Below are 561,643 nucleotides of genomic sequence, written 5' to 3' on the forward strand. Positions count from 1 at the left end.
TGGTTGAAGTGGGAGGTCACTAACACTGGGTTGAGAAGGAGTGTGAGGCCATATCCAAGTTTAGAAGAATACTAATAATAGCTAACATTTTTTTAGCACTTCCTACATGACAAACACTGCTTAAACACTTTATATTGTTTAATTAGCTCATTAACAGATGAAAGAGACAAGTACTTGTATTGCCATTATATTTCCCTTTTGCAGATGAGAAAACTGTGCAATCATTATATCTTCCAAGGGCCAAACTGTCCAGGTTTATACAGCTGGTAAGTGGAGGAGTTGGGATTTGGTCCTAGATTCTACTCATAATCACTAGAATAGAGTTGAATGTCATGACTGATTAGAAAAGGGAGGAAGGACATATTTGCCATCCTTGCATTCTGGTCTTTTCCCCACCTTTCAATCACCGTCCATCCCCTTTAACAGCCAGTCAAATTAAACTACATTCTCTTCCTCAATGTTCCATCCTCTTGTGCTTTTGTATGGGCCGTTGCCAGCCCTGAAACACCCTTCTGCTAGTCCTTTCCTGGCTAACTCTTACTAGTTCTTTGGAATTCAGTTCAGGTATCACTTTTTGCAGAAAGCCTTCTCTGATATCAATAAGAATTGGTGTTCCTTCTTTGTTTTTTCTTATAGTGTATGAGCCTCACTTGTAACATAACACTTTTTATTTTGAATTGTGATGACTTAAACTTAACTTAAAATGAGCTAAAAGACAGGGTTCATGTAGTGTTTTTATTGAATGAATGAGACTTGATTGCTCTCCTTATCTCTGTTCCACAGTACTTATGTAGTCTTCTAAAATTTACCTGCACAGGAGTTGGACCACATGGAATTTCCAGCTTTGCTATCCTTTTCTTATATCAGTTCGGAACTTCCAAACATTTTATTCAGTAAGAATTTTGCTCATTTACATTTATGTTTTCTACTATATGCATACAATATGGTGTTTTCTTCCATGAACCATTCTCTCTCCTTTGTGGCTAAGCTTGCTAAGTGTGGTATCTCCATCTAAAAAATCAACTTGTTGGAAGGGGTACATGGGGGCTTTGACTTTATTAATAATGTTTTATTTCTTAATTTGGGGGAGGTATAGAAGGGCATATCATATGTTATAAGTATGAAATATTTTATAAAAAATATTACAAAAGAATATATATCTTTATAGATAATATAAAGAATATAAAGAACATAAACTTATCTTAAAACGTCCAGTGTGTTAGGCTAAATCTGTAGGCATTTACACTACTAAATGGAAAAAAAGGTACCAGTTATTAAAATACAGATACATAGACATAAAATGGTTATCCTGGCAAGATGGAAACTAGAATCTTGGGTAATCTGTGGGTCTTCATGAGTGAGAAAAATTAAGTTTAAAGAAGATATTTATTGCTAGAGAGATAAAAACATAATTAACAATCATAAAGCAGTCTGTGGGGGTTCTGATCATCATGGAGCAATGGGTGCATTTCTGGAGACTTGGCTGTTTATGTCTTATCTCTTTCTTTTCTTTTCAAATATTCCTAAATCTCTTACTAGGCAATTTCTAGGGGGGTGGGGGGGAAGGGAGGGAGGGGGGCTTGCATAAGCTAACTCCTGATTTATATCAGATACTAACCTATCCATTTCCTGAGATAGGACAGCCAGGTTATACTTGTGAGGCAAGCAGACTGAGAAACAGAAAATGAATGACAGTCTGGATGTCCTTTTTTCAAATTCTTATCCTCAAGCAAGAATTTCTTTGTTTCTCGATGCCTCTTTTTGTAATGATGACACTCACAAAGAGAAAATAAATTCTTTTTTCTAGTTAAAAATTTAAATTACTGATGCTGGTTAAATATCAGTGAAAAATGTGCTTATTTGACCCAGTAGATAAAGCTAGAAGTTTACAAGGTGGGAAAAAATTCCCCCCATTTGAATGCTGTGAAATACATTTTTAAAAGTGTGAGAGCAGAGGGAAGTTAGATTGCAGGCTTACACATCAGGCTTCCATATTTCTGATGTGGCAAATAAAGTCACTTTTTTTTTTTTTAGATAAGTTTTTGTGAAGTCTGTTTTTTTTTTTTTAACATCTTTATTAGAGTATAATTGCTTTACAATGGTGTGTTAGTTTCTGCTTTATAACAAAGTGAATCAGTTATACATATACATATGTCCCCATATCTCTTCCCTCTTGCATCTCCCTCTCTCCCACCCTCCCTATTCCACCCCTCTAGGTGGTCACAAAGCACCTAGTTGATCTCCCTGTGCTATGCGGCTGCTTCCCACTAGCTATCTATTTTACGTTTGGTAGTGTATATATGTCCATGCCACTCTCTCACCTTGTCCCAGCTTACCCTTCCCCCTCCCCATATCCTCAAGTCCATTCTCTAGTAGGTCTGCGTCTTTACTCCCGTCTTGCCCCTAGGTTCTTCATGACCGTTTTTTTTCTCTTTTCTTTTCTTTTTTTAGATTCCATATATATGTGTTAGCATATGGTATTTGTTTTTCTCTTTCTGACTTACTTCACTCTGTATGACAGACTCTAACTCCATCCGCCTCACTACAAATACCTCCATTTCGTTTCTTTTTATGGCTGAGTAATATTCCATCGTATATATGTGCCACATCTTCTTTATCCATTCATCCGATGATGGACACTTAGGTTGTTTCCATGTCCTGGCTATTGTAAATAGAGCTGCAATGAACATTGTGGTACATGACTCTTTTTGAATTATGGTTTTCTCAGGGTATATGTCCAGTAGTGGGACTGCTGGGTCGTATGGTAGTTCTATTTTTAGTTTTTTAAGGAACCTCCATACTGTTCTCCATAGTGGCTGTATCAATTTACATTCCCACCAACAGTGCAAGAGGGTTCCCTTTTCTCCACACCCTCTCCAGCATTTATTGTTTCTAGATTTTTTGATGATGGCCATTCTGACCGGTGTGAGATGATATCTCATTGTAGTTTTGATTTTCATTTCTCTAATGATTAGTGATGTTGAGCGTCCTTTCATGTGTTTGTTGGCAATCTGTATATCTTCTCTGGAGAAATGTCTATTTAGGTCTTCTGCCCATTTTTGGATTGGGTTGTTTGTTTTTTTGTTATTGAGCTGCATGAGCTGCTTGTAAATCTTGGAGATTAATTCTTTGTCAGTTGCTTCATTTGCAAATGTTTTCTCCCATTCTGAGGGTTGTCTTTTCGTCTTGTTTATAGTTTCCTTGGCTGTGCAAAAGCTTTTAAGTTTCATTAGGTCCCATTTGTTTATTTGTGTTTTTATTTCCATTTCTCTAGGAGCTGGGTCAAAAAGGATCTTGCTGTGATTTATGTCATAGAGTGTTCTGCCTATGTTTTCCTCTAAGAGTTTGATAGTGTCTGGCCTTACATTTAGGTCTTTGTTTCCAATCTTTATGTCATTAGTGATTTGTGTTGCTGAGTTGATTTCCCTTGTTAAACAATGAGTTCCTCAATCTAGCAGCTTATATAGGTATTCTCAAGCATGGCTGGATACAAATCACCTGTGGAACTTTTTAAACCTATAGTTGCCCAGGTTCCACTCTTCACTCCAATCGGAATCTCTAGGCACAGGACCCCCAAAACCTATTTCCCTAAAAGCGTTAACGTACACCCAAGCTTGAGGACCAGTGGTTTAAAGACAGCACAATAAACTTTCTCTGAGACTTTCAAACATATTTTTCTTGGTTAGACGTTTCATTACTCCAGCTGCATCCAGAACCATTGTTGTGCTAGATTCAGTGTATTCCCTGCAACTCTGAGCTTTGTGCTATGCTATCTCTGATAGAGACACTCATGAACAATGTCTGAGATTGCTAAGCAGGCTTCACTTGTAGGGCTGATAAGTCAGAGGCCCAAGACACACTGACAAGGGTGAAGTTTTCTCTAAGTGACAGTTTGATCACCTTGAGGAATAGTGAGAGAAAACTTCTGGAAGCAGTGTCACACCACCTGGTCTGAAGTAGGAGGAACGTTTTGGAGAATGCAGCACTTAGACCTTTGAATCACTTTGGTGCAGTCTTGAGTAATAAGAGCTTGACTGTGCTGAACAACAAATATTCTAGCAGCCAGTCTGAAAATACTTAGATTTAGGTCAAGTTTTAGAGATGACAGAGGCATTGGGCTTCCTGAATTCCAGACTCCGGAATTACTGACAGAAGGCTATCTCGACAATTTCAAAGATCCCTAAGATAGGATATGACAACCTCTCTGGCTTATTTTGGATAGTTCTGGCCTGAATTGTCCAAGATGCTGCAACAATTAGCTCCCTACATGTTATTCCTATATGTTTCTTCCTGAGTTTGCCTGTGTAGTTCTGTGACAGACTGCAAGTTTCCAGAAAGCAGAAACCACTCATGTTGCTTCTCTGGCCAAGAGTACAGCACAGTGACACACATGCCCAATACTTTAAGATGACCTAGTTCTCAATAAGGAGCGTCCACCAAATCGGCACAGGTTTGTGTCCCATGGGCCAAGGATGGGTGATGTTGAAATTAAACATACCTTCCCTCAGCCTGTGCCCAAACTACGAGCGTCACCAGAACACCCCTTGTTTAGTCAGTCCCTGGAATGCTTTCCATCACTTGAGGAAGTAAAAGGTCTTGAAACTTTTAGATAACATGGAGCGGGGGTTACAACCATCATTTTCTGACAAGTGTCCTCAAAATATTGCTACCCAAAGCGTGGTCCTCAGAACAGGAACATCACCATCACCGCCTAGAGCTTGTTAGAAAGGCAGAGTCTCAAGCCCCCATCTCAGACTTAGTGGATCAGAATCCGCCTTTTAACAAGATGCCCAGGTCATTCTTATTCATATTTAGAATTTGAGATATCGATTGATCTAGTAATTGATCAGTCTAGCGCCAATCAACCCCCAAACAGACACTCAGCCCTTTGTGCACACCGCGCACCCGCTCCACTCGGTAGCAACCGAACCCCCAGAGACATCGGAGAGGGTGCTGCCGAGGGCAATTTGGTGATTGGCTGGCACTACCACGTGACCGGGGCTGGTCCTCCCGTGCTACTGGATTGGCTCTCGCGGACGCTGACGGACAGGGCCGGGGCGGGCCAAAGCCGGGTCGGAGAGGCGCGCGCGGGGGCGCGAAGGCGAGAGAACGCAAGTACGCGTGCGCAAGCGGCGGGGTTTTTTTTTTTTTTTTTTTTTTTTCCCCGAGCCGTCGGAGGGAGTCGGAGCGCTTCTCCCGAGGTAAGAACCGCCGCGGGGCGGCCTCCCTGTCCTTCCGCTGCCGGGTGCGGGCGAGCGGGGCGGTGGGAGGTCTGGGGTTCGCCCGCCCGAGGAGCCTCGCTTGGGAGAGGATGCAGACCCGGGCTCAGCCATCACCCTCGGTGCCTCGGTTTCCCTTTTTCTGCCCTCTAATGCATCTCCCCATCCTCCTCACCGCGGTGACGGGTCCGCCTGAGGGGAGTTGCCCACCTGGCAGCCTCGCCTCAGCCTTTGTTTCCCGCCCGGGGGGATTCTGGTATCGACCCCCTCCCGAGGTAAAGGGTGAAAGGTGGTGGGGCGGGGGCCGGGGAGAAGATGGCTTTAATGCAGTGGGACCTGTCACATGTGAAAACGAAGAAAAAAATGTGGTGTCACTTTGGCCAAGCCGCGGGACTCGAAGTAATCCGGCGGCGGCGAGCAAAGCCGAATTCCTGGCGCAGCCGTGCGGGCTGGGGTGGGGGCAAGGACCGGTGGGCCAGCCCAGGTGCACCGGTGCAAGGCTTCTCCGGACCTGCCCGCCAGCTCTCAGTCCCAGAGCTGCACCGAAATTGAGCGCTTTCAGCCTGCCGAAGGAATACAGAGATCCGTAAGGAGACGGAAAATGATGATTTTAAAAGCAGCTGGGCACTGGCGGAGCAGGTCTAAATGAGAGGCTACCATAAGAAATTACAGCGAAACTGATGACTGGTAATTGTGAGGAGGGAGATGCCTGCAGTGAACTGCAGACCAGACCATCACACTGATATTCTCTTTCAAGAAAACCTTTTTCTGAGGGGCGGGGGGGGTGGGGTGGGGTGGGGAGGGGAGGGAAGGGCGTTTATCTCTGTAAACTGGTTATCTCTGTAAACTGAGGTTTTTCTGGGCTGTCGAAGCAAGTAATGACTTATTTCCAGCATGTTAATGGGCTGTAGGGAGAAGGGTCTAAATTACACCCATTTAGATCTCCTTAATTCTTTGAAAAGTGCGTGTTTAAAGAAGACCATTGGATGCCAAACCTGCTTGTGCATGGGGGTGGGGGGGAATGTCTCCTTTAAGTCATACTTTAAAAAGGGAGGCATCCCCTGCCTCTTTCCTTCTGCATTTTCCCAGACCTGCAATAGCAAGGGCACACTGTACATCTTATAACGAAGTATAGAAAGTCCCTTCAGTTTTCCACTGGTTAATTTGTTAGATGTACCTGGTAGTCTGCTTGGTAAGAAGTGGTTCAACTAACTGTTATTAGGAAGATTTTACTGTATACTGGAGTTTCACTGTAATTCATTTAGGGCTTATTCTGGTAGGAAATGGACAAGAATCTCTCCGGTTCCTGGTAGATACCCCTTCAAAGGCTTTTTATTACTCTTACCTTCCCCATACAAAGTTTTGTGTTTTTTTTTAGGAAACAATGTGATTTTTTTCAAGCATCTAAGACACACTCCATGCCTGTGAAATGCCTACACTTGCTAAGAAATCAATTTACTTGGCAAGTTCAAGCTAATTGAAGAGGGAACACTTAAATTTGTTAGGGGGAATCAGAATTAACATCAACTGTAACAAATCAACTTTTGGTGGTTCTCTGGGGTGAGCAAAAGTAAAAGAGAAGGTGCTGCAAAGCTTGTTGGGAATATAACAAATGACTCTCGTAAAGTAAAATATAGATTGTCACCTGACAGCTTGGAATAGTAAGAATAATTTTAAAATTTGTCAGTGATTTGTTTTTAGCTGGTATGCAGTGGGGAGAGGAAGGAATTCCGAGGCTGGGGTAGGTGGTGTAGTTTGAAAAGGTATATGCTTATGTTTAGAGAGAAAAATGTCACTTTTGTTATATAAATACACAAAGGGCATGCAGTGTTTATCTTTAGCCTGTGGAAGGGAGGCAGGGGTTTTGGAAAGGTTGAGAAACACTTATTAGGTTACACAAGGGAACACAGAAAGATTGGCAGGCTTAGTTCATCTTGAGGGAAGCAACGTACCTCGGTGACCTACAGGACAAGGTTTATTCTCTGAGTCAATAAAAGCCCACTAGTGTAGCTTTCAAAGCAACAACAAAATCATTTCTTTTCTGTTGTTTCTGTCCCCTGGGTCAGGGACGGGGGGATGGAGAGTGAATGAGAGAGATTAGAGTCTGACCTGCATGCCTAAGCAGTAGCGTCCTTTGAGCAGGATCTGTGTCACATTGTGTAAATCTAAGAGCCTTCACGTTGAGAGGGGTCTGAGCACCTTCCCTGGGACGCTTGCTGTAAGATAGAGCGGGATAACATTGCCACAGGTGGGGGCACGGGTGAGATCATCTGATACAGAAGCATGGGGGTAAAGGAGAGCTAGGAAGTGTTTAATTCAGCAAGGCTCAGCCTTGAGGAGCCTTGAGGAGGCATTTCTAGGCAGAGCCGCCTCACTATTGGCTAGACTGGCTGGGCTTTTTGTGGCTTACAGAAGACCTGCCCTTCACGATGGGGCCTCCTGTGGAGTTCTGTGTGTCAGATTGTAAGCATAAGTTATGATTGTAATGTGCTCTAGAAAAGACAGGCACACAAAGACACAAATCTAGGCTGCCATTCTTTCAGATCCTTGACATGTCACCCACTGGCTTCCAGAAAACAAGTTGTGCCCTCCCTACCAGTAGATGGCACTGCTGTCTCTGGGAATTCCTGGAAGAGATGAAATATAGAGGTGGCAAACCAGCAGTGTGTAGCCTCTAGTATAGATTTTGAAAGGCTGTATCGGTTCTCAAAGAAAATCTAAAAAAAAAAAAAAGTTCTGAAAGCCAGAAATGTTGCTCTAAGGTAGGGATGGTGATTGTGGGTGGGAATGGTGCCATTACTCTGCTGGTTGTGTGTGGGAGGTGGAGAGGGTAAACTGACAATTAAGCCTCATAGCACAGGTTTTGAAAGTACTTGGCATACATGTTGGCTAATTGAAAATGAGGTTGAAATCATGATTCAATCAAAATTCCCAACAACTTCATAGTTTCTACTTCTTTGCTTATAAAACTAGTCTCTACACGTGGACGGGACTATGGAAATACATGTCTAACTTTTAAACCTGATCAGTATCCAATAATTACATGCTCTGAAGATAGTGGTGAGGGTATTAGTTAAAATAATGCTCGTAGCTACTGTACTTCAGCGCTGTCCACAAAGGTAGGTCAAAGTTATTTTGAATCCTAAAACTTAAAAATTCCTAACAAGTATTTTAAGATTTTAAGATTGTATTAACAATTCAAATCTTGAACTCTGGTTTCATTGACCTTTTTAGCCAGGGTTCGTTCATCTATTCCCCTGTTTTGAAATACCTTTTTTGTTTTTGTTGTTGTTTTTCATTTTTTGTAATTGACTGTTCTTTGAGATGGATTTTGTAGCCATGATATTTGAGGGAGGTAGTACTGTTGCTAGTGAGGTTGCTGTGCATACGAGCTTTGACCCTACTGGAGGCATAGAACACTGCTGCTGGGAGTCATTACCCCAGTCACCTGCTTCCTCGTGCCATCCCCATTCTATGGCTCAGCTTATTTGAAGTTTATTTCTGTCTCTCTTCAAGTGAACTCATGAGCTAGGTTCTACTACCAGTGCCAAATTCTAAAATCCTGCTGATGCTAGATGGCAGTAGTCAGAACAGTCCACTAACACTGCCTCATCATGTGACCTCAAATACATTTCTTTGCCTTTCAGAACCTCAGTTTTCTCACCTGGTCACTGGAATTGGTGAGATGTGGTGCATGTCTCTTAAAATCCCTTCTAAGTCTAAAATTCTATGGCCAGGTGAGTCTTATAAGGTATTTCTGAAACCTCTGAAAAATTCTCATCTAGAAGGTATTTTCATGCAGTGAACCTAGGGCAAAAAGAAATCTCACTAATATTTCTTCTCAGAGAAATGATTGTGCATTGTCTTAGAATCCTAATAATTCAGAGTTGTAAGAAACCTAGGGATGGTTTAGCTCAACCTTCTCATTTTACAGGCAAGGAGTTTCACCTCAGAGCTGAGTGACTTGACCAAGCTAACAGAGCTAGTTAGAGAACTAGGACCCAAGCTTGGGCTTATGTCAGTCTTGCCTTCTCCAGTGCTGTGTTTCTTCACCTGCCATCAGTACACAGAAGATGCTGTGTCTACAGGGCTGGAGCCAAAAAAATTCTGAGTAATTCCTTAATGTAGGTTTTAAAGCCACAGCATGACTAGTGTTGTGTTTGGGCAGAAATTCAAGGTCAGGCTTCTTTTTGCACCTCATTCTTTTCTTCTCTGACTGTTCTTGAGCAGCATTGTTACTATACATCCTTGTATTTTTAAAACTTTTCTGCATAACCTTTCCTGTAAGAAAAAGCTTTCATCACCCTAGAAGAGTCATTCCCCAATCAGATGTTTTTAAATTGGGTCCATGGACTCTTGAGGGCTATGTGGATAGAAGAGTATTTCCATATAATTGGCTTCCTTTGTAATCTTATATATTTTCTCTATGCATTTAACAGATTATTCTAAGAAGGAGCTCCTTAGGCTTCAATAGATTGCCAAAAGGAGGGGAGGGTCCATGGCACAAAAGTAGGGTAAAAATTCTAGGGTCTAGAATAGGTTCTGGGAAATGGCCAGGATGTGAGAATTTTTGAGGTGCTAGAGACACTATGGTGGAAGAGAGTTGGGGGTGGAGTACAGAAGTAAACCTATAGAAGTTCTTAGAACATTTTACCTTTATTAGAATGCTTGAAATTACTCACTAAATGAAGATGCTGATAATAACATTTTACCCATCTTAATGATGGATATGCAAGTATGGATTTCCATTTATCATTCCTTGCTCAGTAAGTACGCCCTCCTAATTTCACCAAAACACTTTCAAATTTATATGGCTTTATTGGAGACATGCATACTAAGAGGCTTCCTTCTTCCCCAATCTGATTTGATTTCCAGGTAAGTCAATGCCTTTCTGACTTGGGACTTGGAGTTTGGACTCCTGTCTCTCACTGCTGAGGCCCTAAGTTTTACTTTCTGCTGTTAACTCCTAGGACTCACCATGATCTCAGAGATGGGAAATAATTTAGGTGTCGGGGATAAAAAATCTTGAGGTTCCTTTATTTGTCTCCAGGGTTGACTACAGAAACCACTGCTCCTCCTCAGCTAATTATTTCCTTTCCCTTTTTTATTTGCAATCTCAAATTCTCTTTTTCTAATTGTCCCCTAATAGGAGTGACTCAGTGTGTATATATGGAAACTAAAAATTCTTGCTTTTGCCAGAAGGTATACAGAAGTTAATTTGTGTTCAAGTCACATTTTGGACACATGAGATATAACTTTGATGGAAATCACTATGTTCTGAAGAACGTCTGCTTGAAAATCTCAATGTCTGTCCTGTAACCCCCTCACTTACATTTGGTACGATGGTGACCCATGCTGGTGAATGCTACCTTCTGGTACCTTTTTAGATTTGGGCCAGGGTAGCATTTATTCTCGCTTTAACAGAAGAATAAAACTACCTTTTCTTCTTCAGAAGGAAAAGAAGAATTGAATATATGTAATAAGAGAAGAAATAGTCAAATTTCTGGATTCTAATTCCAGCACACTAAGTTGTTCTGAGATTTCGGGGACATCGTTGACTTCTCTGAGTTTGTTTCCTTGTCTGGAAAATAAGAGGGGAGAGCAGTGACCACTTAAATCCTTTCCAGTTCCAAAATCCTGTGACTCTATGAAATTTTACCTGGTACCCAGGCTAAACATATCCTGAAAATGCTGGCTAGTTGGGAATTCATGTATAATCAAAGTCGGTGCCAAGATAATAATTCTTTATATCTGCAAATCACTTTGTGGTATACAAAAATATTCTCTAATTTTAAAAATCTCTTTTCTACTTAAAGTGTGGTCAGAGAACAGCATTGGTGTCATCTGGGAGTTTGCAATCTGCATTTTATCAAGATGCCCAGGTGCCATGCATGTACTTTAAAGTCTCAGAAGTGCTGTTTTGTCTTATTTTGAATCTCACGTTGACACACCGGTCAATGAAGGAAGCAGGGTATTTCACAGATGAGGAAACCAGATCTCAGAGTTGTTAAGTAACTAAGTCAAGTTCACAGTGTCTCACCCAGAACTCCATACTCTAAAACTAACATTGTCTTCTTTGTTGGGCTGGAGTCAGGCTTGTATGAGACTGATTACTAGCTACCCAGCAACCCATGGGCTTAGGTGTGGCTGTGTAACTGAGTGGAAGCAGAAAAGGGTTGTGGTCCACTTCTAGGAAGAAAACACAAAAAGAGAACACCCATGTGAGTTCCTCCATGTTGTTTTACACTCCTCATAGGCTGGACTGGAAAGGACCCCTGGGGGATCTTGGAAGCTGTGTCTAAGGATGGCAGGACTTTTGTCAGCCTGGGTGCCTGGATCACTGATCAAGGAGGGCCCCTCCACTGTTCACTTGTCCAGTATGTATACAAGGACCAGAAACAGACTTTTACTGAACTAGAGCTAGTATATGTGTTTGGGTCTATGTGTTAAGTAAGTACTTAGCCTACACTAGCAAATTCACTTGAGCAGTAGCTTGGGACTTGAAGTTACGGATCTTCTGGCCTAACGCATTCATTCATTTTTCGTCTTTGGTAGTTGGTGATTGATCGGTTGTGGTCCACCATGCAGAAGTGAGTGGTGAAAGGCAGCAGAGCTGATGGGTCGCAAGGATGTAAGTGCGTTTGAAGGCTCTCACACCCTCTACTCCAGGGTAAGTCAAAAGCATTGTTGCCATTGTTGCTCTGGTTTTACCCTTGTCTTAACAGCCTCTTGGAGTCAGTGCAATGGGGTGCCCTGTTTGTGAAAGGTTCCCAAAGCCTTTAGTGATTCAGCTCATAAACACCATTAAGATCAGCACTTACAAAGCTAAAACCATTGTCAGGGTTATGGGATGGAATCTCTGCATGGGAATATCTCAGCACAAGAAGTTTTAGTGATTTTTTGTGGGATTTGATTTACGTGGATGGTGAGGGTGTTGCTGGGCCTTCCTGAGATACACTGTAGAGGAGGGAACTAGGCCTGAGTGCCGCTTTCCTGTAGCCGTATCATATTGTTAGCTCTGCTGGCTCAAATTCCCCTCTCTCAGCATCCTCCCCCTCCGTGGATTACTTTGCTTAACTTTTCCTGCATTAATCACTTTTCTTTTTGGGATGGGAGGCAGAAACAGCTTACCAGAGAGTTGATGATTCCCAGTTTGGTGGATAATAGCAGTAGCAAAGCACATGGTTTTGCCCATTCCATTTTATTTTATCCAGTGTCACTGGAAGTCACATGTCCATTCCCTCCTCATCTGTTTGCAGTCCCTAGTGCAACGGATGTAGGCACTGGGAGCATTATAACCAAAGCTGGCTTTGGATTTTCATTTGTCCTGAAGGTTTTTGAGACCAAAAGGAGAAGAAGTTCACTGTTTGGTGTGCCCTTCTCAGAGACCAGTGGAAGTCTGGGAGGGAGGGGTGGAAAGGACATCCAGTCCTTTCTGAACTCTCTGGCTTCTAGAGCTTAAACTAAAATCAGACTCACTGAAGAGAAAATTATAGTTAATACAAATCTAAACAGAGCTAAGGATGGTTAGGAAAGAGGGGGACAGGAAGTTATATAAAAAAAATAAAAGTAATCAGCTGAAAAACTGGATGGAGGGTTGTTTTTAAGCATCTTATTTCAATACTGTGGAGCCCTTGCTGATAACGTCCCATTACCCAGGCTCAGACAGAGGGCACCCAGAAAGGCTGATGTCCTTCTGTGCCTCACATGGCTCAGTAATGAGTACAATTTACTGAACAAAATAGACAATTAGAGGCTGTAGACCTCTGGAGATTCCCATAAGCATACATCATTACTGCTCTGGAGTGATGTGCATGCTTAGAGATAAGCAAAGCAGAGAAAAGGCAGCTGCAAAGCACATCAGCAACTGAAGAGTCCAAGTGAGTAGCCAGACACAGACCCCAGCTCAGTGCCTGGGGGTCGCTAAGGAAAGGACCTGGTATTGGCTAAGCTTTCTCATTAGAGGAAAGGAGCCACACTTTGCCAGCTTTCCTCATTTTCCTCTGTGGCTCCCATATATTTTCCATTTTAAAAGTAACTAAAAAGTATAGCATGCCAGAAATAACACTGAACTGGCATGTTTCTTGTGTAAATATTGTACAAGGATCAAATTACAGAGGGAGCCATTCTTTATTGACTAGGGGCCAAAGAAAGTAGTGCTGGAGATGCCAGAGGATCAGGGGTTCTCATCCTCGGCACCACTGACATGCTGAGCCTGGCGATTCTTTGTTGTGGGCTGTCCTGTGCATTGTAGCATGTTCAGCAGCATCCTTGGCCTCTACCCACTAGAGGCCGGTAGTTCCCCCACTCCACCCCACCGCAATCGTGACAATCAAAAATGTCTCCAGACACTGCCAAATGTCCCCTGGGGGGGAAAACTGCCCCTGGTTGAGAACCACTGCTGGAGGTGTACAGTGACTTAATCTTGCTCTGAGTTTCTCTGGGACTGTATTTTAATCATTTAGCCTCATTTTGCTCCAGTTTCCCTACCTGTAAAATGGACACAGCATTTATAACTCAGCACCCTAGAGAAGGGATGTACATAGTGCTGTGTGATTACTTGGGAGCTCTATAAATGCTAAGAAATATCTGTCTCCCCAAATTTCCAGGACTCAAGGATCACTCTTAATCCTTGTGAAGGCAGTAGCTGAGGAGCAGGGGAGTTTGAAGGGTGAAGGGTTAGTGGTGTGGGAAATGATGAACAGTACTGGATTCTGATTTTACTTGAGAGCTTCATATTCAGCTCATTTCAACAATATATTCGTGAATAAAGGCTTTTTTTTGGAAAGTTAAAAAATGGGAGAGTGGAGGAGGGAGAAGGAGGCTGTTTAGAAGAGCAGTCAAGGAAATTGCTTTTGACCGGGGGTTGGGGGGGTTGTGGTAATCTCTTAATGCTAAAGTGACTCATGTATAATCAGATCAAAGGACATAAAGAAGTAACCCCCCCAAAGAAAAATATCCTCCCAAATGACTACTGATCCTAGAACAGATTTTGCAGGTAATACAACAAAGGCCAGAGAATGTTTGGAGAAATCTGTTTTTATTCTAGCACTTTTACATTTCTGTTTCTTCTCCCCTTTGGAATTATGGAAAAGGGTTTATCTTCAACTCATGCTCTTTGAATGATACATAAAATGTTTTAATATCACAGGTGTTCTGATAATCTTCTAGAACTCTGTGTTGGAATGGTGAAAAAGGCCATCACCCTGACTTAGGCCTGAAGCAATCACGTTATTTTACTAGAAAGCCTCAGTTTAACTCTAAGGAAGGGCAAGTGCAGGGATTAGATGTAAACTGTCCTGGCAGATTTGTGTTCAGCCTTGCTGTGTTTCTGGTCCCTGCAATTATTAGGTACACTCACAAAACTTACAACAAACGCTACCATATTGACACAGGCACAGTGCGGACAGAGAGCATTGCCATCATCAGAGGGAATTCTGTTGGATAGCACTGCTTCAGTCTGGAAGGACCCTATTTGTCAGAAATGCACACTTGTAGTGACAGCAAGTGCGCTTGTTATAACAAGACCTCACCTCATTTAAAACAGGATTGCATTTTGGACTTCTCCATTCTTGGGCACTTTTCAATCTGTGAGTGGCTCTTGCTGAACTTTTTACCTTGCTGCAGCATCTGTCTGTTACAGAAAGGGCCATGGGCCTGTCTCTTTGACATAACTGAGTGCACTGCCTCAAAAATATTTGTGCTTTAATCCAAGGCTGCTGAGCTGTCTCTTTCCATCTGGTCTCTCCATGCCCTGACCCTTGGTGGTGAAGCTAGTTTATGCAGGATGTCTCTTTTGATACTGCCTAGAGCATAACGAAGAGTCTGGGAGAAGTGGCGAGAGAGTTTTCACCTTCCCTTCTTCCAAGCCCCAGTGTGGCTCAAAAAAGTGTTTCATAAGAAGGTATTAATTCACAAGTTTAATCTCTCAAGTTTAATCTCTGAGGAGTTATCCCCTAAAGAATTAGTCTCTAGATTTTCCAACAGACATATTATAGTACAAATTTAGTAATTAAGCCCTTTAGCAACATGGAAGAATTTTCAGGTGATATTATCTATTAGTAGCACCAACATTAGTTGCTTAGAAACTACCATAATTAGAACAAAGGAAAAGATGTGGAAATAAAGACACACATTTTAAAAGATGTAATTTAAATCTGAGCCCAAGACTGTTTTGCGTGGTAGCAGGAGAGAACAAGGAGTTTGTGTGCTGTGAGTAGTGTTCCTGGAGGCGAGGGGAAGGAGGTAGTCAGGGCGAGGTGATCCCCGGACAGTCTTCACTCGACTGCTTCACTTCTGATGGTGCAGTGCTGGTCCTCTTACTGCCCTCCTGTCTTCACTTTGCCTTTCTGTCCTGCTTTGGTCTGCTGGGAATGTTGGAGGGGGCTCAGTGTTTCTCAAGGGAGGTGCTGTTAACATTTTGATACAATGATTCATCATCGTGTGGAACTTTGCTGTCCATTATAGGACATTTAGCATCCCTGGTTACTAAATACCTGTATTACTCTAACCAAGTCATTGAGTCAACAAGCATGGCCCCTCACATTTCCAAATACTGCCTGTGATTGAGAATCACTGGTTGCTAGAGAGTTGAGCGGGGTGTTTTGTTAGGAGGGAGGAGTAATTAGAGTTGCAGAAGGTGCAGTGCTCCGAGGGGCTGGCTAATTAATTTCTGATATGACCTGACCTTTTCCCAGTGCTGGAACTGCTTTGGGAGCCAATCTTATTTTTTAGGGACCAGAAGAATCAGGTTTTGCCAGTGGAAAACTTGGTCCCTGAACCTTGAAATCAACCAAGAAGTCACAGGGGGGATTCTGTCAGTGCCACAGAGGGTGGAGAGACTACTAAGGCTCCCATAGGATGCTGGGTTTTTATTCTTGACTTAACTGTGGCTGAACCTTCTAGATCTACTGAAAGTAAATGGTGGTCTACATGTGGCAGGGATCGACTGGGAGAAAAAATGCAGCAAGGGCAATTTAAAGACAGTCCAGGGGAAAGGGGCTTTGCCAGCCATTTCTTTTCTTTCTCTGTGATTACAAAAACTGGCAAAGTAGCCCTAAATTTGTGAGGTTATGTGTAGACTGTCAGATGGGAGATCTGAGATTGTTTTATAGTTAGTAAAGAGAAAAGGAACACTTTCAGACATCTTGCTTTGGGGCCCCTATAAATGTCTTTGATTACGAGAACAGAAACTCATTCAAGTTACCTTAAGAAATGGAAGGCTTAAGTAAGGATGCATGAGAAAATAAAACAAATGTCAGACATGTGGCAAGTTGGGAGGAATCCCAGAGGCCTTTCAGGATGAGAAAGAGCTGTAGTCTGGCCAGACCTCATGGAGACAGGACCTAACTCAGGACCAGGAAGATTGTCCCCTGATCTGTTGCAACTCCAGCATGTATCTGCACTAACAGTACTTGATCAGTCCACATTCTACTTCTTGACCATTAACATGGCTCAGCATTTCCGTTTTGGCTTCTCTGCTCAGGTCTTCCTGTCGCCACAACCTAACTGATGGTCTGTGTATGGACCAAGAAGGAAAGGAATATGATAATTCTGTAGTAACTACCATCCGTCTGGTCAAAGCTCTTCTACCAGGCAGTCTTAGGGGTACTCTCTTGTTCCACACAGCTGTGGCCTAGGTCTTCTTGCCTCAACAAGGACTGTGGTTTCTCTGGAAGGAAGCAATGGTGGGGTAGACTGATAGAACATGAGACCTCTCTGGTGTAAGGACCCTGAATTCTTAATTCTTGGAATCAATATAAACAGTGTTTGTGGGTCATGTGTATAATAAAGAATTGGAAGATTACTTTCAAAGCCTACACATTGAGTAGCAATTGTGAAAAAGCCTGTATCCTTTTTTTTTTTTTTTTTTTTTTTTGAGGCGGCTGGCTGCATCCCTGTGCAGAATGGTAGGGAAATTGCTGGGCTAGATGGTTGGGAAATGAGGAGTTGTATTTTCCATATGGGTATCTTATTTTTTGCATCTGTCAAATGTGATTCTCTCAACCACCCATGTATCCCACAGGAATAATGGCTAGGTGGCTGTCTAAATGTTGAAAGACGTTTTGACATCTTTGACAAGTGTTGTTCAGTAGCTGGGTTTGTAAGATTCCAGTTCTGACAAAGGAAAATAACTTGGCTTATTACTCCAAAGATAAATTCCATATAGATGTTGTCATTTTGGGAATTACTGCCTTACAAAGCAGACTTTAAAATGTTTTGTGTTGTAGTGTGTTTTGTTCATTTACCCCTAATCTTGGAGAGTTAGTTTCATTTGAACCAGTGATTGAATATGACTTTACAAGGGAGTGCATTCTCATATTGCAGAAGGCTCTGTCCCTATTTATGATTCTGTGACAGGATAAGAATGATGGTTCCAGCTCGATGGGCCTGCACAGCTGTGAAGGGTGTGCCCTGTGGTAGCACAAACAGTGAGCACTTTGGCTCACTGAATCTACTGAAGGCTCTTACTCTTCTCAAGTAGCTGCAGCACGGTGGTGCCACATACAGAGAGTCAGTATTTCCTTGGGTGCAGCTTCTTTTGAAAGAGGCAGAAGAGAAGTGCAGTGGGGCTTCTACAACTGCTGGTTGAGGAAAGAATGTACTCTGTTATTGAAGGATCAGCTTTCTCACCCAGCTGCTGCCTACTAAGGGGAAAGGAGCAGAGATGAATCTTTTGCTTCAGTTTCTCTTCTTACTCTGTGAAGATCCCTATCCCCTCTATTGAATTTTTTTAATGAGAAGGGAAAAATAGAGCATTGTATCGAATTAGTTTTAACGTATATATTCGTGTTTCTTCTGAGCAGGAAGATTTGTATACAGATAACCACATATTTCCAGATTAAAATCTTCAATTTTAATTTTAAACAAGTGCTAATCTTACTTTATCTTTAGTTTATACTGTAAGTCAAATTTGTGCATATCTAATTTATTTTTTACAAAAATAAAACAAAATTATGTTTTTTCTCATAGAATCAGGAATTAATTTGCAGCCCCTGCATGAAGATTCTGTAGCAACAGTAAAGGCATCTGCTCTCTCTAGGGTGTAAAGAGATTCTGAAAGATGGCTGAGGCCCCAGATCCTGAATCCTGGGATTTTGTCCTGCTGTAGTCCATTCCTTGTGAGGTTGTTGGGGGATAAATGTGCTCGAGAGGCAAGGACTGAGGACACAGATGCTTGAGGGGAGGGCTGAAACCTCCAGCTTTAGTGAACTGTCCTGTTCTTCCCATGAGCCACAGGAAGGGGTGATAGATCCTACTCAGGCCTTTTCCCTCCTGAGCACATCGTTGAATCTTGGCCGTCAACTTTCCAAGAAACAAAGCTGTGGCTAGAGTATTGGGTTGGCCAAAAGGTTCGTTTGGTTTTTTCTGCAAGATGGCTCTAGTAGAATTTAGTTGTCTTTAACGTCATTGAAACAATTTTGTTAGATTGTATTGTGACAGCTGTCATATCAGTGTGCATTTTAAAAAAAAAATCGAAATTGTTGAATTTTTGTGTAGCCATTTTAATATTGAAGATGGAAGAAAAAAAGCAACATTTTCGGCATATTATGCTTTGTTATTTCAAGAAAGGTAAAAACAAAACTGAAATGCAGAAAAGGATTTGTGCAGTGTATGGAGAAGGTGCTGTGACTGGTTGAACATGTCAAAAGTAGTTTGCAAAGTTTCGTGCTGGAGATTTCTCGCTGGACGATGCTCCACGGTCAGGTAGACCAGTTGAAGTTGATAGCAATCAAATTGAGACATTAATTGAGAACAATCAATGTTATACCACGCTGGAGATCGCCGACATACTCAAAATATCCAAGTCAAGCATTGATAATCATTATTTTGTTTGCTTTATTATGTTCATCGCTTTGATGTTTGGGTTCCACATAAGTTAAGTGAAAAAAACCTTCTTGACCGTATTTCCACGTGCAATTCTCTACTTAAACATAACAAAAATGTTCCATTTTTAAAACAAATTGTGATGGGCGATGAAAAAGTGGATACGGTACAATAATGTGGAACGGAAGAGATGGTGGGGCAAGCAAAATGAACCACCACCAACCACACCAAAGGCCTGTCTTCATCCAAAGAAGGTGATATTGTGTATATGGTGGGATTGGAAGGGAGTCCTCTATTATGAGCTTCTTCCGGAAAAACCAAGCAATTAATTCCAACAAGTACTGCTCCCAATTAGACCAACTGAAAGCAGCACTCGACGAAAAGCGTCCAGACTTAGTCAACAGAAAACACATAATCTTCCATCAGGATAACGCAAGACTGTGTGTTTCTTTAATGACCAGGCAAAAATTGTTATAGCTTGGCTGGGAAGTTCTGATTCATCCGCTGTATTCACCAGACATTGCACCTTTGGATGTCCGTTTACTTTGGTCTTTACAAAATTCTCTTAATGGAAAAAATTTCAATTCCCTGGAAGACTATAAAAGGCACCTGGAACAGTTCTTTGCTCAAAAAGATAAAAAGTTTTGGGAAGATGGAATTATGAAGTTGCCTGAAAAATGGCAGAAGGCAGTGGAACAAAAGGGTGAATATGTTGTTCAATAAAGTTCTTGGTGAAAATGAAAAATGTGTCTTTTATTTGTACTTAAAAACCAAAGGAACCTTTTGGCCAACCCAATAATATCTTCAAACATGACTTCTTATTAGCACGTCCCCCTTAAAAGAAGTTTCCTGCATGAGGAAGAAGGCAGACCAGGTGCATGCTTCCCTTAGCTGTCAAAAGCTGTCCCCTTTCTATTGGAAAGAACACTTATTAGATCACTTCTGAAATTCTTAATTATTGGCATTAGTAAAATATTTGCCAAACATTAAACAATAGGACATTATTAGTAACCCCCAATTAGTGTCTTTTACTTTGAGAGCCCCAAATCCTGTGTCAGTATGGTACTGGACTTTAACTTCTTGTTCCTTCTGGTGTTTCTCTAAATGCCTTTCCATCTTTTCCCTTCTCTCACTAACCCTGTTACCTGGTGTAGATCCTTTGGTCTCTTTGCTCCCTTTCTTACATCTTTTTTGATTTTCAAAGTTCTGTGATTCCCAGCAGCCTGCAAGACAGTGTGCTTCTTAACTAGACATAAAGGCAGTCCACAGTCTGACTCCAACTTACTTTCTGACTTTGTACTTTTTCTATGCACAAACTGCTCCTTACTCAGACTGGTCTTTGGTCCCATTGTCTACTCTCAGCATAGAATGCCCTTTCTTTTCAGTGACCATTTGGTTTGGTAGCATTGAAAGACCTTTATCCTGTTAGCCAGATCAGCATTTCCATCTGGTCTCTATCAGATTTTAGAAAGGTGACTTTGGGCAAAATATTTAATATCTCTCAGCCTCAATTTTCTTATTTGTAGGATGGGATTCATAATAACGCCCTTATAGGCTGCTTGTGAGCATGGTACCTGGGTTACTCCCTCGCCCGTGTCCTCTTTTCTTCCTGCCCAGCACAGAGCTCTGTGTGTAAGCTCATCATGTGTGCTTGCTGATGAAGTTACTGAACATCAGAATTGCCCAGCTGATCTGAATCACATTTCTTGATTAGCCATCCTCTGCCTGCCACTGCCACACCTCTAACCACATGTTTCTTAGATAAGACCCCAGCCCCCCAACTCTATCAGTAAGTACCTAAAGATATGCTCTCCTAGGGTATGGAGAAAGGGGACTCTTGTACACTGTTGGTGGGAATGTAAATTGGTGTAGCCACTATGTAAAACAGCATGGAGGTTCCTTAAACTAAAAATAGAGTTACCATATGATCCAGCAATCTTACTCCTGGGCATATATCCAGAAAAGATGAAAACTCTGATTCGAAAGATACATGCACCTCAATGTTCATAGCAGCACTATTTACAATAGCCAAGGCATGGCAGCAGTCTAAAAGTCCATCGACAGATGAATGGATAAAGAAGATGCAGTATATATGTACAATGGAATATTACTCAGCCATGAAAAAGAATGAAATAATGCCATTTGCAGCAACGTGGATGGACCTAGAGATTGTCATACTGAATGAAGTAAGTCAGAAAAGACAAATATCATATGATACCACTTATATGGGGAATCTAAAAAAATGATACAAATGAACCAATTTACAAAACAGAAATAGACTCAAATGAACCAATTTACAAAACAGAAATAGACTCACAGACATAGAAAACAAACTTATGGTTACCAAAGAGAAAACGGGGAGGAGGGAGGGATAAATTAGGAGATTGGGATTAACATACACACTACGATATATAAAATAGATAAACAACAAGGATTTACTGTGTAGTACAGGGAACTATGTTCAATATCTTGTAATAACCTATAATGGAGAAGAATCTAAAAATAATATATATGTATGTATAACTGAATCATTTTGCTGAACACCTGAAACACTGTAAATCAACTGTATGTCAATAAAAATAAATAAATAAAAATGAAAAAAAAAGATTGAAAGAACTTGGTTCTTTGAGAAAAAAAGAAGATACTGTCCTCCTTCCACCTGTGATGGTGAAAATTATCCTGGACCCTCATAATGTCCTGGTGTATCTGCCCACATCAGAAATTGAAGGCAGTTTCAGGGTCACTCCATACAACGCTGAGCACTGATTCATTGTCTTCGCAGTTGTTTCCTCTCATGTATAGTGAGATTTATCATGAAGATCAAATGCTATGATTACAGCTGTCATCATAAGGTATACCTCTTTAAAACAAACTTTTCCAGCACCCAACCAACAGGCTTTTTATTCCAAACATCATGTAATAAAATGCAACATGACATTAACAGGATTGCTTGTACAAACCCTTGGAATTCATTTAAGCAGACTGTGCCCCATATTGATTCTCAGTTATAGCACGTTTAACATGAATAAACCTGCCATTGTTCTCAAACAATGGTGTTGCTGTCCTGGCAGCTCTGCCCTTCTCACTGTAGAGCTGAAAGCATATCTGTGTTTCTTTTGTTCACTCTATTTAAATTATGGTTTTACACCTCTTGCTCAAATGATTTTAAGCCATATGTTAGGCTTATAAATTGTAGTTTTTAAAACCTAACTCCTTCTGGCCCTTCTCACTCTTTCTTCCTCTTTTTTCTCCATTTTCCTTATTGTATCATGCACAAAATAAGGCTTTAAAATTTTTTTCTACTCAAGGTGAGAATAACTTAAATATTGCTTTTCTGGTTTGATTTTTTTTTTTTTTTAGTTTTTAGCATGGGCTGCAATTTCATATGTATGTGTGGGTCTCATTGCATTAATTTTGTCTCTTTTTTTGCTTCTTTTTTAAAAAATTTGTATTGGAGTATAGTTGATTAACAATGTGTTAGTTTCAGGTATACAACAGAGTGATTCAGTTATACATATACATATCCATTCTTTTCAGATTCTTTTCCCATATAGGTTATTGCAGAATATTGAGTAGAGTTTCCTGTGCTATGCAGCAGGTCCTTGTTAGTTATCTATTTTATATATAGTAGTGTGTATATGTTAATCCCAATCTCCTAATTTATCACTTCCCCCCACGTTTCCCCTTTGGTAACCATAAATTTGATTTTGAGATCTGTGAGCCTGTTTCTGTTTTGTAAATAAGTTCATTGGTATCATTTTTTTAGATCCCGCATATAAGCGATATCATATGATATTTGCCTTTCTCTGTCTGACTGACTTCACTTAATATGGTAATCTCCAGGTCCATCCATGTTGCTGCAAATGGCATTTTTTCATTCTTTTTAATGGCTGAGTAATATTCCATTGTATATATGTACCACATCTGCTTTATCCATTCCTCTGTCGATGGACATTTAGGTTGCTTCCATGTCTTGGCTATTGTAAACAGCTCTGCAATGAACATTGGGGTGCCTGTATCCTTCTGAACCATGTTTTTCTCCAGATATATGCCCAGGGGTGGGATTGCTGGGTCATAAGTTAGCTCTAGTTTTAGTTTCTTAAGGAACTTCCATGCTGTTCTCCATAGTGGCTGTACCAATTTATATTCCCAGCCAGTGTAGGAGGGTTCCCTTTTCTCCACACTCTCTCCAGCATTTATTGTTTGTAGATATTTTGATGATGGCCATTCTGACCAGTGTGAGGTGATACCTCATTGCAGTTTTGATTTGCATTGCTCTAATAATTAGTAATGTTGAGCATCTTTTCATGTACTTTTTGGCCATCTGTCTGTCTTCTTTGGAGAAATGTCTATTTAGATCTTCTGCCCATTTTTCTGTTGGGTTGTTTGTTTTTTTGATATTAATCTACATGAGCCATATGAGAGAAAATATTTGCTTGAGTTTATTGATGAGAGGCATAAGTACAACTGTGTGGGTTTTTCTATGGAAAAAAAAATCCAGAAAGTTCCAAAAAGCAAAACTTGAATTTGCTGCACACTGACAACTATTTACATAGCATTTACATTGTATTTACAACAATTTACATAGCATTTACATTGTATTTACAACAATTTACATAGCATTTACATTATATTAGGTAATACAGAGGTATTCGGTAATCTAGAGATTACTTAAAGTATACGAGAGGATGTGCGTAGGTTATATGCAAACACTGTTATTTTATATAAGGGACTAGAGGGTCTGTGACTTTTGGTATCCCAGCAGATACCTAGGGACGACTGAATTGTTCTTTCCAGATCCTTTTTTTTGGAGAAGAGTTATGATAGAGTTTTTTGTTTGTTTGGGGTTTTTCTGGGCTAGTAATCAGAAAGATTATCTAGTGTAACTTCTTTGAATGGAGAGATTTTATAGGCAGGCAACAGGAGCTCCCAACCACTTCTCTCCATGAGCACTGATGGAGGGAGTGCCTGTGTGTGAGTGTGTTTTAGGGTGGAAAAAAGGGAGGGTGCTAACAATAAACTGGGACACTGGGTTGCACGAAGTTGTTTGTTAATCCTTTTGAAGGGGAGACACCAGAGCTCAGCCATGTGTCCTTCCTCACAGAGTTATTCATAGTTGGAGGAGGCAAGAAATGTACAGCCTCTGATCAAGTTGGATATTTTTTAAACTTGATTTTGCGTTTTTTATATTACGGGCACCAGGATGAGGACAGCAACGGGAAGGAGAGGTACAACAGCTGACATGTAGCCCCTTTGTGACTTGTGTTAGGTGGGATATCCTACTCCTTCTTCAATTTTAAATAACCCTCTCAATTTCCTGCCCTGTGGGCTGAGAACTTTTCTCCTGATGGAAGCTCTCCCCTGTTCCCTCAGAATTTAGGAAGAAGAGAAGATGGGGTCAGACTTACCTGAGAACGATTGATAGCCCCTCTGTGGGTTTGTTCCTGAGGAAGGAAAAAGAACTTGCATCTTACTTTACTTCATGTCACACCCTGCTTGGCCCTCAAATCGCTGCTCTCAGATGTGCTCTCTCCGCCACATCCTGTCTGTCTGGGTTTCCCTGCCTCTCTTTTGTTTTGCTGCTGGGCAGGCCACTAAATGTTGTGGCTAATCCCTTGTGCCTACAATCCTTCTTCCCAGGGTGAAAAAGATGGGAGAGGGATGCTCCTGAGGGGTGAGAGGCCCAACAAGAAGAGACCTAGAGGTGCCAAGGGCAAAGCCCTATTTCCCAGTTCAGCGCCAGGCCTCCCTGCCTACCTGCTTCTTTGGGCATCACAGTTTAAGGCCACATTTTGGAGCTAGGAGACTTTGTTACTTATTGGAATTTTTTCCCCTCAATTACATATTTGTCTCCACAGTTAGACACTGAGTCTCCACAGGCGTGGACCCTGCCATGAACTTCTCTTGCATTCTTTGCATGGCCTACACTATAGGAGGCACGTGGCAGGGCCTCAGAATATGGGGGTTTCATTGCATTAATAGTTTGTAGCCTTCACTTAATTACCATTTTTATCTGTTTCTTCAATGACCACCACTTGCTTGGTTCTCCCTGGAGAAGCATTTATTCTTCCAGGTGGGTCAAACTCTGCATGCCTCCAAAGCTGTCTGCAGTAGGATTGGTTTGGCCATATCTGACTTTATCTGTTGAGCTGAATCTTACCTTTTCCTCTCTTGTAACCCTGTGAAGAGCCTGCAATCTCAGGAACATGAGCCTCACTTTTTACTTAAGGAGCTTCCTTAACTACCAGGAGATGGAAGGGCCTGAGTTCTTTTTCATCAGGTCTCACTTAAATTGGCTGTGTGGTTAGAGAGTGTCCTTTCACCTCTGTGTAGTGTACTTTAATAATTGAGAGTCACCCCAGCTCCCTTAATCATATCACTTACTCTGTTACTTTTGCTTTCATTAAAGTCGTCCTATTCCTTTGTCATAGTTGTTTAATGCAGTTTTTTTTTCCCTAGCCAGACTCATTTCTTTGAAGGGCAGGGACAAGACCTAATCCTCATTTATCCTTGGCTACCCTTTTTCTCCCTATAGACCAAGCGTAAGACTCCATTCAAATTAGGTGATCCATAAGTGTTTTAACCTAATTAAACCCAAGCATTTATAGAGTTCAACAGCAAGAAATGCCTTTAATACATTAGCTTCTAAACACACCTTAGAGGTCATCAGGTCTACCTCTTTTTATGATCAATTTATTGATTCAGTTACTTCTTCATTCATCCCTCCCTCCTTCCTTCTATTTTGTACCAGGCACTGTGTAAGGAGCAAGGGATCTGAGGTGAATATAGACGTGGAGCTTACTATCAAATGGAGAAGATAGACAATGAACAAATAATTAAGTCTGAAAGCTGTAAGTACTGGGAGCTACAGAAGCCCACCACGGGGAGCTGTCTTAGGGTCCAAGGAGGCTTTTGTGAGAATGTAAGGTTTAAACTGGGGATTATCAACCCAGAGAAGGGAAGTGACTTGCCCAAGGCCAGTCAGTAGCTCCTGTGTAGCAGAGCTTGGCATGTAACCCAGATTTCTACCCTGCCCTGGGTTTATTCCCCTGAATTTCGTGAGAATGCTGTGAAAACTCTCATTGTTAAAGTACTTTGATCTTCTGAATTTCATTGTGTACACACCTCTTAGCTATTACATGACTAGCTTACATTTTGATGAGAAAACCTTATATATTTTTTCCTTCCTTGCCACCTGTGAAGCAATGTGCAATGCTTTAGTACCTTCCCTCCTTCTGGAGTAGTTATTGGCTCGCCTTCTATTAACTTTCTCTCAATCCTGTGATAGTTTATGTTCTTCATAAGTTTTAAGTCTTATTTAATTTCCCCTAACTCATTAGGAGATTTTAAATTTTGTGCTACAGGGTGGTAAAAATTAAGGACTCAGGAACTATAGAAATTGAGAGTGGCCAAAAGATAAGTGATGATAAATAAGAACTTTAATAAAAATTTAAAATTTTCAGAATAAACTTCAGGGGTTCTCTGAGATGAGCCTCAAGAGTAGAGACTGGAAAGGGATCTTTTTGCCAATTTTTCCTAACTCTTCAAACCTTGTTACATAAGAGGGCTTGGCTAGAGATGCCAACTGGCAAAAACTAAGAGAAATCCTCATGTATTTACGCACAAATTTTTCACGTAGTATGCATGGGAAGAAGAGCAAGGCAGTGGAGATGGAGTCCTTGGAAGGAAGATGTTAGAAAGGGGCCCTCTTAACCTATAGATAGAGTGGGTATTCTGCATTGGACCTGTGCAGATAGTCCTACGATAGAAACATTTTATCATTCTGTATTAGTTTGCAGAGAAATACAGAAAATATGATTTGTGCAAGATCACACATCTGGTTAATGAAGTCTTGAACTGTGTGGAATTGTCTGCAAAATGTTTACATTTAAGGGCATTTTTTTCTGGGTGGGTCTGTTTTCATAAGATTCTCAAACAGGGTTCTCATCACAGAAAGGTTAAGAATAATGGTACTAGCAGAAAATACTGATTTTAAAAAGTTTGGAGTGATAGAATCTTTCCATATGTGTCATGAAAATCAGAAATTGTTTAAAAATTGCTCTTTTATAGTATAATAAAAGCTTACACATGACAAAAATCACAAGATTTAAAGATGTGACTAACTGAAAAATATTTAGAGCATGTTTATTGTTAATATCTCTAACATGCAAGTAGAAACACATCGGCAGTGTGTTTCAACAACATGATGGTGTTGGCAAGAGTGAAGACCTCTGGAAGGCTATGGTTGGTTGGGTCTATGTTGTTATAACCTTTCTGGAGGGCAGTGTAGCCGCATACATAACTATGTAAGATGTGCATACACTTTGGTTGAGCAATTCAACTTCTAGAATTTGTATAGAGAAGGCAATTGTACAGCTACTGAAAGATGCACGCACAGAGATACCCATGGCAGGTTTGTGTTTGATAAGAAAAAACTAGAAATAACCTAAGTATCCATTAGTAGGAGACTTGTCTCTAAATAATGGTACACGTCTACGATGGAATACTTGGTAGCCATTAATAATGATAAAGTTCTTCTGAACAGAGAGCCCGGAAATGAACCTACACTTATATGGTCACTTAATGTATGACAAAGGAGGCAAGGGTATATAATGTGGAAAAGACAGCCTCTTCAAAAAACAATGTTGGGAAAACTGGACAGCTACATGCAGAAGAATCAAACTGGACTTTTTTCTCATACCATGTACAAAAATAAACTCAAAATGGGTTAAAGACTTAAATATGAGACCTGAAACCATAAAACTCCTAGAAGAAAACATAGGCAGTACACTCTATGACACTGGTCTTACCAATATTTTTTTGGATCTGTCTCCTCGGGCAAGGGAAACAAAAGCAACAATAAACAAATGGGACTATATCAAACTAAAAAGCTTTTCTCTGTGAAGGAAACTATTAACAAAATGAAAAGGCAGACTACTGAATGGGAGAAGATGTTTGCAAACGACATATCCTATAAGGGGGTTAATATCTAAAATATACAAAGAACTCATACAACTCAACATAAAAAACATAAACTCTATTAAAAAATCTGAATAGATATTTTTCCAAAAAAGACATACAGATGGCCAAGAGAAACATGAAAAGATGCTCAACATCACTAATCATCAGGAAAATGCAAATCAAAAACCACAAAACCTTACACCTGTCAGAATGGCTATCATCAAAAAGGCAACAGATAACAAATATTGGCCAGGATGTGGAGATAAGGGAACCCTTGTGCACTGTTGGTGGGAATATAAATTGGTGCAGCCACTATGGAAAACAGTATGGAGGTTCCTCAAAAAACTAAAAATAGATCTATCATCATATGATCCAGCAATCCCACTCCTGGGTATATATCTGAAGAAAATGAAAATAGTAATTCAAAAAGATACATGTACCCCGATGTTCATAGCAGCATTATTTACAATAGCCAAGACATGGAAACAACTGAAACATCCATTAATAGATGAATGGATAAAGAAGACACACACACACACACACACATCCATATACATACACAGACTGGAATATTAGCCATAAAAATGAAATCTTGTCATTTGTGATGAGATGGATGGACCTAGAGGGTATAATGCTAAGTGAAATATGTCAGGGAAAAACAAATACCATATGATTTCACTTATATGTAGAATCTAAGAAAAAAAACAAATGAACAAACATTACAGAAACAGAGTCATGGATACAGAGAATAAACGGTCTGGTTGCCAGATTTGCGGGGGGTTGGGGGACGGTGGGTGAAATAGGTGAGGGAGATTAAGAGATACAAACTTCCAATTATAAAATGAGTCACAGGGATGAAATGTACAGCATGGGGAATATAGTCAATAAAATTGTAATAACTTTGGGTAACTAGTCTTATTGTGGAGATCATTTTGTAATGTATAGAAATATCAAATCACTATGTTCTAACATAACTAACATAGTATAGTATGTAAATTATACTTCAATTAAAAAAAGGTACTTTATTTTTATGGAAAGATATCTCTGACAAATTAGTAAGTTAAAATAATTGTGATCACAGAAAATCTTAAATAATGTGAATCCATATATATAAAATTGTTTTTATATATGTATGTGGGCAGAAGGAATATTGAATAACATCTTAGCAGTGCTTTTTTCAAGTGATTTTTATTTTTTTTTTTTTATTTTTTTTTTTATTTTTTTTTTAAAGATTTATTGATTTATTGATTGATTGATTGCTATGTTGGGTCTTCGTTTCTGTGCTAGGGCTTTCTCTAGTTGCGGCAAGCGGGGGCCACTCTTCATCGCGGTGCGCGGGCCTCTCACTATCGTGGCCTCTCTTGGTGTGGAGCACAGGCTCCAGACGCGCAGGCTCAGTAGTTGTGGCTCACGGGCCTACTGCTCCGCGGCATGTGGGATCTTCCCAGACCAGGGCTCGAACCCGTGTCCCCTGCATTAGCAGGCAGATTCTCAACCACTGCACCACCAGGGAAGCCCGTGATTTTTATTTTTGTTTTGGTATTTTGCTGTGTAATTTAAATGCTTGTACAATGAGCATGCCTCATTAAAATTCCTAACAATACTTAAAACCTGCTTGGTCCTACTGATCAAGTGTTTGTATCACCATCTAAACGAGGTAGCATGTTAAGTGGGTGGAAAGGACTGGACATTGTTTTTATAGAACATCTATTAAGTTCAACTTGATATACACTGTGACATTAGGTGATAGGGATACAGGTAAGTGTCTTTGTTGCCTAGGAGCTTAAAGTCTAGAATAATTCCAAAGTGATATGTTGTCAAGTAGGTCTGCAGTTCTGTGGCATGGAGTATGTAAGTACCTGCCAAGCTTTTATGATGGCATGTGTATTCAAATTTGTCATTTTACCTTGAGTGTTTACCCACATGTGAATGGAAAATCTGTGAGTGCTTCACTTTGAAGGAGATATTTTGGCACAATTTTATGGACCTCCAGAATCATTTAACTGAGTGTTGCTAACAGTTTTGGCACTTATTTTTAAAAGGAGCTAGCAATTTCTTTCATTGGCAATTCATTAGGTATCCTAACCACCTGCAATTTAAATCTGGTAGCATGGACCCTGAGTCTTCTCCATGGCAATGCTGGAAAGTTGGGATGCATTTTCTAGAAGAAAAAGTCATTTATTAGCTTCGCAAATAAAATGAGTGCTTAGTCATTCCTTCACCCAGTTTTTCTTTATCTGACGTGGATGTTTCCCTCTAGCATCATCATATTGTTGTTGTTGTTTTTAATAGATCTTTTTTGGAGTATAATTGCTTCACAATACTGTGTTAGTTCTGTTGTACAACAAAGTGAATTAGCCATATGCATACATATATCCCCGTATCCCCTCCCTCTTGAGCCTCCCTCCCATCCTCCCTATCCCACCTCTCTAGGTCATCGCAAAGCACCGAGCTGATGTCCCTGTGCTATGCTGCTGCTTCCCACTAGCTATCTGTTTTACATTTGGTAGTGTATATATGTTGATGCTACTCTCACTTCACCCCAGCTTCCCCTCCCCACACCGTGTCCTCAAGTCCATTCTCTATGGCTGTGTCTTTATTCCTGCCCTCTCACTAGGTTCATCAGTACCATTTTTTTTTTTTTTTAGATTCCATATATATGTGTTAGCATACGGTATTTATTTTTCCCTTTCTGACTTACTTCGCTCTATATTGACAGACTCTAGGTCCATCCACCTCACTACAAATAACTCAATTTCGTTTCTTTTTTAAAAATAATTAATTAATTAATTAATTTATTTATTTACTTATTTATGGCTGTGTTGGGTCTTGCTTTCTGTGTGAGGGCTTTCTCCAGTTGTGGCAAGCGGGGGCCACTCTTCATCGCGGTGCATGGGCCTCTCACTATTGCGGCCTCTCCGCACAGGCTCCAGACGCGCAGGCTCAGTAATTGTGGCTCACGGGCCCAGCTGCTCTACGGCATGTGGGATCCTCCCAGACCAGGGCTCGAACCCGTGTCCCCTGCATTAGCAGGCAGACTCTCAACCACTGCGCCTCCAGGGAAGCCCTCGTTTCTTTTTATGGCTGAGTAATATTCCATTGTATATATGTGCCACATCTTCTTTATCCATTCATCTCTCAATGGACATTTAGGTTGCTTCCATGTCCTGGCTATTTTAAATAGTGCTGCAATGAACATTGTGCTACATGTCTCTTTTTGAATTATGTTTTTCTAAGGGTATATGCCCAGTAGTGGGATTGCTGGGTCATATGTTAGTTCTATTTTTAGTTTTTTAAGGCACCCCCATACTGTTCTTCATAGTAGCTGTATCAATTTACATTCCCACCGACAGTGCAGGAGGGTTCCCTTTTCACCACAACCTTTCCAGCATTTGTTGTTTGTAGATTTTTTGATACTGGCTATTCTGACCGGTGTGAGGTGATACCTCATTGTAGTTTTGATTTGCATTTCTCTAATAATTAGTGATGTTGAGCATCTTTTCATGTGCCTCTTGGCTATCTGTATGTCTTCTTTGGTGAAATGTCTAGGTCTTCTGCCCATTTTTTAATTAAATTGTTTGTTTTTTGATATTGAGCTCCATGAGCTGTTTGTATATTTTGGAGATTAATCCTTTGTCCATTGTTTCATTTGCAAATATTTTCTCCCATTCTGAGCATTGTCATTTCGTCATCTTTATGGTTTCCTTTGCTGTGCAAAAGCTTTTAAGTTTAATTAGGTCCCATTTGTTTATTTTTGTTTTTATTTCCATTACTCTAGGAGGTGGGTCAGAAAAGATCTTGCTGTGGTTTATGTCAGAGTGTTTTTCCTGTGATTTCCTCTAAGAGTTTTGTAGTGTCTGGTCTTACATTTAGGTCTTTAATCCATTTGGAGTTTATTTTTGTGTATGGCATTAGGTAGTGTTCTAATTTCATTCTTTTACATGTAGCTGTCTAGTTTTCCCAGCACCACTTATTGAAGAGGCTGTCTTTTCTCCATTATATGTTCTTCCCTCCTTTGTCATAAATTAGGTGACCATATGTATGTGGGTTTATCTCTGGGCTTCCTATCCTGTAGCATTGATCTATATTTCTGTTTTTGTGCCAGTACCATACTGTCTTGATTACTGTAGCTTTGTAGTACAGTTTGAAGTTGGGGAGCCTGATTCCTCCAGATTTGTTTTTCTTTCTCAAGATTGCTTTGGCTATTTGGCATCTTTTGTGTTTGCATACGAATTGTAAAATTTTTTGTTTTAATTCTGTGAAGAATGCTACTGGTAGTTTGATAAGGATTGCATTGAATCTGTAGATTGCTTTAGGTAGTATAGTCATTTTCACAACATTGGTCCTTCCAATCCAGGAACATGGTATATTTCTCCATCTGTTTATGTCATCTTTGATTTCTTTCATCAGTGTTTTATAGTTTTCTGAGTACAAGTCTTTCACCTCCTTAGGTAGGCTTATTCCTAGGTATTTTATTCTTTTTGTTGTGATGGTAAATAGGATTGTTTCCTTAATTTCTCTTTCTGATTTTTCGTTATTAGTGTATAGGAATCCCAGAGATTTCTGTGCATTAATTTTGTATCCTGCAACCTTACCAAATTCATTGATTAGTTCTACTAGTTTTCTTGTGGCATCTTTAGGATTTTCATGTCATCTGCAAGCAGTGACAGTTTTACTTCTTCTTTTCCAATTTGTATTCCTTTTATTTCTTTTTCTTCTCTGATTGACGTGTCTAGGACTTCCAAAACTATGTTAAATAAGAGTGATGAGAGTGGACATCCTTGTCTTGTTCCTGATCTTAGTGGAAATGCTTTCAGTTTTTCACCACTGAGTATGATGTTTGCTGTGGGTTTGTCATCTATGGCCTTTATTATGTTGAGGTAGCTTCCCTCTATGCCCATTTTCTGGAGAGTTTTTATCATAAATGGGTGTTGAATTTTGTCAAGCTTTTTCTGCATCTATTGTGATGATCTTATGGTTTTTATTGCTTAATTTGTTAATCTGGTGTATCACATTGATTGATTTGCGTATATTGAAGAATCCTTGCATCCCTGGGATAAATCCCACTTGATCATGGTGTACGATCCTTTTAATATGTTGTTGGATTCTGTTTGCTAGTATTTTGTTCAGGATTTTTGCATCTATGTTCGTCAGTGATATTGGTTTATAGTTTTCTTTTTTGTGATATCTTTGTCTGATTTTGGTATCAGGGTGATGGTGGCTTTGTAGAATGAATTTGGGAGTGTTCCTCCCAATGCAGTTTTTTGGAAGAGTTTGAGAAGGATCAGTGTTAGCTCTTCTCTCAATGTTTGATAGAAATCGCCTGTGAAGCCATCTGATCCTGGACTTTTGTTTGTTGGAAGATTTTTAATTACAGTTTCATTTTCATTACTTGTTATAAATGTGCTTATATTTTCTGATTCTTCCTGGTTCAGTCTTGGAAAATTGTACCTTTCCAAGAATTTGTCCATTTCTTCATGGTTGTCCATTTTATCGGCATATAGTTGTTTGTAGTGTCTCTTATAATCCTTTGTATTTCTGCGGTGTCAGGTATAATTTATCCCTTTTCATTTCTAATTTTATTGATTTGCGTCCGCTCCTGTTTTTTCTGTATGAGTCTGGCTAAGGGTTGATCAATTTTGTTTATCTTCTCAAAGAACCAGCTTTTAGTTTCATTGATCTTTGCTATTGTTTTCTTTGTTTCTACTTCATTTATTTCTGCTCTGATCTTTATGATTTCTTTCCTTCTACTGACTTTATGTTTTCTTTGTTCTTCTTTCTCTAGGTGCTTTAGGTGTTGTGTTAGATCGTTTATTTGAGATTTTTCTTGTTTCTTGAGGTGAGATTGAATTGGTATAAACTTCCCTCTTAGAACTGCTTTTGCTGCATCCCACAGGTTTTGGATCGTGTTTTTGTTGTCATTTGTTTCTATGTATTTTTTATTTTCTTTGATTTCTTCAGTGATCTCTTGGTTACTTAGTAGCACACTGTTTAGCCTCCATGTATCTGTGGTTTTTTCCTGTAATTTCCTGTAATTGATTTCCAATCTCATAGTGCTGTGGTCAGAAAAGCTGCTTGATACAATTTCAACTTACTTAAATTTTCTGAGGCTTGGTTTGTGACCCAAGATGTGATCTATCCTGGAGAATGTTCTGTGTGCACTTGAGAAGAGAGTGTATTCTGCCACTTTCAGGTGGAATGTTCTATAAATATGAATTAAATCTGTCTGTTCTAATGTGTCAGTTAAAGCTTGTGTTTCCTTATTTATTTTCTGTTTGGATGATCTGTCCGTTTGTGTAAGTGAGGTGTTAAAGTCCCCTACAATTATTGTGTTACTGTTGATTTCCCCTTACATGGTTGTTAGCATTTGCCTTATGTATTGAGGTGCTCCTACGTTGGGTGCATAAACATTTATAATTGTTATATCTTCTTCCTGGATTGGTCCCTTGATCATTACATAGTGTCCTTCCTTATCTCTTATAACAGTCTTTATTTTAAAGTCTATTTTATCTAATATGAGTGTCGCTGCTCCAGCTTTCTTTTGATTTCCATTTGCATGGAATATTCTTTTCCATCCCTTCACTTTCAGTCTGTATGTGTCCCTAGGTCTGAAGTGGGTCTCTTGTAGACAGCCTGTATATGGGTCTTGTTTTTGTATCCATTCAGGCAGTCTGTGTCTTTTGGTTGGGGTATTTAATCCATTTACATTAAGGTTATTATCAATATGTATGTTCCTATTACCATTTTCTTAATTGTTTTGGGTTTGTTTTTGCAGGTCTTTTTCTTCTGTTGTGTTTCCTGCCTAGAGAAGTTTCTTTAGCATTTGTTGTAAAGCTGGTTTGTTGGTGCTGAATTCTTTTAGCTTTTGCTTGTCTGAAAACCTTTTGATTTCTCCGTCGAATCTGAATGAGACCCTTGCTGGGTAGAGTAATCTTGGTTGTAGGTTTTTCTCTTTCATCACTTTAAGTATATCCTGCCACTCTCTTCTGGCCTGCAGAGTTTCTGCTGAAAAATCAGCTGGTAACCTTATGGGGATCCCTTTGTATGATATTTTTTGTTTTTTCCCTTGCTGCTTTTAATATTTTTTCTTTGAATTTAATTTTTGTTAGTTTGATTAATATGTGTCTTGGTGTGTTTCTCCTAGCGTTTATCCTATATGGGACTCTCTGTGCTTTCTGGGCTTGGGTGACTATTTCCTTTCCCACGTTAGGGATGTTTTCCACTATAATCTCTTCAAATATTTTCTCAGTCCCTTTCTTTTTCTCTTCTTCTTCTGGGACCCCTATAGTTCGAATGTTGGTGTGTTTAGTGTTGTCCCAGAGGTCTCTGAGATTGTCTTCAATTTTTCTCATTCTTATTTCTTGATTCTGCTCCTCGGCAGTTATTTCCACCATTTTGTCTTCCAGCTCACTTATTCGTTCTTCTGCCTCAGTTATTCTGTTAGTGATTCCTTCTAGTGTATTTTTCATTTTAGTTATTGTGTTGTTCATCTCTGTTTGTTTGTTCTTTAGTTCTTCTAGATCTTTGTTAAACATTTCTTGAATTTTCTCAATCTGTGCCTCCAATCTATTTCTGAGATTCTGGATCATCTTTACTGTCATTACTCTGAATTCTTTTTCAGGTAGGTTGTCTATCTCCTCTTCATTTATTTATTCTTGTAGGTTTTTACCTGGTTCCTTCATCTGTGATATATTTTTTTGCTGTCTCATTTTTTCCCCCCTTTTTTTAATGAGTGAGATTGTGTTCTTGTCTTACTGGTTGTTTGGCCTGAGGCTTCCAACACTGGAGTTTGTAGGCTGTTGGGTAGAGCTGGGTCTTGGTGCTGAGATGAGGACCTCCAGGAGACCTCACTCTGATGAATATTCCTTGGGGTCTGAGGTTCTCTGTTAGTCCAGTGGTTTGGACTCAGAGCTCCCACCGCAGAAGCTTTGGCACAACCCCTGGCTCATGAACCACGTTCCCACAAACTACATGGGGCAGCCAAAAAACAAAAACAAAAACAAAAAATGGAGAACAATAACAAAGTAAAAAATAAATAAAATTCGACTAGGAAACTAACAGCTATCTTAGAAAAAATATAAAAATAAAAATATAGATGAAACAACAACTGGAAGGTAAAATAGAACCACGATAGTAAAAAAGAGGAGGAGGAAAAAAAAAAAAGGTGGAAAAGGCCTTGGCTGTGGAGGGTGGGGCCTAAGCAGGGGTGAGGTTTGGGCGGTAGGCAGGGCCTATGCTTCGGACCAACAGGGCTGGAAAAGGCCCTGGGAGTTGTGGGGGTTGGGGCTTAGGCTCAACCGAATGGAAGGGGCCCAGGGTGCCTCCTGCCTGTGGTCTCAGAGGGCGGGGGACCCCACCTGGGAACGCAGCAGGTTTCCTGGGCTCAAGTTGGGGGCAGGGGCCAAACGCCCTCCACTCCTCCTCCTGCTTCTCTGGTCTTGGAAGGCCCCTCCCACTTGACCTTCTTGTTCTCTCCTATGCCCTCCTCCCTCCTATGCCCCCAAGACCAACCTGGCCCAGAGGGGACCTCTGAGGGCATAGGACCCAGCCCAAGAGCCGGGCACGCTCCCCTGGCTGATTGGGGAGGGGAAATGCTGGGCACACTCCCCCCAGATCTGTACCTCTGAGGGTACCTCCAGGTGTGGGAACCCCTCCCCCCTTTCAGCCACCCTTCAGGGGCGCTGGTCCTGTCCAGCCTCCACTTTTCCTCCCCCTTCAGTACCCTTACGTCCTACCGGTTCACTTGGGTTTTCATCCTGTCTCCTTGGGTGTCAGGATCCCCCACCAGCATCCTGCAGGTGCCCTAGTTGTGGGGAGATGTGAACTCTGCGTCTTCCCACACCACCATCTTGACTCCGCTGCCTCCATATTGTTTTCTGACATTGGAAAATCATAACCTCTTAAGTGAAGGCAAAATAATATCCATGAAACCTTTTTAGAGTTCTTGATAATTTTATTAATTCTCCATTAACATCTCATTATTTAGAACTGTTTTAATTTTCTGTGAGCTTAGAAAGTAAAAACATCTATCTGCAGCTAATGGACATTCTTTTGGGCCAAAGGCTAGGAGCCCATGATCTAAAGAATCTCTTTTAAAGGAAGTTAGTTAATGGCTTCTGCCATCCAATCTCCTCTTTTACTTTTATGAGAATTTGTGCTAAGGGGAATCTTTGGGAGCATATTCCAACTCAGGACATGTATACTGCCTTAGAAACTTGAAGCAAGTCTTAAATGAAACTTACTTTCACAGAATTAAATTTGTTTCATTCTGAAATCTGGTGATATTATTTAATGCCAGTTCATTTCTACAAAGATTTATCAAGCCCCTGTGGATTCAGGGAGAAGAAAGATGGGAGACAACACTTTTGAGGACTGTAGCCAGTCCCCTGGGGCATGCTGAGGGCTCACTGGTGATCTTGGGTTTAGAGTGAGAGCATTCAACAGAATTCTGTGTCTTTCCTCTCTCTGGGCCTGTGTGTGAAGGAGTGGAGAGAGGAAGTCAGTCACGGTGTGGCTTTGCCAAGTGAGCGGGTCCCTGTGAGAGTGGGAGGGATTTTCACTCAGGGAGGGAGTGGTTATGACAATTGAACATGGAATTTAAACTGGTGAAGGAGGTGAGGCCAGACAGGAGGAGGCTGAGGGAAAGTGAGAAGTGGGAGGATCAGCAGGTCTCACTGGGGTCACTGGAGTGGGGGTACCAGAGGTGGGAAACTGAGAGGATGGTGGTGGTTGGAGAGGAACATGGAGGAATTTCAGTTAAGAATTGGTGTGTATTCTTGGAGTTAGGGTGGAGGACAGGGACTGAGAAGTGGGGGATTGGAAGGACCATCTACGTGGACACCGAATTCACCGAGAATTGTGGCCACCATAGTGATGGAGAGTGACAGGGAGCCAGGAAACCAGATCTTCCTAGAATGCGGGGAAATGGGTGGTACGGTCTGATTTTTCGTGATTCAGAACTCAGAGTTTTTCGGAAGAGGAAAGAGGGACAGTGGTCCAGATGTGGTGAAGAGAAGCAATAAGAACTTCCACCCTACTTCTAAGCCCTGTGGTTTGAGAATGTGGGGAGAAAATAGACACCACTTGAGAAGGCTGGGAGTGGGAGAGCAGTGTCCTCAGGGAACAGCCAAGTAGGAAGATAGAGGGAGCATTCAGAGAGGAAGAGGATCTTCCTGACGGCTGCCTGTGAGTTCCAGAGAGCACAGGAAAAGGGGCTTCAGACACTGGGAGGGAGAGGGTGAGAAGTAAGGTCAAGAAAAAACTATGAAAGAGGCTGTTTGGGCATAAAAGTTGGAGAAATGAGAAGTGACCTGGGCTTCTCATTGTGTCTATTGTCAACAGGAATAAAAGGTATAATGAAATTAGTCCTGATATTCCCAAGGCTGAGTATAGGGAATGGGATGGTAGGCAGGCAGTGTGGATATTGGAGCACCCAGGGTTCTGGGTCTTCAAACAGACTCCTGCATGAGGGGTAGTCTAACCCCAGCTAGAGGAGGGGCTATCTTAATTCTGAGCACTCAGCTCATCCTTACCCCTGCCCAGGGAAGGGTAAAGAGCAGGAGAGGGTCATGGAAGGCTCTTCTGCTTTATTCAGCTTTGTGAATCACTTCACATATTTCACACATTGGCAGCATCACTTTGACTGTGACATATTCTGCTAATTACTTTGTGCCTGATAAAGAGCCCTCCTTCTTTTCTTTTTTCTTTCCTTCCCATTTACCCGTTTGTACTGCTTGTGTCTGGACAGATGAAGACCTTAATGTGTGCTAGTGTGAGGGCAGAGCATTGCAATATGCCCTATAGGGCTCTGCTTAGTTAGATACTATCTGCAAGAAAGCATTTGATTTAAAACCAGGGATCACTTCTGCCAACCTCAGGGACATCAGTTCTATCTTCTGGGCAATCCAAACAGGATTCCGTAGTACAAGCCAAAAGAAACTAAACAACTAAATGTATGAACTGACCTTTCAGTGACCTATTTTGGGTGAATTAATTTGTGTTTAACTCTTTGTGAGCACTGGATTTAAAATTCAAAATAAACTCCTTGATAAATCCTGACTGCCTCCCTGTGGACAGATGCTAGTTTCTTAATTCTCACAAGAAGAGATCCAAGAGAGATTTGTCAAAAGGACCTAATTTTAATTTTAACTCCTCTTTCTGGAATCCTGCTACCTTTACAAGGATATCACACAGAAATGACATTTCATGAAACATTTGAGTTGTTTTAACATTTCACTTCTAAAGGTCTACTTTGTGTGTAAGGGGAATTCTCAGAAATGAATCATAATTTTCAAAACAAAGGGAGGGAACAAATGTGAATATAAAGGTTGGTTAGAGAAGGAAACACATTTTTCTTGTGGAAAATTACAGCATGTGGTAGAGGTTTCAGAGGTGGACTGAAGCAGGGGAAGATGGCACTGATGAAACCATGATTTTAAAGGTACCCCTTCCTTCCTTACAAAGAAATCTATCCTACAGATCACTTACATAGTACATAAATAATAAACACAACCAAGTTTTACTGGCATTTTTTTCCAACTTTGCATTGACACTTCCTCATATCTGCAGTATAGTCATGGTCATAGTTTGGTCCCTGCAAGATTCTGAAAGTCCTGAGATAGCAAAGTTAAATCACATCCCTGCCAGGCTGTAAACTTTTAGAAAGCAGGACAAGACATTTTATGTCTTAAACGATGACTTTGGGGAAATGATCTCACCCTTTGGGATGTCCTAGATGCCAAAGTCACAATGACATGATACTTAAATGAATGTAAATATATTCAATGTATATTTGTTGAATAAATTAAATTGTGGCCAGTGTATTATTTAGTACTGTATATTCTTTTCTAATTCTGTGGCTGCTAGCAATTCAAATGCTTATGTGTAAGGAAATGTACAAATATACACACATACAGGTATACACACAGAGACATATACTGATACAGGACATACCTGGATATACAGAGAGACACCCTGACTCTTCGCTAACATAATTTTCAATTAGCCAGAATGCTGCATTTCCCAACTAGGTATGTATAAGTTTACTGTAAACGTAGTTGTATTTGTCTGTTTTTTAATCTTTTGCCTCATAGGGGAAACAACCATGTTTAGGAAACTATGTCTTCGGAAATAAAAATCAGCTCAGGAAGGGGAATGTGGCATCTCTTGGTAGCTTAAACCTAACCTCTCCACTGCTGACCTAGTTTTGACATTTTTAAGCTCTATTTTGTGCAGAAGAAACACAATTTTATTCATGCTCTATAAACAAGTTATTCTTACGGAAAAAGTGAAGGGGCCTCAACATAGGTTCATATTCCTTAGTTAAGAGCTTCTATGATGAGAGAGAAGATGAAGGTGGTGGGATAGGATGTGGAATTCACCTCCCCTGACAAACACATAAAAAATACATCCTCATGTGGAACAGTTCTTTTTTTTAAATATAAATTTATTTATTTATTTATTTATTTTTGGGTGTGTTGGGTCTTCGTTTCTGTGCGAGGGCTTTCTCTAGTTGCGGCGAGCGGGGGCCTCTCACTGTCGTGGCCTCTCTTGTTGTGGAGCACAGGCTCCAGACGCGCAGGCTCAGTAGTTGTGGCTCACGGGCCTAGTTGCTCTGCGGCATGTGGGATCTTCCCAGACCACGGCTCGAACCCATGTCCCCTGCATTGGCAGGCAGATTCTCAACCACTGCGCCACCATGGAAGCCCTTAGTTTTTTTTTTCTTAACGTTTTTATTGGAGTATAATTGCTTTACAATGGTGTGTTAGTTTCTGCTTTATAACGAAGTGAATCAGTTATCCATATGCATATATCCCCATATCTCTTCCCTCTTGCATCTCCCTCCCTCCCACCCTCCCTATCCCACCCTTCTAGCTGGTCACAAAGCACTGAGCTGACCTCCCTGTGCTATGTGACTGCTTCCCACTAGCTATCTTTTTTACATTTGGTAGTGTATATATGTCCACATATACACTACCACTCTCTCACTTTGTCCCAGCTTACCCTTCCCTCTCCCCGTGTCCTCAAGTCCATTTCCTAGTAGGTCTGCGTCTTTATTCCCGTCTTGCCCCAAGGTTCTTCATGACCATCATTTTTTTTAGATTCTATATATATGTGTTAGCATACGGTATTTGTTTTTCTCTTTCTGACTTACTTCACTCTCTATGACAGACTCTAGGTCCATCCACCTCACTACAAATAACTCAATTTCGTTCCTTTTTCTGGCTTAGTAATATTCCATTGTATATATGTGCCACATCTTCTTTATCCATTCATCTTTTGATGGACACTTAGGTTGCTTCCATGTCCTGGCTATTGTAAATAGGGCTGCAGTGAACATTGTGGTACATGACTCTTTTTGAGTTATGGTTTTCTCAGGGTATTTGCCCAGTAATGGGATTGCTGGGTCATGTGGTAGTTCTATTTTTAATTTTTTAAGGAACCTCCATACTGTTCTCCATAGTGGCTGTATCAATTTACATTCCCACCAACAGTGCAAGAGGGTTCCCTTTTCTCCACACCCTCTCCAGTATTTATTATTTGTAGATTTTTTGATACTGGCCATTCTGACCGGTGTGAGATGATATCTCATTGTAGTTTTGATTTACATTTCTCTAATGATTAATGATGTTGAGCATTCTTTCATGTGTTTGTTGGCAATCTGTATATCTTCTTTGGAGAAATGTCTATGTAGGTCTTCTGCCCATTTTTGGATTGGGTTGTTTGTTTTTTTGTTATTGAGCTGCATGAGCTGCTTGTAAATTTTAGAGATTAATCCTTTGTCAGTTGCTTCATCTGCAAATATTTTCTCCCATTCTGAGGGTTGTCTTTTTGTCTTGCTTATGGTTTCCTTTGCTGTGCAAAAGCTTTTAAGTTTCATTAGGTCCCATTTGTTTATTTTTGTTTTTATTTCCATTCCTCTAGGAGGCGGGTCAAAAAGGACCTTGCTGTGATTTATGTCATAGAGTGTTCTGCCTGTGTTTTCCTCTAAGAGTTTTATAGTGTCTGGTCTTACATTTAGGTCTTTAATCTATTTTGAGTTTATTTTTGTGTATGGTGTTAGGGAGTGTTCTAATTTCATTCTTTTACATGTAGCTGTCCAGTTTTCCCAGCACCACTTATTGAAGAGGCTGTCTTTTCTCCATTGTGTACTCTTGCCTCCTTTATCAAAGATAAGGTGACCATATGTGCATGGGTTTATCTCTGGGCTTTCTATCCTGTGGAACAGTTCTTACTGAAAACTAACTGGATCCTGGCAGAAAGATTCCTGTACAAGCAAGGTTGTGAGAAAGATCCACGTGGAATTGGGTAAGGCACGAAGAGAAGTGTGCCCCAGGGAGGAGACTCAGAGGAAAAGGAAGATTTTAAGGTCAGAGATCCTCCTTGGGGAGTAAATGGTTTGAACTACATATTGGGCACCCTAGTCCTGGGGTCCAACACAGAGAAGATAAGCTCCCTTGATTGTTTGGAGGACCAGTGTGACCAACAGGAGGGCTGTTGGAAGCCTGGCCTCCACTTCTGTGGAGCACACACCCACTTGCTTGCTCCCAAGGCAGGGCAGGGATGGAGGATTGAAACTGCATGGGTGGCTGCTGGTTTCCTGTGACCGTCTAGGTGCATGCCCCAGCCTGAGCTGAACAAACGCTCCAGCACCACTTATTATATGATGTCACAGCTTCACACCAGAGTGATGGCTACTATGGCCAAGGAAAGAGTTTGGCTGTTAGTCACTGAGGTGGCCCAGACCCAAAGCAACATCTGAGCAGGGCAGGGACAGCCATCACTGGCACTTGCACAGGCAGTGTATCCAAAGAGCCCCAAACTCTGTGGCTGGACCTCCACAACCTGCACCCCATCACATGCCAAGAACTGTCACATGCTGAGAGCCTGCTTGGGCACTTCTTGCTCCGTCACTACTCCCCTCTGGTGCAAGGATGCTGTTGCTGGGATGTGGGAGAGCTCACACTTAAAGGGAACTGAGCCAACTCAAACCTGACCCTCAGGGCTTCTACTCCAGTAACTTTGGACCCGACCCCCTCCACTAGGGCAGTGATGGCCACTGAGCAGAGGGGAAGCCCTGGCTCACACCTGGTTCAAGCCCTAGCCCCTCCTTCTCCAGCTTTACCTCCTACCTAGGTGACAGCTGCCAGCACACCCTGAGGAAAGACGTGACTTCTCTTCACATCAGATCCAGCTCTCCCATCAAAGCCATCAGGCACATGCTTTGTGCCCACAAAAAGGGGCATGTCCCACATAAGGACACCCCTTCAGGTTACCTCAATAGGTAACTGTTTCACCTAACTTCATAGAGACAGAGAAAGTTAAGCAAAATGAGAAAACAGAGGAATTGGTCTCAGTTGAAAGAGTAAGAGAAAACTCCTGAAAAAACAAATAATAAAACAGAAATAAACAATTTACCAGATAAAGAATTCAAAGCATTAGTAATAAGAATGCTAACTGAATTAGGGAAAAGAATAGATGAAGGTGGTGAGAATTTTAACTAGAAAGGAACTAGAAAGTATAAAGAAGAACCAGTCAGAACTGAAGAATACAATAACTGAAATGAAAAACACATAAGAGGATCAATAGCAGAACAGGCGATACAGAATAATGCATAAGTAATATGGAAGATAGAATGATGGAAATCACCCAATCAAAACAGCAAGAAGAAAAACAAATTTAAAAAAATGAGAACAGTTTAAGACTTCTCGGGGATAAATGAGGCATACCAACATTTGCATTATAGGAGTCCCAGAAGGAGGAGGAGACAGAGAAGGGGGTTGAAAATGTATTTGATGAAATTATGGCTGAAAACTTCCCAAACCTGAAGAAGGATACAGATGTACAGGTACAGGAAGCATAGAGGATCCCAAACAAGATGAACCCAAACAGACCCACACCAAAACATATCAAAATGACAAAAGTTAAAGAGAGAATTCCAAAGGAATCAAGAGAAAAAGTCATATACAAGGGAACCCCCTTAAGACTATCAGCTGATTTTTTTTTTGCAGAAACTTTGGAGGCCAGAAGGGACTGGCATGATATATTCAAAGGGAAAAACCTGCAACCTAGGATACTCTACCCAGCAAGATTATCATTTAAATTGAAGGAGAGATAAAGAACTTCTCAGATAAGCAAAAATGAAAAAAAGTTAATCAATAATAAACCTACCCTAAAAGATGTGTTAAAGGGTCTTCTCTAAGTGGAAAAGAAAAGGCTATAACAAGAAGTAAAGATCTATAGGAAAGGAAAAAATCCTACTAGTAAAGGCAAATATATAGTAAAGACTGAGGATCAACCACATGAATAATCTAGTGCAAAGGTTAAAAGACAAAAAAAATGTGAAAGCAACTATAACTGTAATAAACAGTGAAGAGATAAACATGAAAATGTGAAATATGAAATCAAAAACACAAAATGTTGGGGAAGGGAGTAAAAAATGTATATCTTTTAGAATGTGTTTGAACTTAAATGACTACCACTTTAAAACAAGTAAACATAGTTTTAGGTCAACATATATGAACTCCATGCTAACCACAAATCAAAAACCTACAATAGATACACAAAAACTAGAGAGAAGGGAAAATAAGCATACCATTGATGAAAACCATCAAACCACAAGGGAAGAAACTAAAAGAAGAAGAAAACACAGAAGAACTGGAAAACAAGTAATAAAATGGCAACAAGTACATAGCTATCAATAATTACTTTAAATGTCAATGAACTAATACTCCAAACAAAAGAAATAGGGTGGCTGATTGGTTAAAAAAACAAGACCTGTCTATATGCCACTTACAAGAGACTCACTCAGAGCTAAGACACACACAGACTGAAAGTGAGGGTTGGAAAAAGATATTTCATGCTAAAGGAAGTGACAGGAAAGTGGAGGTAGCCATACTCATATCAGACAAAAACATACTTTAAAACAAAGGCTATAACAAAAGACAAAGAAAGGCATTATATAATGATAAAGAAATAAATACAAGAAGAGGACATTACGCTCATTAATATATATGCACCCAATACAGGCACCCCTAAAATATATAAAGCAAATATTAACAAACATAAATGGAGCAATTGACAATAATACAATAACAGTAGGAGACTTTAACATCCCACTGACATCAATGGACAGATCATCCATACAGGAAATCAACAAGGCAACAGAGGTCATAATGACACATTAGACCAGTTGGAGTTAATAGATATCTACCAAACATCCCATCTAGAAAAAGCAGAATACACATTCTTCTTAAGTACACATGGAATGATCTGCAGGGTAGATCACATGCTAGGCCACAAAACAAGTCTCAGCAAATTTAAGACTATAGAAATTATATCAAGAATTTTTTTTCAATCGCAACAGTATGAAACTAGAAATAAATTAAAGAAAAATGGAAAAGCACAAACATGTGGATACGAAACAACATGATACTAAAAAGCCAATAGATTAATGAAGAAACCAAGAAGCAATCAGAAAATACCTCAAGACAAATTAAAATGGACACACAACACTTCAAAGTCTATGGGATGCAGCAAAAACAAGTCTAAGAGGAAACATTATAGCAATGAAGGTCTACCTCAAGAAACAAGAAGGATCTCAAATAAGCAACCTAATCTACCATCTAAAGAAAGTAGAAAAAGAAGAACAAACAAAGCCCAAAATCAGGAGAATGAAGGAAATAAAGATCAGAGAGGAATAAATAAAATAGAGAGCAAAAAACAATAGAAAAGAGCAATGAAATCAAGATCTGGTTTTTTGGAAAAACAAAAGTGATGAAACTTTAGCCAGGATCATCACGAAGAAAAAAGAGAGGACCCAAATAAAATAAGAAATGAAAGAAGGGAAATAACAACTGAACCGCAGAGACACAAGAAATCATAAGAGAATACTATGAACAATTATATGCCAGCAAATTGGACAACCTAGGAGAAAAGGACAAATTTCTAGAAACATACAACCTGCCAAAACTGAATCAGGAAGAAATAGACAATCTGAACAGACCTATTGCTAGTATTGAAATTGAATCAGTAATCAAAAACTTAGCAGGAAACAAAAGTCCAGGATTGGATGGCTTCACAGGGGGATTTTACCAAACATATAAAGAAGAGCTAATACCTGTCCTTCCCAAAACTATTGCAAAAAATTGAAGAAGACAGAACAATCCCAAATTCTTTCTACCTCACCATTACCTTGATACCAAAACCAGAAAAAAGATACTACAAAAAAATTACAGGCTAATATCTCTGCTGAAATATATGCAAAAATGCTCAATAAAATGTTAGCAAACTAAATCCAACAATATGTAAAAAAAGGATCATACACGATGATCAAGTGGCAGTTATTCCAGGGATACAAGGATGCTTCAGTATCCAAAAATTGATCAATATGATACACTGCTTTAACAAAAGGAAGGATAAAAATCACATGGTCATCTCAATAGATGCAGAAAAAGCATTTTACAAAATTCAACATGAATTCATGATAAAAATCCTCATCAAAGTGGGTATAGAGGGAACATCTCTCAACATAATAAATGCCATTTATGACAAACCCATAGCTAACATATTCAGTGGTGAAAAGCTGAAAGCCATTCCTTTAAAATCAGTAACAAGACAAAGATGCCCACTCTTGCAACTTCTCTTTAATGTAGTACTGGAAGTCCTTGCCACAGCAATCATACAAGAAAAAGAAAGAACGTTCATCCAAGTTGGAAGGGAGGACGTAAAACTGTCACTGTTTGCAGATTACGTGATACTGTATATAGAGAACCATAAAGTCTTCACATAAATATTATTAGAACTAATAAGTGAATTCAGCAAGGTAGCAGGATATAAGATTAATACATAGAAATCACTTGTTTCTTTACACTAGTAATGAAATATCAGAAAGAGAAATTTTTTCAAAAATCCACTTTAAAATTGCATCAAAAGAATAAAATACTTAAGAATAAATTTAACCAAGGAGGTGAAAGACCTATACTCTGAAAACTGTAAAACATTGAATAAGGAATTTGAAAATGATTCAAAGAAATGGAAAGAAATACCGTGTTCTTGGAAGAATTAAGAGTGTAAAACGTCAAGCCTATCAAAAACAATCTACAAATTCAATGCAATCCATATCAAAACACCCATGACATTTTTTGCAAAACTAGAACAAATAATTCTAAAATTTATATGGAACAAAAAAAGACCATGAATTGCCAAAGCAATCTCGAGAAAAAGAGAACAAAGCTGGAGGTATATAACTCTACCTGATCTCAGACTATACTACAAAGCTACAGTAATCAAAATATCATGATACTGGCACAAAAATAGACAAGAGACACACAGATCAATGGAACAGAATAGAGAGCAAAGAAATAAACCCACATGCTTATGGTCAATTACTTTATGACAAAGGAGGCAAGAATATACGATGGAGAAAAGGCAGTCTGTTCAATAAGTGGTGCTGGGAAAACTGGATAGCTACATGTAAAAGAATGAGATTAGAACATTTCCTCACACCGTATACAAAAATAAACTCAAAATGGATTAAAGACCTCAGTTTAAGACCTGAACCCGAGAAGCAAGAAGAACTACAGTCCTGCAGCCTGTGGAACAAGAACCACATTCACAGAAAGATAGACAAGATGAAAAGGCAGAGGGCTATATACCAGTTGAAGGAACAAGATAAAACTGCAGAAAAACAACTAAATGAAGTGGAGATAGGCAACCTTCCAGAAAAAGAATTCAGAATAATGATAGTGAAGATGATCCAGGACCTCGGAAAAAGAATGGAGGCAAAGATCAAGAAGATGCAAGAGATGTTTAACAAAGATCTAGAAGAATTAAAGAATAAACAAACAGAGATGAACAATACAATAACTGGAATGAAAAATACACTAGAAGGAATCAATAGGAGAATAACTGAGGCAGAAGAACGGATAAGTGACCTGGAAGACAGAATGGTGGAATTCACTGCTGCAGAACAGAATAAAGAGACAAGAATGAACAGAAATGAAGACAGCCTAAGAGACCTCTAGGACAGCATTAAATGCAACAACATTTGCATTATAGGGGTCCCAGAAGGAGAAGAGAGAGAGAAAGGACCCGAGAAAATATTTGAAGAGATGATAGTCGAAAACTTCCCTAACATGGGAAAGGAAACAGCCACCCAAGTCCAGGAAGCACAGAGAGTCCCATACAGGAGAAACTCAGGGAGAAACACGCCGAGACACATAGTAATCAAATTGGCAAAAATTAAAGACAAAGAAAAATTATTGAAAGCAGCAAGGGAAAAATGACAAATAACATACAGGGGAACTCCCATAAGGTTAACAGCTGATTTCTCAGCAGAAACTGTACAGGGCAGAAGGGAGTGACATTATATACTTAAAGTGATGAAACGGAAGAACCTACAACCAACATTACTCTACCCAGCAAGGATCTCATTCAGATTCGATGGAGAAATCAAAAGCTTTACAGACAAGCAAAAGCTAAGAGAATTCAGCACCACCAAACCAGCTCTACAACAAATGCTAAAGGACATTCTCTAAGTGGGAAACACGAGAAGGAAAGGACCTATAAAAACAAACCCAAAACAATTAAGAAAATGGTCATAGGAACATGCATATCTATAATTACCTTAAACGTGAATGGATTAAATGCTGCAACCAAAAGACACAGGCTTGCTGAATGGATACAAAATCAAGACCCATATATATGCTGTCTACAAAAGACCCACTTCAGACCTAGGGACACATACAGACTAAAAGTGAGGGAATGGAAAAAGATATTCCATGCAAATGGAAATCAAAAGAAAGGTGAAGTAGCAATACTCATATCAGATAAAATAGACCTTAAAGTAAAGAATGTTACAGGAGACAAGGAGGGACACTACATAGTGATCAAGGGATCAATCCAAGAAGATATAACAATTATAAATATATATGCACCCAACATAGGAGCACCTCAATACATAAGGCAACTGCTAACTGCTGTAAAAGAGGAAATTGACAGTAACACAATAATAGTGGGGGACTTTAACACCTCACACCAATGGACAGATCATCCGAACAGAAAATTAATAAGGAAACACAAGCTTTAAATGACACAATGGATCAGATAGATTTAATTGATATTTATAGGACATTCCATCCAAAAAAGCAGATTACACTTTCTTCTCAAGTGAGCACGGAACATTCTCCAGGATAGATCACATCTTGAGTCACAAATCAAGTCTCAGTAAATTTAAGAAAATTGAAATCATATCAAGCATCTTTTCTGACCCCAACGCTATGAGATTAGAAATCAATTACAGGGAAAAAAACGTATAAAACACAAACACATGGAGGCTAAACAATACATTACTAAATAACCAAGATATCACTGAGGAAATCAAAGAGGAAATCAAAAAATACGTAGAAACAAATGACAATGAAAACACGACAATCCAAAACCTGTGGGATGCAGCAAAAGCAGTTCTAAGAGGGAAGTTTATAGCTATACAATCCTACCTCAAGAAACAAGAAAAATCTCAAATAAACAATCTAACCTTACACCTAAAGGAACTAGAGAAAGAAGAACAAACAAAACCCAAAGTTAGCAGAAGGAAAGAAATCATAAAGATCAGAGCAGAAATAAATGAAATAGAAACAAAGAAAACAATAGCAAAGATCAATAAAACTAAAAGCTGGTTCTTTGAGAAGATAAACAAAATTGATAAACCATTAGCCAGACTCATCAAGAAAAAGAGGGAGAGGACTAAACTCAATAAAATTAGAAATGAAAAAGGAGAAGTTACAAGAGACACCACAGAAATACAAAGCATCCTAAGAGACTACTACAAGCAACTCTATGCCAATAAAATGGACAACCTGGAAGAAATGGACAAATTATTAGAAAGGTATAGCCTTCCAATACTGAACCAGGAAGAAATAGAAAATATGAACAGAGCAATCACAAGTAATGAAATTGTAACTGTGATTAAAAATCTTCCAACAAACAAAAGTCCAGGACCAGATGGCTTCACAGGTGAATTCTATCAAACATTTAGAAAAGAGCTAACACCCATCCTTCTCAAACTCTTCCAAAAAATTGCAGAGGAACGAACACTCCCAAACTCATTCTATGAGGCCACGATCACCCTGATACCAAAACCAGACAAAAATACTACAAAAAAAGAAAATTACAGACCAATATCACTGATGAATATAGATGCAAAAATCCTCAACAAAATACTAGCAAACAGAATCCAACAACACATTAAAAGGATCATACACCATGAGCAAGTGGGATTTATCCCAGAGATGCAGGTTTCTTCAATATACACAAATCAATCAATGTGATACACCATATTAATAAATTGAAAAAGAAAGACCATATGAACATCTCAAAAGATGCTGATAAACTGCTTTTGAGAAAATTAAACACCCATTTATGATAAAAACTCTCCGGAAAGTGGGCATAGAGCAAAACTACTTCAACATAATAAAGGCCATATAAGACAAACCCATAGCAAACATCATTCTCAATGGTGAAAAACTGAAAGGATTTCCTCTAAGATCAGGAACAAGACAAGATGTCCACTCTCACCACTATTATTCAACATAGTTTTGGAAGTCCTAGCCATGGCAATCAGAGAATAAAAAGAAATAAAAGGAATACAAATTGGAAAAGAAGAAGTAAAACTGTCATTGTTTGCAGATGACATGATACTATACATAGAGAATCCTAAAGATGCCCCCAGAAAACTACTAGAGGTAATCAATGAATTTGGTAAAGTAACAGGATACAAAATTAATGCACAGAAATCTCTTTCATTCCTATACACTAATGATGAAAAATCTGAAAGAGATATTAAGGAAACACTCCCATTTACCACTGAAACAAAAAGAATAAAATACCTAGGAATAAACCTACCTAGGGAGACAAAAGACTTGTATGCAGAAAACTATAAGGCACTGATTAAAAAAATTAAAGATGATACGAACAGATGGAGAGATATACCATGTTCTTGGATTGGAAGAATGAATATTGTGAAAATGACTATACTACCCAAAGCAATCTACAGATTCAATGCAATCCCTATCAAATTACCAATGGCATTTTTTACAGAACTACAACAAAAAGTCTTAAAATTTGTGTGGAGACACAAAAGACCCCGAATAGCCAAAGGAGTCTTGAGGGAAAAAAACGGAGTTCGAGGAATCAGGCTCCCTGACTTCAGACTATACTGCAAAGCTACAGTAATCAAGACAATATGCTACTGGCACAAAAGCAGAGATATAGATCAATGGAACAGCATAGAAAGCCCAGAGATAAACCCATGCACCTATGGTCAACTAATCTATGACAACGGAGGCAAGGATATACAATGGAGAAAAGACAGTCTCTTCAATAAGTGCTTCTGGGAAAACTGGACAGCTACATATAAAAGAATAAAATTAGAACACTCCCTAACACCATACACAAAAATAAACTCAAAATGGATTAGAGACCTAAATGTGAGACCAGACACTAGAAAACTCTTAGAGATAACATAGGAAGAACACTCTTTGACATAAATCACAGCAGAATCTTTTTTGATCTGCCTCCTAGAGTAATGGATATATAAACAATAATAAACAAATGGGACCTAATGAAACTTAAAAGCTTTTGCACAGCAAAGGAAACCATAAAGAGGATGAAAAGACAACCCTCAGAATGGGAGTAAATATTTGCAAATGAATCATCAGACAAAGGATTAATCTCCAAAATATATAAACAGCTCATGCAGCTCAATATTAAAAAAACAAACAAACCAATCCAAAAATGGGCAGAAGACCTAAATAGACATTTCTCCAAAGAAGATATACAGATTGCCAACAAACACATGAAAGGATCCTCAACATCACTAATTATTAGAGAAGTGCAAATCAAAGCTACAGTGAGGTATCACCTCACACCATGTAGAATGGGCATCATCAGAAAATCTACAAACAACAAATGCTGGAGAGGGTGTGGAGAAAAGGGAACCCTCTTGCACTGTTGGTGGGAATGTAAATTGATACAGCCAGTATGGAGAACAGTATGGAGTTTCCTTAAAAAACTAAAAATAGAATTACCATATGACCCAGCAATCCCGCTACTGGGCATATACCCAGGGAAAAACATCATTCAAAAAGACACGTGCACCCCAATGTTCATCGCAGCACTATTTACAAAAGCCAGGTCATGGAAGTAACCTAAGTGTCCATGGACAGATGAATGGATAAAGAATATGTGGTACATATATACAATGGATTATTACTCAGCCATAAAAAGGAATGAAACTGGGTCATTTGTAGAGACGTAGATGCATCTAGAGACTGTCATCCAGAGTGAAGTAAGTCAGAAAGAGAAAAACAAATATCGTATATTAATGCGTATATGTGGTACCTAGAAAATGGTACAGATGAACTGGTTTGCAGGGCAGAAATTGAGACACAGATGTAGAGGACAAACGTATGGACATCAACGGGGCAAAGTGGTGGGTGGTGGTGGTGGTCGTGTGAAGAATTGGGAGATTGGGATTGACATGTATACACTGATGTGTATAAAATGGATGACTAATAAGAATCTGCTGTATAAAAAAATAAATAAAATTTTTAAAAAAGTAAAAAGAAAGGAGGATGGAGAGAAGGAAGAGGGTCCCAGGGCCCCAGCTCCCTGACCCTGTAAGTAAAGAAAAAAATTAATAAAAAAAAATAAAATGGGCTTCCCTGGTGGCGCAGTGGTTGAGAATCTGCCTGCCAGTGCAGGGGACACGGGTTCGGGCCCTGGTCTGGGAGGATCCCACGTGCTGCGGAGCAACTAGGCCCGTGAGCCACAACTGCTGAGCCTGCGCGTCTGGAGCCTGTGCTCTGCAACGGGAGAGGCCGCGATAGTGAGAGGCCTGCGCACCGCGATGAAGAGTGGACCCCACTTGCCACAACTAGAGAAAGCCCTTGCATGGAAACGAAGACCCAACACAGCCAAAAATAAATAAATAAATAAATTAATTTAAAAAAAAATAAATAAATAAAGTATATGTTAGGGGGACCTCCCTGGTGGCACAGTGGGTAAGAATCCGCCTGCCAATGCAGGGGACACAGTTTCGATCCCTGGTCTGGGAAGATCTCACTTGCTGCGGAGCAGCTAAGCCCCTGTGCCACAATTACTGAAGCCTGCACGCCTAGAGCCCGTGCTCCGCAGCAAGAGAAGCCACTGCAAGGGGAAGCCTGCGCACCGCAACGAAGAGTAGCCCCCGCTCGCCACAACTGGAGAAAGCCTGCGCACAGCAATGAAGACCCAACACGGCCAAAAAAAAAAAAGACCTGAACCCATTAAACTCCTAGAAGAGAACATAGGCGAAACAGTCTTTTATATAGATTATAGCAATATTTTTTGGATCTGTCTACTGAGGCAAAACAAATAAAAGGAAAAATAAACAAATGGGACCTAATTAAACTTAAAAGCTTTTGCACAGCAAAGGAAACCATTGACAAAATGAAAAGACAATCTACTCAATGGGAGAAAATATTTGCAAACTATATGACCAATAAGGGGTTAATATGCAAAATATGTAATCAGCTCATACAACTTAATATCAAAAAAACAAAGAACCCAATTAAAAAATAGAAGATCTGAATAGACTTCTTTTTCCAAAGAAGACATACAGATGGCTATAAAACACATGAAAAGGTGCTCAATATATCTACGAATTAGAGAAATGCAAATCAAAACCACGAGTTACCACTTCACACCTGTCAGATGTCTATCATCAAAAAATCTACGAATAATAAATGTTGGCAAGGATGTGGAGAAAAGAGAACCCTTGTATGCTTTTGGTGGGAATGTAATTTTGTGCAGCCACTATGGAAAACAGTATAGAGGTTCCTCAAAAAACTAAAAATAGATCTACCATATGATCCAGCTATTCCACTCCTGGGTATATATCTGAAGAAAACAAAAACAGTAATTCGAAAAGATACACGCACCTCAGTGTTCATAGCAACATTATTTACAATAGCCAAATATGGAAGCAACCTAAGTTGTCCGTCAACAAATAGGTAAAGATGTGGTATCTATCTATCTATCTATCTACACACAATGAAATATTATTCAGTGATAAAAAATGGAATTCTGCCATTTGCAGCAACATGGATGGACCTAGATATTATTTAGCTTAGTGAAATAAGTCAGACAAAGACAAAAACTCTGTTATCACTTATATGTGAAATCTAAAAAATAAAGCAAACGAATGAATATAGCGAAACAGAAACCAATGCACGGATATAGAGAACAAAGTAGTGGTTACCAGTGGGGAGAAGGAAGTGGGGAGGGCAAAATAGGGGTATGGGATTAAGAGACACAAATCACTATGTATAAAATAGATAATCAACAAAGATATGTTATATATTACAGGGAAATATAGCCATTATTTTGTAATAACTTTAAATGGAGTATAATCTCTAAAAAATATTTAATCACTATGTTGCACACTTGAAACTAATATTATAAATCAACTATACTTCAATTAAAAAATAAAATAAAATGCATGAATAAATTTTATTTTTAAAGAAAGAGCTTCTGTGATGTATTTAATTGATTACTCCTCGATCTTATTTCTAACAAGTTGTTTTATACATAACTGGGTCTATTTTTTAAATAAGAGGGTTTTTTGTGTCCATATGGCATTCATGTGGTTATGTATTTGTATGTAGCATTCTAGGAATAAAAATAATTTTTAAAATGAAAGTTGCAATACCAGCATGTGCCTATTTCTGCATAGTTCAGCCACTTTCAAGGCTTAAAGTGGGTGGGATTACACATCTGAATTTTTCAATATAATTGTAGGGTTACTAATGCTTGGCAATTTTGGGTCTGTAAACAAGGAAATATACTCTTCTGGAGGTTCTTCTGTAATGGGTAAATATATTCTCTAAGTTAAGTGTAAGGATTCAAAACAACCATAATAGCTATGAAAAGCTACTCATCTTTGCTTCATTAGTGTGGTTTCTGTGAGTTTTTACTGTGATCATAATTCTTACATGTACTTATACTCCAATTACTTTACTATGTTTGGCAGCCCAAGCATGTCATTCCTTACTGGATTTTCATTGAGTTACTTACACTCATATTTTCTGTGAAGTAAGGACTTTCCTGAACTTGAAATTTAATTGGTATTATATTGGGATAACCACCAACTTTATTCCTATTTCCGTCTGCAACAAGCCCCTTTAGTGTTTTGTGTGACTGGTTGCAGGATAATCCCGTCAATCTGCTCTGTATTATGATATTTTTTCAATGTATGTCTCCTTTATTTCATACCACATCTTGCTCTATAAAGGATTTAGAATGCTTTACAAAGATGCATTAAAATATAACAAGTTAAAATTTAAGAGTGAATGTGAAATAAGAAAAAAAAGGTAAGGTAATAAAAAATAGAACCCTGAATGAAGCTAAGAAAATCTCAGTTTATAGGGATGGATATTCTTGCTTTTGAAGGGACAGACACATGGCCTTGGGCTTTATAGCAGCCATTTTGCAGGGATCTCTGTTCCATTACACAGTATCTTTAATATAAGAAAAAACCATTTACCTCTCTTCTTCTGTAGTTTGGTCCGTGTTTGTTAATTGTTTAAAAAGAGTCAGTTTATCATACATAGAAGAGTAGTTATAATGTATAAGGTAAGGTATGAAGAATGAGACATATACTTCCTGTGTACCTTGCGCACAGCTGAAAAATAGAACATTACCACTTCCTTTGAAGCCCCCAATGTGCTCTTTTCCAGCTGAATTCCCCTCTTTTCCCCTTACTAGATGTAATCAGTATCTTAAACTTCACAGTTATTCCTTAAGGTTTTTAAGTTTTTACATTATTTACATACAAAGTAAAAAAATGAAACAATCATGTGCATGTTTTTCTGTGACCTTGCTTCTTGTACTCAGCATTGTTTGAGATTCCTCCATGTTGAAGTTTGTACCATAGTTCCTTCATTTTTCCTTACGTGAGCATTCATTCTTTATTCCCTTATGAATAACGGTGCTATCAACGTTCCTGTTTGTGTCTCAAGGTTCATGTCTCCCTTATGTATGTCTTACATAGGTACTCACATGTGAGACTTTCTCTAGCCTCTATAATTATCAAATTGTTGTGTCATATGTGCATATTCAGCTTTGCTAGACAATGCAAAATTGTTTTCCAAAGTTGTTATACCATTTTACACTCCAACTAGTGTAAGAGGAACTCTTGGGCTCCATATCCTGATACTACTTGGTATTGTCTGACTTTTTAATATTTGCCCATCTGGTGGATTATTGATGTATTCTTTATAAAGGTATTGCTAGGCCGGAAGCTTGGCATCAGAGGTGAATTTCCTGCTCATTGGATCCAAGAGTCCTTTCTGATAACTTCTCTTTAGTTCCTGAAGTTTTCCTTTATGCTACACTTCAGAATCTCATCTACTTCAGCTCTCTGAATTACTAATGTTCGTATGCTACCACCTGCTTAGGTGAAGAATTTAGAACATTTTTCAAATGTCTTCAGTTATGATTTTCTCAGTTAACACAGAAATCAATAATTACTTGACACTGCAACTAGTCCGTGCCAAGATATGTGCCCTGCTCTTGGAAACTTTATATGTCCTGTTAGGGTGAGGGTCAGTCGGGCTGTAAACAGATTAAAAAGGAAGTGTCAGGTGCTGAGATGGAGTGTAATACGGGAAACGTACTTCAGGTAGTGTGGTCAGGGACGGCCTCTCATGCAGGTGAATTTAGCTGAGACATGATGAGTAGGAAGAGGTTAGCTGGGGTATGTGACTACAGTTGACCCTTGAACAACACAAGGGTTCATTCGCGTATACCTTATAGTCAGCCCTCTGTATCCACGGATCCTCTGCATCCGTGAACTCAACAAACCAAGAACGTGTAGTACTGTAGTATTTACTATTGAAAAATATCTGCATATAAGTGGGCCCATGCAGTTCAAACCTGTGTTGTTCAAGGGTCAACTGTACTGTGTGTGGGGTGCGTTAGAGGGAGGGGAAGGGACAATGTTTCAGACCAGGAGGGAAGAGCATGCACAAGGAGCTTGAGGCAGGGTAAAAGCCCACATGTTTATGAATTGTTAGAAGGCTGATATGGCTGGAAGGCAGATGCTGGTTTGGAGTATTGTGGTAAGAGGTGAGGTTGGAGATTAAGAGCCAGTCAGATCATGTAGAATCTTCTAGGAGGGTAAGGACTGTAAATTCATACTTAACTGCAGTGGAATGCTGGTGAAGGGTTTGAAATGGAGGAGGTAGGGGGAGGGTGACATGATCTGGTTGAAGTTTTAAGATGACTCTTGCTGATATCTGAAGAATGAACTGAAGGGTAGGAAGCATGTTCATAGAATCACAAAATTATAAACACTGTTATCTGTGAGGATGCAGGGTGGGGTGTTTACCCTCCAGGGTCATTCACAATTATTTGGGATGGGGAAGCAATAAGAAAATTGATTGTACTAACTGCCAAGTTTGTTGTACAAAGATAAGCCTTAGAGATTCAGAAAAGGGAGAGATCACTGTGGAGGGAGCAATCAGGAAAGGCTTCTTTATGGGTAGAAGTTAAACAGCAGAGAAGAGGGAAGGCATTCCAAGCAGGACAGAATGGTGTAGACCTCTGGATAGAACAGAGAGGGGCTGGGAGGTGAATTTAGAGAGAGGGAAAGCTGTTCCCACATTGTGACAGACCATCTCTTCCCTAAAGATAGCACCACTAGTGAAGTAGTGAACTGACACGCTTCATGGCTTCATGAGGATGTAGCTGAGATGGCTCTAGTTTAGAAGACTTCACTAGGAATACAGTTTCCTTAAGAATAGCACCGTTTCATTTTACAGGGTATATGCCCAGTAGTGGGATTGCTGGGTCATATGGTAGTTCTATTTTTAGTTTTTTAAGGAACCTCCATACTGTTCTCCATAGTGGCTGTATCAATTTACATTCCCACCAACAGTGCAAGAGGGTTCCCTTTTCTGCACACCCTCTCCAGCATCTATTGTTTGTAGATTTTTTGATGATGGCCATTCTGACTGGTGTGAGATGATATCTCATTGTAGTTTTGATTTGCATTTCTCTAATGATTAATGATGTTGAGCATTCTTTCATGTGTTTGTTGGCAATCTGTATATCTTCTTTGGAGAAAGGTCTATTTAGGTCTTCTACCCATTTTTGGATTGGGTTGTTTGTTTTTTTGATATTGAGCTACATGAGCTGCTTGTAAATGTTGGAGATTAATCCTTTGTCAGTTGCTTCATTTGCAAATATTTTCTCCCATTCTGAGGGTTGTCTTTTGGTCTTGTTTATGGTTTCCTTTGCTGTGTAAAAGCTTTTAAGTTTCATTAGGTCCCATTTGTTTATTTTTGTTTTTAATTTCCATTTCTCTAGGAGGTGGGTCAAAAAGGATCTTGCTGTGATTTATGTCATAGAGTGTTCTGCCTATGTTTTCCTCTAAGAGTTTGATAGTGTCTGGCCTTACATTTAGGTCTTTAATCCATTTTGAGTTTATTTTTGTGTATGGTGTTACGGAGTGTTCTAATTTCATACTTTTACATGTAGCTGTCCAGTTTTCCCAGCACCACTTATTGAAGAGGCTGTCTTTTCTCCACTGTGTATTCTTGCCTCCTTTATCAAAGATAAGGTGACCATATGTGCGTGGGTTTATCTCTGGACTTTCTATCCTGTTCCATTGATCTATATTTCTGTTTTTGTGCCAGTACCATACTGTCTTGATTACTGTAACTTTGTAGTATAGTCTGAAGTCAGGGAGCCTGATTCCTCCAGCTCCATTTTTCGTTCTCAAGATTGCTTTGGCTATTCGGGGTCTTTTACGTTTCCATACAAATTGTGAAATTTTTTGTTCTAGTTCTGTGAAAAATGCCATTGGTAGTTTGATAGGGATTGCATTGAATCTGTAGATTGCTTTGGGTAGTAGAGTCATTTTCACAATGTTGATTCTTCCAATCCAAGAACATGGTATATCTCTCCATCTATTTGTATCATCTTTAATTTCTTTCATCAGTGTCTTATAATTTTTTATTGCAGACTGACTTTGTTGGCCCTGGATTACTATCTTATGGAACTTCACTAAGTCACATGGTTGATTTTTGTTTGTCACTGGGTCTTTACATAGAAGAACCAACTCTTTTTTAAATAGCCTAAGAAGTAATTAGAAAAGTGCAGGTTTAGGTAATAAAGGCACTTATCTTACTCCCTCAAGACTTTCCTTCATTTCTGCAGTAGTGTGAGGAAATGGTTGAGGCAACATGCATTGGTGGGGTCAAGTCAAGTCTGTTGTTCCTAGGAATGTACTGTCCAATTCAGTACAAATCCTTTTATTTACCATCCAAGCCCTTCCCCTCTCTATCTCACCCTTTGTTTAATGCCCAAACTCCTCCCTAGGCCTGCCCTGAAGCTGGAAATAGCAAGACCACCTGGTATTCCATCCTGGATTCTGTCTTCCTTCATTTATGCCCATAGCTGGGAGTGGTGCCTGGTCTGTCCAATCTTTGTCTGGTCAGAGTACAGCTGTATAACAATGTGTACATTTCTCAGTCTGCTTAACTTATCTACTTTTCCTCAGTGTCTTGTATACCTGTATATAATCTCTTGAATTTAACGATTTACTATATATTATTTTTACTCACAAAACCTGATAGATTTCTCTCCTCCAGGATGATAGATTTCTCTTTGATTGATGCTTCTCAGCACCTTCCACCTTTAACATGTCCTTCTAAATTTATTTTCCTATAAAAGCCCACTGCTGCATTTTTGCCCATTCTTGTCTTTTGGCTCAGTACCCACCCCCAAGTTCTCTCTGGGGGCACTGAGTGGCACCACCAGTATAACAACTGTTATAGGCCCTTGCCTACCTTCTCACACCTCTTTTCAGGTGACTCAAGCCATTTTGATACCTGTCAGAGTCACAGATTCAGAGGGACCCTCTAAGTGCCCAGTGTGTGTGAAGTTGTGCCTGGCTTCTGGGAGGCCTTCAGTCTTGGGAGAAGAGGGCTCATACAAGTGAGGAGTGAGCCCATAGCAGAAGACTGGCTTCAGCAAGTTGGCAGTCACCTGTGTTGAGCAGCCCAGCAGGTGCACCTGCTACCACTGTCCCCTCTCCTTACAGCTTGCAGGCAGTGAGCTGCAGAAACTGAGGAAATTCAAAGTGGATTTTCCTCTGGAAAAGGCTTAGGACTCTGATGTAACTTATGAGGATCTGCTATGAATACAGCTGTAAAGGAAAAATACAATAAACGCTGAAGAATGTTTATTAAGAAGACAGCATTATTTAAATTTCATTATAACATTTCATTATAAGGACTCATTCTCTATAATGAAGCAGTGTCCATGTCCTGGCAGATGACCCACAGAAAAAGCTTTTGTTGCTCTGACTACAATAAACTTTTGCAATGAATACTTTCTCTGATTCTTGTTCACTTAACAGCCACTTGTCATTAGAAATGAATTGTGTTCTGAGCTGGAGATGGGTACATGGAAGACAGGCTACTGCAGCAACCCTGAATGTTCTGTTGCCGCCCGCCCCCCCACCTCCCGTTTTTGTAACTCAATGTTTACTGCCTTCAGGAAATTCACATTGAGGAGATGGGGACCCTGGACAGCCAACTAATGCAAGTCTGATGTCCTTGAAGGCAGGAGCCCAGTACCTTGTACAGTGCTTGATATGCAAAAAGTGCTCAGTAGGAATTCACTTTTTAGAAAAGTTTAAATACAGTACAGAGATCACCCACATACTCACTACCCAGATTCAGATACACTTATTGTTAATATTTTGTCCCATTTGCATGCTCATGTACACACACTTTCTCCCTGCCTCGCTCTGTGTGTAGGTAGGTTGTTTCCACTTTTTGGTTATTATGAACAATGATGCTGTGCACAATTCATGTGTAAGTCTTGGCATGCATATGCTTTTTCATTTCTCTTGGATAGATATTTAGGAATGGAATCATGATACATTTATGTTTCTTTGCAAGAAACTCCCAAACTTTCTAAAGTAGCTGTACTGTTTTACTTTCCTACTGGCAATGTATGAGGGTTCCAATTCCTCTACATTGTCACTAACACGTGTTATTGTCTGTCTTTTTAATGATAGTCATCCTAGTGGGTGAAGAAGTATCTCTTTGTTCTAATTTGCATTTCCCTAATGACTAATGATGTTGAACATCATTTTCATGTGTTCATTGACCATTTGTATATCTTCTTTAGTAATATGTCTATTCAAATATTTTGCCCATTTTCATTTGGGTTGTTTGTTATCTTCTTTTTGAGTTTTAAGTTATTTTTCTATTCTAGATATGAGTCCTCTGTTAGATATACGATTTGCAGATATTTTCTATCTGTGACTTTCATTTTCTTAATGCTTTCTTTTGATGTGCAAAAGTTTTACAGTTTGATAAAGTCCACTTTAACATTTTTTTCTTTTATGTTTCATGCTTTTGATGATTCTAAGAAATCTTTGAATAATCCAAGACCATGAAGATATTTTCTGTGTTTTCTTACATAGCTTATATTTATATCTATAATCCATCTTGAGTTAATTTTTGTGTAAAACGTGAGGCGGGGTCCAAATTAACGTTTCTGCATGTGGTTATCCAATTGTCCAAGCACCATTTGTTGAAAACACTGTTCTTTCCCCATGAAATTGCCTTGACACCTTTGACAAAAATCAGTTTATCATAACTATGAGAGCTTATTTCTGTACCCTCAATTGACATTTATCTTTTTGAAGAAAACAGTCTTCCCCCACAGCTTTTTTTTTTTTTTTTTTTAAATAAATCCAAAATGAGGAACACTGTGATGTTTCCTCATGATTAGATTCAGGATTCAGGTTATGCATTCCTGGCCAGGATACTATGTAAGTTATATTGACTCCTTCTGAGGTCATTACATTTAGAAGTACTTGATGTCTACCTGTCCTACATTGGTGGTGGTAATTTTGGTCACCTGGTCAAGATGTCCAGTTTCTCCACTGTATAGTTACTATTGCAAATATCTTGCTTCTCATAAAATATTTTCCCCTACATCTAGCATCCATTGATGATTCTTGCCTAAATCAGTCTTTCCTGGGATGGTTGCAAAATGATTTTTCCAGACCTACCCACCCCCACTTTGCACATTGAACAATCAGCACTAGACATTCTGCTGTTGGCAAGAGCCCTCCCTTCTCTACCATTTCTGTATTTCTCCATCTGTTTATGATTGGTGTGGACTGAAGGATTACTGTTTTTTCAAAGGTTTATAATTCATAACAGTCCTTAACTATTTTGGTGCTCAAATGATCAGATTTGGCTATGCGGACATTATTTGAATTGAAGGTTTATATAAGCTGCATAAAACTGGGTAGCCTCTTGGTCAGTCATAGTACAGTTTCATGTCCAGAAATAGTCTAACATCCAGTAGTCAGAAATAGTCTGATATTTCACAGATACCAGTGAAAATGGTTTAAACCTTTCCTGAAGTTTCTTAAACCAGAATCAAAGGGGAATTCCTACCATGATGCACAGCGCCACTTATCACATCCTCCATCCCTGTCTTCATCTGCCTCACATATCACGTCTCACCAACGGCTCCCCCATCTCTTCCCTCTCAAAACTCATGCTTGCTTGTCTTCTCTCTCTCTGTCCTTCTTACTTTGAGCTCCTCTCTCCTGCATGTCCTCTTTGGAAAAATGTCTCTTCAGGACTCTGCCCATTTTTTTATTTGGTGGTTTGTTTTCTGATATTGAGTGGTATGAGTTCTTTATATATCTTGGATATTAATCTCTTGTTAGATATATTGTTTGCAAATATCTTCTTCCATTCGGTAGGCTGCCTTTTCATTTTGTTGATCATTTCCTTCACTGTGCAAAAGCTTTTTCATTTGATATAGTCCTATTTGTTTATTGTCACTTCTGTTTTCTTGCCTGAGGAGACAGATCCAAAAAAATATTGCTAAGACTGATGTCAAAAAGTGTACTAAGGCCTCTTTTTTTTTAAATAAATTTTATTTATCTATTTATTTATTTATTTATTTTTAAAATTTATTTTTGGCTGCGTTAGGTCTTTGTTGCTGCGTGCGGGCTTTCTCTAGTTGCGGCGAGCGGGGGCTACTCTTCATTGCAATGCATGGGCTTCTCATTGAGGTGGCTTCTCTTGTTGTGGAGCAAGGTTTTCTAGGCGCACGGGCTTCAGTATTTGCAGCACGTGGGCTCAGTAGTTGTGGCTCGCGGGCTCTAGAGCGCAGGCTCAGTTGTGGCGCACAGGCTTAGTTGCTCCGCGGCATGTGGGATCTTCCCATGGCTCGAACCCATGTCCCCTGCATTGGCAGGTGGATTCTTAACCACTGCGCTACCAGGGAAGCCCCCTAAAGCCTCTTTTTTAAAATAACAGCTTTATTGAGATACAATTTACATACCATACAATTCAGTCTTTTAAAATACACAATTCAGTAGTTTTTAGTATATGCACAGAGTTGTACAGCCATCCCCACTATATACTTTCAGAACATTTTCATCATCCCCAGAAGAAACCTCATACTCATTAGCAGCTACACCCTAACCTCTTGCCACCAGCCCCTGCCAACCACTAAGTTGTTTTCTATTTCTATGGATTTTCCTATTCTGGACATTTCATATAAATGAATTCATTACATATATAACTTTTTGTGCTGGCTTCATTTATTCAGCATAATGTTTTAAAGTATGTTGTAGCATGTATCTCTACTTCATTACTTTTTATGTCCATGTAATATTCCATTGTTTGGATATACCATATTTTGATTATCCATTGATCAGTAAATGGGCATTTGGGTTGTTTTTACTTCTTTGGATATTATGAATAATATTGTTATGAATATTTGTGTACAAGTTCTTGTGTGGATATATGTTTTCATTTCTCTTGAGTATATGCCTAGAGTGGAATTGCTGGGTTACGTGGTAATTCTATGTTTAATCATTTGAGAAATTGCCAGCCTATTTTCCACAGTGGCTGCACAGTTTGACATTCCTACCAGCAGTGTATGAGGATTCCAATTTCTTCACATCCTTGCCAACACTTATTATCCGACTTTTTAATTCTAGCCACCCTTGTGCCTGTGGTTTTGATTTGCATTTCCTTAGTGACTAAGAATGTTGCTTTATGTTGTTGTTCTTATCACACATAGACACATAAATTCAGAACTTCAAGAGAACAGCAGAAGCAGCAATTAACTTTGATCTATCAGGAAGGCCTAGAAGGTGAGAGAGATGCTTTTGAATTTTGGTGTCATTGTATAGTACTAGTGCTCTGCCCATCCTCACTCCATACCACCTCATTACCCAACAAATACTCTTCCTGAGTGCCTATGCTGTGTTAAGTTTTATAGTTCATAAGTAAATCAAACTCAGGCCTGTCCTCTGGGAGCTCATATATCAACAGTCTAAATCCAATCACCCTTATAAAATGGCACATGAATGAGTCAGGGCAGAGTGTGTATGGTTCCTCCTGCCTTTCTGTCTCAAGTCTCCTGTTTCTTCTCATTTACTAATTCACCGTAGAGGTGACAAGCATCAGCTAATTAGCTGTTACCTCTCTAGATTGTGTGGAAACAGTGCTGCCATCAAAGTGTCTTTTGACTGTGTATGAGCATTTCTCTGGGATATATATACACAGGGAGTAGAACTGCTGGGTCATACTTAATTTTACTAAGTAGTATTTGATTGCTTTCCAGAATGGCTGTATCAGACAGTCCCCCCACCAGCATTTCTTGGAGGTGCTAGTGGCTTCTTGATTTCCCCAAGTTCCCACCAATGCTTGGCATTATCCAACTTTCTAATCTTTGCCAGGCTAGTGTGTGTAAATTGAAATCACATTGTTTTTTTTGCATTTCTTTGATCACCAGTGATCTGAACATCTCTTGCTATTTTGCTGTGATTTCTAGCAAGATAAAGCACCCTTACTGAATAGTAATCTTAATTCCCAAGGAGTCCACCTCATCACAGTCTTCATTTGTCATCCTTTCCTTCATCACTCTTCATATCTAGCACATCCCTGTGGTTTTAACTTCTCCCCGGTCCGTAATTCCTTCTCCCTTGTACCTTATCCTTTGTGAGGTTGTGGGTAAGATAGGACATTATTTAGTCCACTCTGTATTTTGTTGCTGTGGGAAACAAGGAGCTTTCTCCTGCTTTGTACCAGCAGTGAGTCACAGAGGAAGTAACAGATGGTTTGAAGGGTGAGAACAAAGGCACAAAGCCACATGGGAGTAACGTTTCTTTAAAAACCAGCATTCAAGGGGAAGCAAGTAAAGGAGGCTGAAAGAGTGAAGAAGCATGAGACAGGTTGCTAAGAAAGGGGGTGGTATCTGGAGACCCTGGGGTCCAAAGGAAGGAGGAGATGATCTAGAAAGGAAAATAGCTTTGGATGATGTAGGACATTAAAGAAAGAGAGAGACTTAATGAGACTTGGAGAGGGAGGAAAGCAGAAGTAGGATTTTAGGGTCTAGTTTTCTAATACATGTACTTTGAAATATAATATATGTAGTAAAATGCATGTATTTTTAAATACATGTACTTGACCTTGTGGTGTATGAAATGTACTCTATAAAATTAAGCCAAAAGTCATAGTGTCAGCCCCCAAAGGACTTAACAGTCAACTAGCTGAGCTTTTAATTTCTTTAGAAAATGTGAGTCAGGGAAGATACCAATAGACACTTCTACAACATGTACTAAAGTTGTGTAGACAATCTAATTCAGTGGTTTGCAACTTCTGTCCCACCCACTCAGCAGGGGGCTTTGGTACACTCTGGTCAGTAACAGTGACCAGAGTGTGGCTGATGAGTGCTCTAAGTGTGGCGGAGGAAGGGATGGAGGAGAAGGTCGAGATGAAGATCATGTCTCTAGAAGAATGGGCAAAGAGGTCAGTGATGATGTAATATGAGAAACCAGTCAGAGAAACAGCCCAGAGCAGCAGCTCTCCACTTCGGCATTTCAGAGGCCTCATTGCCATATCAATGCCTCAACTTAACTTTTTTGCCCTCCCCACAATACACAGATTTTAATGATACCTGATCTGCTTTATCTTTCGGTTAGGGTCCTCTGACAACAGGACTTTCTGAATTCTGCCTCTTGGTTTTTGAGATCAGCAGTGGCAATTGCTGAGAATCAGGGGCCAGGGGTAAAGGAAAAAACTATGGGGATAGGCTAGGGAAAATGCCGTGACTCAAAAAGGAGTTGAGGAGTAGGTTATAAGGCCCTCAGCATATTCTTTCTCTCTCAGACAAGTATTTAAAGCCAGTAGCTCTGGTCTTGGTTAGCATCCCTGAATTTCCCTTATTTTGCACCTTGTCCTGCTAGGGTTCTAATCTTTGAGTCTAGGAAACACATCTAGTTATTTAAGAGCTAAACTAAGAGGCCAGAGTGAAAGGTCAAGATGGAGAACAGATTAAAGATAGTAGTACTAATACTCCCTTATATGTATCTATCATTTCAGCTTAGTGTTCTTCTTATACTTTGAGGAGTCAAGTATATGACTGTCATCCTTACTATGCATATGAGGAGGCTGAGATACAGAAGGGGAGAGGGACTTCCTCCAGGTATCCTGGAAGCTGAGACTGGTCCTAGGATTTTGAGTAATTTATTGCTTATGTCTGTGACAAAATGCTGCAGATTGGGGTGGGAGTGCCTGGGAAAAAGAGTTGACCATAAACTGGAGAACTAAAGGGAAAGAAGGTTAAAGAAAAACTGCAAATGCAGTGTATAATAAAAATTAAGCTACTCTGCCCTTAAAGTTGACATCTTATAATCTTCTACTTTAAATAGTTACCTTGGATATTTTTAGAATCTAGAACCAGAATATTAGGGCTGGTTACCTTTTTGATATTCTAGTCCATCTTCATTTGGCTGAAGGCCAAAAGACAGCTTTCCAGGTTGAGATGTAGGAGGGCCTTGGAAGTGGGTGGAGCCAGAATTGCCTAATCCCTGCAAAATCCCTCTTTTTGCTAAACCACCTTTCCAAGGCTGACTGGAGTCGGGCTCAAGTCAGAGAGATCCAGATCTAGGGAGAGGCTGATGGCTGGAAGAGAAATCAAGTCCAGGGCCAAGAAATCAGAATCAGGTTGCCACACCAATGCAGGGAATGACAGCAGTCAGAGCTGGGAGGGCTGGGGGCACTGCCTTGGTTCTGTAAATCATATGGTCATGCTAGAGCCCAAGGGGCAGGTGGATTCATGGCACAGAGACCAGGACTTGGGGGCTGGGCTCCTGTGGTTCCTCATTCTTTGTCTGACTGAGCCAGAGACTTGGATAAGAGGCAAGAGAAGTAAGCTAGTGGGTGCCCAGCTGCTTGGGACTGATCTGGGGACGTGCAGGGTTGGCAACTATAAGTTGAAAGTTTTATAAGTTGAAAATTAATGAAAAAGGAATCTGAGGTGTTAGATTTTATTTTTGCAGAGAGAAAAAGTGCCTATTTAAGTGTGCTTTGTGTTTCTTCTACTCCTTTTTTCCTTTTCTATTGTCGTGATTGCAGTGGTGTTTAGTAAGGAGCCAGCTACCTGGGGGAGGGCCGCTGCCCAGAGGAAGTGCTGGGCAGCAGGGGGCGAGGCAGGGCACCCAGGCTACCAGTGTACCAAGAGCATAGGGCCAGAGGCCGTGGGCCCCCCACGCAGATTCCAGTGAGTTGTTCAGGCCCGTTCAGTTGTTCAGAGTTTGACGCTCTGTTCTATTGAGTTCCTCCTTGGGGAACTGAGAAATTCTGAGGAAAAACAAAGGCAAACTCAGTCTCCAAGAGCGATGTTTTGGTCACATTTCCTCTCCAGGGATAGCCTTCAAAGTTCTCACAGTGATAAGCCAGAAATAAAAACTTCAACTTTTCTTCTTGTTTTTCCCTCAAATACCCCTGCACTTCCAGTTTTCCTGTGACCAGGTAGATTTCTGCTTATTCAGGCCCTTCTCCTGGCTGCTGCTTAGTCACAGGAGAGGTGGCCCACTCAGCGAAGGTCTCCAGTCCTTGTCTTCTATGTAAGGGTGAACAGGAACCTGGCCAGGGTCCCCTGAGCTCTCTCCCAGACTGACTCAGTGTTGCCTCTGTGGCCAGGATGCAGCTGGTGTGTGTCTCCCTAGGGCATTCAGAGGAATCACTGGGTGCTGCCAGCTTTCTTTTGTGGGTGTTCTAATCTAAGACAAGGTAAATCAGCCTTGAGGAAAAAGAGCTTCCTGAACTGAAATGTGAAACAGAGTGGGTGGGGAGTGGGGCAGAGCAAGTCTCGTCTGCATACCTTGGCCGACAGGGTGGAGTCTGGGGAACTTACGTGCAGTACGTACATATCTCCGGCCTTTGTTTTCAGCTATCCACAGATGCACCGCTGAGTCACTCCTTGTGGACAGCAGGGCATGTACCCCCTCCTTCCTAATCCTTTGGGATCGCTCATTCAGTATCACCCAAGGGACAGCTCCAGCCTGCATCCAGTTCTTAAGTATAAAAAAGATGGGTTACCCCCAAACAGGCCAGTGCCTGAACCCCTTGCAGTGAGTGATGCTAAGCAGAGCTGCTCTGAATTGCTGAGCTGAGCATACAGGGTTAGATTAAGCAAGGGTGGGAGAAGCCCAAGAAAAAGTAAAGCCATAGTTACAAGACTGTGACCCTCTGAAGAACCACGGAATTACTAGTGATATTTTCCACTTTAAATTATTAATAGTGACTCAGTAATTTAAGTGAATAAAATCAACTGAAACGTAAATGCAACTTAGAAAGTAATTAGAAATTTGAGATACGTTCAACGGGAAGAGTTTTAAGATTGGAATTTATCTATTCAGTCACAGTAGTTGCACTGAATAAGACTAAATTATTCATTTTCCACATGTGAAATGTTCCCCCCTCCCCTTCACACAAACACAGACACCGTTCAGTTATACTTTATCACTCTTGGATTCTGTAGAAAAAACAGAGAAGAAACTGATGATTTATTTATTTAGTTAGTTACTAATATAGTTGATTTACAATATAATATTAGTTTCAGGTGTACAACATAGTGTTTCACAATTTTTAAAGATTTTACTCCATTTAAAGTTATTACAAAATAATGGCTATATTTCCCTGTGCTGTACAATATATCGTTGTTGCTTATTTATTTTATACATAGTAATTTGTGCCTCTTTATCCTCTACCCCTATCTTGCCCCTTCCCCTTTCCTCACCCCACCGGTAACCACTAGTTTGTTCTCTATATCTGTGAGTCTGTTTCTGTTTTGTTATATATATTCATTTGTTTTATATTTTAGATCCCATATATAAGTGATAACACAAGTATTTCTCTTTCTCTGACTTATTTCATTTAGTATAATAATTTCTAGGTCCATCCACATTGTTGCACATTGCAGAATTTCATTCTTTTTTATGGCTGTGTTTGTGTGTGTAAGTACATATATATATGTGTATACACACACACACGCACACACCACATCTTTATCCATTCATCTGTTAATGGGCACTTAGGTGGTTTCCATATCTTGGCTAATGTAAATAATGCTGCTATGAACAATGGGGTGCATATGTCTTTTTAAATTACTGTTTTTGTTTTCTTCGACTGTATACCTAGCAGTGGAATTGCTGGGTTATATGGTAGTTCTATTTTTAGTTTTTTGAGGAACCTCCATACTGTTCTCCATAGTGGCTGCACCAATTTACAGTCCCACCAGCAGTGTGCTAGGGTTCTCTTTTCTCCACATCCTTGCCAGCATTTGTTATTTGTAGACTTTTTAATGATAGCCATTCGTAGACTTGTTGATGATAGCCATTCTGACATGTGTGAGGTGATATCTCACTGTAATTTTGATTTGCAATTCTCTGATGATTAGCGATGCTGAGCATCTTTTCATGTGCCTGTTGGTCATCTGTATATCTTCTTCGGAAAAATGTCTATTCAGGTCTTCTGCCCATTTTTTGATTGGGTTGTTTGGTTTTTTGATATTGAGTTGTATGAGCTGTTTACATATTTTGGATATCAACCCCTTATCAGTCATATCGTTTGCAAGTATTTTCTCCCTTTTGGGAGGTTGTCTTTTCATTTTGTCAGTGGTTTCTTTTGCTGTACAAAAGCTTTTAAGGTTAATTAGGTCCCATTTGTTTATTTTTGCTTTTATTTCTTTTGCCTTAGGAGACATATCCAAAAATTTATTGCTATGATTTATATCAAAGAGTGCTTAGCCTGTGTTGTCTTCTAAGAGTTTTATGGTTTCAGGTCTTTCACTTAGGACTTTAATCCATTTTGAGTTTATTTTTGTATATGGTGTGAGGAAATGGTCTAATCTTATTCTTTTACATGTAGCTGTCCAGTTTTCCCAGCACCACTTATTGAAGAGATTGTCTTTTCTCCATTGTATATTCTTGCCTCCTTTGTCATAGAGTAATTGACTGCAAGTGCATGGGTTTATTTCTTTGCTCACTATGCTGTTCCATTGATCTTTGTGTCTGTTTTTGTGGCAGTACCATGCTGTTTTGATTACTGTAGCTTTGTAACATAGTCTGAGGTCAGGGAGCATGATACCTCCACCTTTGTTCTTTTTTTATCAAGATTGCTTTGGCAATTTGAAATCCTTTTTGGTTCCATATAAATTTTAGGATTATTTGTTCTAGTTTTATGGAATATGTGAGCTGTACAGGCTTTTCGTTACATCAGAAAAAGACCTGTAAGGAAGCCCATATTGGAGACTGTTAAACCATGTAGACCTGGTGGGCTGGTGTCCACTCTCTGCTGCCCACCCCCACTCATATTCACTCACTGTTGTTTTGATAGGGATTGCATTAAATTTGTAGATTGCTTGTGATAGTCTGGACGTTTTAACACTATTAAATTCTTCCAGTCCAGGAACACGGTATATATTTCCATTTTTTTCAACCATTTTTAAACTCCTTCATCAGTGTTTTATAGTTTTCAGAGTTTAGGTCTTTCACTTCCTTGGTTAAATTTATTACTAGAATAAAAATTCTTTTCGATGCACTTTTAAACTGGATTGTCTTTAAAATTTTCTCTTTCTGGTATTTCATTATTAGTGTAAAGAAAGCAACAGATTTTTGTATATTAATCTTGTATCCTGCTACCTTGCTGAATTTACTTATTAGTTCTAATAATTTTTGTGTGGAGACTTTAGGGTTCTCTATATACAGTATCATATCATCTGCAAACAGTGACAGTTTTACTTCTTCCCTTCCACCTTGGATGACTTTTATTTCTTTTTCTTTTATGATTGCTGTGGCAAGGACTTCCAATACTATGTTAAATAGAAGTTGAGACAGTGGGCATCCTTGTCTTGTTCCTGATTTTAGATGAAAAGCTTTCAGCTTTTCACCATTGAGTGTGGTGTTAGCTATGGGTTTGTCAAAAATGACCTTTATTGTTTTGAGATGTGTTTCCTCTTTACCAACTTTGATGAAAGTTTCCATCATGAATGCATGTTGAATTCTGTTAAATGCTTTTTCTGCATCTACTGAGATGATCATGTGACTTTTATCCTTCCTTTTGTTAATGTTGTGTATCACACTGTTTGATTTGTGAATGTTGAACCATCCCAGAATAAGTCCCATTTGATCATGTTGTATGATCCTTTTTATATATTGTTGAATTTGATTTGCTAAAATTTTACATTTATATTTATCAGGAAATATTAGCTTGTAATTCTCTTTTTTTTGTGGTGTCTTTGGTTTTGGTATCAGGGCAATGGTGGCCTTGTAGAATGAATTTGTGATTGTTCCATTCTCTTCAATTTTTTTGGAATAGTTTGAGAAGGATAAGTGTTAGCTCTTCTCTATATGTTTGGTAGAATTTCCCTGTGAAGCCGTCTGGTCCTGGACTTTCGTTTGCTGGGAGTTTTTTTAATGACAAATTCAGTTTCACTACTAGTGGTTGGTCTGTTCAGATTGTCTATTTCTTCCTGATTTAAAAACTGATCATTTTTAAAGACCCAAAAAGGTATTCATTTATCAAAAAATAGATATTAAAATCTTTTGTGTATAGCTCTCTGCTCAAAACTGTGAGGGGAATAGCATGCATGGTTCTTCCCTTTCAGAATCCTTCAGTTAAATAGGGAAGAGAAGACAAACTTGAAAAACAGTATGAAAATATTATAGCTATATAATGATCAAAGACAGTAAGCAGTACCAGTGGTATGTAATTAGATCCTAGAAGATCTTATTAGATCCATTAGATCTTATGGCACAGAAAGAGCTGTAACATAAGAAGGGAAAGAGATCCTTGTTAGCTTCATTTTACCAAATCATTTATTTTTCCCAAGATTTGTTTCCTGTGTGTAAAGAATAGGCCTGTAAACCTGGTCAGTTGAGACAAAATATGTACTGTAGACCACATTTATCTGGGACTTGTCCAAAGAGTGGTCTCTCCAAAAGCATAGTCATACAAATCCTCCCAATGATTCTTTGGGGATTGTTGGAGATGCACTTAAAGGAACAGCAGATCAGAAGGGCTAATAGTTCCTTTCAGATGAGAGGGCCCCAGCAAGGTATCCTTCTAAAGTAAATGGCAGGCTTGAAAGTAGAAAACAATACCTGTTCACAGTTGGCATCTTGCTCATCTGCTGGGATGGCAGTGTTGGATGTACCTTGTCTTCAAGGAAGGGCCTCACCAGAGGCATAGAGAGGCCTCTGAGTGCAGCTGAGGTGCTTCTCTACAAGACCAGAAGCTTTACCCTAGTGCACAGGGTGTAGACCTGAGTTTAGCACAGGTATTTTCTTGCTGCATGCCAAGGCATGAATAACCAGGAGAAGTGGACTCTCTTCACATACTCTGCCTGTTATCATTTTGTCCAAGGGAATTGGTTGATAAGATAGAGCTCTGTGTGCTCAAGTGAGCTGTACAGGCTTTTCTTTACATCAAAAAAAGACCTGTAAGGAAGCTCAAATTGGAGACTGTTAAACCATGTTATTCCCAAGACCTGATGGCCTAGTGTCCACTCTCTGCTGCTCACCCCCATTCATATTCACTCACTGTTGTATATTGAGTAAGCAGGAATAAGCATGTGAAGGCAAAAGGATGGTGAATTTCAGAAACTTTGGTTTGTGATTAATTTCCAGGAGCTCCTAAAGAACTGATTAATGGGAATTGTGATACTGAAACTAAGCAAGTCATTTGCATCTTCGCCCTACCTTCTCTAGGCAAATGCCTCCAAGGGCATTTATAGGTCACCTTTGGTACTTGACAGTGATTTCAGGGAAGGAAGGCTTTATCTAATGCTTGCTCCTTCCTCAAGGCCCAAAGCAAATACTTTCTGCCCTGAGATCCTTCCCTGAGCTCTTTAGTCAAAATCAGTGGTCTTGTATATCTTCCCATAGGTTTTTGTTCATATCTCTTATGACCACATACTTGGTTATTCACATGTGTGTCTGTTTCTTCCACTGAATTTTAAGATCCTTAAGGACAGATCCCATATATTTATTTTTTACACTCAGAAGCTAGAAATAGTAGGCACTCAGTGCTGTGTGCGGATTGAAAGAAGTTTATATAGAGGATAGCCAGTGCAGTTCAGTATTGTCATTGAGCAGTACTGTCAGCCCTGTGTATAATGTTTAGGTATTTTCTCAGGTTTTGTAAAAATACTAGGTTCTAATGCTTATGGGAATGTAAGTTTTATAACTAGGCAGACTTTAAATTGGGTTTCATCATATATGGAACAGAACTTAACATTTTCCTCTTCAGCTCCTTAAAGCTTCTCCTCTGGGCTCCTCTATCTGTGAGGGAGAGTGGTCTGATGAAAGGAGCATGAACTCTAAAGCTGACCAGATGGGTGACTTGGGTAAGCTGCTGTCCTCTCCTGCACCTATTTCCTCAGCTGTAAAATGGGGGAAATTACAGTTCCCTTGCACAGTTCTAAGACACATGGTTGGCACCTGTGGCTAGGCTTTGTCACTTATGCCTTCCTCCATGCCCTCATCATTTCTCATCTGGATATTTAACTGGAAGATGGTTGTGCTGTTCTTTCAAGCCATTCTGTACCCTATTGTTTGTGGAGCATAACTCTGTCACCACCTTCCTGTAGTACAGTACTTCTTTATCACCTCCAGAATAAAAGTCAAATTTCTTAGCATAGTACTAGAGGCTCTGACTCCCGTTTCATGCTTCAGCATTGTGTCCTTCTGCTTTCATGTTGATTGATTCCTCTAGGAAGCAAACACCAACATGGAATTACAAATGCAAGAAGGTGATAATGGGGAGAGGGAGCAGGAACAGGAAGGGAAAGCTTTCGATGCAATGTTGGTCTGACACCTGTGAAAAAGAAAGCAGGGAGGAAGGACAGCTGGGTAGGAAGAACTTCAGACTTTGGTGCAGCTCTGAGAAAGTCTTGTCTGACCCAAGAATAAGCTTTGGGTCAAAAATCACTTATAGGGGGTCCCTGCTAGTGAGGAATGGCAAGGCTTGCTCAGTCATTGGCTGGAACTGCCTGAGGAGAGCATAGCCTCAGCTTGAAAGTTGAGGCAGATCCTAAAGACACCCATAGCTGGGAGCTGTTGGTTCACTGTGCTCCTTGTGGCAGATTCTCCCTTGAAAATAAATCTGAGCAGCATACCTCGTGACTGCTGCAGTCTACTTTGTATACTCGCCTCTGCCATGCCACGTTCCTTCAACCATCATTCAACAGATAAGAGTGCCCACTTTGTGCTGGTAACCAACCTTGCTGAGCAAAGCCAGGCTTCTCTGGAGCCTATAATGGGGGAAATAAGTGCAAGTCAGATGTTCACAGTGGCAGGGGTATGACTACCAGCCACACTGAGTGCTCCGGAGGAAAGGAAGCAAGAAGCATGGGAGCAGGTGACAAAGGAACCTGAATTCCTTGAACTCGTCTCAGCCTCTTGCCTTCTGTCTTTGCACTTGTTGTCCTTCTGCCATAACATCCTTCCCCTGCTTCTTTGCTTGGCCAACATCCTTCAGTAATATCAATGAATACATGTATAAGGTGACCAAATGTCCCATTTGCTTGGATAATTCTAGTCGATTCCTTCTGTTCCAGTGTAGTATTAGCATCACCGACTCTCATGCTCAAAATACCTCAGTTTGGACAATGTATTATATGGTCATTTATTTGCCAAGAATTTGCACTGTTCTAGACATTATACAAAATATTCATTTAATGCTCAGTATGCCTTTAAAACAGTAACTTTAAAAAAAACAATTTTTCATTGTGAAACTGAGACACAGGTTAAATAAATCGATCAAAATCACAGAGCCAGTGATTCTGGGATTTGTACCCAGGAAGCCTGGCCCTGAGTCTGTGCTCTGAACCACCTGGCTATTTTGCCTCCCTCAAGGCTTTACTTGGGAAGCCCTCCTCTGTTGCTCTGTTGTACCCCTCAGCCTGGCTTAGCCGTTTGTGTATGAGCCTCTGTTGTAGCACATTGTGAGGGCCCTGGAGACTGCCTCTCACTTCTCACCCGCCTCACCCCCAGCCCTCACACACACTGAGTGCTCAGGAAGTCTGTTGAATGACTGGATGGAGACAGATGAGAGTCGTTGGTGTGTGCCACGTGGACTGTTAACTGGAACAGGCTCTTGGGTGAGTTATATTGCTCCTTTTTAGATGTTTTTCCCTTTATGAAACCTTCAGACATTATTTACCTTCCCCTCCTGGCTGAATGCTGCCCCCAGACCTACCCAGTTAAGACACTGGGGACTAAAAAGGGACCTCTTTGAAAGAAGTGTGTTCCATAGTTCTTTGTTTTCTTTGTTTTGTTTAATTCTCCTTGTGGTGTCACATTCATTGGGAAATTTATATTTCTTTTCATGTCCCTGAAGTAATACTTTATTTTTAGATAGTTCTAACCCAGAGGGCATTCCAAAGACAATGATATTTCTGGGTTTGTTATAAAGGAATATATAATTTTTTAAAAAACCCGGGCTTCCCTGGTGGCGCAGTGGTTGAGAGTCTGCCTGCCAATGCAGGGGACACGGGTTCGAGCCCTGGTCTGGGAAGATCCCACATGCCGCGGAGCGACTGGGCCCGTGAGCCACAATTGCTGAGCCTGCGCGTCTGGAGCCTGTGCTCCGCAGCCAGAGAGGCCGCGATAGTGAGAGGCCCGCGCACCGCGATGAAGAGTGGCCCCTACTTGCCGCAACTAGAGAAAGCCCTCGCACAGAAATGAAGACCCAACACAGCCATAAATAAATAAATAAAATAAATAAAAAACCCATATTTTTCATTTCGCTAAGAGACTTTCAAAGGGATGAGACATTAAATAATTGGGAGATGAAGGTGTTGACTCTATTGCTTTTCCTTCTCACCTTCCTCAGGAACTAGTCCTGAGGTAATGTAGAAAGGGGACATATAGTAATTCTAAAAACTTCACACTCCCTTTGTGTGCATAGCTAAGACCTTCCTAGATAAATAAAATTTCTTAAGATGTTGAAGGTAAAGCTCTGAAGGTCTTGACATGGTTACAGGAAGCAGAGAAAAGGCATCCAAGAGATTACTCTTTGTAACGAGGAAGACCTCTCCCCCATATCCTCTGCTGTAGCTCCTCTCCGAAGTACCCAGATAATAGTAGTTGATGCATATTCCCTGAGTTTTTCAGATGCTAAAAACCACCACCAAATGAAAAAAATTAACTACTTGATGATCATAAGCACATAGCCCCCAGACCTTCTGGTGCCTAAGGATCGATCACCATCAACCAATCAGAGAATTGTGCAGGAGCTGATCACATACCCTGGGGCTCCCCCTGTCACCCTCACCTTGCCTTTAAAAATACTTTGCTGAGGGGCTTCCCTGGTGGCGCAGTGGTTGAGAATCTGCCTGCTAATGCAGGGGACACGGGTTCGCGCCCTGGCCTGGGAAGATCCCACATGCCACGGAGCAACTAAGCCCGTGTGCCACAACTACTGAGCCTGCGCGTCTGGAGCCTGTGCTCCGCAACAAAAAGAGGCCACAATTGTGAGAGGCCCGCGCACCGCGATGAAGAGTAGCCCCCGCTTGCCGCAACTACAGGAAGCCCTAGCACAGAAACGAAGACCCAACATAGTAATCAATCAATCAATAAATAAATCTTTAAAAAAAAAAAAAAAATACTTTGCTGAAACCCATGGAGAGTTCAGGGTTTGGGGGGCACGAGCCACCTGTTCTCCTTTCTTGGGCCTATAATAAACCTTTGTCTGCTCCAAACTCCAACATTTCGGTTTGTTTGGCCTCACTGCGTTGGGCACAGGAATGCAGTTTGGTAACATCTTCAGCCAGGAAGTTTTCTGTCATCTGTGCAATGCATACCCCAGTATCATGGAGGAGAAGATTTATTTCCAACCGTTAGGTTTTAAAAAATTTCATAGATTAAAAAAATTATTAGGGATTTTCAACTGATAAAACCCAGAGAGAACCGTATCATGAACCACATGCACCCAACTTTAGCATTCATCTGCCTTCTGTCAATCTTATAACCAGACTTGCCTGCTTGTCGTGAATGCTGTGCTCTCTAGTCAGTCGGTTTTCTCCCAATGCTTAGTTTCCCTTTGGTTAGGCTCCTTTTACTCTCACTAAAAAGGTCAATCCGTTAGACCTATTCCAGCCACTCCTCTCTTCTCGTCTTACTCTAGAGAAAAAAATGATCTTATATCATGGTATGGAGCAGGATGCTGTGAAGTTGACTCATCCTGAAATGGTATAGACTTCCAGGAGCTATTGAAAGACACAATGTTATAGGAGAACAAGGGAGGCAGAAAAGGGCAAATCCTGCCGGGATGATGAAAGCATCAGAACTGGTCTTTGAAGGATTATTAGCTTTTGGAGAAGATTTTGGATGGATAGCAAAAGAAATAATACTTGCAATTTTTTTATTACCATAATGACAACAATAGCTACCAAGTTTGGCATGCTTACATGCCATGTATGTGTATCGGTACTCTTCCAAGCACTTTGCATATATTATCTCATTAATTCTCACAGCAACCAAATGAGGTGCAAGAACTGTTAACATTTCCATTTTACAGATGAGGAACCTGAGGCACAGGGGAGCTAACTCACCCCAGGATGTACATGGCACAGAGAGAGGGAAGTTCAGATATCCATGGGCTCACAGAGTGGGAATGAAGGTCATGGAGACTGACTCCTTTGTTAAGGAAGCCATGACTCGCGGTGTAGGGAGCTTCTCCAGGACACATAGCTACTGGGTGGAAGGGCTGAGACTCTTATCCAGGAACCAGACTTGGGCCGGGTGTGTTTCACTTGTACCACACGGCTGTCTCCCCTGCTAGGAGCTCCTCAAGAGGTCTCATGATACCAGTCTCTACCTTTCAGCTTTTGTTAGGATTGACTCTTCTCTTACTGTCTCTTCCTTCCAGGAATATTTCTTGCTTTATATAGTTTGTTTTATCTTAACTCTGCAAATTGTTAAACTTTGCAGACATTTAGAGAATACAACCTATTCAAGGCATAGTATCACAAAGTAAGTGTAGAGTTGGGGGAAGAGTCTCCTGCCTCCTTATATGAAACTCTAAGTATAAAAAGAGTTGTTTCTGTTCCTTTTTTCCATTTCCTCGACCTCATAGTCTAAAAGGTGTCTGAAGGATAATTTTTCTTTCTCTGCCATGAAAGGCATTGCCCACTGTGGTGCTTATTCACTTAATTTACCTTTTAGGATGGAAAAGGGCTATACAAAGCAAAAATCCAATGTGAAAGGAACACAGAAGCACAGCACTGATTCTCAAATCAGAGGCTGCAACAAGAGATGGGAATATAATTGAGTTATAAGGGTTTCCCTCTTCCTTTTTATTTTAATGCTTGTATCCTCATGGGTTTTTAATCTATTCAGTATATTACAATGATAGTCTTTTTTTCCTCTAAATTTGGCTACTGGAAGTCTTTAATCTGGTTTCTGTGTTGTTTTGACAAAACCCTATTAATCTTTGAGTTGTTACTTGCTTTCTGTGACAATAAGATGTTCCAATAAGATGTCATGTTGTATGTTCTTGGTAGATTTTTTCTTTTTTGTAATTATTTTAATTTTATCTTTTGTGGAAGAATAGAAGGAACAGTTTAGATTATATGGATTTTAGAACTCCTTGAAAAAGTTTGAAAACCATCAGTTAGATCAGTGTGCCATTTGTGATTTTTAAAAAAAAAAAAGTGTTTCAGTCTTCAAGAGCAATATTGTTACAGTGGAGCTTTATTTTGGAAATGGAATTTATAAGTTTTCTAAATCAAGTGTTTCTGTTTTTTTACTAATTTTATCTTTTCTCTTTTTCAACTCTTCCACTCATTTCTCACTTTGCTGAGCCACATTTTTAAACAAGAGAGACGAAGAGAAAGAATATACTGATAATTGCTTACTAAGGAAATTTCACATGAAAAGAAATAGAAAGACTCCTCAGATACTGATCCTGCCCAGAGAATGGTGAAAAGGATGACATACCCAAATATTAGCTGTCCACAGTGACCATCTCTGCTCCCTCCTCCTTGAGTCTGTTCCTCCGCTCTGAGCCCCGCTGGCCTGTCCAGGGTTGGCTAGAGGTAAAAGCAACTTATTCACTTCAGAGCCAGATATGAGTCACATTTTAGCTCTCTTCTTACTTAATTTCTGGAGCATTCAAGGCTCCCACCACCACCACCACCAAATCTGAAAAGTGAAGCAAAACCACCCATGTAAGTTGGACGTGAGGATTAAATGACAAATTCTACACAATATATGTGTAAGACCTGCAGCATAGCAAGGGTCCAGTAGTTGTTGAATTCCGTCTACCTTATATTTACACATTTGGGATTTTGTCTGCCTCATTTCTCTGAAGTTTTTTATTGTTGAATATAAGACAACTACAACAACTGCATAAAATAGTTACAGTTTGATGAACTATCATAAGATGAGCATTCTTTGAAACATCGTCCACGTGAAACAGGTCTCATCTTCCTTCATTGGACAAGGTACGCACTGGAGAATAGGACACGGTCTTGCTTCCACAGAATGGATGATTCTGTAGCACCTTGCACTGCCAGAGGTCAGACGTGGTAATGAGAGAGGACATTTCATGTAGCTAAATTAAGTTGGCCCAAATCCAGCAAAGACCCTGTTAGCAGAAGGGAGAGCTTTTTGTCCAGGACACTGTGGTTGGGCATTGCTGTGGGTTAGCTGCACGATTCTACACCCCACTTCTATGGCTGTGGAGAGAATGGCCTGCTTTGTAGTTTTAAAATTACAAAATGACTAGGAAAAATGCAGATGTGTAGAAATCCTTGTACTCATCCCAGGAATCTTAAGCTTCCACTTGTAAAAGGAAGTTCAGAATGTTGGGAATCCCTGAGGAAGAAGACTCAACTTTAGGATTTTGGCTCTTCTTGAACTTCACTCAGTGGTGGCCACCAGTGGTTGGCTGCAATCCTAATAAAGACATACTTGACTCACCTGGTCTCCCTCTTCTCTGGGCTTCTCCCTTGTTACGCTCTCTGGCTTTGACTCTGCTTTGTATCTCCTTGACCTGCTTTCCACTCTTCAGGACGCTGGGCTGGATAGAAAGTCTTGTTGAGTTCTGAACACTGCCTCTAGGAGTTCCCTCATACCTTGCCATCCCACACTGACTCATCTTTCTAATTCTGCCCAGTTTGAATCTGGTAACCCTGCAGTGTAAATCTTCTGGAAACGGTGTCCCAGGCTCCACATCTTATAACCACAAGAGGTGGCCACTTGCCAGCTTGCTCTGTTGCCCAACCCTCATCTGAGAGATCAGACACTGGCTTCTACTGGTGGCTAGGGGTTAACCAAGGGAATGTCTTTTTTTTCTTTCTGTTCATGTTTGCTTTTTTGTTTTTGTTTTATGCTGGCCCTTAAAAAATGTCATGAAGCTTTGGCATTATGACAATTAACTCTTGGCATTGCTTTTTGGAACCAGGTGAGGGAAACTTACTTCTGTCATTAAGACTGATTGTGCCAGGCTCACACTGTCCATTCCAGAGCACCCTTCTTACACTCTCTGGCATTGCTGATTAACTTGCTTTCGACCTTGTCTCTTTAACAAGACTACAGATATCTTGAGAGCAAGGACCATGTCCATCTTTCTTCCTTGACACCTGAGCACTTGGCGTTGTCATCCATCTACCATGTGTGGCTGCAGCTAGAGAAGAGCCTTTTGTTTTGCCTGGTCATCGTGTAGAAAGTCAGGTCATTGCCTATTATATCATTAAAGTCAAGGTCGAACTAGCTAGTGCCTTTGAGAAATGACACCTTCATTAGAAAGGGAGCCCACTCCCATTAGAGAACTTTCAGAGAGCTACAGAAAATATCATAATCTTGGTATTGTACCTGTTTGGTGAAGAGAAACAGATTGTTACTAGAGTGTTGAAATTGACTTTAGGGTTTTCTTTCTCAGTCAGGGCCCAAATATTTTAGGTAGGCATTTGGAGCAGTACAAGGATAGCCGTGGTCATTGCTCTCAAGGTGTCTGTAGTCTTGTTGGAGAGACAAGGCCCAGAGTAAGCTAACCAGCAATGCAAGGGCATCTGAGAAGGGTGCTCTGGGATAGACAGCATGTGCTGCAAGGTTGACAGTGTGCAGAAAAGGCCTCACAGAGGTGGTAAAACATGAAGGTCTTAAATTGGACCTTCACAAATGGGACGATTCCTAAGAGCAGAGAGGAGGGCTGTGGAGGGGGAGACCCAGTTGTGAGCAAACTAATGTGCAGAATGTATCTGAAGGAACTGAGTATGTAAATTAGGCTGGAGTAGAAAGAGGATAAGACAAAGAAGTAGTGGTAGGTAAATTAAGAAGGGTTCACCATAGATCATAGGGGGCAATAAATGCCAGCTTAAGGGGTTTGGAACACTTGAGAAAAAGTGTTCTAGTGAAGGTGATGTTCTCAGATTAGCTGTGGAAGAGCCTGCAGGGTAGTAGGGATGGGGCAATGCTAAGAATAGGGCAATTGTGGGGATAGATTGCTGCTGGGGCTGCTTTTTTCAGTAGCAAAGCTTAGGCCACTGTGTTCTCCTCCTAAACTAATTCCAAACCATTTTTATAGATCTGTGCTAGCAGTTCATCACACAAAGAGTTTTTTTGTGGTGTATGGTGCTAGGCAGTACATTAACACTGTATTTGAGTGTTTGGCTTGGAATAAATATTGACATTGATAACTCTTTTTAAGGACATATCTGATTGATAATAGACATTTCAATAGCTGCTTACTAGATTGAACCCAGAGTCATATAGCTGTGGCATTATGACAGTCCTTGACATTGCTGTTTGGGACCAATGAGGAAAGCTTATTGTGTCATTAATATTGGTTGTGCCATGGCCACAAATGCCAAGAGCAGCCATCCTAAGTGTGCAGCCCTGGTCATCGTGCACACTGATGCATGGGAGATCAGAATGATGTCAGTTGTCTGGTCAGTTTGCCAGCTTATGTTCTGTGCCTTTTCTATAATTTTAACATATCATTATATTTTGAATTTTTTAATTTAAAATAGATTTTCGTTCTTTTAAATAAAATGCACATGAATCCTATTTTGGGCCTGTAATTAATTCATTTTTTATAGCTTTGTTTCATCCACTTTAATCTGAATGTGCCGCATAACCTCTTATGGTGCCCTATGGTGAGATAAGTTTGGTGACACCAATATAAGTTGTCACTTCATATGGATAGTGACTGAGTAAACAGTGAACCTGACAAGGAAAGAGAAGAGAGAAGAGGTTCAGGAGCCGCAGAGTCTGGCTTAATGAATATCTACCTTCCTTAATCTCAGATTTGTACTAGACCCCATGGTTCAGAGGTGCAAGCTAGCTCTCATTTCCTGACTCTTGGGGGAAAAAAGCTAACGGTCTGGTTAGAAGTCTTGTTTATTCATAAGCTGACCTGTTGAAGGTAGTCTGAGTATCTTGGAGAGTTGGAGAACAGGTCTGTTGTCTGGCTGCATACCAGCATTTGGTAAACATTCCAAGTTCAATCGAATGTCAGTTTAGCATGTGTTCAATATGTAGATTAATTCCTGAACCAAAATGCACAAAAATGAAAGGCTCAACTAATGGAATTTAAAGGCAAGTTCATACTCTGCCAGCTTTTTAAGCTGAGCATAAGCAGCAGATTAAAATGAGACCAGTGAAGGTGAAGAACATGGTAGAGATGGAAGAAGGTGACCAGTGGGTCTTACTTTATGTTCTTATGTTACTGAAATCCTGGAGAGCTTGTGGCCTAATTAGAAAATGAAACATTCATTACCTGAGAGGGAGATACTGCTTTTAGAACAAATAGATCCCTAAAATCCTTCATATAAAGCATCAGGAGCCAGGCAAAATGTTGTCAGTGAGCATTTCTGAACTCTCTGGCATCTTAAGGCAGTGCTGTGATTCTCATTGCTTGACAAATATAACAATTCTTCAGGAGAGTCTTTTCTCCCAACTTAATTTTAAAAGGAAATTTCACTTAGCTGCTGCTTTGTTAGGGTCCAGTCTGTAAGGGTTTTGAGGTCCATGTATCATTGGCTCCTTCCCATGTCAGCTCTGGGCAGGATGACTTTGGGACAAAGCTGTCAATACACATCAGTAAGTCATTTCCCACCATTATAAAAATATTATATACTCATATATTGCCAAATAAAGCTTGATAACTCAATGCACTACCACTCTTGTACTGATTCTGTAAGAAATTCCAAAGTTTCATTTTAAGCGTGAGGTGAAGCAATCATCCATGCAGTCAGCATCCAGAGAAATCCATTGGTTAGCAATTTGGAGTTTTTCTTTCCAGTATAATTTACATGCATATAGATATGTACTTTTTATTTTATAAAATTGGGATCATACTGTATAAAAGAATACGTGTCCTACATTTTCACACATCATGTAACTTACCATGTCATTCATTAAATGTTCTTTGAGAACATGAGCTTTTAAGGACTGAATAGTTTTCTGTGGGTGTCCCAGAATTTACTTGCTAATGTTCTCCTTTTGTTAAATGATCATTATCTGCTGTTTTATACTTGTATAAAACAATGATGGTTATCCTTGCACATTCGACTAGTGTTTGTGAATTTTTTAGGATAAATTAATGTAAATAAAGTTATTGGCTAAATACATACATTTTCAATAAACATTACCACAATGCTTCCAAAAAAAGCTGACTCTAGTTTATATTTCATCTAGGACTATGAGAGATTGTTTGTTTCAATGTGCTCCACCAACACTGTTACTGTTAAAAATTATTTTGCAGATTCATAGATAAAACATGGTATCTTATTTTAATTTGTATTTCTTTGCCCAAGAAATTGAATTTTTCCATATATTTGTGTACTTGTATTTATTATTGTTTTGGCTTATTCTGTACTCTACAGAGTGATTCTCTTTGCAGATTGGCTTCCCATATCGGCATGAGTGATGGGGCAATTATACTTTATAACTAACCACAAACCCAGGCAAAGGACAGCCATTTTTATGGATTGGTTGATTAGATCAGCCAGTGTATCTACTATTGATTGATTGATTTGGCTGTGCCAGGTCTTAGTTGCGGCATGCGGGATCTTCACTGCAACATGCAGAATCTTTAGTTGCGGCATGTGGGATCTAGTTCCCTGACCAGGGATTGAACCCGGGCCCCGTGCGTCGGGAGCGTGGTGTCTTAACCACTGGACCACCAGGGAAGTCCTAATGTATCTACTTTTATAATAATCTACTTAATGCACATCTGTCATAACTTTCTGTTCCTTATTCTTTCCCAGATGTTTATTGATTATGGTACATAATATGGTGTAGTAAGATCATTAAAAAAACTATCTGATGAGTGGAATAGTTTTTCTTATTATGAATTTATGAATTCATTAGTATCATACTTTTAAAACTGTCTATGTTTTTAAATACTACTCTCAACTTATTCACCATCAACCTGGTCAAATTCTTTGGCTTGAAGAAGACTGTGAAATCATCAAGATCATTTTCTGCCTCTAGGCAAAGCCTAATCAAATTAGGCTGAAGAGGCAGTAGAGAGAAAGCACTATGTTAAGTCTGAAGGTTTGGTTTTGAACCCTGGCCCTTTGAGTGACCTTGGCCAAGCCAACTTCTCTGAGCCTTAGAGTCTCCATCTGTAAAATGGGAATAATAATCCCAGCTTTACTCACCATAAAAAGTATTCATTAAAAAAAAGATATATATATATATATATATATATATATATATATATAAAATATTGTGTAAACTTTTACAAAGTATGAAAATATACGGAATTGTATAACTTTTTCTTTTTATTTCAATAAGGAATTCAAATTCATGGGCCCAGCACGCTTCCTCTGTGCTACTCTGCTACCTGGAATTCAAATTCATGAATTGTGTAAACATCGACTATTTTGTACATGGCCTTCTGGTTTACAGGCCCCAAAGTTTTATACAAAGTTTGGCCCATACCTGAAAGAGCATACTCCCTAATTCTCTATATCTACTAATCTTCTCTTTCTAAAAACTCTGACAAAGAGATACTTCTCTGATTTGAGAGTCATCTAAGAACTATCATGGTAGCATAAGAACACAAACATATCATGCTTCTTTTGATCCTCTCTGAAAATACACATTATTTGGTACCTTCTCTTGCTAAGTTTCAACTGGTCTGTCCCTGTATAATAATAAAATACTGAGTCTATAAAGTATGGTGACTCCAGCAATACTTACAGCTTCAAAATTACAAGGCATACCTTGGGAGGAGGCTTGCGGCTTTTTCTTCTGATGCCAAGCTAATGATGGCAGGGAGGGGAGCCAGGAAGAAACAGTCCATCATTTGAGCCTTGAATTTATAAACAATTAAGTGATGGAAATAAATCAACTTCATTTCAGATCCAGACTGGTAAGGAGTCAGGTATGAAAAGTCAGCAGAATTCTTTTTCATTGATTAGTTGGCATACTAAGAGTGCTGTGAAACATCTCCATTGTTTCCTGAACTCCAGGGTCTAGAACCTGTAGCTGATAGTATTCTCAAGCCTCTTTTACCCAAGTGATACTTAAAAGTTTTCTATCAAATTTTAAATTTATAATTTGCTTTAGTTGTACAATTTTAAATATATCAAAATATTATAATAGTTCACTTTTTAGAATCTTAGAAGTTTTTAAAATAGCATTTGCTATTTTTTTAAAAAATAGTTTTAAAAATAGCATTTTAAAATAGCATTCTACAACTGCAACACAGTGGCAATTATTAGTTAGTTTTTAACCTTTTTAAAAGCATGGTTTTACAAAGTGTAATCATAGATTGTATTTACTACTATAACTTGGATTTTTTTCCCTTAACATTAAATCCTAAAAAATTTTCCTAATTCACAGTGTAGTCTTGATGTTAATTACCAAGATGATGTTAGTAGCGAATTCATTTTCCATCAAGTGATCATACCCTTAACCATTCTGTATTGTAGGATCTGTCCATAGCTTCGAATTCTGTAATACTTTTTGAAGATATATTTATATTATAATGCATTCATTCATAAAGCATCAAATTTTTAAAAGTGAAAAGGGAAATTTTGTAGAAAGAAGTGGCACAAAGCTTGGGAATATCTAAAAAAGTTCACTTAGACTTACCTGAAAAAGTTGTTCTGTCACATCAGTGGCTTGGGAGGAAGAAGATAATCTCACTTTTAATATTTTATGTTTGTAGGTAAGGATTTGAAAGGTTGAAGTGAAATCCCACTTGAGGTGGGGAGCTGGAACTGTCCCTGATTAAAGCCTGAACCCTGAGCACACTGTGTTCTTGGTAAGGGGAGTAGAATCCTCCTCCCACCTGGCCAGTGAGGAGAATAGCAAGAAAGCTTGCTCCCCAGGCCCTAGGTGGGCAAACAAAGTCCGGAGGCAGAAAATCTGCTTCTGGAACTGGTTCTATATCTTTATTATGTGTATAACCTTGGCCAAGTCATTGTTTCTCTTGGCTAGTTCCATCTTATGTGAAAATAGAGTCAGAACAGATAATGTCTAAGATACTTGCCAACAATCTCTAATTCTGTGATTTTTAAACGTTCATCTGCTCAACACTGCTCTGAATGGTCTGGAATTTGGGGAAATTTATGACTTACCGAGTAGAGGAAACTTAATTCTGATGGAGGCAGAAATTTCTAAGAACAGATAGATAGAAGGCCCAATGCAACTTGCTTTAAAATATTTTTTATGTTTTTCTTGGCATTTCATGTTTACTGTTAAGACAGCTTATCTTTCTGAATTGGAAATCTGGCTATCAAGCGAGATATTTTCAATTTAAACTCAAGTGGTGGATGGCTGGCTGCTTTTCTGCTGGTTCCATTTTATCCTGCTGAGAAGTCAATCCTTGGCCATCCATGAACCTTCTATTTGCATTTATAACAATAGTAGTTAATGACAGTGAGGGGAGTTGATGTGTGAAGCAGGCACCTTGATAGCTAAGGTCTTAGAAGCTTGAGTTGTTATAGTTCATAGACCACTATTGTATAGATGGAAATATTGTAGCCCAAGGTTCCAGTTAAGTCGTTGTTTCCAAAAGGAGCTTCTTTCATGATGTGAAAATATGCAGGTCTGTGTTTCTTAAACTTCTCATATCCCATGTCTCTTCTGATTAATCTCAGAGTTGATAATTCTCCCTTTTTCCTCTACTGTCATGTGTAGACATACACACATGAGAGATGCTGCGAGCTAGCTTGATAGCCCTCGGCACACATGGAAAAAATGCTACATTTATTCATTTCAGGGTAACTTGGTCATAGTCTCAAATCAACCACTTACTAGCTCTGTGGCCTTGGATAATTTATCAAACTCCTGTTTTCTCTTCTGTAAAATAAGGGCTCTTTGGCTAGAGAATCTCCAAGATCCACAAAATTATACTTTCAGAAGCAGAAGGCCTGAGACGTAAATAAGCACAAGCCTGGCCCCAGGCACATTGGTAAAGCAAGACATGCTGCCTGCCTCTGGAATTTTTTCCTTTTTGCACACCTCATCATTCACTTTCCCCCCTTCCATTCCCCCCAGCGTCTGGCAGCAGCAGAGTTCTGCTGCCTCATGCTGGCTGGCTCCCTTAAGCAGCAGGTTAGCATATTTAGGCCAGTTCTTCAGCCGTCTCTCCCACTTGGCATATTCATATGCTAGCCATCCTTCAACATTCAGGTTAAATGCCTTCTCCATGAAGCCGTATTTGATCACCTCATCTATATTAATCTCTCTTATCTACTAACTTCCATACTAATAGCATTTTTTAAATTCATGGTATTTATTCCTGTTTTGTAGATACAAATAATACTTCTTTTAATGGATTATAGTCTCTCTCTGAGGGCAGAATTTATGTCCCAATTCCTGGTATATCTGTTGAATGAATGAACAAGTGAATGAGGGAGGCAGTTAGTGAGTGAATGAGTGAATGAATTCATCACCTTATCCCCACTTGGTACTATGGTGTTCAGTTAGTAGATCTTCAAAAAAGTGTTGATAAATGAATAATTCCACTTTTCTCATCATTCCCTTAGGCCCTTTCTAGATAACTAGCTTCTTATTTTCTGATTAATGAAGAGGTTATTAATAGCTGATAGCCTGGTATGTTGCCTCTCAGAAAGGAATTTGTGTTCTAATAGCAGATTCAAAGGCCTGACTCATTAATGGTGTACATTTCAGATAATGGACTAGAAGAGGTTTGTGGGAAGTGTGGGTGCCTATAGTCAGAGACAGGAGGTGGTTCCATCTACTATGCATGCACCTGCCTCTCAGCCCCTGTAGAAACCTGGACTGATTTATGTGTATTAACTTTTAATTTATTATGCAAAACAAAAATTCTCCATAGAACACTTAATAATTGTGGCAAAGCTGAAAGCCAGCTGCTGTTTTGTTCCCTTGCAAATATTCTTTCCATTCAACTGCAGTTTTCTCACTTTTGCCATCTTGGCCTGTGAATCTGTAAGCTATGCTAAAGAAAGAGGACTGTCTGAGGTTATCCCAAAGAATGAAGATCTGGTCTTCATAACCTCTTCCACAGTATCTTCCTGGAGCACATGAGCAGTGCTCACTTACATTCACTCTTGAGGATACAGAGGGTGGCATTTTTCAATGTGACTGGGAGATGAGGGAGTCTCTTAGGATGTCTCTACTAATGAGCAGTACAGTCTTTCTTATTTCTTTGGATTATATCTGAACGGCCTCACCTCAACCGAGCACACAATTCTGATGGTTCTGCCTCACCAGGCAGTATGCACTGTGTCTTTCCTATAAGGTATATCAAAGGAGACAATAGATGGTAAAGAGCAGTGCAAATTCTGAAGGCCTGCTTGTTTTGTGACTGCTTGTTCTCTTATTTAATTCAGTCACTACGGTTTTCTGTGGATTATATTTCTCACATTTTAGAAGACCAAGTATATTTAAATAATTTGGCGTAAAGCCCAGCAAAGTACCCTGCGTGAACTGACACTGAATAAATAACCAGTGGGGAGAAAATAGAGGTTTGCAAACATGACAACCAAGAAACCAGGGCACAATTCAACTTACCTTGAGCAGTTGGCCCTCAGAGGAAATGTCTAGGTGTCTCCGTGGAGGAGATGGCCATTGTCTGTATTTGTAATGCAAGTATCTTCCCCATTCTTTTCTCCATCAGCCCCACTGCATGTTAGAAACATTGTGTATACATGAGGGGAAAAAACTAAAACTTGGTTAAATTGGCTATTCCAAACAATGTTATTGAAGTTACTTAGAGGCCATGACAGTGGGTAATCATGGGAGCAAGATACAACCTTTGATCTGTCTTCAGAATGCAGTGTCTTTACAAAAGCGATCACTCAAGGTTAATAGCCTGCATCTGTGGTGTTTGGTAGTTAAAGAATCAATTTAAATGTCTTATGCAAAGGAAAACCTTAACAGTGTTTTGTGGTGGTTAATGCATTTCAAGTATACTTGAGATTTAAGGAGCAGACAAAAAGGAAAAGAAGTGGATTTCTCATGGTTTAGACTGGTGGTGCAAACCATTTTTTAAAAAATCGAATTTCTTTAAAAAAAATTTTTTATTCAATTTATTTAAACTTATAAAAAAGTTCACCCATTTCTCCCACCACTTACCCCCCGCCTCTTGCAACCACCAATCTGTTCTCTGTATCTGTGAGCTTGTTTTTGTTTTTTAAATTCCACATATAAGAGAGATCATACGGTATTTGTCTTTCTCTGACTTATTTCACTTAGCATAATGCCCTTGAGGTCCATCCATGTTGTCGCAGATGGCAAGATTTTATTCTTCTTTGTGGCTGAATAATATTCTATTGTATATATACACACCACAGTTTCTTTTTTTTTTAACCACATAGTCTTTTTTTATTTATTTACTTTTAAATTTATTTAATTTATTTATTTTTGTCTGGGTTGGTCTTTGTTGCTGCACATGGGCTTTCTCTAGTTGCGGCGAGCAGGGGCTACTCTTTGTTGTGGTGTGCAGCCTTCTCATTGTGGTGGCTTCTCTTGTTGCAGAGCACGGGCTCTAGGTGCATGGGCTTCAGTAGTTGTGGCACGCGGGCTCGGTAGTTGTGGCTCACGGGCTTAGTTGCTTCGTGGCATGTGGTATCTTCCTGGACCAGGGCTTGAACCCGTGTCCCCTGCATTGGCAGGCATATTCTTAACCACTGTGCCACCAGGGAAGCCCTACACACCACAGTTTCTTAATCCATTCATCCATTGATAGGCACTTAGGTTGGTTCCATATCTTGGCTAATTCTGTGATGAACATAGGGGTAGACATATCTTATCAAATTAGTATTTTCATTTTCTTTGGATAAATACCCAGAAGTGGAATTACTAGATCATATGGTGGTTCTATTTTTAATTTTTTGTGGAAACTGCATACTGTTATCCATATTGGCTATACCAATTTACATTCCCACAAACAGTGCATGAGGGTTCCCTTTTTTACAAATCCTTGCCAATGCTTGTTATTTCTTGTCTTTTTGATGATAGCCATTCCAAGAGGTATAATGTGATATCTCATTGTGGTTTTGATTTGCATTTCTGTAATGATTAATGATGTTGAGCATCTTTTCATGTACGTGTTGGCCATCTGTATGACTTCTTTGGAAAAAGAAGTCTATTCAGCTCTTATGCCCATTTTTAGTTGGATTGTTTGTGTGCAAGCTTTGTTTCTTTTTTGTTTGTGTTTGCTATTGAGTTGTATGAGTTCTTTATGTATCTTGGATATTAGCCCCTTATCAGATACAGAATTTGCAAATATTTCCTCCCATTCTGTAGGTTCCCTTTACATTTCTTGGTGGTTTCCTTTGCTGTGCAGAAGCATTTTAGTTTGATGTACTCCCACTTGCTTATCTTTGCCTTTGTTCTTTTGCATTTGACGTAGATTCAAAAAATCATCACCAAGACCTATGTCAGTGAGCTTACCACTTGTGTTTTCTTCTAGGAATTTTATGGTGTCATGTCTTACATTCAAGTATGTAATCCCTTTAGGGTTAATTTTTGTATATGTTATGAGATAATTGTCCGGTTTCATTCTTTTGCATGTAGTTATCCAGTTTTTCCAGCCCCTTTTATTGAAGAGATTGTCCTTTCCCCATTGTATATTCTTTGGTCCTTTGTCATAAATTAATTTACCATGTATGTGTGGGTTAATTTCTGGGCTCTCTGTTTCGTTCCATTGATCTATGTGTCCTTTTATATGCAAATACCATACTGTTTTAGTTACTTTAGCTTTGTAATACAGTTTGAAATCAGGGAGTGTGATACTTCCAGCTTTGTTATTCTTAAGATTACTTTGGCTATTTGGGGTCTTTTATGTTTCCATACACATTTTAAGATTTTTTATCCGATTTCTGTGAAAAATGCCATTGGAATTTTGATAGGGGTTGGATTGAACCTGTATATTATTGCTTCTGGTAGTATGGACATTTTAACAATACTAATTCTTTCAATCCATGAGCATGGAATATCTTTCCATTTATTTGTGCCATCTTCAATTTCTTTCATCAATGTCTTGTGGTTTTCAGTATAGAGATCTTTCACCTCCTTGGTTAAATTTCTTCCTTGGTATTGTATTCTTTGATGCTATTGTAAATGGGATTATTTTCCTAATTTCTCTTTCTGATAGTCCATTATTACTATAAAGAAATGCAGCTGATTTTTGTGTATTGATTTTTTGTCCTGCACCTTTACTGAATTTGTTTATTAGTTCTAACCATTTTTTGATGGAATCTTTAGGGTTTTCTATGTATAGTATCATGGCATCTGCAAATAGAGACAAGTTTACTTCTTCCTTTCCAATTTGGATGCCTTTTATTTATTTATTTTTTGTCTTGCCTAATTGCTGTGGCTAAAACGTCCAATACTATGTTGAATAAAAGTGGCTGGAGTGACATCCTTGTCTTGTTCCTGATATTAGAGCAAAAGATTTCAGCTTTTCACTACTGAGTATGGTGTTAGTTGTGGGCTTGCCATATATAGCCTTTATTATGTTCGGGTATGTTCCTCCTATAGCCGCTTTGTTGAGAGTTGTTTTTTTTTTTTAATCATAAATGGATGTTGAATTTTGTCAGATGCTTTTTCTGCATCTATTGAGATGATCATATGATATTTATCCTTCATTTTGTTAATATGGTGAATCACACTGACAGACTTGCAGATGTTGAACCATCCTTGCATCACTGATAAATCCCCTTTGATAATGGTGTATGATCCTTTTAATATATTGTTGAATTCAGTTGGCTAATATTTTGTTGAGGATTTTTCACCTGTGTTTATCAGTGATTTGGGCCTGTAATTTTCTTTCTTGTATGCCATCCTTGTTTGGTTTTGGTATCAGGGTAATACAGACCTCGTAAAATGTATTTGGAGGCGTTCTCCCATATTTTGAGGGCGAGTTTGAGAAAGATTGGTACTAATGCTTTGAATGTTTGGTGGAATTCACTGGTGAAGCCATCTGGTCCTGGACTCATGTTTGTTGGGAGATTTTTGATTACCAATTCAGATGCCTTGCTAGTAATGGATCTGCTCAGATTTCCTACTCGTCATGATTCAGTCTTGGTAGATAATATGTTTCTAGGAGTTTATATATATTCTAGGTTGTCCAGTTTGTTGGCATGTAATTCTTCATAGTAATCTCTTATGATTCTTTGTGTTTCTGTGGTATTAGTTGTAACATCTTTCCTTTCATTTTTGATTTGTTTGAGGCCTCTCTTTTTCTCTTGGTGAGTCTAGCTAAAGGTTTGTCAATTTTGCTTATCTTTTTAGTGAACCAGCTCTTAGTTTAACTGCTTTTTTCTCTTGTTTTTTAAAGTCTCTATTTCATCTATTTCTGCTATTACCCTTGTTATTTCTTCTACTAACTTTTGGCTTCATTGGTTCTTCTTTTTCTAGATCCTTGGGGTGTAAAATTAGATTGTTTATTTGAAACTTGTTTCTTGAGGTAAGCATTTATTACTATGAACTTCCCTCTTAGAACTGCTTTTGCCACATCCCATAGATTTTGGATTGTTGTGTGTCCATTTTCATTTGTCTCCAGGTATCTTTTGATTTCTTCGATTTCTTTTTTAGATTTTTTTTTTGATGTGGACCATTTTTAAAGTCTTTATTGAACTTGTTACAATATTGCTTCTGCTGTATGTTTTGGTTTTTTGGCCCTGAGGCATGTGGGATCTTAGCTCCCCGACCAGGGATTGAACCTGCACCTCCTGCATTGGAAGGCGAAGTCTTAACCACTGGACTGCCAGGGAAGTTCCTCTTCTTTGATTGCTTCAGTGACCCCATTGCTTGTTTAGTAGCATATTGTTTAACCTCCAAATGTTTGTGGTTTTTGCAGTTTTTTTGTTGTAATTGATTTCTAGTCTCATACTGTTGTGGTCAGAAAAGATGTTTGATATGTTTTAAATCTTCTTAAATTTATTGAGACTTGTTTTGTGACCTAGCATGTGATCTATCCTGGAGAATATTCCATGTGCACTTGAAAAGAATGTGTATTCTGCTTTTGGATGGAATGTTCTATTTATATCTATTATGTCTGCTTGGTCTAATGTGTCATTTAAGGCCAGTATTTCCTTATTGGCTTTTTGTCTAGGTGATCTGTCCACTGATGTAAGTGAGGTGTTGAAGTTGCCTTCTATTATTGTGTTGCTGTCAATTTCTCCCTTTATGTTTGTTTATATTTGCTCTGTCTATTTAGGTTCTCCTATATTGGGTGCATATATTTTTACAGTTGTTATGTGTTCTTGGATTGAACCCTTTATAATTATGTTATGTCCTTCTTTGTCTCTTGTTACAGTCTTTTTTGTTTTTTAAAAAGTCTATTTTGTCTGATATAAGTTTTGCTACAGCTTTCTTTTTGTTCCCATTTGCATGGAATACCTTTTACCATCCCCTCAGTTTGTGTCTTTCGATCTGATTTGTTTCTCTTGTAGGCAGCATATAGATGTGTCTTGTGTTTTTATACATTCAGCCACTCTGTCTTTTGATTGGAGAATTCAGTGTGTTTACATTTAAAATAATTATTGTTAGGTACGTGGTTATTGCCATCTTGTTAATTCTTTTGCTGTTTTTGTAGTTCCTCTCTGTTCCTTTTGCCCCCTTTTTTTAATATTTTCATTTTGTTGATGTATAGTTGATTTACAATGTTGTGTTAGTTGCACGTGTACAGCAAAGTGATTCAGTTATACATATACGTATATTCATTCTTTTTTTGGTTCTTTTTTCGTACAGCTTACCGCAGAATATTGAGTAGAGTTCCCTGTGCTATACAGGAGGCCCTTGTTGGTTATCTATCATATATATAGTAGTGTGTGTTTGTTCATCCAAGCTCCTGATTTATCCATTGCCCTGACATTTCCCCTTTGGTGACCATAAGTTTGTTTTTGATATCTGTAAGTCTGTTTCTGTTTTGTAAATAAGTTCACTTCTATCTTTTTTTAAAATTAGATGCCACATATGAGTGATGTCATATGATATTTGTCTTTCTCTGTCTGACTTACTTCACTTAGTGTGATAATTTCTAGGTTCACCCATGTTGCTACAAATGGCATTATTTCATTCTTTTTTGTGGCCGAGTAATACTCCATTGTATATATGTACCACAACTTCTTTATCCATTCCTCTGTCAATGGACATTTAGGTTGTTTCTATGCCTCAGCTATTGTAAATAGTGCTTCAGTGAACATTAGGGTGCATATATCCTTTCAGATTATTGTTTTCTCCAAAGATATGGCCAGCAATGGGATTGCTGGATCATATGGTAGTTCTATTTTTTAGTTTTTTAAGGAACCTCCATACTGTTCTCCATAGTGGTTGTACCAATATACAGTCCCACCAACATTGTAGGAGGGTTCCCTTTTCTCCACACCCTCTCCAGTATTTATTGTTTGTAGACTTTTTGATGATGACTATTTTGACCGATGTGAGGTGATACCTCATTGTAGGTTTGATTTGCATTTCTTTGATAATTAGTGATGTCGAGCATTTTTTCATTTGCTTTTTGGCCATCTGTCTTCTTTGGAGAAATGTATATTCAGATATTCTGCCATTTTTTGATTGGGTTGTTTATTTTTCTGACATAGAGCTGCATGAGCTGTTTGTGTATTTTGGAGATTAATCTCATGTCCATCACTTCATTTGCAAATATCTTCTCTCATTCTGTGGGTTGTCTTTTCATCTTCTTGATGGTTTTCCTTTTTTGTGCAGAAGCTTTTAAGTTTCATTAGGTTCTATTTGTTTATTTTAGTTTTTATTTTCGTTATTCTAAGAGGTGGATTATAAAAGATTTTACTGTGATTTATGTTAAAGAATGTTCAGCCTATGTTTTCCTCTAAGAGTTTTATTGTGTCTGGCCTTATGTTTAGATCTTTGATCCATTTCGAGTTTATTTTTGTGTATGGTATTAGAGAGTGTTCTAATTTCATCTTTTGACATGTAGCTCTCCAGTTTTCCCAGCACCACTTTTTGAAGAGACTGTCTTTTTTCCACTGTATATTCTTGCCTCCCTTTCATAGATTAATTGATCATAGGTGCATGAGTTTATTTCTAAGCTTTCTGTCCTATTCCATTGATCTATATTTCTGTTTTTGTTCCAGTACCATACTGTTTTAATGACTAGCTTTGTAGTATAGTCTAAAGTCAGGGAGTCTGATTCCTCCAGCTCCGTTTTTCTTTCTCAAGATTGCTTTGGCTATTTGGGGTCTTTTGTGTTTCCATATAAATTTAAAAATTTTTTGTTCTAGTTCTGTGAAAAATGCCATTGGTAATTTGATGGGAATTGCATTGGATCTTTAGATTGCTTTGGGTAATATAGGCATTTAGACAATATGGATTCTTCCCGTCCAAAAACATGGTATATCCTTTCATCTGTTTGTGTCATCTCCAATTTCTTTCATCAGCATCTTATAGTTTTCAGAATAGAGGTCTTTTGTCTTCTTACGTAGGTTTATACCTAGGTACTTTATTCTTTTGGATGCGATGGTAAATGGGATTGTTTCCTTAATTTCTCTTTCTGATCTTTTGTTGTTAGTGTATGGGAATGCAAGAGATTTCTGTGTATTAATTTTGTATCCTGAAGCTTTACTGAATCCATTGATGAGCTCTAGTAGTTTTCTGGTAGCATCTTTAGGATTCTCTATGTACAGTATCATGTCACCTGCAAACAGTGACAGTTTTAAGTCTTTTTTTCTGATTTGGATTCCTTTTATTTCCCTTTCTTCTCTGATTGCTATGGCTGAAACTTCCAAAACTATGTTGAATAATAGTGGTGAGAGTGGGCAACCTTGTCTTGTTCCTGATCTTAGAGGAAATGCTTTCAGTTTTTCACCATTATGAATAATGTTTGCTGTGGGTTTGTCATATACAGCCTTTATTATATTGAGGTAGGTTCCCTCTATGCCCACTTTTTGGAGAGTTTTTATCATAAATGGATGTTGAATTTTGTCGACAGCTTTTTCTGCATCTATTGAGATGATAATATGGTTTTTATTCTTCAGTTAGTAGTTAATGTGGTGTATCACGCTGATTGATTTACGGATATTGAAGATTCCTTGCATCCCTGGGATAAATCCTACTTGATCATGGTGTATGATCCTTTTAATGTATTGTTAGATTCGATTTGCTAGTATTTTGTTGAGTATCTTTGTATCTATGTTCATAGTAATATTGGCCTGTAATTTTCTTTTTTTGTGGTGTCTTTGTCTGGTTTTGGTATCAGGGTGATGGTGGCATCATAGAATGAGTTTGGGAGTGTTCCTTGGTATGCAATTCTATGGAAAAGTTTAAAAAGGGTAGGTGTTAACTCTTTTCCAGATGTTCAATATAATTCACCTGTGAAGACATCTGGTCCTGTACTTTTGTTTGTTGGAAGTTTTTTAATCACTGTTTCAATTTTAGTACTTGTGTTTGGTCTGTTCATATTCTCTATTTATTCCTGATTCAGCCTTAGAAGGTTGTATCTTTCTAAGAATTTGTCCATTTCTTCTAGGCTGTCCATTTTATTGGCATAGAGTTGCTTGTGGTAGTCTCTTATGATCCTTTGTATTTCTGCAGTGTCAATTGTAACTTCTCCTTTTTCATTTCTTCTTTAATTGATTTGAGTCCTCTCTTTTTCTTGATGAGTCTGGCTAAAGGTTTATCAGTTTTGTTCATCTTATCAAAGAACCAGCTTTTAGTTTCATTGATCTTTGCTATTGTTTTCTTCGTCTCTGTTTCATTTATTTCTGCTCTGATCTTTATGATTTTTTTCCTTCTACTAACTTTGGGTTTTGTTTTTTCCTCTTTCTCTAGTTGGTTTAGGTGTAAGGTTAGGTTGTTTATTTGAGATTTTTCTTGTTTCCTGAGGTAAGAGTGTATTGGTATAAACTTCTCATTTAGACCTGCTTTTACTGAGTCCCGAAGGTTTTGGACCATCGTATTTTCATTGTCATTTGTCTCTAGGTACTTTTTTAATTTCCTCTTTAATTTCTTCAGTAATCTGTTGGTTGTTTAGTAACATATTGTTTAGCCTCCATGTGTTTGTGGTTTTTACAGTTTTTTCCCCCTGTAATTGATTTCTAATCCCATAACGTTGTGGTCAGAAAAGGTGCTTGGTATGATTTCAGTTTTCTTAAATTTACCAAGGCTTGATTTGTGGCTCAAGATGTGATCTATCCTGGAGAATGTTCCACGTGCACTTGAGAAGGAAGTGTATTCGGCTGCTTTCCGATGGAATGTTCTATAAATATCAATTAAGTCCATCTGGTCTAATGTGTCATTTAAGGCCTGTGTTTCCATATTGATTTTCTGTCTGGATGATCTGTCCGTTGATGAGAGTGGGGTATTAAAGTCTCCCACTATTATTGTGTTACTGTCAGTTCCTCCTTTTATGGCTGTTAGCCTTATATATTGAGGTGCTCCTATGTTGCGTGCATATATATTTACAATTGTTACATGTTCTTCTTGGATTGATCCCTTGATCATTATGTAGTGTCCTTCTTTGTCTCTTGTAACATTCTTTATTTTAGAGTCTGTTTTGTCTGATATGATTATTGCTACTCTGGCTATCTTTTGATTTCAGTTTGCATGGAATATCTTTTTCCATTCCTTCACTTTCAGTCTGTATGTGTCCCTAGATCTGAAGTGGGTCTCTCATAGAGAGCATATATACAGGTCTTGTTTTTGTATCCATTCAGCCAGTCCATGTCTTTTTTGGTTGGAGCATTTAATCCATTTACATTTAAGGTCATTATTGATATGTATGTTCCTATTGCCATTTTCTTAATTGTTTTTGAAGGTCTTTTTTCTTCCTCTTTTGTTCTCTTCTTCTGTGATTTGATGTCTATCTTTAGTGAAGCGTTTGGATTGCTTTTTCTTTTTTGTGTGTGTATCTATGGTAGATTTTTGGGTTGTGGTTCCCATGAGGCTTTGATATAGCAGTCTATATATAAACAAGATTGTTTTAAGTTGCTGGTCTTTTAATTTCAAATGCCTTTCCAATATCCTGCATTGGTACTCTCCTCTTCTCATGATTGCTGGTTTTGATATCAAACTTCTTTGTGTATGATTTCATACCTTTATCTTTTCCTTTACCGGTGAGCTTCCCCATTTGTAATTTTCTTGATTCTATTTGTGGCCTTTTCTTTCCTGCCTAGAGAAGTTCCTTCAGAATTTGTTGTAATGCTGGTTTGGTGGTGCTGAATTCTCTTAGCTTTTGCTTGTCTGTAAAACTTCTGATTTCTCCTTTGAATTTGAACAAAAGTCTTGCTGGGTAGAGTATTCTTGGTTGTAGCTTTTTCCCTTTCATCACTTTAAATATGTCATGCCTCTCCCTTTTGGCCTGCAGAGTTTTTCCTGAAAAATCAGCAGTTAACCTTATGGGGGTTCTCTTGTATGTTGTTTGTTGCTTTTACCTTGTTGTTGTTATTATTTTTTTTTTTTGGTCTTTAATTTTTATCAGTTTTATTAATATGTGTCTCAGCATGTTCCTCCTTGGGTTTATCTTGTATGGGACTCTCTGTGCTTCCTGGACTTGAATGAGTGTTTCCTTTCTCATATTAGGGAAGTTTTTGGTTATAATCTCTTCAAATATTTTCTCAGTCCCTTTCGCTGTCTCTTCTCCTTCTGGGACCCCTATAATGCGAATGTTGGTGTGTTAATGTTGTCCCAGAGGTCTCTGAGACTGTCTTCATTTCTTTTCATTCTTTTTTTCTGCTCTGTGGCAGTGATTTTCACCATTCTGTCTTCCAGCTCACTTATTCGTTTTTCTGCCTCAGTTATTTTGCTATTGATTCCTTCTAGTGTATTTTTCATATTTTTCATTCCAGTTATTGTATTGTTCATCTCTGTTCTTTAAACCTTCTCTTTGTTAAAAATATTGAACACTTCATGAATTTGCATGTCATCCTTGTGCAGGGACCATGCTAATCTTCTCTGTATTGTTGCAATTTTAGTATATGTGCTACTGAAGTGACCACATCTGTTCCTTTTGTCTTTTCTTGCTCTCTTCATTTGTTGTTTGACTTTCTTTAGTGATTACATTTATATTTATTTCTCTTTGTCTTTTTTGTATTTACTGTAGGCTTTTGCTTTGTGGTTACTGTGAGGCTTACATATAATAACTTACACTCTGTTTTAAGTTGATAACAGGTTAAGTGTGTTCCCACTTTAAAATCAACATTTTTACTTACTGTCCCCCTACATGTTTTATGTTTTTAATGTCATATTTTTACATCTGTTTATTTTGTGTATCCCATAACTAATTATTGTAAGCATAGTTACATTTACTACTTTTGTCTTTTAACCTTTACACTAGCTTTATAAGTAATTAATTATTACCTTTACTATATATTTACTTTTCCAGTGAGATTTATTCTTTCATATATGATCTTGTTACTAATTAACTCCCTTTTGAGTCTGTTTCTTCACCTATAAAATGGTATGATAATGTTTTCATCATAGGAGCTAAATTTATGTGTGAAAGGTATGTGAGGCTGCTTTGTAAATTATCAGCTACTTTATAAGTTTATTTTATTATAAAGTGGAAATATCCTTTCATGTCCAGTTTTTGTCACTTTGCCTTTCTGTTTATCTAGTAATCACATATGTGTATAGATGGCACTGAGAAGATTGCTTTAAAATTACTTATTATATTGTTTTATTAATATGTATTATATTTATTATTACCTATTTTATTGTTTTACTACTATCTGAATGTTTGACTTCTATGTAGAATTTATTTATAGTTTGACATCATTTAGTAATTATCCAGAGACATGGACATGGTTTACTGTTACTTTTTTATGACTAGATCTATTAGTAAAGGAAATAAGCCTCACCATATCCATTACTCTGTGCGGATGCTACAATTAACTCATCCATGACTTTATAAAGAGCTAGCCGTGGATTCCCAATGTAAGAATATTTGCTTTAGGTTTCTTACCTTAACCTTCTGGTTTTAATTTGATTCAGTCTGAGAAAGGCGAAGTAAATCAAGGACAGAGCAGGCCTGCTTTGTGAGTTTGGATTGAAAAAATGAGAAATTCAGCCTAGACACTTACCAGTGGGGATATGTGATGTAATCATTAAAATGGTGAAGGGTTAGGATTTGTTCAGTACCCCAAAGGAGTCCTCTTTAAAACTATACATATGCATTAGACTTAGATTCCCCTGTCTAGTCCATCAAATATGAAACCAGGAAGTAATTTTTTTCTAATACTTTTCTGATTATAGCAGTAATATGTGAGTTGGAAGAAATCTATAAAGTACACTTGAGCTCAGTAAAGAAAATAAAAACCCTATGACACCACTTCATAGAGATCACTGTTGTTATTTATAACCATAATCACTGCGAATAGCCTTAAAAGCTTTGTTTTGTGTATGTTCATACCTATATCTAGATATCATATGTAGTTGTGTATATAACTTTTGATTTGCAAAATTGAAATCATAGTGTTTTTATTACCTTAATTAAAAATATTTCCTCATTGTCACATGCATGTATGTGAAATATTCACTATTTAGATGAATCATAATTTATCTGTGCCCTACTTTTGGACATTCTAAGTTGGCTCCCAGTTTTTGCTCTTATATGTAATGGGGGAATGAAAACAGTCTTATATGTAAAAATTGGTGTGAAATTGGTAATTATTTTATGTGGACAGGACCTAAAAATGGAATATCTGGGTCAAAGTTACCTATAGTTTTAAGGATTTTTGAAACATATGCCAGATGTTGTCCGTAAGAGTCCAATGAGAGCTCCCATTGCCATACCACTTCACCGTTGTCTTACCAGCTCACCAGGTCCTGTTTACTTTATGCACTGACTGCAAGTTATGTTCCTCTCACTATCCCAGCCTTAGTTAAAGCCTCATCATTTCTTCACAGGTTTACTTCAACAGCCTCTAGTCTTGACTCTCCAAAGCATTCTCCACGTTTACATGATCTTTCTCAACCAAGAATCTTATCACATCAATGGCTTCTCTATAGTCTGTATGTGAACCTACATATTCCAGCATGTGTGCAGAGCTTGTGGTTGTATTGCCACAACCTCTCTAGCCTCATCTGTAGATACTTGCCCACTTACAGTCTTGCCTTCAGTCCTCTTAAATTATGGTGGAAGCCTTCTGATATGAGACATGATTTTTTAATAAAAAATATTGGTTAAAATAGGGAGACATAAAAATGATATATTAAAAATGTTTATTATAACTTAAAACATATGTTCACATTTGTTCATCAGTCTTTTGATGTAGGGCCAAAGCCTTTCCCTTGAATGTGGCTCCACTCATCAAAGTACCTCATCAGTTTTCTTGTGTAACCACACCCATAATATGTCACTTACGAGTTCTAGTTTGAGTTTCTTTCCAGTAGAATGAATAAAAGAGCAGAATCTTGTAGGTTGTTACGGTGTATCTTCCAGTCTTTTACAGCTATCTCACTCACTTGTAATTTGACAGTAATTTTTTGGCAGCTAGTCTTTTTGAGTCTTTCCAAAAGATTCAACCTAGTTTTCTTAGAGACAATAACTCTTTTGGTTCACACTCATATTTCATTGGCTTATATAATATTTAACTAAATTACACACTATTTAATTAAATTAATTAGATTCTAAGGCCAAGCACAACTGACTTATACATGTTGGGAACCAATATAAGTGACCCTTAGCGAGCATATCCCTCAACTGGGGGAGTCATCAAGTGCCCTGGTCTACTGGAGAGAAACCATCAGTATTTGGCTTGAGTGTCAGTATGCCTTTCAGAGAGAATGGAGAGTGTTAATTCAGGAGTGAGTTCAGTAGAAGTCAGTGAAAAAAGTTTTTCACTGACAGTTTTTCACTGTGTTTACAGCTCCTTAAGTAAGTCATAGCCTCTCCCTTCTTTATTTTTTGGCCTGTTATTTGCTCTCAGATCCTTACAAATTGAATTTTGGTATCATGGCTTCTTCCAGGAAACTTTTCTTCATAGACCCTCCCTTTCCAGATAGTTGTTCCCCCTATTTGCTCACTTAGTGCCACATGCTATAGGTTAAAGTATCCCTATACTCAACTGTGAGCCCAGTGAGACCAGGGCCATGTCATTTATCTCTGATTCCATGGTCTTGACTTTTAGAAAGTATTGGATAAGTGAATTTGATTTTGTTTTTTCAGGAAGGTGGGACAAGTTGAAAAATATAAATACATATCCTCATTATTAAGATATGTTTAATGTTTCTGAAATTTGAATAGGACTTATAATAAATGTGTTTGTTTATAACCTCAGTAGCTGTTATTGAATTGATGGTGTATCTTAAACATCAAAGCAATGAAACTGGGTTAAAAAAGCGAGATCACTTCAGGGACAACAATATTCTTTCATAAACACCCCTCCATGCCGCTGTCAGAATCTCTGTTGTGGGCCAATGTAGCATTTCTTTTTGACGTCTAAGTTCTAAGGGTGGCTCAGGGTGGGGATGCTGTGCAGCCCATGGGTAAGAACACAAAGACTGGAGTCAGAGTGCCTGGGTTCAGATCTTGGCCCTGCCTCATACTCTGTGCCCTCGGACAAGTCAGGGCCTCACTTTTCTCGTCTGTAAAATGGAGAAAGTCATAACTTTTAAATGATCCATAAAAGCCACTTAGAGCTGCTTGGCACATTCTGTGCCTTCAAGATAAGTTAATGGTTGCTATTGCTATTATTGTGATACCAAAGAATTCATAAAAGTGATCCTATTAATAGTATAATCACAGAAGGATTTATAAAAATGCTTTCATAAATAGTAGCATCCCTTCTAAACCCTCACTGCAAGGCATTCAAAGAGGAAATACTAGGTGGGTAGATATTTACATCTGGAATCTACCATTTACCAGCTGTAACATTCTGGACGATTAACATCTCTTAGTCTTGATTTCTCTACCTGTAAAATAGAGATAATGACAATGCAAGACTCAGCGGGTTATTATGGATATTAAATTATAGGATGAATGTAAAATATAATCAGTCACAGATTTGGTATGCAAAATATAACTTTGTTTATAACTGAATTTTCTCACCTCTTGAGCCTCCGTTTTCTCCATTGGCAGGAAATGAAATCTTGCCAATTTAATGGTAAATTTAGAGACTTCCAGACACTTCCCCTCAATCTCTAGTTTGAGTAAATACTTAGTTGATTTGGGATTCTTTCCTTTTGCCTTTTACTTTACTTCTCCCTTAGGGTGAGGTTCTGGGGATTAGGTGTTATTCTGAGATCTGTGACACTTCCATTCAGATATAGGGTTTCCAATGGTGCTTAGCTCTGCTGAATGCACAGCTGAAAGTTTTCATTCTGCCTCCTGGCCCCAGACCCTGCCGATACCTCTGGTTTCGTGGAGCCTGGTGCACCTGCTTCATCTCTGATACTTTGAGGGAAATTCTTGTTTCTCTGTCACCTCACTGGAGAGTGCAGACCTGTACAGTGGCCCCCATGCATGTCCATGCTCCCCCTGTGCTGCCATGGCTCTTCCATCCCTCCAGACCCTGCTGGGTGCTGAGTTTCTCTCAGCTTCTGAACTCACCTGGGGTTTCTTTGCTTCGTCCCCCATCTACATGGGCTTGGCTCAGAGTGCAGATGGGGAGAGAAAGGCTCCATTTCCTTCTCAGAAACCCATAACGGTATTTAACTCTTATTCTTTGCATTAGTTTTCTATTGCTGCCATAACAAATCACTGGACATTTAACAGCTCAAAACACCACACATTTATTATCTCACAGTTCCGTAGGTTAGAAGTCTAGGGTGACTTGGCTGTCTTCTCAGACTTGGGTTTCACGAGGCCAAAATCAAGGTTCACTTCAGGCTTACCAGGTTGTTAGAAGAATCCAGTTTCTTGCCTTTGTAGGACTGAAATCCCCATTTCCTTGCTGAATGTCAACTGGAGGTTGTTCTCAGCTTCTTGTGGCCACCCACTTTCCTTGGCTCATGGCTCCCTTCTTTCATCTTCAAAGCTAGCAATGGTGGGTTGAGTCCTTCTCACATTTTGAATCTCTCCGACCTCCCCTTCTGTCTCATCTTTTCTGCCTTCCTTTTTCCATGCATCTCTCTGACTCTTCTGACTCAGGTGATTACATTGGACCCACCTCGGTAATATCCCTGTCTTAAGGTCAGCTGATGAGTAACCTTAATCCGTTTGTGAAGTCCCTTCAGAGCAGTACCTAGATTAATGGCTGGATTAGTAGCCAGGAATAGGAAATGTCGGTACATCTTTAGAATTCTGCCTGTAACACTCTTACCCCAAATCTCTCTTGACTCTTCTCTGTCAGTGGAGGGATAAACAAGCTAGGCATGTATTCCTCAAAAATCATTGCTTATCCTAGGAGCTCAGCTTTTGATATCTAAGTAATGTTCCAAAGTGCCAAACTATTTTTTCTATCATAGGCCTCAAGATGCTCTGGATGTCTAGCACTAAAATTAACCTTTCTCTCTGTTATATCATGTGTATCCCATGGACAGTGTGTACAGAAAGGCCTCCCTGTCTCTTTGGATGGTGGTTAAAGGATAAAGGCATGCCAGTTTGGTTAATCAAACATATATTGACTATTCTGTAGACAGTGGTATGAGAGATTCTAACCTCAAGGAATTTATAACCCAGTAGGGGTGAATTTCATTTAAATAAATACTTATAATAAATGCACAATGTGAGAAGACTGTGTAGGAATACACATGGTACTGTCAGAACCTAGAGGAGGAGGCTGGGACTTTCAATTGAGAGGTGAAGGTTTAAGAAACAGTGGCGTATAGGCAGGCCTAGAAGAAAAGTGGTGGTTGAGAAATAATTTTACATGCTTGCAATCTGAGAAGTATTTTTCTATACTGAATTTCATTTAGTAATCACAGTTACTTTTTGCAGTAGGAATTGTAGTATTTGTGTTACAGATATGGGAGGTAAGGCTGAGAAACTTGCTCAAAATCAGATTCCATCTTGACTGAGATTGAACCCTTGATCTAACTCTAGATCATGTGCTTTTTTACTAATCACATTAAGATGAGTGGGAGGAGGAGAGGCAAACCACGTGGCGAGAACTGGGTAAGCAGGGGTAGTGAGGTGGCTAATATGGTGTGTACAGTAGCTAGCCTTCAGTAGCCTCTTATGATCCCCACCTACGGGTATTGACACCTTTGTATAGTCCCCCACCAAACTGGATTGGGCTGGCCTGTGAAACCAACAGGATATTACAAATGATGATGTGTGATTCTGAGGCTAGGTCAAAACAGAAACAGCTACCATGCCCTAAGAGACCAGCGTCCCTCTGGGGAGGTCCACGTGGCAAGGCCATAGGAAAGCCATCTTGGCAGCAGGTCTTCCAGTCCCAGTCAGGTCTTCAGATGACTGCATCCCTGTGGGAGACCCTGAACTAGAATCAGCCAGTTAAACTGCTGTCAGATTCCTGACCCACAGAAACCGTTGTGAGATATTTATTGTTGTTTTAAGCCACCAAGTTCTGGGCCAACTTGTTTCATAGTAATAGGTAACTAATGCAGCATAGGTTTTAAAAGAGTAAGTAATTAATCTTATTTAAATAGTGTTGAACAGATTGTAAGAAACCTGCCCTGCAGTCTAAGAACCTTAGTTTTTATTCTGTAAGCATGAGGGAGACACTGAAGGGTTTCGAACAGCAGAGCGCTTAGAAAAATAGAATATTGGAGAGTCTCTTATGTATGGAATATTTACAGATTAACTGACTTCCTTGCCATTTGGGCCTGGAAAGCAGTCACTAAGGAGTTAAACATCTTCTAAATACTTCCGTCTCATCTTTTTCTGAGTCTGAAAATCTGTATCTGACTCTTTGAGTCCTAGGAATCATATTTTATTTTTATTTTTCTAATTAGTGGAGAGCTTCCTACTTCCAGCATTCCTGCAAGGCTAGCATGAGCCCCTGAAAGACAGAATGTCTTGTCCTAAGAGTGTGCTACAGGCAGATCCATGGGTCACCACCAGAAGAAAGTGTACGTGGTGTGAGCATGTGATTAGATTTCAGCCAAACACAGGTACAGGGAAAAGTGTGTAGTAGAAACTCTGATCTGGAGCCTCTGTTCTCTGGCCTTCTGGTGCAGTCACATCCTCGGTTAGCTCTGCCTGAAGCTTGGGGGCAGAATGATACAGTGGAAAGAACAGTATATTAGAGAGTCTGAAGAGGAAAGTGCGAGTTCTCACTGTGCCACTGACAAGCTGTGTGATCTTGGGCAAATATCGAATCCCCTGGGTCTCAGTATCTCTGCCCATAAAATGAGGAAGGGTTGATTAGATGATTCCCAAGGTTCCTCCTAATTACAACGTTCCATGACTTAGGATTCCTTTTATGTGATATCTCCATCAAAACTGGGAGAGTTCAGAGTGATAATCTGACTATTTCTAAAGGGAATAGGACAAATACCATAACCAAAAATGTTCCTTGGAAACTTTGTATTGTTATTAGACACAATGTATATCCGTTTGCTTAGTTTTCTGTGTAACATGAGTATTCCTTTGTAATTATAAGAATTATTTAATTTCTAAAAGGTTTGATTTCCCACCATAGAGGTTATGGGGGGAAAAATTAGAAATGCTGCCTGCCATTCATGCGTTAACAATACATAAGTCAGTAAGCGAGTCTGTGCCATAGGTATTGTTCAGTGTGATTTCTATTCTGTTTAATAATTGCAATTTTAATTGATAATTGTGATTTATACCATCATCTTAACACCTTACAGGAGGTGCAGCCCCCTGCCTACTAATCTGGACTGATCTTAGTTTTGGTGCAACATTAGTATGTAATAGGATGCTTGGAAATTGCAGTTTGTAGCTATTACAGATTTTCTTTTCAGGATTGGTAAGTGGAGACACCCCTTACAGAACCCTACAGGATAATGAAATCCATTAATTAATCACAAATCGTGTATTTTAGCTTCCATTGTAATTGTAAATCTTTTTCACAAGCCTGTTTGGCCACTTTTTTTTCTTTCTCCTTTTTCCCCCATCCATCTCTCAGAAGACTGGTGAAAATGCAACCAGGTAAGCAAGCAGATAAATGAAAAGGAAGAAAATCGAGTGGCCTACATGTTTTAAGAGCTACATAAACTCAAACTCTGGTGATTCTGGAGTTTATCTGAGTGCGGGGAGGGGAGGGTAGGGAAGTAGGTCACCAGTTACAGTAGCTTGCCCTGTTTGAGCATGTAACCCCAACTTCAGACACTGGCAGACAGGATGACAAGCAGAAATAAGTAGTTGGTGCTGGGTGTATGAAAGGAAGTATTTTCACATCAGTCCTTCCACTGTGGACCCTATTTACACACTCCAATAGGTTATTTTTTTCCTTTTCTACACTCCTTTCATTCTAAGAGGATTACACCCTCCATTGCTTTCAGTCCACAAATCCTCCAATGCCATTTGATCAACATGTTTGTGACATTTTTGTTTGGATCAGGATTTGACCATACCTGTAGTGGTCTGAGGAGGTGGCAAGTGTTGCTGGGTGGCCAGAATAGCCAGAGGGTGGTGTGAATTCATTGCTAAATTGTAGAACAGTGCCAGAAGGATGCTGGGATTCTTCTTCTTTTATTCTTTTCAAAACTCTGACTTGAAACAGATACAAACTCCCGAACTTACTGAAGCAAAACTCTATCTCCTAAGGCTGTGGTTTTTAAACTTGAGTTACCAACCCAGAAACACAGACTTTCTGATTCAGTAAGTATGAAATAAGGCCTGATAATTTGCATTCCTAACAAGTTTCCCTGTGTTGCGGATACTGCTGGTCCCATTTTGGGAACCGCTGTCTTAAAGGTTCTCCCAACCTGGAGCAATTGGAAATCAGGCTACAGTCCCCCCAGGGTTTCTCAATTCTCTCACTCCTTTGAGGCCAGCTTGGCTCTGCCCCACTGTCCCTTGGGTCTGGGGTCATGGGTGTGTGCTCATATCCTGTCCTTCAGACCCAGAGTGTCCCAGACAGCTGAGAACTCTGGGACGCCCAACCATCTGAATTTCTGAACACAGTATAAACCAGAGATTTGGCACAGAAGTTGTGATCCCCCGTGACCTTAGGAACATTGTCATTTAATCTTGAAAATAACACTCTAGGTGGGGAGCATTCTCACTTTTGTCTATGAGGAATTGAAACTGAAGAAGTTGAAATTACTTGCCCAGAAGTAAATTGCTGAACTAGTATTTGAACCCAGGATTATGGCTTCAGTGCCTGATTTTCCTTTACCTATGTCTCTGTTTCTCCTGGGTTCCATTTTGACCTCTTTCCTCATTTCTATGTAGCCAAGATTACAAAGACTCTCTTTAATTAGGGTTTGAATTATGACTTACATATACATATGTGTGTATTTATGTATATGTGATTATATGTACACACACACATGCTCCTTGCTTCATTTTTATTATTTTGCATGTATTTGTAGTATAGTATATATTATGCACCCTTGAAGTTGCCCTAAAGCAGTTTAGAAACAGGGCAAGGAATACATATATACCCCTAAGTCTAGTGAACTCGTGCACATACACATTACTCATCCACACACAAACTGGCTTTTCCTCCATGCCTCACATTAAGGCTAAGAAAATCTGTCTCTTTGGTTGCCATTGACTCATACTAAGTTCCAGCCATGCCCTTGACTGCCATCAGTAAATGGAGTGAAAACTGCCTTTTCTGCCCTGTCCTCCTCGCATTATCTGCATTATCCGCAGTACTTCACCATAAAGGAGGAGATTTAAGTCATTGTTTAGTTCTGGTGGGAGAGAGTTGGCAGGTCTGTATTGACAGATCCACTGTGTTGGAAAACAAGAACAAGCCCTGAGGGCTTTGAGGGTGTGTCTGCAGTGAGAGTCTATATACTTTGTCCACATTAATAGCAATGCGGGGTTTTTTTTCTTTCCTAAAGAAAACAGCTCTTTTTCCAGTGAGGGGTGGACCGGGGGAACAAACCAAAAAACAAAAATTCTGAGGTCTGCTGTTGAAGGCTGTAGTGAACAAGGACCTGGGTTACAGGAAGAATGGTGATAAGAAGGAAAAATTGGTGGTCGTAGGTACCCCCAGGAACAAAATGACTGGGAAATACAAAATCACTTGTTTTTATTTTTAAGTTTACTTGTGGAAGTGGGTGTTGGAAAGGTTGCAGCTTGTGAGTTATTGTAAGTGGTGGAAGGAGGGTTGTATGAAATCTGAAAGGAAATTGTAACAGCAGCTGTGGATGGGTGGCCTGTATAACTAGGTACCTGATGGGTGTTAGAGGTATGTGCACGCTAGTGGATGTACTTCGGTTCAGCTGTGTGTGGTTTTCTGCAGTCTCCTAGTGTTCCTTCTGGCTGAAATTGCTCACAAGCAAACAAAAAATTTGCATTATGCTCAAATTGTTTCCTAGTATACCAATTGCATTGAAACAAATTTGTGTTTTCAAACAAGCAGTGTAGTACAACCGACTTTACACGTCAGTTCTCAGAGGATTCCCTGTTTCCCTTGTTATTAGAATACTTGATGGCATTCATTGAGATGAGGGGTATGTGAGGACGGCTCTCTTATACACATTTATTTCTTATTTTTTATTTTTTATTTATTTATGGCCGTGTTGGGTCTTCGTTTCTGTTGTGAGGGCTTTCTCTAGTTGCGGCAAGTGGGGGCCACTCTTCATCGCCGTGCACGGGCCTCTCACTATCGCGGCCTCTCTTGTTGCAGAGCACAGGCTCCAGATGCGCAGGCTCAGCAATTGTGGCTCACGGGCCTAGTTGTTCCGCGGCATGTGGGATCTTCCCAGACCAGGGCTCGAACCCGTGTCCCCTGCATTGGCAGGTAGATTCTCAACCACTGCGCCACCAGGGAAACCCCACATTTCTTTCTTATCTCATAAAATTTTAGATAATATTAAAAAACACAAAGTAATTAGTAAAGTCCCCCTCCAATGTCACAAAACAGATGTTAGTTTTTTTGGGCCACATAAAAATTTCCCATGTAGCAAAATGACCTTGTTAAGATGACATGTTCTGACCCCATCCCCCACCTCACCACGACCTTTGAGCCAAGCCACGTGGGGCTGAGTCACTGATGACTGGATGTTGTTCGTTTTCTCCCTGATGATTTTCTTTGACTGATAGCCCAGAGAGGTACCTGTTGAAGTGGCTCTGTATTGTTTGGTGAAGTGTGTATACTCATTTGTTCTGGGTCTCAGGGCATTTCCTAGGGTCTCATTTATTGATTTCAGGATATGGCTGTGTGTATTAGACACTTCTCAGCAAATTCTGCATGCACAATATTTGTGATGGTTAATTCTGGGGTACCCTGGGTGTTTTATCCTTTTCAGGTCCACCTTGGGAAAAAGAGAAAATACACACGGAGAAAGAAGCAGCTTCACACCTTTGACCCTACATTTGCAGGGGAGCCATGTCTGGGAAAAGCATAGATAAAACAGTGTCTTTGGAAGGAGTATCTGGTCATTTTCAACAGGTTCAGTATCTCTCTTCCAATTAGATGTGGCAGCTGGATTCTCATGTGTGCATTCAGATTACAGAGAGATAAGTGTTGCGCCACTAACGTAATTGCTGGGAAAGGTAGTATCCATATGAACATGTAGGAAATTAAAAAAAAAAATCTAGATGTAGGAATAAAGTATGAGGTCCTAGAATTTAGGGCTGGAAGGAAATGTGGAGAGAAAGGATATTTTTGTCCTGTGTCTCATCTTACAATAAGGAATATGAGTCCCACAGAAGCAGCACAACTAGCCAGGAGATCCTGGCTCGTTATAACGGAACCAGGAACATTAGGGTTCCTAGCTCTTCTCTTTGCACCATGGTATTGATTTTTGTAATTCAGTAAGTTCTGACCACTTAGATTTCAGGCAGCCCTCATTCTGTTGCTGCTGCTCCCTTTAACCCTAGTATTTGTCACACGTGCTTGATTTGATTCCCCTGCTGCACACTTCCATTTTATTTTATTTTTTAAAGCTGAGAAAAATGAGGGTTGCTTGTATTCAGGCCACAGTTACCACTAGTTGCTTTACTTCTTTAGTTGACATCCTTTTTTTACCTCAGTGGATAGAAATATAAGAATAATCCTTGTACAAGGAGAACAAAAATGCTAGCCTACTCCGTATGGAGGCCTATTTTCCAACAATTCTGTTTTATCTAGTCAGTGAAGTCCTCGGATGTGTTACTAGAGATGTGAGGATCTGGGAAGAACACCCCAGAAATTTTCACGAAAAAATGTTTACCTCCTCAAGATATTTTTTAAAACCAAATTGGAAAAAGGTGTCTTATGAAAAATGTTTAGAATGAAATACAATATTTCAGATATAAAGTGTTCATAGTCTAGGGGCTTCCCTGGTGGCGCAGTGGTTGGGAGCCTGCCTGCCGGTGCGGGGGACACGGGTTCGAGCCCTGGTCTGGGAGGGTCCCGCATGCCGCGGAGCGGCTGGGCCCGTGAGCCACAGTTGCTGAGCCTGCGCTCCGCAGCGGGGGGGGGCCGCGATGGTGAGAGGCCCGCGCACCGCGATGAGGGGTGGCCCCCGCTTGCCGCAGCTGGAGAAAGCCCTCGCGCAGAGGCGAGGACCCAACACAGCCATTAATTAATTAATTATTTTAAAAAAAAAAACTAGCTGTTTATCCTCAAGCAACCACTCTCTTTAAAAATAAATAAATAAATAAATAAAGTGTTCATAGTCTATGTGGCCTTTAATCCTTCAAAATGAATTCTTAAAACCCTGTAATTGGTGGGCATATATGAAAGACTGTTTATGGTGTCAGTTTAGTACAATCTCCATATCCCAAGGACAAGCTAATACTCACTAAGCACTTACTGGGTGTCAAGCACTATTCTGCATGGCTTACAGGGAATCATTCATTTAATCCTCAATACAACACCATGAGGAAAATGCCATCATTATTACTACATTTGATGGGGGGAAACTCAGGTTCAAAAAAGTGGCTTGACTTGCCTAATGCCACCTGCTAATAAGTTGAGGAGCTGGGATGCAAATGGAGGCTCTGCTTTCAAGCTTGCACTACTAGTAGAAATGAAGGGAGGAGCTAGAAGCACCTGCCTTAGTCGTGCTTCTCTCACTCATCAGGCAATTCAGGGCATCCATCCAAGCAGTTTCATTCTCCATTAAAGGAGAATGTCAATAATACACAGTTTTCCTTTTCACAGGTTTGTTGTGATAATCTAAGAGGATAAGGGAGGGAAGTAGTGTTTAACGAGCATCTACTATGAGCCAGGGGCCATTGGGGTGGATATGTTTCACATAACATCATTCATTGCTGCTGTCCCTGCTATTGCTATTGTGTGGTTCTCAAATTCTCTGTTGACTGCAGAGTCACTGCCATTTTCAGAAGATAGATTAACTGCCATCTGTTCTCATGTGTGGGTTTTCTTGTTGCCTCTCACGCCTGTCTTGTTCAACTGATTTCACTGGAGGCGTGAGATTATTTTTAAAGTGATACATGTTATTTGTAGAAAATTTGGGCAAAGGATTTGAAAAAGCGGTTTAAGAGGAGGAAGCTCAAAAGGCTCTCAAGCATTGGGAAAGATACTCCGAGTCACTAGTGATGAGAGAAATGCAAATTAAATCAGTAATGATGTGTATAGCATTTCAGAGAGATCAATTATGCCCAGTGTTTCTGGGGCTGTGGGGACCGTCATGCATTGCTAATAGGAGGTAGACTGATGCTGCCATTTTGGAGAGCCTGTGATAACTGCTTGTTCAGATTAGGCCCACTCATATCCCATGACCCAGCAATTATACTCTTGGAGATGTGTGAAAATGTCTTTGTTTTCTATATATTTATATATATACGTATATACACATACATGTATACATATATATATACACACATACATATGTATATGCACATATATGTATATGTGTATGTATGTATATGTAAAACACCATAATAGCACATAAGAGGGTATTCTCACAAGGTTATTGTGATGGTAAGAGGGAGCTGGAGGTAAACTGGGTGTCCTCCGCTAGGAAAGTGGTTAGTTCAAATTTAGTTGAATGAACATAAAGGAGTATTGTGCATCTGTTAGAAGCAATTGATTAGATAAACATTTATCAACATGACTGGATCTTAAGGACATAGTGCCAAATGTGAAAAGTAAGAAAAATGAGATACAGTATAAAACCATTTCCCCAAGTTAAAATGCATGCCCACAAAATGATACTCATTTTGTAAGTGCACAAAATGAGGCTCTCTGCTTTCAAGCTTATACTCTTAGTAGAGATGAAGGGAGGTACAAAAGAAGTACCAGTTAAACCCATCAGAGTGGTTGGATGAGGGATGAGGGGGAGAAGTGGGGAGATAAAAAGGGGAACAATAAATAAAGCAGAGAGAATCTTGCAAGAACAATGATAATAATGTGCCATAAACAGGATAACGATTAACTCAACCCCCTGAAAAGGAAAAAAGTTAGAAAATACAAGTCAGAACTAAGCAAGAAAATAAATTTATGCGTAGTTCCATTTACAGATAACTGTTAAAACTTCAGTGTGCATTCTTCTAGTATTTTATATGCATGTATGTGTATATGTGTATTTTATATATATCACACATATTTTTATTTACAAAGTAAATGAAATGTACTCTTTTTTTTTGTACCCTAGCTATGACGAGGTACTAAGTTATCTCTAAAATGCCTTCCAATTCTAAGATGCTCTCCCTTCAGGGTGAATACCATATCATCATATTCAAATTTTAAACTGACTTGTGTTCAGCATAACCCAAAATATATTTGCTAAAGACTCAGTGTCAACCATGAGATACTTAGTGCATTCAAAGGAAAATATATCTGCATTTGCATTTAATTCAAAAAGCCAAATTCAATTTGGCTTGATTGCTAAAGATCATTTCAGTGCACTCAGACCATTTCACAGGCTGACAGTTTAAGGTTGGATCACAGTATCAGAGGAGTGTTAATTCCAAATGGAACAAGTGAGGTTAAAAGTTGGTCTAATGTAGCAGGGAACCTTCCCATGTGAGTGACTGAATGGCTTTTAATAGGCTAGAGCTGAACACGAGGCTTGTGGGATCTCAGTTCCCCGACCAGGGATCGAACCCGGGCCACGGCAGTGACAGCACCGAATCCTAACCACTAGACCACCAGGGAACTCCCTGAACAGTTTCTGATGACTGTTTAAAAACAAGTAAATCAGTGAATAATAGAGTTCTGAACCTTTAGTCTCTGTTTTGTATATGGACTGTGAGCAACCTTTAATGAAGAGAACATTCCTCTCTGCCAGAGACAAAAGTACACAAAAGTCTCTCCAGGCCTCTTACAAAAGCCAACAGAAACCTCCCAAGGGAAACTCAGATTTCACATCATTGCACTGAGAGCAATAATGGAGTCCCCATTGGCTGTTGTTGCTATGGTAATCATTGCTGACCGCACAGGTCCTTCCTAATGATATTCTCAACAGGTTCACTAGTAGTATTTGCTCTCTCATGTGTGTGTGTGTGTGTGTGTGTGTGTGTGTGTGTGTGTGTGTGTATCTCTAGGTCTGTTTGTTTGCTTGTGGCTAAGTTGTCATGTTTTACTCTGAATCCAAAGTCAGAAGGTAGCCGACATCAGTGCCTTGCCCCTAATAAATGCTAAATGAAGATTTGTGAGGCTGGATTCAGTGCACTGGGTTTGGAAAAAAAAAAAAAATCAAAGTTATGAGGAGTTTCACAAATCTCTGCAGTTCTCAAAGTGTAGTCCTGGAAATCCATGTTGCTGGCTACCTTCTCTCGTGAACAGTTCCAGCTGCTCATTAGAGTAATCAGCAAACGTGAGGTTTGCAACTCTCCAAACTGCAAAAGCCAGGAGGGAGTAGCTATTTTAAAACTGCCTGCTTTAGGATTTATCAGTAAGCTTTTCTGGGGGAGGGAGCAGCATGGACTTAACAGGCTACTGGCTACTCACCAGGTTGCCTGGTCTCTGGGGGTTGCTTGATAGTGGTTCTCACAGCCAGCTGAGTATAATCCCTTCTTTGGGACACTGGTGCATTCCAGGTGTGGGAATCACTCAATGGTATAATATTAAGACTGTTTTAAGACTTTCCAATCCTGAGATTTCCCCAAACCTGAACTGATATTATAATTTTATCAGATTTTTGCTATGCCTCCAATGAAAACATGATTCCCCCCACCCCCATAGTAATATATTACTTATGGTTGTAGAGTATCATGAGCCTTATATGGAATCATTCTTTCCAAAAAGAAGGGAAGGAGAACATCCAAAGTTTGGAGGTAATTTAATTAAGCATTTTTGTTAAGTTTTGTGTTTGCAAAATGCGTTTCAGTTGGCTCTCATTTACCCTACAAGCTTAGCCACTCCTGCCCCCAGTGTCCCTCTCAACTTTACTAAGAATTAAACATTCACAACAACAGGTAATTTTCTTTGGACATTGTCCCCAAACCATGTTTTTCACTGGCAGAGGAGAAGATGCAGATAAAACTGTGCTTAACATCTGAAAAGTAGCTGTTCCAGAACCTATTAAGTCCCTTGTGAAATCACAGTGAGGCCGAGGGCCATGACTCCTTCTCCACCCAGGATTCTGCTTCCCATGGATATAAGAGATCGATGCCAGGGACTGTCAGTTTACTGTAAGGGTGTGGGAAAAAAAAAAAAAAAGCTTTGTTAAGTTCTAGGCAGTGTTGTGTGGGGCCATCACTGCAGACCAAGAGTGGGAGGACTGGACTCGATGCTGGGCTCTATCATTTTCTGACGGTACGGCCCTGATTGCGTCTGTAACCTCTCCTACTTGTAAAATGAAGACATCTGCCTTCTTGTCTCACAGGCGGTTGTGTCAGATGAGTAACGTGGATCATTCTTTGCAGTTTCTGGAGTGCTTTGGATATGTGCTAGCTTCATTCACCAAGGTCTGATGATTCTACACAAGCTGCAAAAAGCATCTGCACACGTGCCTTTTCTGAGTCTAGGTTGTCAGGCTCCTTAGGCTCCTCAGTTTGAACAAGGTGTTGGAGTGTATCCCAGAATACCAGATAAGAGAGGAAAGGAAAATAACATAGAAAAGAAGGCAAAAGTGTAGGTACTCCCCTCCACCCACTCTCCCACTCCATTCAACACACTGATTTTATTCAGCAGTCCTTTTTTGCTTTGTATGCACAGACAGAGCCTCTTGTGATAAACGTGCATGAACAGAAGAGTATAAACACTCATTTAAAAATAAATTGAGATGTAGTTGGCTGCAGCCATCTGACAGAGCCCTGGATCTCTCTTCCGCAATGTCATCCATTTGTAGCCCATTAATTCATGGTCTTTAATAATTTTTTCGAGGTAAGTCTGAAGTTTGCTTTGTTTTATCTATGAAGAAAGGACCCACTGAGCAAATGAATAGTGTAAATAAATTTGACAAGAAACATATTAACCTGCTTAAGAGAAAGGGCTGTTTTCAAATGCCTTACTTGCATCTATTTGCATCCTAACTATGTACTGATTATGAGCGATTCTAGTTGTTAAAGTAGTCCTACGAGGATTTCTACTTGGTAATATTTTATTAGCATTTAATTTGAATTACTCTAATAAAACTCCACTTCTTTAAAACTCGTCCATAATTCAGTATTGTCACACAGATCTTCCTTCCATCAGTATGAATTTGTTGTAAGGTATTATTGTAATTAATTACATGCTTCTAAATCCCTTGGAAACTGGCTGGTACAATTACATCCTTTGAACAAGACTTTCAGTTTCCCTTGGATTCTTAAGATAAAAATGTCTTGACACTTAAATGGCATTGCTAAAGTTTGGATGCAGAGGAGAGTTGCCTGTAGAAGCCAATTAGGGAGGTAGGTAATTAGTTACGTCCACTATGACTGAATTTTAGTCCACGTAGGAGGCCAACTTCTTCAAGACCCTGAAAACTTGGTTAGATTTCTGTAATTACATAAACAAACCTTTATTCATAAAACAACTTCTGCCCTTTGCCTTACCTGTAGTCAACACTGAGTTAATACTTGATGAATGAAGGTATGAGGATACATACATCTTTAGGGTTTTCCTTTTTCTTTCATATAGACTGTCTTAATATTGAGCAGTCTGTATTATGATAGGAACTCTGCAAGAGGATTGTGTTGAAAGCACTACCTGTGTTCATCCCATCACTCCATTTACCCATCTTTCAAATATTTGGGGGGGAACCTACTCTGGAACCAGTCAGGCATAGGGAAGAGACAGAGTCTCTGCCCCCATGCATATCATATTCAGTGTACAAGCCTCTTAGCCTTTAGTAGAGAGATTGGTAGTGTTTTGCGTCTCACTATACTCAGAGTTGCTGTGTACTTGGTCCAAGTCCTATCCCAGCCATCCTTCTGTGGTTATTGCTTTGTGCCTGATTGGGCCACTAGTTACAAGGCAGGTGCTATGGACAATAGCTTATTACTACTTTATGTTTGTGTCTCATATTTTTCACTGTATGCTACAATTATGTAACATCTAGGGACGCTCCAATACTAGGGATCCACAGTTTCTAAGTAAATAAAGTAGCTTTGTACTAAAGGTTATAGCTAATATTTTTGAGCATTTACTTTGTCTATGCCAGACACTCTTCTGAGAACATCTCGTATGTTCTCTCATTTAATCCTCAGAGTATCCATGAAGTGAGTGTTATTATTATTCTCATTTTACAGATAAGGAAACTGAGTCACACAGGAATATACTTGTATAAGAGTTTCACAGAAGCAAACTCTTCCTTTCTTTAATAGTAAGACCATTTTGGCATCCCAGTTTTTTCAGATTGTTTCCACATATAACCTCACTTGATCTGGCACATCCATTCCCGTTCATTTACGTGGGAGAAGTGAGGCAAATGAGGGTGAGTCTCTTCTTTCCATGGTTCTGCAGGTCAAGGACTGTAGTACTTAAACCAGGGCTTCTGAATCCTGGTCCAAGACTCTTCCTCCTTCTTTCTGCTCACCTGACCAGAAGTCTAATGAAGACTTGGGCCTCTCAGTTGTCATGAGAGATTATGAACCTTGGTGACTTTAAGCAGTTATTGGGAGAACATTATTATGTAATGTGTTTCATACCCACTCCATTTAGTTGAGGATCTAGTACCAACTCCCAACTTTTTTTTTCTGCTCCTTTGTTGTATTAATATTTGGAACCTACCCTTAACAGTTCTAGAGTAAAAAGCCAGTTCTGTGCCCAGGGAATCAATGCTACTTGGGAAATAAATCATATAGTTTGCTTTAGCTAAAAGGAAAAAACTCCCACAAATTTATCTGTCATTTTGATTCATTCTTTCATCCTTTGTAGTACATTTTCAGGGTCTCAGAGAAACTGCTCTGTCTATGAAGGTGCTTGTTGAAGCATCTTGTTTTACATGTGATCAAAATGGAGAGAGCACTTCTTTTGACAGGAAACTTCACTTCTTGTTACTGAAAACCGTCACAACAGTCATTATGTCTGGCTTTCAGACATTTCCTGGAGTTAGGAGAACAATAGACAGTTAAAATGGCAGTGTCAAGAGCATTCTGGGGTTTTATAATGAGTACCACGGGAAATTTTTTCTCTTGAGTTTGTAAGAAAAAGGTAGGAATATTTGGGAGGCTGGAATAATGTGAAAATGAATTTTAATGCTGTATTTTTAAAAATGGAGTGTTCTTTCTAACCTTTGGAAGTTGAAAAAATTAATTTTATACCATGGTTCTCATTTTCTTGTTACTGAGTTGAAAGTGACTAAGGGAAATTTCTCTTCAGCTGTCCCTCTCTGCATTTTAAGTACTCTCCCAAAAAAGACACATTTTTGGCTTTCTGACTTTTTATTTGATTAAACATCATTTAGAGTTCTTGGATCCAGTTTATTGGTTCTTAATTTTTATATATGTTCAGGGCTTCTGAGGCTTATGATTTCTAATTTAGCAGCAAGAGTTATTTCTCTGCTTCCTCCTCTCCTCCAACTCCAAAAAACAAAGAAACAAACAAAAAGACTCAAGCATTAGGAAGAGATGTTAATTTTGGCTTATTTTTTGTGTATTGCAATGTGTTTTTCACAATTTTTACCTTAATTTACATAGCTCTAATAGGATTTCTTAATTTCTAATCATTTTGAAATATTTACTGTTCAGCACATTAAAAGCACAGGCTTTGTAAACAATTTATGTGAGCTGCTGCTTCCACTTCTGCAGTTTCTCAGTTACCACAACAGCTGTGGATGGTTTAAGAGACTCCTGTGTTAGTTACACAGTATATACCTGAATGGTAAAAATGACCTGCTGGCTTTATTTTTTTTTAAACTAATAATATGAAAGCAGTTATGAATTATTAACATTTTTAAAGTATAAGACTTACTTTGTTTTAAAATTAATTAACATTTTAAAAAGCTATAAAGTGAAAATAAGTCTTCCTCCCTATTCTCTGATTCCTAAGTATCATTATTTAAAGATAACTAGTATTAAAGTTTCTGCAGATCCTTCCGGAAATGATTTAATTTTTTTTTTAATTAATTACAGAAGTAATGCATGTTCATTGGACAAAAATCTCAAAGAATATAAAAATGTCTAACATAGAATATCAAAGTTTTCACATAATCTTGTTATTTCCTCAGAATTCTATTAATAGTAGATACAATGATATATTTAATGGCTGCTTAGTATTCTGTTGTAAGGCTGTACCATAATTTACTGTTAATTCTATATTATTTTCCTTTTTTTTTTGCATTTTTTTTTAATCAGTCATCAATTTTATACACATCAGTGTATACATGTCAATCCCAATCGCCGAATTCAGCACACCACCATCCCCAACCCACCGCAGTTTTCCCCCCTTGGTGTCCATACGTTTGTTCTCTACATCTGTGTCTCAACTTCTGCCCTGCAAACCGGTTCATCTGTACCATTTTTCTAGGTTCCACATACATGCGTTAATATACGATATTTGTTTTTCTCTTTCTGACTTACTTCACTCTGTATGACAGTCTCTAGATCCATCCACGTCTCAACAAATGACTCAATTTCGTTCCTTTTTATGGCTGAGTAATATTCCATTGTATATATGTACCACAACTTCTTTATCCATTCGTCTGTCGATGGGCATTTAGGTTGCTTCCATGACCTGGCTATTGTAAATAGTGCTGCAATGAACACTGGGGTGCATGTGTCTTTTTGAATTACGGTTTTCTCTGGGTATATGCCCAGTAGTGGGATTGCTGGGTCATATGGAAATTCTATTTTTAGTTTTTTAAGGAACCTCTATACTGTTCTCCAGAGTGGCTGTATCAATTTACATTCCCACCAACAGTGCAAGAGGGTTCCCTTTTCTCCACACCCTCTCCAGTATTTGTTGTTTGTAGATTTTCTGATGATGCCCATTCTAACTGGTGTGAGGTGATACCTCATTGTAGTTTTGATTTGCATTTCTCTAATAATTAGTGATGTTGAGCAGCTTTTCATGTGCTTCTTGGCCATCTGTATGTCTTCTTTGGAGAAATGTCTATTTAGGTCTTCTGCACATTTTTGGATTGGGTTGTTTGTTTCTTTAATATTGAGCTGAATGAGCTGTTTATATACTTTGGAGATTAATCCTTTGTCCGTTGATTCATTTGCAAATATTTTCTCCCATTCTGAGGGATGTCTTTTCGTCTTGTTTATGCTTTCCTTTGCTGTGCAAAAGCTTTGAAGTTTCATTAGGTCCCATTTGTTTATTTTTGTTTTTATTTCCATTACTGTAGGAGGTGGATCAAAAAAGATCTTGCTGTGATTTATGTCAAAGAGTGTTCTTCCTATGTTTTCCTCTAAGAGTTTTATAGTGTCTGGTCTTACATTTAGGTCTCGAATCCATTTTGAGTTTATTTTTGTGTATGGTGTTACGGAATGTTCTAATTTCATTCTTTTACATGTAGCTGTCCAGTTTTCCCAGCACCACTTATTGAAGAGACTGTCTTTTCTCCATTGTATATCTTTGCCTCCTTTGTCATAGATTAGTTGACCATAGGTGCGTGGGTTTATCTCTGGGCTTTCTATCTTGTTCCATTGATCTATGTTTCTGTCTTTGTGCCAGTACCATATTGTCTTGGTTACTGTAGCTTTGTAGTATAGTCTGAAGTCAGGGAGTCTGATTCCTCCAGCTCCGTTTTTTCCCCTCAAGACTGCTTTGGCTATTTGGGGTCTTTTGTGTTTCCATACAAATTTTAAGATGATTTGTTCTAGTTCCGTAAAAAATGCCATTGGTAATTTGATAGGGATTGCATTGGATCTGTAGATTGCTTTGGGTAGTAGAGTCATTTTCACAATGTTGATTCTTCCAGTCCAAGAACGTGGTATATCTCTCCATCTGTTGGTATCATCTTTAATTTCTTTCATCAGTGTCTTATAGTTTTCTGCATACAGGTCTTTTGTCTCCCTAGGTAGGTTTATTCCTAGGTATTTTATTCTTTTTGTTGCAATGGTAAATGGGAGTGTTTCCATAATTTCTCTTTCAGATTTTTCATCATTAGTGTATAGGAATGCAAGAGATTTCTGTGCATTAATTTTGTATCCTGCAACTTTACCAAATTCATTAATTAACTCTAGCAGTTTTCTGGTGGCAGTTTTAGGATTCTCTATGTATAGTATCATGTCATCTGCAAGCAGTGACAGTTTTACTTCTTCTTTTCCAATTTGTATTCCTTTTATTTCTTTTTCTTCTTTGATTGCCGTGGCTAGGACTTCCAAAACTATGTTGAATAATAGTGGTGAGAGTGGACATCCTTGTCTTGTTCCTGATCTTAGAGGAAATGCTTTCAGTTTTTCACCATTGAGAATGATGTTTGCTGTGGGTTTGTCGTATATGGCCTTGATTATGTTGAGGTAGGTTCCCTCTATGCCCACTTTCTGGAGAGTTTTTATCATAAATGGGTGTTGAATTTTGTCAAAAGCTTTTTCTGCATCTATTGAGATGATCATATGGTTTTTCTTCTTCAATTTGTTAATATGGTGTATCACATTGATTGATTTGCATTTATTGAAGAATCCTTGCATCCCTGGGATAAATCCCACTTGATCATGGTGTATGATCCTTTTAATGTCTTGTTGGATTCTGTTTGCTAGTATTTTGTCGAGGAATTTTGCATCTATATTCATCAGTGATATTGGTCTGTAATTTTCTTTTTTTGTAGTATCTTTGTCTGGTTTCGGTATCAGGGTGATGGTGGCCTCATAGAATGAGTTTAGGAGTGTTCCTTCCTCTGCAATTTTTTAGAAGAGTTTGAGGATAGGTGTTAGCTCTTCTCTAAATGTTTGATAGAATTCACCTGTGAAGCCATCTGGTCCTGGACTTTTGTTTGTTGGAAGATTTTTCATCACAGTTTCAATTTCATTACTTGTGATTGCTCTGTTCATATTTTCTGTTTCTTCCTGGTTCAGTCTTGTAAGGTTATACCTTTCTAAGAATTTGTCTGTTACTTCCAGGTTGTCCATTTTATTGGCGTAGAGTTGCTTGTAGTAGTCTCTTAGGATGCTTTGTATTTCTGCGGTGTCTGTTGTAACTTCTCCTTTTTCATTTCTGATTTTACTGATTTGAGTCCTCTCCCTCTTTTTCTTGATGAGTGTGGCTAATGGCTTATCAATTTTGTTGATCTTCTAAAAGAACCAGCTTTTAGTTTTATTGATCTTTGCTACTGTTTTCTTTGTTTCTATTTCATTTATTTCCTCTCTGATCTTTATGATTTCTTTCCTTCTGCTAACTTTGGGTTTTGTTTGTTCTTCTTTCTCTAGTTCCTTTAGGTCTAAGGTTAGATTGTTTATTTGAGATTTTTCTTGTTTCTTTAGGTAGGCTTGTATAATTATAAACTTCCCTCTTAGAACTGCTTTTGCTGCATCCCATAGGTTTTGGATCATCGTGTTTTCATTGTCATTTGTCTCTAGGTATTTTTTGATTTCCTCTTTGATTTCTTCAATGATCTCTTGGTTATTTAGTAACATATTGTTTAGCCTCCATGTGTTTGTGTTTTTTATGTTTTTTTCCTTGTAATTCATTTCTAATCTCATAGCGTTGTGGTCAGAAAAGATGCTTGATATGATTTCAATTTTCTTAAATTTACTGAGGCTTGATTTGTGACCCAAGATGTGATCTATCCTGGAGAATGTTCCGTGCGCACTTGAGAAGAAAGTGTAATCTGCTGTCTTTGAATGGAATGTCTTATAAATATCAATTAAATCTATGTGGTCTATTGTGTCATTTAAAGCTTCTGTTTCCTTATTTATTTTCATTTTGGATGATCTGTCCATTGGTGTAAGTGAGGTGTTAAAGTCCCCCACTATTATTGTGTTACTGTCGATTTCCTCTTTTATAGCTGTTAGCTGTTGTCTTATGTATTGAGGTGCTCCTATGTTGGGTGCATATATATTTATAATTGTTAAATCTTCTTCTTGGATTGATCCCTTGATCATTATGTAGTGTGCTTCCTTGTCTCTTGTAACATTCTTTATTTTAAAGTCTATTTTGTCTGATATGAGTATTGCTACTTCAGCTTTCTTTTGATTTCCTTTTGTATGGAATATCTTTTTCCATCCCCTCACTTTCAGTCTGTATGTGTCCCTAGGTCTGAAGTGGGTCTCTTGTAGACAGCGTATATATGGGTCTTGTTTTTGTATCTATTCAGCAAGCCTGTGTCTTTTGGTTGGAGCATTTAATCCATTCACGTTTAAGGTAATTATCGACATGTATGTTCCTATGACCATTTTCTTAATTGTTTTCGGTTTGTTTTTGTAGGTCCTTTTCTTCTCTTGTGTTTCCCACTTAGAGAAGTTCCTTTAGCATTTGTTGTAGAGCTGGTTTGGTGGTGCTGAATTCTCTTAGCTTTTGCTTGTCTGTAAAGCTTTTGATTTCTCCATCAAATCTAAATGAGATCCTTGCCGGGTAGAGTAATCTTGGTTGTAGGTTCTTCCCTTTCATCACTTTAAGTATATCATGCCAGTCCCTTCTGGCTTGTAGAGTTTCTGCTGAGAAATCAGCTGTTAACCTTATGGGAGTTCCCTTGTATGTTATTTGTCGTTTTTCCCTTGCTGCTTTCAATAATTTTTCTTTGTCTTTAATTTTTGCCAATTTGATTACTGTGTGTCTCGGCGTGTTTCTCCTTGGGTTTATCCTTTTTGGGACTCTCTGCGCTTCCTGGACTTGGGTGGCTATTTCCTTTCCCATGTTAGGGAAGTTTTCGACTATAATCTCTTCAAATATTTTCTCTGGTCCTTTCTCTCTCTCTTCTCCTTCTAGGACCCCTATAATGTGAATGTTGTTATGTTTAATGTTGTCCCAGAGGTCTCTTAGGCTGTCTTCATTTCTTTTTATTCTTTTTTCTTTAGTCTCTTCCACAGCAGTGAATTCCACCATTCTGTCTTCCAGGTCACTTATCCGTTCTTCTGCCTCAGTTATTCTGCTATTGATTCCTTCTAGTGTAGTTTTCATTTCAGTTATTGTATTGTTCATCTCTGTTTGTTTGTTCTTTAATTCTTCTAGGTCTTTGTTAAACATTTCTTGCATCTTCTCGATCTTTGCCTCCATTCTTATTCCGAGGTCCTGGATCATCTTCACTATCATTATTCTGAATTTTTTTTCTGGAAGGTTGCCTATCTCCACTTCATTTAGTTGTTTTTCTGGGGTTTTTTCTTGTTCCTTCATCTGGTATATAGCCCTCTGCCTTTTCATCTTGTCTATCTTTCTGTGAATGTGTATTTTGTTCCACAGGCTGCAGGATTGTAGTTTTTCTTGCTTCTGCTGTCTGCTCTCTGGTGGTTGAGGCTATCTAAGAGGCTTGATGGGAGGCTCTGGTCTGATCTAATGTTCTCTTTATCTACACACACACACACACACACACACATAAATATACATAAATACATATACATACATATATACACATAATACACATGTATTCTTACATATGTATATATGGAAATGTATATGGATTCTGTTGTGAAATATGTTTTTCTTAGCAATATATCTTAGATATCTGCTCATATCAGTACATATAGATCTACCTCACTTTAATGGCTATATAGTATTCCATTGTCATGGCATGTCATAATTTAACTTACCTTCTCTTTATCAGCATTTGGGTTGTTTCCAGATTTATCCTGTTGCAAACAATGCTGCAATAAATATCTTTGGACATATCTTTTCACATTTTTTGGTAAATATATTTGTAGGATACATTCAAAGCAGGGGAATTACTAGTGAAAGTGTGTGCATTTTTAGTGTCACTAAACAGTGCAAATTGTCCTCCAGAATTACTGTATCAATTTATACTTTTACCAACAGTGTATAATATGTTTCACTTCAGTAAATGCTCACTGAGCACTTACTATGTGTCTTCACTAAAATAGGATCTCGGGATAAAAATTGTCCTTGTCAAGTCATGAAAGTGAATAAAAAGCCCCTACCAGGGTCAACTTGTTGTGTTCTATTCCTGGCCTAAATTGGCAACTCCCCCATTCTGCATCAGTGGCCTTGCTTTCCTTGTGGAAGGCAGTAGCTTTTGTTTTCCTCCAGGATCTGACGTGATGAACTTGTCAGTTGCTTTCAGGAGCTAGGATCCACTGTTGCCCTCTGTTCTGAAGCGTTACCAGGCAAGCACAGAATTTTATCAGCAGAACAGCACAAAGGCAGGAGAAACACAGTTTATTCACTGTTGAAACCTCTTTGTCCTTCACCTCTATGGGTTCTCAGAGAAAGTAATAGATACCAACTATTTCTTCAGAATTCGCTGAGGGGGAAGTATGGATCAGTCATTTTGGAACCACGTTGGTTTCTGATACCAAAATTACCTAAATGAGTACAATATAATCTGTAAGTTAAAATACCTGAGGGTCCTAAGTGCACAACATAATGGATGGATAAACCTGGTTTTCTGAATGGAGGCAAATGTACTGGTAATTCAGTTCTTATAGCTGAGGATGAGCAAGATCTCCGGTTCTCTAAGAATTGAAATTTCCCTAGATCTAGCCTTAGAGCTGCCCACTCTTGGGCCATTGCCTTGAGCCTGTGGGTACAATCCCTGGGGCAAGAGGAGGCTGCAGTTTGCCCAACAGCTGTGTGTGCTCCAGGCCAGTACCCGGCGAAGCTGACTTGGCAGCTGCTCTTTCCACAGCCAACCCGCCAGCCCCTGCGTGTGTTCTGAAAGATAAAGAAGAAAAAAGTAAGCCCCTTTAGAGAGGTTGGAAGAAGCTAGTAGTTGCTAGGCAAGTTAAAGTAATTCAGTGTCCTTGCCAAACGTCTGCCATGCAAATAGGGAACTTTCAAGGAAGGGGAGTGAGATGGTGGGGCATGTTGGTTGCCATAGGAATGTTTCCCTGATTGGAACAAGACCACAGAGTGGAGAGAGCAAGACGGCTGCATCTATGGTTCTTTCTGCTTGGGAATGGGGGCCCAGAGTGGGCAGTGGAGCAGAGGTAAGCCATGGGGAGGAAGGGGCTAAACCCAGAAAACGTTCTTTAAGGCTAAGGGTGTGGGAAAGGTAGAAGGACGGTACATCCTGTGAAGGGAGGACGGCCCCAGCAGATGAGACCCTAGATGCCCTGTGAAACTAATGGCTTCTGAAGCTAAAATCAGGCAGGAGGAGTAAGAATAGTTTAACTCAGGAAAATTATGTGATGAACTTCTATGCTATTCTGAAGATCTGAGACTTGGAGAAATTGCAATCTAGAATTAATTCAGGGAGAATTCTGATTAGAGTCTGGAATAAACCCAGGTTTAAATTCGATGTAGATTTAAAATAGTGAAATTTAGTGGGAAGAGATACTTAATTTGAAGGTATTTTTTAATTTTTGTAAATATTATATCTTTAATTCATAAAACAAAGGTAGTGATTAAAGATTTGTTATTTAATTATGCTGCTATATTAAGTTCTGTTTTTATAGGGGGAGAAAAAGCACAATTGACCAAGTTGTGTGCTACTGGTATCAAACCTTAAAGAGACCCTCTGAGATGAGCTTACTGCTCCATTAATAAGCACCTTACACATCTGGTGGCAGCTTCCAGAATGACAGCTCAGGGTCCAAGCAGAAATCACAGCTTTTAGCTTTTTCAACTGTTGAACCTTGAATGTGCTATTTAACTTCTCTGTGATTGATCAGTTACCAGCTCTTAAAATGGATGTGAGAGCTAATCCTTGCCTCTCTGGAATGTTGTGAGCATGGATGCTGCTGTCATTGAATACAATTTCTGGGGGTGGTAGAAGATCCCGAGGTTCCTGTGATGATAATGACAGGCTTAGTTTTTTGTGTTTTTTTTTTTTGCCTGTATCTTTTTTTTTTAAACATCTTTATTAGAGTATAATTGCTTTACAATGGTGTGTCAGTTTCTGCTTTATAACAAAGTGAATCAGTTATACATATACATATGTCCCCATATCTCTTCCCTCTTGCATCTCCCTCCCTCCCACCCTCCCTATCCCACCCCTCTAGGTGGTCACAAAGCACCGAGCTGATCTCCCTGTGCTATGCGGCTGCTTCCCACTAGCGATCTGATAGGCTTAGTTTGTCATAGTGATTTAGGTTAAAATCTTAAGGAGAACTTTCTTTAGCTGATGAAGTTTTTCTTGTACATGTGAAGTATATATAATTATTATCATTTGCCATATATTTGATTTTTGTGTTCAGAGGGTATTTAAAGTAGTTTCTTCTTTAGAATATATGTATGTATATATATTGGGATTATATGTAGTTGTTTCTTTACTTTTAATGTGGTTTCTTTCTTGGGCCATATAAAAGAAGAATAATAGAACGTGATATTTATTATCAAATATTTGAATTATAGAGACGCATAAATACAAAGGATGCCATACGACCCACATTAGGGGTTACTGTTCTGTTTCAGAGCTCACTCCCTTCGTCAGTGTCTTGGTCTGCAATTTTAGTGTCGTTTTTACTTTAATTGATCAGATACTGGTTGATTGACACAAATTAATCTGAGGATTGTAAACCAAATGTCAAATTTTAATTTACTGGGAGAGTGTAATTAGAAAGACTATCTTTGGACTTCCCTGGTGGCACAGTGGTTAAGAATCCGCCTGCCAATGCAGGGGACACAGGTTTGATCCCTGGTCCGGGAAGATCCCACATGCTGTGGAGCAACTAAGCCGGTGTGCCGCAACTACTGAGCCTGCACTCTAGAGCCTGCGAGCCACAACTGCTGAGCCTGCATGCCACAATTACTGAAGCCCACACATCCTAGAGCCTGTGCACTGCAACTACTGAGCCCACACACCACAACTACTGAAGCCCACGCTCCTAGAGTCGGTGCTCCGCAACAAGAGAACCCACTGCAATGAGAAGCCCGTGCACCGCAATGAAGAGTAGCCCCACCCCGCACTGCAACTAGAGAAAGCCCACGCGCAGCCAAAAAGAAAGAAAGAGAGGAAGGGAGGGAGGGAGGAAGGAAGGAAGGAAGGAAGGAAGGAAGGAAGGAAGGAAGGAAGGAAGGAAGGAAGGAAGGAAGGGGCATATCTCTTAAAAAAAAAAAAAGACTATCTTTGGACTCTTCAGACGGTATAACCTTTCCCTAGTTTGATCTTGACAAAGAAGCCAAAATATCTACTGGTTATGATGTTTTTTAAAAAATGATATTCTTATCTAGACCTTCTAGAATCTAAGCAGCACTATCTAATAAAAATATAATGTGAACCTCAAATATGAGCCTTCTACGTAATTTTAAATCTACTACTAGCCACTTAAGAGTAAAAGGATGGGCTTCCCTGGTGGCGCAGTGGTTAAGAATCCACCTGACAATGCAGGGGACACGGGTTCAATCCCTGGCCCAGGAAGATCCCACATGCCGCGGAGCAACTAAGCCTGTGCGCCACAACCACTGAGCCTGCACTCTAGAGACCGTGCTCTGCAACAAGAGAAGCCACAACAATGAGAAGCCCGTGCACTGCATGAAGAGTAGCCACTGCTTGCCTCAACTAGAGAAAGCCCATGCACAGCAATGAAGACCCAACACAGCCAAAAAAAAAAAAAAGTATAAATAAATTTATTTTAAAAAAAAAAAGGAAACAGGTTAAATTAATTTTAATATATTTAACCAAATGTATACTGAAATTACCATTTTTAACAGTAATTAATATAATTATTAATGAGATATTTTGCATTTTTCTCATATTAAGTCTTGAAATCCAGTGTACATTTTTCACTTATAGCACATCTAAATTTGAACAGTAAATTTTCACAGAAAACATATGATCTATATTTAGATTAAAATTTACAGTTGAAAAGGTGGATTCACATACCCAAGTCATTCCAAACATGCATATCAATTTTCCATTAACTGAATCAGTGTCTATTTCTAAATTTAATTTAACTAAAGTTAAGTAAAATTTAAAATAGAATCAGTCCCTCTGTGTCCCTGGCCATGTTTCAAGCACTCAGTAGCCTTGGCTAGTAGTGGCTGCCATACTGGATAGAGAGGACTGTTTTTCTCCAGCTTCCTTTCTTTACTCCCACATACCTCAGATTGTGAGACCTGTCTGAGAACTGTAATGGAGAGAGAATCTCACTTCATAAACATGGAACTACAAAGAGTTTACGTTCTTAAAAGGAAATTTTCATTCAAACTATCAGTATATTAGAACCTGCCTGGCAAGGAGTTGTCTGTCTGGTTGACCCTACTTTCTCCACCCTTCTCCCAGACATACCCATATTGTCTTTCCAACAGATAAAAACATGCCAACATTGACAGCATGCCTCACTCAGCCTCCTCTGGGCTTGTCCTCCATGCTGGCTCGTTTCCATTACATCAGTGTATTTCCTGGTTATAGGCCCTCCTTTATCTTTCTCATTGTTTCATTCTCCACATTTGGCTCTAATTTTTGTTTTAGTGAAGGATTCAAATGTTCAAATTCCAGTTTAGTTCTTAATTAAGGTCGTAGTGTTTGATTTATGTTAATTTGAATAAGGAATGAGGAACTTTTCCTCCTCTGCCCCTTGCTCCAGACTTCTAGAGTGGCTGGGCCAGGAAACTTCACTCTCCCCTCTACCCATGCAAGAATTTTTCTTTGGGCAAATCAGGGTTCTTCAGTATGGTCACCTGTGGTTAGACCTGTTAACCTTTAAGAACCTCTCTTTTTCCCTAGGCAGGAGGAATTAAGAAATATGTAGATAGGGGGTAGGTAGGTAATGACTTGGAAGATAAAGACCCCCCCTTAGTCTTGCCAGAATATTTTGCCCAGCACCTTGCTTGGGTCTGAACCTTGTTTGGCACATAGCCTGATAGACCCCATCACCAGGAGGTTATAGAGCACAGAGTTCATCAGTTCCTGTTGGGTACCTGCCACTTTAAAGGGACATTATCGATGATACTGTTGAAATTCACCCTTCATGTTCTGGAACGTATAAAGTGAAAACTACTTACAGAGCCTTTCCAGACGAGGAAATAATGTGTTACCCAAGACAGTAATGAGTCCTTCCTAGGCAAGAAAGGTAACTCAGAAATGCAGCCTGTTGAGTCATTTTGAACTGTTTTGAGTAGGAATGCACATTGTGCCCCTTCCTCATTACCATCAGAATCAAATAATTTTTAAATAGGACTTTGTGGAATGATTATCTGTGACAGCAGGAAAACCTTGGAAGCCAGTCCCTAGTCTATGAGCTGTGAGAGGTGTGACATCAGGAAAGCCATTGGCTTGCTCTGGGCCTCACTTCTCACCTGTCAAGTGAGAGTGTTAGACCAGGTGGTCTTGAGGCACCTGTCAGCTATCACATGTTTTGGTCATCTCGGCTAATTCCACAGCTTCCCAGATGAAGAACCAGAGGCCTGCAAAATCACTTCCTGAGATCATGTAGCAATTGGGAGGCAGGTTTCTGGTTCTCAGTCATGTGCTTTGTGTACCCCAGGAGCTTCATCTTGCACTTAGAGGCTGAGCATGAACCAGATGAAGATATCCAGAAGGGTAGCTTGTTCTCTCTTTCCCCATAACATCATTTTGTCTGCTCATATTTTGAGGTTACTGGCCAAAACCTCTAAAACCCCTGGGTTACCTGTTTTTTGCCACCTTCAGTAATTCAGTTCAGGCATCTCTGTGGCATAAAGTCCCCCCGTGACTTCTAAATGAAAAGATATATATCAGTTCTTTGTTGCTGAAGATGCATGATAATAAAGGAAAAAGCAGCTGGAATGCAGAGTTAACTTTGCTCAAATATTTACCATTTAAACAACAACTAAAACAAAGCAAAGCAGAACAGAGGGCCACAGTGAAGTGCTCCTGTTCAACTTCCCGGTGTGGGCTGGAGGCCTACTTCCAAGTGTTGGAGCAGCACTCACAGGTAGGCAGCTGAGCCTGACTTTCTCTGGATGGCACTTTTAGCAGGCAAATGCAGGGGCTTTATACTCCTTTAGGCTGGCATTCAGTTTTAAAAAGAAACCAAACAGAGGTGTTAAGGAAAGGAAACTGACTGATTTCCTATTAGTTGTACGAAGTATGCTAAATATTTCTATATATTGGCTCATTTAATTCTATAACCACCCTACAAGACAGGTATTATTTCCATTTTACAAGTCAGTAAAAGTACTCAGAAAAGTTATGTAGCTTGCCTAGAGTCACACAGTAAGTGAACAAGGATTTTATTTGGCTCTAAAATCTGATTACTTTCTACTAATTCCACTAACATCCAATAGCAGTGATTTCACTTTGGTTCCATTGAGTTTGAGGAGGACACCTGATGCTGTGCTGAAGATACCAACATAAATAGACCAAAATGAAAGGGAGATACAGTGATGGAGTAAATTTCATTTATAAGCAGAGGTTGTTAACCTGCATCTCAGAGATCCTTTGAAGATACTGAAAGCAAAAATATTAAAGAATTTTTTTAAAATAATAGGTTTATAAAGATACCCACTAATCAGAATCATTGATCAGTGGCAAAAGATCAGTGGTAATCCTAAATCAGATTTAACTTTCAGTGGTGGTGCTTGATACTTTTTGGGTAAAATATCGTACCATCATTTTGGTTTTTTTTTTTTTTTTAAACATCTTTATTGAAGTATAATTGCCTTACAATGGTGTGTTAGCTTCTGCTTTATAACTAAGTGAATCAGTTATACATATACAATATGGTCCCATTTCTCTTCCCTCTTGCATCTCCCTCCCTCCCACCCTCCCCATCCCACCCCTCTAGGTGGTCACAAAGCACCGAGCTGATCTCCCTGTGCTATGTGGCTGCTTCCCACTAGTTATCTATTTTACATTTGGTAGTGTATATATGTCCATGACACTCTCTTACCCTGTCACATCTCACCCCACCCCCTCCTCATATCCTCAAGTCCATTCTCTAGTAGGTCTGTGTCTTTATTCCCGTCTTGCCACTAGGTTCTTCATGGCCTTTTTTTTTTTTTTTTTTTTTCAGATTCCGTATATATGTGTTAGCATACTGTATTTGTTTTTCTCTTTCTGACTTACTTCACTCTGTATGACAGACTCTAACTCCATCCACCTCATTACAAATACCTCCATTTCATTTCTTTTTATGGCTGAGTAATATTCCATTGTATATATGTGCCACATCTTCTTTATCCATTCATCTGTCGATGGACATTTAGGTTGCTTCCATGTCCTGGCTATTGTAAATAGAGCTGCAATGAACATTTTGGTACATGACTCTTTTTGACCTATGGTTTTCTCAGGGTATATGCCCAGTAGTGGGATTGCTGGGTCATATGGTAGTTCTATTTGTAGTTTTTTAAGGAACCTCCATACTGTTCTCCATAGTGGCTGTATCAATTTACATTCCCACCAACAGTGCAAGAGTGTTCCCTTTCCTCCACACCCTCTCCAGCATTTATTGTTTCTAGATTTTTTGATGATGGCCATTCTGACCGGTGTGAGATGATATCTCATTGTAGTTTTGATTTGCATTTCTCTAATGATTAATGATGTTGAGCATTCTTTCATGTGTCTGTAGGCCATCTGTATATCTTCTTTGGAGAAATGTCTATTTAGGTCTTCTGCCCATTTTTGGATTGGGTTGTTCGTTTTTTTGTTATTGAGCTGCATGAGCTGCTTGTAAATCTTGGAGATTAATCCTTTGTCAGTTGCTTCATTTGCAAATATTTTCTCCCATTCTGATGGTTGTCTTTTGGTCTTGTTTATGGTTTCCTTTGCTGTGCAAAAGCTTTTAAGTTTCATTAGGTCCCATTTGTTTATTTGTGTTCTTATTTCCATTTCTCTGGGAGCTGGGTCAAAAAGAATCTTGCTGTGATGTATGTCATAGAGTGTTCTGCCTATGTTTTCCTCTAAGAGTTTGATAGTGTCTGCCCTTACACTTAGGTCTTTAATCCATTTTGAGTTTATTTTTGTGCATGGTGTCAGGGAGTGTTCTAATTTCATACTTTTACATGTACCTGTCCAATTTTCCCAGCACCACTTATTGAAGAGGCTGTCTTTTCTCCACTGTATATGCTTGCCTCCTTTATCAAAGATAAGGTGACCATATGTGTGTGGGTTTATCTCTGGGCTTTCTATCCTGTTCCATTGATCTATATTTCTGTTTTTGTGCCAGTACCAAACTGTCTTGATTACTATAGCTTTGTAATATAGTCTGAGGTCAGGGAGCCTGATTCCCCCAGCTCCATTTTTCGTTCTCAAGTTTGCTTTGGCTATTCGGGGTCTTTTGTGTTTCCATACAAGTTGTGAAATTTTTTGTTCTAGTTCTGTGAAAAATGCCAGTGGTAGTTTGATAGGGATTGCATTGAATCTGTAGATTGCTTTGGGTAGTAGAGTCATTTTCACAATGTTGATTCTTCCAATCCAGGAACATGGTATATCTCTCCATCTATTTGTATCATCTTTAATTTCTTTCATCAGTGTCTTATAATTTTCTGCATACAGGTCTTTTGTCTCCTTAGGTAGGTTTATTCCTAGATATTTTATTCTTTTTGTTGCAATGGTAAACGGGAATGTTTTCTTAATTTCACTTTCAGATTTTTCATCATTAGTGTATAGAAATGCAAGAGATTTCTGTGCATTAATTTTGTATCCTGCTACTTTACCAAATTCATTGATTAGCTCTAGGAGTTTTCTGGTAGCATCTTTAGGATTCTCTATGTATAGTATCATGTCATCTGCAAATAGTGACAGCTTTACTTCTTCTTTTCCGATTTGGATTCCTTTTATTTCTTTTTCTTCTCTGATTGCTGTGGCTAACACTTCCAAAACTATGTTGAATAATAGTGGTGAGAGTGGGCAACCTTGTCTTGTTCCTGATCTTAGTGGAAATGGTTTCAGTTTTTCACCATTGAGGACAATGTTGGCTGTGGGTTTGTCCTATATGGCCTTTATTATGTTGAGGAAAGTTCCCTCTATGCCTACTTTCTGCAGGGCTTTTATCATAAATGGGTGTTGAATTTTGTCGAAAGCTTTCTCTGCATCTATTGAGATGATCATATGGTTTTTCTCCTTCAATTTGTTAATATGGTGTATCACATTGATTGATTTGCGTATATTGAAGAATCCTTGCATTCCTGGGATAAACCCCACTTGATCATGGTGTATGATCCTTTTAATGTGCTGTTGGATTCTGTTTGCGAGTATTTTGTTGAGGATTTTTGCATCTATGTTCATCAGTGATATTGGCCTGTAGTTTTCTTTCTTTGTGACATCTTTGTCTGGTTTTGGTATCAGGGTGATGGTGGCCTCGTAGAATGAGTTTGGGAGTGTTCCTCCCTCTGCAATATTTTGGAAGAGTTTGAGAAGGATAGGTGTTAGCTCTTCTCTAAATGTTTGATAGAATTCACCTGTGAAGCCATCTGGTCCTGGGCTTTTGTTTGTTGGAAGGTTTTTCATCACAGTTTCAATTTCAGTGCTTGTGATTGGTCTGTTCATATTTTCTATTTCTTCCTGGTTCAGTCTCGGCAGTTTGTGCATTTCTAAGAATCTGTCCATTTCTTCCAGGTTGTCCATTTTATTGGCATAGAGTTGCTTGTAGTAATCTCTCATGATCTTTTGTATTTCTGCAGTGTCAGTGGTTACTTCTCCTTTTTCATTTCTAATTCTATTGATCTGAGTCTTCTCCCTTTTTCTCTTGATGAGTCTGGCTAATGGTTTATCAATTTTGTTTATCTTCTCAAAGAACCAGCTTTTAGTTTCATTGATTTTTGCTATTGTTTCCTTCATTTCTTTTTCATTTATTTCTGACCTGATCTTTATAATTTCTTTCCTTCTGCTGGCTTTGGGGTTTTTTTGTTCTTCTTTCTCTAATTGCTTTAGGTGCAAGGTTAGGTTGTTTATTCGAGATGTTTCCTGTTTCTTGAGGTAGGCTTGTATTGCTATAAACTTCCCTCTTAGCACTGCTTTTGCTGCATCCCATAGGTTTTGGGTCGTCGTATCTCCATTGTCATTTGTTTCTAGGTATTTTTTGATTTCCCCTTTGATTTCTTCAGTAATCACTTCGTTATTAAGTAATGTATTGTGTAGCCTCCATGTGTTTGTATTTTTTACAGATCTTTTCCTGTAATTGATATCTAGTCTCATAGCGTTGTGGTCGGAAAAGATACTTGATACGATTTCAATTTTCTTAAATTTACCAAGGCTTGATTTGTGACCCAAGATATGATCTATCCTGGAGAATGTTCCATGAGCACTTGAGAAAAATGTGTATTCTGTTGTTTTTGGGTGGAATGTCCTATAAATATCAATTAAGTCCATCTTGTTTAATGTATCATTCAAAGCTTGTGTTTCCTTATTTATTTTCATTTTGGATGATCTGTCCATTGGTGAAAGTGGGGTGTTAAAGTCCCCTACTATGATTGTGTTGCTGTCGATTTCCCCTTTTATGGCTGTTAGTATTTGCCTTATGTATTGAGGTGCTCCTATGTTGGGTGCATAAATATTTACAATTGTTATACCTTCCTCTTGGATCGATCCCTTGATCATTATATAGTGTCCTTCTTTGTCTCTTGTAATAGTCTTTATTTTAAAGTCTATTTTGTCTGATATGAGAATTGCTACTCCAGCTTTCTTTTGATTTCCATTTGCATGGAATATCTTTTTCCATCCCCTCACTTTCAGTCTGTATGTGTCTCTAGGTCTGAAGTGGGTCTCTTGTAGACAGCATATATATGGGTCTTGTTTTTGTATCCATTCAGCCAGCCTGTGTCTTTTGGTGGGAGCATTTAATCCATTTACATTCAAGGTAATTATCGATATGTATGTTCCTATTCCCATTTTCTTAAATGTTTTGGGTTTGTTATTGTAGGTGTTTTCCTTCTCTTGTGTTTCTTGCCTAGAGAAGTTCCTTTAGCATTTGTTGTAAAGCTGGTTTGGTGGTGCTGTACTCTCTCAGCTTTTGCTTGTCTGTAAAGGTTTTAATTTCTCCATCGAATCTGAATGAGATCCTTGCTGGGTAGAGTAATCTTGGTTGTAGGCTTTTCTCCTTCATCACTTTAAGTATATCCTGCCACTCCCTTCTGGCTTGCAGAGTTTCTGCTGAAAGATCAGATGTTAACCTTATGGGGGTTCCCTTGTGGGTTATTTGTTTTTTTTCCCTTGCTGCCTTTAATATGTTTTCCTTATATTTAATTTTTGACAGTTTGATTAGTATGTGTCTTGGCGTGTTTCTCCTTGGGTTTATCCTGTATGGGACTCTCTGTGCTTCCAGGACTTGATTAACTATTTCCTTTCCCATATTAGGGAAGTTTTCAACTATAATCTCTTCGAATATTTTCTCAGTCCCTTTCTTTTTCTCTTCTTCTTCTGGGACCCCTATAATTCGAATGTTGGTGCGTTTAATGTTGTGCCAGAGGTCTCTGAGACTGTCCTCAGTTCTTTTCATTCTTTTTTCTTTATCCTGCTCTGTAGTAGTTATTTCCACCATTTTATCTTCCAGGTCACTTATCCTTTCTTCTGCCTCAGTTATTCTGCTATTGATCCCGTCTAGAGTATTTTAAATTTCATTTATTCTGTTGTTCATCGTTGCTTGGTTCCTCTTTAGTTCTTCTACGTCCTTGTTAAATGTTTCTTGCATTTTGTCTATTCTATTTCCAAGATTTTGGATCATCCTTACTATCATTATTCTGAATTCTTTTTCAGGTAGACTACCTATTTCCTCTTCATTTGTTAAGTCTGGTGTATTTTGACCCTGCTCCTTCATCTGCTGTGTGTTTTTCTGTCGTCTCATTTTGCTTATCTTACTGTGTTTGGGGTCTCCTTTTCATAGGCTGCAGGTTTGTAGTTCCCGTTGTTTTTGGTATCTGTCCCCAGTGGCTAAGGTTGGTTCAGTGGGTTGTGTAGGCTTCCTGGTGGAGGGAACTAGTGCCTGAGCTCTGGTGGATGAGGCTGGATCTTGTCTTTCTGGTGGGCACGTCCATGTCTGGTGGTGTATTTTGGGGTGTCTGTGGCCTTATTATGATTTTAGGCAGCCTCTCTGCTAATGGATGGGGCTGTGTTCCTGTCTTGCTAGTTGTTTGGCATAGGGTGTCCAGCACTGTAGCTTGCTGGTCGTTGAGTGAAGCTGGGTCTTGATGTTGAGATGGAGATCTCTGAGAGATTTTTGCCGTTTGGTATTACGTGGAGCTGGGAGGTCTCTTGTGGACCAGTGTCCTGAAGTTGGCTCTCCCACCTCAGAGGCACAGCCCTGATGCCTGGCTGGAGCACCAAGAGCCTTTCGTCCACACGGCTCAGAGTAAAAGGGAGAAAAAATAGAAAGAAAGAAAGAAAGTGGCTATAATATAGTGAAGTAAAATAAAGCTATTGTAAAGCAAAGCTATACAGACAAAATCTCACCCAGAAGCATATACATATACACTCACAAAAAAAAGGAAAAGGGGAAAAATTAATATATCCTGCTCCCAAAGTCCACCTCCTCAATTTGGGATGATTCGTTGTCTATTCAGGTATTCAACAGATGCAGGCATATCAAGTTGTTTGTGGAGTTTAAATCCGCTGCTTCTGAGGCTGCTGGGAGAGATTTCCCCTTCTCTTCCCTGTTCGCACAGCTCCTGGGGTTCAGCTTTGGATTTGGACCCGCCTCTGCGTGTAGGTCACCTGAGGGCGTCTATTCCCCGCCCAGACAGGACGGGGTTAAAGGAGCAGCTGCTTCGGGGGCTCTGGCTCACCTAGGCCGCGGGGAGGGAGGGGTGCAGAGGAGGCGGGGCGAGCCTGCGGCGTCAGAGGCCGGCGTGACGTCGCAGCAGCCTGAGGTGCGCCGTGTGTTCTCCCGGGGAACTTGTCCCCGGATCACGGGACCCTGGCAGTGGCGGGCTGCACAGGCTCCCGGGAGGGGCGGTGTGGAGAGTGACCTGTGCTTGCACACAGGCTTTTTGGAGGCGGCAGCAGCAGCCCCAGCGTCTCACGCCCGTCTCTGGGGTCCGCGCTGATCGCTGCGGCTCGCGCCCTTCTCTGGGGTTCGTTTAGGCAGCGCTCTGAATCCCCTCTCCTTGCGCACAGCGAAACAGAGGCAAGAAAAAGTCTCTTGCCTCTTCGGCAGCTGCAGACCTTTTCCCGGTCTCCCTCCCGGCCAGCTGTGGTGCGCCAACTCCTTCAGGCTGTGTTCATGCCACCAGCCCCAGTCCTCTCCCTGCGATCCGACTGAAGCCCCGAGCCTCAGCTCCCAGCCCCGCCCGCCCCGGCGGGTGAGCAGACAAGCCTCTCGGGCTGGTGAGCGCTGCTCGGCGCCGAGCCTCTGTGCGGGAGTCTCTCTGTTTTTTCCTCTGCGCCCCTGTTGCTATGGAGTCTGCGCTGATAGCCGCGGCTCGCGCCCTTCTCTGGAGTTCGTTTAGGCGGCGCTCTGAATCCCGTCTCCTTGCGCGCCACGAAATAAAGAGGCAAGAAAAAGTCTCTTGCCTCTTCGGCAGCTGCAGACTTTTTCCCGGTCTCCCTCCCAGCCAGCTGTGGTGCGCTAACCCCTTCAGGCTGTGTTCACGCCGCCAGCCCCAGTCCTCTCCCTGCGATCCGACCGAAGCCTGAGCCTCGGCTCCCAGCCCTGCCCGCCCCGGCGGGGGAGCAGACAAGCCTCTCGGGCTGGTGAGTGCTGGTCGGCACCGCTCCTCCGTACGGGAACCTCTCCGCTTTGCCCTCCGCACCCCTGTGGCTGTGCTCTCCTCCATGCCTCCGAAGCTTCCCCCCTCTGCCACCCGCAGTCTCTGCCTGCGAAGGCGCTTCCTAGTGCGTGGAAACCTTTCCTCCTTCACAGCTCCCTCCCACTGGTGCAGGTGCCGTCCCTATTCTTTTGTCTCTGTTATTTCTTTTTTCTTTTGCCCTACCCAAGTATGGGGGGAGTTTCTTGCCTTTTGGGAGGTCTGACGTTTTCTGCCAGCGTTCAGTGGGTGTTCTGTAGGAGCAGTTCCACGTGTAGATGTATTTCTACTGTATCTGTGGGAAGGAAGGTGATCTCCGCGTCTTACTATTCCGCCATCTTCTCTCCTCCCCCATCATTTTGGTTTTTAAGAAGGCATGTTGTTTGGGTTGGTGGTTCTCAGTCTTTTATCCTTTGGGTACATGAGAGGATGACATTTGCATTCAATGTCCTTCCCATAGTTTATGAATGACAACAGTTATCTAGTGCTGCACAACAAAGTTAGTGTCTTAAAGCAACAACTATATTTATTTTGCTCACAGATCTGCAATTTGGGGAGGGCTCAACATGGACTGTTCACCTCTGCTCCACTCAGCATCAGCTGCATTGGCTTGGAGGCTTTAATCATCTGAAGCTCACTCACTCATATGTCTGAAGCCTGGGCTGGGAAGACTAGAACAGCTGGGCTCCTCTGGCATCTCTGTTTCTTTGTGGTCTCTGCAGCATGACTGCTGCAGGGTAACCAGACTTCTTCTGTGCTAGCTCAGTGCTCTCAAAGCACATGACCCAAGAGAGAAAGTCAGGCAGGAACCTTATCTTTTATGACCCACCCTAGGAGATCACACATCATCCCTACAGTGCATTCTGTTCATTGAAGCAGTTACAAAGGCCGGTCAGGTTCAATGGGAAGGGAAATAGATTCCACCTCTTGATTAGGGAAGTGGAAAGTTTCTGGAAGAGCATGTGGAACAAGAAATACTGCAGTAGCCTTTTTTGGAAAATACAGTCTGCTACACAGATAAGCCAGGCTATGGGTTATATGCTGATGCCTAAGCCAGATGTATCTCTGGGCATTTCTCACCCACCCAAGGGAGCATATTGGTATGCAAATGAAATATAATTTATTTCCCTATAATTCAACCCACCATAATTCACACTCTTCAAAAAAGTAAATCATCTGCAAAATTTTGGTGCTCTCTCTACCATTAGAAACAAATTACTTGTAAAACATGAATGGATTAGGCTAATGAGGTAGATAGGTTACTCTCCCTAAATTTTCCATCATTGTTGAGCCTATGCCTCTTGAATGTTCCTGAATTGTCATCATATTTCTGCTTTTCTACCTTGCGCGCAGAGGTAAACAGCCGAATATTTATATAAACACCTTTGCATAGAAGCCTTTCCATTTAAAACTAAAAAGTAGAGACAGTTACACTTAAAACTGAATGTTTCCTGAAGGGGTTTATTCTAGAATTTTATAACATCTGCTGCCTCCTCTTTGGGAGATGAAATGATTATTCAAGACACACTTCTCAAAGTTTACAAAATTAGTATCTTCTCTCAAGCGCTACTTGTAAAATGTGGGAACGCTGTGGTGTGGCACACAACAGACTTATGTACTTTTTGCATTAATTGGACTAAGTTTGTTCTAGACCTTTTTTAAAACTGTAAAATATTTCATCCATATTAAAGAGAATATAAAATTTATATGTACGGTTTAAAGAACTAGAAACATGAATACTTGTGTACACACCATACAAATTAAGAAGTAAACTATCACCTTCCTTATCCCCTGGAGGTCAAACCATCTTGACTTTTGTGTTAATCATCCCCTTTCTTTCCTTTATAGTATTACCATATCTATAGTAAAATCCTTTATTTGTTTGGATCTTCATTCAGTGCTTTTCACTTCAATTAAAAATACTTTATATAAAAAACTTGTACATCTTTTGTCAGTTTTACAGTTGACCCTTGAGCACCATGGGTTTGAACTGTACAGGTCCACTTATCTGTGGATTTTTTCCAATAAATATGTGCTCCAATACTACACAATCTGCAGTTGGTTGAATTTGAAGATGTGGAACTGTGGATACAGAGGGCCGACTGTGAAGTTATATTTGGATTTTTGACTGCTCAGGGGTCAATGCCCCTGGCCCTCGTGTTGCTCAAGGGTCAACTGTATTCCTAGGTACTTTATATTTTTGTTGCTGTTGTTAATGAGGTCATTCTGATTATTGCCAAGTATGAACATGCAGTTGATTTTTATGTATTCATTTTGTGAAAGTCACATTTGCTAAATCTCACTACAGGCATACTCATTTTATTGTGCTTCACTTTATTGCACTTCACAGGTATTGCGTTTTTTACAAATTGAAGGTTTGTGGCAACCCTGTGTCAAGCAAGTCTATTGGCATTTTTCCAACAGCATTTGCTCAGCTGGTGTCTCTGTGTCACATTTTGCTAATTCCGGCAATATTTCAAACTTTTAAATTATTATTATGTTTGTTATGGTGATCTGTGATCTTTCATGTTACTATTGTAATTGTTTTGGGGCACCACAAACTACACCCAGATAAGATGGTGATAAACGTTGTATGTGTTCTGACTGCTCCACTGGCCGGCTGTTCCCCCCATCTCTCTCCCTCTCCTTGGGCCTCTCTGAGACACAACAATACTGAAATTAGGCCAGTTAATAGCCCTACAATGGCCTCTACGTATTCAAATGAAAGGAACAGTTGCTCATCTCTCATTTTAAATCAAAAGCCAGAAATGATTAAGCTTAGTGAGGAAGGCATGTAGAGATCCGAGATAAGCTGATAGCTAGGCCTCTTCCACCAAACAGCCAAGTTGTGAATGCAAAGGAAAAGTTCTTGAAGGAAATTAAAAGTGCTACTCCAGTGAACACAAGAATGATGAGAAAGCAGAACAGCCTTATTGCTAATGTGGAGAAAGTTTTTGTGGTCTGGATAGAAGATCAAACCAGCCACAGTATCCCCATAAGCCAAAGCCTAATCCAGAGCAAGTCCCTAATTCTGTTAAATTCTGTGAAAGCTGAGAGAGGTGAGGAATCTGCAGGAGAAAAGTTTGAAGGTAGTAGAGGTTTAAGGAAAGAAGCCATTTCTATAACATAAAAGTGCAAGGTGAAGCAGCAGGTGGCTACACTAAACAACAGATTTTCCATGTAGACAAAACAGCCTTCTATTGGAAGAAGATGCCATCTAGGACTTTCATAGCTAGAGAGGAGAAGTCAATGCCTGGCTTCAAAGCTTCAAAGGACAGGCTGACTCTCTTGTTAGGGGCTAATGCAATGCAGGTGGTGACTTGCATTGCATGTTTTAGTGAATATTTAAGTGACATGTTTTAGTGAATATTTTAAGCCCACTGTTGAGACCTACTCTCAGGAAAAAGAAAAAAAGATTCCTTTCAAAATATGACTGTTCATTGACAATGTACCTTGTCACCCAAGAGTTCTGATGGTGATGTACAGTGAGATTAATGTTGTTTCCATACCTGCTAATACATTATCCAGTCTGTAGCCCATGAATCAAGGAGTAATTTCAGGTCTTATTATTTAAGAAATACATTTCATAAAGCTATCCCTACCATAGATAGTGATTCCTATGATAGAGCTGGGCAAAATAAATGGAAAACCTTCTGAAGAGGACTCAGCATTCTGGATGCCATTAAGAACATTTGTGATTCATGGGAAGAGGTAAAAATATCAACAGTACAGGAGTTTGGAAGAAGCTGATTCCAATCCTAATGGATGACTATGAGGGGTTCATTAGAGGAAGTAACTGCAGATATGGTGGAAATAGCACGAGAACTAGAATTAGAAGTGGAATCTGAAGATGTGACTGACTTGCTGCAAATCTCATGATAAAACTTTAACAGATGAGGAGTTGCTTCTTATGGTTGAGCAAAGAGAGTGAGTGGTTTCTTGAGATGGAATCTACTCCTGGTGAACATGCCCTGAAAATTGTTGAAATGATATCAAAGGATTTATATTATATAAACTTAGTTGATAAAGTAGGAGCAGGGTTTGTGAGGATTGACTTCAGTTTTGAAAGTTATGTGGGTAAAATGCTGTCAAACAGCATTACATGCTACAGAGAAATTGTGAACGGACTAGTCGATCAATGCAGTAAGCTTCATTGTTGTCTCATTTTAAGAAATTGCCGGGAATTCCCTGGCGGTCCAGTGGTTAGGACTCCACGCTTTCACTGCCAAGGGCCTGGGTTTGATCCCTGGTCTGGGAACTAAGATGCCACGAGCCATGCAGTGCAGCCAAAAAAGTAAAATAGAAGGAAGAAATTGCCATGGCCACCCCAGCCTTCAGCAGCCCCCACCCTGATCAGGCAGCAGCCACCGACATCGAGGGAAGACCCTCTGCCTGCAAACAGATTAGGACTCGCTGAAGGCTCAGATGATGGTAGCATTTTTTAACAATAAAGTATTTTAAAATTAAGATATGTACATTTTTTTTAGACATAATGTTATTACACACTTAGACTACAGTATAGTATAAATGTAACTTTTATATGCCCTAGGAATCAAAAAAATTCATGTGACTCACTTTATTGTGATATTCACTTTATTGTTTAAATCTTATCTATCCTGACTGATTTTTGTCTGCTGAAGCTGTCAATTACTAGGAGAATTATATTGCAATTTCTCTCTCTGGTGATTTGTCCATTTCTCTAGTTACCATGTCAGTTTTTGCTTTGCATGTTTTCAGGTAATATTAATAGATACATGCAGGTTTATAATTCTTGTGTTTGTGTGTTGTTCCATGTTTTAAGTGTGTCTTTTACAGGCAACGTATAGCTAGATTTTTATTCAGTTTAAAAATATTTACCTTTAATTAGAAAGTGGGGTCTTTTGCATTTATTGCGGTTAATGATATATTTAAATTTATTTCTGTCTCGCTATTTTATGTACTTTTATTGGTGAATGTTTTCTATTTTTCCCCCCTTTCTTCTTGCTACCTTCTGAAATGATAATTTTTTTTCCCATTCCAGCTTTTCTGCCTACTTCTTTGGAGGTTCTATGCTTTATGTCTACTCCCTTAGTAGCTGTTCTTGCTGCTTCAGCAGACATACTCTAAATTAAAGTTTCTATTTAATGAGTATGTTACCACTCATGCTCCAAAATTCAAAGACTTACCTCTCTTCAGCTTCCCTATTCTTCTTCCACAAATTACAGATTTTTCTTATAGTTTTAAATAAAGTTTGCTTGGTTTTATCCATCTGTTTGTCGAGATTTTCCCTCATTACTTTCTTCCATTTTGAAGTTTTCATCTGCAGTCATTTTCCTTCTTTCTGAAGTATCTCCTTTAGAATTTCTTTTAGTGAGTTTTTTTTTTTTTAATAGTGAACTCTAAACTACATGTCAATGATACAGAGATGAATAAGAAACACTTCCATAAAGTATATAATTTCAGTGTAACTAAGTACAAATTCGAGATTAGGACAATGTGTTGCAAGCACAGAGAGGGGAGGCTAAGTATAAGGACCAGGGGTGTGGGGAACATCTCAGGAAAGGAGGTGGAGGGCTATGGGTGTGTTCACGGAACATTCATCAGCGCAACAGGCTGGAGCTTAGGAGTGGGTTGGTGCCCGGTGGAGCTAGAGAGGTTAGCTAACTAGCTAGTGGGTTGTGGAGAGCCTTAAATGCCAAACTGAAGGCAACAGAAAGTTGGGGGGGGGGGGTTTAAAGCAGTGCGGTGACATGACTAGATGCATTATTTAGGAGTGAAATGTATGACTGCATGGTGAGCCATGGGTGCAGTAGTCATCCACGGGGAGGAGGCTGGGTAACTAATCCAAGGCAAAGCAAAGGTAATGAAGAGGAGAAATGAAATTTTAAAAGACATTGACAAGGTAAAAATCTGAATAGCAGATTTGAAGCAGAGAGATTAGAGGATACACTTCAAGGACTATAACCTAGAGGGCTAGCAGGATTGAGAGCATGGGAGGTGGTGTGCATGTTGGGGGTGTGGTGAAATGCCACTGCAGGGAGAGGATGAGGTTAGTTTGTAACATAAAAGCATTTGATGTTTTCAGGACAGATGGTGAGTTGGTTTTAGAAGAATCAGTGTTTAATATATTAGGGATATCTCTGTGCTGAGAACTCAGCAACATTTTCTGATTTTATCTGGTGGTTCTGCTCATTACTGTTTTTCCTTCTTTTGCTTCCTGAGTTAGAATATAGATCTCTACTTCAGGATGCAAAGGGTCTGTTTTCAGCCATAAGTAACATATAATTACATAATAATTGGATTTCAGTTAAATTTTAGGTCAGGAATTTGAAATGTAGAACTGCCTTCACTGCTCTTTGCAAAATGATTGCTGCTGCGCAGTGCTTGCTCTTGGCTGATGGGACCTCTTGTCAGGGGTCTATTTTTAATCTTAGCACTGTCCACAGGCTGGCAGATGTGACCCAGAGTGTCTAAGAGCATATGGTAAGACAGGAAGGAATGGAAAGAAGACAGACTCAGAGCAAGGGAAGAGGGAAGGGAAAAAATCCTTCATTTAATTAAAAGAAGTATTTGCAAGGCTTATGCTTCCTACCTGCTGTTTTTAGCTGGCAAGATCAGATTCTCCCCCTGTAGATTGCCGCCTGGCCTATGAGCTCAGATGGGGGCTTTCTTTTCGATGCATGAGTCATCACAGTGATTCAGTGACTTACTCGTCACTTATACATAATGATTGCAGTAGGCACTGCTGAGAGTTGAAAAGAGCTTCTCCCTGCCAGGGTGGTAAGTAGCTTTAATAGCAGGTGTGGTGTGTCAGTCCAGAACCTGAGCGACACCTTGCCTTCCACCTGGTGTCATAATGGAGTGCTCTGGACTCAGGCATGCAGAGGGCCCCATCACATCCAGACATTGCTTGACAGAGGAGGGAGCTGGCCAGGGAATTTGGGGGGGGGGAAAAACATGTGTTATAAACTGTTATGTTTGGTTAGCTGTACTCTATCTGGCAGCATCACCATCTGAAATATTCCTAGCCTTTTTATGTTGGTGGTGGTGGCTGATCCATGGGATCCTGATGTGTGGATCAGCTGCTGTTAAAATATCTTATCTTTTAGAAGTGACTCAGGAGGAAAAGTAAAAGTTATTCATTTCATCCTGGCTGGAAAAAAAAAAAGAATTTGAGTTGTTAAATTACAGAATGATTCCTATAATTTTTGTTGTTGCTGTCAAAAACTACAAATATAGATTCCTGTATCTGCATTGAGATGGATCTGTCACTATTAGCACCTGCCTCTGGATGGCATTGGTAAGGCAGAAAGTTGGTGACATAGGTGAGCACATACGAAGTGTTTTATCTAATTTACCTAAATTTTACCTAAATTATCTCATTTAATCAATTGTGCAGTTAAGGAAACTCAGAGAAGCTGAGAGAGTAAGGAAACTGTCCAAGGTCACTGAGCAGATACACAGTGGCCACAGTTCGAATCCAGGTACAATTAGTGGGAAAATTCACACAACACTGCCTCTGGGCATGTTTTGGTATTTACTTTTTCTCATTTGAGAGAACAGATGTGGTTTCTGTGATAAATTAGTCTCACCCAGGTGTTTTCCCTTGATAGAGATACCATCCCTCTATACCTGCCCCAGGTTCCAGCCTTTTATCCCTAGATGCTGTTTTCAAGTAACAAAAATAGGAAAAAACCTGAATAAGGGGCTTGGTCCACAGTGCAATACCAGCCCTACTGTATTCTTTCCTTTGTACTCTTTCTTGAATGCCCGTTAGGCTATTTGTCAGTGATGTTTAAACTATTAAAATTTCTGACTGTCCTTATCACAAAGACAGATTATACAAAGTTCTGAGCAGCAAAGATGTCAGCTGTATAAACACAGGGATTTATTCCTTATTTTTCCTAGCAATTTAAACTTGACTAAATGCCAAGGATGAACCAAATGTCAAGCTATCAGGAACAACAGGAACGTATAAGGGTTGTTTTGGGAGCAGGTTTCCTTGGTACCAAACTGAAGTAGCTTCCTGCATTCTACCAAGCTTTGGGGAAACAGAGCCTTTAATGCACATGGAATGTTCTGTTGTCTTCAAGAGAACTTATAATCACTTGCTTGAATAAGCAGCATTTACAATAAGAAAGCTTGAGGACATGCATGGATAGCCTTTTATTATGGAGAGAGGCTGTGTTATAAAGATGAAAATGTTAATACTTAATAGTTTTGAGATGAGAGTTGGAACTGGAGCATATATCTATGTCATAGTCATTTTCCCTGAGAATTACAGGTACCCAACCAAAAGACTGCAGTATTTTTAGCATGGCTTGTCACCCACAAAACACATGAAATGAAGAGCTAGAACCAGGAGTCAGGAGTTACGACAACATGAAACAGAAGGTAAGAGGATCAGTTAAGAGCAATGACCATGAGAGAGATCATCATTCATAGGACAGATATGATCCATTTTCCAGTGCAGAGTTTATCACCTGTTTGAGAGCCCACAAGGAGTGACTCCTGAGGAACCCCTACTAGTCTCTTTTCCTTCAAAAGAATTCTCAAGAGAAAAGAATAAAACAAAGGGAAGGGAGACTAAATGTAGGATAAAGATTGAGGAAGAGCTTTATGTATATTTGATACAGGTAGACTGAACTTACCTCACCAGCTTTTAATTGTATGCCAACTTTTTGCAGGTAAATAAATTTCTGCAAAGCCCTAAGGAGCCATTTGTACTAACCTCAGCTGATTGTCTACTAACTTTTTAGAAACTCATGTTCTTAAACTGCTCAGAGGCTTTGGTTTTACCACCTGTGTAATAAAGGAGACAATGCAGATGGTCTGTAATGTTGTATAATTTGTGACCACAGTGGGTGGGTATAAATGAGTTTAGTTATCAGTTGATGCGCTAGACACACAATGAATGACTAGGGGAAAATCAGCCAAGGACAAGTAGCAAGTAGCTCGTTGGAGCCCTGTCTGGACTCTGCTGAGCATGCACAACTTTCCAGACCATCAGAGTTAAGGGGGCTCCTGGCCAGGCTCTCTTTGGTTGTTTCCTTCCCTGGATCTCCTTATTAAATTTCTGGCTTGTCTGCCATTTTATGCTTGTCCCAACCAGTATCAAGACCTCAGGCTACTCATGATGTTAACCTTTCCTGATTGTTTGCCACTGAGATAACTATTGTTTCCAACAGTGCCCAGGCAGGAATTTTTCCATGCTCTGCTCCAAATAAAGTCAGACCCCTGCAGCAGGGAAGCAGAACTGCCAGTTCCCACAGCCCTCTCCATCTACTGAGGCTTGGGTAGAATTTTCAGGTAATGAAGCTTCGGTAGGAGAGGGCAAGGGATAGGAGCAATCTCTGGCTAAAATGTCACAGAATCCCTTCTTACTGAGACTCAGTAGGTTTTCTTGAGTAAATCTTTAATTAGTTGTATGCCTTTGGTCAGTTTCCAGAATTTTTAATGGTAGTTTTGTTTTTATTTTTTTATTGAGATATAATTGACATATAACATTGTATTCGTTTCAGGTATACAACATAATTTGATACATGTATATATTTTGAAATGATTACCACAATGTTTATTTAACATTCATCACCATACATAGTTATATTTTTTTTCTTGTAATGGAGTTTTTAAGATTTACTTTCTTAGCTACTTTCAAATATACGATAGGGTATTGTTAACTATAGTCACCATGCTGTACATTACCTCCCCAGAACTTATTTATCTTATACCTGGAAGTTTATACCTTTTCATCACCATGACTCATTTCTCCCATCCCTACCCCACATGCATACCCTGCCTTTGGTAACCACAAATCTGTTCTCTGAATTCATGAGTTCATTTTTTTCTTTAGATTCCATACGTGAGGGATCTTACAGTATTTGTCTTTCTCGAATTTCACTTAGCATAATGCCCTCAAGGTCTATCCATGTTGTCACAAATGGCAAGATTTCTTTTTTTATGGCTGAATAATATTCCATTGTGAGTGTGCGTGTGTATCACGATTTCTTTATGCATTCATCCATCAATGGACACTTAGGTTATTTCCATGCCTTGGTTATTGTAAATAATGCTGCAATGAACATGGAAATGCAGATATCTTTTTAAATTAGTGTTTTCATTATCTTCAGATAAATACTCAGAAGTGGAACTGCTGGATTATATGGTAGTTCTATTTTTAGTTTTGTGAGCAATCTTCACATTGTTTTTTATCGTGGCTGCACCAATTAACATTCCCACAAACAATGCACATCCTTGCCAATGCTTGTTATTTCTTGTCTTTTGATGATAGCCATTTTAACAGTGTGAGGTGATGCCTCATTGTGGTTTTGATTTTCATTTTTCTTATGATTAGTGATGTTAAGCATTTTTTCATGTATCTGTTGGCTATCTGCATGTCTTCTTTGGAAAAATGTCTATTCAGATCTGCCCATTTTTTAATCAGATTATTTGTCTTTTGATACTGATTTATATGAGTTCTTTATACTTTTTGGATATTAGCCCCTTATAAGGTATGATCTGCAAATATTTTCTCCCATTCAGTATGTTGCCTTTTCATTTTGTTTATGGTTGCTATGCAGAAGCATTTTGGTCTTCTGTAGTCCCACTTGTTTATTTTTGCTTTTGTTGCCTTTGCTTTTGGTGTCAAATCCAAAAAACCATTGCCAAGACCAATGTCTAGGAGCTTACCCACTATGTTTTCTTCTAGTTTTATTGTTTCAGGCCTTACATTTAAGTCTTTAATTCATTTTGTGTATGGTGTAAGACAGTGGTCCTGTTTCATTCTTTTGCATGTGGCTGTCCAGTTTTTCCAACATCATTTATTGAAGTGCCTGTTATTTCCCCATTGTATATTCTTGCCTCCTTTGTCATGAATTAATTGACCACATAGGCATGTTTTTTTTTCTGGGCTCCCAATTCTGTTCCATTGGTCTGTGTGTCTGTTTTTATGCCATTACACTGTTTTGATTACTATAGCTTTGTAGTATAGTTCGAAATCAGGAGATGTGATGTCGCCAGCTTTGTTCTTATTTCTCAAGATTGCCTTAACTATTTGGGGTCTTTTATGGTTCCATACAAATTTTAGGACTGTTTGTTCTATTCCTGTGAAAAATGCCGTTGGAAATTTGATAGGGATTGCCCTGAATCTTTATATTGCTTTGGGTAGTATGAACATTTAATACTCTTCCAGTCCATGAGTACGGACTATCTATTTATTTCTGTATTCTTCAGTGTCTTAGGGTTTTCAGCGTATAGGTCTTTCACCTCCTTGGTGAAATTTATTCCTAGGTATTTTATTCTTTTTGATGCAATTGTAAGTAGGACTTGTTAAAAATTCCTCTTTCTGAAAGTTTATTAGTTTGTAGAAACACAATAGATTTTTGTGTATTGATTTTGTATCCTACGACTTTACTGAATTTATTCATTATCTCTAACAGGTTTTTGGTGGAGTTTAGGGTTTTCTATATATAATATCATGTCATCTGCAAATAGAGACAAGTTTTACTTCTTCCTTTCTGACATGAATGCCTTTAATTTCTTTTTCTTGTCTGATTGCTATGGCTAGGTCTTCCAATAATATGTTGAATGAAAGTGGCAAGAATGGGCATCTTTGTCTTGTTCCTAATCTTATAGGAAAAGCTTTCAGCTTTTCACAATTGAGTATGATGTTAGCTGTGGGTTTTTCATATATAGCCTTTTTTTATGTTGAGGTACATTCCTTCTATACCCGCTTTGTCGAGAGTTTTTATCATGAATGGATGTTACATTTGTCAAATGCTTTTTCTGCAACTATTAAGATGATCATCTGATTTTTATCCTTCAGTTTCTTAATGTGAATTACATTGATTGAATTGTGGGTATTGAACCATCCTTGCATCCCTGGAATAAATCCCACTTGATCATGGTATATGATCCTCTTAATGTATTGTTGAATTCAATTTGCTAATATTTTGTTAAGGATTTTTACATTTATGTTCATCAGGATATCGGTCTCTAATTTTCTTGTGTCCTTGTCTGATTTTGGTATTAGTGTAATGCTGGCCTCATAAAATGAGTTTGGATGCAATTCCTTCTCTTCCATTTTTTGGAAGAGTTTGAGAGAGATTGGTATTAAGTCTCCTTTAAATGTTTGGTGGAATTCACCAGTGAAGCCATCTGGTCCTGGACTTCTGTTTGATGGGACATTTTTTTAAAAAAACAGCTCTTAGTTTCATTAATCTTTTCTATTGTCTTTTTAGTCTCTATTTCATTTATTTCCACTCTGATTTTTGTTGTTTTAACAAGTTTCAACAAATTTGGTTGTTTTCAACAAATTTGTCCAGGTTTATCATTGCTTTTGGGGGCAAGGATTTGCTGAGCTCCTCACTCAAGCATTCCAGAAATCCCACCTTTTCTTCATGTATTTATATAATTTTCTTCAAAACCTATTGACTTGAAATTATATATGACTTGAAATTAGTTATATGACTTGAAATTAGTGCATGTACACTCCAGTTGTAAACATCTGAGTCCCTTCAGTTATCTCTATGAGCCCTAAAGGTGCAGTTTTTCATGACTTGGCCATAAACCATACTAATTTAATGCAAGCAATCAGTTTTGTATATTACCTGATGATCTACTGGTAACTTGAAAGATCATGTCAATAGGCATTATCTTGTGAAAGATAGAATACCTGTGAATTTTTAAATTCAGTGGCTAGGTTGATTCAAAAAAATATTATTAGCTGGGCAGTTTTGTACTTAATAACTCTGACAAGTTTTTAAGTTTTTTGTTTTTGAAAGAAAAGTCTGAGCAGTTAAGGGGTGGTAAAGAGTCTTAAAAACACCCTTACAAAGTAGAAATTAAGTACAAAATTGGTTGCTCTTTACTCAGTCTATTTCTTTCATTTATTCCCATCTATTTTCTGCACTGCATAAGAATTCTTGAGCTATAATCACATTTGAGTGATGGAAACACATCACAGTACCAGGAGACAGCAAATTCAAATGAAATAAAGCTCTGAGAATGAGATAGCAACTTGTCATAATTCATTTCTTTTGTTTTCTATAATCATTATGTATTGTGCTATTAAACTTTTCAGAGTATTTGTGCTATGTCCCTCCTCACCCTCCCAAAATTTTGCATGTGCCATCTTGAACTCCCCGCTTCAGTAGTGAAACAGGCTGTGACTATCACAGTAGATTAGGGGAGAGGCACTCACTGTGGAGGTTCACTTAAAGGATCCAGCTTACCCAACCATAGTGCTGCTGCTCAAATCTTATGGAATCTAAATTATTTAAAATAAAGGCTAAAATCATGCCATCTATAAGGGAAAAGTTGATATCCAGGAGGACCTTGAGGGCAGGTGGTTTAAACTGTTGAGGGAAGCAGGCACAGATCTCTCTAATGGTCAGGCTATTTCCAAAGATCTGGTGCCAGCAGGCCATTGTGGTTGAAACAGGCTCACAGCCAGTGACTGAGGTTCTAGAAACAGAGCCCATCTCCTGGCTAGCTGAGCCTGCTGAGAGTCGGAGGTAGAGGGTAAGGACCTGAATTTTGGGGTTGAACTGGAACTCACTTAAGAATCTAGAGCTGAAGCTCATTCATGGGGACTAAGCAAGTCTGGTGGTTGGTAAGAAAAAACTGCAATGAGGTGGGTAAGTGGGTGCCCTGGAGTCCTCTCTAGTCCCTATAGATATACCTGGGCGAGAGCAATAAATTCAATCTCAGACCCTGCCCTTCCCAGGTAACAGGATGCTAATATCCAGGTATCTAAACTGGACTGAGACTGCTGGTAAAAGGCCTTCAGACCCTATAGCTGGGCTGAGATTGGAGACAAGGACTGACCTATAGGATCGTCTTCTCAATGCCAAGGAGATGTCGTTGTCTTTATTCATAGTGAGAATTGAATAATCACTGCTGCTGGTGCTACTTAGGTGACCACAAGCCCCAAACAATATAAAGACAAAATATTCCCTCTTGTTTTTATGATCATTATTGCTGGTGATAAGGAACCCCAGGTTAGTGGATATGACCCTGGAATGGAAGTTGAGTCAGTGCTTAGCTCATTGAGATATTATAGAAAAAAATCATGAAATTTGAATGAATCTTATTTTTCCATTATCCTGGATACTGTTGGGCAGAAGTTTCTCAACCTTGGTACAATGAATATTTTGAACCAGATAATTCTTTGTTACGAGGGAGGGCAGGCTGTCCTGTGCATTGTAGGTTGTTTTGCAGCATCTCTGGTCTCTACCCTCTAGATGCAAGGAGCACCTCAGTTCCCCTGTTGTGTAATCAAAAATGTCTCCAGATATTACCAAATGGTATCTGAGGACAAAATCGTCCCTAGTTGAGAACCACTGCTGAAGGCTGTAAAAGAAGCCTGTGTAAGACATGGCTCTGTTCTCAAGGAATTCACAATCCAGTTGGGTGTACACACATCTAATATACATGTATAATGTGGTAGAAATTATGTTTGGAATGGGGTGCTTCTCAGCATATATATGAAAAGAGTTAAAAACAGAGGTCGAGATTGGCTGACATGAGGAAATGTGCTGAAGAGGAGCCAGAATGGAAGTAGCATTTAAGGCTGGATGGCATTTAACATGTGTAGGGGAGATGGGAGGGCAGTTCAGCTGGTGAGTAAGGGTGAGTATGTTTGTTGGGAAACTGTGAGAACACTGCCCTGCTCGGGGTGGAGGCATGTGTTGGGAAGTAGAGGGAGGGAGGCTGGGCCAGGGAGCTGCTGCCCTGAAACAGAGTCTCACACTCCATATTTCCCTGGAGCTCCTTAAAAATCACATCCTGGACATGTAGTTTAGTTCTAAGAAATGGACTTTACATGTACTCAGTGTGATCCTACTCTTCATCTCTCTCTCCTCATGTGATTAATTATGATAATAAAATATCTTCCAGTACTTTGAACCAACAACCCATGTTCCCTCAATTAGGAACTCTACCTGATAAGATTATTAGTGGAGTATAATTATAGCTAATACTTACTAAGCTTTCACCATGCTCCAGGCACTGTTCTAAATGCTTTACATATGTCAATTCATTTATTTTCACAACAGCCCTAGTTGTATTACGTTGTCATTTTCTTGATTACATACGAGGGGACTGAGGCATGGAGAAGTTATACAAATACAAATAATAAGTTGAATAAACAGGATTTGAATACAGGTGATCTGGCTTCAGCTTCTGTGCTTTTAATCCATACTATACTGCCTCTCTTCCCATGCTGATAACTTGTCATGTGTGCCAGAGGTAGCGAAAAACTATACAGATAAAAGAAACAAGTATGTGGCACTCATGCCCGTGGCCTCTGGCCTCTTGGAAGTCCAAAACTGTTGCTGAGCCATGAGCTTATCTTCTGGGAGTTCATATACGAGGGCTGAATTTAAAAGAAGCTCAACGTTTGGAATTACTGTCACAAGCTACTTGATATGTTAAAAGTACTAGAAACATACCTTGCTCTAGTCATTTTTTTTTCAATGGGATCTTTTGAATTTATCTCATTTCCAGATTTTGTATACTAATATAGTCAATTAATACTTCCCATGATATTAAAGTACATTATATTCATCTAGACCTGTTATAAAAGAATGCCTGTGTTTATAAAGCTCATTTTCAATTGCATTATTTTATCCTCAGAACAGCCCCAGAAACAAAACTGCTTATGAGGCAGAAGAGTTTACATTCATATTTTCATTCCTTTGCCTTTTATTATTGCCTGGTATGGTAAAAAAATGTTGTAAATTGCTTTCCAGACAAGGAAGCAGGGGTAGAGAGAGAAGCAGAAACAGGGTTTAGGTGTGGAATTCCCTTCAGCCCCTGAGTAAATCCTAACTATGCTGCACTGTACTGGGAGTGGAAACCCCGTGCTCTGTCTCAAACAGGCTGGTGCCCTGCCAGCCCAGTGCATGCTCCTCTCTGTCTTCACACACTGTATTTCCCTGGCCTGTAGTGCTCCGTCTCCTCCCCTCTGATTTACTCCAAGTTATGAACATCCCACAGGGAGGAGAAGGCTTACCTCTTACCAGTATGTTAGATACTGGCCAAGTAGCTTGACCTCTCTGGAGCCTCACTTTTCTGATCTATAAAATGTACTCAATATGATCTACTACCACCTACTGAGAAGATTTTATTCAAAGAAACTCAATTAATGACCATTTCATTGTTTTTACTTCTCAGCCTGGCCTGAGACTCACCTGTTTTGAGAAATCTTTCTTTGATTAAAACCTTTCTCTGATTAGAAACTTTCCTGCTGTGAATGCTTGAATGAATCCATTGTTATTGGATTAAAGTTGGATATAACAATATGAACTCATGTTTATTTTAATGTACATATGGTAATTGAGTTATCTATATAGACATAGGTTAATATACATACATATATTTTCTAGCTCTGTTCTCTGAGAGGGCCTAGGGACAGTAATACCCCTGTAGCAATGAACATACTTAATGCCCAGATCTTGGTTTCTAAGTACCATTTTCTAGTAAAATGAACCAGTGCTCCTTGGGGAAATGGCTGAAACTAGGGCTGGTAGAGGTAAATACCAGATGAACCTAGAGCATCTTGTAATGCCAGAAAGAAAGGAAATGCTCAAGGAAAAAAAAAATGAGACCATGTTAAAAAGACACAGAAGCTAATCTAAAAGAATCTCTAAAGGCCAAAGCTGGAGCAATTTTAGCAACAAAATAATATAGTATTGTATAATCCAAAGAAGAAAATAAATATCAATGATACCATACTAATATAAATAAATAAATGGGGAGAGGGGATATTCTTTCCAAAAGAAGTCTAATTATTAAATTTAGAAAATAGAGAGAGAAATAGAAAATCATCATTAGAATACCACAGTAAATTGCTACAGGCAAGATCCATCAATGGATACTAAATTTAGGGTAAAACTTTGAGAAATGGTATATTTGCATAGATTCAAAGTATCTCTCCCAAAATAGTTATTACTGTGGTGGTTTTAACATATGTTGACAAATTCTTTGAGAGTTCTTCCTCCAGTAAGTGAAGCTTGATTCCTCTCCCCTGGAGTGAGCTGGGCTTAGTGACTCATGTCTTATGAGTAGAGAGTGGAAAGGGAACATTAGTAATTTTCCAGTGGAGAAACCTGGCAGACACCACCTTAACCAGGTGATCAAGGTAAATACCACCAGGACTAAATCACATTGACATCATGTACACCCTGATATGACATGATGAAAAGAATACCTCACCTCTGTGGTATTCTTCCCCACAATTCACAGCCCCAAATCAAGGTGCATTCTACAAAATACCTGACCAGTACTCTTCAAAAGTATCAAGGTCATGAAAGAGTGAAGGCAAGGAAAGACTGAGAAACTGCAATGGATTGAAAGAGGCTAAGGAGGCTAAATGCAATGTGGGATCCTGATTTGGAGCCAGGAACAGAAAGAGGATACAGGAGAGGAAAAATTCTCCTTTACCCTCTTAGGATCTCTGGCTGGGCTTAAGAACTACACTGACCTAAGATTATTAACAGAAGAAAAGCATACACCTTTTACTAAATTTTTGCCTATACGTGGGGGCCTTCACAAGAGAATGAAGACCTTGAAGAAGTGACCAGAGCAGGAAGCTTTTATACCTTTTAGACAAAGAAATGGTAGATTTGTGAAGAAATGACAAGTCAAAGGGGTTTGGGTTTTGGGGCAGTAAATTATGGGGAAGGCAATAGGACATAAATGGGGTGGGAGGGAAACCAGTGGAAGATAAAAGTTATTTTAGTAAGTTTATTTCTACAGATCCATTTCAACACTGATTCCCAGTCTCTAGGGATAAGGATGTTCTTTTCTTCCTGGTACAGAAGGGCACCTTTCTAAGAAATTTTATGGCCTGTTTTTAGGTAGAAAAGGAGAGGTCAGAGAGCCCTTCCTGCATCTGCTCTTTCTCAAGTGCCTTTAGTTCATAATAATCAATATGCCAAAGTGGCATATTTTGGAGTGCCATGTTCGGAACTCCTTCAAGGACATTAGTGAAAAAAAAAAAACAGGGAAATTCAAATGAAGTTGTAGTTTAGTCAGTAATATTGTTCCAATGTTAATTGCTTAGTTTATAATTATACAGTGGTTGTATAAGATGTTAGCATTAGGGGAAGTTGGGTGAATGGTATACAGGAACTCAGTACTATCTTTGCAACTCTTTTGTAAATCTAAAATTATTTCAAAATTAAAAGTTTTTATAGTTTTCTCCTGTATTTTTCTTGCTTTGCATTTCTTCAGCACCTGCATTTACAAACTCCACAGGGCCACAATTCACTTACTTATATCTTAATTAGGAATTCTGTTCTTTCAAATACATATGTTGCCCCAGTTTTTATATAAACACTACAAAAATTAACTTTTTGTAACTTCCTTGGTTCCACGTATAATTCTCTTAAAATGTATTCTTTAATGAATGGATAAACAAATGAACAGAAACTGATTGAGAAAAATGGAAAATTATTGAAATATACCCAGTAAATATCCAGTGCATGCTGGTTTGTCAGTTGGTTGTAGTTTTTTGTTTTTTGTTTTAAGGTATTTCTCAACCATGCTTTCCTCTAAGGATGAGTTAGGTCTTTGGTAGGTGATTTTTAAGCAAACAGGGCACAGTTTTCCCAACTATGCTCATACAGTAAACTGTAGAACAGTGTCCTCAAGGACTAGGTCTTGGAAGGATGTGGGCCACAGTTTATATGTAATTTCACTCTAGAAGAAAGTGCAGAATCTAACATTTGCCTATGTTTTCCTAATTTTAAAAATACTCATGGTCTTTTAAAATGAGCAGAAGCCATGACATGGCCTGTTTGAATTCCTAGCCAAATGTTTCCCCGGGTTATAAAACTAAACCTCATGTGCTATAATTAAATTATGCTTGTGGGGTGTACATTGGCTGAAAAGGTTATGGCTACTGCTTTTGTTTTCAGGGAATCTTTAAAAGCAGTAATTGAAGTCTGTAATAATAGCTGTTTTTCTTGGGGCAGTTGAGAAATGCATAGGATAACTTTGGAACCAGGGCGCCTGGTTTTGCTGAGATGGTGGTATTGTCCTTTTGTTTCTAAGGGCATCAGTTTTTTTTTTTTTTTAATTATCTTCCATGAAGACACTGCTGGTATCATATGATTGTGCTTCTAATTAGATGATCCTAACACTGGACAAAGTCCTGAGGTTTCATTTAAAGGTCTTCTATGCCTTCAAAATATGAATCTACATTATTAACAGGGCTGCATCATAGTATTTCTTATATTACATTCCTAATGAAAAACATTCAAGAGAGCTCCTCCTCAACTTTCAAATGTACTATAGGGTTAAAAAATTCATTTAACCCAGCTTATATAATAATAAAAATGCCTAAATCAGCCTGATAGACTTCACTGTCTGATACTGCTGTGGAGAGGGATGTCCAATAGGAACTTGGGTTTTGGGCCTTGCTCACCCTTCAGCACCCACAGACCCTCAGATGAGACAGTTCACTTTTCTTCATCTTGGTTTCTCTACCTGAAAAGTGAGAAGCGTTAGAATGTACGCTCTTTAGAGTCCCTTCTAGATCAAGAACATGATCAATTGATAGCTTAGCTTTTCTATTCTAACAAACGTGTTATTTTATACCAAAGAAAAAGTCATTCAGTGGTTATGAAATGTCTGTAATAGTTTCTAAAGTGGGGTGGTACTAGGGATATAATGTACAACATGATAAATATAATTAGCTGTTGTATGTTATGTATGAAAGTTGTTAAGTGAGTAAATCTAAGAGTTCCCATCACAAGGAAAATTTTTTTCTGTTTAATTTTTATCTATATTAGATGATGGATGTTCACTAAACTTATTGAGCTAATCATTTCATGATGTATTAAGTCAAATCATTATGCTGTACACCTTAAACTTATACAGTGCTGTATGTCAATTATATCTCAATAAAACTGGAAGAAAAAGAAAAGTGAAATAAAATAAGAAATGAAGTCCTGCCCCCAAAAATCTTTAATTAAAAAAAAAAAAAAGTTGTGTGGGGTCAAATGTCATTGTGTATGAGGAGAGGTAGTCTAAAGGCACACACCGTCATCACTCCAGCAGGTACCAAGATGGCAGGAGGCCATGGTCCAGGAACACTCCCCTCTTCCTCTCTTTTATTTTATTTATTTTTGTTTATTTTTTTTTAAGATTTTTTTTTGACGGGGACCATTTTTAAAGTCTTTATTGAATTTGTTACAATATTGCTTCTGTTTTAGTTTTTTGGCCACAAGGCTTGTGGGATCTTAGCTCCCCAACCGGGGATCGAACCCGCACCCCCTGTATTGGAAGGCGAAGTCTTAACCACTGGACCGCCAGGGAAGTCCCCTCTCTTCCTCTCTTTTAATGCCTCCCCCATACTCTTAAAATCAAACACCTTCACTTAGCTTCCACAACCTTTCATAATCTGGCCCCGGTTTACCTCTCGAGTTCATTATCCCAACCCAACTGTATCAATAGTGAATTTCTGTCCTTTTCTTTCACTTGCCATGTTTCCTGACCTGTATACCAGGTATGCCCTCTTCCCAGAATGCTTTTCTAGTGCTTCCTCACCTCTTCTATTTTATCACTATTCCTTCCAGGAAGTCTGTCCTGAACCCCCTCTAGGTCTGGATAAGTGTACCTTCCAGGTGCTCCTTTAGCATCAGTCCTCCTCTATCATTAGCACTTGGCATGCTGCGTTGTAAGTGGCTGCTAATTTTCTGTTGCCTTCTTGGGACTCTAAGTCTGAGGGCAGGGAACATGTTTATCTTGTTCGCATCCCTAGCACCTAGGTCAGTTCCTGGCACCAAGATGCTCAATAAATACTTGTTAAATAAATTGAATAGATTAATTAATGAATAAGAAATAATAAATCTGAACTAGGTTACTGAGGAGACTTTCCAAAGTTCACTCGAGATATTCAGTGGGAAAACCACTGTGGAAATCAAATACAATCTACCTTTGAAGCATAAATATTCTTTGCAAGGTCATTTTGTCACTTATATTCCAAGAAGAATCTGCTAGAAACTTGGAGTGGGGGAGGATCATAGGCATTAAGCCCAGGATTTTAAGCAGTGGAAATAAATTAACAGTAACAAAGAGCCCATTGTACTGCAGTAAAACAAGTCTTGTAGTTTGAGCTAATTTAATGAAGTATTTGAGTGCCAAATCTTTCTTTTGTGTTGTATGTTTAAATAGCAGTAGAGCGACTATATAGCAGTTCCTAAATATTTTTAATTGCAGATTGTCATTAAATTTTCTGTTATCTTCTCCCGTTAAGTAGAAGTTTGTTTGTTTAACCGTTCCATGGTATCTTGGTTGTCTCACGCATCACTTATCTCTTTTAGTGCTAGTGGCAGAGTGAACACCAGGCTGGGTAAGAGAATGGGAAGTTGAATGACACGGTAGATGCCAACAAGAATAGACCAGGTGCGGTGGTGGGATGAATTGGGAGATTGGGATTGACATATATACATTAACGTGTATAAAATAGATAAGTAATAAGAACCTGCTGTATAAAAAATAAATAAAATTCAAAAAGAAATAAGCATGAAGGGGGAAAAAAAAAAAGAATAGACCAGATGCTACTGTGCCTCTACAATTGACCTGCACAAATAGAGTGACAAGGCATTTATTTTGTTGTTGGAGGCTTCCATTGATCAAAATGGTATCTGACTTCTCAACTCCATGGGCAAACTTTGTCAGTTGAATGAGTCCTTCCAAGATGCCAGTAGAGTGTTCATTTTAATTGGAGATTCAAGTCACACTTCAGAAACAAGAGACAGAAGAAGGTACTTAGCTCTTCATTCACTGTGCCTTTGAAGAACAGCATTCGTTGCTAAGGAACAGCAATAGCATATTCTTGTGTAAACAGTTGGTCTGCTGGGAATTCACATTACTGTTTCAACCAGGCTCTTTCCCCAGAAGGAGGCAATATCTCTTTTTGGCTTCTCAGTGTAATAGCAGCATGCTGATTTCTGTTCACTTCATCTATTTTGGCCAAGAGCTATCTCAGGTGAACTTTCATAGGGGCAAAGGAGAAGCTAGGATGGCACACCTGCTCTCCATTGAACACTGATTTGATTCTGGAAAGAAAAAATAAAAAGAGGACATCCACCTTTATAGTCGTTCTGCAAATTGCCACCATTTGTTTGGGTAATGGCTTTGTCACATGGCTCCTCTGTATCTCCCCTGGGTTACAAAGGTCATGATTTCTATTTCACAGAAATAAAGACATTCAGTGGCTTACTTTGGAGGAATTGGAATTTAACTATCAGAGTCTGGAGAGCCTGGAAACTTGCAGGAATTTCCAAACTCTCATTACCTGGAAAAACACTTCTAAGTTGTTTTCTGAAATGCCCTTAATCTAAGCCTTTTAAAACAGAACCAATTCAAATTATTTCACTATAAGGTACATTGCAACACAGCAAGCATTTCCGTTAGCTTTTAAAATTCATGCAGTGTAGCAGTTAAGGGCGGCTTAATTAAAAAAACAACTAACAATATCGTTAAACTGGTGAACATAATAGAACTAATTTCAGACTAGAGTCCTACCTCTAGGCTGCATAGAGCTTTGATTTAATATTTGGGTTTGTTTCCTTTTGTTCTCAGGACAGAATTTAACAGCGAGGGGGGTTGGTTGTATTCTATGTACTTATTAAATAGATGGATTTTTCAGAAGAAATGAAAACTAACCAAAGCAAATCAAATTTGGTTCATGCAGAATCAAGTAGACAGTTTCTCTACTGTGTCCAACACTATTCTAAACAAGACATTCCTTCTAAACATAAAATTACAGTCAGGAGATCCAGATCTCATCTTGGCTCCACCATAAACTCTATGATCCCAGACAAATCTCTTGAATTCCTCTGGAGCAGATGGATTCCAAAGTCCCTTCCAGCCCTGAAGTTTCCTTATATGTTAATATCTGAGCTCAGCTGGCTCAAGAGGAAGCATTTGGCAAAATTCAAAGGAAAGTAATAACCAACATTTAGTGAGTGCCTACTATGCATTAAGCTTGTTCTAAGTGTTTTTTGCATTACCTCACTTAATCCCACAACATCCCTATGAAGTAAGTACCATTATCCCACTTTTACAAACAAGGAAATTGAGGAAAGTTAAGTAGCATGCCCTGGGGGAGTTCAGTCTATGGTTATATTAAGGCAAATTAGACGAGCTATTGGAGAACTACTTCCACCATTATCACCTCTGCTTTTTCTTCAGACTTGGGTGCTAATCAAGCACTTGGTTTTTTGAGTCTTCCAATCTTGCCCTATATGCAGGAGCACTGCATTCATTCCAGTGTTTCAGGAGGAGTTCTGCTTATGGGGATCTATGGAAGTGACATTATGATGGCAAGATGACTCCTAGTGACTTCACAAAGAGAGGGACTTTCAGTATCTAAACAAAGGTAAACTTCTAGAAGTCTGTGCAAATCTGTGGAGGCTGTTCTAAGAGTGATGCATTGTCAGTAGCGGGTGGTGTGATTTGATGTGATGAAAACAGGAAGCACGCGCAGGTCAGGTTTCACAGCTGTGAAACCTGTAGCTGTAAAGACAAGTGGCATCTGGAGGACATTTCCAAATGGAGCAGGCTTAAGATCTCCCTAACAATAAAGTAGTTGATTTAATTTATCTGGTTGTCATTTTTCTTCTCTGATGCCCAAAGCACAGCCTCAGTGTTCAGAAAATGGTGATTCTGTAGGTGTTTTATAAGTCAACGAAGACAAACTTAGAAATATACTGCCTTTTATGAGGTAAGATGAGATAAGATGAGATGGGATGAGATGAGATTCTGTGAAGAACACAAAGTATATGACAGTGTGTCCTCAGGAAACACATAATTTAGAGATATAGTACATGTATAATATACATGAAGAGAAGAGTAATGTCAGATAATGTGTTTAATGAATAAATAGTGCAAATAAATAGCAAATTGGAATGCACTGAAAATTATGGGTGCAAAGATTGTACCTCAGAAGTTTTTAACTAAAAGATTAAGATTTGGAGTTCCAAAAACTGTTTGATTTACTATTTATGTGATTTAAGCAAGTTTTAATCTCTGTGAGCTTTCGTTATTTTATTTGTAAAAAGAATGCTGATAGAACCCACACTGTAAGGGTATGGGTTACAAATACCCTCATACAAATGAGATGAGTGTGAAAGAACTTTGCAAAGTTCTTAGATAAAAAGGTTGTCATTTGAGGTAGCAATTAGTGATGTTCACCAAGTGTGTCCAGCTGGTGCCTTTCAGACATATGAAAGAATTGTACTGCCTTGCCACCTATGAAGTTAGGTATGGCCGTGTGCCTTACTCTGGCCAATGAAATGTGAGCCCAAGTGGACATCTGTTACTTCCAGGTAGAAGTTTTAACAGCTTGTGTGTGATTCACTGCTTTCTCCCTTCTTGCTCTGCCACTGTGATTGTGGAAGCATCATTGGGTCTTAAATCAACCTGCACTCCCTCGAGTGGCCATGATGAGCAGAGCCCCCAGCCAACTAATGGTGAGCATACAGCATGCACAAGAAATACATTCCTATCATGTTAAAGTAGTAAGATTCGGGGTTGTTACTGTAGCATAATCTCCTAGCATACTCTGACTAGACTGTGTATCACTCATCCTTCATATTACTTGAGTACCTATATATTCAGGTCCTAGGTATGTTATACTGGTACTGTCTGCTGCATATTGGAGTTGTTTATATCTTTGCTAACTCCACTTTTTCAAACATGTTGGTCTCAAACCAGTCATGTCTTTTTTTTCATCTTTCCTATCAGGTATTTAAAGTAGCTACATAGCATAATAGAACTGGGCTTTTCTGTCTACTTCTGTTTTTCAAAATAGAATGAATAGTTTTATTGAAGGGAAGTTATTGGTCAGGACAGAATTTCTATTTGAGCATAACAATATTGGGAAGAGTAATTGAAAAATAACCAAAGACAAGTTACCTTTATTGTATATATTTCTTTCTTTTAAAATGTTTAGTCTATAGTTATTACAACAAAGTAATACCTGGGTCTTATTTTAGGCAACATGTACTCTTGCTCAGGTTTCAAGTTCTTACTCTACTTGACATACTTTCCTCACTTTGTGAGAAAAAAAAATGGACCCATTTTCAACCATATGGCTATAAGCCTGTGCTTGAGAGCCATGCAATGAATGGCATTTTGAATAAGAGTACTTTTAAAACTTGAGAAAGACAAATCCTTTTGGATGGTGCCTAAGACAGCACCACTTTATTGAACCTTTTTCTGCATGAAAGAATATAGCAAGCCTCCAGTCTAGTCGTCGCTAGTCCTGAGGATCTGAGCCATCAACTAGAATGAGGGTGCAGGTTAGTCGTGTGAATGAACCCCTCTTTGGCCTTGGGTGAACGATTACCCCATCCCCAGGCAGCATGAGTGTGTGGAAAGACTGCTTGGTGCCAGCACCAGAGGTAATGACGTGGGCCTTTTGAGCGCTTAGTCTTCTTAGACTGAACAGATTAACCCATTTTGGGGAGCAGATTCTACGTGCCATATGCCAGGTACTGGAGCAGTCACTTTCAAATGGGTTATCACCTTTAATCCTTCTAACGATCCTGTGAGTCTTATCAACTCCCTTTATTTATAGATTAAAACAAACACAAAATACAGAGGCAATTCTGCTTTCCACATTGCTCTCTCTTGTACCTCATATATCTTAGAGCTTGGTTAGATGTGAAGTAAGTTGGCCTAAGGAAGCAAACTTTTTAGTTCTTTATTTTAACAGCACAAAAGTGACACATTTTTCATAGATAATCAAAAAAAAAAAATGCCGAAGAGTTAATAGGAGAAAAATTGCCCTAATTCAATCATGCCTGAAGAGCAGTTGTTGATACTTTGATAAGCCACCCCCAAGTGTGTGCAGCATTTCATAGAAGGAAAGGGGAGAGACCACGTCCCTCTTCCAGCAGGGCTGAGAAAACTGAGTGTCTCAAGAATGTGGGGCAGGAGAATTAGTTCAGCAAATAGGCAATTGTGAGAGATACTATCACAGAGCTAGTGTCCCTGGTTACTCTCTCCTGTTGACCTTTCCCCCGGATGGCTAATGTCAACCAGCTGCTAATCAAGGTGTGCGAAAAGTTGGGTAGCACAGCAGGTAGAGCTCAGCCCGTAGATATGATTACCAGGCTGTAAACACCATCAGCCTTTCCCCTACAGGGAGAGTGTGACAGTCATGCTGTATCTGTCAGAGCACGTGATGAATCACTTGGAAGAGGACAGCAAAAATGCAGGCTTGCCATACACAAAGGAAAAAATTTATTTCTCCCCAGATTGCATTCATCTTCTCCCCAGATCTTCACTTGTGACATCCCGCTGTTTCTGATAGGCTGTCCTCCATGGTTGTCTCCTATGTAAGCTGGTGGTGAGGCCCTCCACGTGTCAGTGATTATCATACCAGTTGACAATGATGAGTAGGATCCGTCACTCTTGTTATTTTGTGGTCTCTACCTGTAAATTAGTTTTTATTCTAGTTTTCTTAATTAAGTTAGGTAAATCCCAATGGCCCATTTTCCTGGAATTTAGATATTTTAAAGCATTTATACACCTATGCAGTTCTCTCAGTTCTCCTTGGCTGCATTTATCCATGCTCTAAATGGCTATTTTATTTGCCACCGTCTGCTCAAGGGGATCCACCCCTCCAACTACTTAATCTTTGAGGGCTCTTTTACCTTGCTTGGCATATTTCTGGTATAATTCTTTACAAGAGTAGAACCACAAGTTTATATTCAGCTTTAAGAAACTGCAATGTTGATGATGTGATGATGATTAACACTTACATAGCTCTGACTCTGGGCCAGGCACTGTTTCACATGTTCTTGTTAACTGAATTCTCACAACGCTATGACTGGGTACTGTTGTTATCTCCATTTTACAGATGACGAAACTGAGTCACAGAGAGGTTAAATGAATTACCCAATGTTATGCCACTACCACTGGCAGAGCTGGGATTCAGACCCAGGCAGTATGGCTCTAGGGCCTCTTTCCTTTAACTCTACTCTGTACCCTTTCATTCTGCCTCCACTTTTCCCTTTTTCTGAATTCTCTCTCAATCTAGGTGAGGTCTCTCTCTGTTTTGTCTGGCAGAAGGCATCCTCCAGGGCAGGTGGACTTGCCTTAGGGCCTGCCTCACTTCAGGTGCATCACTCAGCTTCAGGTTAAAGTCCTCAGGCTCATGAAGGCCTAACATGCAGGGAAATCAGTGTTTGCTGGCTGGGGTCAGAAGTTGCCAGCACTCCATGATAGAGGAGCAGGTGGGAGAAGAGGAACTGACAGCATTCAGTGGAATCCTAGGAGGAAACAACTGTGTTTGCTTGGTTAGTGGGTCTGGGTGTGAGATCACAAGAATATGTATGTGGTTCCAGTTCTCAAACCATAGCCATGCCTGAAGAGTTGGACTTCGGTGCAAAACAAGACTGCGTTTTCATTCTAAGTTGTTTATGCAGTCTTAGCAAACGAGAATGCGTTTTGCTTAGTGGTTTAGTGTCTTTTCACTTCCATTATCCAAATCCCTGGCACTTGAAGGGCAAGAGGGTGTAGGTACTGACCACCTTGCAGTGGGTGTGGACCCTGGGACCAAAAAAAGAATGGAGCAGCTTTAAGTTAGGTAGTAATATAAACATCCCCTCATTCCCCCTGCCACCCCCCACCTGGCTTTATGATATTGTGCAAGGACCTCTGTTAGTGTATGATCAGGACACCCAAAATGGTTGTTCTCTTGCTCTCTGTGCATCCCCTGCTTGACCAGTCCCTGCTTCACCTACACCCTACTCACCTGACTGACCTTCCCTCTTAATCATAGAGCCCAATCAGTAAAAGCCTACATACTTGCCCAGGCCCCAGATAGTGACTGTTCTAATCTTTATATCAGAACATCTCCACCACAATAGCTTATCAAAGGGGCAGTAAACGATGTGCTCCTGGTTTCCTTGGTAACCAATGAGCCAACCTGACGTCAATTCCCGCTATAACTGATAACCTCCCTCTCTCCCCGGGAGCAAAGACTGCTGCCTTGTCCTGCCCGCCGCTGTCTGCTACATACAGTGGGGTGTTGCTCCAGGACCCTCCTTCAGACATGTAAGCTCCCCCATCCATTAAACCACTGGTGTCTCTGTTACTGACTCTGGGCTCTTTCTTCCGTCTTGATGCTGGGCGAGTGCAGGGCTTGCTGGCCTGTGGAGTACAGCCCAACAGTTAGAAACCTAAGGCTTAAACAGGAGTAACTCCATATATGACATATTAAGTCATCTGTCATCTGTAATCTTCATTCAGATGTTCTTTGACTTTGAAAGAATGCTCAGATCCTTTTGAGGCTGGAATTAAATTTAGGGAGTACCCTGGCCTGGCTCCCTTGTTACATTAACCACGAAACAAAGGTCTGGAGGGCTGAAGAGATTTCCTCAAGTTCTCACAAGTAATTGTCAGAGTTACAGCCCTGATCTTTGGCCTGCCAGCCCTGTGTTCTCTTCTGCTACTTCATTTCCAACTTCTGCTTATTGCAGGAGGGAAAAAATATTAGTTGGAGTGCTTTGAAGGTTGACAGGTGTCATTTGCTAGAATTTTTTAAACGTATATTTTAGCATAGCTTTCTTAACTATGGACAAAATCAGCTTTTGGGGTAGGTCTCTGAAACTATCCAACCCCTGTCCCTTCATTTCTCCACATCCATTTAAACAGGCGTATCTGGAATCCTAGATTGAAAGATAACTTTTTCTAGCATAATTGACATTTACTTACTGTTGGCTTAAGGAGGGCAAGAGGAGAGAAAAGAGGAGGCTGGAGAGAGAGAGAGAGATGGAGAGGGGGGAGAGAGGGAGGAAGAGTGAGAAAAAAAGAGAAGAAACAAGCAAACAAACTAATAGGTACTCCCAACTTTGTGACTTGAGGAACCTGATAACCTTTCTCAATATCTAATTAACATACTAGACTTGGGCTACCTCAGTAATTAACTTTTGTTCCCATTTACTTGGTGTTATTCATTTAACATTGAAACACCAGCCTCAGCAGGAAGCTGAGATTTTGTGAAAACGGAAGCAGTGAAAGGGGAAGGTACCTAAAAGCTGTGCCATGGCCTTTAAATATAGATTTTACTAAAATTTTGTTAAATTTTAGGAAGGTACTTGAGAAAAAGGCTTCCACTGGGTACTCTGTTCTGCCATCAAGAACCAAACAAGGCCTGGTTTGCACACTGAGGTCCTGGAAGTCCCCGAGCCCTAGAACTCATTCCAAAGAGTTTGAACACTGCCGTGGAGACAAGGTTAAAAATATTTTAGCCTTGGACCCTGAGGCCAGGAACCCTAATTAGAGCAAGGTTGCCTTGGACTGCCACCTTTGAATGCTTTCCTGTGTAGAAAAACTGATGGAGCTTCTCCCAGGGGGATCTTATCAGTTGACCACACCTTGCTGTCACTGCTCACCTGGCCGTGACTTCAAATCTCTGTTGACCTTGAAGACCTGCTTTTGCAAGTCACTCAGGCCAGCCATCCCACCCTACTTGTGTATTTGGGTTTGTCCAGCACTGTCCTTAGGCCAAGCTCTAGTCCTTGTGTGATTTCATATACCTCTCTGAGGGACTGTGTGAAGATTTAATGAACTATGTGCATGGAAAGCATGGCATCTGACATTAAGGCTATGCTGTCACCTGAGTCCCTGTAATAGCCACCTACCTGGCCCTCCTGCTTTCACCCTGTCCCCCCAAAAGCTATTTTCTATATAAAAACCAATAAGATCTTTTAAAAATGAACATTCTGTGTCGTCACTTCCTTGCTTAAAGTCCTCCAGTGACTTCTTAATCTTGCCCCACTGCTCCTCACCCAAACCTGTGTAGCCCTGTGCCCTCTGCTCCCTACCTCAGGCTCAGATGTCAATTTGTACAGTCTCACTCCTTTGATTCAGCCACACTGACCTTCTGCCTCTTTTAACACTCCAAGTACCTGCTGACACTGGCCCTTGTGTACAAGCTGTTTCTGCTTCCTGAGGTGCTCGCCCATTGATCTTCATGTGACCGGCTTCCTCACACCGTCAGATCCCAGCTTAACATCCTCAGAGAGGCAGTCTTTAATTGTCCAGTCTGAAGTAGCCACATAAAGAGACTCTGTCTATTTACTTGTTCATCTCTTTACTTGTTTATCTCTTTAGTTTTCTTTTTTTACTTAGGAAATCACTTCATGAAGACAGGGACCTTTCAGGGCCTGTTTTTGTTGTTTTCCCAGTGCCTAGACTAGAGTTGAGAACATAGTAGGTAGGCGATAAATACTTAATGAATGACACATGGTAAGTGCTCTATGAATGTTCACTATTAGTATTAATTGTATTAGCAAAAAACAAAAAGGTGGAACCTTAATATAACTGGGGTTCTATTTGGTCCTGATTCTGTGTAGTGACATGTTCAGAGAAACAGGTATCCAGCAGAAAAATATGACTGAAAGCAACAAAAATCTTTACTCACACCCTTAAGAATATGCCCAAGGTAGGAGGGTGTATTTTTCACCTATAACAGAACTTGTTAAAATCCTGTCTCGCCATTTCTGTTGCTCACCATATCCAACACTCACGGCAGTCACTCCACCAGTTTTCTCTTCCTGTCTCCCTGCCAACCCCCAACCAAAGAACTCTCCTCAAAAACCCATAGCCTGGCTGAGCACCTCCAGGTATTGGACCCATTTTCTGAATCAGTGTAACAAAAAGTCAGGAATCAAGGCAGGCTTGAAACCTGGGGTTGGGGAGGTGGGGGTGAGACTGGGGATATTCACAGGTTAACACAGAGCAAAAAAGGGGAAACTGAATAAAGATCTTAGTGAATTCTGAACTGAATGGTATTTAAGAAAGACTATACTAAATAGCTCTACTTGGGAAACATTGACTCTTAGGAACTTTTTATTAGGAACCAAATACACAGAAGGTATATGTCTTCATTCTTGGTTTCCTGCTACAAAGTTTTAGACCTAGGACAGGAGGAGATGTCTCCTATCACAGAGCTCTTCCTCTCTTAGAACCTTACTGACTCTGATTGGATGTAGTTATTAACTTGCTGTATTATTTCATTTTTAACTATTGTGTATTAGAAGGTGAACCTGAAAGGAAAGGGGAACAGTTAGTGGCAGAGAAAAGAACTTGATGCCAGACAGCCTGATGTGAGCAGAGCAGGATGAAGAGTGATCTCACTACCCCAGCCTAACAGCGACCCTGATTCCTCAAGTAGGGCCAGGTCCCACTTTATCCCTGACTTTTTTTCTCCAGTAGTGGGTTCTGGCTTCAAGAGCCGTCTGTTAGGCTCCCTCAGGTCCAGCACACATTGCAAGACGGACTCTTGAAAAGACAGGCTGCAATCGGGGAAGCAGGGCTCTACTCTGCAAATTACCAGGTCTGCCAAAGCAGCTTCCCTGAGCACACTGCTCCAACCAGCTGACCTCAGCTGACTCATCAAGTTATGAGAGGGGTTGGAATAGATATCATCTCCCTGGGGGATCCTGGCTGTACAATAGCTATCATTTGTATGCAGTTGAATGATTTGCAGAGGAGCAGGGCTCAGAGCTCCCAGCGGCATTCTGTCTGTATATTTCTGGCAGTGTATGAAACAGTTGGGTAGGTGGTTTCCAAAAGGTGATGTGGGCATTATAGTAACATCTGAGGCTAGGGTTTTCTCCCACCCCATCTAGATTTTGGTCAGAGGTCTACATCCAAAGAACCTGGGTTTAATAGCTGTGGCCTGCTTTCCGATCACACGCCTGTCAGTTCTCCTGTTTCTGCCTGCCACAGTCCTGAGCTTCTCGGCTGCCACCCCCAGAGAGTACCAAGGGAAGGAGTTAGATGTAAATATTCATGAGGGAAACAGAGAGACTCAGAAGGCCGGGGTCAGGGAACCCTTTTTCTGAAATGGGCTACTGGTTTCTTGCCTTACTTTTCTTTTCTTCTCATCCATCCTCTTAGAGTAACTTGACATTTAAAGTGGCCATTATCGTCCCCATCCGGTGGGGAAGAGCCAGACAATGAAGGCAACAGAGCCAGGAGAGGTGTGGGAACCACACATGATCCCCTGGAATGGCACAGTGTTCCACAGCCCAGCTTACACTAATCATGGGTAAATTGCCCCACAATTCCTCATACATGCCAGGAGTCAAGGAGGGTGGGATGAGGAGGGCAGAGAATTACAGGTGGTAATGGCTGTCATGGGTGACAGTGGAGGGGTGCAGGCGGAAAGTCTGTTCCTGTTTGCCCTTGCCAGGCCATCTGGGACCCTGCCTGGGGACAGTCCTTCAGGAGCTCGCACTGTTGCCTGATCCCCAGGCCTTTCTGCACCAGGAAAATCAGATTAAGAGGATCGAAGGCCGCAGCCTTGAAGGCTGTGGGAGAAGGAGGGTATTTCGGCCCTTTGCCTTCAGGAGGGGTGGGGGAGTGGTGCTCAGTGGCCTGAGTCTATGAGCCTTTGGAGAATTTTGCCCACGGTGGAGCATCCTCCTCTGCTCTCACCTTTTTCTTGTCTGGGTCAAATCAGCTCTGGTCACCAGGTTTCTAAAGCTTGGGCTGCTGGAGAAGGCCCCAGTTTGCCCCATACCAGGATCTGTTCTCTGACAGCTATCTGTTTCAGCCTCAAGTTTCTGATTTTCAGTTTTCTCACTAACCCAAGCTAGGATTTTGCCTATTTCTAGTTACCCTTACCTAGGTTTATCCTGTAACTAGCAATCAGAGATGCACAGTTTGATTAACTGTCTCTTCATAATGTTCCTTTTCCTTTCCTTGCATTAGAGTTGGTCTCTTAAGTTGAATTAATTTATAGAGTAGCCATCACAGCTATCTCTATGTGCCTGCTTTTGCATGAACTATATTTAGTGCCTTTTTCTACTATGTGGCAAGAATAATTTTATTAATCTCAACAGATAAGACCAAGTGTCAAGTCACAGGAAGGGCTGTGGATTTCTCCCTGACTTGATCTAACACCGTGAAGAGTTTCTTTGCTCCTTTAAAGGCTAGTTCTTCAGGTAACGGAACACACCAATGGCTTAACACAGTCCTTAACCCAGCCAGTCTCATGAGTCATGTGTGGAGAGCCTGACACCTTGACTCAGGGAGGATCTCTAAGCTGAACAGTGAAGACCCAGTACCCTGTCATTGGTGAGAATGCATGAAAAGCATTGTACGTATTGGAGCTTAAGAGGCCAGCGGGAGGCAGTGTGATATAAACGGAACACTGAACTTTTAGTGAGAGTCCTAGGTTTGGGAGCATCCTCACTCTGCCAGCTTACTGGCCACAGGACATGGTCAAGATCTTTAACCTGATATTCTTCAGGTATTAATGACTACTGTGTACCAGGCACCACATTTGGCATTGCTGATACAGTTGTGGATATGACAGGTTTTGCAGCTAAATGTGACAACCCTGGTTATTTTAGGGGGCTTCTTATGTGAGTCACTTCTTTTGTTAACTTTGTGTTCATAATACAAGTATTTCTACTGAAAATAACATTAGTAACAAGTATATTTTAAAGTTCACATGGGATAGCATTAATGTATCCATTCAGGATACCAGACTGAAAAAAGTACATAGCAGTGTAGACGGGGAATGCTGTTTGTCTTGTGGGAAAAGATTTCTTTATGCATTTATTCCCATATAATAGCAAAATGTAAAAACACTACTACCATTGATATGAGGGATATAAGTTGGCTTATTTAAGATAAATTTCATGAAGATACATGCAGCCCAATGTGCATAGCAGCATTATTTACAATTGCCAAGATATGGAAGCAACCTAGGTGTCCATCAAGAAGATGTGGTATGTATCTGTGTATGCATATATATATACATATATGTGTGTGTGTGTATATATATATATATATATATGTGTGTGTGTGTGTGTGTATATATATATCTATATATATCTATATAGATATTTATATATCTTGGAATGGCCAAAAAGTTTGTTCGGGTTTTTCCAATACATACGTATACATACAATGGAATACCATTCAGCCAGAAAAAAGAATGGAATTTTATCATTTGCAGCAACGTGGATGGACTTGGAGGGCATTATACCAAGTGAAATAAGTCAGACAGAGAAAGACAAATGCTGTATGATATCACTTATACATGGAATCTAAAAAATACAACAAATTAGTGAATATAACAAAAGAGAAGCAGACTCATAAATATAGAGAACAAACTAGTGGTTACCAGAGGGGAGAGGGAAGAGGGGAGGGGACAGATAGGGGTAGGGGATTAAGAGGTACAAACTATTAACTATAAAATAAGCTACAAGGATATAATGTACAGCACAGGGAATACAGCCAATATTTTTAAATAATTATAAAAGGAGTATAACCTTTAAAAATTGTGAATCACTATGTGATACACCTGTAACTTACGTAATTTGTTTTTACATCTTTATTGGAGTATAATTGCTTTACATTGTTGTGTTAGTTTCTGCTGTATAACAAAGTGAATCAGCTATACGTATACATATATGCCCATATCTCCTCCCTCTTGCGTCTCCCTCACAACCTACCTATCCCACCCCTCTAGGTGGTCACAAAGCACCGAGCTGATCTCCCTGTGCTATGTGGCTGCTGCCCACTAGCTATCTATTTTACATTTGGGAGTATATATAAGTCCATGCCACTCTCTCACTTCATCCCAGCTTACCCTTCCCTCTCCCTGTGTCCTCAAGTCCATTCTGTACTTCTGCATCTTTATTCCTGTTCTGCCCCTAAGTTCTTCAGAACCATTTTTTTCTTTTATCTACATTCCATATATATGTGTTAGCATATGGTATTTGTTTTTCTCTTTCTGACTTACTTCACTCTGTATGACAGACTCTAGGTCCATCCACCTCACTCCAATAACTCAACTTCGTTTCTTTTTATGACTGAGTAATATTCCATTGTATATATGTGCCACATCTTCTATATCCATTCATCTGTCGATGGACACTTAGGTTGCTTCCCTGTCCTGGCTATTGTAAATAGTGCTGCAGTGAACATTGTGGTACATGACTCTTTTTGAATTATGGTTTTTTCAGGGTATATGCCCACTAGGGGGATTGCTGGGTCAAATGGTAGTTCTATTTTTAGTTTTTTAAGGAACCTCCATACTGTTCTCCATAATGGCTATATCAATTTACATTCCCACCAACAGTGCAAGAGGGTTCCCTTTTCTCCACACCCTCTCCAGCATTTATTGTTTGTAGACCTTTTGATGATGGCCATTCTGACCGGTATGAGGTGATACCTCATTGTAGTTTTGATTTGCATTTCTCTAATGATTAGTGATGTTGAGCATCCTTTCATGTGTTTGTTGGCAATCTGTTTAACTTCTTTGGAGAAATGTCTATTTAGGTCTTCTGCCCATTTTTGGATTGGGTTGTTTGTTTTTTTGATATTGAGCTACGTTAGCTGCTTGTATATTTTGGAGATTAATCCTTTGTCATTTGCTTCGTTTGCAAGTATTTTCTCCCATTCTGAGGGTTGTCTTTTTGTCTTGTTTATGGTTTCCTTTGTTATGCGAAAGCTTTTAAATTTCATTAGTCCCCATTTGTTTATTTTTGGTTTTACTTCCGTTTTTCTAGGAGGTGGGTCAAAAAGGATCTTGCTGTGATTTATGTCATAGAGTGTTCTTCCTATGTTTTCCTCTAAGAGTTTTATAGTGTCTGGCCTTACATTTAGGTCTTTAATCCATTTTGAGTTTATTTTTGTGTATGGTATTAGGGAGTGTTCTAATTTCATTCTTTTACATGTAGCTGCCCAGTTTTCCCAGCACCACTTATTGAAGAGGCTGTCTTTTCTCCATTGTATATTCTTGCCTCCTTTATCAAAGATAAGGTGACCATATGTGCTTGGGTTTATCTCTGGGCTTTCTATACTCTTCCATTGATCTATGTTTCTGTTTTTGTGCCAGTACCATACTGTCTTGATTACTGTAGCTTTGTAGTATAGTCTGAAGTCAGGGAGCCTGATTCCTCTAGCTCCGTTTTTCTTTCTCAGATTGCTTTGGCTATGTGGTGTCTTCTGTGTTTCCATACAAATTGTGAAATTTTTTGTTCTAGTTCTGTGAAAAATGCCAGTGGTAGTTTGACAGGGATTGCATTGAATCTGTAGATTGCTTTGGGTAGTAGAGTCATTTTCACAATGTTGATTCTTCCAATCCAAGAACATGGTATATCTCTCCATCTATTTGTATCATCTTTAATTTCTTTCATCAGTGTCTTATGGTTTCCTGCATACAGGTCTTTTGTCTCCTTAGGTAGATTTATTCTTAGGTATTTTATTCTTTTTGTTGCAATGGTAAATGGGAGCATTCCCTTAATTTCTCCTTCAGATTTTTCATGATTAGTGTATAGGAATGCAAGAGATTTCTGTGCATTAATTTTGAATCCTGCTCTGTTACCAAATTCATTGATTAGCTCTAGTAGGTTTTTGGTAGCATCTTTAGGATTCTCTACATATAGTATCATGTCATCTGCAAACAGTGACAGTTTTACTTCTTTTCCGATTTGGATTCCTTTGATTTCTTCTTCTTCTCTGATTGCTGTGGCTAAAACTTGCAAAATTATGTTGAGTAATAGTGGTGAGAGTGGGCAACCTTGTCTTGTTCCTGATCTTAGTGGAAATGGTTTCACTTTTTCACCATTGAGAATGATGCTGGCTGTGGGTTTGTCATATATGGCCTTTATTATGTTGAGGTAAGTTCCTTCTATGCCTACTTTCTGGAGAGTTTTTATCATAAATGAGTGTTGAATTTTGTCCAAAGCTTTTTTTGCCTCTGTTGAGATGATCATATGGTTTTCATTCTTCAATTTGTTAATATGGTGTATCACATTGATTGATTTGTGTATATTGACGAATCCTTGCATTCCTGGAATAAACCCCACTTGATCATGGTGTATGATCCTCTAAATGTGTTGTTGGATTCTGTTTGCTAGTATTTTGTTGAGGATTTTTGCATCTATGTTCATCAGTGATATTGGCCTGTGGTTTTCTTTTCTTGTGACATCTTTGTCTGGTTTTTATATCAGGGTGATGGTGGCCTCGTAGAATGAGTTTCCCTCTGCTATATTTTGGAAGAGTTTGAGAAGGACAGGTGTTAGCTCTTCTCTAAATGTTTGATAGAATTCGCCTGTGAATCCGTCTGGTCCTGGGCTTTTGTTTTTTGGAAGATTTTTAATCACAGCCTCAATTTCAGTGCTTGTGATTGGTCTGTTTATATTTTCTATTCTTCCTGGTTCAGTCTCGGAAGGTTGTGCTTTCCTAAGAATTTGTCCATTTCTTCTAGATTGTCCATTTTATTGGCATATAGTTGCTTGTAGTAATCATGATCCTTTGTATTTCTGCAGTGTCAGTTGTTACTCCTCCTAACTTATGTAATATTGTACATCAACTCTACTTCCATAAAACATAATAAAATTTTAAAAAATTTTTAAATTTTTTAAATTTATGAAACTGTACTTGATCCTCTTAAAAGCCATTTTTCTGCATTCTTATTGAACACCTGCGAAGACAGTGGGCTCTTAAAGAACAACCTCTATTTACATAGTATATTTCCATATCACTCCTAAAAGGGTCAAAAGCAGCAGAGTAGAGTGGCTGGAAGGGCTGGATTGAGGACAGTCTTCAGATCACCCTCTCATCGAGATGAATAGGCTTCATGAGGGCTTCTTTGCTTATTTGGAGCTTGAAAGACAGCCCCTGGGATCCTCCAGAGAGAATAAATACCCCTGGGATCCTCCAGAGAGATTGGGCCTCCAATCCAGATTGGGCATGGGGAGACTTAGATGCAGTACACAGTGGGTGATTCAGAGTAACTGAGAAGAGCATTTTAAGATCATTAACTGTAAAGAGAGTTTACAAATCAATAAAAAGACAATATCCCATTAAAAACTCCTCATGACATACTGGTAAATGAAAAAAAAGAATAGAGACTGTCTTGTACATATAATCTTACATTTTGGAAAAGAAGTATTTACAGGTGTATATAGAATTTTAACTGTGGTTATCATTGGATAATATGGTCCTGGGCCTATCTTTAGACTTTTCTGTATTTTCCAAGCTTTCTGCAGTAAGCGTGTATTTCTTTTATACTTAGAAAAATGGTGGTTTTAAACAAAACCGTAAAGTATTATCTATGCAGGAAAGGGACTATGTGCTGTTCACTATTTCATCCCCAGTGTCAGGGCTGTACATTAGAATCACCTGAGAGAGCTTGTGAACTATTCAACTTTCTGAGCCTCATGGCTGGAGATGCTTGCTCAGTTGGACTGGTCTGGTAGGATACGAGGCTGCCAAGGAAAGTGGAAGCAGATTCTGGACTAAGTCATACTAAAGAGTGTTATCAGAGCCATCATTTCCCATGTAAACTCCAGGTTCATTGTAACATTGGACAAAATCTGTACTCCAGTTGAATATTATCACTCTAGCCTTCCATCCATCTTAGCTCCAGTAGTTGCTCTATGGGGGAAAGATAGATCTAGTTCAGTTTCCCCTGAGATGCCTCACAGGCTCCTGGGACTTGGAAAAGGCAATTATCTGCCAAGTACCAGATGGCTGTTTAGATTGGCCCCGATGAATAAAAACAGTGATGCCAACAGAAGATGTGATTAGCTGGTTGAATAACAACAGGCCATCTCAACACAGATGTACTGGAAACAAGGGTAGGGTTGGATTCAAAAGTTTTTATTTTCTTGAGTGTATTGACAGTGCATTCATTACTTCAATAGGACTTTGATGTTAGCAGTGGGGAGACATGGAGAGAGAGCTAACTTTATACCACAGCATTCTCATTTTTATTAAGGTAACACTTTCGTTAAAACTTCATGGTAAGAGATGACAACGTTATTTTCCATCCACTTGTAAAGAATGGTAATGTGTGCTTCCTGGGAGATTGATTCTATCTATCTATCTATCTATCTATCTATCTATCTATCTATCTATCTATCTATTCATTAATTTATTTAAGAATTCCAAGGTAAGCATTTTTAGCTCCATTTATGACTGCTGTGGAAAACTATTATTCACACTGTCTACCTATACATAACAGACCTATATAGTATTAAAAAGGAAAAGACAGTTGGGGCTACCCAAATGTTTTAGGCCACCATTCCATTTCTGCTTAGTTAAAAAAAAGCAAACACATTGAAAGTTTCTGAGATGCTGCCTATTGAAAACCCTGCTGTAGACTCTAGGATCTGCCAGCTCTCAATTAACTAAGGTATAAGTGGAGAGAGAGGAAAGATCACAGATAATTTAAAGCATGGTTACACCAAAACTAGTCAAAATGTGGTACCAAAATTTTAACTGTAAACATATTTAGTTCAAAACATGTTCAATATTCAGAAACACATTAACATTCTAAAACATCATCTAAAAGCATAAACAATTTAGTTATTGATGAGGTGCAAGCAACTAAACATCATTTTACTTCCTCAGCAAAGAAATAGTCAGAATATTAAAATCAAAAACATTTAAAATCAGAGTTTTAAAAAGATCAAAGTCTGTTAAAATATACTGCTCATTTTTGGGGGGGGGGGGCGGTTATCACCTCTATTCATTAGTATGTATTTTTGATATAAAGACACATTCAAAGATGTAGATATTCATGCTGAATTGTGATGGTTTTATTTTTTGACAGACAATTATCTATGCACACCTTTCGGGCATGGTTAATCTTCAGACTGATTTCTTTTCCACCCCTAGATAATGAACAGTTAAACCTCATATCACTCTGACCCATGTTCCTAAAATTTAGAAAAGTGATGAAGATTAGGCAAATAAAAGCAGTGGGTGGTATTACCAAGATACAGCTCTGTGAGGTGAGTTGGTCATCAGTTGATATTTTTTTCATTATCTTACTCACTTATTTGTGAGCCTGAGGTCACTGGTTCTGGCTTTCTCCTTCCCCTGACATCTAGATAATTTACCACCAGATAGATGATGGTTATGGCTGGCTTTCCATTAATCTGTGCCTCCATGTTGTAGTTGGTCCATACTTACTAGGTACATGAAAGAAGTTAACAAAGCTATGGGATAAACAGATAAATGTTATGTTCTTTTAGAGAGTAACAATTTTATTTGAGGATGTTGGGGGGAAAATAATATAAACAAGTTTTATTAATGGTAAATAACTTTAAAATTATTTTTATATTAAAATAAATTGTACATATTATAGAATATATAGCAAAATGTGTTTGGTTTTTGAAGACGAAACAGGAGACTTGAAGGAAATTTCCTGCTTAGAGAGGCTACTTTCACTGTACCCTGAGACTCCAGAATGTAGGATTAGGGTGGGGGTGGGTGGTATTTTTTTTTCTCGTCTTATATTAAATGTACTTCTGTGAAAAGATAGAGACGCACTGCATGAGGGTGTCAAGAAAAATAGCGTGAAATTTCTTTAAATCGATGTCCATTTAGTTATACTTATTAAGGGACTCCATTCAGTTACACTTTTTCTGAAAAAGCCTACCTCTTAAATGAGGCAAGCATAAATCACTAAATATCCAGTTTATGAGGACTCAACATTTAGACCAGTGGTCCCCAACCCCTGGGCCACGGACCAATACCGGTCTGCGACCTGTTAGGAACTGGCCCACACAGCAGGAGGGGAGCCATGGGCGAGCAAGCAGAGCTTCATCTGCCACTTCCCATTGCTGGCATTACTGCCTCAACCATCCCTCCCTTCCCCTGTGGAAAAATTGTCTTCCACGAAACCAGTCCCTGATGCCAAAAAGGTCGGGGCTGCTGATTTAGCGAATAGTTTAAAGAAATACAAATGGGAGAGATTGGTACACATTGGCAGAGTAGAAGGACGTGCACTCATTCCCTCTTGCAAGAGCACCAGAATCACAACTGTCTGCTGAACAATCATTGACAGGAAGACACTGGAACTGACCAAAAAGATACCCCACATCCAAAGACAAAGGAGAATCCACAATGAGATGGTAGGAGGGGTGCAATCACAATAAAATCAAATCTCATGACCACTGGGTGGGTGACTCACAAATTGGAGAACAATTATACCACAGAAGTCCACCCACCGGAGTGAAGGTTCTGAGCCCCATGTCAGGCTTCCCAACCTGGAGTTCCGGCAACAGGATGAGGAATTCCCAGAGAATCAGACTTTGAAGGCTAGCGGGATTTGATTGCAGGACTTCGACAGGACTGGGGGAAACAGAGACTCCACTCTTGGAGGGCACACACAAAGTAGTGTGTGCATCAGGACCCAGGGGGAAGGAGCAGTAACCCCACAGGAGACTGAACTAGACCTACCTGCTAGTGTTGGAGAGTCTCCTGCAGAGGCAGGGAGGGACTGTGGCTCACTGCAGGGACAAGGACACTGGCAGCAGAAGTTCTGAGAAGTACTCCTTGGCATGAGCCCTCCCAGAGTCCACCATTAGCCCCACCAAAGAGCCAGGTAGGCTCCAGTGTGTTGGGTCACCTCAGGCCAAACAACTAACAGGGGGGGAACTCAGCCCCACCCATCAGCAGACAAACAGATTCAAGTTTTACTGAGCTCTGCCCACCAGAGCAATACCGAGCTCTACTCACCACCAGTCCCTCCCATCAGGAAGCTTTCACAAGCCTCTTAGATAGCCTCATCCACCAGAGGGCAGACAGCAGAAGCAAGAAGAACTACAATCCTGCCTCCTGTGGAATGAACACCACATACACAGAAAGGTAGACAAAATGAAAGGCAGAGAGCTATGCACCAGATGAAGGAACAAGATAAAACCCAAGAAAAACAATTAAATGAAGTGGAAATAGGCAACCTTCCAGAAAAGGAATTCCGAATAATGATAATGAAGATGATCCAGGACCTCGGAAAAAGAACGGAGGCAAAGATCAAGAAGATGCAAGAAATGTTTAACAAAGACCTAGAGGAATTAAAGAACAAACACCTAGAAGAATTAAAGAACGAACAAACAGAAATGAACAGTACAATAACTGAAATGAGAAATACACGAGAAGAAATCAATAGCAGCATAACTGAGGCAGAAGAACGGATAAGTGACCTGGAAGACAGAATGGAATTCACTGCCATGGAACAGAATAAAGAAAAAAGAACAAAAAGAAATGAAGACAGACTAAGAGACCACTGGGACAACATTAAATGCACCAACATTCTCATTATAGGGGTCCCAGAAGGAGAAGAGTGAGAGAAAAGACCCGAGAAAATATTTGAAGAGATTATAGTCAAAAACTTCCCTAATATGGGAAAGGAAATAGCCACCCACATCCAGGAAGCACAGAGAGTCCCAGCAGGATAAACCCAAGGAGAAACACGCCAGGACACATAGTAATCAAACTGACAAAAATTAAAGACAAAGAAAAATTATTAAAAGCAACAAGGGAAAAGTGGCAAATAACATACAAGGGAACTCCCATAAGGTTAACAGCTGATTTCTCAGCAGAAGCTCTACAAGCCAGAAGGGAGTGGCACAATATATTTAAAGCGATGAAAGGGAAGAACCTACAACCAAGATTACTCTACCCAACAAGGGTCTCATTCAGATTCGACAGAGAAATCAAAAGCTTTACAGACAAGCAAAAGCTAAGAGAATTCAGCACCACCAAACCAGCTCTACAACAAATGCTAAGGGAACTTCTCTAAGTGGGAAGCACAAGAGAAGAAAAGCACCTACAATAACAAACCCAAAACAATTAAGAAAATGGTAATAGGAACATACATATCAATAATTACCATAAATGTGAATGGATTAAATGCTCTAGCCAAAAGACACAGACTGGCTGAATGGATAAAAAACAAGACCCATATATATGCTGTCTGCAAGAGACCCACTTCAGACCTATGGACATACAGACTGAAAGTGAGGGGATGGAAAAAGATATTCCATGCAAATGGAAATCAAAAGAAAACTGGAGTAACAATACTCATACCAGATAAAATAGACTTTAAAATAAAGATGTTACAAGAGATAAGAAGGGACACTGCATAATGATCAAAGGATCAATCCAAGAAGAAGATATAACAGTTATAAATATATATGCACCCAACATAGGTGCACCTCAATACATAAGGCAACTGCTAACAGCTCTAAAAGAGGAAATCAACAGTAACACAATAATAGTGGGGGACTTTAACACCTCACTTACACCAATGGACAGATCATCCGGACAGAAAATTAATAAGGAAACACAAGCTTTAAGTGACACAATAGACCAGATAGATTTAATTGATATTTATAGGACATTCCATCTGAAAACAGCAGATTACACTTTCTTCTCAAGTGCACACGGAACATTCTCCAGGATAGATCACATCTTGGGTCACAAATCAAGCCTTGAAAATTTAAGAAAATTGAAGTCATATCAAGCATCTTTTCCAACCACAACGCTATGAGATTAGAAATAAATTACAGGGAAAAAATGTAAAAAACACAAGCACGTGGAGGCTAAGCAATATGTTACCAAATAACCAAGAGATCACTGAAGAAATCAAAGAGGAAATCAAAAAATACCTAGAGACAAATGACAATGAAAACACAATGATCCAAAGCCTATGGGATACAGCAAAAGCACTTCTAAGAGGGAAGTTTATAACAATACAATTCTACCTCAAGAAACAAGAAAAATCTCAAATAAACAATCTGACCTTACACCTAAAGGAACTATAGAAAGAAGAACAAACAAAACCCAAAGTTAGTAGAAGGCAAGAAGTCATAAAGATCAGAGCAGAAATAAATAGAAACAAAGAAAACAATAGCAAAGATCAATAAAACTAAAAGCTGGTTGTTTTAGAAGATCAACAAAATTGATAAAACTTTAGCCAGACTCATCAAGAAAAAGAGGGAGAGGACTCAAATCAATAAAAGTAGAAATGAAAAAGGAGAAGTTACAACAGACAACGCAGAAATACAAAGCATCATAAGAGACTACTACAAGCAACTCCATGCCAATAAAATGGACAATCTGGAAGAAATGGACAAAATCTTAGAAAGGTATAACCTTCCAAGACTGAACCAGGAAGACATAGAAAATATGAACAGACCAATCACAAGTAATGAAATTGAACCTGTGATTAAAAATCTTCCAACAAACAAAAGTCCAGGACCAGATGGCTTCACAGGTGAATTTTATCAAACATTTAGAGAAGAGCTAACACCCATCCTTCTCAAACTCTTCTACAAAATTGCAGAGGAAGGAACACTCCCAAACTCATTCTATGAGGCCACCATCACCCTGATACCCAAACCAGACAAAGATTCTACAAAAAAAGAAAATTACAGACCAATATCACTAATGAACATAGATGCAAAAATCCTCAACAAAATACTAGCAAACAGAATCCAATAACACATTAAAAGGATCATACACCATGATCAAGTGGGATTTATCCAGGGATGCAAGGATTCTTCAATATATGCAAATCAATCAATGTGATACACCATATTAACAAATTGAAGAAGTAAAACCATATGATCATCTCAATAGATGCAGAAAAAGCTTTTGACAAAATTCAACACCCATTTATGATAAAAACTCTCCAGAAAGTGGGCATAGAGGGAACCTACCTCAACATAATAAAGGCCATATACGGCAGACCCACAGCAAACATCATTCTCAGTGGTGAAAAAGTGAAAACATTTCCTCTAAGATTAGGAACAAGACAAGTATGTCCATTCTTGCCACTGTTATTCAACATAGTTTTGGAAGTCATAACCATGGTAATCAGAGAAGAAAAGAAATGAAAGGAATCCAAATCGGAAAAGAAGAAGTAAAACTGTCACTCTTTGCAGATGACATGATACTGTACATAGATAATCCTAAAAATACCACCAGAAAACTACTAGAGTTAGTCAATGAATTTGGTAAAGTTGCAGGATACAAAGTTAATGCACAGAAATCTCTTGCATTCCTATACACTAGTGATGAAAAATCTGAAAGAGAAATTAAGGAAACACTCCCATTTACCATTGCAACAAGAAGAATAAAATACCTAGGAATAAACCTACCTAAGTATACAAAAGACCTGTGTGCGGAAAACTATAAGACACTGATGAAAGAAATTAAGGATGATACAAACAGATGAAGAGATATATCATGGTCTTGGATTGGAAGAATCAACATTGTGAAAATGACTATACTACCCAAAGCAATCTACAGATTCAATGCAATCCCTATCAAGCTACCACTGGCATTTTTCACAGAACTAGAACAAAAAATTTCATAATTTGTATGGAAACACAAAAGACCCCGCAAAGCCAAAGCAATCCTGAGAAAGAAAAACGGAGCTAGAGGAATCAGGCTCCCTGACTTCAGACTATACTACAAAGCTACAGTAATCAAGACAGTATGGTACTGGCACAAAAACAGAAATAGAGATCAATGGAACAGGATAGAAAGCCCAGAGATAAACCCATGCACATATGGTCACCTTGTCTTTGATAAAGGAGGCAAGAATATACAATGGAGAAAAGACAGCCTCTTCAATAAGTGGTGCTGGGAAAACTGGGCGGCTACATGTAAAAGAATGAAATTAGAACACTCCCTAACACCATACACAAAAATAAACTCAAAATGGATTAAAGACCTAAATGTAAGGCCAGACACTATAAAACTCTTAGAGGAAAACATAGGAAGAACACATGACATAAATCACAGCAAGATCCTTTTTGACCCACCTCCTAGAAAAACGGAAGTAAAACCAAAAATAAACAAATGGGGCCTAATGAAATTTAAAAGCTTTTGCATAACAAAGGAAACCATAAACAAGACAAAAAGACAACCCTCAGAATGGGAGAAAATACTTGCAAACGAAGCAAATGACAAAGGATTAATCTCCAAAATATACAAGCAGCTAATGTAGCTCAATATCAAAAAAACAAACAACCCAATCCAAAAATGGGCAGAAGACCTAAATAGACATTTCTCCAAAGAAGTTAAACAGATTGCCAACAAACACATGAAAGGACATCACTAATCATTAGAGAAATGCAAATCACACCTACAATGAGGTATCACCTCATACCGGTCAGAATGGCCATCGTCAAAATGTTTACAAACAGTAAATGCTGGAGAGGGTGTGGAGAAAAGGGAATCCTCTTGCACTTTTGGTGGGAATGTAAATTGATACAGCCATTATGGTGAACAGTATGGAGGTTTCTTAAAAAACTAAAAATAGAACTACCATTTGACCCAGCAATCCCCCTAGTGGGCATATACCCTGAAAAAACCATAATTCAAAAAGAGTCATGTACCACAATGTTCACTGCAGCACTATTTACAATAGCCAGGACATGGAAGCAACCTAAGTGTCCATCGACAGATGAATGGATAAAGAAGATGTGGCACATATATACAATGGAATATTACTCAGCCATAAAATGAAACAAAACTGAGTTATTTGGAGTGACGTGGATGGACCTATAGTCTGTCATACAGAGTGAAGTAAGTCAGAAAGAGAAAAACAAATATTGTGTATTAACGCATATATGTGGAATCTAGAAAAATGGTACAGAAGAACTGGTTTGAAAGGCAGAAATAGAGACACAGATGTAGAGAACAAATGTATGGACACCAAGGGGGGGAAGCGGGGGGGAGGGGGTGGTTGTGGGATGAATTGGGAGATTGGGATTGACATATATACACTAATATGTATGAAAAAGGTAACTAATAAGAACTTGCTGTATAAAAAAATTAAATTAAATTAAATTAAAAAAAAGAAGAATGACACACACACACACCCCCCAGCAAAAAAAAAGCAAAGGCTTCAGGGCAGTAATGTGGAGACTTATAATAAGATGGGTTATAATAAAAACAAATTTTCAATCTCAAAAAAAAGAAAAATACAAATGGCTGTATTCTCACAATTACCTGATACAGAACCATTAGTTTCCTCATTTACCTACTTTTATGTCTTGATTACCACTTTGGGTGTCAGAAGTTCCCATGATTTGTGCATACCTAGACTCTTGCTCCTGAACATTTCCTACAGACTCTGATGATGATAATGATGATGATAATCAGCACCTACCCAGTGTTTACTGTGTGGCAGGCACTGCTCTTAAGTGCTTTTCATTAACCCTCACCAGCAACCCTATAAGATAAAATTATCCCCATTTTCCCGATGAGGAAACTGAGGCACAGAGAGTTCAGAAATTTTCCTAAGGGCGTGTGGCTTAGAAATGGCAGAACCAAGGTTGGGAACTGGGTGATGGCTCCAGAATTCTCCTTTTAAACATTACCTTTTTCTGCTTCCCATCATAGAAATTATTAAACATTTACTATTTACAAGGCTAGAATTCATGAAGTTGTTGAAAGTGATGTTGGAGAACAGCTTGAGTCACATGAACAGCATTAACAAATGAGGAGCTGGTAGAATTATACAATCATGACTCAGTAGGTATTTCCAGAGAGAATCATTTGGTTACAAAGGAAATAAAATGAAGCCCTGAAATAGATTTTTTTAAATTACATTCATTATGTTTGTGCTGTGAACATTCTGTGTGAAGTAAAGGATGTTGTATGTTACTATTGGGCCATTCTGTCTAAAAAACACTCCAAGAAATAGTCAGTTTATTCTTTATTCAGAGAATGTTCTTTTCCCAGTCGTTTTCAGATAAAGACGATCTTCAGGAAGCTAGGCAACCATAGGAAGTTGACCGTGCCAAGTGCCAGTAAAGGTTTAGAGGAGTCTCACCTGTGGTCAGTTGTCCAGAAAAGAAGAGCCTGGGTGGCCATACCTATGCCCCATTACCCCAGATTTCTTTATTTTTCTTTTATCATAAGAAAAGAGAGAACCCTTCTTCCCCTAGCAACCATTCGGGGGCTGCATTGTTCCTTACAACTGCTCTGAACTTGGAAAGCGTGCACACATGTGCTTCATTTCAGTCTAGTTGACAGCTTCCTTCCTTAGTTCTGTGGCTTTTGAGAGCAAAATCTGCGTTCTTTCTAAATACCGAAGGCTTGGGATCACTTCTTCATCACTAAAGTTGCTCCTCCCACAGCCTGGACTCAGTCAGAGATTGTCCTCTAAGGAAGAGACCTCATTGCAAAGAGAGAAACATTTTGAGGCACGTTTAAGTGGAACATACAAAAGTTTTCAAAGAGTGATTCTGTTCCAAGAAAGTTAAACTTTTAGCAGACTAAACCCAGAAGCACAAATTTCAGTTAAACACAGGATTTAGTCTGCTAAAAGCTTAAGCAGTAAGCTTTTGCCTCTGAACCCCAAATCTACCTTCCCTAGCACTCCATCTGGTATATTTCACCCTGTCTAGGCAGCCCCACTTGGCTTGATTTTCCAACATTTATCTGTCACACCTGTCAAGGTCTAATAGTTTCTGCAGGTGCTTGACTGCTAGCTTTTTATTCCAGTTTTTTTTTTTTGTTTTTTTTTTTTTTAAGTAGGCTATTTAATTTTATTTATTTATTTTTGGCTGTGCCGGGTCCTCGGTTCGTGCGAGGGCTTTCTCCAGCTGCGGCAAGTGGGGGCCACCCTTCGTCGCGGTGCGGGGACCGCTCTTCATCGCGGTGCGCGGGCCTTTCACTATCGCGGCCCCTCCCGTTGCGGGGCACAGGCTCCAGACGTGCAGGCTCAGTAATTGTGGCTCACAGGCCCAGCCGCTCCGCGGCATGTGGGATCTTCCCAGACCAGGGCTCGAACCCGTGTCCCCCGCGTAAGCAGGCAGACTCCCAACCACTGCGCCACCAGGGAAGCCCCTATTCCAGTTTTAATGGAAGCAGATTCCTTTTTTCCCACAGTGGTAGATCAATTAACCACACTGCATTGAGGGCAGGGAAGGTTAACTTTTCAGGACTGATAGTCCTAACAGAATATAAAAGATTAAATTTTGCTTTTATCTAGGAAAATGCATAGATTGGAGTCTCCCCAGAGAGCTTGTGAGAGCTGGCTCTTTAAAAAGAGGGGGTCACCCTTTGGGGAGAATAGCCTGAGATTCCCATATGGCTTTAATCACTGGGCACATCTACGCATTAGCAGACCGTGAGAGGAGAATCCTAGGAACCCCATGGTCATTAGGTAGTGGTGTACTGTTGTCATGATGTGGTCTTTATGTCTGCTACTTCGAAGGTTCATGATAAGGCATTTTCTTTCCATGTTTTAATAGTCTTGTAGCCTTAAATATACTGCCTTCTGCCTTTATTCGCCTATGTGTGTGAGAGAAGCTGCTTCAGCCAGCTAAACCTCATTCTTCCCTTGTCTGGGAGCATAGAGCCCAGCTGGAGGTGTGCTGATATACCTGTCCTTTCAGTGAAGCCTTCTGGATTCCAGGGAGGATACCTCTTGTGAAATAGCACCCAGACCAAATATGCCTTGGTAAGAAGCTGTTTCTGTAGGAGGTGTACCTCACTGAGCTGTGTCCTCTCTGGCACCAGCATACTGACTGTACTGTTCAGTCCAGACATCTGTGTGTAGCAATAGCAGGTGTTAATCCTTAGCTGGAGGTAGAGGAGACTTTATAATAATAACAAAAGTATTAGTTGGGAATGTTTGAGCCCTCACTCTGGAATGACAATATATAAATAAAAACAAATAAATAAATGTATGTGTTCACAGATATTAAACCAATGCATCTTCTGCTCCTCCCCTTAGAGTCTTGTCTCATTGCAGCTCATCATTCCTAAGGCACAGTGGGCTTACGGTGTTAGTGCAGGAGACTGGCACGATGGTGGGCTTGAAAGCAGTCAGAGAGGAGTGGGAAGGCCCATTAAATTCCTTTACCTGCTCCTAAGGTAAAGAGAAGACAAGCCTGGAGGGCCCAGCTCACAGGGTTCTCCCACAGTGTGGAGACCGGAGTCAGGAAGAAGAAAACGTGATGTAAGAGAAATAAAAGGTCTGCCTCTGTCCCAGCCAAGGTAAAGGTGGGAGGAAGGAAATGGAAAGAGGGAGGGAGACAGAAGCAAGGAGAAGAGGGGCATCTCCAGATTTTTCTGTGAGCTCTGGTGTTGGGAGACCAAAGCATTCAGGGAAGCGCCCAGGTACCAGATTCTGTGTGCTCCTGTTGGGACTGGGGAGTGGGAAGGAGCACTGTGCAGACACTCTCCATGCTGAGGTGAGAACCAGAAGCATCACAGCAAGTGTAGGGGCGGACAGGCAGCCCAGGGCCACATGGTGCTGGGGCACACTTTGGGGTCTGCAGCCAGCTGAGGAAAAGCTAAACAGCAAAGGGGAGTTGGCCAGACCTACCTGGGAGCATTGCTGGAGGTGAAAGAAAGGGACAGCCTCATACTTTCCTATCAGAGGCCAGAAGGGCACATGGTGACAGGGAAACAAGGGATATCACTGCAGACCAGTGGGTGTGAGGCAGTGCACATGTCAGGACTCGTGCAATGCCTGATGACTCTCCCCCACCAGACACTGGGAGAGCCAGTGCCATTTATAGGAAGAGGGGAAGCTATCAGACAATCTGGATATTTTCTAAAGGAACGTTTAAAATTATTGTATTGGACTAAATTTTAAGCTGGATTGGACATCATAAAAAATTATATATGTATATATCTTCAACATTTTATTTTAATTTATTGTAAATGTACATTCATATGGCAATCTTCTAATGTGGGCCTAAGACCTTTTCTTTCTTTACATATTGGTCTTCCAATTAGAGTTCTGTTGCTTATTTCTGGCATAAATCACCCCCATAATGCTTTGTCTGCAATTTCTAGTAGTATTTTCTTTATTACGTCAATTACTATTTGACTCTTGCAATGAAATTTGAGCGTAGAATCTTCGAGTTTTTACAGGTAAAAAAAATATTTTACAGTTGCCTTGACACCTAATTGAAAGCATTGTTAGAGGAAACTTGCCTTAATTAAGTCTATTCAAAGCATTTGATTTAGTTTTCATACAGACAAATCTTTCTCTTCAGGCACTTCTTTCTCATTTCACAGTGTGTTATGCTATGTAACTAAAATAACATGTAAACTGGGCATAAACATATTTGAAGACACAACTGACTCTTGAAAGCAGACAACGTGGTGACACCCCAGAGAGAAACCTGTTACCTGTGAGTTCTCAGTGTTGCAAGGGAATTGGTCAGTGTGATATGGAGAGGAACAAGGGTGCTGGTTCATTCAGCAGGTCAGTTAACTGGGGGTTGATTAAGAGTGTGAATAGTGTAACGTTTTCTGTCTAAGAGCAGATGAGGGCTCAAAAGGAAGACAGGTTAGTTACAGAGGACATTTTCAAAGTTGTGTTCTCCCCTGCACTTCTAAGTTGCAGGCACTGTGGGTTACACTTTGAAAGCCCACTGCATACATTCTGTGATAAATTAACCAAACCATAAATGTATGTAGCTAATTTGTAAAAGGATATTCAATGGAACACTAATTTTTTTTCTTGCTGACTCTTTTCCATGATATTCTTGATTGCATGATAGTAAATCAATAGTTTTTCTTTATCATCTATAGAGTTCATTCCAGTTTCTGCTTACACACCTCCTCAAAGGTCTCTTCAGATATGATCTTCATTGCTGTATTTGGAAGGAAGTTTGTTTCCTGCCACACATTCTTCAAAATTACAGCTGCCTGATCTACCACTTAATTCAGGTTTGGCTTGGCTTTGTTGCTCTGGTTCTGTCTATATTTCTCTACTCTGTGTCCTCTCTCAATGCAATGACTTCATTACTCTGTTTTCAGCTACTTTTGGTTGGAAAAGTAACTTTCTGCTTGGGGGTCCAAGCCAGAAACTGTTCTTCTCCCCATTGAATGGGCACATGGGTGCCTTCTGTTTAACTCTTAGATTTCACTCTGCCCTTTACCTGCACTTCTCCCTGTCTTCAAAGGTGTGCCTGATTAACCGTTTCATGTCCAGCGCTGTGCAGGTTTCTCTTGTTCTGTGCTCAGGCACTTTTTCCCTATGCAATAGTCTAAGGCCCCCTGAGCCTGCAGTGGAGCAGGTTGAAGGGAGAGTTGGTGAGCTCTTCCTTGACATTCTGCCTGTGTGTGCACTCCCCTCTTGTTTGCAGAGCCAGAGATCCTACAGGTGAACTCTTAGCTGTGGAGCAAGGGGCAGAACTTCAACAAGTGCTCATCAATTTCTCCAGCTATAGGAAAATTCTCACCCAAGAATGAGCAGGTGCCTCTGCTGCCTTTGGCAGATGAATTGAGGACCTTCTCAGTCTGTCAGAGGATGCAGTCTCCAGAGCAGGGTTGACATCCTTCTCGTGTTGGAAAGTCAAGAGTAATACCCATTTTTTTGGTTTCATTTGTTATTGTTTTCTCTAGAGTCAATACTGTCCACTTTATTAGGAACTGTTAAGGGTTGCTTCACAGTGTTAATAACAATTTCTGATCCATTTGCGGCATATTTCTGAACATTACTTTCAAAACATTGGAAGTGGGAGTTGGTTAACTCCTCTCAAACCATTTGAATTGATACTACTGTTCTGTTCCTGCTATAAACACAGCTTGTAATTTATTTCTTACTGTCCTAGCTCTGAGCCATGCCTGCAAAGCCATGTCATGTAAAATGATTTTTAAAAACATCAACTGCTGTGCTGGGGTCAAGTTTTAATACTCTGAAAAGGCTTAGGAATCAAAACCCAGCTGAAAACTAGTCTGTCCTGTTTGTGAGTAGAAATGGAAATGTCAGTCAAGAACATATTGTGACAATCTCTGGGAAATGTGTCATCCATTGATTTGTGCAGTTATCCCTGGAAAAAGCATATAAGGAAATAAGTCTTCCCAATCCAAATTTCCTTTTGATAAAACCTTGGCAACAACATTGGCAACAGCTTTTCTAATCCTAAATTTCAAGTCTTTAAGAATAATTTTACTGGATGATGCATGCTTTGAAGATATGGTATTTTAAATATCATACTGCTTCCAGACATCTGAGATTTTAACGTGCAAATTGATATATCATTTCTCCTGTCTCTGTGTGTGTGTGTGTGTGTGTGTGTGTGTGTGTGTATCCTGTCATATCAAGTCAGTCATATCAGAGAAACAGACCTTGGGCAAGTCAGTTAGCCTCTCTGGGCTGTATCCTCACATTGTAGTGTGAAAGAATTGCACTATATTTTATTTTAAGCATTCCACGGTTATAACATTCTTTTATTCTAATGGGAAAGAATCCTAAGGTCACATGCTTATGTGTGGCCTGCACGTGGAGAAACCATAGACTAAAGCTTTATCTCTGAGAGCCTGGACTGATAAGATTCACATATGTACAAGGACTGTTCTCTTAGCTTTTGTCTTATATTTTAATATATGTAAACTTAGGGGAGGGGGTAAAAAGAGATTAAAATCTTTTTTGACTAAATATTAGCTCCACCCCTAAGCCAGTCTTCACCATCAGCCCACCACTGCCAATTCCAATGGTGGAAGCCATAGAATAGAATAGTGTTACATGGGGCTCCTGCAGGGTTGAGGGTTGGGGGAGGAATTCTGGGCCTGGGTCTCCAAGGTGCTCACTAACTCATTCACTTCAGGAGTAGTCTTGAGGGGGATCTAACAGGACAACATGGGTTTCCCAGCAGTTTCCTATCTACATTCAGGGGAGAGTCCTAGTTTACATTAATCTTTGCATATATCAGGGCACTGACCTCTGGAAAAGGAAAAAGACAGGAACAAATAATCAATAGGCTTTAGAAAAAATCTGGTGCTTTATGTGCCATTTCTTCCTCAGAGCCATTAAAGGCTGTCTTTTAGACTTAATTCTCTATTTCTAACCTGCTAAGATGAGGACCTTAGCTAGTCCTCACCTCCTTTCTCAATTCTCACACCCCATTAAGATTGAAGCTAATTTGTCACATTGACACTGAAGAGTATTATTATTCAAAGCTGAATTAAAAAGGGAATTTATACAGAACAAAACCAATAAGCCAAGCAGCCTTGACATTTAATTTTCTTGGAAACCTTTCCCAGCAAACCAGGGAAGTCTGCACACTACACATTTGCAAAATGAAAAGTGGTATTGGAGGAGGATAATCTCCCCGTAGAAATGATGAGTGAATAATTTGAAAGAGATTGGATGTTACAGACGGTCCTTTCTCCTTCCCTTGTCCTCCCCGTCCCTACCCTGAAATGACATTTATGAGCTCCAGCTTCTAGAGGCAATCCTATTTATTTTATTCCTTTTTTTCATAGACATGGAGAGCTTGGGAAAGTAAAGGACAAGAAATTTTATTTATGTTTTTGGCCATCAATTCCAGGTTTGCACTTTTAAGAATATTGCTTCTTGATCCTTAAGCTCAGAGGATCAATGAGCAGTGTCCATCTACCAAGAGTTGCCTCAAAATTCTAATGTGAATTATTTAAGATTAGTTCAGGACACTTTCTGGCTCCTAAGGTGGGTTAAACGTACAAAAGGAACCATGTTTCAGGATCCATTTACTGCCTTTTTTAGTCAGGATAGGTAATACTGTTTGCATTAACAAAAAGCCAAAATCTCAGTGTTTTGACATAAAAATTTATCACTCACATCCTCATCCAGTGTAGGTTGGCAGGAGTTGGGGTGGAGAAGGGCCCTCCCTGTTCCATTTAGGGACCTAGAATTTCTCTATAATGTAAGTCTGCCTCCTCACATTCAGCATCCCTCCACTGGATTCTCTGTATCTACCTGGCAGCTAAGTTAGAGAGTAGAGGATCGTGCAGGATAGAGATGGGTCTGTATCCAGGCCACAGACTAGAACTTCTCTGCCACATGGTCCCACCTAACTGCACGGGAGCTTTGGAAATGGAGCTGAGCTTCATGACCTGTAGAAGGAAGAAAAAAGTTTGGTGAATCCATAGTACTGACTCTACCTTGGTTCCCTTTCCTTCTGCTACCCATACGTGTGCACACCATCCTAGTTCTAGGGTGTCTATGTGTAATGACACCAGGGCATTTAAATGGACTGATCTAGTGGTTAGGCATATATCCATTTGACCCTATTTTATTCCATTTACTTTTCTCTGGAAGGAGAAGACTGTTACACATAGAGGAGGATTTTTCTCCTGTCAGGGATAAACATGTGTAAATACTCTGCTTGAATCACCATATTTTTAAAGTGGAATTCTACAGGGAGTGGCTGCTGACTGTTCAGTATACATACATGGGAAGTAAGAGGAGATATCATCCATTCATCTATTATATTAGTAAAATCTTTAAATGATTGTTCCTCTCTACCAAGGTGTTCCTCTGTGGGGAAGAAGAAAACATTATAGGACTTCAAGATAACCAAATGATCAAAAGAAAAACAAAGCCAGAGAGATTTCAGATTAAATGATAACAGAATAAAGTGCACCAAGATGTCTAGTAACAGATTACTTGATTGCAAATTTGAGACGCAGAGTTCTAGAGAGATTCATTTATGCCCTTTAAGCTTACTCCAAAATTCAAGGTCTAAGGGATTCTCAATTCAAGTTGGTTCTTGATTAAGAAGCAATTCAGACATATGAAGGACTTATTAGATGGGACCAAAAGCAGTAGAGAAACATATTGACAAGGAACCGATAGAAGTCAGGAATTGGCCTGTATACCCTGACTTTTAGTGAATCCTTCAGCAGAGCATGGTGAAGGCATAGACTGGCATTTTATCGGGCATGCTAGTATTTCACAGGGGAAATTTCTACCCATGGACATTTAAGACCCATCAAATATGGTTCTATATGCTTTTGCTTAGAATCCTTTCCCCAAGAGGAATGTGGGAAAGTACTATGTTCTTATTGATTATAGTACTACCTTCATCTGCCAGCAAAGGCCAGCACTGCAGAAAAATCCAATCACCATGGCAACAGAGATCTCAGCTTTTAACTTGTTATCACATGAAAAAGTATTTTTTTCTCTAGCCTTAAAGATTGCAGTTTTGTGAATGTGGGGAGTGAGCTTTGGCAACAGGGTTTTGTTAGAGCATCTGGGCCAAAGGGCTAATGTCCAGGGTGAAGGCCTTTAGGACTTTTAATATGTCAACCCTGATTTTATTTATACCAGGTCAAGAAGTGATACTTAAGCCATGTTAGATATCATTTTCCTACCCAGGAGCAATGACCTTTAAAAAAAAAAATTCAGGAGGTATCTCAACAGTAGAAGCATAAGAAATTTAATTTGTTGAACTTCCCTGAATATTGCCAGACCCCCAAAAATTGGGAGGGAGGAACTAATTAAATTAACCTCCATTGGATGTTACTGCTTTCTTTTCTTGCTAAGTTCTTCTTCTGCTGTTATTAAACCTCTTAGTGGGAGCCAGTCCTGTAAGGGAGGGACACCTGATCACCCTGGTCTAGAAAACTGAGCTTCCCTAGAAGCTGTGCTGTAGAGAAATCACCTGCCATCTCTGTTTTAAGACCTTGAAATGACAGTGAGTCTGATCAGCCAGATCTCTTCAATAAAGAGGCAGGGAGGAGCCTGGGCACGAGAGGAACCTGACATTTGTTGGTCACAGGCTCTGTGTCAGGCACTGTGCTGGCTGCTTGAGGCACTCAGACCAGAGGGTGTGCAGTCGTCCTTGCTCTTGTGAACAGAGGAACATTGGCTCATGCTGGGTGTCATTGGAGGCAGTCACTTCTATTATGAGGATCTAAACTAAAGGTTCAACACAACATTCTTTAGCCATTGGTGTCAACGTTATGATTCCATCAGAGTTGTTGACAGAGCTGGTATTTCATTTAAACAGTGGTTCAGTGCAAAGAACAAAAACATCCTAAATACACCAGTCTGGCTCATTTTCATTCTTAATGACCAAAAACATTAAATCTCTTTTCATTTAGAATTAATTGGAAGAAGCAACAGAATATATTTTGAGTAGTACATCGTGAATAGACGTTGAGAATTGGGGTGGGGTGCCATAAGCAAGATAGCATGCAGAGATTTTTTTTGAAGAAAAATGTGGGGCATAAAGAGGCAAAATCAGAGAAAGGAATCAGTTTTAACGAAGCATAGTCCCTAACAGAACCTTAATAACTAGGTTGTAAATTCACCAGTTTTCTCTTCCACTGTTCACTATTATTGTTCAGTGAGCAAACTTTCAACTCTGTTAGTATGAAATAGGCCTCTTCTCCTTTGAAGTTTTGAGAGGTGTTTTTAGAAGTCATCATGTCTGTTCGGGGAGGCTGATTTATGCTGTGGTAGCAAACAATCATGGAAGTTTACTTCTCATTCATGCTATATGCCAACAAGGATGAGCTGCATCTCTGCTTACTGTCATCTTTACTCTGAGTCCTAGGCTGATGATGTGGCCTCTGTCTGGAATGCTGCCAGTTTTGTGGTTGAGAGGAAAGTGGATTCCTTCCTGTTAATCGAACACTGGCTGTTAAAGCTTCGGTCCAGAATCGACACACATCAAGCCTGCTCATGTCTCATTAGCCAAACACATCACATCACCAAGCTTGGACAGGGAAGGAAGTCCTTCTTCTCTTTCTAAACTTAATCTATGTACCTTGAACTTTGGGGGAGACACCCTTAGTCTCTTTTTCCTGGGCTATTTTGTCCACCCGGGACCACCTTAAGCCATTCAGGGGTTTTTTAAAAGGTTATGAAGGCCACACCTTTAATTTGGTCCTTGCCCTGAAACTGAGATTTAATTAGCCTTCATTGCTCAAAGGTCTCCTTGTTTTTTTCTGTTACATTTTGAATTGTAAAGATATTGCCTCTTATAATCCTATAAGACTTGGAATTTCTGGGCTCTTAGTCCCTTTTATTTCTGCTTTACAAAGCCTTCACTTATTTTTTTAAAATCATCTCTTTCTCACAGTACCTTGTTAGATGCAGCCAGCAGCAATCAGAGGATGCTATTAGCATTCCATTTTTCACCCTCTTCACCTAAAGCAACAAGCTCATTAGGTGCATTATATGTATTCTAAGTTGTCACAGGTGACAGTTTTAGCAAATGTTTTCCTGCTGCAAAATGGATTGCCGTTCTTCCAGGCTCCACTAAAAGAGTTTCTGCACGGGACCACTGCTTGGCCCTAAGCCAACGCCTTATGTTTTAGGTTTTTTTGTTGTTACTGGATCACCCCATTCCTGATAACAACTACTGTATTAGTTGGCATTTCCTAGATTATGCTACAGTAACAAAAGACCTACAGATCTGAGTAACGTAAAACAAAAAAGGTTTATTGTTCCCTAACACTACATGTCCATCAAAGATCACCTGTGTCTTTACTTCTCCAAGAAAGGGCTATGGATATTTCATAATGTGGTCAACTATAATTATTGATTCAAAATGTTATTTAGCTCATAAAATCTGATTTTGCCCCATCTTCATATACTTCTACTAATTCACGCATTCAACAAATATTTATTGATTACCCACTGTGTATGAGACTCTGTTCTTAGGCCGTGGGAAAATAGCCAAGAACAAGGCAGACAAGAGCCTTGCTCGCAAATCAGACCATCTTTCTATCCTGTTGACTTTGCTTTAACAAAAACACTTGTTTGAAAGTGCTTTAACGAAAGCACTTTCCTTTTCCTTCCCATCCCATGAAGCTGACTTGATCAAGGTCCACAGAAGAGCTGATGTTTAAGCCAGCCCTTGAAAAATGAGCAGAGTTTGGATAGGCAAAGGAAGAATAGAGACCAGCACTCAAGGCAGAGGGACCAGGAAGGAATGGTGTCATGAAAGTGCGAGCCCTGTGCAGGGAGTTACCACTGGACTGAGCACAGAGGGCACGGGGTCCTCTCTCGAGTGGTTAAACTCAAAAGGAAGGATGGTCCCCTGAGGGATCTTGGTTTTCAACCTTTGTCTTGGACCTTTGTCCTGTGTCACCTCTGATATGGTTCATGAAGCAGGAGCTTTCCTTTCCAACTTCCTGCTTCCAGCTGGTCAAGATTCATACCCCTGTCATTGCCCAGTGGGGATGGAGCCCCTGAAGAATTTTAAGTACAGTAACATAGGATCAGCTTTGAGCTTTAGAAACTAAGAGATAGGAGGCAGATCAGCAGGAGACTATTAACAATTGTCTACTGGGCCTCGGGGCCTGCTGGGAATGAACCGATGGGGTGAAACTGCCCTGTTATTTAAAATATTACTATCGATGTAGTAATATCAGCCTGCTTCAATATGTCTGTGTGGCGCTGCCATGCCAGAGTGGTACAACCTCTCGAGCCCAGTCTTTGCAGGCAGATTAGTTTGCCCAGCCTCACCCCCACCCTACCCTGCCCCAGCTTCTTCCTCACCCCAGCTGGCTGTTTGGCTGAGATGTGTGCATGTTCCATGGCCAAGGATGCCCAGGCTCTGACAGATTGAAGAACCAATGCTTGGACATAGGAGGAAGAGCTGGGAAGCCATCACAATAGCAAAGGAAGGGTACACCGAAGTTTTTATCTGAGAAAAGTAAAATGTGAGAGTTTCACCTTGGGTTATTGAGAGAGTAAGTCCATTACCAAGACAGAGAACTCAGGGAGGGGGTTGAAATATGTGTTAATAGTTTTAAAAGTTTACTAATATTATTTTTGACACATTGGGTTTGAGGTATGAATAGGACTCCTCTGAGGAGTTGTCAGGAAGGTGGGAAGCTCAGGAAAGTGTCCACAGCTAGAGGCAAGACTAATGCAGTAAAATGTGAGAGTTTGAAGGGATTGTACAGGGAGAAAGTTTAGAGTAAGGAAAGAAGAGGGGGAGGCTAGGATAGGCAGAAATGCCCATATTTAAGAGGTAGAGAGCAGAGGAAGAGGAGACGGAGTAATGAACTAAGAGGAATATGGAGAAAGGCGAGATGAGCCAGGAAAGGGGAATACCACAAGAGCTAGAGTCTGTATTTACATCTGCAGATAAAACTGAGCCCTCAGTGCACAATGACACTGCCCACTGTGACCAAGTTCAAAAAACTTTAAAACATCTCCATAGATTTACTTTTATTCTGTCATATGGCAAGATATTGAAATAATTTTTGCTGTATATCTCTTGAACCGTGTATTCCTAACAGAGGCAGATTTGCCCCAAGGGAATCAAAGTTGGTTCTAGGGGAGGAGGGAGGGTAGCTCAAGTCTTAGAGATTGCAATAGTTTGTGGCCCTCCAAGACTCAATCCTATCCAGCAAAATCTTATTCCTTGGTATTTAATTTATCTACCTGGGTTTTCTTGGGTGTCACACAAGCAGCATTGACATTGAGTTCATGGAAGATACACAGAATACATGCAGTGCTATAAAACTATGGTGAATTGATGTGATTGGAAGATTTTCTCTCAATCAGTCCTTATCTCAAAGTCATATTGTGAGAGGTGGCCTGTGTGTATGCCTTTTGGGTGCTTCGTGGATATTGTGTATGGTTGATATTCAGTGCTTTTGTGTATGGTTTGGGCCTTCAGAATTAAATTCTAAAAATTTACATTTCATTATTTTACAAAAGTTATCCAACCCATTGTTAATTGTGTCATGTATATAAAAGAAAAAAGAATCTGCAATATCTAGCAGATAGCTAAAAGTCATTTACTCACATCAGGCAAAAGTTAAGTTCACCAAAAAAAATTTGTTATAAATTAGTTTTGTTTTCTCAATTGTTTTGCTTTGGAAGGGAGAATAACAGTTTTTTTTTTGTTTTTTTTTTAAATGCTATTACATTGCTGTTATATAGTTGTGTAAATTACTAATTTGCATGTTCAATTTGATACGTTATAGTTTATATAAGTAAATTATATTAGGTTATTAAGCAAACACATTTGTAGAGTTAACTTAAATGTTAATAACTTTTTAACTTCTAATTTTACTTGTTTTAAAAATTTTTATTGGAGTATAGATTGCTTTACAATAAAGCAAAGTAATACTTACTTTACAAAGTAAGTATTGCTTTATGACATTGTGTTAGTTTCTACTGTACAGCAAAGTGAATCAGCTGTACGTATACATATATCCCCTCTTTTTTGGATTTCCTTCCCATTTAGGTCACCACAGGGCATTGAGTAGAGTTCCCTGTGCTATACAGTAGGTTCTCATTAGTTATCTATTTTATACACAGTATCAATAGTGTATATATGTCAATCCCAATCTCCCAGTTCATCCCCCCCCATTCCCCCTTGGTATCCATACTTTTGTTCTCTACATCTGTGACTTTTAATTTAAAATGTTTATTTAGTCATCCTTAACCCTGCATTAAATAAAAGATATCTTTGTACTTACTCTGTTTTTGTATAAAACATAGACATAGATATACTATGTAAACAGGTATACAGGGTATCCGTGGTACTAAAATTTCATGGGAGGAACATTTGGGAAAAATGTTCAAAAAGTCTCCTAAGGGAGACAGTAATTAAAAAGTTGAGAAATACTGCTCTGTACAGTTGTGTGTCATTCATAGAGTCTTAGTTTCTAGACTGATAGTTAATCTCTCTTTTCTTCTAGAGTGTTTCCTTCTAGCTTTTTTTACCTGTAATTTGAGTTGGCTGCCACCAGATGGTAGACTCTGGTCTCACGGTTCAACCAGACAGATTCAGCTACATAGTTAATGTGGACAACAGGAAGGTGGTGAACTTAAGGCAAGGTTAATGCTATTCTGGTGCTTCTACCAAAATAGAACTCTTGATTTAAAAGTGAAGTATAACATCTATTAGAATTGTTACTGTGCATTTAAATAGCATCCTAGATTTAGAACAAGATTTAAAGAAATAACACGTTTTATGAATCTTTACATATCCTCAATGATTGCTAAATTGACCTGAGTTTCAGCCAGTTAGTAACCGTAACTCTTTTTACCTTTCTGAGAGTCAGATTAGGATTAAAAGAAGAACATACATACACTTAGTAACAATTTACGTTTAACCTTCCCTCTTTCCTAGCTTGAATTTCTTCTCTTCATTTTCACCACAGAAACTCCCCCCATACATACACACACACACACACACACACACACACACACACACACACACATTTTTTTGTGCCAGTTTTCAGTATTGTAAATACTCTTGCGGTGAGATTTAAATAGTTGCCCCCTAAGGCTGCTTATAACTCTGGGAGTTTTTTATAATCTATGCAGGATGTCAGTGTGGTTGTTGATGGACATAGGCGAAGGAAGAATTACAGCAGGTAAGGGTATTTGGAATAAGTCAATCTTGTAGCAAGTATATTTGAATTGCCAGAGGGAGAGAAAGAGGACATTTCTCACGGGTGATGAATACTGAAGTAGAAATGGGCAGCAGGAGGCTTATGTATGAGCGTGCATGGCAGGAAGTAGTAAGTATGCCAGCTTGATGAGAAAGAAGGTGTTGGAAGCAATAAAAGATGAGACGGGAACATGCTGAGGAAATCTGATGTCTCAGGCCAAAGGAAGCTTGTGTGGATTCTTGAAAATGAAGTCTGCGCTATATATGTGTATGATTTCAGCAAAAGAAGTCAGTAGCTTCACAGAAACATAGAAAAATCAGCGAGAAGACTTTTTCAGGAATCTGGACCTGAATTTTTAGTTGGTCTAGAGCAGTACCTCCCTGGACCAGGAGAAACTTTAGAAAGGGTTTGGAACATTGTTTTGGAAAGTAATATTTCATTTCTTACAATGAAGCAAAAATATGTTGATCTAATCTCCAGTGTTGGAGACTAAAGAAAAGGTAGAACTTTGTCCTTAAACTGAAGAGTAAAAAGCTTTTGAACAATTGCTCTTGTTCCTCAATTTTAAAAAGATACAAATCTGTAAAAATCAAAGAGAAAAGATGTTACTTTTGACCACTTTGTAGAGGGACAAAAGAAGTAAGTCTTCAGAGATGATTCAGTAAATGAAAAGTATTTGTTAGGAGCCTGTGTGGTTATTGATGCTGTGAACACTTGGTAGATTTGAGTTTTCAAGGCTAACTTTTAAGAAATTCAGTGTCCAGAAGAGAATAGCATGGTTTTATGGAAAGACAATGAGCTTAACAGGCCTGAGTTAGAATCATAGTTCTACGATCAGCTTAGCTTTATGACCTTGAGTAACCTAAAGTTTCTTAGTGCTCCAAAGAAAACAAGACCACTAATGCCTACTTAATGATGTGAAGCCACTGGTGAAACAGTCCCACCTAGCATGTTGCTAGACACACAGTCATTGCACAGTAAATGTCAATTTCCTATGCTTTTACCTACAGTTTTAACCTATAGTGCCTAGATATGAATGGTGGGGCCTTAGATATACCATTAGGTTTATTTCTCAGATTACTGATCAGCTGGATTAAACAGATGGGCATGTTTTTTCATGTAATTAAACTCTTTGTATGAAAGTTGAGTGTATTATTAAGCTAGTTAAATGTAAGCATTAACTGGAATCAATCATACTTATATCATATTTAATTATAAGTTTTCAATTAAATAAAAAATGCTTAGGAAGAGTAGGAACATTAATTCTTGAATTGTATCAACCTCTACTTAATTTAACCTCACCTCTTTTGCCATGAGTTAGTAATATGAATAATTTCCTGGGACATTTTCTTGAAATCCTACCTTTCCTATAGCATGTTATGCCAGTTTTGCTGTGGGTAGTTTTCTGCATTTATTAATTTTTTTTTCCAAATTATATCTCTTCTCTAGTGACTAGACTCAATTCAAACTAGACAAAGAGAAAGAAATAAGTTGCCTCTTCTGCCATATTTTTTAAACCAACTTCCTGAATGTTCAAACTTATCAGCATCAATAAAGGAAGTAAAAGCCCCATGATATTTTTGTCAGTGTCAAATCCCATAACTTTATTTTCCAATCATCAAGGAAACTAATTCTTTTTCTCCAAGTTTACCCATTCTTACTGGCCAGAAAGCTGCCTAGGTGTGGTAAGAAACACAACATGGGTTGGATACCAATTTCCTTTCTGATTCAGAACTGCTTTCTTATATTAAAGGCTTTAGATTTCCTTTCTGGTTATAAATTCAGTCTCATGAAATTATAACATCTTTAACCCTATTTACCATAGCCAAAATCATAAGAATATAAAATTTTTCATTACAATGACCTGTTTGTATGTTGGCATAACAGTTACCATGAACACTAACATGGTAAAATCCAGTGTCAGACTTCAGGGAACTAACACTTGGGGGTTGTGTGTGTGTGTGTATGTGTGTGTGAGTCAGACAACTATTTAACAGTCTATTATATAAATCATATATGATCTTAAATCTGGAAAGAAAAAAACTTGTCCCATTCATACCCTGAGCTTTTCCATATTTGAACATTTTGGTCCTGTTTGCTGTATGTGGAAGAACAATAAAAACGATCATAAGAAGACAACTAATTATATTTATATCTCTTTATCATGTATAAAATAGCTCCACATGTATTATCTAATTTAATACTTGCAGTAAGCAACCTCCAAAGGGTGGTACCATTTCCTGTTCTTACATGTCACAAGATTTCAATAGTATGTGTAAGATCTAAGAGTCCTAAGAGACAGACTGGGACAAGATCTAAGGTTTCCTATCTTTACACCCTGTTCTTTCTCCATCACATTTATTGCTTTTTCATCCAGACATTCCTTTTGACATCCTACCTACCTGCTGAGGTTCATTTGGGCTGTCATCTTCAAGTAGGATTCTCCAGTCTTCCCAACTGGAGGAAATTCTTCATACTCTCAACTCCTACAGCATTGCATATTTTTATTGTGGTTCTTAACCTACAGGGCCTTTGTGTTGTCATTATTACTGTAGTATCATTACTGCTTCAAAACAATAAGCTCCTTGAGTCCAGGGGGTGTATTATTACCACTTACTAGTAGCAGGCATGCAGGAAAAGTGTGACTGAGTGAGTGAATGAACAAATAAGAACGAGTGACATTCCAAGAGTCTCTGCCGTGAAGCAGTGTTGTGATGACTCACTTAGCCAAGGATCTTTCCTCTTAGAGTTGCGGATAAATGGGGAAAATGGCTCAGATGTAAGATGAGGCTGAGCTTTGAACACAGTGCAGTGCATGACAAGCCATGGAGAGCACACCTATTTGGCCGTGGTCTTCTCTTTACAATGGTTTTTTAAATTTCTCTTTTCAAGCTAGCACTTCTTTTGAGCCACAGTAGCTCTGGAGCTATCAGTTAGAAATCCCCACCTTTGTCTCTTGTTATCTAACAGTTCTCTTTTCAATTGGAGTGATGCAGGGACCTTTCCACCTTTCCCTCTACCTTTTGCAGATGGAAGCAGATCTCTTAGCTGTTTGTAAGCCATGGCCACACTTGTCATTTTCTCATTGTTTTGCCTCTTCTCATCTCTGTGTCTTCCTTGACCACTGTAGTTACTTTGGAGCAGTGGGAGAATTCTTTTTGAAGGAGGTCACACTGGCTGTCTTAATAGTCAGCCTGTGATGAAATCACTGTAGAGATAGCATTGTATGTGCTGCTTTTTTGAATGGACAAAATGCTTAGAGTTGTTTCGAGTAGGGCTCGCACAGAGCTTTTTCTCACCATGTAGCGTATGAGCTTGAAACCTACTAGTAGTGTATTAGACTGCTAATCAAAGTGGAAACAAATTAGCAAGGTAATTGCAAAACATTGTACCTTTTCAGAATATATAGCTACAAATTATAAGGGTAGCCATGTAGATTGATGTATTCCTTTGTAAAATAATTTAGCAACATGCATCATAAATTTATGTATGTTTAATACCCCTTTTGACCTGGCAATTTCCTTCTGGTTGTCTAGTTAAAGGAAATAATTCATAAAAATATGAATGCAGTGTACCAGGTGTGGAACTGTACTCAGCAGTGTCAGAGAAACCATTACAGCGGCTTAACAAAATAGACATTTATCTTTCTCACATAACCAGAAGTAAGGAGACCAACACTCAGAGCTGCTGAGGCATCTCCATGATACTGATGCCAAAAGCTCAGCTTCTCTGTACACCAGTGCCGAATCAAATCTCGGAGACAGAGGTTTGGGTGAAGTAGAAAAGGATAGCTTTATTGCTTTGCCAGGCAAAGGGGGGACACAGCGGGCTCCTACCTCAAAAAAAAAAAACAAAAACTAAAAACAACTCTGTGTCCCAACCCAGGAGGATTTGATGCAGATTTTATAACAATGGTTCAAAGATGTGGTCTCTGACAAGATTAGGGTGTGAGCAGGGCTTGCACTCCCTTAATTTCATCTCATCTACTAATCTTGATGAGTTTCTCTGGTCCCTTTAATCTTGCCTCAGGTGGTTTCTTGGCTGCTCCTCCCTTGATTAGCAACTGTTTGAATCTGCCCCTTGGAACTCAGGGAAAGTCATGGAGGCTGGAGTCTTGCCTACAAGAAATGGGGGACAAAAGGACCTCCGTGCCCCGGGGCCCCGCAGGGCTCTGCTTGGTTTCAATACGATTGGCATCCCAGGCTTCTTCAATGGCTTTTGCCCTCACTGTCGCTTGTGGTTGTAGGATGGCAAGTCATGTCATTGTTCCAGGTGAGAAGAGAAAAGGACAGGAGGACAGGTAAAACTTTCCTAGAAATCTCAGGTGGACTTCTGTTTATTTTTCATTAGCCAGAACTGTGTCTCCCCTAGCTGTAAGGGAGACTGGGAGATTAAGGTTTAGGTCTGGTACATTGTCAGGTTAACCCTTATTGGGTTTTCTTAGTAAGGAAAATTGGGAGAATGGCTGTTGGTGAACAACTAGTAATGTTGTCCATAGCAATCAGTGTACTGAAGATAACAAAAGTAAAATAATAGAGGCACACTTAATATCCATTTGCAGATTAATGGATAAATAAAATGATCAGACATGATAGAATATTCTGTAACTATATTAATTATAGTTAGGTCATGAAAACAGAAGCCAATCTAGGTATGAGGGCTAGGAAACATTTTAATAAAGGGAATTAGAAGCTATACAGTCCTTGGAGGGCTGGAGGAGTGAAGGTCAGGAAGACCCCTATCTTAGCTTGGAGTCCTCCCAAAGCAGAGCCTGAGGCAAGGACTATGAGCAGATAGTTGACTTGGGAGGTGAGCCCAAGGATCAGCAGTGGGAGAGTAAGGGAAAGAGGAATAGCCAATGTAGGGGAGCATTGTAGGGCAGGGGTCCCCAACCCCTGAGCTGCAGACCGGTAGGGGTCCGTGGCCTGTTAGAAACCAGGCCGCACAACAGGAGGTGAGCGGCGGGTGAGTGAGCGAAGCTTCATCTGCTGCTCCCCATCACTGGCATTACTGCCTGACCATTTCCAACTCCCCCAAGTCTGTGGAAAAATTTGTCTTCCATAAAACTGGTGCCAAAAAGGTTGGAGACTGCTGTTGTAGAGGTTGCATTATGATAGGTAGGAGCTTGATTCTGTCAGAACCTACTGAGAAACAGAGTACCTTCCAGAATTGTCTGCCCAAAGGTAGGAGCATTTATCCACTGGCTCCCAAGAATTGCCCCCAGAGATATTAACTTCCTGTATTTATGAGCTGCCCATGTGTATGTGAGCCAGCTAGCTTCCATGACATCTGAAGTGTTGGAGGAACCCTGGAGATGTGTCTCCTGCACTTGAGTTGGGATGCTGCCAGCATGAAGTGAGTTGAAACTTGTGTGGAACTATGCAACCATGGCTGAAATCAGAGGTAAAGGCAAGAGGATATGACCCAGGGTGCAGAGGCATCTGCTACAGCAAATATCAGGAAATTGGACATGAAAGAGTCATAGGGGAGTAGCCACTAAAAGCCTTAACTGCCTGTAGTACCCAAATAGGTGGTTCTCTGGTGGACGCTCAGAAGCCTCTGGCAGTGCCTTCCATCTCTGGCTCCCACAGCTGCTGCTGGGGAGTAACAGCTTCTCGTTACCTTTCAAATGTCATGCAAGTGCCTCTTTTTTTTTTTTTTTTAAATAGATTTATTTATTTTTATTTATTTATTTTTGGCTGTGTTGGGTCTTCATTGCTGCGCATGGGCTTTCTCTAGTTGCGGCGAGCAGGGGCTACTCTTCATTGTGGTGCGCGGGCTTCTCATTGCGGTGGCTTCTCTCGTTGCGGAGCACAGGCTCTAGGCACGCAGGCTTCAGTAGTTGTGGCACACGGGCTCAGTAGTTGTGGCTCACGGGCTCTAGAGCACAGGCTCAGTGATTGTGGTGCACAAGCTTAGTTGCTCTGCAGCATGTGGGATCTTCCCAGACCAGGGCTTGAACCCGTGTCCCCTGCATTGGCAGGCAGATTCTTCACCACTGCGCCACCAGGGAAGCCCGCAAGTGCCTCTTATTGGTGGGAATCTAATGGGAAACCTGATGGCAAGGGCCTCTGAGAAATGTAGTTTCCAGGCTTCATGCCCCTGAGGTACAAGGGAATGCTCAGAAGGGTGGAGGTTGTCCTGAATATCAGTGAATGATATCTGGCCCAGCAGCAACTGATGAATTATGTGCGAAGAGTTTACAAAACTTGTTTTAATTGCTTCCTATTCTCTGCACTGCTGAAGGAGGAATCCCGCCCTAGGGGCTTGGGGATGGCCAAACACCCAACACTGGATAGATGAGATCAACAGCAGCTGATTAGTCAGATGGACTCATAGCTGGGGGCTGAGGACAGGGATGCCATGCAGGGCACGAGAGAGCTGTACTCGGGAGCAGCTGAGCAACCAGGGTCTGTGGGAGGCAGGCTTTGTAGTATCGAGAGGCTGGGGAGCCCCTGCTTCATGTGGAGGATGAGATTGGCTTGTGGGAATAACTCCACTTGCTTGGAGGCAATTGAAACCCGCTGCTCAGGGTTAAGCAGGAACTATGCCTGGTACCTTTGATAAGGAGAGTTGCTTGGCTAGGAGACTTTGACCATTGGAGCAGAGTGGGGAAGAGAACTAGCAGTTAGGCCATTCAAGGCCTTCCTGATTTTACCATATGTCAAAGCAGCACATGATAGTAAGCCTTAATTTGAGGTCTTACACTACATAAATGACAAGTAGTCTCCACTAGTTTGGGTAGAGAAAAAAAGGCATATCTTTTTTAAAATACTAAGATTAAATAGCTCTCATTTAATCATCTCATTTTGCGAGGCAGCCCATTCTTCCCAGGATTTCCTCCATTTGTGGCAAGCCCAAGAACCTCAAGGCCCAACTCAATCCCAAGGGTCAGACCTTCGTATAGTGTCCCCTAAGAAAAGAAATCGAGAAAACAGGGCCTGGCTCTTAGTGAAGATATTGAAAGATACTTGAATGAGTGAAAATAATCAAATGAATGAACACGTGAACCAGAAAGCAAGCCGAGCCAAGAGAGAGGCCCAGAGCTCGTCACTGCCTTTACTTCTGCAGATACTTGGTGTCATTTGCCATCCAGTGGTCACTCTTCCACCAGCTGTTATGTCCATAGATTCAACACCACCTTGTCCCTGGTTGGGAAAGGAGTGCAGACTCTTCTCCTCAAATCTGAAACCCAGTCTTCCCTGCCTCAACAGCTGCTGCCACAGCCTTTAGTGGGTTGGAGGAAAAGTGGGAAGAATCTGGAACCCTGGAAGCATTGCCCACCCAACCCACCCTTACCTGAACCACTTCCCAGGGTCAGAAATCATAAATAACAAGTCTTCTGCTCTACACACTCATTGTTTTTCTTTTCTTTTCTTGTTTTTTTTTTCCCCACACACATTTCTACAGCCTCTATAACTGTGCCGCCCAATATAGTAGGCATTTAAATTTAAAATTTATGTCCCCAGCTACACGAGCCACATTTTAAGTGCTCAAGAGCCACCTGTAGCTGGTGGCTACTGTGTTGGACAATACAACTTATAGAACATTTCTATCCTCACAGAAAATTCTGTTCGACAGTGCCACAACTTGTGGACAGTATCTCAATTTTGTAGGATCATTCATGCATTTAATCGATATGCTGAATACCTACCACGTGCCTGACCCTATTCTAAGCACTGAGGATACAGTAGTAGACAAGACGGACAAAATTTCTGCCCTCCCAGGACTTACACTTTAATTTACAAAGCCTGCATCCAAATGTCAGTGTGTAGCAATAACTTGAAGAAGTAAGCCCTAGGAAACAGAAGGCTGCTAATTGTTTTTTGTTTTTTGTTTTAATCCTGGCTCATCCCCAGTCTGATTTCTGTGAGGTGTAGCTCAATTTTCTTCAACTATTAGACCTCTGAATTTTAGACTTCTGATTTGGGGTGATTTGCAAGGCACAAATCGCTTACATATTTGATTTACCTTTAAGTATTAGCTGTCATTGTTAAGTTTTTTACGTTCTAAATGAGAGTTTTATTTGAAAGTAGTTGTTCTAGGATATAATCATTTAAATCAATTCTGGCTCCCTGTGTTTAGAATTTTAATTCAGTGAAAGGTCTACTTCTTACAGATGGTATATAACCACAGCAGAGACAATACATTGCAACCATTTCATTGGTTTTCCTACCACAAAGCCCATGTTTTAATACACCCGCCCCATACAAGAGTTACTCGTAGAACATTAATAATACCAGCCTAAAAAGATGAATAATGGAAATGGGTGGTATTTCTAAATTAGCCATTAGAATTCAGACACTGTGCTAATGCTCTCATCAAGAGCCACGATCACCAACACCAACAATCTGGGTGAACTAATGAACTGTAAATGTTTTCCCCACTGGTGAACTGATGAATTATAGTCTGTTACAGTTGAAATCGGTCTTTCTGATCCAAATCCCTCTTTCCCCATTATTGGTTCTTCAAATATGTAAATGATTTGTCCAAGGCAATAGTTGAAGAGTAAAACCCTGCCATAGCATAATAAAGGGGTCCAGAAATTCACCCATGCAAAGCAGTGCTTCTCAAACTTTCATGTGTGTCCTGGAGGGCTTGTTGAAGCACAAATTGCTGAGCCCCGTCCCCAGAGTTTCTGATTCAGTGGGTCTAGGGTAGAGCCTGATAATTTGCATTTCCAGCAACTTCCTGGGTGCTGCTGGTGGTCCACATTTTGAGAACCCCATTTTGTAAACCATGTGGTTACATTATCGCGGAGTTAATAAAATGAGAGCGCCTACATAGCTAGCCTAGAGATCTGAGGATCCAGCTGCATGATCCAATTCTATCCAAGTGTAGACTTGGGTTTAGCACCAGCTGTTGGTGGTCATCTAGTACTGGGTAAACACTGATGGGGATGCTTCTGGGTCCTATAGCTGTGTGGGACTTCCAGGACAGTGACATTCCAGTTATCTCATGGTTAGTAAGCATTTGTTTTGTTGTTCAGATCTGGGAAGATTAGGTCTTAGGGGCCCAGCTTCTGGATTTCTGCTTCCCAACCACTGCCTGCTGCTTCCCTGTCAGTCTGTCTTCTCCTCCATATTTCCTTCCCAGCCCTAGAAGGCAAAATCTTTGGCCCAACGCTATTTGAGAAGCTGGCGAGCCAGTTACATTATATCCCAAACTGCATTGTTTAGGAATTTTAAAGCAGCCAGTAGTAGGGCTTCTGCTGTTTAATGTATTCATCCAAACTCCTGCCTCAGTATCCTCTCTCGGCACCTTTGCACTTTTCCACCTTTACCTGTCAAAACCCTTCTTAACTTTGAAAGTTAATGCAGATTCCATATCCTTCAAAAACCTTGTCTGGTACCCTCCAGAAGACGTCATTTTTCCTTCCTCTGAAAGGATAGGAATATTTTATTCTCAAGACAACCTTGCAGTGTAGGTGTGATACCTGTTTTACAGATAGGGATGCTGAGACAAGAAGGGTAACACATTTTCTACTTTGTTACAATTTGCTATAATATAATAGTTTGTCTGATACAGCTGGTAGGGCCAAATCTGGCTGTGGAGTGATTTTTGATGTGCCAATCTCTCCCCATGCTAAACTGCAAGCTCCTGAAGGCAGGGGTCGTGTCTCGTTTGCTCTTCTTTGCGGCCCCAGCCCCTGCTACTAACACAGTACTTGTTACATGGTGGCACTCTATTTTTCAAAGAATGGATCTCCAGGCTCACTGCTGCTTGTAGTGTGTCTTCCTGCCCTGCTTCTCTCTGTGCAGGGAGGGGGGCACCTTCAGTGTGGCCTCTCCCTGTGTTCCCACTCAGAATTTTCAGCCTCAGCTCTTCACTCTGTTCCCTCTATGAATGCAGCGTTCAGGAAAAGGAGCGTCACTCCACCTTGGGAACAAGTGATTTGGAGCTGAGGGTAGTTTCAGCTGTGTGCCAGGCTCTTAGTCTTCATGCGGCTTCCACACCCTCTTCACTGGGCCTCAGTCTCTCCTTTTCAGTCCTTATCTCTTAATCTTGGGCATCCCTATGAAGCACGTAGCAGGGACATGTGAGAGGTTTATCAAAGAGATTGAGTAAAAGGTCACAAAGAGTTCATGTTGCTTACAACTTGAATTGCATGAGAGGCTGTGGATCAAAATATTTAAGAAACACTGACTCACTCATTTTCTGTTTCGAATATAACTTGCAAATGTGGTCATTTATCATTCCACTTCTTCCATCTCTAGGAAAACTACCAGTTTCAGGAGTAAGAAGAAGTGGGATTGGCCTCGCTGTGGCTCCAGTGCCCCCTTAGGCGGGGGCAAGGATCCCTGGTTCTCTACCAGCTGCACAATTAGAATCCCTGGGGGCTTCCCTCTGTCCCTGGGGAGTCTGATTTGATTGCTCTAGTATGTTCCTCCAGGGTTCTAATGTGCAGTCAGGGTTAGAGGTCCTAGATTCAGTTCTTGGTTTCCAGCCCTGGCTTATCATGAGAGCCAACTTGAGAGCCTTTTAAAATTGTCCCATCTAAGAACCTGGAATTAGAATTCCTGAGGGAAAAACCTAGGAATTTATTTTAAAAATAGATTCTGACCATCAGCTGATTTGGGAAACACCAATCTTGGTTCTTCTGGATATTTCTTCTAGCCCTTGTAGTCATCAAAGCAAGACAGAATTATCAACACAGTTAAATGAGCTGTTCAATACTTCAGGCCCTCACAGGTGAGGTCGAATGTATTACTTATGCATGCTTCCTGAAGCAAGGTGTAAAGTTCATCAGAAGTTCTTAGAATACCAGGCTTCCCCGTGGAATGAGCTTGTCTGCACAGGTCTTACCTGTGACCTTGATCCATACTCTTCAAGTGATGGCTTCCCCTGTTTTATATTGGCCCATCCCACTCTTGCCCACATAATTTTTCATGTCATAATTTTTATTCCAGCTGCACATTCAACAGTCTGTATCCTCTGGAATCGCTTGACATAAATTATGTATTTTCAAAGATTAAACCAAACCACAAATTAAAACTGTCTTCATACTAGCACAACAATTAAAGAAGGCTTTATGTGGATTGAGGTGGGATGGGAGGAGCGAAGGAAGGGGAATGGGGGAAAAAAGAGAGTTTGAGGTTAAAGGTCTGTGAATGAAAAATGTTGCCTGCCATATTAGTAAACAGAGGATGTTGCAGCCATCAAGCCGCTACAGCACCCCCAGTGGTGAGCCCTGAGGGAACTCAGGTTGGAGACAAATGGGCTGCCAGCTGCCAAGTCCTCACCACTGCAGCCACCCCAGTGGGGCACCCTGAGGGGGCTCAGGATGGGAAAGAACAATATAATGACCCTAGACCTGAGGGTGCATATCAGAGGAATGATTTCAGTGAGCCCAGACTCTTGCATCTTCCCAAACAGAAAAGCGCTGAATTCCTTAACTTGAGAATTTGGTTTTCTTTAATAACAGTGATCTTTTGATGTTCCAGCTACCTGGCCTTTGTTGCAAAAACCCCTGTGTATCCTGGCTCCTCCGTTACCTCTTTGGAGCAGTCCCTCAGAGCTACCTGAGAGGCTGCTTCCCGGGCTTGAAGTCCTCAGAAAGTCTGCCAAATAAAACATAATTCTCAACTGTTAGGTCGTGCATTTTTTTCAGTCAACAGGTCAAAATTCAAATTTAGCATTTACTATGATATTATGAATAATTTCACATACTGAAATGTATTGCTTGTTCAAAACGTGCATCATGGGTTTAAATGCTCTTTCCACATGTAAACATTCTGATAAGAGTTTTGCCTGTTTCATAAGGCCTTGCCTCTCTTTCCATTGTAAAAACTTGGTACATCTTTCAGAACAAATGCCTGCTACCCAAAGAAAATAAAGATGTTTTTTTAGATCCCCAAATTCAATTTCTGAGGGTGTTTCTCAGGCGCTGCTAAAGAAAAAAGAAAGGTGCGTGAGTTTCTTTGTGGACAAAGAACCTGTGGACAAGAAATAATCTTTTTCATAAGCAGTGCAGTCAAAATGATAGAACATGCTCCTTTAGTATTTGGCATTGCTACAATATCATTTAATTCCTTGACCTCAGTGTTCAGTCTTTAATACCAAAACTATAAAAAGGGAAGTGTGATACATATTCTTCACCTCGCACAAGCACCTTTCTGTCTCCTTAAATGAGATAAGTGGTCTTAATACACTTTAATGCTAGAAGGAGGAGGTCTTTGTCATTCTAATATGCCTCAAACTTCTGGACCCGTTTTTACCCTGCTGCTGACTTCGGTGGCTGTGCACAGCAGAACACCCTCCCCCAACAAACTCAAAGTCCAGCTGGTCTTGAGGAACATTCAAGTAGTTACTTCTCAGTCCTCCAAGCAGAATCCACATCGATTGATCCCCTTTTGTAGGCTTTTCCTTAGCAGGAGATGAATAAGTTTTACCCTTTCGTTTGGAATTCACCATCTCAGTGGATCTGACAACCTCCAATATTTTCTTTTCCTTTTCAGAGAAGGAAATAGGAAGGGGAGGAGAGGAAAGGAGCTCTATTGAAGGTGTTTTTTAATCCTTTGAAGTTCACCGGACCCCAGGCCTCCTGGAAGATAGAGCTTGGGTGGAAGGCAGAGCTGCAGGTCCTCCTCCCCGCCCTCCCCGCTCCCCCAACACACACTGTGCAGGTTCTGCAGCAGGAGAGCCTTTATAAGTCAGAAATCACACAGCCTGTTTCTTTTGGCCCACATGAATTAATTGCTAGTATTTTAAAATAGGGTGACTCATCTAAAATGTCTAGCCTCTCTTGAAAATTTAGGGAAAAAATTTTGAGAGGATTTTCAGTTTCTTTAAGAAAAAACCAAAAGATACAAAGACCTGTTTTCCTGCTGACAATTGGCTGGAGACAAAAAAACACTATTTTCTCCTGCTTTCAAGTTCATTATAGTCCCCTTGACTTCCTATAAACTAAACTTCCAGACCTGACAGAAAGCGACAGTCACTGTAATCATGCTCACACTGTTGATCATAGGTTCAGAGGAGGATGAACTAGTTCTTGCACAAAAGTGAGAAAATTTGGAATAAAGACTAGGAGGGCTACAAGTTTCAAGAAAAATGAGAGAGAAATTTCTTTATGGAACTGAAGGATATTCCTGTGTTTAATATGCAAAGAGTCTATGTCAAAAGAATTTGACTGAAAACACCATTGTGACCCAAACCCAGCCCTTGTGGACACATGCACTCATTTGTGACTTATGGTGTAAGTGAGCCTGAGAAACCATCATACTTGCCTTCTTGAAGTAATCCAGCAGCTCAGGCCTTGGACTGACTTGCTGAACTTCAGTTCCCCTTGTCTTCCTAGTTCTCTCTATCCCCATATGAACAGAATAGTGTACAGAAACTGTACACTATTAGTTTAGGAGAAAGGGAGAGACACATACAATATACCAGGTACACAGTAAGTGCTTTACTTCATTTAATTCTCTCAGCAATCCTTTGATTTAGGTGCCAGCCCCATTTACAGATGAGAAAGCTGAGGCGCAGAGAAGTTAAGTAACTTGCCCAAGGTCACATAGCAAAGGTACTCAGGGGCAGGCCTGCCTGACTCTTTCCCCAAAGCATGGTGTTCCTGCTGCTCATCGAAATGCTTTCCCTGAATTACTACTTTACACAAAGACATTAGCTTTTACTGTGGGTTGATAAGGAGCAGCCATGGCAAGAATATTCTGTTCATATGCTTATCAGAAGATTTGTCTAATGATCTTTTCTTGGAAATTAATGGCAGAAAAGGTTTGTATTTCTGGACAAAATAGAGAATGTACTTCTATTTATGCAGCCGGAAAAAAATGGTGCTAGCTGTCCTTTTTGCCTTTATTTTCAGGAAGCTCCAAGGGAAGTGTATGGCCCCATTGCATCTTATGGTAAAGTGAATCACCCCTTTCTCCATGTAATTCTGGATCTTTCTTTCTGATGTCATTAATGTGCTTTGATATGTTAATAATTCTATTGTACAAGTTGCATCTGGTAGTAAGCTTCCTCAGATCCTTTTTAAGGAGGACAAATATATAAATTATAAATAAGAACCTTAAAGTTCAACTTATATCCCTGTAAGTAATTTCTAAATTCAGTTTAAATAAGACAGTGGATTTAACAAAAAGGGCTATTTGGGGAGTAGCCCAAAAGCCTTTGGTTCTTTTCTAGCTTAGGGGAAGCAAAATTAAGAGACAGTTGGTGAGCTCTGGCCTGATGTGTTATCTTGCCTTCTGCTGTTGGGTAACAGTTGCTGACGAGCACTGAGCACTTACTGCGTGCCAAGCACAGGGAAAAGTTCTTTGCATGCATTGTCTCAGTCTTTGCAGCAAGCATATCAAGGACCGTTTTTACCCCTTACAAGAAATTCAAGGATCAGAGAAGTCAAGAAACTAACTCGAGGTCTTGGAGCTGGTAGGTTTGATCTTGAATAAAGACTATAACTTCTTGACAAAAAAATTAAAAATAAATAAAACACTACCAGGTACATGGAGGACATGAAATAAATTGTTAAATGACTAAATCAAGAAGTGAACAGAATTGATATGATTATCACATGAGGACTTTTTTTTTTTAAGATTTTTTTGATGTGGACCATTTTTTAAATCTTTGTTGAATTTGTTACAATATTGCTTCTGTTTTTTTATGTTTTGGCTTTTTGGCCATGAGGCGTGTGGGATCTTAGCTCCCTGACCAGGGATCGAACCTGCACCCCCTGCATTGGAAGGTGAAGACTTAACCACTGGACCACCAGGGAAGTCCCCCATGAGGACCTTTTAGAGAAGGAAAGTCTTTCTTGTTCATCATTACTCTATTATAATTTTTTTATGACAAGAAATGTAATGTCTAGAAAAGGCATGAATCACAGATATCATATAAATTAAACTTCAAATATCTAATTTTGTGGTATCAGAAATCATGTGGAGAATAAAATCATTATTTCTACTTAAAAAAAACAAGAAAAAAGACTATGACTTCTTGGTGTCTGTGTCCTTACCTGTAAAATGGAGGCAGATGCTCCTTTCCAGACTTCTTCACAGGCCTGTGATGTTAGTTGATATGACAACTCTCCCATTTCTTGCCCCCCTCACTTTCCCAGAGGGCACTCTGAGGGTTGGCCATAAGCTTATTCAGATCTTCCTTTGTCCCAAAGAGATGGTGAGCCATTGTTCTGTTTTGTTCAAGCTCTACTATTGGCCTGGATTGTAATCATTTTCATTCTTTGCTCCACAAAATATTTTAAAGCTGAACTCAAATACCATTGATTTTCATTACTCATAATAGTTATGTTCTATAAAGTTACCATGAATTCTGAAAGAATGAAGACTGAACCAGTGCTCCTAACGGAAATATACGGTTAGGTTCCTATGAGCTCTGGTCACATTTGTGTCAACTGATCAATATATAGTCTTGTTTATATGTGTTTCTGTCTAAAGACAACTTATGTAATATACATTGTTAATTCATTAACTTTGAACTCACAGCCAACAATACTATAACTCATGCCTGCACAAAGCTTATCTAAGACACGTATTTTCTCTGTAGGGCCCTTCACAGTATTCTTGCACTTAGGAACACTAGACAACACTTCAGCACTGTACTTGGGGGCCATTTCAAACAGAGATGTCAATAAAAAGCACAAAAATGCTAAAAAGCATGGCACTAAATTGCCTGTAGAAGGGACATTGTTCACAGTACAAGAGCTGAAACAAGAAGACAGAGCACTGCCTTGCTCGAACTCAGCTGGGAGCACGTGTGTTGGGCAACTCACATTTTTGCCATTCTGCACATGTATATAAATGATGGCTAAAGCACGATGAGTATTGATTTCGGGGAAAATTTAAGGATGTTAACTCTTTGCTTCTTATAAGTTGAACATTTTTTTAGAGTTTTTAATTTGTATTTTTACTTAATTGTAGTTTTTACTGAGTAAGTTTTTATGTAATAAAGTTTATCTTTTTCCTTATTGCTTCAAACTTTGATTCAGAGTTAGCAAAGTTTCTTTCTCTACCCCCCAAGTAATCGAAGAATTACTCATATTTCCTTCTAGTATTTGTATACTTTACTTTCTTACATTTAAATGTCTGCCTCATTTGGAGTTTATGCTCATGTGTGATATTTAGAATGAGTACAATTTTATCTTTTTCCATATTACTCTGCCATTATCTCAAAATGTGTACTTAAAAGCTCATCTTTTTGCCCACTGATTTAATAATGCTGCCTTTATCATATCCTTAATATCCATATATGTATAATTTGGTGTATTCATGTGCCAATTTCAAATTGTTTTAATTACAGAGGCTTTTGACGATGCTTTAATGTCTGGTAGGCCTGCAAGTCCCTCTCTCCCTGACCCCATCTTATTGGGGTTTTTTTGGTTTTGTTTTCCAGGATTTTCCTGGCTATTCTTCCTCATTTGTTCTCTATGAACTTGTCTTTTCAAGTCAATTTACATTATCAAATTCAGAGCTTTTCATGTGGTTGTTTATTACTTCTTTCCTGCTACGTGGACATTTCTAATGGGAACATTTTAAGCGGTCTATGAAAGAAGGAGATTTCCCTCCCGAGTCAGTAGAATTGATAGGACTGTTCCACTTAAGCCAAAGGGAGAGGCGGGGTTCTATGAGGCTCGCTCTTGTTAAGGAGTGGTTCAGGACCAGTACACGCCTCTTTGCCCTGGAAGCTTGCTTGCGGCCTGTTTCTCTAGCAATGTGGCTGACAGGGTCTTGGTGCTCTGGCTGGCTGTCAGGCCTGAGCCTCTGAGGTCAGAGAGCTGAGTTCAGGACATTGGTCCACCAGAGACCTTCTGGCCCCTCGTTATATCAATTGGTGAGAGCTCTCCCAGAGATCTCCATCACAATGCTAAGACCCAGCTCCACTCAACGACCAGCAACCTCCAGTGCTGGACACCCCATGCCAAACAACTAGCAGGAGAGGAACACAGCACCACGCATTAGCAGAGACACTGCCTAAAATCAGAATAAGTTCACAGATGCCACAAAACACGCCACCAGATGCGGTCCTGCCCACCAGAAATACAAGATCCAGCCTCATCCATCAGAACACAGGCACCAGTTCCCTGCACCAGGAAGCCTACACAACACACTAAACCAACCTTACCCACTGGGGTCAGACACCAAAAACAATGGGAACTACAAACCTGTAGCCTGTGAAAAGGAGACCCCAAACACAGTAAGTTAAGCAAAATGAGAAGACAGAAATACACAGCAGATGAAAGAGCAAGGTAAAAACCCACCACATCAAACAAATGAAGAGGAAATAGTCAGTCTACCTGAAAAAGAATTCAGAGTAATGATAGTAAAGATGATCCAAAATCTTGGAAATAGAATGGAGAAAATACAAGAAACATTTAACAAGGACCTAGAAGAACTAAAGAGCAAACAAATGTTGAACAACACAATAAATGAAGTTAAAAATTCTCTAGAAGGAATCAGTAGCAGAATAACTGAGGCAGAAGAACGGATAAGTGACCTGGAAAATAAAATAGTGGAAATAACTACTGCAGAGCACAATAAAGAAAAAAGAATGAAAAGAATTGAGGACAGTCTCAGAGACCTCTGGGGCAACATTAAATGCACCAACATTCGAATTATAGGGGTCCCAGAAGGAGAAGAGGAAAAGACAGGGACTGAAAATATTTGAAGAGATTATAGTTGAAAACTTCCCTAATATGGGAAAGGCAATAGTCAATCAAGTCCAGGAAGCGCAGAGAGTCCCATACAGGATAAATCCAAGGAGAAACACGCGAAGACACATATTAATCAAAGTATCAAAAATTAAATACAAAGAAAAAAATATTAAAAGCAGCAAGGGAGAAACAACAAATAACATACAAGGGAATCCCCATAAGGTTAACAGCTGATCTTTCAGCAGAAACTCTGCAAGCCAGAAGGGAGTGGCAGGACATATTTAAAGTGATGGAAGGGAAAAACCTACAACCAAGATTACACTACCCCGCAAGGATCTCATTCAGGTTCGATGGAGAAATTAAAACCTTTACAGACAAGCAAAGTTTAAGAGAATTCAGCACCACCAAACCAGCTTTGCAACAAATGCTAAAGGAACTTCTCTAGGCAGGAAACATAACAGAAGGAAAACACCTACAATAACAAACGCAAAACAATTAAAAAAATGGTAATAGGACCATATACATTGATAATTACCTTAAATGTAAATGGATTAAATGCTCCAACCAAAAGACATAGACTGGCTGAATGGATACAAAAACAAGACCTATATATATGCTGTCTACAAGAGATCCACTACAGACCTAGGGACACATACAGACTGAAGGTGAGGGGATGGAGAAAGATATTCCATGCAAATGGAAAACTGGAGTAGCAATTCTCATATCAGAAAAAATAGACTTTAAAATAAAGGCTATTACAAGAGGCAAAGAAGGACACTACATAATGATCAAGGGATCAATCCAAGAAGAAGATATAACACTTGTAAATATTTATGCATCCAACACAGGAGCACCTCAATACATAAGGCAAATGCTAACAGCCATAAAAGGGGAAATCGACAGTAACACGATAATAATAGGGGACTTTAATAACCCACTTTCACCAATGGACAGATCATCTGAAATGAAAATAAACAAGGAAGCACAAGCTTTAAATGACACATTAAACAATATGGACTTAATTGATATTTATAGGACATTCCACCCAAAAACAACAGAATACACTTTCTTCTCAAGTGCTCATGGAATATTCTCCAGGATAGATCATATCTTGGGTCACAAATCAAGCCTCAGTAAATTTAAGAAAATTGAAATCATATCAAGTATCTTTTCTGATCACAACGCTCTAAGACTAGATATCAATTACAGGAAAAAAACTGTAAAAAATACAAAGACATGGAGGCTAAACAATACACTACCAAATAACCAAGAGATCACTGAAGAAATCAAAGAGGAAATCAAAAAATACCTAGAAACAAATGACAATGAAAACATGATGACCCAAAACCTATGGGATGCAGCAAAAGCAGTTCTAAGAGGGAAGTTTATAGCAATACAATCCTACCTCAACAAACAAGAAAAATTTCAAATAAACAACCTAACCTTACACCTAAAGCAATTAGAGAAAGAAGAAGAACAACAAAAAAACCCCAAAGTTAGCAAAAGGAAAGAAATCATAAAGATCAGAGCAGAAATAAATGAAAAAGAAATGAAGGACGCAATAGCAAAGGTCAACAAAACTAAAAGCTGGTTCTTTGAGAAGATAAACAAAATCGATAAACCATTAGCCAGACTCATCAAGAAAAAAAGAGAAAAGACTCAAATCAATAGAAATGAAAAAGAAGTAACAACTGATGCTGCAGAAATACAAAGGATCATGAGAGATTACTACAAGTAACTATATGCCAATACAATGGACAACCTGGAAGAAATGAACAAATTCTTAGAAAAGCAGCACAACCTTCTGACACTGAACCAGGAAGAAGTAGAAGGTATACACAGACCAATCACAAGCACTGAAATTGAGACTGTGATTAAAAACCTTCCAACAAACAAAAGCCCAGGACCAGATGGCTTCACAGGCGAATTCTATCAAACATTTAGAGAAGAGCTAACACCTATCCTTCTCAGACTCTTCCAAAATATAGCAGAGAGAGGAACACTCCCAAACTCATTCTACGAGGCCCACCATCACCCTGATACCAAAACCAGACAAAGATGTCACCAAAAAAGAAAAATACAGGCCAATATCACTGATGAACATAGATGCAAAAATCCTCAACAAAATACTAGCAAACAGAATCCAACAGCATATTAAGAGGATCATACACCATGATCAAGTGGGGTTTCTCCCAGGAATGCAAGGATTCTTCAGTATATGCAAATCAATCAATGTGCTAAACCATATTAATAAATTGAAGGGTAAAAACCATATGATCATCTCAATAGATGCAGAAAAAGCTGGGAAAACTGGGCAGCTACATGTAAAAGAATGAAATTAGAACACTCCCTAACACCATACACAAAAATAAACTCAAAATGCATTAAAGACCTAAATGTAAGGCCAGACACTATCAAACTCTTAGAGGAAAACATAGGCAGAACACTCTATGACATAAATCACAGCAAGATCCTTTTTGACCTACCTCCTAGAGAAATGGGAATAAAAACAAAAACAAATGGGACCTAATGAAACTTAAAAGCTTTTGCACAGCAGAGGAAACCATAAACAAGACGAAAAGACAACCCTCAGAATGGGAGAAAATATTTGCAAATGAAGCAACTGACAAAGGATTAATCTCCAAAATATACAAGCAGGTCATGCAGCTCAATATCAAACAAACAAACAACCCAATCCAGAAATGGGCAGAAGACCTAAGTAGACATTTCTCCAAAGAAGTTAAACAGATTGCCAACAAACACATGAAAGTATGCTCAACATCACTAATCATTAGAGAAATGCAAATCAAAACTACAATGAGGTATCACCTCATACCGGTCAGAACGGCCATCATCAAAACATCTACAAACAATAAATGCCGGAGAGGGTGTGGAGAAAAGGGAACCCTCTTGCACTGTTGGTGGGAATGTAAACTGATACAGCCACTATGGAGAACAGTATAGAGGTTCCTTAAAAAACTAAAAATAGAACTACCTTGCGACCCAGCAATCCCACTACTGGGTATACCCTGAGAAAACCATAATTCAAAAAGAGTCATGTACTACAATGTTCATTGCAGCACTATTTACAATAGCCAGGACATGGAAACAACCTAAGTATCCATCAGAAGATGAATGGATAAAGATGTGGCCCATATATACAATGGAATATTACTCAGCCATAAAAAGAAATGAAATTGAGTTATTTGTAGTGAGGTGGATGGACCTAGAGTCTGTCATACAGAGTGAAGTAAGTCAGAAAGAGAAAAACAAATACCATATGCTAACACATATATATGGAATCTAAAAAAGAGAAAAAAGTTGTTCTGAAGAACTTAGGGACAGGACAGGAACAAACACGCAGAAGTAGAGAATGGACTTGAGGACACAGGGATAGGGAAGGGTAAGCTGGGACGATGTGAGAGAGTGGCAGGGACATATATACACTACCAAATGTAAAATAGATAGCTAGTGGGAAGCAGCCCCCCCATGGCACAGGGAGATCAGCTCGGTGCTTTGTGACCACCTAGAGGGATGGGGTAGGGAGGGTGGGAGGGAGACGCAAGAGGGAGGGGATATGGGGGTATATGTATATGTATAGCTGACTCACTTTGTTATACAGCAGAAACTAACACATCACTGTAAAGTAATTATATTCCAATAAAGATGTTAAAGGAAAAAAAAGGAGTGGTTCAGGTTACTTGCACCTTCTCATTTTCCCTGAGCTAATAATCAGCAAGGTCCCCACCTGTGCTGCTGTCTCTGCGTGTTTGGCCAAGTGTTTTCATCCTCCTCCTCTCTCATTTTTCTTTTCTTCAGCTTTTTGGCTATAAAACTCTGTACTTTCTTAGGATTTCATCCCAGAAATTAGTTGTCATCCTTGGAGCTCCTAAATTTTTCCCTGAGGGACCAGATACAATTAATGTTTCCTCTTATATGGTTGAAAAAAGAGGCTTTTGGTAGAATCTCACTGTGCCTCTCCATCTAGCCAAAGGAGTGCAATTGACCCATGAGACTCAGCTGAGAAACCATCATTAGGTCACAAAATGAATATACAAAACTGAGTCATTTCCATATAGAGGCAAGTAGAAAATATAATGGAAATAGAAATTCCATCATCGTGGCAAAAATATATATATATGTATAAAATGCCTAGGGATTAACTCGACAAGACTATAGAACTTGCAGGAAAAACATTGCAAAACTCCACAGAACTACCTAAATAAAGATTAATTTTGAATAAATACTAGACCATATGGTGCTTGTAGTTAGAATAGCCCTGTGTAACCCAGATGATCTCAAGTGTCCCAGATTTATGTGCTCAGGTGTTTCTTTGATATGTGAATGACATGGCTCTATTCCGTCTATTATGGCAAGTTTAACAGTTTCTTGAAAATCTCTAAGCATTTCCAGAGATGATTGAGGGGCTTATGTCCCCCTGGATCAATGTCAACTACAACTATTTCTCTGCTCTCCTATCACTTGATTATTCATTTATTCATTCATCCATTTGTTTATTCACGGCACATTTTTTACATGCTTACCGGGTCCTGAGCACTCCGTAGATGCCCACCAACCATGGCTTATGGCCCCTTTGGCTCCTACCTCCATTTCCAGTCACCCTTGTCTTAGAGCATAGTCTCTTTCATTGCCCAGCTGAGCACCATTAATACAAGGCTGTTTTGTGCAAGACTTCTGCTGAAGTTCTGGAGGGTCTTAGTGGTGGATAAGTGTTGTGGGGCAGAGAAGGAGGGCAGATGTGGTGTCTGACGACAAACAGCATAAAGCAAGAAACAATGAAAAATTAAATATTATGCTTATTAAAGTTTGCAGGGAATTTCTCAGTTTATCCTTTATTCTTGGGTCCCACCTGCTGCTGTCTTTTGGAACTGCCTCTTCATTCTCTCAGCATCTCTTGTGTATCATCTCCTCAGCCTCTCAGATTTCTAGACCACTTAATCCCTCTTTCCTAGCCTTTTGGAACTCAAACCTCCTCTTATATTATAATGGAGAGAAATTTAACTCTCTCTTTTTCTCCTTCCTACTCTGCTAGTTCACACTGGGGTTTGGAGGAGGGGATCTTTAATTTGCCTAACCAAAGAAGTCATTGAGCTATTGTTCCCCAACTCCCTACCCCATCCCCCAAAACAAGAGCACTTCTCTTCCTCCAAAAGGAATTCTTCTGATCTCCAGAGCAACCATCTTTAAAGATTATTTTTTTCCTCACCACACTTGGATTTAGAAGAGATCAGGTCTCTCCCAAATTAATGAAGCGAGTAGAAGATAATTCCAACTATAATCCCAATGATATTTTTTCTGAAGTTTAATAAAATTATCTTAAAGTTAATTTGGGGGGAAAAACAAGCTCAAAGAACAAGGTAAATCTTAAAAAGAAGAGTAATAATGGAGAACTAATTCTACCAAGAGTTTAATTTAAACAACACATATTGTTTAATGAAACAATGATCAGACAGAGAAGTAAAACATAACACAAAGTCCAGAAACGGATCTAAATGAAATAAAAAATACCAGAAGAAAATACAGGCAACTATTTATGTAATCCTGAAGTAAGTAATGAAGGCCTTTCTAACCATGGTAATGTGTGTGTTTGTGTGTGTGTATAGTTCTTACAATAAATAACTAAGAAAAAAAACAGCATGCTTTACAGCATGAATGAACCTTAAAAACACTATGCTAAGTGAAAGAGCCAGGCACAAAAGGCCATATATTATATGATTCTATCTATGTGAAATGTACAGAATAGGTAAACCCATAGTAGATTAGTGGTTGCCAGGGACTGGGGAGAGGGGACAATGGGAAATAACTGCTAATAAACATGGGAATTTCTTTTTAGAGTGATGAAATGTTCTGGAATTAGGTACTGGTGACGGTCACACAACTTTTGAATGTGCTAATAACCACTGAATTGTATACTTAAAGGCTGAATTTTATGATACATTAATTATATCTCAGAAAAAATTTAAAGATAAATCAGTTCCACTTGGGGTATCATAAGAAAAAAAAACCCAGCATGCCAATAGAGAATGATTAAAGAATGTCTTTAAAAAATATTCAGTGACACTTGTTAAAGGTGGCAAGGCATACTTTATTCAGGACCATCTGGATGGGTGCAGGGACCACTGCAGTGGGATTTTACTGTGGGGGGAGAGATTGGGCTCCACCCTGAACAAAGCATGGGCAAGTGGGAATTCATAGCCAAGGAGTAGTGTGGGGTCAGTGGACGGAAAATTACTAACAGGAAGCATCAGGGGTCAGGGGCTTGGCTGAACTGGCCCAACAGGGTTGTTGCTGAAGGCAGGCCAGACTGTCATCACCTGGGGGGTGGTAGAGTAAATCTGACCAGATATTGAGGGTGATTATATATTGAGGGTTTGGGGTTGCTGGTTAAACTGATTTAGCAGGGTTCTTGCTAAAACTAGTGTTACGGAACTCAGGTTTGGCTGCTCACCACTCAAGAGCCAATAATTCGAGAGGCAAGTGTCAGCAGAAAGAAAAGGTGCTTTAAGCAGAAAAGCTGGCAATCTGAGGAGAAGGCAGACTCGTGTCCAGAGACCAACTCCGAAGATTCTGTTCAGCCATGACAGTTTTTAAAGGGAAAAATGGGGGGAAGACTCTCAGTGAATCATTGAGGCAGGAGGTTGGGTTCTGTATCATTCCCCATTGAGTGCAGACTGGCTGACTCTCTCTTCAGATGTTATCTTGCCTACTGTGATCTGCCTGCACTATTCCTTAGGGGGCTGTTGAGGGTAGAGAGCTAGTCATTCTTTAACTACTTCATTCTTCACTCTTCTTTTTGTCTAGGAAAAGAATCAGCAGGTTAAACAAGACATGGTATGCATTCAGGAGAGCATAAGTCAGGAGTTAGGTTAAATTGCCTAATGATCTCATTCCTATTATTAGGTTCTTTTAAGGTTAAAACGGGAACAGAAGTGGGTGAACAGGAAAGGGTCAAAAGAGCTGCTTTCAGCAGGTTTTACAAGGAAGTTCACAGATAGGCCTAGGAGAAAGTTCAGGAGTGTGACGAAAGACTCTTTGTCAAATGTGAATTTAAAACTTTAAAAAGACAAATGACTAATAAACCTATAAAATGCAAATTAAAGTAATGAGATGGAATATGTGCTTATTTACTTGACAAAGATGGAAAGAAAATACAAATTTCCATCATTCGGTAGGTTGCAGTCTAATGGAGATTTTCATAATATGGTATTGATGAAGGGCAATTTGGCAATATATTTCAGAAACCTTAGATTGTGTCCTTGTGATTCCATTTCTAGGAATTTATCTTGAAAAAATACTGTGTACCATTTAAAATAAAGTTGTAAGGTGGGAATTCCCTGGTGGTCTCGTGCTTAGGACTCCGCTCTTTCACTGCTGAGGACCTGGGTTCAGGGAACTAAGATCCTGCAAGCCGAGCAGTGTGGCCAAAAAAAAAAAAAAAGAAAAGAAAAATAGTAGTAAAATACAGTAACAGCACAGGAAAATGTCACTACTGCTAGGGAGAAAAATTAGAATGTGTAATACATAAAGCAAAACAAACCAGTAGAAGTATACACACGAAAGGCTGAAGAGATAGGTAGTTTGTAGTTTCTTGTACACCCTTATCTATATTTTGTTTAGCTGTATTTTCCAGATGTTCTTCACTTGAGGTATCTTTTTTTTTTTAAGTATTTATTTATTTATTCACTTATGGCTGTGTTGGGGCTTCGTTTCCATGCGAGGGCTCTCTCCAGTTGTGGCAAGCGGGGGCCTCTCCTCATCGCGGTGCGCGGGCCTCTTACTATCGCGGTCTCTCTTGTTGTGGAGCACAGGCTCCAGACGCGCAGGCTCAGTAATTGTGGCTCACGGGCCCAGCCGCTCCGCGGCACGTGGGACCTTCCCAGACCAGGGCTCGAACCCGTGTCCCCTGCACTAGCAGGCAGACTCTCAACCACTGCGCCACCAGGGAAGCCCAAGAGGTGTCTTTTATAATCAGAAAATAATAGAAAAGTTATTTAATATAATACAGTTTCAAATTGGTGGCGCTTTTGGGGGTGTTTTGTTTGGTGGGCACAATAACGGAACTGAGATTAGAAGTTTCTTGTTTCTCCTGTTTCAAGACTAGAGATGCAGGGGAGATGAATTGGAAGTCCTCAAAAGTTCCAAAGCCAGATTCTCACCCTCTAGTTGCCCATATGAGTGGTGTATGTAGTTTCAGAATCTAATTGATTAATTGGTAGTTTTATAACATAGACTGTACTATGGTATATTCACTCAAAGAATTTTTCTCTTCAAATCAGGTATTTTGGGCTTTACAACCAGGATCATACTGAGTGGAGTTCTTTCTGATTCTTGACTTGAATTCTGTTTCCCAGATGTAACAATTTTCTTCTCCCAATTTCCTAGACAGAATCATGAATAAACTGGAGGACAAGCAGGACCAGATGATACCATGAAGAGAAGTTTACAGGCCCTCTATTGCCAACTGTTAAGTAAGTTGATGTCACATTTCTTCTTTCCTAGAATAGATCAATGTTATTGTTTGCCCAGTGCCAGAAACTTACACACCTTCTGGAGGAAGACCAGGGTTTGGTCAGTGAAGGACAGTACATTTTCCCTCTGCTTCATCTAGGTACTTGAAGTATCAAGCATTAAGTCATTCTATTGCCTTGGGCATCAGTTACTGTACATAATTACTGTAGACTTCGTTATGATAATTCTAAATTGGCATGTTAAGCACAATTTGAAAATGAGTGTCAAAAACGTATTACTCTTGGTTTTGTGGCAGAATAAAGGGGGTTCCAGTATGATCCCCTCTGGGCTCCTCATGAAGAGGGAATGGTAGGCTGTGGGATTTAGTCACATAGAACCTATTACCATTCAGTGACTGTACAGCCTTTGACTTGGAATGTTTTGCATAGTTATGCGTGTTCTTAGATAATGAGTGGTGAAAATATGGTTTGTTTAGGTTTGGTGGTAGAATGAAGTGTTCGATCCTGATCTTCTCTGCAGGTTGTTCATGTGTTTTGTGTATTGTGCCACAAAGTGCCAGTTGCCATATAGGGAGTGTGTAGTCTTTGGGATTGGATTGTCACTGAATGAATGTAAAATCCAATACCAGTTGGCAGGTTTGATATTCAGATTGACACATTTGGGACAACAGACATTGCTCACTGGGTCAAACCAAAGGCATTGAGTTGGGAAAACTTGAAATTCACTGTGCTTGTCTAATTCTTGCTGAGGTAAATAGAGGACCTATCTTTCCTAGGCTGAGTGGCTCCTTGTTAACTTTTGCCAAGGAAATAACGTGAAAAGAGATTGAGATGCAAATCACCAGTCAGCCCTTAGAATTTAGCAATTCAGGTTACTTTGTGCCCCCAGTGCAAAGCACTTTATCTACAGACAGCATTCTGGTTGGGTGCTTTAATTGACTCATTTTTGCTATTGAATTCTAATCCCTGAAACACAGATCACGTCAGTCTGATTTCAGCCTGATGGAACATCGCCAAGAGTTATAGGGACTCTCTCATGTGCTTTCTCCATGTATTCTATAGGGTTTATTGCCTTTTTTTTTTTTTTTTAATGATAAGCTTGCTTGTTAGAGAAAAGGCTTTACGGATTGAAGAAGCAGTGTCATCAAGGAATGATTAATTCTGCCTTGATGGGAGAGGGAACATTTGAAGGATAAATAGGATTTTACACACACACACACACACACACACTCAAGAAGGCAAGGCAGGTTTTACAGGCAAAAGAAACAAGAAACGAAAAAGAGCATAGTAGATTTAGAAGGCAGCAGAATGTTTGTTTATTTCACCTGTGCTGATTGTATGCCCCAGAGTGTGCATAATGTTATAAGGTCATATATTATCTGAAAGGCATCAGAGAAGTAGTCTATGGTTTAGAGTCCAGTCTTATTCTATAACAAGTACCCATCCTCCCAGGTCCAACATATTGGAAAGCTGAAGGGATTTTCCTCAAACACTATCTGGATAGCTGCAGAAACTAACCTTGTCTTAACACTTTCATTGTTTGCAAGCTTGCCTAGAAACGCAAGCAACCCAGATTAGGAGGTAGGTAGTGGCCTTCAATAAACCACGCTGATTACTAGGTAGCTGATTGTGGGCTGGAGCCCAGCTTTGTACACAGCTGAAAGGGTGAAGCACTTGGGCAATAGATCAATTAGTCTGACTTCAGAGAATGGTTTTCATAAGTTCATCTGAGATGACAGGCTGTTATTTATAGCATTTTTTTTCATGAGATGAGTTAGATATTTAGTAAAGTCCTAGATAACTTAATCTCTGGCATATATACACAAACAATATCATATATGTCATTGGTCAGCCAATTGTTCACTTATGCCTGGATTAACATTGTCCACAAACAAAATGGTTTTTCAGTGTCTAAAACTGACTTGAGAACTATAGAGTCAACATAAACTTATTATGTTACTTTATGTGACTCAGCAAACTGATGTTTTTAATTTGGAAGGGTTACAGAGTGTTCTGGTTATCTTTTGTTGCATAACAAATCAGCCCAAAACTTTGTAGCTTAAAACAACAATAATCATTTATTTTGCTCATGAATCTGCAATTTGGTCAGGGGTTGGCAGACTCTGTTCCACAGTGGCTGGGATCTGGGCTGGAATAACTCCAAGAGCTGGGGCTTTTTTCCCTCAGGCCTTTTCACAGGACAAAGTGGGGCTTCCTCACAGCAATAGTGGCCTCAGAGTGGTCAGACTTTATACATGGCACCTCATGGCTTTAAGGCCTGGGCAAAACCTACAAGACTTCTTAAGAATTAGGCTTGGAAATCCCAGAACAATACTTCAGCCACATCGTATTGGCGGAAGAAGTCACTGAGACCAACCCTGACCCAAGGGGAGAGGGATTGGACTCCACCTCTCAAAGGCAAGAGTAGTAGAAATTTGTAATCATCTTTAGTCTACCAGGGAGTATCTGTTTAACAAGAAAAAAAGTCAAGCACTTCCTAGTGGACATGAGCCAGTCCATGAGGCTCATCAGAGAAACTCCTCCCTCTGGAGTGCCCACTGTGTTCCCAGACCTCTGCTGATCAGTTCACGTGCACCATCTCACTCACTCCAGAGGTAAAAGCACCAATATGAAGAAGTGTTAGCAGTGAGTGAGTTAAGGACAGGCCGAGGGTGACCAGGTGGTGAGTGATGAGGTTGGAATTCACAGCCGGGTCTCTCGGACCTCTTTGTTCATGTCCATTTTTTTATCCTGCCTGGTGTCTCCACCACACACAGAAAAAATGAGCAGTGCAGCCCCTATGGCTAGACAGGGGTGGTTCTAACCCATGATGGGCAAAGTTTGCATCCTATTAGTGATGTCAGGTAAGGCTGAAAAAAAAATCCAAGCTCTCTCTGGGTCAGTACGTCACAATCACCAGTCATTGAGGCTTATGTGTGCTTGAGGGATGCAGTCTTCGGCAGGCAGGGCAATTGAGGGTTTAATATTTTACTTTTATTACGACTGACTGTCTCTGCCTTTATTTTATTTCTTGGGCTTCATCCCACAGTGCAGTACTGAGTATTTCATCCTGCCAGCTTTAGCCCTTTGGGAAGGTTTAACACATTTTAAACAATACCTTGGAATGACTAAGAGCTTGAGGATGAAGGTGGTGATGAGAACCTTCGTGATTATGTAAAAAACAAATGCTGCATTCATTTTTCCTTTTTAGACCTAAGTAATAAAGTAGGTGTGAAGCTAGTGCCAGGAATACCTGGGCTTTTGAGCTGCCAACCAGGGTTCAAATCCTATCCCTACCACTTAGTAGGTAGTTTATGTTAGGTAAGTTACTTAATCTCCATGTGCCTCATATATAAAATGGGATATGACCACCATGGTATATAGAACTACAGTAAATGCCTGTTCCCTTATTGGGCCTTCCTGTCTGCAAGAGAAGGATACAGCCTCTCTAGGAGCTCTACTGTAACTAACATTTGGTTCACAAAACATTTTTCCAGAATTTTTTTTTGAATTTTATTTTTTTATATAGCAGGTTCTTATTAGTTATCTATTTTATACATATTAGTATATATATTGTCAATCCCAATCTCCCAGTTCATCCCACCATCACCACCACCCCCCACCCGCTTTCCCCCCTTGGTGTACATACGTTTGTTCTCTACATCTGTGTCTCTACTTCTGCCTTGCAAACCGGTTCATCTGCACCATTTTTCTAGATTCCACATATATGCATTAATATATGATATTTGTTTTACTCTTTCTGACTTACTTCACTCTGTATGACAGTCTCTAGGTCCATCCACGTCTCTACAAATAACCCAATTTCGTTCCTTTCTATGACTGAGTAATATTCCATTGTATATATGTACCACATCTTCTTTATCCATTCGTCTGTCAATGACATTTTTACAGAATTTGATCCTTACAAACCTTATTAGGCAAGCAGGACATTAATTATCATTGATCTCATTCTACAGAGGAGGGAGTTGACACGATCAAGGCTGCCTTTCCCAGGCCATGTCACAATTTTTTTAAAAAGTAATAATGGAAAATAAGGAGCATCATTATAAATGCTGAAGAACGTGACATTACTGGAGAGGCGCTGAGTCCTGAGTTGACAGATTTGGTCTTTGCCTGGGTGCTGTGTACTGGAAATTTGTTGCATTACTTCATTTTTAAGAAGACCAAGACAATCCTTTTGAGCTCATAAAAATAATTTTTATATACCAATATCTATTTAAGTCAAAGTTGTTTGGATACTTACTCAGAGTTAAGGAACAATTAGTTCCTTAACAATTAGCAATTAGTTGTTTAGTAAGTTAAGCATTTGCTCTACACCCAGGCATCTGTATTCTTAATTCGTACTCTGTATTATTGGTACATCTTGCTTGTTCTTGCATCCTCGGAATATACTGAACTGTGTTGACCATACAAAAAGTAATCCTTTGCTCAATCCAGAGAACTGTTCACGGGTCCCTGTTACTCAGAAGGTGGAAGAGAAAGAGAACTCCTGCTGTAGATTTGGGCCCCTAACCTGTAGAATTTAGAAGGTAAAAGATATCACCTTTTTTGCCCTCTTTACCTGGCCCATGGGGATTGCAATTGTCGCAGACTTGAATTATGCACACACCCCCCAAAATCCATATTACTCAACTCTCTAGACTCTTTCAGGCATAATGAGAAGCTGGTTGAGAATGGAGTTCATTTCTAATGGGATGATCTGCATCTCATCTGATCTCTGGAACTGGGCAGAAGCCCCTAAAAATCCTTTATAGTGAGCAAAATGTCTTTGGTGCTTTTTTAGCTCTAACTAGCACTTTTTGCCAACCAGCTACCCAGTGACTTTATTCGTCCCTCCAGTCACTTCTTAAACTAGAAATATCCACATAGTAATATCTCCCACAGGGGATTAACATTTTCCCTCTCTTTTTCCTCCATGCTTATCCTTATCCCATAGTAGACCCAGAGTCCCACCATGGTACCTACCCAGACCAGTTGCCCTACTCTGGTCTGTGATCTGAAGTTCTCATGTATTCATTAAGGTAGAAAGCAATCTGACTAAATTAATTAATGCCAAGGTGTGCTTCATTGGCTAGGGAGCGTCTCCATACCTTTCAGGGATATTTGCATTTTTAAAGAAATTAACTTTACCTTCTCAAGGCAAATGCTGTGTTGGTGTCATTTTAAACCATATTGAGTATAGCAGTTTAAACAGATAGGTTTCCCAGGGCCTGTCCATTTCTCTGGATCTCCTTGAGTCAATGGTCTTTGAATCTTCATTCCTCTTTCTAGCTTATCTCTTGCCTCTTTGGCCAACTTAAACCAGAAATGATCTTATTATGCCTTATTTATACCCTTATCATCACCATCCTCCTGGATTTCCATCCCTGAATACCTAAAGTCATCTCAATTTGTTCTCTGTTCCAACCTGGATGCAGCTGGATACCAGCTCCCATGGACTCTAACTTGTTGTGAATACATTTCTCTGCATCCACATTGTCTCTGTTTAGTGAAGGGCTTCCTGTGGTCTTGCCTGAACCCTTTTAATAGTTTTCCTTCTTGCTGCCCTAATCTCAGGCCTCCTCCTTCTAATTCACCCTAACATTGCCACAGAATAGCAGCTTGTCCTCTGCTGATGATCTTTCAATGGCTTTGCATTACCAGGAACAACAGTTCTCCTAGTGTGGTCCAAGAACCTCTCGGGATCCCTGAGACCTTTTCAGGAAGTCTGTGAGGCTCTCCTTTTCCAACTACATTATCTTTTTTTTTTTTAAATACTTTTTTTAAAGTATTTTTTTAAATTTATTTATTTATTTATTTTGATTTTTGGCTGTGTTGGGTCTTCGTTGCTGCAGGCGGGCTTTCTCTAGTTGCGGCGAGCGGGGGCTACTCTTCGTTGCGGTGCGCAGGCTTCTTATTGCAATGGTTTCTCTTGCTGCAGAGCACAGGCTCTAGGCGTGCGGGCTGCAGTAGTTGTGGCACGCGGGCTTAGTTGCTCCGCAGCATGTGGGATCTTCCCGGACCAGGACTCGAACCCATGTCCCCTGCATTAGCAGGCGGATTCTTAACCACTGTGCCACCAGGGAAGTCCCAACTGCATTATCTTTATGGTTTATAGTCTTCAACTATATTGCAACAGATTGAATGCAGAAGCTGATGTGAGATCCAGCTAGCTGTCTTTCATAAGCCAGATATTAAGGAGATTTACAAAAATTAAAACAATGGCACCCTTCTCACTATTTTTTTTGTTTGTTTTAGAAATTATGGTTATATTTTATTTAAAATGTTATTTGTTAACATGTAATGAGTTTATTGTTATTTTAATGGATTAATGTTTTTGTTTCTCAGCTTTAATTTTTAGTATAGTAAATATTAGTAGATATAACCCATATAAACAAAGCCTCTTTGTGGTTCTCAATTTTTAAGAGTATAAAGAGGTCGTGAGACCAAAATATTTGAGAACCACTGTCTTCATGGTTTGTTTTTCCTGAGAAGTGAGAGGAAGTTTTCCCTGAAATTAAGGAGGGAGAGGTGGTATGAATCATAACTGACATGGAATTTATGTCCAAACAAGAACTAAATCCAGAAATGTAATCTCTTTTCAATGTAACAGGCAGTTATAAAGATATTGCATTATGTTTGCATATGAAATGAAGAATTTTCATTTCCTCCACCACCATTGAAGGTGCTTCCCTGTCTCACTGAAGGTGCCTGGCTATAACCTCCATGTGGAGTGACACTGTGGCAGCCACAGTTAAGAGCTCAGATTCTGGATGAAGACTACTTGGGTTCAAATTCTGGTTTGCCACGAATTCTTATCTAAATGATTTTCACCTCTTTCCATACAAAACATGCCAACTGAGCGTGCCTCCACTGCCAAACAGCTGTTGGACTGTCTGTCCTCCACCCCTTGCAAATCTATCACTCCGGAGGCCATGAAAGTAAAAGAGCATGCTCCATTTAGTAGCAGAGAGCAAAGTGCTACCACCAGTGGCTATAATAATGGTAATGACATGTTTGGTCTCCAGTCAGCACTATGGAAATGGGAGGCATCCATTTCATCCACACTGCAATTCAGTATTTTAGACTGGATTACTCTGATTGGCTTTCATCGGAGTTTCTCAAACCTGGATGTACATTAGAATCACCTGGAGAGCTTTTAACAAATCCCCTTGTCCAGACCCACCCCAGATCAATTAGAATCTTTGGAAGAGGGGGTGGGGAGCATGGGGCCTGGGCATCAGGTGATTCTAATGTGCAAGCAGGGTTGAGAATCACTGGCTTATAGCAGTGATAACCATGCAACAGAATCACTTGAAAGGCTTGTTTAAATACAGATTGCTGGGCACTATGCCTGGAATTTCTGATTCAGTAGATCTGGGATGGGGACGATAATTTGTATTTCGAAATTTTCAGTGATGCTGAAGCTTTGGTCCAGGGACCACACTTTGAGAATCACTGTCTTAGACTAAAGAAGGGCTATCCTGGAGCCAAAGATGCTTTCAGCTTCCCTGCATCACTTGAGCTGCCTAGTGGTGAAATGGATCTTGGAACAAAATCAGGGTCAGTTGGGAAGGAAGAGGAGGAGAAAAGATGTCAGGAAGAGAACCAGCAGAATCACAGTGTTGTAGGGTTAGGAACTGTAAGAACTTGAAGTTTCAGTTACTCCTCAGGATACACTGGAAGTTAGTTTTTACTCTGTTTTAAGAAAGGGCACAAGGAACGGACTAGCTAAGGTTATAAAGCAAAGACAAAACACAAGAGTAGCCCTTGGCTCTGACTCTTCACTGCAGTGGGCCCATTTTAGAATGTGATTTTATAAGACTATTTCTTCCTCATTTCATGCTAAATAGTTCTTTTGCAAATCAAGAATTTGAGGCTGGATTTTTTTTATTATGCAAAAATCTGCAAATGTTCTCTTAGGGAGAACAGGTCTCTTTGGTTCTGAAGGTTAAGTCATTCACACAGAAAAATTGAGGAGGTAACACTTTGAAGTGTGACATTAACCCAGGAAGTCTGTGCATACTGGGCCCTTAAAGGTGTCATGTTGATTTAATGTCTTTCACATTTTAAGTTGTGATTTTTAAATTTGCATTAAGTCAACAACTCTCTTATGCAGAATAACCAAACATTAGTAAGGCATTCTCATTGTAAGCAATGTCAGTGAAGACTGAGGAATAAAATATTTTAAAGAAACTCAATTTTATGACTTTCAAGTGTATTCCATTACATAGTTAGCAGGAACATAGGTGAGGGAAGTCACGCTCACACATAGAGCTGTTGACTTATGCAAATTTAAATGTTAACTCTTAATGAGTAAATTCAGTTTTCTATATGAAAGTAGTTTTGCTTAAACATACAGTGGGAGAGAGCATAGAATTTGGATTTAAAGAATGTACTTTGAGCTCTCACGTCTTCTCTTAGTAGTTATGTGACTTTGCACAGAATAGGTAACCTCCCAGAGAGGCCTCATTTTCCTTAACTGCAATACACAGATGATGAGTATATCTACCTTGAGGATTGTTGTGAGAGTTAAATGATCAGGGTATAAAAACATTTTATAAGTTGTAAAATGCCTTCCAAACATGGGTTATTGTTTTACTACTGTCCTTAAATAACTTAAGTATTTCTTTTGTTGTTAAATTATACTGTTGTTTAGTAAATCTCATTTAAAAATTTTAAAAAGGAAATGTGCAAGACAGTCCAGCATGTCCCCGCCCAGCTTCCAATTTAATAGAACACTCATTAGTGCATGTAAAACTCAATGGGGGCTATTCTAACAAAGGGTTTTCTGGCTTATCAGGATCTGATAAAATTCTGGAAAATTGTTCTAAATGAGAGAAGTTGGAGCAGAATTTTTTAAATGAAGAAAAGGGATTTTTTTCCCAGCAGATTCATGTTGGCTTGTAATAAATCTTCAGTGGACGTTTTCTGAACAGTTTAATCATTGCCTTTACAAATGTGATGGACACTGGAGATTCTTTAGGCTAGAATCCAAGAAGCTCCCAAAACCTAAGCCACATTGCCTTTGCCAGCTCTCCTTTCGTGTCTCCCTCTCCTGTTCACCCATTTCCCCTTCCTTTCCTTTGGTTCGTCTCCATCACCAGGCTTTCTCTTCTCTTTGCTCTTCCCCTTCAGAAGTTTCTGAAATTTTCTCCTGCAGGGCATAAATCCTTTGTCTGCTGCAGGTGTCCTGACAGCTCCTCAAAAGTGAGTTTCTTGTCTTTGATCTGGCTGCACCAGCATATCACTCAGGATATCAGGGTGCCCTGTGAGCTGTGGCCAGTCATATTACTCCGCACCCCCCCAGCATCTTCATCAGTTTCCCCATCTATAAAAAGCTCCCTATGGCTGCCGTATCAAATTAGCACAAACTTGGTGCCTTAAAACAATAGAACTTTTTTTCTCTCACAGTTCTGGGGGCCAGAAGTCTGAAATCAAGGTGTCAGCAGAGGTACACTGCCCTCAAAGGCTCCAAGGGAGAATCTTTCCTTGACTCTTCCATTCTGGTGGTTCCAGGATGTTCCTTGGTTCATGGCTGCATCACTCCAAATTCTGCCTTTGTCTTCACATGGCTTTCCCTCTTATCCCTGTGTCTCTCCTGTGTGTGTCTCTTGTAAGGACACTTGTCATTGGATTTAGGGCCCACTTGGATCCAGCATGATCTCATCTCAAATATGCTTAACTTCATTACATGTGCAAAAATACTTTTTCCAAATAAGGTCTCATTAACAGGTTTCTGGGTTAGGACATAGATAGAACTTTTGAGGGACCACCCCTCAACCAACTAGAGCACAATATTGCTGTACTTCATTGAGTTGGAAATATAAGTATATTGAGCACTTAGCACAGTGCCCAGTTCAGAATATGTGCTCAGGAAGTGGTGGGTGTAGGTTGAGGAGCAGGGTATGAGGAAATGGAACTAGTGAGCTTATGAGTTTATACAGCTTTTTGGAGACGTTTTCCATAAAGTGAGGGCAAGAGAGGGCTGTAGCTAGTGGTGGTTAGAAGGCGAAGTGTTTAAAAAACAAAAGCAAAAACAAACAAACAAAAACAGTGAATTGAGCTGATGTAAAAGTTCCCAGGAAAGGTTTGCAGAAACTGAGTGCTGTAGGGCTATGAGCTTCAGGGGATGTGAGATGCATGCTGAGGGTGAGCCCCTAGGGCAGGAGCAGCTCTAGCCGTGATTCCCGTGCTGTATATAGTTGGTGCACAAGCTATGTTTCCTGACCTTGCCAATGAATGCCAGTGCTGGGTACATAATTGTGCTGTGTTTGATGAAAAGAGGCAAGAATTAGATTCCCCTGAACTGTGATGAGTGAGTCTGGTTAACACTGAGCATAAGGGCTTTAATGATTTCCCTGAGATGTTGTCTCAAAGTCAGACAACTGTCTCCCCACAGGGCAGAGCCCAGGCTCTGTGCTGGCAGCTGTGGGTCTGCTAATTATAAGGTGGCTCAGGAGAGAGCCCAGAGCCCTCTGAGATGAAAAGATGCTACAGTTTACTTTAAAATTCCTTGGTTAGATGAAGAAATGAGAGCATACCCACTTTCCCCAAAAGCCAGAGTCCTTGACCTAGATGGGGGACCAGTATCGTGCCCCAAGTGCCTGCTAGGTCATGCCCTGGCATCCCGGGTTGCAGTGGGAGATGATGGGAAGGGAGGGTTGGAAGCTCTAGAGTGGGGCACTGGAAGAGAGATGGTGATAATTAATAATATAATGTCCTGGAGGCCATTATGAGGCCTGGACAGCCTCCAAGGTTGGGGGAGTGCCAGCCTGAAAGAAGCCCAAGTGGCTGGGCAGCTTTCTTGTCTGAACACCTGAGGTCTCATCTAAGCAGCACTCACAAAAGGAGGCTCAGACAAATATAGTCACATTATGTCTTTGATATGTTATTGTTATTCTGACCTGTGGTAACTACAAAATAATTGAGCTAAGAAATAAAGCATACTATTTATTTAAATAGCTTAGCCATAGAAATTCTGTAGGGAAAAAATGTCCCATATTTCACCCAAAAAGTTGGTCTCATATTGTTAGGACATTCAGTTTCTCTTTTGGCAAGTGTCTTTGGTCAGGCTCCCTGGAAGCAGACCTTGACTCCTAAGAAGTGACTTGTTGGGAAACATTCCCAGGAAACCAACAGGGATGTAGGGAGTGGGCCTGGAAAGGGAAGGAGGCCCCGCCAGGGTGCCGTATCCAACAAAGCCCCACAGAGGCTGGCTTGGGCTTAGTTTCTCCTGTGAACTCTGGTAAGAGTGCAGGTCACACCTTGGCCTTGTCTCCATCATGAGTGACAGAGCTGGAGCATCCTATTCCCCTATCTGTGGGTCAGTGCATGTGCCAGGCACCGTTTAAGCACTTTAAATTAATGACATGCATGTTATCACATTTAATACACTGAGACATGCAAAGCATTTGGAACAGAGCTGTAAATTTTGGATTGTTATTATTTCACCACCATTATCACCCCTTCCCCTACTCCTCCCGTTTCTCTGGAGTTAAAGTAAAACCTTATCTCTCTTTTATCTCTAGGACCTTGTTCTCATTCTTATGCACCATATTACAAATGCAAACTATTACATCTCTGTCCTTTCCCCTACGAGTCCTCCTGCTAAGTCTCCTTCTTTGAGAACCTGTCTGGAGTCCCAGCTGAGGGCTGGAGGTGACCAGCGAAGGGCTGGTGATGAAGGTGTCTGTGGTTAGAGGTGTAATTGAAATCCCCCCGGATGTGGCCCCCTGGGCTTCTCCTGTGCATTATTAAATTGGAATGATAAATGAGTGGGACCAGGTATTTTAGTCTTTCCCTGGAGATGTGGCTCTTACACATGTAGTCTCCTTGGGAATGTTTTCTCATAGGTGGAACTTTAGCAAGAGTCATTGCCAGTCTGAGGATCCAGATTTCCCCAATCAATGGATGCTTCAAAAATGTAAAGTTCTAAAAACTAGGAAATTATTTATAGACTTCTGAGAGAATTGTATTATAATTATAAAGGAAGGAGGGCAGTCTTTATGCAGAACGTCTAATTGTTCTTGCGAGGAAGCTGATCCAGGTTTTAGAGAAAAACATTTGTGTGTGTACACCAGGGAATTTAGAAGTTTACCTTCTGATGCTACATAAAAATGAGTTGGCTTGATACCAAATAAATTTCATTTTCTTTAAAAAAAAGGAGGAGGAGAGGAAGAGAAAGAGGAGACATCAGATAAGCAATTGCTAAATCTAGAAAGAGATTAGCAGTCAGGATGTTTCCACTTGCTTCCTTTTTCTTCCATTTTCCACGACAAGATTTTATTCCCTGGAATATATGGAAGAGCTGAATGGAAGATCCTTTAGTAATTGTCACCCCATTTGACAGATGAAGCAGTGGATGCCATCCTGAGAGGATAAGTAACTTGTCCAAGATGCAAGTCTGGTTGATGTGAGGGCAGAGGCTCAAACATGGGTCCACGGAGCCAGGTGCAGTGCTCACTCCAGGCTCTCCTTCCACCACCCTCCACCTTGCCTTGTGCTCCAGTCACACTGATTTTCTCTTCCTTCCTCAAGTATTCCAACAACCTGGCGTGACTGGCTCCCTGCTGCTTGGGGCGTGGCCCCCCTGACCTCCTCCCAGCAGCTTCCTCTCCACCCAGGTTCTCTCCATCAGGTTACCCTGGTTTAAGTCTTGCATAGCACATGGAGCCATCTGACGTTTTCTTTGCCTTTTTTTTTTGCATTGCCTACATCTCCCCTTGGAATGTCAGCTACAAGCCAACATGCTGTATTCCCAGCATTGAACAGTGCCCAGCTCATGAAAGTCCCCCAACAAAAATGGCATTAAAACAGAATGAACCAGACAGAGGACCAATGGGCAGGTTTCTTGGGTGGTTCATATTGTCAGGTGAGACTCATGTTGAAAGGGGGTGGAGTTATGGTCTAGATTAGTACTGTCTGATAGACATAGAGAACGTAAGTCACAATTTTATATTTTCCAGTAGCCACATTAGAAAAAGTGGGAAAAAATAGGTGAAATTAATTTTAGTAATGTATTTTATTTAACCCAGTATATCTAAAATATTATTTCAACATGTAATCAATATTTTATAAATTATTAGTGAAGTATTTTGCTTGCTTTCTTTCATACCGGGTCTTTGAAACCCCATATATAATTTGCACTTACAGCACATCTCAATTTGGACACTGAATTTTCATCAGAAATACTTGATTGGCATTTAGATATCATAAAATATATAGTTGAAAAATTAGATTCACATACTTAAAAACTTTTCTAACAATTGAATTTGTTATCAGTTTTTAAATTTAGTTAAAAATGAATAAAACTTTAAAATTCAGGTCCTCAGTCACTAGCAACATTTCAAGCACACAGTGCCGCACGTGGCTCATGGCTGCATGAGTCTGTATTGGTGACATCTGGCTGTTGGTTTTGAAGTTCCTCTGCCCTTCCTGCACTCCATCAGCCCCGTGGTACGGAGCCTGGTGGGTGGGGCCCACTGAGGCAGAACACCAGGGCCTTGCTCCAGGATAAATGACTGTGCCTCTAGCCCATCAGTCTCTGGCCATCATGTTAAGAGATAGGAGTTGGTAAATCCCTTTAAGTAAAGTTGTTTTATTTTGAGTTGTTCCAGAAGAAGGGCAAGGTCAGGGGATTCTCACACTGCCCACAGAGAACGTGTAGTACAGGGTTGAACACAAAGCACACATGTGAGCCTCTCTCGAAGTGGGTAGCATCAGGCTCTTGGAGCCCCTCGGGGCTTAGAAAACAGAGAACATCACATAAAGCAGAGGGCCTGACTCTTGAGCAGCCCTGCTTGGGTAGCTGTGACAGTGAGCCATGGAAACATTGAGAGTTTATCTGTCTAGGAAGGCTTCTTTCCTCAGATCTGCCGCAAGGCCCTGAACTAATGAGCATCCCTCCTCCAAAGCATGTTTTGAGATCCGCAGCCCCTCTGTATCCATCTCTTCCTGACCTCTGCTGCAATCCTGGCCTGGCAGCCCTGCGTCTCCCTCAGTTCCCAGGGAGCTTAATGATGCAGGGGCAGACGAGTTATTTCTCACAGCTTTCCTACACTTGTCCAGGAGGCCTGGGTATCATGCCGTGAGCTGATTCCACACCAGCAACCCCAAAGGAAACTTTCATGGTGCATGCATCCCTTGGGAGAACAAGGGTCATCAGATGTCACAGGCTTCTGTCATGGCTCTAGGTTAATTACTAAATGACTGTTCTTCTCTGCTAAGAACATTAGCAGAGTAACTCTAATTGAGATATCCAGAGCACAGATGGCCAGATAGGCAAGGGGCCTGATGAGCAGACAAAGGCTAAAGTTTGTCTTGAGGAAAACTATCTCACATAAATTCTTAAATCAAAAACAATTTGCAGATAGAGCTCTTTCCAAATGAATGAGCTATCAAGAATGGAATTTTTACAAGACATCCCTACTTTAAATCCCTCTCTATAACCCCTGGGTAGATCATTTGGTATCCTTCTGTTTTCATTATCTTTCAACTCACTTTCATAAAGAACCTGCTATGTATTTCACTCCTAGGCATTGTGCTAGGCACTGGGAGTGAAAATATGTGAGCCCTTCTCTCCACAAACTCCAGGCTAGTGGAGAGGGCGGCTTCACACAGAGAACTGGAGTACAAAAGTGGTTCATCATGACTCCTTATCAGACAGAGCACCTGCTGCACGTATGGCTCTGGGGAAAATTCTGGGGCTACAAAGAGATGTAAAGCATAATCTACTCTCCAGAAGCTTATAGTATAATCAAGAAGACAGGTATAGAAGATAAAAAGAAAATAGTATGTTTTAGAATGTAAGAAGAAGCCACAGGTCAAGCCATGTTCTTTTTTTTTTTTTTTTTTTTTAAGAAGTATTATTGTTGTGGTTTATTTATTTATTTATTTATTTATTTATTTATTTATTTATGGCTGTGTTGGGTCTTCGTTTCTGGGCGAGGGCTTTCTCCAGTTGCGGCGAGCGGGGGCCACTCTTCATCGCAGTGCGCTGGCCTCTCACTGTCGCGGCCTCTCCCGTTGCGGAGCACAGGCTCCAGACGCGCAGGCTCAGTAATTGTGGCTCACGGGCCCAGTTGCTCCGTGGCATGTGGGATCTTCCCAGACCAGGGCTCGAACCCGTGTCCCCTGCATTGGCAGGCAGACTCTCAACCACTGCGCCACCAGGGAAGCCCCAAGCCATGTTCTTAAGTTCAACTTAATAGTAATAAAGATGATGTTTTGATTCAACTTCTGACTCCTCTGTGTATGTTTTAATGGGTTCCCAACTTGGAGCAAGGCAGTGATTAGTCCCTAAAACCAGCACTACAACCAAAGGTGACTAATGAAAACAAGCCATTTATACTTCACAAAGTGTTTTCTCATCTGATATGCCTTTCATCATCTTGACAACCCTGTTGATGGACATCATTTTTATCACCATGTTACTACAAATAAAATGGAAACCCAAAGAAGCTAAGTGTTGTGGTCAAGATCCTACAAGGAACTTGGACCCAGGTCTTCATACACCAAAATCTTTACCCACAGTCTCCCATATTTTATCTAAATCACAGTCCTTGTACTGGGAATACCATACAACCCACTGAGGACAGTTGTGCCATCTGATTGTATGTTTCTTCTTGGAGTTTTTCAACTTCAGGCGATGAACTCCTCCAACCTTTCCCTTGCAATATGCCTCATTTTGTTTTAAAAGCTTTGGTGGTTGGTCTTTTTGTCATCCCCACCCCCTGCCCCTAGTCTGTTTAAAGAAATAAAACAAACAGTAATAGGGTAAGGATATTAGCTCCCAAGTTGGCTGGGTAAGATTTGGGAAAAGGATGGAGGCAGTGGGCCATTCCTTTCATAAGCTGGTGAATCTGGAGTTCATTTAGCCTAATTATTTCTTAGTTAGCAAGCTCTGGTTGTGCCATCCTTATGGCTGTATTTTTAGAAGTCTTAGATTATTATAGCAACTGTGAAAAAGAATGGGAAAAGAAATCTGGCTCCCAGTATACATCTGCTTAATTGTTTCTTGAATTAAATTTGTCTTCATCCAGCCCTCAAAGGATACTGCACCCATCCTTGTGCGGTTGCTGATGGGGCTACCAGCTGATGAGAGGTGTTTCAGGGCGCTGCAGGTCCTCCTCCTCATCCAGTTGTTTATTCTGGGTACCAGATGGACCTGGGAGGGTCAAGGTGGAAAAGGCCAAATAGGAAGCGTGCATAACTGTGACATGACATCTCCCTAGTGGTGCCAAGTGAAACATTAACAATTTGTGTTGAGTCTGATATTCTAGTCATGGCACTTAAGCCTCGTTCAAGCTGATGTGATAAGAGGAAGAGATTGTAATGGGACAGCCCCACTGTGCACTGGAGAGTGACAAGGGATTCAGGAAGTAAATAAATACGGTAAATTATTGGACTGCATCAGAGCAGCTGAGGGCAGGGAATGTTAGCCCTTAAACGGTTTCTCTCACATATGGTTAATTACAGAAAAGCTTTGAAGGAGTTGCAGAGGAAAAACCAGAGTAGGGAATACTCTGAGCATGAAGGATGTGAACTGACGTTTTACTGCCACCTCCTGCATCCTACAGCAGCCATCGCTCCCCCACCTGCCCTGCTGCTGTCCCAGGGGCTCACTTGCGGTCTCCTCACCCACCGAGCTCCCATCAGCATCTCCCCCTAGGGAACTGGATTCTGTTTTCCATAAGTCCTCGGCACTGAGGGCCTGCCCCAACAGACTGGTCACCCAGCACTGTGACAGGGAAGTCGACTTGGCCTGGATTCTCTGGGTGTTCCTAAACTCCACAGCTGAGCTCTCATGGCCTGTCCAGGGTAAGGTCAGATATGACACATCCGTTGGACTTCCCATGTTGTCAACAGCAACGCTGTCTCTAGCTGCTTGGTTTTCTCCAGCTCCTCCTCCTGCCAAGTCTTGACTCTTCTTTCACATCCTCACTGGTTCATTGCTGAGGGGCTACCGTGCCTTACTGCCAAGCCCATCCAACATAGTTTATTTTCCTTCAGCATTTACAGTATTTCAAGAGAAAAAAATGCAAGATATGTTTGTGGGACCAGTGAAATAATCTATTTTGCCTTTTGTTTCCCCAGAAGAAGGATGATACAGTCCAGTGAGGAGAAGGGAGATGATAAAAATATTTTGAAGAAGCTTAGAATCCCAGAGTAACAAAGAATGAAGAAATGCAGATAACAGAGTACAAGGAATTAGAAAAGCGGTCATAGTTGAGTCCGGAGTTACTATGAAGATATGAAATGAGATCAGGGTGGTGGAAGGCTAGGGAAAGAGATGAAAAAGAGGAAGAAAAACGGGAGACGGAAAGTTAAGAGTTGAGAGGATGGAGAAATGTTTTAAGCAACCACTAATCCCGTAATGTAATTATAGTCATTACATTATGACTGTAATTACAGTCATAATCATGTGGACAGTTTAAATTCATTATATTTTATTTGCTATTTAATACAATTTTCATAATAGAGTAAAAGTCCCCAAAAGCCCAGCATATGGAACTGTAAAAATCCCATTGATTTGCAAATACCTTGCAAAATCCTGTTGTTTAGCTATTAAGGCTGTCTACTAACTGCACAAGTGGATTGTTGGGGTGAATTTCAACAGGGGTTTGAGGTTGTGAGTATATCAAAAGCCAAAGATGTTCTAAGAAATGTAAGAAGAAAATAAAAAGCCTAAAGTGAATCAAATGGGCACCAGGCTTCTGGTTGAATAACAGAGTGTGTTAAATTTGCTGAGTCCAAAAGTCAAAACACCATGGATCTGCTCATTGTACTACATTATTTATATCAATAAAACATAATCAAGGAAACAGCAGACCTTAGTGATGAGTTTTCAGGTTCATCAGAGACTCCTACAATAGTGGCATCAGCCATTGATTCTTAGCTGTTGCCATGGCTACTAGATGCCACTAGGATAACCCTGATCATCTTTATTCCATAACTGATGACATTTCAGAGGTGAGTTTATCTGATTAGGAACACTATAGGAAGCACCATCATTTTAAATTAATTTTGTAGTGGTTAATTTCCATCACATTAAGGAATAAGGAGCTTTTAAATTCTTTGAACAATACAGTAATTTAAGTGATTATCATGTATACAGTAGGAAACTTTTTCAAAAGAAAAGGAAATTTCTCTTTTATGAAAAATGCAGTTACATGTATTTTTCCAGGTTTATTGAGATATAGTTGACATATAACTGTAAATTTAAGGTGTACAATGTGTTGATTTGATACACATACATATTGCAAAATGATTACCACCATAGTGTTAAATAACACCAGCATTACATCGTATAATATACTATTTCTTTTTTATGATGAGAATATTTAAGATCTACTCATTCTCTTAGCAACTTTCAAGTATAAAATACAGTATTAACCATAGTCACCATTCTGTACATTTGTTTCTCAGAACTTATTCATCTTACAACTGGAAGTTTGTGCTCTTTAACCAGTATCACCCCTTTTCTCCCACACCCCTGGTAACCACCACTTTAATCTCTGTTTCTATGACTTAAGCATTTTTTAAAAAATTATTAGCACCTTTAATTATTATTTATTTATTTATTTATTTATTTTGGCTGTGTTGGGTCTTCATTTCTGTGCGAGGGCTTCCTCTAGTTGCGGCAAGCGGGGGCTGCTCTTCATCGCGGTGCACGGGCCTCTCACTATCGTGGCCTCTCTTGTTGCGGAGCACAGGCTCTAGACGCGCAGGCTCAGTAGTTGTGGCTCACGGGCCTAGTTGCTCCGCGGCATGTGGGATCCTCCCAGACCAGGGCTCGAACCCGTGTCCCCTGCATTAGCAGGCAGATTCTCAACCACTGCGCCACCAGGGAAGCCCCTAAGCATTTTTAGATTCCACATATAAATGAGATCATGCAGTATTTCTCTTTCTCTTGTCTTTTTTCATTTAATTTAGTGCCCTCAAGTTCCATTCATATTATCACAAATGGCAGGATGTCCTTCTTCACATGGCTGAATAGTATTCAGTTGTGTGCATGTGTATATATATATATATTTATACTATATATATATATACATATATATGTATATATATGTATATATATTGCACCTTCTTTATCCGTTCATCCACTGACAGACACTTAGGTTGTTTCCATATCTTGGATATTGTGAATAATGCTGCAGTGAACATGGTGATGCAGATATCTCTTTGAGATCCTGTTTTTATTTTCTTTGGATATATACCCAGAAGTGGGATTGCTAGCTCATTCTATTTTTAATTTTTGAGGAACCTTCATACTGTTTTCCATAGTGGCTGTACCAATATTTACATCCACACCAACAATGCCCAAGGGTTCTCTTTTTCCCATATCCTTGCCAGTACTTGTTATTTCTTGTCTTTTTGATGGTAGCCATTCTAATTAATGTGAGGTGATATCTCACAGTGGTTTTGATTTGCATTTCTCTGATAATTAGCGATGTTGAACATCTTTTCTGTACCTACTGGCCATTTGTATTTCTTCTTTGGAGAAATGTCTATTCAGTTCCACTGCCTATGTTTTTTTTTTTTTTTTATTTTTGGCTGTGTTGGGTCTTCGTTTCTGTGCGAGGGCTTTCTCTACTTGCAGCAAGCGGGGGCCACTCTTCATCGCGGTGCGCGGGCCTCTCACTATCGCGGCCTCTCTTGTTGCGGAGCACAGGCTCCAGATGCGCAGGCTCAGTAATCATGGCTCATGGGCCCAGCCGCTCCGCGGCATGTGGGATCTTCCCAGACCAGGGCTCGAACCCGTGTCCCCTGCCTTGGCAGGCAGATTCTCAACCACTGCGCCACCAGGGAAGCCCCCCACTGCCTATGTTTTAATTAGAGTGTTTGCTGTTGTTGTTTATGTTTTTTGTTTCATTTGTTTTTTGCTATTGAGCTATTTGAGTTCTTTATATATTTTGGATATTAACCCCTTATAAGATATATGATTTGCAAATATTTTCTCCTATTTGGTGGGCTGCCTTTTCATTTTGTTGTGGCTTCCTTTACTGTGCAGAAGCTTTTTGGTTTGATATAGTCCCACTTGTTTATTTTTGCTTTTGTTGCCTTTGCTTTTGATTCAAGACCAAAAGCAAAGGCAACAAAAGCAAGACCGATGTCAAGGAGCTTTTTCCTTATGTTTTCTTATAGGAGTTTTATGATTTCATGACTTACGTTCAAGTCTTTAATTTATTTTGAGTTGATTTTTGTATATGGTGTAAGATAGGGGTTATATGAATTTTTTTAATATATATCTTTAAGCTTTAAAAATTATGCTTCCTAGAGGTATCAGACCATCATTGTGATCTCTAACTGTAGGGGTGGGGTGGCTTTAAAATAATTTCCATTCTCTCAACTCTAATTTGTCTCCTGTTTTTCTTCTTTTTTCTCTCATTTCTCAAAGCAGAATTCTTTGGTATTGAGCCACTTGCCTAAAATCATATAGTGTATCACTGCAACAAGAATCCCTTGGATTTCATTTGTTTATTTTACTTCATTAGAGGTCTAGTCTGATTTGTATAGTCCTGCTGGCATGCCTGGTGGGTCGGTGAGCTTCCCTAGGATCTCAGTCAGTCCATAGCCAGCCATTCTGTGACTCATACAGGTGCTGAAAGAGATTAATAGACAAATATGCCAGGCAGGCACTGTGCTAGATCCTGGATGTATCCCTTAAAAAGCAAACAGACAAAATCTTAAAAATCTTACACTCCCTTTGAAAGACAGATGACAGTTATCCTTTTTCAGAAGAAATTTTCTTGGACATTCATTAAGCACTTGCTATGAAGGTACTGCAGAAGATATAACAGGTCTCTTCTCTTTAAAAGAATTTTGTACAACCAACCAACAGATATTCATTGTTTTAATCAGTGTAGGTCATCTGCTATAACAAACAGCCCCAAGATCACAATGGCCTAGCGTAACAAAGGTTTGTTTCTCACTTACCCAAAGTTCCCAAATAGATGTTTCTGGTTGGGTGGCTTTCCTCCAAGATTTAATCAGGAACCCAGGTTTCTTCCATCTCATGATCCCACTATCTTCAATGCTGGCCTCTAAGACCATCACAAATGGGAGATAAATATTGGATACTTGTCCTCCTCTGCCTAGAAGTACAATAATAAACATGAATTTCTACTCCTATCCCATTAGCTCGATTTAGTCATATGGCCTTGCATAGATGCAAGGGGACTGGGAAATGCTGTGAACAGCTGTGCAGCCACTTCCCAGAAACAAGTATACACTGTGGGAGGGAAATGTGAATCTTGGGTAGTCAACTAGTCATCTCTTTGAAGCTCTACGTTTAAAACTCTAGGCAGAAGGATAACTAATGAAACAAGACAGGCTATCAAGCATTCGATTCTTCTGACAGCCTGTAGTATAGAGTAAAATAAAGGCAATAGGCATGTTTTTTAGAAATAACTAGTTCTAACCACTGTTGCTATGTAACTCCTGCAGCATTGTTTCACTGTTACGCAGTTCTGTTACCATCACTGCCATCATCTGTTGATGTGAGTGACCTTGAAATAAATGAGTGACCAGAACCACATTAATTTCAAGTTTTGATAGACTCATGGGAGTAAATACTGCTGTTCACAGATTGCGAAGGATGAAAGGAGAGTAAAACATGATTCGTTTCAGCTCCCTGCTATGGTAGTATTAAAAGAGCTGAAAAAGTCTGGGTGTGTGAGATGAATGGAAACAGGGCCATTATCTAAGGTTATTCAGGATGTGAAGTGCACAGCGGTAGGGGCACCGTTCACATGCAGACTGTGTTAATGGTGTCCTCCTGGAATTATGTGGCTATTCTGGAAAGGACTGAAGGAAAATTTTAGCAATGGAATAGTAAGGAAAAAATAGTGTTTTAAACATAGTTTATGATGCATTAACTCGAAGTTCACATTGGGACCCAGCAGATAACTTTCCTTTTAGATTTTTCTGACATAAGTTCTGATCAAGTTTTTCTTGAAACAGTATATAAGGAAGTCTTGTTCATTAAGCAGGTATTTCACATTTCTGTGAAGAAATGGAAAGTAAAATCAAGAGGAAGAGAGTTGAGAATATAATGAAAGTAGAGAAACAGAAGTTGGGAGGGTCAAGGAGCTGTGACATACTGAGATTTAAATGAGTGGATGGAGAGACCTCTCTGAGCCTCTGATCATTCGTCTGTGAAATGGGAAGCTTAAACGAGGAAGTCTGACACCATTCCTGTGTACAGTGTTCAAAGAAACATAGAATGTAGAGCAGTCTATTTCAGGGGTTTCTGTTTTACCCTACAAATATCACATAAAACAAGAATGGTAGTTCTGTGACAGAAACACTGGTCTGCGAGTCAGAAAAGCTGGGTTCTAATACTGGCTCTGCTACTAATACCACGTTAATACTGCTCTTGCAGTCAATTATTTCCTTGTTCTGAGCCTCAGTAAACCCATTTCTGAGTCTCAGTTTATCCACCTATAAAAAGAACATTTGAAAAAGAACATCAGGGACTTCCCTGGTGGTCCAGTGATTAGGACTTCTCCTTCCAATGCAGGTGGTGTGGGTTCAATCCCTGGTCAGGGAGCTAAGATCACACATGCCTCGAGGCCAATAAATCAAAACATAAAACAGAAGCAATATTGTAACAAATTCAGTAAAGACTTTAAAAATGGTCCACATCAAAAAAAATATTTATGAAAAAAAACACAGGTGTTCTACAAGGTTGTTCCTACTCTTTTTTTAAATATTTATTTATTTATTTATTTTGGCTGTGCTGGATCTTAGTTGTGACATGGGATCTTCGATGCAGCATGTGGCCTCTCAGTTGCCCAGTGGCATGTGAGACCTTAGTTCCCCTACCAGGGATTGAACCTGCACCCCCCTGCATTGTAAGGTGAAGTCCTAATCACTGGACTGCCAGGGAAGTCCCTGTTCCTACTCTTAATATTCTCTGATTCTAGAATTTTTAAATGGATGGGTGTTTTTGCCCTAAGACAAATAAAAAGATATGAGTGTCATTGAATCTCCACACTGGAGTTAGACTGCATGGGAAAATCTCACCAAAGAAGAAACATAAGTAAGAGTGTATGTGGTCTTTTCAGTTAGTCTGTCCCAGGTGTTACTGCTTATTAAACATGTACTAAACTCTTTAACTCTTTAGGTATGATCAGATTTATACAGAAAACTGAAACACATGCCACCCTTCTGATAGGGTTTTTGAATTCTAAATCTATAGAAAGATTTCTTTTGCCAGTGGTCAATTTAATTTCACCTGTTTTCCTTGTTTACTAAGCTTCCCTTGATTGGCTGAGAGTCACCTTCAAAAATGTATTTTGTATATTTGAAATTTGCTAAGAGAATAGATCTTAAATGTTCTCACCACCACCAAAAAAAAAAAAAAATTTGAGGTGATGAATGGGTTAATTAGCTTGACTGGGGTGGTTATTTCACATTATATCAAAATACCACAGTGTATAATTTAAATACATACAATTTTTATTTGTCAATTATACCTCAGTAAAGCTGGGGAAAAAACAAAAACAAAAACTGTTCTGAGCATCTCCTGTGCATATTGGGCTTTTGTAGTCACTGTGAGTATGAAAGAAAATAAAAGGAAAAAGATAATAGGCCTGATCTCATAGAGCTTCTAGTTAATTCCAATAGGTATGGGAAGTAGGTAATTGGAGGGATAATTTTAAAAACTGAATTGTAAACCTGGCTGCAGCACTGTTGGGGGTCCTAAACATGTCATGTAAAGGAACATATAAAGGATATTTATTAAGTACTTGTAGGTTGAATGAATGTGCCTAGGAAATATCCACCTGCAACAGAGGCAGCCAATGAACAAACTTATGTCACTGTTAAGTGGAGAAAAATGGCTATTAGTGGAGAAAAATAGTAATAACATTAGCCTCCCTTGAGAATTTCTAACCACAGACCTGCTTTCTTGTGGTTTGGATTTTGAATCCATATTACACGTTCAGTATGGGTAACTCTAAGAGGAGATATAAATAAAAATAATGCCAGTGACAGCACCTTCTGGGAGCCAGCCAAAGCAAATGGAAATTCTCTTGGTAGGAAAGCATCCTCAACCAAAGAGCCTCAGGATACCTACAGATTAACTTCAGCCAAATGTGCGATCTCAATGAAAAGTTACCAAATACATAAGGAAACGAGCTGTAATGGTGGGAGTCAGCAAGAGAGAGAGGAGAGAAAGAAAAGAGATGGGGGGGGACGGGAGGGGAGACAGATTGATTAGACTGCCAAGGACTTCAGCTATTGGAATTACCAGATACTGAATATGAACTAACTGGAATTCTTATAATCTGTCAATGTTTAATAAATTACTGCAGAATTTAGTGGCATAAAACAACCATTTGTTATGCTCGTAGAGTCTGTGGGTCAGGCGTTCAGGGTCCAGGGGAAATGGTTTGTGTCTGCTCCGTGTTGCCGGGGTCCACAGCTGGAAGGCTGGAGTGACAGCCGCAGGCTACTGCAACACTCTGAAGGCTCCTTCACTCGTATTTCTGGTGGTTCCTGCTGGCTGTGGTTGAGACCTTAGCTGGAGTTATCAGCCAGAACGTCCAAATGTGACCTCACCTCATGGCCTGGGCTTCCTCACAGAATGGTGGCTGGTTCCCAGAGCATCTGTAGAGAGAGCCAGGCAGAAGAGTATCACCTTTTCTAACCTAGCCTCAGAAGCTTGATGTGTGACTTCCACAGCATTCTGGTTGTCAGGGAAATCACAAAGGCTTTGGCCAGGCTTGAGGGAAAGGAAAAGAGACTTCACCTCTTGATGAGGGTTGGCGAGGTTCTGAGGGGGAATTTGGCACTAGAAATATTGTTGCAGCCATTTTATAAAAAGATAATCTGTCACAATAGGTAAAAATATTTGAACAAATGAGAGATGGAAATGGGGTCGGGGGATCATGAGATCCCCCGTTAAAACTGACCAATTAGGTTTGAAAAAAGAACAAGCTAGAACTTGTAGAATTATAGAATATGTAATCATTGGAATTTGAAACTCAGTGGATGGATTAAGTAGCATATTAAATATCTTTTTAAAAAGAATTAACATACTGGAACACAGAGCTTAAGAAAGTACCCGGAATATGTTATAGAGAAATAAGAAGGTACAAAATTTGAAAGTGATTGAGACATGGAAGGTAATTTGAGAAGGCCTAATAGGTAGAACTGGGGGTTCAGGAAGGAGAGAATAGAGACAATGAGGAAGAAGAAATACTTGAAGATGTAAAAGCTCAGAATATTTTCTAGGATATATGAATAATGTGAATACTCAGATTCTGGGAGTACTGTGAATCTGGAGAAAAAATAAAAGGAACTCCACACCTGAATATATTACAAACAATGAGGTTGCAGATAAAGAGGTAGTCTTAAAAGCAGGCAGAGGAAAAGGTTACCTGTAAAGGAATAGCACTTAAAGAGACCATTGGCTTCTTTACAGCCACTACAGTATTCAGGAGACAGTGAAATAATGTCTTCAAAATGCTGGTAGTTGATAACTGTCAACTTAGAATTATGGATCCAGTGAAACTATCTTAAAAGCATGAGAACAAAATAAAAACATTTTCAGATTTTTTTTTAAATAGAGCATTTCACAGATGGGCCCTTATTTACAGAATTTCTAAAAGATGTCCTTCAGGAAGAAGAAAAATTTTCTCAGAAGGAAGGCCTTAAATGTAAGAAGGAATAGTCATCAAAGAAATTGGCAAACAATATTCTGTATTAAACAGTATAATAATGTCTAATTTGTCAGGTCAAAGAAAAACAAAACTAAAGAAATATACTGGACAATAGTAGCATTTAAGTTGGGAGGGGTTGAACAGAATCGGAGCCTTCTAACTCCCTTACAGTGTTTGAGAGGAAGGAAAACACATCAATTAAATTAGACATTGTCAAGGTAAATAGGCATGGCAAAATTTTAAGGGAACCACTAAAAGAATAGAGATAACTTCCAAACAAGTAGAGCAAAATAAAAAAAAAACAAAAACTATTGAACTAATTGAAATTGAAATAATTGAAATTGAATTGAATAAGAAAAATATATAGTTCAAAGGAAGATGATAAAAAATGGGCATAGAGAAGTTGAATGAGTAGGATAAGGTAGAAATAAGTACAAATATCAATTTGCACAGTAAATGTCAGCAGATCAAACGAACCAGTTAAGTGCTTCACAACTCACTTTACGAGATTACTATACATTTAATACAAAAGCCAGAAAAGGATAATATGAGAAAGGAAAATTACTGAGTCAATCTTATGCTCATCAACATAATTATAAAGTCATGGCTTGGTGGGAAGGCTGGCAACCATGAAAGCGGCAAAGAGCACAGTGCCTGCACCTGTCACTCCTGCTTTCAGGATGCCTCCAAGGACAAGATCGTGCCTTCTTCTGGTTTATTTCTTGGGTGGAGGTTGGCAGGAGGTCTTTATTGATATCAATTCATTTGAGGCTGTCTCTTAATATTCATGACCTGAGGCTGCTACACAGTGCCTGTGTTATATAACAGCACCTCTTTTACAACCCAAGATGTCACAGTCTGATGAGTAATGAAGTGCTTATGGGAGTTATTGAAGGATTAACTGTAGACTCTTAACCAATCCAAGAGTTGCAGGAGATGAGGCACCATCATAAAGAATTTATCAAAGTGATTCGTCTCTGTTGCTGTGGACAGATTACATTCTCATTCTGTCTCTGAAAGTTTATAACCAGTCTCTGAGTAGTTACAAAATGTATTATTAATAATCCTTAGAAAAGCAATACATTTTGGCATGGTTTAAGCATTGCTCAAGTCCAGAAATTTGCAACAATCAGACCTGACCTCATAATATCACTGCCTCTTAAAATTTGACCCTCCTGAAACAAAACCTAAAGCAGTATTATGTCTCTCCCTTTGGATGCAGAGGACCTACCTGTCATCTATTCAGTGACGTGTTAAAGCTTGAGTTGGCAAATTAGGTTAAAGTTACAAGCGTGGATTTGCCTCTCCTCCTTCCTCTCTGTATGAGAGCTGTCATTGAGAAAAGGGCAAATAAAAAGGGATGCAAACCGCTCATAGGATTAGACTGGGTATCTGAACTGGGCAGAGTAGATGCTGCCTAGTTGTAAACTTTGGTCGATTCCCAGTGAAGAGGGAAAGTGCAGGGACTTCTCTTCCAGGCACTGATCTACTTAGTGCATAGCCCTGAGCTCTGCCTATTGTGAAGAAGTCAGAGACCCCGGCAGTTTTTGCTAGAGGAAAGGATCTCCCCAACATGAAGGGCTCCAGGAGGAGTTGTTTTGTGTGTTTCCCTCAGGGACATTTTGGGAAGGGTAGGACAGGAATCAGGTGCCCCTGAGTCCCACGGTGAAAATACCATCCATACTCCACCCTTGTTTCCATCCAGCTACGAGAGGGCATTTTGGGAAGGCAGGAAAGCACACTAGGTGTTTCTCTGGAACCTGGTTTGGAAGGCCATGTGGTGGGTCCAGGCCAGGAGGAACTGGCTGCTGGGTCCTGCTCCCTCTTGGTAAGAGTAGATGAACTAGAGTGGCAGAACTCCAGAGGAGTCCCTCGGGTACTGGTGTGTCACATCCTTGTCCCTGAGGCAGCTGTCCATCCACCTCCCACTCCTGCAGCTCAGGGGGCAGAAGTGGAGCCCCAGCAGCGCTCACACTCTCCAGCATCGCCAGTGCCACCTGCTACACGTGTCCCTCCTCCTCAGACCTGCCCCCTCAGCAGTAGCCATCCTTAATACTTTGAGGAAAGCAAAAGGAATTCCTCATCCAGAGTGGAAGGGCGAGGGAGCAGGGGCGAGGCAGAAAGAGACACAGAGAGAACAAGGAATTGGACAACATCTTCTCACGCTATGAACAAAGGGCAAAACATTGTGTAGGGACACTTTTTTTTTTTTTTCTTGAGGATGGGTAGGGTTTCTTTTTTGTCTTGGAGGGACATCTCTATTGAAAAAAAAAGATGGTGTCGTTTAAGACTCTTGAACTAAATTTGGAGTATGAAGAGCAGTTTCAGGATTAGCTGATTGTTAGTGCAGCTGAGAAAGCACTAAAACAGACCCCGTCTGTGCCAACAGACCTGTGGATGTGCCTGGAAATAGTAGGAGATTTTACCTTTTCTGTTGTTTTTTGATTTAAGGTAAATGTGAAATGCTAAGTTACTCATTTGCTATGTTTTCAGAATTCTTCTGCCTGATTTTTACATTGCAAGTGCTGCAGATGCTAGTGGTTAGAAGTAGCAATTGCATTTTACAAAAGAATTGTATTGAAATTTTTCTAGCAATATCATTATTCTACATGTCTACCTGTTTTAGCATGACAAGAGGAGGTGAGAAACAAAACCAAGCTCTAATATTATGCTAAATCAATTTGACCTTTAATATTGCTGTTTATGCTTTATTGTTAAGTATCCAAGATTTCAGTATTATTTTGGTTTAATGTGAACTGACTGTGAGCTGTATTAAATAACAAGTGTTTGCCATTTGAGCTTTGTGACAAGCTTGCATTCAAAACTTGGTCCTATCATTTACTAGCTGCCTCAGTTTCCTCGTCTGTCTAGAAGGAATAATATAACCTACCATGCAGGGGGTTGTGAGGATTAAGTGAGATTACTTATTACCAGTTCCACGCACAATATCTGGTACCTAATAGATGCCAAATAAATAGTAGAAATTATTCCTTATTCACGTAGCTCTCTAGTAAGGGCTCTGGGCTTGATGACTGTGGTTTAAGCTTGAATGAGAAACTTTGAGGGAAAAAAAGAGTATAATTCTCATTCAGACAGAAGTCTAGGTACCTGGTGAGGTTCATGCCCAGCCAACAGCCTGCAAGGTCTGGAGCTGCCAATGAGAACTACCTGAGAATTAAATTCCTTTCCCTTTCCTTTTCTCCTTCAGACTCCTAAATCTAGTAAATTGGACTGGAAATGTCAGAAATCTGAGCTATGTGAGGCCATAGGATATAGGAGAAGATCATGAATTTTCCAGTCCTGGCTCTGCTCTTTACCAGCTGGGTGCTTTAGTTTGTCTCCTCACTTATTAAATGAGTGGTCCAGTGAGGTAGCATATGTGGAAATGGCAGCAAGTAACAGATACACAGCGCCTGGCGTCCACGTTCCTTGTTCTCACCCACCCCACCTCCCACACCCCACCTTTGGCTCCTCTTCTGTGTTGGAAAATCCAGTGCTTTCTAGGGGGTCATCTACCACTTTGGAATAGCTTCTTGGTGTCGTCCAGGCATGTTTGTTGAGCAACCCTGGAGCACAGAGCTCCACAAACCAGAGACATGCCTTAGGGACGACCAGGCAAGCCCATTCCGTAGCCCAAAGGACCATTTCCAGGAGAAAAGGTTTATTCTTACAGTTGTTACATAGGAAACAGTGGGTTGATCTCTGCCTCAAGTGGTTTACAATTCATTGACAAAATGTAGAAAAATTTAAATGGAAGATTGGGAGAAGAAAAGTTTGCAGTCATATAAATAATAATGAGCAGGTTCTTGTTCATGATTTGAGGATAATAATTTTGTTACTTTAGTATTTACAGACCCATGTGAAGCAATCCTTGAATTTTCCTTTGGTTTAGTCTTCAGTCTCTGGCTGTCATGATGGGTAGCATTTTAATATAGGATAGTAGGTCCATTAAAATTCCTCCCAATCACCAGGACCTTCTTGGCACTTAACACATTACTGGTACTAAGTCAGAGTCTTGCAGAATTCAGTGTTGTCATCTGTCTGACTTTGTACCTTAATAAACCGGGTCTGTATACTTCCTTTTGCTTCTAATGCTTCTGTAGCCTGTGGTGAGACATCATCCTTTCCTTTATGATAATTGTGTTTTGGTGACCAAAGAAGTGTTCCTGGTGTTCTGAACCTTTCCTGATAGATCTTTTCTCTTCTCTATGAATGTTTGAGGAACTACCAGAGGAAGCCACAGAGAAGTGGACAAGTCCATGAGTACTGGACTTGCCTTGGCTCAGATGCTTATTGCTTACAGAGTAAAAGCCCCAGTGCTTTCACATATTTATTTACGAGGTAGATTTATGCAGATGAGAAAACTGAGGCTCAGTGAGGTTAAATCATATACCAGGCTACAGGCTACAAGTAAATAATAGAATTAGGATTTTAGCCCCTGGATTCTGACTTCAAGCCCAGTGTTCCTTTAACTATTACACATTAGCAGTTAGGGGAAATAATGGGTTACCAAAAAGAAAATATAAGTTTTGCAAAAGGAAGAGAAAGAGTAAGTCTTTGAGTCCTGGTATAGTACCAAGTGGCCACTAGTAAGGACAACTTGCATAGGGGCAAAGAAAGTTTTTCGATACCTAGAGGGTGGCTGTGATTCTTATAAATAGGATAGGCCTCAGGAGAATGGGTCTGGCAGATCAGTCCTTTGAATTGTCCTAACAGTCAAGGAGGCAGTTCCTAAATTGGCACAGAACAGGAAGATGCCCACAGCAGATTCTCCAGGGTCCAGCTAGGTGGATGCCTTGTGGAGACAGAGCCCAGAGCCAAGGATACTAAGAATTGGTTTTGTGGGTTCAAGGGGTGAGAGAAACTCTCATCAGATGTGGAAGAACTATGCCAACTCACCAACTCAGGTATACCTTAAGCCAGATGTTAAGTGTCTTTGCTTAGCACCTAGCTTGGTTCAGGAACCTGCATTCAGTGAAGTAGTTTCTTGCTTGTAGAGCTACTCACCTGTGACCATTTTAGACTTGCTTTTTGTTTTTAATAAGAATACTAGGCTTCTACTATGTGCTGGGCATCATTCTTGATAGTGAATAATAAATAAGATCTCTGCCTTCCTGGAAACGTGCAGTTGGGCAGCCCATACAATAAGGAAATGTTTAAAGTCAGAAAGAGACCCCTACTATGCAGAGATGTGATAGTGGGTGACTGGGTAGCTAGTTTGGTTAAGTGGTGAAGAAAAGCATCTCAGAGTAGGTTAACATTAGACTGAAATCTGAATGAAAATAAGCACCCTGCCCTGTCGAGGTGAATAAAAAAGAACATCCCAGGTAGGGAAGGACAAAAGGGGCAAAGGCCCTGGGGTGGGAACATGCTCATAATTGTTGAGGAACAGCAAGATGGCCAATTGTGTCTGGAGTGTAGTGAGTGAGAGGACCAGTGGAATAAGATATGGTGAACGGGGGTGAACAGAAGCGAGAAGTTTGGGTTAAACCCCCATTGATTGTTTGAGCTACTTATCCACACTTGAGTTTATAAAGAGAGGGATAAGTGAGCCTTTGTTGAGCTTGGTGCTGATGGCAGTAACCGCATCATCTCTAGATCCTGAGATAGTTTGAACAAATGGACAGCGAGAAACCACAAGGAAGAATTGGGGCTCTCTTTGGAAGTGGTAGCTGTTTCATTCATTTATTCATCAAATAGTTAATATCTGCTAGATGTAGCTAAGTGCTGTGAATATATAAAGATAAGTTAGAGCTGCCTAGGAAGCTCACACTCCTGTGTCCTTGTGGGAATCTTCACAAACAGCCCATCTCAAAGTTACATCTTTAAACTGAGATCTTTATGGATACCAAGTCAGGTAATGTCTGTAATAGACACAGCTGCCCTTTGATTTCTGAGTTGGTTGTGGTCTTTCTAAGCAGGAACAATTTAGACCTTTTCCTTAATGCATTTCTGAAAGAGTGCTGGCATCTCTGCTCTTCCTGGCTGAGAATCAGTGATTGTTCTCTTCACGCTCTCACTTACCTCTTCTTACCCACTCGTTCCTGAGACTTACTAGTATACAATGGCAGAAAGTATTACTCTTTTCCTGGAGGAATATAAAAGGTGCCTAGAGTGCTCTGTTTTCCCCTCTCCTAAGATCCAAGCTGCATTCATTTATCACTGAATATTTCCATTTTAAGAAGCTTTAATTCCAATAAGCATTGATGGAGGTTTGAAGCCCAAACATTTTAATGAAGTCATAAATCAAGAAGCCATAGCAGCTTTCTTCATATGTCCTCACACAAAATTATCTGTGGATAGGTTTCCTAAGGTGTTATAGTGCCTACTTCGGGCAGGCAGGAGCATTCCCAGCTTGGGTTTTAATAAGCTATAGTCAGCACAGTCCAAAAGTAGTATGGAGAAACTTGACTTCGTGATTCAAGTGTCAGACACTGCATGCCCTTTTCTCATCCCCATCTCAGATTCTAGCTTTGATCAGACCCAGCCTTAAAGTTGCACATGTCAGTGGGCAAATATTTGTTTCTTTACTTTATCCCTGCCCTTTTAACTGCAGTAACCAGTGTACTCACCATTCACATCAGGTCCCAGATTAATATCCAGCCTCATGTACTCATGTTTGGAATTCCACAGCTATTATCTTTATGTGTTGAAATGAGAAAGTCTGTTATCTATGGACTAAATTCTGTCTTAAAATATTCACTTACTTATAATCTCATACTTAATGCAGTTTTCCTGGGCTCAATAGCTCTGTTTCAACATATTGTGTCTGTTTTATATAGTGTCATGTATTATTTAAATGCATTTATTATGAAATGGGACATGCACAAGCTTTGCAGATTGCCAAAGAGGTTGCCCTCTGGGCAGATTTTTCTATGAACTGCATCACTCATGATCTCCTCCTCCTTCCCACTTTCATTTACAGAGCATCCTGATGCCAGGCATTGCCATAGTAACATAGAAAGATTGTTCAAACAAAAATGGGAGAAAGAGAGACAGCACTGAGCTTTCACCTTCATGGTTTAAGGTTTCTGTGAGCCCACCAACCCAGTCAGAGGGTCTGGAGGAAGCAGGGAGCCCTATCCCCAAGGTTACTGACTATGATTAGAGATAAGAGTGTTGTAATGCTTGTGGATTCTGAGAATTCAGTTCATCGGATATTTACTAAGTACCCACTGTGTGTCATTCAAGCAGCAGGAGATGTGGTACTGCCTTCAAAGAACCTGTAATCTAGTAATCATACCCCTTTCACACAAAAGGGTTGTTATGCAGAAATCTTAACAAAATTTCCAAAAAGAATCCCTTTATTACCAGGCATCTTTTTTCCAAATCTCCTGAGGATGGGCTCTTGATTTATGATTATAAAACAAATTTTTGTCCTGAATAGCCTTCTAATGGGATGAAAATGTGATCCTCCATTTGAAATACTTAAACAAGCCTTCCGCGTTTTTGGAAGTTCTCTGCTGCTATAGATAACGAAGTGATGGTTTATAAAACTTTGCAAGCCACATGCTTTGTTCCCTTGCAAAGACCTTAACCTGCTGAGAATACTGCAGGTGAGGTAGCGAGCGCAGAGGTTACAGGAATTCCAGATAGCAGTGAACTGGCAATTCATGTAGTTTCCTGGAGAAGAATAATCAAAATCCCATGGTGGTAAGTTAGAGGGAATGAATTGGAGTGAAAATTAGCTGAATTCCATTTTTTGCATAAGCAAATAGCAAGGAACATTTATGTCATCCGGAGCTAAGTTATTTCTTGAACGTTTGCTACCTCTGAAAGCTGTATCAGTCCTTCAGGTATACTATATATGGTACTGTTCACGACATTACCATTCTATCCTAATTGCAGTTAGATTAAGTGAGTCTTTTCAGTGCTTGGTGAATCTGACTTACAATTAAAAGTGAAATTTCTTCATGGATCTAAAAGTGTCTTGGTTCATAGATGAGCTCACAATGTTGAGTTATTAAATGATAAACATTAAAGAGTACTCACTGATAGTAACAGCTGATTTACTGGTTTAAATGAGTAGTTTATAATCTCGTGTTTACCTCCCTCAAAGTATTTCTGTGTAATAATAGTTTCTCTCAGAAAATGACTCAATTCTGTATAGTATTTTTGTGGTGAAAAAGAATAAGCTAAACAAAAATAGAACGTTATAAATTTTTTAAATTTGACCTTCCCCGATGCCCTGAATGCTGCATCTTTACTCTTTGACTCGTTGGAAGGGTGAAAAGAAGCCCTCAGAGTGATATTACTCAGAGACTCTAATGATGCTTAAAAGTCAGATTCACTGGTTTGAGTTTTAATTCTATTATGAATTCCAGCCTCTAGAAGGATGGATTTGTAAGCAATCAAATGGCCCAAAGTTAGCAACAGAAGTGTGAGAAGGACACAGATAATCCACTCACTGTGTAGTCAGAGCTTGCAGGCAGCATTTGGGCAAGTTGGAGAGGTCAGTCTGTCATGCTGTCCTTCTGCACACCACACAGCCTCTGCTAGAGCGCGAGGGAGAGACCCCCTGCCCAAGTCACAGCCAGTCTAGCAATGAGTGTTTTCTTCCTCTCTAGCCTGAGAGAAACTATTTCAGAGCAGTTATTTGATGTGTCCGTGGAGTGGTCAATAGCTCATCCTACAAAGAGAATAACCAGTGAGTTATGGAGTATTGGGGATCTGGAGGTGAAAATGCTTAGAGTTTAGATACCTGACTTTAGAGAAGTAGGTTAACAGTGTCAATTCCCCCAAAGAAGGCTGTTCTTAGCCATCCACATTCTCTTGTCCAGTTACTCTTGAGCAAGAACCTCATTTGTAGCTGCTTGTCTGTGGTTAGAGATTCATTCTATGAACTTAGAACTATGACTTTCTCAGCAGGAACACAGCTAACTTGGGTTTAAATTTACATCCACAGGTGACAACACCATTTTCTAGCAAAGATAGCATCATCCACCGCAAGTTGCCATTACATTCTGTTCCTTTCTGCTTTGGGTACAAATTCATCACAAAAATAAGCATTGATGTTCTAAGCACATGCCCTGGCTTTTGAAACAGTCCAGGATATAGGTCTAGATTTGTTTGGAGAAAAAAATGAGACCACGAATGTGCAAAGTACTTACCACAAACAGAACTGGACTTGATTATCTGTAAAACAGGTAATGGTGAAATTACCTACCTTAGAGGGTTGCTGAGGGGACAAAACGAGATAATGCAGGGGTGTTGATCAGGAAAACAGTGCAGGAAGCAGAAATCACTCTAGTAGTTCGAGCAGAAAGGGATTGCATAAAGAGGATTAAGTGCTGACTAGACTTTTGGAAAGCCGGGACAGTGGAAGTCAGGAATGGTCAGGTCCAAGCACACACCACTGTAGCAGTGATCCAGAGGTCAGGGACACAGCCTCCTCTAAGCTCTGACAACACCATGACCAGGATACAGGAATGCTGAATACAGCTGCCTCGCTGCTTGTCATTCTGAGCGGGAGCTGACCTGCAGGACAGTGGCCTCTCGCTTGCTTGGGCCTCCAGGCCTCCTGCAGCATGCAGTACACATCCAGAACACTGCCACAAGCAGGAGTCGGGGAGACATGTTTTAAGCCTCAGCCTCTCCAACTAGAAGGAAGGTGGAATGCAGATTGGGAAAACCAAGTCACATTATTTACCATGACAGGAAAGTGCTTACCACAGTGCCTGCTGAAGTTTAGTTATATTCCTGCTGCTTTTGATATTCAGATGTAAGGTAGTACTTTTAACTCCCATGTCTCCATCCTCATTTCCTAGAGCTCTTTGGACAAGTTGATATCTAATGGTACCCAGAGACCCAGAACGGTGGAGGGGTTGTTCTCCCACAAGGCTTGAACTTGACACTCCTGGCTTGGGAGGCCCTGTTGATCTGGTCGAGGCTGCTGCCAAAGCTCTCAGGGCACACGACCAGGTGTCCCATGGAACATACAGCTTTACCTGGGGACACCCCTCACTAGAAGATGAAGTCAGGAGCCTCAATTAGCAGTTCTAGAGGAGAAGCAGTTTAGTCCATACCCTATAGAATTGTGCTGTCCAATATGATAACAGCATATTTAACAACACATGTGGTGATTGAAATTTAAATTAGTTGTAATTAAATAAAATTTGGAATTCTCAGTAGCCACATGTAACTAGTGGCCATCGTATTGGACAGTGCAGACATAGAATAGTTCCATCAATTTCAGCACTTGCTAGAATGTCTCTTCACATGACAGTCAGAACTTGCAAGCATAGCTGAACTCTACAATCTTTGCAAGTTTTCTGAAATATTAATTTCATAGAGTATCATTTTAGGGCCCCAGTGCTTTCCCAGTCTGCACTTGTAGTCCTAGGGCTTTTCGGGGACCCCCAAAGTTGCCCTTGGTGTTTGGCAAGGAGAACCAGGAGTATGGTAGTGCCTGTATGATACCTCACTGACCAGTTGACCACTAATCAAAGGTCGAGTATCCCTGATGGACTAGTCTGGCATGGATCCGCTAGGAATCATCACAGCCAGACGGGCAAGGCAGGATGCTTTGATTGCATGTTCTTTTTCCAACATACTCCCTCCAGATAGCTGCTTCTTCTGCCTCTAACATTCTGTATGCCTTTGAGGTTTGATGTTCTACCTTGAAGCTTTGAAATAATTCATTAAAAAATTTGTCTTTGAGCTCCCAACCTGTTGGTAGACAAAATGCATGCTTTGAGTTAGATGTGATCACTGTACCCTGTGCTGCTGTGCAGTGCTCACAGCACTGGCTCTTGCAGGTGAAATGTACCTTCCCTGCATCATTTGCTGACACCCTAGTGTGGTGATTCTGAGCCCTGTGGGCAGGAGCCTTCATGAACCAATGTGGCTAGCATTCATTCCACACCTACACGCCTTCTGTCTCCACCTTCCATCCTTGGCAACAGAGCTGCATTGGGAGAATATCCCAGGTTTGGACTTAGCTACAGTTGGGCTCCTGCAAAAAGCCTGAGTGAGACCATTGAAAATGAATGGAATATTCATGATATTTTCTCCTCCAGGTTCTATAATTTTCTTGTATCAAGGCAGATGACAATGAAGCTACATACTTCATTATTTGGCTCTCCATAGAAATACCTTCACCACCCTAGAATTTAACATTATGCTTTTGTCTTTTGTTGAAAGTAGCTGTATGTAAAAGTTTCCTGCACTTTTTGTTTAAAAAAAAAGTATCGAAAACATATTCATGTGTTTCAATGCCTCTTGTGTAAAGAGTTGTGAGATAATTCCTCTTATAATTCAATACTAGAGCAAAAGTTGTCTTTACTGACAAACTTATATGCTACCTCTTTCAAATTGTTGACAGTTGTGTAATCCATTCAAATCTCTTTTTGTCTTGGCTCCAAGGAAGCTCTAAAAAAATTTTTGTTCACTTGCAGTAGTTTCCCTAGCCTGGATTTTCTGGTATAATAATCATCTCCTACCAAGACTTATCATCACTTGTTCTTATTATTATACTTCCCTATATTTAAGAGTTTTGGTTTTTTTGTTATTGTTGTTTTGTTTTAGTAATCGTATGTTCTTATAAACCTCCTATTCTTTTTGGACATAAATTAAACATCAATAAATAAATGAATATCAACTTGTGTATGAAAAGTCACCTATGGAGACTTTTATAAATTTATTTATTTATTTATTTATTTATTTTTGCTGTATTGGGTCTTCGTTTCTGTGCGAAGGCTTTCTCTAGTTGCGGTGAGCGGGGGCCACTCTTCATCGCGGTGCGCGGGCCTCTCACCATCGCGGCTCAGTAGTTGTGGCTCACGGGCCCAGCCGCTCCGCGGCATGTGGGATCCTCCCAGACCAGGGCTTGAACCCGTGTCCCCTGCATCAGCAGGCAGACTCTCAACCACTGCACCACCAGGGAAGCCCCTGGAGACTTTTTTTTTTTTTTTTAGAAATTTCATGTAATGTCTGAAACATTTATATTAACATATTTCCATACATATTTCCATACAAATACAAATATAAGATTTTTAGAAATTTCATGTAATGTCTGAAACATTTATATTAACATATTTCCATACATATTTCCATACAAATACAAATATAAGATTTTTAGAAGCCCCTGGAGACTTTTTAAATGTATATGTCTGGAGCTCACAACTAGTGAGTCAGAATCTCTGGGGGCAGGACTGGAATATGTATGTATGTGTGTGTGTGTGTGTGTGTATATATATATATATATATATATATATATATATACACACATACATATATATATTCTTTTAAATCTCCACAGGTGATTTCGATGTGTTCTTCTGGTTAAGAGCCACTGAAGTAACTCAGTGGATGAGTGATGTGATAAAAAACTGGAAACTCAGCAGTCAATGGATTGTGTCATAGCTGGCCCATGTGAGATGGCAGGTCAAGCAAGTAGTGGCAGGTGCTTAAAGAACTTCCAAGAAAAAGGGATATAGTTGCAGTAAAGTCATTATTCCAGGGCAGTTGACCTCCTTCATTTGTTCATTCCAACATATGTAAGTGCCTGTTATGATTCAGATACTATGATTAGCACTCAGTATACCAAAATGATATGGTCCCCAGCCTCTAAGGAGCTCACAGTCTAGAGGGACTGTCAGACATATAGATAACAACTAGACAGTGTAATAAATATAGGGATAGAGGCACACCTAGGGCATCATGGCAGCCCAAAGAAGAGTTATCTGGCCAAATCTGGAGGGAAGAGGTCAGTGAAGGCTTCCTGGAGGGCATATCTGGGGATCTGGGTCTCAAAGGATGACTAGAAGTTACCCAGGTGAAATATTTTCCCAGAAGAGGCACCAGCATCTATAGCTGCACAACAACTTACCCCAAAACTTAGTGGCTTAAAGCAATAAACATTTATTATCTCACAGTCCCTATGGGTCAGGAATTTGAAAGTGGCTTAGCCTGAAGGGTTCTAGCTCAAGGTCTCTCTGAAATGGTTCGCTCATGCAGCTGTTAGCTGGAAGCCTCAGTTCCTTACCATGCGGGTTTCTTGATAGGCCTGCCCACGTGTTCTTATGACATGACATCTGGCTTCTCCCAGAGTAAATGATCCAAGAGAAAGCAAAGCAAAACCAAAATATCTTTTATGACCTAATCTTAGAAGTCACACAAAATTCTAGTGATTATACAAGTTAGCCCTATGCAAGAAGGGAGGGGACTACACAAGGGCATGAGATCATTGAGGAGATCTTGGAAGCTGGCTGCCACACAAGGACATCAATATTAAGATACAGAATGGCAGAAGAAGCTGGCGAGGTACAGGGCCTAATCATGAAGGACCCCAACAGCCATCATTAAGGACCTGACACTTCATCTATAGGCAGCGCGGAGCCACAGAAGGGAGCTGTAGGAAGAGAAGAATGGTGTCAGATTTATATTTTAGAAAGGGCTCTTGGACAGTATGGAGAAAGAGTTTGGAATAGAAGGGTCAGTGAGCTGTCACAAAAGTCCAGCAAGATGACACAGGCCCAGATCAGGGCAGCTGTGATATGGAAATGCCTCTCTGCCTCTTTGCTACTCAAAATGTGGTCTGTGGAGCACAATGCCAAGCAGCACTGGCCTCATCTGAGAGCTTGTAGAAATGCAGGATCCCAGGCATCACCCTAGACATAATAAAAGGATCTGATTCATATGGACCTAAAAGTTTGAGAAGTACTATTACAAAGGATGCAGTAGAAATAATTACAAATTTGAGTGCTGAGGGAAAAAGAGGGCAAAAGATTGACTCCTAAGTCATTATTGGCTCCACTTCAAAGCTAGAAAGCATACTGTAAACATTTTTACCTGAATCTACAGAATGAGTCTAGAGAGCTATGGATTTTCACAGTGTCGCTAATGATGTCATACGATCTAATAACAAAAAGACATTCTCTTTTATTATGAATTGTAGTCACGTAAATGGTGCCAACAAAGGAAACGTACTGAATATTTCCCTGTTGTAAAGCTTCATAATGTTTTCCAACCAGTGTATTTGTTTTGTCTCAGTCTGAAGAACAGAAACGTACATTTTCAGAAAAGAGGCCCTGAGGAATAATATGATAAACAGGGATTTGGAAAGCTACAAGATAGTGCACATTCTGGAAAATGTCCTAATTTCCAGATGACCTTTCCAAGTATTGTCTTCCCTGGGATCAGATTTGGGAGCCAGTTAACTACTGGGCCTCACACAGTAAACGTCTGCCAGGAAATCCGTTACTTTCATTATGGTCAATGGGAGCCACCACCCAGTGGTTTTTGCACTTGTTAAGTACAACTGCATCCTGTGAGGTCTGCCGGCTGGCAAGCACCCACTGCCATCATGTGCCATGTGCCAATCTTTGCTTTTCTCCTTCCTTCCTCTACCCAGATCTTTACAATTAGGAAAATTATATAAATGAGTTAGTTCTCATCTCAGAACTCAAATAGATATTTTAGCCAGTTCTGCAAAGAAAGAGGGAGGGAGGGAATGAATATATATGAATGAATCAATCAATCAAACCTCCAAAAAACTTACAACCAAGCATTGGCACAATAAGAGTATTTTATTCATGGAGGAAGGAGAGTTTCCAGTGAGTTATTGATCATTTATTGAGTCATTTTTAGTTGGCTTTTCACAATGATATTTGTTGCCATTTAGAGCGATTAGGCAGTCCCTGACCAATAAATCCGAGGCTCCCAGTAACTACAGAGTCTTGGGTAGTAAATCTGTAAGCTGCCTGTCACCTGTAACCTCCTCCTGTGGGATTTCCAAGAATCCCAAGTTGAGGAGGAAGCTGTCAATAGAAATGGCCCCTCCTGAGCTTTGGGACTTCCGTGTCAGTACTCCCAACCCAAACCCTTAGTGAGCATTAAAAATAAGATCCACCTTCTCCTCATGGAAATGAGCTAGAGTTGAGGTAAGAGCTGCTAATTGAGATCATACCCAAATCTTGTGAAAGATAAGCCTCATTTTCCTCTCTTTGATTATGTGATCTCAACAGGCATCATGTCCCTATTCCTCAGAAGGTTTACTTAGGAAGGCATTCTTGAGATTCCAGAAAATCATCAGTCAGAGAGTTTGTGACTTGCCCTCTCCCCCAGCCCCTGACTTCACCTCTTCTGGTCCTCCTTAACCTACTCTGCTTTGTTTCATCCCACAGTACTGATCACCTTCTAAACCACAAGATAATATACTTACTTATCTTTATTATCAAGCTCCCTCCACTGGAATGTGAGCCCCATGAGGACAGGAATTTTAGTCTTTTGTGTTTTCTGCTGTATCCCAAGCACCTTGAAAGTACCTAGTACATAGCAGGTACTCGATAAATATTATTTCAATAAATTTAAGATCTTAAAGGACCTTGAAACCTGTAGTGCCTTTGTTTAGAGATGAGATTCAAACTCTGAGAGTTTGTGACTTGCTAGTTTGCAGAGGCAGATATAAAACTCAAACCCAGATCTTCCTCTCAAACTTGTGTCCTTTTCACCACTTCCAGCTGCCTTTAGCTGGTGGAGCTGAGTTGGAGAGTGGAGGCCACTGGTCCTAGTCCACAAGGAGGGACTTTCTAAGGGCTTCCCAGATTTAGGCAGGTGTCATGGACATCTTCTGTTCTTGAGAAGACCTTGGTAGTCAAATGTTGCTGAAGCCTTTTGTTTCTTGGTCATATTAGCCAATTTCTGCTGCTAGGAATTTCTCCCTGCCTGAAGAATGGCCCCGCATAAGCACACACAATTCTCCAGCCTCCCCAAATCAGCACACAGCTCTGTCAGGAAGAGTCATAACCTCCACCGCAACCCTCTTTGGTGCACCTTGGGCAGAAGGACTGGTGATGGAGTCACTGAGGAGCTGAAGCCCCTTCCAAGCCATCCTCCTGAAGCAAGCACTGTTCTGACCTTTGAAACACTGCAGGACACTATCTTCTGTGACTCTTTGGTACTTACCACTCCTAGTTACTCCAGATGGTCACACAGCCCAGCTCTGGACCCAAAACCATACCCCAACAACTGGGCAGTCTTGCTTGCCCTATCCCCTTACCCATACCACCCTCACCATCGCCAAGGGGCCAAAAAGGAGACTTGTAGAAACCAAGCAAGATTGAGCTCATGATTGAGGGAAAGAGTCAAGAGTTCTACAGTAGAAAGGGAAGACCTAGGAAACAGGAAGAGGACCAGGAAATAAGCAGGGCTCACAGCCTACAGAGGAACATTGTCTGGGGAGGTGAATCAACTACATCACAGTGTCATTAGAAAATATTAACTTTTTACCCAGTGACTATTATGTTCAAAACCTCTCTCACAAGGCCCACAAATTTCCTTATTACAGGGCTGTCATTTTTCAATAGGAATACTCAGATTCAGCAGTTCAAAAGTGATTGCTTGGAATAATTTCCTACATGGTGTTAAATCTCTAGAGAAAAATGTAGAAGGTCTTTCTGCCCATCAGATGCTGTTCCCTAGAGAGAAGGGGAGAGAGAGGGGGAGAGCAGGAATTAACAGCATGGTTCCTTTGGCTTCACAGGAGCTCCTAGCTAGTGTGTGAGTTCAGGAAGTGTCTCATTTGCAGGGAGAGAGTGATTAACACACCAGGTACTGCTCTGGCTCCCCTGGGAGACAGAGGAGACAAAGCTGGAAGGTGACGTTCACAGGCCATCGTGGGCAGCCCCACCTAGAAGCCAGCCTAGCTTGTTTTTATCATTTCTTCCTTCTAGCGCACAGCCCAGCCTTATTCCTACACCTCGTTTCACCCATCTGAATCCCTACTGTGTGTCAGGCTCTGTGCTAGGTATGCTTCAAGGAGGCAAAGATGAGTCCTGTGCAACCTGTCTTCAAAGACCTCAGGTGCTCAGTAAGGATATAAGTAGGTGAGCAAATAATCAGCAGCTGTTGGCAAAATGAATGCATCATAATAAAAATGCATTGGCGTTGGGCTGTGAGCTCTTAACTGCTTCAGGAGCTAAACCAGGCCTCTGAGCGGAGTTACCATCTGAACTTGGTGCCTCACAATTTCCCTTAATCAGATTTCCAGATTCTCATCAGTAAGCCCAACCAGGATATCCCCTCCCCTAGGACTTTTTCCGTCTTTTTTCCTTTATTCGATGTCTGATCTGTGTGGTCTAACACTTAGAGCATTGAAGGAGCATGCTGGGTCCTTTGTGTCTAACTCAGCCCTGTCGGAGCACTATACACTTTTTTTTCCAAAGGGGGGTTTGTAATAATATCTGAAAGGAGACTTCTGGCAACTTCCTTGAGGTAGGGTCCCGTAGACTCTACTCATTACTTCATAGAATCATCCAACTCTAGAGCTGAACTGACCCTCCAGATCACCTCAGCCTGTTTACAGTGGATGGGCATCAGCCTCGGGAGGCCAGAGAACTGCCCAGGAGGGTTGGATCTAGGCCAGGCCATGGTTCTGCACTTTTCTGGGTACTTTTCAGGTCCCTCCAGGGAACACACATTTGTCAGACTAGTGGAGTGAATAGGAACAGACGTGACACTCAGAGAAGGGGTGATGTGTGTGAGGTGTCGCTGAATCGTGGAGCTGGGAGGTCATCTCGCCCGCCTCCCTCATTTTCCTCATGAAGAAAGAGAAGCGGGAGACGGTAAGCTTAATCTTCTCCACCAGAGGAGGCACTGCCCTCTAAGGGGGTTTAGAAATGTGTGTGATCATTTTTGGTTGTCACAATGACTAGGAGTGATACTGGCACTTACTGCACAGGTACCAGGGATGCTAAACATATTGAAACAGTCCTATCCGGTGAGGACTCGCCCAGCCCCAGGTGGCAGCAGCACACGGAGAACCACGGGATTAAAGTGACTTTGCTTATGGCAAAAAGAGCCCGTCAGGAGCGCAAGGAACCTGGCTTTGTGGTAGTTTACAGAGCAGTAGTTCATCATTGCGTGCGTATTTGGGAGTGGGTCACCAACTCCTCTGAGAACTGATTAAAAATCTCCTCTTTGGGGAAACCTTCACATATACATGAACTTTGCACTTAATTTTAATGGGTTTTAAGCCCCTTTAAGCCCATCCGTGAACCCCAGGTTAATAACTCTGGTCTAGAAAGAGACATAAAGGTAGAAGAAATTAAATATGTGTATATTTTCTTATGGATAAAGGGGTGTCTGCCTAATGGAATGAATAATAAACGTCTTTTTTTTCCCTGTCAAGTGGGTACAGTGCTATCCAGACTATTAGACCCCTTTTTTTTCATTCGTCAGAAGCTCTGGAAAATTCACTTGAAAATTATAGCTAATGTTTCTTAGTGAGAGCCAACTGAACACTGAATCTGCTTCCAGCACCTTCCTTCCCTTTGTTGTCCCCACATTAGAAGTGCTGGGAGGTGGGAGTGGGTACTTACTTCAAAGGATCCCTCTCCTTAGCTGTGAAGAGTCTCTCCTGCAATCGTGTGTGTCCTGACTGAGTTAGAAGGACTGCAGATTTAAAATACTAGTCAAGCTGTAAATCATACGCTGTGTTTTTCAAATTTTCTAAGTGAGCAATTTCTGACTCATTAAATCACTTAAATGGCAAAATGCTCCATTTCAGGATGCTCTCTTCCTTCCTTTTGCAGCAGGTAGTGGATTGTCACGCCTCTATGGTGCTGTTTTGGAGAGGAGAGGAGCGGGGGATGAGGGCAGGAGAGAGGTGAGGAGAGGAGAGGAAAGATGGGCAGCTCGCTGCCCCCCTGTGAGAAAGGACTTAGGGTCAAGTGTAAAAGTAGAGCCAAACAGACATTCCGGATAGTTACCCTTCAAGAACTTTAACTCACTCACACCTGACAGAACGCTCTGGGACATATTTTCTTGTCCATTTTGCTAATGAAGAAACTGTGGCTCAGAGACATTAAGTAACTTTTTCACAGTTACATAAAATTCCAACCCAACCCTCTGTGACACCTAGGCCAAGTTCTCCCCACCCCAGTGCTTCCCAGACACCCAGCTAGCTTGTGTAAATGAGCAAACGCAGCTAATGATGCCTACAAACTGCTAAAATTACCTGCTCAGCAGAGGCCTCCATACCTTCAAATTACCGAAGCTCCCCAGCTGCAGCACCATTCTCAGGCTGCTCTGGGTCTGTCCAGGGTGCTGGGGACGAGGCTGCTGACTTTCTTTTAGCTTTCTGATGATCTGTCAAGGCCACACAGAAACCTGTCAAGGCAACATCTCTCATGGGCTTTCTTCCCTCTTTCTCTTGACTTTGAACCTTTCCTTCTATACTGATGGGAGAGGCAAGTGCCTTAGAATGCAGCCCCTGAGAACCTCCCAAGCCTGGCTTGGGCACATCAAGAGGCGGCCTGCGTCTACATTCACTTAGCTGATGGCTCTATTTCGTCCCCCAAAGTTCCTTGTTCTGCTCCCCTTGGATATTTGTTTTTCCCTCCGTTGAGCCAAATCCACTGTGTGCTGGTGGGCAAGAAGTCCTTTCCCACTGCCTCCTGTCGGGAAGTCATACCTATTGCTGAACAAGTGATTTCCTGCCTACTGCGACAGTGCTTACCATTCTCTTAGGTGGCTAACATCTTATTACTGAATACTTTGTGTCTAGAAGGTGATCTTTCTGAAGGTAGTGGGCCTTTGTTTGTACCACTTGCTAAGCAGAAAGGCACATCCCCCTCCCTTCCTGCTGGGTATGATTTTCTACCCCTGACCCATCTCCAGCAGAGTTGATGAAGGAGCTTAGTGAGGTCTGATCAGAGTCTGAGTGAAATTCCACTGCCTCTCTGGCAGGGCACTCACAGCCAAGATCTCCTTTTCTAAACCTAGTTGAAACCTAGCACATCAAATGGATCTAGTGAGCTACAGTCTTTCTCATTTTCTTCTCTAAGTCTCATCCAGTTATGTCTGAAACCATTGATTACAAGTTGGTGTTTGATTTTCCTACTTCCATCAGCAAGAACTACCAACACTCAGTCAGACTCTAAAATTGGTCTTAGAATTCCAGCGCCAAGTATAGAGCCCAGAGACTGTTGAGAGATTCGTCCTTTGAGGATTTTCATTCTGGAATCAGGTCTTTTGAAGGGAAAATAGAAAGAGCACTAAGCCAGGAGTCAGAAGACCAAAGGTTTAGCTCAGACTCAGCAACTAACTGCTCATACAACCCAAATCACTTTCTCATCCAGTTTCCCCAACTGTAAAAATGAGTTTTACACTTAGATATTCTCTAAAGCAATGCTGTCCACTGGAAATATAACAGGAGCCACCTAAGTAATTCTAAATTTTCTAGTAGCTACATTAAAAATAGAAAAAAAGAAACAGGGACTTCCCTGGCGGTCCAGTGGTTAAGACTTCGCCTTCCAATGCAGGGGTTGTGGGTTCGATCCCTGGTCAGGAAGCTAAGATCCCACATGCCTCGTGGCCAATAAACCAAAACATTTAAAAAAAAAAAACAAAACAAACCAATATTGTGGGCTTCCCTGGTGGCGCAGTGGTTGAGAATCTGCCTGCTAATGCAGGGGACACGGGTTTGAGCCCTGGTCTGGGAGGATCCCACATGCCGCGGAGCAACTAGGCCCGTGAGCCACAATTACTGAGCCTGCGCGTCTGGAGCCTGTGCTCCGCAACAAGAGAGGCCGCGATGGTGAGAGGCCCGCGCACCGCGATGAAGAGTGGCCCCCGCTTGCCGCAACTGGAGAGAGCCCTCTCACAGAAACGAAGACCCAACACAGCCAAAAATAAATAAATAAATAAATAAATTTATAAAAAAAACAAACAAAAAAAACAATATTGTAACAAATTCAGTAAAGACTTTAAAAAGGGTCCAAGAAAAGAAACAGAAAATATTATTTTCAATAATTTTCATAATATATTTTATATAACCTAATATATCCAAAATATTGTTATTTCAACATGTGATCATATATTTCATATTCTTTTCCCTACTAATTTTTGAAACTCAATGTGTATTTTACACTAACAATGCATCTCAGTTCAGACTAGACACATTTCAAGTGTTCAGTGTAGCCACATGGCTAATGGCTATCATATTGGACAATGCAGCTTTAAAATCTTCTGGCTATTAAGTTTTAAATCTGCCACAGTTCTCTATTTGGAACTATTGAGGTCAGATGCAGGATTCAGAATTTTTCATCTTAACAGGTAATACAATATTTATCATATATTATGTGATACCCCTAGGGGGTCTAGAGTAGCACTCCATGATCAAACAAATATTTCTGTAGCAAAAAGTATGACAATTCATACCAAGTGAGATAAATGAAGATGTTAATTAGTATCTTGTAGGTTGAATGTTGCTGGCAAGTGAGTTAAATAAAAAACTCTCGATTTTCAGAGGGTTTTATCTTTTGAAATTACAGATAAAGGATGTGGATCTGTACCATGAAAACTGTGTGTGCTTAGCTTCAATATTTACTTAGTTGTTTCATTTATCAAAAATCAGCCCAGAACTAATATGGTAATACCGTTGTCCATTTGCTGGCCATGGACATGGTATAATGGTTGTCTTCTCCCTTATTTTTTTATTTTTTTAAAATTTTTATTGGAGTATAGTTGATTTACAATGTTGTGTTAGTTTCTGCCTTACAGCAAAGTGAATCAGTTATACATACACATATATCCACTCTTTTCCCCCCTTATTTTGAATCTCAGTAGTGATGAGATTCAATCTTTGAATCTCCAGCAAACTTAAAAGGTAATCCATGGGGCCTAGATTTAGGATTGCCAGAGAAAATACAGGACACTCAGTTAAATTTGAATTTCACATAAACATCAAACAACTTTTTAATGTAAGTATGTCCCACACAATATTTGAATTTTAGATAAAGTTTATCCAAAATTCAAATTTACCTGGCCATCTGGTATTTTTATGTACTAACTCCGACAGGTTAAAAGCTGTCAGAAGTAGACTGCTGCTTCTTATGGGCCAGCTAAAGCAGTGTGAGGGAAGACTTTCTTTTTCATCTTGCATCACATTTTCTCAGACAAAATATACAGAGCGGTCTGTCTGGATGGTTAAGGAGACTAGAAATCTGGTTTTTAAATTCCAGAATCCAAAAAATCCAGAATGACAAAGAATGCAATTACTTATGTGACATTTGCAGTCCTCATGGCAAGGTCATTGCGAGGGAACTTTGAGCCAAAAGCTAATCTGACATTCTTAACTGACTGTCTTAATGTCCTTAAGAACCTCGTCAGGTTATAAGCCACAAACCAATCATGCAGCCCTGAGTTAGGAGCTTCTTAATCTCCACCATGGATTCCAGAAAGAAAACCAAGGAGGGTGAATTAGGAGCCATCTCTATTTTTTTAAATGGGAGGTGTTGGGGGGCAGTGGTGGGTGTTTGTTGAGAGCATAATTCCCTCTCTAAATGTCTCAGAAATTAAGAGGTACCAAGAGGAAGTGCTGCTTTAAGAACCATCTGGCTCACCCAGGTGCAGGGATGGGGAGGCTTGACACTTGTATCAAAAGTGGGCTTCAGCCAGAGGTCCTAAATCCCTGGGAATTTGTCTTTTGTATGCTAATGAGATGACCCACAGGTTGGGGAGGACCCTAGATAGGTTCAGGATAGGGGCTGGCTGTCCTCACCCCCACTCCAGCCTCCTGAGAGGGGAGAGAGGCTGGAGATTGAATTCAATCACCAATGTCCAAGGATTAAATCTATCATGCCTACACAATGAAACTTTAATAAAAACCCCCTAAACAACAGAAAAAAAGAAAGTGGGCTTCAGCTCCTATAAACAGCATTGTTCCCAGCCCTCCCTGCCTAGCTGGGGGCTTTAAGTCTCTCAGAGAGAGTCAGCAGAGCAGGTGGCAAATTTCACAGACGAAGGAGAGGCCTGCTTGGTACCCACTGGTTCAGTGGGCTGCACTCAGGATCTCCCGAACTCAGGTGACATCCTTCCCAATGACTTGTGAAAGTGCTGGGTCAAAAGCACCTGACTGAGGAACTGTTCCAGATTAAAGGAGACCAAAGGGACATGACAAGCAAATGCACTACAAGATCTTGGATTGAACTCTGGATTAGAAAAAAAAAAAGTTGCTGTAAAGGACATTATTGAGAGACAACTGGTAAAATTTGAATATAAGGCATTTATTAGACAGTAGTTTTGTCATTGTTATAATTCCTCACTGTAGCTGTACTGTGAATAAGAGAATGTCTTTGTTCCTAGTTTTTAAGGGTAAGGGTTTTATGGTTTCAAATGGTTCAGAAAAAAATATATATAGTATTTAGTACATAGAATATATAGTATTCTCTCACATACGTGCACAGAAATGTGGCAGAAATTAACTATTGGTGAATCTATGTGAAGTGTACAGAGGTTCATTGTACTATTCTTATAACTTCTAGTAAGAATTTTTTTAATAAAATTTTTTTTTTAATAAAAAAGGAGGAAAGGATGGCAGCCTGGCAAAACCTAAAAACAGACGTCTCAAAAGGATAGCCATGGGAGAGGGCCAGCTCCCTGAGTCAGGAGCTGCTGGAATTCGAGTAGGTTTAGTCTCTCTGCACTTGAACTTCACTGACTTTCCATTTCAGAGGTCGTGTGGTATGGTGGGAAGAGCCTGCACAGCAGACACACAGGCCTGGTGTTCCGTGGGCTGCAGGGCCCTAGCTGTTTAACCTTGCTGAGCCTCAGTTTCCTAACCTGTATAAAGGGAGTATGGCAACTTACCTCGCAGCCTTGCTGTCAGGATTGGAGGTGATGTTTACAAAGCACCTGGCTGAGTATCTGGCATATAATAGGTACCCCCCAACACCACCAAGTTAAATATATCTTTGTTTCCACAGAAAGACCATGGCTGGTTGGCTCCAGTCTTTTATTATTTTCAGGCACCGAAAGCAACAGTCTGTTGCCAAGTCTATGGACCTGAAACTCAGGCTCTGCCCCTCTGGAAACCTCTAACTGAAAGCCCCGATGGAAATCCTATTCGTTAAACTGCACCGAGCAGTGTATCCAAGCATGATTCGTTTCCTTGCAGGCATAATCACTCCAGACAAAACTACTGCAAGCCCTTTCTAGACAGCTTTTGAAAATCTTTCCTTCCCCTGCTGCCACACAGCATGAGAAGTGAGATCAGGTTATCAGCTCAGAGGATTGAAAAGGATGAAATTAACTCTGGACTTTTACCTTGAGACAAATGACCTCACAAGACATGTGAGTAAAAGGAAAAAGAACTGTCTGGGGCTGTGAGTGAATGGCAGTGACGCTGAGCCAGAAGACTGGGGATAGAACGCTGCTCTGCCATTTGCTAGCCTGGGGTTCTAGGCGAGCCACTGTGAGCCCGTGGCTTTATTTGTGAGATGCAGATGCTAAGGCTTCAGTGTTGGTGAATTAATCAAAGAGACAAAGTCTGTGGAGGGGCTGGGTAAACTGCAAAGGGCTGTATCATAGGAAGCCTTGCTCAAAGTGTAGTTCAGCATCGATTTCATGGGGAGACAAAGGCAGACTCTTGGGCCCCACCCCAGACCTACTGGATCGGAATTTACATTTTAACACCACTCCCCAGGCATTCAAATGCACAGGAAAGTTAGAGAAGCTGAGCTAAAACACCACCCTTGAGTTGATTCTTAAGTTAGTACCTTTAAAGAGGTCTGAGGGGCTTAAAACCAGAACTTCCAAGTGGCCTGATGTTTGCTGGAACCTCAGAGCTGCTTGATTTTCAGTGTTTTGCCTATTGAGGCTATAAAGTATGTCAGGCAAGGGCCTGGGACACTAGCATAGTCTCTGGTGAACATTAAAAGCACACTGAGCACCCTGACCCAGCTTTTGCCTCCACAGAGGGCTGAGCTAGTCCTCTGTTCCACCCCCACCATGACCCCCTAAGTCAGCTCTGAGAGACACCTGTTACTTCCAAGTCCGGCCTTTGTTCTGGAGACCACCATGTCCATCATGAGACCATCCTGGCTTTTCAAGGGAAAGACTGTAGGGCTTAACCCAAGGTCAGCTGCAAGTAGGAATTAGGACCATCTGTCAAGTCTCCTTTTGCTAACAGAGCAGAAAGGTGCTGTCGACTGAAAACAATTACACAGCTTAAAAGTTGAGAGTTATGTTTTATTTGGCGGATTTCTTAGGACTTCAAGCCCAGGAGGCAGCATCTCAAGTAACCCTGAGAAAACTGCTCCGAGGTGGCGATGGGGGGAGCCGGGATATACAGGAGTCTTGCAACAAAAAGACCAAAAGATTACTGTTTAATAAAAGAAAACTAGATATCTCAAGTTAAGGAATTCAGTGCTTTTCTGTGTATGGGAAGATGCAAGAGCCTGGGCTTACTGAAATCATTCCTTTGATATGCACCTCAGCTATCTGAGGCAAGTATCCTGTGTTTTCATATGCTGAGTTTCCTCAGGGTGCACCTTCAGGTGGCTGTAATCGCTGATGACTGCATCAGCGACATCCTTTGTTTACTGATATGGCAAGCAGTATTTTATTTCTCAGTGGTGATGACCCAAATGACCTCTGCTCACCCTTACGGTGGATTGAAGGAAAGGCCCTGGTCATAGATCCTACCTAACTCCACAATTCTTTTCATCTACTTTACTTTGGGCCAAGGCCTGGCTAACTCAGAGCCCTCAAGGGCAGGAACTGAAGGGCCTCTATCCTGGTTTTCAGCACTTAGCTCAGTAGCTGGGCATGGTAAATGGCTGCCCAATGAATGATTTTGATGAAGACTTCAGCACAATGCTTTATAGATATTAGGTACTCAATAAATAGCTATTGGCTGATTGACTAGGCCAGGGTGACTTTCCCGTTAGGCACCTATAGGCACAGAGCCCAGAACCTGTGACTTCTTCAAGGGACTATGAAAATGTTTCAGACCTGAAGATCGACAACAGACTTAATGACTCCAAAATACAGAAAGAAAGCTGCGCAGTAAACATTAAAATGTGTAATTAGCTGGCTACAATATATGATACTATGTCGGCTGACTAGTCAAGTGCAACTTGACCCTGAGCATTCTGTACAACTTATATTAAATTGTAGGATGTGGGTACATTTTAACATGTTAACATGTTAAATGTGGCATGAGTGGAGCCTCCAAAAGTTAGTGTGTAGGGCCCAAGAAGGACTTAAAACAGCCCTGTCATAGCAGTCAGGTGGCATAGTCCCCACCCCTCCCCTGCTAGACAGCCTGGAGCAGGGGTGGATGAGTAGCTGCCTTTCAGAAGGAACTGAGGGGAGCTCAAAGGTAAGGCCCTAAGACAGTGGCAAAGAAATGGCACAGCAAAATCACAGAAGCCAAGATGTTTGAAAAATTATAGGGTTTTCTGTCCCTAGATAATTTTCCTAGTTTATTTTTTGGTAAGGAGAAAATCTTTTGTAAGGAGAGAATTTTCTGCTGCTTGTCTTACTACCCTAGTATTGATTAATGTCATGCCCTGCATCCTGTGGATTTCTATTTATTTCTTTAATCACAGGCTGTAGAGATTGGAGTGGGCTGAGTGTAGGGGGAAAGTGGGAATCACATTTTCATCAGTCTTTCCCATTTCCCTATTCCCCTCAAGAAAATAATTTTTGTTCTAAATTTCCATTAAGTTACTCATGTAGGTACCGTACAGAACTAAGTGGGAAATGTCCCTTTGCTCTGAGAGGCCCAATTTAATAAACATTCCTGCAGACAGTAATAAAGGGATCTTTATCAGTTGGTTTTTGCTGTATAAACCACCACCCCACCCCCCGCCCAAAAAAAAACCTTAGTGGCTTAAAACAACCATCATTTATTTAGCGCACAATCCTACCGGTCAGCTACACGGGCTGGGCTCAGCTGGGTGGTTCTAGTTTGGGCCGGACTCTCTCGTGCCCTTGTGCTCAGCTGCCAAGTGAGCTGTGGGGCTGGCTGATCTGGGATGGCCTTATTTGGGACTGTTCACCTCTGCTCCACATGGTCTCGCTTGCTCCAGCAGGCTAGCTCAGGCTTCTTCACACGGACACTGAGCAGGTGTCTAAGAGAACAGACAGTAATATACAAGACCTCTTGAAGTCCACCCTCAGAGCTGGCACACTGTCACTTCCACCTCATTCTGTTGGCCAAAGCAAGTCACACAGCAACCCAGATTAAAGAGATGGGGAAATAAACTTTACCTCTTAATGTGAAGAGCTTCAGAGTCACATGCAAGGGGTGGGGGCAGATACTGTGAAGGGAAGAACTGTAGTCATTTTTGCAATCTACCAGAGTCACATCAAAAGAAATATAGCCCTGAATGAAATCAGTAAATAAGACTTAAACTGCCAGGGCAAAAGAAGAGAAGATAAGGGGTCAGAGGAGTCACATATTTAAATGCAGTCAGACTGAGGGGGTTAGGAGATGAGAGCCAGAACCTCATCATTGCACTAAAGTTTACAAAATTGGTTTTGATGGGGAAATTGAATTCTGCTTTAGGAAGGGTGTGTGTGGATATGGTTCTGCCAGATAGCTGTGCTTCAAACGTCTGCAGAAGCATAGCATCAGATAAAAATTAACCTTGCAGTAGATACCACGGACAGTTGGGAACAGCCTTGGCTGACTGAGCATCTTTCTTTGTGCCCTGCAACCAAGGGTAGAGAGGTTTAAACAAAAAATGTTATGTCACGTGGCTAAGAAAGAGGCAAGCAGAGGTGGCACTTCCAGACGGAAGTGCAGGAGCAGTTGGCACACAGTTGGTGATGGAGGAGGGTACTATGTCGAACAGCAGGGGGCTGGCTCAGGGTGACTCTGCTCCAGGTCCTGACTCTGCCACTAACCAGCTCTATGATGTTGCCCAAGTCACCTTCCCTTTCTGGGCTTTAGTTACCTTCTCTACCAAATAGGAGAATGGGTTTAATCATCTCTGTGGTTCCTTCCAATAGTGAAATTAGGATTATTGGGCTGAGTACTTCAACACATAACAGCTTATCCCAAGAAACTCTACAGAGGGAAAAGAGTATTCTTAGACCACTGTAACCCTGGGCTCTAGTGGAGCTTTCCTGGCCATGGGCCTCTCTGCCAAACCCAGTTTGCTTTTCTTTGAGAGAGAGTAATTATGCAAATAAGATCAGAAGGGACCCTACAGAGATTTAGAAGATTTTCTCCCCAGTTTTCTAGTGCCATTTTAGGCAACACAGGGCCTTAACACAGTCATCTTATTGCTTACCTCCTTGCATGAATTCTTCACATCTGGCACGCTTCAGAAACTTTCTTTGACTTGGCCTTTTAATTCACCGATGAATTGGATCACCAAGAAGTCTTCAGGTGGTACCAAAGAAGGCTCTCCTGTGCCTGGCACTGATTAGACCACATACCCTTGTCCTGCTCTTGCGCATTTCCATTTGCCCGTCGTGATTTCATTTCTCTTTCTCTACCGTTGTGAAGTTAAGAATGTGTTTCCTGTCCCCATCTCCATTCAGATTTTTTGTAAAGGGTGAAGTTCATTGCAGCAGTGTTTGTGATAGTGAAAAGTGGGACAAACCTGAATGCCCATAGAGGGAAGAATGGTTTAATAAAATAGGGCACAGCTATTTGAGGGAATACAGTACAGCAATGAAAAGGAGCAAGGTTTATTGGTATTAACATCAAACATTTTCCAAAAGATACGGAGAAATGGGAAAAACAGAATAATGTGTCTAATGTGGTATTATTTACAGAAAAGGTAACTTAAATGATGTACTTCAAGGTACGTGTAGATGTGTGTACACAAGGTGAGATTGCTCAGGAAGGACACATGAATAGGTAACAACAGTTTTCTCAGGTCAGCAGAGTAGATGGGGGTTAGGGAGAGTAATGAGAATGTTTGCTTATCTGCATTACTTAGATTTTTAACATTAAGCATATAGTCATATATAGTATTTGTAAAATTTAAAAAAAAAATGTTAAACACAATTTCTTGTAAAGAGTTAGTTGGTGATGGTTTATATTTACCTCTGGATATAAGAAAATAAACAAAAAGTAGGAAAAACTTGCTTACTTGTTCTCAGATAAATAACCCAGAATCCTGGATGTGGAGATGTCATAAACTTTCTGACCCTTCAATGTGAGGGAAAATAACACAACAAAGTTTGCAAGAAATAAAAAGCCCATGTACTCCAACCTGGACAAGAGCCATCTGAAAACGTCTGCATTTCAGGTTTTAATTACTCTGTCATTTCAGTTTTGTTCTCAGAGCTAATTCCGAGAAGTGACAGCTTTTTTCAAATACTGTGCAATTTAATTACAATTAACTCCTTACAATTTAATTATAGGAAAGTACTATTTCTTCATAATCTGGGCAACCAGAAAGCTCACATAATCAGCAGCTTTCCTCTCTACTCTGCTTTCTGAAAATGAGACAAATAAGAGGCTGAAATTGAGGAACTTTTTCAAAAGCACCTTTCAGGTTCTGTTGTAGGATCAGTCCAAATGATGCTTAATTTCTTACACCTTCAGCAGTTATAGTACCATATGCTGATAACTGCTGTTTATAACGACGCACATTCCTAATGCAACTTTGGAGATTTCAGAGGTTAAAATATGGGTGGTATCTGGTGTTGCTTTCTGTGTTTTTGAAAATTATAATCCATGTGCCATTTATCCGGTGCCGCTCAGGTACCCAGAAAACTCATCAATGGCCTCTCCAAACTGAGAGATGTGGGAGAAAAGACCTGTGCAGAGTGTCTCCAAGGCATCAAACGTGGACTAGCTACGGGGCCTGGTGGCTGCTGTACTGCACAGTGCGATTCTAGCACATTCTGACAGGGAGTCGTCCTGGCCAGGGGGCTATAGGGTTGCATGGTGCTCAGGGTTTGGAGGAAGGGCTAGCTTGCCTTCCACCCAACCACATCTCCCTCATCCCCCCTTTGGTCTCCTGTTAAGTCCTCAGCTCCCAGGCAGCCAGAGGAGGCGGCATCTAGTCCCTGCAGAGCGCGCATGTCCTGTCCAGCTTGGTGCCCTTTTCTTTGGGCCGCACCCTCGGTCTCTGTCAGCAGGTCAGAATCACTCCACTCGGGGATCAGCCCTTTCCTCCACCCTCCCGGCCCCTGTGGCTCCCGCCCCTTCCCAGAGTCCTATCAGTGCACCCACAGAAAAGGCCACTTGTTCAAGGGGCCGGCATGGTTTAGGCCTCCTGCCTCTCTCAGACAAGCTATTTCTTTCTTCCTTTCTTTCTTTTTTAATTTTATTTAAGTATAGTTGATTTACAATGTTGTGTTTAATTTCTGCTGTACAGCAAAGTGACTCAGTTATACATTATACATTCTTTTTCATATTCTTTTCCATGCTGGTTTATCACAGGATATTGAATATAGTTCCCTGTGCTGTACAGTAAGACCTTGTTGTTTTTCCATCCTATATATAATAGTTCGCATCTGCTAACCCCAAACTCCCAATCCTTTCCTCCGCCACCCCCCCTTGGCAATCAGAAGTCTGTTCTCTGTATTTGTGAGTCTGTTTTTGTTTCATAGATGTGTTCATTTGTGTCGTATTTTAGGTTCCACATATAAGTAATATCATACAATATTTGTCTTTCTCTGTCTGACTTATTTCACTTAGTATGATAATCTCTAGGTCCATCCATGTTGCTGCAGATGGCATTATTTCATTCTTTTTTATGGCTGAGTAATATTCCATTGTATATATGTACCACATCTTTTTTATCCAGTCATCTGTTGATGGACATTTAGGTTGTTTCCATGTCTTGCCTATTGTGACAACAGGTTCTCCTTGTCCCTTCAGTCAGATGGCCACCTTCCCTTGGCGTTGACCCTACTTGACCTCTTCTCATGGGGCAGGTGCCTTCGCCTTCTCCTCCAGCGGCTGCTGAGGCCCCCAGCTGGCTACCTAGCAACTGGCCGATGTTTTGAGTTTACCTCTTTCAAAAAATGGCTTTTGTCTCTTCTTCCCATGTTATTTTTCTGAGTTGCTGCCTATTCTGTTTGGACCCTCCCAGATTAATGCCAAAACCCTGACTTATTCAAACCAAGAATGATCCACAACCCTCCTTTTCTACTAGTTCTTGCAAGAACATTTCACTTTGTCTTTTGTGCTCCACCTGGCTTCATGCCTCAGTTCTGTCTTCCAGTGCACTAATTACTAAATCACTATATCACTGTCTAAGGTTTACTCCATGCATTAACATTTCTTAATTTGATGAACGTATATTTAATTACCAACATTTTAATTGGTAAATTTTCTTATTATTTTTGCATTCTTTGCTTTCTAATTTCTTTCTCTGTTTTTCAAGTGGAAGGTACTGCTTCATTTAGTGTTTTTGTTTTTTTCTGTTATGACCCAGGAGTGGAATGGCTGGGTTTTATGGTGGTAGAACTACATCTTAAAATGTGTGTTGAATCTCCTGCTCCACAGCAAGATGGTGAATGTGGAGAGACCTGTGGGTGGCTTGGTTCAGTTCCCATCAGACCATGACTTTGGTCTTCCTCCTCCCTGGACTTTCCACCTGCTAAAACTGCAGCCCCAAAAAGTAGCTAGAAATGACCCATTTTTCACTCTACTTTCACAAGCAGAAGAGCCCCACCTCAGCCCCTGACCTCAAGCTACGAGCCAGGTTCCCACCCCCTAGGTCCTGTGAGTACCATTAGTTCCTTTTTTCTGCCAGAGCCAGACTCCATCACTGTCTGCCTGCCTCCAGACAGACGCCCTGCTGACCTGTGGCTTAAGCCACTTTCACTGCTTTAACTTTCTGTTCCATTTCTGGCCCATGGATATGTTTATCTTGTTATTTAGTTCAGCTGTGTCTTTTTAGTTTTCTATTCTTACATTATAACTGGCATTGCTCTGTGCTTGAGGCCAGGGGGCAAAGTGGGAGATACATCAAAACATGAACTTACAAAGCTGTCTTGGCCAGTGGTGATGTCCCCTCCAATATCTTTCTAATCATAACACGCAAGTAAAGAGTTTTTCACTCCTACATTCATCATTCCCCAAGCATCTGGTCACAAGTATGAAAGAATACAGTACAATAGGCTCTCATTAAATATTTGTTGAGTGAATATATGAAATATCAAATCTAAAGACAAACGTTACACCAGAGCAGAACCCCACAAACTTTCAGTAAGGCCCTTTTGTATTATCTTAATGGGATGATATGAAGTGTGTTCAAAACTCTATTCCACTGAGCCATACAGGCCCCTAGAAATAGGACAAGCACATAATTTATTATCCAAAACCAGACATCTTTGAGAGTGAAAGAGAATGTTCTTAATAATTACCCCAGAATAACAGACTTAAACTGGGACTCTGTCCAGCAAACCAGAGTGAACGGGCACCTTATCCTGTGACCAACTCGGCAGTGTTTAGTTTCATGAGATTCCCACATCAAGCCAAGTGGCATCTTCTTTTCGCTCATTTTTCTGTTGATAGTCCATGTGAGGGGCCACAGCAGTGATTTTATACCCTCTCTTCTCTGGCCCCATCCTTCCCTTCTTCTCCAAAAAGATAGTCAATGTTTTTAAAAATTCAGTGTCCAAAATAGGGAACTAAGATCATTTTTCTGGATCTCTTTCTCTCCTGGTACCTCCTCCAAATCACTAAAGTAATCCATTCTATATGACACTCAAGCAAAACCCCACACACCCAGATTCCTCTTTAATACTTTCCCTAACACCCCTCACTGGTCTTGATTTCCTTTCAACAAAGCCAGCATCACTCTCCATGCTCTCCTCCAGACCAGCCGTGACCCTGAGAGCCCTCAGCTGATCCAGTTCACTAGTCATTCAACAGCACGCCAGCCATTCTACCCCAGGCTCTAGGCTCTAGCTCTAGAAGTGGCAGTCATGTTATGGTGCAGCAAGGCAGTATACCTGGTGTTCCTGTTATCCACTGCTGTGCCACAAACCACCCTAAAACTCAGCAGCTTCAAACAACAACCATTTTATTATACCTCGTGGTTTAAGATGACAGGAAGTGGAGGACAGGGTTCAGCTGGGGGATTCTTCTGCTCCATGGGGCATTGACTAAGAATGCTTGGTGGTATTCGGCTGGCAGGTGGGTTGGCCTGGAGGCTATCAGACAACTTTGCTCACAAGGACGGCTGGTAGCCTGAGCTTAGCTGGCACTGACTGTCAGCTGGAGCACCCACATCTGACCTCGCCTGCAGAGCAGTCTCAGGGTAGTTGGCTTTCTTGCATGGCACTCAGGGCAGCCAGAGAGACTGTCTCAAGACAGCCAGATAGACACTGCAAAGCTTCTTATGACCTAGACTTGGAGGTCCCAGGAGTCACTTAAATTGCATTTTATTGGTCAAGCAAGTTACTAAAGCAGATCAAGATTTAAATGGGAAGGGAATTATGCTCTACCTGTCAATGGGAGGAATAGCAGAGCATTTGTAGTCATCTTTACTTTATCACACCTGACTTTTTTTTTTTAATTTACTTATTTATTTACTTACTTACCTATTATTAATTTTTGGCTGCGTTGGGCCTTCATTGCTGCACGTGGGCTTTCTCTAGTTGCGGCAAGCAGGGCTACTCTTTGTTGCGGTACGTGGGCTTCTCGTTGCGGTGGCTTCTCTTGTTGCGGAGCACGGGCTCTAGAGCGCTGGCTCAGTAGTTGTGGCGCATGGGCTTAGTTGCTCCGTGGCATGTGGGATCTTCCTGGACCAGGGCTCTAACCCATGTCCCCTGCATTGGCAGGCGGATTCTTAACCACTGCGCCACCAGGGAAGTCCCACACCTGACTTTTTAATGATCCTGAAAGGGACTCCAAAATGTGATCCACATGTTGTACCTGTATCAGCCTAGGGCTAGAATAGGACAGCAGCAAGAGGAGCAAAGCAGGAGGGAAACCTCTGGCCCCTGGCCACTGACCAGTTGTGAGCATGCCTGGGTACCCAGTGAATGCACAGGTAGGTCTTGTGGCTGCATCTCCACTGCCTTAGTAACTGAAAAAGCTGCTCTTATCACGAAAGCAGGAAACAGACCAAACATGAAAGATGTAGAGGAGAAATGTATGGTTACCAAGGGGGAACGGGGTGGGGTGGGAGGAATCTGGAGACTGGGATTGACGCATATACATTATTGATACTATGTATAAAATGGACAACTGATGGGAACATGCTGTATAGCACAGGGAACTCAACCTAGTGCACTGTGGTAACCTAAATGGGAGGGAAGTCCAAAAGGGAGGGGATATCTGTATGTGTATGGCTGATTCATTTTGTTGTGCAGTGGAGGCTAACACAACATTGTAAAGCAACCACACTACAATAAAAATTAATTTTAGAAAAAGTACACAAGAAATGGTTTCAGAAATGCAAGAGAAACAAAACAAGAAATAAAGCTATTAAAAGCCTTAAAAAAAAAAAAAGAAAGGGATTGATTCTTCATGTACACGCTGATATCTGCTTCTCTGATCCTGTTTTCTTAGATTTTCATCTAATTAATACTTACGTTCTCTATTTTTCCAGCTCGAATATTGAATCCTGTGCTCCTCTTTGCTTTCAGAGTAGGCAGGGAGGCTGGACAAGTAAGAGGTTCAGGTCCCTCAAAGTCCTGCCTCGCTGCCACAGGAATTGAGAGTGTAGCTGACAAGAAGGTTCTTGGTAGTTTTAATAATTCACCTGCTCCAGACAGTTTTATGTAGTGAGGTTCAGGAGATGATGAGCAGATTACTGATAAAGAATATGGATTAAAATTCTCCCAAAGCCTTACTTATAAAACCTCTTTAGAAGTAAATCAAGGCTGAGTATATTTATGGGTATGAGTGACCTCTGTCAATGAATCCATTAACCCAGGAAAAACTGTTTGGATGAAGCAACGTGCAGTATTAAAGGATACGATACAGTGTCTCGCATGCATTTACTCCCTGAACAAGCTACTGACAGATACAGTTTTACTGAGTCCCTGCCTTCCTAAGTTGCATGGAGGTTAACAGAGTTACTTCTAGCCAGTTCACTCTGTTTTTCAGAACGATTTTATTTGCTCCTTTGTATGAGATTGCTGGTTGTCTTTGAGGGGAGCTAGATTGAAATTATGATGTAATGTTGATAGCAAATTATAATAAAATGAATGTTGTGAGAGAGGCTATGCTGATAAAATTCCAAAACAACTTCCCAGTCTAAGGTATGCTCAGTGCCTAAAAGAAATGGAGGCTGGTTGTAGACGGTTTGGTTGTAAATTTTGCCCTTGGGCTAAGTAAAACCCAAAGAATTTTCATTAGGGCCTCTCTCAGATCAGTAAACCAAACAGACTGTAAATCAAACAGTACAGATCATAATTTGTTCAACTTTGTTGAATACAGATAATCACTTAGGTTCCACAGCAAACAAATTCAGGAGAGCTGAGTAGAGAATTTTGCTGCTGTGGCATAAACGTCAGAGGAGTGCTTAATGGTCCCGTCATCACCCCTCACTCACTTAGGCTGGGTTCAGGATGATGGACCCAGAGACCCCAAGATGGGAACAATCTAAGTTACATTTTAATCAAGCCCCAGGAGGGAAGGGAGAATTATATCTAATGATTAATAGAAAATAGCAATTGTTTCTTGCCCTTATAATCAGTTGTACACCTCGTGCCTGAACAGCTGGATAGATTAGCAGCTGTGCCCCTCACAATCAAATGTGTATGTGGGCAGTTACATGAAGGTGTTACCTCTCTCCCTAAACTGATTTTTCCTAGTTCTTCCAAAATCATGCTATACTAGATTAGCAGCATTCTGATATACTTAATTTAGCAAAACCCCACTGCATCTGAAGTGCCAGGAAGTAGGAAAGAACTTAATCTTCTCTCTTACCCAGAGAACATTTCTACCCAGAACCAAGAAATCAGACTAAACTCAATGTGGCCCAGTTGTTTATAAAAAGCATCTGATGCCATTTGAATGCCATGTACTTTCCAAGGTAGGTACACAAAATTTCTTTTAGAGAGAATGTTTGCTAAAACCTATGTGTGGAATGGTGAATGCATTTGCAGCAGCCCAGCCCTGTTCTCTGTGATCGTGGGTGTTCCTTTATATTGGGGAAAACATCAGGAAACATACTTCTTTTTACCTGTATGACACATCCTGGGAGCAGGGCAGAGTGCTTGCATGTGGCAGAACTGCTGGTGCTGAGATGACAGTGGTAACAATACCCTCCACTTCAGGATGCCCAGCACTGTGCTGAATGCCTTACATTTATTAATTCATTTAATTCGCATGAGAAACCTAAGAGGTGCTGAAATACTTACAGATGAAACTTGGGATTTATGTCTCAGTTTTGGGGAACAGAGTATACAGGGTATGCTGGGGCAGAGTTGGCCATAACTGAATGGTTTTGGGTCTTACTGATGGGATATGTTTTATTCTGTGTGCTTTTATGTAGGTCTGATATTTCTTCGTAATGAAAAGCAGAACAAAACCTAAGAGGCAGATACTATTATTTTCTCTTTCTTATAGATGGTGAACCTTGCCCAAGGGTTTGCATCTAACCACTCTATCCATGGTTCTGAAACTGCACCACAGCTCCCCAGAGTGCAGCAGTGGGGGGCTGCAGAATATTTAAGTTGTGGGTGAATGCAGAGCAGTACCCCACACCTGTCAGATACCACCTGAACTACTAGCTCAAAGTCTCAGTGTCCACGTTAGAGCACACTGCATTCCTGTGATGATAGCATATCTTTGTGAAACTGGCTTTTTAGCACTTGTGATAAAAAGCAAGTACCACATGAAAAATCAATGTGGAATAAGGACTGAAGGTTCTGGTGTCCCATCTGATTCTGGGGTTTGAGAAGTTTGCCATCCCTAATAGGTGCACATATCCCATTAGTAAGTAATTACAGTATTAAAGAATAAAATTAAAATATTTTTTTCTTTCAATGTGTATTTCTTTTCAGATGGCTACTAAGTTGTTAGGACATAAATACTTCTTAAGTTTTTTGATCTAACTAAGTGCCCTGTGACCCAAAGTTTTGGGAATCCCTGCACTAGACTACACTGCCTCAGATGTGGAGGCTAAAACATAGAGCATCTAAATGTCCCCTGTGTTAGGTCACCTGCTTCATTAAAAGAAAGGCAGGTTCACAAAAGGCCCCAAGTAGCCAAAGCAATTCTGAGAAAGAAGAACAAAGCCAGAACCATCACACTTCCTGACTTCAAACTGTACTACAAAGCTGTAGTAATTTAAACACTATGTACTGGCATAAAAATAGACACATAGACAAATGAAACAGAATCAAGAGCCCAGAAATAAATCCCTACATATACAGTCAACTAATATTTGACAAGGAAGCCAAGAACACTCAGTGGGGAAAGGATAGTCTTTTCAAAAAATGGTGTTGGGAAAACAGGATAACCACATGCAGAATATAATGAAATTGGACCTCAGTCTTACACCACTCATAAAAATTAACTCAAAGTGGATTAAAGACCTAAACGTAAGACTTGATATGGTAAAAACTCCTAGAAGAAAACATAAGGAAAAAGCTCCTTGACACTGGTCTTGGCAATGATTTTTTGGGACACAACACCAAAAGCACAAGCAACAAAAGCAAAACATAAGTGGGACTACATCAAACTAAAAAGCTTCTGCGCAGCAAAAGAAACGATAAACAAAATGAAAGGCAACCTATGGAATGGGAGAAAATATTTACAGACCATATAATAGTAAAGGGCTAATATGCAAAATATATAAAGAACTCATACAACCTCAATAACAACACCAACAACAAAAACAAGTAATCCACTTTAAAAAATGAGCAAAAGAATTGAATAGACATTTTTTCCAAAGAAAATATCCAAATGGCCAACAAGTACATGAAAAGGTGCTCAATATCTCTAGTCATCAGAGAATCAAAACCAAAAATGGAGATCACCACACACCTGTTAGAATGGCTACTATCAAAAAAACAGGAAAAAACAAGTGTTGGGGAGAATGTGGAGAAAAAGGGAACCCTTGTAGACTGTTGGTGGGAATGTAAGTTGGTTCAGCCACTATGGAAAACAGTACAGAGATTCCTCAAATTAAAAATACAACTACCATAGGATCCAGCAATCCCTCTTCTGGGTATATAGCCAAAGGAAATGAAAACAGAGTATCAAAAAAACATCTACAGTCCCGTGTTCATTGCAGCATTATTCAAAATAGCCAAGATATGGAAACAACCTAAGTGTCCATCAACAGATGAATGGATAAAGAAAATGTGGTATATGTACAGTGGAATATTATTCAACTATAAGAAAGAAGGAAATCCTGCCATTTGTGACAACATGAATGGACTTGAGGGCACTATGCTTAGTGAGATAAACCAGAAAGACAAATATTATATGATACCACTTCTATGTACAATCTTTAAAAAGCCAAACTCCTAGAAACAGAGAGTAAAATATGATGGTTACCAGAGGCTGGGGAATGGGGGGATTGGGGACATGTGAAAGAGGACAAACTTGCAACTGGAAGATGAATGAGTTCTGGAGATCTAATGCACAGCATAGCGATTACAGTCCACAACGCAGTATTATATATTTCAAAATTGCTAAGAGCCTAAATCTCAAATGTTCTCACCACAAAAAAAAAAGAAGTGATAGTTGTATGACATGATAAAGATGTTAGCTAAAGCTGCAGTGGTACTCATAAGGCAATATATAAATGTATCAACTCAACATGTACACCTTAAACTTACACAATGTATATGTCAGTTATATCTCAATTTTAAAATGTGGTTTATTCATAAAATGGAATATTATTCAGGAAGGAAATTCTGTCACATGCTACAACATGGATGAACCTTGAAGACATTATGTTAAGTGAAGTAAGCCAGACAGAAAAGGACAAATATTGTATGGTTCCACATATATGAAGTACCTAGAGTAATCAAATTCACAGAGACATAAAGTAAAATGGTGGTTGCCCGGGGATGGGGAGTTAGTGTTTAAAGGGCACAGAATTTCAGTTTGGGAAGATGCAAAAGTTCTGGAGGTGGATGGTGGTGATGGTTTCACAACAATGTGAATGTGCTTAATGCCACTGAGATGCACACTTTTTAAAAAAGGTTGAAATGGTAGATTTTATGTTACGCATATGTTGCCACAATAAAAAATAATCCTTGCAAGGAAAAAAGGAGGGAAGGAAAGGGGGGAGGGAAGGGAAGAAGGAAAGAAGGAGGGAGAGAGGGATGGAGGGAAGGAAGGGAGGGAGGGAGGGAAGGAAGGAAGGAAGGAAGGAAGGAAGGAAGGAAGGAAGGAAGGAAGGAAGGAAGGAAGGAAGGAAGGAAGGAAGGAAGGAAGAGGGAAGGAAAGAAGGAAGGAAGGAAGGGAGGGAGGGAAGCAGGATGATTCATCCACTTACTCATTCACCCATACTTACAAAACACCTACTACTTGCCAGGTGCTGTGCTAGGCACGGGGGATACAGCAGTGAACAAGACAGACAAAAATGCCTCCCTGATGGGGCTTATATCCTGATGGGAAGACAAACAATAATCAGAACTAACAAACAATAAGCATGCATTATATTAGACTTGATAAGTGCTAAGAAGGGCACAAAGCAGGCCAGGAGCATAGAAAATGTGGTGGAGCAGAAAGAAGGTGACGTTTTAGATAAGGTGGCAGGGAAGGCCTCGCTAAGATGGCAGTTTGGTAAAGACCTAAAAGAGGTAAGTGAACTATCAGCCACTTAACTTTGCTATTTATCTCTTAACAACAACAACAACAACAAAAATAGACTAATTCAGAAACAGAGCCCTGAAGTTAAGTTGTACAACAAACAGAAACTTATGAGAACTGGCCTACATCAGATAGAATCATTCTTGAAAAAGCAAAAGAAAACTGGTGTATAACTTTTCTTCTCTGTGGATAACCTCACTTCACTGTTTTCAGTGGACCTGAACTTGGAGAGTGAGGGAACAAAGATAATAAATAATCACACCAGCTCTGTACTATACCTCAATTACAATGCGAAATGAAGAAGGGCCTGGAGATTTTATGCAAATAAGAAATCATGTTCTCATGATTTGAGATGCTAAATGACACTAGCTAAAATGCTTAGCTGTTTTAAATGGGGTCTACACTGTACTCACACCAGCTGCTCACATAATAACAACTTAACAATATTTTGCTTTTGTATGTAGATGTTTTATGAATTTGGGAGTGGAGGGCCATGAGGGGTTGTTTTTTCTTGAACTATGGGTAATGTATAGAAGTCAATACCAAAAATGTTAATAGCAATTAGAACCATCAGTCATTCAGGCAGTAGGTTGTTTTCCTTCTGGCACCCTTTTAAAACCTTATAAATGGAAATATCAGAAGAAAAAAAGTTTAAATTACCACCACTGGATTTCTTTATGGGACAGGTGCAACCTTCATGGAGCTGTGCAATTTCCCTGAGCATCACCCAAGAGAAAATTGTAGATTCATTGATTATAAGCCCCCGATGTCCTATGTTCCTCAGCTTGCTTCTTGTCTCGCTTCTGTGTCCTTAATGAAGCCATCACACACAGAGGGCAGGGTTCCTGGAGGATCTGGAGCCATTTCAGCCCCTTTGCTTTCCTTCTTGGCCTTTCTCAGCTCCAGCCTGTTAATGAGCGCCAGATTATCTCTCTGCCACCTCCACCCCTTCCCAGAAAGTTTGGAGTTAATCCCTCTGTAAATCATCTCTTGTTAAAACCATTTTGCAGAGCAGGATCTTCAGTGGTTCCCAATCCTGACTGCACACCTGAATCTCCCCAGGAGCTCAATAAGAACAGAAGTCTGTATTTAGTACATATGAGATGCCCACGAATTTGTACTTTTAAGTGCCTCAGATGATTCGGTTAGAAGACACTTCATGAGACTCTGGAAGGGTGAGTACAAGTTTACCAGATTGGCAAAGGGAAGAAGAGAATTCTTTTCACATGGATATAAAATGCCATGTGTACAAATATGGGTGAAGATACATGTGTGACAAGTCCAAGGAAGTGTGGTTTTTCAAACTCCAAAAAGTGTTCGGATGGCAAGGAAGCTATTTTGTAAACATCAGAGTTCTTCATAAGATTTCTCTTAATAAAGGTCTCACTGCCAAGCTCCCCTCCAGCTCTGCTGTTTCAGCCTTACCGGTGGTGGGTTCCTTGCCCAGTCCTCGTAGGCCCAGCTCCAGGGTCTGGGTTGGTCTCAAGCTTTCCTTTGATCCTACCATGGCTGCCTCTTGCTTGTCCTTTGCTTTGAAACTGCTTGTCATCATAAGAGAGATAAACAACATGGCTGGAACTTGGAACTTGGCTGCTTATGAAATACCTCAGGCAGGAGCAGCCCACCCAAAAGTGCTCTGCAGTTGACAGTGAGTTTGTATGGTTTGTAGCCTGCCCACTATGGGAACCCCAGAGACAGTTTTCATCAAGTTTTTCAAGCATCTATCCCATACTCTCAAGTACAAGGTCCTGTCCTCCTTTGCCCAAACAGACAGACAGATGCCCTAGCCACAGTTTCCTTACTGTAGAATTCTGAATTTATTATTATCACTTTGATCGAACAAAGTTCTGTGAAGAGCTCTGGGCTTGAGATAGGTGACACTTGGCTTCCCGTTCTGTTTCATATGCTGCTTACTTATTTAACTTGAGCCAAATCACCTGGCCAAGAGAAACGTTCTCTCCTGTCTGAGTTCCCCTTTCTATAAAATTGGTATAATAGCATGCTTTATGTACTTTTTGCTGCCAGGAATAATGGAGGAGATCTCATGTGAATGGAGTTTTGAGAAAAGGGATATAGGCTACAAATGTGGTACTATTTCTTAAGAACAATAGGAAACAGAACCTTGTGTAATTCAACCTTGTAAGACAGGTTGCTTTGTCTGAGACACAAAGAAGAATCAATTTACCAGTAGGTACCTTTCAGGAAATTTTAACTCTCACTGATAGCGTTTCCATCTAGACAGTCTGCCATTCATCAGAGGATCTGGCCCCAGCTTTCTTCAACACTGAACCCGCAGCTGGAGTCAGTCATGCCTTCCCTTGGGTTCCCATTGAAGTTAGCACTTCCCTCCCTGAAAGCCTTTTCACACTCCTCAAGGTCAGAAACCTTCTTTGTATCTGTCCCCAAGCCTAACACAGGCCCTCGCACATAGTAAGCCCCTAACAAATGTTGGCTATTAAAAGAATGCTTGGACACTGTCCAGCGTTGGATTAGATGCACTTTAGGCTACAGATTAGCACAATACACATTCCTGAGTTAGAATGGATCTTAAGGATTCATCTTACCAACTTCCTGCCCTTAGCCAGAGCCAACTTTCAAGCACCTAACAAATTAGTGTCCTTTATTTTCAGTTCCTTCCTGAGAAGGACATTGAGTGATTTTCCTGGCTAAATCATTAAGGATCCTTTGTGCAGCTGAAGTCCATTTCCTCTTTCTCCACTTAAATGAAAGGGGTAGAACATGCCCACATTTTACATATAGGAGGGGTTTTTTAATATAATTGAAGACTTTTCTTATATCAGGGTCTGATCTAGTTTAGGTTGGAAGCAGGGACCATCATCTCAATTAGAGTACAACAGAAGAGCTAAGAAATTGTCAACTTGAATTTTAGAATTACTTCCAGTGACAGCTGGTAACATGGGAATCAGCTTCAGCACACAGAGGGGAGATGCTGCAGCTGGGAACACTGCCATACTTTTGCCAAAGATAGACTAGACTAGTATGCAGAAGATCTTTCATTTCTTATGTCTGAATATTAATTTCCTACTCTCTGAAGTGTTTAGTTCTCTGTGATGTGATTTGAGTGAATTTAATTTGCTAGAATTGCTTTTTTGGGTAATGAACATTTGTATTTCTCCTCTTTATAAAAATACAGGGCATCTTCAGGCACAAGGAAAGTGATAGTATTAAACATAAAGAAGAAAGTTTTACTGTCCAGTAAAAATCTCCCAACCCTAGAGCTGTTTTGAGCTGATAGCAACATGGCTCTAAAATTCTTTGAACTTCTAGAAGAATGTGGTAATAAAAAGTGAAACTACCATTTGTGATATTTGTTTTACTTTTTTAAAAAATACTACTTTAGAGTTGAGAAGCCAAAGAAAACGATAAAACTGCCTCATGATGACTCATCTCAGGATGTTTTCTCTACTTCCTTCAGATATGATTATTTCCGGACAATTTAATTTAAATACTGCTGTAAGGATTATTTCTGGAGATGGGGGCTTTGCCTCTTGTGTTAATTCCCTCATCTGCAGAAGGACAGAATCAGTTTGATTCCCAAGTAGCAATATTGAGATGTATTTTTATCGGTTTGCTTGATTATTTTTTAAACTTCTGTCACTATTGATGGAAACTAATTAAAACTAAATGCACATCAGCTCTTATTAAATGACTGCTACTGAGATGGTGGAGTTCAGGAAATGACAGGCCAGCCCATTCCCTTTAACAATGTTGGCCGATTCACAATCAGGGTAATTTCAGATTTATGAGATTTCAAGCATCCATATGTCCTTACTGTTTCCTGAAGAATTCTTTTTAAAGAAATGAATGTATGTGCCATTTCAATATAATGAGAGCAGAACCACCAACTGAATAATGTACATTCCTTGCCTGAAATAAAATCTCAGCAACGCTAGGAGTGTTACTGTGGCAAAAGCATTTGGGGTTTATCTACCAAGTAAAAGGCTATTTTCAGCTACTCCCCACTATGTACTTTTATAACAACAAATCATGGGAAAATAATGAATTTAGATAAAACTTGAGACACTAACATCACATGTTATTAGCATATAGGTCATAAGCTTTTTTTCTCATGTTTGTTTCATAAAAGGGACAAGTTTAGAGATTAGTGTAAGTTATGCAAAATTTTTGATGCAGACTCTAGGCAAAGTTTGCCCCAAACCCTGAGAATCATAGCATTTGAGATCTGAAAGAAGCCTTTTAGAGCAACTCGCCAAGAGGGAGGGATGGAGAAGTGGGCAGAGCAGAGCTCTGTTTCCATACCTGCTTGCCATTGTCCAGCCATGTGACCTTGGACCATTAGGTAACCCTGTGGCCCACAGTTTCCTTATCTGTAAATGGAAATGGTGGCAACACCTCTGCCTACCTGGAAAGTTGTGAGCATGAAATGAAATCTCCTGGAAGCATGTGAACTATAAAGCCCAATGTCAGGGTCAGTTGTTATGATTTAGAAAACCCCCTTACTTTTCTGATGAAGAGCAGAAGTGTATGTGACTTGCCCAAGAGCATTCTTTGGCAAAACCAGGCCTGGAATCCAGGAGGTCCCAACATCCAGACCAGGCTCTGCATATCCCCTAGAGACACTGAGAGAGCCGGGAAGGAGATAAGGAGTGCAATGTTAGGGCCTCCACTGGCTGCTGGGCCACTGGTTATGCTACTTCAGCTCATCCACTACAGACGGATAAACAGTTCCAGGCCAGAGGCGATGCAGCTGGCCCACTGAAGAAGGGAGAGCCACGGCTCACCAAGGCCCACTGGATGAAAACATCCTCTAGCCAACAAAGGGTAATGGGGCTGTCGATCGGGGAACAACCTCTCCTCCTAAAACAAAAGAACAAGACAGAGTGTTGTAAGACTTGGAAGGGTTCTTGTCTAAACTATTTCTCCAAAATTCTCCCTTATTTCCATTCCTGCTGCTCCTAGTATGTCTAATGACTGTGTGTCCACCCTTAACACTCTGGTTCACATATTAACAAAAGTCCCTTTTTTCTTGGTTTTCTCTTAGTCATGTTTAAGTTTTTTAAAGAATTTTACTAAATACTAAAGGCAGGCCAAAAACAAACTAAGCCAAAGTAATAATATTAAAGCTATCAAAGTAGTGAAGTCGGAATTTAAATCTCAGAGTATCTGCCCCCAAAGCCCTTGCTTTTGTGAGTTCATTAAACGTAAAGTAACGATTACATTGTTAAAACAGGAGTTACACACAGGAGGCAAGGTGCTTAGAACTCACAGGAATTTATATTTACACACAAAGTGCACGAAAAATCTGTTGCACAAAGAAATCATGTTTCTGCCTCTGTTTCTAGGAGGCAAAGTATCATATAGCCAGTCTAACCAAGAAGTACCATGTAAGCATAAACTGTTAATACCAGGTTACTAGGCTGCCCAAAAAAATGCTCACAGAAAGCAGTAATCTGACATTTTCATTGAACTTTATGCTTATCCAGATCTCTGTCCCACTCCTCATGGGGAGATGGACAGGTTGGAGGAGGGATCTGCCTGAACCAAGGCCACCAATGTGGCAGGGGCCAGTGTAGCAGGACAAGCGGTTGTTGGGGCCATTGGTGGACAGTGAGGCTGCAGGCCAGCACGAAAGGCCAGGAACAAACATGGGGGGTGTGCCAGGATGACTGCTGGAAACCAGGTTTGAATGAAAATGTGTCTGATTCAAAAGTATAGAATCTAAGGAGACAGCTTTCTCATTAGGTGGGAAGAAGAATGGAGAGTACGAACCAGTGAGGATGACGGACCCCTGGTGATGTTGGCTTTCCCCACTGTCTTGGGGAGCCTGGTCCTCAGATATCTCATCAAGTCAGTAGAACAAGGCCCACGTCTGAGCTGAGTCTCAGACCCTCTTTCTGATGGAGGTCAGAACAGCACCAGGCTAACAGTGGCTTTTCCTTAAATGCATGCAAGTACGCTAATAACGCTCATTAGGCGAAGTGCTCACTCATTTAATTCAGAGCATCTCATTGTGTCCCTGCATCGTTGCCAGGACAGATGTGTGCACGGCTCAGGCATACTTCTCTCTGCCTGAGACAGATGTTGGGATATTGGGCCATGCTGGAACAATGCCAGCGTGTTTATTAGTGACAAAAGATTGTCAGCCTCCCTTCCCCTAACTGAGGTTTTCATTTTGTAGTTAAAATGTCAATCCCAGCTCAGGAAAAGAAAGAACGATTTTGAGAGAGGTAGAGGAAGAAGTAGGGGAAGCTGGAGAAAAAAATTGAAAGTGACGGAGAGGTAGAAGAAAAAGGGAAAGCTTGGGGTCAGTTGTTTCCTATCACTAAGATGATCTAGGTGATATATGATTCCCACACATGACTGGGATTCACCTTGGGAGAGATTAAAAATGCAGAATGCTGGCCCCACCCAGAGCTACTACTTCTTAAAGCCCAGTGACCTGTATATATTTAAGTTCCCCTGGAGTGGGTTGTGGGCCAGACTTGAAAGCCACTGGCTGAGGCAATCTCTAAGGTTTCTTTGTATCCTTGAGAGTCTTTTCTTTTGAGAAGGGAGAAAAAAGGGGATGAGGGTAAACACAGAGGGCAGGACTGCTGTATCCAAGTTGCTTTATCCTGGGGAAGAGGCTGCCCTCCTGGGAAAGGCTGATAAGATATCAAGGTCAGAGGAGGAGAGGGAGGGATGCTTGGCGTTGGTGTTGGTGTTCATTTCTTTTGTTGGAGTTGTTTATTTCACTAACTGTGGACAAGTCCCTGACAAATGAGGGTATTCTATCCCTACCTTGTAAGTCTCAAATGTTTTGATCTCTTTGATGTCTTTGTCCATCTAATTGGGCAAGATTCTCTGAGCTCCTGTCCTCCCCCCATGGACCACACCACTATCGAACCAGGGAGTAGGCAGCAAGGAAGTGCGTGTCCACTGACTTTAGTCCCTCTTCCCGCTCCTGGCTGCTAAAACCTCTTTCCCCAGTTATCTTCCTCTTTGAGGATATTCTTATGAGTAGGTTTCTATTAACTCTTTTTTTTTTTAATTTTTTTAAATTGAAGTATAGTTGATTTACAATGTTGTGGCAATCTCTGCTGTACAGCAAAGTGACTCAGTTATACACAGACAGACATTCTTTTTTTATATTCTTTTCCATTATGGTTTATCACAGGATATTGAATATAGTTCACTGTGCTATACAGTAGGCCTTTGTTGTTTATCCATCCTATATATAATAGTTTACATCTGCTAATCCCAAACTCCCAGTCCTTCCCTCCCCCTTGGCAACCACAAGTCTGTTTTCTGTGTGAGTCTGTTTCTGTTTTGTAGATACACTCCTGGGCATATACCTGAAAAAAATTATAATTCAAAAAGATACATGCACCCCTATGTTCATTGCAGCACTATTTACAATAGCCAAGACATGGAAGCAGCCTAAATGTCCATTGACAGATGAATGGATAAAGAAGATGTGGTACATATATACAATGGAATACTACTCAGCCATAAAAAAGAATGAAATAATGCCATTTGCAGCAACATGGATGCAATTAGAGATTATCATACTAAGTGAAGTAAGTCAGAAAGAGAAAGACAAATACCATATGATATCACTTACATGTGGAATCTAAAATATGGCACACATGAATCTATTAACTCTTGGTAGAGCAGGCAACCCTCCCAGCTCTGCCAGAAGGACCAGGTGATTCATTCCAACCAGGGGCTCAGGAAGAATGTTTCCCTCCCACTGCCACCTCACAAACCTTGTCAAAACTTCCTTAAAACTTACAAAAGCTATACAGAATGTCTGGAAAACAGAAGATGCCCCTGAATCTCAGTACAACTGTTTTCATTTTATGTAGTCCCTTCATTAATTTTCATATTCATATTTTATATAGAGTACTTATGATTTTGTGGGACTTTTTCTATTATAAGCATTTTCCTCATTGCTGCATAACCTTGATGATGATCTTTGTAACAGCTGCAAAATTCTCCACCTAGAAAAGGTACCACTTTGTTTATCAAATACAGTACTTATATAGTGCCTTCCATGTACCAGGTACACAAATATTATAATAAATATTAACTCATTTCATCCTCATAATATTTATAAACTCATTTCACACTTCTAACAACTATCATGCTAACAACTATCATGCTTGTGTTATAGATGTTATAGATAAGGAAATCGAGGCTTAGAGAGGTTAGGTAACTTGCACAAGGTCACACAGTGAGTGAGCGGCAGAGACAGGCATGTACTAGTTTGTGCTCATAACCACTGTGCAGTGCTGGCATTTTAGTTAACTGTCCTTCTACTGTTTAACATTTACTCTGCTTGCAGTTCTTTTTAGAATTATAAATAACTGGAAAGAACGTCTTATTGCTCACGGCTTTTTTCGTTCTTTCAGATTACTTGTTTAGGGTAGGTTTCCAGGAGAGCTGCCTGCCCCACTTCCTGTTTTGAGCTGACAGAGAGAGGTGGCCATCCTACACAAATTCCCATTGCGGAAACCTGCACTGTGGGGAGAAAGGACACTTTCTTGTGAGGTTGTTAATGCTTGATTCACGGCAAGTGTAATCTAGGAACAATCAAGGGAAATTATAAAGGTTGCAGCCTAGTGAAGGTGAAGCCTGCTGACGTTGGATGACGCCATGCAGCCTGCTGTTTGTTGCTCACTGCCTCCCGGGCGACCTGGAGGTCAGAAAGCCACTCTTCAGACAGGAAGAGCAAATTGTCTCTATTTATTTCAGTGGGGAAATAAAAGAGTAACTCTTCAGTGGCAAATACCTTAACCAGCCAGTTGGTAAGTCTAATCTTTCTCTTTTAATCTAGATGTTTTGACAACCTGTAAACACAAGTCAATTTGGAGGTCAAGCTCAAATCTCCAGATTTTCTGTATAGCTGGAGATGGGGTTGGCAGTCTTTTTGGAATGGAGTGAACGTACCTTCAAGGCACGTGTCCTGAAGCTACGTTTGTATAGCAAGCAGGATTTTTCCTTCTGCAGTACAATTTGTTTAGGGGATGGCTTAGCGTGGAGGAGCTCATGGAAATTATGTCCCCCTCCACCCCTGGGCCCACCACAGGGTCAGTCAAGTCATGCTTAAGATTTTTGAGTGATGTTGGACCAAAACCATCAGAGATCTTAGTGAGTCAAATGGCATTTTTTTGCTTTTTCTCTCTTATGACACAGGCCCACTGTTCTTCTTTGCCTAGTATGATACTAGAAACATCAACAACTGAAACTTGTTCCCATTCCCCCAGGCCAATGTATATCTTCAACCTGACACACACACACACACACACACACACACACACAGACTCTTCTCTTGGACCACTCTAATGATTACAATCATACATCTGTTCCCCTTTCTCCCCAATTATAAATGTAATTATCATATCTCATTAACACATTTTATTAAAATGGTTTTCCTATCACATAGAAGTGATAAATCTGAAAAACAGAGATAAGAACAGGGGAAGGTCAGAGTGAGAAGAAAATAGGACTAGCTGATTTTTTGCCCTAAGTTTTTGGGAAATTACAGTGAGCCAAAGAGGACTGCGTGAAGTGTGTTAATGGCATAGTTAGAATTTGTAGGTTACCTGACAGGTCCATGCCTTCTCTTGCTCCTCAGCACACTATATCATTTATCAAGACATTGGAAGTCTCAAAAGTGTTTGTTCAAAAGATAAAGGATATTTTTTTGTGGTGGAAAAGGAGGAGGAAGTTGGTCCTGACCATAATTTAAGAATATAAAATAAAGACCTAAGTAAATAAGTCCTGAAAGAGAGTGATAAATGTCCAGGGGCTGTAGGCAGCATACCTGATGGTGTTGCCTGGCAACTTCAGCCGTTCCTGGAGCAACAGAGTCCCAGGCAAAGAGGGAAATTGGGGATACGTTCAGAGAGCTAATTTTACCACCCCTACCCCCTGTTTGCTGACTATGAATAAAATTGGGTAAGGGACTCTGTTTTGAAATGTACCCAAGATTTGTTTCAATCAGTTATGGTAAGACAGAGACATGGAAATGACTGTCGTGAAGGAATGTCTCACAGACCCCTAGAAGCAGTAGGCATGGCATGCCATGCAGGGCCACATGGGGAAGCACCAGAGTCAGTCAGGAGGCAGAGGGGAAGCATGGGCGAGAATCTTTATTGTGGTTTTCATGGGAAGGAGAGGGCGAGGCAAGGTAAGCAGGGCAGACAGGTTTAGAATTGGCTAGTTTAAATAAGTTTAGTGGTATCTGGACAATAAATTGCCCATATCCTGACCCTGGGGTAATTAGGGCAGAAGGATAGCATCCTGTGCTGCAGGGGCCTGATACCAGGAGGTAAGTTGTGGGAATGGACTCAGGATTGGTTGGCCTGCATGTCAAAGGCAGGCTCACAGGTAAGTTTACAGTCTCTAAGAATTAGCTCACCCTGGGAGGGGCAGTCCTCCCTCAGGTCTGCAAGGCCCCAGATGCCAGAGCATAAGAATACAGAAAATAAGAAAATATAGTTAATACATACTCTGATACAACATAAGCAAAAGGTCTGCTGTCTGTTTTGTGATGTAGGAGGTATCTGTGTTTTAGGGGCTGGCATTCCCAGAGTAAGAAAGGAACCCTAAAAAGCAACATTAGAAAGATCTCCTGTTCTCTCCTTGTCCCCTTGAAGCCCAAGAACATGGTGAGAACACCTACTAATGCCAAACAGGGTGCCTCAAGAAAAGCCATTCTTCTTTCAAGATGTGCGCTTTAGGATCTAAAGAACATTGAAGCATTTTACACAGTACCAACATGTAGTCCATGAGGTACAGGCTTGAAAGGATAACTCCAAACAGTGCAGGACTCAGGTCTGGTCATTTTGATTATCTCAACACAGAAAAGTGGAGAATGCATTTTCCTCAGCTCACCTGACAGGTTTAACCAGGGTTCAGGCATGAACTGTGTCATTTCCAATCACGTATAGTGAGCATTGCTAAAAAGCAGTATTTGGCAATACTATATTATGCCATTGTTGAATTAGTTTCAATAACGAGAATAAACATTTGCTGAGCCTTTTGTGTTTGTAAAATGGTTTAACAAGCACCGGCTGGCTCACTTGTTAATAATTTCTTTGGGGGATTCTTTTTTTTTTTTTTTATAAATTTATTTATTTTTATTTTTGGCTGTGTTTTGTCTTCGTTGCTGCACGCGGGCTTTCTCTAGTTGCGGCGAGCGGGGTCTACTCCTTGTTGCGGTGTGCAGGCTTCTCATTGCGGTGGCTTCTCTTGTTGCGGAGCACGGGCTCTAGGTGCATGGGCTTCAGTAGTTGTGGCACACGGGCTTAGTTGCTCTGCAGCATGTGGGATCTTCCCAGACCAGGGCTCGAACCCGTGTCCCCTACATTGGCAGGCGGATTCTTAACCACTGCGCCACCAGGGAAGCCCTCTTTGGGGGATTCTTAACAATGCATATTTAGGAGATAGAAGTGATAATTCGGATGGGATTAAGGGAAAAGACAACTAATAGAAAAGCATTTAACACAGTCATTTTTAGTTCCATAGTCTCTGCAAGCCTGTACTGACTAACCATCATTTTCATTGCATTTGATTACACGTTCCTAATGTTCAAATCCCAGCACAAATGTACACACATTGGGTAAAACCATGTTTTAATCTTTATGTTATCTACTCTTCCTTATTGCCCTTTGGCATCTTGATTTGCACAGAACATGGATGCAACCCAGGAAGCACTCTGTGAGTGCACCCACCCCCCACCGTGGGGCAGGAGACCTGGCCCCTGCCCTGCCTCTGTCTCTGCAAGGGATGACCCCCAGAACTTCCCCACATCTCTAAGCTTCAGTGTTCTCAGCTGTAAAATGGCTGAGGAAGGGAGGTACAGAGGGCACAGGTGGTTTGTAAGGTCCTGGCTCTTAACATCCAATGAATCCATGATCTCGCCACTTTCATCGTTTGCTGCTCCAGTGTGTGACTTCAGGCACCTCTTGCTCATTACCTCACTAAAACTTAAACTGACACATCAGCGGGACCACAGGAGCACATATACATGTACACACACAGGTACGTACACACACAGGTACACACACACATACCCTAGTTACCAAACTTTACATACTGGGGAATTTACACCCTTGGTAGACTGAAGACATATTCCAAATTGAAATGTAAAATTCAGTTTACATTTTGAAAATATAAAATGTAAAATGTAAAATTTCATGGACTTCTGAATTTTCTGTTCTAATCTACATTTAATATTACAGTGTTTTCACTCTAATCTCCAAGTAGTATTGGCCCTCGGGGTCAGCATGATTCTGTAACGTCTGGCATCCCTGGAGCCCCCGCCCCAGGCAGCCCTGAGTGTGAGAAGAGCAGCAGTAAGCCTCGTGGGGCTCCGACTTCACTCCTTGCTGGGCCCTCAAGCCTGAAGTGAGGTGATAAATGGAACAGTGGACCTCTTACCCCCTACCCTGTTTTTTAACTGTCTCTTGATGAGTTCTGCTGGTAGAGGCTAAAGTGGTCCAAGAAATATGATCAGAACCAGAGGCCTGTTTGATAATAAAGCTTTTCTATGGGAATTTTTTCTACGACACTCACCTCTAATTTTACAATATAACTCTAATTATAGAAACAGGTGTTCTTTAGAGCCAACAATGGTAGCAAATTTCTCAAGAAGAATCACTGTGTGTAGTATTTATATATTAGAGTTGTCATTTTGAAAACACTTTTACATACATTTTAATGGTAACCACTGTATTTGGAGGATGTATGTACATGCTACATACTCTGCCTTACATCAGCCAGGTCAGTGAGGGTCCCCATAGGGAACAGATGGCCCTCACAGCAGGGAAGTGGGCAAGTTTTGGACCTTTCAAAGGCAATGTTTCATAATAGTGACAAATCTCATAGACAGTGAACTTTATCAAGGTTTGCCAAAAACAACTCTTTTTTGGGTGCCTTCCTAAACATCCCACAATGTATAGAAAATCTGTGTAATGTAATAAGTTGCTGAGTCAGAACACTTCTGAAAATAGCTTCCTAATATCCTTCTCCTAAAATCAAGAAACTTGAGCAGTGAAGGAATCTGGTCATTGTTTATTCATTATTTATTCATTCGTTATGCAATCTTAATGAAATGTGAGAGCCTGCCTTAGTCATTAAAAAAACACATACACTCTTAAAATGAGTACTATTATTTTACTAACCCAGGATTGATTTATGAAGGTTAAGGCACATGTAATTATGTGACAATTCACTTTGTAGAACTTTACTGCTATCATAATGAGATATCAAGGAAATTCAATTTCAATTGATTACTTTGTTGTAGTGGTTTTTTTTTTTAACCTATTGAAAAGTCAAATGGTTGTATAGTTATGTGGTTGCTATTTCCCTTCTGCCTAAGCAGAAAATTGAAGTCTCTTTCTGTTAACGTAGTTTCTGACTCTATAACTATTCCTGGCTCGGAGCTCCACATTTCCCATGCCTTGTTATGTAAGCCAACATAGCCATGTGTCAGCTACTACTTCCAATGTCTCATGATGTGAGATCCAGGCTCATCAAGATATACTAACAGGGCTTCGCCATCCTAACAACTTCTGAGCCCAAACCTGCAAAATGGGAATAATTATCATCTTCGTTGGCTGTCATGATGATTAAATAGAATAAATGTAAGAAAAGGAACCATCATAATGTCGTAATGCCTGGTATATACTGCCTGGCTCAATTCTTTACCTTTCCTACCTGTGCCATAAAAGAGCTGTGGTCATCTCACTCCAAAACAGTACTTGACATTCTGATTCAACCATGATCATACAAGAATGGCCTGACAGAGTGGAAGCCTTCTATATTACATTTTCCTTCTAAACTTGGCTATACAGATGGTCCCTAACTTATGCTGGTTTGACTTAGGATTTTTCGACTTTACAGTGATGTGATACGCATTCAGTAGAAACCGTAATTTGAATTTTGAATCTTGAATTTTGATCTCTTCCTGGGCTGGCGATATACAGTACAATCCTCTCTTGTGATGCTGGGCAGTGGCAGTGAGCTGCAGCTCCTGGTCAGCCACGTGACCACAAGGGTAAACAAGCAACGTACTGTACTTACAACCATTCTGTCTTCCACTTTCAGTACAGCATTCTATAAATTACATGAGATGTTCAACCCTTTATTATAAAATAGACTTGGTGTTAGATGATTTTACCTAACTGTGGGCTAATGTAAGTGTTCTGAGCTAGGTAGGCTAGGCTAACCTGTGGTGTTCATTAGATTAGGTGTATTAAATGCATTTTTTAATTAATTAATTTATTTATTTATTAATTTATTTATTTATTTTTGGCTGTGTTGGGCCTTCGTTTCTGTGCGAGGGCTTTCTCCAGTTGCGGTGAGCTGGGGCCACTCTTCATCACGGTGCGCGGGCCTCTCACTGTCGCGGCCTCTCCTGTTGCAGAGCACAGGCTCCAGACGCGCAGGCTCAGTAGTTGTGGCTCATGGGCCCAGGTGCTCCACGGCATGTGGGATCTTCCCAGACCAGGGCTCGAACCCGTGTCCCCTGCACTGGCAGGCAGATTCCCAACCACTGCGCCACAGGGAAGCCCTAAATGCATTTTTGACTTGTGATATTTTCATCTTACAATGGGTTTGTCGGGACATAGTCCCATTGTAAGTCAAGGAAAATCTGTACTGATTCTTTGAACAGCTTTATTGAAGTATGAATTACATACCATAAAATTCACCCATTGCTGGTGAATAGTTCAATTATCTTCATAAATGTATGGAGTTGGGCTTCCCTTGTGGCTCAGTGGTTAAGAATCTACCTGCCATTGCAGGGGACACAGGTTTGAGCCCTGGTCTGGGAAGATCCCACATGCCACAGAGCAGCTAAGCCTGAGCGCCACAACTACTGAGCCTGCACTCTAGAGCCCGTGAGCCACAACTACTGAGACTGCGTGCCACAACTACTGAAGGCCACGCGCCTAGAGCCTGTGCTCTGCAACAAGAGAAGCCACCGCAATGAGAAGCCCGTGCACCACAACGAAGAGTAGCCCCCGCTTGCCGCAACTAGAGAAAGCCCGCACACAGCAGTGAAGACCCAACTCAGCCAAAAATAAATAAATATTTATTTAAAAAAATATGTATATGGAGTTGTGCAACCATCACCATGGTACATAGAACATTTAATCACTGCAAAGTTTCCTCTGCCCATTTGCAGCACCTAATTGCCACCACAATCCTAGGCAGCAACTGATCTGCTTGGTTTCTCTATAAATTTACCTTTTCTAGACATTTATATAAATGGAACTGTATAATATATGCAGTCTTTTGCACCTGGCTTCTACATTGTGCATGATGTTTTTCAGGTTCATCTATTGTACCATTGTGTTAGAATTCTCCAGAGAAATAGACCAATAGGAAATGAATAAATATATAGAAAGAGATTTATTATAAGGGATTGGCTCATGTGATTCTGGGAGCTAAGATATCCCACAATCTGCCATCTGCAATCTGGAAGCCCAGGAAAGCTGGTGGTATAGTTCCAGTCCAAATCTGAAGGCCTGAGAACCAGGCTAGCCAGTGGTATAAGTCCTAGTCTGAGTCTAAAGGCCCAAGAACCAGGAGTGCCATTGTCCAAGGCAGGAAAAGATAGGATATCACAGGTCAATCAAAGAGAAAATTTGCCCTTCCTCTGCCTTTTTGTTCTATTCAGACATTTAAAAGATTGGTTGATGCCCACCCAAATTGGTGAGGGCAATCCTCTTTACTCAGTCTACTGATGCAAATGCTAATCTCTTCCAGAAACACCCTCACAGACACACCCAGAAATAATATTTTTTCAGCTATCTGAACATCCCTTAGCCTAGTCAAGTTGATGCAAAAAATTAACCATCACAAGCATGTATCAATATTTCATTCCTTTTAATTGCTGAATAGTATTCTGTTGTATGGATATACCACATGTTACTTATCTTTCATCAGTTGATGGAGATTTGGATTCTGTCCAGCTTGGGGCTATTAAGAATAATGCTGCTATGAATATTCATGTATATGTCTCTGTGTGGACATTTGTTTTCATTTCTCTTGGGTAGCTTCCTAGGAGTAAAATTTCAGGGTTCCATGGTAGGTCTGTGTTTATCTCTTTAAAACTAACAAATTGTTTTCCAAAGTGGCTTACCATTTTACACTCCCACTAGGAATGTATGAATATTCCAGTTTCTCTACATTATCACCAACCCACACTTCTCTTGTCTTTTTTGTTACAGCCAGTCTAGTGGATATGAAGTGATATTTATTGTCGTTTTAATTTGCATTTCCCTGATGACTAATAATATTGAGCATCTTTTCATATACTTATTTGCCATCCATATGTCTTCTTTGGTGAAATGTCTGTTGCCCGTTTTTAAATTGGATTGTTTTTTACTGAGCTGTAAGAGTTCTTTATGTATTCTAGATACACGTCTTTGTCAAATCTATATTATGCAAATATTTTCTCCTGTAGCTTATATTTCTGTTTTTGTCTATGGCTTACATTTTCATTTCCTTAATAATATCTTTTGAAGCATGGAAGTTTTTAATTTTGATGTGTTTGGTATCATTTTTGAGAACTCTGCCCAACCCGAAGTCTGCCCAATCCCACTGGAGGATTACTTGCATATATCATGCCCTTTACCACTAAGGACTTCAGTGTGCATTCCCCAAGAATGACCTTCTCTTACATAACCACAGTGCAGTTACCGACTTCTCTAGATATGCTTTCATCTGATCATCAATTACCTATATTCCAATTTCACCAATTGGAATGTGCTTCATAGCATATTTTCCTCCTGAACAGGATCCAATTTAGAATCACACAGTTCATTTAGTTGTCATGTCTCTTTAATCTGGAACACTTCCTCAGCCTTTCTTTGCCTTTTATAATATTAACAGTTTTGAAAATACACTTTCAAAAACCATTAGCCAATACATATATATTGACAGTTTTGAAAATTACTTTAACATCATTTTAAAATACATTTTAAAGTAAATGTTCTTTGCTTTTTCTCTCTCTGACGTTTCCTCCTGATTCCCTTCATGTTGTGCTTCTCAAGTCGGAATACCACTTAGGTGATGGTGTGTCCTTCTCAGGGCAACACATCTGGAGGCACACAATGTCCATCTGCCTCACTGATGTTAATTTTCATCACCTAATCAAGGTGGGCCCAGTTTTTCCACTGTTTAACTACCATTTTCTCCTCACATTTAGTACGTCTTCTGATTTCTTTTTGTACCAGCATTTCAAATTTTTCTCAGTGTCCCTGGCAGGGAAAGGAACTGCTCCTCTACTTGCAATACTACTAGTAATTGCTACCCCCTGTGAAGAGAACATTGATAATGGTATTAAAGCCTGAAGACCTTTTTAATGTGTATTTAAGACCTTTCCCTAATGCATGGATGATTAGAATTAGAGAAAGCTGCTACCAAATGGATGACAGTTTTCTTATCCACTGTAATCTAATACAAGATTAACTCCTTTCCGCTATTCTATTAATATCTCCAAAGACTTCCCTGATTTGATCTCTGCCATGCTTGTTCATGAATAAATGGATGGAGCTGTGTTCCTGTAGGGATTCTTAAGGGTGTTGTTTTTTTTTTTCCTATTCCATCAAATCAAGATAAACGAACAGCGCAAAAGAAAAGAAATGGCTCAGACTTTATTGGAAAGCGTAATACTTGGGAAAAAAATATTTTTAATAGCTTGGGAAAATAAAAAAGGATGATGACAACTCCAAAGCGTGTGCCATCTCTCATTAGTATCTCGACATCTAGTTAATAGGAGAGGATGACAGCTTTGTTATTAAATTATGTAGACCCTAATTGAAGGCACAACCAAATAGGAGGTTCAGTTGCCTTCAGAAGCACTTTCACATTATTAGCTGTGATTTCAGTGATGGAACTCAATTTCTAGACCCATTTCCAATTCTCAAACTGATACTTCTCCTAGGAACATGTATGGTTTGGGAAGGAATGGTTGTACAGCCAGTCTTCATGGAGAACCCTCATTCTCAAAGTCACTTTTACACCTGAAGATGTAAGCGGTCCCCCATTATATATTACAGCCAAGGTCACGGGAGAGCTGTAACCTGCACACTAAAGCCATTTCTCCACCTAGTCACACAAAGGTCTAGGGCTGGAGCTTTGTAACATGGAATCTATCCTGGTGATTAGTGGATGGATTAGACTTTGCCTAAAAGTCTATGGGGCAAAGATGGGTAGCATCAGTTTAGGATTTGGCATGGCCAGATCCCAACCCCCAAATCGCAGTACTATTGATACACCTCTCTGAGAGAAATATGATGGCAATGACCATCTAATTTGCATAGCCCTTTTCCCTTTCAAAGCACTCTTAGAAATACCTCCCTTCAGGCAATATAGCCAGAATGCCTTGGAGTAAATCTTGGCCTCACCATCCCGTGACTGTATAATCTTAAAATTGTCTAACCTCTCTATGTCTCAGTTTCCTCGTGTGTAATATGGAGATAATAGTGGTTCCCTGCTTGTAGGTGATTGTGGGAACTAAGTGAGATAATATTAATCAAGTGTTAGAATGATGCCTGGCACACAGGAAATGCTTAATACAAGTATTGTCATCATCCTAATATTCTATTGGAGAAGGCGAAGGCATGGATTGATACCCTGTTTTTAATGATGGAGAAGTAGCAGCCAGCAGTTCAGTGACTTGCCTGTGATCACACAGTAATTGAGGGGACCTAAGAGAGAAGCCACTCTGAGCTTGTGAGTCCTGCTCTAGGTCCCTAGGAAGGGCCCTTCTCCCTCCAGGCTTTTGAGCATTGCATAACACTAAATGGTTCTGAAGCACAGACCCTCCTGAATATGTGAAACAGGCCTGGACCAGACTGTGTCCCCACAGAAATGCTTGACCCCTTGCCCAGCCCCCAGGCCCACCAGAGCCTGGATCTGTGGCAGCTGCCAGCACAGATTCAGTGAGGAGCCAGTCAAGATGGGGGTAGGAACGACACAACCCCCCTGCCCTGCCAGGCGCCCAGCTACCCCAGCAGGAAATCTCTCTGGCATGCTGGTTCCGCCAAGCCCATCACTCACAGTGACAGTAGCAAATATAGAAAGTTAGGTCTCCCTCAGAAATAAAGACCACAGAGGGACTTCGCTGGCGGTCCAGTGGTTAAGACTCCGTGCTTCCATTGCAGGCGGCATGGGCTCGATCCCTGGTTGGGGAAGATCCTGCATGCCTCACAGTGCAGCCAAACAAACAAACAAATAAATAAATAAATATCAAAATGCTTTTTAAAAAAAAGGAAATAAAGACCACGGACATATTTGAGATATGGCTTTTGTAACTTCAGCTCTTTAGGGAACGAAAATTAAATTTGACGCAGCTTTAACAGTGGACACCACAGAAGCACTTGTTTGCAAAAATCACTTTCATTTTTGTATTACACATTAACATTAAAAGGAAAAAACAGAATACATAATTGAGTGAGCACTTGTATCATCCAGTTATTAAGAGAGAGAAAAAACATACACACACTCTGCTGCTTTAGCAAGCACCTGCTCTTAAAGTAGATCTCCTTGTGCCTAAGATCCAGGGACAGCAGAAAGCCCTGCAGCCTGTCCTGAAACTCACACAGATGGCAAAGGGGGAAAAGGGGCCGATACAAGACAAACATTGCTGCCAATCATCAACTGTTCTGGAGTCCCTATTTCACTAGTTATTCCATTAATCACACAAAACAGGAAGGATAAAAGGAAACACATATATGGGGGAGGGGGAGAAAAGGACTTAAAAAATAAAAAAGAAATATACTCCTCACATTCTTTAAAAAAAAATAAAGCTGGAAGAAATGTACCAAAGGGTTGAGTGATTCCCTTTGGGTGGTGAGATTGTGGGTATTCAGTTTGGATCTTCCTTCTATAGGTATCCTCCGAATTTATACGAATATATTTTACAATGGAAATTGAAGAAAGCAATCTCTTTAAAAGAAAATCAGTATCCATTGGGCAGCAGATGTAAAGGTCTATACTGCAGAGCCTGTGTCTCTAGCATCGTCACTTAGGGAGCTGTGTGGTCACTAGGTTTGTTTCCATCCTGTGGAGAGAGTACTAACTATGAACTGAGCACCACTTTGCCTGGTACTTAACAATTCAAGAGGTCTGAACCTTAGAAACTGAGGGCTTGCCATTACAAGGAGAGGTAGGTCATATAATAGCATGGGTGAACATCTTTTCTTCGTGGGTAAAAGATGTAGCCAAACTCTGTATCTCACCGTTGCCAAACTCCGTGTCTCACCGTTGCCTCTGAAATGATTGAAAATGAGCCAAAGTGTCAGATTCCTCCTCTCATCCAAACAGGACCTAGCTGGCGAGGTCCCCAGGGACCTGAGTCAGAACTAAGGTGGGCATATTTGGCCCTCAGTTTATAATATGCGAGACCAAGGGGGAAGCTGAAAAACAGGGTTTTGGGAGTTACCAAATCAAAAACCCAGAAGAGTGAGTTGGTATAGACAGAGCAGGAAAAGCTGGGCAGCCAGGGATGAAGTTGAGGGTGGGGGAAAGTTCTGTGTGGGAAGGGGACCCACAGCAGTGTCTTTCACCATCGGTAGGGAGAGGAGCACCACTGAGAATGCCAGAGAGGCCTGGGTGGGTTGGTGTGTAAACTCTTTTGAGCTTGTCAGAGGATTGATTCAAAAGTGAACTGCAACTGTGTTCCTGTGATCAATTGAAAAGCATTCCAAGTTCCTGGGCTGACAAACATTCTCTGTATTCCCACAGCCCTATTATTGCTCATCTCAATCTGACGACAGGGAAATCGAAAGGGATTTGTATCCCCAAAGAACGTGTGCATTGCTGTTACCGTATTACTGTGATGGCTTAAAAAATATATATATGCCATTCCCTTGATACCAGATGTTTGACAGGCTGTCAGTAAAAATGCTGAGCTTTTACTACCTTTGCTAAGGAAGTAATAAACATTATCTCAAAGAGAGGAAGAAGATTTTTGCCAAATCTTGAAGATCTTGGCAGATATCAATCATATGATTTTTATAAGAAATGAGATTCTCCAAATTGTGGGTAACAGATTTACAGATTGCCCAGATGGCTTAGTGAATAAGAGATTGGAAACAGAACATAAATTATAGGCAGGAACATAAACACCAAACCAAAATTTGAAAATAATCAGAATAGAAATCTGAAGAGCATTAACAAATAGTAATTGCTTATAACCTTTTTTTAAGCCTTTTTATTCATTTATTTATTTATTGGCCGTACCGAGTGGCTTGTGGGATCTTAGTTCCCTGACCAGGGATCGAACCTGGGCCCCTGGCAGTGAGAGTGCCAGGTTGTAACCACTGGACCACCAAGGAATTCCCTGCTTATAACCTTTAATGTCATCTTGGCTAGAGATGTTGCTTGGTGTGGATGCCCCAAATAGCAACTGAAAAGGCTTTTTTCAACATGGTTCATTCTAACAGATATGAATAGAGTGCCTCCTATGAGCCAGACACCATTCTAGGAGTTGGGGACACAGCAGCAAACAAAACAGCCCAAGTCCCTGCCCTCATGATGCTGACACTCTAGTAGGGAAAAATTAATAAACAGTAATAAATAAGCAAAACATATGGTATGTTAGATGGAGATGCATGCAATGAAGAAATATAAAGCCAGAAATGGGAGTAGATGTGTTGAAGGATGGTGATTCAGCTTGGAAAGGGGAGAAATGTGCCAGAGACCCTAATTTCAGGATACACATGGTTTCCAGAGTGGACGGAGGCTCTGGCCAGGCACCTCACTCCCTGGATCACCATTTCTCCATTGATCCAGTGAAGCGGTTAGACTGTGATCTTTGTCACAAACAAGATCTCACAGCTCTGGTCGATGGTGGTACTTTGACATATGACACAAGGGAAATTAAGAAACAGATTGGATTTCAAACTTGCAAAGTGATTCACAAGTTGCATTCTTTTGTGCCAGGAAAACAAAGCCACAGCTCACCCTGAGGGAGCATCTGCTTTGGATGGGCACTCCTGAAAGTGGGCCCACTGGTGCTTCCACTCCTGTGATGGCAGATGGGAGGGAAAATGGGGATAACTGTTTTATGTCTTGAGGATATTACAGACTTGTACAGTTGCCTCTTTAACATTTTGTTCTTTGACATTCACCATTTAGTAGGCATTGTTCTTTTTCAAGCCCATTTTATAGGTTAACAAATGGAAAATAAAGATTAAGTAACTTTCTCAAATTCATCCAGTTAGTTTCAGTTTGAGGATTTAAGCCCAGATCTGATTCCAGAATCTATCATCTTTCACTACGCCTGGCCACATTCTTATAAGTGCCTCACTCTTTACCTTAAAAACCTTTCCCAGTTGTAGATGCACTCAGCAAAATCCAGAATGTGGGACACTATACAGGACAAATTACCTGGTTCCTTCAGCAAATTAATTACAGGAAAAAGAGCGAGAAATAACCTATAGATTAAAAGTGACTTAAGAGACAACCAATTTCGATGTTTGGACCTTATTTGGATCTTGATTCGAACAAACTATTTAAAATCAATGACATGCATACAGGAATTTGAACACTAAGGTATTTGATAATATTGAAGAATTATTTTTATTTTTTCAGGTATGATAAAAGACTAATGTTTTTTAAAACAGTAATTTTATCTTTTTTTGAATTTTTAAATTTTATTTTATTTATATTTTTATACAGCAGGTTCTTATTAGTTATCCATTTTATACATATTAGTATCTATATGTCAATCCCAATCTCCCAATTCATCCCACCACCACCCCGCCCCCCCACCACTTTCCCCCCTTGGCATCCATATGTTTGTTCTCTACATCTGTGTCTCTATTTCTGCCCTGCAAACCGGTTCATCTGTACCATTTTTCTAGGTTCCACATATATGCATTAATATACGATATTTGTAAAACAGTAATTTTAAAAGTACATGCTTACATATTTCCAGAGAAAATGATATGCTGCCTAGGATTAACTTTAGAATAATGCATTGGAGGGAGTATAAATAAACAAGACTGGCCATGTGTTGATCACCATTGTAGCAGTTTGTTATAGTATTCTCTTCAGTTCTGTATATGCTTAAATTTTTCCACAATAAAAAATAAAACCAAATCAAACACCCCTGCCATGGTGAATGTGGAATTGGTTGCACTGACCATCTGCCACTTTCTTAGGTACCCAGTCTCTTCCGTTAGACTGGAGGCAAAAACCAAGTCTAATCATCAGAGCACATCTGCCAGGCCTGTGGCTGCCTTGGTTTACAGAGCTGGCTAAACGTTGGACTTCCTGCCCCTGGTAGACTCCCCTGTCCCGGGTCTGTGGCTTTTCTGCAACTAGCGGCATGGACCACCTCACCCAAGGAACCAGAGGGTGATGTGATACAATGAAAAGAAGTCTGGCCTTACTCTTTAGCAGCTGTACACCTTGAGCAAAACCCTTCACCTTGCTGAGCCTTAGCGAGTTGTGGTTATCAAATGGAGTAGCATTAAACATAATAGAATAAGATCTATTATGAAGATCCCTCCCAAAAATCTGGGCCCCCAAATGCCCTGGTCAGCTAAGACCCAACAATGAATGAATCAGGGGGAGGACTGGTCTCTGTAGAGGGAGTGACTCACGTTTTCTGGATCGTCTCTTTGTCCCACGTTGAACCACGCCCCTGAGAGAAGGAACCTGCATTGTGCTTCTTTGTGTTCCCAGGATAGTGAGATGGGAAGAACATGGCCTTGGCGTCAGAGAATCCTGTGGTTTAATTCTATATCTATCACTTACCTACCACGGAGCCTTTGGCAAAGCAACCTCCTTATCTGTGAAATAACAATAATAAAGCCCACTAAGAGGAATTAATGAAAGAGGACATTCAATGTCCAGCTCATAGTTGGTGTTCAGGAAGTGTTAGTTTCCCACCGCCCTCAGGTGCTCTCTTGATGCTTGGTGCATGAATGTGTAACTAGATGTTTCTCTGAATGTGGATGCCTCAGCAGCAGGGTCACCAGGTACAGATACACAGGCTTTTCACTGCACAAGGGCACCTGGCTGGACTCAGCTGTGCACCTGAGTGCAGGACTGTCTGCCCAAAGGAAGAGTGCCTTTGTCTACTTTGTGCAAAACTGCTGAGTGAGCTATCAGTGTCCCTGCTCAGAAGGAAAATGCTAGTCACCAGAGAAAGGGATTTGTTTTTATAATGCATGACTCCAACTAGTGCCAAGAGGCAAGAGGAAAAATAACTCTAATTCATATTGTCAAAGCACTGGGCCTTCTTTGAAACAAACCACATTTTGAGACCATGCTAAAATTTCTTGTTGGTTGATTCAGGTTCCTAGCCTGGGCATCATGGTACCAAGGTCATTAAAAAGACAGAAGCATGAAAATGCAAGTTATCCAAATGGGCTACATGTTAGGACTGACTTCCCCCAGGCCACCCTCAGGTCACAGTCAGCTCTGCATCCCAGATTGATGCCAGGTGAATCTTAACTAGTAATAGGAGTCCCCTGGCAAATGTCCATTGGCAGAAAGGCCCCGAGGGCCGTTGTTTCCTTTGAAGCATTTAAAGAGGTGCTGCCTCTCCAAAGCGGTGTCAGGGTCAGTGTGGTCTGGGTGAGCGTTTACATCTTCTCTGCCCATCACACTACTTCATCTCGGAAGTTCAAGGCCACAGAGGCTCAGGGGCAGGAATCCCACCCTTCTAAAATAAAAGAGCAGAGGCCGGGCCCACTTTCGTAGATGTGTTTGGGGTGGAGGTCAAAATGACTCTAAAGTCTGTCAGGACAAGCAAAGGCAAAAGGAGAGCCAAGAAAGTTTTGAAAAGAAGAGCAGTGAGGTTCAGTGAAGGAAGAAGGGAAGGCAAGAGGGAGGCAGGCATAACAAGTGTACAGGGTGAAATACGGATATACATCAATTTTTTCTAAATGTTTCACTGATTGTCCCAGTACCATTTATTGGAAACTCCTCCTTTTTCTTCTTTCCCAAAACCACCTTTGTAGACTAATTTTTCATCTATGAGGGGCTTTCTGTTTGGTTCCATTAATCTGTCTCTGATTTCATGCCAATGTCTCTAGTTGGTATCTAGGAACACTAGTAGTCCAAAGGGGATTTGGAACCACGTTCAGAATTGAAGTTAGATGTGTGCTTCCCTAAACAGGGATTGCTATCTTTTTGCATTTTGGAACCTAACATCATGAGGTCAGAGGAACTGTTTCAGATAGTGGTGTGTACACAATAGGGAATTAATCATTTGTACCTGAGTGTAAGATCATGCCATGACCTCCTGACCACGAGGGAATAAGCGGATGTTGGAACAAAAGCTCGTCACCTGTAATTAAAAATCTGGTAGAGATCAAAACTAGAAATAGAGTTACCATATGATCCAGCAATCCTACTCCTGGGCATATGTCTGGAGAAAACTCTAATTCGAAAAGATACATGCACCCCAATGTTCATAGCAGCACTATTTACAATAGCCAAGACATGGAAGCAACCTAAATGTCCATCAATATATGAATGGATAAAGAAGATGTGGTACATATGTACAATGGAATACTACTCAGCCATAGAAAAGAATGAAATAATGCCATTTGCAGCAATATGGTTGGACCTAGAGATTATCATACTAAGTGAAGTAAGTCAGATAAAGACAAATATCATATGATATCACTTATATGTGGAATCTAAAATATGATTCAAATGAACTTATTTACAAAACAGAAACAGACTCATAGGCATAGAAAACAAACTTATGGTTACCAAAGGGGAAAGGGGTAGAGAAGGGTAAGTTAGGAGATTGGGATTAACAGATACACACTACTATATATAAAATAGATAAACAACAAGGACCTACTATATAGCACAGGGAACTATATTCAGTGTCTTGCAATAACCTATAATGGAAAAGAATCTGAAAAAGAATATATATATATATATATATATATAGCAGATATATAATATATATATGTCAGATATGTATAATATACATAATATATATGATATATAGATACATATATATAATACATATATTATATATATATCTGAATCACTTTGCTGTACACCAGAAACTAACACAACATTGTACATCACCTATACTTCAGTTTTTAAAAGTGGAAAAAAAAACCTGATAGAGATCAATGAAAGTCCCTATAATTTGATCAGTTTTTGCTTTTTCTACAACTAACACGACTGTGTGAGCTCTCACTGCCCTGCTTACTGTCTGGAGCCCCCAGCCTGGGTCCGCAGGTGTCTTCCTCTAAGGCCCTGTGAGAAGCAGAGGGACTCTGGCTGTTTCTACCCAACCAGGTGAGAGCAATGTTACAGGCATTTCCAGGCCGAGAGCAGGTGTGGATTTTTCCTAACCCTGTCCTGCCCTCCTCACTTCCTGCTGTCAGCCTATCACCCAGCTGCACACACAGCCAGTGCACTCTCTCAGAGCAGTGGACAGAGGAAACCAGAATGTGTTTTACTTTTAGTGTCCAAGTCTGTAGCAGGGCACGTGTAATGTAGGACTGAACGCTGAACAACACTCTGAACCTTCTATGCCACAGGTTCCCTGAATAGCTGGGGGAAGGAGGAAGGAGGAGAGCAGGGAGGTGGTTAGAGGTGCTTTTCATGCCTCCCTTTCCAGCCTCACTGTGTTAAACCCATACCTCTGTTTTAACCCTTATCACATTGTGATGCTGTTTATTTATTTATCTGGCTATTATCTCCCACCCACTGCCCCCACCCCCCTTGAGCTGCCTAAGAGTGTCAGGACTGCGAACCATTTTCATAATCTAGTATGGTGTCTGGAGTACAGTAGGTGGTAAATAAGTGTTTGAAAAATTATTAAGTGAGAAAGTCTCAGAGTATATATGACAACACTAGTGTTTTGTGAAAACCCCTGTTCCTGTGTTCAGTCCAGCCACATTGTGTGTGTGTGGTGGGGTGTAGAAGGGAACAGGAAAGAGTCTCCTTTAAAAAAATTAGCAGCCCCACTCTTGCCTGGTGCCTTGGAACATTTTCCAGGTCTATGTCACTAAAACCAGAGAAGGAATCTGGGAAATGAGGTTGGGGCTCTTGCTGAGGAAGATAAATATTGTTCTGTAAGCGGGTGACACATTACCGCGTGCGTTCATCAGTGCCTAGAACCCGTGACATCCTGGCGGTGACTGGCAGAGCTTTTCTGGGTCTTGTATCTGCAGACAGGATCGCGAGGCCTCACAGAAAAGCTCCAGGGAAAAGGAGGAGGGAAATCCTGGAAGTGGCGGAAGCCTGGCTTCCAATTGCTCCCTCGTTCTGCAGCTTCAACTCCGGGCAGCTTTGCCAACCACATAGGAAAGTCATGAGAGGAGATTTTACTTACCCTTTCCTTTGCTTGGTTAGCCTCATTTTTGTTTATTGTTTACTTTTAAGGCAAAGAAAAAGTTCAAATAATTCTTATCACAGCTCATAGGCACACGAAGTGAAGGCCGAGGGCCCTCTGTTCACCCCCACCCAAAACTGCACACACAGGAGCATCCATCTCAGAACCATCTGGAAGTGAATGGTTAATTGCTAATTAAACATGCTTCCAGACTGTGATCAGGATTTCCTGGGAGAAGGTTATAGGGCAGTATGTGGTTACATCCCCTCCACAGAAAGAAGATTAAAGTTCCTCATAAAGAGGAACTTGAGCTGGGGAAGATGCAATACGGTTCTCTAAGGAACAAGTTTCCTTGCCTTTTCATCCTTTGTATCTGGCAGTTTTGCTTTTGAAAAGAAACAATCACAATAATGAGAAGGAGGGAAAGGAACATTGAAAGGTCATAAACACAGCTACTTACTTACCCTGAAATGTGCTGGGTACACACAATTCCTTTTGGGAAGACAACTTTTTAAAAATACGTAAGTTGCCTTTAGATGAGAAGCTTTCTCTTGGCCAGCTCCGCTTCCCAGCCTTGCCGTGTGTGAGTCCGTGTTGCTGTGGAGAGCAGCTTGGGCCAGGAGTGGGGAGACGGAGGGCTAGGATGAAGCCCTCTTCTAAATCTAAAGTCTGTGGGGAAAGGTTTAGCTGGGGAAACGATATTCAAGTGTGTGTGACTGTGAAAGAGAGAGAGAGGGACAGAGAGACAAAGAGGCAATATGTTATATTTGATATGTGGCTTATAGTTAGTTTTCTTGGAAAAGTTCTTTTCGAGAATGACATAGGTGAAAATCTTGGGCAATAAAGCCATCTGGTTTTATAGGAAAGTATCTCATCACGTAGAGTATATCTTGTGTTTTTCTTTTGTTGTTGTTGCTGTTGCTGGCCGTAGTATTGTTGCTTTATTTTGTTGCTTTTGCTAAGATAAAATTCAGTACTGTGTCTTCCAACTACAGTCAGCCCTCTCTAGAGAATGGAGCTTGTTTGTGAACTGTATTCTAACTCATGCTTTCTCTGCTGACCACGTTGCACCTGTTTTTTTAATGTGTTCAATTTATTAAAAGTAATGAACAAATAACTTTATAACATAATATATCAGGCTGGGAGAAGAAAGGGATCCCTAAAAAGTATGATATTTGGGATTCACTTCAAAATAACAAAACATTAGAGGTGAGAAGTAGACAATGTAACATATCAGGCAAAGGGGATAAGAGAGATCCCTAAAAAATCGTTGTCATTATACAATGTCTGGAAATTTACCTCAAAGCAATGCAAGAAAGGAGGGAAGTGGATGGGGGATTAGATGAAACAGGACTGGGCAGGAGTTGATACTTGTTGGCACATGGAAGTTTCCTAATACTGTTTTGCCTCCTTTTAGATAGGTTTACATTTATCTGTGATAAAACATAAAAAGTTGTACCTGTGTCCCTCAGCCCCAAGATATGGAAGAGATCACAGTAAAAGAAGTCAGGCTGCAGGCTACCAAGACATTTTACTAAGAAAGATACTGACATTTAATGTGGGTGGTTGCTTTACTTGGGGATACTGACTGTTATCAAATGTCTCGGTAATGAAAAAATAATGCTGGAATAAAGAAACTCCTGGTTATGGATTTGATCCAGTCTTAATAGGTCTCTCCCACTGCTAAATGTTTTATGGGGCAATTTACCGTCTAATGAAACATTTCTCTGATGGAACATTCAAATAGAGGCAGAGAAACTAGACAAATGACTCTCTTTCCTAAAACCAACAACAAAACATCCAGTGCAGACTGCAGTATGGATTGAACAGTCAAAATATTGCCTTTCTTCATCTGTTAGAACCCGCTGGGAGCAGAAGGCATGTGGAATCTGCCCTTAGCTGCCATATCAGTGCCATTTATAGACTGCAAGCTACATATCCACAGGGCCCCAAAGGACCCATATTGATTATAATTTTTTTCTCTTCTGGTTTCCCCAGAAGCATGGCCCCCTGTGTTCCATGATGCACATATTTCCCTAGGGACAAGCCTAATTAAGTATCAAGAATCAGAGGAAGCAATCTTATTAATATTTGTCAGGGGAATTCTGGTGATGGAGGATGGGGAAGTCTCAAGAACAGAGAGACCAGAGCAGAAGTCAGTTCATGTCAAAAATACATAGTGAGGGGCTTCCCTGGTGGCGCAGTGGTTGAGAATCTGCCTGCCAATGCAGGGCACACGGGTTCGAGCCCTGGTCTGGGAAGATCCCACATGCCGCGGAGCAGCTGGGCCCGTGAGCCACAATTACTGAGCCTGCGCGTCTGGAGCCTGTGCTCCGCAATAAGAGAGGCCGCGATAGTGAGAGGCCCGTGCACTACAATGAAGAGTGGCCCCCACTTGCCACAACTAGAGAAAGCCCTCGCACAGAAACGAAGACCCAACACAGCCATAAATAAATAAATTAATTAAAAACAAAACAAAACAAAAAAAAAACCAAGTGACGGGGGGACGGCGGCTGATTCATTTCCCAACTGCACCCTGAGTCCAGCTAAAAAAAAAAAAAATACATAGTGAAACTTGGAATTCAATTTTGCATCTGAGGGCTTTGCATTATGATCTACCAAATGAGTCAGTGTCCTTAGAGGGGGCTGAGGTATCCAATTTGCCCCTGGAATAGCCACTTCTTGTATTGGGAAGGGCAGTGTATAAGTGAGAAAAATGGTTTCTCCACTGAATCGTCTCATCTCTGGGAGGTTTGAGAACGCTGAAGATTCAACCTAGGTTAGAGATCCACTAGGAGTAATTCTGTTGAAGGGGGAAGCTGAATATCTGGAAAAGTCTCTGTACGACTCTCACTGAAGCCACGTCAAAAACTGACAAGAGGGCTTCCCTGGTGGCGCAGTGGTTGAGAATCTGCCTGCCAATGCAGGGGACACGGGTTCGAGCCCTGGTCTGGGAAGATCCCACATGCCGCGGAGCGGCTGGGCCCGTGAGCCACAGTTACTGAGCCTGCGTGTCTGCAGCCTGTGCTCCGCAACAGGAGAGCATGCGATGGTGAGAGGCCCGCGCACCGCGATGAAGAGTGGCCCCCACTTGCCACAACTAGAGAAAGCCCTCGCACAGAAACGAAGACCCAACACAGCCATAAATAAATAAATTAATTAATTAATTTAAAAAAAAAAACTGACAAGAGAGAACTTCTTGGAATCCAAGCACCAAATGTGAATGGACACATCCATTCCCACCAATTCTGGAGGATGGTTGTCATGCTGGAAGAGTTGGAATATGTGGTGGGAGACACCAGTAGTGAGGCACAGAGACCAGAGATCTCCATCTCAACTTGGAGACTCCCTAGAGGCAGGCAGATGCAGTAGTGTTAGAACAAGATCCTTCTGATGCATGGCAATCAGCCTGTTTGAGAAATGCTTTTGGCCCCAAAATTAAATATAGAGCCAGGTTCTGGTGTATTTCAATACTTTCTGAAGATAGAGGAGGGAGAGTACCTGTACACCTTAAAGCCCTTCAATTTTAGCCTTTATCAAGCACCTAGATTCAGTCTTCTTCCTATCCTTTCAGCTGATTGGTCACATTGCGCAGCATGTTCCTCTAGCCAAGGAACCACTAGGAAAGTGGGTGACCATTAGTGTCACACTTATGAACTATTTCAGGCAGATAAAGTGAGAGAAGAGAGTCTATCCTCTGTAGTGCTCCAAGTGTCAGATCCCAGATCATTTGTCATAAAACCAGACCACCTCCTCAGTCCCTGACGCTAAGCCATCAAGACTTCATCTGAGGCGAGGCTTGAATGACTGTGTGTACCATGATGGCAAGGCCTTAGGGAGCTCTCACTGTGTGCAACACCTCTCCTTGCAGGGTGAGGTCCTCTTCTCTGGGAGCCTGTGGCTTATTTGCAATGCCTCTAATTCTGTGATGAAAGGTCTAGACCTGTACCTTCCAGTATGGTAGCCAATAGCTATATGTGGCTATTAAATTTAAATTTTAATAAATCAAAAACTCAACTCCCAAGTAGTACTAGCTACATTTCAAGTGCTCAATAGCCGTATGTCTTTAGTGGCTACCCATATTGGACAACACAGATTGGCTACCCTATTGGACAACACCAATAAAGGACATTTTCATTACTGCAGAGAGTTCTTGTGGATAACACTACTCTATACCATGGATCAGCAAACTATGGCTTGTGGGCCAAGTTCAGTCCTCCTCCTATGACTGTAGATAAAGTTTTATTGAAAGACAGCCATGCCCATTCTTTTATGTATTATCTATGGCTACTTTCACACTATATGGGCAGGGTTGACTAGTTTGCAACAGAGACCATCTGGCCCACAAAGTCCAAAACTTTACTGTCTGGACCTTTACAGAAAATGTTTGCCAACCCTGCTCCATACCCTTCTCCCAAAAAATTGTACATGGCTAAATACAAAATTTCACACCCAATTTTAGGACCCCTTTACTTCCATCCACATAAACCAAGCTCAGCTTACACATTTCTTTACTAGCTCCATTTTTCGAGAATTTTCAGGCCTCAGTTTCATACTGTGATATCTACAAATGCTAGATTTACATGATTTCAAAAGATTAAAAACATCTTAACTAATAACACTACAGAGTTTAGGGTCATGCTAAACTGTATGTACACTTTCATACAGCATCACTGGAAAGCTTACCATCATTTAAGAATCAGGCCATTGCCTCTACTTAATGTAAACCCCCTTCCTGCCTTTAACTCTTCCTCCAAGAGTCTAGATTCAATGAGACTCTGTTCTTAGGTTCACTAGCTAAACTGTCTATTATCTGTAGAAAGTTGTCCAAAAATCCTACATACTTCACATCTCTTCTGATTCTTGAGATCTTTATCACTAAAACAACTTCATTTAGCCTTCTCCTTCATCTAACTATTCTGTTCATTCTCAAATAGTCACACTTAGAGGCTACCACCTTAAGGTTCTACAGCACATCTTTGCAGAGTTTTTTGAGTTGCATATTGGTTGGAAGAGCATTTGTTTGTTCACATTTATGCATGTACATACACACACACACACACACACAAACTCTTACACATTCTCTAAGTTTAGCTTAAGTACCTGATTTAATTAGCCAAGAGGACAAAATATCATCTGAAGCCACAGGGTGTGGGATGCACCAGGGGCAGAAGGTGATAGTTGTTGCAACATATTCCAAAATGCCTCCCTTTAGCCCCCAGAGTCCCCAACAGTAAAACACAGCTACAGGTGACACTGTTTACACACTGGGCTTTCCAGGTCCAAAATGCTCCTGTCTTTCTACATCACAACTTTTTACACTAGCAACTTCCATCAACATATCAGTGTTTGTGCTTCTATTTAGGGCCTTTTGACAAATATTAGACCCTCCTGTCTTTTTTAAACAAACTCAGCCTCAGCAAGACATGAGCATCTGCATTCATTCAATGTCATTCATTTTTTTCTGTAATTTATCAAGTACCTGCTATTTCCAGGAACTGTTCTAGATGTTAGAGACATGCCAGTAAACAAAACAAAGAAATATGTTACCCTGGTGGTGCTTACATTCAGTGGAGGATACTGAAAATAAATTTATTTTATTTTATTTTATTTTTAGTATTGTATTTATTTTATGGAGAAAAATCAACAATTGGTTCAAAACTCAAATAGCCTTTTAAGGTACTTCATGGAATTTACTTAATGTAAATTTCTAATAGAATTGTGATGTGCCTGTATATTTACAGGCATACCTTGTTTTATAGTGCTTTGCATATATATTGTCTTTTACAAATTTAAGGTTTGTGGCAACTCCAAGTTGAGCAAGTCTATTGGTACCAGAAGATAAATTAATTTTAAAAAGACACAGAAAGTGGGCAGAGAGGGAACATACATCAAAATAATAAAGGCCATATATGACAAACCTATGACTAACATCATACTCAACAGTGAAAAGTTGAAAGCATTTCCTCTAAGATCAGGAACAAGACAAGGATGTCCACTCCCCCGACTTTTATACAATAGAGTTTTGGAAGTCCTAGCCATGGCAATCAGAGAAGAAAAAGAAATAAAAGGAATCTGAATTGGAAAGGAAGAATTAAAACCATCACTGTTGGCAGACAATATGATACTATACATAGAAAATCCTAAAGATGCTACCAGAAGACTACTAGGGCTCATCAATGAGTTCAGTAGGATACAAAGTTAATATACAGGAATTTGTTGCATTTCTATACAGTAATAATGAACTATCAGAAAGAGAAATTAAGGAAACAATGCCATTTACCATCACATCAAAAAGAACAAAATACCTAGGAATAAACCTACCTAAGGAGGCAAAAGACCTGTACTCTGAAAACTATAAGATGCTGATGAAAAAATTGAAGACGACACAAACAGTTGCAAAGATATACCATGTCCTTGGATTGGAAGAATCAATATTGTTATAATAACCATACTACCCAAGGCAATCTACAGATTCAATGCAACCCCTATCAAAATACCAATGGCATTTTTCAGAGAACTAGAACAGAAAACTTTTTAATTTGTATGGAAACACAAAAGATCCCAAATAGCCTAAACAGTCTTGAGAAAGAAGAACAGAGCTGGAGGAATCACGCTTCCTGACTTCAGGCTATATGACAAAACTACAGTAACCAAAACAGTATGGCACTAGCACAAAGACACACAAATAGATCAATGGAACAGGATAGAGAGCCCAGAAATAAACCCACACACTTATGGTCAGTTAATCTACAACAAAGGAGACAAGAATATACAGGGGAGAAAAGACAGTCTCTTCAACAAGTGGTTCCTGGAAAACTAGAAAACTACATGTAAAAGAATGAAACTACAATATTCTGTAAAACTATATACAAAAATAAACTCAGAATGGATTAAAGACCTAAATATAAGACCAGATACTGTAAAACTCCTAGATGAAAACATAGGCAGAACACTCTCTGACATAAATCACAGCAGAATCCTTCGGGATCCATCTCCTAGAGTCATGGAAGTAAAAATAAAAATAAACAAATCGGACCTAATTAAACTTAAAAGCTTTTGCACAGAGAAGGAAACCATCAGCAAAACAAAAAAATAACCTATGGAATGAGATAAAATATTTGCAGATGATGCAACCAATAAGGGATTAATTTCCAAAATATATGAACAGCCCATACAGCCCAATATCCAAAAAAAAAAGCAACCCAATCAAAAAATGGGTAGAAAACCTAAATAGATATTTCTCCAAAGAAGACATACAGATGGCCAACAGGCATATGAGAAGATGCTCAACATCATAATTATTGGAGAAATGCAGGGCTTCCCTGGTGGCGCAATGGTTGAGAATCTGCCTGCCAATGCAGGGGACACAGGTTCGAGCCCTGGTCTGGGAAGATCCCACATGCCGCGGAGCGACTAGGCCCGTGAGCCACAATTGCTGAGCCTGTGCATCTGGAGCCTGTGCTCCACAACAAGAGAGGCCACGATAGTGAGAGGCCCGTGCACCGCGATGAAGAGTGGCCCCCACTTGCCGCAACTAGAGAAAGCCCTCACACAGAAACGAAGACCCAACACAGCCATAAATAAATAAATTAATTAATTAATTAATTAAATTAAAAAAAAAGAAAGAAAGAAATGCAAATCGAAACTACAATGAGGTATCACCTCACACTGGTCAGAATGACCATCATCAAAAAGTCTACAGACCAGAACGAAGATGGCGGAGTAGAAGGACGTGCTCTCACTCCCTCTTGCAAGAACACCAGAATCACAACTAGCTGCTGGACAGTCATTGATAGGAGGACACTGGAACTCACCAAAAAAGATACCCCACATCCACAGACAATGGAGAAACCACAATGAGGCGATAGGAGGGGCGCAATCACAGTAAAATCAAATCCCATGACTGCTGGGTGGGTGACTCACAGACTGGAGAACACTTTTACCACAGAAGTCAACCCACTGGAGTGAAGGTTCTGAGCCCCACGTCAGGCTTCCCAACCTGGGGGTCCAGCAACGGGAGGAGGAATTCCTAGAGAATCAGACTTTGAAGCCTAGTGGGATTTGATTGCAGGACTTCGACAGGACTGGGGGTAACAGAGACTCCACTCTTGGAGGGCACACACAAAGTAGTGTGTGCATCGGGACCCAGGGGAAGGAGCAGTGACCCCAGGGGAGACTGAGCCAGACCTACCTGCTAGTGTTGGAGGGTCTCCTGCAGAGGCGGGGGGTGGCTGTGGCTCACCGTGGGGACAAGGACACTGGCAGCAGAAGTTCCAGGAAGTACTCCTTGGTGTGAGCCCTCCCAGAGTCCGCCATTAGCCCCACCAAAGAGCCCAGGTAGGCTCCAGTGTTGGGTTGCCTCAGGCCAAACAACCAACAGGGAGGGAACCCAACCCCACCCATCAGCAGTCAAGCAGATTAAAGTTTTACTCAACTCTGCCCACAAGAGAAACAGTCAGCTCTACCCACCACCAATCCCTCCCATCAGGAAACTTGCACAAGCCTCATCCACCAGAGGGCAGACAGCAGAAGCAAGAAGAACTACAATCCTGCAGCCTGTGGAACAAAAACCACATTCACAGAAAGATAGACAAGATGAAAAGGCAGAAGGCTATGTACCAGATGAAGGAACAAGATAAAACCCCAGAAAAACAACTAAATGAAGTGGAGATAGGCAACCTTCCAGAAAAAGAATTCAGAATAATGATAGTGAAGATGATCCAGGACCTCGGAATAAGAATGGAGGCAAAGATTGAGAAGATGCAAGAAATGATTAACAAAGACCTAGAAGAATTAAAGAACAAACAAACAGAGATGACCAATACAATAACTGAAATGAAAACTACACTAGAAGGAATCAATAGCAGAATAACTGAGGCAGAAGAACGGATAAGTGACCTGGAAGACAGAATGGTGGAATTCACTGCTGCGGAAGAGACTAAAGAAAAAAGAATAAAAAGAAATGGAGACAGCCTAAGAGACCTCTGGGGCAACATTAAATGCAACAACATTCTCATTATAGGGGTCCCAGAAGGAGAAGAGAGAGAGAAAGGACCCAAGAAAATATTTGAAGAGATTATAGTCGAAAACTTCCCTAACATGGGAAAGGAAACAGCCACCCAAGTCCAGGAAGCACAGAGAGTCCCATACAGGATAAACCCAAGGAGAAATACGCAGAGACACATAGTAATCAAATTGGCAAAAATTAAAGACAAAGAAAAATTATTGAAAGCAGTAAGGGAAAAATGACAAATAATATACAGGGGAACTCCCATAAGGTTAACAGCTGATTTCTCAGCAGAAACTGTACAAGCCAGAAGGGAGTGGCATGATATACTTAAACAGATGAAAGGGAAGAACCTACAACCAAGATTGCCCGGCAAGGATCTCATTCAGATTTGATGAAGAAATCAAAAGCTTTACAGACAAGCAAAAGCTAAGAGAATTCAGCACCACCAAACCAGCTCTACAACAAATGCTAAAGGAACTTCTCTAAGTGGGAAACACAAGAGAAGAAAAGGACCTACAAAAACAAACCCAAAACAATTAAGAAAATGGTCATAGGAAAATACATATCGATAATTACCTTAAATATGAATGGCTTAAATGCTCCAACCAAAAGGCACAGGCTTCCTGAATGGATACAAAAGTAAGACCCATATATACGCTGTCTAGAAGAGACCCACTTTAGACCTAGGGACACATACAGACTGAAAGTGAGGGGATGGAAAAAGATATTCCATGCAAATGGAAATCAAAAGAAAGCTGGAGTAGCAATACTCATATCAGATAAAATAGACTTTAAAATAAAGAATGTTACAAGAGACAAGGAAGGACACTACATAATGATCAAGGGATCAACCCAAGAAGAAGATATAACAATTATAAATATATATGCACCCAACATAGGAGTACCTCAATACATAAGGCAACTGCTAACAGCTCTAAAAGAGGAAATCAACAGTAGCACAATAATAGTGGGGGACTTTAACACCTCACTTACACCAATGGACAGATCATCCAAAATGAAAATAAATAAGGAAACAGAAGGTTTAGATGACACAATAGACCAGATAGATTTAATTGATATTTATAGGACATTCCATCCAAAAACAGCAAATTACACTTTCTTCTCAAATGTGCACGGAACATTCTCCAGGATAGATCACATCTTGGGTCACAAATCAAGCCTCATTAAATTTAAGAAAATTGAAATCCTATCAAGCATCTTTTCTGACCACAACACTATGAGATTAGAAATGAATTACAGGAAAAAAACCCGTAAAAAACACAAACACATGAAAGCTAAACAATACGTTACTAAATAACCAGAGATCACTGAAGAAATCAAAGAGGAAATCAAAAAATATCTAGAGACAAATGACAATGAAAACACAATCCAAAACCTATGGGATGCAGCAAAAGCAGTTCTGAGAGAGAAGTTTATAACTATACAAGACGACCTCAAGAAACAAGAAAAATCTCAAATAAACAATCTAACCTTACACCTAAAGGAACTAGAGAAAGAAGAACAAACAAAACTCAAAGTTAGCAGAAAGAAAGAAATCATAATGATTAGAGCAGAAATAAATGAAATAGAAACAAAGAAAACAGTAGCAAAGGTCAATAAAACTAAAAGCTGATTCTTTGAGAAGATAAACAAAATTGATAAACCATTAGCCAGACTCATCAAGAAAAAGAGGGAGAGGACTCAAATCAATAAAATTAGACATGAAAAAGGAAAAGTTACAACAGACACCACAAAAATACAAAGCATCCTAAGAGACTACTACAGGCAACTCTATGCCAATAAAATGGACAATCTGGAAGAAATGGACAAATTCTTAGAAAGGTATAACCTTCCAAGACTGAACCAGGAAGAAACAGAAAATATGAACAGACCAATCACAAGTAATGAAATTGAACCTGTGATTAAAAATCTTCCAACAACCAAAGTCCAGGACCAGATGGCTTCACAGGCAAATTCTATCAAACATTTAGAGAAGAGCTAACACCTATCCTTCTCAAACTCTTCCAAAAAATTGCAGAGGAAGGAACTCTCCCAAACTCATTCTATGAGGCCACCATCACCCTGATACCCAAACCAGACAAAGATTCTACAAAAAAAGAAAATTACAGATGAATATCACTGATGAATATAGATGCAAAAATCCTCAACAAAATACTAGCAAACAGAATCCAACAACACATTAGAAGGATCATACACCATGATCAAGTGGGATTTATCCCAGGGATGCAAGGATTCTTCAATATATGCAAATCAATCAATGTGATACACCATATTAACAAACTGAAGAATAAAACCATATGATCATCTCAATACATGCAGAAAAAGCTTTTGACAAAATTCAACACTCATTTATGATAAAAACTCTCCAGAAAGTGGGCATAGAGGGAACCTACCTCAACATAATAAAGGCCATATACCACAAACCCACAGCAAACATCATTCTCAGTGGTGAAAAACTGAAAGCATTTCCTCTAAGATCAAGAAATAGACAAAGATATCCACTCTTGCCACTATTATTCAACATAGTATTGGAAGTCCTAGCCACGGCAATCAGACAAGAAAAAGAAATAAAAGGAATACAAATTGGACAAGAAGAAGTAAAACTGTCACTGTTTGCAGATGACATGATACTGTACATAGAGAATCCTAAAGATACCACCAGAAAACTACTACAGCTAATCAATGAATTTGGTAAAGTTGCAGGATACAAAGTTAATGCACAGAAATCTCTTGCATTACTATACACTAATGATGAAAAATCTGAAAGAGAAATTAAAGAAACAATCCCATTTACCATTGCAACAAAAAGAATAAAATACCTAGGAATAAACTTACCTAGGGAGACAAAACACCTGTATGCAGAAAACTATAAGACAGTGATGAAAGAAATTAAAGATGATACCAACAGATGGAGAGATATACCATGTTCTTGGATTGGAAGAATCAATATTGTGAATATGACTGTACTATCCAAAGCAATCTACAGATTCAATGCAATCCCTATCAAATTACCAATGGCATTTTTTACAGGACTAGAACAAAAAATCTTAAAATTTGTATGGAGACAAAGAAGACCCCGAATAGCCAAAGCAGTCTTGTGGGAAAAAAACGGAGCTGGAGGAATCAAACTCTCTGACTTCAGACTATACTCAAAGCTACAGTAATCAAGACAATATGGTACTGGCACAAACACAGAAACATAGATCAATGGAACAAGATAGAAAGCTCAGAGATAAACCTACACACCTATGTTTAACTAATCTATGAAAAAGGAGGCAAGGACTTACAATGGAGAAAAGACAGTGTCTTTAGTAAGTGGTGCTGGGAAAACTGGACAGCTACATGTAAAAGAATGAAATTAGAACACTCCCTAACACCATACAGAAAAGTAAACTCAAAATGGATTAGAGACCTAAATGTAAGACTGGACACTATAAAACTCTTGGAGGAAAACATAGGAAGAACACTCTTTGACATAAATCACAGCAAGATCTTTTTTGATCCACCTCCTAGAGTAATGGAAATAAAAACAAAAATAAACAAATGGGACCTAATGAAACTTCAAAGCTTTTGCACAGCAAAGGAAACCATAAACAAGATGAAAAGACAATGCTCAGAATGGGAGAAAATATTTGCAAACGAATCAACGGACAAAGGATTAATCTCCAAAATATATAAACAGCTCATTCAGCTCAATATTAAAGAAACAAACAACCCAATCCAAAAATGGGCAGAAGACCTAAATAGACATTTCTCCAAAGAAGACATACAGATGGCCAAGAAGCACATGAAAAGCTGCTCAACATCACTGATTATTAGAGAAATGCACATCAAAACTATAATGAGGTACCACCTCACACCAGTTAGAATGGGCGTCATCAGAAAATCTACAAACAACAAATGCTGGAGAGGGTGTGGAGAAACGGGAACCCTCTTGCACTGTTGGTGGGAATGTAAATTGATACAGCCACTATGGAGAACAGTATGGAGGTTCCTTAAAAAACTAAAAATAGAACTACCATTTGACCCAGCAATCCCCCTACTGGGCATATACCCTGAGAAAACCGTAATTCAAAAAGACACATGCACCCTAATGTTCATTGCAGCACTATTTACAATAGCCAGGTCGTGGAAGCGACCTAAATGCCCATCGACAGACGAATGGATAAAGAAATGTGGTATATATATACAATGGAATATTACTCAGCCATAGAAAGGAACAAAATTGGGTCATTTGTTGAGACGTGGATGGGTCTAGAGATTGTCATACAGAGTGAAGTAAGTCAGAAAGAGAAAAATAAACATATATTAACGCATATATGTGAAACCTAGAAGAATGGTACAGATGAGCCTGTTTGCAGGGCAGAAATTGAGACACAGAAGTAGTGAACAAACGTATAGACACCAAGGGGGGAAAGTGGCAGGGGTGGGGGTCAGGGTGGTGGTGTGATGAATTGGGTGATTGGGATTGACATGTATACACTGATGTGTATAAAATGGATGACTAATAAGAACCTGCTGTATAAAAAAACTTTTTTTTAATTTTAAAAAACTATCAAAACAACAACAACAACAACCAAAACGTCTACAAATAAAAAATGCTGGAGAGAGTGTGGAGAAAAATGAACCCTCCTACACTGTTGGTGAGAATGTAAATTGGTGCAGCCACTATGGAGGTTCCTTAAAAAACTAAACATAGAGTTACCATATGATCCAACATTCCCGTTCCTGGGCATATATCTGGAAAAGGGAAAAACTGTAATTCGAAAAGATACATGCACCCCAGTGTTCATAGCAGCAATATTTACAATAGCCAAAACATGGAAGCAACCTAAATGTCCATTGATATGTGAAAGGATAAAGAAGATGTGGTACATATATACAATGGAATGCTACTCAGCCATAAAAAAGAATGGAATAATGCCATTTGCAACAACATGGATGGACCTAGCGATTATCATACTAAGTGAAGTAAGTCAGACAGAGAAAGACAAATATCATATATCACTTATATGTAGAATCTAAAAAAAAAGATAGAAATGAACTTATGTACTAAACAGAAATAGTCTCACAGACATAGAAAACAAACTTATGGTTACCAAAGGGAAAGGGGGGTTGGTGGGGGGGAATAAATTAGGAGTTTGGGATTAATAGGTACACACCACTATATATAAAATAGATAACAATAACCTATTGTATGGCACAATATTGAGTATTACAAGATACACAATATCTTGTAATAACCTATAATGGAAAAGAATCTGAAAAAGAATAGATAGATAGATAGATAGATAGATAGATAGATAGATAGATAAACTGAATCACTTTGCTGTACACCTGAAACTAACACAACATTGTAAATCAGCTATACTTTAATAAAAAGTTGTTGAGGGAAAAAAGACATGTAATATGAACCAAGGTAGAATAAGTGTATGGTAAAAAGAATTAAGTAGGGTCAGGGGTGAGGGTGAAGGGACCATTTGTGGGATGGTCATGGAAGGCCTCTCAGATGACGTTGCAGCAGAGACTGACCCCAAGTGCAGGAGGAACCTCCATCAAGTTCAGAAACCCTGAGGGATGAGCCTGCCTGGTGTGTTGGAAGAGCAATGTGGAAGCCAGTGTGGCTGGACCAGAGTGGGGGTGGGGAGGGGAAGAAATGAGGTCAGAGGAAAGGTCAATGGCATTGCTAAGACTTAGGCTTTTGCTCTAAGTGAAACGGAAGTCCTAGAGAGTTTTGAGAGGAGAAGTAACCTGTTATCGTATGTTTAACATCATCTTTCTCTGAGCGATATTTCTGCCCTCTATTTTTAAGCCTTCTTGGAAATTCCATTATGTCTCAGTCCACCCCAGACTCTGATTTAATACTCCTTTTTTCTGGGCCACCCAGGCAGAGTTGGGTCTGAGGACCTCAATCCCAAATCCATTTCCCCTGGGCCCACCAGCCTCATATCCTCTCAGTCCACCTTTTACTCTAGCGGTTGCTGCAGAAATCAGCCACATAGAGAAGTAACCAGACAGCACCTACACTCCACATTTTTTCTCATTCTGACCCCACCTTCTCTGTCACAGCCACGTGGGAAGACTGTGAGGACCACACAACCCTTCTGTCATGCACACTCCTGCCATGGGAGCAGGTTAATATCCCAAGAGACAGGCACCCTTTGACTAATGAGGGACAGAGCCAGTGGGTAGATTTTTCCCTCTTCTGACCCTTGGAAGGACAATAAGATACATTCTTCCTTGCTCCTCCAAGGATCCTCAGTGAGACTGCATCCCAATTGTCCACAGTGGTGATCAGCTCAGTAACATATGCTTGGATGTTCTTTCTCACCTTCACTTTTCACACTTTCCAGTCCCCTACACCTGTTCCCTGAAATCATCTCCACAATAAATTACCTATGTTTAAGCCATGTCTCAGGCTGCTTTGGGGGGAAAAACGGTTAAAACATCCCCTCTCCTTTCACCTTTCTTACTCTGCTCCTGCTTCTTCATTCAAAAAGAAAACAAACCAAATAATCTTAGAGTCAGAAAGACCTTTAGAGAACATTCATTTCCACAACTTTTGGTCACAGATAAGGAAACGGAAGTCCAAAGAGATTAATATGCCTCTACTATAACTTGTCTTTGTGAAAAAGATAAGAGCAAGTGGAAAATCAGAAACAAGTAAGGGACAACAGAGCTTGGCAGACAGTTCCAAAGTTAAGAATAAGACTTTTTTTTTTTTTTTTTTTTTTTTTTTTTTAGAATAAGACTTTTTTAACAGAGAATAAAGAGAGCTAACCTTTGGCATGGCATAAAAGGAATCGGTGCCTTGGAGTTGAAGTGGAGAAGTAATTGTAATTTTGTAATAAATAATAAGTGTTTAAGAATATTCAAAGTTTGTTGTCAGTTGCATCTTTCTGGAGAGTTTAGTTTTTTAGTAAGTTAATCTGTATGTTTTCATTGAGCATTATTTCATTAAGGTTCGCAGTGGTGCTGTGGGAGAGTTAAAGGGCATTCTGAAATAGCTCCCAGCAGGCTAGAGATCAGAAAAATTGAACTTCTAATTATATTTTGGCCACTAATTGACTCTGTGAACCTGAGCAAGTCATTTTCTCTCTCTGGGCTGTGGGTTGGTTCCTCCTTTGTAAAACGACTATTGGTCTTACCATGGAGTCATAGAATGTTGACTTCTGAAGTGGCTTGGAGCTCATCCTCATTTTGCAGGTCCAAAGAAGTGAAGTCATTGAGTTAGAATCAGATCTGGCACTGTAACCCTGGTCTTCCTGGTCCTCAATCTATGAATGAGTTTTGAGATTCTTCCCAACCATGAAACCTTGTAATTCCATGATTGAAATATAAGATAGTATTTCTGCTCTGAAGAATCCCATAACCAAGTTGAGGGGACACTTGGCACACGGAAGTAGTTATTATAAGACAACAGATGAAATCCCTTAAGCAGAACAACAACCGCCACTTCTTTGGCCATTCAGGGAAGCAAGTTGGCAGGAAAATCACTGAGATTTGAGCTGATCTTTGAAAAAATGGTTGGATGGAAAAAAATCATTATGGATGTAAGAAAGTAGCCAGAGAAAAGTCATGGACCTGGGATCAGCCAGGACAGTGACTGCATCTGTCCAGCAGGAGTGGATGGGTGAATGGGGTGGGTGAGGTATGGTCCTGGGAGAGAAGGAGTTTTTGGTGTCGCTCTTCTGTTCCTTGAGGCTGATCTGAAATTATATGTAGTGAGGAGATCTGACTTATTTCAGTCTGTAGCAGAAGGAAGTAAAATATGGAAACTGCGACCAAGATCTCTTGTGGTAATTAAACAGAGAGTTAAATCCGCTAATTTCTGATTTGTCCTCAAGCAGTTTTATTTTTAAATGACACTTTAAGCATAATTGATACACGGTGTCCCTGGCACCAAGGCTAGTTAGAAAATTCAGTTAGTAGAATAATGAAGAACAATTGACATTTTTTGCTGGTAGCTCTTTGGAAGAGATTGTTTAAATAAGTACAATTATTTAGAAGCAGAAATGGGTGAGACCCACTCAGCTTGATAAATTCCTGTTTTAAGTGGGATTGGTGGAAAGATAAGGGAAAGATTCAGAGTTTCATATTTGGCATGGATAATTAGAGAAACGTAATTATTGAAGGACAGTAACAGTTTATATACTTTAAAAATAAAGAAACAAGTGAGGAAACATCAAAACAATAAAACAGAAATCATAAAGCAAAGTGAGAGAAATAAGGCCTAAAATTTATGTGAAGAAATGCAACAAAAATCCCTTATTAGGTGACAAAGACTTTTATCTAAAACAAAATATAACTAATGTGCTCCATTAGCCTAAAACACAATGACACAAAAGATTGGTAAATACAAAGATAGAGAAAAATCAGCCAAAAATAAAGCAGAAATATATTTTAAGTCAAAAAAAGCAAATAAAGAGGCAGAATGACACAGGAGTGGCAATATTGATATTGACTGGAATAAAACAAGGGGGAAAAGTTTTGGGTAAAGAGGATTGCTTTATAAAAGGTGTGATCCACAATGAATGCATAATGTACTACAGCATAGAACAGAAATATAGAGAGTAAAAGCTATTAGAAGACAAAAACTGGAAAGAAACACAATTGTGGGAAAATTGGCATGCCATATTTTCAGTAAATCACGGAGTCAAAAATAAATAGGAGATAAATATGCTTAATAATAGTTTATGTATCAAACTTTGTACTCTACAGATGATATAAGCTTTTCAAATATTCATGGATCATTTAGAAAAAATTATTCTACACTGGACCAAAAATTTTTTTAACTCAAATTCAAAAAAGTAAATTTTCTCCTTGTGCAACAAAAACTAGGGTTAGAAATTTTAAAAATAAAAATTTAAACCAAAATCTCACAGCTATTAAAGCAAACATCCTAAATAATATTAGATATTAGAGAAAGTGAATATTTCAAATATAGATTGCATAGAAAATAGGAGCACAAAAATTGTATGTCAAAGTTTATGGCTGAAAGGTGATTAAAATATATCATTTTATGGAAATAGTCAAGCATATGTAACGGTTGAAGGAAGGTGGGTTTGTAATAAATTTTGAATGCAAAAGCAAAAAAAAAAAAGAAAAAAGTCCTTAAGGCTCAATTCAGACAAATCCATAGCCTTGAAAGCTTTCATCACTTAATAAGGAAGAATGAAGATAAGTTACCTATGAGTTCAGCTAAAATTTTTTTAAAAAACAACAAAATATACTTAAAGAAAGTATGAAGAAGAAAATAAAAATAAAAAGGAAGTAAAATTGTGAATTAGAAAAATAGTCACACTTGTGAATATATTCAAAAGTTGATTATTTGAAAAAATAAAATGTGTGTCTTTGACAAGCCTATTAAAAGAGGGAAAACAAACAAACTATAAGAAATATATAACAGATGAGGAACTTTTTAAACAAGGCTACACCTTGTGCTATGTGTTTAGTGTGAAAATTTCAACAAAATTTACAATTTACTAGAAAAATACAAGTAACCAAAATTATATAGCAAACGAGATAGAACTATAAGCTTAGAAAGTATTTTTAAACTGTCAAATTTTTAGGTTGTTAAGTTGTTGAAGAATTATGTCCAAAAGGGGGTTTTTACTGTTTTACAAATAGGCAAAAAAAGAAAAAAAAAAGAAAGGTTAATGAACAAATATTTGACATGCTATATAAAGTCGCCCATATCACAGACAACACTTAAAGCCTCTCAATTTGTATTACACAGCTCATGTAACCCAGTTACCAAAACCTAATCTGTTGCCTTAAACATCTCAAACTTACAGACCAATATTAATCATAAATACAGATATAACAATCTGAAACAAAGTTCTGTCAAGATCAAATGAGGGTTATTCAAAGAATGTACAGTTGGATTGCTCTTAGTACCTATTAATGTAGACCATGAAGTCTAAGGAGGGTAGTTGAATGACCAGCTCAATAGATTATAGAAAAAAACCAATGGGTCAATGAAGAAATTAAAGGGGAAATCAGAAAATAACTCAAGACAAGTGAAAATGGAAACACAACACTCCAAAATCTATGGGATGCAGCAAAAGCGGTTCTAAGAGGGAAGTTTATAGCAATACAGGCCTTCCTCAAGAAACAAGAAAAATCTCAAATAACCTAATCTACCACCTAAAAGAATTAGAAAAAGAATGAACAAAGCCCAACATCAGCAGAAGAAAGGAAATAAAGATCAGAGAGAAAATAAATAAAATACAAATTTTAAAAAATAATAGAAAAGATCAAGGAAACCAAGAGCTATTTTAAAACTTTTATTTATTTACTTATTTACCTGGTTGCACCAGGTCTTAGTTGTGGCAGGTGGGCTCCTTAGTTGCAGCTCACAGTCTCCTTAGTTGAGACTTACCAGCTCCTTAGTTGTGGCATGGGAACTCTTAGTTGCAGCATGCATGTTGGATCTAGTTCCCTGACCAGGGATCAAACCTGGGCCCCCTACATTGGGAGCATGGAGTCTTAACCACTGTGCCACCAGGGAAGTCCCCCGTAAGAGCTATTTTTTTGAAAAGATAAACAAAACTGATAAACCTTTAGCCAGGCTCACCAAGAAGAAAAAAGAGAGGACAAAAATAAATAAAATAAGAAGTGAAAGAGGATAAATAATAACTGACGCCACAGAGATACAAAAAAAGAATCATAGGAAAATACTATGAACAGTTACATGCCAACAAATTGGACAACCTAGAAGAAGTGGACAAATTTCTAGAAACATACAGCCTGACAATACCTAACCAAGAAGAAAGAGACAATCTGAACAGACTGATCACTAGTAGAAAAATTGAATTTGTTATTTAAAAAAAAAACTTCCAGAAAACAAAAGTCGAGGACCAGATGGCTTCACAGGGGTACTCTACCAAACATATAAAGAAGAACTAATACCTATCCTTCTCAAACTATTCCAAAAATTGAAGAAGACAGGACACTTCCAAATTCATTCTACGAAGCCACCATTGCCCTGATACCAAAACCAGACAAAGACACTACCAAAATAAAAAAGAAAAATTATAGGCCAATATCTTTGATGAATATAAATGCAAAAATTCTCACCAAAATATTAGCAAACTGAATCCAGCAATATATAAAAAGGATCAGGGGCTTCCCTGGTGGCGCAGTGGTTGAGAATCTGCCTGCCAATGCAGAGGACACGGGTTCGAGCCCTGGTCTGGGAAGATCCCACATGCCGTGGAGCAACTAGGCCCGTGAGCCACAATTACTGAGCCTGCGCGTCTGGAGCCTGTGCTCCTCAACAAGAGAGGCCGCGATAATGAGAGGCCCGCGCACCGTGATGAAGAGTGGCCCCCACTTGCCACAGCTAAAGAAAGCCCTCACACAGAAACGAAGACCCAACACAGCCATAAATAAATAAATAAATAAACCCAAAAGTTAAAAAAAAAAAAAAAAAAAGGCTCTCTAGAGGTTGTTGATGGAGAGCAATTAAAAAAAAAAAAAAAAGGATCATACACCATGATCAAGTGGGATTTATTCCAGGGTCACAAGGATGGCTCAACATTTGCAAATCAATCAATGTGATATACCACATTAACAAAAGGAAGGATAAAAACCACATGATCTTCTCAGACACAGAAAAAGCATTTCACAAAATTCAACATCCATTCATGGTAAAAACTCTCATCAAAGTGGGTATAGAGGGAACACGTCTTTACATAATAAAGGCAATTTATGACAAACCTACAGCCAGCATCATACTCAGTGTGAAAAGCTAAAAGCCTTTCCTCTAAATTCAGGAAGAAGACAAGGATCTCCACTCCCACCTCTGATATTTAACATAGTATTGGAAGTCCTAGCCACAGCAGTCATACAAGAAAAAGAAATAAAAGTCATCCAAGTAGGGAAGAAGTAAAACTGTCCCTGTTTGCAGATGACATGATACTCTCTATAGAGGACCCTAAAGTCTCCACACAAGAATTATTAGAAGTAATAAGTGAATTCGGCAAGGTAGCAGGATACAAGATTAATATAGAGAAATCTGTTGCATTTCTATACACTAATAATGAACTATCAGAAAGAGAAATGTTTTTAAAAATCTGTTTAAAATCACATCAACAGGAATAAAATACCTAGGAATAAACTTAACCAAGGAGGTGAAACACCTATACTCTGAAAACTATAAAACATTGATGAAGGAAACTGAAGATGATACAAAGAAATGGAAAGATATCCCGTGCTCTTGGATTGGAAGAATTAATATTGTTAAAATGACCATACTACCCAAGGCAATCTACAGAGTCAATGCAGTCCCTATCAAAATACCCATAACATTTTTCACAGAACTAGAAAATAATCCTAAAATTCATGTGGAACCACAAAAGACCCCAAATTGGCAAAGCAATCTTGAATAAAAAGAAAAAAGCTGGAGGTATCACCCACCCAGACTTCAGACTGTACTATATAAAGCTACAGTAATCAAAATAGCATAGTGCTGGCACAAAACCAGACACATAGATCAATGGAATGGAATAGAAAGCCCAGAAATAACCCCACGTATATATGGTCAGTTAATCCACAACAAAGGAGGCAAAAATATACAATGGAGAAAAGACAGTCTCTTCAACAAGTGGTTCCCGGAAAACTGGACAGCTACATGTAAAACAATGAGATTAGAACATTACCTCATACCATATACAAAAATAAACTCAAAATGGATTAAAGACATCAATGTAAGACCTGAAACCCTAAAACTCCTACAGGAGAACATAGGCCGAATACTCTCTGACATAAATCATAGCAATATTTTTTGAATCTGTCTCCTAAGGCAAAAGAAATACAAGCAAAAATAAACAAATGGGGCCTAATTAAACTTAGGAGTTTTGTACAGCAAAGGAAACCATTGGCAAAACAAAAAGACAACCTACGGAATGGGAGCAAATGATATGACCAACAAGGGATTAATATCCAAAATATGTAAACAGCTCATACTACTCAATATCAAAAGAACAAACAACCCAATCAAAAAATGGACAGGGCTTCCCTGGTGGTGCAGTGGTTGAGAATCTGCCTGCCAATGCAGGGGACACGGGTTCGAGCCCTGGTCTGGGAAGATCCCACATGCCGCGGAGCAACTAGGCCCGTGAGCCACAACTACTGAGCCTGCGCGTCTGGAGCCTGTGCTCCGCAACAAGAGAGGCCGCGATAGTGAGAGGCCCGCGCACCGCGATGAAGAGTGGCCCCCGCTTGCCGCAACTGGAGAAAGCCCTCGCACAGAAACGAAGACCCAACACAGCCAAAAATAAATAAAAAATAAAAAAAAAAAAAAAAACAGTTGCCACCTCCCTAAAGTCATTTAAAAAAAAAAAATGGACAGGATAGACATTTTTCGAAGAAAACATACAAATGGCTACAGGCACATGAAAAGATGCTCAACGTTGCTAATTGTTAGGGGAAAGTAAATCAAAACAACAAGACATCACCTCACACCTATCAGAATGGCTATCATCAAAAAGTCCACAAATTATAAATGTGGAGAAAAGGGAACCCTCTACACTGTTGGTGGAAATGTAAATTGGTACACCCACTATGGAATACAGTATGGAGGTCTCTCAAAGCACTATAAATAGAACTACCATATGATCCAACAATTCCACTCCTGGGTATATATCCGAGGAAAACAAAACATTAATTTGAAAAGATATATGCACCCCAATGTTCATAGCAGCATTATTTACAATAGCCAAGATATGGAAGCAGTCTAAATGTCCATCAACAGATCAATGGATAAGAAATATATGTGTGTGAGAGAGAGAGAGACAGAGAGATATATACACATACATACATATGTACATACATACATACATAAACACACACATACACAATGGAACATTACTCAGCCATAAAATAAGAATGAAATTCTGCCATTTGCAGCAAAGTGGGTAGACCTAGAGAATATTATGCTTAGTGAAATAAGTCAGAGAAAGACAAATACTGTATAATATCACTTATATGTGGAATCTAAAAAATAATACAAATGAATGTGTATGCAAAACAGAAGCAGATTCACATAGAAAACAAACCAGTGCTTATATTGTAAATCAGCTACACTTCAATTAAAAAATAAAATAAAATGTGTGTTATTGTATATAAACCGGAATCATATAGCCTTGGCACCTTCCTTTGGCCAGGGAAATTCCAGGAGAGGGATTCTGCTGTGAGCAGCCAACACTCCTATTTGGGGGAGGACAGCCTCAGTCTTGAAGAGGAGATCTGAGTGGCGTACAATATTCTCTACATGGTTAAATGTAAAAGATGAAATTATAAAACAAATGGAGTAAAATATTGATAAATAGTCCAAAAATGGGATTGAAAAGGACTTTTTTTGTGTGATATTTTCCAAATCAGATAAAAGAGATGTAAAATAGCTATTAAAACAATAAGTTTTATCAAGGTGGGGAGTGTAGGTGGGAAGAGAAAGCAGTAGGAAAAGCCACCAGCATCACTGTGGTCCAGGTGGGACCTCCCTTGCCTGAAAGGCTGAACATCTGGAGGAATAGCTTTTCCTTCCAGTGCTAACAAAGCCCTGACAAATAGAGCGCATCAGCTTTGGTTTGCAGCCTGAGCTATTTGCTCCTATGGGACCCTCAGGATTACTTCACATTTGTGTATGGTGGGGAGGGGCTGATTTTCAGTCACCCAGAGGGTCCTGCTTACTTCAAACTCAACATGCTTGTAAGAAAGCATGGTCTCCAGGGAATATTCTCCCACTGGCTCCTACCTCCCCCAGCAACTTGCACTTCCCTGGCTAACCTCACCCCACGTTTGCGTGCCTGTATAGAAAGTCAAGGCCATAGGAGCTGCTGAACATCCAGCATGGTGGGCTTTTTCTGGACATCCCATGTTCTCACTTGCTGCTTTGTTCTGAACCCTTGGGAAGGCCGATGGGTGGTTAGAGACTATGATGCTCTAGGAAGGATGAAGAAACCTTCCAGGTTAATATTATAATAATAGCAGCCACAGTGACTGTACCAGACACTGTGAGAAGCACTTTCATATATTATCTCACCAAACTTCATAAGTCTCCATTTTACATATGGAGGGAATGAGACTTAGAGTGATCAATTGCCCACGATCACACAGCTGAAAGCACTTTCTTGAGCCACCTGAATGTGAATGAAGATCTGTCTGATTTCAAAGACCTCATTGTTTTTGCCAGCTCAGTTCCTCTCAGGCTCCATTCAGTGAGGTGGGCTATGGAGACTACAGGCAGGAGACTTAGTGTGCAGCTATTATTATATCAGTGATTCTCAGTCTTGGCTTCACATTAGATTCATCTAGGGAGTTTCTTAAAATCCCATTGGTTCCAGTGAGAAGCCAAGGTTAAGAACTACTTATTAGATGCACGCCAAAAATATCCTAGAACACAAAGTTGGTGTCATCTTAAAAGCTAATGTTACCTCCTCCTTATGCTTTAAGGAGATTGCATCATTGGATAAAACTGTGACTATTTTGAGCATTTTATTTACAACTTTATTTTCATATTAACCTAACAGAAATAGTAACTAAACAAAAACACAGAACACAGCAGCTTCAGTAAGCTTAGAAATTTTAGGTACTGCAGTGCATCCTCATGTGTGGTGGGGAGTCATAGCTCTGAACAGAGTTAGAAAACCTAGGTTCAAGTTTCAGCCCTGCCACTTACCACCTATGTGATTTGATCTTGAAATTTCTCCTTAATCTGAAGGAAGCCAACTAGATTTTTGAGCAGCAGAATGACATGCTGGGTTGTCCTTTGCTGTGCAAAAGCTTTTAAGTTTAATTAAGTCCCATTCGCTTCTTTTTGTTTTTATTTTCATTATTCTAGGAGGTGGGTCATAAAAGATCTTGCTGTGATTTATGTCGAAGAGTTTTTTTCCTATGTTTTCCTCTAAGAGTTTTATAGTGTCCAGTCTTGCATTTAGGTCTTTAATCCATTTTGAGTTTATTTTTGTGTATGGTATTAGTGTTCTAACTTCATTCTTTTACATGTAGTTTTCCAGTTTTCCCAGCACCATTTATTGAAGAGGCTGTCTTGTCTCCATTCTATATTCTTGCCTCCTTTGTCATAGATTAGATGACCATAGGTGCATGGGTTTATCTCTGGGCTTTCTATCCTGTACCATTGATTTATATTTCTGTCTTTGTGCCAGTACCATACTCTCTTGATTACTGTAGCTTTAGTATAGTCTGAAGTCAGGGCGCTTGATTCCTCCAGCTCTGTTTTTCTTTCTCAAGATTGCTTTGGCTATTTGGGGTTTTTTGTGTTTCCATACAAATTGTATAATTTTTTGTTCTAATTCTGTGAAAAATGCCATTGGTAATTTGATAGGGATTGCATTGAACCTGAAGATTGCTTTGGGTAGTGTAATCATTTTTACAATATTGATTCTTCCAACCCAGGAGCATGGTATATCTCTCTATCTGTTTGTGTCATCTTTGATTTCTTTCATCAGTGTTTTATAGTTTTCTGAGTACAGGTTTTTTGCCTCCTTAGGTAGGTTTATTCCTAGGTATTTTATTCTTTTTGTTGTGATGGTAAATGGGATTGTTTCCTTAATTTCTCTTTCTGATCTTTCGTTGTTAGTGTATAGGAATGAAAGAGATTATCCTGCAACCTTACCAAATTCATTGATTAGTTCTAGTAGTTTTCTGGCGGCATCTTTAGGACTTTCTATATATAGTATCATGTCTTCTGCAAACAGTGACAGTTTTACTTCTTCTTTTCCTATTTGTATTCCTTTTATTTATTTTTCTTCTCTGATTGCCGTGGCTAGGACTTCCAAAACTATGTTGAATAACAGTGGTGAGAGTGGACATCCTTGTCTTGTTCCTGATCTTTGAGGAAATTCTTTGTTTTTCACCATTGAGAATGATGTTTGCTGTGGGTTTGTCATATATGGCCTTTATTATGTTGAGGTAAGTTCCCTCTATGCCCACATTCTGGAGAGTTTTTATCATAAATGGGTGTTGAATTTTGTCAAAAGCTTTTTCTGCATCTATTGAGATGATCATATGGTTTTTATTCTTCAGTTTGTTAATATGGTGTATCACATTGATTGATTTGCGTATATTGACGAATCCTTGCATCCCTGGGATAAATCCCATTTGATCATGGTGTATGATCTTTTTAATGTGTTGTTGGATTCTGTTTGCTAGTATTTTGTTGAGGATTTTTGCATCTATGTTCATCAGTGATATTGGTCTGTAGTTTTCTTTTTTTGTGACATCTTTGTCTGGTTTTGGTATCAGGGCAATGGTGGCCTCATAGAACGAGTTTGGGAGTGTTCCTTCCTCTGCAATTTTTTAGAAGAGTTTGAGGATAGGTGTTAACTCTTCTCTAAATGTTTGATAGAATTTGCCTGTGAAGCCATCTGGTCCTGGACTTTTGTTTGTTGGAAGATTTTTAATTACAGTTTCAATTTCATTACTTGTGATTGGTCTGTTTATATTTTCTAATTCTTCCTGGTTCAGTCTTGGAAATTTGTACCCAGATGAATGGATAAAGAAGATGTGGTACATATATATAATGGAATATTACTCAGCCATAAAAAGAAATGAAATTGGGTCATTTGTAGAGATGTGGATGGACCTAGAGTCTGTCATACAGAGTGAAGTTAAGTCAGAAAGTGAAAAACAAATATCGTATATATGTGGAATCTAGAAAAATGGTACAGATGAACCTATTTGCAGGTCAGGAATAGAAAGGCAGATGTAGAGAATGGACGTGTGGACACAGCGGGGAAAGGGGAGGGTGGGATGAATTGGGAGATTAGGTTTGACATAAATACATTACCATGTGTAAAATGGATAGCTAGTGTGAACCTGCCGTGTAGCACAGGGAGCTCAGCTCGGTGCTCTGTGATGACCTAGATGGGTGGGATGCAGGGGGAGGGAGGGGATATATGTATACATATAGCTGATTCACTTCATTGTACAGCAGAAACTGACACAACATTGTAAAGCAATTATACTCCAATAAGAAAATGAAAAGAATGACATACTGGGATGGGGATGGGGGGCACCTCTTTCCAGAATACCAGAAGGCCGAGGACAAAGATGTTGCTCAAGGGATACCAGGGTATTGATAATTCTGCCTTCACCACCCACTTCCGTGAAGTTACAAGTTATGGGAAGCAGTCTGATGCTGATTGTGGCTCAAGAGTTAGGAGAGCCTGTTTTTGTAAGGATTCCTTAAATGGAACCACATATATTGTTAGTCTTAGTTCTTCCAAAATGAAGATGCAAAACCCAAGCCTACCAGAGCAGTGACATAGCAAGAATCTGGTGTGACTTCAGACATCCTAAGGATCCTATCCATCGGGTAAACGGAAGCCAGGTGTCCCATGCCCAGGATTGCCAGATCTGCTTCTGCCCTGTGCAGTCTCCTCATCTCTGGCAAATCAGGACCTTGGATTATCTGACTCAGAGTGGGCATGTGGGGTCTGCCCCAACTCTTACCGCCCTCCTGCTTCTAGATTGACAGAGGAGTACTTGGTGTGAACTGGGAGAAAGGTGGTACAGTGGGAGGAAATAATCACCTCTTACACACATGGAGGCAGCTTAAGAGCCAGCCAAGAACCTTGTTGCTTCCCCAGTTGCTATGTTCAGGTCCTCCCTTTCAGAGAAAGAATAGTGTTGTGTCTTGCCTACTATCCATTTTAATCATACAGCCCATTTCCCAATCTTTTCTTCCCAAGCACCAAGCAGGCACATGATTTCTCCCAGATATGGTTCCTTGACATTTGGGAGAAGCAGCGATTTGCTTGTATCCTTTAAGGTTGCTTAGCAATGAGACCACAGGAAGCAGGGTGAGCAGCATGGTATTTCACAGGTGGCTCTTGCTTCCCCTGTTGCCTTTGTTTCCACCCTCTGTTTCGCCTCATTTTAGTCTTCTTACTCCTCTGTAAAGTTTTGATCTTAGTTTTTATGTTACAGAGGCTTATGTTTGTGCCCATCCTGTTGTAAACCGCCTTGAAGCCTTTTTGAAAGTGTGAAAGGCATACGTCAGAAGTAAATTTTATCATTTCAGACTTCCACGTCTGTGATAGGAGTGTGGCGTATACCACATCTGGTGTGTGCCAGTGAGGCTCTGAGCTGGGGACACATCTGGAGATTGACTCGCATGGAGGCACCCAAGACACCTGTCAGGCATCTGACAGACCCCTGCCATGCTAGAGGAGCACAGAAGGATGAGCTGGTACCCAGAACATCATGTCACTCAGCCTCAGCTCCAGGGGAGCGTGGCCAGGAAGCTTGTTTACTACATTGGGTTGTATAGAATAGAAATATTAGGGTTTTGATATTGGATTCTAGCGGCACATTTGTGAAACAACATAAGGTGGAAAGAATAGGAGATTGGGTTAGAGAGACCTGAGTCTGAATCTCAGGCAGGAGAGAGACACAAGATCCATAACCAAGAGAAGAGACCCATAGTACAGCATGTGCTTTCCTCACCACACCAATAAGCACCCACGCCTCCCTAGATCCCTGCACCCCCTCCCCACCAAACAGAACCTGGCAGGCCCAGCTAGGAGAAGGGCTTAAAGGAGCCAAGCAGCCTCCTTAACTGTAGCAGTAGTTGTCAGATCTTACTTTAAATGTCATATAACCATTTTTTACACAGATATAAATTTCTAATTTGGATTTTTCCTTTACACATTTCTTTGGCATATGTGCTAAGCACATGTTTGGGAAAAAAACTAGTTTAATTCTGATTTTCTTCCTTTAAAATGATCAGCGCTTCACACTCCTTTGCACAATTCATTATGTAAACCAGAAGATTTTTTTGAGCTCACGGGGCGGGAGGAGGGCAAGTGTGAAGATACAGTTTTTATGGGTCATTTCAAGTTAGCACCCGCGAGAATTCCATAGTTAGACCTGTTTCCATCCAGGTGACTTCCAGGGCACAGATATTCGGCTAAAGTATCTGAATATCCCTGCACAGCATTTGGAAATGGTTGCAAAGAAGGAAGGTGCTACAACATGCTGCTTCAAGGCAGTTGGTTTTTTTCTTTACCTTCTAAAGTTTGAAAGTAGGACTTCGTTTAAGCACACATCTTCCTCTAGGTTTATATTGTTCATTTTAACACCTCTGCAACTGGGATGCGTCTTAAGGTCACTGTCAGCCAGACAGCACTCAGACAGTGATCACAGCCCAGGCAGGCGAGTGTCGGCTGTAGTTGTTCACCTCGTCATCTCTCCATTTGAGGCACATGCATCATTGGTACTATGCGTCTTTAACTGCTATTTTAAATTCTTCAAAAAGATTCACTGTGACTCAGCATTGACTCAGAAGGTTGCTGTGTGCGCAGAGGGCATCAAAGCAGAGCAGCAGGGCAGAAATTAGATATTTCTGGAACAAGTGTTCGTCATTGTAAGAATAGTCTCCATTCCATATTCCAGAGCAACAACCATGTTCTAAAATGGGACTAAAGGAAAGAAAACCTTCACAGAGCAGTTGAAACTGGGTTGTGTTTTGTTGCTGAAATGCTTGCAGAAGGATTGACAATTATGTACTGCATGATGTAAGTGAAGGGATGCATGATGAAAGTGTCTGGATAAGTCTAAAGGAGCTCTCTCAATAGTATAGAATAAAAATTGTAAATTTAAGAAAGCATTGTGTTATAGTGTAATTGGCAGTATTTTTTCTTTCTTACTGGTACATAAAACAGTAGTATGTTGCTTCTTATGTTTGATGAAATATGATACTTAAAACAGAAGAGCTAGAATTTCCTTAGATAAGTATTGTATCTATTGCCTGGTTGTTAGCATGAGAAAACTTACAAAATTCACTCCCAGAATCACACGTCTGGCCATAAGCTGACACATCCTCAGATGGTTTCAATGTGAACAACAAAGATTTCGTGGAATCCTAGAATGAGGAAGATGTAAAGGAGTCTTGGGGATTCTATGGTCTTACACATGGAGCTGCTGAAGCCCAGAATCCAGAAGCCTCCATTCAGTCACTGGACATTTATCTAATCAAGTGGACCATGAGAATGTGAGGCATGCATGCCCTTTTCCCAGTGCTCCAGGTGGGCATTTTGGACTTAGAAGGGAGGGGAGGAGAGGGGAGAAGTGGGAAGGGATGAGGTTTCAGGTTGGGTGGCTGTTCATTCAGCCCTTACAGGGTTTGTTTTCTATGGACGCCTTCTCAACAATTCCCCTCTCATCTTTCCCTCTCCCTCCACCCCCATCTTCTTTCTTTGCTTTTGTCTACTCCTCTCCTTCCTTCCTGCCCTCCTTCTAAACCTTGAGGAGGCAGATTAGTTTGTGTGGGGAAGGGAATGGGGCATGTATGGAGAAAGCAGCACAAACAGGAGGCCTTGAAGAAACACTTTAAAAACTTAACTGGGGGAATTCCCTGGCGGTCCAGTGGTTAGGACTCCACGCTTTCACTGCCAAGGGCCTGGGTTCAATTCCTGGTCGGGGAACTAAGATCCTACAAGCCATTCAGCACAGCCAAAAAAAAAAAAGTTAACTGGAAACTTTTCCATCTCAAGTCCTACCGTACTCTAGAGCAGGAGTTGGCAAACTACAGTCTTCTGCCTCTTTTTGTAAATAAAGTTTTATTGAATCACAGCTACACCTGTTCATTTACATCTTGTCTATGTCTGCTTTCACATGGCAGTAGCTGGATTGGGTGTCCTCAAAGCCCAAAATGTTTACTAGTTTGGTCTAGACAAATGCTTCCCCAAGAGTCTTCTGCAGAATTCTACTTCTGCAAAATGTTAAATACGTATTGCTGGAAAGAAAAAGATTCTCAGGTCAAATCATTATGGAAACTCTGCTTTTTAATCAGAGGACTTCTTAGAGCCTTTAATAAGCTAACATGCACTGTGAATTTCTGAGAGGTAGCTGAAGTATACAGCATTTTCCCAAGTTTATTTAGGAACCCTTTTCTTACAGAGCACCTAATGGGTATAGAGTTCCTCAGGAAACTGGAAAATGACTCTCTAACAGTATCCAAGGTATATTATTAAGTGAGAAATCAAGGTGTATGCATTACCCACCCATCAGTATAAAGAGTGAAAAGAGAAAATGTAGTTAAGTGTTTGCTTGTGAATGCCTCAATCATCTCTTGAAAGATCCATCATGAACTGGTAACACCATTCAGCTTGAGGTGCATTGGAACTGGGAGGCAGACTCTTCACTGTATTGATTATCCGCATTTTGACTTTGGGATCATGCCAGTGTACTTCATTACCTAAACAATCAGTCTGTCAATGAACATAATTAAATTTTAAAACAAAAATGTAAAATGGTAAACCACTTTGGAAAACAGTTTGGCAGTTTTTAACAAAGTTAAATATACACTTACCAGATGTCCCAGCAGTTCTACTCCTAGGTATTTACCCAAGAGAAATGAAAACAGGTCCATGCAAAGACTTGTAAACAAGTGTTCATAGCAGCTTTATTTATGATCGTCCTAAATTGGAAACAACCCAAATGTTAATCAGCAGATGAATGAAGATACGAATTGGGGCATAGCCATGTGATGGAATACTACTCAGCAATGAAGAAGGAGAAAATCACTGAGACAGGCAGCAAGTGGATACATTTCACAGAAGTTACACCAAGTGAAAGCCAGACACAAAAGATTCTATCTAAATTCACTTATGTGAAAATCTAGAACAGATGAAACAAACCTATAGTGATGGAAATCAGATCGTTGGTTGCCTGGAGTGGGTGTAGGGGAGATCTGACTGCAAAGACAGGAGGGAACTTTCTAGAGAGATGGGAATGTTCTATATCTTGATTATGGTAGTGGCTAAACAAGGGTGTACACTTGTCAAAACTCATCCATCTGTACACTTACAATGTGTGGGTTTTATTGCATATAAATCAACTTTAATAAAGTTAATTTTAAACAGAAAGAAACAAATGTCTCCCTGAATCACTCCAAAGGGAGCAGTGAAAGAGGGAAGAGTATTTGATAATGAGAAGATAGAGTCAAGTTAGCCCTCCAGGGTGGTTATAAACAGGATAAGTGTCTGTCCTATAGTGCAGGAACCCTGGAGAAATGGAGACAATTGAACACACTCTGCCTGCCCCAGTTCTTTGTTTGCCAGCTGTGGGTTCTGGTCTGGAAACCAGACCAAACTTATTACAGGTCACCTTTCATGAGCTCATAGTGGAACTTAGAACTCATAGTGTCACAGGTCTGCCCAGATGCAGGGGGAGGGAACATAGACGCTATCTCTAAATGAATGTCAATATGACATTGTAGGAAGAACCTGTGGGGTGAGATATTTTGGTGTAGTCATGTTTGGAAGATATAATCTAGCACAGTAGTAAAATACATAACCTAGTACCTGGAACATAGTAAGACCAAATAAACAATACCTATCTGAGCATTACTACCGCCACCAGCACTGTTACTGCTATCACTTTTACTGTTAATATTATAGGTTACTGCCAGTAAACCTGATGTACCTGTCACTGTTGGTGTTCTGGTGCTTGCCCTTCCCATGGTGGTTGAGAGCCCCAGAACCAAAGCTATTTCCAGGAAATTGTTTAATGGAAACCCAGCTGCTGGCCCAAAACTTCTGCATCATAATTCACAGTGAGTGAAGGTGGTATCATCATTTTGAGATGGCTGTGAGTACACAAGCTGTAAATAAAATGCAACCTGGGGGGCAGAGAGCAAAGACAGGCTTCCATATAAAGATGTGTTTGTTATATACCTGCAGCCTCCTCCACAGTGACGCTGCCCCATGGAGCCCCTTCTTCCCAGCTTTCCCGTCCCACTCTCCTAGGGAAAGAAATGCGGCACAAGCTTGGCAAGTCCTTTAATTCACAGTGGGTCCTACCCACACCACAATCATGGACATCTCTGGACTGGCGACCCTCTGTACAACCCCACTGAAGACTAATAGCAGAATTTGGACTTCCTCAATTGAAAGGCATTCATTTGGTAGGAGCCCGGGAGAAAATAAAGACCACAAATCCAAAGTGCAAAATCATGAAGTCAGCGTAGAATATTTTCCTAATGGAAAAGGATCACTGCAGCCACCCCTAATCCTCCACTGGCTTATGGTGCTCTCGGGAAGTGGCTGTATGTAGAAGCTGACCCACTTGTTACGGGCTGACTCTCGAGCTGCTGCTTCTCTCTTGCGGTCTGTTTCTAAACCTGGGCTACGCAGTCAGCTCCACATCCACAACCCAGGGAATAACAACCACCATTTGAGGTTGTGCTTTACAAATGCAAATTAATTTCACTGCTGGCAGACAGCTCAGATTCCATTTGTTCTTGGCTCACTTTATGTTAAAAAGGTACAGAGGACGAGGAACCCAGCCAGGCCAGAGGGCATTGTTTCCAGAAAAAGCAGCATCTGAAGGAGCCAAGCAGAGCGGAATGAAGCATTGCTGTAGCTCACCTGACTATTTTTATTTCAAATTTACTAACTTCCTGGACCATTTTCTGGGTGGCCTCTGCACCTACCTTTTCTCCCTTACTATCCTGTGGACGACATGGTCTCCTCCACTGATTCCTCTGCACTTCCTTCGGGCAGTACCTTTCAAAAACTTTGGTGATATTGGAATCACCTGGAGGTTTTATTAAAAAAAAAAAAAAACCAGATTGCCTAGGCTGTTGCCTGAGTTTCTGATTCAGTAGGTCTGGAATGGAGACCCAAGAGTCTCTATTTCTAGCAAGTTACCAGGTGATGCTGATGCTGCTGGTGGTCCACACTTAGAGTAGCTCTTCTGGCGGCACCTATGCCTCTATCGTGGTACCTGTTATATTCTGCTTTCATTGTTATTTTTACAGGAAAGACTTAGATCACTATTGTCCAGTAGAAATGTGACCTACATATACAATTTTAAATTTTATACTAGCTACGTTAATAAAAATGATGAAATTAATTTTAACAGTGTATTTTATTTAATCAAGTATATCCAAAATATTATCATTTCAGCATGTAATCAATACCAAAATAAATATTAATGGGATATTCTACATTTTTTGTACTAAGTCTTCAAAATTACGTATGTATTTTACACTTATAGCACATTTCAACTTGAACTAACCACACGTGGAGTGCTCAGTAGCCGCATGTAGCCAGTGGCTACCATATTGGGCTGTGTAGACTTAAGAGCGTGCTTACTGTGTACTAGACAAGGTTATAAACCCTTATATATTAACTCATTTAATCCTCACAATAATCCTAGGAGGTAGACAGTGTTATTAATCTCATTTTACAGGTAAGGAAGCTAAGACACAGTGAGCTTAAGTAACTTGCCCACGGCCACTGAGCTAGAAAATGGGGGCAGCGGGGCTGGAGCTTGGTAGTCTGGCTTCAGGGTCAGTTACATTTCCACAGGGCCCTCCTGCTTACCCACAGTGTAGGGAGGAAACATTATCTTTGTGCGTCCCCATAACACAGACCATGCTTAGCTCTGATAGGACACCCAGTAAATGTGTGCTGAATGAATTAAATGAGACAGAGAGCAAGGTTTTGTCAAACATCCAGCCAGTAGGATCAGGTAGCCTCTAACCACCACTGTATGCAAGTGGGTGAGAGGGAATATTTTAAAATTAAATTTGAAATTGTCTATTCTCAGGTTGCTCCCAGGCTAATAGAAGGATGTGAGAAAATACATAATGACGAGAATAAAGGTCTTACATACTATCATTTATAGTGGCATTCACAATTAGGGTGACTGAAACCAGGAAGGGGTACACTGAGAGAGGCTACTTAGAATCGGTGAATCTAAAGGGGTGTCACATGAAATGGAAAGAATGTGGTGGAGTAAAGCACAGGAAAGGGATGATAAAAAGGAAGAATCATCATCAGCATTGATTGGATACTGTTTACTGCAGACCTAGATCCCAGGAAACAGACTATGAACTGCAGATTTGCATACAACATCTTTTGGAGGGCTTCCCTGGTGGAACAGTGGTTAGGAGTCCACTTGCCAATGCAGAGGACACGGGTTCGATCCCTGGTCCGGGAGGATCCCACATGCCGCGGAGCAACTGGGCCCGTGTGCCACAACTACTGAGCCTGTGCTCTGGAGCCCACGAGCCACAACTACTGAAGCCAGCGAGCCACAACTACTGAGGCCCGCGTGCCTGGAAACTGTGCTCCGCGACGGGAGAAGCCACCACAGTGGGAAACCCGCGTGCAGCAACGAAGACCCAAGTGGAGCCAAAAATTAATTAATTAATTAATTAATGGGGAAAAAAAAACCCACCGTTAGGAGAGTAAGGGCATGGAAAGAAGTGGGGCTGCGATGTAGTCACACCAAAGGCCTCAGCCAACCCCAAGGAGAACTCCCAAGCTGGGGTGGTCCTCCCAAATTGAGGCAAGGGGACCAGTCCTTTTAACCCCGCATGAACAAATCACTGGATGCAGGTTTCCCAGGAAGGAGGTGTCACCTTGACCTGAGAGCAATTCCTAAAGAGAAACTCGGCTGTGTATCCTCAGCTGCTAACACTCCTAGCAGCGATGGAATGAAGACATCCTTGTTGGGGGCAGAAGGAGGAATCTGGGTGGTGCACCACAGTGTTCACTATACCAGCTCAGTGCAAGATCTAAAGAACCAACAAGAGAGCACCATGGTGAATGGAAATCATGGGACAGGTTCCCAACATAGCCAGCTTGTGTGGGAAACTGATGCAAGGCCATACAATTAGTGAGTTTACGCATAGTTCTGTTTGGTTCCAGCGTCTGTGTTCTCTCCATACCTCTCCAGGAAAGAGGAGAGAGGTAAAGAATAGAACTTAAACACCCTTTATTACCAACTGTCCTGTTCCTAGATCTGTAGTATTCAAACACTGTATGTTCTAGATTCTAAAATCTGGACTACGTTTGGGGGCCGCATTTCCCTGTGTGCTTTGGGTACCTGGCTTGTTGGCTGCAGTGGCTGGAGTGAGGGAGAGAACAGCTAAGGAAATTTCAGTGGCAAGAAACCATCTCCCCTTCTCCCCCTGCCTAGGAGGTAGGGGCAGCTTCCTTTCTCCTACTAAGCAGGGTGTCTACAAAAAACAGCATCCCAAGTGGGGCTTTGATGGCGGTCCCCACGCCACCCACAGTATTGACCTGAGGATCGGAGCCTTTGAGAGATGTACCTCACTTTCAATCCTGACCTTATATTTTTGGGTTCAGATCAGAGGCAGGGTTTGAACTGTGTGCCTGGAGTGGAGCCGGACCAGAGTGGAACAGCCTTTGAGAGTCCGACGCAGCATAACCACCCACTTGTCCTCTCCAAGGCCTGCTGAAGTTAGGAGTCCTTTGATCAGGTGGTGAGCTCACTGGGAGCAAAAGTAAGCAAGTGTTACCACTCAAGGGCTTTTGCAGCTGGCAGTGTCCACTGAAAATAGAAAAAGAGAAGGAAGGTAGAGAACAACAGATATATTACGTGTGTATCATGGGTCCCCCTTGAATGTGTGACCTTGAATAAATCCTTTAACCTCTCTGAACCTCAGTTTTAGAGAATGAGACCCACCTCGCAAAATTTAATGAGTATTAAATTAGTTTGCAGGCGTGAAATACTCACAAATATAATATGCTTAATAAATATATGTTCTTATTCTGAACATTAGCACCCTATAAAGTGTTTCCCACCTGTAGATAAACTTACCTTTTCAGAATTTGCCAGAATTTTCTCTGCCAAGATGCATTTTATTACCCATGGTGGGGAGTGGGTAATGACAGCCATCTCCATGGCTGAGACCAGGATGCCAGTTTACCCAAGAAACACAAAGCCACACTCAGCCCTCAGTAGATGTTTGCTGAACATGTGAATGAAGAAATGGATGAATGGTGGAATGATAGTAAGAGGCTCTGGGTTTTCCTCCAGGAAGCCTTCCTGGGTTCCTCCAGCTTTTGTGGGTTCCCTGCAAGCTGCTGTCCATAAAATCTGCTCCATCCAACATAGTCCTGGATTACAGCCCACCTTCCGTTCTCTACTTGCTCTGTGTTCTCATCTCCTTGGCTTGATATGGACAAGATGATTTTATTATTTTTTTCCTCCAAAAAACTACCTCCAAGTCCACACTGAACTATTCAGTTACCTAAATTCACAAATTTATAGTCCAAAAGAGAATAATAAAGAGGTGGAGGGTGAGTAGCAAGTACCCTTATAATTATATAGGACATGGGTTGAGATTTGTTCTTTTTTATCTCACAGGGTTTTGTGAAGTTTGAGTAAGATGACATATAAAAATTTCTTAGTAGAGTGCCTGGCACATAGTATGTGCTCAATAAATGGAGATTTAGAATTAGTGACAGTATCAGTATTGGTATTGGGGAGAAGGAGGGATGAGGTAGGAGGAAAGCTTTCATCCCCAAGCATGCACAGCCTGGAGGGCTGACTTTCAGAATTCAATTGTGAAATCTAACTCGTGCCCCAAACCTAAATTATACCTTGGAGTATGGGCATCCTGCCTTGAAATGGGAAATTAGACAGTTTCACAAGGATGCACAACTGTGATGCCTGAGCCGTTTTGTTCCAGGCAAACTGGAACAGGTGGTGAACCTTTGGCAACCGAGGAGAGCAGTGCCAGCTGGCCTGCAGCCTGCCCGACAGGACCCGGGCCAGAATACTGAGCAGCCATGGGCTCAGGAGCAGCGGAGCCAGTGCCGGAGAGAGCAGGCACTCTTCTTGACATCACCCCCTCCCCAGTCGCCCCAGCCTGCCTGCCCCTCCCCCCAGGCACTTTGCCACCGTCCCTGCTACCTCCCTGCCAGCCTCCTCCCTCCTCCTGTCCTCTTCTCTCCTCGCAAACTCTTTTGTGAGGAGGGGCACGTGCTGAGAGATGACACTTCAGACTGTCAGCAAGCCCAAGAGGATGTCAGGTCGAAAGCCTCAGTGCCCTTTTTAGGTGAGTGACTCTTAGGTGTGATCAGGCCTGGACTCTGTCTTTTTCTTCTCCTCCTGGCTTTGGAGAATTCTGAGCTGAGGATAGGCAGATGCCCATGTGCTCAGGCAGGTACCTCAGCCTCTTTAGGCAGGTCCTGGGACTCCCCAGGGCTTCCTCAGGGTCCGAGAGATCCTATTACAGTTGCTGAGGCGCCCACTGGACCGGACCCCAGGCTGTAGGGCTAAAGGCTCTGGGGGAGTCATTTTATTGGGTTTGTAGGAGCCACAGGTTCAGAGACACCATGGCTGTCTAGGGCACACCGGGCCCTCCATGGGCTGCCCTGCCAGCGGCCGCCCAATACAAGTCCTCCTGTTTGTCCTGCTTCCTTTCTGGTTTCATCCAAACCTCCCGAGAGCACACGCCTTGAGTTAGCAAGCCAAATCTGGGACTTGTCTGTAAAACCCAAATCCTGACAAATGCTCTCACACAACCCATTAGAACTTTGGAAGGACAATGAAGGCCGATTTGCTTAGGTAATGAGGAATGGAACTGGCAGTGGCGGGTGTGGTTGTGAGAGGGGTCGTGGCAGGGATCTGCAGGAAGCTGGTTTCATCCACCTCAGCCTTCTCCTGCCTCCCTGTCTTATGGGATTTGTGTTCATTTGAACCTATTAATATTAATCATTAAAACACGCAAAGTGAAAACAAGATGCGCACACACACACACACACAGGACTCACGTTGCTTACTGTATTCTTTTGTTGATATTGTCTTTGAAATAAACATCTATAATTTTGTGGCAAGCATTCAGCTGCAAATACCTCAAATGCATGGAATTCTCTAAGTCTTCTTTCATCCTCACATCTTTTTCAGAAAACATTGTTGTGCTTCTAGTATGAGTCAGACAGTGAACTAAGTTCTGGGGCTCCAGATGCTGAAGAAGCTCACGGCCCCAGGGGACTGACCTAAATGTAGCAGAAGCTAAAACAACAGTTTCCACCTGTTGCATCCAGGCCATGTGTGGGGCCTCTGTGCCTCTTCGTGTCCTGTTCCCACCCCTGAAAGCACCCTGAAGTTAGGCATTATCTTCCTTACATACAGCGAGGAGAACAAAGCTGAACTAATCTGCCTGAGGTCCCACCACTAGGAAGTTCCAGAGCCAGAATGGACCTAAATCCCACTGACCCCAGGTCCATTCCTGCCCTCCCACCACGCCCTTGGCTGAAGGGCTGTGTGGGGAGAAGGGCCACATATGAACGGGAGCAGAGTGCCCTGGGAGCACTGGGCAGGGAGCCACCACTTCCAACTGGACGAATTGAGGAACTATGATCTCGTCAAGGCAAGGTGACAGTCAGGTTGGGTTTTTGGAGATGGATACATGGTCACCCAGCAGGAAAGGGGTATGGGCAGAAACTTTGATAGGTTGGGTATCCGTCTGTATCCAATACCTCATACCTTTCATGTTTAGACGGTGGGGCAATGTAGCCCCGTGGTAATGATACATAAGCTTTGATTTTCATGCAGCCTGCTTCCTTGGTCAAGAGTGTTTATATTACATGTGTGGCATGTAACATAAACTGAATCCTCTGTTGGAATTTGAACAGGTTAAAAACCTATGTGTTCAAGCTGTCAGTCTCCCTGACGATTTCACCTCCAAACTCCACATTCTGAATGAGAACACTTTAAATGGTGAGAACCAGAGGGAATATATACAGATGCAGCAATAGTCATTCCCCTCTCTCTAAGTGGACTCCAAAAATGTGTCTGTGGGCACGTGATCTCACACCAGGGTGCTGGGAAAGTTGCCCACAAACCTCCTTCCAGGACCCACCCTCACACTGTCCCTGCTGTCTGACCTCCGTGGAACTTTTTTTTAATCTCAGAGTAGTTTTTACAGGAAAATTGCAAAGGTAAAGCAGAGAGCTCCTATATAGCCTGCACCTAGTTCCCTCTGTAATCAGCATCTTACATTACTAGTGTCCACTGTCACAATTAATGAGCTAGTATTGATACATTATTATTAACTGAAGTCCATACTTTATTCACATTTCCTTCATTTTTCCCCAATATCCTTTTTCTGTTCCAGGACCTCAGCCAGGATTCCACATTATGTTTAGTTGTCATGTCTCCTTAGGCACTTTTGGCTGTGAGTTTCTCAGACTTTCCTTATTTTTGATGACCTTGATGAGGAGTACTGGTCAGCTATTTTGTGGAATGTCCCTCAATTGGGATTTTTCAGATGTTTTTCTTATGGTTAGACTGGGGATATAGGTTTGGGGAAGGAAAGCTACAGAGGTAATGTGCTATCTTTATATCCAGGGTGCATACTGTCACCATGACTTGATCACCTGGCTGAGGTAATGTCTGTCAGGTTCTCTCCTGTAAAGCAGGGAACATTTTTATGAGTCTTTTCCGTTTAGTTTGGGAGAGTACAAAGCAGTCTGGACTGGTGCATTTGTGTTCTTTCGCATTATGTCAGCGAGATGTTACCTGAATATAAATGATCCTGTTATTTTATTAGAAGCTGAGCTGACCTTTTCATCCGTCTAATTCTGATTTTCGTTGTTTGGAGAAAGTCTTTGAGAGAACATCTTTGGTGTGTAGGTTTGTTCCCCTGTCACAGCTGATTTTCTTCCCTTCTAGAATGGCAGCCCCTTGAAGGAAATGGTCATGTCTTCAATATGTAGGCACCATATACCACATACATATTCATATTGAACTCATGTCTTCAATATGTGGTCACCTTATACTAGTCTCCACCTTTATTCCATCTGTGCCCCCAGCCCACAAAGTACATGCGTGCCAGGAGCTTCATGCCACTGCTAGTATGCATTTATTCATTCCTTTCTTTAGGGGAATTTGTAGCTGTAGATCAGAGAAATCATGATGCTGTAGAAAGAGCCCAGAAGTGAGATGTTTCCCTTTCCTTGAGTCTGGGGAGGAGAGGACAGTAAGGGAACCCAGGTCAAGATACGCCTGTTGAGCTCCAGCACTTAAAAACCCTGATGCTTAAATCCAGAATGGTCACTGAAAGAACTTTAATTTCACTTCTACAAAGATGATATTCAAGTTACTATCACTGCCTAACAAACCACCTCAAAACTTAAAACAACAGTAATCATTCATTTTGCTCATAAATCTTTAGTTCGGGCAGGGATCACTTGTCTCTGCTCCACCCAGGTAGCTCGAGTGGGGCTGAAGAAGGCTCACTCCCCTGGCTAGCAGGTCGCTGTTGGCTTCATCTGGAAGTTCAGCTGGGACTGAAGGCCTGGGGCCTCAGCTCCTTTCCACATGGGCCCCTCGGTGGACTACTCAGACTTCCTCACAGCATGGCGGCTGACTTCTGAGAGTAACACCCAAGAGTAAGGACTAGGAAGAAGCTGTACCATCTTTTATGACCTGGCCTCAGAAGTCACGTAGCATCACTTCAGCCATAGTCACAAACCCGCCCAGATTCCAGGGGATGGAACACAGACCTAATCTTTCAGTAGGAGTGCTGAAGTCGCATTTAGAAAAAGAGTAAGCTGGTTGGGGTGTGTTACAGTGGTTATTTTTGGAAATACAAGCTGGCTAGTGATTGATTTAGAAGAGGGTTTTTTTCCAGTTTTATTTAGATATAATTGACATATAACATTGTATTACATCATAATGATTTGATATGTATGTATATTGTGAAATGATCACCACAATAAGTTTAGTTAACATCAGTCACCTCACATAGGTATACATTTTTTGTGTGATTAAAACTTTTAAGATCTACTCTCAACAACTTTCAAATATACAATAAGTATTGTGAACTGTAGGCACCATGCTGTGCCTTATGCCCAGAACTTACTTATTGTAATTGGAAGTTTGTACATTTTGACCACCTTCCCGCATTTCCCCCACCCTCTATTGCCCACCTCTGGTAACCACCAATGTGTTCTCTGTTTCTGTGAGTTTGATTTTTATTTTAGATTCCACATATAAATGAGATCATGTGGTATTTGTCTTTCTCTGTCTGTCTTATTTCAGTTATCATTAATTCCCTCAAGGTCCATCCATGTTGTTGCAAATGGGAGCATTTCCTTCTTTTTTGTGGCTGAGTAATATTTTTCTGTGTGTGTGTGTGTGTGTGTGTGTGTGTGTGTGTGTGTGTGTGTGTAATACCACATTTTCTTTATCCATTTATCCATCAGTAGAAACTTAGCTTGTTTCCATGGCTTGGCTATTGTAAATTATGCTGCAGTGAACATGGGGATGCAAATATCTCTTCAAGATAGTGATTTTTGTTTCCTTCAGAAATGTACTCAGAAGTGGAATTGCTAAATAATATATTAGTTCTATTTTTAATTTTTTGAGAAACCTCCATCCTGTTTTCCATATTGGCTGTACCAACTTACATTCCCGCCAACAGTGCACAAGAGTTTCCTTTTCTCCACATCCTCACTAACACTTATCTCTTATCTTTTTGATAATAGTCATTCTAATGGGTGTGAGGTGATATCTCATTGTGGTTTTGATTTGCATTTCTCTGATGATTAGTGATATTGAGCACCTTTTCATGTACCTGTTGGCCGTCTGGATGTCTTCTTTGGAAAAATATCTATTCAGACCCTCTACCAATTTTTTAATCGGATTATTTGGGGGGTGTTGCTAATTGAGTTGTATGAGTTCTTATATTTTGGATATTTAGGAGGGTTTCTTATTCTTCAGCAAAGATTTGTTGTGGCTAAGGTGCTGGACTAGATATGGGGAAATATCATTGATCCAGACACAGTCTTTGCCCTCTGGCAGCTTAGAGTTCAGACAGGGAAACAGATATTTAGACATATAGAGAGATGGGGGCTAGAACAGGGGTAGGCTTAGTGGTTACAGGCACAGAAGGAGGGGCTCCTAACAATGGCTTCAAGGCCCAGGAGGAGTTCTAGTTGGAAAATGCTTGTCCCAAATGGAACTGAATGACTAAGGCAGAGAAGCAAAGGCTGAGGATAAAAGGTGGTGTGGTTACCAAGTGTTTCCGCTTTGGAGGAAATTTTTGTTTTTTAATTGTGGTCATCACAGCCGTTACTATTGTTCTATCATTGCCTGTCTTCATAAAGCGTTCTCCAGCTCACGTAGGACATTTTCCTGGATCAAAACTTTCTCAGTACCTAGGTTCTGGAGCAGCCAGGGTCAGAGAAACCTGGGTTTAAATCCTGGTACTGCTACATGGTGGCCGCTCTGACCTTAGATGAATGACTTAACTGTGTGTTAGCATGGAGATGATGGGAGGACTCACATTTGTCATTCTTCCCTAGTTCCTGTTCCCAGGAGAGGAACAGTACAGTGCTTGTCTCTGTGTGCGTGTGTGTGTGAGTGCGCACGCACACGAACTCACACATGCGTGCACATGTTTTTGTTAGGAAGCTGTGATCTGTCAGCCTCCCAGAGTTGTGACACGAGGTGAGTTCATAGGTGTGTCTGGGGCACCCAGGCCCATCTCGTGTGGTTTTCTAGCTCGCATGTGTTCTAGAGATTGTACTCTGAGTAATAATTCCCAGTGGAGTCATGGACCTCATCAGCCCAACTGTGAAACCAGTGATCTCCAGACATTTCTGGAACCCACCAGGTGATGGCCTCAGGTATCTCTAAGAACTAAGCAGAACCCTCTGTGCTTTAGCCCTGTGACCTGAGGCATGTCCCCAGCAGGACTTGATCGGAGAGAACATTTGGAATGTGGCTGCTTGGAAAGAGGGTAGTAGCAAAGATATGTACCCAAAACTCCTTTTTTTCTTTGTGAAAAAAATCTCCCTTTCATAAAGAAGCCCGAGGTCACAGGCATGAGTACCTCTTCAGAGCAGTCACCCAGCTCACCCTAAAGTCAATGATGCATATTTATCTCTGAGTGAGGGAAACCATGCTCTTAGGAATGAGGAGGTTTTTGATCTTTAAAACAAAAGGGATCACTGAAGTACGGAGGGTGGAGCACCAGAATACCGGGACCCCAGTGATATAAAAAGAACCCTGTGGGTCGGTGCATCATAGTGGGGCTGACCGGGCAGTGTGTGGCCCAGGGCAAGGATTCCACTTTGTTGGGGCTCAGCCTTCTCATTGTAAAGCGAATTAGATACCAGAGAACCCTAGCGCCCCTTCCGATTAAAAGACAATAATCTTGAAATGAAAAGAGCCTGTTTCCTGGCAAGATGGTATGTTATTGCCCACGTAGAAAAGACTCCCTGATGGTCAGACTTGATGTGCCTGGGTTCTCTTTCTTTTTGTCATTGAAGCATCGGATGCAGAAGCTAAATTCCCAAGTATCCCGATTACTTATTGCTGCAAAACAAACCCCACCCAAACGTGGAGTAAGGCAGTAACAATTGTTTATTTTGTTCATGAATGTCCGGGTTGACTGGGCTCAGATAGGTGACTCTGTCTTGGGGTCTGTGTGGTCGAGGTCCAGTAGTGGCTGGACCAGGCTCATCTCCTGGGCTCCACCTCTCTCATGTCCAATGCCTGGCTGGGGCTGAAACAGCTGGGGCTCCTCACGCCTTTCTGTTGCTCTTCACACGGTCTCTCCACATGCTGGCGTCGAGGTGGCTGGACTTTTTACATGGGCCTGAAGGCCCCCAAGAGAAACCTGCAGAGGCTGAATGACCTTTTCTTCCCTGGCCTCAGAAACCACGTGGTGTCACTTCTTCCCCATTCTGTTCATCAAGGAGGTCACAAAGGCCCAGCTAGGTTCAGATTCCACCTCTTGGTGGGAGCAGTTTTGGAGAACTTGCAGACCCAGTTTTAAATCACCACACCAAGCATCTGGGATGGCCATGCTGACATCTTGCTTAGTGATGGGGGATGGCTTAGAAGACTTCTCAGAGTCCTGTGGTTCTGTCACAGGATTTAGAGGCAATGGAAGAATATCTGGCAGTGGAAACCTAACTTAACTGGGAGGGAAGCTCTACTTAGCAGATATTTTAAATCACAAGGAAAATGAGATAGGATTCTATTTATATGTGCAAGGGAAAACGTATACATGTAATAAATGTGCATGTGTGTAAGCAATTTTAAGATAAAAGTTATACAATTAATTTAATTTGTTAAACAATGGTGTGCATGAAATGCCAGGATTGGAAAAAAGGAGAGAATTAAAGCAAGGATGTCCAGCTTTTGTATTGTCCTACTACAAGTTCCCCCTAGTTACTTGCAAAATAAAGTTAATTGATTAACTTGTTAAAAGAACATAAATGTTAATATAGAGCCCTGAAAAGGAGCTAGAAGAAAACAGGTAAGAGGAAAGAAAAGTCAAAAGAGCAGTAATAGAAAATCAATTCCCAAAAGATAGTGGACCACTGCTTTTGAATGTGCAGAGCAGAGCGATGAGTGAACGCGGTTGAGAGTGTGGACTCCGGGGCCAGGCTGCCAGGTTCAAATCTCAGCTCCCCGTTCCTGGCTGTGTGGAAGGAGGCAGCTTCCTGTGCCTCTCTGTGCTGCTTTTCCTCAGTTGCAGTGGGGAGCTAACGATAGTACCTGCCTCATCAGGTTGTTATGAGGATTAAATGTGTCAGGACAGGCTCAGCCTTGGAGCGGCATGTGGCATGCGGGAAGCACTCAGTACAGATTAGCCATTTCTCTCTTCACCAATTCCCTCCTTGCCTTTGCCAGATGCAAATATCATGACCAATATGGACTGTGGGCAGCCAACCAAATAAACAGAAGGAGGAAGGCTTTTCCTTCCCTTGGGTCCTGGGATCATGTATGCATTGGAATTCTAGGTAGGGGGAGGCCTCCCTGTGATATCAGGGCACCCATCAATCTGCGGGTTTCCACCCCCTACACTTGTCCTTATTCAGGCATGCATTAAAAACCGGTTCCACATTTAAAACACGTCAAGTTAGATTTTAGTTATAGTCTCTCCTATATATTTGGAATTAGAGCCTCCAGAGCCTATTATGCAAATCTATGCAAATGATATGCAATGAGGCGGTAGCCCCAGATTGTGGGGAGGGGAGTGCGCAGGCCAGCACAAAGGGCCTGGAGAGGAAATTTGCATCTGTTAGGGGAGCCCTGGGTGGAAGGCCTTGCACAGTTATTGTGACAGTGTGCGCCCTTGCATTCAGTCCTTAACCTTTTGTGCCAAAGAGGAGAGACGATTTCCATAGTGAAGGTGACAGTGGATGTTGAAGGAGGCATTTGGACAGTGCAGTGTTGTAGCAATTTTTATGATACAAATGAAAAGTTGCTTTTAAATAATGGCCACGATCCAGGCTGTGTCCCTAACCAGCTGGGCTCCTGGACATGTCAGTTCACTCCTTCCGTTGCCCCCTCTGTGAAATAAGGGGATTGGACTAAGTTGCCTCTAGTGCCCTTATCACTGTGACAGCTAAATGTCATCCTCCAGGTGAAAGCCCTCTGCACCCAGGATGGCAGTATCCATTCATTGTACCGAAGTTTTAAAGCCTAAAGAAGAAAGGGCTGAGAGGTAATTTGCCCTAACGGTCCTCCTAGAGAGAAGAATAACATCAGGGGATGCTGGCAACTAAAAAGAGCTGCAGCAAGGGCAAACATGTTTACTTCCACTGTTAGTCTTGCAGGAAGCACTCCTGTCGTATAGTTCCCAGCTGGGAGGATTTTAGCCCCTGAAATGCTCGTGGTGGGAAAGTCAGGGGAATTTCTTTCCCTGAGTATTTTAAAGACCAGGATGCGTTAAGCCCTCTGCCTCTAGAGGCTGCAGAAGTTCTCCTGGAGGCCAAGCTGCTCCTCTCCCACCCCCGCCTGTCCCTGGGGTCCGTCAGGTCCTCTCTGAAAGCTTTGCGCTGCCCCTGACGCTACTGCCAGAAGGCGGCAGTGTCCTTGGTCTTGGGCCTTGGATTGTATGGAACACATCTGTGCTCCACCCCAGAAATCCTCTGGGCTCTTAATTTTAACTCCAGCAGCCTCCAGCCAGGCACAGGTGTGAGCTGACAGCTCCCGCCCAGGGCGTCTCTGGCTCAGCCACTTGGGCCTTGAGGAGGAGGCGGGAGGAGGGCGTGGAGCAGCACCGGGCCGTGGGAAGGAGAGCTGCTGGGGGGAGGTGCTCCTCTCACAGTTTGACGTGCGTCTGCTCAGCCCCTCAGAGACCCCCAGTGGATTTGAGTGGCACCCTGATCAGCTGATAACCTGCGCTGGGATTGACTTTCCCTGTTTCACTCATCTCAGACCCCCGCCACTGTCCGCTACGGTCACTTCCCAAAATAAACCACCTGCACACGAGCCCCAGTGTCCGCCTCTCCTTTTTCAGGAATCTCTAAGGTGTGACAGGTATATCAGTCTGCTTAGTCTGCCATACAAGGTACCACAGGCTGGGGGGCTTAAACAGCAGAAAGTTTTTCCTCCCAGTTCTGGAGACTGGAAGCCCAAGATCCAGGTGCCAGCAGGGTTGGAGTCCCCTGATGCCTCTCTTCTTGGGTTGCAGGTGGCCGGCCTTTCATGTGTCCTGCCTGTGTACAGGCGTTCCTGGCATCTCTGTGTCCTGAGCTCCTTTTCTTATAAGGATACCAGTCAGATTGGGTTAGGACCTACGCCAACGGCTTCATTTTGCCTTAATCAGCTCTTCAAAGGCCCTGCCTAACATACAGTCCCATTCTGAGGTGCTAGGGTCAGGGCTTCAACATACGGATTTGAGGTGGATGTGTTCAACACTTAGAGTGAACCAGGGTGCTTGTGAGCCAAACAGAGGCTTATAAGGGAATGTCCCTTAAAACCTCAGTAGTCACGACCACCAGCTCTAGGAGTAGATTGTCCCTGTGGTGCTAAAATGCCGGGAAGGAATAACCCTGAACCGGTCAGCGCACGAGCACGTTGTTCCTTCTGTGGCTGCGACGTTCCGTCCTCTTCTCCTGCCTCACTGCTGGTGGGCGACCAGGAACGCCTGGGTGTCAAATACCCCTTCTGCTACTGAGGGGCTTTGAACACGTTACTTAATCTCCCTCAGCCTCAACTTCCTGCCCCATCAAGTGGTTGTGAGGGTTAAATCAAGAGTGAAAGACAGGGCCAGAGCCGGTGCTCAGCGTTAAACAGATTTTAGGATTGACCCGGAGAAGGAGAAAACACTGTTGGTGTATGGGCTAGACTATGAATGAAAGTTTAGAGAAACTAGGTCGCTTAGGGCAAAGTGTTGGTCCTAGAGATGTGGGTGCTGCCGTCTCTGCTCAGTCTGCAGTCCCTCAGCCTCCCCCACCCACTAAGTTAGACATGCAGGTTGAGGGGACACTGGTCCACCCCACCCTCCCCTAGTTGGAGGAGGCCTCCGTGGTGATCCTTGCTTCAAAGGAGTGTCAGGAGGTCTCCTCCTCCTCTCTGCTTCCAGAAACCCACCAGGGCCCCAGACATCCCCTGTCAGCTTTGCTGACCACCCCAGGCTCCCAGGAATCACTGCCAGGGCCCCTGCTTTGACCATTCATCCTGCTGGAATCTGGTCGGGGAGGGAGGCGCCAAGAGAGTTACCCGGCAGAGGCCCATCTCTACCATTGTCTGGGCGGCTAGCAGGGCTGAAGGAAGGGCATGCAAGTGACCCAGCAGGGGGCTCATATGAACAGGGCAAGTGCTCAGGACAGAATCAGGCCTTAGAGGTTTGTTAGGTGCTCCTCGGCAATACGGAGCAGCTCTTCCCAGCCTGTGTGTTGTACGGGGTGGCCAGTCTTCCCGTCTATAACCTGGATAGATCCTATGTCTCACATTGATAGGAGGTGTTATTTTTAAAGATAGGCACATGCTGTTGTGATTAATAAAATCCATACATATTTAGAAGAGTTTTTAAATGTATAGGTTTTTGTCCTTGTGCATTTTTCTCAATGAACTAAAAGCACACACACTCACCATCATGCAAAGTCCATGGTTTCCTTCTAATGCTCAGAAGGGCTCCTCCTGCTCTAAAAGGCTGGGCACCACCAGTGGTTTTCCACAGAGTTCAGCCTCATGAGCACATAGGACAAGCAGTTAACATGACAACAACCATACAACCAGCTGGCGTTCATGGAATGCGCTTCTCCTGCAGGCTCTGTGCTAAGTGCTTAATAGGCACCAGATCTGCTAACCCTCTGAACCCCTGTCCCCTTCTGCCTGTCAGTCTCCAATGGTACTGAGACGTCCCTGCCTTGTTTTAGGATTATTTGTGGATTTATATGAGCTCACCCAGGGCCAGAGACTGCCATGTTCATTTTTGTGTCTCCAGGGTCAAGGAGGGGCTAGACCCTCCTTAATCGTTTGGTGGGTGGGCCTGAATGAACAGAGGTCTGTCGTTTGTGCCTTTGTCTAGTTCATAAATGGAAGAGTCAGAAGAGGCGTGGCCGCTGGTCCGCTCTGCCCACCCAGGCGCTACTCAGTGGCTCAGGGCAGCTCACACAGAGCTGCTGGCTTCCTTGTGGCCGCGCTGGCCTTGACTGCTCCCTGGTGCAGAGGGCCAGCAGGCACTCAGAGGCCACAAGTCTTCTTCCGTGCCCCTACCCCCAGCCTGTTCTGAGCAGCTGCCCTTGGGCGGAGGGCCATGGCATTTCAGAGGTATTTGGGAAAGGACGGGCCTGGCTGGCTTAGCCGGCTCTGCTTCCCCTGTGGCTGGGTTCTCTCTGGGACAGGTGCTGGGTGGCACCCACCTGCTGAAGCTTCCCCAAGTCCCCATGGTCCAGTGTCTGATGGGCGTGGACCTCAGGGATGCTACCGATGTTTCCCTTGAGTTCCCAGGCGTTTCAGTTTCATGGGTAAGGAAGGCCCAGGGCCAAGCTGCTCCTGGGCATTTCACCTCTCTGTTCTCTGTCTCCTTCTCAAGGCTTCCTCCTGACCTTGGCACTGACTGAAGCACTGGTATTTGCTGCCCAGGAACCATCTCCCAGGGAATCTCTTCAAGTCTTCCCCTCAGGCACTACCCCAGACACCATGGTGACAGCACCCCTCAGTTCTACCAGACGCTCCTCCGTGGTGGCTGCCCCCACTTCCGTGGTGGCACTGACCCCTCATCCCGATGGCCCCTCCTCACAGGCTGCAGCTTCCATGGCAACGACAACACCCGATCCAAGCGGACACCCTCCTAAAAACACCATCTCCACCGTCATGGCGACGGCAACCACCCCCCATTCTGAAGGCCCCCTGTCCACAGGGCCACTTCCTGCTGCCGTGGCAACCACATCCTCCCATTCAGAGGGCCGCCCCCCGGGCCAGGCCGTGCCCACCATCCTGCTGACAAAGCCAAGGGATGCTACCAGCCGTCCCCTCACGGCCCCCTCCCGGGCTACCCCACGCAGGCCCCCCAGGCCCCCTGGCTCCTCCCGAAAGGGAGCCAGCAGTTCACCACGCCCTGTCCTGCCTGCACCCAGCGGTCACTCCAGAAGGAAGGAAGGCCCGCGGGGACGAAATCAGAGCTCCACATATCTGGGGCAGAAGCGGCCCCTGGGGAAGATCTTTCAGATTTACAAAGGCAACTTCACAGGGTCTGTGGAGCCTGACCCCTCCACCCTCACCCCCAGGAACCCGCTCTGGGGTTACTCCTCCTCTCCACAGCCCCAGACAGTGGCCGCAACCTTGGCGCCCAGCAGGACCTCGTGGGTACGACCCAGCACGCCCCTGGTGTCTGCGGAGGACAAGCCCGGCCTTACCAGAGCAGACCAGGGGGGTGGTCCCACCTTCACCAGCCAAGGAGGGGAGCCGGCCACCACAGCAGCCTCAGGCACCCCCGCCAGTCCACATCCTGCCCCAGTGCCTTCTCAGCACCCCCGTGGTGACCCACAGGATGGCCCCAGCCACAGTGACTCCTGGCTTACTGTCACCCCTGGCACCAGCAGACCTCCATCTGCCAGCTCTGGGGTCTTCACGGCCACCATGGGGCCCATTCAGGCTGCCTTCGATGCCAGTGTCTCAGCCCCTTCCGAGGGGCTTCCTCAGGGAACATCCTCAGCCCCGCAGGCCCCGGCCCGCCCCCCCGGGGTTTCAGAAAGCACTGTTTCCCTAGCCAAGGAGGAAGCTGTGGCCACCCCTACGCCCACCATGACTGGCAGGGTGCCCAGTCCCCTCTCCACGGTGGTGTCCACAGCCACAGGAAACTTCCTCAACCGTCTGGTCCCCGCTGGGACCTGGAAGCCTGGAACAGCAGGGAACATCTCCCATGTGGCCGAAGGGGACAAACCCCAGCACAGAGCCACCATCTGCCTGAGCAAGATGGACATCGCCTGGGTGATCCTGGCCATCAGCGTGCCCATCTCCTCCTGCTGTAAGTGCCTCACCCTCTCCCTTCTCCCCCACCCACCCACCACACCGGCTTGCCCATCCCTAGAATCCCTTTGCCCCACACGTGGGCAGCCCCCACCAAGTGGGCTGCAAACTTCCCAGAATCCTGGGAAAGGAGGTAGTAGAACAAGAATCATGGATTATCCCCACCCCTGGTCCTTGGCTGGTCAGGCCATGGCTCACATGCCCACTGATGGTAAATGCACAACTCCCAGGAGCTGTGGGGTCCAATCCGACTCTGCATTTGCAGAAAGAAACACCAAGCTGGGGAGGGGACATGGTTCCCCCAGGACCCCAGAGTTACTGAGAGGCAGGGCTGGGATGTGAGCTCCGAGCACCTGTCTTCCAGCCCAGGGCTCTTGTCGTGACACTACCCTGCCTGCTCTCTCCTGTAGCGACATGGCACCAACACACCGCAGGTTGAAAACTGGTGCTTCCAGACTTACAGCTTCTGAGTAGCAGAGCCCTCGCCTTCCTCCCCGCCTCCCTTCCATCGCCCTTCCTGCTGTTCTTCTCCTCTCTCACCTCTTTTCCTCCCCCTCCTCTGTCTTCCCCTGAGAAAGAAGAAAAGATGAAGCTTTGATCTTGCGGGAAGTTCTGTTAGCCTTGATAAAAACAGAGTTCTTGTAGCTAAATTGAGGCTTGAGAGTTACATGTGAATTTAGCAGTCCCTCCCCCCCCCCACCCCTGTTTGGTTTGTTCATGGGTGGTGTGAGCTGATGCTTTGTGGACCTTGTCGTTGTCTTTTGCTCTCACTGGTATGTGGGGAAGGGCTCCCCCAGGCCACCAGCGCCTCCTTGCTGCTGCCCATCACTCCTTTAATGAAGAGTCGAGGGGATTCCCCACTGACAGCTCCATAAAGAACCTGATGCAGTCACTCAGGACCCAGGGCTTCCTTTACGCCTTCCCCGAGTATTCGATCCTCAGTTCTTAGCATTCCTCTGATGGCCCCACAGGAATCCTCACTGTACCCGCCACTCCCCAACCCACACGGCCATCATCCAGGCACCCCCTCAGCCCTTCCAGGGTTGAGAAACCCCCTGTGCTCCCCACTCATCAGGCCCTTCTGTGACCCATCAGGTTGTTTCCAGCTCTCCTGGGGGCCTGAAATTCGCCTCTTTGTAATTCCCACTCTTTGGTCCTAACCTGTGCCCTCTGAAACCATACAAAAAACAAGTCCATCCACCAACCCCTGAGATACATGAAATGGCTCTCAAGTGCAGGTTTTCCTTTTCCAAGCTGCTTATCCCTGTTCCTTCGAGTCTCTTCACAGGGCCGCCTGGCCCTGGCCCTGGCCCTGCCCCAATCTGCCCCTCTGACAGCCTCCAGTTTACGCCGGCTTCCCCAGAGGGAGCACAACGTTGCACAAGCCCTGCCGTGACAAAGGAGAGCAGGTGGCAGTTGCTCTGTTCTGGACACTTTGGTCACATCCAGGCAGCCTGCACTGCGTCAGCTCCGTTGATTGTAATGCCTCACGTCACACCATGGTCTCAGCCCAATCACAAGGGGAACGAAGCCCCAGAAGCTTTCCACAGAGGAGGCTGTTAAGCCAGGTCTCCCAGCCTTTGCTGTTGTGGGTCCATCGAACATCAGCACAGGAGGTGTGTGCCTTGAACATTAAGCTGATGTCTGCTTGGCATTGTACTCTGGCAAGATCCTCTTTAATCTGGAGTCTGGACTCTTTCCAGGAGCCATCTCTCCCAGCTCCCTGTCTCCTTCTAGTTGATAAGCAAAACAAACTTTCCATGTCAGGGGTAGGTGGCCTACATCTGCTCAAGGCCCCAGTGCAGGAAAAGTGAAAATGTTTGCAGGTTGCATATTTCATTCTTTCATTAAGCAGCTGTATTGTCACTCATGGAAGCACAGAGGTATTCATAAAGCTGTAATCGCCCACGTCTAAAACAGAAGAATGATAATGAGAAAATGTAGCACTGTTAGCCAATAAATTATTAATAATGGTCATATTTGAGAAGTAACCACATTAGAGACAGCTTTCTAATTTTCCATTCTTTCCATGTGTCTAGAGGCTCTAGTTTACAAAGGGAGTTCCCATTATTTTTAATCATTCATCCTTGAAACAGACTAGCCAGAGGAATAAAACAAAACAGAAAAAGCAAACATACCATACAGGTGGGGAGTAAATCATCAAGTGAAATGACTTGCCCAGGGTCCCAGTCAACACATGAGTCAGCCCAGATCTGGTGGTAGAATCTGTTTGACTCAGCACAGCATTTCCTGAGTACCCACTGTGTGCCAAGCACTGTTCCAAGCACTGGGGACCCAGAGGTGGGTCATGTGGCTCCCCACACCCCCAGCTGCCAGAGCCCTCTCCCCACCTGCACCCCCATGGGCCACACCCACCTGCGTTTGCAGTTCTAAAAAGACTTCTCCAGCCCTTTTGCCATGTCTGAGGTTGAGATTAGATAAGGTTTTACTGCAAAGTGGAAACCCATGGGCTGCCTAAACCATGCATAGTAACATCAGCCAAGACAGAAGCAAGGACGCAGCCTGGAAATGCACCACGAGAATGCTTCTGGCCCTGACAGGAGCCTTCAGCTGCGGGGATAGAGCGTATTACTTCATAAAGGAAGATTGCCCCTGGGGACTGCAGCCCCCGCTTCCTTTGGTGTCTGTCTTGCATTTCCACCATCCTCAGGCCACAAGTTTCCAGCCTAGCTGCCTCCACAGACAGCTCCCTGTCCTGTGGGACCATCATTGACCCTGTGAAGGTGCTGATGAGAGGGGCATTGAGAAAGGAGACACTTGTCCAGCTTGAGAACGCTGTGCTCTTTGGAAGCACAGATGAGTAACTAGCCAGGCTGTTTTCGTAGCCTGGCGCCACTCGAGTCATCAGGCAAGCAGACGTCTTCCAGGGCTAAGGGCCCTTGTATTTCAGACCTTCCCAGAAGCTACATTTATCCTAAAGCAAACTCCAGCCCTCAAAGAAGGGTCTCCTCCTTTGCTAGTTTGCCAGATATTTCAGGCGATCTGTGTTGGTAGCACAGTGTGTGCATAGATTTCCTCATCTGGCTTTTCAGAGTAGCCCTGGCCCTGGTCCTGCTTTTCGGCATTCAGCAGAAGCCAGGCTTCAGAGGCCGGGGCTGCCAGGCAGGCTGGCAAGTCCCCAGTTTCTGGTGGAAGCAAAGGGTGATCACAGCAAGTCTCAGGCCTGCCCAAGAAGGGATGTCACCACTTCCACCTGTCCTTCCAGATCATGAGGCCCGCCCAGCGGCTGGATGTATATTGTGCCAGGTCTGAGAAATGCTTTGTCTCCTGAGCCACACTGGAGACAGCCACACACAGTTTCAGATGTGCTGAGAACCGAAATTGATTGGATCCAGGCCACATTTGGCTGGGGCCCGGGAGCCATGTGGCTCCTGAGCTGGTCTCTGCTGCCACCATCAGGACGCACAGCCCACCACCTCCTACTGGAAGCCTCGGCCTGGCACTGAAGGGGTCCCCGCTCTCAGCTGTCACTGCTCTGGGTTTTCATCAGGAGGTCAGTTGTGTGGCTCTACCAGGTTCCCTGGCCTGTCCTGCACATGCCACATCCATTCTTGAGAATGTCGTCATCTAGCCTCCTTGAAAGAGATGGGGGTTATATGGGGTGAAAGCAGGAAGCGAGGCCAGCTACGGATGTTGTTCATCATCAGTCCAAGTTGAGCTGTCCAAAGCAGAGTAGCGCCTCTCGCTGACCCTGGACCTGTGAGGGTCCACGTGCACCTTGCCCAGAGCAGGTTGGCTTCCTTCCAGATGCACAGTAAATGCCTTTGGAGCATCAGCGCAGTACTCAGAGATAACACATCCTTGTGCCCATATGGCTCTTGGCTATATTACCAGTTGTTCTGTGAATGTTACTGAAAGCTGAATGTATCTGTGTACCTTTCACTCACAGACCCCAATGACTTTGTAGTTATTATATTAAAAAACCTGGGTCAGAAGTGCTTTTCCAGTAAAAAGAATAGAAGAGATTAGGACAGGAAGGAAGTTTGACCAGGAGGTTGTCTCCTTGGGGCTTATGAGCCAATTGAAGGAGATGGGGAAGCCTTTGGACAAGGCAGGCTTTTCCGGGGTTGTCCCCGAGGTTGGACCAGAGTGCCGTGGCCACGCTCTCACAGCTCTTCCCTGTGCTTCCTGACCAGCGCCCCCTGCAGGAACCTCCTGGAGCTTCCTCAGGCACATCCCTACCCACCAGGGCGGGGAGTCAGTGAGCCCCCAAAACTGCTTTCCCCAGGCCCATGGCCTCTGTCCAGCCTGGTCTCCTACATCCTGAGGCCTCCCCTGGCCTCCTCCCCAACTGAGACGTCAGAGCTCCCTGCCCTCTCTCACTTTCCTAACTTTAAACCCATGTGAATCACTTGAGAGGGAGCCTGGTGTGATAGGAAGCCTCGGCTTGGGAATCAGACACACCTGGATGTAACCCCAGCTCTCCCACTCGTCACCTGTGGGACTTGGACAGGTTAAGCCTTGGGCCAATGTTTTCTCACCTGTGAAAATAGGACTAGCGTCTGCTGTGTTAATTCAGGGCCTTCAGGAGGCAGATACCAAAGCAGAATTAGGCCTGCAAGAGATATATTTGGGAAACACCTGTGCAGTCTTAAGGAAGGGGCTGGAGGAGGCAGGGAGAGCCTCAGACCACAGTACAGGTATGACACCTGAGGAAGGAGAAGGGGCTGGAGGGCTGGGAAGGAAGAGGCTTCCCAGCAGTGCAGTGCAGTCCTAAGGAAGTTTCTGCCAGGTGAGGATAGTCCTCAGGCTGTTAGAGGAGTCTCCCGTCCTGCAGGAACAGGCCTGCATAGTCAGCCATGGCTGGGAGCAGCCCGGGAAGCGTGGCCTCGGCACACACGTGGTGGCGAGTCCAAGGGGAGGCGGCCGGGGCGGTCCCTCGGCTGTGCCCCTGCAGCAAGAAAGCAGAGCAGGCACTCCCAGGGCTGCAGCAGCCTCCCCAAAGGCTTGTTGCGCACAGCAGAGCTGATGCATCTGAGGTCCTATCACAGCATCTGCCACAGAGAGGTGCCGGATGAGGGCAGTGGTCAGATAGTGATTATATTCATCTTGTCAGGATTTGCCACGCATTCTCCAGCAGGCCATGGAGAGCACTCTCATCAGGTATTTGAAAAGCAACCTCAGGGTCCTGTATGCTCTCATTTCCATTTCCCATCACACAACAGGTCCCATCCCTGAAATGAGGCCCCTCCCAGAAACGTCAACACAGTACCTGGGCTCCGTCTTCACATCAGCAACCCTCCTCCTTCCCATCATACATCTGACAAGCTACAGCTGATTTCCCACTGACATGCCTGTGAAGCCGAGAGAGCTTGCTTCACCCTCACTCCAGTTTTAAAACTGTAGGAAATAGGGATCTCACTGACCTCCTTGAGAGTCTTGACAGCTGTTCCCTTTGGAGAAACAGAGCAGTTGAAGCTTTCAGTGGCATGGGAGAGGGGGTGGCTCACGCCCTGTGTGTGCACGGAGCTGTGTGGTTTACGCAGTGCTTCCACCTGCCTCAGGCACGCCCCATCCAGTGCTCAGGATGAGCTAGGACAATGACCATCAACGTCAGGGTGACAGAGACCTGGGTTCAAGCTCCAGTAATTAGCTGAGTAACCAGGATCAATTCTGTGAACCTCCGTGAACTGCAGTTGCCTCTTCTGTGAATGGGAAGAGTGCCAGCACCTTCCTCAGGCAGCTATTTTGTGGGTTAAATCAGACGGTAGAGCACCTGGGAATATAGTAGAGATTCCATAAGTCTGATTGTACTTTTCTTTCTGGGATGAAAGTTCAGACCCCAAAATAATGAAAGCGCTAAACCACAGTTGGAGCCCTGGCCTTGAACCACCCAACAGTCTTGCAGCCCAGTTTTTCTTTCAGGATGTCTCTTCAGGGATGATGCTGAGAGGACAAGAAGGAAACTCCTATTAGTTAAGCACCAGGCAGTGTGCTCAGCATTTTGCATTCATGATCTCTAACTCTTCTTACAACCTTACGGAGTCCGTAGTGATCAGCGTGATGAAGTGACACTTAGTGTAACTCACAGCAGAGTCAGACTTGAACCCAGGTCTTTTGGACTCCAAGCCTGTGCTCCCCCTGCAGCTGGGCTGGCGAAATGGTGTTAGAGAGGCACCAGGAACTCCCTGATAGACGTGTAATCAGGCCGGGGCACTAACAACATGGGAGGGGGAGAAAGCTAGGAACAGAACTCCCTGTTCCGACCCCCAGCCCTTCCCGCAGGGCAGGATTCTGGTCCTGCGTCCTAAACAGGCCCAGGCCCCGGAGCAGGGGCAGTGTGGGCTCAGAGGGCACTGCACTGGGGCTCAGGGGACCTGGATTCTACAGCCTGCGCCCGCCCGGGGTAGCAAGGGGGTTCATGCAGCCTAGCCCTCTCCCTGTGGCTTAGGGTTGCCCAGCTTGAATTCTCCTGGGCTGCTTCACCATCCCAGTCCTGGAGCAGGGTGAAAAGTAGTGACCCTGAAGAATAAAGACTCCAGAAAAGGGGAGAGGGGACCTGGGGCCTCACCCCAGTCCCACCACTCGCTGTGACCTGTGGCAAGTCAGCTGGCTGCTTTGGACCAGAGTCTTCTCATCTATAGAACAAGGAGGTGAGCCCGACACTAGCAGATTTTCAGGCTGACTCTGCAGCCTCCCTCCTCACCCCTTCCTCCTTCAACCAGTTGAAGAAAGGGCTCTTTGGAAGGAAGGGAGGAAACCCACAAAGCTTGAAGGAATCTCTGCCAGCCGGTCTAAAATTTCTTTTCCCTCAAATATTCAGAAATCGCCTTTCTATCTTTAAAATTTTTTGTGGGGACCTGGAAAAATGGTAAGCAAAGTAGAAGTCTTTTTGATCAAAGCAGATTGGCTGGAATGGAAATTTGCCCAATCTCTTGACTTTGCCTGGAAGCCTTTTCAGGTTGAGATACCAGCAAGGCCAACAGCAGGGAAGAGCTACGGAATTCCCCATTCAGCCCGCAGGGCTCTCGGTTCTGGGCCCTGAGGTCTCAGCCTGTGTGGAGGCCAGCTTTTGCAGCTTCCCCACACCCTGGCGTGCACAGGCCCGCAAAGCCAGCCAAGCCTTTGGGCTGCGGTAGACAGAGATAGCCTCCACTGCCCCCAGATGGCCATTGCCGCCACAGTACCAGCCTTTGTGGGCCGCTCAGCACGGGCCCCCGCGCCACTCCCCAATGCCGATGATGGGCACCGCCGGGTTGTTGGATACAGCCCTGCCCACCCCTGGCCGAGAGTCTCACCCACCCTATGGGCTCTGGTGATGGGAGCCTGGGCAGGAGGTGCCCAGTCTTCATTTACTGGCTTCTCCCCAAGAGGGCGCCTGTCATCCTGGTCATTGCATCACCTGTTCCCCTGTGTGACCCTGGACAGGCCACCCCACCCTCCGACCTTGGAAGCCTTCCCTGTCAGCATGTCCAAGCCACTCTGTTCATACCTGGTTCATCAGCAACATCCAAACGTGCTGCTTCCTCCCAGGGCCCCCGAGTCTCCGAGGCTGAACAGACAGTGTGGCACATCGAGCTGTGTGGAGACCACATCAGGCCCGCCTGGGCAGTGCGGGCTCCACATCAGCGTTTGGCTTGTCTTTGTGAGGCAGAATCATAGATGGTTGAGAGCATGGACTTTGGAGTCCAGATGTCTGGGTTTGCTCTTGGGCAAGTCACTTCACCTCTCTGAGTCTCCGTTTTCCTTTCTGTAAAATGGGGACCTCATGGAGTTACGTAGAGGATTAAATGAATTAATGTTTCTAAAGTGCTTGGAGCCACCTGGCACATAAATGCTATAAGACTGTTAGCAGCTATTTGTTTTTTGACGATGATGATGAGGCCAGAGCAGCTGTTTTATCAGGGTCCAAGACCTCTGCCCAGAGATTTGCTCTGTGAACCTCTGCCCTCTGTGGAAGTCAAGGCTCATTTTGTAAAATTCCCTGGGCTCTTCCCGTCTCTCTGCCACGCTCTCGCTCTGACTGAGAACACTCCTTATCAGTCCCATGGTGCAACTTGGTGCACACATGCCATTCTCTGAAGCCAAGCTCTGGGGAGCCGTCCCAGCGAGAGAGCAAGGCCTTTCCTTGGAGCAAACTCACTGGGTGGCACTGCATCATGCACAAGTATCCAAAATTGCATCCACGCCTCTTGCCCCTGAGCCTATGGAGGCAGCCTCTAAGCATCGCTCTGGCCTCACCTCCCACCTCACTCTCCCACACCCACCCCACTCCAGCCATGCGACTCTTTCCTCACACACAGGCAGCTTGTCCCCACCTCAGGCCCTTTGCACATGCTGTTCCCTCCACCTGGGACACACTGCCCCTGTTCCACACATGGCCAGCTTCTTCCCCAATTCCAGTCTCAGCTGTAAGGTCGCTGCTCAGGCAAGCCTTTCACGATGGAGCCTCTCCCCCAGCTACCCCCTGTTGTCTCTCTCACTTTGCCACGTTTTCTTTTCTTTGAACAGTTCTCTTGTATATTGTCTGACCCCCGTGCACCCCTCCATCCACACGCTAAGAGGGAAACTTATGAAAGCAGGTCAGTCTTTTCTTTCTCGTCTCTCCCCCTCTCCCCAGCACCCTGCACAAAGCAGGTGCTCAGCGTTTATAGATATCTGTTGAGCAGACGAACAAACGAATCAACGAGCAGGGCAAGTGGCTGGATGTGTAACCGTCATGGCCCGCCTGGCCCTGCTCGCCACCCTCCCGCTCTCTAACGCGCACTCTCTCGACAGCCGTCCTGCTGACCGTGTGCTGCCTGCGGAAGAAGAAGAAGCCGGCCAACCCCGAGAACAGCCTGAGCTACTGGAACAACGCCATCACCATGGACTACTTCAGCAAGCACGCCGTGGAGCTTCCCAGGGAGATCCAGTCCCTTGAAACCTCTGAGGTAACGAGCCCCAAACCAGGGGCTGCCCCGGGGAGGGCTGCCGCTGTGGGAAGAGCACAGGCTCCAAAGAGAGCAGAGCAGCTGCTCGCCTCTTAGCCCCTTGCCCCTCCGAGCAGCGTGGTCCTGGAGGCTGTGCGCCCGCCCCAGCCCTGCCAAATGGGCATCTGCATTAGCGAGGATCCCCGGGGGCCTTCTGCTCACGTTGAAGTTTGAGAAGAATGGTTCTTGGGACTTTGGGTTTCTGGGAACAAGTCAACGACTGTTCACTGAGGATCGTTTGGGGGCAGGCACTCTCTGGGGACTGTGAAGGTGAAAGCTTGCTCTCAAGGGGCCCAGGATCCAAGATTTGGGTGAGGTACGAACCCCAACATCATTCAAAGCAAACTACGGTGGGTTACAGGGAGAGGTACAGAGCTGGGGAACCCAGTGGAGGAAAGCTTCACAGTGCAGGTGCTGGGAGGGTGAGTATTTGCCTGAAACCCCCAGCCGGCCAGTGAGAGAGCTGCGCTTTGACCCAGGTCTCTCTGACTGCAGACCTCTTTCCACTCTCACCGGAAGATAGGGCAGAGGCCAGGGTGTGGCTGGAAAGGTAGATGAATTAGGCACGGCCTTGGATGGGGTTGAATGGAGTTTGTGCTTTAGTCTTGGGCAGCAGAGGGTCATTGAAAGTTTTGCGCTTTTTGTGAACTAGTTGTAGAAAGATTGTGCTGATTGTCTGGTGAGGGCACGTCATCAGTGAAGGGATAGGAAGGAAAGAAGGGTGGTTTAGTGGATGGATGAATGGATGAGAGGACAGACAGACATACGAAAAATAAGTAGGTCACCTGGTATACAGTTGAGATGGCCCTGGAGAAGAATGGCAGACGTCTGAGTAAAGGCAGGGGTAGCTGAGAGCTTCTGGAGGAACCGTCCCCTCTCATCCCTCCAGCAGCAGATGAGCTTTTATAGTCAGGCATGTGATCACATCACTCCTGTGCTCAAAACCCTTCAGTAGTTTCCTGTTGCTGGTAAGTTAAAGTTCAAAGTCTTTTCAGGGCCTGCCAGGTGGACCTGTCCCCGCCCAACTCTCCAGCCTCATGTTAACGCCCTCTCCCTCTTGTCTGCTAAGCTCCGGCCACATTGCATTTCTTTTCATTCCCTTATGGCACCAAGTTACATCCCACTCCAGGGCTGTGCACGAGCTGTTCCCTCTCCTGGCATGTCTTCTGTCCCTCCTTGGCACCCCCTTCACTGTTCACCTCAGTGACTCCTACCGACCACTCAGGGCCCAGTCCAACCATCACTTCCTCAGAGAGGCCTTCCCTGTCTGCCAGGCTGGCTTCACTCTCCTGTCGTATGGTCTCAGCTCCTGTGCTTTTCCATCGTGGCACTTATCAGGGTTGTCATTGTGCAGCTACTGGTCTGACATTGTAGTTTAGAATGTCTCTCCCCCCCGGAGTAACCGGTTGTCCCCGTATTGCTAACCCCAGGGGCCATTCTGGGCCCTCATTCTATTCCATCTACCAGCAGCATCGGCACAGTCAGTCGTTTCCTCCTCCAAACGTTTCTCCACTGCATCTGGGCCCCATCCTGTCCTGTTCTCCCCACCCACCAGCAGCTCCTCCTCAGTCTCCGTCGTTGGCCCCTGTCTTGCCCCGACCTCCAGTCACGGGAGGGCGCGCGCTCAGTGCTCCCACCGCTTCTCTTCTCTTTCCTCTCAGCTCCATGCCTTTAAATCCCATTCCTCACCGTGACTACCAAGTTCTGCTCTAGCCTGGCCGTCTCCCCTGACCTCCAGACCCGTGTGCCCAGCTACAGATGCACACGTTTCTAACAGGCATCTCCAAGCCAACAGCCCGAGACTGAACTCTCAGCTTCTCCCTCCTGCCCCGACGCCCAGAAGGCCCCCTGGTGTTTCTCGTTATTAGATGGCACCGCCGGCCGCCTTCTCCTCTCACACACCCCACCTCCCGTCTGTCTGCGGCCCCGTTGGTTCTTCCTCCACGTGAGCAGGGCTCACCACTTGCCCTGCGACCCCTCGTCCAGGCTGCCATCATCCCTCGAATCGTGGATTGCTGCCATCGCTCTGCAAACAGCTCTCCCTGCTACTGGCTACCCGCCACGGTCTGTCCTAAACACAGCAGCCAGATGATCTTTCCAAGGCAGGACCTCCCATCAGCCACGGCTCCCAAGCTTCACAGGGCCCCTCTTCACACTTCGGACGGAATCCAGATTCCTCTTAGCAGGCATTTCTCGGGCTGGCCCTGCCCACCTCCTCCCCCTCTGCCAGAGAGCACATGCCCCAGCCCAAGAGTGAGCTCGTCCTGGCACCTGTCTGAAATGCTCTTCTGCCGGCTGCCTCCACCCCTCACTTCCTCCAGGCCTCTGCTGCAATGCCACCTCCTCAGGGAGGCCTTCCCTGACTGCTCTACACAGGTTAGAACCCCACCCTCCAACCCCTGGTGCTCTGTCCCCATCCCTGCTTCGAGCACTTCTCACTGCCTGGCATTGCACACTTCTCTCTCTGTTGACTGGTGTGCATCCATCTCACCTACTAGAACATAAGCTGCCTGAGGGCAGGAGGGTTGTTTGCTCTGTTCACTGCCCTATACCCAGCTCCACGAACAGTGCACAGCACATGGTAGGTACTCTGTAAATGGTTGTCACGTGAGTGAACTTTACTCACGATTTACCCATTATCCAGCCCAAAGCCTGACACACAGTGGACGCTCAGTAAGAAGTTTTAGCTGAAGGACAAACAGAGGGACAGGCCTCACAAGGGCATTGACCTTTAGTGTGGCCAGGGTGCAATTTGGTGGCAGAAGTGTTCCTGAGAACTGTTACAGTGAGTGAAAAAATAGGTAACTTGGACAGGGGGCTGGCCCACTTTGAGTGTGGGCCGTGCACCCCTGGATCCTAAACTCCTCATATGCTCTTTACAGATTGGTAAATGAAAACCAAAGCTAGAGGACGGTGCCAGTGAGCGTACTGTCGCAAGGGCCCTGCTTGCAGACGCCGCAGTCAGGACCCCAGGGTCAGGAGGCTGCAGCGGCACCAGCGGCGGGAAGCTCTGCCGGCTTTAGAATGGGTTTCTCACCCTCCCCTCCCAGCCAGCCCCCTCCCCTCGTTCTGCTGTATTCTCAGTAACAGCAGCTGTCCCCTCCCTGGGCGCAGAGGCCCTGCCGCCCACCCACAGAGCGACCACAGTCACAGGACCATGAGCTCACCGCCGGGCGGCCAGCGTTGGAGGCTGCCAAGTGCTTTGCCTAAGCAAGTTTCCCCGGTGCCCTGCTCCCCTTCTGGGCTGATGAAAGCCACAAAACAGAATCCGGGCTGGATGGGCAGGGTTGTGATGCCCAGAGGCGCCTGGAAACTTTTCCATGCTTTCTCTTCTTTTTCCCTCCCCTCCTTCTGTTTTCTTCTTTCCTGCCTTAGTTATTTTCTACATAACTTTCTCTTTTCTAAGCAGAGTAACTTCTCCCACGTGGCTCACCCTTGAACGCTTGCGTTGTCAGAACTGTAAAGCCGCAAGCCAGATCTCAGGCTCCAAAATTCCCGTCCGCAGCTCAACCCCAAAGCCCAGTGGAGAAAGAGGATTTCTGTCCCCTCGCTGACATGCCGCCCTATTCTCCTTACTTAGACGGCTGGTCCCACATCCACCCTTTGGATGGGCGCACAGCTGATTCCAGACAGTGAAGGAAATTCTTGTCTTCTGAAAAGACATTTTACAACAAATGACCTTTCTTCCTGTCTCTCCTTATTACCCATAAAGTAATGCATACTTGCCAAAAATAACATGTTTTGTTTAAAAATAAACTTCAGAGTATTAATCGTGGCTTCTTAAAACGAAGCCATTTCTAAGCTGGTCTGGCCTAAGCCGGTTACATCTAGGCCTGCTGCTGAGTCCTTGCCCTGAAATAGCCTGCAGGCTCTGAGCCTTCCGTTGTGTAGAACTGGAACAAACTATGGCTTTTTTCTCTACGTTAACACCTGGGCCTGAGTCTGAGAACAGCCATTTTGTGGCCCCCAAGTGCTTGCAGTCCTTGGTAGCTGCAGCCAAAGCCATTCAGATGACCCAAGCAGATTGTTTGTTTCTAGGCTTTTCCACTCCTCAGACTGTGTAGACGACTGAATTTTTCACTCACCGCCTATTGTGCAGTCACACAGAGATTCAGATCCCTTCAGCTCAGCACATCTAGTGCTACAAGAAATGGGCCGAGAATTCTGACCAGGCTATGGGAGGATTCGGGAGAGTAGAATTAGCCTTGGAGGCTCTGACAGGTGGGTGGCAGGAGAGGAAGGAGGTGGGCAAGCGCAGGGTATGTTCAGGGAAGAAAAGTGGCGAGGCCTCCCGGAGGTCTGTGACAAAGAGGCAGGAAGGAGAGTCTGGGGCCCAAGTGGACCAGGTTTTGCCCACCAGGGCAGCATGGAAAGCAACGCCACCTCTGGCAACCTGTGGTGGAGGTGATTCAGGAAGCAGGAAGTCTTCTTTGGAAGCTGCTATAAAAGTCTGAAAAAAGAGCAGAAAGGGCTCTGTACCCCAGCATCAGCAGTGAGGATGGTGAAAAATGGTTGTGGTGGGGAGTGAAATAGGTGAAGGGGATTAAGAGGAACAAACCTCCAGTTATATAATAAATAAGCCTCAGGGATGTAACGTACACCATAAGGAATATGGTCGATAATATTGTAATAACTTTGTATGAGGACACACGGTTATTAGACTTATCGTGGTGACCATTTCATAATGTGTGTAAAAATGTCAAATCACTATGTAGTACACCCGAAACTCACATAATATTGTTATGTTGACTATATTTCAATAACTTTTTTTAATGTTTACCAAGCACTCCCAAGTGGAAGTAAACGTCCCCGTGGGTACATTTCTTTAAGAATGGCCACCTGATAACCCCTACCCAGCTCATGCCATCTGCTCCCTCTGTCCCCCAGGACCAGCTCTCGGAGCCCCGCTCCCCAGCCAACGGTGACTACAGAGACACCGGGATGGTCCTCGTTAACCCCTTCTGTCAAGAAACGTTGTTTGTGGGCAACGATCAAGTGTCGGAAATCTAACTGCAGCAGCCCTCGCTTTGCCAGTCCCTACCTTTCGTCTCTAAATTATCAATATACAAATATATATTATAAATATAATCTTTGTGTAACCCTGACTTGATGAGAAACATTTTCAGCTTTTTTTTCCTAAGAATTGTCAACATCTTTTTTATAAGTGTGGTTTAAAAAAAAAACTTGACAGAACAATCCGTGGCTTTATAAAATAAAGGTATTTATAAGCAAAGCAGTTGCATTGATTGCTTCTCTTCATAACTGTCCTTGAGCATGTGGGGGTCCCAGCAGCCCCAGGCAGGTGAGGGGAGAGACCGACTTGTACAAGTTGATGTTAAAACGGCCAAGTGCACGGCCTCTGAGGCTTCTTAAAGCTCTGCTTCCTCTCGATTCAGTGTGACGGACCCCATTTCCGCCCCCTCCTCCGCACACCAGTGACGGAGCTGGGCCTCCGCCTAGAGGGACACCGGCGGACAAGGAAGAGGGAGCACCTCATCCTCCCAGGCGCTCCGAGCCTCGCGACGGCACAGTTGGCTGTCGAGGGTAATTCCATCCAAGATTCGGACGCAGGCAGGAGCTGGAGATCGCGGAGGCATCCTCAGGCCACGCCCCCTGACATCCCACACAGGGAGCGTCCAGGCCGGACTGCTTTCCCGGGCGACAGAAGGCTCCCCTCCAAGCACATCCCTGCATCCTCCCACCACCCACCAATGCATTAGACAGCGTGCCTTTCTCTGGAGAGGGTTTGGATGCGGATCCCAGCCCTGGAGCTTCGGAATGCTTGCTCTAATCCAAGGATCCAACGTTTTGGGGTTCACCTTCATTTTCTCAAAAGGCCATCACATCACACCACTGAGGAACAAACCTTGGAGTGTGGAGCTGTAATTTTCTAACCCTTCCTCCCAGGATCTTAAAATAACAAGATTGCCAAAGCGGATGGCTCGGGAGGAAGATGTCATTGTATTCTTGCTCAGCCCTGCAGGCCTGCCTGGGGGTCACGGGGACGTCTCCCCTCACTGCTCTCTCCATCGGTGGTCACCTGCTGCCCCGTGGGCCCACGGCCAACAGGGGTCAGACCCCCAGAGATGTGAGAGGGGCTTCCAGAGATGGCTGCTTCTCCATTTTATCCCTACTGTATAGTGGCTGGGAGAGAAGATAACTGCTTTGGCCTTCCTTTCTCTAAAAGAAAAATAGTTTGATAGTATATTTTGAATATAGATGTTCTTATAGTCAGATTGGGACCTGAACTTGAATGTTGAGTCATATGTTCGTGTTATTGCTGTGGTCTCTTTATCATAACTTTTTCCTTTCTTCCTACATTTTCCTTTAGAAAAAAAAAAAAGATGGCCTTCAAAAGTGTGTGTTCTCAATGTCCTATGAACCTACTTAACATGAGTTTGGTGATTGTCTGTCTTCAAAGACTCTTCAACCCACAAAGAAGCAGGTTACATGTTGCTCTGAGATTCATTTCCCAGCGTGTTGCTGTCTGATCTTTCAACCTTATCATAATATTTCTGTCGGTGATTGCATTTAAAATATCAATGTGTGTGTGTATATAGAGAAAGAAATCTGTTTGAAAAGTAAAATTTATATATAATATATGTAATCAGAGATACATATGTTATATATACATATGTGGGATGTATGACTTATTTTTCCGTATCCACAGAATTCAGCTACCATGTATATATAAATAAACTTATTTTATTAGCCAGAGGATTAAGTTGCTAATACATTTTGCATTCTTTTCATTTTGAAATAACTTTTAAGTCTTCCTTCAGTACCAACACTACCTGTCCATCTGTATTTTAAAATCTATTTTAACAGTAAGTTGGATTTTTATCAGAGTGATGAGCTAATAGCCATTTATCATTTGATAAAACAAATTCTTTAGAACATGTTTGGGATTTCTCCTCCCAAAAGTCATTTGTCTTCAGGTCTTTGGAGATACTGGTGTCAAGACACACCCTCCTCCCCTTCCCTGGCCTCAGGACTGTATTGTAAATATCTTTGGTCAGAGAAATCTGAAGTTAACCTGGCCACTGAGTGTCACCATTCCGTAGAGTAACAGTGCCTAAACATGGCACCTTTGCAAACAATGTAATCAGTGGCTTGAGCTCTTCATTTAGCCTTGGATGATGCATCCTAGAATTCCTGCAGCTCCTGGGACCCATCAGTGTCACCTGTTTTAGGAGAATGTTATTATATCACAGACTAATGGGAGCCTCGGGCGTTCGGGGTGCACCAGAGGTGGTGTTCTCAGCAAGAAAGCCACATCTAAATAAACAAGGGACACTGCCAGCCTTTACTTGATCAAGTTGGTTCCTTAATCATATAATCATAATCATATAACCAACAATGATTTTTTATAAAGTACCTTCCATGTCATTTCAAATAGAAAAAGTAGAAGGAAAAAAGAAAAAGGGAGGAGCACATAGAATATTCCAGAATATTTAACTCTGCCTGTGTGACATTGGGAGGTACCCTGTTTTTTGTGTTTAGGGAGACAGAGGGGGTCCTAGATAAGTCACTGGACTAGGAGTCAGAAGAGGCCTTCTCATCCCAGCTCTGCCACCTCCTGGACAGGGGACCTTGGGTGAGTCACTGCAGCTCTCAGGTTGTCATCACACAAGGGAGAATAGGTGATCATAGGACACGTGAAGATACTTCTGGAGTTGTGCACTGCGCAGCCCAAATGTCAGTGCATGTCAACCCTGAACCTACCTCCTAAGGTCGAATTGAGAACTCAGTGAAGTAAAGCATGGAAATCTGCCCAGCGCTGGATGGATTCAGCTGACCCCTTCCCCTTCTCTCCTCAAGGTACATTCCCACATCACAGGATCTGGGGTAAATATCCAGCTCTGGGTTTTGGATACTTCATTTCTCTAGGGTTAAACTTAAATGCAGTGGGTTTTAGGTCCATTTTGTTATCCGGGGGGCTGCAAGATCCTTTCTGGATACTGAGGGCATGAATTAAAGTCTAGAGGGTGTCATCCAATCCCAACTTGGAGCACCCTTAACGATCTTACCAGAAAACCTCTTTGTTTTTATTTACTAGTTTTCTGGCAGTTGGGGAAACAGAGGTGTGGGGAACATCTGGAGCATAATAGGTGGCCGACATGTGTGGGACCTGAATTTGCCCACGGTCCCTTGTCTAGTGCATGAGAGAGTTAGAGCCCAGGCCAGTGCATGGAAAATAAGGTCCAGAGAGGTGAAGCAGTGTGGCCAAGGTGAAGCAGTGTGGCCAAGGTCAAGCAGCTGATGAACACAGTGCAGGGGTGGGGGTGGGGGAGCGGGGCGGGAAGGTGCCAGGGAGGGACCTGAAGCTGCTGCTGAGGGAGGGAGTGTGAAGGAAGCAACAGGCTTACTTTGTTTCTCTGGAGTCCCTGGGGCTGCCTCCCACCAAGGCTGGTTCACAGCCATCTCCAGGCACACCTCCACAGTCACGCAACACAGGTAAGGCTGGAGAGCCCTGACATCAGCCCTGGAACACCTGGAGTCAGTCCTGGCTCAGCCACTCGCTGCACTTGTGATCTAAGGTCTCTGAGCCTCAGTTTACTCATCTGTGAAGTGGGGCTGCTGGGTGCCGCCTTGCCCTCTCAGGTAGTGAAATACACAAGCCCAGGTGAGCCACCTTCACAGCCTGCACTGATCCAGCCTCCCCACTACCCGCAGAAAAATCTAGGAGGTCATGTGCACAGCCTGCACATGACCCTGCGGAGAACGCCTGAGGGCCTCTCTGCACACAACCCTGGGCGGGCCGTTTCCCTTTCAGCTTGGTGAATGGTGGAAACTCATGGAAAACAGCAGACAAAGCAGCCCTGGCACAGGGAAGCTGCCAGAGAGGCCAAGTCACGGGGACGCTGGGGCTGGAAACCAAAAGCCACTGGCCTCTGCAAACCCACTAGGCACAGCAGAGGCAGAAGGGGTGATGAGCACAAGGCGAGTGGTGGTGGAAGCGCCCGCGGGGGCCAGCTCCAGCATGCCGCTCCAGAGGCACAAGGCACCCTTCAGGGGAGCACCGTCACCGTCCTCCCTGGATAGCCTCCCAGCCTCCAGGACCATTGCTGTGGGTGGTCTTGCCCGAACACCCAGGGTCTATGTAGGGATGACACCCAGTGGGTGCACAGGTGGCCTGGGTGCCCGCGTGACCCGCCGGGCCCTGGGCATCAGCAGCGTCTTCCTGCAGGGCCTGCGGAGCTCAGGCCTGGCCACGGCACCCACTCCAGGCCTGGAGAGGGACCTCAGTGCCGTCGAGGACCTGGGGGGTTGCCTGGTGGAATACATGGCCAAGGTGCACGCCCTCGAGAAAGTCAGCCAGGAGCTGGAGGCACAGCTGCGGATGCACCTGGACAGCAAGTCCACACGCTCAGAGAGCAGCAGTGCCCTCCGGGCCTCATGGACCAGCAGCTGCCAGCAGGTGAGTGCCTGGGAGAGGATGCTGACGGCTGCCTGCTGCACCTCTGGAGCGTCATTATCAGAGAGCAAGGGTGCCGAGGCCGGGGGCAGGGAAGTGAGTGGTCTGAGGCCAGAGAGACTGACCCTAACCCCTTACGCTTCCGTGCTAAAAACGTTAATGACGATAACAACAACAATAACAGGGACCACCATTTACTGAGGTGCCCTCAGGGCCAAGCCCACGCCAGGCCCTGTGCGGGCACTATCTCCTCTAGGGTCAAAGCAATGCTCTGCAGAGGCTCATTCATTGATTGCATCCTTAGATGAAAAAACTGAGGCACAAAGAAGTTATGTGCCCAAAATCACACAGCCAGTCAGGAGATGGAGCTGAGATTTGAACCTGAATTTTTCCAGGTCCAAAGCTTGCATTTGTCCCATCAGCCTGGGCTGACTCTGTAACCTTTGTGTTAAGAACGGGTTTTTACAGCCATCGTCAAATGGAATACCACTGAATGGATGTGATGTTAAAAACGATAGCTAAATGGAGGTGTGTTCCTGTATCCGTTTATACAGGGCTGTCCCGTAGAAATGTGAGCCACGCAGGTAATTGACAAGTTTAATACCCACAGTAATAAAAGTAAAAAGAAACAGGTGAGGTTAATATTAGTATATCTTATTTAACTCAATATATTTTAAATGTTATTTCAACATGTAATCAATATAAAAAGTATTAATGAGATCATTTACATTCAAAGAGAACTTCTGCAATGATGGAAATGTCCTATATCCTCACTGTCTAGTCTGGTAGCCACCAGCCACCTCTGGCTATTGAGCACTTGACCTGTGGCTGATGAGACTGAAGAGTTAACATTTTTCTTTCATTTTCATTCATTTAAATTTAAATAGCCACATGTGGCCAGTGGCTACCTTATTGGCCAGGGCAGGGCACAGAGGTTTCCTCTCTGTCCCTCACTTGGTCAGGACCTGCTGTCCAGGGTGATTCTGCAGGGTGCCACCTCATCCGTCACGTCTGCCTGCAGCCTGTGGTTCTGACGCTGGGGCCGCAGCCAGCTTTGCACAGCTCATCTGTCTCTTTGTGGGTGGCTGGCTTCTCTCCTCCCCCCCTCCCACGAATGCTGGCCTTGGCATCCCTCTGAGCTAAATCAGCCTCTAGCCCAGCCAGGAACTGCCAACTCAGACCCCTTGCACCCTGGGGCACCCAGCACACAGCCCACGGGGGGAGCTCACGAACCTTCATTTGTGTGTGGCCGGGTGATGCTGGGCAGACACACTCAGGGGCTCCCCATTTGCCCCTTCTGCCTCCCACTTCACCCCAGGATGCTTCTCCCCCACCACCAGCTGGTGCCTAGCTGACAGCACAGTACGCATGACACCCAACACTGTCCTCTCGGCTTTTCCCCAGAGCTGCTGTTCTGCTTGCATCCATCGATGCTGTGAGGAGAACCATCTTAGAGCAGTCCGAGGCCTTAAAGCTGGCAAATCTCAGACAGCCATTCCTCCAGGGTTCTCTCCAACAGTGCTGATTCCAAATATTTGTGTCCTGTAAACCACCAGAACGCCCCTATTCCAATATTTCGATATTGGAATATTCCAATATTTCAGCATCTGCCAGACAATTTCTTGCACTCAGATGCCACACAGACTTTTCACGAGAGGTCAGGCATCCCAATTTCTAGGTCAAAAAGTACGACCACAAAACTTAGTCCATACTCAACAGAGACTGACTTGATCTGGCTCCAGAGGTTTGGGCAACTTACCCAACTTCTTTGAGCCTCAGTTTCCTTATCTGTAAAATGGGTATAATAACGCTGTGGGTATTCCAGCAAGTCCATAGATAAATAAGTTGCATAGGTCCTGCCTGCAGGTAAGCTACAGACCAGAAAAGTGCACAGTGAGAGCAGTATAGGCACAGTGCTGTGGGCTGGATGCCAAGACAGTCAGCCCCCCAATGGGGGTCATTTTCCTTTCAAGTGACTCTAAGTGAGATTCTAGGTATGAATACAGAGTTCTCTTTTTCCTCTTTTATAAAACATGGACTTGAAGATACAGTTAGAACAACCTATAAAATGGAGTTATTTCTGTATCGCACAGCCCAGTCCTCCAGCCATGTTTAGCTCTGTTCCATCAAAAAGAACAAAAGAAAGTTCTACATATCTGAGATAGACACATGATTTTTTTTCTGTTGCTGTTGCAAAACTGACCCACATTCGGCTCTAAGCTGGCTTTGCTGATACCTGCTCTCCAGCCCGTATTCTCCACCCCGTCACCAGAATGATCGTTTGGACATGCGCGATTTGACTGCATTATGTCCCTGCCCAAAACCCTCTGGGCTCCTCCTCACCAACAGGACACAATCCACAACCCTGGGCTCAGTCCACAAGGCCCTTCCGAAGCCACCTCCATCCTAGCCACACCACCCACCTGGGAGGCCGTGAACACACCACATGCCCTCGGCCTGGCTACTCCTCTGAGCTGCTTTCCTGCTCCTTCTGTGATCTCTTGACAGCCTGCACATACATCCACTGCGGCAGTTACCATGTTGTCCTGTGTCATTTGCGTGTCTAGACCCTCACAGTCCAGGATCACTTAGGCAAGTGGAAAGGGCACAAGCTGGGGGTCAGGGGAACCTGCATTTGGCTGTTGGCTCTGCTACATACTAGCTGGGTGGCTCTGCATCAGTTACAACTTCTCTGAGCTTGTTTCCTCATTTGCAACTTGGGGATCACTTTATCTACTACACAGGGCTGTTAGGGGGTTAACTGAATGTAATGTATTTAGTAAAATCAGTGACTAACAGCCTAGAAAGAAAGTTTCATTCCTGGCACTGCAGATACCTAGAGCCATGTACACGATCGATGCGCAATGATGAGCGGGACCTCCCTTCAAATCCTGGTTCTGCCACTCACGTGGACCATCCACTCATCCGCTCCATGTCTCCCTTTCCCCGTCTTTGAAATGGACGAACACCTCACCAGTAGAATGGGCCACTATGAGCATGAAATGAAATATGTGAAAAGGGGCTGTGCACGTGCAACGTGGCATCCTCAGAGCACTTGCCCCTGGGGGCTGGGCCTCTGGCCAAGGGCTTGCTGTTGGAGCCGTGGCTCCCTTCAGGGCCTTAGCAGGACTCCTTCCCCCACCACCAACAGTGTCCTCTCGTCACCCAAGAACCTGGGGAGACAGCTCCCTCCTAAGCCCTCTCTGTCCCCAAACGGTAGGCCCAACTTCTGGGCACTGAGAAACAACGCCCTTCCCACTGAGGGGCAGGCCCCACTGCCTCCCTGGGTGCTGGTCAAGGAGCCTTAGACCCCGCCCCACCAGCCAGTCCCCGCAGAGCTCAGGAAGGACCCAACACCCCCCCAGGCCCTCTCCCCGTTCCTGGCCTAGAGCTCAGCCCCCCGCACCTCCACAGTCCATTTATTTCAGGAAGGGCCGCCTTCTCCTCACGGAGTCTCAGAGGCAGCCACACGTGCTGGGGGCTGCTGGGATCCAGAAGCCGAAAACTCTTGTTCCTCTGCCCTCACTTGGACTTCTTGGCCTGGAGCTTCCTGCCCATCTTTCCAAACACCTGCCCCCGCATTCCTTACCCTTCACAACGCTCCCTTACCCTCGCCCCTGGGAAGCCCATTTTCCTCCATCTGCAACCACCTCCCCGCCCTTGTGCACCCAGCAGAATTCCTCCTCACCCTTCAAGTCCAGTTCAATGGCACCTCCACTGTGAAGCCCTCCCTGATCTTCTTTGACTCCTCAGGACCAGCACTGTGCTTGAGGCTTGGGATCAAGCTCTCAGTTACTGAGCCCTGAAGGGGCTGAATGGTGGTTGGGCACCTAGAGAGAAATGTCCCCTCTTCCTTAGCCTGGGCCCCTAACAGAATCCAACAGGGACCTCTGTCACCCAAGAGCAGGTTGGGCTGGAAGTCCATTTCAGCGGCACATTCTCAGACCAGGCTGCAGGAGCCATGGGGAAGTTCAGAGCAAGTGACAAGCATGATTTCCTTTTATGTCCAACACTTCTGTAGCTGTTGGTGAAAAGAGAACAAAAGGTTGGAAGGGGACAGGACAGTGTTAACTGAGAGCTCCCAGAGCCTTTCTGGGAAGGGGCCTCTCCCATAGCCTCTCCCATCCCCATCAAGAGCTTTCACCCACCAACCATGAGGAGACAAAAAGGCACATATTCAGAAAAACGAAGAAGGGGTTGAGAGGGGGAAAGAGATTGTTGCCACTGTGGGAAAAGCCACAGCATGGAAAGCAGCCCAGAACGGGGACTCAGGGGTTCACACCATAGCAGGGTCGGGAAAGCAGCCTGAGGAAATTGTCCCCATCCTCTTTCACTGTATACGTTGGTGAGCCTTGGAAGAACTAGGGTCAGAGCCAGGGCCAGCTTCACGAGTGTGGGCCGAGTACAGCCCTACGGAACCTGAGCTCTGAAGGCCCCCAAAGTTGGAATTTAAGACTCAGTAGCCATCATCTTGAAACTCTCACTAGCTGTATTTTTGTTTGTATTTTGTAAGTGAAGTCCAATTGCACAATGAAGCGTGTGTCAGGAACTTGGAGCCTTGGCTCAAAGGGGGTCCCTGTCTCCCTGGGACAGCCAGGTCCCATGACCCCTGGAAACCCAAGGCCTCTCCTGACCTCCCCTCCTTGCCCCACCCCCAGCAGAGGCCTGGTCACAGGGGCAGGGAGGGTCAGGGTGGCATGTTGGGTGGGGCGCAGATCCAGGGCTGGCAGCACCATGGTGCACTCAGCAGGCAACTGACAGGGAAAGGGTGAGCCTCTTGCCTACACTTGATCCAGGTGCCTACAGAGTAGCACTGAGGTTCAGTACTCTTGGGGGTCTCCTGTCCTCCATGGGTTAGGGTGGCCAGTCTGTGGGAAAGGGAGATGCCCGGCTGGACTTCCCCATCCCTGGCCAGGGCCTGGCACCTCAGTTCAGTGGCTGGCAGGAAGGGTAATCCCTTAGTAGTGGGCCACACTGTGCCCCAAATCATGGGGCACAGCCCCCTGGGTGCCTTTGAGGGTTGCACCTGCCCCTTGACTATCCCTGTGCTCAAGGGATTGCAAGATTAAGCAGCAAAAATGACCATGATAGGTCAAGAGAAAAACCAGGAAGAAAGGAAAATTTTAGTACCTTTAAAGGCTTCCTTTCTCCTGCTTTTTGAACACGAAGCTCTATATTTTCATTTTGTACTGGGACCCACAAATTATGGAGCCGGTCCTAGTTAGAGTTAAATGTATATGAAGTTCCTTTTCAAGTCCAAATCTCTCTCTCTGTGACTCAGCTGTGTTAGAACCTCTCAGCTATTGATACTTCTGCTAAGCAGTAAAAACAGATGGAAGAATTCCCAGGTGGTGGCCACAGAGGCCAAGGAGGACCCGGGCACCAGCCCACTGCTTGGGCAAAAGGTGGTCCTTTCCCCCTCTGGCTTTGCTGAGTGCTCTGACTTTTCTTGCCAAGTGAATAATACTGATAATAAGCTCTGGCAGCAACATCAGGCCCTTTCATCCTCAAACAGGCCAAACACAAGGTTGGAATTAGCAGCCTCCCTTCCTCGGAGCTGCGGATAAAAGGAGAGTGGGCACAGAGGAGGTGCAGCCACAGAGTCTCAAAGCACAGGGAGCGGGAGGAGGCCAGGTCCGCGGAGATGCTGCCTGGGGAAGAAAGGGAAACGTGGCGGCTTAAATCTCCATGGAATTTACGGGTCTCCATGGGAGAAAACAGTGGCTTACACCTCCAACAGCAAAGGCTGTCAGCTGGAGTACAGGAGAAATCAAAATTATTGAAAGGCAAGAGGATTAGAATTTTAAGTGGGCCTGATCTGAATATTTTCCCTGCTCTCACAGTCCCTCTTTCTGTCCCTTGCAGAGAAAGAGAGCCCATGCTCTGGGGATCTACCTACTTGGGGAAATAGCTGGAAACTTAGGCAATCTAGGTCTGGGCCAGGTTTCTCTCCCCACAGCACTTGTGGTCCTAGCAGGTTTTTAAATAAAAGATACAAGAAGGATCCTCCCCACTGAATAAAATGAAAGGCAATAGGGTCATTGTTGTGATTCACAACCTGGTGTCCCTGAAAGGGGGAGGGAGAAAGAACTGAGCAGTTTTAGAGCCTGCAAAAGCTTGAATGCATTTACCCAAGTCTACTGCTCAAGAAATACAATTTCTTTAGTGAGAGGAGGCCAGTAAGATAGTTACTGTGTTAGCCGGTCTATAAGGGACACTGAAGTATCATTAGAAATGCAACTATACAGAGAAAAATATATTGAGAATTCCTCTGAGAGAGAGTGCTGTGTAAGAAAGACTGAAAAAAATCCTTGGACGGAGCAGGGGAGGGGAAGGAGGCTTGAGGCTCTTGACTGAGTAATACAGGTGGTCAGTAAGCTGCTTTCTAAGAAAGGTGGTTTCCTGGGGGCTCTTGTTTTGCTGCATGGAGTGTCTGGGAGGGAGCAGAATTGCTAAAGAAATTAGGGGAGAGACTGAGTCCTGTTACTCGGGGCCTCTGTGCCCTTCCCATACGCCGAGCTCAGCCACTCTTGAATCTCTTAAGATCTGTTAAAATATGAGGTCCGTGTTGAGGAAGGGGACAGAGGAATCTAGATAATTAAAAATAGAGGGTGTGCTGCAAAAAGACTGGGGATTATGAAACCAGAGAGCCCTGAGGTCAAACTCAGGCCCCACATGACCTCGAGGCAAGTTCTTCCTTGATCTCTCTGCATCCTGATACCTCATCTGGATAATGAGGATGTTTGGAGACTTTCTTGAATGATAAGTTGTCTCTGAGAAGAAAACACTAGTGCCCTTCCTGCAGAACTTAAAAAGAAAGGGATGTGTAGTATCTCTACTTCTATGTAACATTGGTCAGAGGTAGTCAATGCGATCAGACAAGAGAAAGTGATCGGAAAGCACCAAGAACTGGAACAAAAAAGGGAAAATGCTGGTCTTTCTGGAGAGTCCAAAAGGTTCCATGTGACAATTTTACAACAAACAATAACATGATTTTAGTAAAGTAGCAGGTTATAAAAAGAAATAAAGATCAATGCCCCTCATATCTATAAACAACAAAAAAAGATATAATGGAAGAGAAGAACTCATTTATGATAGCAAAAAATAAATTGAAATACCTTTAAATAAAGTTAACACGACATGTCCGGGACTCCCCTGGTGGTCCAGTGGTAAAAACTCCGCCTTCCAATGCAGGGGACGCAGGTTCGATCCCTGGTCAGGGAACTAAGATCCCACATGCCGCAGGGCAACTAAGCCCATGCTCCACAACTACTGAGCTCGCACGCCTCAACTGGAGGGCCCGCATGCCACAACTGCAGAGCCCACGCACCCTGGAGCCCTTGCACAACAACTAGAGAGAGAAAACTCCCATGCCACAGCTAGAGAAAAGCCCACATGCTACAACTAGAGAGAAGTCTGCATGCCACAACCAGGAGCCCGTGCCACAGCTGAGACCCAATGCAGCCAAAAAAAAATAAAGAAGAAAATAAATGGGACTTCCCTGGTGGGGCAGTGGTCAAGAATCCGCCTGCCAATGTAGGGGACACAGGTTCTAGCCCGGGTCCAGGAAGATCCCACATGCCGCGGAACAACTAAGCCCATGCGCCACAACTACTGAGCCCGCGTGCCACAACTACTGAAGCCCACGTGCCTAGAGCCTGTGCTCTGCAACAAGAGAAGCCACTGCAATGAGAAGCCCACGTACCACAACAAAGAGTAACCCCCGCTCACTGCAACTAGAGAAAGCCCTCGTCCAGCAACGAAGACCCAATGCAGCCAAATAAATGAATTTTTAAAAAAAGAAAAGAAATGAATAAATATTTTTTAAATGTCCAAAATCTATATGAGACCACAATAAAACCCTCCTGAAAGATACAAATGGAAAGAAATACGATGTGCTCAAATATAAAGACTCAATAGTATAAAGATGTCAGTTCTCTGTATTGATTTATAAATTTAATGCAATCTTAATTTTTAAAATACCACAGTTGTTTTTTCTTAGAAGTAGATGGGTTTATCATAAACTTCATTTGTAAGAACAAAAAGGCAAGAAGAGCCAAGAAGAAAAACTAAAAATAGAAGAGCAAGGGCAAGGGAAAGCACTCCCAGATAATAAAACATACTAGAAAGTCTCGATCATTAAAGCATTAAAGTACATGAGGGATAGGAAGGCCAACGGAACTTAAAACAAAATTTAAAAGTAGGACCCACTGTATATGGAAATTTAGTATTGATAAAGGCAGCATTTGAAACCAATGGAGGACTTTTCAGCAAGTGGTATTCAGGAAACTGGATAGTCATAAGGAAAATAATAAAATTGGATCCATCCCTCACTGTACTCTAGGATCAATTCTAAATGCATCCTAGATTTAAATGTAAAAGAGGAAGCCGTGGGGCTTCCCTGGTGGCACAGTGGTTAAGAATCTGCCTGCCAATGCAGAGGACACGGTCTGAGCCCTGGTCCAGGAAGATCCCACGTGCCGTGGAGCAACTAAGCCCATGCGCCACAACTACTGAAGCCCGCACGCCTAGAGCCCCTGCTCTGCAACAACAGAAGCCACCGCAATGAGAAGACTGTGCACCGCAATGCAGAGTAGCCCCCGCTCACCGCAACTAGAGAAAGTCTGCGTGCAGCAGCGAAGACCCAGTGCAGCCAAAAATAAATAAATTTAAAAAAAAAAAGCAGAAGCCATACAAAGCTAAATTCCTTTATAACTTGGCTGTGGGAACATTTGTTCTTGATACAATTCAAAATCTAAAAGCAATTTATTGATTTTTTAAAATATTGATAAATTTGATTACCAAAAAATTTTTAATTTTACATTGCCATATAACACCATAAGCAAAACTGAAAGATAAATGACAAACTAAAAAAGAAATATTTGCAGCTTAGAATATAAAGTGTTAATATCCCTATTCTATAAACAGCATTTAAAATTTGAGATTTAAAAAAAAGAGCCAGCAACACTCTTATTTTTAAATAAGCTAGAGATATAAAGAGACATTTGAAATAAAAATTAAATGAAAATGGTTCTTAACCATACAAAAGTTTGCTCAACTTCACTCATGATAGAAATATACAAAAATAAAACAAAACAAAACCTACCTGAGATAGCATTTTCACCTATCAGATTGGCAAAACTCCACAAATATGTCAATCTATTTTGCTGGTGAAGCTCCAGGGAAGTTCATACAGTACTGATGGGAATAGAAAATGTTGCAACCACTTGTAGAGAAGAATTTGGCAATTTCTAGACAAATTTATATGCATTTATGTATATTGAATTTGATCCAGCAATCCCACTTCTAAGAATCTCTCCCAATGACACATTGGCAAAAACGTGAACAAGAAGTATGCATAAGACTATTTATTTCAATCCTACGAATAATGGCAAAAGACAGGAAACAACCCAAATACCTATCAGTAGGGGACTAGTTGAATAAGCAATGATAAATCCACAAAAGGAATGAGGAATAGCCCTGTAACTATTATGGAATGATCACTTCCAGGATATATTGTTGAGTTAAAAAAGCAAGGTGGAGAGAATATGTATGTCATTCTACCACTTATCTAAGAAAGAGGAAGGGATATAAGTTCCTTCATGTCATACATATTTGCTTATAATGTAAAAAAATACCATAAATGTTTTTAAATGATCACTTACAGGAGGAGGGTAGAGGGAAAAGGAATAGACACTAGAGTTGTATTAACTTATCTTTTTGTGTGGAGATGACTTTGGAACCATGCAAATATTTTACAGAATTATAAAACAAAATTAAATCTTAAAAAGAAAACCCTAAAAATCAAAAAGAAAAGGAAACAAATGAATCCAACTATGTATCAACTTTATGGTATAGTTACCCAGAGAAGAAATATTCCAAGTGACTTTTAAAATCACAGTAATTTGACTGAACATTCCTAAGGGGGATACAAAAGAATAATGCAAAAAGAATCCTAAATCATTTCAGAAATCATGTTGTCGGTGATAGGTTGGTATTATTGTGACCCCGCGGGGGGGTGTGTGGGTGCATGTACTGTGAGATAAAACAAAAGAGTAATTACATATTTGTGTCATTGAGAACTAAGACTTTTAGTGTAGGTGAAAGGAGACACAGTTATAAGACTGATAAAGTTTAGTGACAATTCTTTAGTTCTGAATTTGAATTGGAATTATCAGTAGAAAACCATGGTGTATGTCAACATAAAATAAACATATACCCATTTCCTAGCTCTGGTCAGTGAAAAGACCTAGAAACAATGTCCAACGCAGCAGTACTGAGCATTTTTAGCCTCAGATTTTGGTCTCTAGCCACCATCTTTCACTACAAGAACAGAAGCTCCTTAGAGAAATGCCTAGATCCAGGTTTGGGGGCAGGAAATGTACAAGATGAGTCTGAGAAACCGAGGAAACTATAAAGAACTACTAGAGTCACATTAAAAGACTTAAGAGCCAATTTGAATAAGCTCCCACTAATCAAAGATGGCTAAGGGTCAATAGGAATATTAACTACAAAAGATTGAAACATATCAAATATGTTTAAATCTATGAGTTCAGTATTAAACCCCTCCCTGCCAAATCCCACTAATTTGTTACCTTGGAGTCTGCTGGGGCACCAACTCATTTTTTGGAAACTGGTAGATAATGAGAAAGAACCAGGCATTCTTCCTGTCTTTCCTATAAGACCTGTAGGTACATCATGGTTTCAAAAAATAAAAAAAAAGAAGAGAGAAAGTGTCTTTTTGTAGAAGTATTACAGCTAAAAAAAAAAAAGTAATTATTAATTTTATTTATATTTATCACTAAAAATAATTCCTAAAACAGAATTTGAATATCACCACTTTGCAACTATAATAAAATAATGGATCTAGGCAATAACAATCATCAAATAGCTACTAATCTCACAAAAAGAGAGACCAGCAGACATGCACCTCCTGGTGGAGTTCACAACACCACCTGTGAAGTAGTCTTGCGGGGGAGGGGGGGCGCGGGGGCGGGGGGAAGAAAAGAAATTTGCAAGGGATTAAGCCTCAAGATAGAACTACTAGTTTACAGGAAATACAAAAGGTCAGATGAACATCTTAATTGACACCATGGGGATGAAATCAGCAAATCCTGACTGTGGGAAACTACAGGGCTAAACACCCAATTTATTCAACAAGCAAAAATTGTGAGGGGAAAAAAGAGAGATGGGTAGGAGGAGGGGGTATCTATAAGTTAAAAGAGATTAAACTGACATATCAACCCATTGAAATGGACATTATTTGGACCACTATTCAAGGAAACTGTTAAAAAATACGTCAGATAATTGAGGAAAGAGGCACTGGGTATTTGATGATATTGAGGAATTGTTATTAACTTTTAGGTGCTATGTATTTTTAGCTTTGTAGAAGTTATGTAGTTTTTTAAAAACATCTTCATAATTTAGCAATACCATACTGAAATATCTGAAGAAGAAATAATATGATATCTAGGATTTGTTTAAAATAATCTGGGGTGAGAAGGAAATGTGAGGGGATATTGGTGAAAATAGGCCATGCGTTTATAATCATTGAAGCTGGTGATGGTTATACGGGGGTCCATTATACCATTCTTTCTTTTTATATATGTTTGAAATTTTCATAATAAAAATGAAGATAGAATATCTACCTCATAGAATTGGTCCATAGGTATTAAATGAAATAATGTATGTAAATTGCTGGGTGCGTAAGCAATACCCAGTTAAAGTTTGTGGAATTGAATAAACAAGAAGATAGAGACATTGAGTGGGTAGTAACATAAACAACTGTGTTTATGTTGTTCATAAACAACATGAATTCATGAGTGGTTCAAACCACAGACACTGCAGGAGTTTAGAGAATGAGTGGGGTACTAACCAGCCCTCAGAGGTGCCCCAGGAAATGGAGATGAAATGTGAGACCCAAAGAACCTGCCAGAAGCTCAGCATGGACCAGGTTGGGAGTCAGGACCAGGCATGACCGTCTGCAGGGCAATCTTCATGTGGGGTTGACTCCCCAGCAGTCAAAGGGAAAGTCTGCACTGGACACTTTGTTAAAATCAGCAAGACAGGTTTTATTCAGACTACAGCAGTAGGGAGAGAGACTTCAGAATAGAACTGAGAACACTGAAGGAGGTTGAGGGAGGGTGGTCTAGGTAATTCGGCCATCTGTGTTTGCTACCTGGTGCTTATCCAGATGAGAAACACACTCCTCATATCTTTATGACACGAGCAAATTGGAGGAAGTGCCCCCCAAAGTTAGCATCATACCCTCCTACAGGAACCCAGAAGTTTGCATTTCACAGCTCCTGGAGGAAACATTCTGGGTTGTTGGAGATTCATATCTCGAAGGAGTAGAGAAGGCATTTACAGTTCCAAGTTTCCTAAAGTAATCGTCTAAGAAAAGGTAGGTCAGGAGCCTCTTGTCAGGTTTTGGCTGGAACAGTAAATTCTTTTGGCAGCTTAAGCTTTCTCAGGCAGGCATTTCAAGAGGGCTGGGGTCATCCTAGGTCCATGGCCTGGAGCAAATGGAAGCCATGCTAGCGTCTGGTCAGGTCCCCTAGTGGAGGGAGGGGGTGGCTGGAGGGTGTCGTGCAGTTTTTAGGTCTCACCTCCAAGCACCAAGCTCTCCCGGTCTGTGCCCCACCTCCCTCAGCTCTCTATTCCAAGAGTGGTACACCACAGCGCCCAAAAGGCAGCCCAGAGGGGCTGGGCAGTGAGGGCTGAATACAGAACCAGGCAGGCTCAAGGTTTCAAATCAGAACCCTGAAGAGAAATACTGGAAACAGGCCGAATGCCCCATGGGCTAAATAATGCAGCAGAATCCTCTGCAGTTGTAGGAAAGAAACAAGGAAGCTCGCTATGTACTGATGGGTAGCTAGCACCAATCTATATTTTTTTGAATAAAAAGGCAGACTGCAAAACCTGTCTGTGCTATGCCACTGTTTGTGTTTAATAAAAAAAAGGAAGGAAGGAAGGGAGGGAGGGAGGGAGGAAGGAAGGAAGGAAGGAAGGAAGGAAGGAAGGAAGGAAGGAAGGAAGGAAGGAAAGGAGGGAGGGAGGGAGGGAGGAAGGAAGGAAAGGAGGGAGGGAGGGAGGAAGGAAGGAAGGTGGGAGGGCAGACCCTCTCTGGAGCACACACAAAGTGGTGGCAATGGATGCTTCTAGTGTGGGGCTGGGTGACAGAGGCAGAAGCAGGCTTACTTTGGACTCGTACACTGTTAGAATGTTTTATCTTAAAAGAAAATGAAGTTATAAATAAAACTCCTGCCAATGACTTGTCACTGAAGGCCAGGGAGGGGAGGGGGTGTTCCAGCCAGGTCCAGGGCCGCTGAAGTCCCCACAGCCTCACAGAAGCACCAAGCTGTGGGCGGGGAGGAGGAAGAGTCTTCTCCATAACCTCCTCTCAAGACAAACCCCTACAAAGTTCAAGAGCCGTGTACAAGAGCAATAGGAAGGACCTCCTCCTGGCCTGTACTCTCCAGAAGAACTAAGTTAAAACTTAACCCAGGCAAGTGCCGAGGACGCATGTGGTGCCTCTGTACGGGGAGTTATTGAAAGAATGGCTGAACCCAGCAGAATGTAATCCAGGGCCCCCGGCGTTGCCCCAGAGGGCTTATGCTGATCTACTGAAGGTGAGGACTCAATTTAGGAAAATAAAACCTAGTTTACCATTGTCTGGCTGGGGAAAAGCACATAAAGATTCATTTATCTGGCTGTAAACGAGCTGGTAGAGCTGAGTGTCACAAATGCATTATTCAGGAGAAATGAGAAGTTATTTCAGCTGTTATCAGTAAGTAATGAAAAGCAGTGTGCAGGGAGTGGAAAACTCCATCACAAAACAGACCTGCTATTGGAACACTGGTAATTTTTATTTATTTATTTCAGGGACCAGTGAATAACCATCTAAATAAGTCTTAGGGGAAACAAAACACTACAGCATGGAGAGAGAAATGAAGTTAGAAAGGCCCCCTCTCAGCAGACTCTGGGCAAAGTTACACTGGAGGCAAAGAACCCTCACCCTCCACCCCTGTCCACCCACCACCCCCCTTCCCAGAGCACCCGAGGCCCCGCCCTCACTCGCCCTCCCTGGCTGCCCAGAGCACAAGGCCTCACCACCAGCCTTTAACTGTGTCACCTCTCCATCATCTCCCACCCCTCCTGGTAAGGGCCTGATCTCGGGTGGCCTCGGCCTGCAGTGGCTTGAAGCAGGATTTCTGTTCCCAGCCAGAGACGAAGTCAGGCCTCGGCAGTGAGAGCGTTGAATCCCAGCCGCTAGAGCACCAGGGAGAGTGGCCAGTGACAAGGCCCTGGCCCGTCAGCCTTGTAGAAATGAATTTTCATCAAGAGACGGAAAGTAGTGAAACAAGTAATGTGTTTATCAGGAGTAGAAAGAGTACTTGTGAATACACTCACACGGGCGGGCTCAGAGGGAGAGTCGTGCCCTCGTGGTCGTTTGAATCACTTTTACGGGACATTTCTTCAGGGTTTCCTCTGGCCAGTCATCTTGCTTTGCCTGGCTCTGAGTCCATATTTGGTTTATCTCAGGGTCCTCCCCTGTGTGCGTGCGCATCTCTTAGCCAAGACGGATTCTAGTGAAGAAGCCTATGGGTAGGTTGACATCACCTACTACGGGATGATGCCCCCTCTCCTTTTGGTCCCCGAGGAGCCTTTCTGCGCATGTGTAGTTGTAGTCGGGAGGTCTCCTTGACCTCAGAATGAGGGATACGTGGTCTCTTTGTCTCTTATCCGGGCAGGGCTCAGCTCCTCCTCCCTCCTGCTATTGTCTGCATCTTGGAGTATCTGTCCACAGGGCACCAACTCCAGCTGCTCAGCCTGGGGCACATCTATCTCCTGCCTCAGGTCTGCTGCTCAAGCCTGCTCCCGGCCACTCTGCGGTGGAAGTTTATCTGATGAATGAATTGACTGTTACTTGGGGAGGGATGTGTCTCTTAACTTACTAGCACTGGTTCACATACATAATGAAGGTGGAAACAGCTTTTGGCCCATCGGTGGCTGGGAGGTATGAATGAGACAAGGGAGTAAAGTTCCTGGCCCTGGCCCCAAGGAGCACCGCCTGCAGAGAAAATTGCTCCTGGTGGGATTTCAGTGCCCACAGGTGCCTGGGAGGGAGCCAGGAGGCCCCCAGCACACCCAGGGCCAGCCAGGCCAGTCCCTCATTGCAGAGGGCAAACCCCCAATTCCCGGGGGCTCTACCCAGGTCCCAGCCACCCTCTGGAGCAGGCACAGGTGCCCTGGGGGCTCTACACGGTTCCCTCCAGTGTCTCCTAGCAGAATCCTGCTCTCTGATAAGACACATGGAGGTGAGCTGTGCACACTGTCACTATGAGCCGCTGGCCTCCGGTAGGACCCTCATTTCTGCGGGACACCTGCAAGTATTAACAGAAACTTTTGCTCACTGTCTCAATGGATTCTCTCGACAATGTCTATGTCACCCAGGGAGATGGGGGAATGCCCACTGGATCAGTCTGCGAGGGTCGCCTAACCAAGTAACACAGACTGGGTGATACCGAAGGGCTTAAACTACAGAAACTTATTTTCTCACAGTCCTGGAGGATGGAAGTCTGAGATCAAGGTGTCTGCAGGATTGTTCCCTCTGAGGGCTCACTCCTTGCCTTATAGGTGGCCATCTTCTTCCTGTGTCTTCTCGTGGTCTTCCCTCTACACCCGTGTCCAAATTTGCGTCTTATAAAGACACCAGTCATATCAGACTACGGTGACCTCATTTTAACCTACCTCTTTAAAGGCCCTCTCCCCAAATGCAGTCACATTCTGAGGTACTAGGGGTTAGGACTTCAACATGTTGATTGGGATGGGGGACACAATGCAGGCCATAAAACCCATTTTATAGACAAAGAAACTGAGGCCCACAGAGATTAAGTTCCTCATTGAGTTAGTGTCCCAGCCAGGACTAACTCAGTATGTTGTCTGTCCCCCCAAAACTTATGAAAACCCTCCTGTTAAACTCATTTGAAAGACTCCAGACCCTAAAGGGTAAACGGGCCAGGGATGGCTTGAGTGCCCACTGCTTGAGAAGATAGAGTCATGGTCAGCCAGGACCGTTCTCTGAGAGGAGTTTAAACTCTGGGATGAGCCTCCTTTTTCTCCGTTTCTCTGCCTCTTTCAATTTGGGAGAAACTGCCAGAAACAGTGATTGATCCTTACCCAAGCTCACTCTAACTGGAACTAACGGCTTTAGCGAGGATGAGTGAGGCTGGGCGACTTCCAGCTGTCACACTGCTCAGTACTGGGACTTGAAAGTTTAATGGCTTGGCTGTCAGGAATGGTGCAGCCCCCCAGGGATTTCTATTTTCCTTTTTCAGTGATTTTTAATGCTCAGAAAAATATGCTGAGCAGTTGGCCCTGGAAGCGGAATCTCCCTCTCTGAGCAGAGCTGAGGAGCTCCCCGTGGTGCAGCTCCCCATGGGCGGTGGGTGCCTGCGTGGGGTGGTAGGAGTGCCCCTCGGAAAACGCGCACCTACATCACAGGTTCCCACAGACCACTGGGCTGGGGCCCCGGTCCCCTGCGGGGGTGATCGTCTCCCACCACACCTAGATCCATGAGCCCCTTGAAGAGCTGAGGGGTCTTCCTGGGAGGTGAGAGGCCACACCCGGTGGGAGGTGCTGACCCCCAAGGGCCTGGATCTGGGAGTGAGGCAGGCACCTGTTACAGCCACGCAGACCACCAAGAACACACGGCTAGGGGGACAAAGTCGGGTTTATCACTTGCTGCAGCAGGAGAGAAACACTCTGGGGGAACCTGGGACATCTCAGGAAGAGGGATTGGAAGGGGCTTGTTGTGAGGTTTGGGCCTGTACTGGGAGATTTGGGGGAAGTTAAGAGTAAGGACTTGTTCTGCACTTGATGCTGTCAGGGACCGGGGGCTCTTGGACCACTGGGTAGCTTACAGTTTGTACCCAGTGGATAGGAGTGAAGCAGGCCTAGAGCCGTCATGGGTAAACAGCAGTCCCTCACGGAGCTGGCTGGAAGGCGCGTGTTGAGTCTGTGTGGCTGCAGAGCGTCCTTGCCTCTCCGTTCAGATGCAATCACGGTGTGGTCTCGTCTCTGTGCCCTCCCACCAGGATCACAGAGTACCTGTCTGGTGGTCACTGATACTCTGTGAGCGTTCGTGTGCAGGTGACAGTGCCATGGCCCAGCTGTTGGCCGCCGCTGCCCGCTGTCAGGGCCAGGGATTTACTTCCTCCAGCCAGACTGGGCTTCCTGAGCCCCGTCCTCAGAGGCAGGAGGGAGGGCTCGGGACAGAGCTGGCATGTCAGGGTCTCTGCCTCACAGTGGCTACACAGGGCTCTCCAGGCTGGGACCGAGGTGCAGTTTCTTTGGGAAGCAGGACCCACTCTGACCTCAGAAATGCTGGATCCCACAATCCTCCCTGTGTCACCTTCTCCCCTGAGAGTCAGTCGCACGCCTCTGCGGTAAATGAGGTAGAACAGAGTGACTGAGAAGGGCGGGGTGGTGGCCTTAGACAGAGCCACCAGCTTTGTCCTTCCCCCACGGGAGGCCCTTACCTCAAGTTGAGGGGGGTAATCCCTATTTCATAGAATTGCTGTGAGGATTCTGGCAGATAATGCAGGGGAACTAGAAAGTAAGCTTCCAGAAGGCAGGAACTTGGCCTCTCTACTCCCTGATCTTTCTCTGGTGCCCTGGACAGTGCCTGGCACATAGTAGATGCACAACAAATAGTGATTAAATCAACAAAGATGTGCCCAGCAAAGTAATTAGTTAATAAGAGGTTTTCTATTTCTATTATATTTGTTTTCTAGGGCTGCCATAACAAAGTATCACAGGGACTTCCCTGGTGGTCCAGTAGTTAAGACTCCACACTTCCACTGCAGGGCGTGTGGATTTGATCCCTGGTTGGGAACTAAGATCCCACATGCCGTGTGGCGTGGCCAAAATAATAATAATAATAATAATAATAATTTTTAAGCAGAAACAAAGTACAACAAACTGTGTGGCTTAAACAACAGAACTCGATTCTCTCCCAGTCCTGGAGGCTGGAAGTTGGAAGTCTAGGTGTCAGCAGGGTTAGTTCCTCCTGAGGGTTCTGAGGGAGAATCTGCTCCAGGCCTCTCTTCTACCTTCTGATGGGGGCCACATCCTTGGCATTCCTTGGCTTGTAGATGTATTAGTTCAGTCTCCACCTTCCTTCTCCCTGTGTGTCAGTGTCCAAATTTCCCTCTTATAAGGACACCAAGTCACACTGGCCTAGGGTCCACCCTAATGACCTCATCTCCACTTCTTGATTACATCTGCAAAAATCTTATTTCCAAATAAGGTTGCATTCACAGGTATTCAGTGGGGGTTAGGACTTTAACATATCTTTTGGGTGGTACACAGTTCCACCCATAACAATAGCTATTGTTTTTACCACCTTATAGTCCTGATTTCCAACATTTTATCCTATTTCCTCAAATGTTTTAAAGGTTCCAGAAATGCGAATATTTCTGCACCTAATCCACCTCACCCTCACTTCCTTTTGCACTTGAAATCAGATCCCAAATCCTATAAACCACACAGAGCTTGGGGTTCAGAAAGGAAAGCCATGGTACAGACAGCCCAAGAAAGTACTATTCATATAGTTGAAACAGTAAATGCTACTAAGTTGCTGTGTGATCTTGGACAAGTTATTCCACCTCTCTGAACCTCAGTTCCCTTAACTGTTAAATGAAGAGATTGGGTCAAACTGACATCTCCTTGCAGACACACAGGGAATAGGCCAGATTCCCTTTCATAACTCCTTAGAGCAGGTGGTCACTTTACCACCCTCTCCATGGCCATGAAGATTCCAAATATAGCTGACTCCCATGTCTGTCTTCACTTTGTGCTGCTAACCGGCTGCGTGCCCTGAGGCAAACCCCTTTCTCTAAAAGGTTCCTCACCTATAAAATGAGAGGGTGGAATTCTCTGCTCTCCCAAGCCTTGACCCTAGACCTTTCTGTCACAGTTCCTTGTTATTCCCAAGCAGTGGAGGACGTCTAAGGGAAGAAACTGCCTTCCCATGAGCCCGGTTCCCTAACTTTTCGTGGCTCTGCTAGTTGGCCAGCTGCAATAGGAACGTTCAGTACATGTTGGCCACCTCCTTCATTTTCAAGGGTCAGGTGGTGGCCTGTGCCCCAGCATTAATGAAGCAGTTTTATTGACCCCCCCCCCAACACACTCACCTGCCAGAATATATCCCAGGCCTTGCTAACAGTCAGTGAAGGGAGATATTGTTAGTCAGAGGGTGACTGAGAGAGCCCAGAGCCCACACCTGATCTGAGATCACAAAAACCCAGATTAAATGTAACCAACAGACACCTGGAATTTCCAACTTGAACAGTGCCCATCATCATGCCTGACCTAAAGGTGGTACCAGATACAAGTGAACCTTCTTTCCTGCTCTCCAACATGCTCCCATGGCCCACTGCTGTCATTCATCCCCAGGAGCAGAGGTATAGTCCAACGGGTCCTGAATCTAACCCCCGGCACAATGCCAGGTGCACAGAAAGCATGGGAGGGAGGGAGGGAGGAAGACAGACGGAGACAGTGCATCACAGTGATTCATGACACAAGCTACAGAGTCCAAAAGAACTGCCTTCAAATTCTGACTTTGCCATTGACTGGATTTGTGACCTAAAACAAATTTCTTAGCCTCTATGAATTTCAACATTCTCATCTGTAAAATATGAATAATAATGTTTACTCTACAGGATTGTCATGGGAATTAAATAATTCACTTAGAGCACTTGGCTTAGCGTCTGGCCAGGCAAGCACTCGATAAACTGTGGTTGTAACTGACGTCACTGTTTGCAGTGGTTAAAATGATAATAACTGCTTGGATTGCAAGGCCCTCCTATTATTACCATCTGCTCAGCCAACTCCGCAGTACCCCAGGGAGAAGAAATTAACAGTTGCACAGGGGCAATCAGAGATGGACCCTTGGTGTTTGGGAAGCATCTCACCTTGTGGCAGAAATCCAAGAATGGCCTCCAGGCCAAATCAGAGTGGTGGAGGAGCCCCAGGCGGCTGCCTCTGACTGCGTTATCTTGGCAAGTGGTGCCACCTTCTGGCTGCTCCAGGAACCGTCTTGCACCCCTAGTCACCCAGCTGCAAAATGTGGTTTGTGCCAAGTTCTAGATGCCTAGAATCATCCCTTCCCTGCCAGAGCCACCCTGATCCGGTGAGGCCAGCCACGCACTTCATGCCGCCCTGCAGTCACTCCATCCATGTCAGAATTTCCACGACAGCTCCCAATTTCCTGAGGATTATACATCAACCATAAAATTACACTTTACCCTGAGACTTTGCATACATTATCCAGCAAGTCTTATTCTCTCCTGCTTCCGTTTGTGGTGGGAGAAACCACCCCCTCCTTTTCTCTTTCAGTTGCATTTTCTGTGGCTTTGGGTTTTAGGTGAGAGCTTGAGTTTGGAGTAGGGGTCCTGAGTCTCACCTAGTCTCAGCTCACCAAAGACTTTGCCTGGGTCCCTAATCTCTCCACCTTCAGCTTCTGCATCTACAAAAGGACAGAGATAATTACACCTGACATCATGGTCCTGACTCTTTTGAAATTTAAGAATAACATGAGTGGGAAAAGGCTCTGTCAGTGTCAGGGATCAGGCTGCAGCTCCTCAGCCTGTGGGTGTAATTAGTGTCACATGTGACTACAGGATCTTAGTGATGTTGGTGCGAGCTGGCCCCGCCTCCTTCCTCACCAGCAGGCTCGACAGTGTAACCTTTGTCATGGCGGCTGCTGTGGAGCTGGCACAGAATTCCTTTTTATTCTGTTCATTCCTCAGGCATTGATGGGTTGACTCTGCACCAGGCACTATGGAATTCAGATATTAAAGAGTCAAAATTCTTGGCCTCCAGGACCTGGAGATCCAAGAGGGACGAGGAGTAAATAAATGAATCCACACATTGTTGAGAGCCTGCCGTACGCCAAGCACAGTGCTGGGCGTGCGATGGATGTCAACTGTGTGTTGAACAGGAGGGACTCATGAGGTCCACTTACAAAATCAGCTTTGGTTTGAAAGGACTTTCTTCCAAGGTCCCTTTCAACGTGTTCAGTGGGAGATAAATACTGTCTCCTGCCCCTGGTTGAGAACATGGATGGTCTCAGGATTTTTCTGATCACTTAAAGTAATTAAAAGTTCTGTGCTCGTTCTAAGTCACAAAACACTGTCTCAATCCAGTAAACAGCACAGCTAGTCAACTATTATTCAACCTGTGGACCCTCGTTCTCCCCCGCCAGGTGGGGACCAGTGCTCTCCCACCCCCACTCCCCCTGCTGTTTCTAACGCAGCCAGAGTGTAAGCAGGAAGGAAGGCGTGGAAAGGAGGGCAGCAAAGTCCTTTCCAGACACACTGCTGTAAGGTGGCTTCCCAGCGTCTGGGTCTGGCTGGAGTTCAAACCAGATTCCTTCTCCTGGGGACACTTTCATGAGCTCTGCTGAGAGCCCCGCTCCCCTGCCGGACCAGCCACTCCTCGGCTGGGGCCCCACGGCCTCCCCCACCCCACAGGTGCCCTCTCGCCAGGACCCCGCTCCGCGGATCCCAGGCCGCCATGCCTGTTGTGGGTTTCGCCTTTGCTACCGGGGTTGGGTGCACCCTTGGGCACTGAAAGAGGGGTGAGTGGCTTCCCCATCTGGGCTCAAGCAATTTAACGTTCTGCTACACATGCACATCTTTTAATCATCTTGCTACTCTGGGGAGAAAGTTTCCTCATCCCCGTTCTACAAACAGGGACTTCTTTTAGAGCACACACATCCCCAACTAACCAAGACAGGGTTTGAAGCCCTACGTCTCTGGTCAAGGCCCACGGTTCTCCCATGAGTCCTCGCTGCGGTCGCTAAAGGGAGAAGGGCCTGCTATGAGGCCTGGGGTCGGCCGTCACGCCTCTCTGTGCCTTGGTTCTTCACCTTGCATGATATCCGAGAGCCCTTTGCATTCTAAAACTGCGTCATGGTATTTCTGAGTTGAGGCTTCCTGGAAGCTGACGGCAGAGAAGTCTGCAGGGCCTCACCCCCCAGCGTGGAAGGCAGCCCGGCAGCTCAACGCTCCACTTCCTGCTCTGATGCCCTGCGTCTCCTACAGGCTTGTACCTTAAGCAAGCGTGGGGGAGAGAGACACCATTTAACTGGTGCTGGCGTTCTGCTCCCTCAGTGAGGATGTGCCCTGTGCCCAAGAGATGGAAGGTGTGAATTTGCTTCCTCTTCAGACAGGCTCATTTCCCACGGGTCCCTCCTGGTGAGAGGGATATGCCTTGCTGAGCATGATAGGTGTTTCAAGAGAGGAGCTTTCCAGATAGCATGACTCCTCTTTTAAGTCAACTGTTTCATATGAAGAAAAACCCCGTCTGTGCTGGATGTATTGACTGTGGGTCCCCCAGATGGCACCCTCCTAAGGGATTTCCAAGGATAATTTCCAAGAACATGCACTGGCCGTGTTATCCTAACACATTGCTTTGGCGCCGTCTGTAGGACTGCAGAGCATAGCCGCGCACAGTACCCTGCATGTTCTCTGCTGTGTCCTCCTAGATCCTCACAGCCTCTCTGTGGAGTAACAGAACTGGTGTTATTACCCCCTTTTACAGAGGCGGAAACTGAGGCTCAGAGATGAGAAATCCGTGTCTAGTGAAAACCAGAGCCAGGACTGGAACTCGGTTTCCTGTTCCAAGTTTAATACTTTGAGTTCTGTCCCCTTTTTCTTGCTGATGTTCACACAAGAATGAGTGAGCATTTCTCTGCCCTTCCCTAATTGTCTCCCTATCCAATCCCATTCCTGGACACGGTGTCCAAACCCGCCTTCCTGCACTTCAGCCAGCCTCAGGTATGGGAAGTGGGGTGGAGTCTCAGGCAAAGGAAAAGTGAGGATTCTTCTAGAGTTCTTTCAGTAGACTGTTAGCCCCACACCCACCCTTCCAATCTACTGACCGGTCCATTCTACACCGTTGTAATAAGTTGAGGTTATGTGTCCACATAACAAATAAATTGAGGTTATTTGTCCCCTTCATTAAATTAGCCTGGGTTAATTAAATTAAATTAGCAGACACAGGCTCAGGGGTAAAGCATGTTAATTCCTGATTGCCCTTAAGTGTCCCTTAAGTTCCAGTGAAGGGTAACAAAGGTAACATTTATTGAGCACTTACTATATGCCAGGATTTGTTCTGAGGTTCTTGCGTATCATAACTCATTTGACCTCACAACAGCTTTATGAGGCCCATATTTTATGACCCCCTTTTTAAAGATGAGGAAACTCACAGACATAGAAAACAAATTTATGATTACCAAAAAGGAAGCGGAGAAGGAGGGATAAATTAGGAGTTTGGGATTAACATATGCACACTAATATATATAAAATAGATAACCAACAAGGACCTACTGTATAGCACAGGGAACTCTACTCAATATTTTGTAATAACCTATAAGGGAAAAAAACTGAAAAAAAATATATATATACACACACATAACTGAACGACTGTGCTGTACACCTGAAACGAACACATTGTAAATCAACTATACTTCGATAAAAAAATAAAATTAAAAAAATAAAATATAGATGAGGAAACTGAGGCACAGAGCAGTTAAATAACTTTTGCAAGGTCACACAGCTAGGAGGTGACAGAGAAAAGACTTTCAGCTTGGGTAGTTTGATTCCAGAGCCTGTGTACCCAGCAACCCTCTAGATGGACGATGGCTCGCAGCATCCTGACCCTGGAGAGTTTCTGGGATGAGAAGAACACTTGTCTCAGATGGATTCCCAAGAGGCAGAACCCAAGTCTAGGACTCTAGCAGGTGGCATATTATGGAGGTGTCCCCGGGAAGCCTGTGAGGGAGGAGGGAGCAAGCAAACCATCTCAGGCCAAGGGCCAGCTTCAGGGGAACTCAGGAGGGGAAGTTCCACCTCAGAGTTGTCCCAACCCCAAGCAAGGGGCTTTCACACCCTATGCCTGTCAGTCATTTCCGGAGGACTCGCGCAGGGAACTGAAAAGTGGGCTCTGCTGGCCGGAGGGCACTGCTCCAAAAAGAGCCCCGACTGCGGACCCCGGGAAGTGAAAGCACAGGGAACCCACAGGCGCAAAATGGGTGGAAAAAACAATCCAAGGGGATGTGGCTGAGCGCTGACAGTGTCTGCTCTAGCAGCCGCACCTGAAATAGGGAAGAGGAGTTCGCAATCCGGTTTCAGCCTCAACAAGTACCCCACGTATTTCTGAGCAACACAAATTCCTATGATGTTGGCAAGCGCCCAGGAAACAAATCTTGTCAGAGGGAAGTCGAGGATAACTATTTCTTCAGGGCCTCCTCCCGGTAAACACAAAGTGCCTCTCCGAGCCCACGTGACCGTGGCCATGTCCACGGGGCCGGCCCACGCCTCTGCAGACACCTCCCAGCCCCAGCACACGGGCCGCACTGCTCTGCCCCACTCTTCCACGCCGAGTCCACCCAGGAAACCCGCTGCATCTTCATGCCCGCTGCCCAGAAGCCTCTTCTGGAGCTCTAGAGGTCCCCCTGCCCTCCACCTAGTGGTCTCCCACCACCGCTGACCTGCCTTCTCCATCCAACTATTCCAGCCACTCTCGCGCTACATGATAGGGGCCTAGGGCATGCCAGTCACTGCACTGATTTTCGTTCCCTCGTTGTTTTGTGACGTTATCTCATTCTTCTTAATCATGAAATATGTCAAACACATATAAAGGGGTGCCCAACATCCAAAATTGTCCACCTTAATGTTATTTGCTACAGACCTCTTTTAAAAACACAAAATCAAAGATTCCAGATACAACTGAAACACCCTTTGTGCTGCTCCGTCCTGATTCCATTCCCCTCCCCAGAGGCCACCACTGCTCTACATTTGGCATTTATCATTCCCACCAGTGTTGCTTCAATTTTACTATATATGTATATAAATCCTTTATAGGATTGTTTTGCATGATTTTAAACTTTATATTCAATTGTATTACACTGTGTATTAGTCAGGGTTCTCCAGAAAAACAGAACCAATAGGATGTTTCGAGAGAGAGAGATATTTATTTTAAGGAATTGGCTCACACTATAATGAGGCTAGAAGTCCAAAATCAAGGTGCCCGCAGGTTGGAGATCCAGGAAAGAGCTGTTGTTCCAGGACAAGTCCAAAGACCATCTGCCGGCTCTGGGGACCTCAGTTCAGGATAGTTTAGAATAGTTTGTTCTATTCAGGCCTTCAGCTGACTGGATGAGGCCCCGCCAACATTGTGGAAGACAATCCACTTTACTCAGAGTCACCAATTCAAATGTTAATCTCATCCAGAGTAATGTTTGACCAAATCTCTGGGCACCATGGCCCAGCCAAATTGACACATAAAATTAACCATCACACACTACTTCCTTCAGCAGCTTGCTTTCTTCACTCCTCATTTTGATTTTGAGATTTATCCATATTTATACATAGAGCATCTCGTATTTATACCATAGGTTATGAATTTTTCTGCTGATGGATAGAGGTTGCTTTCGGTTTCACTATCACAAACAGGAGGGGCATGAACCTTCTCATGCACACATGGGATTTACAAGGTGGGCAAACTATAGGCAGAAATCTAACCAGGCGCCTGCTTTTGTAAATAAAGTTTGACTGGAACACAATCACACCCGTTCATGTACAAATTGTCTAAGGCTGCTTTCATACTCCCAAGCAGAGTTGTGTAGTTGCAACAAAGACCACAAAACCTAAAGTATTTCCTCCCTGGCCCGCTATAGAAAGAGTTTCTGGGAATTCCCTGGTGGTCCAGTGGTTAGGACTCTGAACTCTCACTGCGGAGTGCCCGGGTTCAATCCCTGGTCAGGGAACTAAGATCTCACAAGCTTCGTGACGTGACCAAAAAAAAAAAAAAGTTTCTTCCCCGGCTCCAGGTTAGTACCTAGGAGCAGAATGGGCTGTGCCCATCATCAGCTTTTATACGGCATTGTCAAATGGCTCTCCAAAGTGGCCGCACTAATTTACCCTCCCGGAAACAGTGTGCGAGATCCCCACTTTCTTCACATCCTCACCTCCCAAAGGTTTGCCAGTCTGATGCTTGTGAACTGGTTTCTCATCCTTATTTCACGTTTCGCTCTTTAAACACATATCACTTATTCATTCAACAAACATCTACTAAGGGATCATTGTGTGCCTGGTACTATCAAGATCAAGCTGCCCCTTTTACAAGAGAAAACACTGAGCTACTTAGTGTGAGAATCACAGCTCCAACATGGCGGTAAGGCAAGATGGTCGTGTGTGGGTATTGCAGGCATGCCCTGGAGAGGGTACCACCATGAACATAAAATCAACCAACTGACATTGTTCTGCAGGCCTGAGGATGCTCAGTTGGAAAATAAAACAACGACTTGGCTCTCTGCGCACAGCTTCTGACAGTGGCACCTCCATAGCAAGTCTTAGCAGAAAGGACCTATATTTCACACAGGTCATCAGTAGAGTTGTTTAGTAATTAAACTGTTTTTTTGTCTTCTCTTTTGACCTTAGAAAATAAAACATCTGCAATTATAAGAGAAAGACTGAGTGTGAGAAAGAAACTGTCCATAATTTATACCGCAAGACATACAGTTTTATTGTTTAAAGTTACCAAGATAGCCAATAAATAAAGGAAAAGGGAGGTGGAGTGTGAGTGAGCTAAATCTTCATTTGTCCGCCAGGAGGTCAATAAATAATGCCTGTGGCTGATAACTCAAACAATCAAGAAGTTTGTAGAAATATGGGGCAAGCTCTGGACAAGTGAACAGCTGGGGACTAGGACATGGGGAGAGAAAAATGTGGGAAGGGGAACGCTTTTCTTTACAAGCCTTTGTAAGCATCTCTTTTTAGTATTGTTTAATTTTTTAAACCAATGTATGTATTGCTTTGATAATTTTTAAATTGAAATACAAGAAGTACAAAAGAGAGCATCTGAAATAATTATAGATGAAGTGATAGGTATGTAATAATCTCAGAGATAGGAGTAGAGATCAGTGGGAATAGAGATTTTTTTTTAAAATTAGCTGTGAGATTGTCATTGTTGAAGTAAGGAGGTGAGTCTCTCTCTACCCTTATATGTAGTTTGATGGAGTTGAAATTTCCCACAATAAAAAGTTTTTTTGAGGGGCTTCCCTGGTGGTGCAGTGGTTGGGAATCTGCCTGCCAATGCAGGGGACACGGGTTCGAGCCCTGGTTTGGGAAGATCCCACATGCCGCGGAGCGACTGGGCCCATGAGCCACAATTACTGAGCCTGCGCGCCTGGAGCCTGTGCTCCGCAACAAGAGAGGCCGCGATACTGAGAGGCCCGCGCACCGCGATGAGGAGTGGCCCCCGCTTGCCACAACTGGAGAGAGCCCTTGCGCAGACACGAAGACCCAACACAGCAAGAAAGCAAGAAAGCAAGAAAGCAAGCAAGAAAGAAATTCACCCTGTCAATATTAAAAAAAAAAAAAAAAAGGTTTTTTGAAAAAAGAAAAAAAGAGCAATGAGCTGTGAGTCAGACTGATACGGATTAAATTCAGCTGGGCCACTTAGTTCTGGGGGCAAGTTCCTGAACTCTCTGGGCCTCAGTTTACCCATCTGTATAATGGAAATTATACAGATGCACCCATTCTGAGGGCAGAGATGAGAGACTGTACCTGTCTCAGGGACACACATGTTAGTGGTGGGGAAAGACAGAAAAATATCAGAATAAAGTCTAACATGACAACTACAGTGATAGAGGTATACCCACAGGGAATATGAGAAGTACAGAGGATGACCAGGGCAGCGTGAGTTGTTTTTTTTTAAATTTATTTTATGGAAGTATAGTTGATTTACAATGTTGTGTTAATTCCTGAGCTGGGTTTTTTTTTTTTTTAACAACTTTATTGGAGTATAATTGCTTTACAATGGTGTTAGTTTCTGCTTTATAACAAAGTGAATCAGTTATACATATACATATGTTCCAATATCTCTTCCCTCTTGCGTCTCCCTCCCTCCCACCCTCCCTATCCCACCCCTCTAGGTGGTCACAAAGCACCGAGCTGATCTCCTTGTGCTATGCGGCTGCTTCCCACTAGCTATGTATTTTACATTTGGTAGTGTATATATGTCCATGACACTCTCTCGCCCTGTCACATCTTACCCCTCCCCCTCCCCATAGCCTCAAGTCCATTCTCTAGTAGGTCTGTGTCTTTATTCCCGTCTTACCACTAGGTTCTTCATGACCTTTTTTTTTTTTTCCCTTAGATTCCGTATATATGTGTTAGAATACTGTATTTGTTTTTCTCTCTCTGACTTACTTCACTCTGTATGACAGACTCTAACTCCATCCACCTCACTACAAATACCTCCATTTCGTTTTTTTTATGGCTGAGTAATATTCCATTGTATATATGTGCCACATCTTCTTTATCCATTCATCTGTCGATGGACATTTAGGTTGCTTCCATGTCCTGGCTATTGTAAATAGAGCTGCAATGAACATTTTGGTACATGACTCTTTTTGACCTATGGTTTTCTCAGGGTATATGCCCAGTAGTGGGATTGCTGGGACGTATGGTAGTTCTATTTGTAGTTTTTAAAGGAACCTCCATACTGTTCTCCATAGTGGCTGTATCAATTTACATTCCCACCAACAGTGCAAGAGTGTCCCCTTTTCTCCACACCCTCTCCAGCATTTATTGTTTGTAGATTTTTTGATGATGGCCATTCTGACCGGTGTGAGATGATATCTCATTGTAGTTTTGATTTGCATTTCTCTAATGATTAATGATGTTGAGCATTCTTTCATGTGTCTGTTGGCAATCTGTATATCTTCTTTGGAGAAATGTCTATTTAGGTCTTCTGCCCATTTTTGGATTGGGTTGTTTGTTTTTTTGTTATTGAGCTGCATGAGCTGCTTGTAAATCTTGGAGATTAATCCTTTCTCAGTTGCTTCATTTGCAAATATTTTCTCCCATTCTGAGGGTTGTCTTTTGGTCTTGTTTATGGTTTCCTTTGCTGTGAAAAAGCTTTTAAGTTTCATTAGGTCCCATTTGTTTATTTGTGTTTTTATTTCCATTCCTCTAGGAGTTGGGTCAACAAGGATCTTCTGTGATTTATGTCATAGAGTGTTCTGCCTATGTTTTCCTCTAAGAGTTTGATAGTGTCTGGCCTTACATTTAGGTCTTTAATCCATTTTGAGTTTATTTTTGTGTATGGTGTTAAGGAGTGTTCTAATTTCATACTTTTACATGTACCTGTCCAGTTTTCCCAGCACCACTTATTGAAAAGGCTGTCTTTTCTCCACTGTATATGCTTGCCTCCTTTATCAAAGATAAGGTGACCATATGTGTGTGGGTTTATCTCCGGGCTTTCTATCCTGTTCCATTGATCTATGTTTCTGTTTTTGTGACAGTACCAAACTGTCTTGATTACTATAGCTTTGTAATATAGTCTGAGGTCAGGGAGCCTGATTCCTCCAGCTCCATTTTTCATTCTCAAGATTGCTTTGGCTATTCAGGGTCTTTTGTGTTTCCATACAAATTGTGAAATTTTTTGTTCTAGTTCTGTGAAAAATGCCAGTGGTAGTTTGATAGGGATTGCATTGAATCTGTAGGTTGCTTTGGGTAGTAGAGTCATTTTCACAATGTTGGTTCTTCCAATCCAAGAACATGGTATGTCTCTCCATCTATTTGTATCATCTTTAATTTCTTTCATCAGTGTCTTATAATTATCTGCATACAGGTCTTTTGTCTCCTTAGGTAGATTTATTCCTAGATATTTTATTTTTGTGTGTTGCAGTGGTAAACGGGAGTGTTTTCTTAATTTCACTTTCAGATTTTTCATCATTAGTGTATAGGAATGCAAGAGATTTCTGTGCATTAATTTTGTATCCTGCTACTTTACCAAATTCATTGATTAGCTCTAGTAGTTTTCTGGTAGCATCTTTAGGATTCTCTATGTATAGTATCATGTCATCTGCAAACAGTGACAGCTTTACTTCTTCTTTTCCGATTTGGATTCCTTTTATTTCTTTTTCTTCTCTGATTGCTGTGGCTAACACTTCCAAAACTATGTTGAATAATAGTGGCGAGAGTGGGCAACCTTGTCTTGTTCCTGATCTTAGTGGAAATGGTTTCAGTTTTTCACCATTGAGGACAATGTTGGCTGTGGGTTTGTCATATATGGCCTTTATTATGTTGAGGAAAGTTCCCTCTATGCTTACTTTCTGCAGGGCTTTTATCATAAATGGGTGTTGAATTTTGGCGAAAGCTTTCTCCACATCTATTGAGATGATCATATGGTTTTTCTCCTTCAGTTTGTTAATATGATGTATCAAGTTGATTGATTTGCGTATATGGAAGAACCCTTGCATTCCTGGAATAAACCCCACTTGATCATGGTGTATGATCCTTTTAATGTGCTGTTGGATTCTGTTTGCTAGCATTTTGTTGAGGATTTTTGCATCTATGTTCATCAGTGATATTGGCCTGTAGTTTTCTTTCTTTGTGACATCTTTGTCTGGTTTTAGTATCAGGGTCATGGTGGCCTTGTAGAATGAGTTGGGGAGTGTTCCTCCCTCTGCAATATTTTGGAAGAGTTTGAGAAGGATAGGTGTTAGCTCTTCTCTAAATGTTTGATAGAATTCGCCTGTGAAGCCATCTGGTCCTGGGCTTTTGTTTGTTGGAAGATTTTTAATCACAGTTTCAATTTCAGTGCTTGTGATTGGTCTGTTCATATTTTCTATTTCTTCCTGGTTCAGTCTCGGCAGGTTGTGCATTTCTAAGAATTTGTCCATTTCTTCCAGGTTGTCCATTTTATTGGCATAGAATTGCTTGTAGTAATCTCTCATGATCCTTTGTATTTCTGCAGTGTCAGTGGTTACTTCTCCTTTTTCATTTCTAATTCTATTGATTTGAGTCTTCTCCCTTTTTCTCTTGATGAGTCTGGGTAATGGATTATCAATTTTGTTTATCTTCTCAAAGAACCAGCTTTTAGTTTTATTGATCCTTGCTATTGTCTCCTTCATTTCTTTTTCATTTATTTCTGATCTGATCTTTATGATTTCTTTCCTTCTGCTAGCTTTGGGGTTTTTCTAATTGCTTTCGGTGCAAGGTTAGGTTGTTTATTCGAGATGTTTCCTGTTTCTTGATGTAGGCTTGTATTGCTATAAACTTCCCTCTTAGAACTGCTTTTGCTGCATCCCATAGGTTTTGGGTCGTCGTGTCTCCATTGTCATTTGTTTCTAGGTATTTTTTGATTTCCCCTTTGATTTCTTCAGTGAACACTTCGTTATTAAGTAGTGTATTGTGTAGCCTCCATGTGTTTGTATTTTTTACAGATCTTTTCTTGTAATTGATGTCTAGTCTCATAGCGTTGTGGTCAGAAAAGATACTTGATACGATTTCAATTTTCTTAAATTTACCAAGGCTTGATTTGTGACCCAAGATATGATCTATCCTGGAGAACGTTCCATGAGCACTTGAGAAGAATGTGTATTCTGTTGTTTTTGGGTGGAATGTCCTATAAATATCAATTAAGTCCATCTTGTTTAATGTATCATTTAAAGCTTGTGTTTCCTTATTTATTTTCATTTTGGATGATCTGTCCATTGGTGAAAGTGGGGTGTTAAAGTCCCCTACTATGATTGTGTTACTGTCGATTTCCCCTTTTATGGCTGTTAGTATTTGCCTTATGTATTGAGGTGCTCCTATGTTGGGTGCATAAATATTTACAATTGTTATACCTTCTTCTTGGATCGATCCCTTGATCATTATATAGTGTCCTTCTTTGTCTCTTGTAAGAGTCTTTATTTTAAAGTCTATTTTGTCTAATATGAGAATTGCTACTCCAGCTTTCTTTTGATTTCCATTTGTATGGAATATCTTTTTCCATCCCCTCACTTTCAGTCTGTATGTGTCCCTAGGTCTGAAGTGGGTCTCTTGTAGACAGCATATATACGGGTCTTGTTTTTGTATCCATTCAGCCAGTCTGTGTCTTTTGGTGGGAGCATTTAAATTTAAGGTAATTATCGATATGTATGTTCCTATTCCCATTTTCTTAAATGTTTTGGGTTTGTTATTGTAGGTGTTTTCCTTCTCTTGTGTTTCCTGCGTAGAGAAGTTCCTTTAGCATTTGTTGTAAAGCTGGTTTGGTAGTGCTGAACTCTCTCAGCTTTTGCTTGTCTGTAACTGTTTTAATTTCTCCATCAAATCTGAATGAAATCCTTGCTGGGTAGAGTAATCTTGGTTGTAGGTTCTTCTCCTTCATTGCTTTAAATATGTCCTGCCACTTCCTTCTGGCTTGCAGAGTTTCTGCTGAAAGATCAGCTGTTAACCTTATGGGGATTCCCTTGTGGGTTATTTGTTGTTTTTCCCTTGCTGCTTTTAATGTGTTTTCTGTATATTTAATTTTTGATACTTTGATTAACATGTGTCTTGGCGTGTTTCTCCTTGGATTTATCCTGTATGGGACTCTCTGTGCTTCCAGGACTTGATTAACTATTTCCTTTCCCATATTAGGGAAGTTTTCAACTATAATCTCTTCAAATATTTTCTCAGTCCCTTTCTTTTTCTCTTCTTCTTCTGGGACCCGTATAATTCGAATGTTGGTGTGTTTAATGTTGTCCCAGAGGTCTCTGAGACTGTCCTCAGTTCCTTTCATTCTTTTTTCTTTAGACTGCTTTGCAGTAGTTATTTCCATTATTTTATCTTCCAGGTCACTTACCCGTTCTTCTGCCTCAGTTATTCTGCTATTGATCCCATCTAGAGTATTTTTAATTTCATTTATTGTGTTTTTCATTGTTGCTTGCTTCCTCTTTACTTCTTCTACGTCCTTGTTAAATGTTTCTTGCATTTTGTCTATTCTATTTCCAAGATTTTGGATCATCTTTATTATCATTATTCTGAATTCTTTTTCAAGTAGACTGCCTATTTCCTCTTCATTTGTTAGTTCTAGTGTGTTTTGACCCTGCTCCTTCATCTGCTGTGTGTTTTTCTGTCTTCTCATTTTGCTTATCTTACTGTGTTTGGGGTCTCCTTTTCACAGGCTGCAGGTTCATAGTTCCTGTTGTTTTTGGTATCTGTCCCCAGTGGCTAAGGTTGGTTCAGTGGGTTGTGTAGGCTTCCTGGTGGAGGGGACTAGTGCCTGTGTTCTGGTGGATGAGGCGGGATCTTGTCTTTCTGGTGGGCACGTCCATGTCTGGTGGTGTGTTTTGAGGTGTCTGCGGCCTTATTATGATTTTAGGCAGCCTCTCTGCTAATGGATGGGGCTGTGTTCCTGTCTTGCTAGTTGTTTGGCATAGGGTGTCCAGCACTGTAGCTTGCTGGTCGTTGAGTGAAGCTGGGTCTTGATGTTGAGAAGGAGATCTCTGAGAGATTTTCGCCATTTGGTATTACGTGGAGCTGGGAGGTCTCTTGTGGACCAGTGTCCTGAAGTTGGCTCTCCCACCTCAGAGGCACAGCCCTGATGCCTGGCTGGAGCACCAAGAGCCCTTCATCCACATGGCTCAGAATAAAAGGGAGAAAAAATAGAAAGAGAGAAAGAAAGAGGATAAAATAAAATAAAATAAAATAAAGCTATTATAATAAAAAATAAGAAAAAAATAGTAAGAAAAAATTTATTAAGAAAAAATATTTTTTAATTTTTAAAATAAATTTTGATTTTTTATAGTACAAAATAAGAAAAAAATTAAGAAAAAAAATTTTTAGTTTTTTAAAATAAAAAATAGGAAAAAATTATTAAGAAAAAATTTAAGAAAAAAGTTTTTAAAAATTTTTTTAGATAAAAAATAAAAAATTAAGAAAAAAAGTTTTAATTTTTTAAAGGAAAAAATTATCAAGAAAAAGAATTTTTTAAGTAAAAAAAAAAAAAAAAAAAACAAAAACGGACAGACCGAACCCTAGGACAAATGGTGAAAGCAAAGCTATACAGACAAAATCTCACCCAGAAGCATACACATATACACTCACCAAAAAAAGGAAAAGGGGAAAAATTAATATATCCTGCTCCCAAATTCCACCTCCTGAATTTGGGATGATTCATTGTCTATTCAGGTATTCAACAGATGCAGGTACATCAGGTTGTTTGTGGAGCTTTAATCCAGTGCTTCTGAGGCTGCTGGGAGAAATTTCCCTTTCTCTTCTTTGTTCGTACAGCTCCCAGGGTTCAGCTTTGGATTTGGACCTGCCTCTGCGTGTAGGTCACCTGAGGGTGTCTGTTCTTCGCTCACAGAGGACGGGGTTAAAGGAGCAGCTGCTCCGGGGGCTCTGGCTCACTCAGGCCGGGGGGAGGGAGGGGTACGGATGCGGGGCGAGCCTGTGGCAGCAGAGGCCGGCGTGACGTTGCAGCAGCCTGAGGCGCTCCGTGCGTTCTCCCGGGGAAGTTGTCCCTGGATCACGGGACCCTGGCAGTGGCGGGCTGCACAGGCTCCTGGGAGGGGCGGTGTGGACAGTGACCTGTGCTTGCATACAGGCTTCTTGGTGGCGGCAGCAGCAGCCTTAGCGTCTCATGCGCATCTCTGGGGTCCGCGCTAATAGCCGCGGCTCGCGCCCGTCTCTGGAGCTCGTTTAGGCGGCACTCTGAATACCCTCTCCTTGCTCACCGCAAAACAAAGAGGCAAGAAAAAGTCTCTTGCCTCTTCGGCAGCTGCAGACTTTTCCCCTGACTCCCTCCCGGCTAGCTGTGATGCGCTAACCCCTTCAGGCTGTGTTCACGCAGCCAACCCCAGTCCTCTCCCTGTGATCCAACCGAAGCCCGAGCCTCAGCTCCCAGCCCCCGCCCGCCCCGGCGGGTGAGCAGACAAGCCTCTCGGGCTGGTGAGTGCTGCTCGGCACCGATCCTCTGTGCGGGAGTCTCTCCGCTTTGCCCTCCGCACCCCTGTGGCTGTGCTCTCCTCCGTGCCTCCGAAGCTTCCCCCCTCTGCCATCCGCAGTCTCCGCCCACGAAGGGGCTTCCTAGTGTGTGGAAACCTTTCCTCCTTCACAGCTCCCTCCCACTGGTGCAGGTCCCGTCCCTATTCTTTTGTCTCTGTTATTTCTTTTTTCTTTTGCCCTACCCAAGTACGAGGGGAGTTTCTTGCCTTTTGGGAGGTCTGACGTCTTCTGCCAGCGTTCAGTGGGTGTTCTGTAGGAGCAGTTCCACGTGTAGATGTATTTCTAATGTATCTGTGGGAAGGAAGGTGATCTCTGTGTCTTACTCTTCAGCCATCTTGCCCAGACCCCTGAGCTGGATTTTGAAGGATGGGTAGGAGTTCACCTGGCAGATAAGGAAAGCATGGAGTCTGGATGGCCTAGTTAGGTCATGACACACAGAGGTAGCAACATGAGTCAAGGTCTGGAAACTGGAGAGGCCCACGTCTGTTTAGAAAAATAGTTCAGCCTATAGCAGGGGAGAGAAGAAGAGATAAAGCCAGAGTGAAGAGCAGGGCCAAGTTATGAGGGTTTATTCAAGAGCACCCCCCTGAATAATTTCAAAAAATTCAAATTGCATCTCAGTAAGTTCATTCCAGTAGGAAGGGGAATGAGAAGTTGGAAAGCAGTTGCTCCAAATCTAGAAAGCAGAGAGAGGCAGAGAGACAGAGACAGAGATATCACAGAGGGAGACCAGCTGGCTGCCCAAACAGAGCCTCCCAGGGTCACTGTATCTTGATGTGCCTGGTGCTCAAAACTCAGATTTTATTAGGGCATGTGTAGAAAATTAGGCCCTGAAGAGCCGGGTCATGACACACACACGCAGGCTTACATACTGGTGGACCGTGGCAGTTAAACTCTTCAGTGCCCAAAGCAAGCCCTCCTATACCCATCCAGTGTAGCTGCAGGCAGGATGCTGGCTGAGCCCAGAGCCAGAACTTGGGGGAACAGGATGAGGGAGGCCTCCGCAGAAGGTGAAGCCTAGGGAACTCTGTCCTCCTCGAGACAGAGGGCAGCCTCTAGGGACCAGGTGCTCCCGACCGCCCAGCACTGTGAACACCAGCACCCTCCAGTTCTGGCCTCTCACTCCACACTCCCCTGACCTCTCCTACTGAGACCTTCTCCCCTCAGCCAGAGCGCAGCGTGATGATGAGGTCAAGGCTTACATGCAGTACAACTCAGAAGTGCCCACCATCCTGAACTTGCCCGGAAGACCCGACCTTAGCCCTCAGTGTGCCTGATTCTCCCGGGACCCACAGTGGCTGTGACTGTGCTTGGGGGGAGCTGTCTGGGACATGACACCCTCTCCACTACCTGGTGACACGTCCCCTAACTCCACTTGCAGGTGCAACCTTAACTCACTGCGTGGGCTTCGTATTTTCCATCTTCAGGTAACAACTATCAGGCTGAACCAGAAAAGAGACAATTGGGGCTCGAACTAAGGCTGGATAAGGGACGGGAATGGAGTGAAGCTCATCAGTGTGGGGAGTTGATATGTTCTGATTTGGGGGTGAAGGGGAGGGAGGTACCAAAGATGATTCTCAGGTTGGAACTAGGTAGGAACCTGGGTGTCCCTGGAGGGTCTCCCCTTCCTGGTTGTCCATGAAGAAGCAGCATTATTTCTGGGCTCATTAATCCAACTGTATGTCTTGTACCAGACACTGTGCTGGGGATGGAACAACAGCAGGACAGAAAGGCGGTGCCTGGCCTCAAGGAGTTTATATTCTGGCAGCAAATACAGAGATGACAACTAATAAACCAATAAACAAAAATTGGTAATAATTACAAGCTGTGGTAAGTGTTTTAAAGAAAGTGAACAAGGCAGAGAGGGGCAGAGCGGAAGGAGGTCCTACCTTAGGCAGGGTGATCAGGATGAGGGAGCCACCCAAACACAGGAGCGGGGAGAGCAGTCCAGGCAGAGGAGTCCGCACGGGCTGAAGCCTTAAGGCAGGAGAGAGGCCTGCGTGGTCCACAAAGACCCGGCAGCAGCAGGGTGGAGCCTGTGAGCAGTGGGAAGATTGACACACATGCGGGGCCTGGAGGGCCGCTGTCAGGAGCTTGGATTTTATCTTAAGCACAAGAAACACCTCAGAAGAGTTTTAATTTAATTGAATCAGAGTGGCATGATCTGATGTGAAGAGTTGAAGAAAATCACTCTGGAAGCAGGATGAAGAATGGACTCAAGGAGGAGAGGACAGAGGGATTAGGAGGATGTCGCCATGGGGTCAGAGAGCGTGATGGGGGTGTGCACCAGGGTGACATCAGTGGAGATGTGAGAAGCAGATGGATTTGAGATACATTAGGGTGGGGGGGGGGGAAATGACTAACCTTGGTGTTGGATTAGATGTGGGAGATGAGAGAAAATGTGATGTCAAGACTCCCTGGTTTCTGTTAGTACTGTTTACTGGCATGGAGTGCGGCGGGGGGGCTGTTTGCTTTTAGAGGGCAAAAATTCCATTTTGGTCACGTTAAGTGTGAGACATCTGAGCCAAGTAGAGAAGATGTCAAGGAGAGAATAGTACACAAGCCTAGAGTAGAAAGGAAGGTTCTGAGCTAGAGATATAAATGCAGAAGTCATCCGCACATACATTTCAAGCCATGTGAATGGATCAGATAACTCAGTGATTAAAGAGAAAAAGCCCCAAGACCCAGTCGTGAGAACTCTAGCATTTAGAGGTCAGACAAGGGAGACAGACTTCACGCAGGAGGAAGCCGAAAGATGGCCAACAAAGTAGAAGGAAGAGCAGGGGAGAGTAGTTTATGGAAGCCAAGAGAGGAAAGTGTGTCTCATGACGAATGTAGCGGCAGGTCAGGATGAGCACAGAGAAGCATCTGGCTGGCTGGTGACATGCTGGCCTTCACCATCCTGGTGAAGATGCAGTAAGAGTAGGGTATAGGGACAGAAGATGATTTCTTGTTAATTTATTGCTGGAAGCAAGTCATGCTGAGCATTTATCCTAAACTTGAAAGTCCAACAAATGTGAGAAGTGTTTCCAGGGCTCTTGCATCTGCCAGTGCACCAGCTGAGTCTCATTTCCCAGGGCCCAGTCTTACCCACCTCCTCCCTCACCTGCAGCTCTGGTTGCTGGGATGCCAATATCGTTAACTCCAAATAAAGCTCTAATTATACCCTTGGGCCCAAATGATAACCCTTTTGAAAATGCTGCTCATCCTTGCCTTTTTGAAACACAATGAAGGTTAAATCCCTCACCTGCCACCACCAGCTCCATTTATTTTTATAACTGCATCGCAGTGAGGATGGCAGTAGGAAAGGGTAAAATCCTCATCATCGTAGTACCAGGGACCAGGGCTTTTCAAATGACTATGGATGGAAAAACTGAAAGAAAAATAACATGAAGCCACTAGATAGAAATCTTCATTCAGCCACCGGTGCATCCAGAAAAAGCAGAGTGGGGACAGTGCCAGACCACCATACCCAGCAGACTCACTCAACAATCACTGAACAACTGCTCTGTCCTAAGACGAATAACAACAATAAAGATGGCTACCATTCATGCTTACTCTGCTCCAGGCAGTCAGCCAAGTGCTTCCCAGGCATCGGCTCATTTGTTTCTCACAACTATCCCAGGGGGCAGGGAGTGGCATTATCCACATTCTACGGATGAGAAACTGAATCTTAGAGTCACTTATCCCAGTAACTGGCCCAAATTGGTGAGGGAGGAGCTGGGGTCAAGAATAGGCCAATGTGGTCATTGCCTGCATACAGTTTACACTGCGTGGAGAGACGGGGACATGCTCCGCTGTGGGGGGAACGTGACTCAGATGCAGGATGATTCAAGGAGGGAGGTAGGGAGACAGCTAGGGCCCATGTGCAGCCAGTAGCTCTGGCTAAAAGCCTAGGGGCCATCCTCAATTCCTCTCCCTCACTCTCCCCATGACTGCTCCATCCCCACCATCCCTCAACCGCCCTAGTCAAAGCCACCATCACCTCCCCTGGATGAGTGCAGGAGCCCCCTAGCTGGGCCCTCGGCATGGCCCCCTGTGTCCCACAGGAGTCAGGGGGATCCACTTACCACGCAGGTTACCCCTGTGCCTGCTCAAAACCTTCCATTAGCATCCCAGCAAATGCCACTTCCTTCCCGCTCTTCCCAAGGCCTTCCCCCCAGGATCTGGTCTTTGCCTGCCTTTCTAACCGCATCTCCTACCATAGCTGCTGATTCCCCAAAACTAGCACAGAGCCTGGCACAGAGGAAATAATAATCACGTGCTGAAGACGTGAAGGTAGTAAAGGACGAGCGAATAAAGAAGCTTCGCAGAGGAAGCCATGTTCGAGAGGAGCGTTAAAGTGGGGAAGGGTTTCTCAGGTGGCCAGGGCCAGGGAGTGTCAGGTGGTAAAACCAGGTGTTCTAGGGAGAGGCAACGGTGTGGGTCAGGACAGCAAGGAGGTCCAGGAGCAGCCTGGGGGCGGCCTGAGCAGGACCGGAGCAGGTCTGTGCAAAGCAAAGGCTCTCAAAGTCGAGTGTGCATCGTAAGCCCCTGGAAAGCATGTTAAAGCACAGATCATTAGGACCCACTCCAGAGATTCTGACTCAGACGTCTGAGGTAGGGTCTGAGAATGTGCATTTCTCACAAGTTTCAGGTGGCGCTGAGGCTGCTGGTCCAGGGACCACACTTTGAGAAGCACTGGTGTAAAGTCTGCTAAGGAAGCGTCCACGTGGAGGCGCAAAGGAAGACAGCTCCAGGGAAGTCAGATGAGGTGGCTGCCGGCCAAGCCCGGAGCAGCTTGAGACTCCGCAGCCGGCGGGCAGCGCCCCGCCCTGCACCGTCCCTCACAGAACACACCCCTGCCCCCCATGACCTCTGACTGCCTTTCCCCTGCCGCTCAACCCCCGCTACTCTCATCCACAGCATTTTAGGCTTTGAAGGTGATTTTGTTTCTGGCTCCAGCAAAATTAATGGGTCCTAATCCCTTAAGACCAGCTAATCTCACATAGAGATTCGCACTGTTGCTGCTATGACAGTGCCTCTTTTCAACAGAAGACCTGGTGTTAAGTTACGTAGCCTTGATGGTAGGAGTCCCAGCTCTGTTTGGGCAGAAGGACAGAGAGGAGAAGATGTCATCTGCTGGTGTCCCCAGCACACCATGTGCAAGCTGCTAGCCTGCCCTCCCTTAAGTCTGCCCTTGAGTGCAAATGTTACATCACTTTATACTTTTCTCCTACTAGAAAAGTGGGCAGGAGTGGTCCCAGGGTCATGGGTAAGTATGTTTGTATTCACAGCATCAGTCAGGGACTGTACATTTGGTATTTTCATGACCTTCTCCCCTGGAAAGAAAAGGTGATCAGAGAAGTGAGGTTAATTTGCATCCACTTCAGCCATAAATCCAAGAGGACCAGATAGCTAATGTACATCTCTCAAAGTTTTAAACACAAGTGCCCTCTCCTCTCTAGGGCCTGACAGCAAAGTTTGCAGCCGCAGAAGCCCCCTGGGCCTTCAGAGTCGGACCGCAGATCTGCCTCAGGTCTCCTCAGCTTACAGGGCTCAGAAATGAAAGCTCAGGGACTTGGAGTGGGAGACGGTTTGGTTTTTTTTTTTTTTAACATCTTTATTGGAGTATAATTGCTTTACAATGGTGTGCTAGTTTCTGCTTTATAACAAAGTGAATCAGTTATACATATACATATGTTCCCATATCTCTTCCCTGTTGCATCTCCCTCCCTCCCACCCTCCCTATCCCACCCCTCTAGGTGGTCACAAAGCACCGAGCTGATCTCCCTGTGCTATGCGGCTGCTTCCCACTAGCTATCTATTTTAAATTTGGTAGTGTATATATGTCCATGCCACTCTCTCACCCTGTCACATCTTACCCCTCCCCCTCCCCCGTGTCCTCAAGTCCATTCTCTAGTAGGTCTGTGTCTTTATTCCCGTCTTGCCACTAGGTTCTTCATGACCTGTTTTTTTTTTTTGTCTTTTTTTTCCCTTAGATTCCATATATATGTGTTAGCATACGGTATTTGTTTTTCTCTTTCTGACTTACTTCACTCTGTATGACAGTCTCTAGGTCCATCCACCTCACTACAAATAACTCAATTTTGTTTCTTTTTATGGCTGAGTAATATTCCATTGTATATATGTGCCACATCTTCTTTATTCATTCATCTGTCGATGGACACTTAGGTTGCTTCCATGTCCTGGCTATTGTAAATAGAGCTGCAATGAACATTGTGGTACATGACTCTTTTTGAATTATGGTTTTCTCAGGGTATATGCCCAGTAGTGGGATTGCTGGGTCGTATGGTAGTTCTATTTTTAGTTTTTTAAGGAACCTCCATACTGTTCTCCATAGTGGCTGTATCAATTTACATTCCCACCAACAGTGCAAGAGGGTTCCCTTTTCTCCACACCCTCTCCAGCATTTATCATTTCTAGATTTTTTGATGATGGCCATTCTGACCGGTGTGAGATGATATCTCATTGTAGTTTTGATTCGCATTTCTCTAATGATTAGGGATGTTGAGCATTCTTTCATGTGTCTGTTGGCAATCTGTGTGTCTTCTTTGGAGAAATGTCTCCAGAGACGGTTTGGTTTGTTTGGTTAGCGTCCTCACACCCAGTAGGGAAGATGCCTCTTTGTCTTTGTGATGCAACCCAAATAGGAACCAGGAGTCCTGACTATTCTGTGTTACAGCAAGGACAGAAAACAGTCCTCCACAACAGAGTCTCTCTTGATTCTGATGTGCCTTTCAGTTTCCAAAACTGATGGCAAAGATATGCACACTTTCAGGTCACATTAACCTGGTTTGGCCTTCTGGCTCTGCCACATTCCAGCTATGCGATTTGGGCAATTAACATATGCTCTCTGAGCCTCAGCATCCTCATCCATAAAATGGGTGAGTTGATATCAGCATTGGAGGAGGGCCGTGAGCATTTAGTGAAGTCATGAATATTGAGTATTGGGTGGCAGGTGGGGAACAGTCAGTGAGCTGGGATCTATATAACAATTGGCTCTCCATGGATGAAACGCTCTGCTTTATGGTGTTCGCCAATTTCCTAGTGTAGCTACTCTCACCACAGCTGACATCAAGCTACCAGCATGAATGCAGAGTTGGGAAGAGATGCATTGTAGGACAGTGTTACATAGTGTTCCCACCTGTCGACTGAAGAAAAACACACAACTTAAAAGTTGAGAGTTAAGTTTTATTAGGGAACCTTACTGAGGACTATAGCCCCAGAGAGACAGCCTCTCAAATAGCTCTGAGGAACTGCTCGGAAGAGGTAAGGTAAGAGGCAGGATATATTGGAGTTTTTTGCTGGAAAGCATGTGGTCGAACATCAAAAGATTACTGCTAATCACAAGAAACTGACATCTCAAGTTAATGATTTTAGTGTTTTTCTATATAAAGGAAGATGCAGAGTCTGGGCTCACTGAAATTATTTCTTCAATATGCATCTTAACTCTCTGGGGCCAGTATCCAAAGCACAGAAGACTTGCTGTTTTTCTCCACCCTGAGTTCTCTGGGTGCACCATGGGGCTGGGGGCAGCTACAGTGGCTGATAGCTTGGTCCTTGTAGAACTGGAATGGTGGGCAACATTCTTTGTTTACCGGAATGGCAAGCAATGTTCCCTGTCCACACATCATTCCAGATACGAGAGAAGCAAATAACCTCAAAAGCAGAGATGACCGTCAAACATAGTAAAACAATTAGGAAATTGATGAGTAGTCATTACCTTTGTATTTTGAGTATTTATTAGCTTTGTTTTTAGTATAATTTATGTAATTGTAAGTTCACATAATTAAAATTTTCATGGTGGCTGTGTTTAACAACCGGCTCACGAAACTCCTGAAATATTTATTTAACAGTCTGTCCTGGCAAGCAGGTACAAGCCAGTACAAGCCAGCTCCAGCATGTGAGTGGGCCACACCTGTAGGCAGTAAATCCAACTTCTCTCCCTCTTCCTTTCCTGTCCTCAGTCCCGGGGAAGGTTTCACGGTTTTCCCAGGTATAGAGACAAAGATGGTCCCTGTCCCACTGTGCAGGCGCCACACTTACTTTTGGCCTTGGCCACCATCCCAGTCCTCAGCCTGTGCTAAACCTCAGCCAACGTCCCAGCGCTGGACCCGCCGCCTGGCCCTTTCCTGGCTGGGGGCGCTGAGCCACCCCTGACACCCAGAGGACGTGGCCTGTGCGGGGCTGAGGGGCCGTGGGAGGACAGAGGAAGGCTCTCTGCGCTCAGCGATGGCCTGGAGGTCTATTTTAGGATCCACTCTGTGGAGATGGGGAAGCACGGCCAGCAAACTGCGCTTTGGCAAGTCAGGGCCTATAATTAGCCTCCACTTGAGGCTCGAATAAACCCCTGGTTGTTACTAAACAGCAGCGAAAGCAGGAACCTCCAGCTTCCCTGAGCCCAGAGCTGCCCAGCCTCCTTGGACAGACATTGGATAGAACCTCCCCATCTGCTGGGCGGCGTCCAAAGTGTCCCAGGCAGCCTCCCGTCCTCAACCCCAAGTAAGGAGAAGCAAGGACAGAGCCCTGGCCTCGCCTCCCATCAGCCTGTATCTCCTACCGACTCCTGCACTGATGCTCCCGTCAGCCTCTTACTTATGAAGAGACTGCAGTCCGCTGGGCGGATGTCACTGATTCACACACAGGGGACAGTTGCTGCTGGGCGGAGCAAAGCCCAAGTCAAAAGGCAGCACATGCAAGCGCTAGTGTGTTTGTTCTGGACGGTGGGACATAGGTGACTGCATCCTCAGGCATCTTTCTGCTTTTCCAGAATTGTGTGCCTCTGAATATGGTACACGTATATCCCCCCACGCCCCAGGGTTGGGTTTTGTTTTTTACTTTTTCTGTCCACCCCCTGCATTGCATGTTTTCAAAGCAGAAACAAAACAGAGCTGTACCCACATGAAGAGTTTAAGCCTCAAGCTCCCTCACTTGCACGTCCCCCTTTGTATTAGTAATTTTTTTTTTTTTCTTAAAGGCAGTCTCCCAACTTGTACAAGCTCCAGGCCCACATCTGCCCGCATCTGGCCTTGCATGGCCAGCTACTCTAGAGCACTTTGGAAGCCATCATCTCTGAAGCTGGGGTTTTTGAGCCCGCGGTCTGGATACCTGCTATGACTCAAGGCCCCATGTTAGGGTGGAATATTTGCCATGGGCACCATTGGGAGAAAACGAGCAGGGTAATTGCCCTGGGCTGCAAATTCATCATCTGCAAAATGGCATCACGGAGCATCCAAAGACAAGGAAAGGGGCTCCTAAATGTGGGTGCAGCAGCGTGTAAAGGAGGGCGAATAGAGGACTGGGTCAGAGCAGCCAAAGCCAGTCCTCAGAGGCCTCACAGAGCCAGAGCCTTTGAATGAACTATATTCAACGATATTAACTCTATGTTCTTATTTTCTGTATTCTTGATGCTGTGGCAGCTGGGGCCTCATTGACAGGGAGAGACGGCCCCATTGCAGGGCTAGTGATCCTAGAGATAGGAACCACTTACCTGTGACAGTGCCTTTGAGATGCAAACCAACCCATCCTGAGTCAATACCCCAACCTGCCTCCCCTTGCTGGGGCTCACACTCCAAGAGGCAATATTCCTCTGCTCTGACCACCCAGGGCTGGGTACCAGACAACAAGGGACCATCTCTATAGCCCAGAGACCACTGAAATTATTCAAACCAGCCAATCCCAGCTGCTTATACTGCTGTGCCCATTCCTTCCCATGAAAACCACAATAAGGCCTTTTGCCCATGCTTTCCCCTCGCCCCTTCTGCTTCCTGACCAGCCCTGGTTCTTCTCTGTGTAGCCCTACATGGTGTGGCTGCCCCCTCCTCTTGGGAACTGTGAGTAACAAATGATCTTCGCAATGTCAGTTGTCTCCTGATCTGTTGGCCTCTCCATACCAGAATAAAAGCAAAATCCCCGGTACATCTTAAAACACCCTTCTTGGGGGCTTCCAGAAAATGACCTCCAGACCTGGGACAGGGGAAGATTGGGAATGGCTCACCCATGGTCACACAATTCATTCATGCAGGCATTCACTCAACAGGTGTTGATGGAATGTCCACCACAACCAGAGCTTGGAGACACAGCAATGAACAAGGAGTTGACCCTGGGAAGGGCCACTTCAGCACAGTGGGATGAGGGCTTTGCTGGGGAAACCGAGGGAGCACAGGAGTGGACCAAGTCCCAGATCTGGGTGGAAGGGATGGTGCGCCCTTGTTCCAGTGGGGTCATCCTGTGTTGTTTGTCCACTTCATTGAATTTCCCACCAGCAACCTCATCTTCTCTCTGCTCCAGCCCTGCCCTGACGCACACTGGAGCAGGCAACTGGGGTCTCCCCCTCCCCGTTCTTTCTCATCTTACTCCGGTCTCTGACCTCTGGTGCCGGAAGTCCTCCACCAAGTCAGCAAAGAACTTCCAACTCATTTACTTTCAAGAGCAAAGGACTGATAAGAGCTTAAAACAGTGATTTGCAACCTTTTTTTTCAGTTTTATGTATTTTTATTAAACATAATTTACATATAGTAAAATACACAAATCTTAATGGTACAGCTTAACAAATTGTTACCTACTATACATCAATGTAATCACCAGATCCAGATATGGAACATCTTTATCACTCCAGAAAATTTCCTCAGATTTGCATCCTTATTTTAAAGTAACAGTAAGTTTATCCCCCATCCCAAGCTGAAGATTATCCGAAAGCCAATATGTAAAAAATATATTTATTTTAAAAAGAAGTTTCTCAGGTTAAGAAGATGACTATCCTCCCAAACCCCACCTGTGGGGAACCCTGAGGGGTGCTGAGGGCCAAGTTTGAAAAATCATTCTTCTCCATGAAACCCCCGAACTGTATGTACCATGTTTATGTTCACATGTATGTTCTGAGGGTGGACAGAATTCTAGAGCCGAACTGTCCAGTTCTAGAGCCACCTGTGGCCACCTGTGGCTATTTAAATGTAAATTAGTTAAGATTAAATAAAAGTAAATGTTCAGTTCTTCAGTTGCCTTTGCTACGTTTTGAGCGTTCGGTAGCCACGTGTGGCCACTGTGTTGGACCACACAGTGTAGAACAGTTCCACCATCACCGAAAGTTCTATTGGGCAGCACTGGTCCAGAGATTTCATCAGTTTCCCAAAGGCATCCATGACCAGAAAATGTTAAGAGACACTAAGTCAAGCCAGTGAAACTTCATTTAAGGAGCCAGAAATTTCACTGGAGAGCCAAAAGCTCATCATTGTGACAGAGGCCACAGACAAGTCTGCCTTGAGTAATCTTTTTGCTCCAAAAATCCAACCCTAAAAGCCCTTAGAAGACACCCAGATTTTATGCTTTATTGTCTATCTCGCCCCCCTTTTCTTAGAGAGGGACACTTGAATTCTAAAAATATTTGCCATGAAAAAGGTGCTCTCAGTGCCCCAGAGGCTCTGTGCCCAGCGCGAGGCACAGTTTGAAGTAGGAAGACACCGCAGTGACCTTGTCCTTTGGTGTGTGGTCGTTCTAGGTGGGCGAGGCGGTCCTGGAAAACGCACGGCTCATGCTGCAGACGGAGAATATCCAGGCGGGCGCGGATGACTTTAAGGAGAGGTAATGCTCCACAGCCGAGGGGACAGTCCCTCTGTGCCCCAGACTCCTGGGCCACTCGGGTAATGCTGCCCCAGAGTCTGCAGCATGCACCCCAGCCTCACGGAAGGCTGGGTGGGATAACAGCATCCCCAGGAGAATCCAGAGCCAAGAATATCTGGCTCAAACCCTCCTTGTAGACACAAATAGGTCCCAAAGCCTCAGAGATTTTGCCAGTGTCACCTGGCTTAGAGCAGAGGTCTCAAAACCTAGTGTTCATCAGAACCACCTGAGGGACTGATAGAAAACGCAGATTGCTGTGCCCACCCTCAGAGTTTCAGATTCAGTAGGCCTCAGGCGGGCCCTAAAGTTTACATTTCTAACTGGTTCCCAATGATGCTCATCCTGCTGGCCCTGGGACCAAATTTTGAGAACTACTGGTTTGGAGCAATGCTTCTCAATCCTGGCTGCATATGAGAGTTACCTGGGCACTTAAAACTGCCAGTGCACAGCCCCACAGACATTAATGGGGGTGGGTCCCGGCCTCTGTATTTTTAAAGTTCACCAGGCTTTCCTGATGTCCATCCAGCCTTGAGAACCACCTCTTTGGAGTCTAATAGTGTCTCCTATAATGTGGCTGATGAAGATCATTTTAAGCGGTATAAAGATAAACGTTTTAATTTTAATAGTCATGTATTTATTTATTTATAAATTTATCTATTTATTTATTTATTTTTGGCTGCAATGGGTCTTTGTTGCTGCACACAGGCTTTCTCTAGTTGTGGTGAGCAGGGACTACTCTTTGTTGCAGTGCACGGGCTTCTCATTGCGGTGGCTTCTCTTGTTCCGGAGCACAGGCTCTATCTAGGTGCATGGGCTTCAGTAGTTGTGGCACAAGGGCTCAGTCGTTGTGGCGCACGGGCTTAGTTGCTCTGCGGCATGTGGGATCTTCCCAGACGGGGAATCGAACCCGTGTCCCCCGCATTGGCAGGCAGATTCTTAACCACTGTGCCACCAGGGAAGTCCCAGTCATATATTTATTTTTATAGTTACCTTCTGTTTATGGCCCATGAAACTGTTTTTCCACCATAGTACTACCATTTATAGTAGCAATTTAAAATTTATTTAAGATAAAGAGCTTTTAAAGTTTATTGATTTAAGATTTACTCTTTAAGTACATGAATTTAAGGAACAACATAAAGTAAATAATGATACAGAAAATACACATTTAGTGCAAAATCGTGTAGGTGAGTGGGGTTTGTAAAACACTGGCCTAATGGAGAAGCAAAATGAAGATGCCACTTTTATGGATGAACACAGTGATTTTGAGAATATTTTGAGGGGAAGGTGTCCTGGGAGTTGAGCAAATGGGTGGATGATGGGATTGTTATTCCCTAAATTAGCAAAGATGAAGAGGAAAGGCATATAGTTAGGAGTCTATGGGGAAGACCATGATCCCATGGCCATTCTTATCTTAGGAATAAGAAGGGTGTTGTGATGAAAAAGGGAATCTCCACCATCTCCTCAGATCCCCAGTCATTTCCTTTCTTTGAGACCAAGCTTCTCCACCTGCTAAAAGGCCTCCATTCGTGCCACTCTGGAGTCAAGGAGACTCTCAACCAGCCAGGGTTGCCGTCTTGCTCAGCACTGGTAGCCAAGGTCAGAGGCGCTCAAAGAAGTGCAGCCATCATCCAGCCACTGACAACTCTCTGCATGATTAAAGACAGATGCCAACTGGGACTTCCCTGGTGGTCCAGTGTTTAAGACTCCACACTCCCAATGCAGGGGGCCCAGGTTCGATCCCTGGTCAGGGAACTAGAGCCTGCATGCTGCAACTAAAAGATCCCACATGCCACAACTAAAAAGATCCCACATGCCGCAACTAAAAGATCCCGCATGCCACAACTAAAAAAGATCTTGCATGCTGCAACTAAAGATCCCATGTGCCGCAACTAAGACCTGGCACAACCAAGTAGATAAATAAATATTAAAAAAAAGAAAAGATGCCAATAGACATCGAACCATTCACACTAAATTTAAGGTAGAATTTAATTAAGTGTGATTAAGGTAGCATCTGACTGAAATGTTTTTCACTCATTCATTCATTTATTCCTTTTGGCATGAATTCATTCATTCATTTGTTTATTCATTCATACATACCTTTGTCCTGCCATTCAACAGAGTAGAATGTAAACTCACCGAAAGCAGGGGCTTGGTCTATTTTGTGCCCCAGTGTATCACCAGCACCTAAAAGAGTGCCAGCACAAGATAGATGGTCAAAAAATATTTATCGAATGAGTGAATGAATGAATTCAACAAATGTTTGAATGTCTGCTTTGTGCCAGGCTCCTTGCCAGGTGCTTGGAGTGAAGTGAATCAGGCATGGTTTCTGACCTCTGTGAGCCCACAGGTTAGTGGCAAAGACAGAGGGTGAACAGACCGTGATTACTGAGCAAATGTGCCATCACTGAGATGAGCCCAGATGAGGGGGGTCATTTAGCCTGGTTAGGGAGTGTTGACAAGAGATGATGCCTGATTTGGGTCCTAAACTCATGTAGAAGTTGAACCGGCAAATAAAGTAGGCATGACTTTCCAGGCAGAGGGGACAGCGTGTGCAAAGGCGGGAGGACATTAGAAGACATGGTGTGTTAGTGGAATCCCAAGCACCCCAGGATAACTGGGGCATATAGAGTGAATGAAGGGGAGACAGATCCTGGAGGACCATGTCAGCCATTCCAAAGGGCTTGAAATTATCTGAGAGCAGAGGAGACCCATAGAAGGGCTTCAAGCAGTGGCTCATCATGACCAGACTTTAGCTTTAAAGGAAACTTTGTAGGGTGGAGAGGACAGGCAAATGAGCAGGAAACAATGAGAGTGAAGGGTTTGAACTGATGGAGAGGCAAGGTCTGGATTGGGAATTAAACTGAGATCAGATTATTGAGGATGACACTTAAGGCATCTGAGCAGAGGAGTGACTCCATGTGGTTAAGGACAGTCACTCTGGGGGCAATGCTGTGGGCCTGGGAAGACAACGGGAGGCGTAGTTCAGGGCCTGCCTGGGATGGTAGCAATGGGCAGACTTGAGGGGTGGGTTGAAGAACTAACCGGCTGGATTTGAAAATTATCTAGACAGCCTGAAAAGAGAAGGTTAAAGGTAAGTTCCAGACTTTGAACTTAGGTAATTTAGAAGGTGATTCTTTGAATGAAATAGAAAATTGGGGAGGGAACACTTACCTAAAATTCAGGGTTTGATAATAAGTTTGGTTTTGAGGAAGCTGAGTTGAGCTGATGGTGGAGCAGCCAAGCAGAAGTGATGGGATGCCGTAGACAATGTTGTGTTAGAGTGGCCTGCAGGTCAAGGCAAGACAGCTCTGGGTGTCATGAGCACCCAGGGGTTCTAACTGAAGCACCATTCAAAATGAGGCAGTGAAAAAAATGCTAAAAGTGTAACAGCAGCCTTGGGGGATATCACAGAGTTATCCCTCGGAGGACTGCCAAGAAAACGGTCTGTAGGAGACCAGAACCTCCAGTAATGCTGAATGGATCATGTGCTGAAAGGCATCAGGCTCCCTGGAGAGGTGAGCAAAATAGGACTCCAGAGGCACGTGGGGGATTCTTCCAGCTTGGGTCAAAAGAGACTAATCCCCGTCGTATGAGAGAGTTTCCATCTCAGCTGGAAGGATAGGACTTGTTTCCAAAAGAACTAAATGTTAATAAGAATGCAATCCTTCAAAAAGAATAAAGTTGGGTAGAAAATCTAATTCCGGGCTTCCCTGGTGGCGCAGTGGTTGAGAATCTGCCTGCTAATGCAGGGGACACGGGTTCGAGCCCTGGTCTGGGAAGATCCCACATGCCGCGGAGCAACTAGGCCCGTGAGCCACAACTACTGAGCCTGTGCGTCTGGAGCCTGTGCTCCGCAACAAGAGAGGCCACAATAGTGAGAGGCCCGCGCACCGCAATGAAGAGTGGCCCCCGCTTGCCGCAACTAGAGGAAGCCCTCACACAGAAACGAAGACCCAACACAGCCAAATAAATAAATAAATAAATAATAATTTAAAAAAAAAAAAAAAAAAAAAAAAAAAAAAAAGTAAAAATCTAATTCCACATATAGAGCACAGAAAAACGTTTCAGAAACCAGCCCCCAAGTGCTGATTCAAATGTAGAAATCCAACTCTGAGGGAAGTCTCTGGTGGTATGCCACAGGACTCTGTCCTCAGTCCCTTCATTTACTATTTTTAACTGCAAGGTGCTTGAAAGCAGGTGTGGCAAAATGGCAGATGATACAAAGCCAGTTGGGGTGGTGAAGAGTAGAATGACAGAATCACGGTTCTGATCCCAATACACTGGAACAATGGACCAATGACACTGAAAGAGGATAAACATAAACTCCTATTCCTGGGTTCAAATACCAGTTGCACCCAGGAGGACAGGGAAATTGGGCTGAAAGTAGCTTTTGTGAAAAATGTTCGGGGCGTCTACTTGGCAGGAGACTCAATATTAGTTAGCAGCAAATACAGCTAATCAAAATGAAATGAACAAACATACAAACAAAAACCCACAATACAAATCTTAGGATCCTTGATGAATAGAATTAAAGGGTTTAAACAAAGGAGCAGACAGTCCCACAAGACCCTGAAGTAATCAGGTAATATCTGGAGTTTTGCATTTCATTCTCTGTATCACATTTTAAGAAGGACACAGACCAATTGGAGCATTTCAAGTCATTCCAAAAATATATCTTAAACCTGCTGCTGCAAAAACAAAAACGAAAGGGTCATAGTCCCTGCCCTCTATAATGATGAATATGAAAACCCATTTACATGAAAAATGGAGGAAGGAAGTAGGAATGCTTAACCTGAGGACAAAAAGGCTTGTAGGGGTGTAGGGGATGGAGATGGGGGACAAGAGAGCGACATAAGAGAGTGTCTCCAAATATTTGTAGGGCTGCCAGTGGAAGGATTAGACTGACTTTGGGTGTTCCAGTGGGTGGAACTCAGACTCTTTCAGGAATAGAGACTAAAGCTCTTGAAGGAAGCAATTTGCAATAGTTAGAGCTGTCCAAAAATGGCATGATGGCCTTGGGAGATGATGAGGTCCCCATCGCTGGAAGTATTGAAGCAGAGCCTGCATGATCACCTATCAACAATGACATCAAGGGATTGTCACCAGGCAGGAGTTTGGATAGTTGAACACGAAAATCCTTTAAAATTCTAAGACTTTAAGAGGCTTTCTGAAATGAGAGGTGTGAGATTTCTCCCTTCTGTGGATGGATGAAGGGAAGGTGTGAAATTTGGCTGAGTGGAAGGCCATGGAAGAAAGGAGTGCCACTGGGAGAAACTGCCAAAGATGTTGGGTAGTTGTTAGAAAAAAGGCCCTGTGCAAACCAGAGATTGAAACAATGCAGAGGGGGCAGTTTCAGACTTGCGTCTGCGTGTATATGTGTGCCTGTGTGTTTTTGCGTATTTCGCATGCAAATCCAGGTTTCTGGTTTCTCAAGAGAAGGGCATACCCCTTCCCACGCTGCAGTGATGGGGAGGGCTGGGCAACAGCGCCCCTTTAGGTGAAGCATGTGCTGTCCTACGCGTGTCAATCCCCACCTCTTGCTGTTGCCCAGACCTGGCCCTCATCCCTCATCTACTTTCCCCACTTGGTCCCTGAAGGCATTTGGGTTTGCAGCCACGGTCCTGAAATTTTACCTGGGCTTTTTGGGAGAGGAACCATGCACGTTCTTCATTTGGGGATCACCAGCACACAGCCTGGGACTTAGCAGATTCTCAGTAATGTTCGTTAAAGGATCCCCAGGTGAAAAGGACGACAGATCAACATAATGATGACAACACTGGTCCCCTTACCTGGATCTGCCCTCTTGGAGAAGTTTCCCTAGAGCTCTGTGCTTCCAGTGCCCCATGAGGATGTCACCTAATTAATCCAGGTGCCCTGTTATCAGAAGTTGGCTGCAATCGCTTTCATTTTAGTAAGTCAACAGGCAGCAATTGCATTAACAGTGTCCTCAAACCCATTGGAACAGTGACTTTTAACATTCATTGCCTAAGTATCCATAATTGATCTGTTGGTCACATTTATAATCTGATTATTTTTCTTTGGGGTCACCCAGCTCTGCTGATTGAGTTCCTTTACCTACAGATATGAAAATGAGCAGCCGTTTCGGAAGGCGGCAGAAGAGGAAATTAACTCTCTGTACAAAGTCATTGATGAAGCAAATTCGACAAAAAAGGATCTGGAGAGTCAAATAGAAAGCCTGAAAGAAGAACTTGGTTTTCTGTCAAGGAGCTATGAAGAGGTAGGTGAGGGCACTCCTCTGTCTGGCTGAGCTTCACAACACAGGTGACGTTCCGCGTCACTTGCCCAGGGCTGCAGGCAAAATGCCAGTAAAATATTTCCAACTTCTTGTAGTGGGTGAGGTTACCCTGAGTTTCAAACTCAAATGGCTTCAGGGACCAGGCCGGTACATAAATGGGGAGGCAGCAGGTCCAAGCAGTAGTGAGTGATGGAACGTGTGTTGAATCGGAGGGAGCATCCCCTAAGCTTTCTAGTTCAGACTTTTTTTTCAATACTGTACTGGACAAACAAAATAACTCCAAGAGTAGACCCAGGCTGTGGTTTAGTCACACTCAATGAAATTAGGTCGGATCGTTGAGTGACAGGACTGAAGGGGACCGCCTGTGGTGATGTGGTCCCGTGTCCTGCAGAACTGCAGTGATTCTAAACCACCTCACACCAGTCAAGGTCCAAACATCCAAGACCCAAAAAGTGCTTGCAGTTGGAAAAAGTCAAAACCCATTTAACCATGTTCACATTGGGAAGTTCCTTCTTTTGTCCAACTGTAAGCTAACCAGGAATCAATAAGCCCACTTCCTCCTGTCCTTAGCTCCATAGTTTGTCACCACTCTCCAAAGGTAACGCTTTAAAAACTCCGCAGTTATCTTTAAATCTCTTTCCGCCCCCTCTGACTTGATGAAATTCATAAATTTCATCTTGCTGTTATTGCTTACTCTGTGTTGTTATTTTGTTATTTATTTATTTTGATTTTTGCTTTGGGTGGGCATGGGTTTGTGAAGAGTAGCCTAAGAAATGCATCCTGGGGAAAAGAGAATATAGCGCCCATGCTGGGAAGAGGACCAGGGACTTTGCCTGTCTTTGTGAAGCGCCATGTTTGGCAGCAGCAAAATGAGAAGCAAAGTATTGCCCACGGAGCTGGGCTTCAGCTGGCTAGAATTCTGTGTCTTTTCTTTCTCCTCTGGAACTCACTGAGGTATATGTTGTCATTTTCAGGATGTGAAAATGCTATACAAACAGCTGGCAGGGTCTGAGTTGGAACAATTGGATGTTCCCATTGGCACTGGGCTGGATGACATCCTTGAGACGATCAGAATTCACTGGGAGAGAGATGTGGAAAAGAAGCGGGCGGAAGCGGGCGCCTTGCTCCAAGCTAAGGTAAGAGGCAGGACCAGCATGCTCACTCTGCCCTGTGCAGAAGGAGGCCAAGCAAAGATGAGTAGCAGCCGACATGCAAAAGAAGAAAAGCAACCATTTCAATCTCGTTAGACAGAAAAGAAATGCAATTTAAAACAAAGCTTTTTGTTTACCTGTCTAAATGCAGAAAAAGTTTAAAATGGTAATAGTGCTGGCAAGCATGTGGAAATGTGGGTGATCTCCTGAGTTGTTGGGGAGCACAAACCCATGTGACATCTTTGAGGAAGGGATTTGATGACATGTACCAAGAATCATAAAATGCTCCTGTTTACCACTTGGATAATCTAGACCCCATCCTAAAGTTATAACTGAAAATACAGATAAAGTGTACATCCAAATATACCCACTGAAGCCTTTATTATTATAAGGGTGAAAAAAATTGGGAAGAAAACAGGATAAATATTTAATAACAGGAGAAAGACTAAGCCACAGCCTAACCATGCAATAAAATATCAGGCAGTTATTAGAAATGATATTTATGAAGCATTTATAGCAATATGGGAACTGCTCAGGCAATAAGGTAAAATGGGGAGAAAAAAGAGAGTACAGAATGGTATGTACCAGGGGTCAGCAAACTTGTTCTGTAAAGGACAAGATAGTAAATATTGAGGCTTCCTGGGCAAGATGGTCTCTGTTGAAATACTCAGCTCTGCCACTGTGGTGTGAAAGCAGCTGCGGACAGAAGGTAACCAGTGAGCATGGCTGTGTTCCAATAAAACTTTATTTACAGAAACAGGAGGTGGGCTGGATTTGACCTTCGGGCTGCAGTTGCCAACCCCTGCTATACACAGTAGGTAAAGCATTCAAACAAAGAAACTAGGCATCAAGAAAAGGTCAGAACATGGTCTATTGTACTTCAATTATACCTTAATAAAGCTGTGAAGAAAAGGTCTCCCTTAAAATATGAATCAGAAAGAAAACTCTAAACTATAAAGGTATTAGCATTAGCAGTGGTTGTCTTTAAGTGTGGGACCCATTTCATGTTGTGATGCTTTTTCTTTCTTGTTTCCGAGTTTTTCTTAAGTTTTTTTTAAGTAGTATGAATTATATTCATGGAGGGAAAGCATCTTTTATTAAACCTCATAAATAAGAAAGGAATTAACCAGAAAATAGAATGTACAGGGTTTGTTCTTCCCTTCCCTTTCTCCCACCCATTCATGATTCTGGAATTCTGAGGCAGAGGATTGAAAGAGCAGAAGAGGAAGGAAAGCATGAAGGAAATGGGAAAAATAAAGTAGAATTTGAAAGAAGGCAAGAGGGCTGCTCCTGATTTCTCGGGGACCATTGAGTGGGTCTCAATCCTGACTGCAAAACAAAATTATTTCAGTGCACTTTCAAAAACACCCAGGCCCAAAACCAATTAAATCAGAAGGAGGAGAGGAACTTCATGGTTTTTAAGCTCACTGATGATTCTAATACACAGTCAAGTTTGGGAACCACAGGAGTTGATAAAACTCCCAAAAGAAAACCAGGAGGACCTTTCTTCTCCTAGCCCTCCTCAACCCCTGCCCCCCCAAGTATCAACAGGAAACTTCCCCGCAGGGTCTTCACAAGTCTGGATCCCCCAATGTTCTCCAGCCCAGAAAACATCTTCCACTCCCCAATTCTCCACCCCCTACCCCTTTTCAAAAGCTCTTCTTTCTAACCTTCAAATCCTTGGGCCAGGTCACTACAAACAATTTCCACAGCAAATAGTGCCTAGTAACTCCATGAAATACAGCCCCCATAACCAGTGAGAGGCAAAACCACACAAAGAGAAAGTGAAACCAAAGGATAGATATGGTTTGGGTCCATTGCTTCTTAGGGGACTCATGAATATTTATAATTAATGACCCTAGAGACCATCAGTCCCATTCCCTCATTTTAGAGGTGAGGAAACTGAGACCCAGAGAGGGCAGTTGATGTCCTGGAGTCGCACAGCTGGTTGGAACACCACAGTTCAGCTCTCCTGGCTCTTGATCCAGGGATTTTTTTCTCTGCATTAGGCTGTCACTTCTCCTTGGCTCTGCTTCCAAAGCTAAATCACAGTGGCCCAGGAATTTGCAGACTTGTTTCTGTCCCAACCCTCCTGGGGTCTACATCACACAATAGTGATTATCTCTTTGGGAAAGGGTGGAGGGGCATTATAATTAACAGAAATTAATCCTGCGTAGTGTGAAAAAGAAAAAAAAAACTTCATTATTATTCACCCCTCACCCTCTTGAGAATCATCACCAGCCCAACAGTCATTCAAACATTAATTCTGAACAGATTCATTAGTGTTTTTTTAATAGAGTAATCTGAAAGCTACATCTCAGAGAAAACAGACAGTACTTGTTTCAGTTTGGCCGATGCTCCCTGGGCCTCTTGCAGAGAGGCGGAGCTCAGAAAATATTTGCAGAATGAGTGAATTCCTCTAATCATCAACAGAGATCAGAGCTGACAGTCAGAAGTCCTCCAATAAATAGTTTTGTCAATTGCCGTCATGCCCTCGGGGGCTGACTTTTGTCCAGCCTGAACATCTCTTGTAGGTTTCTTGGCTGCAAAGCACAAATGTGAAATGGTTTTAGCACACACTGCTTTCTAAACATTTTGCAGAGAGAATACAGACATGTATTTAATTACCTCTCAGCCTGGAGAGGCTAAAAATTAATTGACTTGATTAATTTGTCTTCATTTAAGTTCCTCCAGAAACTGATCCTGAGACAAATATTGAAGTGTAGGTGGTTTCTTTGGAAGTTGCGGCAAGTAGAGAAGCGAACACACAAAGAGCACGTTATCCAACCAGCTTCCACTGGGGGAGACTGGAGCATCCCCATGGGGGCCTAGGGAACAGTGCAGAGTACAGGAGAGGAGAGAGGCGAGGAAGATGGGGTAGTAATACCCACTCCCCTCAGTCATCTGCCATCTGCTAGCAGAGTGACCTTTCAAAGACTTCAGAGAGAGCTCCCAGAGAGAGGTGCAGAATCTGACAGTGGGAAGGAAGCTGGGGAGAAGTAACATGTTATGGCCCAAGGAGTCAAGGTGGATGCCATCAGCATCTGCTATCACTTTCCTGCCAACTCTTTTTATTTCTTAATCAGTAAAAGCTTGTAACACTAGGTTCTCTCCAGCCACGGTGTTATAGATGTCGGGAACCTCAGTGGTCCAGTCTTTGGAGCTTCTCAGGTTGCATGATTCAGTGACTGGGGGATCAGGTTGGTCCAGAGAATTTCCAGAGTGTTTTAAAGTCTGGCCCTTTCTTTTCTGTTTGATGCGGTTACCCAGCTCAGGGTATTTGGGGATACTTCAAGAACCTCCAGCAGCATGCCATACCGCCCTCCACGCCTCCTGGCTAGCCATGGAGCACACTGTCCAGTCTGCAACTGACAGACCTTAAAAAGACCACCTTGGGGAATACTGGAGGGTCACTATTATTCACCTGTTTCCTGGATTCACGTGCTGAGACATTTCCACTCTGTAGAGCGACAAACAAAAAAGAGAATCCTGAGTGCAAGTATGCTGTACACTGACGTTGGCTAGATTAAGATTTCTCAGTGCCCTTCTTTCCTAAAACTTTTGCAGAACTTATGGGTACATCGAAATCATCTGTCAGTCATTGTTAGAAGACCTAGAATTAAAAAATAAAACTGATAACCATGTGAGGCCATTTGTGCTGGCTAGACCTCTGACATCCTTTCTGCTCATTTAATTCTCACAACAGCCTCAGAAACAGGAACTCTTGTTATTCCCATTTCACAGATGTGTTTTCTGCTACCAGGAAGGAAGGAAGGGAGGGAAGGAAGGAGGAGAGAGAGCCAGCAGCTTCTAGTTTCCCTGCAGCCAGGCTGTCTCTACTAAGTTTTTCTTTCACAAATGCAAGCATTTCAGGCATCATATCATCAACAGGAAAATGAAGTTCCAGGTAGCCAAAAAGACACTTTCAAAAATATGACGCAGTTGTAGTCTTCCATGTCCGTGTCAGTCCATCATGATACATATAATCCCATGTTTCTTCCAACTGACCTTTTCCTTACAGTGTGCGGTCCTCCTGGAAACGGGGCCACCCTGCAGGCTAAGGGCTCCCAAAGTTTCTGAATCAGGCTGCTTAGGGTTCGAAAGGTTGACCTACCCCACTTCAGTTTCCCCTTGATGAGATTGGAGGCCCTCCCCTCAATTCTCAGAAGCCAAATCTCTGTCCCTTGTTCACTGCAGCTGGGTGACGTGCACAGAAACCAAAGGCTTATTCAATCACCAGCGTGAGCTGGAGGGGGGTGGGTGGCAGCTCCTATGAGTCCCTCGGGGCCAGGAACTCCACAGCAAATAGATTGCTCCCATGCTCCCTGCCCTGACAGTAGGTCACACTTCCCTCAGATCAGTTTAAGGTATTTGTGGTCAGAAACTTTATCTGAGCTGTAACCATCATGCCTCAAACAGTCAGGATGACAGATTGTGGAGATGGTTAAGAATGAAGAGAGGTGAAGAGATGGAAACGAATTGCGAGGTTCCTGGTTATTGATAGTCTTAGAGCTGCAGGAGGCACCAGACGTGGGCTGGAGCAGTGCCCTCTGATGGAAGTCTCTGCAGTGATAGGGCTGTTCTGTAATCTGTGCAGAGTCCAGTGTGGCAGCTCAGCCATGTGTGGTTACTGAGTGCTGGAAATGTGCCTGATACACCTGAGAAACTGAATTCTTAATGTTATTTAATGTTTATGACTTCTTACATAAATATCTACATGTGGCTAGTGGCTACCATACTGGACAGCATAGGTCTAGATCTACCCATGAGAGACTAGAAGCCTTGGATAACATGTTACCATGTCATCCGTATTCACAAACAATAACTTGCTCTGTGAGGGCAAATACTTTATACAGGCTGCTGTGTCTATGCCTTTTCTTTGCTTGCTTTTACCAAGAAGATTCAGTATTTTCTAGGATATGTGAAATTAGATTAAATGGATTTCTGGCACTCAACTGTCACTTGCTCTAGGCTCCAAGATGGCCTAATATGGTCCTGCCACGATAGCCAACTGGAAGAGTTCCTTTGAGAGAGCAGAATGCTGAGAGCATCTGTAATCTAGGGGTCCCTGTGTGTTGGTGAGTTGGCTATAATCTCAATGGCTCTTCTGTGAAATAAGCACTGGTTTATTCCTCCTGGTGCGCTCACAGCAAGCACTGAAGATGAGTCACCTAGCATTTCTAAACCTCAAAATACGTCACAGAGCGAGTTTTGCAAAAGGGCCCCAGCTTGCTTTTATTTCTTTTTTTATTTATGCATTTTAATATCTAATACCTTCACTTGGTTCAAAATTCAAAATGTACAAAATGATATACAGTGAAAAGTGTCATCCCACCCATGTCCCAGCCACCCAGTCTTTGTTGTAGGGTCAGTCAATGTTTTCCTTTTCCTGTGTGCCCTTTCAGAGACATTTTATGCATGTACAAGAAACTATGTATATCTTTTCTCTTTTAACACAAATAGTAGCATTCAGAACATATTGCTTTTTAGCTGCACAATATTGTACCACAGGGGGCAGCAAACTATGGCCCACAAGCCAAGTCTGACCTGCTGCCTGTTTTTCACAAATAAAGGTTTATTGGAACATAGCCATGCTGATCATTTACACATTGTCTATGGCTGCATTTGCATTACACCAGCAGAGCTGAATAGCTGCAGCAGAGACCTCATGGCCTGCTAAGCCTAAAACATTTACTATCTGGCCCTTTACAGAAAAAGTTGCCAACCCTTGTTCCAGCTAACAGGTATCCCAGGGTTTCTTTAACCTGTGCCCTGCTGATGAATGGTGGCTTCCAATCTTTAGCTATTATAAATAAGACTAGTCACTGACTTTGTATGTCCCTCATTTCCCAATATAGAAATCTATCCGCTGGATAAATTTATAGACATGGAATTGCTGGGGCAAAAATTATGTGCATCAGTAATTTTGATAAACATTGCCAAATTACCCTCTATAAAGGTTATAACAATTTATATTCTCATCAGAAATGTTTGAGAGTGTCCATTCCCTGCATCTTCATTGATACTGTGAGTTCTCACAGTTTGTGATCACTTTGTGATCTTTGCCAATATTATAGGTAAAAAATGGTTTTTCAGTATACTTTTATCTTGCATTTGTCATATAATGAGGAAGGTGGAACATCCTTTTACATGCTGAATTTCATCCATATTTGCTTTTGTGTGTACTATCAGATCTTATCTTTTGCCCATTTTTATTAGGTCTGGGATTCTTTTTTACTGGTTTGTGGTGGCTTTTTGTAAATTAGAGAAATTAGTCCTCTCTCCGTGATATAAGTTGCAAATATCTTCCCAGCTTGTCACTTGTCTTTTTTTTTTTTTGGCCACAGCGCGAGGTTTGCAGGATCCTAATTCCCTAACCAGGGATTGAACCCAGGCCCTGGCATTGGAAGTTCAGAGTCCTAACCACTGGGACACCAGGGAACTCCCTGTCACTTGTCTTTTTACTTAATTTATGGTAGCTCCAGCTGGCTTTCAAAAGATATTGTTAGCCCGTAAGGAAGTGTTAGTACAGCTGTGTGCTACGGTGGTGTGACCCAGCTGGTGTGGCTGGGGGCAGGAAGGTAGGGTATCAGACTAAGGAAAATAAAGAGACTGTCTCATCAAGGGGGCACTGCCAGTCCTTTACCCCACTACCCAGCACAGCCACATGGGGGGGGGGGGCGCCAGGTCCTCATCTCCTTTATTGTGTTTCCAACCCCACGACTGGTCAACACCCATCCACCGTTGCAACCTCATCCTCATACCCTCCACCAAGGAATCTTCACTCACTCATTCACACTCCATTTGTCAACCACAAACCAGGCTGCAGGCCCCATGCTTGGTGCTGTGGACACAACGTCCCTGGCTTCAATTCTTGCTCATCCCCAGCCACTGATTCTGCCGATCTCAAAGCTGTCTTAGATATTTCTTAATAGTAACTCTTTCCCAGGAAAAGCATAGGGATCTTACTTCAAAACTAAGAGATCTGCAAAGACAAAACAACCCAAATCCCTGAGAAATTAAGGTAAGGTGGCTTGTATCCAACACTTAGTCTCCTGGCAGGGACAGAGCAGAGGCGAGCCTTCTTAGGAATGGGATGATCTCCATGAACCCGAACAAAAATGCTGTCTCTTAGACTTCTCCAATAATTACTTGCGGATGAAGAATTTATTTTTCTCCTCAGAATACCCCTCCTTGCTGAGCCCCTTCTGCCTTGTTCATCAGCAGGGTGTGCTCACTCACGACCAAAAGGGCAGCGAGTTTGCCAAGCCACACGCTCCTCTGTGTTTCCTTTGGCAACTTTGACCGAGACTGGGAATTGGTCCTACACCCTAAAGAGAGCCGCTTCAACAGCCAAGCAGCTCTCATGTAAGTTCAAGGAGAGACATGGCTCAGCCTAGCCAGGCCAGCTCTTCTGCCAATGTTGATGTTTCACCGAGTGAGACATGCACTTCTTTTTAATTCCCACTAAGGAGGACCCATGTTCTGGTGAAGACTGGATGGCATCCAGCTTTCTCCCAAGTGAATCCTACGTCTGGCTGGGGTAGTTCAGGTGTGTGTGTGCTGCCTATCAAAATCTATCCTCAGCTAAATAACATTTATATGACACTGGGTGACTGGAAAGTGCCTTATAAGCATTACAATAATGACAGCCGATCCTCCTAATGAAAAGGAGATTTAATTCCATTCCTGGTAGATCTTCCTCTTCCGGAGTCCCGAGCCTGCACCTGGAACACGTTGCAGACCTCCAATAAACATCGTTGGGCATGTTCTAGGGGTAAAAACCATGTTAGGTGCCCGGGGGTGTCGAGGGGTGAGTAAGAAGTTGTTCCTGCACACAAGGTGCCACAGTCTAGTGTGAGGTTGGCTGGGGTGCAGGTGGGAGACAACGGACAGAAAGACCACGCCAGGCAGAGTGAGCTGTGCTGGGAAAGCAGGGCCAGCAGTGCATTTATTGAGGTTTACAGAGCGCCCGACAGTGTCCTGAGCACTTGACAGGTCTGTTCTCATTTCACCTTCCTAACCCGAGATAGGTATTGTGATTTTATCCATTTTATGCAGGAGGAAACTGAGGCACAGAGAGGTTAGGTAAATCACAGTTAGACCATGGCAGAGCAGGGATTCAAACCACATGTTCTGACTATAGAATCAACACTCTTAACTGCTACTCTGACCCAGACAGACCTCATGGAGCAGGCGGACCTTGATTCATCCCCTTTTTTAAGGATGAGCACAAGTGACATCTTGTGTGAGGTTGGGAGGGCTTTGTCTTGAGGGACCAAAAGGTTAGGCCAGACTTCTGTCAGGATCTTTCCAGACCACAAATCTGTGCCTTCCCAGCGGATAAGCTTCCTCTATCAGGCAAGATCGGGAACCCCTTTGTCCCCAAGAAGACCACTGCTTTCCCTTTCTCCATGAGAGTGACCATAATGAGGTCTGTGTGATCCTGTGGGATCTGAGAAGCTTAAGAGCAAGGCCGTTAGCTGTGCTCTGCAGCAGAGCAATACTCTCATAAAGCTGTCCCCCAGCTGCAAAAACCAGAGAGCTTGTGACTTGCTGGAACCCACGCAGCAACTGCTCGGGGAGAGGCAGGCTGCACGCGTCCACCCTTGAGGGCTCAGCCTGGACATGTGTTCTGCTAAGAACACACCAGCATCATTGCTCTCCACATTCTGCCCCCTCCTAAACTCTCACTCTCCCCTCACACCACAAAGTGGCCATTTTTTCCAGTCGCCGAGGGTGTTTTGGGGAATGGCAATGCTAATCAGCCAAATGGGTGGGGTGTGGAGATGGCTCTTTTCCCCTCCATTTGGAGACCCTCCAATTCTGCATTCTGACTTACTCGACAGCCTGCTGCTCTTTGTCTGTCACATCCATCCTTCATGTGCAACACTGTGCCAATTTGTAAATTTTAATTTGAAAATTTTTAGCGTATTTCAAAATGCCAACATGCTTTCCTGCCCCAGAAACACAGCTGGAGTGCAAACCTGGGTGGCTTGGCTCGTGCGTAGTGGAGCCCAGAATTCAAGCTGGTTTGCAAGCCTGGGAACCAACATATCTGAACCTCAGCACACATCCCAGCAATGGCACTGAGTGACAGATCAGTCCTGCTTTCCCATGCTCAGGAGCTAGAACCACACACCTCCTATTCGGTCTGTGAGGAGAAATCTGTAGGCATTGGGTTGAAATGGAAACAGAAGTAGAGTTATTATAATAACGAGAAAACATAAATCTAAAAAGCCATTGGAGAAGAACATGTAACACTTTTAGGTGAGTTAAAACAATTAACTGTCCCCAGATGAAGGGCAAGTATCATTTGTGGCAAGCTGATTTGAGAAGGTCTGGGACGTGATATAAAACAAAATTGAAACACACAGTGATCAAATTAATTTATTTTTCTCTTTCCATCTTAATTAAAAAATGGTGCAAGAAAGTTTCCATTTGGTGCTGGGACGTCATTAACACTGCTCTTATACTTATTAATTTTGCCTTTCAACAAAGAGAAAGCCAGCTTTGAGACTCAGCAGCTTGGCAAGCAACATTTGCTAGAATATAATACAGTGGCTTGCTTTAATTTTATTGATTTTTTTTTTCAGTTATCTTTTATCTATGGCAAGTAATACAGTTTTATCAGTTTCTGTAGCAATCTAGAACTTTGCTTCCATGAACCAGGCATCATTAAATGCAGATTCCTGGGCCCCACTCAGGATCTCCTGAGTAAGAATCTGCATTTTCACAAGGTCCCCCAGATGATGCTGACACACTTTAAAATCTGAGAACTTAACTGTAGTTTACATTTTAAAGACATTTATTTACAAAGAAAAAGTGAATTGGTTCAAATAAAAACAGTTTGAATTAGTATTCAGATATATGACAAACCATGCTGGTTGTCCAAGAATATCTGGGAAACACTTGGGTACAGCATTTTGCCAATAAAACTAAGACCTGGGGATTCATCTCTCCAGAGACCAGTGTGTGCCACTGAACTACCGAGTACATTATCTGAGTCGAGAGGAGGGACAGTTCATTCAGTGCCAGGGCTATGGCCTTGGCCAGCAGCTTTACCCCAGACCTGCCCACCAAGGCTTTGAAATGTGCCTCCATGGGACTGGACTTCCCCTCATGCCCGGCTCTTACCCGTCCTGTGCTGGGGATGTTTCCCAACTGCTCTCTGCAAGGAAATGTAAATATATGTTTTTATGTGCCAGTCAAATTCATAACACTACCTAAAAGGTAACATAAAAGTTTCCAGTGATGTTTTCTTTATGTAATTTTAGAAATGACACATTTTAAGATAAAATACTTTGCTTTTCCATTTGCATCTATAGCTTCAGTGTGACTTGCTATTTCTTGCGAAATCCACCAACCATTTTTATAATTCTGTCATCAACAATAGTGTCACAAAGTCAGATTACAGAAAAATGCTTGATTATTAATATCTGATTAAGCAAATAGTCACTCACATCAATGATGAATGAGGATAGCTCTGCTATGAATTTTGGTTAATATTTGGATGAGTGCATTCATCAGTGTTGTGAGTGACTTCTTTGTGAATCACATGATAATTTTCAGATACTGGAAGAATAGTCCCTCTAATTTTTGTGCCATTCCCAGTGCAATAGCTACAGACATGACCCACTTTTAAGTTTAATCTGCATTATTAACATTTTCTGCATCCCTTTCTTACATCTGGACAATCAACAAAACAATAATTCAACCTCTGATTTGTAGTGTTTGCCAGTTTCCATGGTGTAAATACTCTCACCATGGCTGATTTCAAACTACTAACATGATGTAAATGAGCACAAAGTTGGGAAGAGATGTGCAGGAGCACAGCATTATGTGTTATTTCTACCACACAGGTACCATTGATGTAAATTACCTCAGTAACATAGATAATGATAAAATGCAAAATAATTAGCCAGTGATGTGTTTATGTATTACCCTTTTTCATATAACTTATTCGACTGTAACTTGATATAATCTAATTTTGAATGATGGCTGCATAAGCACCAGCTCACAAAATTCCTGAAACTTTAGCACTTGGCTTTTGTGAGCTTTTAGGAGCCAGCTTCAGCTCATGGTTGCCCCTGGCCACTCTGACTCCACTTGTCTGCCGGGGTACCCCTCTCCCACGCAGCCCATCTGGCCAGGCCCCGGCACCAGAGGGAGGAAGAAAAACCAGGCTACTGATCACAGGACTTGGTGAACCATGAGGGTATTTTAGAGGGATCCACATTCACTTTGAGGGAGACAGCTCTAATTTGGAGGGTCTTAAGTAGAGGCATTGGTGGAATTGGCAGCATTAAGTACTGGTTGTTAAGAGCACAGCGCTGGGGTCGGCTGCTGGGCTTGAATCCCAGCTCTGACCCTCATGGGCCATATGCTCCTTCTTTAAAAATTTTTATTTATTTATTTATTTTTGGCTGTGTTGGGTCTTCATTGCTGCACACGGGCTTTCTCTAGTTACAGCGAGCAGGGGCTACTCTTCATTGCGGTGTGTGGGCTTCTCACTGCGGTGGCTTCTCTTGTTGCAGAGCACGGGCTCTAGCTGCCCGGGCTCAGAAATTGTGGTGCCCCCATCTTAGTTGCTCTGCGGCATGTGGGATCTTCCCGGACCAGGGCTCGAACCCGTGTCCCCTGCATTGGCAGGTGGATTCTTAACCACAGAGCCACCAGGGAAGTCCGGACCATTTGATCTTGAATAAATAGCTCAATCTCTCTGTGCCTCAGTTTCCTCATGTAAAATGGAAATAACAATGACACTTGCTCCACAGGGTTGTAAAGATTAAATGATATATGGACTTAAAGTAGTTAAGGGAATTCCCTGGTGGTCCGGTGGTTATGACTCTGCTCTTTCACCACTGGAGACCCAAGATCCCACAAGCTGCATAGCACAGCCAAAAAAAAAAAAAAAAAGATGCAGTTAACAGAGCATTTGGCACAAAATGCTCAATATATTAGTTATCGTTAGTAGTATTCAACTCATAGTAGCTTTTTACAAACTCATTTGTTGGGTACTACATTCCTTGTTACACATGGAAAATATATATAGCCAATATTTGTATGATTTTAAGGTTCTAACAGCCTCCATATGCATAACCTGATGGGAGCCTCATAGTGATCCCAGGAGGCAGTCATCATATGATTATCGTTCCCCACTCAATGTCATCTACGGGCAGAGACTGGAACTCAGAGAGGCTGAATAATGGCCCGGAGACACACAGCCACGGGCCAACCAGTCAGAGGAGGGCCCACGGGTTATGTTCTCCTTCAGCTGCTCCCAAGCCTTTAATGGACATTTTTGTTGAGCTCTTTATAGCCCCCAAACAGCAAGAACTGGCAGAACTACTACTGAGATGTGAGCCTTTTGACTTGGGATTTCTTAGCCAGTCAGTTAGGTTGGACTATTTGCGCATAATTCTGTAAATAAGTATTCATATGTGGTAAAGATGGCAAATTCAGAAAGCCAGTAACTTAAGAGAGAAAGCAGTTTATTTTCTTCTACATCACTGACTTGTAGACATTTTATCAGACTGCACTGAAGATAAATGAGGGAGAGCTCTCGTGTTTTCCCTTTTCCCCAGCAAAGAGGAGTAATCAGAATATGTCCATCTTGCTCTGGGGAGAAGGTTCAAGGCACAGACCTTCCCCCTAAATTCACAGTGTGGTCAGATGGGTTTTTACAGGGAAACAGGGACTATCAGGTCAAGTTTGTTCACTCCTTGTTTGAGCAAGGTGTGGGGCAATTGGAGCACTGGAAGCGGTTACAAATTCCCAACGTTTATCAAAATTACAAATGCCTACTTTTTTTGGTAGGGGGGCTGCATTGGGTCTTCGTTGTTGCGCACGGGCTTTCTCTAGTTGCGGCGAGCGGGGGCTACTCTTCACTGCGGTGCGTGGACTTCTCACTGAGGTGGCTTCTCTTGTTGCGGAGCACAGGCTCTAGGCTCGCAGGCTTCAGTGGTTGCAGCACGCAAGCTCAGTAGTTGTGGCTCGCGGGCTTAGTTGCTCCGTGGCATGTGGGATCTTCCCTGACCAGGGCTCAAACCTGTGTCCCCTGCATTGCAGGCGGATTCTTAACTACCGAGCCACCAGGGAAGTCCACAAATGCTTACGTTTTTGATTCAGCAGTTCCACTACAGGAATTTACCCCTCAGAGATCCTCCCATGTATGGAAAATGAGGGATTGCATCATTGTTCATAATGGGCCAAGACTGGAAACAAGCTAAGTGTCCATCAGTGGGGAACTTCCAAATAATCATAGTACTTCCAAGCAAGGCATTACCATGCAGCCCTTTAAAAAATGTAAGTGATCTATATATACTGCTATAGAATAATTTCTAAAAATATGTTAAGTACCAAAGCAAGGAGGGATGCTCATATGCATTTATTTATAAATATATGAAATATTTCTGGAAGGAGATATGAGAAACTAGAAACAGGAGAACAAAGTAATTAGGGTACAGGAAGAAAAGGAGACTTTCTACTATATATCCTTTAGAAAATTTTTTGAATTTTATTCCATTTGCATGCATTATATGTTCAAACTAAATAAATGTTGGAATACAAGCTGGTGTGAGTGCCGATAGAAAAAGAGTGATTTTTAAATCAAATGGCTGTTTCCTCTGCGTTAGAGGCCGCGGGGTGGTGACGGGAGAAGGTAAGAGGGAAGGACGGGTTCAGGCCCTGGCTCCCCTTGCTCACCCCTGCCTCTCCACAGCAACAGACGGAGGTGGCCCGCAGGGCCCAGACCCAGGAAGAGAAGCTGGCTGCTGCCCTCAGGGTGGAGTTGCACAACACTTCCTGCCAAATCCAGAGCCTGCAGGCTGAGACGGAATCCTTACGGGCCCTGGTGAGTGGGCCAGGAACAGCCTTGGCCTTTCCTGCGTGAAGTTTTACTCTCAAATGTCTAATTGTAGTCATATGGGTTTCCCATCTCACAGCACATGAGTTTTGAGGGCTGCAAAGGATCATCCGATACCAAATGACAAATGTAGTAGACACAGTTAGTGCCCCAGCGAAATCCCCTTCACCAGGCTGCCGCCATGACTGTTGGCTGCTGACGCCACAGATGCCCAGAGACTTGCCCTCCGCCGAAAAGAAGACCTGGCCTAGGATGGTAGGCGTGCCCCCCCAGTCCTCAGCCGTCGGCCAATGACTGACTGACAGTGGGGTTTAAAAGCTGCAAAGTGGACTCCACCCTGTGGTGTGATCCACACTCCAGAGCTCTCTGAGGGGTCGGGCTGTAGCCAGAGTCCAGCCAAGACCACCTCCTGGCTTAACACTTTACGTTGCCCTGAACTGCTTTCCTTCTCCCCCTTTTCCTGAAAGGAACTCCTTAATTATTGGCAGGTACCAGGATCCCTGTGTCTGGCTCTGCTTCTGGGGAACCCAAGCAAAACTAGTAAGCTAGTTAGCTCTTCAGACTCACTGTGGTTTGTGGACGGATCTCTTGCATTATTAATAATACAGTGATCCACCCTCTGATCTCTGGGATGGACTGAAGTTCTATTAGGGTCAAGCACGGCTCCTCCTGGATGCCTCCAGGGGGTCATGTGTACTGAATCAAACCACAAGAGTTCGTACACACCAGAGTGCATGAAGGGGTTGGGTTGTATAATCCCCGCGCAGCTGAGGTAGTCTGGACGTCGTTGAGGCCCAAGAAGCCCCTCTCTCCCATCAGCCTCAAGTCCTGGGCTATTTGGGTACCCATTCTTCCACCCCCCCCATACACCTCATCTCAGTATTGCCACCCATAACAGCTCCATCACAAACCGCCAGCCCCACCTCCCACTGTAGCCACAGCCTGCCATGAAGTTAGCTAAAGTATTTGTTCTAGTTGGTTCCCCTCAGAAACAACTTTCCTCTGCCTGCTGCCAAGATCATCCCATCACCCCCAGTTCCCTTCCTTCAAGAGTCTTCAGTTCACTTGGTCCGTTGTCCTCGGCAACAAGGTCACATGGTGCCCAGTCAGCTCAGGGAAGATGCTGTCTTGCTACAACACGACACACATCTCATTGCTCCACTTTTCTCCGAGTCATCCTCTGATGGGATCTGGGTCAGTGCAAGGGGGTGTGAGGAAAGGATCTGAGGTGAGAAAGATCAGGAAACTACAGCCTAAATCACTGCTACTTTAACTAAAAAGTTGTCTGAAAGAGATTGCGTTGTTCAGTGTCATGTGGATTTTATGCTAATCAGTTATATTCACCTGCCATAACCCTTGATAAACATCCTAATGTTGGTAATGCAGTTGCTTTAGACACAGTTAAGAGGCTGCCATTTCTCCCCCAGATGTCCTTGTGGCTGCCAAAATTGCCACTCTTCTGGTGATAGAAAGTTCCAGGCAAAAGGTGAGGGATGTATCCTCAAGCCACGTCATCAAAAGAAAGCCTGGAGAAATTGCAGCCTAAGTAGCTGGTGCACATCACTCAGCTCATATTCCACACTCATGTATTGGGAGCCTACTACGTGCTGAGCCCTCCCTTAGGCTTGGGAGAGGCCGTCAAGAATTAAATGTTTCCTGTCTTCTAAACACTCATAACCTGATTGGTAAAAGAAAACCGGTACACAAATGACAGAACAAAGCAGGGGCACTTCCTGTGTTCCCCAGAGTGGTTGCTCCCAGCAGTCTCCATCCTCACAAGCCCCCCGCCAGCCCTTACCTCTGCCCCTTGGCAGGTGCTGTCACCAGCACTGTTCTGCAGAGAAGATGAATGTCCTCCAACTTGAGGTCTCCGGCTTCCATTTCCCACCTCAAAGCATCTCTGAAGCTTTATCCACCCTCTCCTCCCTTCAATAGACTCCACCTGTCCCCTGTTGCACCATTTGGGACATTCCTCTATCTACCATCCCCTCTCTCCTGCATTATCAGTGTCCCCACCCCTTGGAATTGCCTGTGGGTAAAATAGAAAGTCTTCCTTTGCCAGACCTTCCAATACCACCCAACTCGGGCTTCATTTTAATGCCCAGAACTCATCCTTTGCTTTCCTACACTTGAGCCCTTGGATGTGTCCTCCCATGTCTAGAAGGAGACTCCTCCCCCTACTCTGCCCCCTCTACCTGCTCCTGTCATCCACACCCTGGGCACAGGTGAGGTGGAGCTCACCGAAGTGCCACACCCACCGTGAAGCCTAGACCCTGAATCCAGAGCTGGGGTGATCCCTCCCACCTGCCACCCACTCACACTCAGAGCCCCCTTGTTCATGTGGTTATATCAGCTCATGCACTGAACTCACATTAACTACTTGAGGGCAGGGATCATGTCTAATTAGTTTTATGTCCCCAAAGCACTTGGTACAGTGCCCAAAACACAATTTCTTCAAAGTGATAGAAACAGTAATAAGAGCACGCTCACCTGCATTCTCTCATCAGAGCTTCATGGAAACATTAAGTAGGGTGGATTGTGACTGCATCCCATTTTGCCGAAGAGAAAACTGTGGTTCAGGGATTTGCCCATTAACACGAGTCATAAGTCGAGAGGCAGAGCTCTCTGGCTCTATCACGCACTAGACGGTGGCGGTCCTGTGGAGTTGGGGTCGGGCGCTCAGACCCTGGAGTCTTGAATCCTGGCTCCTCTACTCACTAGCTGTGTGACCTCCCTAAGATGCCGTTTTCTCCCTTGTACAGTGAGGATCTATTTTGGTTATCACATCCATCTGCTGTGTTAGTGGCTTAGGACAACAGGAAATCATTTGTTCATTTATTCAGCAATTTAGGGAACGCTCGGCAGAGATGGCTCTTCTCCATCCCATGTGGCATTTGCTGGGGCTGGAACGTCCAAGAACGGCTGCTTCAGCTCACATGCCCGCTGCCTCAGCTCTGCATCTCTTTTTCTCTCTCCACGTGGCCTCTGCACGTAGCTGGCTTTGACTTCCTCGTATCATGGCAGTCTTACATTGTTGGACTCCTGACATGGCATCTGGCTTCCCTCAGAGGGTGAGCACAGAAGGTACCAGGCCTCTTAACACCTGGGCTTGAAAGTCCCCGAATATCATTTACGCAGCATTCTGTTGGTCAAAGCAGTCACAGACCAGCCCAGATTCCACAGGAATCTGCCTCTTGATGAGGCAGTGGCAAAATTATGGAGAGAAAGTGCAGGTGGGATGGAGAGCATTGTTGCAGCTGCCTTTGGAAACGTGGTCAACCACTGAACCATCGTAGAATTTTCCTCATAAAGTCATTGGCATGATTAACTAGATAATGCAGGTCAAGCCCTTAGCACCCTGCCCGGCACAGAGTGAGCAGTCAATAAATGGTATCTGTTATTAATTATCCTTATAAAATTATTATTATAACCACTAGTATAATAGCCCCAAGTTGGCATCATCTGATCACCACACTTAAACCCCATGGTCCTGACTATTGGGACAAATAGGACAAGAACTCACCCCCCAACCAGAAGATGGAGCAGTGATGTGCTGGCTGGGCTCGGAACCCAGGATGGGCTGCCTCTGTCCCCTGTGGCTCTAGCAGATCAGAGTTCTGTTCGCTGGGCCTTGCAGGCAAGGTTAGGAACACAGGCGAGCCAGAACAGGTAGCACACACGTCTACAGCTTTCCAACATGGCAGAGTTCATCCAGCCATCCTGCTACCCTCTGTCACAGCAACCTGTGCACACACAGGGCCTCACAGCTATGTAAGCCTCAGACAGCCGAGCTGGTGACATTTTCAGCTCCTTTGCCAACAAGGCACTGTTTATAGCGGCAGCCAGGCATCAATAATGGTGTCTGAGGGCTCCTGAGCTCTGTGTTCAGTCAACTCAGACCAGGAATGGAATTCAGTCCAGAAATCACAGAAGGTCACTATTTTACTTCCCAGAGGGCTTAGCAATTTAAGGAAGTCCCTTCAGATCTCTAGAGACAAGAGTAAGCATGCTTTTGTGACCTCAGTTTGCTTGCTGGTGCTGTGTCGTGAGTGGGCTGGGGCAGGAGACCCACAGCAGTGGCTGATCATAGAGACTCAAGCACAGGCATCTCTGTGAGAACCAGGCCAAGATGTCAGGGACATAGGTGCAGAAGCTTGACTTGGATTCTAAAGGTGGAATGGAAAAGACACGGCACCTCTGATTCTTGTTCCCATGAACCCACCTTGGGCAGTGGGTTCTAAGTCTTCAGCGAAAAACCCCAGGCCACATGGAAAAGTCACCACGTACACAGGGCAAAAACTATAGACAGGTGATCCAAACCTGATTCCATGAAAGGTTTTCCCAAATCACATGTGTTACAGGTCCAATGTCAACAACCACCGCTCACAAACCAAGCACTTTCCTGATAAACAAAGGGAGAAAACCCAGAGAGGTTGGAACAAATGATTCTCAAAGTCCAGGTGGCCATTTCTGCATCCTCACTGCCATGGAGGGGTTTTCAGATCTCACCAGCAAAATAATAACCAGACCAGACACTGATCTAGATTTATTTCCACTAATCACATTTTGCCACCTGTAGACATACCTAGGATGGGAATCTGACTCAACTTCCTCATATCCTATGGAATTGGGAAGATTTAAATAAGATAATATGGTGGCCCCTGCTTAACAGCAGTCATGATTCAAGATGACATCATGACCAAGAATCTTCGATTTCAGCCACAGTGTTCAAAAGAGGATATAGAAACTTGTTTCATCAAGACTTGACTCAGTCCAATTTAGAAGGATATTTATTTGTTTCTTATGTGTTATATAAAATAAAAAGCCAGATGCTAAATTATAGAACTACATAATTACTACTACTAAAAGATGTTAAAGAGAGAGGCATACCACTTTTTAAGGTATGCCTTATATGTGTTTATTTATATATATGTTTTATTTTTATATGTGTTTATTGGTCAGCCCTACAGTTTGCAGGGCTTGGTATATGGGAAGATGAGAAGAAAGTTTCAGTCTAGTGGGGAGACAGATAGGGCAATAAATGCAACCATAATACAAGTGTTGTCACTTGGGCAACACACACACACACACCTATTCTGTGCCAGGCCCTGTCCTGTCGCTGAGGTTACAGAGACTAGGTTTCTGCTCTCAAAGAGCTCAGCATCTGCTAAAGGAGACATGCCCCTAAGAAGCTCAGCCCGCTATGATAAGGTCAAGGGCATGCATGTGCTTGGGTAGCTGTGAAACCCAGAGGAGGGACACCCTGATCCAGCCTGGTGGTGGCAGAGGCAAGAGGGCATCAAGGAAGTCTTCCTAGGAGAGGTGACCCTTGAGCTTGGACGTGGGGTGAATAGGAGTCAACCAGGTGAGGAGAAGGGGAGATACAAGCCCAGATTTGGACTTTAGACAGTGCACTGTGGCTGCTGCGGGGGGATGTAGAGGGGGAGGAACCACAGGCAGGGAGAGGAGCTAGGAGGCCACGGAGGTTACCCCAGGTGAGAGGTGATAAGAATCGATCTGGGGCATGGGTGGCTGGACAAGAGGGGGCACGTATGGGAAAATGTTTCAGAATGTACAAGAGGTAGGACTCAGTAATGATTGAATTTGGGAGGGAAGCAGGATCAGGGACATATCTTTCCCCAGTTTCTAGCTCATGTGGGTTCACCAGCTGGAGCACAGGAGAGGAGGGGCCAGCAGGTTCCGAAGGAAGCCGATGGCTCCATTTTGGACACCTTGATTTGAATGGGGCCCATGGCCTGCATATATTTCCAGTAAGAACCTCAGTACCGAGTCTGCTTGGGGGAGAGATCTGTGCTGGACGCATCAACACAGGAGTCATCCACAGAGATGACCAAGCTGCGAGTGGAGTAGAGACCAACCTGCACAGCACAGCTCAGGGAGAGGAGGGGGCGAAGGGGCAGCAAGGGGCAGAGGAACTAGCAAGATGTGCTACTAAAACATAAAAAACCACAGTGAGTGTGTAGAGGCCAGAGACGTTCGTTCTGACTGTGGGAATCTGGGAGGAAGGCAGGAGGAGACGGCATTCCAGCTGGAAGGTGGGTGGCAGTTCACTGAGGAGGGAGGTGGCCCAGGGGTGAGGAGTCAGGAGCAAAAAAATCCCCGAGGCGGTTCAGGGAGCAAGATTTCTTTGAAAAAACACCTGCAAACTGCCTCGCGCGTTTGTGTGTGTGTGTGTGTGTGTGTGTGTGTGTGTGTGTGAATCTCTCTCTCTCACTTGTCCTCTCTCATTCTCTCTCTCACTCATCTGCCTCTTCTCTCATCATTCTCTCTCATACGGCTCTCTGGTTCCTGTCTCTCTCCCCCTCCTTCTTCCTCTTCTCCCTCCCCACCTCCACCCCTGTCAGAAGGATCAGTGAATCAGACTAAGCAAGACTCTGGCCTCCCCAGGATGATTCATTACTTCCCCACTGAGCCACATCAGCCCGTCAAGGTCATCGTCCTGGGAGAAACAGACAGACCAGGCCGATGCCAGCCCCTCCCACTGCTCTGCCCATCTCCCTCTTCCAGGGCCCTGCCCATCGGCCTTGGGTCTGGACCGTATTCCCTCTCTTGTAGAAACGAGGCCTGGAGAACACCTTGCACGACGCCAGGCACTGGCACGACATCGAGCTGCAGAACCTGGGCGCGGTGGTCAGCAGGCTGGAGGCGGAGCTCAGGGAGATGCGCACGGAGGCAGAGCAGCAGCTGCAGGCCCGTGAGCACCTGCTGGCACACAAGTGCCAGATGCAGCGGGACGTGGCGTCCTACCACGCGCTGCTGGACCGCGAGGAGAGTGGGTGCGTCTCTGCTCGGCTTTGTTAGGAAAGGAGTAGATACTCATGGGTTTAAACCTGACGATTTTTCAAACAGTATAGAAGTAATTAGTGTAAAAAGGAGAAATCACCTCCCAAACTTCCCAACACCCAGCCCCACTCCCACAGCCTGTGTCCTTCCAGGATTTTTCTATTCATATATACGCAAATATATAGACAAAAATATATTATGTCCTTATGCATGTATATGTATATGTGTGGATGTTTGTATGCATTCGTAGATGCAGACATACAGCCACACACCATAAACATACCTATATGTGTTCATGCATACTTCCTACCATACATGGTAGCGGTTAGGAATGCTTTCAGCTGCATGTAATAAAACCTAATTAGTGGAGCTATAAACCAACGCTCCGGAAACTTCAATATGCACTCAGAACATGCCAAGCCTGGGCACCTTTTTAAAATGCAGATTCTATTTCCGAAGATCTGGGGTGGGGCCTGAAACTCTGCATTTCTGACAAAAGTCCCAGGTGACGCCTATACTGCTGGTCCACAGACCACACTTTGAGCAGCAAGGGCATAAACCATGTTTACCTAAGAGTTCCAGAAATGAGGTAGGCCAGGCTGCTCCGTGATGTCAGTCAGGTCCCAAGCTCATTTCATCCCTCTGATATGCCATCCCTGTCTTCATCTTTGTCACCCCCAATTGCCAAATGCCTACCACAGCTCCAGACATCATAACCAGACATCATGCATGGCCAGAAAAGGGGAGGCAAGAGGAAACAGCAGAAAGGCTTTTCCCTGCATGGCTCACTCCTTTTTTCAGTGAAGGAAGAATGTTTTGGGAAGGCTCCAAAAGACTTTTCCTTCTATCTCACATGACCAGACCCACCTGCAAGGGATGCTGGGAAAGCAACTATTTAGCTTTTCCAGCCTCCATACTGGAGAGAGGCAAGAGGTTGGGAATGGCATGTATACGTCTATGTATGTATATGTGTCTATGTGGTATATATACATATATGTATACACATGCACATATATATGTAGTCTTTTTTTAACGGGTGAGGATTCCTGTGGCATATGCATGAGTCTTGGGGCTTAGCTTCCTTGCCGGCTTTTTAAGGAAATTGAAGCCTTTATCACAATTCTATATCTTCATATTGCCCTCCAAGGTCCCTTCTGTGGCATACATTGAATGAGGAAGAGAATACATAGTAGAACAGCAGCTCTAAGAGACAACTTATCGATTACGTAGTACAACCCCTCCTGATTCCAGAGAGAATAAGAAGGCCAGAGCAGAAAAGGATTTGCCAGTGATCAGAATAGGAGGAAGAGGCAGAGCTGGACCAGAGCCTAGGTCTCCTGGGTCTCCCATGTGCTCTGTACCATCCCTTTCTCAGAAGGCAAGAGGGCCACATGGAAGCAACCTAACCCTTGCTCTTTCAAACAAAAACTTGTCATCCAGCTCCTTTCCAGCTGTCTTTTTATTGGATTGATTTCTGTTGATTATAAAAGCTAGATGTTTGTAACAAAGCTAATTTTTTCAGATACCTATGAATATCTGAGTACACAAAATCGTATTAAACAAATACAAGAAGTAACAAGATAGACTGAATTTACTTCAAGAATATAAGGACTCCATCCAGTGAGTGCCTGCTATGTGCCAGCACAGTCTTAAGCTCTATGTTATCATCATTTCTCCACAAAACCCTGCCAGAATTACATCATTATCCCCATTTCACAGACAGGAAACAAAACCTCAGAGAGCTTAAATCATTTGCCCAAGGTCACACAGCTAATTACCAGGGAGGTGGGATTTGAAAGCCAAACTGTCTTGTTCCAAAGGCCAAATTCTTTCCATGAGACACCTGCCTTTCATACAATTCTGTTGTGATTTCTTTACTAATTTTCATCATCCATTGCTTGTCTCACTCAAACGTGTTTTTTGGGTTTTGTTTGTTTGTTTCAGCTAATGGAGAAACACCCTCTTTTCATGAAGAAAATGCTGCCTTCCTCACCGAGTGACCAACGAAGTTCCTTGAGGAGTCCCCACCCCCTCACACCCCCCAACCCGCATCTTCCCTCACCCTCCCCACCCCCATCCCAAGCTGGATTCCCTGCTGGATTCCCCAGTTGGCTCAGCTTGAGCTGAAAAGCTTCCTGGAAGTGGAGAGTGTCCTGCTGCCTGAATTCAAATAGTCTGTAGCTTGAGCAACCTCCCTTGCCCCTCTCCAAATAAATGCTTCGTGTGTGGCTTCCAGTCTGCCCACCTTGTTCAATACACTGTCGGATGGAGATGGATATCACTTTACCTGCCTGGCCTTTCCTCATGGGGCCATTCTTAAAGGCTTCGGGAAGGGTCCTTGAGCGTGACGCCATCTTCCTCGTTGTTCAAGGGTCAGCTGCTCTTGGGTTTATCAACATAAATGTGCTTCTTGGGCGAGAGTTGTGCTCATGGCAAGCAAGGTTGCCACCACTGGAGGCAAAAGCAACGTTCTTGCTAGAGAGGGGGTCTGTGTGTATCATAACCACAGGCATCACAAAGCATTTGGGTGGCTTTAACGTGCTCTTAGAGGGTAGTTATGCACAGACACACCCAGTTCACTGCTGTTAGCAGAGCACTTCTCGACTATCTTAAAGGGAACGTCAGTTTAAATCTGTGGGGGATGAATTAGGCTGTGGTTGCCTACACTTGCAGCCTCAGAATATACTTCCAGGGTCCTTCCCCAGCCCTCTCAGGGCCCAGGCCAGCCAAATATAGTTCACGATTCCGCCACATACCCAGCCAAGACTCGCCTGCCTTCTGATTAAAACTGAAACCACCACCTGTGTCCTAGCGCAGTCTTGCATGCCTCCAAAACCACACGCGCAGCCCAGACTTAATTTCTCAGTTCTTCCCCCAAGCTTCTGTCAGTCCACCTGTCACACAGAATTGCAGACCAAAATATCCAAGCTGAGTCTCTGTCCTCACGTAAGCTGCTAATCCAGACAGGACGATGTGTCCAATATGGGCACTTTGGAAGATGCCCTCCCTCAGTACCTGGGCTTCCAAATAGCTAGGGCCGACGAAAACAAACGAAATCTTATTTACCCTTAAGAAAGCTGGAAAGAGGACTTCCCTGGTGGCGCAGTGGTTGAGAATCTGCCTGCCAATGCAGGGGACATGGGTTCGAGCCCAGGTCCGGGAAGATCCCACATGCCGCGGAGCAACTAAGCCCGTGTGCTACAACTACTGAGCCTGCGCTCTAGAGCCTGTGAGCCACAACTACTGAGCCCGAGTGCCACAACTACTGAAGCCTGCACGCCTAGAGCCCATGCTCCGCAACAAGAGAAGCCACCACAATGAGAAGCCCGCGCACTGCAACAAAGAGCAGCCCCCACTCCCCGAATCTAGAGAAAGCCAGTGAGCAGCAACAGAGACCCAACGCAGCCAAAAATAAGTAAATAAATAAGTTTAAAAAAATAAATAAATAAAATTGCAAAAAAAATTTAAAAAAAAAAAAAAAGAAAGCTGGAAAGAGAAGCAAGGCAAGACATTAGGTCTCCTGGCTGAAATTGCTCCAGCTGCTTTCCCTTTTTGGCTTCCAGGATCAAAGAAATTGTAATAAGTCCCGTGGGCAGGACAGCTATTTACAGTTTGTATGGCACCTTCGCACAATTCCCTCTGCTGTTTGAGGCACAGAAATCATCAAGACACCACCTAACGCTGCATTTCAGCAAAGCTGCATTTCAGCAAAGCACCAATCCCCTCCGCAGCTGCACACCCCAGGGGTGCCCATGACTGAAACACTGGGTACCAGGGCCTCCCCAGAAGAGAGAGTGTGCGCCTGGCTATATCAAATGCCCATTCACTGAGGTCTGTTTCTTTTCTTTCTTTACTTGTTACAATGAATTTTTGCCCCCCAGCCAAGACCTGAATCCCTAACCTAAACACAGCTGGAGGGCCTCAGAAGGAGGTACTTCTGTGTCTGAATGGCTGTGCATTTTCCAGAACCTGGACGCTGTCTCAGCCACGGGAGGAAGGGGAGGATGGATTTGCACACCCTCCTGAGTTCCCACCAGACACACGCTGTGCGGGGCCGCACACACTCGGTCTCCTTGGCTCCGTAATCTCAAAGAGCCGCTGCCTTAAACCATTAAGTTAATCATCCTTTGGCAGGGAGAGCCCAGCAGACTGGTGCTTCCACTTCTCAGCAGTTTCTTGCTGCTTCTAATGAGGCTTCATTAACAGGTAAGAAAAGGCACTGCGGGGCCCCTCTGACTCCTCTGGGGCCTCATTTAACTCAGACTCCCTCTTACAACATCCAGTACAATTACCCTCTGGCGGCAGTTCACTGACAGGTGGCAGGGAGAACGCTGCTTGTGCCGGTCTCAAGGACAGAGCGCTTGCTCTGGGGCAGACCAGAGAAGGGCTCCCGACGGACTCCTCCGAAAGCGCAGACAGGCTCTACTTCCAGACGAGGTAACGAATTCCACTGGCCTCTGGCCTGGCTCCTGGAGCACAGTGTAAACTCCCACTGAGATTGCTAGAACATCCGCTGGATTTCAGACCAAAGTCCTTAAGTCTCACCTTCATTATCATCTATCACACTTCCAAGCACCTGCTGGTGCCCAGACATTTTGTTGGACTTTGGGGATCCCAGTAAAAAGAAGAGACAGTTTCTGCCCTGGTGGGTTTACAATCTCTTTGAGGAGTTCACATGTGCACATAAAAGGAGAAACAAAGCAAAGCAGGCAGAGCAGCACATTACACTTTGCACGACCCCTTCACATAATTCAGTTTATCGTAGGAAACATGAACATAGACATTCAGATGTGATCTCTGCTGGTTTCGGTGAGATGGTTCAGCAGGAACCATCAAGCACCATGCTGGTCTCTGATTATCTCCAAATAGCACACAAATATTTTTTCCAGATTTATTAAGATAAAATTGACATACAACACTGTATAAGTTTAAGGTATACAGCATGATGATTTGATATATTGTGAAATGATTACCACAATAAGTTAACATCCATTATCTTAAATAGAGAGCAAAAATATTTTTCTTCCTTGCGATGAGAACCCTTAGGATTCACTCTCTTAATAACTTTCATCTATACCGTACAGCAGTGCTAACTATAGTCATCATACTAATTATAACATCATGTATGTTACGTCCCTAGTACTTATTTATCATATACTAGAAGTTTATACCTTTTGACCACCTTCATCCAATTTCCCCTCCCCCGACCCCCTACCTCTGGTAACCACAAATCTGATCTCTTTTTCCATGAGTTGTTTTTTTTTTTTTTAAGGTGCCACATATAAGTGAGATCATACAGTATTTGTCTTTCTGTGTCTGACTTACTTCACTTGGTATAATGCATTCGAATTCCATTCATGTTGTCACAAATGGTAAGATTTCTTTCTTTCTAATGGCTGAATAATATTCACTGTGTGTGTGTGTGTGTGTGTGTGTGTGTGTGTGTGTAATCTCACAACTTCTTTATCCATTATCCATCAATGGACACTTAGGTTGTTTCCATACCTTGGCTTTTGTAAATAATGCTGCTATGAACATGGGGGTGCAGATATCTCTTTCACATAGTGTTTTCATTTCCTTTGGATATAGTCCCAGAAGTGGAAATGCTGGATGATGTGGCAGTTCTATTTTTAATTTTTTGAGGAAACGCCACACTGTTTTCCGTAGCGATGGTACCAATTTACAATCCTACAAGGGTTCCCTTTTCTCCACATCCTCTCCAGCATTTGCTATCTTTTGTCTTTTTGATGCTAACCATTTTAACAGGCATGAGGTGACATCTCATTGTGATTTTGATTTACATTTTCCTAATGATTAGTGATGTTGAGCATCTTTTCACTTACCTGTTGGCCATTCATATATCTTCTTTGGAAAAATGTTTGCATGCCCTTTGCCCATTTTTTAATTGGGTTATTTGGTTTTTTTGTTATTGAGTTGTGTGAGTTCCTCATTATGATTTGGATGTTAACCCCTTATCAGATGTATAGTTTGCAAATATTTGTTCCCAATCCGTAGGTTGTCTTTTCTTTTGTTGATTGTTTCTTCTGCTGCACAGAAGCTTTTTAGTTTGATGTGGTCCCACTTGTTTACTTTTTATTTTGTTTCTTGTACTTTAGGTGTCATATCCAAAAAATCATTTGTCAAGACCCATGTCAAAGAGCTTTTTTCCTATATTTTCTTTGAGGAGTTTTATGGGTTTCCATCTTGCATTTAAGTCTTTAATCCATTTTGAGTTAATTTGTGTGAGTGGTGTAAGATAAGAATCTAGTTTCATTGTTTTATGTGTGAATATCCACTTTTGCCAGTTATTGAAGAGACTGTCTTTTCTTCATTGAGTGTTTTTGGCTCCCTTGTCAAATACTAGTTGACCATATATGTGTGGGTTTATTTCTGGGCTCTCAGTTCTGTTCCATTGGTCTATGTGGCTATTTTATGCCAATATCATACTGTTTTGATTACTATAGCTTGAAATCGGGAAGTGTGATGCCTCCCACTTTGTTCTTCTTTCTCAGGATTGCTTTCTCTATTCAGGATTTTTGTGGTTCCATGTAAATTTTAGAAGTGTTTTTTCTACTTCTGTAAAAAATGCCATTGGAATCTTGATAGGGATTGCATTGAATTTCTAAATGGCTTTGAGTAGTATAGACATTTTAACAACATTAATTCTTCTAATCCATGAACGCAGAATACCTTTCCATTTCTTTGTGTCTTCTTTGATTTCTCGCATCAGTGTCTTATAGTTTTCTCTGTAGAGATCTTTCACCTCCCTGGTTAAATGTATTCCTAAGTATTTTATTGTTTTTGATGCTATCGTGCTATAGATATCCTTTCATAAACACATCATCTTTTTGTTTTGAGAAATGGTAAAAGAGGATGGTGCCTCTTTGGGGCAATTCTAGCATCTTATCTGGGGTTGCTGGACTTAGAAAATAAAAATACAAGGTGCCCAGTTAAATCTGAATTTCAGATAAATAAAGAATAATTTTTAATAGAAGTATGTCCCACATATTGTTTGAGACATACGTCCACTAAAAAGTTATCTGGCAGCCCTAATCATATCAGACAGAAACACTCCATACTTCATATCCCCGAAATAGTTATCTGACCTCAAATAATACATGAAGTTTTGTCCAGCATTTCTAGCTTGGATATTCCAACACACAAGAAGAGGAAGGGGTGACCCAGGCCATGTCCTTGCCCAGTCTTGATTGAAAACTCCGTCTCCTGACACAACAGCACAGCAGGTCCAGTCATGGTCAAGAAATTAATCTGCTAGATGAGTGATGAAATAAAGAAAACTATTTTCTCCGCGGAAGCGACTGGCTTAATTAGATCATATAGACTGGTTATTTTGAACAATAGATTGAGCAGGAACCAGAGTAGATCCCAGCATAGATGTGCTGTGCTGCAGAGTCAACAGAAAACCCAATTGTCCTGGTCATGCACAAGAGGAAATACTCCATTTTCTCCAGCTCCTCCTGAGAGTGAAAAGTAATTCACACCACAGGGAGTCAAGCTTTCAGTGTAGTTCTAGGATTGGACACAAAAGCCATGTTGCATTTTAGAGGAAGGCATTTTGCAAAGTGGGTGAGCAACAAACTACATAATTTCTTTGGACAAGTCATAGATACTTTGTTGGCTTGTTTTGTTTTCTGCAGCAAAATTCCTTATTGACAGCCTGGACCGGAAAAATGTATAAACAAGGTTCACAATTTTAAACTAAAAAGCGTACTTGGCAAAAGAGCGTACAAGTTGTTGCTAACCAGTGGCTCTCTGGATGCTTTAAGAGGCAATCACAGGATGGGGGGGGTGGGTGGGGGGGTGGCAGGAATCAATAGACTAGTGGTAGGTTCAGCACCTCATCATTTAGCTACTGGTGACCAAGAGAAAAGAGGTAAGAGAAACATATAGGGTCATACACTGTCCTGGGAAAGTTAAAGAGTGGTTTTACACATTATTTTGGGAATTCAGTCTTAGCAGTTTACCTGAGCAACCATCATGCTCAGTAGTGGAAAACTCACTCCAAGATTAAATCCTCTTCCTCAATAATCATTTATGCAGCCCTGTTACATGTCACCATGGTAGGTGCCAAGGATAAAGAGATGTACGAAATGTGGACTTGCCTTCAAATAATCTAGATCAGCACTGTCCAATTGAAATAGAATGTAAGCCACATATGTCATTTAAAATTTTCTAGTAGTCACATTTTTAAAAGGGAGTGGGGGACAGGTGTATATATGTCAAACTAATTTTGATAACATTTCACTTAATCTCATTATATCCAAAATCCTATCATTTCAGCATGCAATTTATTAATTAGAAATTTTGCATTCTTTTGGGGTACGAAATCTTCTAATCTGGCTTATATTTTACCCCTCTAGTCCATCTCAATTTGGATACTAAATTTTCATCAGAAGTACTTGATCTGTATTTAACTCTCATAAAATTTATAGTTGAAAAAGTAGATTTACAAATCCAAGTTGTTCCAAACATACTTAAAAGTTTTCCAGTAAGTGAATTGAGGACCAAAAAAATTGTTTTCCTTTGATGTTTACAACTATATTGACCACCTATATTCACCTTTATCAGAAGAGTTCATGTAACTTTGAAGCAAAAGCATGTCAATTTCAAAACCACACCTGCCCAAGTTGAGTAAATCCACTCACTCTTGTGTCCGATTATTAATATCATGTTTAAGGAGATATTACATAAATTGCAAAATCAATTCTAAATCTATAAATATCAAAAATGAAACATGTTTCAAATTTTTCTTATAAGTTTTACAGGACAAATATTCTATACTGTTTCAATTTTTAAATTAAAATTTTAATTAAAATTAAACAACATTTTAGTTTGCAAGGCAGAAACAGAGACACAGATGTAAAGAACAAGATGGACATCGGATGGACATCAAGGGGAAAGAGGGGGTGGGATGAATTGGGAGATTGGGATTGACATATATACACTAATACGTATAAAATAGATAACCAATGAGAACCTGCTGTATAGCACAGGTTTGTCTATATACACACTTTGCTGTACAGTAAAAACAAACACAACATTGTAAAACAACTATATCCCAATTAAAAAAAATTTTTTTTTAATTTCAGTTCCTCAGCCACAATAGCCATATTTCAAGAGCTCAATAGCCACACGTGGATGGTGGCTACCATATTGGACAGTGAAGATTAAAGTTGAGTAGAGGTGGGTGGGATGTACAATGTGCTTAACCATGAAAACAACTGAGGTCATATTTGCAAGCTTATTTGTGAGAAGTCCTGCTTTCAGTTCCCCAATTATGCCTGAAGTGCCTGGCAGGCGGGTATCCCATAGTATCCTAAGTGAGTATAAATTACGTGGCTGCCATTCCGACAGTTTTGCAGCCTTCCTCCAGGTAATCCTTCTACTCCACTGCACTGCTTCTCATAACCAGCTCTTTTGGAAGGAGTTCCCCTAGCAGAGTGCTTGGCCTCCTGTGACATAGGTCTTTCATTTTATGGGCATCCCTCTCCTTTCTTTGGCCTCTTGGAAGGGGTAATGAATCAAGAGAGGCTCACATGACCTCACATCTAGCACCCACTTGCTCAGCTGAACCATTCTGCCAGTTCCCTCTCCCTCATAGTGACTTTCTCTCCAAGGTCCCACAGCCTCTCCCTCAGTCTAGCTACATCAGGACTTACCACCAACCACTTCAGTTCCTCAGACAGATGTGAACCCCACATCTGGGCTGAATTCATATTCTTTTCTTGGCCCCATGCAAATCAGGGTATGTGACCAGGCATCTGTTTCAATGTCCCCAGATATTTCCTAAGTTTTAAGAAACTCCTGAACTGTCAATTTTAGTTAGGGGGGCTAATCTCCCCAGAGCACAAAAGGGACCTCTAGGGAACAGGGCAGTCCAACTCCACAGGGTCTCAGCTGGACCCAGCCTGAGTGCTCTATTACATACTATGTTCATAGAACTTAAGGTATCATTGATTATAAAATGCACCATTACTGGATATAACCCTAAGAAATAAAACCACCCCAATTGGAAGTCTACTAGGAGACCCCAGATAAAGCTGAGACACTAAAGGCCTCAGTTTATGGGTAAATGAGAATATACAGAAAAGAGATAGCAAGAAAAAGACAAGCAGAGTAGGACAGCAAGAGAAGCTTCAGCCAGAGCCTGAAGCTTACACAATTTGGAGCCATCTTTAAGAAAGGAATAAAGAATATCTTTTTCTTGCAAATTTTACAAAAACAGATGAACATATGAAGCTGTGACTCAGGCCCCTTGCAGGGCCTTGGAAGAGCAACACAAGTGAGGGGCTTGAAGTTTTAGTTTCATTGACTTCAGGTAGATCCGTTTCTGCCCCCAAGGGACTGGTAGAAGCAAACAGAAATCCTCTGTGAATGAATTCAATTTCAATCCAACTGGAAAGCAGTAACACATCATCAACTGTTATCATATCTTGATTTCAGAGATGTTAAAGTGTGAAACAATGTGCTTCTTAGGACCAGTGAAATATGGTACTTATGAAGGAAAGTGGTAATGTAAATTTTGGCCCTGGTTTGGCTTAAACAATAACAACGACAACAATGACGATGATGATGATGATGATGGCTACCATTTATCAAGCTCCTTCAGTGCGCCAGCCTTCTTATAATGCTTTTCTCTGCCCCCCATGAGGGTTTAGTGCCACCACCAAAGACTTGAAGATGCAGGGTGGTGGTTCCTACCTTATGCCCAACTAACTCACCTGGGTGCTCAGCGCACAGTCAGGTGGGTCAGGGAGAATGATCACAGAGTAAGCAAGTGGTGAGGGGAATCACAGCAAGATTGTAAGGGTGGTATTTTCACTGGAGCAAATCCACATAGCCCTGGCACCTGGTGTGCCTCTATTGACCTGGAAAATGCTTTTATCCGCATCCTCTCCTGTCCCTCCCAGCAGGGACAAAGGTATACATTTCCTGTCTTGCCTCCAGCCATGTCTGCTCCCCTGCACTTGGTCATAATGTATTCTAGAATGACCCAAGAACACCAAGCTGATCCATTACATGTTTTCAGGATGCTAATTGGACTTGGTGGGCCCAAGGAGCTAGCATCCAGGTGCCTCAGTAAGGTACCTTCATGCCAGATGGGGGAGATAAACCCTAAGAACATGGGTGAAGCCCCTGAGGGTCCAGTGGTCTGGGGTTGTTGGGATAGACCTTCTAAAGTGAGACACACGCCGTACTTTACACACCAGCCACCACAGGGAAAGGGGCACAAAGCTAGATTTCCAGAAGCAACACAAAGTGTATTTGTCTGTAAACTAAACTCAGTAACACATAAGGCTACAACGTTTGGGATTTGAAGATTTTTTGTCTTTTACTTATTATTCTGACATAATTTCAGACACAGAAGAGTTGAAAGAATAAATTTCAAAGAATTCCTGTATACCGTTCACTCAGATTCCACAAATATTAACATTCTAGATAGATGATGACAGATAGATGATTGATGGATAGATATAGATAGATAGAAAGATAGATAGATAGATAACCATCCCAAAATTCTTAATGCAGTATTAAGCTTTACTAACTTCAGACATATATATGCTACAAACTTACAAAAAATTATTTTAAAGCTAAAGTATTAAAATTTCTTGTATACTTATCTAGCTCTAGAAATTCTGACTGGCAAACATTGAGACAAAAACTTTAAATTTGGGATTTATTATTTAAAATTTATAAAATTAGGTAATAATTTCTAATTAGTAGACTATTTTTTACAACGGTTTTAGGTTTACAGAAAAATTGAGCAGATTGTACAGAGAGTTCCTGTATACTCTCTCTCCCACACAGAGTGTTCTCTATTATTAACATCTTGCATTAGTGTGGTACCTTTGTTACAATTGGTGAACCAATATTAATACATTATTATTAACTGAAGTCCATAATTTACATTAGGGTTTGCTCTTTGTGTTGTACATTCTTTGGGTTTTGATAAATGTATCCACCATAACAGTATCATACAGAATAGTGTCACTTCCCTAAAGATCCTCCTCTGTGCTCTACTTATTCATCCTTTCCCCCTCCTGGCACCCCTGGCAACTACTGATCTTTTTACTGTCTCTATAGTTTTGCTTTTTCCCAAATGTCATATAGTAGGAATCATACAGCATGTAGCCTTTTCAGGTTGCTTTCTTTCACTTAGCACTATGAATTTAAAGTTCCTGCATGTTTTTTCATGGCTTGATAGCTCATTTCTTTTTATTACTGAATACTATTCCACTGTATGGATGAAATATGGTACACCAATTTGTTTATCCATTCATCTATTTCATCTATTGAAGGAAATCTTGGTTGCTTTCAATTTGGGGCAATTATGAATATGCTACAGACATCTGTGTACAGACTCTGTGTGGACATGTTTTCAACTCATTTGGTTGGAATATTATGTATTACTTTAAAATACATGCTTTGGGTTTATATAGTATCAGTTCTCTATACTAGAAAACATGCAATTGTTAGCACAGCTACACCCTTTCTCTTTTTCTTTCTCTTTCCCTCTTAGTTTTTTTTTTTTTTTTTGGCTCACGTCATTTTTACTTAATCAAGGTTTGTAGTATTCACATTCTTTAATTCCTAACTATAATTCCTTTTGTTGTCCAGCCTTGGTCTGTCTATATTTAAATGAACTATGATTACTTTAACCACAGCTTTGTCATTCTTGGATTCTTTATTGTGTTTCATCTCCTGGTTAAATAGATTTATCTTTAATGAATTTTCCAAAAAGTGCTGATGGCTGATGGGTACTTGACTTCCTGACTTACTTCATGTTTGAGCATGTCTGACCGATTCTGTTACATTTGGATAAGAATTGACTAGGTACAGTGTTTCTGGGTCACACATTGTTTCCCTCAGAACTTGGCTGACTTTACTTCATAGTCTTTGGCTTGGACTGTTATGAAAAAGTCTAAGGCCAGGGAGCTTCCCTGGTGGCGCAGTGGTTGAGAATCTGCCTGCTAATGCAGGGGACACGGGTTCGAGCCCTGGTCTGGGTAGATCCCACATGCCGTGGACCAACTAGGCCCGTGAGCCACAACTACTGAGCCTGCACGTCTGGAGCCTGTGCTCCGCAACAAGAGAGGCCGCGATAGTGAGAGGCCCGTGCACCGTGATGAAGAGTGGCCCCCGCTTGCCACAACTAGAGAAAGCCCTCGCACAGAAATGAAGACCCAACACAGCCAAAAATAAATAAATAAATAAATAAATTTTTTAAAAAAAGTAACAAATGTTCAAGTACAATTGGTGTCTTTAAAAAAAAAAAAAAAAAACTCTAAGGCCAGCCTAACTCCTACCTCTTCTTCCTGGACACCTGAATAATTTTCCTCCATTATTTCAAGTTCTTAAATAAATCAGAATGTGGATCTGCTTTAATCACCATCATTCTTAATCAGTTTTTCCAAGTATGTGATATGCCCTTTCTGACTAAAAATTTTATTCTTCTTTCATTTCAAGGCAACTTTTTTGTATTACATCTTTGAATATTTTTTCTGTTCCATCTATGAGAGTCTCTACTTCAAAGCCATCAAAGGGTCATCTTTGCCCTCTTCAATACTATCATCTCCTGTCTAATTTAAAAATTTTTTTTCTCCTTTTCTCTGCATTCATTCTGATTATCTCAAGACTCCCCAGCAAAATTTGACTTTCAGCTACATCTATTCATAACTATATTGGGTTTATTTATTACATATTAATAGTATTAACTTTTATTTAGCTCTGCAATATCCTCTTCAACCCATTCTGCTGTCTTGCTGATTATCTCATAGATATTATCATATTAAATTAAGAATCTACATGTTCTTTTAGTGCAAAGCACTTATGGAGAATATGCCCCAGGTTAAGGGTGATATTTTCTTCCATGCTGGTATCTTTCTATGTTGTTTATATCTGAATCATTTATTCAACATAGATTTGAGTACCTACTACTGTAAGACAGAGTTTTGGTCTCTGGCAATACCACAAAACAGAAAAAGTTCTTGCTTTCATGGTACTTTTGTTGTGTGGGCGTGTTTGTGTGTGTACATAGAGTGTGTCTGTGTATTTGGGTTTGCTATGATATGTTTATGTAATAACTACATCATTTTTTGCCATTTTACTGATAGTTAACCTGGGCTGTGCTACCCAGATCTTTCATTTCTCTAATGAAGTGAGATTGAATTTACCTTGACATTTATTGTTTTCCTGTTCTCTGGAACCGGTTTGAATTCCCTTTAGGGCTTCAGATTAAATTATCCATGTTGATTTTAATCTACTTTTCTGTAGCCTGAGGATAAAATTGTTGCGATTAAATTTATGGACTTCAACCTTACAAATGGGAATTCAGTTTGTTGTCATAACAAACTTTTCTTTATAAACTTAATTACAAATTATATAACTGCATTTTCAAAAAATTGGAAAAGAATAAAGCCACCTCTATATGATTCTATTGGACAACAATTTATATGTTTTTTGTTTGTTTGTTTGTTTTAGTAACTGGACCATTACCTAAAAATGAAAAAGCTGAGGAACCAATAGAAGGAGCCCACGGTCTCCATGGTAACCTATAAGAACATGCATTACATGACTCTGAAAATCCCTTATTGACTCTTTAGGAGCAAACCACTAAGCTTTTTTCCAAACGACTGAGCAATCCTGAAGGTATTCCATATCTTGGTTGTATTTCATCACAAAAATAACCATATGTATAATTATGATTCATGTGCAAGTGTAATTTCATTTCTGTCCAAACTGGAAATACAGCTTCCATGTTCTCCTTTGTCTTCCTCTCAGTCAAGAATCACGTTGATTTCTTGGGTGGAATGGGAAGGAATGGTGTCAAGTATCAGAAATGAAATATGTCCTCTCTAGATTGTCTCCAAAACCAAAGAAGAAGGCAAGAGGCAGGAACTTTGGCAAATTCAACAAACACAAAATTGCCTTAAAGTATTCACAAAGAAACTTTTCAAGGACTGACTCTCAAGGGAACCAAATACAGAATGATAATACCAACTCAGACTAAAGAACACTCTTGCCTCCAATCATAAAATGTATCTCTGAGTTTCCTGGTAGCCAGGGCAAAAAGGAAAATAAAATAGGTGTCATACTTCTTTTTGCCTTATAAATGAATGTTTTGCAGATTATTGCAAGACTCCAAATTTTTCCCATCTTTGCACTCTGAAAGGACAATTTTTACATGGATCTTTATGTATAGGATCATGAACAATGGAATAGACAACATTCTCAAAACGTAAGGAGAGATCTACTTACGTCTTCTATGATTCCAGATATGAAGACAATAAAGAAAGATGTAGTTTTATAAAGTCAATGCCACAAAAGGAATTCTTCGAAGTCCTGTCTAGATTAATGAATCCCTTGTGCGGTTTCCTTCTTACTCAGTGTTCTATTTTCCACTGCTCCTGCCTCTGTGCACTTTCTGTGATTCTGTTTCTCTCTTGGGCATGAAAGCCTCATCTGTTACGAGCCATTGTTCAACAAACCATTCTGACAGCCAGAAGAGAATGAGTAAGCTGTTGTCAGAAGCAGGTCATGGTGAAAGCAGGAAGCAGGAACCATTCTTCCACTGACGCTCTCTCACCTCTGCATGGCCCTTATATCTGCCACCCGTGGTGGGACCTCACTGATCTCTGGACTTACAACTTCCCACTGCCATATCCCTGTCTAGGCTCACCTCTCAAATATTGCCACAGCTTTACCTCCTCTCTCTTTGTTTTTTTAAATTAGTTTATTTTCATTGAGGTATAGCTGATTTACAATGTTGTGTTAGTTTCAGGTGTACAGCAAAGTGATTCAGTTATATATACATATATATCTATTTTTTCAGATTATTTTCCCTTATAGGTTATTACAAAATATTGAGTTTAGTCCCCTGCACTATGCAGTAGGTCCTTGTTGGAGATTACCTCCTCTCTTTATTTTCTATCAAAACCTCTCTGTCTTCAGGGCTGAGTGAAGCAACAAAAGGAAATTATGTATATCAATCCAGGTTCAATCAGGGAAGCAGAACCGCAGTGAGCTCTGGGATAACGGATTTGGAATTAGACCTTATACAATGACGGAAGGAGCTTGGAAGTGGAGGTCAGAAAGGAGGAGTGAGATGAGAAAGTCGCCAGCATGTCAATCAAAGAAGTACATCCGCTGCTGAAGTGGGATGAGAAGGGGAAGCTGATGGAGAAACGTGTACGAAGCTGTGCCTGTGTGGGCTGTGGGTCCACAGCATCTGGTGATGGGCCTGGGGCTGCCGGTGGTCATCAGGGACAGCACTTGGATAGAAGAGCTAGTCTCAGAGCTCAGGAGGGCCAGGGCGAGCCAGAACGCGCTGGCACCTCTCCACCTGTCACTGCCTCTAACCATGATGACATCCAAGAGTAATGCCTTCTGCTTCTCTTCCACCTCCCGAATTTGGTGCAGGTTCCTCTATTGGCCAACTCTAACCTGAAACCATACAGGAAAGGGGATTCTGGAAATATAGTTCCCAGTTAACCAAGTTGACAATAGAACAATCCAGCAGAGTATGTTTAGGTTAATTCACACAGAGTCGCAAATGCCTGATACTCTCTGCGAACGGCTCTGAGAAGGATACTTTCCAGTGAAGCTTTCAGGGGTCTCAGGCACTGGCAGGCCAGTGATGAACATCTTGGGCGGGGGGATAAGATAGCTTCCTGCTGCCCTCGTTACTTGCTCCACGGCTTTGCAACGTCTCCATCACCAAACCCCTGATCAGATACGACAGTAAACCTAGACTCAGGAGGACTGGGATCGTAGCCCAAAGAAACCCACTACAAACTCATGATTTATTTAAAGTCTTCTCTTTTATCTCTATTATTCCTGCAAATCCTGTGTCTTACTTTGTTAGTTTCAGTATCAAAATAAATTTTAAGTTGCTTACTGGATACATGTCTTAATTTTTTTCTCCTCTAACCATTCCCTTACATGCAAGAAGATGCACGCATTCATCCTGTGGCTTCAAAAGCCCCGACCACACCACCATGTAACCCCTGGGAAGTGCATACCCAAAACTGAGGAACATAGGCTTTCCCTTGAAAAGTGGCTCAGCTAATCAGCCACTTCCCTGCTTCAAACGTCCAAAGACTCCTGACCGCTCTCAGGATCAAGTCCAACCTCCCTAGCCCAGCATTCAAGGCCTCCATGGTCTGGGATCACCCGCTTCTCCTGCCTCTCAGCACCCACTCTTACCTCCTGAAGACTCCCTTCCAGCACTTTCCTCAGGGTCCCTGACCACCCTGTGATCCTGCTGCTTCCGCACCCTTCCCCGTGCTGTTTCCTTTCCTCTGCCCCACTTCTTTGCCTGAAGAAATCTTCCTCAAGCCTCAAGACCCCACTCATATGCCTGTCACATCCCTGAAGCATCCCCTCCTCCTTCTTTGTTTGCACCATTAGTGCCACGGCTTCCACTCCATTACCTGTTAGCATTTTGTCTGGCTTCCCAGGTGGGCTGTGAGTGCCTCAAGGCAGACACTGTCAGAAGCCTACCCAACAGCCATGCCCCTCTTCCTCCTTGCAGACAGAAGACCAATCATATTTGGAGAAATCACGATTAGGCTAAACCAGTCATGGCAATCCCATAGTCCTCTGCCAGCGAGTGACATAAGCTTGGGCACGTGGCTCATTTCTGGTCATTAAGGTGTAGAGAAGAGATACCAGAGCATGTGCTCTCTCTCTCTTTCTCTCTCTCTCTCTCTCTCTCTCCCATGTAGGACATAGCAGGAAGGCAGCCATCTGCCTGCCAGGAAGAGAACTCTCACCAGAAACTGAACCCTGCCAAACCTTGACCTTGGACATTCAGTCTTCAGAACTATGAGAAAATGAATTTCTGTTGGTTAAGCCAACAAGTCTATGGCATTTTGTTATAGCAACCCCAGCTGCTAGTTGATAATGCTTAAATAGCTGAGATTTGCTAAGTGCTTGCCATATGCTAGACACCGGTCTAAGTATTTTTTAAGCACCAATTCATGTAATATTCACAACTTTCCAGTGAAGTAGGTACAATTACGATCTTATCCATCATACAGATAAGAATCTGAGGCACAGAAAGGCTGAGTACTTGGCCTTAAATCATGAAGCTGACAAGTAGCAGACCTGGGATTTGAACAGAGGTCGTCTGGCTCCGCATTCACACTCTCAACCTCCATAGTATTCTACTGCTTCTCAAGGGCTGGCCTTATCTGATTCCTCTCACAATTCTCCAAGACCAGCACAGCGCCTGACCCTTGGTAAGGCATTTATTGAGCGCTGATGTTCTAGGCAATCTGCCAAGCTTTGTCAACAACTATCAATTTCAGCCTCACAACAAGCCTATCAGCATGGAGGCTGAGAGTCCTGTTTGCCCAGGGCTGAGGGGGTTCATGGGATGCAGGACTTTCTATTTAAAACTGGGATGAGTTGGTCACCTTACCTATTAGGTCAGTTCAAGGCTGCGTTATGACTTTCGTTGGCCCAGGAACTTTTGCTTTCAAGGGCCCCTCCCACCGTAGTAGATTTTAGTGGGCCCTAAAAAGTTCATTTTTTTATGATATGAGAAAAAAATGTAAAATGTTTTCTTCAACCCTAAAGGGTCATTTTCTTCCTTCTGATTTTAAAAGAAATGAAACATTTTAGTAGGCTCCTAAAAATACCATGTGCCCCAGTCATCGTGCCCACATCCTCCCAGGCCTAACAATGTGTTGGCCCTGAGCCATATTCTGTCCTAATTCCCATTTCACAGAGAGTTTAAGTAATTGCCCAATAATCGTACATCTAGAAAAGTGATGGAGCCAGGATTGGAATAATTCTGTCTAACTCCAGAGCCTGTGGTTTTCACTGCTCTATCAGTGTTTTCAAACATTTTCGTTGGTGACTCCCAATAAGAAATAAGTTTTACAGCACAGTGCAGTACTCACACTCACACACACACACACACACACATGCACACATATACACAAACACAGAGGAATCAAAAGGTGCATGTAACAATATTTATCCTTACCGCATATAATTCATGCTGATTTATTCTATTCTATTTTATTTGGTTCTATTTCATTTTTTTAAAGGCCAATTGCAGCCCAACAGAGTTCAGGACCCATCAATATGTTGTGACCCACAGCTTGAAAAACCCTGCACTCCTCTCTAATACCATTAATAAATATTTGTAGAAAGAATGTCTTGGGTGTAGAGACAGAATAAGGACATCACCCAACATAAATATTTTCAGCCAAATAACTATCAGTTTCATCTGTCTCTTTAACAACTGAAATAACATGAAAAGGAAACATGTGTTATTTTAGAAACACAATGCCAGTGGCTGAACATTTTAAAGTATCTGCTTCCTAGAAAGAATGTGGTGAGAGCTTTGATTTTACATGGCTTTGTCTTGAATAAGTCTTAACTCTCAGCATTCCATTCTTCTTAAGACAGGGCATGAAAATGTGCTTCCCAAAACTCATGAATCCAGGGGCTAAAATGAGACAGCTCACTCTCCTGTGTCTGTGTATGCCTGTTTCCTCCTTGAATCATCAAACATGAGCCTTTCACCAGTTTCCTTAACTGTGTGCTAGGGGAAAATGTGAATTTCAAGCCGGCTAGCTGGATAAATAATGGTTACTAAACTAGATCAAAAATAAAGATGAAGCCATGTAAATAAGCTATTGGGCTAATTTTCAATCATTCTGAAGCCTGTAGGACTTCTGAACCCCTAAACAAAGATGTTAATACTACTGGTATTAATTAGAAATCCTCAAGTGACACTGAGGGGCTGGTGCTCCTGTCTTTCTACATTTGGGGACTCTTCTCGATAATGAAGAACCTTCATTCACTAGGACCCTCTGATATCTAGCTGTACACTCAATGTCCAGATTGGCCCTGGGTACCAAATAGCAGCTGGTCGCTGATGGATGGACAAAGACCTACATGAAGGAGTGCAGGAGTGTTAGCACAACCTCAAATTAAGGAAGTTCAGAGCAAGGAGCTGTAAAACCCAATCTCTCAGAGTGGGGGTGGTGAGGCAAGAAGGATCCTAGTGGAAGGCAAGTAGGGGGCATAGGTTCTGTCAGTCCTGGTGTCGAGCCTGCAATATGATAGTAGCAATAGCCTTCACTTTTCTGACCCTTAGTTTCCTCAACAGTAAATTGAGGTGTCTCCACGCAATGACATTAAATGTTCCTTTCAGCTTTCAAATTTCAGAATTTCCAGATCTGAACACTGAAGGTCCTAGTTTGGAAAATTTGACATTAGAAAGAGGTCCTCATGCCCAAAGAGATGGGGACCTATACTCACATCTTCATTGGATGGCACTGCTTTCCTGGGGCTGGGCTTAGGAATCCCAGTTCCTTCACTGATTTGCCAGCTAACCAAGGAAAAGCCCCAACATGCCCTGTACCCTTTAATGTTCCTAATTATAGGTACAATTGGGCCAGGCATTGGGCTAAATTCTTCTTGTGCATGATCTCATTTTGTCTTCACAGCAGCCTGTGAAGTAAGGACCTCTATGCTATAGACTCCCACCTAGGGAGATTTCATTTTCTCTTTTTGCTCTTTCCCTACTCCCAGTTTTCAAGATCCTGACCCCCTGAATTCGTGTACACTTCCTCCCTCTTGATTACAGTGACTATGGAAATCTCACGAGATTCTATTACTTAATCCTCTGGTATTTGTTATGCAAGCTTTACTATGTAGTTCCTTGTGTTCAGTTATTCTTGTTGGTTTGGGAATTTGACCTGTGGTATTTGCTCCTCTTCATAGCATATGCTGCCAATTTTCTTGAATGATTTTAAAATTAGAAGCCTTAATGGATTCCTCACCTTTGCACCTTGTTGGAGAGGCTTTCTGCAGCGTCAATGTGGCTCACCTCACCCCTCCCTGAGAACCACCTCACCCACCTTCAGGAAGGGGACTTGGCAGCCATTTTGTCACCAGTGACCTGCTCGTCCCTGACCATAGCTGACTGGGCCAAGGATGGACATCTGACTGAAGATCAGTCAGTCTTCTCCCAAAAATGTAAATTGGGCCTAAAGTAAGTGAGTCCATTTCTGTTGGTTGCTTGACTGAAAGATGGGCCAGCTCAGGAGCTGTGGGTGGGCAGAGAAATCTAGAAAGCTGGTCTACTGAGGGGAAGACAGGAAACAGACGTGCAGAGAGGAGGAGAGACAGAGAACTCCCAGCTTTGGAGACTGAGTAAGATCTCTACCTTGGCTCTCAGAGTGTATAGGGCTCCTGTTCAAGGCCTTGGCAGACTCTGTTTCCTGTGGGTCTCAGGAAAGACCTGTATGCTCTAGAAAGCTTACACTTTTTGTTTTAACCTAGCCTCCATTTGACCAAGACCTACATTACTGCCCTGCCCACCCGTTATCCTTTAACACTAGGCACAAATATCCCCTGCTCTGAAATGCCTTCCCTGACCCTTCCTCAGAGTGACCATTCCTGCTTAGGATTCCTGTACTATCATAGTCCCCCTATATACTACCACAGTCCCCCTGTGTACAACCACAGTCCCCCTGTATACTACCGCGGTCCCCTGTATACTACCGCTGTCCCCCGTACACTAAAACAGTCCCCCTCTATACTACCACAGTCCCCCTGTATACTACCACAGTCCCCCTGTACACTAAAACAGTCCCCCTGTATATAACCACAGTCCCCCTGTGTACAACCACAGTCCCCCTGTATACTACCACAGTCCCCCTGTATATTACCACAGTCCCCCTGTGTACAACCACAGTCCCCCTGTATACTACCATAGTCCCCCTGTATATTACCACAGTCCCCCTGTATACCACCACAGTCCCTCTGTACACCACCACAGTCCCCCTGTACACTAAAACAGTCTCCCTGTATACAACCACAGTCCCCCTGTGTACAACCACAGTCCCCTTGTATACTACCACAGTCCCCCTGTACACTAAAACAGTCCCCCTGTATACAACCACAGTCCCCCTGTGTACAACCACAATCCCCCTGTATACTACCACAGTCCCCCTGTACACTAAAACAGGCCTCCTGTACACTACCACAGTCCCACTGTGTACAACCACAGTCCCCCTATATACTACCACAGTCCCCCTGTATATTACCACAGTCCCCCTGTATACTACCACAGTCCCCCTGTACACTAAAATAGTCCCCCTGTATACAACCACAGTCCCCCTGTGTCCAACCATAGTCCCCCTGTATACAACCACAGTCCCCCTGTATATTACCACAGTCCCCTGTACACTAAAACAGTCCCCCTGTGTACAACCACAGTCCCCCTATATACAACCACAGTCCCCCTGTACACTAAAACAGTCCCCCTGTATACTACTGCAGTCCCCCTGTACACTAAAACAGCCCCCCTGTATACAACCACAGTCCCCCTGTATATTACCACAGTCCCCCTGTGTACAACCACAGTCCCCCTGTGTACAACCAAAGTCCCCCTGTATACTACTGCAGTCCCCCTGTGTACAACCACAGTTCCCCTGTATATTACCACAGTCTCCTGTATACAACCAACGTCCCCCTACACTGCACAGGCCCCTTGTACTACCACAGTCACACTCTTATCACTGCCCTTGGGCCCATGAGCATCATCTGATTCCTCATCTACTAGACTTGAGCCCTCACATGATAGTGACAGTGTCCCCTTCAAGCCCCTTCTCTTAGGCTTAGAACAGCACCTGGTACCTGGTAGGTGCTATACAGATCTTTTTGAATGAATGAAACAGTGTGACAATGAATTTATGAGGGGGGAAATCACTTGACTATTATTCAATGACTGTCATTCAACACTGCACATTTCAAATTTTTTTCAGCTGATTGTGAGAGTTAGACACAAGCCCGGTGCTTCTTGTCCTGTCACCAGTGTGTCCCAGCACCCCACACCGTGCCATGTAGAGTGGACACTCAATAAATGTTTGTTGAATGAATGAATGAGTTAGCAGATATGGGAGGAAAGAGACGTGGGGGGGGGGTTGGGCTGCAAAGAATCTTAAACCTTCACATCCTGTAAATCCTTGCCCATGGATGGTAATTTTCTAAAGGCTATTCATAATTGTTGACCTTTTATTTGCATTCCTTGTTAAAGAAAACCTACAGAAGGAAATGCAGTGCTCTCATCAGAAAGAGTGCTAGACCACTGGTTGCCTGACTCCTATCCCCGTACCGCATTCCTGAGCAAAGGCAGATGGTCCCCCGGAAGTTCTGCTGTTTGCCCTTCCTCTTCATCATCTCAGGGAAGATTTCATTTCTCTGACAGTAGCTCACCTTTCCTGCTGAGGAGGTCTCCTCTCTGTCTTTCTCTGTCTCACTCTCTCGCCCTGCCCTTCCTCCTTCTGATGAGACCAGGCCCTGAATTCCTTCCCCCACTTCTCACCATCCATTCTGACCAGGAGCTCCTAGTAAATTCTTTGCCCTGGTTCTGACTGAGGCAGGAAAAAAGAAGGAAGTGTGACCAAGAATTCCCATAACAGATGTTTATGGGAATGAGTGTCCATGATGTGTCTTGCATATTCTGGTGTTACTGGGCATACAGACTAAGAGTCCACAGTCCCTGTCATCAAATAACTTAGTTTTATGGAGAAAATAGATATTCAATTCCCATGGAATTAAGAACACTACCCTTCCCCCAAAGACGTGGCTAAATGGGATTTTAAAGTGATCTCTCAAGTAGTTATGGATATATGCACAGATTTAGATAAATTTAGACACATCTAGGATGTTTGTAACAGCCTGATATACATATTAGTTTGCTAGGGCTGCCATAACAAAAGCCCACAGACCGAATTGCTTAAACAATAGAAGTTTATTTTCTCACAGTTCTGGAAGCGAGAACTCCAAGATCAAACTGTCAGCAAATTTGGTTTCTTCTGAGACCTCTCTCCTTGGCTTGCAAATGGCCACCATCCCGTACATGGTCTTTCCTCTCTGTGCACAAGCTTCCCTGGTATCTCTTTATGCATCCAATTTTCCCCTTCTTTTAAGTACACCAGTCAGATTGGATTAGGGCCCGGTCTAACAGGCTACGTTTAACTTAATCACTTCTCTAAATGCCTATCTCCAAATACAATCACATTCTGAGGTACTGGGGGTTAGAGCTTCAACATATGAATTTTGGGGGGACACAGTTCACCCCATAACAGTATATAGTAGCTAAACACATAGGAACCAACTGACCTATCTAATGATAGGATAATGGTTAAACTCATTCAGCAAATATATACTGAGAGCTTGCAGGGCCAGGTATTGCACTGGGTGCTGAATGCCTGTCCACAGTCGAGTGGGAGCAAGGGGTTGATAGACAAATCATAAGAGAGGCAGCAAAGTATGGTACTCATGTGCACAGACTCTGGATGTAGACTTCCTTGCTCCCCCACTTACTAGCTGGATGACTGGGCAAGCTGTTTGACCTCCTGTACCTCAGTTTCCTCATCTGTAAAATAATAGCACTTACCTCACAGGTCTGTTTTGAGAATTAAATATTTATAAAGTACTTAGAATAGTAGCTGGCACATAGCACTATGAGTGATAAATAAGTAAATTGGTGAACATCCACATGAGTCTGGCATTGAAAATGAGGTCTGTGGTAGATTGCATCATTGGCCCCAATTTTACCTTCTTCCTTGTATCCAGGCCCTTTTGCCATGTAACTCTGCAATTCCTCCACAAATGGTAGAGTCTGTTTCTTTGCCCCTTCACTTTGGGCTGGCCCATGTGACTTGTTCTGGCCAATGGGATGTTAGCAGATGTGAAATTAGTAGAGATTTGAAGTGTGCCAGTGGGGTGAGTCCCCTGTGTTTCTCTCATAATCGTGAGAACATGTTGGAACTAGCCTGCTGATCCCAGGGGCAGGATGGAGACATACAGACCAGAGTCACCCCAGCTGACCTGAAAACACTTAAATGAGAACTCATGTTAACTGTGTGTGTACTGAGAATTTGAGATCACTTGTTACCCAGCAGTAACTGACTAACAGGAGGTTGACTGACATTATTACATGACATGAGGAAATGTTCCCAATAAATTACATGATGGCAAAAGAAGATTACAAAATAATTCATACAGTAAGATCTTATTTTGTATTTTAAATAAATTTGTGTATTTTATAAATATAAAAATATTTACCAAAATGTTAAAAATATAAAAAATATAAACCAAAATGTTAGTCAGTGGTTATCACTGATGGGTGGTAATTTTTATTTTGTATGTGTTTTTTTCTATGCTTTAAGTAAGCTAAATGACCACATTTAGATTTTGTATTTAGAGTGTGAAACATTACTTGAGAAGATATCTAAGCGGATGGAGAGATGAATGGTAGCTGGGTAGATGGAAGCAGTCCCTCCCTGGTGCCTGTTCTCTCATCCCAGACTTTGGTCTGGATTCTTATGTGGTAACCAAACACACACTGCAGTGGGGCCGCACAGAATGTCTGTGATTGTAGGAGTCTGAAAAATGATTTGTAAGATAGCCTTTCAAGACAACTTGTTAAGATTCTTCGAGGCCCTCTGAAAGAATCCTGTAGGGCTTGGAACATCGTGTTTAAATGCATCTGGACACATGCCAGGTCAGGGTGAAATTAGAGGTTAGCTTTTAGTTTAAGAACAAAACAAGAGAAGGCCTGAGGAACAAGTTGAAATATCTGCTCTGCTTGCAACAATTACTTCATTTTAGGGCACACTGTCCCACACCACTGCCTTGGCCTCCCCAGGGTGATCAGCCCTGGTAGGTGGCACCGGGGTGTACGGGGCACGGCCTCTCCAGCCAGAGCAGAACAAACTGTGCAGCCTTGGCTCCATCTCACTCTGGATTCAGAATCCACACTGGCACCACAGTGGCTTCCAGGCCTTGGTAGGAGAGACAGCTGGTATTTTCTTTTCTGATCTTTTTTTTTAATCAGCTTTGTTGAAATATAATTTAGAGCCAAAAAAATCCATCCATTTAAAATGTACAGTTCAATGAGTTTTGACAAATATACACACTCTTGTAACCAAGATATAGAACTTGTAAAATATATATATCTTGTAATCAAGATATAGAACTTCACCATCACCCTTTCAGGTTCCTGCAGGTCCCTTTGTAGTCAATCCCAACCCCCATTCCCAACCTCAGGCAACCACTGATGCACTTCCTGACTGTACGTTAGGTTTGCCTCTTCTAAAATGTGACAGAAATGAAATCATACAGCATGCACTCTTTGGTGTCTGGCTTCTTTTGCTCAGTATAATGTTTATGAGATTCATCCAAGTTGTGTATGCCAATAGTTCTTTTCTTTTTGTTGCTTAAGAGTATTCCATTGTGAAAAGGAATGAAATTGAGTCATTTGTAGAGACGTGGTTGGATCGAGAGACTGTCATACAGAGTGAAGTAAGTCAGAAAGAGAAAAACAAATATCGTATATTAACACATATATGTGGAAGCTAGAAAATGGTACAGATGAACTGGTTTGCAGGGCAGAAATTGAGACACAGATGTAGAGAACAAATGTATGGACACCAAGAGGGGAAAGCAGCGGGGGGGTGTGGGTGGTGGTGTGATGAATTGGGAGACGGGGATTGACATATATACACTAATATGTATAAAATGGCTGACTAATAAGAACCTGCTGTATAAAAAAATAAATAAAATAAAATTCAAAAAAAAGAGTATTCCATTGTGTGGATGAACCACAATTTCTTTATTCATTCACCTTTTGATGGACATTTGGGTGGTTTCTAGTTTGGGGCTATTATAAGTAAAACTTTTCTTTCCTTTTTCGAGTTTCAACTGTACTTGTTCAATAGCTGCTATGGGACTCACTAGCTACGGAATGAATAATTTTCCCTGAAGCTTGCTTTTGCACTAAGAAAAAATATCTGTGATCAAACAAGTTGATAGTTCATTATATCATTCAACCAAGCTCTCATTCAGTAAGCCATTTATCAAGTAAACATTCACCTGTCACCTACTATTACTACCAGTAATAATTTAGCAATATTCTTTATTGAGTGCTTAATAAATATTAAGGTCACCATGCCTCAAATGTTACTGGATTATCACATTCATTTCTCATAACAGTCCTGTAGGGTAGCTGTGACTGGGCTAGGCTTAAGGTGCTTCTTAAACCATAAAGTGCCATGCAAATAAAGTTGTATTTTTTAAACAAAAGAATTTTCTATACAACTTAGGTTTTTCATTTATTTATTGGCCTGCCCTCCTCTCTCTCTCTCATTCCTCTTGCTATGAACTGATGTGGTTTTATGACATCTCTTCTTTAATCAGGACCAAATGGTCTGTGACATTGCTCAGGCCTGTATGTTTATTGGCCGACACCAAGAGGAAGACATTACACTCCCTACACCCCTGGTGTCAGAGATGGATTGGTATTCACTCTGGACTCACACAGAACACTTCATCTTCCAGACACACGATTGAGCCAAGGTGCTATATAAGTCAAATAAATAAGTAAAGAGCTGGAAAGCCAAGGGCAGTTCTGTCCTTATGTGGCACACGGAAATACAGTTAACTTTCTGAGTTCCTACTGAATGCTAACACGCACCAGGAACTTTGGAAAAAGAAAGAAAAATGAAGAGGAGACAGAGAAAGACTCTCTTAACTCTTGAAGAGTTTACTTAATATGAGAGCCAAGAATAAGCTGAAAGAATAGTTATCAAGAAAGTATAAATGAGGGCAGAAAACTAGCTTATCTTGAGCTTCTACCATCTGCCAAAGAATGTGTTAATCCGGTGGTTCTGAACATGGCAGGTCCTCAAGATCCCCTAGGAGACTTGTGAAAACATAGATTGCTGGGCCCCACCCCAGAATTTCTGATTCAGTAGGTCTGGAGTTGAGCTCAAGAATTTACATTTCTAACAAGTTTCCAAGTGCTATTGATACTGCTGGTCCAGGGACCACACTTTGAGATCCACTCAGAGTTGATAATATGTGCTAGACCCATATATTATCTCATTTAAACACCCCAAGAGCACTATGAAGTAGGTCTCATTGTCCCCATTTTGTCCATGAGGAAAGTGGAGCTCAGAGAAGTTCCACAATTTGCCCTGGGTCCATAGCTAGTGAGTGGCAAAGGCAAACTTTGAATTTAGATCTGTCTTACTCTAAAACCCATGGTTTTCCCACTATTTCAAACTTCCCCCAGACTCTTCCTGGAAAAGCAGACCTAGAATATTATCTGAGCTGCTCAATGGTGTCAGAATCTCCAGCGTTTGAGAATAAACAGGCACAGTGACATCATTTAGGATCACATGCTACCAAAATAACAGGGTTTGGTAAGGATCCAGAATGTAGGAGTCAATGACCCTGAACAAAACTACCTACTTCTAGAAACAAAACAAAACAAACTACCTGCTTCTTTGAAGCAACTCAGGATGCAAAAAACTTCAAGGTGACCCATCACCCCTGCTTCCTCCTTTCATAAAGACAGAGCCTGGTTACAAATCAGATTTTCATCTATCTCCCTTCTGCTTCCCATAAGCCTCCTGCTGGATTAATTCAGCATAAGGAATAAATCTATAAAACATGTAAAAGCAAAAACCTCTAACATAAGTAGATTCTCTCATGTGAACAAAGAAATTCTGTCTTCCTGTTTAATTTTTGTCTTCTAAAAGAATTTAATTCATGGACATCCCTGGCAGTCCAGTGGTTAAGACTCCATGCTTCCAATGCAGGGGGCACGGGTTCGACCCTGGGTCGGGGAACTAAGATCCTGCATGCTGCGTGGTGCAGCCAAAAAAAAAGACTTTAATTCAGACACAAATTACCGATTTAAGAAATGAGAGAGAAGACATCACTATAGATTCTACAAAGATTAAAAGGGTAAGAGACATTTGGGACTTCCCTGGTGGTGCAGTGGTTAAGAATCCACCTGCCAATGCAGGGAACATGAGTTTGAACCCTGGTCCTGGAAGACACCACATGCCGCAAAGCAACTAAGCCCATGCGTCACAACTACTGAGCCTGCACTCTAGAGCCTGTGAGCCACAACTACTGAAGCCTACACGCCTAGAGCCCATGCTCTGCAACAAGAGACGCCACCGCAATGAGAAGCACCCGCACTGCAATGAAGAGTAGCTCCCGCTCACCACAACTAGAGAAAGCCCACATGCAGCAACGAAGGCCCAATGCAGCCAAAAATAAATAAATAAATAAATTTATTTTTTAAAAAAGGATTAGAGATGTTTCTGACCAACTTAACTTTATGTCCATAAATTTGACAACTTAGATGAAACGGACGAATTCCTTGAAAGACACAAACTACCAAAGCTCACTGAAGAACAAACAGATAACCTGCCTATCATACCTATTAAAGAAATTGAATTTACAGTTTAAAAGTTTTCCATAAAGAAAACTCCAGGTCCAGATGGCTTTACAGGTAAATTCTACCAGACATGTAAGGAAGAAATAATATGAATTCCATACAAATTATTTTAGAAAATTGAAGAGGAGGGATTATTTCCCAACTAACTATGAAGTTAAAATTACACTGAAATTCAAAGACTTTACTTCAAGGTCAAATACTGCACTTAATATTAAGGGGAGAAAAAAATATCACAATTTTGGTAATAGCAGGCAAAATGGAATCCTCAGCCTCATAAAAGCTCCAGGAAGTAAGCAATTTCATTTGTGTCCCTGCTTCACAGATAAGGAAATAGGTTGGGGAAACTTTGACCTACACATCTCCCCTCTGGTGGTAGGCAGAAATAGGAGAACACCCAAAATAAGCTATTTCACAATTTCCCTGTGGATGAGGTCAGAAAAAGTTTGAAGTCACTAGAGAACAGAAAAGATGGTCCTTAGAGAAGGACTCCGGAGATGGCAGTTCACTTCATGGGAAGTTTTTTTGTTTTTTTTTTCTGGCTGCACCACACAGCTTACAGGACCTTAGTTCCCGGATCAGGGGTCAAACCCGGGCCCCCTGCTGTGGAAGAGTGCAGAGTCCTAACCACTGGGCCGCCAGGGAATTTCCTAAACTTTTTATTATAGAGAATTTCAAACTTATCTAAAGGAGTTAGAATACAATGAAGTACCATACCACTTACCCAGCCCCAACCAACAACCATCAACCAGTCTGTGCATCCAGACCTCCATCCATTTCCTCCATCACATACAGTAGTCCCCCCTTGTCTGCGGGGGATACAAGACCCCCCGTGGATGCCTGAAACTGTGGACAGTACTGAACCCTATATATATGATGTTCTTTCCTATACATATATACCTAAGACACAGTTTAATTTATAAATTAGGCACTGCAAGAGATTAACAACAATAACCAACAACAAAATAAAACAATTATAACAGTATACTGGACTAAAAGTTATGTAAATGTGGTTCCTGTAAAATGAGGGTTACTTGAATATGAGGACTGCACTACAATGGCAGTCGACCTGATAACCTAGACGGATACTAAGTGGCTAATGGGCAGATACGCTGGACAAAGGGATGATTTACATCCCAGGCAGGATGGAGTGGGATGGTGTGAGATTTCATCACGCTACTCAGAATGGTGTGCAATTTAAAATTTATGAATTATTTCTAGAATTTTCCATTTAATATTCTTGAACCAGCACTGACCACAGGTAACTGAAACGGGGCAGAAAGCAAAACCGCGATGGGGGCGGGGGGCCAGCTACTGTATTATTTTGAAGCAAATCCCACCCATAGGATCCTTTTACCCATAAATATTTCAGTATGTATCTCTAAAACAGAGCCTCTTAACCTCAGCACTATTAACATTGTAAGCCAAATAATTCTTTGCTGCGAGGAGCTGCCCAGTGCATTGTAGGATATTTAGCAGTATCCCAGGGTTCTACCCACTAGAGGCTCGTAACACCTTCCCCCCAGTTTTAACAACCAAAAATGTCTTGAGAGTGCCAAATGTCCTGAGGAGCAAAATCTCAAAACTGAGAACCACTGCTGTAAAAGATGAGGGCTCTTTTTTAAAACATGGATATGATAATACTATCATATATTTTTAAATTAATAATTATTTCTTAATGTAATCAAATATCCAGTGTTAAAATTTCTAATTGTCTCATAAATGGTATAAGTGGACTGTTTCTGAAGGTTTTTTTAAAAATAAGGATTCAGGGGCTTCCCTGGTGGCGCAGTGGTTGAGAATCTGCCTGCCAATGCAGGGGACACGGGTTCGAGCCCTGGTCTGGGAAGATCCCACATGCCGCAGAGCAATTGGGCCCTTGGGCCACAGCTGCTGAGCCTGCGCGTCTGGAGCTTGTGCTCCGCAACGAGAGGGGTCGCGAGAGTGAGAGGCCCGCGCACCGCGATGAAGAATGGCCCCCACTTGCCGCAACTGGAGAAGGCCCTCGCACAGAAACGAAGACCCAACACAGCAAAAATAAATAAATAAATAAATAGCGTTCCCTTTAAAAAATAAAAATAAATAAAAATAAGGATTCAAATAATGTCCATACATTCATTGTGATTGATGGATATGTGTTTCAGGTATCTTTTACTCTATATGTTTCCCCTCCATTCTTTTTTTTTTTTTTTTTTTTAAAGAAAAGAGGTCATTTGAACTATAGAGTTTCCCACAGTCTGGATTTCACTGATTACATGTTCATAGTGTAGTTTAACATTTTCTCTGCACCTGAAGTAAACAGCCACTGATGATCAATGCCATTGTAATTCTACCATTCTTTCTCCATTTATTAACTGAATTCTTGTATAAAGGGAAATTTCCCCTAATGAGCAAGTTCTTTACATTAGTAATGGCCACCAGCAAGGCTGGGATGAATAAGATTCTGAAGCCCTGTTGAAATTCAGTAGAAAGAATGGCAGGGTTGATTACTGATGTCTGATGTGGGCATGTGATGGGACAGTGGTAGCGATTTCTACTCCTAATCTAATTTACTCCCCTGTTTAAGAAATGAAGTCTCAGTAGAAAGAAGTAAGATCATTAATGCTTAAGGACAGAGTGTTGAATGTGATTATGGAGTCAGGGTAGGCTCAGAATCAAAGTGGTTATTTTTCTTTTCGTTTTTAATGATAATTTCCAATGTTGACAATATGCAAGGAAATGGCACTTTCAGATGCTATTTGTGAGAATGTAAATTGGTACAATTTTTCCGGAGGACAATTTGACAATATGTAAAAAAGCCTTAAAATTTGCATATCTTTTAACCTAGAAATTCTACTGCCAGAAATTTATCCCAGGGATGTGCAGAAAGACTCAGTGAAGGTTGTTCACGACAAATCTGTAGTAATAAAACATTGGACACAGGAACTTCCCTGGTGGCGCAGTGGAAAAAACTCCGCACTCCCAATGCAGGGGGCCTGGGTTCGATCCCTGGTCAGGAAACTAGATCCCACATGCATGCTGCAACTAAGAGTTTGCATGCCGCAACTAAGAGTTCGCATTCCACAACTAAGGAGCCCACGTGCCGCAACTAAGGAGCCCGCAAACCAAAACTGAGACCTGGTGCAACCAAATAAATAAATAAATATTGAAAAAAAGAAATCTAGCCTTTAAAAAAAACAATAAGTAACACTGGACACAACTTAAGTGTTCGCCTATAGGGGATTCGCTGAAGGCTGTGTGTTATCCCATCAATGGCCTTGCAGTCATTTGAATGTTACAGAATACATAAAGGCACAGAAAGATGTTCATGATATATTATTGAGTGAAAAAAGACAGGTCTAAAGTAATGTATTCAGTAATTCTCTTTTTCTATTTTTAAAAAAGGAATTTATGCATATAAACATATGCATGGAAAAAGAGGTCTCAGTAAATATACCAAAGTATTAACAGTTAATATTAAAATATTAATATTACCTGATGGTAAAATTAGGAGTAATTTATATATTTTTCCTTTTGCTTATCATTTTTCAAAAATTTCTATAAGTAATTCGTATTATTTTTTAAAAGAAAAAATTTTAATGACAAGCACTTTAAATTACAGTTGCCAAATATCATGGGACATACTTATACCAAAAAATTATTCATTGTTTAATCTGAAATTTAAATTTAATGGGGTGTTTTGTATTTTTATTTACTAAATCTGGCAAGCCTACTTTTAATGCAAAGCAATCAAAGGAGAGATCAGGGTGCTGGACCCTGATGTGCTGGCCCCTTTGAAGACAGGAGAGTCATTGATTGTTTCAAGTCTTTTAAACCAGGAAATAGGATTTGATGGAATAAGAAAGGAAGATCAATTTGGAAGCCACGTCTTCCTTATCTGAAATCTGGACTCTGCTACCACCACCACCATCCCTACTCCCCCACCCCAGCCCCATTCACCCCACAATCTGGACGTCTCTGGGCAGGTCACTTGGCTCCCTGAACCTCAGTAATAACTCCTGTCATGCCAGGATCAAATGAAAACATGTGTGTGAAGGCACTTAGTAAACTGCAGTAGTTTAGTAAACTACTTAGTAAACTGCAAGTGCCAAGCAACACATTATTATCATGTTAGTAAATTATGCACACAAGGACATGTTGAACAGGAACAAAACATCTGCCACAAGACAACTGCAGAATTGTTCCTTGCAGCAGACTTTTGATGGCTCTCTGAGGTCAAAACAACTCAAGGTTTAGTCACTCCAGGACTGAACCCATACATTAACATCCATCCAGATTGTTCTTACGACCCTATTTATAGATGCACTGATCATTAAATAGTGTTGGAACACTTTGCCGCAAGTCAGTTGTTAAACTGCTCGGCGAGTGGCTCAGAGGAAGCCCACGTGGTTTACGAGTTTGGCAGCTCATAACTACAGGCCCTCACCTCATCCTCACACACCAGGCTCAGTCACCTTGGAAACTGCCCTATTCTAGATGCAGAGCACAGAACGCCCGACTGACGTGGAATTAATCAGCAGCCGCCTTCTCTTCTGGTCTCTGTTACTGAGAAACTGTCAGTGCTTCTCAAGCCACTTTAGGGAGGAGCCCATAGGGCAGTTTCAAGGATCTTCCAGGGGAAAATTAATACAGGAGGTTGAGGATTATCACAATGTGGAAAAACAAATTGAGGGAGAAAGAAATTAAGGGAGAAGGAAAGAGGAAAGGAGGGAAGTTAGAAGAAAAAGAGGAAAAGTTCAGAAGGAAGAAAATGAGAGTATCATCCTATTTTACAGATGAGGAAACTGAGGCCCAGAGGCCCAAGGTCACATGACCAGTAACAGCTCCTCATGGGAACCAGACACTCTGGAAAGAGTGACACCAAAATGAACCTTGCTAGTGAAGTGGCACAGCACAGGGCAGCCATAGAGAGAGGCAGCCGCCCGCCAGCCCTCACCAAACACTAACCCTGTTCTGGGACTCGTCAGCCTCCAGAAATGTTAGAACTAAATGCCTGCTGTTTAAGCCACCCCGGCCATGGTGTTTTGTTAGAGCAGCCCAAGAGCAGACTAAGACATCTGGCAATTCTCTTTAACTGATGGAGGAACGGCGGAACTATTTTCCACATGGCTGCACCGTTTTCTATTCCCATAATTGATATCTGAGGAGGGAGTACCAGTGTGGAGTCCCAGAGTCCCCAGCCCGAATCTTGCTCTGCCACAGACTCAACTGGGTGACCTTCTTACGTAACCTCTTAGAGTCTCAATATCCTCATTGTAAAATGGGGACAACAGACTTGAGGGAAGATTACATAGATGACATACAAAAAGCTCCTAGCACATGGTGCTCAGCAAATGTCAGTGGAGAGAATCACAACATCTCAGTGTGGGAGGGAGCCTGATAGGTACAACACACAATGCTACTTCCTGGGTTATCATAGCAAGGCCCCCTGTCCTGTGTCCCACCCAAATATCCCCATTGTTGCTCACTGTAGGGCATCAGGGGAACCAGCTCCACAGGACATAGGGAGGCATTTCCCAGCATTTCTTGGAAACCTGGCTTTCACAGGGCATAAAGGAATGCTATAAGGTGGGGGTAGCGGGGAGGAATTCTGAGGTCAAAAAACTGGGAAACACTGGGTTAAATGACATCAAAGCAGGTTTCTCTTCTGCAGGACTCCTCAGAGCATTGAGCAGAGTTATGCACTTTGAAATCCCCAATGAGGCATGGAGTCAACAGCGTTTCCTAAACCTCTCTGTCCTGGGAAAGGAAAATCTGCATCCAAACATAAGGCATCATCCACACAGCAGGGAAACCACATACAACCACCAAGGTCAGCCTCAGCTGCAAGTTCTAAATATTCACTCCCAAACCTCTGCATTGTAGCACTTCTCTCCTTTCCTGCTTTATCCCAAATGGCAACTTAGAAACTGCAGCCACTGCTACTCTGCCATCTTTCTTAATGGCACCATTCATTCCTGCTGCATGAAGCCAATATCCAAGTTCAAGTTCAAGGTGTTAGATAATCTTCCGAGGCTGAATGAAGAGAGTCACCTTGTCAGGATTGAGGGAGTTCGCCCTCCCCACTCCCACGCTGAAGCAGGTCTTGAACACAAGTGGGCAGAATTAGGTATCCCTTCTCAACCAGGGTTCTCATCTGAGTTCAGTAAATTTCCAGAGAGCCAGCTTTCTTGGGTCCTGCAATCGCCCTTTTGTATGTTTATGCAGTTTTTAAAAAATCCATGATCTGTTTGGAGGCTGTAACTAAGAGATGTAAGAAAAGGTCAGGATCTGGGAGAGAACAAAAGCCTTAGCAATTTTTTGAGACCCTGGGGAAGGGGCTGAAGGGATTGTTCCAGAAGACCTGACCTCTGAAGTTCACAGTAAAGCAAATGCAAACAAGTTATACCCTTCTGTTGCTGCCACCTCACAGAATGGCAAATAATTCCATCTCAGATGGTGATCAGATAAATGACTCTCACTTCACGTACAAGTTTACCCTGAGTCATTTATTCTCAAGGGCACTGAGGAAACTGAGGCTTTTTCCTGAACTCTTTTAACTAGAATGAAGAAAACAGTCCCAGGATGACCACAAGACAGGAACAACTAGTGCCAATGAATCTTTATTAAGCACCTACTATGGGATAGATGCATATAGTTCAACAGCTGGAGAGAAGAGCCAACCGCACAAATGCATATGGCTGGGATAAATGCAACCCAGCCCTGGGACCACCACCAGCTCCTCCAGACTGTCTGCTCAGCTGGAGTTTGGGAAACTCAGCAATGTCTGTGTAAGGAATCTGATGCACCCAGCCCTATCAACCCCATCTGAAGACTGCAGCTGCAGTGAGGCCCTTAGGACTACTTACTTAAGTATGAAGTTAGAAGTGGGTTCCTCTTTCATCAACACACTTGAAGGCAGTAGGCACTGGAGACAGCAGAAGAAAGGCTGACCCAGCTCTATGGGTGGGTAAGGTGGACTGCTGCCTGGGAAGCAGGGGCCCTGGCTGCAAAAACTATGGCGTGGCATGTAGCTCAGGACTTTGCACGTCCCTGTATCTTAGCTTTTTTAGTAGGGCCTGGGTGTAGGGGACCAAGGATGTTGAGGAAGAGAGGCAGCCTGCTATGGCAGGCTGGGGGTCACCAGCCTTGACTTTACCCCTGACAGGCTGGGTGACCTCACCAAGTCATTTCCTCTTCCTGACCTCAGCTTCCTTATCAGTAAAAAAAAATGAAATGGTTGTTCTAGATCTGTTGATTGGGATTTTTTTTAATTGTTGTATTTTGTAAAATTCGTGTAACATAAAACTTGTCATTACTGACATTTAGTACATTCACAATGTTGTGCGACCGTCACCACTATCTAGTTCCAGGACATTTTCATCACCTCAGAAAGAAGTCCTCCACCCATTAAGCAGTCACTCCCCATTACCCCCTCTCCCTATCCCCTGGCAACCACTAATCTGCTATCTGTCTCTGTCTCTATGGATTTGCCTATTCTGAATATTTCATATAAATGGAATCATACAATTATGTGGTCTTTTGTGACTGGCTTCTTTCACTTAGTGTAATGTTTTCAAGGTTCATCCATGTATCAATACTTCATTCTTTTTTCTGGCTAAATAATGTCATTGTAGAGATATACCACTTTTATCCATTCATCAGTTATCAATTATGGACATTTGGGTTGTTTCCACCTTTGGGCTGTTGTAAAGAGCCAAACATTCAATGAACATATGTGTACAAGAATCTATTTGAGTATCTGTTTCCAATTCTTTGGAGGTATATATCCAGAAGTAGAATTGCTGGGATATAGGGTGTTATGGACTGAATGTCTGCGTCCTCCCAGATTCATGTGTTGGAGTCCTAACCTCCAATGTGATGGTATGTGGACGTGGGGCCTGTGAGAGGTAATTTAAGTTTAGATGAGGTCATGAGGGTGGGGCCCCCATGGTGGGATTAGTGTCCTTATAAGAAGAGAAAGAGACCAGAGGTCTCCCTCCCAACCCCCCACCCCTGCCCACCCATGTGAGGGCACAGTGATCTGTAAGCCAGGAAGGGTGTCCTCACCAAGAACCTAACCCTGATCTTATACTCCCAGCCTCCAGAACTGTGAGAAATAAATGTCTGTTGTTTAAGCCACCTAATCTATGGTATTTTGTTACAGCAGCCTGAGCAGACTAAGACATATGGTAATCTATGCTTAACTTATTACAGAACCACCACACTATTTTCCACAGTGGCTGCATCATTTTTCATTCTCACTACCAAGGTTTGAGGATTCTATTTGCTCCTCATCCTCACCAAACTGATAATATCTTTAAGCAGGAAGCGAATTTAGTAGTAAAACCTTTTCTTCTAATGAAATCTTTCTTGGAAACCTACTATAGTAAAACAGATCAAAGAGAAACTGCTGGGGTGGAGGTAATAGCACATCTGAGGAACCCCTTAGGGTTTGAAGAAACACAGTTTGAAAACCATTTGCTCCAGGTGGGTTTGTTATATCCTTCCTGGCTTAGAATCTGAATATCCCATCTTGATCCCCTTCCAAGGTCCATCCTGGTCTCTGGAGGTTTGGCTTAGAGAGGACTCTCCCCATCTCTATTTTATACTTTTAGGAAAGGCCTGAGATTACAGCACTCTTCAGTGTGTGGTATAGGGCCACCAATGAAGGAATCAGCTGGTTCCTTTTTTTTTTTTTTTGGCCGCGCTCCGCGGCATTTGGGATCCTAGTTCCCTGACCAGGGATTGAACCCAAGCCCCCTGCATCGGCAGCTCGGAGTCATAACCACTGGACCGCCAGGGAAGTCCCAGCTGGTTCTTGTTAAAATAAAAATTCTGGGATTCCATCCCACACTTAGAGAATGGGAATCTTTGGGGAAGAACCTGAGATTTTTGCATTTTTTTACATACTTCCTAGATAATTTTGATGCCCCCAAATTTGAGAACCACTGAACTGGAAGGGACTGAGAGGTGAAGGTTAGGAGAGTAAACACCTAAGATCGATAAGGCCACCATCTTACTGAACTGTTGTGAGCTTCCTCCTCTGCTCTTTGAGTGGGAGAGAGAAGTTGGATTTTGCTTTGGGATCCAAGTGCCAACTGGGACTACCCAAAGGTCATATTGGCACCACCTCTGGCCCACAGGACAGGGAAGTTCCAAAAGATAAGGACGCTCTTATGACCTCAGGAACTGTGCAGAGTGTTCAAGCATTTCCAAGTGGTATTTTTTTTTAATGATGGTTATTATGGTTACTTTTTGAAATTTAAAAATATAGCAAATCAGTCATAAAGCAATGACTGTTTATGTGAGTTTTTGCAGCATTAAGCCATGCCTTCTTTGTGCTGAGAATCAACAGTATTTACTTTGGGAATCTTTCCCAGATTTCTGTCAACTCATTTACACACAGTTTCTCCTCCCAGACTTGTGACTCAATGAAGTTTTCCCCATCTGGGGTAGGGAACAAGGAAAACTGTCATATATAGACCCAGCTTAGTGCACTGAGCTCATAAGTATCATCAAAGGCCCCCTACCACAGTTATACCCCCAGAGGAGGAACCCCCTCTTCAGACTCTGCTGGGATTCACCCAAGAATGAGGAGCTCCCCACCTGCTTTGGTTACCCATTGCTACGTAACAAATCTCGCCAAAACTCAGTGACTTGACACAAAAACTATTTTATTATTAGTTCTCACCAGTCTTTGGATTGGCTGAGCTCAACTTAACAGTTCTGCTACTTGTGATGTTGGTTGAGGCTGCAGCCAATTGGGGGCTCGACTGGGCTGAAGAGTTGGGCTGTAGGGTCCAAGCTGGCTCACTCACATGGCTGAGAGCTGATGCTGGTTGGCAGCTGGGAGCTCAGCTGGGGCTGTTGGCTGAAATGTCGACACATAGCCTCTTCATGTGGCTTGGGATTCCCACAATATGGCAGCTGGGTTAGGAGAGGGAGTATCCTAAGAACAAGTGTTCCAAGCACTGATTTGGCTCTAAGGCCTTGGATAAATTACCTAATCTCTTGGAGCCTAAGCTTCTCCATCTTCCAAATGAAGATGATATCTTCCCCATCAGATTACTGTGAAGACTAAATGAGACAATATATGTAAAGTCCTTCACACAGTGCTCCGTAAACAAGAGTGGGTTATGATCATGGCCACACCAACAATTAATCCTGGAGCATCCTTGATAGTACATGCTGAATCTCTCCATTCTTTCTCTCTGGTTCATACAAATTGCTGAGCTGCCACCCCTGACTTGAAGAAAAGGAGGTTGCCTTCTTTAGTGGGGTCCTGTAGGACTAGATGCAGAAATCAGAAACTATGACATGACTCCTTGGAATGTACCTTTTTAAAATAAATTTATTCATTTATTTATTTATTTTTGGCCGTGTTGGGTCTTCGTTGCTGCGCGCAGGCTTTCTCTAGTTGCTGCAAGTGGGGGCTACTCCTCGTTGTGGTGCGCAGGCTTCTCATTGCAGTGGCTTCCCTTGTGGAGCATAGGCTCTAGGCACGCAGGCTTCAGTAGTTGTGGCACGAAGGCTCAGTAGTTGTGGCTCTCGGGCTCTAGAGTGCAGGCTCAGTTGTTGTGGCGCACGGGCTTAGTTGCTCTGCAACATGTGGGATCTTCCCTGAAAAGGGCTCGAACTGGTGTCCCCTGCAATGGCAGGCGGATTCTTAACCGCCGTGCCACCAGGGAAGTCCTGGAATGTATCTTAAAGGGAAAAAAAAATCTTACAAGTATTCAAAGATATTTGAATGTTCTTTGCAACAGTGTGCATAACATCTTATCAATAAAAGCTTATCAACCTAAATATCTATCAATAAGGGATGGAATATGATACATCCATATTCTACTGGATATTTGTTGCGTTTAGGGTATCTAGCATCTGATCATCCTTCCTTTTAAGGGAAAATTCTAAAATAAGAAAGAAGCACCCCTGCTTTCCACTACAGAAGCAGGAAGAAGGCAGATATGCCTACTCCCTGCTCCCTGGAAGGCAAGGTACAAGCATGTGAGCTGAGTGGCCAGTGTGATGCTCCTGCCTAAGGTTTTGCCCACAAAGACACAGGGACAGTTAGTGCTTTTCAAGATTGCCACGTTGGCAGTGGAGCCTAGATTCCAGTGGCGTAGAGGTAAGTGTCTGGTGGGGCAGAGCTGCCTCAGTGAGCTAGACTACTCACCTTGGAACTCTTATGTGCAAGAGAAATAAATTTCTATATTCATTAAGTCACTCTTAGTTGAACTTTCTTTGTTATGATGTCTTAGCTTATCCTAATTATGGTGATTTTAGAACATGGCCACAAATTCTCTGATACTCCTCCCATTGGGAAGTAGAGAGTATGTCCGCTCCTTTTGAATCTGTGCAGGCTTGTGACCACTTCAATCAATGGACCTTGGTGGAAGTGACTTCCAGGGCTAGGTCATGAAAGGCCATACAGCTTCCTCCCTGCTTGCTGGGACACCAGCTCCTGGAGCACTGAGCCACCTTGTAAGAAGTCAGACTACCCAGAGGCCGCCACACTGTGAGGAAGCCCAAGCCATGTAGAGAGACCTCATATAGGCACTCTGATCAAGAGTCCCCACTCAGCCCATAGTCCAGCTCATGCCATCCCAATCTCCAACATGTGCATGCAGAAGCCTCCAGCTGATTCCACCCCCACCCCACCCCAGCCTTTCATTTCACTCCTAGTTTGAGTTTTCCCAGCCGAGGTCCCAGACATTGTGGCATCATCCCTGCTGTTCCCTATTGGAATTCTTGACCCACAGAATTTATAAATATATTAAAATGGTGATTCTTTTATTCCACTAAGTCTTATGGGTTGTTACACAACGATAGCTAATGGAACTCTAAACTGACATATCATAGATTCTATGGGCTATCCAATACCCTTCAAAAAATTTCCTTTTTTGCTAATTAAGTTAACCACAGTTTGTTTCTGTTGTTGCCATCAACAGTCTCAGTTGGTAGATATACAATGAAACACTATGCAACCCTTAAGCTGAGGTAGCTCTATATTAACTGTCACAGAAAGATGTTCGCAACGTAGTTTTAAGAGAAAATGGCAGATTCAGAAATAGTAGGTACAGAATGGTTACAGTTTAGTAAAATAAAATTAGTTTTCTTTTTTCATAAATTTATTTATTTTATTTATTTATTTTTGGCTGCATTGGGTCTTTGCTGCTGCGTGCGGGCTTTCTCTAGTTGCGGTGAGCGGGGGTTACTCTTTGTTGTGGTGCGCGTGCTTCTCACTGTGGTGGCGTCTCTTGTTGCGGAGCACGGGTTCTAGGCGTGCGGGCTGCAGTAGTTGTGGCTCACAGGCTCTAGAGTGCAGGCTCAGTAGTTGTGGTGCATGGGCTTAGTTGCTCCACGGCATGTGGGATCTTCCAGGACCAGGGATCGAACCCGTACACGGTAGGTTACTTCCAAGATTAGATGACGTCCCCTGCATTGGCAGGTGGATTCTTAACCACTGCACCACCAGGGAAGTCCCAAAATTGTTATTTTTGCATAGAATAAATTCTAAGATGCTATGTACCAAAATTATACAGTATTGCCTTTAGGTATTGGAATTATAGGGTTTTTTCTTATGCTTACCTGTATTTTCTATTTATAATGAAGCTCATTACAGTTACATGTGTAATTTTTTAACTAAGAATATTTAAAAAAAAATAAAGCCAGGGCTATAGATGCAGATATTTAAGAATGCCTGGAATACTTCTCCACCCCTGGGGATTTTGCACATTTGCCAGTGAGAGGCCTTGCAGCACAATCTTTGGGGAGTGGTAGCCCCATTAGGCAGTGTAGTAGCCCCTAATAATTTCTCCCCTTCCTATAAACATATGCTGTTCCTCACATCAAGAAGTATGGTTTATTTCCCCTCTCCTTGAATCTGGGCTGTCCCTGTGACTGCTTTGCCAGTGGAATGCAGTATAACTGTTCGAGGACTTCTGATCTCAAGTCTTAGGAGATTTGGCAGCTTCTGTTTCCTTGCTCTTACACACTTGTTCTTGGGATGTTCCCTCTCAGAACCTAGCCCAAGCCACGTGCAAAGGTCGCATGAAGCAGAACCAAGACGTTCCCATTGGCAGCCCTAGGTGAGCTCCTAGCCAACAGCCAGCACCAACTGCCAGCCATGGGAATAAGTCATTTGGGATTCCAGCCCAGTTGAGCCCTGAAGACTGCAGGTCCAACAGACATCATGTGGGACAGAAGAACCACCCAGCTGAGCCCTGTTAACCCACAGACTCATGAGAGATACTAACATGGTGGTTGCTTTAAACCAATGAGTTTGGGGTCCTCCAAGATGGCTCCACTGATCCCCACCTCTTGATATTTACACCTTGTACAGTCACTTTGCACACTGTACCAGGGCTCGTCTGTGTGACCAATAGAATAGACCAGAAGTGATGTACACGGTAGGTCACTTCCAAGATTAGATGATAAAAGACCTCGTGGCTCCTGTCTTGGCCACTCTCTCAAGTCACCCTTCATGTTCTGAGCAGCCCCTGGGAGAGAGGTCCACATAGGATGACCAACTTGTCCCCAGGTTGCCCAGGACTGAAGTTTTAGACTGAAATTCTCACATCCTGAGAACGCCCTTAGTCCTGGGCAAACGAGGATGATTGGTCACCCTATGCCTATGTGGTGAGGAAGTGAGACTTCTGGACAACAGGGAGCAAGAAACCAAGGCCTCCTACCAACAGCCACATGAGGGAGGCATCTCAGGAGCAACTCTACCAGCCCCAGTCAAGCCTTGGGCCAACTGCAGCCCCAGCCAACAGCTCAACTGCAACCTCATGAAAGACCCTGATCCAGAGCCACCCAGGTAAGGTGACCCCCAGAGACTGTGAGATAATAAATATTGATTATTTGAAGCTGCTCAATGTGGGGTAGTTTTTTAAACAGCAATAGGTAACTTATGCGGGTGGTCTGTTACCCCCTAATAGATAACAGGAACAGGGGTGGCTAACAGATATTGATCTCCCCCTGTTTTAAACAGCTGTGATGGTCTTTCTGTTTGGGGATTTCTTTTCCTTTCCTGAAAATCAACCTGAGGGAATTCTGCTTCTAGAGTTCCTGAAGAACAGTGCCTGGCAGGGCCCCTGGTTGCTGCTGCTTCAGTTCTTTCCAACTCTTAATTGTTTTCCAAGTTTTAACAATGAATCTCTTGGGCTCACAAAGTCCTCCTGCCTCTCCATTTCTGAATGCTCTCTGAGGCTGTCCTGATTTCCCTGAAGGCCTGAGGTGCTTACCTGGGCTGCTTAAATCACCTTCTCTGCTAGAAAGTATCCCTTGATCTCTGGCACCATGGATATCTGTGTGCAGAGAGCAGTGCACGGGGTGCATGGCCTGTCAGACATGCAGATATTCTGTGGGGGCCTGAGGGGTCTTAACCTAAAATCTCTTCCAACCAGGCACCAAGGTATCTGAGATTTCCCCTTTCAAGTGTGATTAATTCATTTGGGAGGCACAAATTATCCACTAGCACCTTCTTCTGAATGAGTTTATTGAATACGTTCTGCCCTGCCTGGGATAGCATAAGAGTACAGTAGTTGGAACTTAATCCAGGGAGGCACAAAAGGCAGGTGGGATCTCAAAAAGCTGACCTTGGTCCACCTCCTAATATGTTAGACTGACTCTGTGTACAGTTAGGCTGCAGGGCTGCACGTGTGCAGAGCACCCCGCGTGCTCAGCGGCAGGCTACTGTGTGTACCCAGAGACCCAGAGACACATTGCAGAGTAAATGAAGGTACAAGTACCATTCACTGACCTATTAGATCCCTGGGGCTGCCATAGCAAAGTGCCACAAGCTGGGTGGCTGAAAACAACAGAAAGGTATTCTCTCATAGTCCTGGAGGCTAGATGTCCAAATTAAGGTGTCAGCAGGGCTGGTTCCTTCTGAGAGCTGTGAGGGTGAATCTGTTCCAATCCTCTACCCTAGCTTCTGGTGGTTTGCTGGCAATCGTTGGCATTGCTTGGCTTGCTGATGCATCACCCCTATCTCTGCCTTCAAGTTCAGATGGCACTCTCCCTTTGTGTCTGTCTCTGTGTCCAAATTTCTCATCCTAATTACCTCATTTTAACTTCATCATCTCCAAAAACCTTATTTCCAAATAAGGTCATATTCATAGGAACCAGGTACTAGGACTTCAACATCTTCTGGAGGAATACACTTCAACCCATAACACTGAGCAGTTAGTAAAAAGTTAATATCCATGAAATGCCAGGCACTTGCCATGATAGTCATTTTATATACATTATTTCTAATCCTCCCAAAGATTTCCGAACTTTATACATCAGAAACTGAGGAGCAGAAAGATTACAGGGCTTGTCCTAACTCACATAGCTGGAAAGAAAGTATAGGCTCTGCAATCAGATAGCCTGGTTTCACCACTTAGCTGGGAGGTCTTGGGTAAGTTACTTAATCCTTCTGTGCCTCAGTTTCCTCATTTGTAAAATGAGGATAACAACAATCATACCTCCATCCATATAGAGTTGTTGTAAGGATTTTAAAAGATGCACAGAGCGTGGTATATAGTAATTACTGAACTCATGGTAGCTGTTATTTTAGTTGTAGAGTCAAGTGAAATAAGATAGAAAGTGAAAAACAAAAACCATATGATATCACTCATATGTGGAATCTAAACAAACAAACAAAACAAAACAAAAACAGACTCACAGACTCAGAGAACAAATTAGTGGTTACCAGAGGGGAGGGTGTTTGGGGGGGGTGGGTGAAATAGGTGAGGGAGGGTCAATCGTATGGTGATGGATGGTAACCAGACTTTTGGTGATGATTGCTTTGTAGTGAACACAGATGTCTTATCATAAGAAAAGTAGTGGAGTCAATATTTAAATCCACATCTCCTTAGCTCTGATACCTTCATTTATTCCTCTGATTCAGCATAGCTGTGTGTCAGGCACTTCTGCATCCATAGTCTCACTGAATCCTCACAATACACGAGGAGGTGAACACTTGTGGTTATAACATTATAGATGAGGGAACTGAGACGCAGAGAGGGGAGGTGACTGGACCAAGGTCACCCAGCAAATAAAACATTCTCACCTAGCTCTGCTGCTTCTAATATTTCTTCCACTATGTTATGTCATCCCAACATATAGACATAATAGAGCAGAACATTTTCCTCTACGAAGGTTTGCTGATAACCTCTGGATGCAAGGTAATCAGCCAAGATTATGAGTTCAGTCAGTGGCCTCCCTCAAGTCTACAGCGGGCAAAGGGTTCTGTTTCCATAAAGGTCAGCTCCTGCCAGGTTCAGAAAGCCCAGCGCAGAAGATCTGCTAATCTGTTAATTCTGAATTCTTCAGAAGGAAGAACTCTTACACAAACACACACACACACACACACACACACACACACACACACACAAATGCTTATATGAGGCCTCACCCCGGGACAAAGCAACAAACCACTGAAAGAGGATGGAATATATAAGACTTTTTAGTGAGAAGGCCTGAAAAGTGAGAACCAGCTGCCAGGCCCAATCCAAAATTCCCTGGCAAACCAGCCCTAGGGTAGAGAGGATTCCAAAAGACAAAACCAAAAACACATGCAAAAACTCTGGAGATGAATTCCCTCGGATTTCTTCGGCAAGATAGAAAGAAAACAAAAGTAGCTAAGTCCTCTGGCCGTGCCGTCCCCTGGTCTTCCCTCCACCCCCTCTGCCCCAGCCACCCTTCCAAACACAATTCAGCCCTACAAATATCCAAGGAGAGCAGACACCCACAGGCCTCATCTGGCCCATAGTTTTTACATATTGTAGTGGTAAACATTTTAAAAGTGAGAAGTTTTGGGACTTCGCTGGTGGTCCAGTGGGTAAGACTCCATGATCCCAATGCAGGGGACCTGGGTTCGATCCCTGGTCGGGGAACTAGATCCCACATGCATGCCGCAACTAAAGAGTTTGCATGCCACAACTAAGTCCACATGCCGCAACTAAGAAGCCCATACGCCACAACTAAAAGATCCCGCATGCTGCAACTAAAGATCCTGCATGCCTCAAAGATTCTGCATGCTGCAATGAAGATCCCACATTCTGCAACTAAGACCCGGCACAGCCTAAATATATATATATATACATTTATTTTTTAAGTGAAAAGTTTTCCCTAAGAATCTGGATTTTTTTTTTAACTTCTTTCGGAAAATCAAAGGTTCTGGCCAAGTGGCTTCATATCCCTGAATGGTAACTATGACAAAGTTGAGTAGTGGCTGCCTCCAAGTTGATTATTTTTATACCCAGACTATTTGACTCACTTATCATCACTGCCTGACCCCTGTGGGAATCTTTTTCACTCAGGCCAGGTGAGACTTCCCCTCTGCCTATCAAGTGAAACAGATCTAATCTCACCCTGGCATTCAAAGATCCTTCACAGCACAGCTTACTGAGACTTACCCCTGTGACTATACCTCATGCCGAATCTATATACTCCTTCATGCCCAAACAGGTCCCTTACCTTCCCACATTCACACATTTGCTGGTGCTTTTTTATTTCCTCTAAGATGCCTTCCATCCCAACTGGGCCTGGGAACTCTCCCACACCCTCAAAGGTCCATGTGAGGGCCTTTTCAGAATCTCTCACACAGATATAAGCTTTCTTTCATTTGAGGCTCCAAAGTACCATGTTATTTTGAAGTATGGGCATACCTCATTTATTGTGCTTTACAAGTACTGTGATTTTTACAAATCAAAGGTTTATGGCAACCATGCGTTGTCAGATGATGGTTAGCACTTTTTAACAGTAAAGACATAAAGCCATTGCACACTTAATAGATTACAGTATAGTGTAAACATAAATTTTATATGCACTGGAAAACCAAAAAAATTCATGTGACTCACTTGACTGCAGTATTTGCTTTACTGCAGTGGTCTGGACTGAACCCACAATATCTCCCAGGTCTGCCTGTACTTGCTCTGGACTTTCACAACTTCACACATTTGCATATTATAAGTTCTCCTGTGATTCACTTCTGTCCTGGCCAATAGTCCGGCTGAGCCCGGCCTGCCAAGTCATCTTCACCAAGGCGTTAACCTGTGAATGAGGAAGCTGTCTTAACCCTCCTGACCAGCCCAGTCACCAGATAAATACCATGGAGTGGCCTCAGTAATGCCATGTGAAGCAGAAGAACTGCCTGGGTGAGATTTGCACAAATTCCTGACTTTTGTGACAATTGTGTGATATGATAATAGTGAAACAGGAGGGAAGGGGGCAGGGCACAACCTTTGAAAGAATGACATAGCCCGAGGACATGACATAAACTGATTAGAACCAAATGGGTCCAAGATGGTGGACAAGTCGACTTCCACCAGACCTTGAGCTTCAGTATATGTTCACTGTAACACAGCAAGCTAAATGACACATCCACAGGCACCATGACAGTTCCAAGACCGACCATAAGGATCAAAAAGTGGGTGGTGGCCCAATTCCTGGAAATCCCAGTCCCTTCCTGAAATAGCTGGAATACTCCTCCCACTCTTTAGCCTAGGAAATTACCCACCCCTATAAAAACTGACAACCCCATACCCTGGTGCCTTTCTCACCTTCTGAGATGGCCCACACTGTCTGTGGATTGTTTCTCTCTAAATAAATCCACTTCTTACCTATCACTTTGTCTCTCACTGAATTATTTCTGTGAAGAGACATCAAGAACCTGAGCTTCATTAAGTCCTGAAACCAGGTGTGTGATCTCAGTTGTAAGACTGGGTTTTGGCTGGGTTCGAGTCCCAGCCGCTTGGGTTCAAGTCTCAATCTGGGTTTTGGCTGGGTTCGAGTCCCGGCACGTGGGTTCAAGTCCCAATCTGAGGTGCACGGTTTCAATAAGGTTGTTGTTTTAAGCCACTAGGTTGTAGGCTGCTTTGTCACACAGCAACAGATAACTGAAATGGTTCAGAAAATAAAAGTCTTTAATTTTGTTAATTATTTTCAAGTCTTTTTACAAAATTAAAAATATACACACACACACACACACACACAAAAAATATACACACACACAACTTAGAGAAGGGGAACTAATATTTACTGAGCTCCTGTTTTGATTTCTGCCTGGCAATTTTATATACATTATCTTATCTAACACTCAAGACAATCTAGCTTGTGTTACTATCTACATTTCTATAAAAGAAGAAACCAAAGCCCAGAGAAGTTAACTTGCAGATGATCACACAGCTTGTGAGTGGGGAGAGTAGGGGCGATTGAATGGCCAGTCTATATATCCAGCTAAAAAATCCATGTTTTTGTCACCATCTCCCATCCCTACACCACCTCTCTTGTCTCAGACTGTGATCTACATTCCACTTAATGTGGCATCATACATGCTTCTTCATGTTGCAAAGCCTTCAAAACCTTCCTTTTATTTTTTAAATTTTATTATTTTTTTTAATTTTATTTATTTATTTATTTTTGGCTGCGTTGGGTCTTCGTTGCTACTTGCGGCGAGTGGGGGCTACTCTTCATTGCGGTGCACGGGCTTCTCATTGCGGTGGCTTCTCTAGTTGCCGAGCACGGGCTCTAGGCACGAGGGCTTCAGTAGTTGTGGCACGTGGGCTCAGTAGCTGTGGCTCGCGGGCTCTAGAGCGCAGGCTCAGTAGTTGTGGCGCACGGGCTTAGTTGCTCCGCAGCATGTGGGATCTTCCCGGACCAGGGCTTGAACCCATGTCCCCTGCATTGGCAGGCGGATTCTTAACCACTGCCACCAGGGAAATGGCCCAAAACCTTCCTTTTAAATGGCAGCATATTATTCCAACCATAGTTTACATACCATTCCCCTATTGTTGAGTATTTAAATTCCTTCCAAATCTTTTGCCATTAAAAGGAATTCTGACAGTTGCATAGTGTTGATATAGAGTAGGAATTTTAGAGGGAGGGGTGGGCCATTCTTTGGTATTACTAGGAATCTCATTTACAAGACTCCACCTCCAGCCCCTTCCACAGTCCTCTCCACCCTGACTGCCTTAATGAACCTTATCACCAGCAGTCACCTAAGGAGAGTGTCACAGGCAGAGCAGAGAAGGGGGCAGGAAAAACAATTCCCTTGGAATTCACACCCATTCAAGCCAGATGAGTTAAACTTAATGCAGACCTCATAGATATTAAATAGTTTTGACAGCTGGAAAATTAAGGTTGTGTCAGGATTCTTGTTGGTTTTGAAAAGATTATAAATCCTCTTATTTCAAAAGGGCCAGGTGAAAGGTTTTTAAATCCTGTTAAGAATTTTAGCTGGTATCCTGAGAGCAATGAGTAACCATTGAATGGTTTTAAACAGGGGAGTGATAACCTGATCTGACTTTTTGATCCAGAAAAAAACACCCTGGTTTGGAGGGCAGGGTTTAGTGATTAACGGGATGGACCGTGAGGAACAAGGAGTACTCTGACATGACCCTAGGGCTCTGCCCAAGGCAGCTGGGTGGGTAGGATGAGAAGCAGAAAAGGAAGGGAATGATAAGTAGTTCTTTCTTGGACCAGGTGAGCTAGGTGTGCCTGAGGGCAGGGCCTGGGGCAGGCTGTGATGGGGGCAGGCAAGCAGGCTGACTTCAGATGCTTATGCCCCAGGGCTCTGGCTGGCTGGCTACTTGGTCACAGGGACTGAAGACCAGAAGGAGGGACCCATAGGCCAGGCCAGCTCATGGAATCAGGGGGTTCTAGGAAGGCACAGGTGGCCCAGCAGAAGAACTGAGGACACTGGGGAAGGCCCTGAGTCCATGAGGCCTTAGTAATCCAGAGACTGTTAATCCCCTCCTTTCTACCAAGGGACCAGGACTACCCCATTTTCAGGGACTGTTTGTGCTAGAGGTCATCAAGTCCCTGGAGCTTTTCAATTTGAAGATTCTGACTGATTCTATACCTAAGGGAAAGCACCAGCTCAGATGTAGCCTCAGGAAGAAAATCCCCTGGGTCCCTGCCCTCTCAAAGATCTACAGCCAGCCAGTGACAAATACCAAGGTGACTAGCACAGGCTGGGATCAGTGCTTTAAGAGAGGTGCAAACCTGGGAAAGGCAGAGTTTAACTCCATCTGGACACCTGGGAAGGTGAAGAAGTGATGGCAGACCTAAAAAACAGGTTGACCTCCACAGGTAGACAGGAGAAGGCAGAACATTCTAAGAGGCAATGGCCAATGAAAAAGTCCAAAGAGGGGAGATACAGGACGTGCGGGAGACAGAGAAGCTTTGTGGTGGCATGATTCTTTCCAGATGCAAGGAGGCACAGCTGTTCATACAGCTCAGACTCACAAGACTGTGAGGGTCTGGGGCAACAATCCAAACATGGCCCCCAAATCATCTTCATCATCAGTGGCTAAAATCAAAATTTCTTGTGACATCATCTGGGAAAAATGCTAGGCAGCTCATTCTGAGCTTGCCCTGTCCCCACCTCCAAAAGCAACTTTCCAGAGCATTTGGATGTGCATTTTTTGTACTAGCTTCATCTCTCCCTGCCTTACTTTCCTACCTGTAGTTTTCCTTTTGCCTTCTTTCTATTTGCCTTTAGACGAGGAAATAAGGTATGTAAAAATAAACCTATAAAACACTAAATCATATCTTTCAAAACCATTCCAATGTCCACCAAATCTCAAAGGGGCCATGAGTCTCATGGGTGGAGCCAGACAGAGCAAGGGTCCAGGAGAGGACCCTAAATGAAGTGCAGGAAGGAGCAGGCTTGGGAAGGGGACTCTGGGGACAGTGCTTTGAGTGAACTGGAACTGAATACAGGAAGTCCTCGGGAACCTCGGAAGGTTATCAAAGTCGACATGCACCTGGAGTCAGCTTCCACCGAGGCTGGTCAGGCAAGACCAAATGCCAGGTCGTTTTCATCCAAATGTCACACTCAAGGGTAAAGGGAGGAGATTTTCAGGCTGCACATTTTCCACACCCAGGAAATGAGGTTAGCTTTTGTGTAGGTCATCCTGGGGAATGTGAGGACCCGGGGACCTGGGAATTGAGTTGGAATATGGTGATAAGCATTCTTGGAGCCATTGCAGATTTGCTGCAGTTTGGCAGAGCAGGACAGGGTAAGCTGGTATCGGAGCTTCTTTGTCATCGATGTGGGGCTAGGGGAGACGCAAGGGCACAGCATCACTAAGAACCTTTAATTAACTTTGCCATTTTACGGAGAACTTACAAGCAGAGGTATTCTTCATTGAGCTGTGTTTAGCAGCAGCTTTAATACATAACCTTTGATTGTGTCTTATTGATTTTATTTCACAATTATTTTACAATTGGTTACAAATACGTGACATGCTTTTTGCTCCTCCAGGGCCAAGACCCACAGAGACCCATAAGGAGGAGGTTTGCCAACAAGGGTGAAAGCTCCCAGCAGCCTCACAAAAATTTTCCAGTTTCTACCCTCTGGCATTTCTCAGGCTGGGCATCCCACTGCATGGAGATGTCTGCCTGAGGATGGGCCCTGGGGTTGACGGGAGCAAGGTGCAGACCCCAGAATCATACCATCTTGGATGAACTCCACACAGGAGGTTGGTCCAACTTATCAAAATACTTTCTTCCTCTGTGTAACCATTTGACTGGGGGCTAATCAATGATTCCTTGAGGCAACGCCAGGCACCTCCCTCAAACCCCAGACTGGGGAGTAGGCCAGCAAGTCAAGTTCTATTGGGCTGAGAGGGAGGGTGCCTCCTCAGCTCAGAAGACTGAGCGGATGGCAGGTAGCACTGAGGTCCTCAGGGGAAGCCACGGGAGCTCTAGGCAGATGGGTACGTTGTGGTGGCTATTTTTGTCCAGCCATTTTGAGGTCACAGGTAATATTGAGATTTGAGAGAAGAGGCCAATATACCAAGTGATTTCATATTTAATAACTACAATTACGCAGCATGAAACTTTAATTTTTTTAATTGTCTTTTTTTAAAATTTTGTTTATTTTTTTATACAGCAGGTTCTTATTAGTCATCCATTTTATACACATCAGTGTGTACATGTCAATCCCAATCGCCCAGTTCATCCCACCACCACCCCCAGCCCCCGCCACTTTCCCCGCTTGGTGTACATACGTTTGTTCTCTACATCTGTGTCTCAATTTCTGCCCTGCAAACTGGTTTATCTGTACCATTTTTCTAGGTTCCACATACATGCGTTAATATACGATATTTGTTTTTCTCTTTCTGACTTACTTCACCTGTATGACAGTCTCTAGATCCAACCATGTCTCTACAAATGACCCAATTTCATTCCTTTTTATGGCTGAGTAATATTCCATTGTATATATGTACCACAACTGCTTTATCCATTCATCTGTCGATGGGCATTTAGGTGGCTTCCATGACCTGGCTATTGTAATTAGTGCTGCAATGAACATTGGGGTGCATGTGTCTTTTTGAATCATGGTTTTCTCTGGGTATATGCCCAGTAGTCGGATTGCTGGATCATATGGTAATTTTATTTTTAGTTTCTTAAGGAATCTCCATACTGTTCTCCACAGTGGCTGTATCAATTTACATTCCCACCAATAGTGCAAGAGGGTTCCCTTTTCTCCACACCCTCTCCAGCATTTGTTGTTTGTAGATGTTCTGATGATGCCCATTCTAACTGGTGTGAGGTGATACCTCATTGCAGTTTTGATTTGCATTTCTCTAATAATTAGTGATGTTGAGCAACTTTTCATGTGCTTCTTGGCCATCTGTATGTCTTCTTTGGAGAAATGTCTATTTAGGTGTTCTGCCCATTTATTGATTGGTTGTTTGTTTTTTTTAATATTGAGCTGCATGAGCTGTTTATATATTTTGGAGATTAATCCTTTGTCCGTTGATTCGTTTGCAAATATTTTCTCCCATTCTGAGGGTTGCCTTTTTGTCTTGTTTGTAGTTTCCTTTGCTTTGCTAAAGCTTTTGTTTCATTAGGTCCCATTTGTTTATTTTTGTTTTTATTTCCATTACTCTAGGAGGTGGATCAAAAAAGATCTTGCTGTGATTTATGTCAAAGAGTGTTCTTCCTATGTTTTCCTCCAAGAGTTTTATAGTGTCCGGTCTTACATTTAGGTCTCAAATCCATTTTGAGTTTATTTTTGTGTATGGTGTTAGGGAGTATTCTAATTTCATTCTTTTACATGTAGCTGTCCAGTTTTCCCAGCACCACTTAATGAAGAGACGGTCTTTTCTCCATTGTATATCCTTGCCTCCTTTGTCATAGATTAGTTGACCATAGGTGCGAGGGTTTATCTCTGGGCTTTCTATCCTGTTCCATTGATCTATATTTCTGTTTTTGTGCCAGTACCATATTGTCTTGATTACTGTAGCTTTGTAATATAGTCTGAAGTCAGGGAGTCTGATTCCTCCAGCTCTGTTTTTTTCCCTCAAGACTGTTTTGGCTATTGGGGGTCTTTTATGTCTCCATACAAATTTTAGGATTTTTTCTTCTAGTTCTGAAAAAAAATGCCACTGGTAATTTGATAGGGATTGCATTGAATCTGTAGACTGCTTTGGGTAGTATAGTCATTTTCACAATATTGATTCTTCCAATCCAAGAACATGGTATATCTCTCCATCTGTTTGTGTCATCTTTGATTTCTTTCATCAATGTCTTATAGTTTTCTGAGTACAGGTCTTTTACCTCCTTAGGTAGGTTTATTCCTAAGTATTTTATTCTTTTTGTTGCAATGGTAAATGGGATTGTTTCCTTAATTTCTCTTTCTGATCTTTTGTTGTTAGTGTATAGGAATGCAAGAGATTTCTGTGCATTAATTTTGTAACCTGCAACTTTACCAAATTCATTGATTAGCTCTAGTAGTTTTCTGATGGCATCTTTAGGATTCTCTATGTATAGTATCATGTCATCTGCAAACAGTGACAGTGTACTTCTTCTTTTCCAATTTGTATTCATTTTATTTCTTTTTCTTGGTTGGACTTCCAAAACTATGTTGAATAATAGTGGCAAGAGTGGACATCCTTGTCTTGTTCCTGATCTTAGAGGAAATGGTTTCAGTTTTTCACCATTGAGAATGATGTTTGTTGTGGGTTTGTCGTATATGGCCTTTATTATGTTGAGGTAGGTTCCCTCTATGCCCACTTTCTGGAGAATTTTTATCATAAATGGGTGTTGAATTTTGTCAAAAGCTTTTTCTACATCTATTGAGATGATCATATGGTTTTTATTCTTCAATTTGTTAATATGGTGTATCACATTAATTGATTTACGTATATTGAAGAATCCTAGCATCCCTGGGATAAATCCCACTTGATCATGGTGTATGATCCTTTTAATGTGTTGTTGGATTGTTTGCTAGTATTTTGTTGAGGATTTTTGCATCTATATTCATCAGTGATATTGGTTTGTAATTTTCTTTTTTTGGAGTATCTTTGTCTGGTTTTGGTATCAGGGTGATGGTGGCCTCATAGAATGAGTTTGGGAGTGTTCCTTCCTCTGCAATTTTTTGGAAGAGTTTGAGAAGGATGGGTGTTAGCTCTTCTCTAAATGTTTGATAGAATTCACCTGTGAAGCCATCTGGTCCTGGACTTTTGTTTGTTGGAAGATTTTAAATCACAGTTTCAATTTCATTACTTGTGATTGGTCTGTTCACATTTTCTATTTCTTCCTGGTTCAGTCTTGGAAGGTTATACCTTTCTAAGAATCTGTCCATTTCTTCCAGGTTGTCCATTTTATTGGCATAGAGTTGCTTGTAGTAGTCTCTTAGGGTGCTTTGTATTTCTGTGGTGTCTGTTGTAACTTCTCCTTTTTCATTTCTAATTTTATTGATTTGGGTCCCCTCTCTCTTTTTCTTGATGAGTCTGGCTAAAGGTTTATAAATTTTGTTTATCTTCTCAAAGAACCAGCTTTTAGTTTTATTGATCTTTGCTATTATTTTCTTTGTTTCTATTTCATTTATTTCTTTTTCTTTTTTTAAAGTTTTTTGGTTTTGTTTTTATAAATTTATTTATTTTATTTTTGGCTGTGTTGGGTCTTCGTTGCTGTATGTGGGCTTTTCTCTAGTTGCGGCGAGCGGGGGCTACTTTTTGTTGCGGTGCACAGGCTTCGCATTGTGGTGGCTTCTCTTGTTGCAGAGCATGGGCTCTAGGCACAAGGGCTTTGGTAGTTGTGGCACGTGAACTCAGTAGTTGTGGCTCGCAGGCCCTAGAGCACAGGCTCAGTAGTTGTGGCGCACAGGCTTAGTTGCTCCGTGGCATGTGGGATCTTCCCAGACCAGGGTTTGAACCCGTGTTCCCTGCATTGGCAGGCAGATTCTTAACCACTGTGCCACCAGGGAAGCCACTATTTCATTTATTTCTGCTCTGATCTTTATGATTTCTTTCCTTCTACTAACTTTGGGTTTTGTTTGTTCTTCTTTCTCTAGTTCCTTTAGGTGTAATATTAGATTGTTTATTTGAGATTTTTCTTATTTGTTGAGCTAGGCTTGTATTGCTATAAACTTCCCTCTTAGAACTGCTTTTGCTGCATCCCTTAGGTTTTGGATTGTCCTGTTTTCATTGTAATTTGTCTATAGGTATTTTTTGATTTCTTTTTTGATTTCTTCAGTGATCTCTTGGTTATTTAGTAACGTATTGTTTAGCCTCCATGTGTTTGTGTTTTTTACGGTTTTTTTCCCCCCTGTAATTGATTTCTAATCTCATAACGTTGTGGTTGAAAAAGATGCTTGATATGATTTCAATTTCCTTAAATTTACTGAGCCTTGATTTGTGACCCAAGATGTGATCAATCCTGGAGAATATTCCATGTGCACTTGAGAAGAAAGTGTAATATGCTGTTTTTGGATGGAATGTCCTATAAATATCAATTAAATCTATCTGGTCAATTGTGTCAATTAAAGCTTCTGTTTCCTTATTCATTTTCTGTCTGGATGATCTGTCCATTGGTGTAAGTGAGGTGTTAAAGTCCCCCACTATTATTGTGTTACTGTTGATTTCCTCTTTTATAGCTGTTAGCAGTTGCCTTATGTATTGAGGTGCTCCTATGTTGGGTGCATATATATTTATAATTGTTATATCTTTTCTCAGATTGATCCTTTGATAATTATGTAGTGTCCTTCCTTGTCTCTGTAACATTCTTTATTTTAAAGTCTATTTTGTCTGATATGAGTATTGCTACTCCAGCTTTCTTTTGATTTCCATTTGCATGGAATACCTTTTTCCATCCCCTCACTTTCAGTCTGTATGTGTCCCTAGGTCTGAAGTGGGTCTCTTGTAGACAGCATATATATGGGTCTTGTTTTTGTATCCATTCAGCGAGCCTGTGTCTTTTGGTTGAAGCATTTAATCCATTCACGTTTAAGGTAATTATCAATATGTATGTTCCTATTCCATTTTCTTAATTGTTATGGGTTTGTTTTTGTAGGTCCTTTTCTTGTGTTCCCACTTAGAGAAGTTCCTTTAGCATTGTTGTAGAGCTGGTTTGGTGGTGCTGAATTCTCTTACCTTTTGCTTGTCTGTAAGGCTTTTGATTTCTCCATCGAATCTGAATGAGATGCTTGCTGGGTAGAGTAATCTTAGTTGTAGGTTCTTCCCTTTCATCACTTTAAATATATCATTCCACTCCCTTCTTGCTTGTAGAGTTTCTGCTGAGAAATTAGCTTTTAACCTTATGGGAATTCCCTTGTATGTTATTTGTCATTTTTCCCATGTTGCTTTCTGTAATTTTTCTTTGTCTTTAATTTTTGTCGATTTGATTACTATGTGTCTTGGCATGTTTCTCCTTGGGTTTATCCTGTATGGGACTCTCTGCACTTCCTGGACTTGGGTGGCTATTTCCTTCCCCATGTTAGGGAACTTTTCAAGTATAATCTCTTCAAATATTTTCTCAGTCCTTTCTCTCTCTCTTCTCCTTCTGGGACCCCTATAATATGAATGTTGTTACATTTAATGTTGTCCCAGAGGTCTCTTAGGCTGTCTTCATTTCTTTTCATTCTTTTTTCTTTACTCTGTTCCAGGGCAGTGAATTCTACCATTCTGTCTTCCAGGTCACTTATCTGTTCTTCTGCCTCAGTTATTCTGCTATTGGTTCCTTCTGGTGTATTTTTCATTTCAGTTATTGTATTGTTCATCTCTGTTTGTTCTTTAATTCTTCTAAGTGTTTGTTCTTTAATTCTTTTAGGTCTTTGTTAAACATTTCTTGCATCTTCTCAATCTTTGCCTCCATTCTTTTTCTGAGGTCCTGGATCATCTTCACTATCATTATTCCGAATTCTTTTTCTGCAAGGTTGCCTATCTCCACTTCATTTAGTTTTTTGGGGGGGTTTTATCTCGTTCCTTCATCTGGTACAAAGTCCTCTGCCTTTTCATTTTGTCTTTCTTTCTGTGATTGTGGTTTTCCTTCCACAAGCTGCAGAATTGTAGTTTTTCTTGCTTCTCCTGTCTGCCCTCTGGTGGATGAGGCTATCTAAAAGGCTTGTGCAAGCTTCCTGATGGGAGGGACTGGTGGTGGGTAGACTGGGTGTTGCTCTGGTGGGCAGAGCTCAGTAAAACTTTAATCTGCTTGTTTGCTGATGGGTGGGGCTGGGTTTTCTCCCTGTTGGTTGTTTGGCCTGAGGTGACCCAGCACTGGAGCCTACCTGGCTCTTTGGTGGGGCTAATGGTGGACTCTGGGAGGACTCACGTCAAGGAGCACTTCTCAGAACCTCTGCTGCCAGTGTCCTTGTCCTCATGGTGAGCCACAGCCACCCCCCACCTCTGCAGGAGACCCTCCAACACCAGCAGGTAGGTCTGGTTCAGTCTCCCATGTGGTCCTGCTCCTTCCCCTGGGTCCCAATGTGCACACTACTCTGTGTGTGCCCTCCAAGAGTGGAGTCCCTGTTTCCCCCAGTCCTGTCGAAGTCCTGCAATCAGATCCTGCTAGCCTTCAAAGTCTGATCCTCTAGGAATTCCTCTTCCCAGTGCCAGACCCCCAGGTTGGGAAGCCTGATGTGGGGCTCAGAACCTTCACTCCAGTGGGTGGACTTCTGTGGTATGTGTTCTCCAGTTTGTGCGTCACCCACCCAGCCATTATGGGATTTGATTTTATTGTGATTGCGTCCCTCCTACCATCTCATTATGGCTTCTCCTTTGTCTTTGGATGTGGGGTATCTTTTCTGGTGAGTTCCAGTGCCTTCCTGTAGAAGATTGTTCAGCAGTTAGTTGTGATTCCATTGTTCTCACAAGAGGGAGTGAGCGCATGTCCCTCTACTCTGCCATCCTCTGAAATTGTCTTTTTTTTTTTTACTTGTCAGCAAATGTTTAGTGATTGTTTACTATGGGGCTGGCACCCGCTCAGCAGGAAATGAAGACCCAATAATGAGCCACAGGGTCAGGGAGGACAGATAAAGGAACAGTCACCAAAAACCCCTATGCAACTATAAATCATGTTACATTCCTTAGTAATAACATGAATACTATTAATAATAATAACTAACCTTAACTGGGATGACTATTTGTCAGACACTGAGCTGGGTGGGCTTCAATTCTATCCTCTCATTGAGTCCTCATAGCTGCACAAGGCAGGTGTGTTTATCATCCTTACTTTACAGGTGAAAAAACCTGAGATGCAGAGAAGCTAAGTGACTTGCAAGGAAGAGGCAGAGTTGTGATTCGAGTCCAGGTCTGACTCTAGAAAACAGGCGCTTGACCATGAAGTAAAGAGCAAGGAGCTTGAGAGAATGTAAAGGACTTGCCTTCAGTATGGGAAGCTCTCTCTAGACTCCCTACACCCTCACCCTTTTCCTGCTTTTTTAGTCCAAGATGGATGACAATACTATTGACCTACTGACCTGGTAACCAAGACTGGGCTGGCTCTGATTCAGAAGCAGAAAATGTCAGACAATTTCATATCTACTTGTTGGGTCATGAAATAGGATTAGGACTGGAGTTAAGGTCAGGGATAGGATAATGGTATCTTGCCAACATAATTATATCCTTGCACTCTATGATCAAAATGATTGAGTCAGAAGGTTTTGCATTGTGCCAGAGTCACAATGTGACTGGCTCCCAAAGAGGTCACCTAGGGTAGTTTTACCTTGATCAATTTACCACAGAGCTGAAACTGTTTCACAGCCAAGTCAGTGTTCTGAGGTTTGCCTGCCTAGAGAAGACTGACTCCCAGCAATCCAACTCATAGGAGGCTGAAGTATATAACCAGATGCCCATGTATTCATTAACAGTTGGTGTTAGTCCTTCAGTAACTGGCTGTCTCCTCCCTCAACCAGAGCACCCTTTTCCCAATATAAGCAATCCCTGGGAGCCAAATCAGTCATCAGCAGGCTGGTTGGTGAGTTAAGGGAGGCAGATGTAATCCAAATCAGGGTGGGGTTTGGAGAGTCATCTCCACCTCACAGCAGGGTACGGTGTGAGCTCCAATTTCATGTTGCTCTTTCCTGGACAGTGGTAGGTAATAAGTGCCAACTTCTGGCCTCTTGGGTTTACCCTTCTTCTTTTTCCTTCCTCTTTCTATATGCCAGCCTCATTCTTTATCTTTGTTTCATGCATTCTCCACAGAATACAATTGATTAGATTGCTGATTATTCAACTGTCATCACATTCCAGCCCTTCTCCCCTAAGATTACATCAAGGACGGCACCTTAGTGGGGGGGTTGGTTGTTCCCAAGCTCTTCATTCATTTACAGAATTTTTTTGTTTATTCTCAGATATGTTAGGTTGAACCATATGGAACTGCTATTTTGGTAGGTTAAAAAACAGATAGCTGCAACTTCGTGTGGTTCAACAAACAGCAGACCTGATCCACTAGGGGTGGGCTTAATGAGTCCAACTCCCTTTTACAAGCCTTGGTGGTAGGTTTATATATGGGGGGGGGGTGCAGGGTCATGCATGGCAGCCCTTTACCTCTTTCTAGAAACAGGCTCTTCTGGGTAGCCACTGGTGTCTGGGACCTCATTCCTCTTGTTATCCATTTATCCTCCAACTAGAACCTTAATGTCAGGGACGAGCTAATGAGGGACTTGAGGTTGAGGAAGAAGGTCAAATTTTTGGCTACACATGACTGACTATGTATTCTAAAGCCAACAAGGAATGATGTTAAGGAACACTTAGATAGTCCATGGTTTGTACAATCCCCTGTTAATGTGGAAAACTGGGGACTAGTGGAGACATTTTACAAACTTCGGTCAAATGCCTCTGTGACGTAGGCTGTACGCCCAACACCATTCCTACCTTAAAGTGTTTTTGTTACCGAACACAAGGCCGTGTGTCCAATGCATAGTGAGGCGAAACAATACCAAAACATCAGAGTTTGGAGCAGAGAAAGGTTTGTTGCGGGGCCATGCAAGGAGAGGGGTGGCTCATGCCTTAAAAAACCCAAACTCTCCAAAAGCTTTCAGCAAAGCCCTTTTATAGGAAAGGTAAGAGAGAGGCGTGGTTAGTTGTTGCAAACTTCTTGGTGTCAGATCCTTTGTTCTTGAGGTCAGGTCACCATGTTCCTGTAAACCTCCACCAAAACAAATGTTATCCTCTGTTCTACCTAGAAAAGGCAAGGTTCCAAGGCTCAACTTTTGCCCTCCAAGGTCCAGGCCCTGGCTAAGGGGAAGGGGTCCCTGCATAGGCCGGTTACCCTGCCCAGGAGCATTTGGCCGGCACCCAGTCTGGGTCCTCCCTCCAATGCCCAGGCCGGGCTGAAGAGGCAGATCTCAGCTGGTGGCTCCCTCAGGGCCAGGTGCCCAGACCCTGCCCAGCCTTCATCACTGAGGGGGCAAGGCACACAGGACCCCACTGGCCCTCAGGCTCCTCAAGCCACCCAAACGGGGGCCAGGTCCTGCAGAAGACAGCCGCCGCCATTAGGTCACGGAAGTGGGGATGAGGGAGAGGTTCTCGGTTGATTCAAGGCCTGGGCCTGGCCAATGGGTGCCTGTGGCGAGGGCTCTGGAGCCCCGCAGGACACAGCCCTGTCCCCGGGCCCCCCAGCTCACCTGCTGGCCACGAGGCCGGAGGGCCTGGAGGGTCCCAGGGAGAAAGCCATGATCCCCTTCTCACCGCACTCTCTGCTGCAAGGACCACTGCAAGGCTGACTGTTGGTGAAGCGGACCTCTAACCCAGGCTCTAAGGGCTGCGCACCCACCCGGCCCCTATTACATTTTCAATGTGCTATAATTGTATGTATACGTGTGTGCTTCTGGCTACCAGTTTACCATACAGTAAGCTCTGTGAGGGAAGCGCCTGTATCTGACTTATATTTAACTCCTAACATCAGGCCTGGCATACAGTAGGTGCTCATTAAATAAATGTTTTACATAAATGAATGAGTTAATGAGTGGATGAACAGTTAAACAACAAATCATGCAAATACCAGGAAAGCATCAAACACCCATATCAAACAAAAGGTCTCTGGGCCTTTAAAGGTCAGAAACCAGGCTGCCTGTAGAAGTCAGCAAAGGTTTCACCAGAGGAAGTGACCTGAAAGTAGCTGCTCCCCAATTGGAAAAGGTCGTCGGTGGAACAGGCCAGGCAGCAGCTCACAGATCTGAGAGAGGAAGCCACAAATGAAAAGTTACTCCCCATTTCCTGGCAAGTCTTTGGCCAGCATGAGCTGCATTCCTTTGAGCTGAGTGTGTGTGGAATTTCCAGCCTAGGTAGCAGAATGGAACTTGGAATGAATAGCTCAGCAAAAAAGAACCCAGGGATAATGGGGCTGGGCCCAGCTGCCCTGTGCCAGCTCTTGAGCTCATGGAATACTGGAGCTCAGTGGGCCTTGTCGAGGGAGATAAATGATGTCCTTTGGATTATACCACTTCAGAGGACCCAGAGAGAAATTTCGACGTTCAGACAGCATTAGGATCCTTAGAAGATGTGCTGAAATACCTGGTAATGTTCCGAGTGCTCACCGCTATTCAACTTTCCATCTACCAAGTAGAAATGAAGGTCTGTTTTGCTTTGAAGATGGGGAAGGTCCAAACATCGAGAGAGCTGGATGATGCTTCACGATGAGGACGGGGTGAAGATGAGGATTCAGGGCTCTGTGTAACCCATCTGGAGGAGGGTAGCAAGGGAGATTTAAGAGGAAAACCTGGTAGGAATATATGCTGTCAGTTTCAGGTCAGGGGATTCAAAGTGGAGGAGACTAGCTTTATGGAGGAGAGTATTAACTACAGATAATGACACAACCACAAAGACCCTGGTCTCTCTACTGGCCTGACCTGAGTTTTTTACATATGATCAAGTTTGGGGAGCATGCCATCAATCACACTGAAAGATGTAGTAGGGAATTTTACTGCATTAACCCTCAACTACTGTACCTTCTCTGCTTTTTCCCATCATTAATTCTTTCAAGACACGGATACATTGATGAGGACCTAAGACAGGGAGGACTGAATTTCAGTTATTCATATCTAGATATTTTCTTCTAGATTATAACAGAGTTGAAGGCAGGAATGACAAATTACTCTGCCTAGAACAAAGCACATTGCCTTAAATATAGCTAAATAGGTCCTTCACAGATGAGGAAAGAAAGAACAAAAGGAAGGAAGGGAAGGAGGAAGGAGGAAAGCAAGGGAGGGAGAGAAAGGAAGAAAAAGAAATTTGATCAGAGATGTTAAGGAAGGTGGGGGAGGGGCAATACTGAACTTGGCCTGCATCACAAGAAGATACCTGGTGTCACAGAAGGAAGTTACCTAGAGACCCATCCCAGGTGGTTGAGGTCAGTTTATGTTTGGGGAATTATACGTAAGCTTGCTGTTGGCCAAGGCCAGGCCCTTGATTTGCTTCTTTGACATATTCTAGACTTAGCTCGTTAATAGTAGTGGAGGTGGAGGAGGCATGGGGGAGACAAACTTTAACGGAAAAACTGTAAAGAAAAAGACAAAGAAGTAGCTCCATTTACTGGCTGTGCTCTATCTACCCCACAAGGCTACTAACATAAGTCTGAGTCATTTCCTCAGTGGTTGTGACAGTTCTCTGTCTTTAGAAGGAGGAAGTGGAAAGTTTAATACCTTACATTAGAGGCCCTTTTTCATATGCAAGGATTCATTTCATTCTCAAGGCCCAGAAGGTACTTAAATGGGACAACCACGTATAGCATGGGCACATTTGGTCCCCATTACTATGGTATGCCATTCCCCTCCTCTTATCAGGGATTGAAAAAAAAGATAGATTACAGTCATCATCTCATCAGGGCAGGGGATACTATTTAAATGTAAAATCATTTATCGCATCCAAGTGTTAAGCTCTGCAACTAAGAGGTACTCTTTCCCCAAGTATCTTGCAAGAGCTAACATCTCCATTTTACAGATCAGGAGCTTGAGGGTCAGATTTATTTAGCTTGACCTTGGTAGATATATCAATATCTAGTAGAGGGTGGAGTATAAATAAAACCAATCTCCTTTTAACTACCTACTGGCTTACTAAGATCTTTTAGTAAATGAGAACTAAACTTCAAGGCCACTGCTCCTCACTTTCATAATAATCATCCCGTACGATGAAAATGAATAGTGGCCAGACCAGAGAGGGTTAAAGTACAGAGGCCAGCAGAGCGGATGGTACCATTTTTTAACACAGCTAGCTTAACACAGGGCCTTTCCGTCTCGCTAAAGTTCAAACGACTACAAGGCCCCAGCTAGCCCAGGACGAGCAGCCACACGTTGATCCTACGCATGCGCCCAGACGGGGCCTACCCGCCCCTTCGACCGGACCTCTTTAGCCAAGTCACCAACCAGCCCTCTAAATGCCCGCCCCCAAGGCTAAACCTTCGACCAATTGGGAGGCAAGAGTCATCATAACGTCACTTATTTAGCATATACCCTCTCCCCGCCCCCAAGCCATGGCCCCGCCCCGTCCGAGACAGCGATTGTCGCCTAAGCGCTTCGTTCTGGCATCTGATTGGCTCCTTTGCCAGCCCCGCCTCCGTCTCCTCCCGCCGCCCTCCCCTCCACGCTCCCACAGTGGCGGGCGGAGCTAAGTACGCAGGCGCGGGTGCTGCCTCTCTCTTCTGGTGGCCCGCCCGCCCTCCTCCCACTCCCTCCCCTCCCCACCCCCCTTCCCCTCCTCTCTGGGCCTGCGTGCGCGCGTCTTCCTCCTTCACGCGCCGCCGCTAGCCTAGCACTCTCACTGGAACCTCTGGCCCGCACGTTCCCTTTGCCCTCCGGCTGCGGAGCGGGCGGGATCCTGCACCGCTGTCGCTGCAGCCCGGGCGGGCGGGGCGGCGGCAGCGGCACGCGAGCCCCGAGAAGGGCCGTACCACCGTTCGCCAGCACGCGGGGGGAGCCGCTCGCCCCGCCGCAAACGCCTCGGCGACCCCGCGGGGCTGAGGCGTCGCCGCGCCCGGGAGCTTGAGCGCCGAGCCGGCCTCGACCCCGAGCTCGGAGCCCCGCGGGCAGCGCCCGCCGCCGGCCCCACCCATCCGGGCCGAGGAGGCCGCGACCATGGCTGAGATGGAGGAGCGGAGCCTGGACAACTTCTTCGCCAAGAGAGACAAGAAGAAGAAGAAGGAGCGGAGCAACCGGGCGGCGAGCGCCGCGGGCTCGGCCGGCGGCGCCGGCGGGAGCAGCGGAGCCGCGGGCGCGGCGGGCGGTGGGGCGGGCGCGGGGACCCGGCCGGGCGACAGCGGGACCGCGGGCGCGGGGGCCACGGGCCCTGGGGCCGCCACCAAGGTTGTGACAAAGGTGAGGGGCCAGGGAGACTGGGAGTTGGGGCCCGGGCCGCGCGCTTGCGCCCATGTGCCCGCCCCCGCCCGCCTGCCTGCTTGCCTGCCCGGGGAAACGGCCGGGAGGGGCGGCCGGGCCCCGGCTGGCGGGCTGATGGGCGCGGAGGCTGCCACGTGACGCGGGCTTCCCACGGCGGGCCGCCTCGCGGTCCCCGCTGGACCCCCCGACACCCCGCTCCCGACCCGCGTCGCTTGGCTCGGGCGAGGACGTAGGCCGCCGGCGGCTCCCTCCCGGGGAATCGGCCCGGGTCGGAAGTGCATCTGTCGAATGACGTCTACTCTGAGTAATTTAGCGTTCTGATTTCAGACCAGTAGTTTGAGCTGAATTTTATAACAATCACATTTGTGGCAGCTCTAACTGCCACGACTTGGTCTCGAAGCCCGTAAAAGAAAAGTCTCATGGCAAGATTGAGCTAGACGTTTAGTTGTGGGCTTACTGTTGATTTCATCTGGCGTTTCCTGGTTGCTTTTAAAGTAACAGGTCTCATGAAGGAACGCGGTGGAAGTAAAGTTTACTCACGTTTGTCCTCCAGTCTAGTTGGCCTTGGGATTGAGCAAGGGCTTTGGCCAGAAAACGAGTCCACACTTTAGGTTCCAGCCGCTTGATCCCTTTTTCATAGTCTGATAGTTGTCTTAGTTGTGTTTTTACAAATAGCTTTAATTGACTAAGTGGTACCTGTTTTACAGGATGAAGATGAGTGGAAAGAATTTGAGCAAAAAGAGGTTGATTACAGCGGCCTAAGAGTTCAAGCAATGCAAATAAGGTATGGTTTGGTTACAGATGTGCTTAGATAACCCAAGGGATAGATACTGTATGTTTGGGCTTTTTTAGCCCCAAAACAGCATCACAGTACTCTTGTGCTTTAGATATGCTTATTAGGACTCTAATGGATTGTGCCTATTCCTCTGATGGCAGCCCTTTTATATGGTGATCAAATTAGCTGCCAGCTCTAAAATCCTGTGAGAGCTTGCCTGCTTCAGATCTTGGTTAGGCCTTTTTGAGACAGCGAAAATGGATTTTGTGGTTTCAGAATTTTTACTTTTAATATCGGTGGGTCGAACTTAGTTTTTCTTTTTGTTTCAAAAAATAACTGGGGTGGTTTTCAGATCCTCTCTGACAGACAAGTTATATATGTATTCGTAATAGAAGCATAGTTAGAGGGAAATAACAGATTTTACAAACAAGTTATGTATGTATTCGTAATTGAAGCATAGTTAGAGGGAAATAACAGATTTTAGGTATTCACACAGTGAAACCAACTTGTGTAATTAGCAATGAGGTCAAGAAACTGAACATTACCGGTAGAGAAGAAAGCCGCCTCGTAGTCACTGTTTTCACCCCTCAAATAACCACTAACCTAACACTAGATTAATTTTCCTAGAAATTTATAGAAATGGAGTCATAGTCTAAGTACATTTTTAAAGTTCAAAAAACAGTAATTTCTGAAAATTGGATTGGTTGGCTTAGAGGATTTGAAATTAACGTATTTTCTGAAGTCCAGTCTATGGTAGTCACATGAACTTTAAATTCATGTAAATAAATGTCATGTTTTTGAGGGTCTCGTGAAGTAGAAAATCCATTGGTTTAGATTAAAAACCCTTTATTCTCAGTTTCAAGAAATGAGTGATCCCTGGGAATTCCCTGGCAGTCCAGTGGTTAGGACTCAGCACTCTCACTACCAGGGGCCTGGGGTCCATCCCTGGTCGGGGAGCTAAAGTCCCGCACGCCACACAGCACAGCCAAAAAAAGAAGTGAACCCGATGCACTGCCTCCCAGTTTGAAGTCTGTGATTTATATATGCCCGTGACTGCCTGGCACAGTGGAGGAAATACTTTTCCTTAACAAAATACTGTCTTTTGACCTCTCTAGATGGTAACATTTATGGTGTTAAATAACTTATTAAAAAACCAGGGCTAACTTTTATGACATTTGTTGAATACTTACCACAACTAGGCATTCATGTCCTAGGTTCTTTCACGTCGCTGTGTGAGCTTAAGCAAAGTGAAACCTGATTGGTAGTGGGAAACTTTTAGGAAATGCAGCTTCCCCACATTTGAAATACCTTCCGTGGTGGTGTGAAGTAGAGGTGATTAGCCTGGAGGTTTATTCCCAGCTGCTTCTTGGCTTCCTTCGTGTGTTAGATGTTTTTTGTTTTTGTTTTTTCTTTTTTCTTTTTTTGACTCTGTTGGGTCTTTGTTGCTGCGCACGGACTTTCTCTAGTTGCGGCGAGCGAGGGCTACTCTTCGTTGTGGTGTGCGGGCTTCTCATTGCTGTGGCTTCTCTTGTTGCGGAGCATGGGCTCTAGGCACACAGGCTCAGTAGTTGTGGCACGCAGGCCCTAGAGCGCGCGGGCTTCAGTAGTTGCGGTGCACGGGCTTGGTTGCTCCGCGGCATGTGGGATCTTCCCGGACCAGGGATCAAACCCGTGTCCCATCCATTGGCAGGCGGATTCTTAACCACTGCACTACCATCTAACATTGGAAGTCCCAATGTTAGATGTTTTTGAAGAGACATAGTTTAGAAAATATCCATTTTCTTTCCCTTGGGGCTTGACTTTTAAAAATGGGGAGGTAGGGATGTGGAGTTATGAACAGCCATTTGTGATTGTGGAACTGCCTGTGTGTTTGGTTCCTGTGTTCTGTTGTAGAATAAGGCTCTTGCTCTGCCTTTCCTGACTGCAGGCCCTAGACTGCATGTTCTCGAAGACTCAAACTTACTGAGCAATAGCAGCGCTTTCTGAGGGAAAGGTTTCAAGTTCATTGAATGCTAGAAGTTCATGAGGATATTTAAACTGCACCTATTTTTGTCATTGAATATATATCCCATATCCATTCAAGGTTATTTTTTCTTCATTTTTGGCTACTCCCGAGGTGGTGAAACATTTCTTAAATCACTTATATCCTTCACCTTTGCCAGGGGCATAAGTAAATCTCAGCTAGTATGAGCATTAAGGTCTGCTTGACCTGACGTAGACCAGGTTTTATACTGCATTTTTCATTATTTAGCATCTAGTCATTGCCCCTAAGTGGCCATCCAGAGATCTTTCTCTTACCTGCTAACATTGAGAAACATACCTTCTTCAGGAAGCTGCTTTTGTGGATTCTCAGTCACTATGGAGTCTGGGGTCTATCTCCGTTGCCTTCATAAATTAACAGAGGGGAATCTAACGGCTTCCAGGAAAGGCTTGAGAGTGAGAAGCCATCAGAGGGTTAATAATAATGACAAAAACTTTCACTTTATACAGCTGACCCTTGAACAACATGGGTTTGAACTGCATGGGTCCACTTATATGCAGATATTTTTCAACAGTAAATGCTGTATTACACGACCTGCGGTTGGTTGAATGTACCGATACGGAGGAACCGCAGATGAGGCATGTTAACACCCCTGTTGTTCAAGGGTCAACCATGTACTGAATATCTTTATAAACTTTGTATTAAATGTTCTTGACATTGAAACTCAGTAGGGGTGGGAGTCTACACATTGGTTCAATAGAATGGGAAGTAGGTTACTCACACAAATAGTATATAGTTGATAATGTGGCAAAAACATGGACTTCAGGGAAAGACAAACCTCGGCTTGCATTTTAGCCCTGCTGCTTATGTGTGACCTTGGGCGAGTTACTTTACTTGTGAATGTTATCTGCAAAATTGAGATGACTACTCAGGATTTTTGTGAAGATTTTGAACAGGATGTTTGTAATATATCCACTTGGTTAATATTAATCAACCTCTCTATTTAGTGGGTAAATTAGAATGTCTTACTCTTGGGTATTTCTCTGCTATTTAACCATGAGGCACCTGCTTTATAATACCAATATTTGAGGAGAAGGGGTAGTGGAGGCACATAATATTATCATAACTGAAGTCCTACTCTGGTGAGTCAGTTCACTATGGACTTAATAGGAGAACATGACATGTTCAGGTTGGCATTAGTATAACCATACAAAGAAAAATCCTTCTCAGAGTTGCTGGAGATCTTGAATGATTGTCTTTTATGACTTGGTCTTACCTTTTGGGCAGAAGCCCTTAGAAGGGGAGAGAAATGAGATCTCTTTCTTCTCTGGAATTGGAGGGGGGTGGTTATGCCTTTAGTTTGTTACCTTTTCTATCCATGAGAGAGACAGCCTTGCTATTTCAATATGAAACAAGGGAAAATGAAACTTTGAAGTTGACTTAAAGATATCTTGAAATTCTCCATCTATAGTCTTAATTTTTTTTCTCCCAACTTTTTGTGTTGAAAAATTACAAGCCTCAGAAAAGTTGCAAGAATAGTAGAATAAGAACCCTTATACTCTTGCCGTAGATCTACAGATCATTTTTGCCACACTTACTTTCTCTTTAGTTAGCTGCATACAGTCTTAAAAGTTCTTGGCACTAGTCCTTGTAGTAAGTTAGCATGCTGGACGTTTGTTGAAGGTGAGTGTGCAATTGAAAGGGGGAAAGTTTTCAGCAGCAGCAAGCATACTGTATTAACGTCCTAGCTCACATTTACCCATTAGCTCAAGATTTAAGTACCAAGGGTATTATGAGGTCATGTGTCAAGTTTTGTGTCTAAGTTAATAAATCTTATTCAAGATCACATCATTGTTTACAGACAAGTTCTGAGAGGGAAGCCATTGAGATGGTGATAAAAGAAGGGGCCTAGCGCTTGAGCTTAGATTATTGGTTGATAGTAGGACCTATAGGCCTTTCCCATCTTTAAAATGGATTTGAGGAAGAAAGATTTCATTTACTACTTATTACTAAATGGTGAGCATTTGTCATGTTTCAATAAAAAATTGAGTCCTTGGAGCCCAGTGGTTTTCTAGGAATCTTAAGAAATCTAGACTTTTAAACCCATTAGGTAGAGCTGGTTAAGTTGTCCTTTGAAGAGAAGAAATTATTACAGCATCCAAGCTGGATTCGTTGTAGCAAATATTTGTGGACTGCTGTGTCCTGGATATTGGGCATCGACTGCTGGGTCTTGGAGTTGTAAAAAAATAACTCATGCTCTACTGAACACTAGTAGATCATTTCAGTGATGTGTAGGAGCCGTGGAGTCCAGGAGAGACACTTAGGTCTACCATGAACGGGTCAAGAAAGAGTCCTTGGATGAAATACAGTGACATTTTAGGCTGCCAGCCATGGCTCATCAGGCCATTTCTATCCCCCCAGTTTACTGTTGTAACAGTGGTTGGATAATAGGGTCAAATCAGTGGAGCTGCCCAGCATTCCGGCAAAAGTGCAGTCAAGTCCGGATTTTGTTTTAGCTGCTTTTGGGGAAGGGGGAGTTAGGATACATAAATTCTCCTGTAATGTCCCTTGAGATAAGGAGGTAAGAATGTTCTGTTCTTTATAAATACACTGCTGTAGAATGTGTGATCCTGATCAATCTTACTAAAAAAAAAGTGAATTTCTCAAATCTCAAAAGAGGGAAAATTTTTGTTTCATATTTTAGAGCTATAAAGAGAGTAAAATGAAGTAATAGGCAACCTGAAAGAATATGGGCTCCAGAGTCCCACTGACTTGGCTCTGCTACCTTGTAGCCCTGGTGAAGGTACTTAAGTATCTGAATATCAGTCTCCTCATATGTACAATGGGTCTTCTCCCTGCCTTAGTGTTATTTTGATTTTTAACTTTGTAAAATGGGTACAACACTGCCTGGCATAGTAGATGCTCAGTAAATATTCCTTTTTGTAGCATTATCATTCCCCCTACCCCAAAATAGTGCCTTACAGACTAATGCATATTTAAGACGGTATACTTTGGATTGTGATAATGAATTTACAGTAGCATTGTAGTTTTTATTTTATTTACTTATTTATTTTTTAAGCATTGTAGTTTTTAAAACATCAAATTTAGCTGATGAGACGTTGTATATTATATTTGGGTCAAACGCCAAATTTTAGCCTAGTTGTCTTCTGTGGAAATAATTCTTTGCAACGTGTTTTTTGTTCTTTGGCGTTTGGAGGTTTGACATTTTCTGGAATATGTAAATGTGAAAGAGTAGTAGGCTATTTAAATTATTTCTATCCTGCCATTGTTACTATAGCACTTTGGCAAGGCTCTTAGCATCTCTGGGCCTTATTTCCTTCTGTTGGATGAAGTGTCTTGACTAGACAATTTCCAATGTTTAGTTTAGCTGATATTTCAGAATCTTATGAAGCAAAATACTAAGTTGTCTTGTGCTTATTATCAATATACAATCCCTCTAATTAAAACATCTCTCTTATTTTCTAGTAGTAGTTTGTAATCTAGAGGTATTTTAGATTTGTGATTTTTTTAAATTCATTTCTTCACTTGTCTCTGAGGGTGAAAAGGTGATGAACACTAGACAGTAAAGGAATCTTTTCTTTGAGACTCTCAGCATTCTATCAGACCAAATTGGAGTTTTTCTTCAAAATTTTTTTTTTTGCAGATTAGGAAAACAATGTTTTTGTTCTTTAGAGCATTTGAAGAGTATAACAGCATAAAGAAATATGCAAGAATTATTCATAATCCCTTCTGCTTAGGGATAATCAGTGTTAAAATTTTTTTGGTTTTCAGTTTATTGCAAGCTGATAATTCTGGAGTTTAAATATTAAAATAATTTAAGGGAAAAGCTATTTTAATTCAGTGCATTGTTGAAATTAACCATTTCTAAATGTAACTGACCAAATGAAAGCTATCACAGTTTGGGGATATAAGAGTGTAAAAGTGCCATGAAGTCACTTAAATCTTTGTGGGGATCTTATCTCCCTGTCTGGCATGGATTGGGTTGCTGCGACATTGCTAACTACAGTCAGTTATAGCTGGGTGAGTAACACCTGTGCTTTTACGCATGGACCAAGCAAATTACATTTTAGTGTAATTACATAGGTGTGGCTTCAGAGGTGGGTAACTTTTTAAAAAAACTTCTTTTGGGACAATTTTGACATTTGGATACCACTGTTAGACTCCTGGATAAATTAGGACTTTCATACTCTTACCTGATCATTCTACTTAAAAGCTTTAGGAAGCAAGGTCATACTGCTTAGTGTCCATTTTAAAAGAACATGTTTTCATGTTGCTTTTTTTTTTTTTAATGAAAACTATGTTTTTTCTTATTATAAAGGTGGTATATGTGGTGCTTATATGAAAACTCAAATATTAAAATGCTGGAGAGGGTGTGGAGAAAAGGGAACCCTCTTGCACTGTTGGTGGGAATGTAAATTGATACAGCCACTATGGAGAACAGTATGGAGGTTCCTTAAAAAACTAAAAATAGAACTACCATACGACCCAGCAATCCCACTACTGGGCATATACCCTGAGAAAACCATAATTCAGAAAGAGTCACGTACCACAATGTTCATTGCAGCTCTATTTACAATAGCCAGGACATGGAAGCAACCTAAGTGTCCATCGACAGATGAATGGATAAAGAAGATGTGGCACATATATACAATGGAATATTACTCAGCCATAAAAAGAAACAAAATTGAGTTAGTTGTAGTGAGGTGGATGGACCTAGAGACTGTCATACAGAGTGAAGTAAGTCAGAAAGAGAAAAACAAATACCGTATGCTAACACATATATATGGAATCTAAAAAAAAAAAAAGATGGTTCTGAAGACCCTAGGGGCAGGACAAGAATAAAGACACAGGCGTAGAGAATGGACTTGAGAACACGGGGAGGGGGAAGGGTAAGCTGGGACGAAGTGAGAGAGTGGCATGGACATATATACACTACCAAATGTAAAATAGATAGCTAGTGGGAAGCAGCCGCATAGCACAGGGAGATCAGCTCGGTGCTTTGTGACCACCTAGAGGGGTGGGATGGGGAGGGTGGGAGGGAGATGCCAAGGGAGGAGATATGGGTATATATGTATATGTATAGTTGATTCACTTTGTTATAAAGCAGAAACTAATACACCATTGTAAAGCAATTATACTCCAATAAAGATGTTAAAAAAATAATAAATAAAAAGCATGTAATACCAAATGTTTACGGCACTTACCATGTGCCAGGCACTGTTCTCAGTGCTTTATGTCTGTTAATCAATCTTCATATTGGGGCTGTTACCCCTTTTTACACGAGGAGACTGAGGCATACAGAAGTTAGATGCCGTACTTAGTCTTCCTGGCTAGTAAATGGCAGAGCCTGGGTGTATTGAACCAGGCAGTTTGGCTTTAAAATCTGCTCATAACTGCTTGCTCCATGAAGAAAATAAAGTCATGCATTCTAGCACCCACTTTTTAACATTTACCCAAGAAATCATTCTAGTTGTCTTTCTACCTATATTAGGTGCAGAGATTTTTAGTATTGATACATTGTTGGTTTATGTGACATGGTTATTACTTCCATGTTAGTGTAGACCTAACATATCATTTTAAATGGCTCCATGGGATTCTTACGTGTTAGCAAAAAAGGAAGACTGAAGGCTGGCTTAGCCATACTCCCCACGCTTTTTTCCTCTCAAACTATAGTCTTAAGTAAAATCGTGCTCTAAATGCAGATTGAAGGTAAGTTTGTTCCCTTGTCCGCCTCTGTTGCCACCCTAGGCCTCTAAATTCTGGAATCATCTCTGGTTGGTGGGCAATATGTGATGGTACTATTATCTGAGTGTCTTTAAAGAAGACCATTAGCTATTCAAGAAATTTGTCATATAGCCAGAACTTACTTTAATAGACATGGAAAGAAAGCACTCTTAGATGTCATTTTGCAGAAACCAGGATATACCCTGATGTTCCCAAGGTCACAGTCAGGGTGGGAGTCATATATACATTGTTATGGCCATTGTCATGGATCAGATATCAAAAGGAGAAAATGTCTGAAAGAGTGGAAGGCCAGGGACAGAGCTTTAGGCAGCAGCATGTAGCTTTTTTTTTTTTTTTCTTTTTGTTGCATTGGGTCTTCACAGCTGTGCACGGGTTTCTCTTTGTTGCGGTGCACAGGCTTCTCATTGCATTGGCTTCTCGTTGAGGAGCATGGGCTCTAGGCACATGGGCTTCAGTAGTTGCAGCATGCAGGCTCAGTAGTTGCAGCATGTGGGCCCTAGAGCATGTGGGCTTCAGTAGTTGAGGCACATGGGCTCAGTAGTTGTAGTGCATGGGCTTCAGTAGTTATGGCACACGGGCTCTAGAGCGCAGGCTCAGTAGTTGTGGCGCACGGGCTTAGTTCCTCTGTGGCATGTGGGATCTTCCTGGACCAGGGATCAAACCCGTGTCCCCTGCATTGGCAGGCGGTTTCTTAACCACTGCTCCACCAGGGAAGTCCCGTAGCATGTTTTTTTAATAGAGGAAAGGACAGTTAGATTGATGACAGACACTGATAAGCTGAAGACCTAGGAAACACCACCACTGTCATGGAAAATAATCCAGGGAGAAGGTTGGTGGTCTGTGCCAGGTGCATCATCTGCAAGGGGAAAGAGTTGCAAAAAGGAAGTTTGATTTGACAGTTATCTTTGTGCTGTCAAGCCAGCGGTATAGAGAGGCAAGATACATGTACTTGATAATTTAGCAAATTCAGGCTTACATAAAACAGTAATAAGTAATCCAGCACAAGGAGAAATAATCAAAGATACCTTGCAGAGATCACAGACTTCTGACTCAAGTCAATTCAAGAGTAAAGAAATAGGGACTCGCCTGGCAGCCCAGTGGTTAAGAATTTGCCTTCCAATGCAGGGGGTGTGGGTTCAATCCCTGGTCGGGGAGCTAAGATGCCACATGCCTTGTGGCCAAAAAACCAAGAAAACATAAAACAGAAGCAATATTGTAACAAATTCAGTAAAGACATTAAAAATGGTCCACATCAAATCTTAAAAAAAACAAATTAAAAATAGGCATTAAATAGAACAGTTAAGTCAGTCTTAGAATGGTATGTCACCACTGAGGATATATTTTATATTTATAATCACTAGTAAGCCAAAGACTGAGTTCTTGTATTCTCTTCTTTAAATGGGTGACACATCTCTGATGGTAGGGATCAGTTCTATATATTTCCTATGTCTAGACAATAGAGACTGACACTAATAAAGTATGAAGCACTGATGTAAATACTGAACGCTAACTTGTTTTCCTCTGTTGGAATGTGAATTAATTTTGAGAGTATTTTTTTACATGTACCTAAAGGATTAGCAAATGAAATTACACAACTTTTAAAACCCATTCATTTGATCACTAAAAATATGCTTACCATAAGTGCCTGTTTGCACACTTTGGTCCTAGAAAAAAATCAAGTAATTGTACTTTTAATCTTTCAAGTTGCCCTTTTCTCTACATTTCAGGTTAGATTGACCTGTCTTCCCTCCCTCAGTAGAGGCTGCTATAAATAATCAACACAGATTGTTAAAAACCTGGCATGTCAGTATGTTAAATATTTCTAGATGTTCTTGAGTGTATGGAGTTTGCAAAAAGTGAAATGGAGACTGTCAGACAGAGAGGTTTTCTGAACCTTTTTCCAGCGATGAATCCTTTTACATGAAGTCCTAATGCATAAAATAGATAAAATCCCATAATTCTTCCTCTTTTTTTTTTTTTTTTTTTAAAACAAGTGAGGCATTTGGGCTTGAAGAGGTGAAGTACCTTCTCGAGAATCACAGATCATTATTGATAGAATTAAGGATCTGGACTGATAGTTTTCCTGGTGTTTCTGTAATTGAATTAACTTGTTTATTTTCCAATAGTGAAAAGGAAGAAGATGAAAATGAAAAAAGAGAAGATCCAGGTGATAACTGGGAAGAAGGCGGAGGAGGTGGTGGTGGTGTAGAAAAATCTTCAGGTCCCTGGAATAAAACAGCTCCGGTACAAGCACCTCCTGCTCCAGTAGTTGGTAATCTTTATATTTCATTTTCATAAAGATGTCCATTTGTGCATAATTTTATATGCAGTCAGCTTTCAACTAAATGCATGCTTGCACTGGGTGAGTAGGGTCTTCTTTCCATTCCTAGGAGAGAGATTTGTGTCTGATCTAAAGACTTTCATATCCTCAATAAAGAAATTTGGAAGTTAAGGCTGTAGGCTGCTTAAATCTTACTGCAGTCCTATAGCTTGCCAGATTTACATGTTTAAGCATTTTTTTTTCAATGTTTGACGGCTGACTAAGGAATATTGGGTACCTGTGTCTTTTTTTTCCCATTCCCCATTTTACTCTGTCTAGAGAATGAATTCTCAGAAGGGTGGATTTTATCACTCCCAAGAGGGTGAAAAGTGCTTCTTGGCTGGGGGGAGAGTGGGAATGGTAAAGAAATCTTAGATCTTACAGTGGTTTGTGGCCCATAAGAGGGCCAGAGTATGTAAAAATATGTACAGTGTATCTGTGGTATTAACATTTTTTGCTTGGGGCGTGGGGGTGGTACTGTTTAGGAGAAAGTTGTCTAAAAAGGCTCTTTTAGGAAGGCAATAATGAAAAACTGTTGAGAAATAATGCTCTAATGTATACCCATTTTATACAGAATAATATAAAGAATAACAAATCACCCCAAATGTTACTGTCCAAAGATCACAGATTACTACCATGTATAGTTCTTGCATGTTTCTTTCTAGCTGTATTACACTTGAGCTGATAAATGATGTAGAGATGTTCATTTGAAAGGAAGCTTTTGATAACTAGAAAACGTGTAAAACACTGAATTCATGTTTAGGATGGGGGGGGCGAATGGTATGTAAGAAAAGCTGGAAGGCTGTGTCCCCAAAATCTTGGTCATGGTACAAGACTTTGGACTGCTTAATTTTTTCTCCTGTTTTACTAGAAAATAAAAAATTCATTGATGATGTAAAAGTGGTCATACTTTGAAAGGTAGTCCCTGATGAGGCCTGCCTCCCAGGACCAGCAGATTCCTTTCCCACTTCCAATAAGTTGACTTAATAGAACTCATTTACATAGATAATTAAAATTGTACATGGAAGAGAAATTGGAAGACTACTTTTACCCTAGAAAAATAGGCCTTTGCTTTTGGACATTTCCTCAGATTGCTTTCCTTCTGTTGTTCAGAGACCCTTAATGTAAGTATTGGTTTTTTCCATAACTGTTAAAATGATCAGGAATTCAGGAGTAGCTTATTAAAATGCCAAGCACTTGAATAGTTTCTCTAAACTGTTTTGAAATGTTAGTTACAGAAACCCCAGAACCGACAATGACTAGTGGCGTGTATAGGCCTCCTGGGGCCAGGTTGACCACAACAAGGAAAGCCCCCCAAGGACCACCAGAAATCTACAGTGATACACAGTTCCCATCCCTGCAGTCCACTGCCAAGCATGTAGAAAGCCGGAAGTAAGTATTCTCAATATTGTGTTTTGGAGCCCTATCTTTTGGCCAGGGAGTCGGGTATTTGGGATTTGAAAACCCACCTGGGTGTTGCAGTAAAGCCCAAGCTGCAGCTGAGAGGCAACTGAGAATTAAGGTGGGACTTATATGCCCAGGACTGGGGGGAGAAGGGGGGAAGGACCCTGGTTGGGGTTGGGGGGGAAGAGCACAAAAGACAAACTTCGTCTGCAAGTTTCCCTTATCCCTGGTTTATGTCATTCTGTAGCCATGACAAGTCTCATCTAGTGAGAATTCTTAATAAATATTAAGTACATTGTTGCTGCTTCTATGTTCCTTGTAATATAGAAACTAGAAAAGTCAGCAATATTTCATTATATTCCCAGTTAATGTGAGTAGGTGAAAGATGTTGGCATTTATAAATCTAATATTAAAAATAATCTTATTTCAGCAGGTACTTAAAATGAATGCTACCTGGAGTTAAATGACCACATATGGCACATCCACATCTTATTTAGGGACATGAATTTCTTACAAAGTAAATAAAATGGGAAGAAATGTAAATGACATCAGATGGAAATTTTTCGGGGTGGCTTTTAAATTAAATCCCAGCGTTTTTGCCTCTTTGAGAGCACAGCTGGCTTGAATTTAAACCTCCACTTGACTTGTTCCTCTGCTCTGTCCTCCACAAGAGGCAGTGATTCACCACACTCATCTTTATCTGACCCACTCCCATAAAGTAGATGTTTGGAGACTTCTTTGAATAATGAGTAGAACTTTACTTGAATGAGGAAATTGTTGTCCTTACTTTATGCATAAAGAAAGAGATGTGTATTGTCTATTATTTGCTAAGAGTAACAGTGAGTCTTAGAAGGAATCACCATGTCATTAGACAGCTTTTTAACTTTCCAGTTGTCTTGAAGTTGGTCCCAAAATAGGTTTTCAGTTAATAGTATTCAGTAGATTTGCTACCACAGAAAATAGGACCCTAGAGCTTCAGTACAGTATTCTATATTTTCTGTTCAATTGAAGCCTTAAAAATGGTTTTGGTAAGGACTTATATACCAGTTTCCCCCTCCTGTCCCTTCCTCAAGATTTTTCCAAGGGGTGGCTTTTTTTTTAAATTCAAGAAAGGATATTTTCAAAACAACCTAGTGAAGAAGAAATATTTACTGATTACATTTCTTTTCCCTTAGGGATAAAGAAATGGAGAAGAGCTTTGAAGTAGTAAGACACAAAACTAGAGGTAGGGATGAGGGTTCAAAAAACCAGGCCCTTAAACTTCAGCTAGACAACCAGTACGCTGTGCTTGAGAATCAGAAAAGCAGCCACACACAGTACAATTAAGGAGTGGTGTTTGCTAACCCTTCTAAGGTAACTAGACCACAGCTAACCACCACGGACAGCCATCATCATCTGATCTCTGCTGGATCTACAACTGATGCAGACCACTCGGTGTACGGGACCGGCCCTATCGCACTATGGAAGTTTAAAGTATCACAACTGCTCTTTATGTGTATTGGATTTAGGGGGATTTTCATTGTTATATAAATGGGTGAACTAGATTCAGCAGTGTTCTTTCAGAGTTACTCTGCAAATACAAAAAAAATCAAAAACTGCAGCCAGTGGTCATTTCAAAATCTTTTTATGTTCAGATACTGAGCCTTCGTAAGGGTTGACTACCTCAGATTTGCTGCACTCATTGTGGACTTCATGTGGATCACAACTTCTGGATAAGAAGGTTACAGCTTTTAAGTGTCGATGTGAAACTTGAAACCAGCTCTACTGGATTCCTATCAGAAATTCTGCAGAAAGTCAGCCATCTGGGTTCTGATCTGCTGTAAAAGATGAAGATTTAAGTGACCTTAATTAACCTGTCCTGTGCCCCATTCATAAGGAACACTCTGTAGTGGGTATTAGACTTCCCGGAACATGCCGCTCTCAAAAGAACTGATGTATTCAGATAATCTGTGTAGGGCTGTGATTTATAATTTAAACTTTGAGTTGTATTCTGAGGTAACCACAAATTAAATTCAACCAAACTCGGGTCACCAAGTGGGAAAAGGGGTGGGGGGGGAATAATCTTATTTTTTTAGTAATTTTTTATTTGGGTAGTGCTTTTTCTGTGTTCCATATTAAGGCTTTTTTTTTTCTTTCTTATTTTTCTTTCTTTTTTTTGCTTTGACTTGGAATAGTTCTTTGACAGAGCATATTGCTTGGCTAAGTAACCTGAAATATGCATTGGAATTGTGAAACGTCTCGTGAATTTGCCAATCCCTAGAGCAGAACCAGATGGCCTTTGATGTAAAGGGCAGTAGATGCAGGGGGCTCTACTTCAGGTGCTGCTAAAGCTTCCTCTAATCAGGTCTAAGTTGTATAGTAAACTGGTGGAAAGAGTATATTTTCTGCTCAGGCCAAGGGAGTCACAGATGTGTCCTTATAAATTCAAAGCAGTGAGAGCAGAACCTCAACCTAAAACCCACTGAAGTTTCATGGATCTTGCATGATCTCTGACAAGAATTCCAGATGCACTTGTGCCCAAACGTTTAAGGTATTAGACGCAGTGATTGTCCCAGCCTAGCTCTGTTATCAACCTCCTGGTGTGTCTTTTTACGTTGTTCATTTGGAGAGTCAGGGGCGAAAGACAGGTGATGTAGCACTTCTGTTTTTAATGATTACAGCTTAAACTATCCAGTAATTTTTAGTCCTGGAAAAGGACATCAGGACGCTACCCAGGATTACTGAGAAGTCTTTCCATCTAATGAGATAGTCTGGTAATTTCCTAGTTTTGTATCTTTGGTTCAATAGAAATATTTCAAAGTGGCTTGTGACCACTTGATGCAGAGTCTGGGTTTCTCTATAATAAAATCCCTTTGCCAAATGTAGGAGTTGCAGACTTGCTACTGGCAAGAGTGAAGCAAATGGGTGAGTAAAACTCCTGATGTGGGAGCATTTTCCTCTAGGAGTTCAGTCTTGATAAGTGTCAGTGCAGGAATCGCACTCCTAGGAGTGTTACAGAGTCATCTGCTGTCAGATGCAAACCATATCTGGGCAATAATGTTGGCATTATTTGAAGTGGCAGGCAGGATGCCTACGTTCTGGTGTACTTGGGTGAGTAGCTGAGCCAGCCAAGGAGAGGTTGGATGAGTGAGAAAGGATTCTTGGTTAATCTGAAGACTTCATTTGAGAACCAAAAATCTTTTAACAAGTAACCTCTTGGACCTTGAGCCACATATTTCCCCTAAAAAGTATGCATTTTTTTCCAGCAAAACTTTGTTGGGGGTTATGTTATTGAGGAATGAGATGAATATGTGGAAATGTTACTTAATGGCATAGAAATCTGAAGACCTGCAGGAGATTTAAAAATTCCAACCCTTGTTATAACTTTTTAAAAGATTGTGAAATTATCAAAATGCACATGAATCAAGTTTTAATATGCTGTATGATGGGTGGATGAGGCTGTCCATTGTACCATTTCTTTCTTTGAATTCTCAGGCATGGTTTGGCAGTGCAAAAACTCTGTAACATTAACAAATTCAATAAAAAGTAAATATGTAGATTTTGGAGTCTGGTGGTTTTTACTCTTAACTGGTAACTGATACTTTATCTTTGAAAATGGAGAATTGATGACATTCCTCCTTTGCTCTAGGAGGCTGATAATGTCATCTCAAGTGACCTTTCCATTTGAGAAGTGTTCGTAGAGTACTCTTAATGTTAAAACTAGACCTGGAATGAAATTGGCTGTGAACTTGTGATGAATATTCTTTTCCAGAGATAAACATTGAAATGTACTCTTGTCTTCATTGCTATATTAAATTGTGTTATCTTAGACCATGGTAGGGAAATCTACAGTCTCTACTATGTAAAGATTTCAGGGCTTGTCCTCTGAGAAGCTTACAAATTTCTCGAATGAGAGCCATTTTAAGTTTCAGGATTTAGTCTGGATTATAGTCCCTAAATTTCTAAACTAGAGGAAGTATATTTTCAGTCATTTTTGGTTGGAGTGTAAATTTTTTTGAAATACCAAAAATCAAATACAAGTTTTTTTAACTGAACTGTTCATTTTAGAATGTAAGTATATGTATTTTTTTCATACCTACAACTCATTTATTTTGTAACTGGAAGTGTATACCTGTTAATGTTCCTCATCTATTTCACCCATCCCCACACACACCCCTCCCCTCTGGCATGTGTTGTACTCAGTATCTATGACTGTTTCTGTTACGTTTGTTCTTGTTTTATAAATTCCACATATAAGTGAAATCGCTATTTGTCTGAACTATTTCACTAAGCATAATACCCACCAGGTCCATCCATGTTGCTAATGGCAAGTTTTCATTCTCTTTTACGGCTGTTATTTCATTGTATCTATGTAACACATTTTCTTCATTAGGTTGCTTCCATATCTTGGCTGTTGTAAATAATGCTGCATTGAACATAAGGATGTACATGTCTTTTCAAAATAGTGATTTTACTTTCCTTGGATGAATACCCAGGAGTGGTTTTGCTGGGTTGTATGGTAGATCTAGTTTTAATTTTTTGAGGAGCCTCCATACTGTTTTCCATAGTGGCTGCACCAATTTACATTCCCACAAATAGTGCATGAGGGTTCCCCTTTCTCCACATGCTTGAGAACTCTTGTTATTTGTTGTCTTTTTGATAATAGCCATTCTGACAGGTGTGAGGTGATACTGTGGTTTTGGTTTGCATTTCCCTGGTGATAGTGATGTTGAGCATCTATCTGTATGACTTCTGTGGGAAAATGTCTTCTCAGGTCCTTCAGGTCCTCTGTCCATTTTTAAATTTTTTTTTTTTTTTTGGCTATGCCATGTGGCATGCAGGATCTTAGTTCCCTGACCAGGGATCGAACCCATGCCCCCTGCAGTGGAAGCGTGGAGTCTTAAGCACTGGACTACCAGTGACGTCCCTGTATGAGTTCTTTTTATATTTGGATATTAACCACTTATTTGATACATCCTTTGCAAATATCTTCTCCCATTCAGTAGGTGGCCTTTTTATTTTGTTGGTAGTTTCCTTCACTGTGCAAAAGCACAAAAGCTTTTTAGGTTTATGTAGTCCCATTTGTTTATTTTTTTTGTTTGTTTCTTTTACCTGAGAAGACATCAGATATATATACACACACACACACAAAACTAAGACCAACGGTAAAGAGTATCCTGCCTATGTTTTTTCTTCTAGAAACTTTATGGTTTCAGGCCTTACATTTAAGTCTTTAATCCATTTTGAGTTTATTTTTGTATATGGTGTGAGAAAGTAGTCCAGTTTATTTTTCATGTAGCTGTCCAGTTTCCCAAATCATTTATTGAAGATGCTGTCTTTTCTGTTGTATATCCTTTATCATAGATTAATTGATGATATAAGTGTGGGTTTGTTTCTGGGCTCTCTGTTCCATTGATCTGTGTGTGTTTTTATGCTGGTACCATTCTGTTTTGATTACTATACCTTTGTAGTATACTTTGAAATCAGGGATCATGTTACCTCTAGCTTCGTTCTTTCTCAAGATTGTTTTGGCTTTTTGGGGTCTTTGGTGTTTCCATACAAATTTTAGAATTATTCTAGTTATGTGAAAAATAGCATTGGTATTTTGATAGGGATTGCATTGAATCTGTAGCTTGCCTTGGGGAGTATGGTCATTTTAACAATATTCTTCAATCCATGAGCACAGTACATCTTTACATTTGTTAGTGTCATCAATTTCTTTCATCAGTGAATACAAGTCTTTTACCTTCTTAGTTAGATTTATTCCTGGAATTCTTTTTGATGCAACTGTAAATGGAATTTCTCTTTCTGATAGTTGTTAGTGTATAGAAATGCACCAGATTTCTGTATATTAATTTTGTATCCTGCAACTTTACTGAATTCATTGATAAGTTCTAATAGTTTTTTGGTGGCATCTTTAGGATTTTCTGTATATAGTATCATGTCATCTGCAGACAGTGACAGCATTACTTCATCCTTTGAAATTTGAATTCCTCTTATTTTTTTTCTTGTCTGATTGCTGTGGCTAGGACTTACAATACTATGTTGAATAAAAGTGGTGAGAGTGGACATCCTTGTTTTGTTCCTGATCTTAGAGGAAATGCTTTCAGCTTTTTACCATATGATGTTACCTGTAGGCTTGCCACACATGGCTTTTATTATACTGAGGTATGTTCCCTTCTGTACCCACTTTGTTGATAATTTTTTTTTAATATTTATGTTTTTATTTTGGCGGCTCCAGGTCTTAGTTGTGGCATGCATGCGGGATCTAGTTCCCTGACCAAGGATCAAACCTGGGCCCCCTGCATTGGGAGCACAGAGTCTTAGCCACTGGACCACCAGGGAAGTCCCTTTGTTGAGAATTTTTATCATAAATGGATTTTGAATTTTGTCAAAAGCTTTTCTGCATCTGTTGAGATGATCATGATTTTTATTCAGTGTGTTAATATGGTGTATCACATTGATCGATTTGGGGATATTGAATCATCCTTGCATCCCTGGGTTAAATCCCACTTTATCATGGTGTATGATCCTTTTAATGTATTGTTGAATTTGATTTGCTAATATTTTCTTGAGGATTTTTACATCTGTGTTTATCAATGATATTGGCCTGTAATTTTCTTATTTTCTCAATATCTTTGGTTTGGGTATCAGGATGATGGTGGCCTTGTAGAATGAATTTGGAAGTGTTTCTTCCTCTACAATTTTTTGGAGTTTGAGAAGGGTAGGTGTTAACTCTAAATGTTTGGTAGAATTCAGCTGTAAAGCTGTCTGGTATTGGACTTTTGTTGGAAATTTTTGGGTTTTTTTGTTTGTTTTTATTACTGATTCAATTTCCATTACTGTTAGTCTGTTCATGTTTTCTCCTTCCTGAATCAGTCTTGGGAGATTGTACATTTCTAGGAATGTATCCGTTTCTTCTAAGTTTTCCAGTTTATTGGCATATAAATGTTCATAGTGTTCTCATGATCTTATATTTCTGTGGCATTGGTTGTAACTTCTCTGTTTTCATTGCTGATTTTTACTTACTTGGGCCTTCTCTCTTTTCCTTGATGTATCTGGCTAAAAGTTTATCAATTTTGTTTATCTTTTCAAAGAATCAGCTGTTTCATTGATTTTTTTCTATTGTATTTTTAGTCTCTGTTTCATTTATTTCTGCTCTGATCTTTATTATTTCTTTCCTTCTACTTAACTTTGGGTTTTGTTTGTTCTTTTTCTACTTCCTTTAGGTGTAAGGTTGTTTGAGATTTTTCTTATTTTCTGAGGTTTGTATTACTATAAACTTTCTTCTTAGAATGGCTTTTGCTGTGTCCCATGGATTTTGGATCATTGTGTTTTCATTTGTCTCCAGGTTTCTTTTTATTTCCTCTTTGATTTTTTCAGTGACCTATTGGTTGTTCAGTAGCATATTGTTTAGCCTCCATGTGTTTATACTTTTTGCAGTTGTTTTTTTTCTTGTAATTAATTTCTAGTCTCATGGCATTACGGTTGGAAAAGATGCATCTGTTAAGTCCATCTGATCTAATGTGTCACTTAAGGCCAGTGTTTGTTGATTTTCTGTCTGGATGATCTGTCCATTGATGTAAGGAGAGGGGGGTGTTATTTAAAGTCCCCTACTATTGTATTACTGTCAATTTCTCCCTTTATGTCTGTTAAAATTTGCCATATATATTGAGGTGCTCCTATGTTGGGTAAATGTACATTTACAATTGTTATATATTTACAATTGTTATATCTTCTTGGATTTACAGTTGTTATTTACAATTATTATACCTTCTTGGATTGATCCCTTGATCATTATGTAATGTCTTTCTTTGACTGTTGTTACAGTCTTTGTTTTAAAGTCTGTTTCGTCTGATATAAGTATTTCTGCCCTGGCTTTCTATTCATTTCCATTTATATGGAATACCTTTTCCCATCCCCTCACTTTCAGTCTCTGTGTGTCTTTAGATCTAAAGTGAATCTCTTATAGGCAGCACATAAATTTGGGTCTTGTTTTCTGGTTGTTTTTGTAGTTCTTTTTGGTTCCTTTTTTTGTTCTCTTCCCTTGTGATTTGATAACTCTCTTTCGTGTTATATTTGGCTTCCTCTCTTGTGTGTGTATCTATTACAGATTTTTGGTTTGTGGTTGCCGTGAGGTTTATACATAACAATCTATATATATATGTGATTACTTTAAGTTGATGATCTCAAGTTTGAACACATTTTAACAACCCTGCATTTTTAATGCTTAATGTTTTTGACACCATATTTTACATTTTTTTTTGTTTTATGTATCCCTTAACTACTCGTGGATATAGGTGATTTTACTACTTTTTCATATAACATTCCTAGTAGCTTCATAAGTGGTTGATCTACTACCTTGACTATATTTGCCTTTACCAATGAGATTTTTCTTCAGTAATTTTCACATTTCTAGTTGTGGTCTTTTCTTTTCCACTTAGAGAAGTCCCTTTAACATTTCTTGTAGAACCAGTTTAGTGGTGCTGAACTCTTATCTTCAAATATATTCTTTGCTTCTTTATTCTCCTGGGACCTCTATCATGCGAATGTTAATACACTTGATGTTGTCCCAGAGGTCTCTTAAACTGTCTTCACTTTTTTTTTTTCTTTTTTCTGTTCAGCTTGGGTGATTTCCACTACTCTGACTTCCAGTTTGCTGATCTGTTCCTTTGTATCATCTCATCTCCTGTTGATTCCATCTAGTGTATTTTTTTTTCAGTTACTGTATTCTTCAGATCTTTTTGAATCTTCTTTATATTTTCTAACCCTTTGTTAAACTTCTCACTGTGTTCATCCATTCTTCGGAGTTCATTGAGCATCTTTATTATTATTACCTTGAACTCTTTACTGGGTAGATTGTTTATCTCCACTTCATTTAGCTCTTCCTCTGGGGTTTTATCTTTTTCCTTGTTTGGAACATATTCCTCTATTTCCTCTTTTTGCCTAATTTGCTGTATTTATTTCTACGTATTAGGTAGGTCTGTTATGTTTCCTGATCTTGGAGAAGTGGCCTTATGTAGATGTCCTATGTGTCCCAGCAGCACACTGCCCTCTGGTCACCAGACCTATATTCTCTAGGGGTGCCCTCTCTGTGAACTTCTGGGCTTTTCTCTTGTGATGGAGCAGACTGCCGTGGGCATGCTTGTAGTCATGACTGGTCCCTGGTCCAGTTGGTCACAAGGACCTGCTTAGTGCACAGGCCACCAGCCACTGGTGGGCAGGGCTGATTCATGGGCAGCTGGCTTCAGGAGGTGGGGTGGCGGGGGGATTCCAGGTCTGGTGCCAGCTTGCTGGTGAGAAAGCTGAGTCCTGGGATGGTTGCTTGCAGGCCCAGGTGTCCCAGAGCTGGTGTTAGACTGCCGGTGGATGGGGCCAGGGCCCAGGGCTAGTGCTAGCCCACTGGTATGTGAGGCCAGACCCCAGGCTGCTGGCTGAGGGGCGCAAGGTGTCTCGGAGCTGGTGTCCAACACTGGTGAGTGAGACCAGGTCCAGGGCTAGTGCTGGCCCACTAAGGGGTGGAGCTGGGTCCTGGGGTCTCTGGCTGTAGGGGCCCAGGGTTCTGGAGCTGATATCAGCCCACTGGTGGTCAGGGCCAGGTCCTGACATGGCTGGCTTATGGGCTTTGGGGTCCCCTCTAGTGGGTGGGGCCAGCTCCTGGGTTCTATGTTATGAGGGGCCAGGTCCAGGGACCCTGGGGGCCTCAGGGGGCCCCACAGCTGCTGTTGGCCTCCTGGTGGGTAAAGCTGTGTCCCCATGCAGATAGCTGCTTGGCTTGGGGGAGCCCCAGGACTGGTGATGACAAACTGGTGGGTGGGGTGGGATCCCGGTGCTAATAATCTAGAAGGAGGATTCCAAAATGGCACTTGCCAGCACCAGTGTCCTTGTGATAGAATAAGCTCCCCAGAATGGCTGCTGCCAGCCATTAATGTTAACGATTTACTATTTGGTCATTCTTTGTACTTGATTGAGATTATTCTCAATAGCCCTATTTAAAATAGAACAGACACAAAGACACACTTCCTATCACTCTTCCCTCCTCTAAGTTCCTCCATAGATTTTTTAACCAACTTTGTTTTCTGAGATAAAAGTCACCATTTTAAATTGTACAATTCAGTAGTTTTCAATATATTCTCAAAGTTATGCAACTATCACTACTTTTAATTCTGGAATGTTTTCATCATCCCCAAAAGAAACCCCATACTCATGAGCAGTCCTTTCCTACTTCCCTTCAAATCCCCAACGCTAGGTACCAACTATTATTTTTTCTCTATAGATTTCTCTATTCTGGACATTTCATATAAACTGGGCTATATAATATGTGGTCTTTTTTGACTGGCTTCTTTCATTTGGCATGTTTGTTGTTTTTGTTTATTTACTTATTTTTGGCTGTGTTGGGTCTTCATTTCAGCATGCGTGCATCTCTCTAGTTGTGGCACACAGGCTTCTCTCCACTTGTGGCATGCAGGTTTTTTTCTCTATTTGTGGCATGCAGGCTCCAGGGCGCATGGGCTCTGTAGTTGTGGTGTGCAGGCTCCAGAGTGCATGGGCTCTGTAGTTTGCGGCAGGTGGGCTCTCTCATTGAGACGTGTGAGCTCAGTAGTTGTGGCGCAAGGGCTTAATTGCCCCACAGCCATGTGGGATCTTAGTTCCCCATCCAGGGATCAAACCTGCATCCCCTGCATTGGAAGGCAGATTCTTTATCACTGGACCACCAGGGTAGTCCCAGTACTTGATTCCTTTTGATTGCCAGACTTGTGTGGATATACCATATTTCATTTACCCATTCATCATTTAATGAACATTTGGGTCATTTCCACTTTGTCCTTGTTATGAATAATGCTGCTATGAACTTACAAGTTTTTATGTCAACATGTTTTTCAATTCTCTTGGATATATATCTAGGAATGAAATTGCTGGGTCACATGGTAACTTTTTTTGAGTAACTACCAAACTCTTTTCCAAAATGGCTGTGCAGTGTCTGAGGATTTTGATTTCCTCATAGCCTCATAATTACTTGTTACCTGACTTTTAATTCTAGTCACCCTAGTTGGCGTGAAGTGATATCTCATGGTTTTGATTGCATTTCTGTAATGATTAATGATGTTGAGTATCTGCTTATGTGCTTATTGGCCATTGGTACGTCTTTGGAAAAATTCGTCTATGCAAATCCTTTGCTAATTTTTAAATTGACTTTTTGGCTTCTTATTATTGAGTTATAAGAGTTCTATATATATATTCTGGATATTAGTCCCTCATCAGATACATGATTTGCAAACATTTCTCCCATCTTCACTTTCTTAATAGTGTCTTTTGAAGCACGAAAGTTTTTAATTTTGATGAAGCCCAATTTATCTTTTTTTTAAAATTGCTTATGCTTTGGATGTATCTAAGAAATTACCTAACCAAGATCACAAAGATACTTGTTCTAAGAGTTTTGCAATTTAGCTCTTTCATTTAGAACTTTGATCCATTTTGAGTTACTTTTTGAATATGGTGTGAGGTAGGAGTCTAACTTCATTCTTTTACACGTGGATATTCAGTTGTCCAGCACCATTTGTTAAAAAGACTCCTCCATCATTAAGACTCCTCCATTATTTTGCACATTAAACATCTTGTTTATCTCCCTCCACTGAAATGTGAAATTGGAGTAGAAACATATGGGAAGTGATGTCAGGTTCGGAGTGTGGCATAGGATTTGGGGAGAGAGGTCAGGCGGAGGGTGGTAGACATGAAAGGATTGTGATCAGAATCTGTATTACAGGGACTTCCCTGGTGGCGCAGTGGTTAAGAATCTGCCTGGAAATGCAGGGGACACGGGTTCAAGCCCTGGTCCAGGAAGATCCCACATGCCGCAGAGCAACTAAGCCCATGTGCCACAACTAATGGGCCTGCGCTCTACAGCCCGTGAGCCACAACTACTGAGCCTGCGTGCCACAACTACTGAAGCCTGCATGCCTAGAGCCTGTGCTCTGCAACAAGAGAAGCCATCTCAATGAGAAGCCCACACACCATAACAAAGAATAGTCCCCACTCGCTGCAACTAGAGAAAGCCCGCAAACAGCAATGAAGACCCAACACAGCCAAAAAAAAATGTTTTTAATAAAAAATTTTAAAAATTAAAAATTAAAAAAAAAGAATCAGTATTACACAGTGGAGACAGAATTTAATTGGATAATCAGAGCTAGGAAGGAGAATCAAGGAAGTAGAGAATCATATACACAGATGCTCTAATAACCAGTGTCCTGAAACTGCAGGTGTATAATAGTTTTAATTTATCACCCAGCTACTTTGACAAGGCATAATGGGGCCTTCAGAATGCAGGCAAATTTTGAATTGCTTCTTTTGTTTGTTTGTTTTTTTTTTTTTTGGCCATGCCGTGCAACTTGCAGGGTCTTAGTTCCCCAACCAGGAATTGAACCCAGCCCTGGCAGTGAAAGTGCCAAGTCCTAACCCCTGGACCACAAGGGAATTCCAATGAATTGCTTCTAGAGCTTGATATAAAGGTAAAGAATATTATGAAGAATAAATTAATCAAAGAACATAAATAACTGCTCTAAATAAGTGTTTTTATAATCTAAAAATCAATGAGAAGGGATTATATCCACATCAAGGATTTTGAACATATATATATATATATAATCATTAAGGTATTTTAAGCCTTTTGAAATTATAACCCAAGTGAGAACTAACATTTTAGACAATAACTGGATATAGTAACAGAATATGGGTTGAACTTAAGTTGTCAACTCTTATTTCACCCGTGAATATCCTCCCCACTGAGCACCCTCCTGCAACTGCACTCCACAGGGATCCAGTCAGAGCAGGCAGCAAGAAACTTGTGTGTAAGGATAAGATCCTTTGTCTCCAAATATGATGGAAAATAGTGTGTAAGTATGAAAGAAGCGGCATCCATAGTCTGTCTTAATTGGTAATAGGCCTGAGCAGACAGCTTTAATATCAGGTGAAAACATCTAAGGAGGTGGCCATTTTCTCCTTAAAAAGGGTAGCAGATTCAACTGAGGGGATGATTTTTAAAATTTATTGCACATATTTAGGGACTTCCCTGGTAGCGCAGTGGTTGAGAATCCATCTGCCAACGCAGAGGACACGGGTTTGATCCCTGGTCAGGGAGGATCCTGCATGCCATGGATAAACTAGGCCCGTGCACCACAACTACTGAGCCTGGGCTCTAGAGCCCACCAGCCACAAATACTGAAGCCTGTGCACCTGGAGCCCATTCTCCATAACAGCAGAGGCCACCACAGTGAGAGGTTCATGCACCGCAGGCCCCCGGCAGCAACGAGGACCCAGTGAGCCAATAATAAATAAATAAAAATAAATTTATTAAAAAAAATTTATTGCAAATATTTAGTATGATGTTCTACATATCTGCAGTGCCATTTAAGGAAACATGGTCTTCTTTTTTTGTTTTTCTTTAAACCTGAGCAGTTTTGACTGAAGCTCTCGGGTTTTAAACCTTAAACCAGGGTATTTACATTTCCTTTGTTATGACAAAGTGGCAATAATTTTTTATACCATCTCTTAACTTCTGTTGCATAACTTTACCTTTTTTTCTCCAGAAAACTCAAACTTTGATTTTTTAATCTTTTTTGTGTAAGGAGGCAAAACGTACAAAATAAACTATTGGTAATTTTGAATGTGAGCATATGGAAACTCATAACATTACCTCGGGACAGAGACTGTGTCCTTGATTTTCACCTCCAAAGTTCAGCCAGTGTATCATCCCTAAGAAGACTGCAGCTGAAGTTTTTATCCTGTAACGATTTTCTTCTTAAGAAGTGAGGCAGGGCTTCCCTGGTGGTGCAGTGGTTGAGAATCTGCCTGCTAATGCAGGGGCCACGGGTTCAAGCCCTGGTCTGGGAAGATCCCACATGCCGCGGAGCAACTAGGCCCGTGAGCCACAACTACTGAGCCTGCGCGTCTGGAGCCTGTGCTCCGCAACAAGAGAGGCCACGATAGTGAGAGGCCCGCGCACTGCGATGAAGAGTGGCCCCCGCTTGCCACAACTAGAGAAAGCCCTCGCGGAGAAACGAAGACCCAACACAACCAAAAAAATAAAAAATAAATAAATTAAAAAAAAAAAAAGAATAGCTCTTAAAAAAAAAAAAAAGAAGTGAGGCCGCTCTATGGGTTACATCCATGGTTCTCAAACTGCTTCATTTTGGAATAACCAGGAGATCTTTTTTAAAATACTGATGTCTGTGGGAGGAGTTCAATCAAAACAATATATCAGAGGGCAGACAACAGAAGCAAGAAGAACTACAATCCTGCAGCCTGTGGAACAAAAACCACATTCACAGAAAGATAGAAAAGATGAAAAGGCAGAGGGCTATGTACCAGATGAAGGAACAAGATAAAACCCCAGAAAAACAACTAAATGAAGTGGAGATAGGCATCCTTCCAAAAAAGAATTCAGAATAATTATAGTAAAGATGATCCAGGACCTCAGAAAAAGAATGGAGGCAAAGATAGAGAAGATGCAAGAAATGTTTAACAAAGACCTAGAAGAATTAAAGAACAAACAAACAGAGATGAACAATACAATAACTGAAATGAAAACTACACTAGGAGGAATCAATAGCAGAATAACTGAGGCAGAAGAACGGATAAGTAACCTGGAAGACAGAATAGTGGAATTCACTGCTGTGGAACAGAATAAAGAAAAAAGAATGAAAAGAAATGAAGACAGCCTAAGAGACCTCTGGGACAACATTAAATGCAACAACATTTGCATTATAGGGGTCCCAGAAGGAGAAGAGAGAGAGAGAGAAAGGACCAGAGAAAATATTTGAAGAGATTATAGTCAAAAACTTCCCTAACATGGGAAAGGAAATAGCCACCCAAGTCCAGGAAGCGCAGCGAGTCCCATACAGGATAAACCAAAAGAGAAACATGCCAAGACACATAGTAATCAAATTGACAAAAATTAAGGACAAAGAAAAATTATTGAAAGCAGTAAGGGAAAAACGACAAATAACATACAAGGGAACTCCCATAAGGTTAACAGCTGATTTCTCAGCAGGAACTCTACAAGCCAGAAGGGAGTGGCGTGATATATTTAAAGTGATGAAAGGGAAGAACCTACAACTAAGATTACTCTACCCAGCAAGGATCTCATTCAGATTTGATGGAGAAATCAAAAGTTTTACAGACAAGCAAAATCTAAGAGAATTCAGCACCACCAAACGAGCTCTTCAACAAATGCTAAAGGAACTTCTCTAAGTGGGAAACACAAGAGAAGAAAAGGACCTACAAAAACAAACCCAAAGCAATTAAGAAAATGGTAACAGGAACATACATATCGATAATTACCTTAAATGTGAATGTATTAAATGCTCCAACCAAAAGACACAGGCTTGCTGAATGGATACAAAAACAAGACCCATATATATGCTGTCTACAAGAGACCCACTTCAGACCTAGGGACACATACAGACTGAAAGTGAGGGGATGGAAAAAGGTATTCCATGCAAATGGAAATCAAAAGAAAGCTGAAGTAGCAATACTCAGATCAGATAAAATAGACATTAAAGTAAAGAATGTTACAAGAGACAAGGAAGGACACTACATAATGATCAAGGGATCAATCCAAGAAGAAGATATAACAATTATAAGTATATATGCACCCAACATAGGAGCACCTCAATACATAAGGCAACTGCTAACAGCTATAAAAGAGGAAATTGACAGTAACACAATAATAGTAGGGGACTTTAACACCTCACTCCAATGGACAGATCATCCAAAATGAAAATAAATAAGGAAACAGAAGCTTTAAATGACACAATAGACCAGATAGATTTAACTGATATTTATAGGACATTCCATCCAAAAACAGCAGATTACACTCCCTTCTCAAGTGCGCATGGAACATTCTCCAGGATAGATCACATCTTGGGTCACAAATCAAGCCTCAGTAAATTTAAGTAAATTGAAATCATATCAAGCATCTTTTCTGACCACAACGCTATGAGATTAGAAATGAATTACAGGGGAAAAACGTAAAAAACGCAGACACATGGGGGCTAAACAATACGTTACTAAATAACCAAGAGATCACTGAAGAAATCAAAGAGGACATCAAAAAATACCTAGAGACAAATGACAATGAAAACACGATGATCCAAAACCTATGGGATGCAGCAAAAGCAGTTCTAAGAGGGAAGTTTATAGCTATAGAATCCTACCTCAAGAAACAAGAAAAATCTCAAATAAACAATCTAACCTTACACCTAAAGGAACTAAGAAAGAAGAACAAACAAAACCCAAAGTTAGCAGAAGGAAAGAAATCATAAAGATCAAAGCAGAAATAAATGAAATAGAAACAAAGAAAACAATAGCAAAGATCAATAAAACTAAAAGCTGGTTCTTTGAGAAGATAAACAAAATTGATAAACCATTAGCCAGGCTCATCAAGAAAAAGAGGGAGAGGACTCAAATCAATAAAATTAGAAATGAAAAAGGAGAAGTTACAACAGACACTGCAGAAATACAAAGCACCCTAAGAGACGATTACAAGCAACTCTATGCCAATAAAATGGACAACCTGGAAAAAATGGACAAATTCTTAGAAAGGTATAACTTTCCAAGACTGAACCGGGAAGAAACCGAAAATATGAACAGACCAATCACAAGTAATGAAATTGAAACTGTGATTAAAAATCTTCCAACAAACAAAAGTCCAGGACCAGATGGCTTCACAGGTGAATTCTATCAAACATTTAGAGAATAGCTAACACCCATCCTTCTCAAACTCTTCCAAAAAATTGCAGAGGAAGGAACACTTCCAAACTCATTCTATGAAGCCACCATCACCCTGATACCAAAACCAGACAAAGATACTACAAAAAAAGAAAATTACAGACTGATGAATATAGATGCAAAAATCCTCAACACAATACTAGAAAACAGAATCCAACAACACATTAAAAGGATCATACACCATGATCAAGTGGGATTTATCTCAGGGATGCAAGGATTCTTCAATATATGCAAATCCTCTCACCACTATTATTCAACATAGTTTTGGAAGTTCTAGCCACGGCAATCAGAGAAGAAAAAGAAATAAAAGGAATACAAATTGGAAAAGAAGAAGTAAAACTGTCACTGTTTACAGATGACATGATACTATACATAGAGAATCCTTAAAATGCCACCAGAAAACTAGTAGAGCTAATCAATGAATTTGGTAAAGTTGCAGGATACAAAATTAATGTACAGAAATCTCTTGCATTCCTATACACTAATGATGAAAAATCTGAATGAGAAATTAAGGAAAACACTTCCATTTACCATTGCAGCAAAAAGAATAAAATACCTAGGTATAAACCTACCTAGGGAGACAAAAGACCTGTATGCAGAAAACTATAAGACACTGATGAAAGGAATTAAAGATGATATCAACAGATGGAGAGATATACCATGTTCTTGGATTGGAAGAATCAATATTGTGAAAATGACTATACTACCCAAAGCAATCTACAAATTCAGTGCAATGCCTATCAAATTACCAATGGCATTTGTTACGGAACTATAACAAAAAATCTTAAAATTTGTATGGAGACACAAAAGACCCCGAATAGCCAAAACAGTCTTGAGGGAAGAAAAACGGAGCTGGAGGAATCAGACTCCCTGACTTCAGACTATACTACAAAGATACAGTAATCAAGACAATATGGTACTGGCACAAAAACAGAAACATAGATCAATGGAAAAAGAAAGAAAGCCCAGAGTTAAACCCACGCACCTATGGTCAACTAATCTATGACAAAGGAGGCAAGGATATACAATGGAGAAGACAGTCTCTTCAATAAGTCGTGCTGGGAAAACTGGACAGCTACATGTAAAAGAATGAAATTAGAACACTCCCTAACACCATACACAAAAATAAACTCAAAATGGATTCGAGACCTAAATGTAAGACTGGACACTATAAAACTCTTAGAGGAAAACATAGGAAGAACACTCTTTGACATAAATCACAGCAAGATCTTTTTTGATCCACCTCCTAGAGTAATGGAAATAAAAACAAAAATAAACAAATGGGACCTAATGAAACTTCAAAGCTTTTGCACAGCAAAGGAAATCATAAACAAGATGAAAAGACAACCCTCAGAATGGGAGAAAATATTTGCACACAAATCAACGGACAAAGGATTAATCTCCAAAATATATAAACAGCTCATGCAGCTAAATATTAAAGAAACAACCCAATCCAAAAATGGGCAGAACACCTAAATAGACATTTCTCCAAAGAAGATATACAGATGGCCAAGAAGCACATGAAAAGCAGCTCAACATCACTAATTATTAGAGAAATGCAAATCAAAACTGTAATGAGGTATCACCTCACACCAGTTAGAATGGGCATCATCAGAACATCTACAAACAACAAATGCTGGAGAGGGTGTGGAGAAAAGGGAACCTTCTTGCACTGTTGGTGGGAATGTAAATTGGTACAGCCACTATGGAGAACAGTATGGAGGTTCCTTAAAAAACTAAAAATAGAATTACCATATGATCCAGCAATCCGACTACTGGGCATATACCCAGAGAAAACCATAATTCAAAAAGACGCATGCACCCCAATGTTCAATGCAGCACTATTTACAATAGCCAGGTCATGGAAGCAACCTAAATGCCCATCGACAGACGAATGGATAAAGAATATGTGGTACATATATACAATGGAATATTACTCAGCCATAAAAAGGAATGAAATTGGGTCACATGTTGAGACGTGGATGGATCTAGAGACTGTCTACAGAGTGAAGTACATCAGAAAGAGCAAAACAAATATCGTATACTAACGCATGTATGTGGAATCTAGAAAAATGGTACAGATGAACCGTTTTTAGGGCAGAAGTTGAGACACAGATGTAGAGAACAAACGTATGGACACCAAGGGGGAAAGCCGTGGTGGGGTGGGGATGGTGGTATGATGAATTGGGCGATTGGGATTGACATGTATACACTGATGTGTATAAAATTGATGACTAATAAGAACCTGCTGTATAAAAAAAAATTAAATTAAATTTAAAAATTTTAAAAAACAAAAAAAATACTGATGTCTGACTCCCACTCCCAGGCATTCTGATTTAATTGGTTTAGGGTGTGACCTGCACACAGGGATTTTTTTTCTCTTCAGTTAATTCTAATGTGTGGCAAATTATGGGAACCACTGGTTTATGTCAAAGTGAGAGACAAATGATCTCTCTGTGACTGAGTGGGAAAACAGTCACAGAGATCATTAGATTATGTAGGAAATCCTTTCTACTGTATTCTTAGCCCAGAAAAGATTATCATATTTCTAAATGCATTACTGGAGACTGTGAAATGGAGGGAAATGGATACTGAAACGGGGAGGTGGAAGACCTGTAAGCTGAAATACTAAGTTTTTTTGATTTTTCCATACACCTTTTTATAGTTCAGCATAAAGACTATGTTAAATATTTCCCAGAAAACTGCCTCACCATCAATATAATTACCGTAGCTACTTTGTTTTCCTTTTCATATAGTAATTTGTTTGACTTGTGTCTTGATAATAAGTCTGACCATTCCAGAAGTTACTCACTGTACATGTTAATCTGCCTTACACTGGCTACTTTTAATTTGTCCTTCCATTATGTTGCCCAGTGACAACACCTCTCGGTTTTATGGGTTTCTTTGGAATTCTGAGTTCTCCCTGGTGACTATGAAATGAACATGATTAAATTTACCAGAGACAGGCTTTAGCAACTGCACTATCCTACAGCTCACCTACTCAGCCCTGGAACCTCAGATGCTTTACTGCCCACACTCCTGGCCGGTGGCTGACTTCAGTCACCTTCTAGGGGTTGTTGGGTTGCACTGAAGCATCCTTTTGAATGGCGTGTGGGCACAGAGAGGAATCCTCTTAGGCTTGTCTTTGGCTTTAGATTGCTGGAACTAATGCAGTTGTCTTCCTGGGTTTCTCTGATTTTAGAGTTCAGACGTATGCCTTTAATTAGGACCTGAATTAAACTTTGCATGGCAGGGACTCCCAACCTCAGTAACACCACATTAGTGTAATGGGGATGAAAGCAGGTTGCAGCTTCTGTTATGTTCCTGTGTCCTTCTCTAAGACTCCCTTCTTCCTTCCCTTTTTTTAACCTTAGCTCTAGTCTGGCAAGAGTGTTAAATAGCAAATCATTTGTTAGAATTTTTTTTTTAGAGAATTATTATTTTTTAAATATTTATTTATTTATTTAGGCTGCACCAGGTCTTAGTTGCAGCACGTGGGATCTTCGTTGTGGCATGCGGGATCTTTAGTTGCGGCATGTGGACTTCTTAGTTGTGGCATGCATGTGGGATCTACTTCCCTGACTAGGGATTGAACCCGGGCCCCCTACAT

The 561,643-nt window shown here is 41.9% G+C and overlaps 3 protein-coding genes and 2 non-coding genes across 10 annotated transcripts; 3 read left to right on the top strand and 2 right to left on the bottom strand.

Moving 5' to 3' along the window:
- Positions 1–5,125: 5,125 nt before the first annotated feature.
- Positions 5,126–385,530, top strand: TMEM108 (transmembrane protein 108). 2 transcript variants are annotated; one of them, XM_036850679.1, is made up of 6 exons: positions 5,126–5,201; positions 11,775–11,889; positions 227,716–227,801; positions 369,849–371,282; positions 380,024–380,178; positions 385,105–385,530. In XM_036850679.1, exons 3-6 carry the CDS (start codon positions 227,762–227,764, stop codon positions 385,225–385,227), a joined length of 1,752 nt encoding a protein of 583 aa, XP_036706574.1. In that variant the 5' UTR covers positions 5,126–5,201; positions 11,775–11,889; positions 227,716–227,761; the 3' UTR covers positions 385,228–385,530. The 2 variants fall into 2 exon arrangements, with proteins under 2 accessions (XP_036706574.1, XP_036706573.1); XM_036850678.1 differs by having other exon boundaries at positions 227,720–227,801; positions 385,105–385,450.
- Positions 99,721–99,827, bottom strand: LOC118895086. Its single transcript, XR_005019859.1, has one exon. It is a non-coding gene; the product is annotated as a U6 spliceosomal RNA (small nuclear RNA).
- On the bottom strand, positions 114,861–114,932 carry TRNAD-GUC. The gene has a single exon. It is a non-coding gene; the product is annotated as a tRNA-Asp (tRNA).
- A 3,614-nt stretch (positions 385,531–389,144) lies between the features above and the next one.
- BFSP2 (beaded filament structural protein 2) lies at positions 389,145–466,391 on the top strand. Of its 2 annotated transcripts, XM_036851021.1 has the most exons (7): positions 389,145–389,638; positions 435,977–436,059; positions 442,180–442,336; positions 443,329–443,490; positions 457,229–457,360; positions 463,949–464,169; positions 466,121–466,205. In XM_036851021.1, exons 1-7 carry the CDS (start codon positions 389,150–389,152, stop codon positions 466,122–466,124), a joined length of 1,248 nt encoding a protein of 415 aa, XP_036706916.1. In that variant the 5' UTR covers positions 389,145–389,149; the 3' UTR covers positions 466,125–466,205. The 2 variants fall into 2 exon arrangements, with proteins under 2 accessions (XP_036706916.1, XP_036706917.1); XM_036851022.1 differs by lacking the exons at positions 457,229–457,360; positions 463,949–464,169 and having other exon boundaries at positions 466,121–466,391.
- A 62,342-nt stretch (positions 466,392–528,733) lies between these two features.
- CDV3 (CDV3 homolog) lies at positions 528,734–544,794 on the top strand. Of its 4 annotated transcripts, none has more exons than XM_036850278.1 (5): positions 528,734–529,002; positions 529,731–529,807; positions 539,672–539,817; positions 541,098–541,257; positions 542,445–544,794. In XM_036850278.1, exons 1-5 carry the CDS (start codon positions 528,763–528,765, stop codon positions 542,593–542,595), a joined length of 774 nt encoding a protein of 257 aa, XP_036706173.1. In that variant the 5' UTR covers positions 528,734–528,762; the 3' UTR covers positions 542,596–544,794. The 4 variants fall into 4 exon arrangements, with proteins under 4 accessions (XP_036706173.1, XP_036706176.1, XP_036706175.1 ...); XM_036850281.1 differs by having other exon boundaries at positions 542,623–544,794; XM_036850280.1 differs by having other exon boundaries at positions 542,904–544,794.
- The last annotated feature ends 16,849 nt before the right edge of the window (positions 544,795–561,643 follow it).

Source organism: Balaenoptera musculus, chromosome 4 (assembly GCF_009873245.2).
Source record: "Balaenoptera musculus isolate JJ_BM4_2016_0621 chromosome 4, mBalMus1.pri.v3, whole genome shotgun sequence".
In the NCBI taxonomy this organism is placed as follows: Eukaryota; Metazoa; Chordata; class Mammalia; order Artiodactyla; family Balaenopteridae; genus Balaenoptera; species Balaenoptera musculus.

Coding starts and splice junctions, on each gene's coding strand:
- BFSP2 (XM_036851021.1), top strand. CDS start 389,150: ATGAGCACAAGGCGAGTGGTGGTGGAAGCGCCCGCGGGGGCCAGCTCC. Junction 389,639..435,976: donor GGACCAGCAGCTGCCAGCAG/GTGAGTGCCTGG, acceptor TGGTCGTTCTAG/GTGGGCGAGGCGGTCCTGGA. Junction 457,361..463,948: donor CGGAATCCTTACGGGCCCTG/GTGAGTGGGCCA, acceptor CCTCTCTTGTAG/AAACGAGGCCTGGAGAACAC.
- CDV3 (XM_036850278.1), top strand. CDS start 528,763: ATGGCTGAGATGGAGGAGCGGAGCCTGGACAACTTCTTCGCCAAGAGA. Junction 529,003..529,730: donor CCACCAAGGTTGTGACAAAG/GTGAGGGGCCAG, acceptor CCTGTTTTACAG/GATGAAGATGAGTGGAAAGA. Junction 539,818..541,097: donor ACCTCCTGCTCCAGTAGTTG/GTAATCTTTATA, acceptor TTGAAATGTTAG/TTACAGAAACCCCAGAACCG.
- TMEM108 (XM_036850679.1), top strand. CDS start 227,762: ATGAAGAGAAGTTTACAGGCCCTCTATTGCCAACTGTTAA. Junction 227,802..369,848: donor CCTCTATTGCCAACTGTTAA/GTAAGTTGATGT, acceptor CTCCTTCTCAAG/GCTTCCTCCTGACCTTGGCA. Junction 380,179..385,104: donor AGTCCCTTGAAACCTCTGAG/GTAACGAGCCCC, acceptor TCTGTCCCCCAG/GACCAGCTCTCGGAGCCCCG.